This window comes from Schistocerca americana, chromosome 2 (assembly GCF_021461395.2).
Source record: "Schistocerca americana isolate TAMUIC-IGC-003095 chromosome 2, iqSchAmer2.1, whole genome shotgun sequence".
Classification (NCBI taxonomy): domain Eukaryota; kingdom Metazoa; phylum Arthropoda; class Insecta; order Orthoptera; family Acrididae; genus Schistocerca; species Schistocerca americana.
In genome coordinates this window covers 253047633-253618472 of record NC_060120.1, presented here as the reverse complement: position 1 = coordinate 253618472, position 570840 = coordinate 253047633, and the positions used below count along the sequence as shown (strand labels likewise).

The window sequence follows — 570840 nt, the reverse complement described above, 5'->3', positions numbered from 1 at the left end:
TGTCCGGAGCAAGTATGGTGGGTCTGACACACCGGTGTCAATGTGTTCTTTTTTCCATTTCCAGGAGTGTATTAGGGACCTCCACATTTAGGGCTAATAATAAGAAGCGACATGAAATACCAACACATGAAGTCAATGGCAGGGAAGGCGAGTTGTTGGTAAGATGATAGAAAGGTGTGATGCATCTTTTACTGCCAAATATGCGGGGCTCTAGAGAACTGCGCCAGTGTTTCGAATCCTCATCAGGTACGCTTCGAAGCAAACACTGAACGACATCAGTGATGCGTTGCTGGAATCGTAAGAGGTCACTACATTAATTCTTAGTTATTTATATTGATCAGAATATGAATTAGAAGTAACATTTTGCAGATATTTTAAAATATAAGCTCTACAACTTTCGAATTACGGATAATAAAGGACTTCAGAGACAAAGATGACAAGAAGTTGATCTACTCCTTATATTTTCAATCGCTAGTGTCTTAAGTCATCTACATCTACGTTTATACTCCGCAAGCCACCAAGCGGTGTGTGGCGGAGGGCACTTTATGTGCCACTGTCATTACCTCCCTTTCCTGTTCCAGTCGCGTATGGTACGCGGGAAGAACGACTGCCGAAATGCCTGCGTGCGCTCTCGAATCTCTCTAATTTTACATTCGTGACCTCCTCGGGAGGTATAAGTAGGGGGAAGCAATATATTCGATACGTCATCCAGAAACCCACCCTCTCGAAACCTCTTGCAGAGTCTGCCACTTGAGTTTGCTAAACATCTCCGTAACGCTAACACGCTTACCAAATAACCCCGCGACGAAACGCGCCGCTCTTCTTCTGGGGCGACTCTTCATTAAAACTGAAGGTGTTTGTTGAACAGGACAGTGTAATAACAATATCATGCGGTGCTGACTCTAAAATCTCTCGTGGAAAATCTTTAACCAGTTGTCTCCATCATACGCCTACACTACGTCGACAGAAATCTCATGTCTGCATCTTACACCTACACTACATCGACAAAAATGAGACAAGACTGTTCGGAGCTATTTGCCGTAGTTCAGTAGTGATCAGGTGTTCGAACTGTAGCATTAAAGCTGCGATAAGCTACACCAGAATCTATCAACCCTGTGGAAATAGGTGGGTGTTTACTACAGAAGTGTTGCAACTTTCAGCCAGAGCGGAGAAACAACAGATCTGGCACGCGGTGTCATAGAAAAGGAAGAGCGGAAGTGTTTTCAGCAATGAAAAGAACGAGATCTGACGTGTGTGGGCTAAAATGAATCCTTCACTGAATGTCGTCACCACTAACTGAACACGGTTACTGAGTACAGAAGTTTCTGATTATTGTGTACAACATCATGCAAATCAGGCTGCAGCTGTAATGTGTAATGTCAATGAGCATTTATCATCTTTCTACTGGTGAAAGCTTTGCTTGAATAGTTTGTACACGTTACTGATGTGACAAACGTTGAAAGTATTGCATGTTTATCCTCGACATGCGCAGTTCTGCTCAAATATGATCAGATTTCTGCAAGTGTTTACGCATTGAGAAATTAGGATGACAGAATGCGAGGTTGCCTTGTACAAGAAGAAACAAGATAGGGAAAACAGTTATGCAATATGTTTTTGTGTGTGTGTGTGCCTCAAGGCCATCAGGCCAACAGAATCTTACGTACTCGTAACTTGTAGGGCTAATATTTTAGACGCTCCTTTGACCAAATGAGGTAACTTACATAATTGAAGACAGTTTCTTGAAATGGTCGGATGAGTGTAATGGACACAGCGGTGCGTGTATGAATTTCATTGCCCAGTGGCAAACAAGCAACCAGCTCTCAACCTGTTGTGAAAGTTATCACCGAATTACAGTGTCAGATGAAAATAATTCTTATGACAGCTATTGTTTTCAAATTACTGTAGTTACTGAACATTATATTTTATAACGCTATACGTTCTGTACAAGTATCATATAATTTTCAGGTAAACATGTCTGTACCAAATTGGCTGTTACGTCATTTCTCTATCAGAGTACAAAACCAATGATTACATTTGCAACTCCGCAATTATGTACATATACCGATCAGCTGTCCTGTTTGCTTCACAGAGTACAAAATTAATGTTGGATTATTTTTACTGTTACGGAACATCTCTTTTTATTCATCGTTATTGCTATTTTGTGCATATTTGTATTTAATGATGTTTTGGAAATTTGGAAATTTGTAGTAAGGTCTTATGGGACCAAACTGCTGAGATCATCGGTCCCTAAGCTTACACACTACTTAATCTAACTTAAACTAACTTACTTCCGCTCCCGGTAGCTCAGTGGTCAGCGCGACAGAATGTCAATCCTAAGCGCCCGGGTTCGATTCCCGGCTAGGTCAGAGATTTTCTCCGCTCAGGGACTGGGTGTTGAATTGCCCTAATCAACATGATTTGATCCCCATCGACGTGCAAGTCACCGAAGTGGCGTCAAATCGAAAGACTTGCACCCGGCGGACGGTTTACCCGACGGGTGGCCCTAGTCACACGACGTTTATATTTAACTAACTTATGCTAAGGAGGATACACACACCCATGCCCGAAGGAGGACTCGAATCTCCGACGGGGAAGCCACGCGGACCGTGACAAGGCGCCCTAGACCGCGCGGCTAATGGTGTTTTAAGTTCGTTGGTGGCAAGTCCATGTTGCGGAGTTAATCATTTTCCAAACTTCAAACTGTGAACATAATTTGCCTGAGTCAGTTGACATAAACTTTTTCTGAGTGTCGTACCGCGTCAAGACTGTGAACGTCACCAGTTACCATAATTCTAGTTAGAGGTTCGGCGAATCCCCAATCAGGAGAGCCAGGAACTCGTTCTAGGTTCTCAGTGCGTCAGGTTGCAACTGGCTGTCCGTACTGGTTAGGTGTATGCCGGATATGTTGATTTCCGTTAATCCCGTCCTCTTATTGGTTAAACAGCGATGCTCTACAGAGCCTACCTCAGTGTAAGTGCTTTTTGATTACCGCACTATGGGAGGTGGCGTTACGGTACGCATGCCGTCACCCCAGCCCACAGCAGCAGAGTCGAAATGTCGACAAGGAATGTCCACACCAATTGCAGCTCTCCTGTACAAACCTGATGGCGAACATGAAGTGAACGCTTCACGCACCGTTACTACCGGGTAAACAAAACAGTGGGCACCCTGTTCTGTGGTCGCACTGCGTCACGCAGTACTTTCATGTCGCTATGTGGTTCAAATGGCTCTAAGCACTATGGGACTTAACATCTGAGGTCATCAGTCCCCTAGACTTAGAACTACTTAAACCTAACTAACCTAAGGACATCAGTCACATCCATGCCCGAGGCAGGATTCGAACCTGCGACCGTAGCAGCAGCGCGGTTCCGGACTGAAGCGCCTAGAGCTGTTCGGTCACAGCGGCCGGCCCATGTCGCTATGTGACAATTGATAGTAAAAAGTGGAGTTTCCATGTCCACCATGAAGAGGAAAAGCTGAAGACTGATCAAAGCCCAACAGTTGGGACCACAGACTCACCTTTTATCTGCTCCTCTGAAGCGAAGGCGAGCGCCTCTGGCCTCACGGAACAGTGCAACACTTCGAAGCCCTCGCTCTGGAGCAGCTCTTGGAAATCTTTGGCAGCGTCCTCTGAGGGACAGTAAGGAGACACGAAGTTCGGCCAGTCCTGCGGAGAACAGTGCATCTACGTTGTGATATAATTCTGTAGACTTCCAGGCTGCTTTCGTCAGTCTAATTGTTATTTCAAGCACTCGGTCTACATACACCGAGTCGACAGAAGTGATGGGATACTTTCTAATATCGTGTCGGATCTTCTTTTCCGGCGTAGTGCAACAACTGGACGTGGCATGGACTCAAAACGTCACTGGAAGTCCCCTGTAGAAATAATGAGCCATGCTGCCACTATGGCGGTCCATTATTGTGAAAGTGTTCCGGTGCAGGATTCTGTGCATGAACTGGCCTCTCCATTATGCCCCATAAATTTTTGATGGGATTCGTGTTGGGCGATCTGAGTGGCCAAATCATTCGCTCGAATTGTCGCGAATGTTCCTCAAACCAGTCACGAACAGATGTCGCCCACTGACATGACACATTCTCATGAACCCCACGAAAGGCTGCAAATGGTCTCCAAATAGCTGAACATAACCATTTCTAGTCAATGATCGATTCAACTGGACCAGAGGACCCAGTCCATTCCATGTAAACGCAGCCCACACAGTTATGGAGCCACCATCAGCTTGCACAGTGCCTTGTTGACAACTTGGGTGTATGGCTGCGTGGGGTCTGCGCCACACTCGAACCCTACCATCAGCTCGTACCACCTGAAATCGGGACTCATCTGAGCAGGCCACAGTTTTCCAGTCGCCTAGGGTCGAGCCGATATTGTCACGAGCCTAGGACAGGCTCTGCAGGCGATGTGCTCTCAGCAAAGGCACTCGCGTCGGTCGTCTGCTGCCGTACCCCATTAACGACAACTTTCCCGGCGCTGTCCTAACGGATATCTTCGTCGTACGTCCCACATTCATTTCTGCGGTTATTTCAAGCAGTGTCGTTTGTCTGTTGGCACTGACAGCTCTGAGCAAACGCCGCTGCTGTCAGTTGTTAAGTGAAGGCCGTCGGCAACTGCGTTCTCCGGGTGAGAGGTAATGCCTGAAATTTGGTATTCTCGGCGCACTCTTAGCACTGTCCATCTCGGAATATGAATTCCTTAACGATTTCCGAAATGAAATGTCACCTGCGTTGAGCTCCATCTACCATTCCGCGATCAGTCTGTTAATTTCCGTCGTGCGGCCGTAATCTCGTGGGGAAGATTTACACGTTAATCACGTGAGTACAAGTAATAGTTCCGCCAACACACTGCCCTTTTATACCTTGTGTACGCGATACCACCGCCATCTGTATATCTGCAAATCGCTATCCCATGACTTCTGTCACCTCATTGTATAATTTAATGCTTCAGACGGAAAGCCCTTTATTCATTATAATCTAAATTTTGAAGTAATGAAAATTAATTGTGATGTTACATACCAGATGCATTCAGCTCCAACATTAAAATGTTCCAAGTTATCAGACTCTTTCATAGCAGATGTTTTACTTACATTTATTTTATCAGCTGTCATCGTGTCTATGCCGTCCGCGGCTAGCTTGCAGCAAATCGTTTTTATGGTGGTTTTGATGCGTCTTCTATCTCCGTGGTTGTTCGATTGTTCTCTAGAAATTTGGATGCTATTTGGATGCATGCACGTTGCCGCTGTAGCCACGACGTTACTTCTAGTTGGGCTTGAGAGCTAAGCTGTGGTACGGTGTCTCTCTCCTTCCGGGATCTCCACACATACATGATAATTATTGTGCTTATAATACTGTTCTCGCGTCCTGGTTGAAATCCGAGTAATGCGTTTACTCTACTATCAAGTTATGAACAATGTAGTGACCTCAAGTTGACAGCGTCTTGTTAAGTTTTAAATCAGTAGCTACTGTGAGTAAGAAATGCCGCTAATTCGGTCCTTCTTCACCGTATAAGTGCCTTCCCTCATGTTTTATGTATGCGGTTTGCTTGTGGTAACAAATTTATGTTTCAGGTACTGCTTTCCAAATATTCTGCTGTGTTTAATGCACTGTAAAGACCACATTGATGACTGATGTTTTAAAAAACGTACAGAGCAGCCATTTGACGATGGGATTAGTATCTTTGTGTTATTATTTGGAGCCAGGCTCTATGTGAACTTTTTTTTTTTAATTTGTCTTCCTGTTGTAAGTTAGTCAGCTGTAATTATTACTTCGCTATTCACGTTCTGAGTACTGTGCGCACTGTTAGTTACAGAAATTTGTTATTTAGTTCCAAGTTGTCATTACGTCTTTTGAAGTCTCTGAGCTGAGTGTCTTTAAACACTGTAAATCGACTATTATAGGCAAATATCATTTTGAAAAAGCTGTGCGCCTGAGATTAATTTTATTTCGTATTTGTGTACTCAGGCTTTAAATTTTAAGGGTTGTTCATTAATTGAACTTATGTTGTTACTGTTCTGTTCTTTTTTAAATCTATTCACTGTAATGAACTTCATCACAACGTCATTTACAAGGTTTAATCATTTATACTACAGTTGCAGGCTCATAGTAGCTTGATCAGGTGCAGACACTGTAACTGGATTACGTCAAAATTTCGTATGCACAGTTACGTTTGCTCAGCTTAGGGTTTCACTTGTCTGTCAAGTGAATCATTTTTTGTGTAGTTGTTATCTAAAGTCTTTGAAACTTATCTGTTTTGATACCTTCTCTTTTCCTGACCTATAGTCAGTGAGCAAAATTTGTGGTTAGAGCTTGGTTTCATGTAGATCACCATCAGACTCTTACGCTGTTATTTCTTGCAGCATGGTGTCATCAGAAATTGCAATTTGAAGAACAGAGTGTGTGTTTTTAATTCTGTGAAAATGAAATGAAAGTTTTCGTGTTTTAAAATTGAAGTTTGAATTTCTGTGTAACAAATTATTTTAAGCTAAATTCGTAACGTAATTTCGGCCCAGCACCTTACAGCTTCCTTCCCGCTCCTACCACTCCAGTGCCATTAAAGTTTTTACTTCTAGATTTCTTTTCAAAAAATACGTCCAACATTAACAACATTTATTATACGTTTCATATGCAGCAACGTAATAGGTTTTGTTGTGACAGCTTCTTTGGGACAGTTTCAGGGGAGCAGTGGTTAACCTACTTTTTGACACTTTCATAATAAGTATTTTCAAGTAATTGAGGTATCTCAGTTGAAGCCTGCAGTCGAAATATCTTGATTCAAACAACCAGTTTCATCTGAATAAACTTAATAAACCAAAACATCGTTGAAATACTTTGATAACTATCAAAATACTTTGCCCGAGCAAAACTGATTCCAGATTTCTGCGCCTGTAATCAGCTGTAATGAATCAAATTGCGCCCCGCGGGATTAGCCAAGCGGTCTGAGGCGCTGCAGTCATGGACTGTGCGGCTGGTCCCGGCGGAGGTTCGAGTTCTCCCTCGGGCATGTGTCTGTGTGTGTTTCTCCTTAGGATAATTTAGATTAAGTAGTGTGTAAGCTTAGGGACTGATGACCTTAGCAGTTAAGTCCCATAAGATTACACACACATTTGAACATTTTTTTTAAATCAAATGGTGCCTGCAGCCGCAGCATCATATTCCTGGCGCCACCCGCCATGATCAGCGACCGACACCAGCACAGCACCCTAGGCGCTACAGTCTGGAACAGCGCGACCGCTACGGTCGCAGGATCGAATCCTGCCTCGGGCATTGATGTGTGTGATGTCCTTAGGTTGGTTAGGTTTAAGTAGTTCTAAGTTATAGGGGACTGATGATCTCAGAAGTTATGTCCCATAGTGCTCAGAGCCATTTGAACAGCACCCTCAGCAGCGAGCAACTTCCGGACCCTGACCTACTTCTACGAGGCAACAACCTGTTTTTCGGACACTGACCACCGTTCTACAAGCTTCCCTGGGACCGAAGAATGCGGCCGTAATCCCTCTTCCACGTGACCAACCTCCTGACAGCAGTATTTACACTGAAGCGCCAAAGAAGCTGGTATAGGCATGCGCATTCAGATACAAGGGTATGTAAAAAGGCAGAATACGGCGCTGCGGTCAGCAACGCCTGTATAACACTATTACTGTCTGGCGCAGTTGTTAGATCGGTTACTGCTGCAACAATGGCAGGTTATCAAGATTTAAGTGACTCTGAACGTACTGTTACAGTCAGAGCACGAGCGATGGGACACAGCATCTCCGAGGTAGCGATGAAATGGGGATTTTCCCGTACGACCATTTCACGAGTGTATCGTGAATATCAGGAATCCGGTAAGGCACCGAGCCTCCGACATCGCTGCGGCCGGAAAAAGCTACTGCAAGAACGGGACCAACGACGACTGAAGGGAATCGTTCAACGTGACAGGAGTGCAACTCTCTTGCAAATTTCTGCAGATTTCAATGCTGGGCCTTCAGCAAGTGTCAGCGTGCCAACCATTAAACGAAACATCATCGATATGGGCTTTCGGAGCCGAAGGCCCGCTCGTGTACTCTCGATGACACAACACAAAGCTTTACGCCTCGCCTGGGCCCGTCAACAACGAAATTGGACTGATTGGAAACATGTTGCCTAGTCGGACGAATCCTGATTAAAATTGTATCGAGCGAATGGACGTGTACGTGTATGGATGTCACGTCCATCCTCAAGAATCCAAGGGCACTGCATCTAAGCAGGGGACTGTTAGAGATGGTGGAGGCTCAGTAATGGTGTGGGACATGTGCAGTTGGAGTGACATGGGACCCCTGATACGTCTAGCTACGACTCTGACAGGTCACATGTACGTAAGCATCCTATGTGATCACCTGCATCCATCGTGCATTCCGACAGACTCGGACAATACCAGCAGAACAATACGACACCCTACACGTCCAGAATTGCTACAGAGTGGCTCCAGGAACACTCTTCTGAGTTTAAAAACTTGCGCTGACCACCAAACTCCCCAGACATGAGCGTTATTGAGCCTACTTTTGATACCTTGCAACTTGGTTCAGAAGAGATCTCCACCCCCTCGTACTCTTATGGATTTACGGGCAACCCTCCAGGATTCATGGTGCGAATTCCCTCTAGCAGTAATTCAGATTTACTCTAGTCCATGCCAAGTCGTGTTGCGGCACTCCTGCGTGCTCGCGGGTGCCCTACATGATATTGGGCAGGTGTACCAGTTTCTTTGGCTCTTCAGTGTCTATATCCAGGCTATACAGTCAACGTAGGACAGTTGTGCTATGTTGTGATGTTCACCACCCTGTGTCGATGGCCGGAATGATGACATTGACATACCTATGACGCAGCTGCCAAGACCGTCAGCTGAGCCTCGATCCCCGACTGCGCCTGAATGCCCAGGCTCTTGGCACCCCTCCGCCCTGCCCCACAGTAGTGCTACTAGAAGGGATACAGCCGCCTTCCCATACTCCCTCATTTCGTGGCTGTAGCTAAGGGATACTGTGTCGCCGTACCATCACTTGGTTGCCTTACTGGGACAACGGCAGACATTGTGGCCGGCCTGCTACGGACTCGGTTACACGAGATGTCCACAGGGCCCGATGCAGCATCAGTGTACTGCTGCTATCAAGGACGGCACAGCTAGGAGAGCTGTGCTGGGAAACCCAGTGGTGGAGACGTGAAAAATCGGTCGAATAAAACCAATACCGGGAATTTAGTATCGAATAACTGGTATTTTTCGGCTTTTCTCTGGCCTTGGTTATAACTGGATAAAAACCGGTGTATCATTGTTTCATAGCTGCGCTTATAAAATTTTTCGTGTTTAAATAAAACTTTTTTTAAACGATTGTGTTTTAAAAACGGCATTATCCGGTGCTCATACCTCGGGTTCTGTTGGTGATAAAAATGCAAGATTAAGTGTTTTGTATAGCACTTGGGCTAGTGACCGTTTGTGTACCCAATAAAAGGATCGCCTTTGTATCACAGTACAGGGTCAAAGTATGAATGTTACACACTTCCTCCTCCTTAGACAAATGGTGCAAATCACTTGGTTCCTCTTGCATTTGATGCTGTCTACGGTGGGCTTGACGGACTTGTGGAGGCACCGTTAGTTCACGGGCGGTTCCTCGGTTTCGCCATCAGCAGCGGATCAAGCGGCAGCCGAGAATTCAAATGTGGCTACGCACAGAAAATGGCTGACTTTTTAAGATATTTGGATATTTTTATCCCTTTCCCAGATACCGAGGTTCAAAGCTACCCTACTCGTACACGCAAAACATCCACGTAAACATTACATACACTCCTGGAAATTGAAATAAGAACACCGTGAATTCATTGTCCCAGGAAGGGGAAACTTTATTGACACATTCCTGGGGTCAGATACATCACATGATCACACTGACAGAACCACAGGCACATAGACATAGGCAACAGAGCATGCACAATGTCGGCACTAGTACAGTGTATATCCACCTTTCGCAGCAATGCAGGCTGCTATTCTCCCATGGAGACGATCGTAGAGATGCTGGATTTAGTCCTGTGGAACGGCTTGCCATGCCATTTCCACCTGGCGCCTCAGTTGGACCAGCGTTCGTGCTGGACGTGCAGACCGCGTGAGACGACGCTTCATCCAGTCCCAAACATGCTCAATGGGGGACAGATTCGGAGATCTTGCTGGCCAGGGTAGTTGACTTACACCTTCTAGAGCACGTTGGGTGGCACGGGATACATGCGGACGTGCATTGTCCTGTTGGAACAGCAAGTTCCCTTGCCGGTCTAGGAATGGTAGAACGATGGGTTCGATGACGGTTTGGATGTACCGTGCACTATTCAGTGTCCCCTCGACGATCACCAGTGGTGTACGGCCAGTGTAGGAGATCGCTCCCCACACCATGATGCCGGGTGTTGGCCCTGTGTGCCTCGGTCGTATGCAGTCCTGATTGTGGCGCTCACCTGCACGGCGCCAAACACGCATACGACCATCATTGGCACCAAGGCAGAAGCGACTCTCATCGCTGAAGACGACACGTCTCCATTCGTCCCTCCATTCACGCCTGTCGCGACACCACTGGAGGCGGGCTGCACGATGTTGGGGCGTGAGCGGAAGACGGCCTAACGGTGTGCGGGACCGTAGCCCAGCTTCATGGAGACGGTTGCGAATGGTCCTCGCCGATACCCCAGGAGCAACAGTGTCCCTAATTTGCTGGGAAGTGGCGGTGCGGTCCCCTACGGCACTGCGAAGGATCCTACGGTCTTGGCGTGCATCCGTGCGTCGCTGCGGTCTGGTCCCAGGTCGACGGGCACGTGCACCTTCCGCCGACCACTGGCGACAACATCGATGAACTGTGGAGACCTCACGCCCCACGTGTTGAGAAATTCGGCGGTACGTCCACCCGGCCTCCCGCATGCCCACTATACGCCCTCGCTCAAAGTCCGTCAACTTCACATACGGTTCACGTCCACGCTGTCGCGGCATGCTACCAGTGTTAAAGACTGCGATGGAGCTCCGTATGCCACGGCAAACTGGCTGACACTGACGGCGGCGGTGCACAAATGCTGCGCAGCTAGCGCCATTCGACGGCCAACACCGCGGTTCCTGGTGTGTCCGCTGTGCCGTGCGTGTTATCATTGCTTGTACAGCCCTCTCGCAGTGTCCGGAGCAAGTATGGTGGGTCTGACACACCGGTGTCAATGTGTTCTTTTTTCCATTTCCAGGAGTGTAGATTGATTGATAACCTCTATGCCTACGAAAAACCCTTGATTTAACTGAAGTGACTGGTATACCCGTGAATGAATGATTAACGAATCAATGAATCATTTACGTAAATTTCTGAGAAAAAAAAACAAAAATAGCTTTTCACCATTTTTTTCGCCGTCAGCAGTGGACCAAACCCCAGGCCGCGGATTCCAAGTCCGCTACTCACAGCAAATGGCTGAAATTTTTGCACTATATACCTAAGATTCCGGTCTCGAACAACATCGTAATTTTTTTTAGAATGTGTTCATGAGTTTCCTAGGTACACAGGTTCAGTCACTCTGCTTGTGCACGTAAAACAAGCAAGTGAAATGCAGTTTGAGGCGACAGCGTAGTTTATGAAGTAACGTAGCGAGGAGAAATATGACGCACAGTGTCTCCGTCTCCATTACCATCGGAAGGGTTCTGGGAACTGCAATTTGCAGCACTGAAGCACATGTAAAATTTTTGTACATGTAAAATCCGGTCTGAAGTGTAAAATTAGTAAATGATAATTAATTGAAACCCTCAGCTGCCAACAGGTGTTGTTGATATACCTCGATGGGGACAGCTGAAAATGTGTGCCCCGATCGGGACTCGAACCCGGGATCTCCTGCGTATATGGCAGACGCTCTATTCATCTTTTTTCTACGCTACCCCCTTTTTTTGTAGACGCTACCCCTTTTTTGTTTTTTCGTTTTTTTACCATCTTTTTATTTCTTTGTTTAAACTTTTTTCGCTTTTTTCCCTTAAAAAGCCCCTTAGGAAAATGGAACTTAAAAAAACCTAAGTGCCACCGCCACTTTTCATCTTATAACAAAAAATCTGATCCACTGCAGGCGTTGGCTCCTGAGTAAACCCACCCCAGAGAGCTGCCTATATACCAGGGAAAATATGGGAAATCAAGGTTAGGGCTATCCTTTGGCACTTTTTTTTTTTACATGATTACATTTCGGGAACGTGTACAAATGAGAATTCTAGTAACTAAGTGTTACAATAACAGAGGTGGCATAAAAGAGTAATCAAAAAATAAAAATATAAATCACTGATGTAATTCCAACTAAAAGGTTCTTCAATAATGTAACTGGTTCCACTTGGAGCCTCGCCATCGTTATCTGATATCTCCAAGGGCATCTGCAACGGAGGCATTCTGCTTCGCTAGTGCCTCAAGGAAAACAGCATCCTTGCAGCATCTTGTCTCTTCCTTCGCTCATGGCTGACACAGCAGAACGTTCAGCCGTTAGTGTGATGCGGCACAGAACATTAACCGCAGCTTGGCACTCCCCAGCTGAGTGGGGGGTTAATGAAAACGCTGCGTAAATAATATGCGAAGAGCGTGCGGTATTTCGGTGTGCGTTCGAGGGCATTGTGAGCATTTTGTAGGAACCACCAGTAATCAAGCTGCTCTTTCTCTCCGTCGCTAAAGATGTAGGCGACGGTAAGTCCTTTGAACCATGTAAGCGCATGATATTTTGCAGCCGGAAAGTAAGTTTCATCGGGACAGAGTAGGGTCTGAGGGTCAATCATATCAGGTGTGGCCCGGAGGTAACAAGCCAATATCTTCTGTGTTAGTCGCCAAACTCCGGACGATGATGCGCAAGTAAAACGGTGTTCATCGGTATCCAAAAGGTGACAATCTGGGCAATAAGGGGAGTCTGTCAGTTAATAGTGTGAAGTCGCTGTCGTGTGGCATATTTTTTGTTGGCGATCTGATACCACTTCGAACGCACCGTGGATGACAGAAAGTTGTGGTGTACCGTTTTTCACACTCTTGGCCAGTGAACCGTAGGCTACTTGTTTTCCACCACGTTATGGGGAACAGCCCACAGAAGGTTGGTATAAAAATCTTTCGCCTTTGGTGGACGTGTGGCGGAGAGGTTCGAGCTGACACAGCTGTAATCAAGAATGAAGGTCGACACATGGGAGAGCTGTGGTGTGACGTGCGCAACCGACACCGGCGGGACGTTAGAGACTGGCATCAGAACCTGTAGTAAACGACCCGTGAGAGAGGTATATTGACTTTTCCATCGTTTCCTCATGTTGCTCATGTAAAGGGCAGCAGCTCTCGCCCTGACGTTGACCAATCCCAGCCCTCCTTTGTGCACTGGGAGGGTAAGAGTGTCGTATCGTACTTTAAAGATATGACCTGCGGAAACGTAGTAACTGAAGGCCGCCTGAAGCCGGCGATCTATCTGCAGCGGTAGCGGGAGGACCTGTGCCACGTGGTTGAGTTTTGATGCCACGTAGAGGTTCAGGTATTCAACACGTTGTAGCTGATTCAAGTCCCAGAGCAGGTTCTGTCGCACCATTGCGCGTATGATCTGTAATAACCGTCGGTAGTTTGCTGCAGCTGTTTTACGTACATTTTTCTTGAACGTGATTCCCAAATACCGCAGTTCAGAAACTGGTGGGAGGGGAGCGAGGGCGTCCGGTCCGAGACCACGCCCAATATCCAACGCCGCCGACTTGTTGATATTCAGAAGACTGCCTGCGGCCTGTCCGTATCGCTCAGTCCAGGTTAGTACGCTTTGAACTTCGTCATTGGAACGAACCAGCAGTAGCAGGTCGTCAGCGTATGTCCTATAGCGAAAGGTGACGTCCCGCAGCGTGATGCAGATAGGCGGTGGTTAAGGCCCCCTAGGAGTGGCTCGAGCGAGATTGCATAAAGGTAGGTAGAAAGGGGACAACCCAGTCGTAGAGACCTCTTAATGGGTACTGGTCCTACCGTCCTTCCATTGACCTGGACGTGTGAGCTGGCTGCGGTCCAAAGACGCCGTAGGGTGTCGATGAGGCCCGGGGGGAATCCCATACAGTCCATCACTCGTAGGAGGAAGTTGTGGTGCACTCTATCAAAGGCGCGGTTGAAATCGACGGAGACGATCGCCGCTCTCAGACGGCACGCAGAAGCGATCGCTATTAAGTCCCTGCAGTCAGCGGTGGCCATGTGTATGTTGGCTTCTCCCCCCTGCGACGTCTTTTCTGGAGCGAGGATCATCGGCAAAGTCGTCTTAATACGGCTCGCCATAATCCTGGTGAAAATCTTGTAATCGGCGGTCAGCATTGTAAGCGGCCGATAGTCGTTAATCGATAGCCCTCCACCTGGCTTGTGTACCGGTATGAGAAGACCTTCTACAAACGCTGGCGGCACAACACAGTCTGGAGACATAAGTTCGCAGAACATTATAACCCAGCGAGGCATCATGATGTCACGGAAAGTCCGGTAGAATTCGATGGGCAATCCATCAGCTCCAGGAGACTTATTGGCCGCACCTTTGTCCACGGCGTCTTCGACTTCTTCGAGTGAGATTTCCTCTGTTAGTGCAGTCACGGTAGCCTCGTCGATAGTACGTGTTACCTGCTGTAACACTTCAGTAGTGGCCTCGTCATCGACGGTTCTTTCCTTGTAAAGATGACGAAAATGATCCTCCACCGCCTTTACTATGGTTGCTTGAGTCGTACATAAGCGACCGTCGTGTGTCCTGAGTTGTGTGATTAAATGTTGGCGTTGTCGGCGCTTATCCGCCACAACGTGGTGCATAGTGGGTTCCTCTGCAACCGTTCGGTCGTGCCGTCGCGACCGGACTACTGCACCTTCTAGTCAGCGCTTTGTCAATGATAGTATGTGAGCCTTGATTCTGCTTTGGTCATGTTGTCTCTCCGGCGAAGGGGGTAAGGCGTCGAGGTCCCTGAGTGCCGCGTAGTAAAAATCGAGGGTCTGTCGATGCCACGCAGTCACGTCCTTGCCATATTGCATAAGTGTCCTACGGATTGCTGGTTTGGCACAGAGGAGCCACCACTCCAGGGTCGAGGTGTATCGTGGGTGGCGGCGTTCACAGTCAGTCCACGTTGCTGCAACTTGCCGACGGCAATCCAGGTCCTGCAGATGAGTTATGTTGAGCTTCCAAAAGCCATTGCTGCGCCAGACTTGTTGGGGGCGTAAGTGTATAGTGCAGATATAGGCACTGTGATCGGAATAGGCTTGAGGCCATAGTTCGGCGTCCACCACACCTTGTGTGAGATCTTGTGACACATATATGCGGTCAAGTCGGCTGGCCGAGTGACTGGTAAGATGAGTGTGGCCAGAACGGTTGCCTTGGACTTTTTCCCACGTGTCGTACAAGTGAAGTTCTTGGATCATCGCACCCAGTTCCGGACAAGGCATGTAATGTGGGATTTGGTCCTTGGGGTGAAGTACGCAATTAAAATCGCCGGCGAAGACGCTGTGGTCGTATCGTCCAAGGAAAAGGGGAGCGACATTTGTGGAGTAGAATCTGGCGCGGTCGTGACGTCTTGTGGTACCCGACGGCGCGTAAACATTAATGAAGCGGGTGTTGAGTGCCGTAAATGCTATTCCTCGCGCGGAGGGAAGAAACGTGACGTCGGTAACTTCAATACCTTCACGCACTAATATCGCCACTCCGGTGTCTGCAGGGCTACCGGGCGTCACATGTGTGGCGTAACCGTAAAAGTGCGGGAGTGCAGTCGTTTTCACTTCTTGTAGGAAAGCAAAGTCAACTCCCATGGCTCGTATGGTTTCTTTCAAAAGTTGGTTCTTGACAGGAGAACTGATCATGTTGATATTCAAGCATGGCAACGCGTTGTTTGGGCGAGGTTATCCATGTTAAAGTTGGAGAGAAGCGAACATCGGAAGTGATGTCACCCCCCGCCGAACGCGGTCCTCCTTGGCTGCTTATGCTGCATGATTCGGCGGCGCCTCAGCTGGCCGCGGATCGGGATCTTGTGTCTCGACGTCCTCGGCCCACGAAGCGGGCGCGGATGTCTGTTCATGTTCCATAGCCTCGGAATGTTTGCTAGTAAGGGACCGGGCGACTTCGCTGCCTGCACTGGTGCCTTCCCGCTGCTCACTGTTTCTGTCAATGGGCTGATGGTCGAAAGCTGCATGTTTTTCTGTCTGTTCTGCAAGGTTGGAGTCAGTGGAAACAGCCTCAGCTTCGCGGCTGGCTTCTGAGTGGTCAGTTGTTCTTCCCCGGCCGAATACGAACCGCTGTGTTCCGACACTGTCCGACGACGGCGCTTTCGGCGTTTCGGTGATCGCTGTTTCCGTACATGGCCTTCATTGTCAGAAGACGGCACTGACTCACGCTCCGCCGGAACAAACGCTTCGGTCGGTACAATAAGGGAATCAATTGCCATCTTGCTGTCGTCAATGTCTGTCGCGTTCGGTAGCTCCAGAGTCGTAGTACTATTTTCCACCACTGGCCAGGTCGGTGGATCATCTAGGTTTTTGTCCGTGGAAAGTGATTCCTGTACCGCTGAAACGGTCGGCCGTGTCTGTTGTGTGGAGAACGTCGTGAGCGCCGCCGCGTAAGTCACGGGTAGAATAGTCTTTGTCGCTGGTGGTGCAACGTCCATCGGTGGGAGTTGTGTGATCCGACGCTGGAGGCACTCGGAACGAAGGTGACATTCCTTGCCGCATCCGGAACACGTCTTCGGCTGGCCGTCATAAGTAACTATGGCCCGGCATCCTCCTATCTGTAGATAGGATGGCACGTGTCGTCGGAGATATATGCGCACTTGGTGTACTCCATTGAGTACTGGATACGTCGTAAACTGGGTCTATTTGTCAGCCACGTGTTCGTGTACCGTGCCTTAGGGGCGGAGCGCCGCTACAACTTCTGCCGCCGGGAGTTCAAATGGAAGTTCGAATATGCGTATGGTCCGCAGTCCCATTGCGGCATGGCCGACCTCGACGTTGCCAACATTGCCATCTGCGTGGCAGAAGCGGAGTTCTTGTTTCATCTCACGAAGCACCTTGTCGCATGTAGTTTCGTTTATGAGCTTTACATAGACCGTGCTACTGACGATCGAAAAGTGAATGCCGACAATGTCGGCAGCCGGGATCTTGGCTTCCTCTTTTAAAAAGCGTTCGACTTCGAGCGCCTTTGGTCGAGTAAAGTCGTTCCGAAATGTGAATTTCAAGGTTGGTCTTGTGTATTGGTATGCCATGGTCTTGTAGCGCTACGGCGTCACGTTAGTGTCGGCCGAAGAAAGTAAACAAGGCGCGCGGGCCCTCTGACAGCGGACAGCACACACCGCACGTCTGCTTCGCTCGGCTGCGAGAGCCGCACTGACCCATCTGAGCCACCGAGGACAGATGAATAGCGCGACTGTAGGGACTTACCCCCTTGCGCGCTTCGCCTGAGACCCACACTCTCAACTGTCCACAATCTATATACGTAATCACCTACCATGTAAGCAGGAGATCTCGGGTTCGAGTCCCGGTCGGGGCACACATTTTCAGCTGTCCACATCGAGGCATATCAACAATACCTGTCGGCAGCTGAGGGTTTCAATTAATGATTCTAGAGAATCTGCACGGTCATCAATGGTATCTGTACTTTCGAGAACAGTTTCTAGCTTCTTATACAGGGTGAGTCACCTAACGTTACCGCTGGATATATTTCGTAAACCACATCAAATACTGACGAACCGATTCCACAGACCGAACGTGAGGAGAGAGGCTAGTGTAATTGTTTAATACAAACCATACAAAAATGCACGGAAGTCAGTTTTTTAACACAAACTTACGTTTTTTTTAAAATGGAACCATGTTAGTTTTGTTAGCACATCTGAACATATAAACAGATACGTAATCAGTGCCGTTTGTTGCATTGTAAAATGTTAATTACATCCGGAGATATTGTAACCTAAAGTTGACGCTTGAAACCTTCGACGTTCATTTGCGTGTTGTAACAAACACGGGCCACGGTCGGCGAGCAGCATCTGCAGGGACATGTTTACGATGACGACCGTGTTTACGAGTGTGGCTGTAGTGCACTGTTGTGGTTTGGTCTAGCTGTCGCAGTGTCCGCATGTAGCGCTTGCTGTCACAGAAGAAGCTGGTGCAGTTGGTGTGTTAGCTGCTGTTGCCATGAACCCACACATGAGTACACGGGACATTGCGAGAGCCGGTGGACCGAGTCAAAGTAGTGTCATGCGCATACTGCATCGTCACCGCTTTCACCCGTTTCATGTGTCGCTACATCAGCAATTACATGGTGATGACTTTAATCATCGAGTGCAATTCTGTCAATGGGCATTAACAGAGAATGCGTTGCAGTTCTACCTGTTTACCGATGAAGCGGGTTTCACAAACTACGGGGCAGTGAATCTACGGAACATGCATTACTGGTCCGTGGACAATCCTCGCTGGCTCAGACAGGTAGAGCGACAGCGACCGTGGACTGTAAATGTATGGTGCGGAATCATTAGCGACCACCTCATTGGTCCTCACTTCATTGCAGGGGCCCAAACAGCTGCAACATACATCGCGTTTCTACAGAATGATCTGCCAACGTTGCTCGAAAATGTCCCACTGGAATCGCGTCGACGTATGTGGTATCAGCATGATGGTGCACCTGCACATTCCGCAATTAACACTAGGCTGACCCTTGACAGGATGTTCGACGGGCGTTTCATAGGACGTGGAGGACGCATAAATTGGCCAGCCCGTTCTCCTGATCTTACACCTCTGGACTTCTTTCTGTGGGGTACGTTAAAGGAGAATGTGTACCGTGATGTGCCTACAACCCCAGAGGATATGAAACAACGTATTGTGGCAGCCTGCGGCGACATTACACCAGATGTACTGCGGCGTGTACGACATTCATCAGGCCAGAGATTGCAATTGTGTGCAGCAAATGATGGCCACCACATTGAACATCTATTGGCCTGAAATGTCAGGACACACTCTATTCTACTCCGTAATTGAAAACGGAAACCACGTGTGTACGTGTACCTCACCCCTCATGGTAATGTACATGTGCGTCAGTGAAAAAGACCAATAAAAAGATGTTAGCATGTGGACGTAATGTGCTGTTCCACTCTCTTCTATACCTAAGGTCCATCACCGTTCCCTTTGGATCCCTACGTAGTTCGGTGCTCTCCGATACACACTATCGAACAGCGGAGGAGTGGTACTCAAGCGTCAGATTTAGGTTACAATATCTCCGGATGTAATTAACATTTTACAATGCAACAAACGGCACTGATTACGTGTTTGTTTATATGTTCAGATCTGCTAACAAAACTAACGGGGTTCCATTTAAAAAAAACGTAGGTTTGTGTTAAAAAACAAACTTCCGTGCATTTTGTTATGGTTTGTATTAACCAATTACACTAGCCCCTCTCCCCACGTTCGGGCTGTGGAATTGATTCGTCAGTATTTGATGTGGTTTACGAAATATATCCAGCGGTAATGTTAGGTGACTCACCCTGTGTATGTAAAATTAGTGTTGAGTTATTTCAATTTGACGTAAGTAAAGTATCAAAATTTTAATGACTCATCAAATTCTTTTCATATGAGTGGCGTGCTCTGCTGTGGCAGGGCAAGGAAAGGAATCATCAGGAAAATGCTCCTATCGGAGCAGAAAAAAGGCGAATATGCTTTCCTTTATTGAAATGCCCTGACTGTAAAGTGGGATACGAGCTGCTTCATTCTACGTTCCGCAGCACCTTCAAAAGTTTTCGCAAAAATACTGGCATGCAATCATATTTACCTTTTTTATGCTGAGAGAGAAGTAGACGGTGGCAACGGGAAAGAGCCGGAAAAGTAAGTAATAAACAGGTGAAGGTAGCGGACAGTGGTTGTGGTATAGAAAGAGTGAAGGAGACAATAGCAGCGTGAGAAAAGAGAGAGACGCAGTGGCAATCGAACACAGTAGACAGTGAGGGAAGAGTGACACGAAAAGAGTGAAGGACACAGTGCTAGTGGAAGAGGAATAAAGAGGAGGAGGAAGTGGAAGCGGGTGAGAGACAGTGATAATGAGAGACAGTCTCTATGGCAATGACAACGAGGAAGAGGTAGTGACAGTGAGATGAGACAGCAGCGGTGGGAAGGAAGGAATGAGATAGTAGCAGTAAGAGAGAGCAAGAGGGAGACAGTGACAGTCAGGGGAGGCAACAGTAGGAGGACAGTCCGAAGGGGACTGTGGATTTGACACCGGCAACAGTGACGTAGGAGACACGCAAAGAGGTAATGACAACGAGTTGGGCTGAATGAGTGAGTGAGAATGGGCAACTGGGAGTGGATGAGCATGAACGACTTACACCGATGGAATAGCGGGTATGAAAGAGTTACAATCTGGGCAGCTTGTAGAAGTGAGAGGTGACTTGAATGTTAAAAAAAATGCACGAATATTGTCGCATACCAATATTTTTGCGAAAATGTTTAAAGGTGCTGAGGGAGGTAGACTGAGGTAACTGGTACCCCACTTTTTAGTCAGTGTGTTTTAATAAAGAGAGACAGACTCGCCTTTTTACTGCTGTGATAGGACCAGTTTTCCGCTGGTAAGATACCGGATTATTACAGAAAGTGGGAGAATCTATCAGTGATATTTTAATAACATCGCTGACAGTTAGAAATGAGTCACAAACAAATGATGTAAGAATAGGTACAGCATTGCTGAAACAGTAGACAGGGGTGACAAAAAGTCAAGGCATAGTGACATGCAGCAATAAAGATGGCGGTAATACCGCATATAGAAGGTATCAAAGGATAGTGCATGGGCGGAGCTGGCATTTGTACTCAGATGCTTCACGCGAGAGAGTTCCGACGTGATGTGGCCGCACGACGCGAATTTACGGACTTTGAACGCGGAATGGAAGTTGGAGTTAGACGCATCGGACATGTCTTTACGGAAATCGTTAGGAAATTCAATATTCCGAGATCTACAGTGTCAAGAGTGTGCCGAGAATACCAAATTTCAGGCATTATTTCTCAACACGGAAATACAGCGGCCGATGGCCTTCACTTAATGACCGAGAGCAGCAGCGTTTGCGTAGAGTTGTCGGTGCCAAGAGACAAGCAACAATGCCAGAAATAACTGGCGAAATCAATGTGGGACGTGCAAAGAACGTATCCGTTCGGACGTTGCGGCGAAATTTGACGTCAATGGTCTATGGGAGCAGACAACCGAAGAGAATGCCGTTGCTAACAGCATGACATCGTCTCCACCGCCTCCCCTGGGCACGTGACCATATCGGTTGGACCCCAGACGACTCGAAAACAATGGCCTGGTCAGATGAGTCCCGGTTTTAGTTGCTAAAAGCTGATGCTAGGGTTCGAGTATGGCGCAGACCCCACGACGCCATGGACCCAGGTTGTCAACAAGGTATTGTGCAAGCTGGCGGTGGCACCGTAATGGTGTGGACTGTGATTACATGGAATGGACTGGGCCCTCTGAGCCAACTGAACCGTTCATTAACTGGAAATGGCTATGTTCGGCTACTTGGAGACCATTTGCAGCCATTCGTGGACTTAATGTTCGCAAACAATAAAGTCATGTCATCGGGCTACAGTTGTTTGCTATAGGTTGAAGAAAATTCTGGACAATCCGAATGAATGATCTGGCCACCCAGATCGCCCGACATGAATCCCATCGAACATTTAAGGGACACAATCGAGAGGTCAGTCAGCGCACAAAATCCTGCACCGGCAACACTTTGGCAATTATGGACGGCTACAGGGGGAGCATGGCTCAATATTTCTGCAGGGGACTTCCAATGGCTTGTTGAGTCCATGCCATGTCGAGCTACTGCCGGGAAAAAGGAGTTACGACACAATATTAAGAGGTATCCCATTACCTTTGCCGCCTCAGTGTAATGTACGTGTTGTCCTTTACTACCCAGAAGCAGCGATCCTTTCAATTTTCGGGAGCAGTGTAGGTGTATGCCAGGCTTGTCATTTGTGGTCCAAAAATGTATATCGTTAGTAAAAAGCTCTGTGGCTTTGGAGGACTGGTATCGCCTTTGAAGCATACTTCTCATGGTCAAAGAACTGGACATACTAATCAACACAATCTAGAACAAGTATTTACGAACAGATTGGGCAATAAATATTGACTAACGGATTAATAATTTACTGAAATTATAACTGTTGCCAAGTAACTGTTCCTGTTGAATGTTCTATTTTGCCTACAACCTAGATTGTTCATTTGAATTTTTCGAACGGATAGTTTTAGTTTCATCATCAAAAAAATCACTTGTAATCAAATTTCTGTTAAAAAGTAAATAGAAATGTTTGACGACAAAAGGGGTTTTCATTCCAAATAATTCCAGAAAAACAGTGATACAAATTTTATACAAAAAATTATTTGCCTACCATTTATATGAAAAAATAAAAGAGAAATGAAATTATGGCAACAGAAATAAATTAAAATCTTAACAATTCATTCACAGTACACAATTAAATAGAAAGTAGCTACTCTCCCACATGTGTCTACATAGCAACCTCTGTTTGTAGCCTTGGAAATGGACAAATTAACACGAAAAATAGAGTTCCCCAGCCTCAGTTTTCACCCTCAGCATTGACCACTCGTGTTGCTCAGATTGTTGTTTGATCGTGATTCCAATATAACTTTTGAGCAGAGTTTCAATAAATTAGAATCAGTAGGACAAGTCTGGAGATCTTTTCTAGCATTCAAACCCTCATTACTTCACGAAAAAGCGGCCAATAGTATACAGACGTAACTTTCCTTTATTTTGATTTTTCATTTGATATTTTCCTTCTAGGTGTCTTGAAACGTGTGATGCAATAGTCTAAGAGGCTCTTGGAATTTTTCAATCTTCGTTTGACGTCTACGTTTATTACTGGAAATAACAGCAATAAAAAAACCGAAAATCGGTTATTTCAGAAATCAGTTAAACTTGAGACGTAAAAAAGATATAAGTGAATACCAGTTATTTCAGCGATAACCGCCACCTCTCTGCAGTGGCGACCTATTTGTCGCACTCGCTGATGTCCCAGAGACCAAAACCCATCGCCAAAGATACTGAATAAATGTAAATAATAAGCAATAACGGACATTTGTACCCATCGCCCGCCTTTTTCTGCTGAACCCACATTCATCTGCGGTAGAGAATCACTCGCCCACTCTAAGCCATCACGGCACCACCTCACCTTTTGTGTTAAGTGGGATAGTGAGATGGATGGAAAATAAGAGTGAGTGATTAAAAGAAAATCTACCACAAAAGGAGAATGGTGTGGGAAAACGCAAATGAAAACAAAGCGCTCAAGAATCGTTGTGGAAAACTGCAACGTCTGTATGTAACAGCTTGGACTTTAATTTAAAACTACTCATGGCATTCCCTACTTGTTACTAATTAAGTACATGTGTCACGTAGGATTTAAGGTCATGGCTACTGGGTCAGTCAGGAATATTGGGACGTGAAATCTGGAGATAGTGCGAACCCCCATACAGATACACTGCACAACAGAATTAAAGAATCATTTTTTCTAAACTCGGAAATTCTCACCCACTGCGAAGCGTAAGTTTGAAATTTGGCTTAAAGAGGCCTACAAGCCTCCTCTCTCAACTTCACCAAAATTCTGTCAACGCTACTGTGGATGTGTCAGACGACGGTAAGGTCGTCACTGGCTCTCTTACCCAAATTTCACTCCTTCTTTCGACGCCTCTGAGATGGAGGATGGAATCGCGATGCCCAGCGTTGAAATCACGTAATTTTCTTATAAAGGGCCGAGGAAAACATTCCAGACACACCGCTGCTCAGAATCGTCACTAAAAGGCCTCAGGGAGTGGTATAAGACGCTTCAATGAAACCACCCCTTTTCCTGGGATGTCGATTCCCACACATTTCACTCCCCAAAACGACAGTTAGCAGTGCTTTGAGCAACAAGAAGACGCTCTTGATAGCCTATGACAGTGCTGACACCGTCAGACGTTTCAGCCCTTCTCTAACGACACTGTGGGGCTGCAGCACAATTAAACTTGATCTGTCCGCTTTGGAAGGCAGCATGACCGCAACTTCTGCTCTTGTGTATAGGATGGAACCACCAGGGACAGTTCAAAACATTTCGAACAAATCTGAACGTGATCCGCGGCAGGAAATGGTACTTAGGTATTTTCACCCCTCCTTTTTCGCGCCCTCCTATGGCCTGATCATGGGGTGTGCAACATTAAGATGTGCGTGAATAACACGGCAAAAGGTCCCTCTGAGTCCCCCCAGTTAAGAACACCCTCGGTACCGCACAGGCACCTTATCTGAGCGCGTTACAAACGTACCTGTCTGAAACTTCGATACACGTCAACTCTCGTGGCTTCTCTATGGCCTGACAGTTAAGCAACCCCTTCGACACCTCTCAGGCGGTGTCTGCCTGCCTTCAGACGCGAGAACAGCCATAAGGCTGAATGTGTATCGAAGTTTCAGACAGGTACATTTGTAACGCGCTGAGCTAAGATGCCTCTGCAGTACCCAGGGTGTTCCCCAACTGGGGGGATTCAGAGGGACTCTTTGCCGTGTCATCCACGCACATCTTAATGTTGAACACTCCATGATCAGGCCACAGGAGGACGTGAAAACGGAGGGATGAAAATGCTTAAGTACCATTTCCTGCTGCGGATCACGTTCGGATTTGTTCAGAATGCTTCGAACTGTCCCTGGTGGTTCCAATCTATACACAAGAGCAAAAATCGGGGTTGCGGTGCCATTCAAAGTGGACAGAACATGTTTAATGGTGATGCAGCCGCACAACGTCCTTAGAGAGGGTTTGATATGTCTGAGGGTGTCAGCCGTGACAAAGGTAGTAGAGAATGTCTTCCTGCTCCACATTGCACTGCGAACTGTTTTTTTTTCTAATGCGAAATGTGTGGCAACCGACGTGTCAGGGAGAGGGGTGGGTTCATTGACGCCCTCTGTGCCACCCCCTGAGGCCTTTCCCTGCCTATTCTGAGCTACGGTGTGTCTGAAACGTTTCCTTCGGCCATTTATAAGAAAATCGCCTAATTTCAAGGCTAGGCGTCGTAGTTCTAACCTCCATCGCTGAGGCGGTGTGCCTGAAATTATTTCTTCGGCCGTCCTTAGGAAAACCACGTGGACTGGAGGCTGGGCGTCGCGATTCTGGTCTGCGTCACAGTTGCGTCAAGAGAACGGCTGAAATGTGCGTAACAGGGGCTGTGACGACCTCCCCAACGTATGACACGCCGACAGTGGCGTTGGCCAGACTTGTCCTGAAATTTGGTGCCATAAGACATAATTAACCCACTTTACATGTCACATTAACTTCTGAGCTGTGATCTTTTTTTCACATGTCTCGATGCCTTGCTGTGTGAAGCGTTATCGAGCCCGATGGTGCCACCGCAGGGTGCCACGCTTTTGCAACTTTAGAAAGGAAGATAGTACGCATCTTTGACCCAAATTTCAAGTTTATGGCTCGCACTGGGTGACAATTACGGAGTGATCCTTTAATTCTGCTGCGCAGTGTAGTTAACAGGTACTACTTACGAGGGGACTTTCTGGGAAGTGCATCGAGTTATGAGCTCTCACTTCGCCTGCTTATAGCGTGGGTAGGCACCTATCACACCCAAAATTGTAGGTGCCAATGTGGCCATGTTTTTGAAATATTGACTGTTAAATTTTGGGCAGCTCTTTATATACAGAAAGTTTCACTGTTGTGGCAAGTGAGCGAGTAGCCGAGTGGCAGGCAGGCTAGACTCCCGTCCAGGCGACCCTGGTTGGAGACCAGTCTATGCTACGCTTGTTTCCTTTTATTTTGAAATGTCTGTTTTAATTTAGAATTAATCATGAACATTTCGCAACGAATTGATTAAAAAGAATTACAAGCCTCTATAAATCAAAATTACAAATTGAATGTCACATTTTTTTCCATCTTTTGCGTTTTTTATTTTAACAGGAAATTAAGCGTAATGTAAGTTCTTGAGGTATTTTATTATTGTTCAATTTGTTTTCGTTGTATTTGTAATTTTGTTCCGTTGAGGAAGGGAATATTAAAAAAAACAATGAATGAGGGATTAAAAATATGTTTCATTTAATGGAAAGTTAATCGATATTTTCTATATTTTGACGAGAACATTCCGACGGTTGACACTTGTTATAAAAACAAAACATTTGTACTTTCGGCACCACGAACATTGTACGAATACACATTCATTTTCGTCGCAATCGCATCTGTATTTTCTCAAGTCCGCAGGAGACGTCACTGCATTGACGTTATGGAATACTTCTTTTTGCGATGGATCTAGCGTTGCGAAAACAAAAGTAGCATAGACGGGTCTCGAACCAGGGTCGCCTGGACGGGAGTCCAGCTCGGTTGCCACTCGGCTACTCGGTCAGTTGCCACAATAGTGGAACTCTTCTGTATATAAAGAGCTGCCCAAACTTTAACAGGCAATATTTCAAAAATGAGGGCGCATTGGCACTTACAACTTTAGGGTGTGATAGGTGCCTACCCACACTATAAACAGCCGAAGTGGGAGCTCATAACTCGATGCGCCTCCCAGAAGGTTCCCTCGTTAGCTCAGTAAGACAGATCCAAGCCGTGATACATCACCAGTGCAGTAGAGCAATGATAAGGCGTCGCAATGGCATTGTTTGGTTTGGTCTTACTGTCTTCACATCATGCGGCATTGCCTCAAAACAGCAGAGTGCTTTGATATCGCAGGACGCGATGTGAGTCACTGAACGTGACGTCTTCAACCGAGCTGCTCCAGGTCCTTCGGCAAGCAACATTCATGATAGTGGTAGATCCGCCGACATTAGCTGGCCAAGTCAAAGATGTGTCATAGCGGGAAAGTGCAACAGATGCTAGGAAGATGTGTGGAAGTAAGGAGAAGTATTTGTATACAGCACTGGTGGTGCTCGTCTACGCCTGTACGTGAAGAACAGTTAAGGAGAATTATAGGCTGATTAGACAGTACAGGTGAAGCTAGTATAGCAGCTGTAGCTCGGTCAGTGGTATCGGACAGTTCTTGAACCATAGTACACTGGATGAAACTTTCAGAGCGATAGGAAGTAATAAACAGTTGCAGGTTATGGAAGTTCTGATAGATTCCCCAGTCACGATCTCTTGAGAACGAGGCTGAAGTAAGGTTGTCAGTGATTTGTTACTTATGTCACATTCAAAAAACTACCAGCACGTGATGAGAATCAGCTAAAATATTACAGTAAAATATTCAAAAACATGTACAAAAATTATATGAGGGCTTAAAAATTAACTACCCAGTGGCTGAAGATGACCATAGAGCCATGAACCCACACATGAGTACACGGGACATTGCGAGAGCCGGTGGACCGAGTCAAAGTAGTGTCATGCGCATACTGCATCGTCACCGCTTTCACCCGTTTCATGTGTCGCTACATCAGCAATTACATGGTGATGACTTTAATCATCGAGTGCAATTCTGTCAATGGGCATTAACAGAGAATGCGTTGCAGTTCTACCCAGATCGCCCGACATGAATCCCATCGAACATTTAAGGGACACAATCGAGAGGTCAGTCAGCGCACAAAATCCTGCACCGGCAACACTTTGGCAATTATGGACGGCTACAGGGGGAGCATGGCTCAATATTTCTGCAGGGGACTTCCAATGGCTTGTTGAGTCCATGCCATGTCGAGCTACTGCCGGGAAAAAGGAGTTACGACACAATATTAAGAGGTATCCCATTACCTTTGCCGCCTCAGTGTAATGTACGTGTTGTCCTTTACTACCCAGAAGCAGCGATCCTTTCAATTTTCGGGAGCAGTGTAGGTGTATGCCAGGCTTGTCATTTGTGGTCCAAAAATGTATATCGTTAGTAAAAAGCTCTGTGGCTTTGGAGGACTGGTATCGCCTTTGAAGCATACTTCTCATGGTCAAAGAACTGGACATACTAATCAACACAATCTAGAACAAGTATTTACGAACAGATTGGGCAATAAATATTGACTAACGGATTAATAATTTACTGAAATTATAACTGTTGCCAAGTAACTGTTCCTGTTGAATGTTCTATTTTGCCTACAACCTAGATTGTTCATTTGAATTTTTCGAACGGATAGTTTTAGTTTCATCATCAAAAAAATCACTTGTAATCAAATTTCTGTTAAAAAGTAAATAGAAATGTTTGACGACAAAAGGGGTTTTCATTCCAAATAATTCCAGAAAAACAGTGATACAAATTTTATACAAAAAATTATTTGCCTACCATTTATATGAAAAAATAAAAGAGAAATGAAATTATGGCAACAGAAATAAATTAAAATCTTAACAATTCATTCACAGTACACAATTAAATAGAAAGTAGCTACTCTCCCACATGTGTCTACATAGCAACCTCTGTTTGTAGCCTTGGAAATGGACAAATTAACACGAAAAATAGAGTTCCCCAGCCTCAGTTTTCACCCTCAGCATTGACCACTCGTGTTGCTCAGATTGTTGTTTGATCGTGATTCCAATATAACTTTTGAGCAGAGTTTCAATAAATTAGAATCAGTAGGACAAGTCTGGAGATCTTTTCTAGCATTCAAACCCTCATTACTTCACGAAAAAGCGGCCAATAGTATACAGACGTAACTTTCCTTTATTTTGATTTTTCATTTGATATTTTCCTTCTAGGTGTCTTGAAACGTGTGATGCAATAGTCTAAGAGGCTCTTGGAATTTTTCAATCTTCGTTTGACGTCTACGTTTATTACTGGAAATAACAGCAATAAAAAAACCGAAAATCGGTTATTTCAGAAATCAGTTAAACTTGAGACGTAAAAAAGATATAAGTGAATACCAGTTATTTCAGCGATAACCGCCACCTCTCTGCAGTGGCGACCTATTTGTCGCACTCGCTGATGTCCCAGAGACCAAAACCCATCGCCAAAGATACTGAATAAATGTAAATAATAAGCAATAACGGACATTTGTACCCATCGCCCGCCTTTTTCTGCTGAACCCACATTCATCTGCGGTAGAGAATCACTCGCCCACTCTAAGCCATCACGGCACCACCTCACCTTTTGTGTTAAGTGGGATAGTGAGATGGATGGAAAATAAGAGTGAGTGATTAAAAGAAAATCTACCACAAAAGGAGAATGGTGTGGGAAAACGCAAATGAAAACAAAGCGCTCAAGAATCGTTGTGGAAAACTGCAACGTCTGTATGTAACAGCTTGGACTTTAATTTAAAACTACTCATGGCATTCCCTACTTGTTACTAATTAAGTACATGTGTCACGTAGGATTTAAGGTCATGGCTACTGGGTCAGTCAGGAATATTGGGACGTGAAATCTGGAGATAGTGCGAACCCCCATACAGATACACTGCACAACAGAATTAAAGAATCATTTTTTCTAAACTCGGAAATTCTCACCCACTGCGAAGCGTAAGTTTGAAATTTGGCTTAAAGAGGCCTACAAGCCTCCTCTCTCAACTTCACCAAAATTCTGTCAACGCTACTGTGGATGTGTCAGACGACGGTAAGGTCGTCACTGGCTCTCTTACCCAAATTTCACTCCTTCTTTCGACGCCTCTGAGATGGAGGATGGAATCGCGATGCCCAGCGTTGAAATCACGTAATTTTCTTATAAAGGGCCGAGGAAAACATTCCAGACACACCGCTGCTCAGAATCGTCACTAAAAGGCCTCAGGGAGTGGTATAAGACGCTTCAATGAAACCACCCCTTTTCCTGGGATGTCGATTCCCACACATTTCACTCCCCAAAACGACAGTTAGCAGTGCTTTGAGCAACAAGAAGACGCTCTTGATAGCCTATGACAGTGCTGACACCGTCAGACGTTTCAGCCCTTCTCTAACGACACTGTGGGGCTGCAGCACAATTAAACTTGATCTGTCCGCTTTGGAAGGCAGCATGACCGCAACTTCTGCTCTTGTGTATAGGATGGAACCACCAGGGACAGTTCAAAACATTTCGAACAAATCTGAACGTGATCCGCGGCAGGAAATGGTACTTAGGTATTTTCACCCCTCCTTTTTCGCGCCCTCCTATGGCCTGATCATGGGGTGTGCAACATTAAGATGTGCGTGAATAACACGGCAAAAGGTCCCTCTGAGTCCCCCCAGTTAAGAACACCCTCGGTACCGCACAGGCACCTTATCTGAGCGCGTTACAAACGTACCTGTCTGAAACTTCGATACACGTCAACTCTCGTGGCTTCTCTATGGCCTGACAGTTAAGCAACCCCTTCGACACCTCTCAGGCGGTGTCTGCCTGCCTTCAGACGCGAGAACAGCCATAAGGCTGAATGTGTATCGAAGTTTCAGACAGGTACATTTGTAACGCGCTGAGCTAAGATGCCTCTGCGGTACCCAGGGTGTTCCCCAACTGGGGGGATTCAGAGGGACCCTTTGCCGTGTCATCCACGCACATCTTAATGTTGAACACTCCATGATCAGGCCACAGGAGGACGTGAAAACGGAGGGATGAAAATGCTTAAGTACCATTTCCTGCTGCGGATCACGTTCGGATTTGTTCAGAATGCTTCGAACTGTCCCTGGTGGTTCCAATCTATACACAAGAGCAAAAATCGGGGTTGCGGTGCCATTCAAAGTGGACAGAACATGTTTAATGGTGATGCAGCCGCACAACGTCCTTAGAGAGGGTTTGATATGTCTGAGGGTGTCAGCCGTGACAAAGGTAGTAGAGAATGTCTTCCTGCTCCACATTGCACTGCGAACTGTTTTTTTTTCTAATGCGAAATGTGTGGCAACCGACGTGTCAGGGAGAGGGGTGGGTTCATTGACGCCCTCTGTGCCACCCCCTGAGGCCTTTCCCTGCCTATTCTGAGCTACGGTGTGTCTGAAACGTTTCCTTCGGCCATTTATAAGAAAATCGCCTAATTTCAAGGCTAGGCGTCGTAGTTCTAACCTCCATCGCTGAGGCGGTGTGCCTGAAATTATTTCTTCGGCCGTCCTTAGGAAAACCACGTGGACTGGAGGCTGGGCGTCGCGATTCTGGTCTGCGTCACAGTTGCGTCAAGAGAACGGCTGAAATGTGCGTAACAGGGGCTGTGACGACCTCCCCAACGTATGACACGCCGACAGTGGCGTTGGCCAGACTTGTCCTGAAATTTGGTGCCATAAGACATAATTAACCCACTTTACATGTCACATTAACTTCTGAGCTGTGATCTTTTTTTCACATGTCTCGATGCCTTGCTGTGTGAAGCGTTATCGAGCCCGATGGTGCCACCGCAGGGTGCCACGCTTTTGCAACTTTAGAAAGGAAGATAGTACGCATCTTTGACCCAAATTTCAAGTTTATGGCTCGCACTGGGTGACAATTACGGAGTGATCCTTTAATTCTGCTGCGCAGTGTAGTTAACAGGTACTACTTACGAGGGGACTTTCTGGGAAGTGCATCGAGTTATGAGCTCTCACTTCGCCTGCTTATAGCGTGGGTAGGCACCTATCACACCCAAAATTGTAGGTGCCAATGTGGCCATGTTTTTGAAATATTGACTGTTAAATTTTGGGCAGCTCTTTATATACAGAAAGTTTCACTGTTGTGGCAAGTGAGCGAGTAGCCGAGTGGCAGGCAGGCTAGACTCCCGTCCAGGCGACCCTGGTTGGAGACCAGTCTATGCTACGCTTGTTTCCTTTTATTTTGAAATGTCTGTTTTAATTTAGAATTAATCATGAACATTTCGCAACGAATTGATTAAAAAGAATTACAAGCCTCTATAAATCAAAATTACAAATTGAATGTCACATTTTTTTCCATCTTTTGCGTTTTTTATTTTAACAGGAAATTAAGCGTAATGTAAGTTCTTGAGGTATTTTATTATTGTTCAATTTGTTTTCGTTGTATTTGTAATTTTGTTCCGTTGAGGAAGGGAATATTAAAAAAAACAATGAATGAGGGATTAAAAATATGTTTCATTTAATGGAAAGTTAATCGATATTTTCTATATTTTGACGAGAACATTCCGACGGTTGACACTTGTTATAAAAACAAAACATTTGTACTTTCGGCACCACGAACATTGTACGAATACACATTCATTTTCGTCGCAATCGCATCTGTATTTTCTCAAGTCCGCAGGAGACGTCACTGCATTGACGTTATGGAATACTTCTTTTTGCGATGGATCTAGCGTTGCGAAAACAAAAGTAGCATAGACGGGTCTCGAACCAGGGTCGCCTGGACGGGAGTCCAGCTCGGTTGCCACTCGGCTACTCGGTCAGTTGCCACAATAGTGGAACTCTTCTGTATATAAAGAGCTGCCCAAACTTTAACAGGCAATATTTCAAAAATGAGGGCGCATTGGCACTTACAACTTTAGGGTGTGATAGGTGCCTACCCACACTATAAACAGCCGAAGTGGGAGCTCATAACTCGATGCGCCTCCCAGAAGGTTCCCTCGTTAGCTCAGTAAGACAGATCCAAGCCGTGATACATCACCAGTGCAGTAGAGCAATGATAAGGCGTCGCAATGGCATTGTTTGGTTTGGTCTTACTGTCTTCACATCATGCGGCATTGCCTCAAAACAGCAGAGTGCTTTGATATCGCAGGACGCGATGTGAGTCACTGAACGTGACGTCTTCAACCGAGCTGCTCCAGGTCCTTCGGCAAGCAACATTCATGATAGTGGTAGATCCGCCGACATTAGCTGGCCAAGTCAAAGATGTGTCATAGCGGGAAAGTGCAACAGATGCTAGGAAGATGTGTGGAAGTAAGGAGAAGTATTTGTATACAGCACTGGTGGTGCTCGTCTACGCCTGTACGTGAAGAACAGTTAAGGAGAATTATAGGCTGATTAGACAGTACAGGTGAAGCTAGTATAGCAGCTGTAGCTCGGTCAGTGGTATCGGACAGTTCTTGAACCATAGTACACTGGATGAAACTTTCAGAGCGATAGGAAGTAATAAACAGTTGCAGGTTATGGAAGTTCTGATAGATTCCCCAGTCACGATCTCTTGAGAACGAGGCTGAAGTAAGGTTGTCAGTGATTTGTTACTTATGTCACATTCAAAAAACTACCAGCACGTGATGAGAATCAGCTAAAATATTACAGTAAAATATTCAAAAACATGTACAAAAATTATATGAGGGCTTAAAAATTAACTACCCAGTGGCTGAAGATGACCATAGAGCCCGATACCTGCCAGGCAAAAACGAAGATAAAGAAGCTGCATACAGTTGACGGTAAAGTACCAAGCATTTCGTTAGCAGGTAAATAATAAGCAAACAGTATGCGCGTCTAGGGTATTTCATGTGACTATTGTGTATTGGGGTGCACCTTGCTGTCAGATTACCTTCATGTACGGCTCCCAGCGCGGATCTTGCGACATCTTCTCATATGCCTCGTATAAGCAAATTTTTGTGATTATCGTGAAGAGGGCCTCTCCGCCAGGTGCCAGAAGCTTGTAGATGTTTCCAAGGGCGAGCCTGGAAAAAGATGTGCCTAAAAGAAGAGGACAACCTCAAAACACAATTCCCACAAAGAAGTTTACAGTTGCAAGACAAATAAAAGTCCAAATCTTAGCGTATGTTGTCCCAACATCTTTCGGGTTACTATTGTAGCTACTCGCTGGAATTTTTGTTGTGATTCGGCGACGCCTGAAAATTTGTATAGCCTTAACATCTGACGTAAAATCATTACGGAATTGCAATTTCCATGCAGCTTTTTCGTTTTTGTAAATGACGTACACTGTCTGTTAACAATGATTTATCCGTACAGCCACACTGGCGTGTCAATCATCAAATAGTCACAGTACCGTACTCACAAGTAAGTCATCGATACTTTTTGACACTTGTTGTGCAATTTTTAGCCGAAATAGCTGAGAAAGAAATATGAATCTTCCAGGTGCACTTCCGAAACATGATGGAACAATCAGAACCCCTTTAAAAATCATACTGTGAAGTAACAACATTACCTTATTTCTTTCTTGTCCTTGCTGTTCTCTGTATCGTTTATCTGCTTGAAGTGGATGGCTAGTTTATTACAAGACGGTCATACAGATCCCCTTTTGGCCTGTAAGGTGTTTATAAAAGAGTGTGTTGTGTATCAGTACCATTTCCCTGCCCTCTTTCTAATCTATTTACACACGTTGTGCAAAAAAAACAGCTGTACGTACATCTTCATACAAGCCGAAAGCCCGCATCTCGTGGTCGTGCGGTAGCGTTCTCGCTTCCCACGCCCGGGTTCCCGGGTTCGATTCCCGGCGGGGTCAGGGATTTTCTCTGCCTCGTGATGGCTGGGTGTTGTGTGATGTCCTTAGGTTAGTTAGGTTTAAGTAGTTCTAAGTTCTAGGGGACTGATGACCATAGATATTAAGTCCCATAGTGCTCAGAGCCATTTGAACAAGCCGAAATGTTTCCAGTTTTACTTTGTTTTATTTATCGACTAAACTGAATTACTGTCACGAAATGGATTAAGTCGACATGGGCATCGCGGCGTCACTAAAAGCTGCTGCAACATGTATTTATTTATCGACAAGCAATTTGTCGTGTGACCAAAAACTGGTAGCCGAAAAAAATACACATTTAGCAGCTTCTAGAGGTTCCGTGATGCCGTCGTTTAATTACACTAAAACTGAGCAGCACTGTTTATAGAAAATACTATCAGTGAAACGCAATGACACGAAATAATATCAGTGAAGTTTTGTTACGAAATTCCTTGATGCCACAATATGTGTCCTGTCAAGTGATCTTTTTGTCAAGCTGTACCGCAGTAGGGGGACTGTGTGCTTCCCGTGACGATGATTTATGACCCTGATGTAAAAAAGATCTCTCCCCTCCCCCTCCCTCGCTTCCTGTAGGCCACTTGTGCTGTTTTTATTTAGGCTTTATTGCTATAATTTATTGCCTACTTTTTATTATCCTTATCGCTATTATATGTTACTGAAGATGGCTCCTGGATGTTTTTCAAGATAGCCATATATCAGTTACTATAATTAACGACCCGCCATGATGTTACTATCAAACGCAGCTACCCAAACACGACACAACCTCCGCCAGCTGCATGCTCCGTATAAATTGGCACAAAATGCGAGATAGCTTGCTTGTTAAAAAAACTACTGAAGTGTTTTAGTACATTCTAACTTTTTATCGTTGTTAATCATGAATCAGGAACTTGTTATTTACAGTTACGATTAGAGTTCACTTTACACAGGTTGTCTCAAACCTTTTGGGTCCAATTGAAACGCCGGCCGGTGTGGCCGAGCGGTTCTAGGCGCTTCAGACTGGAACCGCGCGACCGATACGGTTGCAGGTTCGATCCCGCCTCTGACATGGATGTGTGTGATGTCCTTAGGTTTGTTTGCGCTCTCTGTAGATTAGTTCAGACGTTCTTTGCAAAATAGTTTTTGGCATGGACAGGGACTGCAACTGCTGTGTTCGGATGCAGGCTGAGTTGGCATCCCTTCGCTCCCAGCTTCAGGCAGTGTTGGCTTCGGTCACACAGCTTGAAGCTGTTGCCAATGGGCATCACTGTGGGGGTCCGGATGGGGGTTTGTCGGGGACGGCCAGCTCGTCCCACGCATCCCCTGATCGGACTACGACTGTGGTTGCCCGGGATACTGCCCGCATTGAGGCTGATCCCTCACCTGTGGTAGAGTGGGAGGTCGTTTCAAGGTGTGGCAGGGGGCGAAAGACATTCCGGAGGGCTGAACGGAAAGCCTCTCCAGTTTGTCTGACGAACCGGTTTCAGGCTCTGTCTCAGGCTGATACTGATCTTCGGCCTGACATGGCTGCTTGTCCTGTTCCAGAGGTTGCCCCTCAGTCTGCAAGATCCGGGCAGTCGCAGAGGGTGGGCTTACTGGTAGTTGGGAGCTCCAACGTCAGGCGCGTAATGGGGCCCCTTAGGGAAATGGCAGCAAGAGAGGGGAAGAAAACCAATGTGCACTCCGTGTGCATACCGGGGGGAGTCATTCCAGATGTGGAAAGGGTCCATCCGGATGCCATGAAGGGTACAGGGTGCACCCATCTGCAGGTGGTCGCTCATGTCGGCACCAATGATGTGTGTCGCTATGGATCGGAGGAAATCCTCTCTGGCTTCCGGCGGCTATCTGATTTGGTGAAGACTGCCAGTCTCGCTAGCGGGATGAAATCAGAGCTCACCATCTGCAGCATCGTCGACAGGACTGACTGCGGACCTTTGGTACAGAGCCGAGTGGAGGGTCTGAATCAGAGGCTGAGACGGTTCTGCGACCGTGTGGGCTGCAGATTCCTCGACTTGCGCCATAGGGTGGTGGGGTTTCGGGTTCCGCTGGATAGGTCAGGAGTCCACTACACGCAACAAGCGGCTACACGGGTAGCAGGGGTTGTGTGGCGTGGGCTGGGTGGTTTTTTAGGTTAGATGGCCTTGGGCAAATACAGGAAGGGCAACAGCCTCAACGAGTGCGGGGCAAAGTCAGGATATGCGGGGACCAAGCAGCAATCGGTATTGTAATTGTCAACTGTCGAAGCTGCGTTGGTAAAGTACCAGAACTTCAAGCGCTGATAGAAAGCACCGAAGCTGAAATCGTTATAGGTACAGAAAGCTGGCTTAAGCCAGAGATAAATTCTGCCAAAATTTTTACAAAGGTACATACGGTGTTTAGAAAGGATAGATTGCATGCAACCGGTGGTGGTGTGTTCGTCGCTGTTAGTAGTAGTTTATCCTGTAGTGAAGTAGAAGTGGATAGTTCCTGTGAATTATTATGGGTGGAGGTTACACTCAACAACCGAACTAGGTTAATAATTGGCTCCTTTTACCGACCTCCCGACTCAGCAGCATTAGTGGCAGAACAACTGAGAGAAAATTTGGAATACATTTCACATAAATTTTCTCAGCATGTTATAGTCTTAGGTGGAGATTTCAATTTACCAGATATAGACTGGGACACTCAGATGTTTAGGACGGGTGGTAGGGACAGAGCATCGAGTGACATTATACTGAGTGCACTATCCGAAAATTACCTCGAGCAATTAAACAGAGAACCGACTCGTGGAGATAACATCTTGGACCTACTGATAACGAACAGACCCGAACTTTTCGACTCTGTATGTACAGAACAGGGAATCAGTGATCATAAGGCCGTTGCAGCATCCCTGAATATGGAAGTTAATAGGAATATAAAAAAAGGGAGGAAGGTTTATCTCTTTAGCAAGAGTAATAGAAGGCAGATTTCAGACTACCTAACAGATCAAAACGAAAATTTCTGTTCCGACACTGACAATGTTGAGTGTTTATGGAAAAAGTTCAAGGCAATCGTAAAATGCGTTTTAGACAGGTACGTGCCGAGTAAAACTGTGAGGGACGGGAAAAACCCACCGTGGTACAACAACAAAGTTAGGAAACTACTGCGAAAGCAAAGAGAGCTCCACTCCAAGTTTAAACGCAGCCAAAACCTCTCAGACAAACAGAAGCTAAACGATGTCAAAGTTAGCGTAAGGAGGGCTATGCGTGAAGCGTTCATTGAATTCGAAAGTAAAATTCTATGTACCGACTTGACAGAAAATCCTAGGAAGTTCTGGTCTTACGTTAAATCAGTAAGTGGCTCGAAACAGCATATCCAGACACTACGGGATGATGATGGCATTGAAACAGAGGATGACACGCGTAAAGCTAAAATACTAAACACCTTTTTCCAAAGCTGTTTCACAGAGGAAGACCGCACTGCAGTTCCTTCTCTAAATCCTCGCACAAACGAAAAAATGGCTGACATCGAAATAAGTGTCCAAGGAATAGGAAAGCAACTGGAATCACTCAATAGAGGAAATTCCACTGGACCTGACGGGATACCAATTCGATTCTACGCAGAATACGCGAAAGAACTTGCCCCCCTTCTAACAGCCGTGTACCGCAAGTCTCTAGAGGAACGGAGGGTTCCAAATGATTGGAAAAGAGCACAGATAGTCCCAGTCTTCAAGAAGGGTCGTCGAGCAGATGCGCAAAACTATAGACCTATGTCTCTGACGTCGATCTGTTGTAGAATTTTAGAACATGTTTTTTGCTCGAGTATCATGTCGTTTTTGGAAACCCAGAATCTACTATGTAGGAATCAACATGGATTCCGGAAACAGCGATCGTGTGAGACCCAACTCGCTTTAGTTGTTCATGAGACCCAGAAAATATTAGATACAGGCTCCCGGGTAGATGCTATTTTTCTTGACTTCCGGAAAGCGTTCGATACAGTTCCGCACCGTCGCCTGATAAACAAAGTAAGAGCCTACGGAATATCAGACCAGCTGTGTGGCTGGATTGAAGAGTTTTTAGCAAACAGAACACAGCATGTTGTTATCAGTGGAGAGACGTCTACAGACGTTAAAGTAACCTCTGGCGTGCCACAGGGGAGTGTTATGGGACCATTGCTTTTCACAATATGTATAAATGACCTAGTAGATAGTGTCGGAAGTTCCATGCGGCTTTTCGCGGATGATGCTGTAGTATACAGAGAAGTTGCAGCATTAGAAAATTGTAGCGAAATGCAGGAAGATCTGCAGCGGATAGGCACTTGGTGCAGGGAGTGGAAACTGACCCTTAACATAGACAAATGTAATGTATTGCGAATACATAGAAAGAAGGATCCTTTATTGTATGATTATATGATAGCGGAACAAACACCGGTAGCAGTTACTTCTGTAAAATATCTGGGAGTATGCGTGCGGAACGATTTGAAGTGGAATGATCATATAAAATTAATTGTTGGTAAGGCGGGTACCAGGTTGAGATTCATTGGGAGAGTGCTTAGAAAATGTAGTCCATCAACAAAGGAGGTGGCTTACAAAACACTCGTTCGACCTATACTTGAGTATTGCTCATCAGTGTGGGATCCGTACCAGATCGGTTTGACGGAGGAGATAGAGAAGATCCAAAGAAGAGCGGCGCGTTTCGTCACAGGGTTATTTGGTAACCGTGATAGCGTTACGGAGATTTTTAATAAACTCAAGTGGCAGGCTCTGCAAGAGAGGCGCTCTGCAACGCGGTGTAGCTTGCTCGCCAGGTTTCGAGAGGGTGCGTTTCTGGATGAGGTATCGAATATATTGCTTCCCCCTACTTATACCTCCCGAGGAGATCACGAATGTAAAATTAGAGAGATTAGAGCGCGCACGGAGGCTTTCAGACAGTCGTTCTTCCCGCGAACCATACGCGACTGGAACAGGAAAGGGAGGTAATGACAGTGGCACGTAAAGTGCCCTCCGCCACACACCGTTGGGTGGCTTGCGGAGTATAAATGTAGATGTAGATGTAGATGTTATGTTTAAGTAGTTCTAAGTTCTAGTGGACTGATGACGTCAGATGTTAAGTCCTATAGTGCTCAGAGCCATTTGAACCATCAAATTGAAACAGGTGATAGTGGGTCCACAACCGATTGTATAGAGATGCGGAACCAGTGGCCGGAAATGCATATTTATTGTGTTACGGACATACACATAGTAACCGTGTAAGACGACGACCACCAGTGTGCATGACAACGACGCATGCGATCTCCGCATTCTCGCAAAGATGCTGGATGTCTAATTTACACAGGAACAGGCAGCGAGTGATGAACAGTGTACACCACTACCCACCAAAGAAACATATTGTACACAAGTCGGGTCATAGTACATGTGTCATGATTGTGGGGACTGCATGCATCGCACCAGCACATTAAATTGTGCTGCACGATCACTATCCCTGGTGTCAATTGTCCATTGTATCAGACAGCTTGTGATGTGTCCATGGTTAGCAGTCCTAGGGACCCCACGGTAATTTTTATTGGGCATTACAAACAGTATGTTGGCTCCAATTTATTGAAACTTAGTGTATATTAGGTTGGTAACTCTGCCTACACGTATGCGACGTAAAATCAAACATTTCATTGTTGTTGCGATAGTGTCAATCTGTAAAGATTGTTGAACGTCCGCGGGGTCTTGATTACCCCTGTGTGCGTTCCGTGTAGCTCATTTATGCAGATTAAAAATAATAACTTGGTAAGTATACAGTATTGAAATATATATTGTGTGTAACTTATAACTGTTTCTTTTCAATGTAGACCCATATTATTTTATTTTTCAGCGACAATGAGTAACTGACTCATAACAATTACGATATATGTATAATGCATCCGCTATGGAAGAGAGTGGAGAAGACGATGATGATAATCAGGGTAGTTCTTTCAACTCAAACATCCTTCCAGGTATGAATGACTGTAAGTGGCCTTCAACTACACCATCTGAGACAGGAAGAGATTTAGTTACTCACCTCCCAGGACCAAAGGGTCAAGCAAGGTCTATTTTTAGTCCAATTGAAGCATGGCGATTATTAGTGTCAGATGAAATGCTAAAAATGATTGTCACTTACACGAACGACGAAATTATTCGCAAACGTTCCTCAGTCGGAATCCCGGAAAGTTACCATAACACTAAAAATATTGTAGAACTAAGAGCTGCCACTGGACTCTTGTATCTCTGTGGTGTAAACAAGGCTGCTCACACAAATTTAGAATAACTTTGGTCTCCTAAATTTGGCAATGCCCTATTCCGCACTGGCCGGCCGGAGTGGCCGTGCGGTTCTAGGCGCTACAGTCTGGAGCCGAGCGACCGCTCCGGTCGCAGATTCGAATCCTGCCTCGGGCATGGATGTGTGTGATGTCCTTAGGTTAGTTAGGTTTAATTAGTTCTAAGTTCTAGGCGACTGATGACCTCAGAAGTTAAGTCGCATAGTGCTCAGAGCCATTTTGTTTCGCACTACAAGGTCATAAAGGTGATTTCAGTTTTTGACTAGTTGTCTAAGATTTGATGACAAAGCAACCAGCATGCAAAGAAAAGAAGACGACAAATTTGCACCCATTCGGGACATCTAGACTAAATTTATTGGTAACTGCAAATCTCTATACACCCCTTTCGAGTACTGTACAATAGACGGGCTTCCGTGGCAGATGCCCATTCAGAATATACATATCTTTAAGGCCGGACAAATATGGAACTAAGATTTTGATATTGAGTGATTCCAAGACTTATTACACGCTAAACGCTGTTTGCAAGGTAGTAACAGAAAAAAAATGAAGCTGTCCCATCTTATTATGTGATCCCATTCATGGCACTAATAGGAACCTGTCTGTTGACGACTGGTTTTCGTCAGTTCCTATTTATCAGACAATGATTGAAAACTTTGGTCTGACAATGTTGGAAACTGTAAGAAAAAATAAACCGGAAATACCGCAATCATTTTTACGTTCTCAAAGTTTTGTAAAAACACAATTTGCCTTTGATGTGAATAAGACGCTACTGTCACATGTCCCGAAGAAAAATAAAGTTATACCCTTCCTGTCCACCATACACTGCTCAAACGACATCGACAAAACAATAGGAAAACCTGAAATGATAATTTCATACAGTGAAACAAAAGGTTGTACTGACATTTTTGATCAGCTGTGCAAAGCTTACACCACAAATAAGATGGCCTATGAGGGTTTTCTGTGGCATTTTGGATCAAAGTGGGATAAACTCCATGGTTCTGTTTACACTTTCCAGCACTGAAGTAAAGAAGCCATGAAGGAAATTTCTGCATGAATTGACATGAAACTCAATTGCGTCTCACCTAAGGGCTTGAATGAATATACCTTCACTACGAAAGAATGTGAAGAGAACTCCAGAATAAATACTGGAAATAGATACTGTGGCACTAGACAGACCAGAAACTCTAACCAGCAAAGTGAGATGTTCGCTATGTTCAAGGAAAAGGGAAGGAAAAACAAAAATGTGTTGCCAGGAATGTAAAAGGGCGAACTGTGATGAACATATAGCCCTAATTTGCACAGAGTGTGCTCACTGACAACACAAATGATGACTGATATATTAGTTAAAGTTTTTAACTTAATTCTAATATACATTAGTTTCATTTTACTCATGCGTTTTTGCAGAACTATGCTATAATAGTAATTTTGTAAACACCCTATGCCAAAATATCCTGTAAAAATCAAATAGTCCATTATATTTATTACATTATATTACTTTACACATTCAGATTCAGACTCATGTCTAATTTATACATTAATAAAAATATATATAAAACTCATTTTCAGTATAGTATTGAAGTGTAACATGTACCAAATTTGTAAATACCTTTTGTTACTCCTTCTAACAACTAAATTAAGTCAAGTAAGACATTCTCTTGCATTATACACGTTCAAATATGGGAAAGCTAAACATAACGAAATACAAAACATTATTTATTAATAATTCAATGCACATTTTATAAATACCATGTGTTACTCACTGTTGAAGTAATAAAAAAATCACTATAGGTAACTACATAGTTATTTTCCACGTCCCATATACATAAGACAGTCCAATGTATATATTAATGTGCCTGCAACACACGATATATGATAACATTTTACTGGGGTCCAATGGATCCCAGTGTGAGGTGCAAGATAATTCAGGTCAAGTGTGCAGTGCGAGGGGTAATGTACAGTGCATCAGGATGTAGTGCCTGCAAAGCAGCAGGAATGTACAGAGAACGCTTTCCCAACAGGTGTCATTCTCATTAGAAGAAGTTTATCTGTGTGGATATCAGCGTATGAGAGACGGGATCGCCCACACAACAGAGAGCCGGTAAGGGTTTCCACCAAAAACATGTCAGAACACTGTACTTTGAGCAGAAGGTGTTGGATCGTGTGGACGAACACTATGCAATAAGCAATCGTCTACTTGCCCATGAGACACACGCACACTTATACAGTGTGGAGAGCACTGGTGGAACACATATTACACCCATATCTTAGAAACGTGTGCAAGCACTGGGAGCAATGGATTTTTAGCCTTGCGTTCACTTCTATCAATGAATAGTCTACCACAGTGCTGTAGCGCCAAACATCATACAGTTTGTATTGTTCACGGATGAGGCCTCATTCACCTGTGATGGTGTTTTCAACAGCCATGTCTGGAGTGAAGACAATCCCCACGCCACCAGCAACGATTCTCTGTCAACATATGAGCAGCCATTGTTCATGATCAGCTAATTGTACCTTATTTCCAGCCTCCTCATTTGACTGGCCCACGATACCTGGTGTTCCTGCGAGATGTGCTGTCATAGTTCTTGGAGACTGTACCATTTATTCTCCGCGAAAGGAAGTGATTTCCAGACGACGCTGCACCAGTCCATTTTGATGTTAAAGGCCGTGAGGACCTGAACAACATGTGCTCTCATCATCGGACTGGAAGGGGAAGCCCTCTTCCATGGCCAGCGCGATCGTCAGATCTCACACCTCTGGACGTTTTCCTCTGTTGTGTGAAACCCCAGTAGAAATGGATGAAGACCTGCTTGCTGGGGTCCAAGCTGCCTGTCTCCAGGCACAACAGACCACAGACATCTTTGAGAGCATGTGGCAAAACTTCATGCACCATTTCCGTGCATGCATTGAGACTGGCAGTCATCACGGTGAACAGTTATTATGAGCTGCATTGTTGTTATGTGGTGTATGCCGTGTATGTCCCTAACACAATTAATGTAAATTTTCGACCATTGGTGCAGAGTTCAAAGTGAAAATCTCATTCTGGAAACACCCCCAGGATGTGGCTAAGCCATGTCTCCGCAATATCCTTTCTTTCATGAGTACTAGTTCTGCAAGGTTCGCAGGAGAGCTTCTGTAAAGTTTGGAAGGTAGGAGACCAGGTACTGGAAGAAGTAAAGCTGTGAGGACGGGGCGTGAGTCGTGCTTGGGTAGCTCAGTTGGTAGAGCACTTGCCCGCGAAAGGCAAAGGTCCCGAGTTCGAGTCTCGGTCCGGCACACAGTTTTAATCTGCCAGGAAGTTTCATTGGTGCCTTATCTCAATACAATCGGTTGTGGATCCAAAAGGTTTGAGACACCCTGTATAAACAAAGTACACTCTTGTTACGAAACAGTCGCGTGTGGAAGTACAAGCTTCATTTAGTACACTGTTGATATGTAACAGTTCCTCTGTGGAGGTACATAAACAGTTTACACTGTTCCATGTTTAACAGTTACCACTGGAAGTTTTTATGTCGTCGTGCTGTACCACTTGGTTTGATAGAAGGAAGGGAACAATTACGCCTTTGTTTGAAGCAAACAAAAGGCAGGAAGACCCATCCCGTGGTCCGTGCGAAGAACGTTACGACGGTGTACTGGTAAGTGCAGCCGCCTTGTGAATCCACCGCCTTAGCGCAGAACAAACACCTACGTCTCCTCGCTCGCCGTCCTTGACTCATTAAAAGCCCCCCTCGCTTTCCCCTCTATGTGACCGCCGTGAGAGTGCGGCCCCAGGTAGGCTCCAGACGGCAGAGCACCTGGATAAACACGCATTAAACGCCACACCTCACATCAGGAGCAGATAATCGTCTCTTCAAGCAATCATGCTCTTAGCCTGAGGCGTTGTCCGACTTAATCATCGTATGTAGGGACCGGCCGCCAGTCTTAAACTTAAATTTTGTACCTGAGTGGTTTATAGCCTTTTAGCTACCTCGAATATTTCCAGGAATAAGATGGTGTTAACATTCCATCACCGTGACCTACCATCCCTAGCAAAATTCTCCCGTATAGAGCTCAATACACTTTGGTCACAAAGTTAAAAAGGATGACACTCCTGTACAGTAACCTCACAGGGGCAGCAACAGCTACACACTTTTTTTGATTGAAGGTCGATCTCTGCAATATATATCAAAACGATCCTAGAATTTTCATCTTTCCTCTATTCTTATATTGTAGCTTAATCATAGTTTACAGTATGTCCTCACAACGCTTATTCGACCCATGATTTGAACAGGGGTTGGTAATTGACACTAAAAGTAAGTAAATGTAACGTAGTGAGCGTACATAAATAGGCCTAGAAATCCAGTATTGTACGATTACACTAATGACGACAAATGACTATAAACAGTAACAACCGTGAGACACCTGGAAGTAACCATCTGCAGCAACATGAAGCGGAGTGATCACACAAAACAAAATACAGGGGAAAGCAGAAGCCAGGCTTAGATTCATTGGAGGAATCTTAGGGAAAGAAGTGGGCTTGGAAACAGGTATTCGACCGATGTTTGAGTACTGCCCGTCAGTCTCGGTCCTTTACCAGCTCACACTAATTGAAGAGGTAGGAAATATACAATGCAGAGCATCAAAATCGCACTCACAATTAATAAAATATTCCGGTCTACTATGCCGTGGTCTAAGCGATTTCACTTCAAAACCCGACGTTTCGTACCCATTTGCGGAGGACATTTTCAAGGGGGACCGTAGCTTTGTTGAATGTCCGATTCATACCCTGGCTCGGTCAGTAGTTTCAAAAAACCTTTCATCCCTTTCTTCGTCATCCTAGGGATGGAATTTCGAATAATCTGTTAATAAAGGATGCCTATAGTAGAAGATCAACACACTCTCCGAATTTCAAGTTTCTATCCTTAATTGTATGGGCTGGGTGAGGCTGAGTCACAGAGTCAGTCACGCCCTATTTCACCACCTTAGGGGTTGAATTTGAAGAAACACTGACCACACGTAGTTTGTTATTTTCAACCGAGGAGTCAAATTCATTTCTATCCTTAGTAGTTCGTGCTGGGCAATTAAGAGTCAGTCAGTCAGGACATTTATAATAATAATAATTATTATTATTATTATTATTATTGTTGTTGTTGTTGTTGTTGTTATTATTATGCACGTATGGGCCCATCAGGACCACACGAGGTACAATCCATCAATGTCACTTTTGATGGTTGGCCTTCCTTTGTGTCCAAATTTGTTACATCCTCTCAGAATGAAGCCTATTTCTTTCATCAGACCACGGTGTTCCAGTCCGTTTTCTAATTTTCCTCTCTCCAACTTTCCAAGCAAATATCTTTTGTCTGAATGTTTTTCTATCTGTAACATCTCCCTGAGTTATACTGGCTACTTTAGGATCCTCCTTAAACGCAGCGATCCATTTAATGAGCTCTGTTTTGGCCTTACTTCTGTTTCCATAGAATTCTACTATTTGTTTTGTCAACCTAGTGGGTGCCATTCTTTTAATACGCCCATAAATTTAAGTCTTCGTTTTCTCATGTCACCATGTATGTCTGTGCATTCTTTTATTTCCTTATCACTTCTCAGAATACAAGTTACTGCATCAGTAATTTTGGGGCCTAATATTTTCCTAATAATCTTTCTTTCTTTTGAATTTCTTCAGTATCCCTCTTTCCATTTAAAATTAAAGTTTCTGCTCCATACATCCAGATTAGATTGCACTGTTGTAATGCCTAAGTTTACTGAATTTAGAAAGTGATTTTTATTATAAATATTTTGAGTTAATCTGAATGCGGTTGCCATTTTTTGACAGCGGTATTCGTTTGCAGCTTTTCCCCAGACAGTTTTTGTGTATGATTTCCCCCAAGTATTTAAACTCAGAAACCCTTTTTATTTTTCCATACTTTGTGTTCAAAAACTTTAGTGCTTGTTTGTTGTATGTCATATATTCCGTTTTTTCTAATGATATTTTTGTAGTTCTACATTTTCGGCAACTTCTTTAAGAATTTAAATTTGTCTTTGACCTGTGATAATATCCCTTGTTATATTGCCAGATCATCTGCAAAGGAGAGGCAATCTACTCTAATATTACTTCTGCCTAACTTGATTGATTGATCTATATTTTGACTCGACTTTTGCTCTCACCATTCTGTAATCACCTATTAGGAAACACAGCAATGGAGAGAGTCAATCTGCGTGTCTAACACCAGTCTTTATATCAGACGGTTCAGACGTTTTATTATCTCGCCCTTGTTCCTTTGAAATTTGGAAAAGAGATTCACGATCAGCTGAGTCGTAGGCCTTTTTAAAACCCACAAATGTTTACATACAATATTGTTATCAGAAATCCTTTGGTGCCTAAGGTTTAGTTTTAAATTAAGAATTTGTTCCGGACAGGATCTGTTTGGTCTAAAGTCTGCTTGGTATTCACCAACTTTAGGTTCTAACTGTTCTTGGGCTTGAACAATTAAACAATGCGAGAGAATTTTGTATGTGCCGGGAGAAGAGAGATTCCTCAATAATTATTAACATCGCTTCTATCCCCTTTTTCCAGTCCTCAGGTATTGTCTCAGTTTGCCAGATATTCCTATTAGTTGAGTGATCTCTTTTATAGTATTAGAGCCAGCTGATTTCAGTAGTTCTGCAACTATGCCGTCTTCTTCGGATGCTATATTGTTTTAAGTCTCTTAATTTGTTTAGTTATTTCGATTTCGTCAGGTTCTTTAGAGTTAGGGTTGATGTTATTAGTTTGCTGTGGTTGGAATTCGCTGGTTGTGGACAGTGGACAGTTTTTCATACATAGAGATTCTTATTGTTCTTCAGTGGCAAGTGCTGATGAAAGTTCTGTACTGAAAAGAACTGTGTTCCAGTTGTATTGATTAACTTGAGCTGGAAAGTACTTCAGAAAGTAAACACTGAGTTCAGTTAAATGATCCATAAACACAGACTTCAGTTCTTGACCCAACTGGAAGTCACTGTCTTCTAAAACCGTGTGAAGATCAGAGAAAACGTAATATATAGCTTTATCATTCAAATTTTTCAACAATCGCAGTTTCATTAATTTTAATTCTAATAATCAACAGCCTGAGTTGTACCGTTTACCCAGAATCGACCTAGGTTTCAGTCGGGATAACCCAAACTTCTTCAGATTAACAGTAACTACCGTTTGTCCATAGTGGACATCGTCAAGCTAAAACTACAAATCCATAAATTATCGTCAGACTATAAAACTTATCTGGAACTACCTCGGCATCACTTCGCGACCGGTAAGCGTGATAGCGTTACGGAGATGTTTAGCAAACTCAAATGGCAGACTCTGCAAGAGAGGCGCTCTGCATCGCGGTGTAGCTTGCTGTCCAGGTTTCGAGAGGGTGCGTTTCTGGATGAGGTATCGAATATATTGCTTCCCCCTACTTATACCTCCCGAGGAAATCACGAATGTAAAATTAGAGGGATTCGAACGCGCACGGAGGCTTTCCGGCAGTCGTTCTTCCCGCGAACCATACGCGACTGGAACAGGAAAGGGAGATAATGACAGTGGCACGTAAATTGCACTCCGCCGCACACCGTTAGGTGGCTTGCGGAGTGTAAATGTAGATGTAGATGTAGACATCAGATCTGGTTGTTGGGCCGCATGGCGGGCGACAGTCAGCTCGGTATCCCACCGCTGTATGGGACGTCTACAGACACGCCTTGCTTGGTCATCGGGACTCAGCTGGAAGCGGGACTCATCACTGAAGGGAATTCTACTCCAGTCAATAAGATATCAAGCCAGACCTGACTGTTGTCCTCCATGCGGCCCGATAAGTAGGTGTGGGTTGCCATTTCTTCTCATAGCATGACCCCATTGGTTGTCATCAACAGCACCCGTATAGCACAGCGCTACCTCGACGATATTCTACGCCCCATTTTGTTGCAGCTCATGGCAAGCCATCCTGGGCTTACTTTTCAGCAAGATAATGCCCGCCTGCACACGGCGAGAGTGTCTACTGTTTTGTCTTCGTCCTTACCAAATTTTACCTTGGCCAACAAGGTCACCGCATCTCTCCTCAGCTGGGAACGTTAGGAGCATTGTGGGCAGGGTTCTCCAACCAGCTCAGCATTTTGACTACGAATCAATGCCAAGCCAAATAACTACTTGCGTAAGGACCAGAGGTGGTGGAAAGCGTTATTGAGTTGCTCACTGTGTGACGCTCTTTCTATTGAATGAATCATCCATTTTTTCTGAAATTGTAGTCATTTGCTTGTCCGTACAGACAGATCACATCTACTAATTTCCGTGCCATTTGAATAATTCTTTCGTGGTGGCACACATTCACTGTGCGACCAACTTCTCTTCTTCTGCAGTACTAACACGCCTCCCGTGATAGAGCTGTAGGAAAACCAGTCGCACTGCATGTATCTAAAGAGTGCAACTAATGTTTTTGTAGTCTCAGGTTTTTAACTAGCTACATTATTAAATGGGAGAAGCTCTTCGAAAGAACTTTACGATATATTGTGACTTCTTTATTACAATCCGACCTCCAAGTCCGTGCTAATCTGAAATTACATTTTCAACACTCACGAACATACAAACAGTCACTCTTATTTAGCCAGCTTCTGGTATCTGTTGTCAGAAAAATTACAAACGGATCTTCCATGTTTTCGAATCCTCGCTCAACACCCCACAAATCGGTCATTTAGAATGCTCGGCTCTCAGTTACGAATTCCATAATAAGCTTCACGGATTTTAGATACTCATTAAGTCACAGAATGCACAGATAACCCATTCCCACACTTTTGCCATTATACTCGCCCGCGATCACTTTACGCCATTCCACAGTCAAGTTTGAGTCCTAATTACGCAAAGTTACAGCCACTTTTCTGACACGCGTCTGAACATTATGATGGCTGATCTGCGAACCACTTCTAGCCTCTACAAATCAATTCTTCTTGCGCGCAAAATTGATAGAGAGAAGTGATATCCAATCAGCTATCTGAAGTAAAGTGTGCTATCCCGCATCTTCTACTATCAAACAGTCACAATATAATATATTTTCCAAGCAATTTATTAAATAAACAATATTAGAAAACCCACAAATAACAAAATAATTCGCTCTTTACCTAATCGAATCATCGTAGTATGTTTCTTGTTTATCCAGTACCATAAACTGCCGAATAAAAGATTACCAATTTCCCCTGAGCATATGCCTCACCCACTGTGTACAGATACGATTCCCAAGCTACCATTTACACTACTGCCCATTAAAATTGCTACACCAAGAAGAAATGCAGATGATAAACGGGAATTCATTGGACAAACATATTATACTAGAACTGACATGTGATTACATTTTCACGCATAGGTCCTGAGAAATCAGTACCCAGAAAAACCACCTCTGGCCGTAATAACGGCCTTGATACGCCTGGACATTGACTCAAACAGAGCTTGGATGGCGTGTACAGGTACAGCTGCCCATGAAGCTTCAACACGGTACCTCAGTTCATCAAAACTAGTGACTGGCGCATTGTAACGAGCCAGTTGCTCGGCCACCATTGACCAGACGTTTCCAATTGGTGAGTGATCTGGAGAATGCGCTGGCAAGGGCAGCAGTCGAACATTTTCTGTATCCAGAAAGGTCCGTACAGGATCTGCAACATGCGGTCGTGCATTATCCTGCTGAAATGTAGGGTATCGCAGGGATCGAATGAAGGGTAGAGCCACGTGTCGTAACACATCTGAAATGCAACGTCCACTGTTCAAAGTGCCGTCAATGCGAACAAGAGGTGACCGAGACGTGTAACCAATGGCACCCCATACCATCACGCCGAGTGATACGCCAGTATGGCGATGACAAATACACGCATCCAATGTGCATTCACTGCGATGTCGCCAAACACGGATGTGACCATCATGATGCTGTAAACAGAACCTGGATTCATCCGAAAAAATGACGTTTTGTCATTCGTGCACCCAGGTTCGTCGTTGAGTACACCATCACAGGCGCTCCTGTCTGTGATGCAGCGTCAAGGGTAACCGCAGCCATGGTCTCCGAGCTGATAGTCCATGCTGTTGTAAACGTCGTCGAACTGTTCGTGCAGATGGTTGTTGTCTTGCAAACGTCCCCATCTGTTGACTCAAGGGTCGAGACGTGGCTGCACGATTCGTTACAGCCATGCGCATAAGATGCCAGTCATCTCGACTGCTAGTGATACGAGGCTGTTGGGATCCAACACAGCATTCCGTATTACCCTCCTGAACCCACCGATTCCATATTCTGCTAACAGTCATTGGATCTCGACCAACACGAGCAGCAATGTCGTTATACGATAAACCGCAATCGCGATAGGCTACAATCCGACCTTTATCAAAGTCGGAAACGTGATGGTACGCATTTTTCCTCCTTACACGAGGCATCACAACAACGTTTCACCAGGCAATGCCGGTCAACTGCTGTTTGTGTATGAGAAATCGGTTGGAAAGTTTCCTCATGTCAGCACGTTGTAGGTGACGCCACCGGCTCCAACCTTGTGTGAATGCTCTGAAAAGCTAATCATTTGCGTATCACAGCATCTTCTTCCTGTCGGTTAAATTTCTAGTCTGTAGCACGTCATCAGCGATTTTAATGGCCAGTAGTGTATTCAGTTAATAGACGAAAGAATATTCATTTATCATCTTACCTCAGATCCTCAAATTCTTTCACAATAATAATAAACCTTATAAATCTCAAACAAGAAATAAAAGACATAATATCTGCAGGAGATTAATTTCAAAAATAAATTGTTTTGACCGATTATGATTTAACTGCGTGTGCGACAGCGACATCTGTCGGCTGTGGCTGTAACAGTTAGAGCGATGGCTCATATCGGCCTGAGGTACTTACTGTCGTTAATTTGCTACAGGCTCCGTGTACAGGTGCTATGCCTCGAGTGAGTGGACAAGAGTTTGGGAAAACCAAAAGCATAACACATTACCATGCCTAATGCGGTGGGCAAAACCTTTGACATTCAGACCAGCTACCAGTTGTCTCGGAATGGATAAATACGGGTCCTGTATGGTCTTCAAGGTAATCTTATACCATTTTTTCAGAGGAATGGTAGCAACGATGATGGAGATGGATAGCGATCACTCACCCTTCTCTCGAAAGCAAACAGTAGCCTGTGGAGATGCGATGATTCATTATAATCTTCACAAAATCAGTACTGGAAAAGACATATTCTGTAGGGGCTCCGCGAGCACGCAGAATTGATGCAACACGATGTGGCATTGACTCGACTAATGTCTGAAGTAGTACTCGAGGGAACTGACACCATGAATCCTGCAGGGCTTTCCATAAATCGGAAGGAGTACGACGGGGTGAAGGTCTCTTCCGAACAGTACGTTGCAAGGCATCCCATGGTCATGTCTAGGGAGTCTGGTAGCCAGCGGAAGTGTTTAAACTCAGAAGAGTGTTTCTGGAGCCACTCTGTAGCAATTCTGGACGTGTGGGGTATCGCATTGACCTGCTGGAATTGCTCAAGTCCGTTGGAATGCACAATGGACATGAATGGATGGAGGTGACCAGACAGGATGCTTAAGTACGTGCCACCTGTCAGAGTCGTATCTATATGTATCAGGGGTCCCATACCACTCCAACCGCACACGCCCCACACCATTACGGGGCCTCCATCATCTATCTTGAACAGTCCCCTGCTGACATGCAGGGTCTATGCTTCAAAAATGGTTTAAATGGCTCTAAGCACTATAGGACTTAACATCTGACGTCATCAGTCCCCTAGACTTAGAACTACTTAAGCCTAACTAACCTAAGGACACCACACACATCCATGCCCCAGGCAGGATTCGAACCTGCGACCGTAGCAGCTGCGCGGTTCCGTACTGAAGCGCCTAGAACAGCTCGGCCACAACGGCCGGCCAGTGTCCATGGATTCATGAGATTGTCTCCATACCCGTACACGTCCATCCACTCGATATAATTTGAAACGAGACTCATCCCACCTGGCAACATGTTTCCATTCGTCAACAGTCTTCTGTCGTGCTGTGCCGTGCCGTACTCTGCCTGTTACATTTCTCCGTATCTGAATACTTGTGCCGATACCAGTTCCTTTGGCGCTTCAGTATATAATTAAGGCGATGACGGCCAATGATCCCTTGAGTGCAGATGCAAACCTAGGTCGAACTCTTACAGGAATCAACGAGATGCTGCGAGTAATGAGGCTGATGAACAGGGGCACTACATTAGTAGTGTGTGGTATAAGTTGAGAATTTTGGTCTGACAGGGGGCGTGCTAGAGTATGCCATGTAGTTGTAGTGGCTGTTGTGTCTGGATGGCGCAGTGGTCAGTGCATCTGCCTAACAAGCAAGAGACTCTGCTTCGGCACAAATTTTCAACTTGTCCCATTGATATAAATCATTGCCCACTGGCAACTAATGTCATTAGTTCCTTTTTGTTTTGGTTCTGGAGGATGTCTTGAACAGCTGATTTAGAGTTGTTGCTCCATTGCGATTTGTAAACAACAACGATGATATATTACAGCCACGCTTCGACTGCCCATAACTGAGTGGTCGAATGTACGTCTGTTGGTTGCAGCTGTTAGTTCAGACTGCCAGTATAGTTAACTGCGGTGACGTCGGTTATATGCCAGGAGTGAAGTCAATCTCGGGACTTTTTGGACGGACACAGTGTATACATACGCCTGCAGATGCACACAGCTCCAACGGCCGCGTTGGTTAACCTGTAGGCTGAGGCAAGTTGGCCCTGGCGGTAGCGATGCCGGCAGCTTAAGAACTGTCCTTTGTGTGGCCGATCCGATGCAGTGGTGCGCACTTCAGCGACACGAACTGTCCGGCTCAGCTTGAGGCCAAGACCCACGCCACAGGGCCACATGCCTGTGTTCAGGTCTTTACTACAGCCCCGTGATCCTTGCTGACCTTCTATCGCTCTGTGAACGTCATGACGACGAGCTGTCCCAAACGCACGAAACGTGCCGCGTGATGGCAGCCTCTGAGACATGTGCACCGAGTCAAAGCAAGCTGGCCAGTTGGCGAAACGACAGTGCGGCATGGTGATGGGCAGTGGGCGTGGCTTCTCATTAACACTTTTCTAGGCTGATTGGCGCTGTCGCACATCACTCCTATGAGATACATAAACGAAGTAAAGCGTTGACGCTGCGTGTTTTTGACGACACGCTACTATCGTGAGTGAATCCATTTACCACAAGAATGTCAGTAACGTTTCCATTGTTTAACCCCTACGTCATTAGAGAAACTTCCACTACCTACATTGTTTGACGGACTATTTTGACTAGCTCATAATGCGGAACTGCGTGGAGGCTTGTGTATGTTCCATGGCGGATGTTTTTGCATGTACCAATGAGTCGCTTCAGCTGGGTACAGCATATATGTAGAAAACCGTTGAGTCTCTTACTTGTCGAATCGAGACTGTGATGTAACAGACAGAAATTTAACACTGAAGTATACCCTATACATATTATTACTAATAATTACGGTACAAAACTATTAATTTATATACTATTGACAGCATGTAATGTTTTATTCGATACATTGTATCTTTTATTACGTTATCTTAAATTTACGTTTAAGTTATTCATATCAAAGTTATTATTCATCTAAAACTATCTAGAACAAATAAATGTACCTTCAAAGTTAGTAATGCTATTTTACTCACAAAAATACTAGAGTTCGAAGTTTTATGTGTAAGTGCTCCCATTTTTTAAATGACATTTTTAATCCAGAATAATAATGGTTTTCTCAGGTAGTGCAGCTCTGAAAAATTAAGGAGTAGAAAATTCTCGAAAAAATACTTAACAAGGTCGAGTCCGATAATTCAGATTGTAAACAGTTCAGTACATAACGATCTTCAAGATGGTTCATAAAATAACTAGCTGCACCAAATAATGTGGCTATAGCATTGAAACGTCTTTAAGTGATACTAATTAAAATAATTAAGCATCTTAGAAGCAATCTGCATATTTGTACTGTAACTGTTAAACACATTTGTTTTACAAAAAATTTAGTATACAAAAACTTTGAAATTGAGAAAACGGTTACTTAAAAAGATATTTATACAACTACTTGACCTTGATGTCGCATGCTAATTTTTTTGTATTCATCCTTTTTCACTGTAATTAAGACATAATGTGTATTCCCTTAATGCTTAAAACTGCCGTAGTATTGTTTAAGGGACTACAGCTGTGTCCACAGACATCAGTAGATCAGTTAGTCACTAGGCCAGTGAGTTCTAGACAGCTTGAGTTTTCAGAGTTTCTAGATTTTGTATTAATGTTTGTTAATGAAAAGTTATGAAGTGTCAAATAAATCGCTAATGCTAAGAGACAATAATGATTGTGGGGAAGTCATTTACACACTGAGACAAAAATACAAAACGATACACCACGAAGGAATTATCCGAATGAGACGGAAAGGATAGGTGCGATGTACATGTACAAATAAACAAGAGAAGAGCTTCACAAAATGAGCAAGTCAATAACGTATTGGTCCACTTCTGGCCATTATGCAAGCAGTTATTTAGTTTGGCATTGTTTGACAGAACTGTTGGATGTCGTCCTGTGTGATATTGTGACAAATTCTGTCCAATTGGCGCATTATATCGTCAAAACCCCTAGCACGTTGGAGGGCCCTGCCCATAATACTCAAACGTTCTCAGCTGGGTGGAGATGCGGCATCCTTGCTGGGCAAGGTAGAGCCATGGGGCTCGTTCCGAAGCGGGTCTCATCTTTGAAGACGATGCTACTCTAGTCAGTGTGATTGCAGGCCGCAGACGTGTCTGGAGAAACCCTGGATAGTGGTGGGATACCAACCTAACTGTCGCCCGCCGTAAGGCCCGAAAACTAGAAGAGATGGTCCGGAGAGGGGGTTGTACCTTTCGTACCAAGACCCCTATTGTTGTCGTGTATGGCACCTCGTAGCACCTGGTAGCTCGTGATCTAGTGGCTAGAGATGCTGCCTCTGGACCACAGGGTCCCAGGTTCGATTCCCGGCCGGGTTGGGGATTTTCTATGCCCATGGACTGGGTGTTTGTGTTGTCCTCATCATTTCATCACCATCATTCGTGACAGTGGTTAGACTGGACTGTGTAAAAATTGGAACTTTGTATGGGTGCTGATGACCGCACAGTTGAGCGCCCCCCAAACCAATCATCATCATCATACAGCACAGCGGTGCGTTGACTGTATTCTGCACCCCGTTTTGTTGTTCTTCATTACAAACCGTCGTGGGCGTACATTTCAACAAGTTAATGCCTGCCCGCCGAGTGCGACAGTTTCTACTGCTTGCCTTTGTGCTTGCCACCAAGGTCGCCACATCTCTCCCCAATTGAGAACGTTTGGGCTGTGTCCTCCAACGAGCTCGGGACTCTGACGATCTAACGCGTCAGTTGGATAGAATTTGGCGCAGTATCCCTCAGGGGGACATCCACCAATTAATTCTCTTAGTCAACGTCAGGCTGAATAAGTGCTTGCATAAGGAGTTATTGGCTTGTTCAGCTTGTGAAGGTCTTTTTCTTGAACGGATCTTCCAGATTTTTCTGAAATTGTGATCATTTTTTTGTCTGTACATGTACATCACACCTACCGATTTTCGTCCCATAAGGATAATTCCTCCGTGGTGCGGCTTTTTTTTCGCTTAGTGTTGTAGTGATACATCCCATTCCTTGAATGAGAGGTATCATGTACTTAAATACATATGTCAGAAAAAAGATGTTCGTGACAGTAGTCGGTGAGCACCCCACTGTTGGGAGATGTTTTAAATCGTAATTGCTGATACCAGAGCTAACGACCCAGTGACTGTACGGAAGTGGGCAGCAATCAGACGGCCCCACCTGCTGAGGTGGAGACAGGAGTTCCATGGAGCGTCCGGTGCAGAAGAAAGAGCTCCATGAAAACTAAGAACGCGAAATGTCGAAGATAATGAATGTCTTGTAATTGTTAATTATCAAGTTGAATATCAGATCTGTTATGGACGCAGTAGCTTTATCAGCAGTCTGTAAGTAGGCGGAGTCTGAGCCGAGTTGGAGGAAGAACTCACACGAATTCAGGGTACAGACTAACCGGACCCTGATTAATAATAGTTAACGGCGACCGAATATTCAATAAGCAACATTCATTGTATATAAAAGAGTGTTCAGATGGCAACTTAGTTAAGTGTTTGGTGCATAAGGTGAAGTATAACAAACCTTCATGTAGCCCAAGCCAACCTGTCATGGTCGCCACGTGTAGTGTTCAGCTTGGCTTGGGCTGCATGAAGGTTTGATATACTTCACCTTATGCACCAAACACTAACTAAGTTGTTATACTTCACCTTATGCACCAAACACTAACTAAGTTGCCATCTGAACACTCTTTTATATATATTGACTGTTGCGTACTGAATACTCGGTCGCCATTATTATTAATCAGGGTCCAGCTAGTCTGTGACCTGAATCCATGTGCCTTCTTCCTCCAACTTGGCTCAGACTTACAGGCCGCAGATAAAGCTGCTGGAAATTAACTTCTCTTTCTCATTCAGTCTACCAGATAAATAAGAAGCGAGACTGAAATCACCTTCTTATGTTATCTTCAAAATTACAACGCAATGCATGAAAAATGAGGACAGTTGTTGTTGTTGTTGTTGTGGTCTTCAGTCCTGAGACTGGTTTGATGCAGCTCTCCATGCTACTCTATCCTGTGCAAGCTTCTTCATCTCCCAGTACCTACTGCAACCTACATCCTTCTGAATCTGCTTAGTGTATTCATCTCTTGGTCTCCCTCTACGATTTTTACCCTCCACGCTGCCCTCCAATACTAAATTGGTGATCCCTTGATGCCTCAGAACATGTCCTACCAACCGATCCCTTCTTCTGGTCAAGTTGTGCCACAAACTTCTCTTCTCCCCAATCCTATTCAATACTTCATTAGTTACGTGATCTACCAATCAAATCTTCAGCATTCTTCTGTAGCACCACATTTCGAAAGCTTCTATTCTCTTCTTGTCCAAACTATTTATCGTCCATGTTTCACTTCTATACATGGCTACACTCCATACGAATACTTTCAGAAATGACTTCCTGACACTTAAATCAATACTGGATGTTAACAAATTTCTCTTCTTCAGAAACGCTTTCCTTGCCATTGTCAGCCTACATTTTATATCCTCTCTACTTCGACCATCATCAGTTATTTTGCTCCCCAAATAGCAAAACTCCTTTACTACTTTAAGTGCCTCATTTCCTAATCTAATTCCCTCAGCATCACCCGACTTAATTAGACTACATTCAATTATCCTTGTTTTGCTTTTGTTGATGTTCATCTTATATTCTCCTTTCAAGACACTGTCCATTCCATTCAACTGCTCTTCCAAGTCCTTTGCTGTCTCTGACAGAATTACAATGTCATCGGCGAACCTCAAAGTTTTTATTTCTTCTCCATGAATTTTAATACCTACTCCGAATTTTTCTTTTGTTTCCTTTACTGCTTGCTCAATATACAGATTGAACAACATCGGGGAGAGGCTACAACCCTGTCTTACTCCCTTCCCAACCACTGCTTCCCTTTCATGTCCCTCGACTCTTATAACTGCCATCTGGTCTCTGTACAAATTGTAAATAGCCTTTCGCTCCCTGTATTTTACCCCTGCCACCTTTAGAATTTGAAAGAGAGTATTCCAGTCAACATTGTCAAAAGCTTTCTCTAAGTCTACAAATGCTAGACACGTAGGTTTGCCTTTCCTTAATCTTTCTCCTAAGATAAGTCGTAAGGTCAGTATTGCCTCACGTGTTCCAGTGTTTCTACGGAATCCAAACTGATCATCCCCGAGGTTGGCTTCTACTGGTTTTTCCATTCGTCTGTAAAGAATTCGTGTTAGTATTTTGCAGCTGTGACTTATTAAACTGATCGATCGATAATTTTCACATCTGTCAACACCTGCTTTCTTTGGTATTGGAATTATTATATTCTTCTTGAAGTCTGAGGGTATTTCGCCTGTTTCATACATCATGCTCACCAGATGATAGAGTTTTGTCAGGACTGGCTCTCCCAAGGCCGTCAGTAGTTCCAATGGAATGTTGTCTACTCCGGGGGCCTTGTTTCGACTCAGGTCTTTCAGTGCTCTGTCAAACTCTTCACGCAGTATCATATCTCTCATTCCATATTCATCTACATCCTCTTCCATTTCCATAATATTGTCCTCAAGTACATCGCCCTAGTATATACCCTCTATACACTCCTTCCACCTTTCTGCTTTCCCTTCTTTGCTTAGAACTGGGTTTCCATCTGAGCTCTTGATATTCATACAAGTCGTTCTCTTATCTCCAAAGGCCTCTTTAATTTTCCTGTAGGCAGTATCTATCTTACCCCTAGTGAGATAGGCCACTACATCCTTACATTTGTCCTCTAGCCATCCCTGCTTAGCCATTTTGCACTTCCTGTCGATCTCATTTTTGAGACGTTTGTATTCCTTTTTGCCTGCTTCATTTACTGCATTTTTATATTTTCTCCTTTCATCAATTAAATTCAATATTTCTTCTGTTACCCAAGGATTTCTACTAGCCCTCGTCTTTTTACCTACTTGATCCTCTGCTGCCTTCGCTACTTTATCCCTCAAAGCTACCCATTCTTCTTCTACTGTATTTATTTCCCCCATTCCTGTCAATTGTTCCCTTATGCTCTCCCTGAAGCTCTGTACAACCTCTGGTTCTTTCAGTTTATCCAGGTCCCATCTCCTTAAATTCCCACCTTTTTGCAGTTTCTTCAGTTTTAATCTACAGGTCATAACCAATAGATTGTGGTCAGAGTCCACATCTGCCCCTGGAAATGGCTTACAATTTAAAACCTGGTTCCTAAATCTCTGTCTTACCATTATATAATCTATCTGATACCTTCTAGTATCTCCAGGGTTCTTCCATGCATATAACCTTCTTTCATGATTCTTAAACCAAGTGTTAGTTATGATTATGTTGTGCTCTGTGCAAAATTCTACCAGGCGGCTTCCTCTTTCATTTCTTAGCCCCAATCCATATTCATCTACTATGTTTCCTTCTCTCCCTTTTCCTACACTCGAATTCCAGTCGTCCATGACTATTAAATTTTCGTCTCCCTTCACAATCTGAATAATTTCTTTTATTTCATCATACATTTCCTCAGTTTCTTCGTCATCTGCAGAGCTAGTTGGCATATAAACTTGTACTACTGTAGTAGGTGTGGGCTTCGTATCTATCTTGGCCACAATAATGCGTTCACTATGCTGTTTGTCGTATCTTACCCGCATTCCTATTTTCCTATTCATTATTAAACCTACTCCTGCATTACCCCTATTTGATTTTGTGTTTATGACCCTGTAGTCACCTGACCAGAAATCTTGTTCCTCCTGCCACCGAACTTCACTAATTCCCACTATATCTAACTTCAACCTATCCATTTCCCTTTTTAAATTTTCTAACCTACCTGCCCGATTAAGGGATCTGACATTCCACGCTCCGATCCGTAGAACGCCAGTTTTCTTTCTCCTGATAACGACAGTTACCAAATTGAATACTGACTCTCTACAGTACCTACATAAAAGTTCTGTGGAAGCTAGTCTGTGACCTGAATCCATGTGCCTTATTCCTCCAACTTGGCTCAGACTTACAGGCCCCAGATAAAGCTGCTGGAAATTAACTTCTCTTTCTCATTCAGTCTACCAGATAAATAAGAAGCGAGACTGAATTCACCTTCTTATGTTATCTTCAAAATTACAACGCAATGCATGAAAAATGAGGACAGTTACTAAGTTGAATACTGACTCTCTACAGTACCTACATAAAAGTTCTGATATTCGACTTGATAGTTAACAATTACAATACATTTATTATCTTTGACATTTCGCGTTCTTAGATTTCATGGAGATCTTTCTTCCTCGCCGCCCTCTCCATGGAACACCTATCTCCTCCTCAGCAGGTGACTTCTAGCCACTTCCGTACAGTCACTGGATCGTTAGTTCTAGTATCAGCAACTACGATTTGAAACACCTCACAGCAGTGGGGTCCCCACGACTTATCGACTACTTTAACACGAACATCTTTTGTCTGACATATGCACTGAAGGACGTGATACCTCTCATTCAAGGAATAGGACGTATCACTACAGTGTCTTATTGTGTATTAAGGCAAAATGCAACGCAACTGCCAGCCTCTGCGACCGAGCGGTTCTAGGCGCTTCAGTCCGGAACCGCGCTACTGCTACAGTCGCAGGTTTCATTCATTCATTCATTCATTTATTGGTCCATTTGATTCATTACATACTTAAACAATACACTGAATATAGGACAAGTCAAAATTGCGAAAGGAGCAGAAACACACACACACACACACACACACACAGACAGAGCGAGAGAAAGAGAGAGAGAGAGAGAGCATGACAAAATTAATTACAGATAACAATCATAAATTACAAGTGACAAATATAGCAATTTGAATTTAACCATTATTACATAATCATTGTTTACAAGGCTATTTTTTGTAATTTAAAAATTCTTTTACAGAGTAAAAGCATTTTTCCACTAGAAATGACTTAAGATTATGTTTAAAAAATTTTTTATGTTGCTGCGATTTTAAATCACTGGGTAGGCTGTTATATAGCTGAACTGTTATCTGTGATACACTTTTTTGGTACAGTGCTGTTCTACACTGTGACATGTGGATATTATTTGTGTTTCTTGTGTTGTGACTGTGTTTATGCTTATTTTGTTGCAGATGTCCAGTTTGGTTTAAAAGATACGCATTTGCGAACAGGATGCACTCATATATGTAAAGGCTCGAGTTCTAAGTCTAGGGGACTGATGACCTCAGATGTTAAGTCCCATAGTGCTTAGAGCCATTTGAACCATTTTAGCAACGCAAATCGAAGAGATTCACCGCTCCATCGGAATAGAATGCGTTAAACTTATAGTTAATAATAAACATCTCCAACTAATTAGTTAAGGATTGATGTTTTCAGCGAAATGTTTCCTGGTCTAAAAGGCTTTATCTGGTAGCTTTCAAGTACTCGTAAAACAATTTTGAGTGTAATGAAAAATAAAAAATCTGAATTGTGTACTGTTTGAAAGTATGACAACGTTGCAAGGCAGTAATTAAGAACAGAGGCGGCGCTACAAGCTATTAGCGTGATGTCTCCTAGGACGTGACAAACTTTTTGTACCTTTATCGATATTGTGAAAATGCTGAGCCGCATATAGGCACAACAAAAAGACTGTCATTAAAAATAGCTTTCGGCCAGTAAGGCCTTCGTCAGAATTAGATGGCAAACACACACATAGACACTCACGCAAACACAACTCACAATCCAGAATGAGATTTTCACTCTGCAGCGGAGTGTGCGCTGATATGAAACTTCCTGGCAGATTAAAACTGTGTGCCGGACCGAGACTCACACTCGGGACCTTTGCCTTTCGCGGGCAAGTGCTCTTCCAACTGAGCTACCCAAGCGCGACTCACGTCCCGTCCTCACAGCTTTGCTTCTGCCAGTACCTTGTCTCCTACCTTCCAAACTTTACAGAAGCTCTTCTGCGAAACTTGCAGAGTGAAAATCTCATTCTGGAAACATCCCCCTGGCTGTGGCTAAGCCATGTCTCCGCAATATCCTTTCTTTCAGGAGTGCTAGTTCTGCAAGGTTCGCAGAAGAGCCTCTGTAAAGTTTGGAAGGTAGGAGACGAGGTACTGGAAGAAGTAAAGCTGTGGGGACGGAGCGTGAGTCGTGCTTGGGTAGCTCAGTCGGTAGAGCACTTGCCCGCGAAAGGCAAAGATCCCGAGTTCGAGTCTCGGTCCGGCACACAGCTTTAATCTGCCAGGAAGTTTCACAACTCACAATATTGTTACATTCCATCCTGGATTTTCCATTGTTTGATTTTTGTCCATTTAAGTTGTTCCTCGGCCTCTGTAAGCCAGGAGAGCTGGGAGAGAGAGAGAGTGCAGGCTGACCTGTTGTCGGGCAGCCACTGGAGCAGCAGGAAGGCGAACGCCTTGGAGTAGGGCCCCCGCCGCCACACGCCGCTCTGCTCCAGCTGCAGCGCGTCCGTCACGTCGAGGCGCTCGTACGCCACGACGCCGGGCAGCGAGTTGTTGGCCTGCGCGTAGCGCAGCATCTCGGCGCTGATGTCGCACGCCACGATCTTGGTACCACGCGGCAGCCACGGCGCCAACACCTGCACACAGGCGGAACGTAACACAGCGCCTGGCGTCGCTACGTGGAAAACGACGTCTCAATCAGCTGACACGTGAAGATCTGTACAGCCTTACACTCAGGGTACAGCGGGACTATTCCACTCATTTCTACTGTAAGCCCTATTTGTATATATGTATGTATTGATCTGGGGACCTAGCAACGACGGAGAGGCTTCGTCCCCGCCATAGCCCTCTGCGGTACACAACCCCACAACAGGCTACAGCAGTCCACTCACCGCACCGCCGCCCCACACCGCACCCAGTGGACTCCCGGGAACGTCTCATTCCAAACGAGTGTAACCCTGTTGTTTGCGTGGTAGAGTAGTTATGGTGTACGCGTACGTGGAGGCAGTGTTGCCGCAGCAATCGCCGACATAGTGTAACTCAGGCGGAATAAGGGGAACCAGCCCGCACTCGCCGAGGCAGATGGAAAACCGCCCTAAGAACCATCCACAGGCTGCCAGCACACCGGACCTCGACACTAATCCGCCGGGCGGATTCGTGCCGGGGAGCGGCAAGGCCTTCCCGCTCGGGAAGCAGCGCGTTAGACCGCACCGCTAGCCGGGCGGGCTAAGCCCCATATAATTCAACACGAAACTTTTTAAAAAAATCTGTCAACGTGATATAATTATGGTATGTTGATTGTGAATACATTCCAGTACATAAGAGGTCGAAATTCCTTTACACGAGGAAAGTATTAAACGTCCAAAGAAGGCAGAAATGACAGTATATAAACAATGGTGGGGCTATCCAACCTATCAAGAGGCTACTCCATATAGTGTATTTAAGTGTCAAATTTGAAGCATTTACCATAAGCAAACATGTCTTGTCCTTTTTGCACCTACGCACACGTGGTAAAACCAAGTAGCACACGGTTGGCAGTTTATCCAGACTAGCTGCCTACAACACTCGTTACTGCTTGTTTCATTTTTCCTCAGACCATGAAGCATTTGGCTTTTCCCTCTTTGTATGTACTGATCATCTTAAAGCAAACCAAGATACTGTGTTCTCTAGAACTTCACAGTGAAATGTCAATTAAACTAATAATTTGACTGATCGGAAATAACCACACGTTTACGGGAGGAAATACCCCGATGTGCAGACATTTCCAAAGACGTGGCAAATTACACTTTTGCCGAAAAATCCAGCAATATACACACACACAGTGTAGCTCGTGTTCTTTAAAACACCGTTACTGCAATCGTATGCGATGACAAAGAGACCCTGGCACACATTGAAGGAAAAACGACGTTGACTCTGAGCGGAACTAGTACACTATTGTAAAATTTATTATTTCAGGAGGACGAGCCCCGCGCGTGTAATAGCCCCACTGTACCCTAATTCTGAAGGCGTTTTATATAGCATTCTTTTTGTTTATATCGCCACGTTCTATTCTTTTTCCACCTTGTGTGGAGACAACGGTTCTCAGAGATCTACCTTGCGTATTTTAATCATAAATATCGAGAATCTGAACTAAAAAAAAACATGTTTTACTTTTCAAACTAAATGAAGGCAACCACATCAGAGTTTGGCAACAAACTCAAAAGAACATATAAGAGGAAAACTCCCGCAAATATATTCGTAAATAATTAAGGAAATGACTACAGTTCTGCTTAGTTACAACTGAAAGAGGTGGCCGGCAGCGGTGACCGTGCGGTTCTAGGAGCTTCAGTCCGGAACCACGCGGCTGCTACGGTCGCAGATTCGAATCCTGCCTCGGGCATTGATGTGTGTGATGTCCCTAGGATAGTTAAGTTTAAGTAGTTCTAAGTTCTAGGGCACTGATAACCTCAGATGTTAAGACCCATAGTGCTTAGAACCATTTGAACTATTTGAAAGAATGCCGTAATAAGTCGTCTTCTTGAATGTAAACAAAGTTTACGTAGATGACAGCTTTCAAAATCAAACTTTCCGCTGGTAGCGTGCCTTGCACCAATAGCAAGCAAGCAGCTTTGCTACTATTGGTCGGCGCCCGGAATTTAATGGCGAACGCCGCAACTTAAGCGGGCTCGCACACACGACAACTGGACTCGCATTCGGGAGGACGACGGTTCAATCCCGCGTCCAGCCATCCTGATTTAGGTTTTCCGTGATTTCCCTAAATCGCTCCAGGCAAATGCAGGGATATTTCCTTTGAAAGGGCACGGCCGACTTCCTTCCCCGTCCTTCCCTAATCCGATGAGACCGATGACCTCGCTGTCTTGTCTCCTTCCCCAAACAACCCAACCCCAACCCACATGACAACTAAACACGAAACTGGAGTTGGCGGTCGTGTACGTGTGAGGTGCGTTTGTTTGTGTGTGTATGAATGGTGATGTCTCTCTTTACTGATAGAGGCTGTGGCCCAAAGCTTTATGTCTTTTAATTGTGCCTGTCTGCAACCTGACGTGTCTTCTTTACGGTAAGTACCAATCTGTCTTTTCCCACATTCTTGATATTCCTATCTGCAATTTCCATTGTTTGAAATGCGTTAATACGTCTGATAAAGCACTGTCCACAAACACGAGAACACAGCCTCCAAAAGAAAACGTAAAACCACCAGCGGTAACAGTTCAATAAATAAAGGAGAATGATAGAGTTAGCAAATGGCAATAAGAACTGTTTATGGTATGTCAACACAGACTGTAATACACTTCACTGAAATTACATTTATTTTTTAAGTGTTTGTCTCAAGAGGGAAAGAAATTATATTCAAAACAACACGAAATTCTCTGAGTATTTACAAGAAGAGAGCATTTGGTGTTGCAGCTTAACTTATTGTAGACAATTCTTTGTGACGTCAGCGGTGGCTCGATGCTGGTGGCGTACTTAAAGCAACTCCATCGGTTGTGAAATGGCACAAAATAGGTCTTCTTTCTTGGAATGTGTTTCCAAACACAATTATTCCATTCTTCGTGGCATTTCTTACGTCATAGGCCGGTAGAACATAGTTGCTTGTGTGTAAATCCACGGTGGTATGGGCATGACTACAGTGTTTCTGTTTATAATGTCAAGTACAACGTATAAACAGTATAAACAGTATAAAATTCGATTTCACCTCTGACTGCGCTATTACATTCCGTACACTTTTGGTAACCATGATCGCGAATTTACAGTTCTGGCGAAAACAGTGCCACACGTCTCAATCAGTATGCAAGTCTCCATGGCGACAGTTTATGTTCAGATGTGTGGCAATTCATTCAGATCCAAACTATATACACACAACAAAAAAAGTTTTGCATCTCCCCGGTTCCCAGAACTCCTGAAGATAGACGTTAACTGTAGGTATTGGATCACAGTCACAGTCCCTTTGACTGTTCACAGATGTCACTAAACCCGCCCAAAGATGTAAACAACCATGCATGACAAGCTCCTATTAGACGGAGGGGGTCCGACAGCCGATCAGTTCCAGTCATTCCACCAGGAAGGAAGGACACGGCTCGTGTTGTCTGTAGTTCAACCACGTTTAGACCTTCAATAACGCGGTTCGATCGCGTCCGCATTGTTACTTTGTGTCGGGCTCTCAACACGGGAAGTGTCCAGGAGTCTCGGAGTGAACCAAAGCGATGTTATTCAGACATGGAAGAGATACATAGAGACAGAAACTGACGATGACATGCCTCATTCAGGCCGCCCAAGGGCTACTACAGCAGTGAATGACCGCTACCTACGGATAAGGGCTCGGAGGAACCCTGGCAGCAACGCCATCATGTTGAATAATGCTTTTCGTGCAGCCACAGGACGTCGAGTTACGACTCAAACTGAGCGCAGTAGGCTGCATGACGCACAACTTCACTCCCGACGACCATGGCGAGGTCCATCTTTGCAACCACAACACCATGCAGCGCGCCACAGATGAGTCCAACAGCATGCCGAATGGACCGCTTAGGATTGGCACCACGTTCTCTTCACCGATGAGTGCCGCATATGCCTTCAACCAGACAATCGTCGGAGACGTGTTTGGAGGCAACCCGATCAGGCTGAACGCCTTAGACACACTGTCCAGCGAGTGCAGTAAAATGGAGGTACCCTGCTGTTTTGGGGTGGCATTATGTGGGGCCGACGTACGCCGCTGGTGGTCGTGGAAGCCGCCGTAATGGCTGTACGATACGTGAATGGTATCATCCGACCGATGGTGCAACCATATCGGCAGCATATTGGTGAGGCATTCGTCTTCATGGACGACAATTCACGACCCCATCCCGCACATCTTGTGAATGGCTTCCTTCAGGATAACTACATCGGTCGACTAGAGTGGCCAGCATGTTCTCCAGACGTGAACCCTATCGAACATGCCTAGAATAGATTGAAAAGGACTGTTTATGGACGATGTGACCCACAAACCACAATGCAAGAGGACGTGCTACTGGGTATCACAGGTACCGGTGTGTACAGCAGTCTGGACCACCACTCCTGAATCCCTCACTGTATGGTGGTACAACATGCAGTGTGTGGTTTTGATGAGCAATAAAAAGGGCGGAAATGATGTTTATGTTTATCTCTTTTCCATTTGTCTGTACAGGTTCCGGAACTCTCTGAACCGAGGCGATGCAAAACTTTTTTTGATGTGTGTAGTAACTCGATAATGTGTTAGTCTGTAATGTTCACTTAGCTGCAAACAGTTCAGCTCTCACAACGACAATCACAATCTATTCGCGCAAACATTCTCACTGTTGTGTATAGTACTCGACGAAAATCACAGTGCTCATACAGTCTTAACATTTTGTTCAACAACGTCCACGTTGAAGTTTAGCTTAGGTTGTCGCCCAAAAATGAGAAAGCGGCCATGAATTTCCGTGTAATTCTGTCTAGTATAGTTACAAAACATAACCTGCGCGTTCGCCACGACACTGCACACTTTCTGAATGACTTCACTGTACGACTGCAATTCGATATTGCCCTCGCATCACAGTTCATACTACAGTGCTGCATTTGGTTTTAACACAGTCTAACGTGTCAGTAGTGGCACTCCATCTCGTTATTATTACCCACTGCTATAGCAGCGCGCCAAACGGCCAGCAAGTGACACTTCTGAAGGCGATACCGGATGAGTGCGAATACTATCATTTATATTGATTTACAACATGATGTTACAAACAGACAGCGTATATAGTGCCACAGAAATTGACAATAACTAAAAAACAGCACTACATTTGCCACTCTTTAATTTCCTAAGGACCCTGGAAGGTAAAAACTGTACATTACGGGATACTTCATTTACGATTTCTTTGTTACGTACAGATATCAAAACTAGAAATTGCTAGTAAACACCAGAGGACCCGACGATTTGCAATAAAAAGTTTTGTTCGCTACACTTCCTGCCAAATCAATGAATGTGTAACGTAGGAAAGTTGTGTGGACTGTAATACCTACATTACTTAACGCATCAAATATGCCAAAACATCTGTAGTTCAAGGTAAAACGACATAGGCGTGCTATAAAAGGACAAAAGCAATAAAACCGTTTCCCATTACAGTTGAAACCAATTCCACAATTGTTGCTAAATCTGAGTCACAAATCTTCAACGCATTTGCTTATGAAGGAGATATAATTACATTTACAAATATATTCGCGTATTAAAAAGTTAAGTGATGTGTAAGAATAGGCAAATCGTCAGAGTCCACAAAAAGTTCTTGATTTTCAAGTGTGACATTTCTTACTTTGGTTTAGCCATAAAGGTGGTGATAGTTAGTGTTTAATGTCCCGTCGACAACGAGGTCATTAGAGACGGAGCGCAAGCTCGGATTGGGGAAGGATTGGGAAGGAAACCGGCCGTGCCCTTTCAAAGGAACCATCCCAGCATTTGCCTGAAACGATTTAGGGAAATCACGGAAAACCTAAATCAGGATGGCCGGAGACGGGATTGAACCGTCATCCTCCCGATTGCGAGTCCAGTGTACTAATTAGCCATAAAGTATATGTCATTTAATAAATATAGGAACACTGTATGGGGCAAACCTGCAATATAAACATGGCCGCGCTAAAAAGAGATATATACGAAAAGAAAGATGAATCTGTATTCTAATGTTTCCTTACGCCAGGTATAGATAATTGTAATAATTAAAATGTATATAAAACTGGTAAAAATTTTCCTCTGTATTAGTTCACTTTTGTTTTGTTTGTTATATGAAACGAATAATATTGCCGAGAGACAGAGAGGAAGAATCACGAAATAAGGATATTCATAGAGGGAGAATAAAATTTGTATGGAAACTACCAGAAAAAATTGTGAAACACATCGACAAGGTAAGAAAATTCTAATATATAGCTTGCATGGCTGGTCTTGGTAGCGCCACACTGGTATCTAACAGTAGTAGTACCTCTCCTCTCCCATCCTAAAAACTGGAGCGCTTTAAATTTCGGTAAAATAGTGTATTCATTAAAAAACATTTTTTGGCTGATAATTTTGAATTAGTGTAAGTGCGACAACAACGAGTTGCGGTATATGTTCGCAACACGTCACAGGATAATTCAGAAAATTTTCTCATAGAAACTAAGAAGGGGATAAAAAATGGTTCAAATGGCCCTGAGCAATATGGGACTTAACATCTGAGGTCATCAGTCCCCTAGAACTTAGAACTACTTAAACCTAACTAACCTAAGGACATCACAAACATCCATTCCCGAGGCAGGATTCGAACTTGCGACCGTTGCGGTCGCGCGGTTCCAGACTGAAGCGCCTAGAACCGCTCGGTCACACCGGCCGGCATGAAAGGGATATTCATTTTAAAATTTTGCAATAAGTAAATAACAAGAACAGAAGTGGATACGGCATATAAAATCATTGTTGACAGTTCAGTAATTAATGTGCAAGCACAAAATGTCGCCGCAACTAACGCGACAACAAATGATAGTGAGCGTGAACATGTTGGTGAATTAGATGACAATCGCGAGTATTATTTAAGCTCAACTACGATTGGAGATACCAACGTTGTGATAAATGACATACTTTACTTACTGTAGACGAGATAAATGCTCGAATATCACTGGGGCGCATTTTTTCACATGACGCTAGTTAATAAGTGAAAGGCACGGTAGCGGAGATTCTGGTAGATCTAAAACTTCCGAATCGGACGAAACGGACCCGAACGTAATCAGATACAACTCAGTAGTTGTTAAAAATGATAAGCCAACATTGATACAACTTATGCAAGGGATGATGAAAAATCTTAATGATTTTAGGAGTGAACAAGCAAAAATTTAATGAATAGACACAAAAGTTTAATGATCTAAGACAAAAATTTAAGAATTTAATACAAAAAGTGGAAGAATCTTCAAAACAACAAACACAAACATTTAATGATTCTAGGAACCAATGTGACAAATTTGAGGCATGAACAAATTCAAAAATCTGATGACATAAGTAAAAAGCTTCACACTGACCTGTAAAATGATTTGACATGTAAGTTCAAACGGATCTATCTCAGGAAATAGATAAGCTAGGTAAAAAGGTATCGGATGTTGAAAACGCACAGGAGGAAATCGCAGGTAAGCTGAAAAAGAGAGCGACACACATAAAATACAGGAAAGTCAATCATTAATTAATGAAAGTGTAAAGGAGATGCACGTATTATTACAATATGTAAAGGTTTGCCTGGTGAAGTACAGGAACTGTCTGTAGAAATGAATAATTTAAAGTTGAGCAGAAAGTTCGTAATGAAAACCCAAGAAAGAATTGATAAGGATGTAACGAACTTAATGGAGAGAGGCTGGTCAGGGTAATGCGATAAGGGTACGACACTAGCATAGAATGTAGCGCAAAAGAGTAAGACCTATGGTAGAAGCGGTCGAAGAGGTAGTCAAGGAGAAGGAAAATGAATTGCCAGAACTGAATCAGGTTCAGAGGCAGCGGAAGAAAAATTGCAGAACAGTTTGAGTAGTGGCATTGATATGACAAAGAAGCCATTAATCATTATCAGTCGGGATCAATAGGTTGTAAGCAGGCAGGATAGAGAGTTGCAATATCTGTCCGCCGTTTACCACTGGGCCATCAGGCGGAGAGAAAGGGGAGTACACTACTGGCCATTAAAAATGGGACACCAAGAAGATGATGTGCTACAGACGCGAAATTTAACCGACAGGAAGAAGACGCTGTGATTTTGCAAATGATCAGCTTTTCAGAGCATTCACACAAGGTTGGCGCTGGTGGCGACACCTACAACGTGCTGACATGAGGAAAGTTTCCAACCGATTTCTCATACGCATACAGCAGTTGACCGGCGTTGCCTGGTGAAACGTTGTTGTGATGCCTCGTGTAAGGAGGACAAAAGCGTACCATCACGTTTCCGACTTTGATAAAGGTCGGATTGTAACCTATCGCGATTGCGGTTTATCGTATTGCGACATTGCTGCTCGCGTTGGTCGAGATCCAATGACTGTTAGAAGAATATGGACTCGGTGGGTTCAGGAGGGTAATACGGAACGCCGTGCTGGATCCCAACGGCCTCGTATCACTAGCAGTCGAGATGACAGGCATCTTATCCGCATGGCTGTAACGGATCGTGCAGCCACGTCTCGATCCCTGAGTCAGCAGATGGGGACGTTTGCAAGACAACAACCATCTGCACGAACAGTTCGACGACGTTTGCAACAGCATGGACTATCAGCTCGGAGACCATGGCTGCGGTTACCCTTGATGCTGCATCACAGACAGAACCGCCTGCGATGGTGTACTCAACGACGAACCTGGGTGCACGAATGACAAAACGTCATTTTTTCGGATGAATCCAGGTTCTGTTTACAGCATCATGATGGTCGCATCCGTGTTTGGCGACATCGCGGTGAATGCACATTGGAAGCGTGTATTCGTCATCGTCATAATGGCGTATCACCCGGCGTGATGGTATGGGGTGCCATTGGTTACACGTCTCGGTCACATCTTGTTCGCACTGACGTCACTTTGAACAGTGGACGTCACATTTCAGATGTGTTACGACCCGTGGCTCTACCCTTCATTCGATCCCTGCGAAACCCTACATTTCAGCAGGATAATGCACGACCTCATGTTGCAGGTCCTGCACGGGCCTTTCTGGATACAGAAAATGTTCGAGTGCTGCCCTGGCCAGCACATTCTCCAGATCTCTCACCAATTGAAAACGTCTGGTCAATGGTGGCCGAGCAACTGGCTCGTCACAATACGCCAGTCACTACTCTTGATGAACTGTGGTATCGTGTTGAAGCTGCATGGGCAGCCGCACACGCCATGCAAGCTCTGTTTGACTCAATGCCCAGGTGTATCAAGGCCGTTATTACGCCCGGAGGTGGTTGTTCTGGGTACTGATTTCTCAGGAACTATGCATCCAAATTGCGTGAAATTGTCATCACATGCCAGTTCTAGTATAATATATTTGTCTAATGAATACACGTTTATCATCTGCATTTCTTCTTGGTGTAGCAATTTTAATGGCCAGTAGTGTATAAAACGCAACACGCACTGCTAATATCAATACCAGTTGCACCGGCGTACAGCCGAACAATGTAATGGCAGCAACAGACGGTACCTCCAGCCTGTCTACTCCTCTAGGGTTACTCCGGCATAGACAGTTTCCGATTTTTACTTTGAGGGTAAATGAACGAATCCCGTGGTATTCATCAGAGCCTTCTGTAATGTGTTACCGTGCGACTGTACCGAAGCATAGAAGATCTGGTTCGTTGTGGAGTACACTCAAGGCGATGGTTCATTATGGGCAACCGACATGGCCGAGCGGAGCCATACTTATGAACAGTTTGAGCGTTTCTTCTTGGACAAATTATGGTCCCTAGCATTCCAAGAAAGGCTACGGCGAAAGGTGAATAACCCAGCACCATTCAATAATACAAATGGGGGACTACGGAAGTATTTTATTTTGAAAAATACGTGAACAGAAGAAGGTATTGGACAAATACGATTTCTCACGGCGATGTACTAAAAATACTCATAGTCGCTTACCAGCACATATCGAGGAAAAATTGATAACAATACCCGAGAACGATATAGAATACTTTTCATTCGTTCTGGACTCGACTGATTTCCCCGAGTGATAGTTATCCGCAAAATAGTAACGGCGGAAGCAACGAACATGGTGGCACCCGCATCACCCGCGTAATAATAATCACGCAAGAGGTAACCGAGGCGACTGGGGAAACCAAAGACGCAAACGAGGTTTTAAAGGATACCACGACCCTAATTACAACGGACCAGCGTGTACCAGGGGTTTCGGACAGCAGATTCAAAATGTAATCCAGGCGGGCGGTAACTACCAATACAATAATTGGTAAGGGCCGACCTGTGGTGGACGGGCAGGCCGTCCTTCTCCTGCTAGCTACAACCAGCGGAATTTAGCAGGCGAAGGTCACGGTCAAAGAAAATTTAATTCACGGGCATCACAAAAAACAAATTTGCGAAGTCAAGATCACACTGTGCATACAGTGTTAGTTACTCAGGATGAACGATTACCCTTCCCCCCCCCCCCCCCCCACCGAGTAATTAGGAAAACCAAAACAGGTCACGACAGAACCGTGTTCGCAGACCGAGGAAGGGGATGGGGGCCTACTATTAATTCCCAACTATTTTCTGAGATATGACAGAGAAGTAGATATCAAGGAGGACTTGTGTCAGGAAAATGGAGACGTTTGGAAGAGAACGTTAGGGAGTCTGTACAGGACTTAATAAATGCCAGGATAGCAGGTTTAAATATGAACTTCATACTGGATACAGGCACATCGACAAATGTAATCCGTCAAGGTTTATTAAACGCGTTACAAAAGCACACATACCAATTTAGCTTGTACAGGGCTGTCGAATTCCGACTGCAGTACTGAGCAAGTCTGAAGATGTGGAAACTTCAAGCATTAATGCCCACTACTAAAGAAAATTTTCTTTCATGTATATTTGTAATGGTGGAAAAACTTGTACTTAATTGTCTCATAGCTATGGATACCTTCCGACAGTAAAAGATACAGACTGAAACGAGACAGGGAAACTTTTCTTTTACAATTAACGAAAAAGATTATCAGCAGATTTAATCGGAACCGGTACAATAAAAAACAAACCTCTGCAAAACACAGACATTAAAGTGCAATTGTCTTATTTAGATGTATTGTTCTGCGATGCACAAAAAGACGAAGAGCTACATAAAAGAATTATGGACCTAGCACTAGTTCAAGCAAAGGTAAGTGAATAAGTTTGCTTGTCGGAAGTTCATAAAGAAGACCTACAAAAATTAATACTTTGGTACGCGCACGTGTTTGAAAGGCGTCCAGGGTAATAAAAGGTTACACATATAAAAACACTCTGTTTTTCATCACACCCTATACCCAGGTCTAAGAAGGAGGCAGCAAGGAAGGAAATTGATGAATGATACGTTGGGTGTCATACAACACTCATATTCGCCGCGCTGTATTCCTATTTTAGCTGTTGCCAAACCTGAGGGTAGCATCAGGCTTATGCTAGGCACCCGGAATATAAACAAGATCATTGTTCATGTTACGACACGTCCCGACAACTTAGAAGAACGGTTACCAAAATTCCATAAAGTCAAATACCTTACCATAATCAACTGAAAGGCATCGTTTGTCAAGCAGCTCTCCGTGTAGCTTATATGTGAGGGTAGGTGTCTTCATTTCCGCTCTGGACAAAGTTTTAGGTCCAGAACGTCTTAATAAAGTCATTGTCTGCGTCGATGACTTGCTAATAACAACGCCTACCTGGGAAGAACATTTACCGATTCTCAGAATACACTGTCATATCACCACAAGATATTTTTCCAGGACCGGAGAAACTAGATGCAATCAGAACAAAAAAGCATCTCAAAGCTAATCTGGGATTATTATTTTTCTTTAGAAAATTTATTCCTGACCAGTTGCTGAACACCGCTGCCCTGTTAAACTTATTATGGAAGGATAATCCTTGGATTTGGACCAATCATTGTCAAACCTAGTTTGAAAACATAGAAGAAACTCTACTCAATGCAGATATATTGTGTCATCCAGACATGTCACAAGAGCTTTGTTTAAGCACTGATGCGTCATCGTAGGGTCTTGAGGCATGCCTATTCCAAATCAGCGAGACAGATGAACAACAAACATTCAAGAAATTGGTTTTGCAAGCAGAACTCTTACTGAATGTCAGCGATCATACTCAGTAACTGATCTAGAAGCTCTTCTATAGTATGAGCTTTTAAGAAATTCGAATATTATTTTTGGGGAAAACACACCAAAGCCTACTGTGACCACCAAGCAATTTCTTTTCTCTTAACATGCGAACTGCTGCAAAGAAGAATAGTCAGACGGTGTCTTTACTTGCAGGAATTCAATTTCGAGGTAATGTACATCAAAGGTAAACAAAACATAATAGTTGACCCCTTGTCGAGGCTAACCCAAGGGTTAAATGAATTTTTAGAACTCTCCGAACAGAACTTTAAAATACGCTACCTACATAAGCAAGACAAAGCTAACTAATCCTGTTATGTAAAAAGGCGTAATAGGCTGAAGCAATTGCAAGAAGAAGACTCACGCTGGAAAAATATGACTTAAACTATGTGGAAGAGATTATGATGATAACTTTAAAAAATTCATACTGTTTATAAAGGAGTGCTGTATCACCGACGTACACCTAACCAAGGACGGTGATGCGCGTGGCCACTTGAAAAGTATGCATATGAATTCATTCTTTACACTCACAACTTATAGGGTCGTTACGGCGTTTCTAAATGTACCGATAAGATAAATACGTACTGCTACTTCCCCAACATGCGGCGCCGAATTCTCTAAATAATTCGAAAATATATTATTTGTCAGAAGACTAAACACACTAACAAATCTAAATCAATTGAGTTGCTTCCAATAGTTCGCAGAAAACCTTTAGAATTAGTGTCAATGGATGCTGCCGGGCCTTATCCAAGAGGAAAAGGGGATGCTAAGTATGTAATTGCCTTATATGAAGTTTTTTTCCAAGTATGTTAACTTGTCTGCAGTGAGGTCAGCGACCTCCAGTTCTATTATTAGCAGAATTACAGTGACTATCTCACTAGAGTAGGGAAACCGCAAATACTGTTAACTGATAAAGCATCGTACTTCACAGGTAACGTGGAAGGAATTCATGGCCATAAATAAAATAAAACACATACTGGTATCACGATTCACCCCGAAGCAAGTTCCACAGAAAGGATGTTTAAGGAATTTAATAGATTGATACGCTGATACACGCCACAGAGACATACAAAATAGATCGAGTTCGTTGCGTCATTTTAGCAAATCATTAATAGCTTATCACATACTTAGACAGGTTTTACACCAACTGAATTAATGTTTAAGAAACGAGAAATAGGTGAGTGGGAAAAACCACTGCCTATAGTAACCAAGGGAGATATGTCATTTGAAGAAAAAATACCCTAAGCCTTGACTAAGTGAAAAGGAAAGGGCTTCTATGCACACAAGGATCTAAAGTAATTCACACGGTGAATGGGTTTGACATAGGGTTAAACTAAATGATGACGTTATCATGTTTAAGTATGGTGAAAATATTTCACTATAAATAATGAAAGATGTTCACTTAGTTTTAGGATAAGTTCCTTTCTTGTTCTTTATATGTGTGTAAAAAGGAATAAGGTAAGTCATCAGTTATTTAAGATTTTGTTCACTGACAAAAAGATGTTGTGGAGTAACTAATAGGCTGAATTTAATCGCCACGATGTGAATTCACTACTAAAATACATACACCTTTCAATTGCAAACTGATGAATGTAATGGGGTGAAATAAATGATGTAGCATCACAAGAGGCAACTCGCAAGCGCAGTAGACCTTTGCATAGCGGGACAGTGACCTCAGCGCATGACAGAAGGCAAAACGAGACCAACACGCTGCTTAACCCGCCAGACGCTCAGCAAACATTAGCATCTGTACACCAAGTAGAATATACCCGAAAGATTATGAATATAAATTGACTACTAAAATAAATACCAAAGTCTGCACTATAAGAATACAACTAATATAAGGAAAGGAGAACTATCGAAGGAATGAAAATGAACTAACCACGGGAAGATATCTACATAGTAGATTACTATTTACAATAAGTACAGTATGGTTGATGCTATGGGTGCTAAATGAAATACACTGAGGAGCCAAAGAAACTAGTGCACATGCCTTAATATCGTGTAGGGCCCCAGCGAGCACGCAGAAGTGCCGCAATACGACGTCGCAAGGACTCAACTAATGTCTGAAGCAGTGCTGGAGGAAATTGACACCATGAATGCTGCATGGCTGTCCATAAATCTGTAAGAGTACGAGGGGGTGAAGATATCTTCTGAACAGCACGTTGTAAGGCATCCCAGATATGCTCAATAATGTTCCTGTCTGGGGAGCTTGGTGGCCAGGGGAAGTGTTTAAACTTAGAAGAGTGTTCCTGGAGCCACTCTGTAGCAGTTCTGGACGTGTGGGGTGTCGCATTGTCCTGCTGGAATTGCCCAAGTCCGTCGGGATGCACAATGGACATGAATCGGTGCAGGTGATCAGTACGTGTCACCTGTCAGAGTCGTATCTAGACGTATCAGGGGTTCAATATCATTCCAACTGCATACGCCCCACACCATTAAAGAGCCTCCACCAGCTTGAGCAAATCCCTGCTGAATGCAGGGTCCAAGGATTCAAGAGATTGTCTCAATAACCGTACACGTCCATCCGCTCGATACGATTTGAAACGAGACTCGTCCGATCAGGCAACATGTTTCCAGTCATCAACAGTCCAATGTCGGTGTTGACGAACCCAGGCGAGGTGTAAAGCTTTGTGTCGTGCAGTCATCAATGGTACACGAGTGGCCTTTGCGCTCCGAAAGCCCATATCGATGATTTTTCGTTGAATGGTTCGCACACTTGTTGATGGCCCAGCATTGAAATCTGCGGCAATCTGCGGAAGGGTTGCACTTCTGTAGCGTTGAACGATTCTCTTCAGTCGTCGTTGGTCCAGGATCTTTTTCCGGCCGCAACGATGTCGGAGATTTGACGTTTTACCGGATTCCTGATATTCATGGCACACTCGTGAAATGGTCGTACGGGAAAATCCCCACTTCATTGCTACCTCGGAGATGCTGTGTCCCACCGCTCGTGCACTGACTATAACACCACGTTCAAACTCACTTAAATCTTGATAACCTGCCATAGTAGCAGCAGTAAGCGATCTAACAACTGCGCTAGACACTCATTGTCTTATATAGGCGTTGCCGACCGCAGCGTCGAATTCTACCTGTTTACATACCTCTGTGTTTGAATACGCATGCCTATACTAGTTTCTTTGGCGCTTCAGTATATGTCAAATGAGGTAAACATAATTCATATGAACGCCCATAAGCCGGTCGTTGTGGCCGAGCGGTTCAAGGCGCTTCGGTCTGGGACCGCGTGACCGCTACGATCGCAGGCTCGAATCCTGCCTCGGGCATGGATGTGTGTGATGTCCTTAGGTTAGTTAGGTTTAAGTAGTTCTAAGTTCTAGGGGACTGATGACCTCATAAGTTAAGTCCCATAGTGCTCAGAGCCATTTGGACCATTTTTTTGAACGCCCATAAACTTCTAATCATAGTTGTCATATTAGTAACAAGTGCTTTAGGTGTTGATTAATATTCAGACACATTGAAATGAAGACATAAAATTGTAGAGCTAATTTGTATTACCATATGATCATATATTTATGAGACAAGTGCTAGGCTGATTCGGTGGTGTGGAAATCTACTGCCACTAAAAATGCTGAATCCCGACACTATTTGACCAATGTTCAAATGGAGATGAAATCTCTAATGTCAGGATAAGTCATTCCCTTCATATCATTCTGTTTGCCATCTACTGCACCCAGCGAGGTGGCGCAGTGGTTAACACCCTGGCCTCGCATTCGTGAGGATGTCGGTTCAAACCCGCATCCGGCCATCCTGATTTAGGTTTCCCGTGATTTCCCTAAATCGCTTGAGGCAAATGCTGGGATGGTTCCTTTGAGAGGGTACGACTGACTTCCTTCCCCATCCTTCCCTTATCCGATTGGATCGATGACCTCGCTGTTTGGTCCCCTCCCCCAAATCAACCAACCATCCATTGTAGTTAATTCTACAGTAATCACAGATGTTCTACGACGAGGTGAATAGTTATGTGTGGTTAAATTTTCAGTTTCCCCAAGGTTGAACAAAGACTTTAAAAAATTTACCATAATGCAAAAACAGAAATATTTCATTGTGTGATAAATAGCTAATCTGCTACGTCTCATAGCTGAATACTCCTTTCACGACGCACTCACTTTGACCTACTGGTAAAGCACTCCGCAGTCCCGCCGCAGCATAAATTATTGAAACAGAGACTTGGCGATACCATCAGGTGCAGAGCCAAACCTAAAAAATATCCCTGACTGCTGTTTCCTTTTCCTTTTCAAAACAATTTAATATATTTGAACTGTGACAGATGTCGCAAACGAGCGAAATACTTTTGCATTTATGTCTCAAAAGCATCAAGCCAAATTCATTACACATATCGAATGTAATTTTTTTTTGGGTCATCAGTCTTCTGACTGATTTGGTGCGGCCCGCTACGAATTCGTCTCCTATGCCAACCACTTCACATCAGAGTAGCACTTGCAACCTACGTCCTCAATCATTTGCTGGATGAATTCCAGTTCCTGTCTTCCTCTAAAGTTTCTGCCCTCTACAGCTCCCTCCAGTACCACGGAAGTCATTCCCTGATGTCTTAACGGATGTCCTATCATCCTGCCCCTTATCCTTGTCAGTGTTTCCCACACATCCCTTTCCTCTCAGATACTGCACAGAACCTCCTCATTCCTTACTATATCAGTCCACCTAACTTTCAACATTCGTCTGTAGCACCACATCTCAAATTCTTCGATTCTCTTCTGTTCCGATTTTCCCACAATCCATGTTTCACAACTATACAGTGCTGTGCTCCAAACGTACATTCTCAGAAATATCCTCCTCAAGTTAAGGCCCATGTTCGATACTAGTAGACTTCTCTTGGCCAGGAATGTTCTTTTTGCCATTGCTAGTCTGCTTTTGATGTCCTCTTTGCTCCGTTCGTCATTGATTATTTTGCTGTCTATGTAGCAGAATTCCTAAACCTGTAGTTCGTGACCATCAATCCTCATGTTAAGTTTCTCGCTGTTGTCATTTCTGTTACTTCTCATTACTTTCGTCTTTCTTCGATTCACTCTCAATCCATATTCTGTACTCATTAGTCTGTTCATTCCATTCATGGAATTCTTCTTCACTTTCACGTAGGATAGGAATGTCATCAGCGAATCGAATCATTGATATCTTTTCACCTTGAATTTAATCCCATTCCTGAATCTTTCTTTTATTTACATCATCGCTTCTCCGATGTAGAGACTGAACAGTTGGGGGGAAGGATTACATCCCTGTTACACCCTTTTTAATCCGAGCACTTCGTTCTTGGTCGTCCACTATTATTATTTCCTCTTGACGCTTGTACATATATAAATTATTAACTGCAAAATGCGTATGAAACGTACGTAGAAAATACATGACTTTTTGGCGGGAATTATATATACTAGGGATGTGATGACATTCAAAATTTGCAGAGCGCTTACCAGTAAGCGTTATGGCGGACTCCATTCACGTGACTTTTAGAATCAATGTAAATTGGCGACAAAAATTCCGTTTTGCGCATCTGCCTCCTCACTCTATAGATGTTCCAATTTTGTGTTATCAGCGTCTTCTTCACTTGTTACCTCTGAGACGAAAACTTGAACTTGACTTGGATAGACGGTCGCAGGTTCGAATCCTGCCTCGGGCATGGATGTTTGTGATGTCCTTAGGTTAGTTAGGTTTAACTAGTTCTAAGTTCTAGGGGACTAATGACCTCAGCAGTTGAGTCCCATAGTGCTCAGAGCCATTTTTTTTAACTTGGATAGAGTCCACTGGTGTGACCAGCAGAGGATCTGTGGGCACGAGACTTAAGCTTCAAATGAGATTTCGTTTCGTATCACAGCTGATGCAGTTGTGCACTTTTGGCATGCGGTTGGGTCATCCAGGGCAGGAGGAAGGGGGACGATGTCCAATGAGAATTCATTTTTCTCCCGCTTCCCCGCTTCCCGGCTCCCCCCCCCCCCCCCCCCTCACCGCCCTCCCTCATCCCCTCCCCCCCCCCCCCCTGCCCACGTTTTGCTCTCATTCAATAGGAATCATTCAGGTTCTGTGCTATGTAGAGAGAAGACCCTTTCATCAATTTTGTTTACTGTTGTAACAAATTATTATTTCAAAAAATTATCCAAACAAGCGTATGGGAATTTGCCGACATCAACATTTCCCCCTGGCGCTGCTACACCAACGATTTTTCTGAAAGCGTAGCATTATGTGATTTTATGTGAACACATCAAGACAATTCCTTGACAATTTAAGTCAGTAATGAAACGATATTGAACAAAACACTACTCGCCATTCTCCAACATGAAATAACGTTTGGGAAGGACTATAAATAACTGGATGTGGATGATATTTAATCTTCAGGGGTCATACAAATGGTCAGACATTCTTCCACAAATAACTGTGCACCATAATCGTACGATTAAGATTAAACATATTGATATACGTGATAATGTCCTTCTAAATACAGAATACAATCCTATGAACCTGGCGGATCTACGCAAGCAGGAATTCAATGTGGGTGATTTGTTGCATGTGTCGAAAGGGGTTAAAAGACAATTTTCAGCTAGATGAGATGTTGCTTAATATGTGCAGCTTTGATTGGTGTGAGAATGATGTTGGTAGGGGCTCCTGGTAGGATTTTAAATCAGCAATTTCATTGTAGAAGAGGTTTGTTAGGGACTGATACGATAGAGGATGTGGTATGAGTATTGGGAAGAGTCAGGAGATGGTTTGTACGTAGCAAAAATGTTTCAAATGACTCTGAGCACTATGTGACTTAACATCGGAGGTCACCAGTCCCCTAGACAGAACTACTTAAACCTAACTAACCTAAGGACAAGACACACATCCATGCCCGAGGCAGGATTCGAACCTGCGACCGTAGCAGCAGCGCAGTTCCAGACTGAAGGGCCTAGAACCGCTCGGCCACAGTGGCCGGCTGTAGGTAGCAGGAGGTGGGTGGGAATACAGCAGCGCAACGAATGCGGAGGTTGGGGCATCCATTGGGAATGGAAGCGGTAGCATAAATGATATATAGTTGGTTGGGCAGGCAGATCTCACCGTTAAATTCTTGATATGGTGGGCGAATGTAGTTGAAATTACCCTGGGGAAGGACTTGGGGTGTGTGGAGGTACAAGGAAGGCGGGATGAGGGGACAGATTATGGCAAGTGGCCGGAATTTCCTAATATAGGGGATACAGTGAGGTACTGGGAATCTATTTTCCGAGAAACAAAACTGCTGAGGGTATTCTAGATATACACTGAAGCGCCAAAGAAACTTGTACAGGCATGCGTATTCAAATACAAAGATATGTAAACAGGCAGAATACGGCACTGCAGTCGGCAGCGCCAGAATAAGGCAACAAGTGAAACTTCCTGGGAGATTAAAACTGTGTGCCCGACCGAGTCTCGAACTCGGGACCTTTGCCTTTCACGGGCAAGTGCTCTACCATCTGAGCTACCGAAGCACGACTCACGCCAGGTACTCACAGCTTTACTTCTGCCAGTATCTCGTCTCCTACCTTCCAAACTTTACAGAAGCTCTCCTGCGTACCTTGCAGAACTAGCACTCCTGAAAGAAAGGATATAGCGGAGACGTGGCTTAGCCACAGCCTGGGGGATGTTTCCAGAATGAGACTTTCACTCTGCAGCGGAGTGTGCGCTGATATGAAACTTCCTGGCAGATTAAAACTGTGTGCCCGACCGAGTCTCGAACTCGGCAGAAGTAAAGCTGTGAGTACCGGGCGTGAGTCGTGCTTCGGTAGCTCAGATGGTAGAGCACTTGCCCGCGAAAGGCAAAGATCCCGAGTTCGAGACTCGGTCGGGCACACAGTTTTAATCTGCCAGGAAGTTTCATATCAGCGCACACTCCGCTGCAGAGTGAAAGTATCATTCTGAAGGCAACAAGTGTCTCGTGCAGTTGTTAGATCGGTTACTGCTGGTACAATGGCAGGTTATCAAGATTTAAGTGACTTTGAACGTGGTGTAGTTGGCGCACGAGCGATGGGACACAGCATTTCTTAGGTATCGATGAACTGGGAATTTTCCCGTACGGCCATTTCACGAATGTACCATAAACATCAGGAATCCGGTAAAACTTCAAATGTCCGACATCGCTGTGGCCGGAAAAGATCCTGCAACAACGGGACCAACGATGATTGAAGAGAATCGTTCAACGTGACAGAAGCGCAACCCTTCCGCAAATTTCTGCAGATTTTTGTGCTGGGTGATCAAAAAGTGTCAGTGTGCGAAACATCGTCGATATGGGCTTTCGGAGCCGAAGGCTCACTCGTTTAGCCTTGATTACTGCACGACACATACCTTTACGCCTCTCCTGGACCCATCAACACCATCACGGGACTGTTGATGACTGGAAACATGTTGCCTGGTCGGACCAGTTTGGTTTAAAATGGTATTGAGCGGATGGAGGTGTACGGGTATGGAGACAACCTCATGAATCCATGGACCCTGCATGTCAGCAAGGGACGGCTCAACCTGGTAGAGGCCCTATAATGGTGTGGGGCGTGCGCAGTTGGAATGATATGGGACTCCTGATACACATGGATACGGCCCTGACAGGTAACACGTACCTAAGCATACTGTCTGATGACCTGCATCCATTCATGTCCATTGTACATTTCGATGGACTTGTGAAAATCCAGCACGACAATGCGACACCCCACACGTCCAGAATTGCTACCGAGTGGCTCCAGGAACACTCTTCTGAGTGTAAACACTTCCATTCGCCACTGAACGCCTCAGAGACGAACGTTATTGAGCATATTTGGGATGCCTTGCAACGTGCTGTTCAGAAGAGATCTCCATCCCCTCGTACTCTTACGGATTTATGGACAGCCGTGCATGATACATGGAGTCAATTAGTCAATTTCCTCCAGCACTACTTCAGACATTAGTCGAGTCCATGCCACGTCGCGCTGCGGCACTTCTGTGTGCTCACGGTGCGGCGCGGCACACTTCTTTTTACCGCCCTGCCAGTGTCCAGCAATGTTCATTCGTCTAGCTAAAAGCTGTAGTAGAAAATACTAGACCACTACTGTCCATTGCAGGACGCAACATACATAGAATTTTCCGGTAAACAGGATGTGGCTAGCTACTGAAATAAAAGATTTAACTTGGCAATGTAAATTTTCAGGTGTATTTTTACGATAAAGATCACAGTTAATACTGCCAAGTCCGTACTAAGTGGCAACACAATGTAAAGTTCACACGCACACCACAATCACACACGTAGCCAGTTTATGGTATTTACTTCCGTTACCGAAGTCAATAGAGTTCACCGGCTCGTTTAGTTATGAAAATGCTCGCTCAAATGTTGTGCACTCTGCTCTACACGTAATACCTGTTCCAGTCTTAGATCGCACAACACGCCACGCGGTTTTAACTAACAGTCAAAAGCAATAATTTTGATATTCCGTCCGAAATTGCACACGACTTCCACTATACCGTTCACTTAAATACACTTTGTACTACTTCGCGAACTCGTAATTAGCATTTTTCCGCGATTTTACAGTACTTTCGTCGGAGCTGCTTTCAATGAGATGTTACTAGTTCGAACCCTCAGCCTCGACCCCCCTAGATCACACCAAAGGCCTTGTTCCCAGCATAGATTGGCGCGAGCCTGCATTTTTCTGATTGGCTCATATCACAAGCAGCAAATCAGGTTGCAGTATTATCCCGCGCTAACCCGCGCTTTACTTCAATGACCAATCGTAGTAAAAATTTCTTTCTATGGCGATTCCTAAATAAATAAATTTAGAAAAGTATCAAATATAAAATTACTCCTTCTGAAATTACCCATTAATTTGTGTTCTACTCACGATTTATTAGTGCCGTAAACTGACTGTACATTTAATAATAGTAAATCCCCTGTATAGTTTAACTGGTACTTCGTGAATAAACAAAACAATTTTCATTTACTCCTGTTCTTCTTCACTCATAAAACACTCACACTGCTAATTACTACACATATAAAACAATTATAATTATGCAAATACATTAAATATTCATCAAACATAACTTTACAACATTGTTTTGACTACGACTGCTAGCAAATGTCCGTCAACTGCTGACCTCTGCCGCCTACTAGTACAAATACGTGCAACTCTGTAACACGGGTCCATGTCAGCTGGTGACATCTGACGATGACTCATGCCTAGAATGATATCGTCCTAACAAGTGACAGGAGCGAAGCGAAGGCTCTACGCCTCAGCGGGGGCTCTACGCGATATTAGGCAGTTGTACCATTTTCTTTGGCTGTTTAGTGGAGGGAGAGATTTGGGCAATTCGCGGTTTGTGAACGGTACCTGCATGAAAGACTGGGGCCAGTTCCTCGCTAGGATGTCTCGACCAACATGGCAGTAGCGTGCAGCCTACCTTGGCAGCCACGTCCCCGGGTCCACAGCCGATGTCGAGGACGGGCAGTGCGGGCCTGCTCCAGCGCAGCAGCGGCCACACCTCGTCCAGCGCCCTGGCCGCCGCCGCCTCGATGGGACCACTGTACCTCCCGTACAGCTCAGGCTTGTCCATCACTCCTGAAACACAACAGGCGCCACAGGAGCATTTTGATCAGCACAGCTAACACGGTGTGTTCAAAACGTCTGCTTTATAAACTCTTTTCCTCGGTGGTGGTACATTAATAAACATTACTGCAGATGCCATCTGTTGACGAATGCAGGCAATTATGAGGTGCTGGTTAGAGATACACGCCAACGACCGGTTCCCGTGAGATCACCAAAGTTAAGCGTTGTCAGGCTTGGCTGGCATTTGTATGGGTCACTGTACGGGTCTGCCGGGTGCTGTTGGCAAGTGGGGTGCACTCAGCCCTTTTGAGGCCAATTGTGGAGCTACTTGACGGAGAAGTAGCGGTACCAAATGAGCCGTGGCGCCATTGAATTAGTAGACTGGTCTGTCTGGTGCCACTGGCTCAAGTGTCCTATCGACTATCCCTCTTCTGGCCCCATTGCCAATATCTGTGAGGAAGTGTTGGTATCTGTGGGTTGTGTCCTTTGAAGGTCTTTGCTTGCCGATATATATACGGGGTTCGCTTGCTGGAGGGGGAGGCACAAAGTTTGGGGACTGGCGGTAGCATTGCGACAAGATGTGTCCACGAGGTCCGTGCGGCCGAAGCTACCAGCTGTGCAAGGAGGGCCTGCGCACAGCGAAGATACCGGAATACTTCACCGGGGTCAGCGTCGACTAGAAGCAGCAGGCCGACATCTCGTCGGTTGGTTGGCTACATTCGTGTCGGACGACCGCGCGTGGCCTCGCTGCCCTCTTTAACCTGGCTTTCATCGGCACCACTCACAAGGGAACCTCCCCATCGCACCCCCCTCAGATTTAGTTATAAGTTGGCACAGTGGATAGGCCTTGAAAAACTGAACACAGATCGATCGAGGAAACAGGAAGAAGTTGTGTGGAACTATGAAAAAAAGTAAGCAAAATATACAAACTGGGTCGTCCATGCGTAAGATAGGCAATATTAAGGGCAGTCTGAGACGAGGAGCGCCGTGGTCCCGTGGTTAGCGTTAACAGCTGCGGAATGAGGGGTTCTTGGTTCAAATCTTCCCTCGATCGAAAATTTTAACTTTTTATTTTCAGTTTATGTGACAAACTCTTATGTTTTCATCACTTTTTTTGGAGTGATTATTACATCCATAAGAAAACCTAAATCGGGCAAGGTAGAAGAATCTTTTTACCCATTCGCCAAGTGTACTAGTTAGGTGGGTCGACAACATATTCCTGTCATGTGACGCACATGCCGTCACCAGTATCGTATAGAATATATCAGACGTGTTTTCCTGTGGAGGAATCGGTTGACCTATGACCTTTCGATCAAATGTTTTCGGTTCCCATTGGAGAGGCACGTCCTTTCGTCAACTAATCGCACGCTTTTGCGGTGGGGTCGCAAAACACAGACACTAAACTTATTACAGTGATCAGAGACGTCAATGAACGAACGGACAGATCATAACTATGCGAAAATAAAGAAAGCAAAATTTTCAGTCAAGTGCAGATTTTAACGAAAGACCTCTCGCTCTGCAGCTGTTCACGCTAACCACGGGACCACGGCGCTCCTCACCTCACATTGCCCTTAATATTGCCTATCTTACGCATGGACGACCCAGTTTGTATATTTTGCTTACTTTTTTTCATAGTTCCACACAACTTCTTCCTGTTTTCTCGATCGATCTGTGTTCAGGTTTTCAAGGCCTATCCACTGTGCCAACTTATAACTAAATCTGAGGGGGGTGCGATGGGGAGGTTCCCTTGTCAGTAACCGCTGCGTCGCACCGTGGATCCATGGAACTGCTTGCTGGTAAAGGGGAGTAACATTCTGTAATCCTCGTGGTCATTTGTTTCATTGTCTACCTGCCCTCCTTGTTATTTTCTGGTTTGTACCCGACCCTCAGAGTTTTACTCAAAGAATGGCTCTGAGCACTATGGGACATAACTTCTGAGGTCATCAGTCCCCTAGAACTTAGAACTACTTAAATCTAACTAACCTAAGGACATCACACACATCCATGCCCGAGGCAGGATTCGAACCTGCGACCATAGTGGTCGTAAATATAGGCAGTAGTATTGTACTGAGACAGTAGTTGTAGTTTGAAAATTTGTCCCGCTATTATATTGCCTTTCCTTTCTAGTTTGTACCCGATCATTAATGTTCTAATTAATCAGCTCTTGGTCGTAAACACAGCCGGAACAATTGTACTAAGGCACAGGTTGCCGTTAAACAAAAGAGGGACTTTGTGATTAGAGATTCTTTGATTGTAATTACATTTCTCAGTCATTAGTTATAATCTGAACAACCTGTGATACTAAGCTGTTCGTTTCTGTGTTTGAAAGACCGAGTCATTATTGGTGTATTTTAGCTGGATCTTGTGGTTCTGCCGAGTGTGTTCTCTTGTAATAAGTGTTCAAAAGTAGCTGACAATCATTTTAACTTTGAAAATATTAATAGCTAACTGTCACCAGGGCTTTAGTCGAAATAAAATTGTCAGACGGGACGGGTTGGGGTCCAGTCGCACCATTGCCAATTGAACTTAAGAGGTTGGTTACTTTGAAGTAAGCCTTATCACTGTCATATTGTTTGCTAATCTGTTTAACCTTTAAGCACAGGTGCGCATCTTAACCCCGAACCTTGCGACATACAGCTTTCAAATTAAAAGTTAAGTCATCCGTTTTTAGTAACTGAATCACTCTTGTCATCAACGGTGCTTATATAGTTTTCCTTTGTTGCAGACGGGCATTTAATAGGACAGACTGTATCCAGCGCGGCGGTAAACACCGCTGTTTCACCCGATAACGGGCGGGCTGCAAGTCCGGCCGTCTTATGATCATTGTCATATTATTTGCTATTCCGCAATACAGCACTTCAGATTTATTTTGCAAAGATTAAAAGCTTATTCATCTTGAGGTTTGAAGTCAAAAGAATTTTGAAAATTTGTTCATTTTGTTAAAGAATATTTTGTGGTTAAATGCTTCGATTATCTGTAAAACAAGTTTATTTATTGTCAAATAAACAGGTTTTGAGAAAAGAAAGTTACATTGGTGGTTCCTCCCTTCCACGTTTTCCTTCATTCCAGTAAGTACCCCGTATCACCAGTCTTGACAAGTGGCAACGGCCAGGAGAGCAGTGTGCTGACCACATGCCCGTCCGTAACCGCGTGTGGTGACGCCTAAGGGCCAAGGATGACACGGCGGCCGGTCGATACTGTTGTCTCTCTAGGGCATGTTTGGACGGCGTTTTTTGTTTGTTTGTCTGATTAGAGATACACAGGTAGGTAGTATTTCGCTTTATCTGGAGAAGTAAATAAAATGGGTCATGGTCAAAAAGAAAACATAAATTTATTGAAGGAGAGAGAAACAGTCAATTAATTTTGTGAGGTTAGTACACAGCGTGAACTACAAAATGTACTACAGCACCTGCGTGAAACGTCTGCCTGAAAGTTCTTTAGTTTGTCTCAAAGAAACAACAAACACAAGGAAAGCAACCCTGAGATAATGATTGGCACAATGTGCATATTACTGTTTTCTTTGTAATTGTAACATATGATGGAAATGTGGTATCGATAGTTCCGATGCCACAGGGTAGGTGCACTCTCGTAGGTTGGAACTAAGGGAGCGGACGAACTATGCCGACCACAGCGCCCTCTAGCCGACGCTGTGGAGCTCCACGAGCGCCGCTCTGCTTTCTGCCCCAGTTGATCAAGAGCAAACGACTTAGCAACTTAGCTTCTACTTGTAGGGGAGCTAGCCGTTATAGACTTTGCCTTTGTAACTTCTGGTAACTGTTAGCTTTGATACGTGAACTGCTTCGCACCTACGTGATCATCTGTACCAAAAGTTAAGTAATGTGTTTGTATATGTTTATACAACAGTAAAGGTGCTTTAACTTTACTTGCAGTACCGAAGTGCTTTGCCTCACCTGCTCCTACTCTCTTCCTTCCAGGCGTGATACAAAAGAAAATACTTTAATTATTTCAGAATGCGTTTCGTTAAGAGCGACAGGAATCATTTTAGGCAGAGTCAAAATGTTGTGTACCAAGCGAGAGAGAAACAGTGAATACCAAGTGAGGCTGCCGTCACAAATGCAGGCCAGTCGTCAGCCGCATCTCACAAGGGAAGCTCCCCATCGCACCTCCCTCAGATTTAGTGGACAGCCCGGCAAAAACTGAACACAGATCAAGCACGAAAAAAGGAAGAAAATGTACTCAACTACAAAAAAAAAGCAAAATAAAAACAGCGAACGGTGCCAGCTTAACAAGTGCTAGGTTAAGCGAAACAGAACAGCCGCGGCGTTGTGGTTAACTGCCGGCACGGTAGCTCAGCGTAGCCGACACGGTAACTCAGCGTGTTCGGTCAGAGGGTTAGCTGTCCTCTGTAATAAAAAAAACTGAGGTAATGGATCAACCACGAACTGAATCAGGTGTTTTCCGACGTCCGCCCCGAGCAGATCCAACGAACAAAATGAGATTAAAAAAAAAAAGCGTATTCGGTCAGGGAGCCGGTTGGCCTCTGTAATAAAAAAACTGAGTGGAAGGATCAACAAAACGAACGGATGTCATTGTGACGTCCGCAACGACCAAACACAATGTTCAACAACGAACAAAATGCAAAAAAATAATAATAATAATAATAAAAGTGGTCAAGGTGTTGTACTACAAAGCGGACGAGCTGGATTCAATACTCCTGTGTCTTTTATTTTTATTTGTTCCTCTTTTTCCCAAAATTATGAACGGTCCGCCTGATCACTGAAATGTTTATTCGCTTTCTGTAATCCTCGCAGTTGTCATATTATATATTGGTTATAGAACATGAGTCACGGGGTACGAATACATTACCGTCGCAAGTAAATGTGACGAATAGTGAGAGAAGGCGAGATACCACTTAGACGTCTCACAGAAACGAAAACAAGAAATAAACGAGTGTGAACTATGTTACAACAAAGGAATTCAAGAGCCAAAATTTCAAAACGGAACTCTGAAAACGTTAAAAACATAAATTTTGATAGAGCGCAAAGAAATTGTGTGATTGGGAAACTGTTGCGTTCATTTATTGCAGCTTATGTGACAAACTGTTACGTTTTCATCATTTCCTCGAGATTGGTCACGTTCAACACCTAAATTGGGCAAGGAGGCATGTTTCTCTCGGTCACAAGGTTAGATGCGTCGATAAGCGATTTCTATTATATGACACACGTACTGTCACCGATGCCGTGTATAACACACCAGAAGTGTGGAGGATTCGGTTGATTTCCCACTTTGTCATCAAACGTTTGCAGTTCCCTTTCGGAAGCCACTTCCTATCGGCTGCTAATAGAGTCCCTGGCAGAATCAACTTTCATTATAGGTCCCTTCCTGTTAGAAACGGACGATAAACCATGACACACACACAAAATTGAATCTGGCGAACAGCGGAAAAAAATGTTGACAGGAGCGAACTTTGAACACTGCTCGCCCACCTCGTAGTCCAACACCGAGACCTTTCTGTTTTCATGCTTGATCTGCGTTCAGTCTTTGACGGGCTGTCCCGTGGTCTCTCTTACCACTCAAACTGGCGGGGATGCGATGGGGAGTTTCCTTGTCGTCTCCGTGCAGCAGGCTCAAGATGTCGCTCACAAACACGGACAGCTTCCTGCTTCTGTGTCACTTCCTCCAGCACGTAGGGAGTGCTGCCAACCAGGGGCTACATTGCTTCCGCTTTGTATCGGCAGAACCGGAATTCCTTCTGCCGACAGTCACCAAACCATGAATACTAAGTCAATGATGACGGAGCCGTTGAACAGCTCAGTTAATACCTGCAGTCAGCTCAGTACACTACTCTGAAGACTATCTTCCGACATAGCATTTTTTATTTATGGAGAAATTGGACCATTATCACAGTATCTACACATTACAACCAGTTATAGCTATAGTTATAGACTGCCAAGAGACAACAAATTTATTTAGACATCTTTGTATTAGGTTTAGGACGTCAGGTGCCACACATCAGAGAGTACCAATGTTAAGTACTATTTGTGACATATTACTACTAAATGTTATTTATTATTTCTTGTTCCAGTGCCACACTTCTATTACAGTATCTCCCTATCAAACAAGTGTTAATCAGCAAGCGCGCAAACGTGCAATCGACTACTAAGCAAACCCTTTTCTGTTAATGTGGATGTTTCAGCTGAGTCAGTGGTAGCGTTCAGTTACTGAGTTCACATTTTGGCGACGTGGAAGACTTCACAAATTGATAATGAAGTTCACCAGTCAACATTTTGTGCAACGAGAAACAACCCGAAAATACTGATCAATGCAAACCCACAGCATTCCTGTCAACTTTTGGATGACAAGTAAAAAGAAACAATGCTGAAAAAGGACGAAGAATACTCAGCAGGACAAATTTTATTTTTACGTGATTTAGAGTGCATAATTCTCCACAACGATCTTTGTGGCAACATTGCGTGGCTTTATCCTATGAGTGTTACATTCTACGATTGCTAATCCATTTCCTTTCCGGGAAGATTTTTTATAAATTTTGTAAAACTGTTCTGAGACACGGTCCACGAAGTTATCCTCCTACAACAACCACTGAATTTACTGCAACAATTGTCAGCAAGCCAGGAGCTCATCGTGGCGCACTGGGCCCGACTTGAAGCTTGAAGAGAGCAAGGTCATGGCCAATGACAACAACCACTGCAGTTAAAGACGCAGTTGCGTTCTGGAACAACTACGCCCAGCGACTGAAACAGCATAACCTGAGGCATCAGATATCAGGTGATGTGTAAAGAAAAACATTTTTACTAGATACGCACGCCTCCACTGTATTTCATCTTTATCAGAAACTGTCACCTACTTGTGAACCAATGACTCTCTCATATCCTGAAACTGAGGGAACGTTGTTGCTGCCAGACACAGATATTTGCGACTTTCAAGAAGTCAATCAAAGCTATAACTAGTGGACTAGCGCCTGACCCGAGAATGAAAATTTCATTGACAAAATGATCAACGTAAGAAATCTTATGCAGATTCACTAAATCGTGACATGCTTGTCATGCACTCCCCTGACAATCAATCAGAAAAGAGCCTGCTTAGTCCAAGAAATGTGTCGTCACAAAATTATTTGCCGCTCATTTGGGTGTACAAACCAACACACGCTGGAGTAATACAGTGCGACGATGCTGACGTCTTCATTGTGTACAAACAGTGGGCATCGCCAAGCAGGCAGCAGGGCCGCACGTGGAAAAAAACACGGAGTGCGCTCGCTACTCGAATGAAACAGTCATAAAAAGTTTAGAAATTATAAAATACAATGTTGTTGTAATTGCTGTAAAAAAATTCAACGGGCTCTGAGCACTATGGGACTTAACATCTGTGGTCATCAATCCGCTAGAACTTAGAACTACCTAAACCTAACTAACCTAAGGACATCACACACATCCATGCCCGAGGCAGGATTCGAACCTGCGACCGTAGCGGTCATGCGGTTCCAGACTGAAGCGCCTAGAATTGCTGTAAAAAGACCAGTTACAGGGCTGAGGTGTGTAAAGCGAAAGTACAACCGAGAAACGCAGAAGACACCCAAGCATACTGCAGTAGTTAAAAGTAGAAAGTCAGGTACTATTCGTAACGAACATTTGCAAATTCAAAAACTTTCACGGATGACACGTCACGTGAATTCTATCTCTGCTGGCATTAACAAGTCGTTAGCTGTAACTCTTCCAGTTAACAAAGTGCCTGTCAAATCTCAAATTGACACAGAGTCGTCAATTTCAATCGTATACCTGCAGACGTGCAGAATGTTAGGAATGCCGAAGTTAACGGACTGAAAGTTCGCTGTTCAGCTGCTAGAATCAGGAGATTGCTGTGAAAAAACAATTTCCAAACAATGCTAGGTATAAACAACTTACCAAACGAGCTACGTCGGTAATTGTAAATTCCGATGAAACAACCAATTTACTGGGTCTTGAACTCGTGAATGCTTTAGTCTTCATCATTCACGAGTGAGCAAATCATATTTCAACAGACATTCCAAATGGAAAATTAAATCAGCTGTTGCAAAAAATATGTTGAGATATTTTCCGGAGCAACAAGCAGTATCAAAGGTTACAAGGACCTCGTTAGACCGAAGAATGCGGCTTCGAAATTTTTCAAAACACGCAACATTCCTTTTATGTTGAAAGAGAAAGTAAAGTAAGAACTCGACTGTTTTGAACAGAATGAGGCTATAGAACCAGTAACTAGGAGCTAAGGAGCAACGGCGATCGTAGTTCTATAGATTCCAAACGGCTTCCTTCGCACCTGCGGAGTTCATGAAGACGCAGTTAATGCTCGCTATATTATCGATTCATAATGTGTTCCCAAGACGATAGAATGGATGCCAAAATTTGCTGGTTGTGTGTAAACCATCAATCTACACACATCAAAAAAAGTCTTGCATCACCTCGGTTCCCAGAACTCCTGAAGATAGACGTTGACTGTAGATATTGTATCACAGACACAGTCCCTTTGACTGTCCAGAGATGTCTCTAAACCCGCCCAAAGATGTAAACAACCATGCATGACCAGTGCCTATTAGACGGAGGGGGTCCGACAGCCGATCAGTTCTAGTCATTCCACCGGGAAGGAGGTACACAGCTCGTTTTGTCTGCAGTTCAACCATGCCTAGACGGTCAGTACTGCGGTTCGATCGCGACTGCATTGTTACTTTGTGCCAGGAAGGATTCTCAACAAGGGAAGTGCCCAGGCGTCTCGAAGTGAACCAAAGCGATGTTATTTGTACATGGAGGAGAGCCAGAGAGACAGGAACTGTCGATGTTATGCCTCGTTCAGGCCGCCCAAGGGCTTATTACCGCAGTGGATGACCGCTACCTACAGATTATGGCTCGGGGGAATCCTGACAGCAACGGCACCATGTTGAATAATGCTTTTCGTGTAGTCACAGGACGTCGTGTTACGACTCAAACTGTACGCAGTAGGCTGCATGATGTGCAACTTCACTCCCGACGTCCATGGCGAGGTCCGTCTTTACAACCACGACACCATGCAGCGCGGTACAGATGGGCCCAACAACATGCCGAATGGACCGCTCAGGACTGGCATTACGTTCTCTTCACCGATGAGTGTCGCATATGCCTTCAAACAGACAATCGTCGGAGACGCGTTTGGAGGCAACCCTGTCAGGCTGAACGCCTTAGTCACACTGTCCAGCGAGTGCAGCAAGGTGGAGGTTCCCTGCTGTTTTGGGGTGGCATTACGTGGGGCCGACGTACACCGCTGGTGGCCATGGAAGGCGCCGTAACGGCTGTACGATACGTGAATGCCATCCTCCGACCGATAGTGCAATCATATCGGCAGGATATTGGCGAGGCATTCGTCTTCACGGACGACAAACCGCACCCCGTCGTGCACATCCTGTGAATTACTTCTTTTAGGACAACGACATCGCTCGACTAGAGAGGCCAGCATGTTCAACAGACATGAACCCTATCGAACATGCATGATATAGATTGAAAAGGGACGACGTGACCCACCACTCTGAAGGATCTACGCCAAATCGCCTTTGAGGAGTGGGACAATCTAGACCAAGAGTGCCTTGATGAACTTTTGGATAGTATGCCACGACAAATACAGACATGCATCAATGCAATAGGACGTGCTACTGGGTATTAGAGGTACCGGTGTGTACAGCTATCTGGACCACCACCTCTGAAGGTCTCGCTGCATGGTGGTACAACATGCAATGTGTGGTTTCGATGAGCAATAAAAAGGGCGGAAATGACGTTTATGTTGATCTCTATTCCAATCTTCTGTACAGGTTCCGTAACTCTCGGAACCGAGGTGATGCAAAACTTTTTTTGATGTGTGTAGATCTTAAACAAGCATATTTGCAAGGCTCTTGGTACGCAGACAGGCAGATTTATGGTAATAAATATTCCATTTGGTCTTTATCAATACAGACGTTTGCCGTTCGGAATAACCAGAGCATTGAGTTTGTTGCGGCAGTATGCAGAACAATTAATTCCGAAAGCTGCGAACTACCCTGTTGACATAATTGTCTCGGTTACAACTCCACAGCAACTCTTGCAGAATTTGGAATTTATTTTCCAAAATTCTGAAAGTGGCAAATTTGAAATGCAACAAGGCCAAGTGCATCTTCCTTCAATGTGAAGCCCAATATCTAGGCCACATACTGTCTGCACGTGGCATCAAGCCCACGCTGCAAAACACTGACACCATTAAAAACCTTGCGGCTCGCAAGGACGTCAAGCAATTACGATCCATACTAGGGCAAATAAATTATTATCGGAAGTTTCTGTCTCATGAAGCTTCCATCTGTGAACTACTGTGTATGTCATATTAACAGAATCTTCCGTCGGTTCTTGGTAGAACAACATTATAATAAATGAAAAGTTACGTAAAGGCACCACATTGAACGGGAACAGTGGATACCAAAGTGCATTTTATAAATTGGGACGATGTTTGTTTGATGTAAAATATCTTACGACATACAACCTGAGCAAAATGCTTAGAATTGCGGCAGATGCTTCAGACTGTAGCATACGAGCAGTTCTGTCACATCGACATCATGATTTTGAATGACAAATTGAGTTCGCACAAACAAATTACAGTCACATCTCTTTTGAAGTCAAGAAATATCATGATTACATTTATGTACGTAAAGTGATCCTCCTCACCGACCACACACCTGTAGTGGCTATGCTACGACCGAACAGTACTGTTCCTACACGGACAGCTCAACGACCGAGCGAGGTGGCGCAGTGGTTAGCACACTGGACTCGCATTCGGGAGGACGACAGTTCAAACCCACGTCCACCCATCCAGTGTTAGGTTTTCCATGATTTCCCCAAGTCGCTCCTGGCAGATGCTGGGATAGTTCCTTTCAAAGGGCACGGCCGATTCCCTTCCCCATCCCGCACGCAATCTGAGATTGTGCTCCGTCTCTAATGACCTCGATCTCTAATGGACGATAAATCCAATCTCCCTTCCTTCCTTCCTCAGCTCAACGTTTGCAGCGTTGAGTGTTACTTCTGTGGAACTATGGGTATGAAACGTTGTTCAGGTCTACAGAACAACACGCGAACACGGATTTACTGTCACATTGCCAACAGTGCAAGGCAAAAAGTCTGATCATTAGGCCAAACTTGTGTCTACAAATCTATGAGGCCTAGGAGCAGGTAAACAAAAATCTGGAGCTGAACCACTAGTATCTGAGTAGCTATCGATAGTTTGATCGCATTGGACAACCCGAGAACAGGGGCGAGGCGCCATGCTGGCGTGTTCTGCGGCACTCGCGTCATCGGTGCCCGAGGAATGAGACACTCCCAAGGCTACCCAGACACTGGACATACCGCGAGTCATCGTGTCAAGGACTTTGGGAGCAGCCATCGCCACCAGAGCCTACTGACCTTGGCAAGGCATGTAGATGACACGGGACGCCGTCAAATGCCGCAGGTTGCAACGAATCAGCCTTCGTTCTAACAACGATCTCCTAATGGCCACCATCAACTGTGTGTGTGACTTAACTGCTAAGGTCATCAGTCCCTAAGCTTACACACTACTTTAACCCCAAATTATCCTAAGGACAAACAGACACACCCATGCCCGAAGGAGGACTCGAACCTTCGCCGGGAACAACCGCACAGTCCATGACTGCAGCGCATCAGACCGCTCGGCTAATCCCGCACGGCTATCCACCATCCAGAACCAACTCTTCGCTATGGCGACCAGGATTATCGCCACTCAGAGGTATATCTAATCAACATATTAGCATAGGCTCACGAACAACGCTATGGAAAAACGCCACCTGAAGCGGTAAGTCGTGGTACAAGTTGGCATGCACCAATGGCAGTATACAAAGCAAGGAGCGATATCGAGAGTGGATCTCAGATTAGTTCCATATCTATAGATGTGCACGAGGCTTTTGACACTGTCCTTCAGAAGCGGCTTCAGAAGCGGCTTCTAATCTCAATTGCGTACCTACGGAATATCGCCGCAGTTGTGTCACTGAATTCGTGATTTCCTGTCTGATAGGTCACAGTTCGTAGCAATTGATGTAAAGTTATCCAGTAAAACTGGAATGATATCTGACGTTTCACAGGGAAGTGTTCTAGGCCTGCAGCTGTTCCTTATCTGTACAAACGATTTATGAGTCAATCTGAGCAGCCCTCTTACATGGTTTGCAATAGATGCTGTCATTTACAGTCTGTTAAAGTCATCAGAAGATCAACACCGATTAGAAAATGACTTAGACATGATATCTGTATGTTACGTAAAATGGCAATTGACTTTAATTAATAAAAAGTGTGAAGTCATCCACATGAGTACTAAAAGAAATCAGTTAAATTTCAGTCACACGATAAATCAGAGAAATTTAAAGGCTGTCAGTATAAATACATACTCAGGGATTACATTACGAACAACTTAAACTGGAATGACCAAACAGAAATCAGTTAAATTTCAGTCACACGATAAATCAGAGAAATTTAAAGGCTGTCAGTATAAATACATACCCAGGGATTACATTACGAACAACTTAAACTGGAATGACCAAACAGAGAATGTTACGGTGAAGGCGAACTAAACTCCGCGTTTTAATAGCGAAACACTTAAAAGATGCAACAGATCTACTCAAGAGCCTGCCTATCCTACGCTTGTCCGTCCTCTTATGGAGTATTGCCGTACAGTATGCCATCCTTACCAGCTATTACTGATAGAGAACATCAAAAAATTTCGACAAAGGGCAGGCCTTCTTGTGTTATAGTAAAAAGGGGAGATGTCACAGATGTGATACGCGAGTTGGAATGGCAGACATTAAAATAAAAGAGTTTCTGGCTGCGGCGAGATCTTTTATCAAACTTTCAATCAGCAACTTTGTCTTCTGAATGCAAAGGTATTTTATTTACTCCCTGCCACATAGAGACAAATAATCATCGTTAATAAAATAAGAGAGATCAAGGCTCACGCGGAAAGATTTAAATGCCCATTTCCCCGTGCGCCGTTCGGGAGTGGAGCCGTAGAAAAATACAATGAAAGTGCTTCAATGAACCCTCTGTTAATGTGAATTGCAGAGCGGTCTGTAGATACGTACAGCGAAAACCACATTAGGGACAAATTGCGTTTCCCAGCTGGGAATCGTTCAGACATGTTGTGGGAGCGGACTATTTACGTGCCATCAAAAAGGTCCCTAATAACTTCTCTCATCAGCAGCTGACACAGGAACCTGTTGTCCGATCACATTTGTTTCTTAGTTCACCTACGTCACTCTTCACCAAAAGGAAGCTATAGTTGAGAAGAGTTGTACCGTGTCCCCAATATTATTCAGTATGTACATTGAGCAAACAGTGAAGGAAACCAAAGAAAAATTTTTAGAAGGAACTTCAGTTCAATGAGAAGAAATAAAAAGTTTGAGGTTTGCGAATTACATTGTAACTATGTCAGAAGCAGCAAAGGACTTGGAAGAACAGTTAACGGAATGGATACAGTTTTGCAAAGAGGTTACAAGATGAACATCAACAAAAGTAAAATAAAGATAATGGACTTTGCTGGAATCAAGTCAGGCGATGGCGAGGGAATTAGATTAGGCAGTGAGAGACTTAAAGTAGTAGATGGGTTTTGCTATCTGGACAGGAAAATAACCGATGATGTATAAAGACGAGGCGATATAAAATGCAAACTGGCAATAGCACGAATAACACTTCTGCAAAACAAAAGTTTGTTAACATTGTTTACAGAGTTAAGTGTTAGGAAAACTTTTCTGAAAGTACTTGTCTGGAGTGTAGCCTTGTACGAAAACTGAAACATGGACCACAAGCAGTCCAGAGGAGAAGAGAAATGTGATGCTACAGAAGGTTACTGAAGCTAGATGGGGAGATCGTGTAAGTAATGTAGAGGTACTCAATCGAAATGAGGAAAATAGAAACTTATGGCAGAAAGTGGGTAAATCAAGAAATAGGTTGATAAGACACATCTTGAGACGTGAAAGACTCGTCAGTCTGATAATGGAGGGAACTATGGGGAATAAAATTGCAAATGGAGACGAAAATATGACTATAATAAGCAGCTAGAAACAGATGTAGATGGCAGTAGTTAAACAGATATGAAGAGGCTTGCACAGGATCGAGTTGCGTGGAAAGTTGCATCAAACAAGTTTTCGGACTGAAGACCATAACAACAACAACATCCTACTGACGCACATTCAACAAAGCAAGGCATCATCGTCCAGTCACTCCACAAGATTACAGTTTTGTTAGGAGGAGTTGAGGAACATTAATTACTTGATCTCAGTCCTGTTCAACATATCTGGGGTGCAAAGTCATAGACTTAGGAAGAAGGTGTGGCAGAAAATCGCCTAAACTAAACTGAGGGAGGGGCCAGGGACTTACAAATTATATATCACACACAGTTGTAACTTATCCATGCTCCTCCAAGGGTCGACGAACACTTCTTAAATTATATGATGTAGGAGTAGGTTTTAATTTCCAGTATCGGCATGGATTTCTCCCTGTTGGAGACCTGAGGAGAGGGCATCTTACGTCGTCTCAGTCGAAACAAACTTCCTGGTCGTAATCACTGAGGCAGAATCCAGTAACTACATTACGTAAGCCAACACTTAGTTGTCGGTACAGAGACAGATGTAGATAAGCTGACTATCACTGTGTTTCAAGTAACGGTCCTGTTGTCAACGAAAGGAAACCCTTTCCTTCTTTCAGCATAACAGAGTTAGAAAAATTTCGCGTGGCAGGGAGTGGATGGTGATGTTTTAACCCTTGTTGCATGTCTTTGTTGAAACTCGAATGACGATTCCTTTTGTACATAACGCTTGTTACTTACGAATGAATCAGTGGTCGTGTGGTAGCGTTCTCGCTTCCCGCGCTCGGGTTCCCGGGTTCGATTCCCGGCGGGGCCAGGGATTTTCTCTGCCTCGTGATTACTGGGTGTTGTGTGATGTCGTTAGGTTAGTTAGGTTTAAGTAGTTCTAAGTTCTAGGGGACTGATGACCATAGATGTTATGTCCCATAGTGCTCAGAGCCATTTGAACCATTTTTTTTAGTTATAAAATGGACTAGTACGATGACCCTTCTTCCTCTGTTGTGGTAACTAAATAAAACATAGAACGGAATAGAGCAAGCTTGAAATTATATTGAAAATAAAATACACACTGAGATGAGGAAATTCTTGGAATACCGATATGCACATACACAAATGGCAATAGTGTCGCGTACTCAAAGTATAAAAGGGCAGCGCATTTGCGGCTTGTACTAAGGTGACTCAGGTAAAAAGATTCAGAACGTGGCGTACTTCTGGAATTAACAGACTTTGAACGCAGAATGGTAGTTCGAGCTAGATATATGGGACATTCCATTTCGGAAATAGGTAATTCAACATTCCTAGACCCACAGTGTCAAGAGTACGCCGGGAATACGAAACTTGAGGCATTATCTCTAACCACGGACAATGCAGTCGCCGACGGCCTTCACTTAACGATCGGGAGCAGCGGCGTTGCGTAGATTTTCAGTGCTAAAAGGCAACTGCGTGAAATACCCGCAGGAATCAATGTGGGACGAATTATGAACGTATCCGTTAGTAGAGTGCGACGAAATTCGGTATTAACGGGCAGGAGTGCCCTTGCTAACAGAACTACATCGCCTGCAGCGCCTCTCCTGGGCTCGTGACCATATCAGTTGGATCCTAGACAAGTGGAAAGCAGCGGCCTGGTCAGATGGATTCCGATTTCGGTTAGTAAGAGCTGATGTTAGGGTTCAGGTGTGGCACAGACCCACGAAGTTGTCAACAAGGCACTGTGCAAGCTGATGGTGGCTCCTTAACGGTCTGGGCTACGTTTACATGGAATGAACTGGGTCCTCTGGTTCAACTGAACCGATACTTGGCTGGAAATGGTTACGTGTCCCATCGAACGTTTGTGGGACATAATCGAGAGGCCAATTCGTGCACAGAATTTTGCACCAGCAACAAGCAATTTTGGACGGCTATAGAGGAAGCGTGGCTCAGTATTTCTGCAGAGGACTTCCGACGACTTATTGAGTCCATGTCACGTCGAGTAGTTGCGCTACGACGGGCAAAAGCACGTCCGACACAATGTTAGGAGGTACCCCCCCCCCCCCCCCCCCCCCCCGGATTTTTTCACGTCATCGTAATGAGACTAAACTAAAGGTTAACCGAAATATCGAAATTAAATTAATACAATAAAATAGTCCAAATTAACAGTTGAACCAGAGAGCCAGTTGATGCGTGTTTTTCTTTGGAGCAAATGAAGACAATGACTGGATGGAGAGCAGAACAAATAAACATAAGATTTCAATATCCTGGCTTACATTTAGTGTCATTAGGAAACTGAGGAAATGGCATGAACGTGTACAGATGAAAAGGTAATCCTTGGAGAAGTCTAGCCGATGCCTGTGTGCAGCAGTGAATGTCGAATGGCTGATGATTGTGGTGATAATGACGACAACGATTATGTTGATGATGATGGAGATTTGATATCACTCTTTTCTTGTCACTTTTTCTCTTTTAGCGCAAATGTTTACGCGTAACTGAGCAAGTGGTTTATGTGGACTGCGGGAGAGAAAGAGAGAGGGTGCGAGAGGAAGAGAGAATTTGGAAATTTGTGGGAAGTTCTGAGGTACCAAACTGCTGAGGTCATCGGTCCCTAAGCTTACACACTACTTAATCTAACTTAAACTAACTTACACTAAGGACAACACACACACCCAAGCTCAAGGGAGGACTCGAACCTCCGACTGGGGGAGTCGTGTGAACCGTAGCAAGACGCCTCATACCGCACGGCTACCTCGCGCGGCAGGAAGAGAGAGAGAGAGAATGTGAATGTAATGTGGAACATTACGTGTACTTAGCACTTACTTACACCTGATTTAGCAATTGCAGAGGGGAATCGGATGGTATGATCGAAGTTGAACTGTAATTAGCGATATTGTTGAAAGCTGCCATTTTGAATACGGAACGTAATTTGATTAATTATGATAACATTTCATATGGAAAAATATAATTTCATCAATGGAAATGGTACGTTTAACTTTTTGGTTATTTTAACTTCTACCTTGTATGTGGCTCGGAACATTATTCGCTAGGGAACTTTGTATCCTGAGAAATCAGTAAAGCCTGCACCACCGTCGTATATGCTCTATTTTGCGAGATTAATTTCTGGACTTTTATCGAAATTAATACACAACTTGGACACTGATTCGCTTGCTGCAGAGTGAGTACATCATAGCACCCAAGACGGTTTGCCCACGGCGTACGATTGTGCCTCTGACTGTTTTAAGAATTTTCAGAGTCGACGATCGCCGGAGTTCTGTAGAGACACAGAAATTTATTCCAGGTGCTGACTTCGACATCGAGAGTCAGGCAGAGTATGATTATGAACTGTATCTGCCCTTTACATACCATTAATCATTTTGTTTCATAGACTTGAGAATTCAAACAGGAATTAAATTAATACCTTGAAGTGTTGAAGATATTTGTGTTAAAAATATAGGGGAAGCAACTTCTCTCGCCGAAAAGTTTCCATTCAAGTAACCAGATATTTTTCAGTCAAAATAATTTAACTTCAGTTTAATGGGAAGAGAAGTTAAAGTGGTAGTTAAAAATCTATGGAAGACAATTAAAAGCACATAGTAATGCCGTATGAACTGGTGTGACAGAGCTCTCCAGCACATCGAGGTGATCGCTTACCGTCACAGCAGGCAGCAGCAGGTGGTGAGCTGGTCGGCAGCAGCTTTGTGGTCAGAGGCCTTGCTGGCGAGCTTTATAGACAGGCCGGCGGCGAAGTACACAAGAGATACCGACAGGGCAGGGCGGCGGCGGCCCCCGATACGGCGGCCACCGAGGGGCAGCGGGCCAAACGCCAACACGGCGGGGCGCCGGCTGTCTGGCGAGGCGTACAGGGGCACAGTGGCTGCCGGCCGTACGCCGGTTCCGCCTGCTTCTCTAGGTGAATGCGAGCTCTCTTCTCAGATGACACCTTCTCTCTTCCTAAATGTACACCGTGTGTTGCAGCTATCACTGTACGTACACTACTGGCCAATAAAATTGCTACTCCAAGAAGAAATGCACATGATAAACGGATATTCATTGGACAAATATATTATACTAGAACTGACATGTGATTACATTTTCACGCAAGTTGGGTGCATAGATCCTGAGAAATCAGTACCCAGAACAACCACCTCTGGCCGTAATAACGGCCTTGATATGCCTGAGCATTGACTCAAACAGATGGCGTGTACAGATACAGCTTCCCCTGCAACACGATACCACAATTCATCAAGAGTAGTGACTGGCGTATTGTGACGAGCCTGTTGCTCGGCCACCACTGACCAGACGTTTTCGATTGGTGAGAGATCTGGAGAATGTGCTGGCCAGGGCAGCAGTCGGACATTTTCTGTATCCAGAAAGGCCCGTACAAGACCTGCAACATGTGGTCGTGCTTATCCTACTGAAATGTAGGCTTTCGCAGGGGTCGAATGAAGGGTAGAGCCATGGGTCGTTTCACATCTGAAATGTAACGTCCACTGTTCAAAGTGCCGTCAGTGCGAACAAGAGGTGACCGAGACGTATAACCAATGGCACCCCATACCATCACGTCGGGTGATACGCCAGTATGGCGATGATGAATACATGCTTCCAATGTGCGTTCACCGCGATGTCGCCAAACACGGATGCGACCATCATGATGCTGTAAACAGAACCTGGATTCATCCGAAAAAGTGACGTTTTGCCATTCGTGCACCCAGATTCGTCGTTGAGTACACCATCGCAGGCGCTCCTGTCTGTGATGCAGCGTCAAGGGTAACAGCAGCCATGGTCCTCGAGCTGATAGTCCATGTTGCTGTAAACGTCGTCGAACTGTTCGCGCAGACGGTTGTTGTCTTGCAAACGTCCCCATCTGTTGACTCAGGGATCGAGACGTGGCTGCACGATCCGTTACAGCCATGCGGATAAGACGCCTGTCATCTCGACTGCTAGGGATACGAGGCCGTTGGGATCCAGCACGGCGTTCCGTATTACCCTCCTGAACCCACCGATTCCATACTCTGCTAACAGTCATTGGATCTCGACCAACGCGAGCAGCAATGTCGTGATACGATAAACCGCAATCGCGATAGGCTACAATCCGACTTTTACCAAAGTTGGAAACGTGATGGTACGCATTTCTCCTCCTTACACGAAGTATCACCAGGCAACGCCGGTCAACTGCTGTTTGTGTATGAGAAATCGGCTGGAAACTTTCCTCATGTCAGCAGGTTGTAGGTGTCGCCACCGGCACCAACCTTGTGTGAATGCTCTGAAAAGCTAACCATCTCCATATCACAGCATCTTCTTCCAGTCGGTTAAATTTCGCGTCTGTAGCACGTCATCTTCGGAGCGTAGTCCGCCCCCGGTAGCCGGCACGGTAACTCAGCGTGTTCGGTCAGAGGGTTAGCTGTCCTCTGTAATAAACAACTGAATTAATGGATCAACGACGAACTGAAACAGGTGTCTTGCGACGTCCGCCCCGAGCACCGAGCAGATAGAAAGAACGAAGACGAACAAAATGAGATTTAACAAAAAAAAAAAAAGGGTAGCTGAGTGGTCAGCGCGACGGACTGTCAATCCTAAGGGCCTGCGTTCGATTCCCGGCTGGGTCGGAGATTTTCTCCGCTCGGGGACTGGGTATTGTGTTGTCCTAATCATCATCATTTCATCTCCTTCGCCGCGCAAGTCGCCGAAGTGGCGTCAAATCGAAAGACTTGCACAAGGCGAGCGGTCTACCCGACGGGAGGTCCTCGTCTCACGCCATTTCATATTTCAGTTCGTGGTGTAGCAATTTTAATGGCCAGTAGTGTAATTCTGCGCTAAACGTAAAAACTATACTGAAACTCCAAAGAAAAGTGTAGGCATGCATATTGAAAAACAGAGATATATAAACAAGCAGAATACGGAGCTGAGATCGGCAACGCCTATACAGAATAACAAGCGCCTGGCGCAGTTGTTAGATAGGTTACTGCTGCTACATTGACAGATTATCAAGATTTAAGTGAGTTTGAACGTGGTGCGATAGTCGGCGCACGAGCGATGGGACACAGCACCTCCGAGGTAGCGATCAAGTAGAGATTTTCCTGCACTGTGCGGCTGGACCCGGCGGAGATTCGAGTCATCCCTCGGGCGTGGGTGTGTGTGTTTGTCCTTAGGATAATTTAGGTTAAGTTGTGTGTAAGCTTAGGGACTGATGACCACAGCAGTTAAGTCCCATCAGGTTTCACACACATTGAACATTTTTTTGGTATTTTCCCGTGCCACCATTTCACGAGTGTAGCGCGAATATCAGGAATCCGGTAAAACATCGAATCTTCCACACCGCTGCGGCAGGAAAAACATGCTGCAAGAACGGGACCGATGACAACTGACGAGAATTGTTCATCGTGACAGAAGTTCAACCCTTCCGCAAATTGCTGCAGATTTCAATGCTGCGCCATCAGCAAGTGTCGCCTTGCCAACCATTCAACGAAACATCATCGATATGGGCTTTCGGAGCCGAAGGCCCACTTGTGTACCCTTGATGACTGCACAACACAAAGCTTTACACCTTGCCTGGGCCCGTCGTCATCGAGATTGGACTGTTGATGACTGGAAACCTGGTCGGACGAGTCTCGTTTCAAGTTGTATCGAGCAGATGAACGTGGAGACTGCCTCACGAATCCATGGATCTTGAATGTAAGTAGGGGTCTGTAAAACTGGTGGAAGCCCTGTAATGGCGTGGGGCGTGTGCAGTTGGAGTGATATGGGACCCTGATACGTCTAGATACTACTCTGACAGGTGATACGTACGTAATCATCCATCCGTGATCACCTGTATCCACTCATGCCCACTGTCCATTCAGACGGACTTGGGCAATACCAGCAGGACAATGTGACACCCACACGTCCAGAATTGCTGCAGAGTGGCTCCAGGAACGCTCTTCTCAGTTTAAACACTTCCACTGGCCACCAGACTTCTCAGACATGAAGATTATTGAGCAAATCTGGGATGCCTTGTAACGTGCTGTTCAGAGGAGATCTCCATCTCTCGTACTCTTGCTGATTTATGGATAGCCCTGAAGGATTCATGGAGTCAGTTCTCTCCAGTACTACTTCACACATTAGTCAAGTCCATGGCACGTCGTTTTGCGGTGCTTCTTGTGCTCGCGAGTGCACTGCAGGGTATTAGGAAGGTGCATCAGTTTCTTTGGTTCTTCAGTGTAAAATCTATATCGCAGGAATTCAGGTTTGCCTATTATGCAGACAACTGCCCTTTTTAATGCCCGAACATATTCCAGCATCTTTATGCCGTCATCGGTGGGTACTTTCACTCAGTCCTTAAAGATTCAGTCATGTTTTACGTAATAATTATTCGAATGCAAATCAAGCCTAGAAGCTTGTATACCTGTTCCGATTATTTGCCTTATGTGCTAAAATGTTACGCTCTGTGGTACCTCCTTTACATTATCATATAGCCTGCCATGCTCTACCAAATTATTGTATTGTGAGTTTGGTTGCCGAGTTAGCAAGTAACTTTATCTGTAAACGTAATTTAATGAGTGCTATCGGCAGGGTTTGTCAAATTGACTCCATATTTTTAGACTTTCACAAGGTTTTCGACAATGTTCCTCATAGGTGTCTTCTAATCAAATCGTGTGCCTGTGAAGTATCGTCTCTGTTGTGCGACTGGACTCATGAGTTCCTGACAGGAAGCCACAGTTCTGAGTAACTGACGGAAAGTCATCGAGTAAAACAGAGGTATTATCTAGCGTTACCCAAAGAGGTGTTATAGACCCTCTGCTGTTCCTGATCTACATAAACTACATAGGAGACAAATTGAGCAGCCCTCTTAAATTGTCTGCAGAAGATGCTGTCATTTACCGTATTGTAAAGTCTTCAGGTGATGAAAACCAACCGCAAAATGATTTATACAAGATATCTGTATGGTGAGAAAAGTGGGAATTTACTCTAAACATTGAGAAGTGCGAAGTTGTCCACATGAGTACTAAAAGAAATTCGCTAAATTTCGGCTAACCGATAAATCACACAAAAAATCTGTAAAGTCTACTAAATACTTAGAGATTAGAGTTACGGATAACTTCAGTTATAGATAATGTTGTGGGTAAAGCAAACCAAAGACTGCGATGTATTGGTCGAACGCATAGAAAATGCAACAGATCGACTAAAGAGACTGCTTACACCACGGTTGTCCGCCCTCTTCTGGAGTACTGCTGCGCGGCGTGGGATTTGCATCAAATGGAATAGAGGGAGGACGTCGTAAAAGTTAAAAGAAGGACAGCTCGTTTTGTATTATCGCGAAATAGGGGAGAGAGAGTGTGTAACGGACATGATGAGTGAATTGGAGTGGCAATCATTAAAACAAAGACGTTTTCGTTGCGGAAGAATCTACTCGTGAAATTTCAGTCAATAACTTTCGCCTTCGAATGCGAAATTGTTCCGTTGGCTCCCACCTATATAGCGAGAAATGATCATCATGACAACATCATAGAAATCAGATCTCGCACAGAAAGATTTAGGTGCTCGTTTTCCCGTGTGCTGTTAGAGAGTGGAACCGTCGAGAAATAGCTTGAAGGTGCTTCGATGAACCATCTGCCATGCACTTAATTGTGAACGGCAGAGTAATCATGCAAATGAAGATATAGATGTAGTTGCGTGAAAATATTTCACGACTATATTTTTCAGTTACTTACTTATTTTCGTGTATCTCTCCTCATCTGTAATCTCACGTGATGCATTATTTTATTATTATTATTATTCGTATGGTTCACTTGGACATTTTACATTGTTATGTAAATGGTAAAATATGTTGGGTTAGTGTACAAGTTCGTAGCGTTTTTTTGATAAGTCTAATAAAAACAACACATCCACACGACAGAGACTTTGCTCTTCGATAATACATTCTCCTACACTATTTACAACAGTGTGGCAAAGCTGAGGTCGCTATTCGGTTCCACAACTGTAGACATCACTTTTTTTGAGGGCAAGAACTCGTCGAGTCATGTTTGGAGCGCATTTTCATCCGGAAAGGAAGTTACTTGAAGGTTGTTCGATAGAGAGAGGAGAGGTGTAAATATGAGGGCGCAAAATGAGTTGAATAAGGTGGATGAGGAACGACTTCGCAATCCACCTCCTGTACAGGTTTTTTGCCAGTCTAGGAGAATGCAGGCGGGCTTTTTCGTGGAGTAGTATCACGTCACGCAGTCTTGCTTGTCGTTGTTCTTGGATTGCGCCTGCAAGATGTCTCAGCTGTCGACAATAAATGTCACCAGTGATGGTTACACCTCGGGAAAGCTAGCTATTCGTAGTACACCACACCGTCGTTGTTCCACCACATGCGTAACATTATCTTTTGTGGGTGCGCGTAGGTATTTGCACAGGGAGTCGCTGATTTGTTTGGGCTCAGCCATTCCCTTCTTTCCCTTGTGTTGGCATAAATACACTGTTTATCGTCACCATTCGTCAGGATAGGAACGGTCGCTGTTGTTTGAGAACTAATTGATGACGAGGAAGCACAGATGCACGTATGGTCACCAGCTAACTTTTGTGATTTTAGCTTAGAGCTTGCGGTACCCATACACCCGATTTTTGACCTTTTCCCGTTCATTGCAAATGTCGCAAGACGGTGGAATGATCACAGTTCATCACATTTGCCAGTTCTCAATTACACTGACGTAGATCATCGTGGATTAATGAGTTTAAACGATATTTGTAGAATCCCGGAGGTCTCCCTGAACGCGGAGAGTCACTAATGTAAAAATTACCCTCCTTAAAACGAGAAAAGCATTTCCCTGCCGTGCTCTGTTCAGCATTATCCCCATACACGGCGCAAATGTTTCTGGCTGCCTCCGCTGCTGTCACCCCTCTACTGAACTCAAACAGAAGAATATGTCTTAGGGGTTCCGACTTCTCCAATTGGCACTCCATTTTATAGCGTCCACAGCTCCACTCACTGTCTCCAAATAACAAAATGACAACATGTAAACTCAAATAGCAACAGTGAACTGTGTTGTTGTTGTTGTTGTTGTGGTCTTCAGTCCAGAGACTGGTGTGATGCATCTCTCCATGCTACTCTATCCTGTGCAAGCTTCTTCATCTCCCAGTACCTACTGCAACCTACATTGTTCTGAATCTGCTTGGTGTATTCATCTCTTGGTCTCCCTCTACGATTTTTACCCTCCGCACTACCCTCCAATACTAAATTAGTAATCCCTTGATGCCTCAGAATATGTCCTACCAATCGATCCCTTCTCATAGTCAAGTTGTGCCACAAATTTCTCTTCTCCCCAATTCTATTCAGTACCTCCTCATTAGTTATGTGATCTACCTATCTGATCTTCAACATTCTTCTGTAGCACCACATTTCAAAAGCTTCTATTCTCTTTTTGTCTAAACTATTTATCGTTCACGTTTCACTTCCATACATGGCTACACTCCATGCAAATACTTTCAGAAACGACTTCCTGACATTTAAATCTATACTCGATGTTAACAAACTTCTCTTCTTCGGAAACGCTTTCCTTACCATTGCCAGTCTACATTCTATATCCTTTCTACTTCGACCATCATTAGTTATTTTGCTCCGCAAATAGCAAAACTCATTTACTACTTTAAGCGTCTCATTTCCTGATTTATACCCCCGGCATCACACGACTTAATTCTACTACATTCCATTATCCTCGTTTTGCTTTTGTTGATGTTCATCTTATTCTCTCCTTTCAAGACACTGTCCATTCCGTTCAGCTGCTCTTCCAGGTCCTTTGCTGTCTCTGACAGAATTACAACGTCGTTGGCAAACCTTCAAGTTTTAATTTCTTCTCCATGGATTTTAATTCCAACTCCGAATTTTTCTTTTGTTTCCTTTACTGCTTGGTCAATATACAGATTGAATAACACCGTAGAGAGGCTTCAACCCTGTCTCACTCCCTTCCCAACCACTGCTTCCCTTTCATACCCCTCGGCTCTTATAACTGCCATCTGGTTTCTGTACAAATTGTAAATTGCCTTTCGCTCCCTGTATTTTACCCCTGCCACCTTCAGAATTTGACAGAGAGTATTCCAGTCTACATTGTCAAAAGCTTTCTCTAGGTCTACATATGCTAGAAACGTAGTGTTGCCTTTCCTTAATCTATTTTTTAAGATAAGTCGTAGGGTCAGTAAGGCCTCACATGTTCCAATATTTCTACGGAATCCAAACTGATCTTCCCCGAGGTCGGCTTCTACCAGTTTTTCCGTTCGTCTGTAAAGAATTCGTGTTAGTGGCTTATTAAACTGATAGTTTGGTAATTTTCACATCTGTCAACCCCTTCTTTCTTTGGGATTGGAATTATTCTATTCTTCTTGAAGCCTGAAGGTATTTCGCCTGTCTCATACATCTTGCTCACTAGATTGTAGAGTTTTGTTAGGCCTGGCTCTCCTAAGGCTGTAAATAGCTCTAATGGAATGTTGTCTACTCCCGCGGCCTTATTTCGACTCAGGTCTTTCAGTGCTCTGTCAAACTCTTCACACAGTATCATATCTCCTATTTCACTTTCATCTACATTCTCTTCCATTTCTATAATATTGTCCTCAAGAACATCGCCCTTGTATAGACCCTCTATATACTCCTTCGACCTTTATGCTTTCCCTTCTTTGCTTAGAACTGGGTTTCCATCTGGGCTCTTGATATTCATGCAAATGGTTCTTTTTTCTCCAAAGGTCTCTTTAATTTTCCTGTAGGCAGTATCTACCTTACTCCTAGTGATACATGCTTCTACATCCTTACATTTGTCCTCTAGCCATCCCTGCTTAGCCATTTTGCACATCCTGTCGATCTCATTTTTGCCTGCTTCATTTACTGCATTTTTGTATTTTCTCCTTTCATAAATTAAATTCAGTATCTCTTCTGTTACCCTAGGATTTCTATTAGCCCTCGTCTTTTTACCTATTTGATCCTCTGCTGCCTTCACTATTTCATCCCTCAAAGCTACCCACTCTTCTTCTACTGTATTTCTTTCCCCCTTTCTTATCGATCGTTCCCTAATGCTCTCCCTGAAACTCTCGACAACATCTGGTTCTAATAAAGAATTAAGATACCCAAAGCAACCGAAGTGGCAACATGCAAAACGAAAGCGCTACAAACTTATGCAACAACCTAACAGATAAAAAAACACGTAGCATAAAAACAAACTTAAGGAGAAACAAGCACAAGAAAACTTTGTATCTGAAGATTTAGGTCTCTTAAGCAGTTCAAAGATTCTAGTGTCACCATCGCTGTTCATTGAGTCCACCAGAAAATTTTTATAATTAGTATTCTTCAAGCAGGCGCTGCGTAGTTTCCGCAGCAACTCCACAGTGGCATGCTGGGGCATCCTTGAACCTACATCCATACAAAAGGCACCACACTCAGGCCCCACAAGGAATCGATTCAGAGCAGTCCACAGTTTCCTGGGAAGACCGGATCCATGTATATGTTCTGTAGGATCAGCATTGACGCGAGAATTTGGTGAAGAAAACTTCTGCCAAACCTCTCTCCATTCTTAACAAACGTCGTATGCAGTGTGATTCATCTGCCTCTATAGCTATCGTTTTATCTAACCCGCAACGTTATATCTTGCCTTCATAACCCACGCGCGACATTTTCACATGCTCTCGCTCGCTAAGCGCAAACTATTAGTGCCGCAGAAAAAATGAACAGGACCTTTTTGTAGGAAATTTATATGTTTTCAATAGCAGCCCTAGTTTTCGGGTTCTTCAAGAAAACGTACAAAAGTGACAGTCAAACGCACCACCACTTCCACATTCAGCCCCAAACATACGCTGTTCGTGGTACTCCATCCTAGCAATCTACAAAAATTTTCGACTGCACGGATTGTTTCCTACATTCGGCCTTTTCGGCTTCATTTTCTGGCCTTATTACACCACCGGCTTAGTCAAGTACTTACAAATTGTAAAACTGACGTTTGTATAAATTTTACACAAATATTTTGTGTATTTGAAGAGCATAAAATAAACAATTACATCGCTGTATTCGTCAACCTTTCTCAGTACGAAACTACTGTGCTTATAAGGTTAAGATTGGATCAGATTGTCAACGTATTTAGTTTTACCATAGCGTTTACAAACGTCGTTTTTCTTTCATTACGCTCAGGGGCACGTTTAAATTGATAATGTTAACGAAAAATCGTTACAGCCCAATCAGTAAGACCCTAAAAAAGGTCGAATATCGGAAAGAATTCGTTTGGTAGGAAATTTTTGTACACTGGTAGGAGGGAGTGCCACGAACAACAAACGTACTAGAAATGCTAATTGGTGAGGGATGAGCGGGTGAAGAGGGGGGGGGGGGTGCCTTTCAAGGTCACTTTTATACGTTTCTTTTGAATAACTAGAAAACGGTGACCTCCAACGAAAACGTAACTCAGTAAAAAATTTACGACGTTAAATTTTCTTCAAAAAGAGCCTCTTCATTATTATCTGTAGAACTAATAGCTCACGTGTAGCGAGTGAGAGAGTGTGACAATCTCGCGAGAGGTTTCTGATGGCTAGTTATAACATTGCGGGTTGCATAAAACACACCTGAATAGCCCTTTAATAAGAGGTTCATCTTGCGTTGGCCAGGATATACTGGCAGGTATATGCTGTAGCTGGTTATACAGAAGTGAGTTCTGATGAGTGTCACACTTTTGGAACACTGTTATGGCTTCTGCTTCTCGTGTAGTTGTTGGTGGAACGATATTACGTAACACAGACATGCATGCAAGTGGTGTTAATGTAGAAGTGCCACTTATTCTCATTGCCTGATTTAGCTTAACATCAACTTTGCATGCATGTGCGCTGTTTTCCCACACTGGAGCACAGTACTTTGCCGTACTGTAAACCAATGTCAATGTAGCAGTATGAAAAGTATTTGCTTTTGCATCCCGCCCTGACCCAGATAATTTTCTGATGATATTAATTCGGGTGTTAACTTTCGTTGCTGTATTTCCTAAGTGGTTCTTAAAAGTAACAGCCCTGTCCGAAATGACCCCCAAGTATTTGGATATGAGTTATGTTCTAGAGGCACATTCTCCATATCACATTTAATTTGCGATTCACCTCATGGTTATTGAGATAGAAAGTATTTATGTGTTGTAGACTGGTTTTACTTCAATCCCCAGTTCTTGAAGTACTCGCCTAACATGTGTAAATCTGTGGCCAAAGATTTTTCGCGCTCTTCCAGGTGTAAAAATTCACACAGAAATACGGTTCGCGTTTTTGATGAACCACAATCGCAAGCCACAGTTTCTAGTTTCATAAAACACGATCTTTATTTTGTTTCTGATTGATTGTTCTTTGTCACTTCAGTGACATAAATATTGTATTCCAGGACGTTAGAAATTGCAACTTGCGACTGTACTTCATCAAAACCTTGTTTTCTCTTTGTAGGTGTATTTCCAAAACAGACAAGTATACAGATAAAGACTGATAATACGAAAATAACTAGAAGCAATCACAAAATATAGTCGCTAAATATTTTCATTCAAAAAAGTCACGTAATCGATACCGTGACTAGTTAACTTGGAGCCAAATTCACAGTATCGTCATTTCTTTCAAATAGCAGACTACCTAATAATGTTAGGAAACTCTTATAGAAACTAACATTCTAGAAATTAGGAGAAAATGACAGTAGCATAAAGTGTTTGTAGGCCGAGATTCTTCTTCGCCTCGTCGTTAATGGAAGCTTAAACACTAATCTTCGTCTCTTTATCGTTCTTTATCCCTTTTGGTAAACACAGGTGTCCATCACCTCTGTTCAGTCACTTGGGACTATTAGCTCCGTGAGTGACTCTCGTTAAGTATGAGCTAGGGGAAGAAGTTAGTCCAGTAGCGTACTAACAAGGGAACCTCCCCATCGCACCCCCTTCAGATTTAGTTATAAGTTGGCACAGTGGATAGGCCTTGAAAAACTGAACACAGATCAATCGTCAAAATAGGAAGAAGTTGTGTGGAACTATGAAAAAAATAAGCAAAATGTACAAACTGGAGTAGTCCATGCGCAACATAGGCAACACAAGGATACTCTTAAGTTCCGGAGCGCCGTGGTCCCGTGGTTAGCGTGGTCAGCTGCGGAACAAAAGGTCTTTGGTTCAAGTCTTCCTTCGAGCGTAAAATTTAATTTTTTATTTTCAGACAATTATTATCTGTCCGTCCGTCCGTCCGATGCGAGGTAACTGCGCCGTAGTAGTTACCATTCGCCAAATGTACAAGTTAGGTGGGTCGACAACATATTCCTGTCATGTGACGCATATGCCGTCACCAGTGTCGTATAGAATATATCAGACGTGTTTTCCTGTGGAGGAATCGGTTGACCCATGACCTTGCGATCAAATGTTTTCGGTTCCCATTGGAGAGGAACGTCCTTTCGTCTACTAATAGCACGGTTTTGCGGTGCGGTCGCAAAACACAGACACTAAATTATTACAGTGAACAGAGACGTCAATGAACGAACGGACAGATCATAAATAAAAGTAAACTTTTCACTCGAGGGAAGACCTGAACCAAGGACCTCTCGCTCCGGAGCTGCTCACGCTAACCGCGGGACCACGGCGCTCCTACACTCACACACTCGTTGACATTGCCTATCTTGCATATGGTCCACTCAGTTTGTATATTTTGCTTCTTTTTTTCATAGTACCACACAACTTCTTCCCGTTTTCTCGATTGATCTGTGTTCAGTTTTTCAAGGCCTATCCACTGTGCCAACTTATAACTAAATCTGAGGGGGGTGCGATGGGGAGGTTCCCTTGTAAGTGCGATATCTGTTAACAGGAACTCCGTCTGGCTCTGGTGCCTAGGTCACTAAGAGTAGTCTTCACTGATTCGGGGTGCTTACTTCAGTATTCCTCATCTGTGATTACATGCGGCGGTTAGACATTGATACGGGAATATATTCATCCGTGAGTCAATTTTTAGATTCGGATTTTAATATTTCAGCGTTTTAACACGTTTCGGATGGGTCGCTTTCTTGTCTGTCTGTTCGGTACACATTTTGCAGTTGATTTTAAACTAACTTACCATGAGCTACAGACTTGAAAATTTCTACATCGCTCAGAAATGGATGACTTTAATATTAACTCCGTTTTCTCGTCTGTAGTGCGGCAGAGGGTACTTCGTGTAACACTGTTATTTTCCTCATTTCCTACTGGAGTCGCGGATGTTTCGCAGTAAGAACGGTTGTTGTTAAACTTCCGTGTCACCTCAAATCTTCCTAATTTTTAATTTTAATCTGTCTTTTCCCGAGATACTCTGTAGGAGTCAGCAATATACTGGTTGACTCAGGCGAAGTGAAACTGAAATAAACCTGACATTCACCACATGTCTCTATAGTAATCTCAACAAAATGTTTGAAAACTACTGAAAAATTTCAAGCACACAAGATTATAAAGTATAAAATAATTATTGAAGAGAAAACTTTTTAATACAATGCGTTTTTTCAAATAGCCTACAAAGTATAAAATAATTTTTTCTAGCCCCACACAGATTCCTGACGCTATGTTGATAGTTCTGAAAACTTGTGCTTGAGAATTTTTAATAGCTGTGACAACAGTTGTAAAATTTAGAATAAAAACGTAGGGTGCATGAATTAGATAACAGTTAGGAGTGTAGAGAATAGTTGTAGTTGAGAAAAGTCGAACAACAGTTCATATCATTTGCAGTGCAATGAAATTGTTAATGACTAAGGTGAACTGCTCACGCATCAGTTATCAATTGCAAGAGCCCCCCGTTTTTCGTTATAAATTTTGCATCTAATGTAAATATTTACAAGCACGAGTTTTCAGGACTATTTGCTTGGGGTTAGGAATATTTTGGGAGTAGGAGAGATTATTTTATGCCTTTTAGTCCCTCTTAAAACGTGTTGTGTTGAAAGGCTTTTTATTGTAAATAATTTTGTCTCTTGTCTTCAGTTTCAAAACCAGATTTATCCACGAGAGAATGGATGGAACATTTGGTGCTCATCATTGTAGTTCATTTCATGGATGCATGAGCTGCCATTCAGTTACCTGAGTCATTTACCCCAATTCTCATTTGCAGAATCAAAACATTGCCGAATAATGGGTCACAAAGGCCTAGACCAAGTCAAACACGCATCATCTCATGCACTTTATTGCACAGATTTCAGTAAGACGGTTCTCAAAATTTCCATCCGTATGCATACTCCGGAGGTCAGTGCACTGTGAGTTTCAGAGGTTACTTTTCACCATTTACAACCGCTTCTTTTCATGTTCTGGCGTGGAAAAGATAGTTTTCCGAGCGGGATAAGTCATGGACACCGTCTTATTGTTATTGAGTCTGAAATTTAACCAAACAGTAATATGAGACAAGAGTGTCGTCTTTCTTGCAGTAATTCCCAATGATTGATCTCAAGATCAGCTTGCCACGACCTCTCAGAGGCTAACATATGCTGTCCTCGGTGAATGCCCGCAGGCGATCAGTCTAGCTGTGCACACATCGCTGTCAGATAAGGGGCTTGTTTAAACATGTAGTTAAAACAGACTGCGTCATAAGGAAAATAAATTCAAGCGAAGATGTAAAACGACCCCACTGTGTCCCAAATCATTAGGCTGACAACTGTACAGCCAATAGTAGACCCCAGTGATCAGGGAAGAGTGATTGGAAATGTTTCTGGAGGTAGGAGAGATCTTGACTGCGTGTGAGTCACATTTATAAACTGCTTGTGATCCACAACAAACAGCTGTCTGTCGCAGTGACGTTGGTGGCGTTTCCTTGGCAAACAATACACTATTGTTTGGGCTGTGTCCACAGTGGATTTTCCCACGGTCTACAGCTCATGAATAGTTGTCGACCTTGGAGGACTGCTCTTGACAGGAACTTCTTTGCATGCATATAAAGCTTATCAGGAAGTCGGACAAGTGTACAGAGAAAAATTTCTCAAAAGAAGACATCATAACTGAAAAAAATTTTTCGCCGTGGTTAGAAACTTAGGAGTCACTATATCGTTCATGCTACAGAGAGCTAGTCAAAATCCTAGACCATTAACTGTTAGCACGACAGAATTGGAGGGGACGACGGTGAGGTCGCGTGTCCGTGGCCTGGATAAATGACGGGTTGGCGGAGGGGGATTCATAGGGGTCGCAACCTCCATCCCCTTCCCCACCCTCCCAAAGAACATTTTATATTTATCAATTTCGAAGTTTCTCAGCTAAATTTAGTAAAATAAACTTTAGTCACAAAAATGGCAAGGAATTCTAGAAATTTGCAAGCTATAATTTACAATGAATACTTTCAGTTAACCGACCTCTGTAGCCGAGCGGTTCTAGGCGCTTCAGTCCGGAACTGCGCTGCTGCTACAGTAGCAGGTTCGCATCCTGCCTCGGCTATGGGTGTATGTGATGTCCTTAGGTTAGTTAGGTTTAAGTAGTTCTAAGTCTAGGGGACTGATGACCTCAGATGTTAAGTCCCATAGTGCTCGTGCCATTTGAACCATTTGAACTTTCAGTTACTCCCCTTGAAAGCCTCTGACTTCTGTTTCAAAATGAACTCAGTACACAAAAGATGTATCTTCGGCAAAATTCCCTGAAAACATTCCTCTTTTCTTTTTTTAGAATGAATCCTTATTATTTATCACTGAAGTTAAGCGCTGTCGGGCGTGGCTGGCACTTGGACAGGTCACCATCCGGGCCGCCATGCGCTGTTGCCATTTTTCTGGGTGCACTCAGCCTCGTGATGCCAACTGAGGAGCTCCGATCAACGAAAACCATCATAACGACCGGGAGAGCGGTGTGCTGACCACACGCCCCTCCTATCCACATCCTCAACTGATGATGACACGGCGGTCAGATGGTCCCAATGGGCCACTTATGGCCTGCAGACGGAGTGCTGTGCTTACATGAGTTGTGAATTGCTTAAGAAATGCAAAGCCATTCTGTACCTACTTCTCAACAGCTAATCATCCTACAGTATTTGACTTGCAAAACGAAGGCATATCCGTACTCGATACCTTTGAAGGTAGGTAGTATTGACAAAGGTGATCCTGGAGTATCCAGTCAAAAAGTCTTAACTGTCGCATCCAAAAAATCAACGACAGGGGCAATGACCTTCGACAAATCACGTGATCAAGCCTCCATTTCCTCCCCCCTCGCCCACCCCGACCTTCACCTTCTTCCTCACCCATCCCACCCCTCCTTACACAAACTGAGCACAGTGTACTATTAAAACGAGAAGGCCAATCACAGCTTAGTGACTCAGTGGGTATTAAAATGAAAAAGCCAGATACAGTGTAGCCATTCTGACCATTCTCGAAAGTATCCAAATGCCCTGAATCTTTTTTGTGCCCTACTCAACCAAAAAATTTGGTATTGCGTGTAACTTGTAGTGTTTAAAAATACTTTACAGTGTCCTCAAAAAATTCAAATGTTCTGAATTTTTTCGCCATATTTATCCAAAAAATGTCGTAAATAGTGTAGCTTGCAGCATTTTCAGCTGCACTCAAAAGTATCTGTACAATTTAAGTTTTTAGCACCACATTCAAAACTCTTTGCTAAAGCTCATATCAAACTCAATGAGACATTACCGTCACCCCTCCCCCAAATTACTTATTTTCCAAATGTATAATGCTTATCACAATCACAACGTTTTCCCCACATCTACGTAAAAGTACGTCAGCAAGGCAAAACAGTGCAATGTTGACTTCAACTGTCACAATGTTATTTCGCACATACACACACACACACACACACACACACACACATATATATATATATATATATATATATATATATATATATATATATATAAGTCAATCTGGTGTCTCTAACATGATTGCAAACTCTAAAATGTGAACCACACTGTGTTTTCATGTCCAAACACACTTTGATAAATATCAAGTTAAGATGCAGGCAAACTTCTCATCGAATATGAGAATGAATATACAACCTACTCTCCATAAACAGTTAACAACTAACATTTCCTTATTAAATGTAATTAATGAATTAGTAATCGGAATGAAAAATACTCTTATCATAGCACAAAAAGGCGAATATATCCAGGGCAGAATTTGGGATGTTATGAAGGGAAGTAGCTTTTTGACTTATCATTTTTAGAAACTTGAAAATTAGGGTTACAAGAATGTAGTACAGGTTATTCAAATTTGATTCCATTTTAGCAAAGACATTTCCAGATTGCAACGGTCTTTGTCATTAATGACATTCAAAACAAATTATTTTTGCAAAGAAGAAAAATGTTCATCAGAAGAAGAGAAATGGTGGTTTCAATTTCTGCATGTCAAGGCTAACACAAATTACTTTCATCTGTGTAGAAATTTTAGGCAGTACACAGTATATATTGTAATTATATCATACTTCTTTAAAGAAAATATGTAATAAAACTAACTACACTATCACAATAAGGACAGTGATATGTAACTAATGAATAGTTAGGTTTAATGTGAAACATCATTATTAAAATTTCGCCAAATTCTGGAACATACTGGTTACACATTACATATAAACAGGTAATTATAAAAGTAATATAAATTTATGAATGAAAACACATATGACACTGGTGTAACATCCTACAATATTTATTATTTATTTTGCAAACCGGTTTTAGGCTGTTACACCATCATCAGGTACAAAGAGAAATACATGTGGCGGAGAAATGTATGTAGGATGAAAGACTTTAAATTACTGCATCTACCAAGTATCTCAGTTTCCAAAGATGGCAATTATTGTTAATGTTTGATTTACAATTAAAACATGAGGAACTATTTCATTCAAAATGCGATATCAGATTATTTAACTTATACAAAATATGTGATGTATTAAGTAATTAACTATATAACAAATTACAAAAATTGCCCTGGAAGAAAATGATTTGAACAATGAACTCTGGTGACGTGTTACAAGGGAGTGGCTGAACAAATTAATCTTGTCTGTAACAGGTCCTAAATCACAAACAGATCAGATATACTAGTGACACTAAGCAGGTAAGTAAAGCATCTCTGATTATGCAAAGCAAAAATTTTTTGAGGGCTAGACAAATTGTAGTAACTGAAATAAAAGAAAAAACTTGGACATGTGAGTAAGAGCAGTAATTTACAACATAGGTGGATGGTATTAATTGTAGTATCTGCAGTTAGAAGTTTCCAGTAATAGCCTGTGTCTGGTCATTCAGTATTAAGCTTCTGCTAATGGACATACATGAATTAATTTCTGTTCAATGTAGTTCATCTTTCTTCCTCTATGGGTGTGATGTAATACTTCATGCTGTACCTTATAACTATGGCTTGTTTAATCACGTGGTCTGCAAAAGTACAGTCTCCTTTTCTCAGTTTTCAACTTCTATGGTGTTCCTTCTAGCGTATGCATAGTGGCTTGCCAGACTGGCCAATATAGAATTTGCCACAATTACAAGTTATTTTGCGCAGTCCACTCTTTTCCAAAATTGAAGTACTGCCTTTTATTCGGTAAAAGGTGTCCAACAGTTGTGTGCATGTAAAATAATGTTTTAAAGTTCTTGGATTCAGGCTTTCTTGCCACATTCAGTGAGACATTTCCTGAACATTTAATTGAGCATCATTTGTTGCGTACTTGAGATGGTGGGTTGAGAACGCGGTAAAGAGAGAGTACACCAGTTGTTTCTGCTTTTTATGCATTATGGAGTCCACCAAGGTAGGAGCGTAGCCATTGTCTCATGCAATTTGTTTGATTGCATTTAATTCACGCTGGAAGTTGTCACTTGTGTGGATGGATATTAGGCATGTATCATTGAATGAAAAGTAGCATGTTTATAGATCACTGGGCGTTACGAATTGACAGGTATTACAATATCTGTAGTGGTAGGTTTCCTATAAATACTGAAAGTACAAATATGATCACTGATGTCTACAGTTAGACCTAAACAATTTATGCAGTTACCCCCAAACTCCATTGTGAATTTTATACTGTTGTGTTTGGAATTTAACTGTTTGAAGAAGCTATGAAGTTGTCTGGTAGTCACAGATGGACAACGTTAATCATAAGATAACTTCGTTAATTGTTAATCGATTACTAAAAAAGTTAACTTTGTAATCGTTAGAGCATTACTTTGCAGGAGATTTATCAAAAATTACAGTTAATCATTAATCGTTACTCGCAATTGTAAACTTTATGTTGTGGGTATAGTTAAATGAAAAGATTAATCAAACATTTTACCGTTGCTTAAGTAAAAATGTTTTGGTTGGGGAAGTTTAGGTAGGCCATCATAGACAAATAAATAACAGTTTAATTATTTAATCATGTCCGCAGCTCGTGGTCTCGCGGTAGCGTTCTCGCTTCCCGAGCACGGGGTCCCGGGTTCGTTTCCCGGCGGAGTCAGGGATTTTCACCTGCCTCGAGTTGACTGGGTGTTATTGTCTTCATCATCATCATTCATTTCCATTACGGTCGGGGGAAGACAATGTCAAACCACCCCCACTAGGAACTTGTCTAGTACGGCGGTGCGGGTCTCCCGCATCGTTCCCGTACGCTCTGTCAAAGAGTATGTGAATTCATCATCATCATCATCAATTTAATCATTACGTGTATAATTTTTTAGTTATCAATGTTAAATCACGACAGAACAAAAATACAGAAGATTCATGTAGTATCTGACATAAGGTGCGTATTTCCCTTCATACATATCACCATATAAAACATTTTCAACCCAGAGCGAGATTGTTTAGGAGACAAAATGTCTTTGTCCACAGAAAATCCGATTCCGTGATTTAGTTTCCACACCTAGTTATTCTCGCTCGCACTCGACTATTTACATCAACTGCGGGCACCCCAGCATAGCCACACACCTACATGACCCGAACTTGTCAGAACATGATATCTGCAGAAGTCGTAGTGTCATTTTTGTCGTAAATAGTAGGTACCTAATTAACGATTAATGAACTCAAACTTAACTGAAGTTAAAGAGTCTGTTAAAGCTTTTTAAAATTAACATAGAAGTTATTCCCTTATGCGAAAAGTCAACTTCGCTAATTAATGACAAGTGGATTAACAGTCTTGTGCCCGGCTATGCTCGTAGTACCTGTTCATAAATATAACATATCAACACACTTAAATCAGTATCCAGCTTCGGAAGAGAGTGGGTTTTTCCCTAAAACTGTATTTCAAAATTGTCCATGAAGATTTCAGCAAGGACAGGACTGAGGAGATATCCCACAGCTAGAACATCCATCTGTATATTCTGCCATTGAAACGGAAATAATTTTGTGTCAGACAAGTGTGTATAGCTAAACTTATGTCATCTCTGACTACTGAGTTAACTCCTGCTTAATAGCGTGTGGGAAAGTTCAGTCACTCTTGTATAGTTATATTAGTAAATAAATTGCTGACATCCAAAGAAACTAGCTTGACGCTAGGAGAGATGTGGATGTCTTTTAGCTTGTTCACTAAGGCAACTGAATTAAGAATACCAAGGTTAGGTTTAAACATGGTTACTGCAAATTCCAGACGATTGCTTTGTAAAGGATCTTGTGATACATGTTCTCGACGCCGAAAAGAAGCCGCCGCCGTCCTTTTCCTTCCCAGCGCCTTCAACACTACACAGTCCCGTTTGGTGTGTGCTAGCTGACTTGCAGGAGAGATGATCATGGCAATTACTGTCGCTGAGAACCAGACGAGGCTACAGCAGAACAGTGACTTGAACTATTTCAGGGCATGCCAAATTGGCTTCCCGCCCAGACTACTGGCGAAACGGCGCCATTAGGAATTGTCGCGTAATCCCCACCACGCTTTTGACTCTATATGCAGTTCATACGGCATATTTTAACTAACTGTATATTGCTTATTATTGCCAGCACAACAGATAAAATGCGATTCTCGCTATTACTTTCCGCAGTTGAAAATATTATAACTTTATGCACCTTGATCTATTACGTGGGGATCCGCCCAACACTAAAAGATTTCCTGCTGTGCACGTGTGATCTTTAATGTGCAAACTATTTTTATATAACCCTGATCTGGCTTGTTAGAAATGGAACACCGTGTCACTACTGTAACTAATTATGAAATTAAACCTGTCCTTCGCTACCTTCATCTCTGAAATGCACTGAAAATTACTCTTATTACACGTACAGAAGTTACAGTATGCTATGATCGCTACACATAAAAGTTGCAGTGTATTTTTTAATATGTGGACACTATTGGTTGCCACAACTAACACGAGGGCATGAAACTAACACTGAAATTTGGTTTTTGCATTATTAGCCAGAACAGATACCATCACAGCAGTCTTTGATATCACACAAGTAAAATTTTATTGCTCTGATTTACTTAAATTATTTACGTCACTGATATTGTAATAGCAGTTCCCCATATCCACCTGAAAATGACATAATAAAATCCACCATTCACCTCTGAGGTTTCCGGGAAGCTCAAAGAAATAATTTTAATGTACCGATACCTGCCCGCTTAATTGCGGGAAAACTGCTTTCATTCAATTTAATCTGAATTTGCCGCGGCAGCGGTTCCCGCGAACTCTGCACAGTTCTGCGACATGAATAATTCTAAATATGCTGAAAACGGCTAAAAACGTGGAATAAAATACTGGGCAAGCTAGCAATAAATTATTACAAGTATTTTTAACAATTTTTATATTCAAAAATCAACATAAATTTAAAGTACACATCTTTTTCATTCCTCAGCCTCCAATTGCGTCTTTCTCTAACAACGAACAAAAGAAAGCTAACCAAGCGTTCAATCGAGTGTTACAGGATCTTACAACTTCAACGGCTACAAGAAGACAGATAGAGTAATGTTTTAACCTACACTATTTATAGGCAATTTAATATGCATCTTTGTTATCTTTTTCAATTATCATTGTCTGCTTTGATTTCTACACTCGCCGACCACAGACGTTATTTGCAAATTATACATACATAACTATTGCACAAACATAAAAATGAAAAAAAGATTATTTCTTTTTTTACAGAGTCCAGATAATCGACAACCGATCATACAGAAATGAAATAATAATAACAATTCTCGAAAGAACAGTTACTGTTGAATACCGTGCAGCTTTTCCCTGGAATAAATGATAACTAACTGACAACCTCAGCTGCCGACAGCTGTTGTTGTTATACCTTGATGTGGATGGCTGAAAATGCGTGCCCCGACCGAGACTCGAACCGGGGATCTCCTGCTTACATGGCAGAAGCTCTATCCATTTGAGCCACCGAGGATTCAGGTGAATAGCGCGACTGCAGGGACTTATCCCTTGCACGCCTCCCGTGAGACTCACATTCCCAACTGTCCACAATTCTACATATGTATTGTACCTTATAGACATTTGCCCACCCACTCATTACTCGCGCACGCTTTGGCGGTTCCCGTAAGAGTTTGGGCAACCTGTGCGCATTCGCACGGTCATCAACAGTAACTGTTCTTTCGAGAACAAGTTACTGTCTTCATATATATAGTTAAAGCCTACCCAGCCATTGACCTTCGTCTGTGCGAATGCGCACAGGTTGCCCAAACTCTTACGGGAATCGCCAAAGCGTGTGCGAGTAATTGATGGGTGGACAAATGTCTATAAGGTACAATACATATGTAGAATTGTGGACAGTTGGGAATGTGTGTCTCACGGGAAGCGTGCAAGGGATAAGTCCCTGCAGTCGCGCTGTTCACCTGTGTTCTCGGTGGCTCAGATGGATGGTGTCTGCCGTATAAGCAGGAGATCCCGGGTTCGAGTCCCGGTCGGAGCACACATTTTCAGCTGTCCACATCGAGGTATAACGGCAACAGCGGTCGGCAGCTGAGGTTGTCAGTTAGTCATCATTTATAATAATAATACAGATGAATGTTTCTTTTTTCACATATATTACAACGATTTTGTGAATGTCTTGCCAGGAGACGTCACAATGCCCCCTGGCAGCATATGACTAACACTGGCAAATGTTTGTCAATACGTTGCCATTGACGTCAACACCACTTTGTGTTTTGAACATGAAGCTCATTTTTTTCACTATTGTTTACACTATTCAATGCTTTTTCGAGGAATGTATGTCGCTCCTCCACTTTGCGAGATCACCGTATACTTAGTCCCAGGATCATTGCAGTTTTTGGCTCCTCCATTCGGGCTATGTTCGTTCAGGAAATCTGGGAAAACTGCGCCGGAGCCATGGTCACCTCGAGTTTCACGAACGAAGTTCGACACTCGTCAAATGTTCACAATTGAAGCACAAAACACGAGAGTTATCTGTCAAAAATGTTAAAATTGAGTCCTTTTCGACACTGTACGTTTCATTAAATAATTCAAAGTAGTGTTATGACTTTACCTCGTAATTGTTCATTATAGAAATTCTACGGGGGCAATTTACTCATGTCACTTTATATTGCTAATATGAGGAAAACATCTAACATATAGTGTCTAATAGGTTCATAGTTTGAGTTCATTACTGGAACGAATTAAAGTGTTCTTCACTCGATGTGAGTTCGTCTTACAAAAATCATTCTGATGTTTAGTTCATCGACATTGAGGTTTATGTTCGACGAAATGTTAACAATGACGTTGGACGGTGTGTGCGGTGGGGTGCGGTGAATGTTGTGTCCCGGAGCGTCGGCTGGAACACGATGTCTCAGCGACCATCGGGGTCGACGCCGCGTACCCGAAGAAGTAGCTACGGTGCGGCGGTTGGTGGCGCCTGCGCAGTTGCGAAATGAGCTGGACCGTTCCGTTGTTGTGTTAACAGTTGTTTCGCCCGCGATCAGTTGACTGGAGGCGCCACTGCATCCCCTTGCTGCTGCTCCACATGCATTTCCGTCAAAAGGCATGTAACAAACATTCCACCACAGTATACTATCTTTAAGGGTACACATTATAAGATGTGGGAATAGAATGCAATTTGATTAATCAGCGTTTATTGTTCAGTAAGCCGTCGTTTCGCTAGTTTGCACAGAATATGTTGGCGTGATAATGGTTTTCAGGGCCTGGCAACTGAATTGCACTGTGACGCTGCTATAAGAGTTTATCACGTGCAGGTTGGACAACACACTTTTGCTTCGTTCTCACGGTCGATCCGCGGTCAGAGCGTCTCCCAGCACGTGAAATCATTTTAGTTCACACACACTAATTGATTTCGTCGAGCGATATCTATTGTAATCGTCTCCGGACGGATTATTTCCTACTTCCTTGCACATGGCAAGTCTGTTATTGTTTGAGCACTGCGTTATGACAGTTTGTAAACCAACATTCGATTTACTTCGACGTATATATTGGTGCAGTTCCAACAGTCATTCTCTGTCCCTTCTACACACAGTATTCCATCTCTCTACAAGATTGCGTATGTACACACAGTCTATCTGGAAGGCATGTTGGCCCTTCTTTACACAATTACCTTCACTTGTGGTGAGTCTATTACATTTACAGTGTCCATTGCACTTTCCATAATATTGTTACAATGCATAAATGACCTTTTTTTACAATTACATGAAGGTGTGTGACATTGTACTTTTTTGTGTAGCTTGACAAGTTATCACTCCTCCAGTGACCAGATCTTATCATGAGAATCTCAGCTGGACTGGGCATATTGTTCAATAAATACTTCATTTGGTGACAGAAATTTGCATGAATAATCTGTCCTACGGGACTGCAGTGTAGGTTCAAATGGCTCTGAGCACTATGGGACTTAACTGCTGAGGTCATCAGTCCCCTAGAACTTAGAACTACTTAAACCTAACTAACCTAAGGACATCACACACATCCATGCCCGAGGCAGGATTCGAACCTGCGACAGTAGCGGTCGCGCGGTTCCAGACTGAAGCGCCTAGAACCGCTCGGCCACGCCGGCCGGCAGACTACAGTCTAGTTTCCGCGTAGAATGAATTAATTCGCATGGCGCGCAGTCAGTGTTCAGAGACGTGTACAAAATACACTGGCTTCAATTGAAGCATTGGTACCTACGAAGTGTACGTCATATAAAATGGGTTCCGTTCAGACTGAATTTGTTCAAGTGTCGCTCTCATATCACTGTTAGTGGCAACACTGGTATACATAATCATCCTACGACTCAAAGCTGCTTTCATTTAAATAAAGACCCTTTCAGAGCTTATTTTAGCAAACACAATGAAATCGATTAGAGTATTATATGCAAATTAATCATCAATTATCTACACACGCAGTAATGAAAAATGACTCAAGAAATTGTTTTATACTTTCTACACAAGAAATTGTTCACTGCTTGATGAGCATGAAATATTTTTTACTGGCCTAATCTGTCTGTAAGCAAGTCTTACTCTAGCATATTATTACACTTTCTATTGAGTCTTTGCTCACACCATAAATATTCCCTAATTATCTTGCCTTCCAAAACTATATATATACAAATTCATACTTGAAACTAAACACACTTACATTCTAAGACACTAACATGAAATTTCCTTACGGCTACTATTTACAAATTATTGTACAAATAGTTTCACGTTCTTTCGCCACTGCCTCCCTTGTCGACCCTGGAATGGGGTAGGACGCTCGACAATAAGTTCTGTGGGTCTTCACCTCTATATGATAGTTGTAACCCCTAATTTTTCCTGGTCGTTGAGAAAATACCATTGTATATTATGACAGCAGATACGTTAGCTGCTGGTTTTGTATACGACTTAAACTTTCAGATTCCTGGACTTTATTCCGGAATCCATCTACATTTACTTCAAAATCATTACTTTCCTTTTTGGGATAGTAAAGATGCGTTGTTGGTGAATTATTATCTAAGCGTAGTAGACACGGGTTCCTACCCCTGATATTTATCCTGTTACAATATTGTACAAGTACCTCTTTCGATCTCATCATTGACAGGTCACCTCTTCTGCCTTTATTAATTATGCTTACCTTTCCTGCGGAGAGGTCGATCACTGCGTCCCTCTCCCCGAGAAAATCTGTTCCCAGAATGCAAGCTACCCTTAACCCCTTAACAATGAGGAACGAGCTCACTACGGCTTCACCCTCTTTACAAATTTCTACCTGCACCTGGCGCTTAACTAACTGGCTCTGTGCGCTTATGGCTCCAGACACCTTGCAGTTGTTCTCTGGGAAGGTCAGTATGTTTCGTCCCTTCAAAAAAAATGGCTCTTTGCACTACGGGACTTAACTTCTAAGGTCATCAGTCCCCTAGAACTTAGAACTACTTAAACCTAACTAACCTAAGGACATCACACACATCCATGCCCGGGCCAGGATGCGAACCTGCGACAGTAGCGGTCGCGCGGTTCCAGACTGTAGCGCCTAGAACCGCTCGGCCACACCGGCCGGCACTTCGTCCCTTCCCAAGTGCTTTAAACAGTTCTGCACTCATCACACTGATCGAGGCCTCTCTGTCAATAATTATATTTACGGTACTATCATAGATTTTTGCTTCTAGGATTGCTTGTATGCCCTCATTATTATTCTTTGCACATTCGTGCGGTTCTGTTAGGAGGTCATGCTTCATACTAATTCCGTCACTGTAACGCAGCATGTTGATTCCACGTGTACTATCATTTGTAATGCTCTCACTCCACCCTACGGCCATCGACGGAGAGCATATCGTGGGCGATTCTAGTTTGTTGAACTATTTTCGTGTGAGGTGCTTGGACGGTTGTTGTCCGTGACCTCTCTATAATATGCACATTTTGATTTGTAGGTCGCCACGGCTGCGCGATTGGCGTGTTTTGCTGCGGTGGTCTGCTGTTATCATACCTCTCATTATTTTGCCGGTCTGGGTTCGGTCGGTGATTATGGTTCCAGTTACGGTTGTTTTCATTGTAATTATCGTGCCATTGACCTCGCACATTTTTCCAGCGGTTGACCCCGGCTGTACCGGAATCATATCGATCGTCAAATCTACGTTTTTTATTATTTGTCGGATGACCATAACCATTTTTATTTCGGTTGTTGCCACTACTCGGCGGATATTCATGCCGTTTACCATCGCCCCCACCATTTCCATGGTTTTGGTTCGGTTCATTACTATTTCTACCGTTTGTGCATCCTGAGCCACTGTTTCTTGCGTTTTCACACGCTCACTTCACGTCTTCCTGGATTAAGTCAATTGTATCTAGTACTGACAGGAAATGTTCCATGTCATTTTCGGGAACGTGTATCAGATTTTTCTTAATGTGGGTAGGCAAATGAGATTTAAGTAGCCTAATAATGTCTCTCGACGATATAGGCTCGTCCCAATAGCGCGTCTTGTTAATGTATTTTTCAAAATATCGTCTTAGGTTACCAAGACGAGCCGAATAAGGTTCAGGATTATAGACCTAAGCCCCTCTTGAATGCAAGGTGGCCAATATTTTGCTAAAAATGCCTTCTCAAATTGCGCATATTTCATGCAGCTATCCGCTACTTCAGTAGCCCATAATGCTGCGTCTCCCTGAATAGGGGACATGACATAGCGTATTTTCTGCGCTTCATTCCATGCACTCGGCAAGATGTTTCTGAAACTTTTAATAAACACTACCGGGTGTACTGACTTTCGTTCGGTAGTGATAGTCTGGAATTGTCTATTCTTAAATAGACTTTCCTCGACTAATATTTTTTAACTGTACGCATTCGCGCCTGGTGCATAGGCTGCCTGCTCTGAGCTGTAGCTGCAGCTTTCCGCATTATCACACGAAGATTCCTCATTATTACGTCGCGCATATGTCTGTGCGTTTCCAAAAACATTGGTTTCTGGCGACACACTTTCATTTTCTACACATTTGCTACTATCGATTGAACCTTTTTCTAAGTCTGATATCCGCTTAGCTACATTCATCTGCCAATGCGGAACATCATCATTTAGTATTTGTTTGATAGTCTGAACATCACTCTGTACCTGGTTGTTTATTACAGTGCTAAAAGATTCAGAGTCCTTACCATCAAAAGCTGCTTTTACCTTTGTATCAATCTTTTTCTCGATTTCACTGTGCGTTACCATAAACATTGGTTACTGGCAACACACTTCCATTTTCTGCACGTTTGCTACTATCGGCTAAACCTTTTTCTAAGCCTGATATCCGTTTAGCTATATTCATCTGCTACTTAGTATTTGTTTGGCAATCTGAACGTCACTCTGTGCCTGGCTGTTTATTACAGTGCTAAAAGATTCAGAGTCCTTATCGTCAAAAGCTGCTTTTACCTTTGTATCAATCTTTTTCTCGATTTCACTGTCTTTCAATTCTAACCAATAATTAAATTCAGTCTCAATTTTAGTAGCTTGTTCGTTCAGTTTGTATTCGACAAGTTGTGTAGAATCTAGTTCTAACTTTTCGATTCGGTTAGCTAAAATGCCCAGTTCATCTACAGTGATGGTATTCGCTATCTGCAGATTATTTACCTGCGCAGTTAACCCCTGTACAGCTTTAGGTATTGACTCATAGCTTTGTTTCATATTGCTATCTCCTTTTGCACGGATTCTAAGGACTGTACTACTTGTTGGTCACGCTCAGCTTTCTGGTGGTCCCGCTCAGCCTGATGTTGCGCTTCGCCTGATAGTTTAGCATGCGTTCTAACATGGCCTGAATCGAATGTCCACCAGGCACATTACCAATATATGGTTCTTGCTCTGCTCGTGGTTGTACTACTTCTTTTTCTACGTCTGCTTGGGCACTGGTGGATTGTGGCACCACTTCCTATGCCCCCGCCCTCACAGTTTCACAAGGAATTTCCTCAAACAGATTGCTTGTGTTGTCTAAAGCACCCGCCTCTACGTTTACTGCACTGGTTGGATGATGTTCCTCAGTATCCATGTTGCCTGTGCGTTGCCTACGCAGTTTGACCATACTTAGGGTTTACGAGCTTAGATACAATATCTATCGACTTACTCGTTGCACATAAAATATATGAACTTATACACAATACACGACACAATGAAAAATTCTATCTGTAGTTAACTCTGTCCTGTCACAAACAACCACCCCTAAACTACACACACACCACTAGTGACATGAGATGACTCCACTGAAGTTATACTCTACTGACAGGACAACTACACTGTAGTCTTACCTTTAATTTGTATAGTTCTGGGTTCCGCTGCCCCAGGAGTATGTTGTTGTTACAGTTTCTCTGTAGAATCGGGTTTCACTCGTTCGATTTGAACGCAGTGGTGTAGATTTCATGAAAGAATTTTACATGCATTAATACTTAGCATTTGTTACAAAATATATATGAACATTTACCAGTAAACATATATACACTAACTATTATGAAAGAAAAAAACACAAAATTGTTAGTACATTTTCGTGGCCACTGCCTATTCGGGTCCCACGTTGGGCGCCAAATTGTCGCGTAATCCCCACCGCGATTTTGACTCCATATGCAGTTTATATGGCATAATTTTCTAATTAACTGTATATTGCTTATTGTTGCGAGCGCAACAGATAAAATGCGATTCTCGCTATTAGTTTCTGCAGTTGAAAATATTTTAACTTTATGCACCTTGATCTATTACGTGAGGATCCGCCCAACACTAAAAAATTTCCTGCTGTGCACGTGTGATCTTTAATGTGCAAACTATTTTTATATAACCCTGATCTGGCTTGTTAGAAATGGAACACCGTGTCACTACTGTAACTAATTATGAAATTAAACCTGTCCTTCGCTACCTTCATCTCTGAAATGCACTGAAAATTACTCTTATTACACGTACAGAAGTTACAGTATGCTATGTTCGCTAAACATAAAAGCTGCAGCGGATTTATTAATATGTGAACACTATTGGTTGCCACAACTAACACGAGAGCATGAAACTAAAACTGAAATTTGGTTTTTGTATTATAAGCCAGACCAGATTTCATCACAGCAGTCTTTGATATCACACAACTAAAATTTTATTGCACTGATTTACTTAAATTATTTACGTCGCTGATATTGTAATAGCAGTTGCCCATGTCCACCTGAAAATGACGTAATAAAATCCACCATACACCTCTGAGGTCTCGGGGAAGCTCAAAGAAATAATTTTAATGTACCGTTACCTGCCCGCTTAATTGCGGGAAAACTGCTTTCATTCAATTTAATTTGAATTTTCCACGGCAGCGGCTCCAGGTCTGCGTCACGAAAAATTCTAAATATCCTGAAAACTGCTAAAAATGTGGAATGAAATACTGGGCAAGCTAGCAATAAATTATTACAAGTATTTTTAACAATCCCTATATTCAAATATCAACATAAATTTAAAGTACACACCTTTTTCATTCATCAACCCCCAATGGCGTCTTTCTCGCACAAAAAACAAAAGAAAGCTAACCAAGCATTCAATCAAGCATTACAGGGTCTTACAACTTTAACGGCTACATGAGGACAGAGAGAGAGAGTAGTCTTTTAACCTCCACTATTTATAGCAATTTAATATGCATCTTTGTTATCTTTTTTAATTATCATCGTCTGCTTTGATTTCTACACTCGCAGACCACAGATGTCATTCGCAAAATACAGATACATAATTATTGCACAAACATAAAAATGGAAAAAGATTATTTCTTTTTTTACAGAGTCTACATAATCGACAACACAGATAAAGGTTTCTTTTTTCACATATATTACAACGATTTTTTGAATGTCTTGCCAGGAGACGTCACAGAATACAAGAAGCGAAAAGCGGGAAGGAAGAGGGTACGTGAATACTGCCAATACAAGTAATTCTCATCACTCTGGTGAAATAAAAAGATTGTACTAGATTGTTAGCTGCCGGCCGGGGTGGCCGAGGCGCTACGGTCGCTGGTTCGAATCCTGCCGGCATGGATGTGTGTGATGTCCTTAGGTTAGTTAGGTTTAAGTAGTTCTAAGTTCTAGGGGACTGATGACCTCAGAAGTTAAGTCCCATTTAGATTGTTAGCTGTTCTGGTTGCTGGTCATGTTGCAGTACTGTGAGCAAAAGTTCAATCATTGTGCCGTTGTTGAACGCAAAAATGCTTCATATAACACTGAATATGTGGGTTATCATCGATTTCCGAAAGATAAGAGAACTACGGCGCAAAGTTGTCACGCTGTAGAAGACCTAATCCTGTTAATGTGAATAATGCAAGATTTTGTTCAGATCATTTCCTTCCCAAAGATAGCGAACAGGACTTAAAAAATGAGCTCCTGAGGTTGCCTTTGAGAAGAAAATTAAGGAGTGACGTTTTACCATCATAAAAAATTCCAAATTGGTATGAATATGCATTTGAAGCTGTCGCAAGCACCAGCAAGCACAGCATACAGGTAATTGCCAGATATTCATTCTCTTTAGAAACACGTTTCTAGGTATTAACGAATTTGGAAATATTCAAGCATTAATTTTTATAATAATTCAAAGGTTTCATTTCTACAGCAATGATAATAATAATAATAATAATAATAACAATGGTTACTAAAATTGATTTGTTATCTTAATAGGTAACATCAGCAAGAGAGCGCCGATCTGAAATGAGAAGAGTGCAAAAGAGAGCTCTTTCTACATTTGATGCTTATCTCCAAAACAATTAAATCTGATCAGTCGACCAGTGCAGAGGTACTGTGTGTCCACAATAACTTGACGATCTCATTAATGCCAGCAGAAGCGGAGAAAATCGGCACTCGTTGAAAGCTGTTCATTTGCCTCTGAATCTTGCCGCTTCATGTGAAGTACTACTGTACACATTGTTAATGGTATGGTGGCAACACTGCAAGTCGACGCTTCCTTCCCCTGACCGGACCTCTCTTCTCGGCACCCTTGATGCAGGAGTATGACACGCTGTTCCCAAAAACTACTGTGTGAATCTTCAACTTATCGTGGACAAGCAATAGTTCTTGTCCTAGAAGTCACTGTTAAAGACAAAACAGATTAAAAACTGAAATACAACTATTGACGAAAAAAACTACGCTTTGAAAAGGAACAACTAGATCCTGAAAGACAAGTGTTCGAAGTATGATTACGTGCTTCTACTGCAATAAAACAACAAATTAGGGATAATACAAGTAGCATTTTGTCTCAGTGTTTCACATCAAGTTAGATTCGATCTTTACTTAGCAATAAAAAGAGAGTGAACTGGGGTTCAAAAGATATTTCTGGTGCTCTCATCTTAAGAGCTTTCACAGTCACAGCTTACACTTACTTGTGGAAAACGAACTGCACTTTTCCTTGCCGGTAAACACTTCAGAAATGGGCCAAAAAATTCAAGTGCAGACTTGGAATCCTGAAAAAATTGCTGGATCATGTGAAATCTAAGACAGAAACATACAAACCTCTAGAGAAAATAGTAATCCAGTGTTTTGACGAGATGACTGTAAATGGTCATGTGTCCTATGACTCATCAGATGATGTAATTTTATGACAGCACAAAAACGTTTGGTGGTCATGGTCCGTGGTTTGTTGTCATCATGAAAACAGCCTGTATATTTTGCCTTCGATAGTAGTCTGACTAGTGAATTATTCTTGAATGTAATAAACCAGTTGGGAGCAGCTGGAACCCAAAATACGGCAGTAATTTGTGGTATGGGAGGTAAGAACTTACAGGTCTCGAGAAAACTTGGCGTTTCCACAACAAAACCTACTTTTTAAAACCTATGGGCCCAGCGAGAAGAGTGTGGTTTTTCTGTGATGTCTCGCATTTGCTTAAATTGCTTAGAAACCAAGTTTTAGATGATGGAGTATCTGTGCCTAGCACTACAGCTTTGAACAATAAGATATTCGAAAATCTGTTGGCAGCACGGAGCAGAGGTTTTAAGCACCATACGTTACATTATGGACAGTCACGTAAAATTCAGAGGACAAGCCTGCCAGAATGTACAAATGGCAGCACAGTCGCTTTCGCACCGTTGATCCCAAGCTGTTAAATATCTGCTAAACAAAGAACATGAAGGAAATGTAATTGAACATACCAATGACATCTTTGATATTTAAATGCAAGGGTTTCTAAGGATGACAACACACCTCTTCGAAGTGGTTATGACCTTAACGCTTACTTCAAGTTTTTTTCTAACATGCGTCGTAGAAGAAATCATGCCTATTTCCATTCCAGAAAGGCTTCATAATTTCAGTAAACTCTCTATATGGATTTTACAGTGACAACTTTTTCTCTAACATTCATGGTCTATGTGCATTTTACAACAACGTAGTACTTTTCGAAGTGAAAAATATAATTTGGCTTCCAATACTGACTAGAAATACAGAAGACATCCAATTGTCGGCAAAGACATCCGTTTGGGGACTACTAGTCAGACGACATCACGTTTTCCACCAATTGAAGAAACTGAACAGGACTTTATAAAGTTCATCCCAAGAGAGTTGTGTATTAACATAAGTGGAAATATGACAGCTGACTTGGACTGCACTAATTTCAGGGAACAAGGACTAGATCTGATACCATGTCCTAGTGACGTACTGGAAACCAGTGATGACTGCAAATCCCAAGACGCACTGAACTACCTTGCGGGTTACATAGCGTTTAAATGCAACCTCAATGACAGTTCCTTGGATTCAGTCTCAGAGAAACTGTTTCCGGTTTCAAATTACGTCACCGGTAATGACCGAATCTCCGTAACCTCCAGAGGTAGATCACTTCCTCAACTGACTGGTTCAATAAAATAAAGGAGTTCGAAGTGACATTACCCAGTTTTAATGGGCGACATGTGGCTAAGTGTGATGGAGCGATGCTAAAGTTATTTACTACAATAACTCTACGTTTCCTGAAATGCATGACAAAGTTGTTTCTCTCTACCTAAGGACAAGCACTTTTAATAGAATAAGCCATCTGCACACGAAAGCTAAAATAGAAAACATAAAAAACATGAAGAAAAATCTTCCGTGGGCAGTGCTATCATCTTCCTGATCTACAGTAAGTAGCAATGAATGCAGTGAGATGTCCTAGCTTTCAATAGTAAATCTTCGAAGGTGGTTATTATTATAACATACAAGTGTTTATTTCTTTTGATGTTACATTTAAGCGATACCTAATAATGTGCGTCAGCGCCTGATAACTCGCAATTCGTGAGGATAGTGTTAAACTCTCGATGTATAACAGTAGTCCACATAACGTCACGGTTCGAGTGGTTCCAGCCGTCGGAGGTTCGAGCCGTCCCTCGGACACGGGTATGTGTGTTGTCCTTAGTGTAAGTTAGTTTAAGTTAGGTTAAGCAGTGTGTAAGCCTGGGGACCGATGACCTCAGCAGTTTGGTCCCATAGGAACTTACCACAAATTTCCAATAACAGCGCGATCCCCTGGAATGGAGCATCTGATTGTTTCTGGTTGCCTTGGGACAACTTCCTCGCTACGAGACGACTGCACTTCATTGATAGAAAGAGGGAGGGAGAGCTCTGTTTGCTAGTTTGTTTAGCTGAGGGCAATAGGTCAAGTCCCCAACGTGTTTGTACCTCCCCCCACCCTCCTTTCCCTACACCCCACCCTCCCACACACACCCTACACACATACTGCTGATACTGCTGCTTCCCGCCTTGGTAGAACACCTAACGTTTCTGTACTCACATTCTCCTTCTTAAGGGGTCGTGGAGTATCATCGAAGAAGTCAAATTCCAATCACTTCATCAGGCTATAGACCTACCTACGTTTCCTTGCTTCACATACATGTCGGAATAATTCCTTCAACAGTAATAGTGCTCAAAGGATTTATTCCTTCACCTTAAAGAATAAGATACTTTTCTGACAAAAAAGACATTTATGTTGAAGGTACATTTAACCAAAATTAAGAAAAAAGGCTTTGCATTAGGCCTGAACTGGAGGTGTTAACCAATTTCTGATTTCTAACAAATGTTAAGGATTGATATCATCAAACACGTTGTTCGTCCACATGAGAGCTCCTATAATTCACAGTACTAGAAGTTTAACAAAGTCACTGTTTGTGAGGAAAGAAATAAAGAGTTCCACTGACGACGTCTATATAAACATTGCTATATTGAATAGTGAATATCTTTGGTTGGAAAACAAATAAACAGTATCGTTACAATTAATTTCCAAAGTTTACTAACAAAGTCGGAAAAAAGCTTGCGCAAGACGCTCACAAGTTGTGAGAGTGAAACTTTATATGAGGATTAAAACATTACGTAATCTGAATTGCTCGTTGTGCACTGGAGATTGACAGTGGAGTCATAGGTGATGGAGGAGGAATCTCCCATGATCTTGTGTTCTAGTTTTTTTCCAGGACGCTGAGATTCTTCTGAGAATGAGTATGGGGCTCAATCACTTGACAAGATTTGCATCAGAAGATATACTGGAGCGGAAAGAAGATCTAAAAGTGAAGAGACTAGCGACCACCACTCAGAAACTTCAGGGCGGCCACTCTGTCAGACATTGGATTGGTTCCTGTCGAGGCTATTGATAGGGGGGATTCCACAAGGCGTGGCCTACATCTCAATAAGAAAGGGAAGGGTAAACTGGCAGGGTTGTTAGCGAAATCCGTAAGGGGGACACTAGTACTCATGGATGTACTTCTTTTTTAGACTAATATCAGTGTCCAATGAGAAGTTCAGGCAGGCAGGTGCTAAAGAGGTCCAAAACTCACAAAATTCTCACAACAGGGAAGTAAACAATAATGTTACCATATTTAACCAAAACATTTATGGATTAAGGAAAAAAGTAGATTCTCACAAAAGTAAAGTAAAAAATAATGTTACCATTATATTCCAGGATTGAAGAATAAAGTAGATGAGCTCCTGGTTTGTTTAGATGACATTGAATCTGATAATGTAATAGATATACTATGCCTGTCTGAGCATCATATTGTGTCTGATATGGAAAAGGTAAATATCAGTGGTTATAAACTAGCTGCACATATGAGTAGAGAGAATAAGGTGGGAGGAAGAGTTGCCATATATGTCAAAAGTTATCACTGTGTAGAAAGCTTAGACACAAAAAACGTTTTGTCTAGAGAAACATATATAAGCATGTGCCTGTCAACTTAAACTGAAGGAGGGCTCTTTTATAATTGTAACAGTATATAGGTCTCCTTCAGGAAACTTTCATTTATTCCTGGAGAACTTGGATGTCTTGTTGTGCTATCTGTCATATAAGGGAAAGCAAATTATTATTTGTGGGGACTTCAGTGTTGATTCAGTGAAAGAGTGTAATAGGAAGAATGACCTGGAAGTCTTGCTCAGTTCATTCAATTTGACATCTGTCATTAATTTTCCTATTCGGGTAGTAAAGGACAGCGGCACATTGATAGATAACACTTCTATAGACCAAGATAGGTTTAAAAACATAAATTATTGTTTTGTTGAGAATGGGCTTTCTGATCATGATGCTCAGCTAGTTACAGTATATGACATAGCTCCATTCAGTAATTCAAAACTACCCACTAAAGTTGTCCATTCAATTAATGACTCAACAATTAGAAATTTCAGAGAAAATCTTCAGCAGTTAGACTGGAATGAGGTATACAGGGAACCTGATGCTAATTTAAAATATAACTTATTTCATGATACACTTGTAAGAGAATTTGAAAACTGTTTCCCCAATAAAGTAGTTAAATCTAATTATAAGAAACCATGCAAAAAATCTTGGCTTACTAAAGGAATAAAAATATCTTGTAACCACAAAAGGGAACTGTATCTAACAACAAGAAAGAGTAATGACCCAGAAACAGCCAAATATTATAAAAACTACTGTGCTACATTAAGAAAGGTTATTAAAAAGTCCTGAAGCATGTGCGTCATGTCTGAGATTAATACTTCTGATAACAAAATCAAAACAATTTGGAATATTATTACGAGGGAGACAGGGCAACCAAGAGTACAGGATGATGGCATCACCATCAAAGCAAATGGAAACTTGATAAACAACAAGCCGGAAGTCAAAAACATTTTGAATAATCATTCTTGAAATGTTGTAGAGAAAATAGGATATAAATGTTCATTAGAAGCAGCAAGGTAGTTAATGGAAGAGGCCCTACCCACACCATTTGATACAATTGCAATTCCACCCACCTCTCCTTCTGAAATTAGGTAGATAATACTCTCTCAAGAATAAAAGCTCACATTGATTTGATGGCATTTCCAGCAGGATAATAAAAGTTTGTTCCCAAGAAATACGTGTGATTCTTAGCCACATATGTAATAGCTCTCTGAAGCAGGTTATTTTCCCAGATAGACTGAAGTATGCCATTGTTAAACCACTGCATAAAAAGGGGATACGTCTGATGTCAACAAGTACCGCCCAATCTCTCTTCTGACTGCCTTATCCAAAATTCTTGAAAAAGTAATGTATTGTAGAGAAGCTTCACACCTTCGTAAAAATAAAGTTTTAACAAAATGTCAGTTTGGTTTCCAGAAGGTTTTTCAATGGAAAATGCTATATATACTTTCACTAATGAAATATTAAATGCTCTGAGTAACCAGAAGTCACCCGTTGGGATTTTTTGTGATCTATCAAAGGCATTTGATTGTGTAAATCATGGAATGCTTCTAGATAAGCTCAAGTAATATGGTATGATTGGGACAGTGCTCAAATGGTTTAAATCATACCTAACTGGAAGAGTGCGGAAAGTTGAAATAAGCAGTTCACATAATATGCAAAAAAATTGGTGATTTCTCAAACTGGGGAACAATCAAGAATGGGGTGCCGCAAGGTTCGGTCTTGGGTCATCTGCTGTTCTTAATATATATTAATGACTTGCCATTCTGTATTCACGAAGATGCAAAGCTGATACTTTTTGCTGATGATACAAATATAGCTATCACACCCATCAGACAAGAATTAAAAGGTGAAATTGTAAATGATGTTTTTCAGAAAATCATTAAGTGGTTCTCTGCAAATGGGCTCGCATTAAACTTTGACAAAACACAGTATATACAGTTCCACACAGTAAATGTAATGACACCATTAATAAATTTAGACTTCGATCAGAAATTGGTAGCTAAGGTAGAATATTCAAAATTTCTAGGTGTATGCATTGATGAGGGGTTGAACTGGAAAGGACACACTGAGGATCTGCTGAAACGTTTGAGTTCAGCTACTTATGCTATTAGGGTCATTGCAAATTTTGGCGATATACATCTGAGTAAATTAGCTTACCACGCCTATTTTCATTCTCTGCTTTCGTATGGCATCATATTCTGGGGTAACTCATCATTGAGTAAAAGAGTGTTCATTGCAAAAAAGCGTGTAATCAGAATAATTGTTGGAGCTCATCCAAGATCATCCTGCAGACATTTATTCAAAGAGCTAGAAATCTTCACTGTAGCCTCACAATGTATATATATTCACTTATGAAATTTGTTATTAACAATCCAAACGAATTCAAAAGTAATAGCAGTGTACATGGCTACAACACTAGGAGACAGGATGATCTTCACTACTCAAGGTTAAATCTAACTTTGGGTCAGAAGGGGGTAAATTATGTTGCCACAAAAGTCTTTGGTCATTTACCTAATAGCATCAAAAGTCTGACAGATAGGCATATAGCATTTAAAAGGAAATAAAAGAATTTATTAATGGCAACTCCTTCTACTCATTAGATGAAATTTTGGATATAGTAAGTGGGTATTTCCCAAACTCCACTAAAAAAAATTTAAAAAATTGAGTGTCATGTAATAGTTGGTGTAATGTGAAACGCCCCCTTTGAACAATTATACATGACTGTCCCTAAACTGACACAATATTTTTAGTGCAATGCAATCTGACTTTCAATAATACCTACAAAAGAATGGCCCTGACTTACATTAACCTATACCTTTCACAAATCACTTACCTCACAAAAATCTTCGTTGCTCGAACTACTGCAATACAGCGAGTGCCACTACTGCCAACTAAATAAAAGATTCAAACTACAGAAGGCACTAACTATGATAGGCATAGTTAGCAAATGAAAGATTTTAATAGAGAACAAACAATGTATTTACCTTAATAGTGTTGAAAAATCATAATATACATAGCAGTTCATGACATCCAGTCTTACAAATTTCCAAACTCCGCCATTTCTCTCCCCACATCCACCACTGCTGGTGGCTCACCTCCAACTGCGCAACGCTACGCGCTGTTAACATCCAGCTACCCAACACTACAATGGCAGACAACAATGCAAACTAGCCACAGACTGCCCACAGCACAGCCAGTGATATTTATACAGAGCGCTACATAACATTGCCAATAAGAAAACATAAACAGCCTACTTACATAGCCCCCATGCTCCCCACAAAAAATTTTACAAATTGTTTTGGGCAGTGGTCAATAATGATTTGATAAAATTTTTCATACTTACAATGACAATGATATCAAATGCACACACTTAGTGAAACAATGTTGGTCATAAGCTAAAATTTTCTCACAGTCTGTAAAGACAGTCCTGATCATTCATCACAGTAAAATTGCAGTGTTTTTCTCAGAGTCTGAGCAGTAAAAGAAAATGCACATGGAAGTAGTGGATTTCCATGCAGTCTTGAACAAGTAGTGTTGTCCTTCCAACGGAGAGACAGTGTTACAGTGTTGACTCTTGACATGCAGACAGGTAATGGGCCACAACAGAGCAAACCCACAGCAGAGTCATTCGACGTTTTGAAGAATATTGGTAAGTAGGTCATCACAGAGTAGACCCACTGTAGTCCTGGTAGAGATTGTGGTATTGGTGGGCCACCAGAGGTGCAGACCCACTATAGTCCTTTTAGAGATGGCCAGCAGCCATCTGCTGCGACTGTGCAGGTGCACAGTCACCATCGAAGAGTCTTGCAGACAATATAGCAAGTCCATAACCACCACTTGTGCACTCACAAAGTTTTTGGAATTGTCCTTAGAACCAGCAATGCTGTTATCCAGTCCCTTGCTGATTTTTTAACACACGTGCAAACACTAACAGTCCCTACTTCTCCCATATTGTCCATATACTATGACCAACAGAAACGTGTGCAGTGAAATGATACTTAATTTGAAGAACTGGTAACAATTACAATTTGATAACATAAAAATACAATACAAAGGTACAAAATATATCATTAAATAACATAACAATACAGATAACATTTGTAGTAACACAGGCTTTACAAAAGAATAGAAATAAACATATACATCAGTGTTACAAAAATAATGACATAAGTACATACATAAAGATCAGAATAACTTCTGAAACATCACCTTCACATATGAGCAACAGAACAGAATAAATAATGTCTAAACATCTTTACAAAGTAAATAACATAGTATTAGAAAAATTCTACAACATAGCTCTCATCAGTTAAACACATAAAGACAGGAAAAACACAAATACACAAGGGTACACAAACACATAGAGGGATGACACAAAAGGAAAGGACAGGGTTTGTTTTACTGCAGTATTTTGCATGGAGATCTCCCTTCGTTCATCATTATTCCCAAAAGTCCTATCTAAGCCTGCTTTCTGTTTCTGTTCACGTCCTCTCTCAAAAATAGTTTTTCTTCACTGTACACTACTTTTTTTTGGCCAAACCATTTTCTTATAGCTTCTCAATGCATTTCTTGCAATTCATCATAACTCGTTCTCTTATATAGCCTACCCCATCTTAAGCTAACTTAAATCTACTGAGCTCAGATGCATAAACTAAGGGACGAGGCAATGCAGCAACACAAAACAATTAACACAAACAGCAATGAAAAAAATGCAAATTGGCAAAGCTAGCAGCATTAAATTTAAATTAGCAGAGCAATTGCAATATTACAACTAATATATAGCAATGTGCAGCGAACAATAAAAATAAATCATTAGTAAAACTGGCTTAACAGAGTAATACAAAGTCAAATGTAGTAGCACTATGCCTGGCAGGCAGCAGTAGCAAGTGCAATAACTTATACCTAAACATGACAAAGCTCAAGCAGAAAAAATATTACAGTAAAAATAACAATGCAGATAAGGGAAATGTATAATCACATCTTAATGTCTATGTAATTAAAGTGGTGCACCACAACTATTTCTACAAAAGAAATTACCAAGTACTTGAAAAGAAAATTATATATGCAGTTACTGTTATTAGTCCCTTCTTATTGTTCTTTCCATTCCAAGAGCTCCTTTTTCGAAGAATGTGGATCATAAAATAATTATTTAATAGATCTGTTGACAGAAAGTGTTCACATTAGCAAATGCATTTAATTTTATTTTATAAAACCAATGGTGCAACACAGCTGGAAACTAGATATTAAACAAAATGAGCAAATATGTACAAAGGAAGGCATGAAACATCATTCAATAGCCATATGGCATTTCATAAGGTAGTAAAAAAATCTCTCAACTAGAAAGACAGTAGTCATAGCCAGGTGTATAGACATAAAATATTTCTCGTCATTTCATTAGACATTTCAGTAAATATCAAATTAAGAGCTCCACAGTGGAATCATATGTTTTCAAGTTTGAGCATGTCGTATTTGCGATGCTTTCTACAAACAAATGTCAATAGCGAGGATAATGGTCTCTTTTTTCTCCACCTGTGCCTCTGAAAGGCACACACTAACGGCTTTTTCCCAGGCGACTATCGCGCAGCTGGGTGCCCATGACACATTATGTGAAGGTGGTCACTTAACTTTCTTACTGAAATATTTACGACACCAGTTTGCATTACAGTGACAGTCTCATACAAAAAATTTCACAGGTCGAGAATTTGCGTTGCAAATAAGTAGAAACAAAATCCTATGAATATAACAGTGTGCAAAAAATTTTCGCCTGCATTGTGATACATTCACGCATTTACACACATTTCATAACTCTAAAGTACGACTCTTGGTTTCCAACATCCTTTTTCACAAGTCAGAGTCCCTAACCACTACTCATTATTCCTTACCTTATTACACATATACATATTCATAGACACTTCTTCAGTATTTCATCTTAATAAATACTTAGCATAATCAAATTCCTCATATAGCATCAGCTTATTGATCATAAACATACCTCAGCAGCATAATACACATCGTCGTCGTAAAAATAACATCTCAAAAACGTCGTAGCTTTATGCAATAATTTCAAAACCTAAAAAAAATTCTCTGCTCATTTAAATAGTGTCATCTACCTCAAATGAACTTCAAAAATCGCGATCCCATACCAAATATATCATTCAAAGCCCTCATAGTATCACAATGGCTCCAAAAAAATATGAACAGTTCACAAAGTACAGACAATTTCATAAGTGTGAAGTTATCCAACTGTGTAATTACGTAAACATCTGTCACTGATATAGTAAAATAAATGTTTGTCTCTCTCAGTTAAATGATCAGATGGCTGTGTAATTTGTGTGTTAGAGAAATATGGTACCGATGAGTAAAGTTGTATAAGCAAATACCATATTAGCTAGGGCTCCTTGTGCTTGCCAAACACATGGTACACAAAGTAAGCGTGTACCCCCCTGAGGATAAATGTAATTATACCCTCAGGTGTTACAGAATACAGCAATGGAATGAAATGTATCAGGGAAAGCTTTCTTTGTAATTCAAAAATCTTGAAAAATAAATGGTTCAAGTACAAAATTAATCACTCAAGTGCATGTCCTGTAGCGCTAAATGTGTGTCTTGCTGTAAGATAATTCTGTGGAACTGTCGTAGTTATCGTCCTCTGTAAGCAAAGTTCTGCTGAAGTCAATGTACTTACCTCATCATAAACGAAAGTGAATTGCTTTGCGTATAGATATCATAGTTATTACGTACCTTACCGTGATCAAGAAAGTACTATAATGTAACGTATTGTTGTGCTATGAAAAAGGCTGTCTCATTGTAGCTACACCACAAAAGTTACTACTAAAACATGTTTTACTTTCCAGAATAATACAGAAAAACTGTGCAGATATAAAACAGATACAGCGCAAAAGCAATAATATAAATTGTGTCACTCATTAATAGCGTCGTGATATGATCGTGTAGCTGTCAAATAAAGTAACCACTGTGTCATATGATATCTCTCAGAAAGTACTTTAAATCCAGAGTGTATTTTCAAATAAACCAAAATGTTGCATTAAAATCTCATTAGCAGTACCGGTACATGTTCTAAGTATGTGAGCCTTATGGTCATTACATAATCATGCCACTAACAAGCAAGAACGTACACACACAATAACACTGTGTCGTCTGTTCACTATAACAATGCATTCGTAATTACTGTCTAAAAATGTTCCCTAGGTTCTAGACTGGATAGTTAACTGCAAAACATAGTTGCATGTTAACAGTTTCTAAGTGTGACAAAGAGTACTAGTAATGTGAAGTGAAAAATTTTATAGTAAAGACTAAAATAAAAAAAAACAAATTATCTCTCAATAAACGGTTTTACATGTGAAACGTGGTGACATCCTTTTCTATTCCTAGTACGCAGAGTTTCAACTTCAATGCAATTATCACGCGGTATACGTCGGTAAGGAATACTGGAATTTTTCTCAAGGTTAGCGACTATGTTATTTTCCTCAAGTCGAGCCGGCGCACGTGGCTGCCTGCGCTGCGAGTCATTGTCTGTTTCTTTGTTGGCGCGCGTCGTTATTGGGATTTGAGGTCTAACTTCTACAAATTCATCTTGTCGAGAGGGCCTTGCCCTGTTTGAAACCCGCCAGTTCTGATGAAACTCAGGTCTGTCGTTATGATTATATCGTCTGTCGTCATGTCGGTAGTTCCTGTAGTTTCTTTCTTGTCCGTTACGTGGTGGAGAATTTCTCCCTGAATTATCACTGCACGGTGAACCGTTGCATCTGAAGTTATTCTGTCTCCCGTGATAATAATAGTTCTGGTTGCCATATTGTCTGTTTCTATGACTGTCTCTGTTATATTCATTACTACGGAAATGCGATCTTTCTCTGTAACTATTACTCTGCCAGTGGTTGTCATATGGGTGGCGTCTGTATTGGTCACGATTTGCGTTGTGAGAATAGCCTTGCGTGTCCAGTTATTATTTCTTTCATCGCGGAATTGCGACGGATGTGACCTGTAATTGTTGTGTTCCTGTTTTCGCATTCCGCGATTGTCAGTGCCAATTTCCAATTCTTGTAAGAGTCCCTGAAAAGCTTCAATGTCGTTTTTGCAACGTCCTGTCAAAATAATATGTCGTAAATGTTCGGGCAATTTGATTAAGCAAATGCGGATGAGTTCTGAGGGGCTGTATGGGTTTGACAGATACTGATTCTTGTGCAACATGTCTTCAAAATATTTCACAAGACTGTCAAATTCAGATTGTTCGAAATGTTTCATCATTATGATGCTATGTTTTACTCGGTCTTGTGTAGCTTGAGACCAATATGCTGAGAGGAAGGCATGGTAAAATTCTCCTTCACTGTGACAATCATGAATGACCGATCGCATTCTCACAGCTGGTTCACTCTCTAAATAGCCACACATAAATTCTAATCTGTGCTCTAATGACCGGTGGGGAGGAAAACAATGAGAGAATTGATGGAGCCACGCTTGTGAATGAATGTCGTTGCCAGAATTCTTAAATGTTTTAAATTTACGTGTAGTAATGAACAGCTTATAGTCAAAAATCATCATGTCGGCGAGTCGCATATCGGTCATTGTTACGTCGTTACGGCGGTTCCATTTCAAAATTCGATGCACCTTGCCAATTTCTTTCATAATTTCCAAAATGCGCTGTGTTATTATTTTGTGGCTGTTCCGTATTTCTATGTCCCTCTTCCCGTATTGGGGCGCGAGTGTCCTCTGAAATACGTAATTCTTGTATTACCGGTGTCAGCTGATCTTGTAATTCCCAGATTTCTCTTTGGTGTTGCGTATTAATTTGATTCTGATTTTGTTTGAATTTCCTAATTTGTTCGCACTCTTCTGTGTCATTAAAGACTACCGGTTTTGTGTCATTCAGATTATCATCCACCTTCGTAGATAAATTACTTAGCTGATCCGAAAGTTCAACTACTTTCTCTGATAATGAACTAATTTCCTCCATGTGTCTTTCTGAACCAATTTTCAGAGTATCTACTGTGTCCTTTAAGTTTTCCTGAGTTTTTGCAAGTTGCGTAACCGAATCGGTAGATGCAACTGAGTCAATTTTAGCTTGCAAGGTCTCATGATTTTCATGAACAATAGTTTGCAGTTCTTTTATGCCTGCTTCGTGATTCTGTAATGCATTTTCATGCCGCGAAAAAATAGGTTGAAAATGCTCACAAATTTGTGTTTTTACGTCATTACAAACTTTTTGACATTTCGATTCAATGTTATGTAACTCAGTAGTTAAATCTTCACACGTTTGTTCAAGCTTGGTGTCTAACTTTTAAAGCTTTTGCTGTGTTTGTCTCTGATTTTGTTCCAAGGTGTCTAACTTTTGAAGATTTTGTTCCATTGTGTCTAACTTTTGAAGCTTTTGCTGTGTTTGTCTCTAATTTTGTTCCACTGTGTCTAACTTTTGAAGCTTTTGCTGTGTTTGTCCCATTTGTTGTATTAATTGTAGTAACAATCCATTGGTGTCTGAAACATGTTCCTCAGTACTTTTCGGCAGTGAATTTGCACCGGCAACATTCACATTTTGACAAGCAGAAAATGTCTTGATTTATTTGAGAAAACGGTGAGGACCCAAAACCTGAATCTACAGTATTTGCGTGATTGTGTCCTGTCATTTCGGATTCCTGAGGCGAGCCTTTGCCGACCGATCGATCGATAATGCTTCCCTGTTCACTAATTGTTTCACTGTCTACGCCATTATTTGCCGCCTGCTCCATTTCCCTATGCACAATTACCAAATCACTAGTTTGAACATTAGTTAATTCATTACACGGTGGCGCTAACCTTTCGTCTTCACTGTCATTTCTCAGTTTACTTCGGAGCCTAGTATTACGTTTTTCACACGCCATTATTGTCACAATATTTCACACAACAACGCAGAAAACCACAATTTGAAGAGCAAAATAAGAAAACACATTAACATAGCACTGAAAATAATATCTAGTTAATTGCAAGTGCAGCTGCGAAATACTTGGTGCAAATCTACATGCATGCCACAACAACAATGAAAGACTGCAACTACAAAGGAGATTCTCTCTACAACTACGCGCTAGCAATAAACAATAGCTACACTAATTACACAAACTACAAGAAAAAAAATCAGAAGATTCCAGTGAGGTATCCTGGCAGGGTCGCCATATGAAACGTCCCCTTTGAACAATTATACATGACTGTCCTTAAACTGACACACAATATTTTTAGTGCAACACAATCTGACTTTCAATAATCCCTACAAAAGAATGGCCCTGACTTACATTAACCTATACCTTTCACAAATCACTTACCTCACAAAAATCTCCGTTACTCGAACTACTGCAATACAGCGAGCGCCACTACTGCCAGCTAAATAAAAGATTCAAACTGCGGAAGGCACTAACTACTGATAGGCATAGTTAGCAAATGAAAGATTTTAATAGAGAACAAACAATGTATTTACCTTAATAGTGTTGAAAAATCATAATATACATAGCAGTTCATGACATCCAGTCTTACAAATTTCCAAACTCCGCCATTTCTCTCCCCACACCCACCACTGCTGGCGGCTCACCTCCAACTGCGCAATGCTACGCGCTGTTAACATCCAGCTGCCCAACACTACAATGGCAGACAACAATGCAAACTAGCCACAGACTGCACACAGCACAGCCAGTGATTTTCATACAGAGAGCTACGTAATGTTGCCAATAAGAAAACATAAATAGCCTACTTACAAATGTAATATCTTGTATAAACACCTTTTATTAACCTGACATGTTCCACATCATTACGAAGTGTTGTATTCATGATCTATGGAACAAGTACTAATCTAATCTATTCTAATCTAATCTAATCAGCAACAATAAATAAAGAAGGTAGTGAATCAGACAGCATTCAGTACAGTTATCTCTGACATTTATTCTTCAAACAAAGGGCAAAGTCACGTTACTCACCCAGAGTCATAGAGTATTAATGCAGTTAGTGAACAACATCTGCGAAAAGCACAAACCATACAAAGGAAATCTATAGCTCAAATAAACTTGAATACAATGTATGAACAGAATAAAATCAGTAGGTCTCATATTGATGCAGTTGGCCCTATTTATGTGCTTGTAGAGGGAATCAGTAGCAACATCAGTAAATGCCATCCTACGCCGTTGGGCAAATTAATGTTCACCCCAGACTCAGGTTATAAAGGTTGCTGGAAAAATGGGAGACAAACTGATCTGTTAACAAGGGAGGCAGCCAATAAATTTGTGGAAGAAACAGATGGTAGCAGAATTATGTACCAATTCGAAGTAGTTATAACAAATTTGGACACTGCCCTGTCAGAACTAGAGCTGTGGGGAACTATTCAGCCTACAATCCTTGTTACACTTGTACACTGGATGATCAAATGAATAAATCACTCGCATACAATGAGTAACGTCACTCGCCAAACATGTGTTATTACCTTTTCATACCAGTTCCTCCCTGATTATGTAACAATATGTGGTACATAGTGCACAGTTAAGCCACAAATACGACCAGTGAGACAGTGTTTCCATTTGCTACAATATGGTAACATAAGTAACCAGTGCCAGTCAGAGGTTCGTTTTAATACATGTGGAGGTGATCATGAGCCACACAGTGTACAAGTGGGGTACAAAGAAGGAGCCTCCTAGAAGATTGTGAGCCTAAAGACCGAATACAGGCACAATCGGGCGTACCCTGGAAATGGTGAAAGATTTCACTGGCTAATCCTTCTAACACCAGATCAAGTTAAAGTCCAAAACCAAATTAACAGCAAGATGCAACGGCCTTTATCAAGACCACCCCTTGTGACGATCGCGATAAATATTGAGGGATTCTCTAGTCATAAGAGTGTTTTATTAGCAGACATGTGCTATAGGCACAAATGAGACGTATTGTTGGTGCAGGAAACACACCGGCGAACCACCAGCCACAGACCTAAAATAGCAGGAATGGATTTGGTCATTGAAAGACCTCACGATAAGTATGGGAGTGCGATTTTCATCAGACCCGGGCTCAACGTAACATCAGCCGCAATGACAGAAGTAAATAACATTGAAGTACTTAGAATTCGCGCCCAGAAGTTCTCTGTGACGTCTGTGTACAAACCACCAGATGTGGACTTTGTTTTCCATGAACCAAACAATTTTACAAATGACCATATTAATTGTGTCATGGGCGATTTCAACTGCCATGGAGGAGCATGGGGATATAATGAGACTGATGAGAATGGTGTATAGCTTGAATCCTGGGCTGACAATAACGACCTACAACTCATTCATGACCCAAAACAGCCAGCATCGTTCAACAGCAGAAGATGGAGAAGGGGACATCTTTGTGAGTAGGAAGTTGGCAGCACAGTGCATGAAGCTTGTTGAAGAACCTATCCCAAGTACACAACACAGACCCGTCATTTGTGTTGTGAATGCCATGGTTAAACCAGAGGAGGTGCCTTTGCGAAGACGGTTTAATTTCAAAAAGGCAGACTGGCAGGAATTTAAAGAGCAATTGGATGAAGAGATTGAGAAAATCCCTCCTCGACCAGATGAGTATGGTAGATTTATCGATCTTGTGAAATGGATCTCAAGGAAAAACATCCCAAGGGGTTGCCGTACCCAGTACATCCAGGGTCTGACCGGCAGCAGCAAGGCCTTACTTGACAGGTACCAAAGCTGTTCACTCAGGACCCCTTCAGCGAAGATACGATGGAGGCTGGGGAGGAACTAATACAGGCTATTGCTGAGGATAAGAGATCACGGTGGTGCAAACTAGTCGAGAATCTTGACATGAAACGAAACAGCAGACGTGCATGGAAATTACTGAAAAACTTAAGTGGGGACCCAACTGACCACCAGCAGAAGAACAACGGGATAACAGCAAATCAGATTGCTAGCCAACTTCTGAAGAATGGGAACACCAAAGGCAAAAGAGAAAGGGAAAGAGTTATACCCCAAGAACAAAAAGATTACGGACTCCTCAATGCTTCATTCACAGCAACCGAACTAGAAGACGCCATTCAGAGTATGAAACTGAATAAGGCCGCTGGAACTGATGACCTTAGAATGGAGCAGATGAAACAGTTTGGTCCCAAAGCTCGAAACTTGATACTACAAATGATGAACACCTGTATTAAAGAGCTGAATATTCCAAAACTATGGGGGCAGGCGAGAGTGGTGGCTTTACTAAAACCTGGCAAGGAGATAAAGGATCCCAAAAGTTACAGACCAGTGTCACTTCTATGCCATCTCTATAAGATACTGGAGCGGATGATTCTCAACTGGGTGGCAGAAACTATAGATGGAAAGCTCATAAAGGAACAAGCCGGTTTCAGACCAGGAACATCTTGTTGTGGGCAAACACTTAATCTGACGCAACATATAGAACACGGGTTTGAAAAAAAATTAATAACTGGAGCAGTTTTCATAGATCTTACTGCTGCATACTACACGGTAAACCACAGAAAGCTATTGCGCAAATTATATCACCTCACAGGGGACTGTAGGTTGACGATGATTATTGGTAGTCTTCTGCAGAATCGAAGATTTTATGTCTCCCTAAATGGTAAGAACAGTAGATGGCGACTGCAGAAGAATGGCTTACCACAAGGAAGTGTACTTTCTCCCATCCTTTATAATGTGTACATTAATGACCAACCTATACCTCAAGATGCAAGACTGTTCGTATATGCTGATGACACAGCTGTGGTGGTCCAGGGGTCCAATTTTGATGCAACATCTGGAAATCTCTCTAGAGTGCTTGAAGAACTGGCTCAATACTATGACGCCAATCACCTCAAGCCAAACCCTGACAAAACCCAAGTATGTGCTTTCCACCTGCGCAATAGAGATGCTGGAGTTGAGCTCGACGTTACATGGCAAGTTAAGAAGCTAAAGCACTGTCCAACACCTAAATACCTTGGGGTTGTACTTGACAGAACTCTTTCCTTCAAGCAGCATTGCCAAAACACCAAGGCTAAAGTCTGCTCCAGGAATAACATCATCCGCAGTGCTGACCAACTATGAATGGCGAGCTCAACCATCAGTACTGAGAACATCAGCACTTGCTCTGTGTGTTTCTGCAGCAGACTATGCAGCGCCAGTATGGGAAGCATCTGCACATGCTAAACAGGTTGATGTAAGTGTAAATGAGACAATGCGAATTGTTACAGGCTGTCTCAGATCCACACCAACGGGTAATTTGTACCTACTTGCTGGAATTGCCCCATCCAAGATCAGAAGGCAGGTGGCAGCAGACGCTGAGAGAACAAAGAAAGAAACAGATTCCCGACACCCACTGAATGGGCACGTCACTCAGGCTCGGAGGCTTAAGTCTTGAAATAGCTTTATTGCAAGAACCAAGATCCTTGACGGTTCACAGGAAGATAATAGAGTCTGTAAATGGGAGAATGAACAAACCGCACTGCAGATAATACCAAAAGAGCAAATGGCACCTGGAGACAAACTTCCTTATACAGTGTGGAGAACACTAAATAGGTTGAGGGCTGGTGTACCCAGATGCAAAACTAATCTGTGCAAGTGGGGACTGCTGACTAACGATGACAACGTTCTTTGCAGATGCGGAGAGTTACAAGACGAGGCACATCTGCTCATGTGCCGACTACTGCCGGAGCCCTGCAGTTTTAGTGACCTGCTACAAGCCAACGACAAAGCCGTAGCGGTGGCTAACTATTGGAAAAATAAAATTTGATCTGGACACGGAAAAATAAAGTACGTAGCAGTGTACAAGTCAAACAACACGCCGAGAGATAAAACTTGTCCATGGTATCTTAAACGGTAGGAGATTAAAAGAACATCAGGTATCCTTAACATCTCATTTGAGGAATCTCAAGAATGTGTAAATCACAGACCATACGGTGCAGTGGTATAAAAGTGTAGCAAGAGTAAATTCAATTGGGAGAAGAAGTTTCCTCTCCCACAAAACAACACACCACAGATTCACCACATTCTTAGGTCCTGATAGACCAAAACCAACAAACCTACACTGACTCCAGCTGCCCTGCTTGCCGGTATAAATTTGCTGGCATCTCCAATTACGGAGAATCCTTAGATACTGCATCTTGAAGATCTTATTCACCAACAGTCAGACAGATTTGATCAGCTTCTTGGAAGAAAGAATAAGAACACACCAGTGATCAGGAAACTAGTATCTGGAATACTATATGTAACGACACAGATAAACTCTTCTAACAAAGACGATGTGGAGTATGCTGATAGCCGGCCTTTGTGGCTGAGCGGTTCTAGGCGCTTCAGTCCGGAACCGCGCTGCTGCGACAGTCACTGGTTCGAATCCTGCCTCGGGCATAGATGTGTGTGTTGTCCTTAGGTTAGTTAGGTTTAAGTAGTTCTATGTTTAGGGGACTGATGACCTCAGATGTTAAGTCCCATAGTGCTCAAAGCCATTTGAACCATTTTTGAGCATGCTGATATCGGTAATGTGGTTGCCATAATTTTATCCAAAAAATAAAAATGGACCAGAACAGACAGAAGCATCTTCTCATCTCAGAATGGCTCTTAACATATTACAATGGAATGTTATGTCGGTACTGCAAACTGGGAAATCCTGGAAAGAAGGACTGAATAATCGTAATATTGCTGTTGTCGCTCTCAACTAAATATGGTTCAAGCCTCTAACACCAGTTCATTTCACAGGATTCAATTTAGTAAGATCAGATAGACCAGATGCTAGTGAAGGAGCGGCACTGTTAAATAAGAACACCACCAGTTACAACGAAATGCACTTAAATTAACGGAGTCTTCAGTTTCACGTATGTACGTAAATCCACTAAGACTTTAACCAGTAACAGTACCTGGCATCAGATGTTTACTCAGCTTCATTCTCTCTTCCTGAACCCTCAACACAGGGCTTGGGGCAATACCGTTAGTGACCATAAGGATATCGCCTATTTAGTGCAACCAAAGCTCTATATTTGGTTACTCCGAATGATGATTCTCCAACAATGGTACCTTGTCCCTTTAAACAATGGTCTTCAGTGAACTTGAGTCTAGTGTCGCCCGATTTCCATAAAATTTCTAAGTGGGAAATCTTTAGGTGTTCTATGGGATTAAACTATTACCGAAATAAAATGGTACTGGGCTTTGAGATAAATCTTAGAAATAGGTATATTGAAACAGCCCCCAGAATATAAAGATGGCCTGGTGAGAAAAATATCAAATTACCATACAGGAAGTACTCAGAAACCAGACTCCAGCATGGAGGACAAGCAAAGCTTACATCATGATTATTTCAGCCATAACTCTAGCAGGACGAGCCTCAATAGCCAAATAGGAAACAGCTTTTTATTCTGCAAAACCATGTGTTCTCTTGTGGGATAGTCATTGCTCCAAACTATGGCTAAACAAAGGTTAACCTCAACGACGCTCCTTGTCATAAAAGGACCTGCACCCAGAAGAATCCAACTGATCCACAGAAAACTGGGTGGATATGTTAAACACCATCATTTGTGCCAATGATTAATTTTGCACGGTCAGCTGCACATTAGGGGAACATGAGTGAGGCCCTGATGTTGCTGGTGGTGGGTTTTCCGTACAAAATCATTATAAGATAGTCTAATTCCTTGAACCATGCCTTGAGCTGTAATTTCTTCAGGTTATCTCTTGGCTATTTAGTTCCCTAAAATTCCTGTATGTCGTTTGATCCACAAGAAGTTTATATCAATACCTACTTTTTTTGCAGTATTACGCAGACTCAATATTTCTTGTGGCTGCATTCCAATATTAAATTTTCATGTTCTGGAGAGTACTTTTTAGTCTGTTGTGATTAAAATTATAGAAAATTCATTCCCTATTCCACAGGTAGCCACTTCATTAGAAACTGTGTATCTCCCCATGGTGTTTGCTAATGGGCAATAGAACCATCCATTTAGATCTAAATGTAATTTGGCCACCTTTTTCTACGACAGATAATTTTGTCCATTTGTTCTTGGCATTATTTTCTGGTGTGGGCGAATAAAATACCTTGTCACACAGGATAGCTCACTCACACAGACAGCTGTATTCTGATGTACCACTCTCTTGGAGGACTAACGGTAATAATGGTCAGAGCTGATGATAGCTTGTTACAAGAAGAGTAGTTATATCAGTACATCTTATATTTTTATGCCATGTGATCTGATATAACTGCAGTATTTTCTTGAATGTCATGTTACTGGGGTCTGTGTTTCGCTTTAGCAACTATTTCTGTGCAAGTAATTGTTGTTTTATATAGAATGGCATTCCTTTTCCTTCTGGAAGGACTGTGTTGTTCAGCGATATTGACATCGTTACAAAGCATATTCTCATTGCTCTACATTGTAGTTAGCCCAGTTTCTTTAATACATAGCATGTACATCCATTACCTTGTGCAGAATATATTAGTGACCCATAGAGAATCAGAAGAGTCTGTTGCTCAGGTCCTCACTATATGCACATGTCCATCCCACTGTTATATATAAAGTATTTATTTGGACAGTGTGGCATAGAAACTGTGGATGTATATTTCTGGTAGGACTATAACTCAGCGTTTTTACATTGGGACTGGTATCTGCGTGTTGTCATATGCTCCACTTATAACAAAGGAATTTCACTGTCGATATCTTTGCACTAGAAATGTGTGTTCAGTGTCGACTATTAGGATACTGAGATTATCCATAGCACCTCTGTTCTGAACCAAATTGTGTCTGTGGTAACAAGGTGTGTTTTTGTAACCGCCACTCCAACTGAACTTTGATAATTTGTTCAAATGTCTTACAGATGCACACTGACAATAAAATGGGTCGATATGAAGGTGCCATTGATGGATCCTTTCCTTGTTTCAGGATAAGGATGACTACATGTATACACCACTCCATCGAAAATGTGATGTTACTGCACAGCACATTCAAAATTTCGACTAGTAGTTTTTCACATATCTCAGTAGTCTCAGGACCATTGAGTAGATTTGTGACTGACTCTACGCTCAGTATTAACCTTCGACTTCAATGCTTGTTCCAACTCTACTGCATAAATGATTTTTCCAATATCTGTGCTGGTTGTCCATGGGTGCTAGATGTTTCAAATGTAAGCATCCTATAGGCAACCACTGTCGGAACGAGTCTACCCACGAATTCCTCTATCCAACATCTTACAGGACAATGTTTACTTGGTTTCTTCTTCAGACGTTTCATAATAAGCCAGATGTCAGACAAAGGAGTGTCTTTATTGATCTTCTGACAATAATCACGCCAGCTATTTCGTTTTAGTTGCTTAACTATGCATTTCACTTTAGCATTTGCTTGTTTATATTGAAAAAAGTTCCCTTTCTTCCTCAAATTAAGGGCTATGTTTCACAGTAGTAGACTACTCATGGCCAGGAATGCCCTTTTTAATACAGCTAGTCTGCTTTTGATGGAGTACATCTGTCATCGGTTATTTTATTACCTAGGTAGCAGAGTTGTTTAGCTTCATCTAATTCCGATGTTGAATTTCTCGCTGTTCTCATTTCTGCTACTTCTCATTACTTTCATCTTTCTTCGATTTACTCTCAATTCATATTCTGTACTCATTAGGTAGTTCATTCCATTCATCTTCACTTTCACTCAGTAAAGGGATGTCATCAGTGAATCGTACCATTGATATACTTTCACCTTGAATTTTAATTCCACTTCTTAACCATTCTTTAATTTCCGTCACTGCTTTTTCGATGTACGGATTGAAGAGTAGGGAGGAAAGACTATATCACTGTCTTACACTCTTTTCAATCCAAGCACTTCATTCTTGGTTGTCCACTCTTATTATTCCCTCTCGGCTCTAATACATATTGCATATTACCCATCTTTGCCTATAGCTTACCCCTATTTTTCTCAGGATTTCGAACATCTTGCACCATTTCACACTATTGAAGGCTTTTTCTGGATCGACAAAGCCCATGCACATGTCTCGATTTTTCTTTAGTCTTGCTTCCATTATCAACCACAAAGTCACACTTGCCTCTCTCATGCCTTTACCTTTTCTAAAGCCAAAATGACCGTCATCTAGCACATCCTCAATTTTCTTTTCCATTCTTCTGTATATTATTCTTGTCAGAAACTTGGATGCATCAGCTGTTAAGCTGATTGTGCGATAATTCTAGCACTTGTCGGCTCTACCAGTAACCCTATCAGGATCATACCTCCCGAAAGTATAGCTCAGTGGATCACTGAGACATGCAAACCTTCCCACCGACGTTAAGGTGGTATTCCTTAGGAAGATATTCGCTTGTAAATATTGTTTAATGTGTTTGTATGTGTATATTTTCGCTATCAAATAAATGTCAATATTTTGAAATGCTGTTTCACTTCGCATCAATTTGGCTTACAGAACTGATCAAAAATATCCATTATGAAGTTTGCTTTGGCAGTTGACTAACTTCGTCGTTGTTAGTGCCTCAGTTCCTATAAATTACGATACTATACTCCGACTTTTGTATCATGGGTGGTCTCCTACTTTCACTGTTCAATACTGGACTATTTACACTGACCATCAAGTCACATCTCTGTCACGTCACCGAGTATTCACACCGTCAATTTGCTTACTCCAGTACAGAATGCTGAAAGTGAGATTATCAGTTATCATCTGTGATATTAAAAGTATGAGTATAGTGCCAGACTTAAGGAGCTCATTATGACAAAGTTTACTAATGGCCTAAGCAAACTTCATAACATAAGTTCATTTTCAATTCTGTGTGGTGAAGTACCGAGAAGTGAAAAATTTTTTTTCAAAACATCGATATTTATTCGCTAGTGAAAACATACACACATAAACACGCCAAAATAATACTTACAATGTAATCAGTAGAGCCTGTTTTCCTTTTCCACCATGTTTTTTTCTTACTTACCGGTATCTAATAACAACACAAACAACTTCTTCCTAATTCACTTAAATCAATGTTGCTTAATGGAATTGCTTCAAAAACTTATGTTCTTATTTATACACAGTATCGTAAAAGCTAAATAACTTTTTGCTTTCAGATATCTGACCCCGCTTGTGGAAGAACTTCGAATGGAAAATACTTCCAAGTGATTATGGCACATTTCCAAGCTGCGACGAAAGAAAATCACGATAATAAACTAAATATAAATAAAAAACAAATGCACAAACTCAACTTCTGTAAGATGTTGTAACTACTAAATTAGGTTATCTTTCGATGTTAGCAGTTGACGCTGCCGTCAAAATTTTCTTCGTGGTAAACCCTGACGTGACGTGAAGTGACGGTCTGTTGACGGCCTGTGTGAATACCATTATTTGAAATGCATTGTGAATGTATGACGTGACACGACGTTACGTAATGTGACGAACAGTGTGAATTGGCCTTTCCATGGAGGAAGAATTTATACCTCCATGGGCCTTTCACAAATTGACGTGACATGACGTCCAGTGTGAATACACCCTGACAGCGTGAGGAGATGTTTACTTTTTTTTATTTATTTATTTATTCATCCGTGGAACAATAAATATTGCATGGATGTTGTCAGATTACAACACATGAGCACACATTTACATTTACAATTAAACAGGTTTCTCATATTTTGTGTAGTTTTTATAACTAGTCATACACATATTTATAATTACATAATATTTCGGTGATAATGTCATATGTTGCAAATAATCTACATCTATGTTAAATATTCTTTTACAGTATAACAACTTTTACTTACTAATAAGGTTTTAAGCTTTTGTGTGAAAGTGAGGGGCTCATTTATTTCTTTAATTTCTTGTGGTAATTTGTTATACAGTTTTATCCCATTATAAAATATACTTTTTTGCGTCTTTGCCTTGTTCTTTCTATCTAGATGGAGGTGGTGACAAGCTCTTGTTTCATGGTCATGTATTAGGCTGTTTGTGTTGTACATGTTGAGATTTTTCTTAATGAACATTATGTTCTGAAAGATATACTCACAAGAAACAGTTAGAATTCCTAGCTTTCTAAATAATTCTAGACAGTGGGCCCTGTTGTTGCTATTTGTTATTATCCTTATGGCTCTTTTTTGTACTTTGAACACAGTTTGTATGTTACTGGCACTTGTTCCCCAAAACATGATCCCATAGCTGAGGACTGAGTGTAGATGTCCGTAATATGTTATTTTAAGACAGGTATTTTTGCATACCGGTGCAAGGATTCTAAGAGCATAGCATGATGTGGATAATTTCTTTGCCAAAATGTTGACATGGTTTGTCCATTTCAGTTGGCTGTCTACATTCATCCCTAAGAATTTGGTACTTGTTACACATTCTAATTCATTATTATTAACTTTTATTCTAGTGGCATTGTGTTTTTTGTTCAATTGGAAGTTAATATAGTTAGTTTTCTTTACATTTAGGGTTACTTTATTTTTTAATGACCAGTTGTGGACATCATTGAGAGCCTCGTTTGCTCTTTCTGACAGTTGTGTTGGATTTTCACCTGTTATTACTATGTTGCTGTCATCAGCAAAAAGTATTTTTTCGCCATGTCTGATACTTTGTGGGAAGTCTTTAATGTATATAAGAAACAATATTGGGCCTAATACACTTCCCTGTGAGACGCCTATATTCACATTTTCTGGGTCACACAGGTGTTTTATAAGGGAATTGTTTGAAACTTGTGATATCTCAACTCGTTGAACTCTGTTTTCCAAGTATGATTTGAACCACTTCTTTGTCACACCTCTTATTCCTATTTGCCCCAATTTATGAAGTAAGATTTTGTGGTCAACTGTATCAAAGGCCTTGGACAAGTCCAAAAAGATACCACTTGCATTTTCACCTTTGTCCAGTGCTTCTAAAATTACTTTAGTGAACTATGCTATAGCATTTTGTGTGCCTTTTCCGGGCCTAAAACCAAATTGGTCATTGGAAAGAAGATTATACTTATTCAGGTAATTTAGCAGTCTCTTTTTGACTAGTATTTCTATTATTTTAGAAATGATAGACAGTATAGATATCGGCCTGTAGTTCTCTACATTTTCCACATCTCCGTTCTTAAGGATAGGTATAACTTTTGCTTGTTTTAGGTACTCCAGAAAGTATCCAGATTCGAAAGATTCATTAATTATGTCTGTTAATGGGCCATTTATGGAGTCTATACAATCTTTAATTACGCAGACTGGGATTTCATCAACTCCTACTGAAGTTTTATTTTTTAGTTGGTGTACTACTAGTGCCACTTCCCTTTCTGTAGTTGGCAAGAGCACCATTGAGTTTGTTGGCTGGTTCTGAGTAGGTAAATCATACGTATCTGGAAATTTCTGCTGTAATTTTTTTGCAATACTACTGAAATATGAGTTTACAAAATCAGCTAATTTTTTAGGGTTACCTACTGGTACATCTTTGTTTTTAATATGTGAATTGAGGTCCTTTTTAGCAGAGTTAGATGTTCCCTGTTTGACGATGTTCCAGGCTGCTTTGCTCTTGTTTTCAGCTTCAAGTAATATTTTGTTGTTTGAAAGTTTTTTTGCGGCTAGCAACACCTTTCTGTACATTTTCCTGTACTTTTTGTAGGATTGCAGAACTTCTGGGTTAGATTGATTATTTTTTATGGAGTTGAGATATCTAAGAGTTTCTGAGGATTTTTTGATACCTGTAGTCACCCACTGATTTCTCTTTGCAGTTTTAATTTGATAAATACTTTTGGGAAACATCTCTTCAAATCTGAGTTTAAAAATTGACATGAACTTGATAAATTTCTGATTTGCGTTGGTTTCTGCATAGACTTCCCTCCAATCTTCATATTCTAGCTGGGATTTAAACTGATGCAGGGCTGATTTGGAAAACATTCTTTTGTATGTACAAAGTTTAGGAGGAGTTTCTACATGAATGTTAGTTTTTAAGATCTGGTAGAGGTGGTCTGCTAGGCCCAGGTTTTGGCCAATTATATGACATTTTTTACTATCAATATCTGTAGCTACATGATCTATAGATGAGGAGGATTCTTTCGTTATTCTAGTTGGACAATTAACAAGGGAGGATATTCCATAACAGCTTAGAATATTCACATATATGTTGCTAGCCTTATCAGGCTTCATCATATTAATGTTTAAGTCACCACAGATAATTACATTTGCTTTTGGTCCAGAAACCTTGTCTAAGCTTTGATTCAGTTTTGAGAAGAATATATCAATGTCTCCACTGGGAGAGCGGTACACACAAAATATGACTAATTTTTTTGCTATGCCAGGTTCTATTATTTCAACAGTGGAAAGTTCGAAATGTTTGTCCTCACCTAGATCTAAAAGATCATATCTTACTTTAAATGACATACCTCTTTTTACATAGATACATGAACCTCCACCATTCATTGAGATTCTGCTATAATAACATGCAAGGTCAAATGAGGCTAATGCAATGTGTTCAATTTGCTTCCCTTTGCACCAGTGTTCAGTGATACACAAAATTTGGCTATCAAATTTTTCCAATTCTACTTCTAGCTGTTGTGCTTTGTTCTTTATGGCTTGAATGTTTTGGTGAAACACTGTTAGGCATTTGTTTTCACTTATCTTGGTGGCGCCTTTCCCTTTAGACCTGATGCTAAAAAATCCTTTAGATGAGCTGGTGGCATGGTTATTCTTCTGTTGATGACAGTGGAGGTGAGTCTGTTGCCAGTTTGACTTGGAAGTTGGTGTATCTGAAGGTATCTGCCTTATGTTAGTCTTGTAACTGAGGCCGGGTACCAAAAATCCTGCAGAGTTGTAAGTTTCCTGGTACTTGTGCTTCTTCTGTTTGCTTCTGTTACTGCTGATGATGGTGAAGCTGGTGAAAAGTCTTTCACTGTTGAAGACTGAGGAGCGGCCAATACTGATGAAAGGTCATTGGCTGTTGGCACATCAGGCGTTTTTTTTCTTGTTAATGATGCAGTTGCGTAGTATGTAGCTGCTTCTGCTGAAGCTGCTTTGGAAACTTCTGTCCTAGTTGAATCATTTATCTCAGCTGTTTTTGAAGAAAGTGGAGATTCTAGTGCTGGACCTGTTGTCAGTGATTCAGTTTCATTTTCTTGTTGGAAATTTTCAGTTGCTGTGTTTAGTGGTGGAAGTGGTATGGTCGTGCTATTCTTGTCCTTAACTGCCTTCACTGCATTAATGATTTGTCGACTAATGAATGATTTTCCGAGTTTATTTCTGTGAAGCCCATGCCTTGTAAAATGACTTCTCTCTGCGGATGGTACGTCCACATATGTGGCATTTGGGAGGCTTCGGCAGATTTTCTCAAATTTCCTATTAGTAACTGTGATTTCTTTGTTGACACAGGATTCTTCTATAAGATCATGTCTTTGTGGGATACTGGCAATGAAGAAGTTAACATCTGTAATTTTCTGTAATGTGCTTCTTAGAGCTCTTGTGGCGAGTTTGCCCTCGTTCCTATAAACATCATTAGCACCTCCTATTATTAGACAGTTGCTTCCCAGCTTCAAAGAATGTTCACAGACTTTTAAAACTTCGCGCAAAGGGGCACTCGGTTTCGTTATTCCACTAACCTTGAATATAGTTTGCATGTTACACAAAATGTCGGCTAAGCCCTTTCCATGACTGTCTGAAAGTATGAAAATATCTTCTTTTCTCTTCTTACCTGTATTGGTAGATATCTTGTTTGCACGATAAGTATGTTCCATGAATTTTCTGGTATTTCCTTTCTTGTTATTACAGGACTTTGTAGGCCTACTGAAATGATTTGTGGTCGCTGCATTTGATGAAAGTACTTCCTTTCTTTGGCTCTTTTCACATATTTCATATTCATCACATGTTAAAAATTCAAACTTATTTGCTTGTGGGAGACGAAAGTTGATTTCGTTACGATTAACACGGCAAAACTTTTTAGGCCTAATAAAGTTACCGTTTTGTTCGTTTACAACCGTTTCACTACCCTTTGAATGGTCTATCACTTCTTCCAGCTTCGGGACTAGTGCAGCAGGGGATACAACCCGTCGGCTTTGAACAATGACGTCACAAGTCGCCAGAGAGCATGTATTACAGAGATGAAAGAGCTGAGGAGAATGTTGAGAAACAAAGGAATGCGAGAGATATAAACATTGATCTTGTCAAAAGCATAAGTGTTTTTTGACTTTTTAAAAAAAAAATCTCACGAGATAGAATAAACTGATCCTACTTTATTAAGCAATATCTTGTCAAAAGCCGAGAAGCGATTGTTCTTAATGTTCTAGCTCCCTTCAGTACGTAATAAGTGTTTTTTGACTTAAAAAAAAAAAAAATCTCACGAGATAGAATAAACTGATCCTACTTTATTAAGCAGCCCCCTTCAGTACCTAATAAGTGTTTTTTGGCTTTTTAAAAAAAATCTCACGAGATAGAATAAACTGATCCTACTTTATTAAGCAATAGTGTTTTTTTGGCTTTTCTAAAAAAAAAAATCTCACGAGATAGAATAAACTGATCCTACTTTATTAAGCAATATCTTGTCAAAAGCCGAGAAGCGATTCTTCGTAGTGTTGTAGCTGCCTTCAGTAGCTGATAAGTGTTTTTTGGCTTTTAAAAAAAAAATCTCACGAGATAGAATAAACTGATCCTACTTTATTAAGCAATATATTGTCAAAAGCCGAGAAGCGATTCTTCGTAGTGTTGTAGCTGCCTTCAGTAGCTGATAAGTGTTTTTTGGCTTTTAAAAAAAAATTTCACGAGATAGAATAAACTGATCCTACTTTATTAAGCAATAGTGTTTTTTTGGCTTTTTTAAAAAAAATCTCACGAGATAGAATAAACTGATCCTACTTTATTAAGCAATCAGTAAAAAAACGAAATTGAAACATAACAGCAAAAGCTTATTAGAACACAGAACTGCTTTATTATCTATGCCTCGAAGTGAAGACATTACGATCTATGACTAAGGAATGACGTCATTGTTCAAAGCCGACGGGTTGTATCCCCTGCTGCACTAGACCCCCAGCTTCTGTACACTATCTATCACTGATTCAAGCTTCTCTACATATAGTTTAGCTAACATAAGATCATATTTTAATGAAGAAGTCGTGCATTGTTCTTCGCATTCCGTTTGTAAACACACGATATAACGATAGTTACAGTGCACGTTTCCACAGTCACAGGTCATGTTTTTTTCCTCTAAGACATTTAAACATTGACGATGGATCCATTTCTGTGACCACGAACATAATGTAACACCATATTTCACCTTCTTACTGCATTTTACACACACAGGAATTAAAAACTCGTAATTTTCCGCGGATCGGTTTATTAGTACGTCTACACGCGCCGCCGCCTGTTGACGTCTACTGTGAATCGGCCTTGACAAGGCAGTTCTTAGAGATCTGATAATATTTATTTTAATTAGTAATTTTAAAATCAGCCCACAGTTCTATAAAGAAGGTGTAATTATATCGATTAATTAACAAAATTTTCTGTGATGATATTGAGTTTCAGTAATTTCTTATTTATTTGCCTTAGAAAACATTGTTTTGTAGTTTTTGATTGCTAAATAGGGTATCCACGCCGATATAAATAAATAAAGATATTTAATAAAGTTTAAACTTCGGTTACGTATCATTTATACGTTGGCTGCACTGTTATTTGACACATCTCAAAAAACTGTAACAACGACCGGCTTTTGTTTACTATCTGTTTAATTTTGTGGTTCGAACGTAGATTAGTAATTTTAGTTTAGAATGGTTGTAGTTTGTGTTTTTGTATATTGTTGAGGAAGTAATTGACGCGGTTACAAATGTCTGACTTTGAGGAGCAATTCCAGGCGTTCCTGCGTGAGGTAAACTAATGCACAAGTGAATAGTTAATTTGACATCGGTTTGTTTACAGGTTTTCACCGATCGGTACCTGACAACAGGATGTTGTAATTGCTGTGTTGATGATATTGTCGTTCTAATTCGACGTTTTTCAGTCTATATTGCAAATGGAGACTAATCTGTTTGTGTAATATATTCTTAATACCGGTATTTGTCACGACGCCAAAAGCCGGAAATCATCATTTGCGTATTTAGTTCACTACAGTTTTCGCATGAGATAATTAGATACTGAGATTTGTAAATATGTTTTATGGAACAATTGTTAAGCACACGAATAAGAGTCTCGCCGTTGTTACGATATCGCTTGTTATAGTTTTCATTCAGCTCCCATCATTTAACATTGTATTGACGCTGTTGAGTGCAAACTTCGGGAACAGAAAAACAGAATAATATAATCATATGAAATACTACTGGAAACTCGAATCTACTGTTTGTATGTATGCTGCATTGTAAAATGGAGTGGAGTGCGATGTACGCATCGTCTATTCATTGTTGACTGAATATTGTTGTTAATAGTTTCCTGAAAACAGAGGCGGTGAAGGCTAAAACTTCCTTGTTTTCTTATTCGTATTATTTTCCAGCATGGTTACTGTGGCCCAGTTAAATGGACAGGGTTGATACAAATTAATTTGGTGAACATTGTAAATTATTTAACGACCTTAAATACTTTTAATGTTTCCCCCCATCCCGGGATTCGCCTGAAATTACTTTGAAAATCTTGTATCGGTGTATTCAGATAGACCGCGAACGTCTGTTCTCCAGAATCCGAGGTTAGTATCTTAAGAACTAAACTAAATCATTCACTTCATGCTTAGTGCCAGTGCTCATTTGTTTTCACATATGAGGAACAAATTAGCTTGGAAACATTAAGTAGTAATGCACTCTTCATTGATTTTCCTGTAAAAATGTATACTCTATTTTTGTCGCGATTTTTTTCTTCTTAGACCTTATTGTGATTTCTCCAAGTAATCTTTGTGCATTGTGATTTATTCAAAAGGTATAGGCAATTTTGACTACCTATTTAAGTAAATATGCTTTAGGCATATCTTTATTCTCTTTGAACAATTTATTGAACAGTTTGGATCTCTTATAGAAAATGCAGTTTTGAACTTTTCGTTTGTTTTTCCTTCATAAACGTAAATCTAAACTGGCACATATTTCATGAACAGGGACATATTAAACTATTTGTGACATACTTAGCCTACAAATGTTTTTCATGATGTGTCCAACGGATGAGTATGTGTACTCTCTTGATGCAGTACAGATATCAAATATTTTTAAATAGTTCGTCACAGTGACCCTGACTTCTACTTTTAGTTATTAGTCTAATGGCTCTTTTCTGCAGTATCGAAATTAGTGTCCATGTTTTGTGCATTTGATCCTCAGGAAAGATTCCCATAACTAAGAACTGAGTGAACATACGACCAGTAGGTCACCACAAGGCACCAGCTGTTCCACACTGAAGGTGAGACCCCAATACCCCAGGGCAGTATTATGAGAAGAATAGTTGCCACTCACCATATAGCAGATAGGCACAACAAAAAGACTGTCACAATATAAGCTTTTGGTCAATAAGGCCTTTGTTGAAAATAGACCACACACACACACACACACACACACACACACACACACACACACACACACACACACACAAAAACAAACAAACAATTGCAGCCTAGCATAACGTTCTCATGGGATTTTCTCTGCCAGTTTCTTCCGGTTGCTTACTTTTACTTGGTACCTGACCAGGGATGCTGGTACGGGAAGCTTGCGATCACATTGTCTTCTGAGACAAGCCCTTTCTCCTCCTCCCAGAGCAGCCAGCTTATAGCTTATAAAAGAAATGAACATCTAATTGATAAATGAATGATACGAGAGTTGATGGCGGGTTGCTAGAAGTGCCAGTTACAGCCTCTTCGCTAATTTCTGTAGATGATATTTGCAATTGGCATGCACATACATCACCAGAACATGAATCAGCTCTGTATTCACAATGGTTAGTTACTGTTAGGTGCACAATACTGTTACGTAGCTAAGGTTGGCAACAAGCATAAACATTCCAGAGCAACACAAAGTCAGACAATTTACACTGATCATAGAAGGGCAAAGCAAATGTGTGCGACCATTATGTGTATTCAGTCATATCAGGTGACAGTTAATATTCGTCACTAAATTTTTTGGGTTTGCTGCATAGTTTATAGATTTATCTTTTATGTTGAATGTGATAGCTGTTATCTATCTTTAACCTGAACTGTATTTGGAGACTTTTTTTGCATTCACTGTCAATATATTAGGCCTATGTTTTGGGCCATTCCACAACAAATAGACAAGGGCTCCCCACTTGATCACTTGTGAACCTAACGACATTTTATGAGAAAGTTCCACAATGTCTGGGATCTGTATGTAAAAAGTTTCAGCTTGATATCTCCTTTGTTCTCTTTCTACAACATCTTATGGGTAGGGGTGCCAGGGTTACAGCACCTACACACATGCCAAAGTGCCAGATAACTTCTGTGAAAAGTACTTTTAACTTAACAAGCTTCTGCTTTTGTGCACTTAAACAAGATTTATGATGAATAACAATGATAACATTTTTAAATGCACGTGGTGACAACTGTGCTACTACTTCAAAAGTGGCAGGAAATTCAATGTGCAACTTGGAGAGCCCATCTTTAACCAGTCATAAATATTGACTCTATGGTTGGATTCAGCTAAGAATTTGTAATATCACACACACAGACACAGACAGGCATTTTCTGCTTTTCATGCAGTAGCCTTTGTGCTTCCGTGTAAAAATATGTGCACCAGAAAATTTGATGAAAGTGTTTTGGCTGCCAAATTTTGGGTGATTGTGGGGATCCGAAGCTCAACTTTTATGTTCCTTAATGAGGATTACAGAAGCGTCTGATTCCAACTGTCTGATTTGACCCATAACGTCATCAGTATGGTGGAAATGGCCATTCTCATTGTCTCCAATATGGTGCCTATGATGTCACTACATACACATGGCAACAAACACGAAAATACGTATAAATAATCTTCCTCCAAAAATACAATCGAACTAACAGGGCAACTGTGGGAAATTAGAGGTTTTAGGGTGGGGACAATCTAATAAAAATAAAAAAAAATAAAAAATCGCACCACAATCCCAAAACACACAAAATAACGAACATAAACTTCCACATTCTGCTCATCATCATCATTTAAGACTGATTGTGCCTTTCAGCGTTCAGTCTAGACCATAGCCCCCCTTATAAAATTCCTCCATGATCCCCTATTCAGTGCTAACATTGGTGCCTCTTCTGATGTTAAACCTATTACTTCGAAATCATTCTTAACCGAATCCAGGTACCTTCTCCGTGGTCTGCCCCGACTCCTGCTACCCTCTACTGCTGAACCCTTGAGTCTCTTGGGTAACCTTGCTTCTCCCATGCGTGTAACATGACACCACCATCTAAGCCTGTTCGCCCTGACTGCTACATCTATAGAGTTCATTCCCAGTTTTTCTTTGATTTCCTCATTGTGGACACCCTCTGCCATTGTTCCCATCTACTAGTACCTGCAATCATCCTAGCTACTTTCATATCAGTAACCTCAACCTTGTTGATAAGGTAACCTGAATCCACCCAGCTTTCGCTCCCATACAACAAAGTTGGTCGAAAGATTGAACGGTGCACAGATAACTTAGTCTTGGTACTGTCTTCCTTCTTGCAGAAGAGAGTAGATCGTAGCTGAGCGCTCACTGCATTAGCTTTGCTACACCTCGCTTCCAGTACTTTCACTAAGTTGCCATCCTGTGAGAATATGCATCCTAAGTACTTGAAACCATCCACCTGTTCTAACTTTGTTCCTCCTATTTGGCACTCAATCCGTTTATATTTCTTTCCCACTGACATTACTTTCGTTTTGGAGATGCTAATCTTCATACCATAGTCCTTACATTTCTGATCTAGCTCTGAAATATTACTCTGCAAACTTTCAATCGAATCTGCCATCACAACTAAGTCATCTGCATATGCAAGACTGCTTATTTTGTGTTCACATATCTTAATCTCACCCAGCCAGTCAATTGTTTTCAACATATGATCCATAAATAATATGAACAACAGTGGAGACAGGTTGCAGCCTTGTCTTAGCCCTGAAACTACTCTGAACCATGAACTCAGTTTACCGTCAACTCTAACTGCTGCCTGACTATCCATGTAAAGACCTTTAATTGCTTGCAAAAGTTTGCCTCCTATTCCATAATCTCGTAGGACAGACAATAACTTCCTCCTAGGAACCCGGTCATATGCCTTTTCTAGATCTATAAAGCATAGATACAATTCCCTGTTCCACTCACAACACTTCTCCATTATTTGTTGTAAGCTAAAGATCTGGTCCTGACAACCTCTAAGAGGCCTAAACCCACACTGATTTTCATCCAATTGCTCCTCATTCTGCTACACCAACAAAATCCACAGAAATTGGACACTTCCCGTGACCTATAAATCTCAACAGCAACTGTCAATACCACATAAACAACACCTACAACTACAAAAATTAGAATCAAACTTTTGCCTTGGCCTATATAGATCAACCACAGCTGATGATACCATAACACCAACACCTACAACTACAAAAATAGGAATTGGATATTTCCCTTGACCTACACAGGCCTACTACAGCTGTCGATACCAAAAAACAAACACGTACAACTATCAAAAATAAAACCAAACCCATAGCACCTCAAAAATCAAGTGTCCCTACAGAAATTCAAACATAGTCAATATGCCACAAATACACAAAACATCACAACTCAAAAATGATAAATCCAAAGAAACAATTACCTACCACCAACAAATTCCGGCACTGCAAACTGTATTGGCCACCCCAACCCCCCCCCCCCCTCTCTCTCTCTCTCTCTCTCTCTCTCTCCCTCTCTCTCTCCCTCTCCCTCTCCCCCCTCCCTCCCTCCCTCCCTCCCTCCTCTCTCTCTCTCTCTCTCTCTCTCTCTCTCTCTCTCTCTCTCACACGCACACGCACACACACACACACACACACACACACACACACACACACACACACACTCTCTAGAAAAACAAAAAAGAAAACGCACAAACCACCCACCTCAAGCCCCCCTTCCCCTCCCGACAAGAAACCGCCAACAAATCAAAACCACAAAATAAATGAAAATCAATCATGCCTTAGAAACCAACAAAAACTGCACCAAAAAAATTCCTCTACAACATAATCATGAAACAGTCCCCCCACCCACCTAAATCCACAACTCGGCCCAGCCATTTCACCTGTACATACCAAACCCCCTCAACTAACCACCCTTGTCCTGTATATCTTACCCACAGTTCTCAGAAAAACACGAAAAATACAATAATTCCCAGGGACGCTCTTCTGCCAGCGTACTCATCTAAATGAGATTGCAGATTAGAAGAGCACCACTTCCCCCTGTCTGTCTGATTTAACTGCCCTCCATCCCTCGTACCCGCCTCAGTTTCATAATTTTTAAACTCTAGACTGTGGTTCACAACTAAATGATCAAGACCCCTTCAAGATGAAAAAGCATCTGAAACTTCAGTACTCCCCTCCTCGATATACTCTTCAATCAACCCCACAAATTCCCAACTAGTACGGCCGTTCAAAAACCCTGAAAACACAGCCCCAACCCCACCCCCAAAATAACAGCCCCTCACACCTACAAACCAGCCAGAGACTTACCCTCCCTTACTTCCTCTTCCCAAACTGCAACTCATTGATCTCAATCGCCATCCCTACACTCACCTGACTTACCCCTATACTTCACACACTTAGAACACACACCCCCAGTACTGCATCTAATGGAGCACCAGACGTTATCACACTGACACCGCCACATGTACCCATCCATGGCCTGAGCTGCCAAAACTCTGGTCAACCTCATGTTCTCGTGGCAAATACTGCACTTCACAATCTTGGCAATCAGTCCAAATACCTGGAGGGATTTAATAATGGACAACATGTCCTCCACATCTCCGACCGCAACATGGCACTGTTTACTTTGTCATATCCATACCTAACAACAGAAGCCCCACAATAAATTAAGCATCTTACCGCACCACAAGCAGCAAACCAATAACATCTAACAAAATGCCAAACACATAAACAAAAGAAAAAAAAAAAAATTGATAACTCACTGAAAAAATTTCAGTCCTTAAATGCCGAACAATGCCAATGACTTCACTCATTCAACACCAAAGCTCAAATGAACCAAATACTGTACATTACACTCAGCACATGCAGCCCCCCCCCCCCCCCCCCACACACACGCCCACCAGAGGGCACCATCAAACACAAGACGACACCTATAAACACAACAAACTCATCAACTAAACTCCATGCCGTAATGACATCAAACACAACAACCTTATGTCACGTATCAAAGCAGATGGGTGGAATCAGATGCTTCCATTGGACCCCTTAATGTTTTTTATCTTGCTGTACCTGGAAAGAGAATTCTTTAAGCCCCAGAAGCTATTAAGTTTAATTTTTGACCACTGCCAGTTTGTGACTGGAAAACATTGTTCCATGTTATTAGTTTTCACATGCAGTGTGCTCGAATGTGACCTTAATGAATAAACAGAAATTGAAATCGGTGAAAACAGCTCTTGTGTCAATTAGAATACTGGTGTAGTTATGTGCAAATCAATTTCAAACAGCAGGGAAACAAATTAATATCCAAGCCTACTTATGGATGAAAATTCTCCCAAAAGCGTATGTAAATTCATCTGTGAAGACGGTTTTAAAAAACATTATTTCAGACATTGTAGAAAATATTGTTGAATATGTTGCCAAGACATTATTAGACTATTGCTTTAATCTCTCATAATGTAGTAGTAGTATCCTTTAAACTTCAGAAGCCATGTACTGTAGTTACATTTATGGATGAAATTAACCCATAAAGATTTTGTAAATTCAGTACTGATTTTAACATTATTTATGGCATTGTTGAAAACAATGTTAAAACATTGCCAAAATGTTTTTACAATCTTGGTGAAGCAATATATATTTTCTTTTAACTGTCAGTTTCTCTCTGCCTTGTGATTAGCTTTTTCCTGGAAAGTTTTGTGGTTGAACTAATTTGTGTTTTATTTGCTTTGTGAAATGAACCAAGAAGTGTCTGATGTTTTTTTACACTTGAGATGGTGTTGTCATAAGCCTTCGTCATTTTACTGTGGTAAAAATCAATTTCAGCCGGTGAAAGAAATATCATTTTGGACAGAAAACATTTAAAACTTAAATCTGAATTTCACTTTACAGGAGATGCCCAAATTGGTTTATACCATAATGCCCTGCTGATGAAAACATTTCAGTTCCTGCAAAATACCTACTGTAATCTATTTGGGAAAACAAGTATAAAGTTAAGAATAGTTGACATTTCTTACATTGAAAACTTGATACCATCAATTAATGTAGTTTTCATACCTGGCCAGTAGCTTTATCCCAGATGAAGACAAGAATTTACTCATAAGCCACTACAGCCTCAGGATGAGTAAGAATCAATGTCTACTGATTCTATGTATGCAGTTGACATTTGCTACGCCGGCCGGTGTGGCCGAGTGGATCTAGGCACTTCAGTCTGGAGCCGCGCGACCACTACGGCCGCAGGTTCGAATCCTGCCTTGGGCATGGATGTGTGTGATGTCCTTAGGTTAGTTAGGTTTAAGTAGTTCTAACTTCTAGGGGACTGATGACCTCAGATGTTAAGTCCCATAGTACTCAGAGCCATTTGAACCATTTTTTTGACACTTGCTACATAGTGAATCCTTCACTGCTTCTCTTGGAGTTTTACCTTTAAAGTTTCAATGAATTAGCAAAAGGCGTTCCATGAGTTGCATAAGACAGAAAGTTCAGAAAGCACAAGGTTCCCTCACCAAGGCTACAGCAGCACATGCGGGTGTGATTCCACTGTTGTGGAAACACAAATGATGAAGCAATGCCAGGAATGTAAGGTTATTGACATTTTAAATGATAAATTAAAAATTGAAGCACATACAATAATGGAAACTGCTGGATGGAGCAGTACATAGTATAAGAGAAAGGCAACCACTCACCTATTGCAGATCGAAGGTTGGAGATGGTAACACATAACAGAACACAGCATTCACATTAGCTTTTGAACACTATCTCTTTTTCGATCAAATAGCACACACAGCCACTTAGATGGTCTAACACACATTCATGTGGTCACAGCAAGACTCGTGCCATGGCCACACAGGTGTGTGTTTGGGCGTCTGTTGTAGTGTTTGTGAATGTGTGTGCTGTTGCTTGAAAAAGAGGTAGTGCTGAAAAGGTAGTGTGAATGCTGCTTTCTGTTGTATGTTACTGTGCTCTACGCATCAATTTACTATACATTTACTATACTCCTTTATTTTACGCAAAAATTAAAGTAAATCATTGCAACAAAGTTCAAATTTTGAACCTGGCTCCTAGCAGTTGGTGTATAGAACAGCAGAAGAGTTTAGTGTTTCTGTGTGAATGGTGAAGCAGGCAAGGAATCTGCAGACAGAGGGTGGCATCTTGGCAGCACCTGCAAGGTGGTGGTGAAAAAGAGTGATGAAATCAAATATGAAATCCTCGGGCTGTTCTAAGATGATGAATTTTCTCGGCTGTCCCCATGCAAAAATTATTACATAGCAGCAAGAGTGGATGGTGAAAATTTTGTAACCAGAAACACCTCTTACTTTGTAACTTGAAAGAAATTATCATTGGCTATTGTAAGCAATATGGCAGTGAATTGGGCTTGTCAAAATCTTGTGAACTCTAGGCAAAGTGGTGTTTTACAGTTGGTGCTGATGATATACAATCAGTTTGCGTACTGTATGGTTGCGCGGAGTGGCCGTGCAGTTATAGGTGCCACGTCATAGATTGCGCAGCCCCTCCCACCGGAGGTTTGAGTCCTCCCTTGGGCATGAGTGTGTGTGTTGTTCTTAGCATAAGTTAGTTTAAGTAGTGTGTAAGTCTAGGGACTGATGAACTCAGCAGTTTGGTCCCTTAGGAATTAACACACATTTCAACATTTTTTTTTTTTTTTTTTTTTCTTTTTTTTTTTCCCCATACTGAATGTGTAATACAACAAAATGCCAAAATGATGTCAGCTGCAACATCTATCAAAGATGATGACTACAAGGAACTAATAAAAAAAACTGTGTGCTGTTTGGAATCAAAAGACTGCGTGCTGCAACACTATGAACCATGTCCAAGAAAACCTGAGCTGAAATGTTATGCGACAGATGCTTTCAAAGAATATGATTTAGAAGAAATGATAGTTCTAATACAAACAGTGGGCCCATGCTGATAGAGATACACAAGAGGTGCGCCGTGCAACTGTAAAAGAGTTTATACAGCAACTGGTTCAAAAAATTCGTGTTCTGGCAAACCACCATTCTGTTTCAAAACACCGAAGTGCATCTCTGAGGGACCTGGAAGAAGTTCATGTGGTTGGTGAAGTGATCATTTCAATTGATTTTGCTGAGAACTATTAATTTGCCATTCAGGGTGCTATTCAAGGGTCTCTTTGGGAGAACAGCCAAGTCACATTATATCCCTTTGTGGTTTACTATGGTGGTGAAAAACTACAGATCATCAGTACCTGTATTTTTACTGACTGTTTTTGTTGTGATACCATTGCACTTCATTTACTACTTTAGTGTTGTATCTGTCCACCAATACAAGGATTTGAAGAATTCATGTCTACATGAAAAAGACATAGGTATTGCTAGTGACTGGGATATCCTTGAGGGTTTCATTCGCCTTCTTTACTAGGAGTTCTGGTGTTTTATCGGTGACTAAAATGTTGGGCGTCACTGGCAGAAATATTAAAAAAAAAAATCTACCTCAGCTTTCAAAACATTCACTCAATTCTAGTTAATAAATTAAAAATATTTGTAAAAATTGTTCCTTAGTAGTCCCTCTGAATGATTTCAGTTGTTATGAACTTTTGAACTGAAACATTTCATTCATGTGTAACTCCCTTGGATGCAAAAATATACTGCTATGTTAACGTGAAAAAGACACAAGACATATGATTTTTAGTCCTGTGGAAAATCCTTACAGTTTAGCCAAATGCCTTGTAATCTCAGCATTATTTTAACTATAATGTAGAATAGTTTGAAACTAACTTTCCAGTTCTATTGCCGTTACCATTATTATTATTATTATTATTATTATTATTATTACTATTATTTATTTACTACTACTACTACTACTACTACTGCTACAGTGGCAGCAGTAGTACAAGTACTACCAGTGTTAACTTCATTCGTTCAGGTCAGTATAACTTACTCCCGTTGTCAGTGTCAATTGTGGATGAATCACAAGCTAACTCTCATGGGAACATTACAAGCTAATAGGATGGATAAAAAAATCTACTCACCAAGTGGCAGATAGAAAACACATATTTAAAATGTGTTACGTTTGCAAGCTTTCAGAGCCAGTGGCTCCGTCTTCTAGCAGAGGGGATGTGGTCTCCATATCCTGTCTGGTAAGTTTCCCCTGACCTGGGGTTCTGGGTGACTTTTCCTATATTTCACTAGTCCTTTTCCTTCATCCCTCTTCCTTCCCCTTCAACCCACTGCCACAGGCTCTGAAAGCTCGCATACATAATACCTTTAGTATATGTGTGTGTTCCTGCCGCCACTTGGTGAGTAGATTTTTTTATCTATCCAATTACACTGTGTTTTCAAAAATTGATTACTATCATTTGCAAGCCAATAGGAAGCATATACCTCAAGAACTGAAAGACATCTGGAGCATCCCAATCACAATTGTTTCTAATGTCCCCCGTGAAGGGCCCCCCCCCCCCCCCCCCCTACACACACACAAAAACCTTCCGTTACTATGTCAACTCAACATTATGATGCTGTAATTGGTTCACCCACTGACACAAATAAGAAAACAGTCATAAATTTATATTATAATGAGACAAAAGGTGGATTTGACACAATCAATCAAATGGTGAGGAAATTTTCAACCGAGAGGGAAGGCTTCAAGAGTGTAATAAGCAATAGCTTTATCTTCAAGAATTGGTACTACAGCGCATGAAATCATACACTGAAGAAAGGGCTATAATTATTAAATGACCCCAGAAGTGTGGGGTTTCAGGCGTATTAGGTGTTCTCATGGGGAATGTGTAGGGGAAGATGTCATTTGTGTTGTCGTGAAAGCCAGTCAAAAGTAGTGAAGTACAATAAAGTGAACAAAACACCAGTCATTTGCAACAGCTGTAGGAGATACACATGCAGTAAACCCAACAAGAAAACACTCATATCTTCCACGTGTGAAGACATTTCCGAAGAAAGTTATGAATAATGATACAAGAACCTATGTAATGTAAACTGCTGTATTTAACCTAAAATATGTGTAATATTTTTGAATTATAATGAAGTGTTCTTCAGTAACTCTGTAATGACTTTTACTACTAATGTAGAGAGATACTGCTCAAAAAATAAGACTAAATAAATTTAAATTGTGAAAAAATGTGAAAAATACTAAATGCATTTTTGTAGTGAGTGCTAAAAGCAATTTACTGTTTCTGGGCTATTACTACACACCAGTAGCTTTTGATTCAATATTTTTTTAAATAAAGGTCGATAAAAATTAAAGAAATCTGAATTATAAAAGTTTTTTGTGGTGGGCACAAAGTACCCTCCCCCGTTGGTACTTAACATTATGCAAAATACATTGGTACTGTAAGAATTGAGTGTGCTCACAGATGATGTGCTTCTCTTTAAGAAAGTATCAATCTGTAGAAAGACCTGCAGAGTATTGATGAATTGTGCGGGCTCTGGCAGTTGACTGTGAATGTAAATAAATATAACATATTGTGCAAACATAGGAAAAGAAATCCACTATTGCATAACTCCACTATTGATGCCAAACTGCTGGAAACAGTATCTGCCATAAAATATCTAGGAGTAACTGTCCAGAATGACCGTAAGTGGAATGGCAACATAAAACAAATGTCAGGAAAAGCAGATGCCAGACTGAGATTCATAGGAAGAGTATTAAGGAAATCTATCTCATCCATGAAAGAAGTGTCTTACAAGGCACTTATTTGACTGGTTCTTGAATATTGTTCATACATGGGATCCTTACCAAGTACGACTGGTAGAAGGGACATAGAAGATGCAACAAAGAGTGGCACATTTCATAATGTCATTGTTTAGTCGGCACAAGAGCATTACAGAGATGCTCAACAAACTCGAGTGGCATATACTATAAGAGAATTGTTGTGCATCATGGAGAGGTTTACTATGGAAATTTCAAGAGAGCACTTTCCATAAGAGTTGAAATGCATATTACTTCCTCTCATGTGTGTCTCGTGAAATGACCATGATTAGGAAAGCTGAAAAAATTAAAGTTAATACAGAGGCTTACCAACCCTGATTCTTCCCATGTGCCATTTGCGAGTGGAACAGGGAAGGGGGGTCAGTCAGTAATACCAGGCAATGAATTACACTGGAAGTACAATGACGATAGTCACAACAGAGCTTGCCCGCTTGAAGTCTGGAAGACATTGTGGAAACTGTTTTTTTTTTTTTTTTTTTTTTTTTTTTTTTTTTCAAGTGTCAGCGGGCACAATAGTCGAGGTTCCAGTCTCTGTTCTAAATGTATGTGTATACAGCATACAAACCCTGTTATTAAATGAGTCCTTTAGTTCAGGTATTTTTCCAGAGTACCTAAAGCAGACACGAGCCGTGCCTTTACTAAAGAAAGGTAATGCGGAAAATATAGAACTACAGGCCAGTTTCGCTACTGTCTCTCATAAATAATTGAATCAGTCTTGAAAGATTAACTATTGAGTTATAGTGTTATGAAAAGAATAGTTGCTCCTCAACGTGCAGCGGAGACACTGAGTTGCAAATAGGCACAATAAAAAGACTATCGGATAATGAGCTTTCGGCCAACAAGACCTTTGTTGAAAACAGGCAACACTGCTGCTGCCAGAGACGGTGTGTGTGTGTGTGTGTGTGTGTGTGTGTGTGTGTGTGTGTGTGTGTGTGACTGACTGACTGCCTCAGAATCCCCACTATGTGGTGAGAAACAATTATCCTTTCCATAGTATTGTTACATTCCATCCTGGATTTTCCATTGTTTAATTTAAACTAATGAGTTACTTCAATAAATACAACCTTTTTAATGAAGCGCAGTTTGGTTTCCAAAGTTGAAGAATACAATATTGGCCATTAAAGAGTTTAAAAATGTTACTTGAAGCTCTTGAAAAGGAAGACTGTGTTGCAGACATATTCTTAGACTTGTCTAAGGCTATTGACACTGTTAAGCTTAAAATACTATTAAACAAACTTGAAGCACTGGATGTAAGATGGGACAGCAAACAAGTGGTTCCAGTCTCATCTAGAAAATACAATGTAAGACACAGTTCACATGTTTGGTGTTGATAAATTTTTGGTTAAACATTTGTCATACAAGACACAAACAAAAATTAGGTGTCCCTCAGGGTAGTGTGTGGGGTCCAGCTGTGCTGTCCCCCCCCCTGCGGGTTCAGGGGTTAGTATAGGCCCGCAGTATTCCTGCCTGTCGTAAGAGGCGACTAAAAGGAGTATCAAATGTTTTGGCCTTATATGATGGTCCCCTCTCGGGTTTGACCTCCATCTTTCTAAATTATTCCGAAGAGCGAGCCAATGGGGGAAGGGCGCCTTACATGGTGCACTGTATCCGTCATGCATTGAGACGTTTAGCCGGCTTTTTCGTCGTTGCAATGGTGACCTGCTCGTTTTCCATCTTTTGGGCGAGGATACGTCCCTGGGTGCGATTACCACGCTGCACTCTGCAGTGTTGCTTTTAACTGCGACAACGACCTTGGACTTTTTTGGACCTAAGATCCAGCACGGTATCCAGTCCGTTGTGGTGGGACCGCCATGTACCCTGTTGGTTGTAGCCCCCTGACAACACAGGGATCGCTCTACTGATGCCTGCGCCCTTAACTCCCCACGTATGCCAAGGAGTAGATGCCCATCTCCCTGGGGCATCAGGACTCCCGGCAATGGCCATCCTGCCAGGTGGCTATTGCTGCGGCTGGGTGGCGCCCGTGGGGAGGGCCCTTGGTTGGAGTAAGTGGCATCAGGGCGGATGACCCGCAATGAAGCGTGGTACATCATCTCTCGCTGGTGGCCAGTCACCAGCAGTCTCTAAGCGTTCGAGGGCTCATTTTAAAGCTAACGTTTATGACCCCAAATCGTTCCCATCCCTGGCCACACCATGGGAGGAACGAAAGGCAATTAATGACAGTGACGTGTATTCGGCCAGGTATCTCGTCTGTACCAGAGCTGATGGTGACTCGTTTCTATCCGTGAAGCCTCAGCTCTTTGTAGAGCATTTAGAGGACAAGTTTGGGGAGGTGGAGGGCTTGTCCAAAATGCGCTCTGGGTCAGTTTTGATAAAAATGGCATCCTCTGCCCAGTCACGCAGGTTACTTGCTTGTGACAAGTTGGGGGATGTTAACGTTACCATCACCCCACATAAGAGTTTAAATATGGTCCAGGGTGTTATTTTCCATCGGGACCTACTTTTGCAGTCTGATGACGAGCTGCACGCCAATTTAGAGCACCGAGGTGTACATTTCGTCCGGCGCGTTCGTCGGGGTCCGAGGGACAATCAGGTAGCTACCGGTGCCTTCATCTTGGCCTTCGAAGGTGATACATTACCAGAGAAGGTCAAGGTGATGGTCTACCGTTGTGACGTCAAACCCTATATCCCTCCCCCGATGCGGTGCTTAAGTGCTGGAAGTTCGGTCACATGTCCTCTCGCTGTACTTCTAGCCTCACATGTCGAGATTGTGGATGCCCATCTCATCCCGATACTCCATGTGCTCCGCCTCCCGTCTGTGTCAACTGTGGAGAGCCTCATTCACCTTGCTCGCCGGACTGCAGTATCTTACAGAAAGAACGCAAAATCATGGAATATAAGACCCTGGACCGACTGACCTACACTGAGGCTAAGCGGAAATTTGAACGGCTACATCCCGTGCGCATGATGTCATCTTATGCCTCCACTGTCACTCCTGCTCCAGCTCCTTCAGCTGCAAGACATACAGTCAGCTCTCAGAGTCAGAGGACCTCACCTGCCCCCTTGACGATGGGGGCCCCTTCTCTTGCTGTTGCTCCCACACCATCTACCTCGGGAGCAGCACCCACTAAACCACTGGGGACACCAGTCCCCACTTCTAAGCCGGAGAAGCATACGTCTTTTTCGGCTTCTCTCGCTCGGAAGGGATCCCTTGGGTCACTCCCTTCCCAGGTTCCTACCAGCGGCACAGCAGACGCCAACCAGTGGCTGAAGAAGCCACAGGTCGCTGGTCGTCGGGCTTCGCGATCCTCTTCGGACCTGGAGACTGACTCCAATAAGCCCTCTCAACAACGACAACCAAAGGAACAGCGAGAGAAAACGACTTTGAAGACCCGTAAGACCAAGACACCTGCAGTGGCACCTACTCCACCGCTACCTACAAGCTCTGCGTCTGAGGATGAGGTGGAGATCCTTGCGTCCACTGAGGACCTCGATCTCACCGGTCCCTCAGACGCAATGGATAGCACTTGCACGGGTGCTCCATCGGAGGCAGCAGGTGACCTGCAGGTGACCTGCCTTCCCAGTCCCATCACGCCTTTCTCCGCCATGGACAATACCATCCTCCAATGGAACTGCAGCGGGATCTTCCACCATCTAGCTGAGCTCCGCCAACTTACCAGCCTTCACCCTTTCTTCTGCATTGCTCTTCAGGAAACTTGGTTTCCAGCAATGCGAACCCCCGCCCTCCGTGGCTATCGGGGTTATTATACGAACCGGGCAGCTTATGAAAGGGTGTCTGGTGGCGTCTGCATATATGTCCTTACCTCTCTTCACAGCGAGTCTATCCCTCTCCAAACAGCTTTAGGGGCTGTCGCTGTTTGGGTGTGGACGCCACAGGCTGTTACCGTCTGCAGTCTTTACCTTCCACCGGATGGTGATGTCACTCAGCATGTCCTGGCTGCGCTGATAGCCCAATTGCCGCCACCTTTCTTATTACTGGGCGACTTCAATGCCCATAACCCTCCGTGGGGTGGGTCAGTGGTGACAGGTCAAGGCGCCACTATTGAGCATTTATTGGCACAGCTCGATCATTTCGCTGGTAAATAGTGGTTCCTTCACACACTTCAGTGTGGCGCATGGCACATACTCCGCCATTGACCTTTCGATCTGCAGCCCTAGCCTCTTCCCATCTGTCCAATGGAGAGTGCATGACGACCTGTGTGACAGGGACCACTTTCCGATCTTTCTGTCACTGCCACAGCGTCAGTCTTCTGGGCGCCCTTGCAGGTGGGCAATGAATATGGCTGACTGGGACTTGTTTTCCTCCATTTCCGCTATTGAGCCTCTCTCTAATGGTGGCATTGATGCGGTGGTTCAATCGGTCACCACGGGCATCGTTACTGCCACCGAATCTGCCATTCCCCGTTCTTCTGGGTCCCCTCGGCGGCGGACTGTCCCTTGGTGGTCGCCCGAGATCGCTGAAGTGATTAAAGATCGCCGACGGGCGCTCCAGCGTCACAAGCGACATCCCTGCATTGAACACCTCATCACCTTCAAACGGCTGCGTGCGTGGGCCCGCCGCCTTATCCGCCAAAGCAAGCAGGAGTGCTGGGAGCAGTATGTGTCCACCATTGGCCTCCATGTCACTCCATCGCAGGTCTGGGCCAAGATTCGACGCGTCTACGGCTTTCCGACCCCTGTCAGCGTCCCTGCACTCTCACTGAATGGAACAGTTTGTACTGACTCCGACGTCATCGCAAACCGCTTGGCAGAGCATTTTGCTATGAGTTCCGCTTCTGCGAATTACCCCCTGGCCTTCCGCTCCATTAAAGAGCGGATGGAACGTCGGAGCCTTTCGTTTCGCACCCACCATCCAGAATCGTACAATGTTCCATTCAGTGAGTGGGAATTCCACAGTGCCCTTGCCGCTTGTCCTGATACCACTCCTGGGCCAGATAGCATCCACTGCCAGATGCTGAAACACCTTTCAGTGCACTGCCAGTGACGGCTCCTCGACCTTTACAACCGTATTTGGGTCGAGGGTGAGTTTCCGTCGCAATGGCGGGATAGTATCGTTATCCCCATTCTGAAACCAGGCAAGAACCTTTTGGAGGTGGACAGCTACCGTCCCATTAGCCTCACCAACGTTCCTTGCAAGTTGCTTGAATGGATGGTGAGCCGGCGCTTGAATTGGGTACTGGAGTCTCGAGGCCTTCCGTCTCCGTCTCAGGGTGGGTTCCGTCAAGGCCGCTCCGCCGCCGACAATCTGGTGAGCCTGGAGAAATCCATCCGTACTGCCTTTGCCCGCCGTCAGCACCTGGTCACTGTCTTTTTCGACGTGCGGAAGGTGTACGATACGACATGGCGTCATCACATCCTTTCTACGCTTCATGGGTGGGGTCTTCGGGGCCCTCTGCCGATCTTTCTGTCATATCGTACCTTCCGCGTGCAAGTCGCGGCCTCCCATAGTTCCTCCCGAGTCCAGGAGAACAGGGTACCTCAGGGATCTGTCCTCAGTGTCTGCCTGTTTTTAATTGCCATAAACGGGCTCGCTGCAGCGGTGGGACATTCTGTCTCCGCTTCCCTGTATGCTGACGACTTCTGCCTTTACTACAGCTCTATTGGCATTGCAGCTGCTGCTGAACGTTAGCTACAGGGCGCTATCCGTAAGGCGCAGTCTTGGGCTGTAGCGCATGGGTTTCAGTTTTCGGCTACCAAGACGAATGTTGTCGTCATCAGCAAAGAAAACTTTTTCTCCATGTCTTATACTGCCTGGAAAGAAATTTATATATACTGACAGCACAGCTGGTTGGTTGGTTTGTGGGATTAAAGGGACCAGACTGCTACGGTCATCGGTCCCTTGTTCCAAAAACACTAAAACCACTCAAAGAGACTAAAAAACGAACAACAGGAAAGACGGCAGACGACACAGGACGAGAAATACTCCGACAAAGAACAGACAAAACAAATTAAAATCACACCGAGTGTGACGGTGGATTTCTGCCGGCGACGCACTGTCCACCCGGAGCTGCGGCTTTATCTTGATGGTGAACTTCTTGCTGTGGTTGAGACGCATAGGTTTTTGGGTGTAGTTTTTGAAGCCTGGTTGACTTGGCTGCCTCATATTCGGCAGCTTAAACAGATGTGTTGGCGGCATCTAAATGCTCTGCGATGCCTTAGCCACACCAGGTGGGGCGCCGACCGATCTACTCTCCTACGGCTCTACCAGGCGTTAATCCAGTCTCGTCTGGATTATGGGAGCCTGGCTTATGGCTCAGCATCCCCATCTGCGTTGCGGGTGCTGGACCCAATACTACACAGCGGGATCCGACTTGCCACTGGTACCTTTCGCACCAGCCCTGTGGACAGCATACTTGTGGAGGCAGGTGTCCCTCCACTGCGATTGAGGCGCCAACATTTACTGGCGGCTTATGCTGCCCATGTTTTTAGCTTGCCCGGGCATCCAAACTATCGTCTCCTGTTCCCGCAATCGGTCGTCCATCTGCCAGAACGTCGGCCCCGGTCAGGTTGTATGATCGCGGTCCGCATCCAAGAGCTTCTCTCCAGGCTTAGGGTTTTCACTGTTCCACCTCCTTTCCGGGCCACTTTACGGACACCCCCATGGTGTGTTCCTCGCCCTAGCCTTCGGCTCGACTTGGCACAGAGCCCGAAGGACTCAGTCCCTCCAGAGGCCTTCTGCCGCCACTTTTATTCCATCCTGGCCACGTATCAGGGCTCTGGCGTTTTATACACTGACGGTTCGATGGTTGCTGGTCGTGTCGGTTATGCGCTAACTCTAGGGGACCATTCCGAACAACGTTCCTTGCTGGATGGCTGCAGCGTTTACACTGCTGAGCTGGTCGCCATCTTTTGTGCCCTTGAGTATATCCGCTCCTGCTCAGGTGAGTCCTTCGTTATCTGTAGCGATTCCCTGAGCAGTTTACGAGCTCTCGACCAGTGTTTCCCTTGTTCTCGTCTGGTGATGGCTATCCATGAGTCCCTGCATACTCTTGCACGTAGCGGCCGCTCTGTGGTCTTTGTGTGGACCCCAGGCCATGTTGGGATCCCCGGCAATGAGAATGTTGACCGCCTGGCGAAAGAGGCCACCAGTAAACCACCTCTGGAGATTGGCCTCCCGGCGACTGATTTGCGGGCACTATTATGCCGCAAAGTTTTCGATTTCTGGGACACTGAATGGCGCAACCTGCCCGTGCCAAACAAACTCCGTCGTATCAAGGAGACGACGACTGTTTGGCGGTCATCCATGCAAGCCACCTGCAGGGACTCAGTCGTCCTTTGTCGGCTCCGCATTGGCCACACCCGACTGACGCACAGTTATTTACTGTGTCGTGAGGATCCACCTCTTTGTCGTTGTGGGGCGTCCTTGATGGTGGTCCATATTCTGTTGGAGTGCGCCCTTTTAACTGTGCTCAGGCAGACTTTAGCGCTGCCTGATACGCTCCCTGCGCTTTTAACTGACGACTCTGCTATAGCGGACTTACTTTTGTGTTTTATTCGGGCAGGGGGATTTTATCGCTTAATGTAAATGTGTGTGTTTTTTGTGTTGATTCTGGCCTCTGGCCTACGATTTTAGTCTGCTTTTTTAATGCGTTTCTCGGTGGTTGGCTTTTCCCTTTTTTCTCTATGGTCGGCCAACCACCGTCACACTCGGTGTGATTTTAATTTGTTTTGTCTGTTCTTTGTCGGAGTATTTCTCGTCCTGTGTCGTCTGCCGTCTTTCCTGTTGTTCGTTTTTTAGTCTCTTTGAGTGGTTTTAGTGTTTTTGGAACAAGGGACCGATGACCGTAGCAGTCTGGTCCCTTTAATCCCACAAACCAACCAACCAGCTGTGCTGTCAGTATATATAAATTTCTTTCCAGGCAGTATAAGACATGGAGAAAAAGTTTTCTTTGCTGATGACGACAACATCTTCGTCAATGATAAAATACGGGAACACATAATAGAGAAGGCAAACGAAACCCTCAAGGATGTATACTCTTGGGCAGTATGTACTAAATTGCACTGAACATAAGGAAAACAAACAGCACTCCCTACAGCAAAAAAGAGAGAAGACAACTGTGTTCCACTGAGTCTGGGTGATAAATCTATAGATTGTGTAACAAACACGATTTTTAGGGATGAACATTAATTTTTAGTTGCCATGGAATGAATGCACAAAGGTACTGCAAAAAGAACGTCGGTTCTGTTTTATCGAGGCATACTATTCCTACATACGCTCAGTTCCTAGCAGTGGGATTCTTTTCTGGGGTTCAAAGGCAGAAAACATTAATACAGTTTTCATACTGCAGAAAAGGGGCATAAGAATAATAACTAGAAGTTGTTGGGCTAATTGTAAAGAACTATTTTTTTTAACTGGGTATCCTTATTGTGCTAAGTGAGTACATCTACCAATTGTTGTTTGTATCAGGGAAAACAATCATAAGCTTTTCACTTACAGCTCTAACATAATCACGCAATAACAGCCAGTTTGGCCTTGCATTATCCAAGAAAAAAGTGAACAAAAAATTCAAAACAGTGTTTCTATCAGGAAATAAAATTGTATAACAAATTCCTCAAGGAGATGAAAGAGATTAATAAATTACTTCTATTTAAAAAGGCAGTTAAAACATACTTAATAAGTAATGCATATCAGCAATTAAAGATTATTTGGAGAAATCAGAGTTTGTGTTTATTATGAAAGGTGACAATTCTAACTCCCAGTTATATTACAATACAAAATCACAAAGCAATTCTTTTACAAGCAAATGTGCTAAGATCTGTAGAGTGTGATGTAAAGTATTGTCATTCTCATGAGCTCAATGTCTCGCTTATCTGACTTGGCCCTTCCAGGGGACTCACAACTCTTTTGTGAGTACGAGCTCGGCTACGAAGGGGCCCCAGCATTTGCAGCATTACTTCCTTTCTGTGCTGCATGCTTATACTTCCACTGTCCTTTTGTCCCTCCACCTCTCCATCGGATGGCTTTCTTGGTGATGGCCCTGCTTGGACCTGGTTTGTGATTGGGCCTCGAGTTTCTACTCCTGGCTTATTCCACAGATTTTCATCAAAAAATACATAGTCCCCATTGTTAGGTTTGACCTGCCACCAATTTTCAAAATTTTCCAGAGGTGCAGATCTTGCAGGGAAGGTCGCCCAATGCAGTGTGTGACCCACATTTGTGCCTCTCCGTCTATGCACCCTAACCTTTTAATACAGTAACACACACAAAACCCAGTACAGTACCCATCAGTGATTAGTGATTGTGAAGGGGGGGGGGGGGGGGGGGAAGGGGAGGGGGGCTATCATCAATTATCTGCACGGTGGTTGCCCACTAACCATGCAGGGACCACACTGTTGATGCCTGAGCTGAAAACTCCTCATGCATACCAAGGAGTATGTGCTTGTCGTGACTGGGGCACAGGGACTTTGAGCAACAGGTTACTGGCCAGGTATCTGTTGCTGAGGCTGGGTGGTGCCCGCTGAGAGTTTCTGTTTGGAGTTCGTGGCACCATGGCGAGTCAGCCACAAATGCAGCCGATGAAGTTATCTACTGCTGGTGGCCATTCGGTTGCAGCAGTCTATATGAAAGGACAGTCCTCTGTCAATGCAGAGAGATACGACCCTAAAATGTTCCCTTCCCTGGTTACACTGTGGGAGGAACATAAGTCTAAGCACCATGCGGAGCGATGCTCCCTGCAATACTTGGTTTGTACAAGGACTGATGTTGATCTCTTGTTGGCCACAAAGCCCTTGTTCTTTCTGGAGAGCTTGGAAGACAAAGTTTAGAGAACTGGCACCCATCTCTAAAATGAAAATGGAGTCAATTCTGATCCAAGCAAAGTTGGCCCCACCTCCTACCTGGAGACAAATCACCTTCTGCCTGGCTTCTCTTGCAAGTAAGAGGTCCCTTGGGACACTTACTTCCATAGTTTTTGGCAGTCTGCAACTGGACACCAGCTGTTGGCTGAAGGAACCACAGGCTGCTAGTTGCAGGGCTTCATGGTCATCCTTCTTTACCTGAAACTGATTCAGAGAACCCCTTACAATCATCCAAATCCTGTAAGGAGAGGAAATACAAGAAAAAATCCCCGAAAAAGGGCGTTCTGGTTGCCCTCACACCACCAGATCCTACCTGTTCCTGGAACCTACATATATTGATGCCACAACCCCTCAACCTGTGGCAGCAGGTGACCCTAAGGCATAACCTGCTCCCTTGGTCCCTTCATGGCCTCACTGTACATCAACAGCATTGTTCTCTCCAGCTGAATTGTTGCAGTTTCTTCCACCACCTGGTTGAGCTACAACAGCTTTTAAGCATATCACCTGCCTTCTGCATTGCCCTTCAGGTGACTTGGTTTCTAACAACACAGACCCCAGCCCTTTGTGGATGCAAAGGATATTATAAGAATTGTGCTGCGTATGACATGGTGTTAGGCGGAGTTTAATGTTGTAAACCATGACATACAAAACTATAAATTCTAATATTGTAAAAATTGGAAATGTTTTTCAGACCTTGTCTTACATTCTGAATAAACAGGCAAAGAACTATCATTTAACTCAGCTCGTGCAATACCCTGCACTTCTATGTTCTATTCCTGTCACTGGTCACTATATTTCTGTTACAAGCAATGCTGAGAAGCGGAGATTTATGGCAAATTTAAAGATTGCACAAAAGAAATACAAATTGTACAAATACTCACAATAAGTATAACTTTTGCACCAAGCAGGCTCACTTTTGCTGCTTACTCAGCTCATTTGCAGTGAGTTACGACAAATATACACTAGGATCTGGTAAGAGCTTCTTTGTACTTTTCTACTTTGGAGTTGTAGAAAAGATGTCTACCTCATTTTACTTGTGACCCTCTAGTTACACCCATCACTCCTTTCCCTGTTGTTGGAGCCATTTTTGCTTATGCTAAATTGCCATTACTATAAGTTGAAAAAGCACCAGCAGGCCACTGCAAGTTAGTTACCATTTCAAAGCTTTGTTATGATAGAAATACTTCTTTAAAGTATTACAGATTGTATAACATACAATTTTTTTTTTGTGTGCGGATCACTCACAGTGTATTGGATAACACCTTTTTCTTTCAATACTGGTGGGGTACATTGGTCTTGAGAGATTACATTATGATAAGAAATTCTTTAAACAAGTATTATAAATGTCAAACAAGCAAACCTTGGTACCTATACATTCTATTTTGTAGCATTGAAAAATCATACCTGATGAAATCTTTTGGAATGAGAGGGGAAAGGATTGGTGAAGATATAGGAATCTTGAATGGAGGTAAGACTGTGCCTTTAGAATTTCTGAATAAAGCTGTCTTAGGAAAAGATCCTTTGCGTATGTATTAAGTTCAGATTGGAATGTGTATCATAAGGATAGGTTAGTCGCCAATGGTGGCAGTGTATTTATTACAGTAAAAAATTCAATAAAATCTAGCGAGGTTGTCACAGATTCCAAATGTTGAATTAATCTGGGTGAAATTGAATATCAAAGAACGGTCAAAAATGCTGATTGGAAGCTTTTATAGACCACCTGGGTCAGGATCTGTAGTTGAGCGTTTCAGACAGAACTTGCAGAATATAATTAGTAATTTTCCTGATAATGCTGTTGTAATAGGGGGTGACTTGCCAGGTATAGATTGGGTGTGTTGTGCCATCAAAACTGATGGCAGGGACAGGGAATTGTGTGGCATTGTTGTGGATGTCTTGTCCGAAAATTACTTTTAGCAAATAGTTAGAGAACCAACTGGTGAGAATAACGTCTCAGACCTCCTGGCAACAAATTGACCTGAACTAATCAAATCAGTTAATGTAGAGGAAGGTAACAGTGATCATAAGGCTGTGACAGCATCTATGATGACAGGTCCTACAAGGAATTTTAAGAAAGGTAGGAAGATATATTTGCTCAGCAAGGGTGACAGGATACAAATTTCAAAATATCTCAGCAGTCAGCTTCAAATATTCAGTGACTAAGGTGAAGATGTGGAGAACAAATGGAAAAAAATTCAAGTGCATCATTCAATATGCCCTAGACAAGTATGTTCCAAGCAAGGTTTTAATGGATGGGAAAGACCCACCATGGTTTAATAGCAGTGTTAGAAAAGTGCTACATAAACAAAGAGCACTTAATCTCAGATTCAAGAGAAGTAAAAAAACTAGCTGACAAACAAAAGCTGAACGAAGCGAAAATGAGCATAAGGAGAGCAATGAGAGATGCGTTCAACAATTTTGAAAGTAAGACGTTGTGAACTGACCTGAGTAAAAACCCTAAGAGATTTTGGTCATATGTAAAATCACTAAGTGGGTCAAAATCATCTATTGCTTCTCTCAGCAACCACACCGGCACCGAAACGAAAGATAACAGAGAGAAGGCTGAAATACTGAATTTGGCCTTCCAAAGTTGTTTCACCGTGGAAGATCGTTACACTGTCCTTCCTTTCAGTCATCGTACGAATGTCGAAATGGCAGATATTGAGATAAGTGATTGCGGAATTGAAAAGCAGCTACAATCGCTTAGTAGTGGAAAAGCATCAGGACCAGATGAGATACCTATAAGTTTCTAGAAACATTATGTAAAAGAACTTGCTCCCCTTCTAGCAGTAATTTATTGTTGATCGCTTGAGGAACAAAAGGTACCTAACAACTGGAAAAAAGTGCAGGTCATTCCCATATTTAAGAAAAGCCATAAGACAGACCTATATCGTTGATGTCAATCTGTTGAAGGATTGTGGAGTATGTTTTATGCTCAAGAATTATGTTGTAGAACTCAATACGTCGCTCTTAAGGAACAAAATCGACAGATGTAAAGGCTATATCCGGAGTACCACAGGGAAGTGTGATAGGACCATTGCTGTTTACAATATATATAAATGATCTAGTAGAAAGCATTGGATGCTCTTTAAGGCTATTTGCTATGATGCAGTTGTCTGTACCAAAGTAGCAATGCACCAGAAGATAGTAAGAATTTGCAGAACTACTTGCAGAGAATTGATTAATGGTGCAGACTCTGGCAGTTGACTCTGAATGTAAATAAATGTAACATATTGTGCATACACAGGAAAAGAAATCCACTAATGTACAGCTACACTATTGATGGCAAACAGCATCTGCCATACAATGTCTAGGTGTAACTATTGAGAGCGACCACATAAAATAGATAGTGGCAAAAGCAGATACCAGACTCAAGAGGATCCAACAAAGAGCGGTGCATTTCGTCACGGGATCATTTAGCTGGCGAGAGAGTGTTACGGAGATGCTAAACAAACTCCACTGGCAGATGTTACAAGAGAGGCATTGTACATCACAGAGGGATTTACTATTGAAATTTCAGGACAGCACTCTTCAGGTGGAGTCGGACAACATATTGCTTCCCCCTCCCCCCTCATACATCTCGGTTATTGACCACGAGGAGAAAATTTGAAAAATTAGAGACAATGCAGAGGCTTACTAACAATCAGTCTTCCCACACACTATTTGCAAGTGGAACAGGGTTGGAGGGATCAGATAGTGCTACCAACAGCACCCTCCACCACACACCATTAGGTTGCTTGCGAAGTACACTCCTGGAAATTGAAATAAGAACACCGTGAATTCATTGTCCCAGGAAGGGGAAACTTTATTGACACATTCCTGGGGTCAGATACATCACATGATCACACTGACAGAACCACAGGCACATAGACACAGGCAACAGAGCATGCACAATGTCGGCACTAGTACAGTGTATACCCACCTTTCGCAGCAATGCAGGCTGCTATTCTCCCATGGAGACGATCGTAGAGATGCTGGATGTAGTCCTGTGGAACGGCTTGCCATGCCATTTCCACCTGGCGCCTCAGTTGGACCAGCGTTCGTGCTGGACGTGCAGACCGCGTGAGACGACGCTTCATCCAGTCCCAAACATGCTCAATGGGATACAGATCCGGAGATCTTGCTGGCCAGGGTAGTTGACTTACACCTTCTAGAGCACGTTGGGTGGCACGGGATACATGCGGCCGTGCATTGTCCTGTTGGAACAGCAAGTTCCCTTGCCGGTCTAGGAATGGTAGAACGATGGGTTCGATGACGGTTTGGATGTACCGTGCACTATTCAGTGTCCCCTCGACGATCACCAGTGGTGTACGGCCAGTGTAGGAGATCGCTCCCCACACTATGATGCCGGGTGTTGGCCCTGTGTGCCTTGGTCGTATGCAGTCCTGATTGTGGCGCTCACCTGCACGGCGCCAAACACGCATACGACCATCATTGGCACCAAGGCAGAAGCGACTCTCATCGCTGAAGACGACACGTCTCCATTCGTCCCTCCATTCACGCCTGTCGCGACACCACTGGAGGCGGGCTGCACGATGTTGGGGCGTGAGCGGAAGACGGCCTAACGGTGTGCGGGACCGTAGCCCAGCTTCATGGAGACGGTTGCGAATGGTCCTCGCCGATACCCCAGGAGCAACAGTGTCCCTAATTTGCTGGGAAGTGGCGGTGCGGTCCCCTACGGCACTGCGTAGGATCCTACGGTCTTGGCGTGCATCCGTGCGTCGCTGCGGTCCGGTCCCAGGTCGACGGGCACGTGCACCTTCCGCCGACCACTGGCGACAACATCGATGTACTGTGGAGACCTCACGCCCCACGTGTTGAGCAATTCGGCGGTACGTCCACCCGGCCTCCCGCATGCCCACTATACGCCCTCGCTCAAAGTCCTTCAACTGCACATACGGTTCACGTCCACGCTGTCGCGGCATGCTACCAGTGTTAAAGACTGCGATGGAGCTCCGTATGCCACGGCAAACTGGCTGACACTGACGGCGGCGGTGCACAAATGCTGCGCAGCTAGCGCCATTCGACGGCCAACACCGCGGTTCCTGGTATGTCCGCTGTGCCATGCGTGTGATCATTGCTTGTACAGCCCTCTCGCAGTGTCCGGAGCAAGTATGGTGGGTCTGACACACCGGTGTCAATGTGTTCTTTTTTCCATTTCCAGGAGTGTATGATGTAAATGTAGATGTACTTAAGTTGCTAACATAGCTAGTTCCTTCTTAACTATTTTACTAATGCTGTAAAAATTCTTTTGTTTATTCCTTTCATCATACTAATAATGAAAGATCATAGTGTAATGATTATGTTGCTACTGTGACAATACTTCTGTAATGTTCCACATCTGGTGCAACCAGTGGTTAATGTTTCTAAAGAACCCTTCAAAAATTGGTATGTTTGTTGTTACAAGTATATTAATCATGTGAGCAAACTCAATCATATCAGTTGAGGCTATGTGATAGTCCAGCAGGACCACAATTCACTCACAGCACAGTTTTGCTTTAATGCCACAAAGACTCATCATCCAAACTTCAAATATGCAGCAAGAACTTGCTGGCTTCACAAATAGACATTTGTGGTCATACACGAAATGAACCACTTCATGTTCTTGTTATGTAGTTAGGTAACAAGTTAAAATGGAGTCAAGAAGCAGCATAAGTATGTTTTGCGTACACGGATTTTTATCACTGTGTTGGCTTTCAAAGTCAAGTGTATTAGCTTATTTTGTGTAGTTTCACTTCCAGGTGTGTAGAACTATCTTTTTGGGCAATGTCTTTCATTTAAATGTAGTATTTACTCAGTGAAAGTAAACACTAAGAATGTTGTGTGAAGTACATGGCCACAAATATCTGAAGAAGCTAGGGATTCTTGCTCTCACTTCCTAGGACATGCACTCCTTAATGGTTGTTAATACTAAAATAAGTTTCAAATTAATTCTGAGTCACAGTACAAGGTAGACAAATAATTTCCATGGGGGTTTTTTCCTCTTTGTCCATGGTTCACAGTGGGATCCTCTAGTTGGTGCAAGTTACATCAACATACGCCCAATAGGTATAAAAGTAAGACATTGGGAATTAAAAAATAAATTGAAGTGTACAATAGTTGTGACTTCTCCTCCAAGTGACTTGATTCAAGAATTGACAGTTCATTTTACCTGCATTGTTGGTTATAGACCGGCGTCTGTTGTTCCACATACAGATAACATTTGTCCTGTGATAAATATGATTTGGGACATGTAGAAGTCAACCTAGCATCAAGAGATTGCTATTTAATATAATTGCAGGAACAGCAGTTTAAAAGAAGAGCAGAAGCTTCAATCTTGCTCATTTTAGTGTATTATAAGAGCATGGTGTGAACACAGATAATTGCCCAGTTTAATGCTTTAACAGTAGCCAATTATTTTTTCAGCCTCCAACAATTTACCCTCATTGTTAATATAGACCTTGACCCATTCTGCAATCCTGTAGTCTTTCCTTAGTGATGTAATTCATAGGTAAATAAATGTGTCTTTTGACTATGACATTGCATTTCATCTTTATGTTACTATAGTAACTAATTTTTGTCATGTTGAAAGAGGAAGTAAAACACTCCTGTTCAATGTATCACAGTGGACAATTATACAGTCTCATAAATGTGTATATTCCAACAACCTAGCGTGTGGCAAAGAGGCACATAAAAGCAACTCGTATCAAATTTTCTTGCTTTATTTGGAAACAGTTTTGAGATTGTTGAAGGTAGAATTAATCTTCCAACCTGCAGTTGGCATTCAGAAGTGGTATACACAGATTGCTCTACACTAGATGGACAAACCGGTTTTGCCGACGCACATGTAAGGTGTGGTGAACTACACTCCCTGCCAAACAGATACAGTTTATTCGATGCAGAATTGGTGGCCTTTGATTGAGCCTTCCATCACATTCATTCTTGCATTGACGAGACATTCTTAATCAGCAATGACTCCCTGAGTAGTCTTCAGGCTATCAACTGGTGCTACCCTCAACACCCATTGGTTGTAACTGTACAGAATCTCCTTTCTGACCTCCATCAAGGTGGACTCACCTTTGTCTGGACTCCAGGTCACATAGGGATCCCAGGGTACGAACATGCTGACTAGTTGCCCAAGTTGGCTCTTAAGATTCTGACTTCCAAGATTGGGGTACTGGAACTGGACCTTCATTCAGCACTCTGCCATCAACTATTGGAGGCTTGGAACACGGAGTGGTGTGTCGTGGTTTCTCTGAGCAAACAATTTACAGTAAAGTGGACCATGACCACGTGCCAGTCTTTGTTTCGTGCTTCTTGCCAGGAACCTACTGTTCTGTCAGCTTCGCATTGACCACACTTAGTTGACCCATGGCCACATCCTACAATGTAAGGATTCACCCCTGTGTCAGTGTGGTGCCCGTATGACGGTAGCCCACATTGTGCTGGACTCCCATAATTTGTCCACATTACAGAAAAACCTGAAACTTGCTGATGCACTGCATGTGGTGCTAGCAGATGACACCAAAGTGGTTGATCTGGTTTTATGTTTTACTCGTGGAGGTCGTTTCTTCTCCTGTCTGTGAGATAGAGCACATTGGCCTCAGAATGAAATTTTCGCCTTGCAGTGGAGTGTGCGCTATACGAAACTTCCTGGCAGATTAAAAGTGTGTGCCGGACCGAGACTCGAACTCTGGAGCTTTGCCTTTCACTCTACCGACTGAGCTACCCATGCACGACTCGTGACTCGTCCTCACAGCTTTAATTCTGGAGAGCACTCACCCACGAAAGGCAAAGGTCCCTAGTTCAAGTCTTGGTCCTGCACACAGTTTTAATCTGCCAGAAAGTTTCACATTGGCCTCATTGGCTGCTTGAGGGATCAGAGGGATGTACTGTCGCCTGCTGCAACCCAAGGGACCAATGGCTGTGGGACCTTGCTCGGTGGTCTGGCCTGTCTCCTGGTCTTCTCACCTCTTTAATTTTTCTTTTTCTTTTCCATCTGTCTTTTGGTAATGGATAGTGAGGAAACAACTGTCAGATGCAGAGGGTGCATCTCCCATTGTGTAACATGTCCCAGGGGCCTCCTGCTTCCTGGGCAGAGCAACTCACCCACCTTCACCCTCTTACCCATCTGTCACTTCTACTGGCATCTATCTCTTGGTTTTATTTATTCTCAGCTACATCCATGTACATCAAGATTTGTCTTCTGTGTCCTTCCTCCCTGAGGACTCTTTCTGTCTTGACACATATAGAATAGGGGGACTGATGACCTCATAGATGTCTCTTTAATCCCATCAATCCAATCATTCTGCGTTAGACTGTGTACCATTATTGAACTTTGTGATTGATTAAAATTTCATACCGAACCGGAACTTGAACCCTAAACCTTGCTTTTCATGGGAAACACGTGTCGACCGATCTTTCCAGGCCCAATTCACTACCCATTCTCATAGCTTCAGTTCTGCCAGAACCTTCTTTTCTCTCCAAACTTCACAGATCTGTAGACAGTTCAGTACTAATGGAATGGAAGGTATCACAGCAAAATGGCTTAGCCACAGCCTAGAGGAAGTTTCAAAACAGCCCACACTCTGTTGCCATGTGAAAGATTTGATCTGGAACCAATCTGTAGGCTGTGGCTAAGCCATTTCTCTGCAGTATTCTTTCTTTTGAGGAGTGCTGGTCCTGTAATGTAAGCAGGAGATGTTTTGCTTAGTCTGGAAAGTGGGACAGGGGTGGTGCAGAATTGAAGCTGTGAGGGTAGTTCATGCATCACACCCAGTTGTATTAGTCAGTTAGAGCATTGCCCATGAAAGGCTGTGAATGAGACCCGACTCGGTGCACAATTTAAATCTGTTACCAAATTTCATGCTGGAAATGCATTTTCTTGCCCTGATACCTTAATTAACAACTAGTTAAATTTATTTTATTATTATTAGTATTACTACTACTACAATTATTATTACTTTTTTGCAGCCACTGTCGTCAGAGGAATCATCAGGAGCAGGAGCGAGCACAAAGGAAGATGTTCAGCCAGCTCAAGCAAATCGAAAATTTTTCTGGATGAAGACCAGAGCACGTGAAGATGTGGAAGGAAAGGACTACAGTGATGGAGAGAGGGAAAAGCAGAAGGCAGAGCAGCAGGAAGGAGATATGTCAGGGGACCTGGTGAGGCCAAACATCCGGCTCAAGGTGCCAGGCTCGGAGGCTGCAGCAGGGGCCGAGGCGGCTGGAGCCCGCACTACGCTGCAGCTGAACCTGGACCTCCTTCCGCGCTCACCAGAGGTGTCCTCCTCCACAGCAGACTTTGTCAGGAAGGAGCAAATGTTCCAGGTGAGCCTGGCTCTTGGAAAAGAAATGACATGCGCAGTACAAATCTCTAAAATACTACATACTGTGGAACGGCCCAAACCATTTAATGGCTCTTAAGTAAGCAGTTTATGAGTATACGGTTTATATTTCATGGTCTCCATTTATTCTGATCTAATATTGAACCCTCTCTTCATTAGAAGAGAATGGACAGGAACAGAGAGAGAGAAGTGTGGTTGTTGGTCAATGCAAGGACTCAGTGCACTTGTACAAGCACTGATGTGCAGTCAATGTCTTAAATGCAGTTGGCTATTCCGTGCCATTGGTGTATTTGTGGGACAGCACATCACCACCACCACAATATGACGCATCCCTCCCCCCCCCCCCCTCCCTCCCCACGCCACGTGGTCCACAACTCTCTTTTGTGGATACGTGCGTGTTAAGCACAGGACCCCAAGCTCGTGCAGCTCTCTTTCCTTTCCGGGCTGCATACCTTTCCTTTCCACATCTCTCCCTCTCCCTGATCCTTCCCCCCACCCCCTTCTTCCTCTCTTTTCCTCTCTTTGGAAGTGCGTTTTGTGCCAACGTCCGGAGATGGATGCTTGTGAACAAATGAAGTGGTTTCTCTTCTTTTATCTCTACAGTGTATGTATCTGTCCCTACTTTGTCCTTCTCTTTCCTTGGTTCTTCTCTTTACCTTCTTCTCCATTGCGGTGTTTGAGAATTCTTCTCTTCTCTCCGTTTCTTTGTTCCCCCCTTTTTCTTTCTTCCTTCCTGTGTGTGTCTGAACACTGACCCACATGTAGCCGGTGATGGATTACGGGTAATTCCCTGCCGTGGGTAGACAAGTAGGACACGTATGTACCCCCTGGTAAAGGCCAGGCCCAGGGAGGGATGGTTACCCAAGCTGGTACTTTCTTAACATGCCAGTTGGTCCCTCCGTCCATTTCTCGGGAGGTGTAATATGAGGTTTGGACAATCACCTAAGGTGGGAGTGCCCTCAAAGAGGGCCCCCACTATGAAGGAGTGCGCCATCAGTGGCGCCAGTAATCATTGGGGATACTTTTGCAGTGGTTTCTTCTACTTCTACAACTTCTGCCCACAAGAGAAAGCTAGATTAGTCCCAGCCACAGAAAATTCATCCATCAGAGCCAAAGTTCCTAGTTGTTTCTCAGTCTGATGAAGGTTAAGACTTCTCAACAGTAAACCCTTTTATTATTCAGAAAGGTGTTGGCACAATTGCAGGTCCTGTAAAGTTTTGTTCTCGGTTACGAAATGGCACCTTGTTGTTAGAAACAGACAGTGCCCTCCAGGCACAAAAATTGCTTCGAACTACACCGCTACACACCATCCCTGTCTGGATTTGTGCACCACACTTTAAACTCATCATGCAGGGTGGTTTATACAAGATCACTTAACGGATTATCAAACGAGGACGTTCAAAGTTACCTGTCTGATCAGGGCTGTACATTAAGTAATGAAAAGGGTTGAAAAGAAATTGGTAACGACCCTTGCTCACTTCTTGACGTTTGACGGAGTTCAGCTTCCATCGAACATTGAAGCTGGATATGAGATAATTTCAGTTCGCCCTTACATTCCCAACCCTACGCCTTGCTGTCAGTGTCAGTGGTTTAATCATAGCAGCCAGTTGTGTTCTAATATGGCCAAATGTGTTTTCTGTGGCAGCAATGCCCATGAGGGTGATTGTCTACCCCAGTCCCCTCATTGCATAAACTGTATGAGCGACTAAGCTGCCTCCTCTAGAGATTGCCCTATGATGAACGAATTATTGAGGAAATCCGAGTGAAGGAAAAGGTGTCTACCTGTTATTCATCAGTAGAAAGCTGACTGTGCTCCCAGCGGGTAAATATAGCTCTGTCCTCGCCTCTCCTCGATCTACTAAGTAGGTAGCCACGCAGACTTGAGATCTCACCTTCAGCGCCACGGTCGTTAGATCAGCCAGCCCAGAGATCGCCCATTCAACCTCTCCATTATTACCCACTCACTCTTAGGCTCAACCATCATCGGGTCCTGCTAAATCACAGCCCCAAAATCGGACGCCTGGCCTTCCAAAAAAGACCCTACTCGTGAAGATTCTTTACGTACACAGACCTCACAATCATCAACTCCTCCTCCATCTCAACGTCCTGCTTCCAAGGGGGATCATAAGAAAAACAGTTCCTCTACTTCTCTGCCACAGCACTGTCTCTTCCACAGCACCACCCAGCAGTAGCCGCCCTCGGCCATCTTCCGTGTCACTGAGACGCACTGCTGGCGGTCGTTCAACCAGCCGGTCACTGGTGGCAGAAGCTGCCCCCGAACAACCTGTGGATCAGGATCTTAATGCCCCTGGCTGAATGCCATTCCACACCATTGGCCACCGGCTCTCAGCGTTCGCTGAGGTGACAACAAATGTGGTGAGATTTTTCCCTTTTTCATCCACCTTATGTCAATCATCCGTTGAAATATCCATAAAATTTGCTCCAGTAAGGATGAACTGTCGATCCTCTTATGATCCTACTCCCCGGTCATATCCTGTCTTCAGGAAACAAAGCTACGTCTCCATGATCACTTTGTCTTCCCTCATTTCCATCAGCTCAGTTTTATCTCCCCTCTATTGCTGGCGTTCCGGCACATGGGTTCTTATGATTGTTCTCCATGATACTGTCCATTATCACCCAATCCACTTACACAGTTTCTTCCAAGCTGTCGCTGTACATCTTTCCCATTCTGGATTCACCTTCTCTCTTTGTACCATATACATTCCATTGTCTGCACCAATGGCAGGAGCCCATCTCCTTCATCTGCTTGGTCAGTTCCCATCCTCCCCCTCCCCCTATATGCTGATTGGGGCTTCAGCGCCTACCACACACTTTGGGGATCTCTGTGTCCTTGTCCGGGAGCCTTCCTATTGATTGATCTCTTCCACCAAGACGCTGGAAGTTTTCCCAAGCCAATTAGACACTTTTCTCCTCTCTAGCAACATTTGATGCGCATCAATTTCCCTGGCATCGACGATCAGGTCACTCATGTTATGGAAGTTATTCTTACAGCTGCAGAATGTTCAATACCTAGTACCTCCCCTTTGGCCCAGCACTCCCCAGTTCCTTTGTGGAACAAGGCATGCATGTTCCGCCATCATCCTATGGTGGCCAACTGTATCCGCTATAAGCAGTTATGTGCACGATGCTGTCGCATAATATATGATAGCAAGAAGGCAAGCTGGGATTTCATTGCCAGCTCCGTTAATACCTTCACTTCCTCAACAGTTGTTTGGAATTGAATCCAATGGATATCTGACACATCCAGTTTTTCCCTGACCTCTGGGCTAACTGTCACACCTTAGTGGACCTGGTCGCAATTTCTAACTCATTGGGTCAACACTTTGCTGAGATATCGAGCCCTTCTAATTACCCACTAGCCTTTCTCCTGAAGAAATGGGTAGCGGAAGAGCTACCTCTCAAAATCATGAAAGCTATAATGTCGTTTTTTCTATGGAGGAACTCGGACAGGCACTCTCCTCCTCTCGCTCTTCTGCTATGGGTCTGGGTGGTATCCACGTCCAAATGTTGCTGCATCTATCATACCCTAGTCTGTGCTACCTCCTTTGATTTTGGGTCAACAGCACCTTTCCCAGAAGGTGGCGGGAAACTATCGTCGTTCCTGTTCCGAAACCTGGAAAGGACAAACATCTCCCCTCCAGCTATTGGCCAATCGCCAATCCCTCTCACGACTAGTGTTTGTAAGGTTTTGGAGCGTATGGTAAATTGCTGTTTAGGCTGGTGGCTGGAGTCCCAAAACCTTTTAACAACTGCCCAATGGTGTTTCCAAAAGTATCATTCCACAGTTGACCATCTTGTTGCTCTCTCCACTTATATCATGAACTACTTTCTCAGGAAACGCCAAACGTAGCTGTATTTTTTGTTCTGGAGAGGGCCTACAATACCTGTTGGAGGACAGGCATACTGTTCTCTTGGGACTTTTGAGGTTGGCTACCCCATTTCATCTGTGAATTTATGAAAGAGTGCACATTTAAGGTGTAGGTGAACACTACTCTATCCCGTACTTTCTCAAGAAAACGAGGTGCGCCAGGGCTCCATGCTAAATGTTATACTGTTTGCCATCGCCATAAATCCAATTATGGATTGTCTTCTTCCCAATGTCTCGTGCTCCCTCTTTGTTGACAATTTTGCAATCTGCTATAGCTCCCAACGGACCACCCTTCTTGAACGACGTCTTCAAGGATGTCTCGATCGCCTCCACTCATGGAAAATTGAAACCAGTTTCTGATTTTCTCCCAGTACGACTGTCTGTGTAAATTTTTGGTGTTGTATGGAGTTTTATCCATCTTCCCTGCATCTAGGCTCTGTTGACCTTCGGTTTGCGGACATCGCCAAATTCTTGGGACTTATGTTTGACAGAAAACTGTGCTGGTCTTCCCATGTTTCCTATCTTTTGGCTCACTTTCTGCAAACCCTCAACACCGTCCGTGTTCTGAGTGATACCTCCTGGGGAGTGAACCGAGTGGTCCTCCTCCACCTATATCGCGCCTTAGTGTGCTTGAAATTGGACTATGGAAGCATAGTTTACTCCTCTGCATGGCCGTCTATTATTCTGCGTCTAGATTCTGTCCACCACCGTGGATTGCGTTTAGGGTCTGGAGCTTTTTACACTATCCCCATGGGCAGCCTTTACTCTGAGACTGCTGAGCCTCTGCTGTCCAATTGCCGAGTGTCCTTTTGAATCGCATCAGTGGCAAGCGTTAAATCTTGGTTTGGAAATCTGTGCTTTGGAAATGGATACTGACAGACATTTGCGTGAGCATTAATGGTGGACTTAAATCTTCCCCAAATTATAAGTGATCCATTTGATTCCTTAACTACAACCATGGATGTAGCACAGCCCAATGGCTAGACAGTACTGAGAATATAATGCCCTCCGCCACACACCGTTGGGTGGCTTGCGGAGTATAAATGTAGATGTAGATGTAGATGTACTTTGCAGCCTATCTAGTCCAGCTTTAACTTGCTTGTGAAAGGCAAAAGGGACTGGATGAGCTGTACAAACCATGGGTGCTGTCGATTGTTTCAAGGGTACATGGTCCTGGGACCCTATTGCAAAACCTTATGTGGGTTGTGTTAACAGTTGTTTATACAGGATGTATCAAAAAGAATCATCCAGTTTGGCACATCTACATTTCTGAAACTAATAAGCATATACAATGAATTTTGTTTTTTGATGAGTAGAAAACTCAAAGGTTTTATTTTCCGTTGGTGTTCAATATGCCCCCCCCCCCCCCCCCCCCAAACATATGCACGGATATGTCAATGCAGTATTCAGATTGTTACCACATTGCTGCGAGCATGTCTTGAGTTACAGCTTCCACAGCTACTGTTATGCGACATCTCAGTTGTTGTTGGTAACAAACATAAACAGTGTCTTGTTCCCCACAAGAAATAATCACCTACAGTGAGGTCCAGTTACCTTGGAGGCCAGTAATGTAAGGCTGAATCATTTGCTCCAGTGTGACTGATCCACCTTTCAGTAATCCTTTGATTTAAAAATTCCTGCACTTTGAGATGTCAGTATGTCTACCTTGTGGGAACTGTGTAAAACTAGAGAGTTAGCTCTTTCCAACAGTATGTTGTTCATGCACATATCTCACATAACATAAAAGCTATGATTTTTTTCAAGTCCGATGATTCATTTTGATACACCCTGTATTACACACATAATGTACGAAGTTCTGTGAATGGTACCACAGTGGTAACTAGATTCAGCTGATTTGAAAGCCAAAAAGCACAAAAGTGGCTAAGCCAAAAATGTTAGGCATCGTCCAAAAAGTGACTACTAGCAGTGGTATTTGCTGAGCTACATTTTTGTTATTTGCTTGAACTTCATTCTGACCCCACAATGGAATCAACTGGTCATTGTATGTCACCACTATGCACTGAGGGGACCTCAGCTGCAGGGAGTCAATGCACCAATAGGCTCCCTCATTAATGAGAGACACAGCCGTGCCTGTTTTCAACTATAAATCCACCATTGCTCCATTAATGTCCAGTTGCAACATGAGCCTGTGCATCTCGTCTGCTGCTGCTGTTGCTGCTATGGTCACCAGCAAGACAGTGAATAGTGCACTGACAGCTTGATGCTGTCGATGGATGCCAGCCAAGACAGACAGTCACTAGGCACACCTGTTTGTGGCATGCATAACAGGTGACCTGACAGAAAGGTCAATGATGCCATTGATGCTGTGGGTCACAATCTGGACATAGTTTCATAGCACAAACATTTTTAGGACACTTTGACAACAACAGGGAGGAAACCGTTGCATGAGCCTCCACTCGCTTTAGGACATGGGTTTAGAGAAAGACTATCGTGTGAAACCCAGCTCACGCTGTTCGTCCATGAGACTCAGAGGGCCATAGACACGGGTTCCCAGGTAGATGCTGTGTTTCTTGACTTCCGCAAGGTGTTCGATACAGTTCCCCACAGTCATTTAATGAACAAAGTAAGAGCATATGGACTGCAGTCACAAATTTGGTCCCTGCTGCGGTGGAATAGTTGGACGGAACAAACTTTGGGTTGCTGATTTCTATGATGGCTAACCGGAAACAAATCCAGAGCACAGCAAAGTTATCTTAAGCATACGGCATTAGTCCAGAAAGCAATCCAAATTAAAAAACATAATACAGGAAGGGTCAAAACTCTACTGATCCAATGGCATGTAATTAATGCTTCAGTGAACTAATAAGGCTGACCTTCAAGTGTTGGGCCGCAGTATTTAAGGGTAGTCTTGAGTCCGTGGGTGGCTCCATGTGACGTGCTGGATGCATTGACACCTCAGCAGGAGCAACCTGCAGCTGGAACATGTAGCATAAGTAACTCTGATGTGTTCTCTGTATTGATACTGAGGCTGGGTGGTGAATCTGAATCACTGCTGGATACTAAAGGTGATTACCATCATTCCCCCCCCCCCCCCCCAAATAAGAAAATTACCACAGTGTTCTATAAGAAAATAATTACTTCAGGATACTACGAGAGTCACTCCAAAAGAAATGCACATTATTTTTTTTTTATTTTTTTTTTAAATCCATCTTTTATTCTACATGTTTGAAAGTTTACAGTGTGGAGATACATCCTTTAGGAGCAATATTTCCATTTCTCCACATAATTTCCATCCCTCTCAACTGCCTTACGCCATCTTGGAACCAGCGCCTGTATACCCACACGGTAAAATTCTGGACCAACCTGTTGGAGCCACTGTTTGGCAGCGTGCACAAGGGAGTCATCATCTTCAAACCTTGTTCCATGAAGAGTGTCTTTCAGTTTCCCAAAGAGATGATGGTCACATGGAGCCAGGTCAGGACTGTAAGGCAGGTGTTTCAGTGTTGTCCATCAGAGTTTTGTGATCGCTTCCATATTTTTTTGACTGACATGTGGCCGTGCATTGTCATGCAACAGCGAAACATCCTGCTTTTGCCGATGTGGTTGAAAACGACTCAGTCGATCTTGAAGTTTCTTCAGTGTCATCACATATGCATCAGAATTTATGGTGGTTTCACTTGGCATCATGTCTACAAGCAAGAGTCCTTCGGAATCGAAAAACACCGTAGCCGTAACTTTTCCAGCAGAAGGTGTGGTTTTGAATTTTTTTTCTTGGATGAATTTGCATGATGCCACTCCATTGATTGCCTCTTCGTCTCTGGTGAAAAATGATGGAACCATGTTTCATTATCTGTCACAGTTCTTCCAAGAAAATCATCTCCACCATTCTCATACTGTTCCAAAAGTTCGCTGCACACCGTTTTTCTTGTTTCTTTGTGAGCGACTGTCAACATCCTGGGAACCCACCTGGCACAAACGTTTTTTAACGCCAACACTTTCAGTATTCTGCAAACACTTCCTTCCCCTATCCCAGCGTAGTGTGACAATTCGCTCACTGTGATGTGTCTGTCAGCAGTCACCAGTTCGTTAACTCTCTGCACGTTGTCTGGAGTGTGTGCAGTACGAGGTCTGCCTCTGCGAGGACAATCCTCAATATTGCCGTGCCCGCTTTCATCACGCAACCTGTTTGCCCACCGACTAACTGTACTGCGATCGACAGCAGCATCTCCATACACCATTTTGAACCTCTTGTGGATGCTTCCCACTGTCTCGTTTCCACAGCACAGGAATTCTATGACAGCACATTGCTTCTGACGAACGTCAAGTGTAGCAGCCGTCTTGAAGACATTCTGTGACGGCATCACTCACGGGGACAGGTTGAACTAAGTTTGAAAACAATTGGGAAGGATGTATCTACACACTGTAAAACTTTCACACATCCAGAATGAAAACTGTATTTTTACAAAAATAGTGTGCATTTCTTTTGGAGTGACCCTCGTATCAAATAATATTTAAAGTTACACTGATGCAGTCTCCTAGAATGAGGATGTAAAGAAGTGCCATAATAATACAGGAAGTTGCATCTTTAATGTATGAATTTTTACACACGACTCCTTATATATTGCTTATTGTGTTTTCCTTTCTTATGGTGTTTCGACTACTGCCATCAGTTGATCAGAACTTATATTGCAAAACCAAGTGCTGTGTCAGCTACAATAAAACCTGTGCCTAACCATAGACAACATACTGCTTTGGCATTGTTTGAACTGTAACTGATACTGAACTTGGTTTTGTATTCTGAGTTCCGATCAAATGATGGCAGGAGTCAAAACATCTTAAGAAATGAAAGTACGTTAAACAATCTAAATGGAATTGTGCATAAAAATTCACATTGATCATAGACCCACTCAAGAGAGTTCACTGCTTTCATAAGTTAGTGTGTATGGTGAAAAGTTGTTGCACATGCTACACAGTCATTAATAATGTAATGTAAATTACATGGTGGAATAAAGTAGGTTATGTTATAGTATTGGCTTTTCATGATGAATTCCAAAGCATCTTGTTTGATGCATATTTATTGATATATTTGAACAGCTATGGAAACTACCTATTGACACAGGAGGTTACTTTCATAGAGTGCAAGAACTGAAAGGAGTCCTCCTAGCACATTTTGCTGCTGAAGTTTTGCCTCAGCATTGTAATATTCCACTTTCCAATGCAGGAGCGAGGAGGGGGAGGAGGAGAGGACGAAGACGGAGAAGACAATGTGGAAGCTGTGGAGGTGGACGGAGATGAGACGGATGAGGAGATCAGCAGCATCCTCGAGGAGATGAGCCGCCTGGCCAGCAGCAGTGGGCTCTCACATGAAGGTCAGCAGCTGCTCTCTGCTTGTGACAGCATTGCGCGTGCAGTTTATGTGGTTATTCAGCTTAATCTGAAATAGTAATGCTGTTTCATTCTTCTGTTAGGTTTCTATTTCTCATTAATAGCCAAGAGTGAATAGCTGTTATTTTTCACTTTTTTACCCCCTTTTATACCTATGTGTCAGTGTATTGCAATCACTAAAAGCCACATCTAATTAATTTTTTATATTTAGGTAGAGGTCCCCATGTACGAGGGCAGTTCAATAAGTAATGCAACACATTTTTTTTCTCGGCCAATTTTGGTTGAAAAAACCAGAAATTTCTTGTGGAATATTTTCAAACATTCCCGCTTCGTCTCGTATAGTTTCATTGACTTCCGACAGGTGGCAGCGCTGTACGGAGCTGTTAAAATGGCGTCTGTAACGGATGTGCGTTGCAAACAACGGGCAGTGATCGAGTTTCTTTTGGCGGAAAACCAGGGCATCTCAGATATTCATAGGCGCTTGCAGAATGTCTACGGTGATCTGGCAGTGGACAAAAGCATGGTGAGTCGTTAGGCAAAGCGTGTGTCATCATCGCCGCAAGGTCAAGCAAGACTGTCTGATCTCCCGCGTGCGGGCCGGCCGTGCACAGCTGTGACTCCTGCAATGGCGGAGCGTGCGAACACACTCGTTCGAGATGATCGACGGATCACCATCAAACAACTCAGTGCTCAACTTGACATCTCTGTTGGTAGTGCTGTCACAATTGTTCACCAGTTGGGATATTCAAAGGTTTGTTCCCGCTGGGTCCCTCGTTGTCTAACCGAACACCATAAAGAGCAAAGGAGAACCATCTGTGCGGAATTGCTTGCTCGTCATGTGGCTGAGGGTGACAATTTCTTGTCAAAGATTGTTACAGGCGATGAAACATGGGCTCATCACTTCGAACCTGAAACAAAACGGCAATCAATGGAGTGGCGCCACACCCACTCCCCTACCAAGAAAAAGTTTAAAGCCATACCCTCAGCCGGTAAAGTCATGGTTACAGTCTTCTGGGACGCTGAAGGGGTTATTCTGTTCGATGTCCTTCCCCATGGTCAAACGATCAACTCTGAAGTGTATTGTGCTACTCTTCAGAAATTGAAGAAACGACTTCAGCGTTTTCGTAGGCACAAAAATCTGAACGAACTTCTCCTTCTTCGTGACAACGCAAGACCTCACACAAGTCTTCGCACCCGAGAGGAGCTCACAAAACTTCAGTGGACTGTTTTTCCTCATGCACCCTACAGCCCCGATCTCGCACCGTCGGATTTCCATATGTTTGGCCCAATGAAGGGCGCAATCCGTGGGAGGCACTACGCGGATGATGAAGAAGTTATTGATGCAGTACGACGTTGGCTCCGACATCGACCAGTGGAATGGTACCTTGCAGGCATACCTCATTTCAAGGTGGCGTAAGTCCGTAGCATTGAATGGAGATTACGTTGGAAAATTGTGTTGTGTAGCTAAAAGATTGGGGAATAACTTGGTGTATTTCAATGCTGAATAAAACAACCCCTGTTTCAGAAAAAAAATGTGTTGCATTACTTATTGAACTGCCCTCGTATATGAACAATGCTTGCTCAGTATACTATAATTTAAACATCTGCCTACTGCGAGAGAAACATGGTAGCGGTATCTGAGTGCTGCTGTGTCATGGTAATTGTCGAACACTGTTATAGTTAGAAATATTTATTTACATTCATGGATGATATGTTTGCACATTTTCATAATACAAGCACATACCAGATCATCTTCTGCTGAATCTTTTTTGTGCAACACTACAAAACAAATAAAAACAAAGAGAATTTTATCTCATTCTTTACAGCACAGATTTTTAAAATAATACATGAAATAAAATCTCGAGATTCTTGCTACGTTGGTTCAGAGTTCAGAAGGCGTATACTCTTTTCCATCTTCTAGTAGAGTTGACTTTGTTTTTATTTTCACTACTGGTTGTATTCATCAAACATCATTACATGACCTCTAGTACAATGTAACTGATATACATTAATGTATGTGGGCTATCACAGTAAGAGCTTGCAGTGGTAGCTACATATCCTTACTCTGTGTGTGTGTGATGACAACCGATGAACACAATTGGCTATGGAAATTCAAGCTTTTCTTAAACAGCAGCAGATGTAGTGATTTACGACACACCTACAAATTATTTTTGACTGCCATTTTCTAGGTTTACGGTTAAACATTAAATATGGTGGAAGCTGCCAGCAAAGTTGTCACTGAAGTGTTGAATAAGCTGTGTTCTGGTAACACTATTGAACGCAACAGATAGGTAAAAAGTTAGCTGTATAGAAAGTGTATAATCACCAAGCAAAAAGGTGGGAATTTAAGGAGATGGGACCTGGATAAACTGAAAGAACCAGAGGTTGTAGAGAGTTTCAGAGAGAGCATTAGGGAACCATTGACTAGAACGGGGGAAAGAAATACAGTAGAAGAAGAATGGGTAGCTTTGAGAGATGAAACAATGAAGGCAGCAGAGGTAGGTAAAAAGACGAGGGCTAATAGAAATCCTTGGGTAACAGAAGAGATATTGAATTTAATTGATGAAAGCAGAAAATACAAAAATGCAGTAAATGCCGCAGGCAAAAAGGAATACAAACCCCTCAAAAATGAGATAGACTGGAAGTGCAAATTGGCTAAGCAAGATTGGCTAGAGGACAAATGTAGGGATGTAGAAGCATGTATCACTAGGACAATATTATGGAAATGGAAGAGGACATAGATGAAGATGAAATAGGAGACACGATACTGCGTGAAGAGTTTGACAGAGCACTGAAAGACCTGAGTCGAAACAAGGCCCCGGGAGTAGACAACATTCCATTAGAATTACTGACAGCCTTGGGAGAGCCAGTCCTGACAAAACTCTACCATCTCGTGAGCAAGATGTTTCAGACAGGTGAAATACCCTCAGATTTCAAGAAGAATATAATAATTCCAATCCCAAAGAAAGAAGGTGCTGACAGGTGTGAAAATTACCAAACTATCAGTTTAATAAGTCACGGCTGCAAAATACTAACATGAAATCTTTACAGAAGAATGGAAAAACTGGTAGAAGCCGACCTCAGGGAAGATCAGTTTGGGTTCCATAGAAATGTTGGAACACTTGAGGCAATACTGACCCTATGACTTATCTTAGAAGATAGTTTAAGGAAAGGCAAACCTATGTTTCTAGCATTTGTAGACATAGAGAAAGCTTTTGACAATGTTGACTGGAATACTCTGTTTCAAATTCTGAAGGTGGCAGGGATCAAATACAGGGAGCAAAAGGCTATTAACAGTTTTTACAGAAACCAGACTGTAGTTATGAGAGCCGAGGGGCATGAAAGGGAAGCAGTGGTTGGCATGGGAGTGAGTTAGGTTTGGGCCGATGTTATTCAATCTGTATATTGAGCAAGCAGTAAAGGAAACAAAAGAAAAATTCGGAGTAGGAAGTAAAATCCATGGACAAGAAATAAAAACTTTGAGGTTTGCTGATGACGTTTTAATTCTGTCAGAGACAGCAAAGGATCTGGAAGAGCAGTTGAGCAGAATGGACAGTGTATTGAAAGGAGAATATAAGATGAACATCAACAAAAGCAAGACGAGGCTAATGAAATGTAGTCGAATTAACTCAGGTGATGCTGAGGGAATTAGATTAGGAAATGAGACACTTGAAGTAGTAAAGGAGTTTTGCTGTTTGGGGAGCAAAATAACTGATGATGGTCGAAGTAGAGAGGATATAAAATGTAGACTGGCAATGGCAAGGAAAGCGTTTCTGAGGAAGAGAAATTTGTTAACATTGATTATAGATTTAAGCGTCAGGAAGTCATTTCTGAAAGTATTTGTATGGAGTGTAGCCTTGTATGGAAGTGAAACATGGATGATAAATAGTTTAGACAAGAAGAGAATAGAAGCTTTTGAAATGTGATGCTACAGAAGAATGCTGAAGATTAGATGGGTAGGTCACATAACTAATGAGGAGGTACTGAATAGAATTGGGGAGAAGAGAAATTTGTGGCACAACTTGACTAGAAGAAGGGATCGGTTGGTAGGACATGTTCTGAGGCATCAAGGGATTACCAATTTAGTATTGAGGGGCAGTGGGGAGGGTAAAAATCGTAGAGGGAGACCAAGAGATGAATACACTAAGCAGATACAGAAGGATGTAGGTTGTAGTAGGTACTGGGAGATGAAGAAGCTTGCACATGATAGAGTAGCAGGGAGAGCTGCTTCAAATAATTCTCTGGACTGAAGACCACAACAACAACAATAATAAGCACCATATAGAGAGCAGCTCTATATGGTGCTCATGAACTCCAGTTAACTAACTTACTACCTACTTGTTGGGTTCAACAGTGTTACCAGAACACAGCATATTCAGCGACAACTTTGCTTGCAGGTTTGCACCGTATTTAATGCTTAGCTGAGTAAGCACCATGTAGATAGTAGTTCTGTATGGTGCTGACAAACTCCAGTCAACTAACTTTGTACCTATCTATAGACATATGCTATTTTTTTATTGTTCGCAGAATTTCATTGTAATTGTCTTGTGAATTTCTCTTCAATTTTCATTTTAATAGAAATGTTGCTAAAGCCTTTGCTGATACATCAGAGGTGACTACAAGCATTTAGTTAGGAACTGGTGATAGTCAAGTGCATTAATTTTTATTGAATGTGCCTTAGTGAATTAAGGACGTGACGCGACAGCCTAAGTGTCACATGCCCATTGAGTTTTCATCTCCTCTTTTAATTTTTGGTTTCTTCTGAGTACCTAGTCATGGCAGCAGGACACATCATTTAAAGAAACATTAAAATTAATTTCCAACAATGATTTTTATTTCAATATTTTCAAAATAAAAAATAAATACTGAGCTGAGGAAAGAGAATTTTTACGTACATGTGAACAGGAAATGAGTAGATGGAAGATAGTGGAAGAGCATATAGGAATCAAGGGAATATATCAGTGATAATGTGGATTGTGACAGTCAAATATATGTTAGAAACCGAGTTACCATCTTCAAGATGTGATAGCACTAGATTTAGGATGTAGGACCTAAATTACCCAGATGGGTAAACTTGGATCAAGATCTGTGATACGTTTACAGTAACAGGTTGTTGTGTGTGACCTGTGTAGTATGTTTGTCTGTTACCATGAATTTTGTTTAACAGCTTGGCAGTGCTGATGCAAATAAAGTTAGGACATACACTTCATACAACAGGCAGTTCCAACACTGTCCCATCTGACACGTACACCAGCGAGCACTCTTCAGATTGCCTGTAGGCAGACACAGGTAGTGTAGGCGACTTGCCAGACACTCCTGTTGCACACATTTTGCACACACATGACCTGCTAGTCCAACCCCAGCTGCCTGAGCTCAATCAGTGGAATAAGACTGTTAACTCTACAGTGTCTGCGAGGCTGTCCACATGTCAGCTGTTTGCCCAACACTACTCACCTTCACCCGTGCCAATCAGCTGCTCACTGATGGGCACGCGAGCTGGAACAGACTCCCATGAGAGTTCATAGGGGATTCTTCAACTGATTCTGTGTGTGTTGCAAGTATTGCAGTTCAACTATGTGGTACTTGCAGGATGCATACATTGGGACCACATGTGTAGTCACAAGGCATTGAGTAAGTTGACATAAACTTACTAATTATGGTAGTCCAACATTGCAGTTCTAAGATATGAACAAACTCTGTCCACTGATGGCTATGCCATGTTAAATTTACATGGTATGCGACTTTCTATGTGAACCTGTTATGAACAGGTGTCCATATCCATCACTATTTTGTACTGTAACCCAAGATCAGAACCAGACACTATGTTCTATGGATGGATGAGCAAATAGCAAGTGGGAAGGGATGGGGTAAACAATTTAGAAAAATTTAAAAACGAGACTTTAATTTATTGATGAAAACCAGCTATTGTCTTACAGGAAGAGGAGCTGATAGAAATACGATGGAGAACTGTTAATGGTTTTAGGTGTCACATCTAAAGTTCAGTAAAGTTAGTGATGCATTGTAGATGTCTGAAAACAAGGTTCACCAAAGAGAGCAGGGACAGAGCAAATACTCGCAGAAAGTGGCTGGGTAGAGATCGGCAAACTGAAAGAGCTGTATGCTAGATTCACTTCTCAGGAGAGCTTGGAGGCCTTTCACTTGTGATGTGCGTCACATACTTCTCGATAGATCTTCACGCAAACTGCACGTTCAGTGCTAGGTGCAACCAAAGTGGCTTCGTTTAATAACCATGTATGATATGTTGAAACTGCACTGTGGCATCTTCCACTCAGAGGAGGAAAAGTTCCTTTTTTCCAAGACGTGAATTACGAAAGGAAAATCAGAAAATGTTATGTTCTCTTGGAAGACTACTTAATAGGTCCACACAGCTAATGCTGAATAAAATATTCGTTTAACCTAAACAGGCTGTTTGAAAATGATTGTATTTTTCTCTGCATAATGTTGATTATATCGAAGGAATGTTACTTCAAGAAAACTAAAATTTTTTGAGCAAAATTTCTTGCCATCACCTCCCTTCAGAAAGCAGAATATTGCTACTTGCAATAGGAATATACATAACACATGATGCTAGCCTAGCTTTCAAAACTAATAGTTCATCTGGAAGCAGAGGAGTAGGTTGGGAAGTTTAAAAAGGAAGGACAGGTTACTCAGACCCCAGGATTGGAGAACGCCAAGTTTTGACCTGGCCCTCAAAACGGATAGGGTCTACATCTACATCTTTGATCCTGGGGTCTGTGTGACTTAACCTTTCTTTTTATCTCTGCTACCTACTCGTCTTTGCTTCTTGATGAAAAATTGTTAGTTCCAAAAGCTAGAATAGTGTTTTGTGTATGTCTGTCAGCTGTGCTAACATTGTTCCTCCGGAAGATATGCATATGTACACTCCTGGAAATTGAAAAAAGAACACATTGACACCGGTGTGTCAGACCCACCATACTTGCTCCGGGCACTGCGAGAGGGCTGTACAAGCAATGATCACACGCACGGCACAGCGGACACACCAGGAACCGCGGTGTTGGCCATCGAATGGCGCTAGCTGCGCAGCATTTGTGCACCGCCGCCGTCAGTGTCAGCCAGTTTGCCGTGGCATACGGAGCTCCATCGCAGTCTTTAACACTGGTAGCATGCCGCGACAGCGTGGACGTGAACCGTATGTTCAGTTGACGGACTTTGAGCGAGGGCGTATAGTGGGCATGCGGGAGGCCGGGTGGACGTACCGCCAAATTGCTCAACACGTGGGGCGTGAGGTCTCCACAGTACATCGATGTTGTCGCCAGTGGTCGGCGGAAGGTGCACGTGCCCGTCGACCTGGGACCGGACCGCAGCGACGCACGGATGCACGCCATGACCGTAGGATCCTATGCAGTGCCGTGGGGGACCGCACCGCCACTTCCCAGCAAATTAGGGACACTGTTGCTCCTGGGGTATCGGCGAGGACCATTCGCAACCGTCTCCATGAAGCTGGGCTACGGTCCCGCACACCGTTAGGCCGTCTTCCGCTCACGCCCCAACATCGTGCAGCCCGCCTCCAGTGGTGTCGCGACAGGCGTGAATGGAGGGACGAATGGAGACGTGTCGTCTTCAGCGATGAGAGTCGCTTCTGCCTTGGTGCCAATGATGGTCGTATGCGTGTTTGGCGCCGTGCAGGTGAGCGCGACAATCAGGACTGCATACGACCGAGGCACACAGGGCCAACACCCGGCATCATGGTGTGGGGAGCGATCTCCTACACTGGCCGTACACCACTGGTGATCGTCGAGGGGACACTAAATAGTGCACGGTACATCCAAACCGTCATCGAACCCATCGTTCTACCATTCCTAGACCGGCAAGGGAACTTGCTGTTCCAACAGGACAATGCACGTCCGCATGTATCCCGTGCCACCCAACGTGCTCTAGAAGGTGTAAGTCAACTACCCTGGCCAGCAAGATCTCCGGATCTGTCCCCCATTGAGCATGTTTGGGACTGGATGAAGCGTCGTCTCACGCGGTCTGCACGTCCAGCACGAACGCTGGTCCAACTGAGGCGCCAGGTGGAAATGGCATGGCAAGCCGTTCCACAGGACTACATCCAGCATCTCTACGATCGTCTCCATGGGAGAATAGCAGCCTGCATTGCTGCGAAAGGTGGATATACACTGTACTAGTGCCGACATTGTGCATGCTCTGTTGCCTGTGTCTATGTGCCTGTGGTTCTGTCAGTGTGATCATGTGATGTATCTGACCCCAGGAATGTGTCAATAAAGTTTCCCCTTCCTGGGACAATGAATTCACGGTGTTCTTATTTCAATTTCCAGGAGTGTATTTCGTTATTGTGTTTGGTTGTAAAATGAAAGAGAGAGAGAGAGAGCGCAAAGCCCAGTGCCGAGATGTAGTTTCTTTGATTTATATGAGAGGACTGTCAGTCTTAGTATCTGTGCCCATTAATTATTGTCAGTATAATGTGCCCTCCCTCCATGAGGCACCACTGATAGATTTGGTGCTCAAGAACTTCTCACCACCAACTCTCACTTCCCAAGTCCATCCAAATAGTGGTAATGGAAAATTACTTCCATCGTAAAGATCTGAATCAGTTTCCTCTTGGTTGAGAGCTAGTGTGCATACAGATGTGTGCTTCAAAGGCAGATTCCCATTTTCATAAACATATGATTAATCTATTGAGCCACATAATACTGCAATTAAGATTGAATTAGGCCTTCTCAAGTTGAATGAAAATATTGGTTTCTATAATTATTGAAACTGAGCCACTTTCATGAGACATTTGTTGTGCAATTACCTGTCATTTCACCATCATGATAACACCTACAGTGCTGGTCTTGTAGCATAGCTCCCATTACATGTGGGCTCTTAGATTTTGTGTTTTTTTGGAAGTTGTTACAGGTGTGATCAAATCTGTAGCTGTAATTTCAAAGCATTTTTGGGTTTATTGTTCTTTCTACTTCAAACACGAATATTTTCTTATTGCTAGTGTTGAAACTGAATACACAGATGAAACTTCAGTTTAAAAGTGTTTACTGCAAAATTCAAATACATGGTGGTTTGATAAGTCTGGTAAAAAAGCAAGAAAAAGCTTGTTTCGTAAACAACTCATCTTACACCTCAACATAGCCTCCTTTGAGGAATGTGCACTTGGTCCACCGATCCTTCCACTTTTTCACCTATCGAAAAAATAGGTTCTGTCAAACTCTGCAAAATATAAGTCAACTGCAACTCTTTCTTCCTCATGATGAAAAGTTGTTCCCAGCAAGGTAAAATTTCAAGGTAGGGAACAAACGATGTTGCTTGGGTCTGAGTCTGGTGAATAGGGTGGATGAGGAATCAGTTCAAAGCCCAGTTCACAAGCTTTCACCATTGTTATCGCTGATATGTAGAATTGTCTATTATCCTGGTGAAAGAGCACTTTTTTACATGCCAAACCTGGTCTTTTTTCAGCCTACGCAAGTTTCAAATGATCCAACAATGATGCATAATAGAGTGCAGTTATGGTTCTGCCTTTTAACAAGTAATCTGTGACAATTATTCCTTGGGGATTCCAAAAAACAGTCGCCAACACCATCACCTTACCAGCTGACAAAATGGTCTTTTCCTTCTTCAGTGCACTTTCACCAGCCTTTGTCCATTATTTTGACTGCTGTTTTGACTCTGGTGTGTACTGATGGAGCCGGGTTTCATCAGAAGTCAGAAATTGGCACCAAAGGTCATGCAGAATGTGATTAAACAGCACCAGACATTTTGCTGAAATGTTGTGCTGGGTGCGCTTTTGGTTGATTGTGAGCAATTGTGACACCCACCTCACACACAGCTTCTTCATAGCCAATTTTTTGTGCTGAATATTCTGCACTCACTCAATTTAGATGCTGACAGTCTCAGCAATCACACACATTTTTATTTGGCAGCCTTGCATTACCATTTTGTCAGTGGTTTCCTTTGTGGTGACCTCAGTTGGATGGCTGGAGTGTGCTTTGTCTTTGGTGCTACAAAATCCAGTTTCAGTTTCATAATTCGCTGATCAAACTGGATCAGTTAATCTTCATTGTCCTTTGTCTTGATCTCGTACCTACTTGGGGTCATGTCGGTTACGGTTGTTATTGAATTTGGTATTGTTGATGTTAGAGGGTGACTGGATGCCCTTCCTGCTGCCACACCTCATTTGTGTACCACAATAGTCTGCGTGCAGTGATGTCTACGTGAAAGTGTGCAAACATTATCTGAATGTTGGCAAATTGTGCAACTGAGCTGTGGGACGTGGGTACCACCCACACATTCATGTAGTCAGATGTGAGAAACTGTCAAAAGACTGCATCCAGACTGGGTGGCACACCAGCCCTCATAGTTAATCCGCCAGGCAGATTTGATCTGCAACCAGCACGCCTGCCCAAATCCCAGAAGCAGGATGTTGACATGCGCAGCTGTCCAGGCAGGTTAAATAAATTGTTTTATATATTTGACAATAACATTTGTTTAATTTTTATTTTTCCATTTTTCTAGTGTTTTTCTGTGTTTTTATCTCCTCTAATGTCAAAAACTACCATCTCCTCGGCAGACTGCAGGGTGATTTGCAACTTCTATGAAGACAAAGACATTGTCTTGCTAGCAGTTGACAAATGCAATGTAACAGTGCTGTTATGATCAGCTGACTTCTTGCAGAAGATTGAGATGCAATTACGAGACCCAGCTTACAAGCCAGAAGGAAAGAATCCTATACCATGTGTGACTAGGAAGACCTTGTCACTCCTAAACAGCTCGGGAATGGACAGGGATGTAGTCAGAAGGCTGCACCCCAGAGCACTGATACCACACAGCTACATGCCCCCCTCCCCCCAAAGATACACAAGAAGAGGGAGTTCCACTATGTCCAATAGTTGACATGATAGTCACCAACATATGGAATAGCTAGATACCTGTCACAGTTACTAAAACCTCTTGTGGCTTACTGCACACACCAAGTCAAAAACTCAAGTGAATTTGTGAAGTTGTTTCAGGGGATTTATCTGGACAAGGGTGATCTGGTCAGTTTCGATATCATGTCAGTACTACTAGAAGACTGCTTGACATTACTGGGGAACCATTTTGTCGAAGATACTATGGAACTTTTCCAACAGACATTTCCTACCACCTACTTCCGGTGTGGTAGAAAGTTCTACCAGCAGTTAGATGGAGTTGCCATGGAATCCCCCCACATCCCTCACATGAGACATGCAAACCTGTATAAGGTACACTTTGAGGAAACTACTCTCAAAACCACATGTCTGAAACCAATTGCTTGAAACCAAAGGCATTCTACTGATATGTGGCCGACACATATGTGATGTGGCCACATGGTGGAGCAAAACCTGCACAAATTTCTTGACCAGCTTAAAAGCAAACACGACAATGTAAAGTTCTCCATGGAGCTGGAAGAAAACAGGTGCCTGACTTTCGTCAATATCCTGATAAGGCACACTCAGCTGTTCTGCCGCTAGAAAAAAACACACACATGGTCCTGTACGTAAATGCCAGTAGCTGCCACCATCCAACACAACGTCAACCTGTGCTCACCAACATGGTGCACAGAGCTTGAGACATGTAACAAGGGCAGTCTACCCACCACGTTGCAGCATATGAGGAAAATCTTTCGCAAGAACAGCAACTTGGAGAAGCAGATAAGACGTGCTCTCCAGCTGTGCAAGAAGAAGAAAGATGACAATCCAAAGGAAGATATAAAGTGTCTAGCAACAACATTAAAATCATTTTCCACTGGTTGGTTAAATAAAAAATGTTTGGCTGTGTGTGAGACAACCTAGGACTACGGACACCTGGTGTTGGCAGCATCATTTGCAAATGTGGCTAGCAGTATATTGGCCAGACACAGTGGTGTATTTCACAGTGCTGCTCAGAACATGTGAGAAGTGTTCACCTCAGACAAACAGGCAAATCTGCAGTGGCAAAGCACAGTGTGAACGAAGGTCATATGCTTGATTTTGAACAGACAGAGGCATTGTGTCACACGAACAGGTTCTGGAATTCGATCCTCAAAGTGGCAGTGGAGATACTGGTCCATGATGATCTTGTCAACTGGGACAACAGTTTCCAACTGAGCTCTGCATGGGGCACAGCACTAGCAAAAATACGTCAAGAGTGCTCTGATGTGAAAGCGATGAAGGCAGCGCATGGAATAGACAGGCAGCACCAGGACACAATACCAGGACCACCCTCCAACATGCTAGGGGTCTCCTCCTCCACTGTCCGCAATGGTGTCAAAGGATAAGCTTTCGACGAAAATAGGTATGAGGAGTTTCCCCATCAGTCACCATAAACAAATAGCTGTATTTAAACAGCAAATTTATTAGGCAGCCAAGATATGGTTTCTGTTCATTATCACTTTTTTCATGGCATTGGAAAAATGTTTTGTATGGAAAATATACTCAAAGAAGTAAATGGAAATGAGCGTTGGGCGTCATTGGCTAGGAGACCGCCTTGGTGCAGGTCTTATTACATTCGACGCCACATTGGGCGACCTGCATGCCGGATGGGGATGAAATGATGATGAAGACAACACAACACCCAGTCCCTGAGCGGAGAAAATCTCCAACCCAGCCGGGAATCAAACCCAGGACCGTACGCCAGCAATCCGTCACGCTGACCACTCAGCTATTGGGGCAGACAAAGAAGTAAAGACTTTTGGTAAGTGATTAGTGTCTTTCCCATTGGCCTGACAACACAAGAGCATAAAGGTTACAGAAAGAGGTTATGTAATATGGTCTGTTCGAATTCACAGTAGTGATTGTGTGTAAAAATAGCAAATTTATGTAATAATTGTGTATAAAGATTGTGTGCAGCAATGTTTTCATCCAAAAGTCTTTGCTGGATATGCTTGCAACTATAAAATTTGTGCTATGTTTCAGAAGTCACTGTTGTAAGGTCTATTGAATAAGAACTATTTTGCAGTTGAGAGCTTAAATGAAACGACATTGGTGTGCAAAACCTAATGACAAAAGTAACTTTTGCATGATGTGGCACTGCCAAGTAACATAGCTTAATACAATGTGGACGATACATAGAAAGAACTGCTACAGTATGGTGCAGAGGGTAACTAAAAGAAATAAGCTGTGAGGCCAACTGAAATAACACTCTTATTCAAAGACAGTAAATACATTGAAGTCACCACAATTTATGGTGGTCTCCTTGACATTACAAAAGGTGGAACATTGTTCTTAATCAGGTCTGTGATCACCATGGACGGCAATGCATGTTCTGCAATGTGCTCTGCTGCTGACCGCAAGGTTGGTAAAGAGTTTTTGGACCCTCCATTTCTCCACCAGCACAGTTAAGAATTGTTGGATGGTTGTTGCTACATCTGTAACTACGTCCATACTCTGTAGACCACCGTGAAGTGCGTGACAGACGGTACATTCCATTGTGTCAGTTATTAGATTTTCTTCCCAGTCTAATCACTTATGGAGTGCGGGAAGAATGATTGTTTGAATTTCTCTGTGCGTGCTGTAATTATTCTGCTCTTGTCCTCATGATCCCTATGTGAACAATATGTAGTAGGTTGTAGGATATTCCTAGAGTCAACATTTAAAGCTGCATCTTGAAAGTTGGATAGTCCATGTGGATGTGCTGGAACACATCTCCCCACCACATCCCACACATGCACAGTGGGATTTAAGACTGGAAAGTGTGTGGGGGAGGGGGGGGGGGGGGTTGCAGACCAGTCCATTCTCCAAATATTCTCCCATTCCAAGAGCTGCTTCACCTGCACCCTTCAATGCATTTGCTCATTTCCATCCATAAAAATGAAATTGTGACCAAATGCACTCCTGAAAAGATGCACATGGGAAAGGAGTATAGTATCACAATCATGTTGACTGGTGAGTGTACCATGTTAAAAGATTTGAAGGTCATTATGCCCATGCAACATTATGCCTCCCCACACCACAACAGCTGGACCACCAAAACAATCAGTTCAACACTATTCCTCTTTGCATTAAATGCTCCCGCCTGTCGTCATATGACAGTACATCCACTCAGACTGAATCTGCTCTCACTGAGGAGAGCACACGACCGTACTCTTGTTGGTCCAGTACCTACGTTCTTGGTATCATCGCAAATAGTGCTTATGATGGATGGAGGTCAACAGAACACAATGTACTTGACATCAGGCAAAGAGACCACCCCAAAGCAGTCGCCGCTTCGCTATGGAGCGTGAGATTTTGTGCTTGCAGTTTTGTTAGATGTGCTTACGATTACACCCACTGTTTCACATGGATCCCTTCTTGCCTGTTGCACAATGTAGCTCTGATCTGCTGCTGTAGTTGACCATGCCTGGCCACCTCTTCTCCTTTGAGCAGCAGTGCCTGTAGTTCAGAACACTCACCATGCGCATGAAACAGTGCTGTGAACAATAACAAATTCATGGGCTCTACTCATCACACGTCATTCTTTTTCCAGTTTTTTGATGATTCTTTCCCATGTGAAGTTATCCAAATGCCTCTGGGTCATGTTGTGATGAAGAACACTACCACAGTGCACTGTAACTGCTTGCTGATTGACACACGCAGCCTTCTTCAGTTCCTTCAGCTGCCTCATGTTGTGGGGCCAGCCCCATTTGGTGCTAATCATGCTAAACTCATGCCATGTGCTGTCCAACCTTCTATGCATGACTGGGAGACCTCTGGTAACATGCTGCCACACTTACATTAATTTCCACTGGATATTTCATATGTTATGTTACTTTATCTATCTCATCCTTCAATTTAAACAATGGAAAATCCAGGATGGAATGCAACAATATTATGAAAAGGAAAGTTACTACTCGCCATATAGCGGAGATGCTGAGCCGCAGATAGGCAAAACAAAAACATTGTCACAATATAAGCTTTCGGCCAATAAGGTGACAGACGTGCGCGCTCGCTCGCACCCACCCACCCACACACACACACACACACACACACACACACACACACACACACACACACACACACACACACACACGCACGCAACTTTACACCCATGATTGCAGCAGCTGATGCCACACTGCCCACTACCCTTCCCACCCCTCCCACAGTGGTATTCTGCCGTCCACCAAATCTACACAATACACTCGCCCATCCCTACACAACCCCTGCTCCCAATCCGTTACTTCATGGCTCATATCCCTGTAACAGACCTAGATGCAAGACCTGTTCCATACATTCTCCCACCACCACCTACTCCAGTCTAGTCACAAACATCACCTATCCCATTAAAGGCAGGGTTACCTGTAAAACCAATCATGCAATCTACAAGCTAAGCTGCAGCCACTGTGCTGCTTTTTATGTGAGCATGACAACCAACAAGCTGTCTGTCTGCATGAATGGCTACTAACAAACAGTGACCAAGAAACAAGTGGACCACCCAGTTGCTGAGCACGCTGCCCAACATGACATCCTTCATTTCAGTGCCTGCTTCGTGGCATGTGCCATATGGATCCTTCCCAATGACACTGCTTTTCTGAATGGCGCCTACGTTCCCACAGCCCTCCTGGCCTCAATCTTCATTAGTCATTTTTCTAACCCATCCAGCCCCTTCCCTGTTCCCCTTCTAGCACACAGACTCATTCCACCAACACACCCTGCCTTTTTACTTCTCTACTTGTCCGCAACCCCCCCACCTCTCCCCTGCCCACCATCTACCCTCCCGACTGCACCTAGCTGCCTCACCGTCTCTCCACCTCATCCTTGCACACTCCCCAGCAGCAGTTCACTCTTCCCCACCTCCTCCCCACCTCAACCGTACTTTCGGCAAAGGCCATATTGGTCAAAAGCTTATATCGTGACAGTCTTTCTGTTGTGGCCATCTGTTACTCAGCATCACTGCTATATGGTGAGTAGTAATCATCCTTAAGTTTTGCATATTAGTGTATTTTTGTGCTTATTTGTCTGTTTTCACAGGAATGATATGTAAAAGTGTGTGTTTTTTATGCCTTCATGTTCCACTACAACTGCTCTCTAAAGAATGAATGCCTAGTAATTAGAAATATCTTATGTGTAAGCTACTGCTACAGCATTCAGTATATCTTTAAGCTGCAGTCTCCACATACAGATTGTGAAGATAAATTTTTAAATGTACAATTTTTTTGTGATGCTTTTCCAGCTGGAATGGAAGACAGAAGTGTGGAAGAAATTTTGAAAGAGGCAGAAGAAGTTGTCCGTGAGAGCTCTCAGACATTTGAGCAGCTTGCTCATGCATCATCAAGAACCAGCTTCAAGTCTCTCACATCAGACTCAGAGAGTTGTGAAGTTGTGCCTTCAGATATTTCTTCACCATCGAGTCACAGTGCTAGTAAGTCAAGAGAACATTCTAAGAAAGTTTCTCAGATTCCCTCCAGTAAGAATACTTTTAATGAATTTAGACAGCCCTCTGTGATATCTTCAAAATCCTTTATGTCAGATATTTCTTCCTTATCTGAAAGTAATGAAAAAGTTGACAGCAGATTAAAGAAAACTGTTAGTATGCCTTCAGATGTACATTCTTCCGTTTCCCTTGGTCCCACCAAGGTAGCTGGATTACCAGACAGATCTGATACTGAAAAGTATGATGCCTTAAAGCGGACCACAGTTTCTTCTAGTTTTGGTACAAGTGAAAAAAACTTACCTGTTACAGCTTTACTACATTATGACAAATTCAATAGCCATGCTGCAGGAGTTAATAAAAGTGAGGATTTTAGGAAAGAAGAGCCTGCAATTACACAAGAAAAATCTCTTATTGACACTGGTCAAAGTGCCACAGGGAAACTGTCACCACAGGGCAAGAAAATCGATAGAAGTGTCAGTTTCCAAAGTATGTCGTCACACCGTGAAAAACCTGGAGCAAAAAAATGGCATAAAAGTAACGAAAAAGACAGTGATAAGCCAAGTACGAAAAAATCATTTGGTTTTCATCAGAATAGAAATGCTGGCCAAAGTAGTTCAAAATCTGTTGTTTCTTTAGGTGCTAAGCGGAACAGTACTGCAAAATCCAATGAAAGCAGAGATTCCACTAAAGAGATGAGAGAGGAAAGTATTCACAAGAGCATCACTGTTAGTAGAGTAATGCCACGTGAAAAGGATGTTGATCCATCCGCAGCAGGTTCTAGAGGCAAGCAACTGAAAAGGGACAGCAGCGCCAGTAGTGTATCAGATAAAATAAGGCAAATAGTGAATGACGTGGTGCGCACCGAGGTGGAGAGTGCAGTGAGCGAGGTGAATACAAAAGTTCCAGGAAAGGGCAGTGAAAGTAATGCCAGCAATGGAGCCACCAGCTGGAGAACAGAGTACATCCGTGGACTGGAGAGGAAGTACTTGTCAGATGTCTCGGAAGAGAGTACAATATCACAGCCGTCGGAACAGGACAAGAGGCCTACACAGGGTGCGAAAGTGACAGATGAATCTCTCAGGAAAGAGACACTGATGCTCCTGACGCTAGAGAAACAGCTTCAAGAGGAGAAGGAAAAGTGTCAAAGGCTACAAGGTTAGTGTATGAGTACTTGTGGCATGAATGTGATATCTAAGGCTGAATATGGAAAATCAACTACATTATTATGTATATTATTTTTTCCTTTTAGCTGAGTTGGCTTCAGGGGAGAAAGAGCACAAGAAACAATTAAGTGCAATGACAAAACAATATGAGAAGGAAGTCCTGGATCTGAAAAAGGAAATATGCGTCCTGCGAGCAAAGGTCAGTTGCAGCTTTTATATATATTTTTAAAATTTTTAAATAACTAATTACATCTTAAAAAACTTCTATTTCAAATTAGCCACAGATTTAGCCTCAGGATTATTATCAAGTCTCATGATATCTATTTGCAATCATTGGAGGATACAGTGATAGTTCATCTCTGTTGGTAACTTGGAGCAACAAATCTGTGATGCCCACTTATTAAAATACGCAAAAATAAATATTATTTATCACAAGATGAAGAAATTTATTTTATTCCAATTAAAAAAAAACCTGGAAGCTGGTACTTAAACTTAGTAGCCCTGACAAACATTGTCTCAGAATCTTGATTGCTGTAGATCTGTAATATGTGATTAACACTGTTGGTTAAGTAGGGACCCACCCACATCATTACACTCTGAGTTTCATCTGGAATATCACGAGATACTTTTTTGAGACGTAGTTTAATGAAGAAATTCGTCTAAAAGTTTCACATCAGCTCACAGTAATAGATTTCATTTGAAAATCGTCTGTATCATCTGATGAACCAGTCTTCAATTTTTTCTTTCTTTCCAAAGAGTTAGTTTGCTTCATTGGATAATCAGTGGACTTGAGATAAGCAGAAGAAAAGGCAGTTATTTATTTGAATGTAAGAGAGATTCTTTCAAAGTTAAACTAGAGCACACTAGCTCAAGTCCCAATGAAGCACACAGTTCATATTTACCACAGACATTTCAAAAAATGACTTGCATATTTATGGATGTCAAAGAAGTAAATTGGAGAAGCTTATACATTTTAAATCATCACAGTAGTATGTCCCATTTCATTTTCCCAGGAAGATTTTAATCACAACGGGAAAGATAATTGTGGATAGGCTACTTATTACACAAAAATTAATGAAAAAGTTTTTAATCTTAAGTCCAAATTTGAAAATAAATAGTGATTAAGAAGGCACACTCTACTTTGGAGATGAAATGCAGAGTGATAGACAGGCACCAGTGTAAAATAAATTATCCCCAAGCAGCCAGCCTGATTTTGGTCTTGTGTAGTTGGCATGAATTCTTCAAATGGTTCAAATGGCTCTGAGCACTATGGGTCTCAACATCTGAGGTCATCAGTCCCCTAGAACTTAGAACTACTTAAACCTAACTACCCTAAGGACATCACAAACATCTATGCCTGAGGCAGGATTCGAACCTGCGACCGTAGCGGTCGCGCGGTTCCAGACTGAAGCGCCTAGAACCACTCGGCCACAGCAGCCGGCGATGAATTCTTCGATAAAGGCCACAAGGCATGGGCATTGTCCATTCTCAACTAGTGCCCTATATCTAAGTATATCAAAGTTGATGGGATGTTATACACTAACCTTTCTTACGTTCTTGAAGTGTGATGTATTTACATGTCAGGTATGACAGAGATGCCTAAAATAGTATTTAAAGCCTCAGTGTACTGCTATATAATATGCATAATGTGGTCCCTCTTTTCTAGGTTTAAGTTATTTTACATGTTTTAATTCATGTTTCCTTTCTTATGAGTAAGAAATTACATGTACAAAGAGGCAAAATGTTTGAGATAGTAAATTAACAGAGCACAGAACAATAATAACCAGAAACATGGTGCAGACTGTATCGTAACAGCTTTTGGAAAAGTATAAGTGTGATGAAACAAAGTAAAATCATCCATTCCTCATATGATTACAATTGAGATTGCTATTCTTATGGTTCATTGCTAATTCATATGAGTGTGTTCAAATTGAAAATGTGATATAAAAGCAAAGTATTGGTGAGAGTCATGTGCATTATTTAGATGTCCTGAGCCATGTTTTATTTTCAAATAATTAGTAAAAATGCCAGTCAGCATTATAATAATTGAAGCTCTCATGAAAGGAATTTTTGACTGTCTTCACAGACAATCAGTGAGCCAATTTTTATCTGCAAAACAATATCAGCATCTTTTCCAGATTAAATTATAGGAGTCTGATAGTTTCTCTACAAGTAACACAAATGATTATTCATTTCATAATTTCAAAGAAAGCCCATAAGCCAAGGTTACTCAAACTTTGGCTTGGAGTTCACTTATTACGAGTAAAAGATAATAACTTCCATAATTCAATGTACAACAATACAGAGTGAAAGCATTTATTCGTATTCAGACTTGAGAAATATTTTTTAATCCATTGAGTTTTAATTTGGCTGGAGAACATAATTTATTGTAAAAAAGTTTTGTGCTTCACACAGGAAACCGATATAATTACATAAAATACCTACAGTCTCGCACCAAGTGGAATATTTAAGAAGTGATAGAGAAGTGTATTTTATTTTAATTTAGCTTTGAGCTGATGAATTTTACAAATATTTGTTTTGTAGTTGATAGGAAAAGCAATGCTCTCTATGTAGCGAATGATTTTTAACAAAAAACAGTCCCAGATTTCCATTCATATAGCTTTTTTTGTGATTAATACTGTTTGTGTGGAATTACACTAATGGTCATTATTATACTGAATTAATCTAGAGATCAAGCCATTATGAAGCACTCTCGGATCACATTTATTTGTACATACATCTAATACAGTGATGCATATTAGACAACTATTGCATTCTATGAGAATTTCTCTTTATTTTACTAGAAAGATTGACATTGTAATAAGGCAACTTGAACTGCTTACAGATATCAGGAATGGAGGCTGCAGCTCCTGCTCCCGACTCTGAGCAGAGTGTGCAGAGAGCAGATGTGAGGATGGCATTGATGGAGGAGGAAATGCAGCGCCAGGAGCAAATAATCGTCAACTACCAGCGCGACAATGAGCGCCTGTGCCAGGAGCTCAAGCAGCTGCAGGTCTGTCTGTGTGACCACATCACATTCTCATTTCTTTCTATCATTATGTTTCTTACACTCTCTTATCTCCAGCTGCAACTTTGGTGAGCAGCTATAGTGTCACATTTATTGCTGTGTCTCAGCATAAGATAAATGGCATGACTGGTAATAGTTGTTGCCACAGAATTTCAAGAGGTGGTGTATATTACACTAAAGCAATAGCTCTCCTTGCACATATAATATTGCAATGTGTAGACACTGTTATTTGAGGTGGTGCACAGGTTATCACTTGTCTGAAACAGGAATCTCACCATGTGTGCAGTCACATAAATCAACTATCTTTATTGTATATGTCTGCATTCCATGTAGGACAGGCTCGTACAGTGTACAACCAGTACTATGACTCTTGGAAGTTTGGTGTCAGGTTTTATGTTGTAACTTGCAGGTAGGGCATTTTCACAAAGACAATTGGTCATGTAAGAAGACAGTAATTGTCAGTTGCACTATAGGTTTAACACTTTGCACCAAGATTTGAAAGTTGTAAAATCCAACAATGCTCAATGGCTAGTTGACCCTTGAAGTTGTTTCACCACGTTTCTACACTGACTGAGCAAGACGACGGGCCATGGTGCGGATTCCGGCCCACGTTTCAATCCCAACAGGCCTGATATTGTCTGCTGGCAGGACAAAACCGTGTGTCCCTGTATCTGGGAGCTCCACTGTGTAGGCATACTTAGCACCTGCTACACCTTTGGCCCAGTCATCGGAACTTCCTGTGAACATTCAAAAAAAGTAATGTATTTATTAAGACTTTACTTGAACACTTTTGACAAGAACAGAGGCTGTGAATAAAAATTGAAGTGACACACTGTACTTTCAACTGTAGGAATTAAATGTGATGTGAATAATTTATTTGTAATTAGCAGGAAATCTGCATCAATGAAACACTGTGGAATATGTCTTCTCATATTTAAAAGAAAAAAAATGGAAATAATAGTACATCGAATTATTGTAAAACGGCAACATAAAAAACATATCGAGTATAATTTTTCGTTTATAGGTGTTAAACAGTAAGAAATTGTTGGGCGACTTCATTTTATCAAAATTATCTTCCTCCCCAGTTTTTTTCTGAAATGTAATAAGGTTTTTTGCATCTAAAAGAACCTCATCTTTGCAAAAGATAAAAAAAAAATTGCTGTGATTTTGATTCTGCATTAAAGTTTAAGTCCATCTACAAAATTTTTGAGGAACCAATTGTTGGACCGCACAATGGTAGATGTGTTGTGTTACCAACAAGACTTGTCACTGATCTCTGTTGGATTCGAATCAGTATTTGTGTGGTCTGCCTCACTGTGCTTTCAGCAAAGCAGCAGAAATGTGGTGATAGTATATCCCAATCAGTAACTCTCAAGAGAATGCAAACAGGTAACTTAACTTACACATTAATGTCTCTTCACCAGCTTAATCCAGAAACTTGGTAGGCAACAGTGAACTTGTCCTGCATGCAACCCTCCTCTAAATATCCAGGTCATATAATACCATCCAGAGAATTCAATTGGAAACAGTTAAAGAAGAACAAGCTTTGAAGTCTAACAATGGAAAATCAGGGATAGAATAATGAAAAATGTTATGAAAAGGACAGATTACTAATCACAATGTAGTGGAGATGTTGAGTCACAGACAGGCACAACAGAAAGACTACTAAACACGTAAGATTTTGACCAGAATGCCTTCTGAAATAGACAACACACACACACACACACACACACACACACACACACACACACACACACACACTAAAAAAACTAGCTCTCTCTCTCTCTCTCTCTCTCTCTCTCTCTCCCTCACACACACACACACACACACACACACACCACTGTCTCTGGCTGCTGAGACCAGACAGACTGGCCTGTGCTTTAGAAGAAAGCCTTCTGGACAAAAGCTCAAGTGTTTAGTAGTCTTTTTGTTGTGCCTGTCTGTAACTCAGCATCTCCGCTACATATTGAGTAGGAAGGTATCCTTTTCACAATATTGTCAAACTTCGAAGTCTGGCAGCTTTCCCTGCCACTACATCCAAACTTTGCTAGCATGTGGCATGCGGCATAGAGCACTTAGTGCATCACTAACATTTCATCTTTCTCCTCTTTCATTCATAAATGGTGTTTGAGAATAATGGCTATCGGTAAGCCTCTGCACTCAGATTTCTATGATTTTACAATTATGGTCTTCTTATGAGATGCATTTGGCAGAAAGTAAAACATTCCACAACCTTTCTTGGATGTATGTTCATGCAACCTTTGCATAAAGTACAATGAATTTCAAGTAGCATAAAGCAATGGAGTTAGATGACTATCTGCATAATGCTCTCACATTTACGTAACAAATATGTCATTAAACCCACTGCTTTTCTTTGGACTACCACATCCTCCACCTCTACTTCATCATCATCATCATCATCATCATCATCATCTTAGTTTTCTTCCAGTGAAAAACAGCCTATTATCCACCCTTCCTACCATTAGTTTTATCTGGTCGGTCATCCACTTCAATTCTCTCCTCAACATTTTATATTTGTGACTTTTCAAATGATTGTGTGTCATCATTTATTTAAACAATAACTGATATTTTCATCTGTTTTGCTATGATTTTCTGGCACTGATGTTCTCTATGTGCAGTTCTAATGTTTTCCATCAAATCATTCAAATATGTTAGTAACAGTAATGGCCCTATAACACTCCTCAGGGGAATGCCTGAAGTTGCTTTCATATCTGATGATTTCTTCTCATTAAAAGAGATGTATTCCTAATTCATATAGAAGGGATATTTTGTCATGAGCTGGACAAATTTTGGCGATTCACATAATAAACAGTTGATAGTGAATTTCTTATAGACCAGGATGTTTGCCATTAAAATGATCTGTAGATCTGTCACTCATGGAAAAATTCCTGTAGTAGTTGGTGTTAAGTGCTGCACCTTTTTTAGATTGAAGTCAGCTGATATACCTGCTTAAAGGAGGAAGTCCCTCTAACTAAGGGCTCACCTTCAGCGGATGTAATGTTTCAAAGTAGAGAAGGAATTAGCATATTTCATCAAAACATAAGAGGTATTAGAGATGAAGTCAGTGAACTGCTAATAGATGTTGACTCTGAAATTATTGGTATATCAGAGCACCACTTAAATAATTTGATAATTCAGAGGCTTCCTTTACCAGGCTACAGATTAGCTGGCTGTTTCTCAAGGAGTTCCTTGCGGGGTGGGGGTGGGGGGGGGGGGGGGCATGGTATTCCATTTGAGTCCATAGACGTATCATGACAATGCACTGAACAGATATTTGAAAGTTTTGCAGTGTTAGTTGAATTTAGTGAAACTAAACTTCTAATTGTTGTTGTTTATAGGTCCCGTAACTCTGACTTCAGAGCATTTCTGCTCAAGCTAGAGAGGGTTCTTGATTGTGGAAGAAAAAGGATGTTGGTAGATATCCTAAATTCATATGGTCTGATGCGAACTGTGTTTTTTCCAACTTGGGTGCAGGGGAACAGTAGCACAGTCGTAGACAATATTTTTATTCGTTCTTCATTACTAGATGGGCATTCTGTTAGTAAAAGTGTGAATGGCCTTTCAGACCATGATGCACAAATTTTAACACTAAAAGGCTTTTATACTCAAACCAATGTCATAGTTAATTAAAAACTATGTAGGAAAGTTAATCCAACAGCAATAGATGGTTTTTTTAAAATTTTCAAGGAACAAGAGTGGCAGGATGTTTATAGTGCCAATAACATAGATGATAAATAAAATGCTTTCCATAACACATTTCTCATGCCCTTTGAGAGTTGCTTTCCATTAGAACATTCTAAACGGGGTACTAGCAGTAATGGGCAACCCAGGTGGCTGACTAGTGGGATAAGGATATCGTGTAGAACAAAGCGGAAATTATATCAAAATGTTAGAAGTAGTCACATCAAGCTACAGTAGCCCATTACAAACAGTATTGTAAGGTGATTAAAATGTTATTAGGAAGGCAAAGAGTATGTGGTGTGCAAATAGAATGGCTAATTCACAGGTTAAAGTTAAAACCGTACGGTCAGTAGTGAAGGGAATACTAGTCAGCAGCACAATTTCGGTGATATAAAGTCAGTTCGTAGTAAAAATATTCAACAATCATTTTCTGAGCATTGCTGGTGAATTAAATAAAAATTTAGTTTCTACAGGAAATCATATAACTTTCTTGGCAAATGCCTTTCTGAGATTGATGTCTGAAATACTCCTCTGTGATACAGACAAGAGGGAGATTAAATCAATAATTAAATCACTGAAGACTAAGGACTCAGATGGTTATGATGGAGTGTCTACCAGAATATTAAAGTACTGTGCTGCACATGTTAGCCTTGTATTTAGCCATATTTGTAATTTTTCATTTAGGAATGGCCAGTTTCCTGAGCGATTAAAGTAGTCAGTAGTAAAGCTGCTTTATAAAAAGGGAGAAAGGGATAATGTAGATAATTTTAGACCAATTTCTATGGCATCAGTGTTTGCAAAAGTTATTGAAAAGGCCGTGTATGTAAGGATAATTGATCATTTTATATTATAGGATTTGCTATCAAATGTACAGTTCGGCTTTAGAAGTCGTTTAACAACTGAAAATGCTATGTTCTCTTTTCTCTGTGAGGTACTGGATGGGCTAAACAAAAAGTTTCGAACACTGGGCGTATTTTTTTATTTAACTAAGGCATTTGATTGTGTTGATCACAAAATATTGCTCCAGGAGTTGGGCCATTATGGAATACGGGGAGTAGCTCACAATTGGTTCACCTCTTACTTAAGCAACAGGCAGCAAAAAGTCATTATTCACAATGTTGATAATGGCTGTGATGTGGGATCTGAGCGGGGTACTGTCAAGTGGGAGGTGCCCCAGGGATCAGTGTTCAGGCCACTCCTATTCCTTATTTATATAAATGATATGCCGTCTAGTATTATGGGTAACTCTAAAATATTTCTGTTTGCTGATGACACTAGCTTGGCAGTAAAGAATGTTGTGTGCAACATTGGCTCGGTTTCAAATAGTGCAGTACATGACCTCAGTTCATGGCTTTTAGAAAATAAACTAACGTTAAATCACAGTAAGACTCAGTTTTTACAGTTTATATCACACAATTCAACAAAACCTGATGTTTTAATTTCACAGAACAGGCATATGATTAGTGAAACTGAACAGTTCAAATTTCTAGGTGTTGAGATAGATAGTTAGCTGTCATGGAAATCCCACGTTTAGGATCTTGTTCAAATACTTAATACTGCCATTTTTACTATTCGAATGGTATCAAAAGTGAGTGATACTTCGACACAAAAATTAGTCTACTTTGCTTATTTTCATTCACTTATGTTGTATGGTATTATATTTTGGGGTAACTCTTCCCATTCTACAAGGATATTTTTGGCTCAGAAACGAGTCTGGGTATTTTGACATTGGCCTCTCAATATATATATTCCTTATTGTCGTTTCTTGTTACCAGTATTAGTTTATTCCCAAGAATAAGCATTTTTCACTCGGTCAATACTCAGCAAAAATCAAACCTGCATTTGGATCGGACTTCCTTAACTCTTGTGCAAAAAGGTGTGCAGTATACTGCTGCATCCATTTTCAATAAGCTGCCACTCGAATTCAAAAATCTTAGCAGTAATCCACGTGCTTTCAAATCGAAACTGAAGAGTTTCCTCATAGCTCACTCCTTCTATTCTGTTGAGTAGTTCCTTGAAAAATTAAGCTGATTTTTATTGTATTGCTGATAGTGTTTACTTAAACTTATGGACTGACTTTTTTTCAGGTTCATGAACATTTATTTTTATCTGTTATTACTTTTATGTTGTAATTTCATGTACTGACACGTTCCATGACCTTGGAGATTTGCTCCTCAATTTGGTCCTACGGAACTTTATGTGTAAATAAAATAAATAATAAAGATGGTGGTCTGCCTGTGGAATCTGACTGACACTCCATTGGGTGGCATGTTGCATGCCTGAAGCCTATCATCCCTGCTTTTCCACCTATTATCCTGCACAGATGCTTGGTTCTACAGTGATATATGCTAACAAAATGATTTCAAGCTTCCAGCTGTGTTAAGTAGTTAAAAACACACAAGCTTTTGGTTGAGTGCTCCTTGGTCATCGTCAAGTGGTGACTTTCATGTGTTTTCCCTCCTTAAATAGCCACACTACTGCCTGTCACATCACTGATGCCCATGCCAGCACCACAGAAAGTAGTTTTTTCATTGTAAGAACACCTCACCTGCTTCAGTCTTCTGATGACTGGGTCCCAAGTTGTGCTTAGTTGCAAACTGCCATCTTTGTAGAGAGTGTTTTCAACCTTTTATCACCATCACTTCATTTGAAAATATCCCTGAACATGTATGTCTTTAATAATAGAAGTCATGTGGAATGCAACTCTGTGTACAGTTTTCAGATCATGTTCTGCTAATGCTGATTTCTCAAGATACCATAGGCAGAAACACTTCTCACATTCTACACGGTGTTGTTAAATAGAGTGCGCAGTCTGTCTGTTATAAAACTGTCACTACCCACACAGTACTTTGTATATCCTTGGCATTCTGAGCCTACATCATCTTTCACAGGCCTCATGAGTAGTTGAATGTTTGTTGGAGGCCTGAAAACTGAATCGATTTTACACCTCTTTAGGAGCCAGCTAATCTTTCCTGCTACCAAGCCACATAATGACAAAAACACAAGTTCTTGTTTCGTCCTGGAGGGCCTTCTGCTTATGAGCCTTCAGTGAAATGGCTTTTGAAATTTGTCGTTTGTTGTAGCCATTTTCTTTCAACACATTCTATGAGTGGGTCAGTTCCTTATGCAGATTTTCAGCATCTGAAACAGATTCTGTGCAATACACCAAGGTACAAAGAGTAGAGCATTTCTCTACTGGGCGATGGTAGCTGATAGGGTGCGGACACTGGTCTGTCTGTGTGGGTGGGTTTTCAGTAAACACTGTGGCTGAGATATTGTTTTGCTTTTGAAGGAACAGCGAGGCACCATCTGTCTCTACCTTAATCATGAACTTGATGTCGTCAACAAACTTTCCCAGTGTTTCTCATCCAAGGGGACAGGCAACAAATGTGTCGTCAGTGTAACGATAAAAGCATCCAAGCTTCACAGGAGCCATGGCTCAGTGGTGTCCTCAGAGTACTCCATAATCACATTGGCTATAATTGGAGCTAATGGGCGTCCTATCACAATGCCATGCATCTGGTTGAAATGTTCTCCAGCATACAAAAAGATATGATAGTGTTGGAGTGTGCTTGAATAAATTCTCAACAGGATCAGCAAAAAAACTTAGAAAGCAGATGAATTGAATCTTTCGCACTTCGAGGATCAGGAGAGTTCTTTGACTGCATTAACATCATTCATAACCACTTAAGTAAATGATGGAGGCAAAGACAAACAGGTCCTTGCTATTCCTTATGTTCTTGTCCGCTGAAAAGCTAATGAGTGTCTCAACAGCAGTGTTTACCAAAAACCTGTTTACATGGACCACACTACAATTCTGTTTATAGTACTTTGGTAGATTGTGCTGAAGGCGTTATAGATGCTGAAAACCTACCAAAAGAACTGAGCCACTTAAAGAAAGTTTTCAAAGATAATTTCTACAACACAGGCAAATTTCATAAGCCATCTCACAGAAGACTTATAAGCAGAGCGCCCTCAAGGAGGTCACAAAGAAGCTTGTGTGTTTTGCTGTTCTGTGGTTTAGTAACAGGAAAGACTAGCTGGCTCGTAAAGAGGTGTAAAATGACCAACGTAGCAGTTAATAGAATGTATCTGTAAGTGTTACACAGTCATATCTAAAAACAAATTAGTTTCCAGGTTGCAGTATGTGTGACACCAGTGTTAGTTCCATATTTTTAATAAATCTTTGTACCTGTTGTTGGGTATATAAGCTCTGGTGCTGTCCCAATAAGGTATTCAGTTCCCCGCTCTGCCTTCAGTGCTGCTGCTGCCTCCTCAGCCAGCACAAACAGGTCATAGTAATCAGCTGGCTTCTCATCCTGTGAACAGATAAAAAAAGTCTCTTGGGTTAAGATATTTTTGGCTTCGAGGAAGAAAGAGATTAATTTCTTCGCGACATTGCCTGCCCTTTTTGTACAGATTTGTTCAATAGAAGTCAGTTAGCAAAATCAAATTTGGAAATATGTTTTACTGAATTAATTTTATTACTCTCTCCTGTCTCTTGTGTACTAAGAAGCAACCTGTCCTTGTCAGCCTCTTAACATGAGACGGTCACCTTCTGTTTATGTTGGAATGCGTTACTGAATTTTCTTATGAGGTGTAAGGTTTCAATCTGTGGCTTTCCAACTTTGTGTGAGGAGTCTGTATTTCAAATTGATTACTTGTGAAACAAACATAAACTGAATGCCCACTGTCGCCCACCACTTTAGATGGCCCCACTGCTCAGTTATGCGAAAGAGGATCACATTCTTCATAGGGCAGATGTGTATAAGATCCTATGTTGATGTTGAGTTCCATATACTGGTCAGATAACATGAACCATTCAAAAGCAGTGTATGGATCATAAGTGCTACAATTGCCTGGTGCAGCACCAGTAGCAGAAGACTGCATTAGATGGACCATGCTACAAATTCTGGCACCCACATCATCATCATCATCAGCAGCAGCAGCAGCAGCAGCAGCATCTTGTGAATTGCTCACAAGAGGAGATATTGAAAGCCACCTGCTGGACCTATCCCATCTCAACAACAGCTTCAATTTGCTGTCTTGTGGAGTCCAGCACTTTGAGTGGTCAACTCTCATGATTAGTACCTCTTGTAAATGTGGTGTAATACGTATAAACAGAGTTCATCACCATTGCTATCCATCATAGGGGGCATACAGAAGCATTTCTTCAGTTACTGTAGTCTGCAGCCACATAGATGTTGTTATGGTCTGCATGTTTATAAGGCAGGGAAATGCTTTATGACTCCCTCAGATGGTGGTTGGATGTTTGGCAGCCGAAATGTCAAAAGAGGAGAAGACCTGATTACAGCTGCATTCTGAAAAAATATGCCACAAAACCACGAAGTTACTTATTTAAAGTATTATTGATGGTTTTAAATAAAGGGTGCCTTAATTAGAAGAGTTTAATTATTATCATATTTTTAACTTTTTTGTAAGGTGGAACATTGGTACAACAAAGAGAGACAGCATTCTGGGGAATGTTAATTTAAATCTCTTTAAGTGGTGATTCATTGCAAATGTATACCATTTTATTATCAGTTTCGGTTTGTGAAGACCATTTCCAGGCCTTTTTTGTGACGGAAAAATATAAATACGAACAAATGTGTAATGTAAACTACATAAGATTGCATTATACCAGCCAGTGCTGCAATCTGTGCATTGGCGTTAAACATTGGCTAGATAAAAATTCCTTGAATTTAACATACAAAAAAGTCTGTGGAATAAAAATTAATTATATCAATACAGCAATGTCAGTTAAAGTCAAAAACAAAATACATCCAACACACCCAGAAATAAAAACCGTAATGACAGCCAGTACTTTGGACTTTATACAGAAACTACTAGCAGAAGTGTTTACATCACGCTGTGGTGCAATTATGATATCAGGCAGTAGTGCACTTGGTGACAGTCACCAGGTGTCATAACCACACACACACACACACACACACACACACAGAACCAAAAAGCATTGTTGTGATAGCTTAACTATAAAAACTGACACAGTCGGATTTAAAGTATTAGAAATACTAACCAATTATTAAAATGTTAAAAAAAGATGGTATATAAGTTGGCTAAAATCTGCTATAATAAACAAAACAAGTTGTTGTAATATAACAAACATTTCAACATATGTGAAGAGATGACGTACAGGCAGTCTTCGCATAAAATGTCACTATAATATATAAAAAATGTTATGCAAGGAGAAGCTGATGTGTGTAAAATAGAGAACAATACTGCCCTCTATGAGAAGAAGATAAATAATAGAAACTTAACCAGCAGGTGCTAGAGGGTCTATCATATCCCTTAAGAGTAGAAAAATGTGGAAGTGAAGATGCTACACTTGTGGGCAGGAATCAGATGGAGAAGTGACTGTTACAGATACAGAGAAAAATGTGGGTTAAGAACATATTAACCTTGTTCATTGACAATTATTTTAGGTTGTTTCTTCCAGTGTTTATGAATATTGAATTCATCTAATAAACTGAGTAACTGAACTTCCAGTGCAATATGAAAAATGTACATATTGCTCTTCATGTCATCTACAGAGTGGCAGCATATGCCACACTGTTACCTTGCTTGTCCAAAGCAGTTTTGGTTACAGACCCTGTAATTATTTTATACATGCTAGAATCAGTGTACTTATGTGTCCATGTCCTAATTTTTAGTTTCAAAATATTATCTGATCTAAAACCACATCTTGTGATGGTCTTCATAAAGCAATTTTCTAAATAATTAAATTGGATAGATAAAAAAATCTACTCGCCAAGTGGGAGCAGAAAACACCATTAAAAATTGTTGTAATTGGCAAGCTTTCGGAGTCAGTGGCGCCAAAAGCTTGCCAATTACAACCATCTTTTATGTGTGTGTTCTGCCGCCGCATGGTGAGTAGATTTTTTATCTATCCAATTTAATTATTGCTTGTAATGGGGATTGGCCTTAGACCAGAAAACCACATTCTTCCTGTGTGAACTGCAGTATATTGCAGATTCATCAGAAAATATCACTCGTTGAGTGAGACACTGTATTTGGAATTTGTGTCAAATCACAGGAGGCTGAAACTCCCTGTTCCATATCATCATCAGATAATTCATTCACAAACATCATTCCAAATCCTTTGATTTTCAAATTTTGTTCCATTTCATCATCAGGTAATTCATACCAACCATCATTCTGAATCCATTGATTTTCAAATCTTTTTTTTAATGTGGTTATGCGTTATTGTTTGCGGTACATGAAGTTCAGCTGCTTTTTTGCAAATAAATTTTGTTGGGGACTGCTCAGCTGAATGAGTGACAATGACACACATTTCCTCTCACATGTTTTCTTTACTTCCCACAATGTTTTATATCTCTGAGATTGCCTGAAACAAAAGCAATAGGGTTGCCTTATGAGGTGGCGTCTTGGCAAAGTGATATCTAAACCTTGCTTGTCATCTTTGTTGTGTTTGTGTTCCCTGTCTGTGGACATTCATGCACCGCATGCTCCTAATCATTCCTCAACACTGTTACTGCGTCCACTCACATCACATGTGTCTTTATATCGGCAACAATGCAGTACTGAAACAAAACAGTGCAATAATCACAGTAATGATTTTCGTCAGCTTCAAAGCAGGCATACTAATAAAACAACTATTTACCCAACTGGACAAATTTAAGAGGAGTACAGGGACTCCTCAGAAATACTGTGTGTGTGGGGGGGGGGGGGGGGGGGGCACAGGGTGTGAAGCAAATGGGCAGAGACGTACCTGGAAGCTCCAGGGTATGAGCCACATCTGCGAGTAGGCATGCAGGCTGAGGTAGAGTGCCAGCGAGCCATTGAGTGCAAGCATGCGGTCAGCAGCAGCACGAGTCTCGGGCTCTGAGAAGGCATGTGGCCCTGCAAAGTCATCACGGCAGGCGGCCGACCACCCTCGCCGCCCCCCAGTGCCGGAGCCACCCCAGTGGAAGTCCCAGTTGCGGTTGGGGTCTACACCCGCGCAGCGTGACCCAGCGGTGGCACCGCTGCGCGTTTTCCGCCACAGGCGGTCACCAGCCCGCGAGAACTCGTAACCGTCTGGGTTGGCTACAGGCAGCACAAACCAGTCGAAGGCGGCCAGCAAGTCGGCATGCTCACCACCAAACTCCACTAGCTGCAGCAGTGCAAATGTCGCGGCTGCTGGTGCGATCCACTCACGACCATGTTGGCCTGCAATGCCATCAACAGACCATAGTCATACTGACTGTAATACACTTCTGTGGGGGGAAATCGTTTAGTTTTAACTGTTGCCTCAAAAAAATAAAATTATGTAATTAATTTTACAGATGTGTTTGGAGGAAACTAATTGCAGGGTAAATATTATTACAGTAATGTCAGAGCAATTTGAAATCAGAACTGGTTATAAACGAGAAGACGCATTATTTCCAATACTTTTTAATTTAATTTTAGAAAAGATACATGGATAAAACAAAAATTTAAGTCAGGTTGGAATAAGACTATATAACAACACAATAAGTCAGCTTGCATATGTGGATGATGTTGTTCTGATAAGTGATAGCAAAAAGGAGTTGCAACTCGTGTCAAGTTCTTACAAAAATATTGCAGGGAAAATAATGTTGACAATTAATGAAGAGAAAACAGTGCATGTTCATGAGCAGGGCATCCAGATTTTGTTTAAGAGAATAGACGTATTTTAATATTTGGGAAGCATCTTTACCAAACGGAATAGAGTGGAAATTGAGATCAAGGAAAAGCAGCAAACAGAGCATATTTTGGATTAAAGGACATGCTATGCAGAAGAGCACTTTCAAAAAGTTTTAAAAAATCGGACTATACCAGAGTGCAAGTCTCCTGGTAGCTCTATATAGGCTGCAACATTTAGATTTAGGAAAGCAAATGAAGAGAGAAATATATCAGGGAAAATATTTGACCAGAAGAGGGACACCCAGTCAGAGAACTAGAGGACACTGAAAACCAGGAACTGTGATAGCTATACTCAGAAACTGATATGTTCTGAAGGATGAAGAAAAAAAGATTGATTTGGGCAGGACGCCTAATTAGGATTGAAGAGGCAAGACTACTGCAAGTAATGTTCTCAGGATCTGTAGAGGGTAAAAGGGGCAGAGTGTGACGTTTGCCTGCTTTATTTCATCGTTGATAGTCCTCGGTGTCGCCGTACTGAATTTTTATACTGGCTGGAAAATGGAGGGTGGAAGTTCAACACTGATTACTGTAAATGATGTAGCAGACAGTTGCACAATTGCATTTCACTGTTCTTTATTTTTACTGTTTCACAACCCTGCAGTATTACACAATTAAATGGCCAGTTCACTATTGGCAAATGTGGATAAGCTTCATTAATAGGTTGCAGGCAGACATTCAGCATACTGCTTCAGTAGTTTGCTGTTGAACATCTAAGAGCAGCGAAAACCTAACCACACAGTTCACAGTTCTCGCAGAATAATACAGTATGTGTGACACTGTTTTTCAAATAAATTGATGTAACACACAGCCTATTTGTGTTACACTTATTCCACTGTTCAGTTGATGCATTGTTGTTGATCTAACAAATACAGGTTTTTCATCTGAAAATCGGCCATGAACTGACTGTCTCAGGACCAAAAATCGGTCCTTTATATATCCTCACAATAGGCACTGAAACTATACATTGTTCGATGTTTAAGTTACAGAAATTACAATTAAAACATAACTCATTCAATTAACTGAATACATATAAAATTTCCTTCTTTTTAATTGTTCCGTCTACCACAAAGGTTGGGCCAAATTATTTGTTTAAATAATGAAATTAACAGATATAGTTATACAAACAATACTTTTGACAAACCTGGTAATTATTTTGGAATTAATTAAGGGCTGGCTTTGCTAATATGTTTTCGAATAGACACCAATAAATACTTTAAGAATCCTAGTAGTTCTTCTTTCAAATATAAAATTAGTACAGAATTTATGTTTGTTTATAAGTCAACGGTAGAACCTGAGTCACAAAACAATTACTGATTGCACCCTATAACAAAAGCTATTGACTACGAATGTTCAAAATAAATTAGAAAATTAATTTCGTACACAAAACTAAGCACAAAATTAGACCTGTTGCTATATTCTTTAAGACTGAGGGCCAACCATTCTCTTTTATGGAAATGCAGATTATACTCATGCTTATTAATGGTAATTAGACAAAATTGAAAATAAAAAGAATTTAAGGAGGCAGATGGCAGAACAAGAGGGGGAAGTCAAGAGATCTCAGCTTGCTTCGCCGTTAGTGGAAGGCCATGGACAGGATAGAAGAGTGATAACAAGAAGGATACAGAGGCAGTGGGCCTGAGAAAAGAAGAGTAGGCCATGAAATTCAGGAACAGAAATGATTGGTTAAGGATGTATAGACTGGATAAGGACTTTGTGACCAATTTGATAATTAAGGAGGAGGGAGACTACAAGAAGAAGAAGAAGAAGAAGAAGAAGAATTAATTTTTTTATTTGTAAGTATATGTCTGAAGCCCTACTACAAATTGAAATCCACACACTGCAAAATCATTACACACCACTAGAGGTGCCAAGACAAAATAACGGAGCCCACTGACACAGTGGAATTTCCAGATGACTTGTATCGCCATCTCAACTGGTCTGACACTGTTTCAACCAACATTTCCGCTGCTGCAGAAAATGAATTGCCACGCGATACTCCACTTTATCAGTGGGCTGTGCCATTTTGTTTTCACACCTGTAGCTGTGTGCTACTGTTCTGCAGTGTGCGGATTTCAATGTGTTGATATAGTGAACAAAACATGATTGTACTGAGTATCAGACTAGATTAAGGAGTTGCCGTCAGGCGTAGGCATCTGCAAGGAACACAAAAACAAGGCTCTTACCCCCTCCTGGCAGCTACGTTACAGGCTTTATATTCATTGCAGAACTCTCACACATTTTTAGAGTGATTGGCAGGTCAAATGGATGCCAGATTGGACCAAAGAAGTTACTTGTTGCATTCGAACAGGCAGGAAAAGGATGAGACTACCACGTAGCGGGATGTGGGCAAGTGGAATTAGAATAATTGCAGGAGTGACGTGATGCATATGTCTGATGACCGTAATCTACATCGTCACTGTGCACACTACTGTCGAGTACAAGACTGAGGGTACTTTCCATTGTACTGCTGCAGGTTAGCGTTTCTGCTTGTTCTATTCACACACAAAGCGTGGGAATATTTACTGCTTAAATCCCCCTGCTTGCCCCGTAATTATTTCAATCTCGTCTCTGCAATCCCTACATGAATGATACATGGGGAACAGCAATATATTCCAAGATCTCTTGCTTACTACTGTTGCTTGAAACTTATTAGTTAGCTCTTGCAGTATCATTGGTATTTACCTTCAAGCATCTGCCAAATAAGATTTTTCAACATTTCAGTGACACTCTCTCTTCATTCAAACATACCTGTGGCCATTATTGTTGTCCTTCATTGTATAAGCTCAGTATCCCCTGTTAATTGTTTTTGTTGCGAGTCCCAAGCACGACTGTTTGTATCGAACTTTGCTATTGCAGCATAGCAGGACCAACTTTGCTAATAACATTGCAGTGTTTGTCTCTAGTGCTGAGAAACACCAACTACTAATGGAAATACTTAATAAAGCAAGTTTGAAAATGCGACTGAAAGTCAGTTACAAGACTACGAATAGCCAGTACAGGGAAAATGAAATAGTACAAATCCACAGTAGAGTGATAAAATCAATGGACGGATTTGTGGTTTTCGGGCATTTGAAGAAAATGATTGGTTGGGCAGCAAAAGATTGATCTGGAAAAACTAAATAAACTTTTCAATTTGTTCAAGACAGAAAGCTTACAGTTGATGTGTATTTACCAGTTTTATACTTTCAGTGCTAAAACCATTCAAAAAAACTGAGGGTAGCTCATTGAGTGATGCAGAATTGTGTGAAGTGACTCATCAGGAGAGAGATGGAAACAAAATTCATAACAATAGTGGATTGCAGAACATAATTATGAAATTTGTGCCAGACCTGGACTTGAAGTTCCTGCTTATAGCAAGCAGATGCCTCAACCATTTAGGATATCTTAGTACATCTTCGGCCTTATCGCCAAATTTCATTGCCACTGATGTTTTACACCTGTGAATTCCAAACACTACCAACAGAACTTGTCCCATGGAGCACATGGAATACCAGCACAGAGGAAAAAGGATCTTGTAAAGGATTGATTTCATCACCATCAATCAATTCATTTCAGTTCTTAATTGATTTAAAATATCCTGTGTGGAAGGTTAAGCCATGGTCCATGCTCCTTGACTTCAGAATGAATTTTTCTGTCTGAATGACTTTCTGCGTCTAAATAACAACACCAGACAAAAATTAGTCACCTCTGTGTGACATGACATTTAATACCTCGTAACACCACCTCCAGCCTCAATAATGAACACAGTTTGGCAAGGAAGAGGGCCCACAAGTTTCATCTGGTAGGCCATATCCTGCTGAAGCCACTCATTGTCGATCAGATCCCACACAGCTACTAAACTGCTAGGGTGTCTGTTGTGTCTAGACAAGACAGCCTAGACACAATGAGAGGAAGCCGACAGGCACGCGCTACCTAAAGAGGGTGCGTGAGGTCTGAAACAGGATACGTAATGATTGCTATAAAGAAAAGTACGTAGCTTCTGTAATACTTAACTTTAATCCATCCTTTTGGTACATCTGGAGATTGTGGCGATACAAGTGAGACTCTTTAGATACATGCAATGTTATTAATGGCGCCTTGCTAGGTCGTAGCCATTGACTTAGCTGAAGGCTATTCTAACTATTGGCTTGGCTAATGAGCAATGCTTCGTCCATGTAGTCGCTAGCAAAGTCGTCCGTACAACTGGGGCGAGTGCTAGTCCGTATCTCGAGACCTGCCTAGTGGTGCCGCTCGGTCTGCGATCCCTGACAGTGGCGACACGCGGGTCCGACATGTACTAATGGACCGCGGCCGATTTAAGCTACCACCTAGCAAGTGTGGTGTCTGGCGGTGACACCACAGTGTTAATTGCTAAGTTTCATTTGCTGTTCCAAATAGCTCAAGACATGTTCATTGGGATTAAGATTGAATCAGTTAGTGAGCTGGTTGAGGTACAATAAGCAATGTCCACTTAGAAACGGGGGGGCATGCGTGCCCGTCCACACACACACACACACACACACACACACAAATGCACCACTTCAGCACCCTGACTTCCATCAATGACGGAGGGTCACACCATTACCTGGTACCAACTGCACTCTACATACAGAGCTCCAAAGCAACCAGTGTGCCTCTGGCTAATATTTTGGCCTGTGAATTTTTATATCCTGCACATCACAACACAGTGCTTGGCATAGGATACTTTTCATTGTACACCACATTAAGGTTCAGTTCCCTTTCACTTAAAGGCAGACTGCAGGAAGTATGCTTATAAGTCTCTTGTGGCACTTGTCATTGGCACTTGCCTCACTTCTTTTGTAGGAATCTTCATGTGATTGGTTGACAAATACTTGCAGATTCCATCCTGAAAATTGATTATTGAATTTATCTAAATGGATTTTCGTATAATATTAAACTTTTCCCTTTTGAGATTTTCCAACAATTTTTGTGAAAAGTTTTCCAGTAACAAAATAAAGGTTAGCACTCCATCACAACATCCTTCTTACTTTGTAAGCATTATATTTTGTAGATGCTGTACTATTCTCCTGTATCATAACAGGAAATCAAAGCTTGTTGTTCGCTTTATCTACAACTGACATGACCTCATGTGATTGTGCTACTTCATGTCCCTGCACATTATTACTCCCATGTATTTCTATGACTTCAATGACATCTGTAATGACTCATTAATCATGTAGTTAAAGCATTTTCATGTTTTGTGATGTCCACAGTTTTACATTTCTTTAGACTAAAAGCCTGTTGTTGCATCAGTACAACATTTTGTTAAGATCTGACTGCATTTTATGGCACTTTCTGTAGGATCACCTCCTCATAGTTAAGCATATGATCTACAAAAGGCGTGTGTTTTCACATGATAATATTAATTTTATAATTGATGTATAACATGAACTGTAATAACCATAAAATATTTCATTGTGATGTACTTGGAAATACCTTTTTAGTGTGGAATCGAGGACAATGTGCTTCATTTTGCCTGAAGAAAGGTTTTGGACCAAAAAGGGATTAGAAGTCTAATGCCTAGTGATGTGGGCTGGGTATATTCCCAGTGGGAGGGAACTTATAAAATGGGAATATTGCCGGGAATATTTCTTTGGCCAAGGAAGATCCCCAAAAATTGGGAATTTATGAAAATTTTTAGATTTTGAATGTTTTAACAGTTAAAGAACCTTAAAACTAGGTTAACTAAGTAAATTCATACATTTTAATCCAAGATTTGTCATTCCACGCATTAATTTTCTTGCAAATTCCATGGAAAACATCATTTACCGTAAGTCTGGTGGAGAAAATAATTTAAAATATTCGCTAGGCCTACTATTTTTAGACAAATTGAAACCCCACATTTCTCTGAATGAAACCTAAACTTACAAAATATTTCCCTGGAGGTGTAATTCTCAATCAGCCATTATCTGTAGTATTTTTTTAATTTTTCCAGACAGATGACTAGAGGTGTTTCACTTTCAGAATTCAAAGGCTCCTTATTTCATGTGATGATTTTTTTTTAATTGTATTTACCAACTAGTATCATGTTAACAACTTCAGTTCCTCTTCTTCCTTTGTTGTTGTTTCCTATTATGCCAGTATTCCTCATTTTCTCCCCATGAAGTCTCTTCTTTTCTTCTGTTCATGTTGTTCCCGAATTTTAATTTCTTCTGCTCTGAAAGCCTTCCAAATTTAGTATTTCATTTTTGAAACGGTTTCTTTCTGCTATTTCTGACTCTTTGATGTTGTTTCTTTCTTGATCTCTCCTTACTTCTGTAATCCATTATTTCTTCTTCCAGAAATATAGTAGTATTTGTTTTGTTAGTCTGTTTCCGTCTATTTGGTATAGGTGTCCAAAAAAGGTTTATCTTCATTTGGCCTTTACTTCAGATGTGATGAACTATGATTTATAAATTTATTTTCCCTAAATATCTCAATCACTTTCACTTTTAGAATTCTTAATTAATATTTTTATCATGTTCTATGCCAATAAAATCACTTGTATTTTCAAGTAAACCATAAATCTCTACCAGTTTATTTGCATAATTTTTCCCCGAAATATCATTTTCAATGACTAATGTTTACAAAATTTTCAAGAGTTTAAAATAAACTTTATAGCCTAAAATACCTCTAATGCCGATGGAAAACTTATCACATTGAATAAACAAACTTCCCTGTGTATTTTAGTAACTTTAGTTACTAGATGGCATATCAATATTATAAACTCAGTTTTTCTAAAGGTTGATTATTTCGACATCGGCAGTTCTAGGAAACGTAAGAGTCATAAAATGTCGACACTTGCCAGGTCTAGGGCTGATTCTTTGATATTTAAAATAATGAAAACCAAAAAAGTGTTTATTTCTAACAAGGAGGTTAAGTCCAGATCCATATAAGATTTACCCATATAATTACTGCTTTTGCCTATTAACAGTTTTTTGAGCTATCTTGCTAATTATTCATAAATTCCCAAGAATTTATGAATTTTGGGAATATTTCCTCAATTTTAAATTCCCGGGAATTTTACAACACTACTAATGCCTCCTTGATGCTGAAGTAATTTGAGGCAGAAGCTTTCAGTCCTGTAGGAAACTGTGTTGTGTATGTTACATGAATGAAGTTGATACTAGTTATCTTATGAACAAGAAAGCTTTCTGCTTTACTTACATGTGTGGTGTTATATTCCATGTGTCACGTTCCAATAATGTGCTTTATATGTATTCGATTGAGTGATCAAAAATTTCCAGTCCAAAATGCTGATTTTTACCCCTGATATATATAGGGATGGTGCGTGAACACTATTGTAAAGGCAGATCAATCCAGATGACAGTTCCCAGTGCTGTCATTTTTGGAAGACCTCACAATTTTCTGAGCGTTTTGCATCACGCGTTAGGTTGGTTGATTTTGGGGAGGGAACCAAACAGTGAGGACATCGGTTTCATCAGGTTAGGGAAGGATGTGGAAGAAAGCCGTACACTTTCAAAGGAACCACCCCTGAATTTTTCTGAAGTGATTTGGGGAAATCACTGATAACCTAAATCAGGATGGCTGGACAAAGGCTTGAATCGTCATCCTCCTGAATGCAAATCCATTGTGCCAGCTATTGTATTGCCTTGCCTGGTGCATTGTGCATTAGCTGTAACTGTTGACCCATTTTCCTTGAAACCAAAAGAATGCCCTCATCCCTGAAAAACTAAGGATCTTGCATGGTGTTTCTTGATTCTGGCAAAATTGAATGATGCAGCTGCATTGACTGATGCTATGATTCCGTGTTGGGATAGGATATTCACTTCTTGTTACCTGTAACAGTGTGGGGAAAAAATCTCCATCTTGTTGGTAGAACTCCAAAAACCCTCATCCACTTGTAATTATTTGCTCTTTGTGGTGGTCTGTAAGCAGTTTTGGCATCCAGTTTGCCCACAATTTGCCATGTCCGAGTATGTCTGTGCCAAATCATTAGGATATTGCTGTGTCTGACATAAGGGAATTCATCAGCCAAGGCACCAATCTTCCATAAGATCACTTTCTGGTCCACTTGCTGTGCAGTTTCATCGTTTTGACACTACTAGGACTGACACTTCGCTCTTCATTGTACACATCAGTAGGGCCACTTACAAAGTCTCCACACTGTTGTCTAGCCTTTCAGTCACTCATTACTATCAGTTCATAAAACTGGCTCGACTACTGATGAATCTGAACAGCTGTAGGTCCTTTTGCATCGTGTTGCAGCTCACACTTTGCCACTGGCGAGGGTGGAAACGATTTTCAAAGCCATTGTTTTGAACCACAGTCAAATGACTATAGAATGAAAATTATTACCGCTGTGGATTCGTAAAAAGACAGTAGATGGTGCTGCATTTGTTCAACTTTGTACTGAAGTGACAATTCTTAAATACAAGGAAATGGCCATTAGTTCACAAATACACTTTGTACATATAGCTGAAGTGCACAGCGACCAAGTATTCGTTAAGAACAGATTCTTGGAACTCACCTGCATCTATCCAGATAGCGGGCTTGACGGACCGCCCACCAGTGGAGACCTTGAGCAACTTGATGGGGCGGCCCTCACTGGAGCGGCCGATCTCCTCGATGCTGCACAAGTGGCTGTACACGCTTGACAAGTAGTCGAGGTAGCTCTCGATATCTGCAAAAAGCACTCACTGTACGCTGCAGTTTTCAAGATGTCATTTTGTCTTGTATCAAGATATCTGAAATGTCCTCCAAGCATCAGCTGCTGTAAATTTGAGATACTAACTAATGGGAAGCGTAAAGGGGATAGGAGATCCGATACTGTGAGAAGAATCTGACAGTACACTGAAAAAGACTAAATCAAAACAAGGCACCTGCATTAGATGACACCCCCTCAGAAGTATTGAGATCCTTGTCAGAGCCAGCTACGGCAAAACTGTTCCACCCGGAGTGCAGAATATGACATGGGTGAGATACCTGCAGAGTTCAAGAAGAATTTAATTATCCCAGTTCCAAAGGAAGGCAGATACCAACAGGTGTCAGTATTATCGATCCATTAGTTTAAAAAGTTATAGTTACGAAATGCTGACATGAGTTGTTTACAAAAGAATGGGAAAACTCATAAAAATCAACCAGTTTGCATTTCAAAGAACTGTAGCAACATGCAAGGCAACACTGAGCCTACAACTTATTGTACAAGATAGATTAAAGAAAGGCCGACTTGCACTTACAGCATTTGTAGCTTTAGAGAAAGCTTTTGACCGTATTGACTGGAATATAAACTTTGTAATTCTACAGGGAGGAGAGAGAAAATACAGGGAGCAAAAGGTTATCTACAACTTGCACAAAAAGCAGACGGCAGTTATAAGAGTATGTAAACAGATCAGTTAATTCTGAAGCTAGCTTACTCCCCTTCAGATATTGTTTCACCATTCCACATTCACTCCACACTAGATCATGACAATGAATAGTCGAGCTCAGATTTTGATTTAAACGCAAGTTGTTTATTGTTCACCATTCTTTAACACAGAATTATGCTCATAAATATACAAATATCACACCTGCTTTGGGAAACTCTATACTTTCTGACTGTCCTTGCCAACTACACATCTCAATCCCCCCCCCCCCCCCCTCCCCTCCCCCTCTCTCTCTCTATCTCTCTCTCTCTCTCTCTCTCTCTCTCTCTGTGTGTGTGTGTGTGTGTGTGTGTGTGTGTGTGTGTGTGTGTGTGTTTGTGTGTGTGTGTGTGGGGGGGGGGGGGGGGGGGGGGGGGGGGGGGTAAAAATTGTAGGGTGAGACCAAGGGATGTATACAGTAGGCAGGATCAGATGGGTGTAGCGTGCAGTAGCTATACAAGGATGAAGAGCCTTACAGAGAACATAGATGCATGCAAGTCTGAATCGAATCAGTTTTCAAACAGAAGACAACAAGAAAATCGAGTGAGAAATAATGCAAGACAAACAGGAATTATCATCCCATATCAAAACTTTGGCTCAGTTCATACTGTTATCTACATCTACATCTACATCCATACTCCGCAAGCCACCTGACGGTGTGTGGCGGAGGGTACCCTCTAATCTCTCTGCTTTTATCCTCATGGTCTCTTCGCGAGATATACATAGGAGGGAGCAATATTCTGCTTGACTCTTCGGTGAAGGTACGCTCTCGAAACTTTAACAAAAGCCCGTACCAAGCTACTGAGCGTCTCTCCTGCAGAGTCTTCCACTGGAGTTTATCTATCATCTCCGTAACGCTTTCGTGATTACTAAATGATCCTGTAACGAAGTGCGCTGCTCTCCGTTGGATCTTCTCTATCTCTTCTATCAACCCTATCTGGTACGGATCCCACACTGCTGAGCAGTATTCAAGCAGTGGGCGAACAAGCGTACTGTAACCTACTTCCTTTGTTTTCAGATTGCATTTCCTTAGGATTCTTCCAATGAATCTCAGTCTGGCATCTGCTTTACCGACGATCAACTTTATATGGTCATTCCATTTTAAATCACTCCTAATGCGTACCCCCAGATAATTTATGGAATTAACTGCTTCCAGTTGCTGACCTGCTATTTTGTAGCTAAATGATAAGGGATCTATCTTTCTATGTATTCGCAGCACATTACACTTGTCTACATTGAGATTCAATTGCCATTCCTTGCACCATGCGTCAATTCGCTGCAGATCCTCCTGCATTTCAGTACAATTTTCCATTGTTACAACCTCTCGATACACCACAGCATCATCTGCAAAAAGCCTCAGTGAACTTCCGATGTCATCCACTAAGTCATTTATGTATATTGTGAATAGCAACGGTCCTATGACACTCCCCTGCGGCACACCTGAAATCACTCTTACATCGGAAGACTTCTCTCCATTGAGAATGACATGCTGCGTTCTGTTATCTAGGAACTCCTCAATCCAATCACACAATTGGTCTGATAGTCCATATGCTCTTACTTTGTTCATTAAACGACTGTGGGGAACTGTATCGAACACCTTGCGGAAGTCAAGAAACACGGCATCTACCTGTGAACCGGTGTCTATGGCCCTCTGAGTCTCGTGGACAAATAGCGCGAGCTGGGTTTCACACGACCGTCTTTTTCGAAACCCATGCTGACTCCTACAGAGTAGATTTCTAGTCTCCAGAAAAGTCATTATACTCGAACATAATACGTGTTCCAAAATTCTACAACTGATCGACGTTAGAGATATAGGTCTATAGTTCTGCACATCTGTTCGACGTCCCTTCTTGAAAACGGGGATGACCTGTGCCCTTTTCCAATCCTTTGGAACACTACGCTCTTCTAGAGACCTACGGTACACCGCTGCAAGAAGGGGGGCAAGTTCCTTCGCGTACTCTGTGTAAAATCGAACTGGTATCCCATCAGGTCCAGCGGCCTTTCCTCTTTTTAGCGATTTTAATTGTTTCTCTATTCCTCTGCCATTTTGTCATCTGTGCGACAATCTAGAGAAGGAACTACAGTGCAGTCTTCCTCTGTGAAACAGCTTTGGAAAAAGACATTTAGTATTTCGGCCTTTAGTCTGTTATCCTATGTTTCAGTACCATTTTGGTCACAGAGTGTCTGGACATTTTGTTTTGATCCACCTACCGCTTTGACATAAGACCAAAATTTCTTAGGATTTTCTGCCAAGTCAGTACATAGAACTTTACTTTCGAATTCATTGAACGCCTCTCGCTTAGCCCTCCTCACACTACATTTCGCTTCGCGTAATTTTTGTTTGTCAGTTTTCTAACTCGGTTGTTGTACCACGGTGGCTCTTTTCCATCTCTTACGATCTTGCTTGGCACATACTCATCTAACGCATATTGTACGATTGTTTTGAACTTTGTCCACTGATCCTCAACACTATCTGTACTTGAGACAAAATTTTTGTGTTGAGCCGTCAGGTACTCTGCAATCTGCTTTTTATCACTTTTGCTAAACAGAAAAATCTTCCTACCTTTTTTAATATTTCTATTTGCGGCTGAAGTCATCGATGCCGTAACCGCTTTATGATCGCTGATTCCCTGTTCTGCGTTAACTGTTTCAAATAGTTCGGGACTGTTTGTCACCAGAAGGTCTAATATGTTATCGCCACGAGTCGGTTCTCTGTTTAACTGCTCAAGGTAGTTTTCAGATAAAGCACTTAAAAATTTCACTGGATTCTTTGTCCCTGCCACCCGTTATGAACATTTGAGTCTGCCAGTCTATATCCGGCAAATTAAAATCTCCACCCAGAACTATAACATGGTGAGGAAATCTACTCGAAATATTTTCCAAATTATCCTTCAGGTGCTCAGCCACAACAGCTGCTGAGCCAGGAGGCCTATAGAGACATCCAATTACCATGTCTGAGCCTGCTTTAACCGTGACCTTCACCCAAATCATTTCACATTTCGGATCTCCGTCAATTTCCTTTGACACTATTGCACTTCTTATCGCTATAAACACGCCTCTCCCTTCACTGTCCAGCCTGTCTATGCGGTATACATTCCAATCTGAGTTTAGGATTTCATTACTGCTTACGTCTTGTTTCAGCCAACTTTCTGTCCTTAGTACAATATGGGCATTGTGACAGTCTATTAATGAGAGCAGTTCTGGGACCTTTCTATAGACGCTCCTGCAGTTTACTATTAGCACATTAATATTGTTATTCCCTGTTGCATTTTGCCTACTCCTACCTTGCCGCGCCTCAGGAGGCGTCTTGTCTGGCCTAGGGAGGGAATTATCTAACCTAAAAAAAAACCATGTGCACTCCACACGTACTTCGCTACCCTTGTAGCCGCTTCTGGTGTGTAGTGCATGCCTGACCTATTCAGGGGGACCCTACATTTCTCCACCCGATAGCGGAGGTTGAGAAATTTGCACCCCAGATCTCCGCAGAATCGTCTGAGCCTCTGGTTTAAGCCTTCCACTTGGCTCCAAACCAGAGGACCGCGATCGGTTCTGGAAACGATACTACAAATAGTTAGCTCTGATTCCACCCCGCGAGCGAGGCTTTCCGCTATCACCAATTCCACCAACCGCCTGTACGAACTGAGGGTGACCTCTGAACCCAGACGGCAGGAGTCATTGGTGCCGACATGAGCAACAATTTGTAGTTGGGTGCAGCCATTGCTCTCTATCGCCGCCAGCAGGGCCTCCTCCAGATCCCCGATGAGACCCCCCGGCTAGCAGACAGAGTGAACACTGGCCTTCTTCCCCGACCTTTCCGCTATTTCCCTAAGGGGCTCCATCACCCGCCTAACGTTGGAGCTCCCAATAACTAATAAACCCCTCCCCCCGTGTGCCTGCTCAGACCTTGCTGAAGGAGCAGCCACATGTCTACTCACAGGCAGAGCAGGCGATGCCACACGGCCAGCCTCCACATTTACCCTCCGCCTCGTGCGCTGCGAACGCCGCTGAACCAGCCACTCCCCTTGGGGAGAGGGTGGCCCAACCGCGCCCGGTACCCGCGAAGATGTCTCGACAGCAGGGACAGTGGGTGATGCATGTAACACCTGGGGTGTACCTTGCGACACACCAGACTCCCCACTGCCGCTACACTCCGAGGCAGCAGCCTGAAGACGGCTGACCGCGGCCATTAACACGCTCAGCTGTTCGCGAACAGTGGCCAGCTCCTCCTGCGTCCGTGCACAGCAGACACACATCCTATCCATCCTAAGGAATCAATTTACTGAAGAGAGTTAATCAACTTTTAACTAGACTGCTAATTCACTAAAGGCGGCTGATTATTGACTAAACTGCGATTGCTAGCGACTTGTAGAAAACAATGAAAATAGCACTACCTGTCTCTGGACTGTATTGAAAACAAACACTAGCACTACTGGCACTATTGGTTGACTAAAGGGACTCTCTCTGACTGTATTCAAAACAAACACTTGCGCACTGCTGACACACTGCTCGGCGGCGGAAGGAGACTACGCGATTTTACACTATTCAGGTACTAAAACGCGATGCTACAACTCTCAAATACTATAATACGCCCGAAATTTATGAATTAAACAATGCAAATACCAAAAACACGCAAAGAAATTAAGAATTAAACTATGTAACAAATAAGTGAGCTAAGAGTATACGACTTGCTGCTGCAGCTGCTTATCCAACGGCGGCAGGGAGCACACTGTTATGTTACTTACAGGCTACTTCATTGAGTAATATAGAATTATAGATGCGGCACCTTTTATTAGGCACTTAATAGTTAACTGATATTTCGGAGCTGGTTAGAACAGTCCAAATCTTACACAGTTTTGTTCTGCCGTAAGTACAGTCATTAAAGTGCTAGATTTGGAAAAAGTTCTGGTTTTGTGACCTTTTGTGACTTTTTAAATTTAGACTTCTTAAAATGTTACTTTAAAGCTTTTCTGAGCATTTGTTTTACATCACTTCATCCACAACAGAATTTCTACGGTACCGTACCTCAGAATCTCTGGTTCTGATGTTTTCTCGTCAGTGCTACTGGTGCGGCATACCAGTGCATACTGTCACAAATAAAGCACTGGCCATTACCATCTGCGTCAATGTGTGGAGTCCGAGCAGCATTTCGCAGTACAGTAAGATGCTGGACTCGTGCTCGGGATGACAATGCTTCAAATCCTCATTTGGCCATGGAGATTTCTCTTTTCCATGATTTCCCTAACATGCCCAATGTGAAAGCCAAGACACTTAACTTGAAAAGGGAACTGCCAGTTACCTTTCTCATGCTTCTCCATTCTGAGCTTACACTCCATCTGTAATGACTTTTTTATCAATGGGACAATAAGTCCTAACCTTCCTTCAGTGTGAACTGGTTTTCCATACTTTAGTGCTAGGGATGGGAGAAACTGCTCGGGGAAAACCAGTACTGGTGTTTTAGTTTTAAATAACCAGTATTTTCTGGTACTTGTAAGGTCTTGCATATAACAGGTTCTTTTTAGTTTTTACTAATAACCTGGTAAGAAAAATGACTTTTCAGTTTGCCGTAGCAGCAGTACAAAACGTTTTGGTTTTTAAATAAAATATTTTTAAAAAACAAGTAACATTTATTATAAAATTTCAGTTGCTTTGAAACATTGGATTGTTATAGAAAATCAGTGCTATTTTAATAACAACAATAATCGGCAAAGGAGGAGCACTCCTCGGCATGGCCTTCGCAGTAAACAAAAACATCCTAGACTCAGTAAAAGAAGTCAATGCGATCAACAACAGGCTCATGACCATGCGAATCAAACACGCCAACAAGAACTACACCCTCATCAACGTACATGCCCCCACGAACACAGACAACAAGGACAAACCAGAAGAAACAGACAAATTCTGGGACAAACTCGAAACCACCCTGGCAAAAATACCCCTAGACAACGCGAAAATTCTACTAGGCGATTTCAACGCACAAATCGGCAGAGAAAAACGCTACAGAAAAACAGTAGGAAATTTTCCTGCACACAAATTCACCAACAAAAACGGCACCAGACTGATCGAACTCTGCCAGCAAAACAACCTCAAAATCATGTCAACCTCCCTGATGAAAAAGCCCAAGAAACAAAAGACGTGGCGATCACCAGTCTACTCACTAGGCGAATTCCAGATAGATCACGTGGCAATCTCCTATGAATACCAGAAAGAAATTCACGACGTCCAAGTGAGAAAAGGCGCCAACATAGATTCGGACCACTACCTAACAAGAATCAAAATCAAACTCACACCAAGAAGACAACACAAAAAGAAATTGACCTCACCGAAATTTGATACAAGAAAGATCAGAGAATCGAACATCACAGAACACTGGGAAAAACAAGAGGCGAAAGATTGGACCAGCTTTAAACAAAAAATTGTGAACACAGCCAAAGAACTGATCCCGCTGACTAGAAAACCCAGGCACCCTTGGTGGAACACTACCTGCGAAATCGCCCTACAAAATCGAAGAACAGCTTTCACAAACTACAACAGCAACAAAACACAAGAAACACGGGACAACTTCTATGAAATTCGAAGACAAACATCGAAAACAATAAGACAAGAGAAACGCAAATACATAAACGATCAGCTAAACTCCATCGAAGAAGACTTCAGAAATTTCAACACACGGGATTTCTACAGGACGTTCGCCAACCAAGTCAAAGGATACTCACCACAGAACCTCTGCTTCAGAAAAGAAGACGGAAAACTGGCACTTACCAACAAAGAAAACTGTGAAGAGCTCGCGAAGTACTTTTCAAAATTACTAAATTGCCCGGAACCTAACTCAACCTTCGAACCCCGAGAACCGGCCAACGCACCGGAAGACTCACCATCACCAACAAAAGAAGAAATCCTCCACTGCATAAAGAAACTGAAAAACAACAAGGCAGCCGGTGAAGACGGAATAACGGCAGAACTGCTGAAGAACCTAGGACCAAACTCGCTAAACGAAATCACACAAATCATTCAGAACACCTGGACAACCGAAATCATACCTGACGACTGGAAGACCGCACTCATTCACCCGCTACACAAGAAAGGTGACAGGACAGACACAAACAATTATAGAGGAATTTCCCTGCTACCGGTCATCTACAAAATTCTATCAACCTGCCTTCTCACCAGAATGCAAGGACAACTGGAACCCGCCATCTCGGAATACCAAGCGGGTTTCAGACCCAACAGAGCCTGCCCCGAACAAATCTTCAACCTGAAATCAATCATAAAATCCCACATGACAAGCCCCAAAAAAATCATCTGCACTTTCGTCGACTTCAAAAAGGCTTACGACTCGATCGACAGAAAGTCCCTCATCCAAATCCTCAGAGAAAAAGGCCTAGACCAAAAGACCCGAAGACTAATCGAACAGACACTAACCAATACAAAATCCAAAGTCAAATTCATGGGCGAAATCTCAGACCCAATTGAAATCCACACTGGCCTAAGACAAGGAGATGGACTATCCCCGCTATTGTTCAACATCGTCCTGGACAAAGTAATGAGCGAATGGGAAGCTGAAGTCAGGAGACAAAACACCTGGAGACCAGTCACATTAGGAAGGAAAAGACTGGAAATCCCTTACCTAGCATTCGCAGACGACCTAGCGATACTGACCTATGACCCAACATCAGCAAAAGCACAGATCGAAATCCTGAAAGAATGCGCCGAGAAAGTCGGCCTACAAATCTCTTTTGAAAAAACGCAAGTCCTAACAAGAGAAGGCGACGACATCACAACCAAGTACGGCAAAATTAAAGGGGTCACACACTTCAGATACCTAGGCGAAATCATCGAACCGACCGGAACAGAGAAACTGGCTTACGAAGACAGACAACAGAAGACACGGAAATCACTAGGCATGGTACGAAACGTCTACAACAAACAATGCATTTCCAGAAACACCAATATCAGACACTATAACACAGTGATCAAACCCGCCGTACTGTATGCCAGCGAAACACTAGCACTCACCAGGAAAATCAAAATTGAAGAAATCAAAAAAGAAGAACGCAAAATCATGAGGAAAATTTTAGGAGGAAGACCCACACCAGATGGCTACAGACTACAGTAGAACTCAACAGTAGAAGCATATTCGAACATCGAGAACGATATGAGAAAAAGGCGCCTTAAATTCTACGGACATTTAGATAGACTCCCTGAAACAAGACTCACCAAGAAAATTCTAGAACACATCAAGACACTTAAAGTCTCGACGCCCTGGATGGAAGGAGTCCGAAAAGACCTACAAGCAATTGGCACCACAAACACCACAGACAGAAGCACCTTCCGAAAACACATAGACAATTGGGAAGTAAAGTCAGAAGCGCTAAAACAGCGGACCAAACAAGAATGGTCTGAGGAGAGAAAAGAGGCCCTCTCCAAGAGAATGAAGGAGTACTGGAAGGACAAGAAGAACAAGCCTTCAAAGTCATAAGCTTAACGATTTCCTTTTAGGGAAAATTCGCCAACAATAATAATAATAATAATAATAATAATAACAACTCTAACATTTAGAAATAAGCAACAAACACATCAAATAAGAATTAGTATAGCATCACAGAGACAATAATGTATGTGTTGCATGGTCTATTAGACGATGTTTGTAGCGCTTGGAAGTGGACAACTTAACACGAAAAATAAAAGTTCTCCAACCTCAGTTTTAAGCCTTTAAGAACCGACTATTTGTAATGCCAAAATAGTGGTGTGATCCTGGGTTTCCACATGTGAGTTTTGAGTAATGTTTCAAAAAATAGGAAACTTCTGGGATTATTTTTAATATTCAACCCCATATTACTTTTTGAGAACAGCAGCCAATGGTGGACAGACTATTTTACTTGATACTTTGATTCTACATATCTTCAGACATGTAATGCAAAAGTGGGAGGGAGTCTTAGAATTTTCCATTCTTTGTTCAGTGACTACATTTATTACTTTAAAGTGTATAATCAAAAACTGGTTGTTTCAGCAATAACCACCAGCCCTGCTTGGTGCTTAGGTCAATGTGTACTTTAACCCAGGAAGCCTGTCAGTTGAGTGAGTTTAGCTCAGGTGCATCGTTCACAATAATGGTTGCAATGATTGATAGATTGGACACGCATTGTGCTAACAATCATCTGTAAGTATAAAGGGTGGCAGAAAGAGTGAGGCAGGGAGATGTAATGAAAAATTATTTGAAGTGTGTATCCTGACCTCCTTTCGAATACATAGCTTTTTCAGAGGCTTTGAAATGTGAATTTATGTCCTTGCAAGGGAGGTATTTACTAGGTGCCTTGCAGTTGTGACTTGACAGAAATTGGTGGAAAATCTTTTACACCATTGTTATGACTTGTGGGGTTTGTATTTTTTAATATCTGTTCTCAATACCTTCTTTGAGTACAGAAATTAGCAACATACAGCCATTTGTGTAATGGAACAGTCTCCGTGTATTTCAGTAGGATATCTTATGTTCAAATTGTGAACAGGACAATGAATTTTTTCACCAATATCCCCCGAAGCGTCATTTCAAGCGTAGACGGTGCACACATTCTCACTTTCTGGCGAGAAGGGTACTTAGTATGGGAAGTTACTTGCTGAATTGGTGTGCACCACAGTAATATCTTTTTAACATTTTAGGGCCGTCATGAGACAAACAGCATGGAATGTACGCCATGTAGCTGTTGTTCACAATCAACAAAACCAGCTGACAAATGCTACCTATAAATTGTGGCTCATGGGTACCCCAAGCAGAATGCAACGGAAGTGCTGAGGAAACTGAGAGAGCTGTGTCACTACATGGGTGAAACCTGGATGAATGGAGTCACGTTCTCTTCACCAACGGGATTTGTGTGACTCCTCACAATCACTGAAGTATAATGTGAAGACCGCCGTGTACCAATGCAGGCCTCAGGCATAAAGTCCCACGAGTTCTGCAGGGAGTCATGTCTGTTTTTGGCTGGTATGAGGTACATATGTTAGAAGCCTCTCATCATATTCAATGTAATGTGAGAGCTGTGGAGTTTTGGGGTGTGATCCTCCAGTCCATTGTCCAGCACTACAGTCTACATTATAGCAGTGCATTTGTCTCCCATGTTGATAATGCACAACCAGACTTGTGAACATCCTTCCTCGAGGAGTCAGGAAACTATCTTAGTATCTGTTCATATGATCCAATTAAGTGTGCTTGGGGCCTATAGTACATTGTTGCAGGAACCTTCCTCATCCACAGATGACCTCAAGAAGGCTGCTGTCGAAGAGAGAAAAAGGCTCGAGCAGTGGCATTTGGAGCACTTTATGTACAGTGTTCTGAGGGTCGTCTGAGCTCGTTACAGTGCACAGGGTAGAGCAGCACAGTTTTGATTGTTGCCCAGTGGCAGATCTTTGTAAGCAACTATCCAACAGGACACTTTCATTTTGATTATTATGTTGTTTCTACTTTATTATGAAGTTACTTTATTTTTAGATTCATAAGACATCCTCTTTTATTCACTGCTCCCCATGAATCTGAACACACACACACACACACACACACACACACACACACACACACTGGCAGATATACAGCTTGTGTAAGACATTTTCTGTGCTGTGCAGTTTATATGGAACAAACATTATAGACTATTGAAGATTATTGTATTGAACATAGGCGCCACATTGGCTTACAACAGGCAAGCAAATCTTTAATTCTAGAATGCTGCTCTGACTTTAGCCAACTATTAGAGTAGAGCAACACAAAGATTTGGCCTCCACGTATAATTCTAAGAGAATTTATCGATATTAAACTAGCACGAAGCCCTGTAAATTGGGGTAGGGCTTGTATTTGAATTTTTTGGAGACCCACTCTGTGCCTGATGAAACAGCACAGTGATACACTAAGTGCGTGTCCTTGCTATGTTACTACTGGATGGGCAAAATAAAACTGGCCCAGAAAACATTTGCAATAAGGCTGAAGCAGGACTGACTCTTGTTGCAGTGTTTATCTGCTACAGAGACTGTTTTTTGCCAATTTGCCACCAAGTTTTGCATTCCAGACTTTGCTGGAGATTTTTCCAAAGGACTTCCAGTCTTAAACTCTTGTGCAAATGGTTTTCTGTGAATTGTGATTTGCATAACACTCGACAGTGAACATGCGTTCTTTTATCGTGAACACCATTTTGTGTTGCATTCAGCTGCTCATTAAACACACAGTCTCTTCACACTCACTCAAACATAGAAAATGTGAAGCTGTGGCATGGGTTGCTGCAAAGCTTCAAATGTCACGGTGTGGGCACACAGCTCACCACTGCTCAATCTCTGACATCTGCATGAAGTGTGCTGGCAGCCATCCAAGCCAGCAGTGTGCCCTAAAGAGAGAAGAGAAACCAATATGCAAATTATTATGCCTGCGAGAAATTAGTTGCATTAGCTCGCCAATGTGGAATACCCTACACGGTGCCACGGAAGTTCACAGCATCACATTCTGATCGCCGTCTGTGCCTCAGCCAGGACGGAGATACCAGCAGCACAAGGAGGTGCACTCCCTGACTTCTGCACCCAGATGACTCCAGCAGGACAGGTGATGTTGTCAGCTCAGAGCTGTCACAGCTACTGATGCAGCAGCAATGGCGGCACCCACCTGAGAAGACAGCCCAATGCCCCAGAAAGTATACATTACGGATGCAAATGGGCGGCCTCTTGAGCAGGACAGCCGAGTGGCCCACATGTAGCAGTGGGGGCGGAGTCTGCCCCCACTGTGCAGAAGAAGACGAGGTGGGGCATCTACCACACGCAAGTTGGCGAGGCACCCACAGTGTAGCAGCACACTGAAATGTCTTGGCACCGTCCAGTAACTGAGCCGCTGATGCGAGAATTGGCAACACCACTGGCCTGTTCTGCACATTCACAAGTGTGTTTCATTGCACAGTGGCCACGGCTCAGCAAATCACAGCAGGTGGCTGCTGGTATGAAGATAGCTGCAGAAGCAACCTAGCTGTCAGCTGGTCAGCAGTAGGCAGCCCATTCCAACTGCTCCATATGCACACACACGTAGCAGCATGCGATTGTTCAGCTCACCACTGTGCCGGCACCAGAAGGTCACCACTTGAAAAGGGCCAGGCCAGAGGACAAGCCAAAAGAGAACACACACAATCAGTCACAAAGCATTGGAGGCACAGGACCTCTTCTAGCTTTCCACAAACCCCGGATGCAGAATGGGACCTCTGAGAAGATACCCGCAGTGTGGTACTCAGCACAGAGCATTCAGGAGATGCGCATTTGTAGACATGTGATTGCAACAGAATTGTGGATGGAAATCACCGTTTCCAACATTTTCTGTGATGAGTAGTTCTCCTGATCATTAATGAGGATTAGTTCTCTGCCAGTCTCATAAATATTTTCTGGGCCAATTATATTTGGCCACCATGTATTTTTTTGTCAATAATATTTCCACGATAGTTCTCTCTCGTTGGCAGGTGGAATTATTGCCTGCTCCACCACGTGTGGTTTGTTTTCCTTACTTCTCTCTTCTGTCATCTGTGCCGGCGCAGCACAGCCCTCCGTGGGGGTGCATGTCATGCTGTAGTATAATGCGTCAGCATTGTGGGGAGGCAACTTGTCAAAATTTTTGATGATTTGGACAATTCTACCCAGCCACATTCCCATAAAATATTCAGTTAGTCCATGTGTTAAGAAAAGCATAAAGTTGACTAAACATTTTACACTGAATTGCGAAAATAATGACTTAACAGTTATACTTCAAAATTTCAACTGGTATGTGAAAAGCAGTCAAGCTGTAAAAAAAAAAAAAAAAAAAAAGTAAGTAAAGTAGCTACTAAAAGGAAGGTAATTTCTCTTTATTTAATATTTTGCAGCTGCAGATCCAAAATTCCATCTTCAATAGGATGGAGATAATGAACATGAATTACAGCAACTTCATTTGATGTCGGACAGTAGTGGATTATGTGACAATCATCAGCGGCACACTACCCAACTAGCCAGTAAAAGTCAAAATGTTAAAATATACATAGTTGTATACCTAATTAACATGGTCAACGTTTTTGTACATCAGCTTGACACAAAATATTTCCACGGGTTAAAAGTTATAGGGGACATTTTTGGCACCACAATCAAAATGTTTGTCTTATGTCTAACACAATATGTGTACAATGGTTAAAAGTATCATATCATAAGCGTTTTAGCAGCAAAACATGTGTAACACAAATGTCTTTAACCAAATAGTATGCAACTTAACCAATTGTGTGGCGTCCCTTATCTATGATTCTTTGGCCAGTGCCGTTCAACATTTTTGCATGAATATGAGCCTGCCAATGCAATCAGAACGTTATCACACAAAAGGGAATGGATCATGTCCACATACTAAGGGTGGATCCTTCATGTAAAGTAAGTAAAGTAGAGGGGAAATTCGTAATAGTTAAACATGCAACATAGATGTTGGATTGCAGGTCATCATCATACTAGTAATCATGCTCCCAAAACGGCAAAAAGTCAACCATAATGCAACAACTAGCACTGATTAACTTAGTGAGCATACACACATACTGTGTTAGTCAGGTGACTATAATTTTGGCTGTGCTGCCAAAAATGTTCCTATAGTTGCTGTATATACAGCAATGTAATCTTAAACTATGCAAGTATTCCCTATCAAGCTCTGGTACAAAACTGTTAACAGAGTTTGTTTGCTATGCACCTGTTTACATTTTAACATTCTGACTCGACTTCTGTAGCGTGCTGCTGAAGATGGGCACGTGGCTCGAAGCCAAACAGCTTTAAGAAAAAGAAAGTCATTCTATGTAAACCGTGACAATTTTTAATCATCATGAAGATGTTGAGATCTTTGTGAGTGAAGAGCTGTCTCTGTGTAAAGCATTATCAAAATCTATATGTACCTACTAGGGCAATTATAGTGTATGATCGAATGATATCTTTTTGTCGGGAGCTTTTACTGAGTGCTAGAATGAATTAGCTGTTGGACTGCCGTGGTTCAATGGATAATATGAAGTCCTGTGCTGATGTCAAATTTGCATTCCATGGCTCTTCTCACTTGATTATTGGACTGCTGGTGACTTACCAGCGAGAGAGTGGTATCGGTGCCAGGTGAGCCTATGGCCAATGCGGTAGTCAGAGTCTTCATCGTAGTCTTCCGGAGGATTCTCATTGGCGATCTCCACCTGTGTCACAGTATACCAAAGTTGGCAGATCAGCAACAAAATAACTTTCCATACCACTTCACATTTAAAAAAAGGATGAATAAGTAAGTTCAGAGCTGTGTGTACCATGGTCGTCATACTACGCCCGTCATATAACTACTAAAGCTACCGTCATCTCCCCCCCCCCCCCCTCCCGCCCCCCTATAAAATTACCTTTTTATGATCTTTTGCACCAGGTGGTAGCAAATTTTACAATTTATTACATAGACGTGACGAAAACGAAGCATAATTGAAAGAAATATTGAGAACTGCATTGGAAAAAAAAATATTGTACACTACAAAGTGTCTGCATCTTTGCAGTAAATAAATTACACTTTACTTCTTAAAACTTATAATTTTTTTAAAAACTTTATAAAAATTGTGACTAAAACAAAATATACATCTTATTGTTTATGGCAGTTACCATACAATGGTTTTAGTATATCTAAGCAGTTTAATTACTAACAATTTTATTTATTACTCATAAATAATTAGTAGTGAATAAATTACTAATTGGAAATCAATGAAAAAGGCTATAATTAAGAGTTGATAAACTATCCCCTTCTGGGAAATGTAGTTTTATTATAATTTTACTTTTCACTTCCTTGCTTTAAATGAAGCAAAGTCATTACTTATTTCATTGAACTCATGTTTAGCAGATATGTCATATTCTGTCGACAACATAGCTATATTTGACAGTCTGCTTGCACCAGTGCATGACCTTATATAGTTTTTTAATCATCTTTAATTTTTTGAAACACCATTCACAAGATGCCAGTCACCATTGTTATAAATATTCTTGAGCTATTTCGATGTTTCAATGAATTCATTAACCAATATTTTGAAAATCTTAAAAATAACCAAATAGAAAACTGTGTGAATGCTCTTCTTGATCTTCCAGTTGGAATTTGAAAGCAGCTATTTGGCTTACTGCATCAAGAACTCTGCTGTATTTGGCATTGAAACAGCTGTGCATTTTTCATGAACAGATAAAAAGCTTTCAGTGAAGGTATTTCATTAGACAAAAGGATGTGATATATGAGAGACCTATTTTCCATTTCAGCTGTTGTTATTTCAATTACTTCGTAGCACTCTAACTCAAACAGCTCCCTCCAGCTCTCAGTTGGCGTAAATCATAAGCCTTCAGTCGAGTAGCGAACGTAATTGTTTCAGCAACTGCTGGCCAATGGTCGATATTCTACAGACTCATAGCGAACTCAATTATTGAACATGATCAGTTCATTCAGACAACAGTTGTGTTCATCAACCCCATTGTTACCACGTGCCAGCCTAGTGATGGATTGTTCCTTTGTAATGCTGCTCGGATGAAAAGAAACTAGAAATGATGCTGTAGTGACTGCATGCACTTACAGTCACAGAGAAAGGCTTCTTCTTGTGGGCAGAAGATAGCAACATAATGGTTAGGAGAAGTCACAGGCCTCACCTGGTTAATTCTCAAACAATTTTCAATTCCCCCCCCCCCCCCCCCAATCCCCCCACTGAGCTTTTGTGCCCCCCCCCCTGTTCGTGCACCCAAAGGGATGCCTATCTCTCCACACCCTCAATATGAACCCACCAGTAATGTTATCAGACTGCTCAAACAAGAATTACTACTCAATGAGACCAAATGAATCCTTGTACTGGTTACTAAACAATGTGGTGTGCACATACCACAGTTTTCTTTTCCACATCAACATGTATGCTCCGCAAGTCACTGACAGCACACCTCAAATTGTTTTGTGAAATGTGCATACACAGTTTAAAATAACAGACATTTCTAACTCTGAAGCTCCTGTCTCAGAAGTACTGGAAGGGCAGTGGAGAAAACAATATTTATAGCAAAGAAAGCCACTTAGCAATAAGAACTCTAAAGGCAATGCCAGAAATAATTCCTTGTGTGAATACTTTTGCAGTTAACATTCCTCATGTGTATGACCTGACAGACAGCTCATCTGCAGATCAGAAAATAAATGTAGCAAATTGAAAAATAAGAAAAGTATGTAACTGTTTTAACCGTGGTAAATTTGTTGAAGCAGAGAGTTCGCTTACAGAGCACTTCACAATATATGGGCTGCATAGGAGACTACATAGGCAGATCATAAAGGGCTATTGCCTCTACCAAAACAGAGAAGCATGTGACAATTCCATCGCTGGAAAAAGCAGCACCTGTACCATGTAAATTAGCATTTTGTGCTGTGTGTTCAGCTAAAGATTCCATTACAGAGATACAAAATCTGGCTGTACCTGACACACAGGGCTCGAAACTTGCTAGACAGTCAGAATTACTGGAATCTCCAGCAGCCACCACAAGAGTAAAAAAACTAAGAAGACAAAAGACTTCCCTGCTTCAGGAGGTCTTTTGGTACCCTTCACTGTAGAGAGAGAGTGTAGAGCAGAATATCAGTAGCCCAAGCCACCAGTGCATGTCCTTCGAAAAGTTATCTTGGTACCTAACTGTTCGAAAAATGTTGCACATCTAAACAAGCCTAAATCTCGAGCAATTGGACTTAAAGTAAAAGACCAGTTAGTGATGAATTGAAGTGATGTTGAATGTGAGCTACTACCTGACGTATTATTTCACAGAACAGATGTCACTAGTGGAGTGTTGTATATTGACAGATTCATTTTAGCATCTCATTATTGTCGATCTACCATGGAGAAAAGTGGACTGTGATTTATGCTAGAAATAATGTGGCAGGTAGAGCCCCATACTTAAGCAGTTTTTGTGTTGAGCAACACTTGGAAATATGTGGTATAGAACTGACAGCAAATAGTGCATCAGTTGTCATGTTATCAATTTACTGGGCACCTGTAGGGAATCTGAGAATCTTTCTCAGAGTGAGGCAGTCATGTCAAAATTTTACAAAAACATTTCACTTGTATTACTAAGAGATTTTAATGTAAATCTCTTGGCTGAAAGTAGTAACGGAGAAGAACTGAAGCAGTTAATGGGTTCTTATAATTTACTGCAAGGGGTAAAATTCCCCACTAGAGTAACTGACCATTCTAGTGCTTATACTTTTGATGTTTTTATTGATAAGTCCAGGTACAGAAGTTCGACAGTCAAGTCTTAAATGGGCTGACAGACCATGGTGCTGTAATTCTTACTATCCCTTAGTTCAGTCCTAAGATAAAACCACACCCTGTCTGGAAAACTGTGGGATCAATAAATAGAGAAACAATGAATACATACAGGCAGAAGCTACAGTTAGCAGACAGCTCTAAGATATATAATACAGCAAATATTTACTCAAAATTGAATTTGTTTAGTAATCAAGCTACAAGTTTTTTTTGAGAAAGTGTTTCCAATGAAAAGAGTTAGAGAAAACCAGTTTAACACTACATTTAAGGCATGGACCATTCAGAGATAAAAAATTCCAAGTAAATCAAACAGGAAATTGTATGTATCAGCCAGACTGTCTAATAGTTCAGAAATGTTGATGCAGTATAAAGTGTAGTTTAAGATATTAATGAATGGAGATAGGTGAAAAATGAGGCAGGGAATAGTTCAGCTTGCCAAAGAAATGATTGGTTTAAGAAATACATGCAGTAAAGTGGGCATTGCTGAAATCATTTCTTAATAGTTACAAATCCAGCAGGATGCTTGGGTTCTGTAAATAGAGCTACAGAATTCTTACACAACACACTAACAAACAAAATAGATGAGCTGCATGTTTGGAAAACAACAGTGAAGGAAAGATAAAAGATAATTCTATCTTTAAAAAGCAGAAATTTCGCTGGAGTTCATTCCATTCCCAGAATGCTATAAACTATGGACCAGTATCATTACACTCCATTTTTTCCAAGGTGTTGGAGAAGTGTATGCACAGCAAATGTTGAGCATCTTGGTAAATGCAACTTCCTGAGCAATAACCAGTTTGGTTTTCAGAAAGTGGTATCAATAGACGGAGCAGTACATGCATTTGTTGAGAATGTTTTGGAATCCATAAATGACAATATTATGACATTTGGAATATATTGTGATCTGGTGAGAGTGTTAGTCACCTTATTCTCTTGAATAAAGTAAAGAACCTTGGAATTAGTAGAATAGTAGGTAAGTGGCTTGACTATTATCTTTCCCGTGGAAAGCAGAAGCATTATCATGAGAGGAATGTGTGGTGACTATATCTTCAGGCTGAGGCTCCATTGCCATTGGAGTGCCACAAGGCTTAGTATTGGGCTCACCACTTTTTCTAATACTTACTAACAATTTGCCACAATGTACAGAAATGGAAAAATCACCATGCTTGCTGATGACACCATTGTATCAGTTAATAATCATTCAGGGAATATATTAAGTGTGGTAGTAAATAAAGCATTTGCAGATGTGGGTAATTGGTTTAAAAATTAATAGGATTTTAGTCAACTAAAAATGACAGATTATATTCGTTTCTTGTCTAATACTAATGTCACAGATGAAACAAATAAAAAAAAGAAAAAGGGTAAGCATGAGATTTTAAAGGTTGAGTCCTCCAAGTTTTTGGGTCTGCATATAGAGAGAAAAATGCAGTGGCATTACCATATTCAAGATCCGTGTAAAAGATTAAACACAGCAACATTTGCCTTAATAATCATATCTCGCAGTAGAGAGATGAGTACAATAAAAACAACACACTTTTGTTATTTTCATTCACTTACGGCCTATTATATAATATTAATGCAAAATCTGCTGCTAGTGAAAAACGTATTTTATGTGCAGAAGCAAGCTGTAAAAATTGTGTCCAGCCGAGACACTCAGGCAGATGTGTTTTTAGAAATCTTCGAATTTTACAACAGCTGCTCAGTATATTTTCCCCTGGTATGCTTTGTTACTAAAAATGGCAACATATTCGAAAGCAATATAGTTCATACCGTAATTACAATATTCTGAGGAAGTTGTGTATACACTATGCTCTAAAAAATGATAGTACAGTGCCCAAGTGTAAAGAAAAACTAAGGTAGTTACTTCTTGACAGGTCGTCTTATAGTGTAGGTGAATTTTATTTTCACAGTGCACAATATCTCCTTCATATGCATAAATCAGGTTTTGTGGTCTCTATGACAGTTTCATCATTCTTTGTTCATGTACAGCATAGCTTAATCTCAGATGTGTATATTTCTGCATATTCCTAGTGAAGTAACGTATGATAGCTTATATATTGAACTGTCATAAGTTCAGTGTACTTCAGTACTAAACAGTAGCTCATAAAAATTGACTCATTCTACACCGAGCGATATTTTCGCAAATGGACCTATGGAACACAAAGTAAATAAATAATATTAAAAGTTCTTGGTCAGGGCATCTCGTCTATATCCTAATGGAAGTACTTCAAGATGGCCTTGCAGCAAATGTAATGATAGTGTTACCACCATAGAGCATAAGTCAGTAAAACAGTACAAGATTTTAAAAAATCCAGCAGGCATTGATAGCGTGCCAGTATATTCACTGAAGAAATTCATTGACTATATACAAGCTCCCTTAACCAACATAATACATTTCGTTGTGGCCTTCAGTCGGAAGATTGATGAGATACAGCTTTCCATACTAGTCTAACTTGTGCAAGCCTCTTCATCTCTAGTATATCCGCTCCTGCTCAGGTGAGTCCTTCGTGATCTGTAGCGATTCCCTGAGCGGTTTACGAGCTCTCGACCAGTGTTTCCCTCGTTCTCATCTGGTGATGGCTATCCAGAAGTCCCTGCATACTCTTGCCCGTTGCGGCCGCTCTGTGGTCTTTGTGTGGACCCCCGGTCATGTCGGTATCCCAGGCAATGAATATGTTGACCGCCAGGCGAAAGAGGCCATCAGTAAACTATCTATGGACATTGGCCTCCCAGAGACTGATTTGCGAGCAGTCCTCCGCCGAAAAGTTTTTGCGCTTTGGGACGCTGAATGGCGCGATCGGATCATGCCCAATAAACTCCGTGCCATTAAGGAGATGACGACTGTGTGGCGGTCATCCATGCGAGCCAACCGCAGGGACTCAGTCGTCCTTTGTCGGCTCCGCATTGGCCACTCTTGGCTGACACACAGTTACTTACCGTGTCGGGAGGACCCTCCTCTGTGTCGCTGCGGGGCGGCTTTGACAGTGGCCCACATTTTGTTGGCCTGCTCCCTTTTAGCTGTGGTCAGGCAGACATTTGCGCTGCCTGATACACTCCCTGCCCTTTTAACTGATGACCCTGCTATGGCTGGCTTAGTTTTACGTTTTATTCGGGCAGGGGGTTTTTATCATTTAATTTGAGTGTTTATGTTTTATTTTATTGTTTTGTGTTGATTCTGGCCTTTGGCCTACGGTTTTAAACAGAGTTTTTAATGTGTTCTCGGTGGTTGGCTTTTCCTTTTTTATTCTATGGTCGGCCAACCACCGCCACACTCCGTGTGATTTTAATTTGTTATGTCTGTTCTTTGTCTGAGTTTTTCTTGTCGTGTGTTGTCTGTTGTCTCTATTATCCGTTTTTTTTTTTTTGCTCTGTGTGGTAGTTTAAGTTTTGGAACAAGGGACCGATGACCGTTGCAGTCTGGTCCCTTTAATCCCACAAACCAAACCATCTTCATCTCTGCATAATTACTGCAAACTAGAACCAACTGAACCTGCTTATTGTAGGGCCTCTATAATTTTTCTCTCGCACATCCCACTGTACCAAATTCAGTTTTCTTTGATACTTGATCAAACATTTTATCAACCGGTCTTTTATTCTAGTCAAGTTTTGCCATAAAACTGTTGTACCTCCTCATTAGTTATCCAGTCCATGAAATTAATGTTCAGTGTTCTTCTGTAGCACTATATTTAAGAAGCCTCAATTCTCTTCTTCCCAGTAGTGTTTAATGTCACTTCTGTACATCCTAGATGAATACTTGTAAGAAATGACTTCCTAACACTTCAGTTTACACTAGACTTTAAATTTATCATTCACAGCAAATCGTTTCTTGCTATTGCCGCTCTGCATTTTGTAAACCCCCAGTACTTCAGCCATCAACAGTTATTTTGCTGCCAGAATAGCCAAATTCATCTACAATAGGGGGGTTACACATATTGTATCTACAAATTTCATATTATATCAGAAACGTGGCGAATACGAGTAGTAGTTTAATACAGTTATGAAATACAAGTACATAATTCGACAACTGCCTCAGTGTGTAACACTTATCTGGAGAGCTCACTACACCTTGAAAGTAATATCCTCAGAATTTACCCACTTTGCAAGTACGCACTGCAGAAAGTGTCACACGAAATATAGCGTAACATTTCTTAAGCCAACAGCCTTGCCTCATAGAGGACACCACTTCCCATCAGATCTTGGAAGCTAAGCAAAGCTGGTTGTGCCTGCTTGGGTTGGTAACTGCCTGGGCACACCAGGCGTTGTTGACTAAGGGAAGGAGAACTGGTGGTGTAAAGTTGTCGATCATCAGGCTCTTTGCCTATGTCCAGGATTAACTTCGAAAGCTCTCTGCATTGTCTCATAGAGTGAGACAGTGTGGCACTATTCATGGTGATCCGTGTTTCAGGTGGGGACATTGAGCTCTGGGACCCAGTGCTGTTCGAGAGGAGGAGGATGTGTGCTAGCACCGGGTTTCAACTTCTTCCATCTCATCATTATCCCCCCTCCCCTCCCCCCCCCCCCCCACACACATGTATATATATAGTCATCTACATGCATCAGATAACCTGCAAATCTCACACTTTATGAAGGAAAGGTGGCAATGTGCACGAAGGATAGGCTGAACCTGCCCCTCGGGATCTCCAAGCCAGTTATGCCGTAAGACTTTACTTTTTTTTTACACAACTTAAATAGCGTGTGGAATGGTGCTTATTTGACTGAATGGCAGTTTTAAGTCTGCAGATGATTAGCAAAGACCCTTTCCTTCACGTAATGCCAGAGGTGTGGAATGGCCACATCACATCATAACAGCAGAATGTCACATGCTTCGGAAATGTTTGTCAGAGTAGAGTTGTTATCAGCCTGAAGTTGCTTTGAACACCACAATGCTTCACTGTGCACGGTCCTCCTCACTAGTTGTAGTATGCTGAGCACATCCATCTCTGGTGACAATGTCTATGATGTCAAACGTTTGATTCAAGCCAATCGTCACACTCATGTGAGGCAGATAGCACACAAAGTTAGCATCTCCATTGGCAATGTAGTTGATATTGTGCAGAATGTATTGTACAAGGATGTATTCTCGCTGCGTACTGCAGCAGCTCTCTGATGATGATATACCCACGCGAGTGGGTTTGCCTCTTCAGCAGTTACTACTGTACTGAGTAGAGGGTGTTCCATTCCTGCACTGAATCATCGCAGGGGACGAAATATGGGTACTTCATCTGAAACCTGAGATGAAGAAAGTATAATTGTCCTGGAGACACAAATTTTCCCCTTTTGCAATAAAAAATTCAAAACAACAGTATCCATGAAGAAAGTTGTGGCCAGTCTTCTGGGACATGCAAGTTGTGCTGCTGGTTGATTTCTTCACCCATGGTGATCGTGCGATTGCTGTCAGTTACTGTGCCATGTTGGAACAGGTACAGAAGAAGATTCAGAGTAAGTGACGGATTGCTTTCCAAAGGTGTGCTGTGTTATGTCGGCATGCATACGGCCCCGGTTACGCATGATTTAACCAGCATTCCCAATGGACTGCATTAGAATATCTTCCATGCAAACTGGATCTTACACCAAGTGATGGACTACTGAAGCAGCAGCTGGCTGGCTGCCTGCCACTCCAGAACCGATGCTTATGTTCAGGAAGTTGTTGCTAAGTGGCTCCTAGAGCTGGACCATAATTTCGTTGATGCTGCCTTTGTTGTTTTGCCGACTGAACACATGCTTAGAAATCCGTGGTAACTATGGGAAGAAGTGCTTTAGTAACTTTGTATATTATTTTGTGGACAAATCATTTTTTGCGAGGGATTTGCTACCTTTCTTTTGGATACACCGTGGTGCATAATCGAGACGAAGGCATTAACTTGCAGGAGGCTGGAATTTAGCGCTTTTAGTAGACGATTTACAAAAAAGACATCCAGTCTTTATTGCATAAGGCTGTCACTAGAGTTAATGAGCTAACAAGCCCATCTGTTATAGACAGTAAGCAGGCAGCATATACTCTACACAGACTGTAAAGGTTAAAATTATCTGGATGGTGGAGAATCCTAAATTGAGTACTTTTAGATAAGAAATAAATGGTTGGAAATGAAGAATTACATTTTTTACTGACAGGTACAACATACATCTTGTAGCAGCAACTTAAGCTCATAGGAACACACCAGTGCCCGCATTACAGTACACTCCCCTGACAGAAGAAAGCTTGCACATGTTGTTAACGATATAGGGGTGTCACACTATGACATCAGAACTCTCTGCACTTCATTCTTCCAATTGCACATTTTGCGGGCAAGTTTATGGCTGCAAATTTTGTGGATTTTCTCCACACACTATCAAACACCATGTCCCCAAATTCTACCTGTGTGAACAGGTCTGTGTCGAGGACCTGCACCAATTCCCTGTGGAGTGACTGGCCCAGTTTCTTCATAAGATGGTATCCACCACTATAAATTTATTCTAATTAGCACGGCACCTCTTTCAAAGCTTTTCTCTTTCCTTTATTCATCTTTTCTGCATTACGCCATACTTTAAATTGTTGTCTGGAGTTCCAGTTATAAGTGATCCGTGTCAACAACACTAGTGATGAACTGAAAACGGTGCTAAACACCATGGTAGATATGTCTCAGATCATTGAGTTTCATTAGTACTGTCTGTGACTTTGCCAGGCAGTCAGTGTTTCGTCTCGGAACGTTACTAGACTTTTCGCACCCGAAACTTTGTGGATCACCCACTATGCCAGGAATACTTCAAGATTCACAGTTATTTCCTTCATTCACCTTGAGCCGGCAACCTTAATTCTGATTTTAAAATGCGAGCTGTATTAATTAGGCTCAAAAGCAATGGTTACAAAAGCATGAATGAATAAATGAAAATGTAAGTATAATGAGACTGCTTCTAGACATATTTTTGTGGGCAAAGGGTCATTTTTCGTTGTTTTCCGTGTTTTTGTAGGGGGAGAGGATGAAGATCCCTGATGTATTATTATTTGCGGTTAAAGGAATGACCTGTTTTCCTTCTGTCGTATTTTACACTCCCCATTACGCAACAACAAGGTTTTTCTTTTTTTTTTCTATCAAGGTGAGCGAACGACAGAAGAGGCAGGGAGAATTAAGCAAACACATTGTTTTTTATCACAACGCAACACACCACATGGCGCGCACAACACAATCTTTGGTTCAGCATTTTCGGTGAGAGGTTTCAAAGCTTCCGCCATACAGTCCAGAACTTGCACACTTTATCTCTATCTTGTCGGCAAGTTGAAAGATCTTGGGGCGGTGTACGGGGGTGGAGGGAATTTTCCAACGATGGAGACATGGTGGGGCTCCGCGACGAAGGAGCGCATTTGCATAGTCGAGGAATTGAACGATTGTTAGGACGTTCTGACCGTTGTTTACAGATTTTCAGTGACTGTGTTGGAAGATAGTATCATGTATCGATCTCACTAGTGCCTAGAGCTGTGATTATCTTGAAAGCAATAGTAATGTGGAACCCAGGGCTGGCCTACAGTTTACCGCTCTCGAAAACCAAGTGAGCTTTAGAGCTTAAACTTGACGTCCACCCAGGGCCGTTGCTAGGTCTTTTGCCGCCTTAGCCGAGAATTGAAGAAGGACGCCCCTCTTTTTAACTACCATCCGTCTAACCCATATCCCCCCCACCTAGGCGGCCGCCTCGTCTGCCATCCTCTGATGGACGGATCGCTATCGAGAGTATCATATGTCCTCGCTTCGTGAGAAGTTGCGGAGAGTTTACGAATTTAACCCAAGACCTTCGGCTGCATAGGCGGATATGTGTGAATAGGTCCATTCGAGAGTGAAGTTGGCCGTCCTATCTCAGCACTTATGTAACACCTTAGAAAGAATGCGAAATATTGCAAGCGTTTGTCCGAAAGCTATCAACGTCGTCACGTGTACGTAAACACTAGGAATTGTCGGTACTTACGCCCAGATCTTGGGAGAGCAGCGTGTAGTTCAAGCTGGCGGCCTCTAGGGCGGCGCGCACGTCGGGCCAGTCTTTTGGCGCGCTGGCGAGGTCGGCGTGCTGCCGCCTGGTGAGCAACTCGCGAACCGCGCCCCTGTCCAGCAGTTCGGCGACGGTGCGACGCTGATGCTCTGCCGCGAAGACGCGCACCACGCGGTAGCCGCTGTACGACACGGGCGCCGGCGTCGTCGGCGCGGATTGCGACTGCGCGTGCGCAGAGGCTGCTGCGGCAGCCAGCAGCAGCAGTTCCAGGAGCCACAGCAGCGACGCCGGGGTGCGCATTTCTCCAGCGGCGGCGGCCCGTCAGCCGCTATATAGCGCGCGCGGCGCCCACCCGCATGCCGCGAGAAAGTGCGCCAGGCAGCCGGCCGGCCGCCGTCCCGTTTGCGAAACGGTAGCACGCGACGCGACGCCAGTTTTGCGAGCGCTTCCGCGGCCTCGCCGTATCGGCGGCTCGCATTGACACGTCCTACATTCCCAGGCAGGTGCACGTGGTGCGGCCCCCAACATCCACTCAGTAGCACATGCGCTTGAGGACTTATGTAGTATGTACATCAGTACGTAGTCTAGAGGAGGTTTCTGAATCCAACGTTTCGGCACCTAATACTCCAGACATTCTATGAGGCTATGAAATCGTTGTTAGTGTTTGATCTAAATTTGTTGGTATTTGACGTTTAAAGTACGAAGTTGCTACATTGTCACTACAAATACTGCCTACAAGGTGCCGCCACCGCACTCGTCTCCCCCACCGATAGAAATTCACTTTAGGGCGTCTGCCTCTTACAAAAAATCGCCTTTTTAACATATGATCTTCATTTTTGTATTATTTTGTCACTATCTGTGTGAGAAACATTTCTTCTTCTTCATATCCAAAATATCTCCGTGCGTTATTACTCACTACTTAAAGTTCAAAAATGTAATTGTTATTATTTGCTATCATGTCACACTTAGATAAAAAGAGAGAAACTATTGTTCAAAGTAGATGAGTATATGGCGCGATAAAAAGGTTTCTGTTTGAGGGCTTTGCTGCAGCGATAAGCAACGTAGCGCGACTCCGTTGCGGATATGCGAGGGTAGGAACTTTAATAGTGGCAACTATTTCTTTACAGCTCGTGTAAAATAGATACGTGTTTCAAAGTTTTACTGACCTTCAAAGTAGTCACCAGCATTGTGTATAACCCGTTGCCAGCGATGTGCTAGTCGTAGGATACTCTTAGCAGTGCCAGTAGAATTGACAGTTCGAGCAGCATGGTCTATTGCCCGACGAATTTGTAGCTATTCTGAAGCGAATGCCGTGAAGTGTTACCTTCAGTTTTGAAATCGAGTTGAACTCACGAGGGCTTAAGTCAGGGGAGTGCAGTAGGTGGTATAGCACTTAGCAGCCCCATCAGTCAAACAAATCAGTAACAGCTTGCACTGTACGTGCTTGACCACTGTCCTGCAAAATGATCTTTGTGCTGTTCAGTTTTGGAATACAACCCACGACCATATATATATATATATATATATATATATATATATATATATATATATATGATGTTGATACTGTAACCTCTTTTCAAAATACTAACCATTCATTTTGACTGATCTTCGAAGAATCTTTATGCCAATCACGGAAAATCGCCGTGAGTGCTGAGGCAGATTGAGCATACCAGTCTGGTACAACAGTGAGTCTCACAGCATGAAAAAAGTCCATAACTGTCTTCTGTAGACCCTCGTCCGATAGGAACCGTCAGTACTGGAGCAAGCCAGCGTCATCCCACTCTCCATTGTTGCCAAATGTATTCAATATGGCGGGGGTAGATATGGCAATGACTTCATGGTGGGAAGTTCAAATTTTGGCGTAAGATAGGTCAATTGAGCTACCTCGACTAAGCTAACCCCCTCCCCTTCCCCCCAGAAAATGGTGGGAAGTTCAAATTCCAGCAGGACAATGCAACACACCGCAGCTACCTCAACTAACCTATGAAAATCGCGGGGAAAAAAGGTCGCTTGGCCTACTTCCACTAACCTAAGTCATCCGACCGCCACCTCTTCCATGGAATTGGCTGGGGAAGGACTCAGCCTGTGCTGGATAGGATGGACGTAAGTCTTTATTTTGCAGGCAGTATTTATTTAAACAATTTGAGGCAGTAGCTCCATCCACTGTTTTCACAATGAGGTCTGGAGTCCAGTTGACCTAGTACACAATACTGCCACCATAGGGCGCTGTCACCCCTTCTGTGACGTAATCCAGTATGGCGGTCTCGGGGAAAATGGAGGGAAAAAGACTCAGCCAGTGCTGGGCTGGTAGATAGGCTGGAAGTAAGTCTTTATTTTCAGTCTTTATTTGAACAATCTGAGGCAGTAGCTCCATCCAGTGTGTCCACCGTGAGGTCGGGAGTCCAAAAAATGGTTCAAATGGCTCTGAGCACTATGGGACTTAACATCTGTGGTCATCAGTTTCCTAGAATTTAGAACTACTTAAACCTAACATCGCACACATTCATGCCTGAGGCAGGATTTGAACTTGCGACCGTAGTGGTCATGCGGTTCCAAACTGAAGCGCTTAGAACCGCACGGCCACACCGGCCGGCTCCGGAGTCCAACTGACCTAATACACAGTACTGCCACCAGAATGCACTTTCATCCCGTAGTGGTCTGGGAGAAAAATGGCGGGAAAATTACTCAGCCTGTGCTGGGCTGTGGGAGAGACGGAGTGTCCTTTATTTGTTTTGGAACAATTTATTTAGGGACGGATTTCACGTAGTTTATTTATTACAGTGATACAAAACACACGCTCTGACATGCTTGGTTTCACAATTCACAGCCTACAGACTTGCAAACTACTCGATGATCACCGAAATAATGCATGTAAAACGCTTTGCAGACACACTTTCTAATTGTAAACTGTCAAAATAACGCAGTACACTGATGTACAGACACGAAAACAACTCATAAACTGTCGAAATAATTCATTGCACATCTGCTCACAAAATAATGCAACAGACACGAAAACAACTCGTAAATTGTGAAAAAATAACGCATGTGTAACGCTATGTAAACACTCACAACGCTTAAACGCCGAAAATAATGCAATGCACAAACACTCATTGCAAGTAAAATTGCTTTAGAACTGTAGTCAACCGCTACATATCAGCTAACTGCCACCCATACTGAACTCCAAGGTGCACACGCCAGGTGGCGCGCTCACGCCGACCCCTTACACAAAACGCCTCTGGCCTGCACACGCGTGTTTACCATTGCTGGCGCGATACTTCCCTACCTCTGGGTAGTGACGTCACAGGTCACGCTATAGAAATCTGTTCCAGTGCTTTCTAGAATACCACAGGGTGCATTGTTCCTAGCTATCCTAACAGGCACACGCGAGCTGCATGCGCGCTTACCTACCCAGCATGGCTGACGCATCACCATGAAATGTTCGCGCAGCGTCCAGGACCTGTTTACGAAAATAGCCCAGAATAACACTGATTGCATTCTTCCCGATGGTCCTAACGAGGCATCACATGTTCCCTTCCTGGAAATCGTGACGTCCTGCTGACAACATGCATCTCGGAAATGTTAAATGTTCTCACCGCTAACAGCCTTCATCATGTCTGTGCACGCTCACGGAAACACCGTTAATCATAAAAGCATTCTACTTGTTTAGAAAGAGAGCACTACTGTCTAAGCACAGATGGGGGAGGAATCAGAACAATTACGCAGAGTTCGAAGCACTGTCCTACAGAAGAGAAAACGGCGGGAATTTTCGGTATCCTACAGCTACTGGACTGGAGATGTCCTAATGCCACAGTGGCGGATGAGTAACGGCATCCCCGCCAGAGGTGGATAGTCTTCTTCAACTTGACTTTGAACACTTGCTTTCTCAGAACTTTCCGTAGATACCTTGCCTGAATCTTGTTCGAATCAGTTTGTATCCACGCCTATGCCCCAGCACGAAGGACGTCTTGTGAATGAATGGAGCATTCTGACTGGGTCTTACTGAATTTACCCTCCGAATTACTGATGCTGCCAGTGTGGAAGCACTGTCCACCTTTTTTTTCTGCAGACGAGACTTCCAGCAGCAAAAAACTATTTTGTACAGATCACCATATTGCACTGACAATTTAACCCAGCAAAGTGGCCTACAGATTGTCAAATACGGAAAGTCTCTTAATGACACTACTCTGCCACTGAGGACGGAAGATTGAATATTAGAGCATGAAACCTATCTCCAACCCGACAATATATCACCGCATACCGTATCGATGTAGTACTTGTTCGCATAGGTCGTGTCCTCGACGATAGGTTTCCTGAGCGCGAGGATGAATTTTCGCATCTCCCCCGGCCGCCACAGTCGCCAGACGTCAGTACTATTCAGCATTTGTGGTCTGCTTTGGAGAGAAGGGTGTGTGATCGCTATCCGCCTCCATCATTGTAATCCAAACTGGTCACTACTTTGCAGGAATAACGGTATAAGATTCCCACAAAAACAGTTCGGGGCGTGTGTTTATCCACTCTGAGACAACTGGAAGCTGTTTTGTATACCTCAGGTTTTCTTACACCATATTAGGCAAGGTAATGCTTTGTTTTTTGTAGTTTCCATATTTTTGTCCAACCCCTGTATGTCCAAAAAAGCTTGCTTCTTGAGAACTGTCACACTGTGGTTTGACCAGCGGCAGTGGCGGCAGAGTGGGATCCATCCGACAGTGGCATTAGGGCGTTGGTGCACTGCTGCCATTGGTGGGAGCAGACCAGCCTGCTAGCTGTCAAGTTCTGACTACTTCAATTCTAAATTGCACTGTAGAGGTCCCCAGTGGTGGGATCAACTATTCGGTGATGTAAGTTGAGCTCCCCCAATGAACCGTGGACCTTGCCATTAGTGTGGAGGTTTTCGTGCCTCAGCGATACAGATAGCCGTACCGTAGGTGCAACCACAATGGAGGGGTATCTGTTGAGAGGCCAGACAAACATGTGGTTCTCTTAGAGAGGCAGCAGCATTTTCAGTAGTTGTAGTGACTACAGTCTGGATAATTGATTGATCTGTCCTTGTAACATAAACCAAAACGGCTGTGCTGTGCTGGTACTGTGAATGGCTGAAAGCAAGGGGAAACTACAGCCGTAATTTTTTCCAAGGGCATGCAGTTTTACTCTATGGTTAAATGATGATGGCGTCCTCTTGGATAAAATATTCTGGAAGTAAAGTAGTCCCCCCATTTAGATCTCCGGGCGGGGACTACACAGGAGGATGTCGTTATCAGGAGAAAGAAAACAGGTGTTCTGCAGATCAGAGCGTGGAATGTCAGATCCCTTAATCGGGCAGGTAGGTTAGAAAATTTAAAAAGGGAAATGGATATATTAAAGTTAGACATAGTGGGAATTAGTGAACTTCGGTGGCAGGAGGAACAAAACTTCTGGTCAGACGAATACAGGGTTATAAATAAAAAGGCAGATAGGGGTAATGCAGGAGTAGATTTAATAATGAATAAAAGAATAGGAGTGCGGGTAAGCTACTACAAACAGCATAGTGAATGCATTATTGTAGCCAAGGTGGACACGAAGCCCACGCCTACCACAGTAGTACAAGTTTATTTGCCAGCTAACTCTCCAGATGATGAAGAGATTGAAGAAATGTATGGTGAGATAAAAAAAAGAATTATTCAGATAGTTAAAGGAGATGGAAATTTAATAGTCATGGAGGACTGGAATTCAATAGTGGGAAAAGGAAGAGAAGGAAAAGTAATAGGCGAATATGGACTGGGGGTAAGGAATGAAAGAGGAAGCCGCCTGGTAGAATTTTGCGTAGAGCATAACCTAATCATAGCTAACTCTTGGTTTAAGAATGATGAAAGAAGGGTTGTGTACGCGCAAGAGACCTGGAGACACTGGAAGGTTTCAGACAGATTATATAATGGTAAGACAGAGATTTAGGAACGAGGTTTTTAAATTCTAAAACATTTCCAGGGACAGATGTGGACTCTGACCACAATTTTATCAGTTACGAACTGTAGATTAAAACTGAAGAAACTGCATAAGGTTGGAATTTAAGGAGGTGGTACCTGGATAAGCTAAAAGAACTAGAGGTTGTAGAGAGTTTGAGAGAGAGCATTAGGAAACGATTGATAACAACAGGTGAAAGAAATACAGTAGAAGAAGAACGGATAGCTTTGAGAGATGAAATAGTGAAGGCAGCAGAGGATCAAGTAGGTAAAAAGGCGAGGGCTGGTAGAAATCCGTGGGTAACAGGAGAGATATTGGACAGGAAAGCGTTTCTTTAGAAGAAAAGTTTGTTAACATTGAGTATAGATTTAAATGTCAGGAAGTCGTTTCTGAAAGTATTTTTATGGAGTGTAGCCATGTATGGAAGTGGACGATAAATAGTTCAGACAAGAAGAGAATAGAAGCTTTCGAAATGTAGTGCTACAGAAGAATGCTGAAGATTAGATGGGTAGATCACATAACTAATGAGGAGGTATTGAATAGAATTGGGGAGAAGAGGAGCTTGTGGCACAACTTGACTAGAAGAAGGGATCGGTTGGTAGGACATGTTCTGAGACATCAAGGGATCACCATTTTAGTATTGGAGGGCAGCGTGGAGGGTAAAAATCGTAGAGGGAGACCAAGAGATGAATACACTAAGCAGATTCAGAAGGATGTAGGCTGCAGTAGGTACTGGGAGATGAAGCAGCTTGCACAGAATGGAGTAGCATGGAGTGCTGCATCAAACCAGTCTCAGGACTGAAGACCGCAACAACAACAACAACAGATGAAAGGAGAAAATATAAGAATCCAGTAAATGAAATTGGCAAAAAGGAATACAAACGTCTCAAAAATGAAATCGACAGAAAGTGCAAAATGGCTAAGCAGGGATGGCCACAGGGCAAATGTAAGGATGTAGAGGCATATATCACTAGGGGTAAGACAGATAGTGCCTACAGAAAAATTAGAGATACCTTTGGAGCAAAGAGAACCACATGTATGAATATCAAGAGCTCAGATGGAAAACCAGTTCTAAGCAAAGAAGGGAAAGCAGAAAGGGGGAAGGAGTATATAGAGGGCCTATACAAGGGCTGTGTACTTGAGGGCAATATTATGGAAACTGAAGAGGACGTAGATGAAAATGAAATGGGAGACATAATACTGCGTGAAGAATTTTTCAGGGCACTGAAAGACCTAAGTCGAAATAAGGCCCTGGGAGTAGACAACATTCCACTACAACTACTGATAGCCTCGGGAGCCCCAGCCATGACAAAACTCTACCATCTGGTGAGCAAGACGTATGAGACAGCTGAAATATCCTCAGACTTCAAGAAGAATATAATAATTCCAATCCCAAAGAAATCAGGTGCTAACAGGTGTGAAAATTACCGAACTATCAGTTAAATAAGTCACGACTGCAAAATACGAACACGAATTCTTTACAGACAGAGGGAAAATCTGGTAGAAGCTGACCTGGGGGAAGATCAGTTATAATTCCGTAGAAACGTTGGAACATACGGGGCAATACAAACCCTATGACTTACCTTAGAAGATAGATTAAGGAGAGGCAAACCTACGTTTCTAGCATTTGTAGACTTAAAGAAAGCTCTTGACAATGTTGACTGAAATACTCTCTTTCAAGTTATAAAGGTGGCAGGGGTAAAATACACGGAGCGAAAGGCTTTTTACAATTTGTACAGAAACCAGATGGCAGTTATAAGAGTCGAGGGGCATGAAAGGGAAGCAGTGGTTGGGAAAGGAGTGAGACAGGGTTGTAGCCTCTCCGCGATGTTATTCAATCTGTATATTGAGCAAGCAGTAAAGGAAACAAAAGAAAAATTTGGAGTAGGTATTAAAATCCAGGGAGAAGAAATAAAAACTTCGAGGTTCGCCGATGACATTGTAATTCTGTCAGAGACAGCAAAGGACCTGGAAGAGCAGTTGAACGGAATGGACAGTGTCGTGAAAGGAGGATGTAAGATAAACATCAACAAGAGTAAAATGAGAATAGTGGAATGTAGTCGAATTAAACCAGGTGACGCTGAGGGAATTAGATTAGGAAATGAAACACTTAAAGTAGTACATGAGATTTGGTATTTGGGGAGCAAAATAAATGATGGTCGAAGTGGAGAGGATATAAAATGTAGACTGGCTATGGCAAGGAAAGTGTTTCTCAAGAAGAGAAATTTGTTAACATAGAGTTTAGATTTAAGTGTGAGGAAGTCGTTTCTGAAAGTATTTGTATGGAGCGTAGCCATGTATGGAAGTGAAATATGGACGATAAATAGTTTGGACAAGAAGAGAATAGAAGCTTTAGAAATGTAATGCTACAGAAGAACGCTGAAGATTAGATGGGTAGATCACATAGTTAATGAGGAGGTACAGAATAGAATTGGGGAGAAGAGGAACTTTTGGCACAACTTGACTAAAAGAAAGGATCGACTGGTAGGACACATTCTGAGGCATCAGGGGATCATCAAGTTAATACTGGAGGGAAATGCGGAGGATCAAAATCGTAGAGGGAGACAAAGAGATGAATACACTAAGCAGGTTGAGAAGGATGTAGGTTGCAGTAGTTACTGGGAGATGAAGCCTGCACAGGATAGAGTAGCATGGAGAGTTGCACCAAACCAGTCCATGAACTGAAGACCACAGTAATAACAGCAAGTGAAGCTACTAGGTACCTCACCCTGCAACCATTCACCGCGGTGGGTCGTTGTTTGCAAATAATAGAAAAAAGAAATTTACGAATATTTTGTCATGCTCTATGGGTTTAAACAAGGATCATTGTACAGACTGGTGGCGTGGCATAATGGTTAAGGTATGGTCCTAACATTCATTAGGTTGTGTGTTCGAACCTCCTCAGTTTCTTTGAAATTTATTTGTGAATCCGTATAAAAATTACGTGAATCATTATTTTTATTTAGTTATTTGGTTTAAACGTATTTTTTGTTTCTCATCCTTCGTCACATTTTAATCACTATATTGACTTTTTCAATTGCTGTGCTTTTTTCCTCCCATCATTCTTTTTACACTTTTAATCTTTGTGCGTGTCACTTTAATTATTTTTATTTATACAAGGGTGTGTGTGTGTGTGTGTGTGTGTGTGTGTGTGTGTGTGTGTGTGTACCTAGAAACGATAGAAAGGCTTCGTCCCGCCGTAGTAGGCCGCCCACCTCACCGCCACCCCCCACACCGAACCAGGGTTATTGTGCGGTTCGGTCCCCAGTGGATCCCCCCACCCCGGGGAACGTTTCATACCAGACGAGTGTAACCCCAAATGTTTGCGTGGCAGAGTAATTACGGTGTACGCATACGTGGAGACCGTGTTTGCACAGCAATCGCCGACATAGTGTAACTGAGGCGGAATAAGGGGAACCAACCTGCATTTACCGAGGCAGGTGGAAAACTGCCTTAAAAACCATCCACAGGCTTGCCGGCATATCGGACCCCGACACTAATCCGCCGGGCGGATTCGTGCCGGGGACCAGCACGCCTTTCCGCTCGGGAAGCAGCCTGGCTAGCCGAGTGGGCTATATGAAAGGGTATAAAAAAGAATAATATTGCCATGGGCGGAGCTTGTGCGATAAGCATTTCTGCCACTAGTCGTGTATTGTCACTTCAGTGCCGCCTGTGTTGTCGACCTGGCTTGTTGTGTTCATGGTCAGACTGGTTTTGCTAGCACCGTTTTATTCTTGTTTCGTTTTTTATGATGGCAAGTTTAAGTGAACAACGTGGAGCTGTGAAATTTTGTTTCCTACGCGGCAAAAAAGCTGCGGAAACTGTTTTAATGTTTGAAAACAGCTTACCAAGATGATGCTATGGGGAAAACTCAAGTGTACGAGTGGTTTGCTCGCTTTAAATACGGCAACATGTCGATTGATGACAAACCTCGTTATAGACATCCATCAACTGCCGAAATCGCCGAAAATACTGAAAAAATTACAGACCTTGTACTCACATACCGCCGACTGACAACTGATCAACTCTCAGAGACTAGTGGATCAATTCTCAGAGACTAGTGGGTTATCTTAGAGCTCGGTTCAGCTCGATTTGTGGCAGACAGGTTCTTCCACGACGACAACGCACCTGCAAACAAAGCCATCTCTGGTACATAGTTTTTGTCTAAAAATACCTTGCTTCCGCTGCCCCACACACCATACTCGCCTGACCTGGCTCCGAGCAACTTTTTCTTATTTCCATGCGTGAAAAGAGGCATGTAAGGGCACCGATTTAACGAGATTGAAGAGGTCAAGAAAAAAAACTAGGGAGGAGCTCTCAGCCATTTCTAAATATGACTACAAAAAATGTTTCGAACAGCGGACGCACCGCTGGGACAAATATATTAATTGTAACGGAGAGTATTTTGAAGAGGATAAGGTTGTTTTGTACACAATTTGAAAACATATAGCTTTTAAAAAATAATTTCCAATTTCCGTCTTTTTGGGTACCCCCTCGTATATCATAATATCCAAACACTTGAAAAATGCCGATCTGTTAGTTAAAAAACAAAAAAGAAAAATCTACTTACACTGTCTGTGTAATGGTGTCAAAAATGTATTTTTCGTTACAAGATGTACATTTTTTGGTTGCTAATCGTCATTCAAACATTTAAGACATAAATTCTTAATGCAAATGGACAAAATAACGGGAATGAAAGTGTAAAGGAAAGAAGGGATTATAATTAAAACGAAATTGAAGCAGAACGAGGAATAGAAATAAAGAGTGCAACAACATGGACAAAAGTATAGAATGATACAACCGAACAAATTAAATGGAAGTTAATACATAAAAACAATTAAAATCACACAACAGAAATTCCTAGTGAAAAAAGAATGATAGGAGCAAAAAAGAGAGCAACTGAAAAACTTAACATGGTGATTAAAATGTGGCAAAGGAATAGTGACAAAAATATATTTAAATCAAGTAATTGAAACAAACGAGGAACCACCAGGGTGAATGGCTGCAGGTGTGATACCTGGTAGATTAACCTACATGAGCGTATACATGGTTTCAAGAAGCCTATCTCATCGCTTGGGACATGTCCTTGTTAGACAACTACGCGTTTGTAGCGTGTGAGGAAGTCGTGAGCAGTAGGAAGTGAAACGTCAGACAGAAACGTGCCTCAGATTAAGCCTTAATGTCCATACAAAAGAAATCACCAACATTCCAGATAACCACTGTGTAAGCGTGCATCTTGTAAATACCTTATACTATGACTCTCTCATACTTTGTTAAGGGTAATGACATACTTCCATAGATCAGGTCGTATCTACAACTATAGTCCAGAAGTAGCTTTGCGATTTGAGACCTTGGATGCTAGATACACTGAAGAGCCGAAGAAACTGGTACAGCTGTCTAATATCGTGTAGGGCCCCCGCGAGCACGCAGAAGTGCCGCCACACGACGTGGCATGGACTACACTAATGTCTGAAGTAGTGCTGGAGGGAATGGATACCATGAATCCTGCATGGCTGTCCATAAATCCGTAAGAGTACGAGAGGGGGGGGGGGGATCTCTTCTGAACAGCACGTTGCAAGGCATCTCAGATATGCTCAGTAATGCTCATGTCTGGGATGTTTGGCGGCCAGTGGAAGTGTTAAACTCAAGAGAGTGTTCCTGTAGCCACTCTGTAGCAATTCTGTACGTGTGGGGTGTCGCGTTGCCCTGCTGGAATTGCCCAAGTCCGTCCGAATGCATAATGGACATGAATGGATGTAGGTGATTAGACAGGATGCTTACGTACGTGTCACCTGTCAGAGTCGTATGTAGACGTATCAGGGGTCCCATATCATTCCAACTGCAAACGCCCGACACCATTACAGTGCCTTCACTAGCTGGAACAGTCCCTTGCTGACATGCAGGGTCCATGGATTCATGAGGTAGTCTCCATACCCGTACACGTCCATCCGCTCGATACAATCCGAAACGAGACTGTCCGACCAGGCAACATGTTTCCAGTCATCAAGAGTCCAGTGTAGATGATGACGAGCCCAGGGGAGGCGTAAAGCTTTGTGTCGTGCAGTCATCAAGGGTACACGAGTAGGCCCTTGGCTCCGAAAGCCCATATCGATGATGTTTCGTTTAATGGTTCGCACTCTGACACTTGTTGGTGGCACAGCATTGGAATCTGCAGCAATTTGTGGAAGGGTTGCACTTCTGTCACGTTGAACGATTCTCTTCTGTCGTCGTTGGTCCCGTTCTTGCAGGATCTTTTTCCGGCCGCAGAGGTGTCAGAGATTTGATGTTTTACTACCGGATTCCTGATATTCACAGTTCGCTCGTGAAATGGTCGTCCCAATTTCATCGCTACCTCGGAGATGCTGTGTCCCACCGCTCGTGCGCCGACTTTAACACAACGTTAAAACTCACTTAAATGTTTATAACCTGCCATTGTAGCAGCAGTAACCGATCTAACTACTGAGCCAAACACGTGTTGTCTTACATAGACGTTGCCGACCCCAGCGCCGTGTTCTGCCTGCGTACAAATTTCTGTATTTGAATACTCATGCCTATACCATTACTTTGGGACTTGATTATGTATCATATAGCTTTCCTCTTTCGCTCTCCCATTCGCTAGTGGTGCTTGGTGTGTGAACGAGTCTTGCTAGGGTTTCATATGAACTACACTCCTGGAAATTGAAATAAGAACACCGTGAATTCATTGTCCCAGGAAGGGGAAACTTTATTGACACATTCCTGGGGTCAGATACATCACATGATCACACTGACAGAACCACAGGCACATAGACACAGGCAACAGAGCATGCACAATGTCGGCACTAGTACAGTGTATATCCACCTTTCGCAGCAATGCAGGCTGCTATTCTCCCATGGAGACGATCGTAGAGATGCTGGATGTAGTCCTGTGGAACGGCTTGCCATGCCATTTCCACCTGGCGCCTCAGTTGGACCAGCGTTCGTGCTGGACGTGCAGACCGCGTGAGACGACGCTTCATCCAGTCCCAAACATGCTCAATGGGGGACAGATCCGGAGATCTTGCTGGCCAGGGTAGTTGACTTACACCTTCTAGAGCACGTTGGGTGGCACGGGATACATGCGGACGTGCATTGTCCTGTTGGAACAGCAAGTTCCCTTGCCGGTCTAGGAATGGTAGAACGATGGGTTCGATGACGGTTTGGATGTACCGTGCACTATTCAGTGTCCCCTCGACGATCACCAGAGGTGTACGGCCAGTGTAGGAGATCGCTCCCCACACCATGATGCCGGGTGTTGGCCCTGTGTGCCTCGGTCGTATGCAGTCCTGATTGTGGCGCTCACCTGCACGGCGCCAAACACGCATACGACCATCATTGGCACCAAGGCAGAAGCGACTCTCATCGCTGAAGACGACACGTCTCCATTCGTCCCTCCATTCACGCCTGTCGCGACACCACTGGAGGCGGGCTGCACGATGTTGGGGCGTGAGCGGAAGACGGCCTAACGGTGTGTGGGACCGTAGCCCAGCTTCATGGAGACGGTTGCGAATGGTCCTCGCCGATACCCCAGGAGCAACAGTGTCCCTAATTTGCTGGGAAGTGGCGGTGCGGTCCCCTACGGCACTGCGTAGGATCCTACGGTCTTGGCGTGCATCCGTGCGTCGCTGCGGTCCGGTCCAAGGTCGACGGGCACGTGCACCTTCCGCCGACCACTGGCGACAACATCGATGTACTGTGGAGACCTCACGCCCCACGTGTTGAGCAATTCGGCGGTACGTCCACCCGGCCTCCCGCATGCCCACTATACGCCCTCGCTCAAAGTCCGTCAACTGCACATACGGTTCACGTCCACGCTGTCGCGGCATGCTACCAGTGTTAAAGACTGCGATGGAGCTCCGTATGCCACGGCAAACTGGCTGACACTGACGGCGGCGGTGCACAAATGCTGCGCAGCTAGCGCCATTCGACGGCCAACACCGTGGTTCCTGGTGTGTCCGCTGTGCCGTGCGTGTGATCATTGCTTGTACAGCCCTCTCGCAGTGTCCGGAGCAAGTATGGTGGGTCTGACACACCGGTGTCAATGTGGTCTTTTTTCCATTTCCAGGAGTGTAGAATTTGCCTCACTTTACCGTCACGGTCATTTCGCTAGATATGCACCAGACAAAGTAATATGTTCCTTGCTTTATGTTCGAACGTGCGCTCTTCGAAGTTTTGAGGATTTGTGATGGGTTGGCAGTGTGAACCTCGGTTAATTGCCAGTATGGCCGCCTCTTAACTAGGATGCGGTCGTGGAATCAGTAGAGCTGAAGTGGAAAATACATTCTTTATTCAGCAAGATGTTCGTACAGTGGCTGAAGGGGCGATTCGGAGGTGTGCATTGGTCCCCTGGTAGCTTAGCACAAGGCGGCGTGTTGGGCTGCGTCGGCGCGTCGCCACGTGGGTACCGGCAAGAGGCCCCGGCGACGTAGGGACAGCTCAGCCCGAAACAAGGACAACCGACAGCATTACTGGGTAGCGAGAGGCAATGGGATTGCTTCGTTTCGGATGCGGTCTGTGGGTGCTGAGGCAGGCATTACAGAGCAGAATGTTTACATGTGAAATATTGCGGGAACAATTTCTCAGCAGATGATTCATGGGGTAGCGTATTTTGTCAGCGCAGTTACCTTTGCGGTAAAGGGGAGGGGGAGGGATAAAATTTGGCCCATATTTCCAATACGTGAGTGCTCCTGTTGCTGGCTTCTGCTTCTGGAACATTCACGTATAGTAAAGATTCACTTCTTTCTGTAATTTGTAGCACTCTTTTGAATTGTCCTCTAGGCGAATAGTGTTGCTTGCTACAAGTAAGTGTATATTTTGTTCTTAAATTATCATTTAGCGAGGTGTAAAACGTGTAATACTGAAATTGTGGTACAAATCACAGTCGGACACAGTAACCTCAATATTTATTATTCTTTGCCTTGCAAAAAGTTCATTGTATCACTCGCCATGTGGTGCGATCTTTGTATTGACCGTTGAATTTACGGAAGTGCTGTTAACGATTTGATCGCAACTAAATATTCATGACAAGCAATGACATTTACAGACATTGCTGCTCATTTCAGTCGCAGTCTTAGGTTCCTATCTAACCGCATCATCGGAAATTGCAAGGTATTGGGAGTAAACAGCATAGAATTGGTTACAAGCTAGAGTACAAATATTACTACTGGTCGTTTCAGTTGCAAGAGTTTTATATTTCGGTTATTATTAATAGTAAGAAAGAACCAAAATCGTTTATAAAAACGAAAACGCAAAATAAAATGTAAGCAGGACGTGGACCTATTTCCTCCGACATCATAACCACGTATCTCTAAACACAAGAGCACATCGTCCGCATACGACTCTCTATTAGTACCGTATATCTTACAATCTCCTAAAGGCTGAGATTTAATCGTAGCAAACCGTACCAAGAGTACATTTGTGATAAATCTTCAGTAGGCTATTGCATTGAAACATGTTATCGTAACACGCAACTTATGATTCGGAAACAACAAAACACGATGAAATCCAATATGGGGTCTCCAAAGTACAAACGAGTGACGTCACGTGACCCGATCCGAATGCCTTGAAATACTATCGGATTCTTGTTTCGGGCCGAGCTGTCCCTACAGCCGTTGGCACACGGACCGTGCGTTTGGCCGTGAACGTTGAGCGTGCCGAGTTTCTGACGCCATAACGTGGAAAAAGCACGTTCGGGAGTCTTTCCGAACGCACGGAGCAATATGTAGCGTGTCAGATATGAAGGCGCATTTCAACGTAGACGTAGTACAGAGTCCAGAGACGTTGTATTGGCTTTCAGTTGCAGCTCATATTTGGTGGCTTGTATATGATAAAATGTCATTTCAAAACACCAGCAAATTGAGGATCTCTCGAAAAGTCGTCGTTAACGCTGTGCTTTGTTACAATAAAATGACAGGAAATGTCATATTGGTGGTTAAAGAATTTTTGAATTGCCATTTCAGGGCAACGGCACATCAAAAACGCCTTGTTCTTGGCACAATTTGTAGTAATTGAATGGGAGTTAATAACGTAATATATCTAAAGTTCTCAGGACATGATAAGATGCAAAATTAGGTCATATATCATTCACCGTCGATGTAGCGTAATGAGTAGAGACGCAGGGATGTAAGGTAACTCACGATATGATGTTGGTTATTTGTACACTTTTGTTTCCGAATTTTGGATTGTAAATTATTTTAGCCCTATTATAATTGATTTTGTGGATTTCTTTCAAACTTGGTCTAGTAAACTCACTACGTCGTTACCGTTTGGACGTGGACGTAACGGCGCAACGGCGCCCATTCACAGCCCGGCTGGTGCGCTAATCCGTCCCACTGATTGTCGGCACTGGCGAGTGCTTGGCGAATACTGCCTGCCTGCACACATGGAATGTGGGTTGGCAGGCAGCGGTCATGACTAGCAGGTAGACGTCCGCTGGTCGAATCGACGGCCCCGGACCACGGACACACAGCTGGGCCGTCGGTCACAAGCATTGGCGACCGGGTCGGAGCAGATCCGCTTGGCAGAAGGATCGGCGAACTCGTCCGCTTGTGTATGGGAGGCCTTTAGACTTATTAGCATATTGGGCGACAAGTTGCCTCCAGCGAACTCTTTCAGAGCGCCGAGCGGGGTAGTGCAGTAGTTAGCACACTAGACTCACATTCTGGAGGACGACAATTCTTCATTTAGGTTTTCCACGATTTCCCTGAGTTGTTTAAAGCAAATTCTGGGATGGTTCCGTAGAAACGGCTCGGCCGACTTCCTCCTCCATCCTTCACTAATCTAAACTTGTGCTCAGTCTCTAATGACCTCATTGTCGACGAGACGTTAAACACTAATTACCTCCTCAACCTCCTTAAGCGAATTCGATCAGCGCGTAGGATTTCAGCTGCCTCGCAGTTCATGTCCATTCTTCGACGATCCTCTGCAGGAGTTGTTACCCAGCTGTGTTACGAGGTCTTCCTCTACTTCTGCATCTATTCATTGGTTTCCACGACACTGCTGTTTTGGCGATTCATTTAAGTTTCATGCTTAGAACAAGACCCAGAAGCCGTAGTCTTCTTTCAGCAACTATTTTGTGCAAGCTTCGTAGATCACTACATCTCATTTCATCATTTGATACGTGGTCTCAATAACTGATCTTCAGTATTCGCCTCAAACATCATGCGTGAAAAATATTGAATTTGTGTACTGGTTTTACTGGCATTTTCCAGGTATCACATGAATGTACGTCTATCGTTAGGACAATATAGTACAACACCCGAAGCTTTGTGGACCTACCTATAGGGTCCACTTGCAATATGGATCGCGTTCGTTGCAAGACTGCAGAAGGTTTCCCATTTCTCCTGCTGCTGCCTGCTTCTACAACACTACCATTAGACGCAGCTGCCAAGGTATGCAAATCAGTCATCATCTTGCGGTACCTCCTGCTGCACTATAATCCCTGTCGATAGATTTCCACTTTTAGATAGATTTCCACTGTTTATGCTCATTGATTTTGTCTTATTGTTAATTTTTAGCCCTACGGAACGAGCCATTTCTTGCCAGTCATTAGTTGTAAACTATGTAGTGTCATCAGCAAAATACAGATCCGGAACCCTAGCTTAATCATTCCAGCGTATTGTGCCAGTGTTGGAGTTGTCCATAGTTTTTCGCCTTATGAAATCTACTACTAATATGAAAAGGAAGGGTGACAAAACGCATCCTCGTGTGACGCCTCTCAGAATATTAAAAGAAAGGGAGCGTTCCCATCTTCTGTCCTTGTACAGGTTTCTGAAAACGTCAGTGAGATGACCATGAATTCCTCACACGCTTGCGGTATTCCACGACGATTCTCAGTGTATACTGTCGTGTCTGCACCGTGAGTACGTCCTGGTTTCCAACACATCACGCCCCTTACTGGTATATCGGCTTCTGGTATGATGTTGGGACGAGCTTTGACTGCTGACGAAAGATCTTTTTTTATATAGGGTGTCCAAGTAGGAATGATCAATATTCAGGGATATGACAAGAACGACCATCTAGTAAATATGCGTACGTTAAGGGCTGCAAGCACTTCCTCATCGTTCCTGCATATGCCGCAGTATAACATTCCTTCTGGGACACCCTGCATGATTGTTATTCGAATAGTTTGTATAGATGTTGAAATGGAATTTAGTGGTAACGTGTCAGTGTCTCAGTAGGAGAGCTTCGCTTTGCTCTTTTCTCTACGCAAAAGTTACTCTATCACGGTAATATCTGTTGATGTTCCTGCAACGAAACGTACTGACTTTCTTAACACCTAGAAGGTTTGGCGAGAAGAAAGCACGGCACTCGAAATAGCACCTCTGCGGAGCGGTTCGATAGTGAGGTCACGCTAGGCATAACGCTATGGGGCCCTTTGATGCACTGCATCACGTGGCAGCTAAACTGAAATGTTTGCTAGTGAACTTTCGCTTGTAGCATCGGTGACCAGCATTCGCAGTTAGCGAAGGGAGACGGCGCAGATCAGAGCTTTGTTGAGAGGTATGTCCAGACGTAGTATTAGGCGATCAGAATTTCGTCTCGTTTGGTCAATTCCTGGTCTTCCGACGGAGAAGCCAGCCTGGTTTTTGCACATCCCAAGTTTTTCAGTCGTTTCAGAATACTGTTTATATTGTAAGCGAGAATGCTGTAGTTATTTCAGCGTGAAAATCAGACGTGGTTCATGAAGTGTATGAAATGATGTTTCAGCATGTTGTCCAGCCTCATATTCCCATGTTGAGCTAAACCTTAAGGCAGCAATAACATTTAAATGCAGGATACGTCAAACGTCGTGTTATATGCAGAGCGATTATAATTTATTTTATACCTAGATACATACGCTGCGAGCCACTCTACAGTAAATGGAAGACTGACGTTTGTACAAATATGCCCTATTTCGTCCGCGTATGAAACGAGAGAAAAAATGAGCGAGTGTATGCGCCCTAATCTCTCATTTTATTCTCATGGTCACAACGGTCTTGTATGATGGAGGATGCAGAATTGCTGCACACTCTTCCTCACATACTGGTTTTTACTCGATTATGTTTGGCAAAAACAACGTCGTCTTGCTTCCAGAGATTCCCACTGACACTACCTTAGCGTCTATGTTACCATTTCGTATCGTCATTGCTGTCTTAGCAGCGCGTCTCTGAATTGTTTCTATGTGTGCTGTCACCCTGATTTCATCAGATCACGTAACACCGGAGAAGCACTCTACAACTGGCCACGCTAGCATCTTGGATGTGGTGTCCTGCCTTTACATATCCAACACACCTTATCCCTTCCAGTAGGTATAATTCTTCAGTTCGTCTTCCGTAGTATTGGTACCAAATTTTCGTCCCCTTTCGTATCGGCGATAGTAGCCCTAGAGATATAAACTGTGTGACACTTTGTACCACTAATCGTGTCTGTAAACGAATATTATCGAGTTGATTATCGTACTGAAATGAACTGAATGGGCCGCTGGAAATGAAAGCATTTTGCACCGACTCAATGTCCTATTGTCGCATAACCGTTTGAGGACCTCCGATAGTTTTGTTTGGACATTAAAGGTGGAAACGTTAGGCGTGGGCTTATACTCCATCATAGTTAAGCAGGAAAACTTGGATCAAGTCCCGGTCTGGCAGAAATTTTCAGTTGCCACTACATATTCATTTTTTCCTTCGTTCGGAAAACTATCTTGCCGTGGAAATACTAAGTTGTTCTGTATTGTCTTACGATAGTTCAGCGACGATGCTTCCTTGTAGACAACAGCACAGCGAACAACTGCATAGTACTGTATCACATAACGTTTATGAAAACTGTGAACATTGTCAATTCTATAATGCTTCCTCCTTTATGGGGGACACTGTCTCATTGTAGGCACTTTTAGTTCCTATGACTGTTCTATAAGAGAGATGAATTACCTGAAAGCAAGATGGTATTTACGAATCCGGAGACAGAAAAAGTCTGCACTGGCATTAATAAGAACGCAAATAGATAAACGTGTTAAAATGAAAATTATTTCAACATTGAAAAGAATTATTTGACGAGAGAATAATTTTCCATCTTATTTAGTTGTTTGTCAGAAAACAAGAAACAAAAGGTAAACTAGAAGCAGGCTGTTTACTGCGTTATAAATATTGTTTGATGTGTCTGCAAGTACATCCTTTCGCGAGCAAATCAAAGCATATGTTTTGAAGTCCGTGGAGGTCACTTTTCGGATCCTTTCATGTCTCAGGAATGTAACTAATTTGCCAAACGACCATTGTCAAGAACATCCACTACGAGTTTTTCTTTCGTCATTAATAAACTCTTATTGCCATTACTTGCTGCTACATTTTGTGACTAAAGGTTTATTTTTTCTAAAGAAGTATACTCCCTCGTAACATTACTTTCAGCATTCAGGCACCAAACTGCCTGGCAGACAGCCTTCACACCGCAACCAATTTGGCGCTGACGTGTAAAGGGAAACTACCTCTCGTCACTGGTGACACTCAGTACTGGAATAAAATGCCAGGGGCTCTCCAGAAGACCCACTTGCCTCGAGTAGTCGAAAAATTGAGACAAGAAAGTTGATCGTGCAAAAGGAGCTAAGACAGAGAAACATTCGGTAGACCGGAAAGTAATGTCGTTTCTGCGCATATCGGAATTCGTTTGCCATTGATGAGCTCATTGTGCAGTTCAAAGTCGTGCCAAAGACATTTTAAGGTTAGCATGACTTATTTAGCCTACATTATTTATTTATTTATTCATTTATATTTGCAAGTTATGTTCAAGTCGCCATCCAATTACCGGAAGACGTACATGTACGGTACGTATACTATTTGAGTTTAGCAACCGTAGCTACGCAACAATTCCTACCAATAATACTTTCCACGTTTATCAAAGTGCGTTAGACGTTCGTAAACGACAAATGTGGTTTTCTAAGTGCAAAGCCAGCGACTTTGATCATTCCGACTCGTATTGCTCACCTAAAAATTTTGCGGTTTTCACGCCGTTTAATATTTCCTCACCTCTGGCTGTGCAGAACTAATTTTTTTTTTTTTTGTTATTCGGAATGACACCTTTCGCAGAAAGCCGGTCAATAATACTTCTAAGAACACTGTTTACTGTTTCTTCCCTTTCTGTGTGTATACTTGGAATGATTACAGTACTAGTGACACCTGCAAAAAAAGACTTAATTCTGCTTGATCGTTCACAAATGTGAGGAACAGTAGTGGACCTAAGATTGAGCCTTGGGGAACCCCATATGTGATTTCTCCCCAGTCAGAATTATGTCCTCGGACTACATTCGTTGAGTTGCCAAGTAAAACTTCCTGCATTCTTTCGGTTAGCTACGACATTATCCACAAGTTGGCTATACCATGAAAGGTGACGTGCTACATGTGGACGCGGCTTTTGCGTAGAGTGCTGGGCCTCGCCATGGCGGTTGCAGCCGTCAGTGCTGGAGGGAGGGAGGGGGGGGGGGCGGGATGAGAGGATGTAATGAGGAACAAATGGAGTATCGAATGAGAAAATGAGAGCGATCCGTCCGGCGTGGTCGAGTTTTGTGGGGAACGGGTATCAGATCTCGTGATTGATTCAGAAACACCAATTGGTTCACACGTAGGTCGTACGACAGAGAATCCAGTCCCATATGCGTTGCACAGCCTCAACCGCCCGGTATCTACATACAACATGCGTCGCCCGGCCACTACACCCCATCAACAGCTCCCTGCGTGAGCGTTTCTTTCTAGTGAGCAGGTTTCCAGTCAGTCTGCGATTAGGGCGTCCTCGTGCTTTCCAGAACGAGAATTTTACGGGGAATAAATGTATAAGATGAATGAAAACCAAGGTACTGTGACAAGAGGGTTCCGTACGTTCCTTTCCTGCTGTTGTGTTCAACAGACGAAAGTCTCCTATAAACTCTGTGAACTGTCATGACACGAGACGCGAATACGGCTTCCAGTTTTTCAGCGAAAGCGGTTAGCTGACGAGGAAATTGGATATTTGTAGTAAGTTCCTATGGCGCCAAACTGCTGGGGTCATCGGTCCCTAGGCTTACACACCACTTAATCTAACTTATGCTAAGAACAACAAACACGCCCATGCCCTAGGGAGGACTCGAACCTCCGACGGGGGGCAGCGGCGCGAAGCGTGACAAGGTGCCATAGACCTCACGGCTACACCGCGCGGCAGCTGACGAAGAAGTCGATATTACTGACCTGTTTTCTTTTTCCTTTCTTTTTTTTTGGATAATAGGGCTGCTTCCGAGGCATTATGGGAACGGAGAGGTGCTTCCTCGTATTTCACTACAGAATGAGTACGGGCTTTCACAGAGTGTATTCAGGTGTACTTTACGCGGCAAATGAGAAGAGACTTTTCTTCGGGGATAATATTGCGCTCGTGACCGAAAAGTAAACAGTGTTTAAATATGTGAAAATGATGGCATGTGACGCAGTTAGCCGGCCGCTGTGGTCGAGCGGTTCTAGGCGCTTCAGTCCGGAACCACGCGGCTGCTACGGTCACAGGTTCGAATCCTGCCTCGGGCATGGATGGGTGTGATGTCCTTAGGTTGGTTAGTTTTAAGTAGTTCTAAGTCTTGGTGACTGAAGACCTCAGATGTTAAGTCCTATAGTGCTTAGAGCCATTGAACCCTCCCCCCCCCCCCTTTTTTTACGCAGTTAAACAAATGAGGCAGAGGAACGAAAACTTTTATGAAAGGAAATGGCATTTTTACTTCGATATTAATTTCAGTGAAGTTGGTAAGGGCCAATAACTTTGTTCTTGTTACGGACAAAAATATGTATTTTGATAATCTTATTTATTTACTGTGCTGTCTGACCTGATTTCCGCATCAAAACTAACAATGTTAGTTGGAATTCAGCCGCAATCAACAGACATGCCCAAACTCTCCTAGTAGATCGCTGTTCTTGGATAACGAAAACCGCTTAGTTCTACTTAGCAGCTCGCCAGTTTTATACATAATTCATTATTACGCATTAGGACGTTCTTATATCCTCTTATTTTTAAACGTAGATTTCTTTTGTGCATTTACATCATCTGAAGGTAATTATTTGGAAATCTGTAAAAAATACTTTCTGAAACGAAAGTTAGACAGCTCGATCCGTTCATTTAAACTTCCCGCCCATGCCGTTCAACCGGGCGAATTCGGAGATTCCGATTAAAATGGGGCGACATCTCCGCGTCCGGAAGAAAAACGGTCCGTATCCCTAACACAGTTGTTCAGTAAGTCCCTTAATTTGAAATACTGGTGCGGCAGTCACTTAAAGAAATTACCTATCCCGAAGTAGCTTGCAGGGCCATCCCGATTAGTGATTAAACCAGTAAACCTCCCCGCCGATTCTTTGAAGTATCGAACTTCCAGCTACAAAAAGTCGAATCTCGTGAACTGTGTATCGTACAGATATTACCAGGGCGTGCTGAAAAGTAATTCCTCCCAATTTTTGATATGAAAACTCTTACAGATTTTTAAATAAAACGATCATTATTAACATCCTACATCCTTTTACCCCATGTTTACATATTTGGAGCCCTCTGCCGCTAGAGGGCTCCGAATTGTAGAGTGTAGGATGGCGGCGTGTAACGTAACTATGTCCGTGCATGAGAAACAGCGTGCTGTAATAGAGTTTTTAATTCGGAGAGTTCGTTCATACGTATAGCACCTCTCCTTCTGTGTGATAATGACAAAGCAGTCACGAGCATTGTAACATCTGCAACACGCCGACGCCATGGGTTCACTATCGTCCATCATTCCGTACGGTCCCGACTTGGCCGCATCCGATGTTCATCCACTTCCGGAACTTAAAAAACACCTTCGAGGACTTCACATGATAGTAATGAAGTGGTGGGAGCAGAGGTGAGGTCAACGAAGTCAAACATTGTATAGTGACTGTGTCGACAAACCGGTCTCTCGCCGGGAGAAATATGGTCGTCGCAAGGGTGACTATATTGATAAATAAATATGTAGACGCGAAGAATAAAGAAGTTGGATGTTAACAAGGTTTGTTTCATTTAAAAACCTTTAAGAGTTTCCACGTAAAAAGTTCGGTGGCATAACTGTTCAGCCCGCCCTCGTACAGTTTTGCAAGTCTATGAGTGGTCTTTGTGGATACATTTGGAAAATGCGGTGCGAATAGAGTTAGTAGTAGAGAAATAACAAGTTAAAACATCGTACCAGATGGTGGAGTATTATGGCATGAATAGCGAAAATGTAGTAAGTGAATCTTCTTTCATTACTTTCTGGGCGGGGTCAGCGAGAAAACCGTTCGAAAAGGTATAAAATTATGTGTAAAATTTGTTGGAAGTCGCTAACACCCGAACCTGCAGATGTCAGACACTCAGATCTTGAGTGTCTGACGTATCGAAGTTTGGGTGTTAATTCTCTCATTCTCAAATACTCGTTGAATAAAGTCTGAGTACTTTGCGTGTCATGAGTTGCGCTGCCTCATGAGATACACAGAGGTCGTAACTGTAATACTTGACGTATTTTGTTAAAATTTTAACATAAGATTATAGCTCTTAATGAATATTACGTCAGCGTTTTAAATTTGTAATTCGATCAATAATTACGCGAAGTATTAAAAATCAAATTTTGGGTCCTCTCCACCCCCGGGACCTGCGAGTCACATCAGGTGACAGGTTGGCCGTTTAGCATTATAGACGGGCACGCAGCGAATGTGAGCGCGGCATCGTTTGAGTGGAACGCGGGTTGTAGGCGCGCCGCCTGTGTGTGTGTGATGGGGTTGACGGCGCGTGCGCGTCCTGATGGACGAGCTGCGCGCCCCAGTTGGGCAACGCGAACAGACGAGGCGCGAGGCAGACGACCGGCATGCGGGCGATAAGGCGAGGCCCGCCCGCCCGCTGGTTTCGCAGCCTGCCGAGGCCGCCCACGTGCCCACACTGGCCTGCGTGCCTGCCTGCCGAAAACCAAGCTTCCGCCGCCAACATAACACTGCCACTGCCTGGACACGGCGTGTACCTCGTAGATAACGTCATATTCAGGCTCAGTTAGCATAAAGATTTTCCAAGAACCAGTGGACGGTAGAAGGAAATCTGTTGTAATATAGCAACCTACTTTCTGCCCTTCCGTCAACAAAAGGTGTACTATAGACCAGCGTCGTCAATTCGTGGGTAATTCCCCAAAACAATGGGGAATTTCAGTTCGATTGGGAATTTTGTAGCGTTGGCAGTATGCGGGGACTGTTCGGGGACTTTAAGGTTTTACTATTTATAAAGACCGATGACATCACTGTCTGCCCCTCCCCCCCCCTCTCCACCAACCAACCTGTTTGTTAATATACCGTAGCTCTAATTTCATGGCTGGTGAGTTTGTTTCTGATGTTGATTCTATGATGTTGATTCTGTGATGTTGTTGTTGTGGTCTTCAGTCCTGAGACTGGTTTGATGCAGCTCTCCATGCCACTCTATCCTGTGCAAGCTGCTTCATCTCCCAGTACGTACTGCAGCCTACATCCTTCTGAATCTGCTTAGTGTATTCATCTCTTGGTCTCCTCCTACCATTTTTACCCTCCACGCTGCCCTGCAATGCTAAATTTGTGATCCCTTGATGCCTCAGAATATGTCCTACCAACCGATCCCTTCTTCTACTCAAGTTGTGCCACAAACTCCTCTTCTCCCCAATTCTGTTCAATACCTCCTCATTAGTTATGTGATCTACCCATCTAATCTTCAGCAATCTTCTGTAGCACCACATTCCCTCGGCATCACCCGACTTAATTCGACTACATTCCATTATCCTCGATTTGCTTTTGTTGACGTTCATCTTATACCCTACTTTCAAGATACTGTCCATTCCGTTCAACTGCTCTTCCAAGTCCTTTGCTGTCTCTGACAGAATTGCAATGTCATCGGCTAACCTCAAAGTTTTTATTTCTTCTCCATGGATGTTAATACCTACTCTGAACTTTTCTTTTGTTTCCTTTACTGCTTGCTCAATATACGGATTGAATAGCATCGGAGAGAGGCTACAACCCTGTCTCACTCCCTTCCCAACCACTGGTTCCCTTTCATGTCCCTCGACTCTTACAACTGCCATCTGATTTCTGTACAAACTGTAAATAGCCTTTCGCTCTCTGTATTTTACCCCTGCCCCCTTCAGAATTTGAAAGAGAGTATTCCAGTCAACATTGTCAAAAGCTGTCTCTAAGTCTACAAATGCTAGAAACGTAAGTTTGCCTTTCCTTAATCTTTCTTTGGGATTATAATGATCTTCAAAACCTTAGGCTCAGAATGAGTTTCATAGAGAAGATTTCAAGCAATATCATATAAACAGGGTAGATACATACTCTTTACTTAAGCGAGACTGAATATAAGAATGGCTGAGCACATGCGAAAAAAGCTGCTGAACACATGCGTAGAGCAAAAAATCACGCCACATAAACGTTTTTTAGAATTACTTGATTTCTGTTTTTTCTTCTAAATACATATATTTATGAGGAATGAAAGCATATTATGAGCATGATATAATGTAATCAGTAATTTATTCAAGACGAGTACCAGAGAAAAACTCAAATATCCTATAATGCGGGGAATTTACGAGGAATCGGCAAATTTTTCTCCCCAAATTTGGGGAATTTTTTTTAGATTATCGGGGATTTTGGAATATTGGCATTAGCAACGCTGGTGCAGACTCCTTACCTCATTGTTACCGTAGCGCATTCACACTACAATGATTGTGACAGTCACAGAACTCGTCAACTGCACACGTGATGGCAGTTTATAAAATAAATAAAATAAATGAATAAATAAATAAAAATATATTGTTATTTTGATATTGATTATTCTATCTGTATGATGGTGATTGTGATTGCAATTGTATTTGCTTATCTGGAACGTGGACGTTTAATTATTCGGTATCAGACGCTTGACAATGGCTTTTTCGTAAAGGCAATGTTACTCGTAGTTGACCGTGAAATAAAACTGAATAATCGGACTTCGTAATTAAATCGTTTCCAAAGACTGCTGCGGTAGGTGCGGACTCATAATCTAAATCTCAATATTACAATAATTTGCCAGCCATGCCAATACGTCGTACAGAGGTGATTGTCTACTAAACATAAAAAAGTTACACAGTTAGTTAAATCAGATATATTCAATGAATAAGCCTACAGTTCATAATCCTACTTACTTTTATAAATATAATTCTTTACAGAATCGAGTGCCTAGTGTGGTTGCAACTCGCAGTATTCTTCTATAACATGAAATATGGCGGTGTGCCAGACAATAAAAAAAAATACGTGCTTCTCGCACCACTTCTACCAGAGCTCTCTTTTTTTAATCTAACATAAGAGTAACGTAACTGTGCTTTTGTTTTATCAGCGACACAGCGCTGCAGTTGTGTGCCATAGGCTTTATTTATTTGTCACTGATTATTTATTTAATTAATATTTCGCGTTTCCGCGGAAACTCATGCTCGGCATGCAAATGTGCCTTTATATTGCCCCCTGAATTGCGAGGCGAAAGGACACACCTGCAGGCGAGCAATTCACCTAAAGGCACAAGAAAATCTAAGTTATCTACAACTATTTACATGACTTACATTACACATTATACACATTATATACAAAATTTGATTGACGCGGGTGCGCCGTAAAAGTTCTAATGTTGGCAGATAGAGTGCGCGCATGTGCAGAAGCGTCTGTGTAGCTGTGGCACTGCCGTTATATCGTACAGTTAGATCACGCGGCACAGTATTGCAGATCATATTGTCCGTGTGCGCGCGTTTTTCAGTCGTTGCACAAAGAAAATATTCAACCAAGATTACATATGAAGACTACATTCTATGACAGGTAACTTAGTTTTAAATTTACAATATTTGTTATAACACAATACAACTTAGATTGTTGAATGTTCTTAGTTACATAGTATTGTTTTGAAATACTTCAAAGAAAAATGTCCGTATTTTTCAGGTGCGTTGACCTATACACATCGTGTCGTTATTACAGTTCATATTCATCCGCTGCACAATAATTTTTTACAGGTTAGTATCGTCGTGGTAAAGTTTTTTGATCACAGTAACATCGTTGTATAACAACGTGATTAATACATAAGCGTGTCCATTTCTCATTTCCATTATAGTCGTAGTGATGCAGTTCGTTGTGACTAAAAGCATTGCTTATTACAGATCAGACGTGACCCGTCGAGTAATTGGTCCACGTGCAGTTCGTTTTTTACATTCCGTGGAAGCTTGGTTGCAGAACCTCGGACGGCACATAGCTGGCGTCGATCTTTGGACAGTCCAGGTAAGAGTGTCCGTCACATTTCGAGAACATTTCATTCCCTGAAGTTCCAACCAAAATTCTTCCACCCGTCGTGTTGTTTTCTGGACAGGCACTTTGTGTCCATTTAATCCAGTTAACATCTTGAAGTCGGGTACTGTAGTAATGTCACTAGACGATGCACGAATTATGCACTTCACATTTTCAGTTTTTTGCTGAATATAGCTCACTTAAATGTTCGTAGTTATTAATCAAGGAAATCGTTCATCGCGTTTACATAGATACGCTGCATAATGAATGGCATTAACAGTTTCTTTCACATGGGTTTCCGCGTAGTTGCAGAGTTAGTAATGTTCGTTAATGTCCGTGAACAGTGGTTCACTATGCAATGTCTTTTTGGCACTCGTTTTGTTCAAATTTTTACATAGTAACAGTTGCACTATACATCAGTTAAAAAAAAAAGTAATTATACATACACACGTCACATATTTTCTTAGCATAAACATAATATAGTTGCACATAAACATGTTTACATCATCATTACATCGCTATAGGTTATTACATTGTGTCACATTTGATTACATGAATTGCAGATATTTACATCCTCTTTAGCGGTTTTGCTGGGATATTATCGATGTTTTTTGTGATGTCATCTGAAATTAAGATAGGTTAGACACAACATTCATTACATCAGTAGGCAAGACCAGGCGTTTTCACTACTCAATAAATATTCAAAATAGTAAGAGAGAGAAAATGTTCGATTCCTCGCGTTTTGTGCGTGTGTGTAGAGTGTCTGTGTGGCCTTGACTACTGATAGATGCTTTTCGTGTTGAGAGATGTGCGTCTAATCTATTTCTCAAAGTAAAAGATCGCTTCACAGATGACGTCTGTCAGTTCGTCAGGTGTCACACCAAGTCAGTGGTACCTTCAGTAACAAATTTTCCGTGAAAATTAATATGTCATCCACTGCTACGTAATCATAAATTTTACTTTAATATTCCGTCTTTCAGGTGGAGGCGCGTGCTGAAAGAAGAGTTCTTCTGTCTTCAACTGCGTCACTGGAACCGCTGAAATGAAAATTTCTATACTACTTATTATCTGTGTTGTAACAACAGAGTTTTTCGAGTTGCTTAGCAATATTTTGATGGGTATGACTTTGACATTATTCAGCATGAAATGCTCTAAGATCTCGGTGTGCGTATAGCCCAATAATTTTGTTAGTTCTAGGATGTTGTAACAGATACGCACCAGGATGCGGTATGTTAACAATCATATAAGGTCCTTCATATAGCAGACGCCACTTAGCGTTGCGTCGTTTGAGTGCTACAGATTTATGATGAGTACGAAGTAGTACAAGCATTCCTACCTCGAATTTTTGTTTTCTTTTTATTATGTTTCTGTGATGTTTGTTTCGTATTTGTGCGTGATGTGTCAATGTAGTCAATACTTCTTTTATTTTCTGTTCAGGTGTGATTTCCTTGTCTGACAACTTAGGTAATGGTTCTATCCACTGATCGTTCTGTTTGCAATTGAACATGATCTCGTTAGGTGTGTAATTCGTATCGTAAATATTTAAGTTATTGTGTACGTCTTCGAAAAGACTTAGGTAGGACACCCAATTAGTATGTTTTGATGAAATATAGGTCCTCATGAATCGATTTAATTCTCGGAAAAGTCTCTCAGTCGCGTTACATTATGGACTAAACCTCGAAATAAATATACTTTTAATGTTATTGTCCTTCAAGAAATTTCTCCATTTGTACCCAGAGTAGTATGCTGCATTATCTGATAGAATTGCTTTAGGTTTTCCCACGTGCGTCAGGTAATCACTTGAGAATCTTCGTATTATAGCATTTGCAGTGGCGGATTTTAAAGCATAAAGTTTTACATGTTTAGAAAATATATCGTAAAAAGCTAAGATATATTTGACGCCTCCAGAGCTTGCTGGATGCGGTCCACTGATGTCAGTACACAGAATTTCCAGGGGTTTACTAGGTAAAATAGAATGTAAATCTGTTTTTGTGGATAAATTCTGAGGTTTTGATTTTTGACATATGACACATGTTTTTAGTTCCCTGTAAATTTTTCTTCTCATATTGCTAAAATAACAGTATGTACTGAGCTTTGCCAAACACTTTTTCGTCCCATAATGACCCCAAACTAAGTGTGTGTGCCAAATTAGATTACGTTCAGACTCTTTGGGAATGCATACACACCAGTTAGTAGCATTTGGATGTCGGGGGTAAAATAACACATCATTGTGTAACTTGTAATACTTAGTCAAAGGATGATTGTGTTTTTCTACCAGTAATGTTATTATCTTATACCAGTGAGGATCAGATTTTTGTAATTCAGCCATGTTTCTGCACATATCAATATAATATTGGTGATACTGCTTGTCTTGCATTAAGAGAATCCTGTAGTCATTTATATTTTCTAAGTCACTGTTGGTATCATTCATACCTTGTGGAAGTCTAGACAAAGTGTCTGCAATGGTGTTGTCCTTACCTCTTATGTACTTAATTTCAAAAGAGTAGTTCTGAAGTGTAACTGCCCATCGTGATAGTCTAGGATGTACAAGTTTACAAGTTAACAAAAATGTCAGGGCCTGGTGATCGGTGTAAATTACTGTATGTTTTCCAAATAAATAATAATTGAATTTGTTGAATGCCCATACTATGGAAAGTGTTTCTAACTCAGTAGTGGAGTATGTACGCTCACATTCAGTTAGAGTGCGACTCGCAAACCCAATAATTCTTATCTGTTCCTCCTCTTTATTCTTTACAACTTGAAATAAGCAACAGCCCAAGCCAGTACGTGAAGCGTCACAAGTCATACAAAAATCTAAATTGAAATCTGGATGGCTCAATATTTTAGCATTCACTAAAGCATGTTTAATTGTATTAAAGTCATTCTGGCACTGTTCCGACCAGATCCAAACTTGATTCTTTCTGAGTAGATTTAGCAGATGTTTACTGTTCAAAAGTGGTTGTGGCAAAAAACGTCTGAAAAATGAACATAGCCCAAGGAATGATTTTAACTGCTTTTTAGTTCGAGGGCTAGGAAAGTTTCTGATAGCATCTAATTTACTGGGATCCGGACGTATGCCCTGTGAAGTAATGATATGTCCTAAATACTTTATCTCACTGCAACCAAATTTTGATTTTCTTAGGTTGGCTGTGACTCCAGCTTGTGCAAATTTTTCTAAAATTCTTTGAAGAGTGTCAACGTGTTCATTCCAAGATTGTGTAGCTATCGGTATATCATCTACATAGTGTGTGACTGTCTCAACTAAATCGTCGCCAAGCACGGTATCCAGGGCTGTAATGAATACCCCCGAGCTGACATTCAGTCCGAAGGGTAGAACACAAAACTGATAGGTTCGCCCCCCCGAACATAAATGCAGTATATTTCCGAGAATCAGGAGTGATACCCACCTGCCAAAACGAATTAGCGAGATCTATTGTGGAAAAATATTTTGCATCTAGAAATTTCTGTAATTGCTCTTCTAAATTTTCAGGTTTTGTGTGAACCAGTAAAATTATTTCATTAATAGCTCGTGCGTCTAACACTAACCTAATGCTTCCATTTGATTTTTTGACAACAAGTAGAGGACTACAATAAGGTGAGGTGGATGGTTCAATGACCTTCCAGTCTAACATTTGTTTTAATTCTTGCCACACAGCAGGTCGTTGAGATAACGGTACGTTATATGTCTTATGGTAGAAGATCTTGTGAGGCTTAACTTCAATCTTGTACACATACGTGTTGATAACACCTAATCGTTTGGTAAAAACTTGTAAATATTTGAATAACACTTCCTGTAGTTTTATACGTTCATGTACACTGAGAGCTGTAGCTTCACTTATCTTATGATCAAGCAATGTTTTCAAGTCCATTATCTCTGTGTCAGATGAGTGTGTTTGCATGTCTAGAATGTCATTGTCAAGTACTAACTGAACCTTGTACCCTGTACAGTGTTTGTCATGCTTTAGAGTTCTCCTGTCCAAATCAATAATAATTACACTGCCTTTATCATTTAAAATACATTTACCTTTGGAGAAGTCTATAATGCAGTCCTTCTCGCTCATAATATCTATTCCTAATATGCAATTTGTCACAAGGTTTTGTACAACCAGGAATGGCCATTGTACGGTTCCATTACCTATTTTAACGTTTACAAAAACTTGCTTCGTAACCCTACATGACTTATTACCTAGTGCAGTAGTTATTTTACAGTTTTGGGCAGGAAACTCAGGCACAGGTTCCAATTCACACATCTTTCTATAGAAATTAAAAGACAAAACGCTCACAGCTGCACCTGTATCTAGGATAATAGTAGTTGGAATCCCACCTACTACACCAGTAGTAGATGCTAAAACAATTTCATTTGTGTTTAAACGACATTGTGTACTGTCTTGTAAAAGTTCATCTGATATATTGTTATTGTGGTTGTATCTTATAAATAAAACAGGTAGTTTTTGTTTAGAATTACTCGGCATATCATTATTCTGTTGTTCAAGTGTGGTGTCAAATAACTGATTAACATTGAAGTCGCCCCCCAAGAATTCTTCAGCCACGACCTGGGGCAAAGTAGTGACTGTTTCTAGTTTGTTGGATTATCATTTGTACTAGGTACTGACACAGATTGAGGTTGTGCATCAGGTGTCATTTCTATTATATTCACATTCGGATATTGCCTATTATGATCTCCAAACTTTTGCGGTTGTTGTTGCTGTTGCGCATTATAACTTACCTGTCGGTCGTAAGGTATGCTCCAATTTTGACCTGGTGGCTGCTGTGGTAAAGCAGAGTTTGAATGAAAGTACTGATCGTTACGAGTCCAACCTTGATGCTGTCTTGGCTCGTAGTTATTATTATTTCTATTTCTGTTTGTGTTTTTGTTATTACCTTTGTATCCGTTGTTACCGTTGTAGTTATTACCGCGGTGCCTTTTGTATGGATTGCCGCATGAAATGTTATTACTGTTGTAACTATTGTTTGTATTGGAATACGCGTGTTGATTTTGATTTCCGTACTGAGACGGCATGTGAGTTTGCTGTTTTTGTTGTATCGCGTATCCAACTGTGGGCGCGCCAGAATTGTGTTGGTAAGCCTGCATGTTTTGCATACCACTAGTGTAAACATTGTGGCTGCTGTTTTGCCGCGCGAAGCGCTGATCTTCAAGTAACATGTCAACCGAATCTAAAGCTGTTAAAAAATAATCTGAATCGTCATCCGGGATATGTAGGAGTTTTTCTTTAATGTTGAAAGGCAATTTGGCCTTCAACGCACGGAGTATATCACGCGTTGCGACTGGTTCGTCTAAAAAATGTCCCATGTTCAACTATTTTTCAAAATATCTGCGTAAGTTACCATTTTTACTGTTAAAAGTTTCGGGTTCTAAAATTTGTCTTTACCTGGACGGATTGCGACCAGAATTTGTTCAGAAAAGCACGCTCAAACTCACTGTACGTGGTACATACGTCAGCTTGACTGTATGCCCAGACAGCTGCATCGCCTTGGATGTAACCGACAATATATGAAATCTTTTTCCGGTCACTCCAAGTGCGTGGAAATGCGTTACTAAAAGATTTAAGAAAAATCACCGGATGAATGGTTCGTTTTTCTGGGATAAAAATCTGAAATTGTCTGTGTTTCATTAAGCTTTCATCTTCCTTCGCATTGTGATATGGATTTATTCCACTGTAATTACTGGTATGTTCAGCTGGCGAGTAATTACGATAGTGTTGCTGTGGTTTACTATGATAATAGCTTGTGTTTGTGTTTCCACATCGTGGTATGTGTTGTAGTCGTGGTGTGTTTTGTTCTTGTGTATTTGTCGTGTGCGGAATGTGTGTATCATACTCGAATGTATATTGGTTTCTGAACTGTACATTTTGACTGATATTTTCGTTACATTCAGACTGTAGTTGATCGGTGAATTGTCTCATGGGTGCAGTGACGGATTGTACTGCGTCACTGATCAGCTGTTTGTTATTAGTAATGTATTGCGCTACGGAGTCGTGCACAATTGTTGGTAAATTTTCACGTAAGCATCTATCAAAATGTTTGTCTTTGTTCTCAACCCAATCATTAAGCATCTATCAAAATGTTTGTCTTTGTTCTCAACCCAATCATGAAATTCTTTATTAATATTTTGAAAATGAGCTGTGGCATCAGATTGTAAGATGTCAGTCAGGTGTTGTTCAACATTGTCAAATTTATTCTGTACGTCAGTAATTCGTTTTTCAAGATTGTCATGTACTAAAGGATATGTTTGAATTTGTTCAGTAAGAACTTCACACGTGACATTAAGGTTTTTTACTTGTGTCTGTAAAAGTACTACGTCAGTTGTAGTCTTTTCTTGTCTCGTATTGAGCTGGGAAAATGTAGTACTGAGTTCGGTCATCTGTTTGGTCAGTGTGGCGTCTATAAGTTCCACACGTTTACACAAAGTGACCTATCTTGATTGCTATGAGATCAGATTTGATTTCGTCATTTTGTGTTTTTAACTGTTCATTTTGTGTCTCTAATTGTGCCTTTAAGGTTGCCATGTTTTCGGCGTTCTGTTTCCTTATGGTTGCCATATTTTCTGCGTTTTGTTTCATTAGCATTTGTAATATGTCGGCAATGTTTACCGTTTGCAATGTCTCTGCCCCCGCCGCGTCATTAGACGTGACGTCATGCATTAACATGGGCTCTGATTGAGATTTTGAAATTTTTGTAGTGGACGGCCTATCGTCAAAATTTTCGTCAACACTTGCGTCAATGTTTGATGAATCGTCACTACCGGTTGCTGTCGTAAAGTCATTTTCTAACACTTGTCTCACGTCCGAGTCGGATTGCGTCTGAATAGTACGTCCTTGCTGTTCCATTTTTGCGTATTGTTTTCTAGTTATTACCATGCCACACGTGATATATGTTTCAAGAAAATTTTTAACACTGATTTTAAAATAAAATGTAGTTGAGCATGAATCGCTCGTAGCAACAATGGCTGTCTGTTAATTTAAAAATATAAACTGAATTTGAGATTATTGGTAATGGCTGCTAGCCATGTTACATGATATCGTACAGAAGTCGGCCATATTGTACACTCGTGTATTGGTATTGTTGCATACGTTATTGTTTAGGGAAAAGTACTGAGAATGAAATTTATCACTGAAACTGTTATGCAGAAAAGAAACACTACAGAATTTACTGAAAAGCTAATACACTGAATTATACGTCTGGTCAAGCCTACCAATGCAAAGATGCTGCGTCTTACCTTATTTTGCTGGAAGTTTCATTGCGTCTTCCCGCAAAATTTCAGAATTGGAAAATATCTTCAGATTTGGATATCTCTCATACATTGACGTCCAGGTCCAGAAAGTTGATTTTTTTACATGAAACAAAGAGAACAATGTAACAAATGACAAAATAACAAGTCCGACACGCAGTCGCCAATATAAAATAAATAAAATAAATAAATAAAAATATATTGTTTTAAATATTGTTAATTATTCTATCTGTATGATGGTGATTGTGATTGCAATTGTATTTGCTTATCTGGAACGTGGACGTTTAATTATTCGGTATCAGACGCTTGACAATGGCTTTTTCGTAAAGGCAATGTTACTCGTAGTTGACCGTGAAATAAAACTGAATAATCGGACTTCGTAATTAAATCGTTTCCAAAGACTGCTGCGGTAGGTGCGGACTCATAATCTAAATCTCAATATTACAATAATTTGCCAGCCATGCCAATACGTCGTACAGAGGTGATTGTCTACTAAACATAAAAAAGTTACACAGTTAGTTAAATCAGATATATTCAATGAATAAGCCTACAGTTCATAATCCTACTTACTTTTATAAATATAATTCTTTACAGAATCGAGTGCCTAGTGTGGTTGCAACTCGCAGTATTCTTCTATAACATGAAATATGGTGGTGTGCCAGACAATAAAAAAAAATACGTGCTTCTCGCACCACTTCTACCAGAGCTCTCTTTTTTTAATCAAACATAAGAGTAACGTAATTGTGCTTTTGTTTTATCAGCGACACAGCGCTGCAGTTGTGTGCCATAGGCTTTATTTATTTGTCACTGATTATTTATTTAATTAATATTTCGTGTTTCCGCGGAAACTCATGCTCGGCATGCAAATGTGCCTTTATAAGTTTCTATACCAGTTTGTTGGCCAGTAAAAGAAAAGTTTTAAAGGTGGAAGAAAAGTGATTCGTGAAATCGAGAATGAAGCTACAAACGTTGATGTATGTCGTCAATTTGGCCTCGTAAATTCCACAGTCCAAACTATACTACTGGCCATTAAAATTGCTACACCACGAAGATTACGTGCTACAGACGCGAAATTTAGCCGGCAGGAAGAAGAAACTGTGGTATGCAAATCATTAGCTTTTCAGAGCATTCACACTAGGTAGGCGTCGGTGGCGACACCTACAACGTGCTGACATGAGGAAAGTTTCCAACCGATTTCTCATACACAAACAGCAGTTAACCGGCGTTGCATGGTGAAACGTTGTTGTGATGCCTCGTGTAAGGAGGAGAAATGCGTACCATCACGTTTCCGACTTTGATAAAGGTCGGATTGTAGCCTATCGCGATTGCGGTTTATCGTATCGCGACATTGCTGCTCGCGTTGGTCGAGATCCAATGACTGTTAGCAAACTATGGAATCGGTGGGTTCAAGAGGGTAATACGGTACGCCGTGCTGGATCCCAACGGCCTCGTATCACTATCAGTCGAGATGACAGGCACCTTATCGGCATGACCGAAACGGATCGTTCAGCCACGTCTCGATCCCTGAGTCAACAGATGGGGTCGTTGCCAAGACAACAACCATCTGCATGAACAGTTCGACGACGTTTCCAGCAGCATGGACAATCAGCTCGGAGACCATGGCTGCGGTTACCCTTGGCGCTGCGTCACAGACAGGAGCGCCTGCGATAGTGTGCTCAACGACGAACCTGGGTGCACGAATGGCAAAACGTCATTTTTTCGGATGAATCCAGGTTCTGTTTACAGCATCATGATGGTCGCATCCGTGTTTGGCGACATCGCGGTGAACGCACATTGGAAGCGTGTATTCGTCATCGCCATACTGGCGTATCACCCGGCGTGATGGTATGGGGTGCCATTGGTTACACGTCTCGGTCACCTCTTGTTCACATTGACGGCACTTTGAATAGTGTACGTTACATTTCAGATGTGTTACGACCCGTGGCTGTACCCTTCATTCGATCCCTGCGAAACCCTACATTTCAGCAGGATAATGCACGACCGCATGTTCAGGTCCTGTACGGGCCTTTCTGGCTACAGAAAATGTTCGACTGCTGGCCTGGCCAGCACATTCTCCAGATCTCTCACCAATTGCAAACTTCTCGTCAATGGTGACCGAACAACTGGCTCGTCACAATACGCCAGTCACTACTCTTGATGAACTGTGGTATCGTGTTGAAGCTGCATGGGCGGCTGTACCTTACACGGGATCCAAGCTCTGTTTGACTCAATGCCCAGGCGTATCAAGGCCGTTATTGCTGCCAGAGGTGGTTGTTCTGGATACTGATTTCTCAGGATCTATGCACCCAAATTGCATGAAAATGTAATCACATGTCAGTTCTAGTATAATATGTTTGTCCAGTGAATACCCGTTTACCATCTGCATTTCTTCTTGGTGTAGCAATTTTATTGGCCAGTAGTGTATTTGGAGGAAGAATAATAAAGTTGTTACTGCGTTTGATCAAAATGGATCTAAAATCAAGCAGTTGGCGAAAAACTGAACGGAGAGACGTGGATGAAGCGGTGCTTAAGTGGTTTAAGCAACAGAGATGCATCAGTCGACCCATTAGTGGACCTCTCCTTGTGGTGAAAGCAGAATAATTTGCCAAGAAATGAAAAGATGATGAATTTGTGTGCAGCAGTGGCTGGGCTGACAGATCCAAGCAACGTCCCGGCATTGCTTTTGGCAGAGTGCGTGGTGAAGCCAACAGTGCGAATACTGAAATAATCCAACAGTGGCTCATTACCGTGTGGCCTACAGTTCGTGAAGGATGTGCAGTCTGTGACATCTACAGAGTGAGTCACTAACTATTACCACCTATAATAACTCCGAAAGTATGATAGTAGCCGAAAAGTTTGTGGGACAAATGTTGCATGGGACAACAGGGGCAATAACACTAGTCAACAGCCATTTTGCATCTGGGATGTGATACATAAACTAGTATGTATTTTGCTTTGTAGAATCCGAATCTACCTTTTAACATATTATAGCACGTACCCTTTTTAAGTTTTTAAAGGATTTTTATTTTACAAATTCAGTATTTCACTTTTTCCTGTTCTTCTATTTTGATGTTTAATTGTTTGTTTTTGATTGGCAGAGGAGAGATAGGAGATCTACAAATCGTCAGTAAATGGTTGGTGTGGTAATCCAGTGGTGTGAAAGAGATCCCCAGTGAGTGTTTTCTATGAAAGATAGTGCAAACTTATTGTGTTTAAAAGTATCACTAAGAAAAATGGCAACTAGTAAATCTCGTTGCTGTCTAAACCACCCCAACAACTTTTGTTATGTGTGTGGGAAATTCACTCCAGAAGCCCAAAGAAAACCAATCACTGATTTTGTTAAGAAGGTATATAAATTGTATTTCGATTGTCCTGTTGGTGATCAAGATAAAAAATTTGCACCTCATATTGCCTGCATTGCCTGTACTTCAACCTTAACCGAGTGGTTGAAAGTAAAACGCCGAGCCGTGTCATACGCTGTTCCGATTGTGTGGTGTGAGCCTAATGACCACTATTCAGACTGTTACTTCTGTCTTACAAATATTTTGGGACATTCAAGCAAATCTAGACATTAAATAAAGTATCCAAATGTATCTTCAGTGCATTTTCCAGTGCCCCATGATGAGGGGTTGCCTGTTCCTGTCTGTAACTTGAAAGCCACGGAACCAGACACCATGTCAAGTGAAGCAGAAAGTATTTAACATGTAGAAGAGTACTGTCCTGAAATATCATGACACTTCGCGTCAGCTCTGTAATCAAAAGAAGTTGAACTATCTGGTTCGCGATCTAAAACTTCTGAAACAGCAAGCTGAACTCTTGGGGCCGAAACTGCAATAACGGAACCTTCTAGCTCCAGGTATAAAAATTTCCTGTTTCAGATCAAGAGGGTCTGATGTAGCTTGGTGTACAACGCAATCCACGGGAGTGGCTACTAAATAAGTAAAACCAGCTTGAAAGCAGTACTACTGCATAATGGCAATGCTTTTCCGTCGGTACCTGTGGCTTACGCAGTAGACATGAAAGAAACTTATGAAACCAGGGCTTTGCTGCTGGAGGCAATCAAATATAAGGATCGTGAGTGGGAGCTATGGTGTGATTTAAAAGTTGTTGCACTCCTTACAGGTTTACAGGCTGGATTCACCAAATACTGCTGCTTTTTGTGCCTTTGGAACAGCCGTGACACCAAGAACCTCTACACAGTCAAGGAATGGCCTATAACGAAGTCATATGTTCCTATGTGAAAAATACCCCATTGGTTGAGCCCAATAAAATCATTTCGCCTACCCTTCATATCAAGTTGGGATTTTTCAAGAGCTTTGTAAAAGCTCTGGATAAAGAAGGTGAGGCCTTCAATCACTTAAAAGAAAAGCTTCCCAAATTAAGTGAGGCGAAGCTGAAGGAGGGTATATTTGTTGGACCCTAAATAAGAAAATTGCTGAACGGTCCAACCTTTGATACCATTCTCACAGATATTCAGTTAACTGCTTGGTCTTCTTTTAAAGCAATCGTGAAGGGCTTTTTGGGTAACAGAAAAGACTAAAACTGTTACAGTTGTGAGTGATCTGTTGGACAACTATAAGAACATGGGGTGTAGAATGTCTCATAAAATTCACTTTTTACATTCTCACCTTGATTTATTTCCGGAAATTTGGGAGCCGTAAGCGATGAGCACGGTGAACGCTTTCACCAAGACATTCTTGCCATTGAACACCGTTATCAGGGCCATTTTAACCCTTCGATGATGGGTGACTACTGCTGGGGTCTTGTTAGGGAGAGTGATGAAACAAAGGAAGAGCTCCATCGTCGCATTTTTCAAAAACCAAAGACGATTAAAGGTGAAAATATCCTTTGAAGCCGGCCGCGGTGGTGTAGCGGTTCTAGGCGCGCAGTCCGGAACCGCGCGACTGCTACGGTCGCAGGTTCGAATCCTGCCTCGGGCATGGGTGAGTGTGATGTCCTTAGGTTAGTTAGGTTTACTTAGTTCTGAGTTCTATGGGACTGATGACCACAGTAGTTAAGTCCCATAGTGCTCAGAACCATTTATCCTTTGAACTAATTTGGACCTTTTATTGGCATCATTCCCATATATAGGTACAAAATAGTATTGATTTCAAACTTTCTGAATGTGTATTTTTTAATTAGTTGTGTCAGTTTTCGCTATTGCCATTTTTTATTCTGCTGTGTATCTAGGAAATGTGACGTCATAGAGAAAAACTGATTTTACCAGTGTATTCAGCACCCCAAAATTAGGTAAATCCACCCATTTACAAACCAGACGCAGAAAAAAGTTTAAATTTGTTAACTAGTGTAAAACGACGTTGGTTTTTTGTTGCTAGGTGGGGTCGCGTTAGAGATATGAAGGTCAGCTGTGTTTTTTTAAATGGGATGCTATAGTTTGGTACTTATTTTCTGGTAGCGGCTATCGACACGAATCCAATCATGTGTAACAGTAAGGTCTTCTAAGGTCAACGATGGTCAAAAATGTAGTATGAACGTCCATTTACAGAAGGTGTTCGAAGTGATGACCAATGGTTTCAGTGCAGTGCTGCAATCTTCTTATCATGGATTGACTGGTATTCCTTATCATATCGGCACTTATCAAAGCACATGCTCGGACAATTCTCTCTCGCATATCGTGCGAATAGTAAATATCCGCCGAATACGGCGTATCCATCTAACATGCCATTGACATGTAAACACGATTCGACGGTTTCGCAATACGACACTAATAGGAACGGTAAGACTAGTATCGTCGAATCAAGCGAATGTGAATGATGTATCCCTTCGAAGAACAAGTCGATATGCTTCTCATGTATGGAGAATGCCAACGAAATTCAGTGAGAGCTAGATACTTATACGCTGAAAGATATCCTCAACGTACTCACACTACGCGTCGTACATTTAAATATGCGTATGATAGAGTGAGAACACCTGGATCTTAAACGCATCGGAAGCATATCCAGCAAAGGAAAGTTACTAACGAGGAAACGGAAATTGGTACTCTCACCACTGTGGTTCGAGACCCTTGTGTTTGCTTCAAATCGCAGGGGAGTATGGCACGAAGCAGAATAGTGTTGTTCGTGTTCTGCATCGCCATAACTATCATCCTTTCCATATCAGCCTGCACCAAGAATTAACTGGCACGGATTGCATGCGTCGCATTGAATTCTGCTGATAGGTTCAACTTCAGATTCAGAGGATGACGCATTTATTAATTTGATTTTATTTACTGCCGAGGCTACATTCACAAACCATGGAAATGTTAATTTGCATAACATGCATTACTGAGCAACTGAAAATCCATGTTGGCTGCGGCAAGTTGCACACCAAAAACTGAGGACGGTGATTGCCTGGCGTGGGATTCTGAAGGACAGAATTATAGGCCCCTATTTCATCGAAGTACACCACATTCCTGCAAGAAACTTTAGGTCTGTTATTGGAAGAAATACCTTTAGGAACAAGGAACAGAATGTGATATCAACACGATGGGTGTCGGGCACATTTTTCGCTGATGGCTAGAAATGAGTTGCAGAGACAATTCCCAAATCGTTGCATTGGACGCGGGGGAGACGTGTCGTGACCGGATCGTTCGCCAGACTTGACGTCTCTGGATTTTTTCTTGTGGGGATTCGCAAAAAACATTGTTTATAAAGACGCTCCAACTGCACCTGGAGATATGCGAGAGATAATTGTCAGAGCATGTACTTCGATAAGTGCCGATGTGATAAGTAATACCATTCAATCCATAATAAGATTGCAGCACTGCATTGGTACCAATGGTCATCACTTCGAACACCTTCTGTAAATGGACGTTCACGCCACCTTTGTGACCGTCGTTGACCTTCAAAGACCTTGTTGTTACACATCACTGGATTCGTCTCGATAGCCGCTATCAGAAAATAAGTACCAAACGATAGCATGCAATTTTAGAAAAACAAAGTTGACCTTCAAATCTCTGAAGCGACCCCACCTAGCAACAAAACACCAGCGCCATAGTATGTTTCATGCAACTTTTGTCCCACAAACTTTTCAGCTCCTGTCATACTTTTGGAGTTATTCTTGGTGGCAATAGGTACTGACTCAACCTGTATAATGCATGCAAGACTGGCAAAACTCTAAAATTCAAGAGCGAAAAATTTGTTGGTGGCAAGTTACCTAAAGAACGATTAACAGTTCCGATTTGTACTATCGCAGGTGGAACGAAGAGAAAAAAATTGCTCGTGATAGGTGAATAAAAAATCCTAGGTGTAAGTATGTTAAAAATCTGTCAGTCCACTAAAATGCTAACTAAAAGTCCAGCATGATCTTTGAACTCTTTGAAGCTGAAGTAAGGTTTTTGGGATCGGGAGCCTAAAAGTCAGAAAAAGAAGACTGGTTCTTGTTCACAGCTGTCCAGCACACCCTGCTTGTTTTTCTTCCTGCAAATACAAGTTTATTGCAGCCCATGGACCAAATAGTAATTAGGAATCTGAAATTTCACCATCGTAAGCTATTACTGAAACAATGCACTGAGAAAAAGCAGGAATATTCCTTACACTGATGGATGCGATCAGATTAATTGCCAAAACTTGGAGCAGGTAACAGCCCGAACCATCAAGAACTGTTACCGACATGCGGAAATCACAACTGAAGGAATAAATACCGCCGAAACTGAAGACAAATCTTCGATTATATTGATGATCTGCCCCTATATGCATTGCTGCCAGAAATGAACCGTGATATTCTCAATCAGTGCGACTATGAAATGTGTGCAGCAATAGATGACCTTGTTACAACCGAAGCGCAAACTGTAAATGAAATCGGCAAATGGAGTGAAGGAGCAGGGCCACAGTGACCAAGATGTGGAGCGAGGGAGAAAAGAAGAGGAAGAAGAAACGCTTTAAAAAAAATAAAAAAAAAATAAAAAAAATAAAAAAATAAAAATAAAAAAACACAAAAAAAGTAGTTATATTAACTTAAGTATGTTGTTAAATTAACCTAATTATGTCATGTATTGGAAAATTCGACTCGTTCCACATCATTACGAAATATCGTATTCATGATCCATGGAACTAGTATTAATCTAATCTAATCTAAGCCTTTAGAATCTCGAACACGCTCTATGAACACAGGAAGGGAGCAGTGAAATTACAAATGAAACAGTGAAGATAGAGTGTAATGTAAAAAGTGTATATTGAGCGAATAGATAGCAGAGAAAAATGACTCATTACTTCACTCGTAAGAGTAGTTTGGTTAGTGCTCGACATACTGCTGAATATAGTATATTCGTGTAAACTTAAGAATGAATACTGTTTTTAAAATAAAACAAGGCCAAATTAATTTTTTCTTTTCCATTTGCCATCACAACAGACTGAAAATACGAATCTCGGTTACAAAGGCACCCGTTTATAACAACATAATTTTCAAGGTTCTTAGATGTCGCTATTGCCAGGTTCTACAGTATTTATTGCGCAATAAAATTGTGTCCATCTATTGCGTGAAGATGTGATCCCCAGAACGCCACAGCATTATTGCGCAGTATTTATGCCCAGGGACTCGTAAGTTAGGAAGCGGCCTTCGTAGCTATCATGCCGGCACTCAGCGATGTGCACCTGCGTGTACTGCGATTCAAGTCGCTAAGTGCTACTGAAATAAAAACAGCAGGAAGCGACGATGATCGAAAAACTGGCTTGGAAGGCGTTCAACACACAGACATTCTAACGTTCTATAGAGAACTTGCAGCAGAACCGAATGATGATCAGTATTTTTGATGCATGAACAAGGGACCTTCCAACAAATTTGTAAACCTCGTTACACCTTTTACACACAGAAAAGTATTGTGCGGAGGGCAGTGAGCAGTACGTCGTGGTACTTGCATATATATCGTCCAGTACCTGATTTTCTGTCGCTGGTTTTTTGTAATATCTCTGAAAATTTGTTCATAGCGGATGGAACTTCTTTTTTACATCCTCCTCGTAGCTGATGGGTGCCTTTTGTTGATAGACTTTCAGGACAGAGTAGGCCAAATTTTTCACGTTTCTGTTCGTATGGTCGTCGTATTTGACTTTCCGCGATGCTGGAAGCTATCTATGAACCTCAAAAGAGTAAACACGTTATTGTCGACGAGAGATGTTTAAGTAGTTAGTGCTGTTATCTATTTCTGCAATAAATAATTCAGGCTTCTGACTTGAACAAAATAGCAAGAACTGCACCTAAATATGTTTGTTGAACGTTGCTACAGTTAATTACTGAATAAGTTATAAAATGTAATCAAATTTTTCACCTGAATGCACTTCGACAGAAGACGCCTTTCATCGTTCTGTCGTGATGTATTCAAATTCATAACCAACGTTGAGGTGCTATTCCAATACAGTTGGAGAGCCTCTACAACACTGTTAGAGTTTAGGGGGGAATATCAAGGAGGCTAAGGCGTGAATCCGAATTTGGATTAAGGAAGGGAGGCTACTAGGGTAGTCCGCGCAGTCGTACAAAACCATTTTGCCAGGTTGGTGTAATGGTTGGCGCATTTGCCCAGTGAGCAGCAGATCAGAGTTCGAATCCCGGTCATGGTACAAACTTTCATTCGTCGCTTCAGGCTGATATATAATCAGTTGTTCACGTTCCAAAACCACAAAGACTGGGTGGGAACTGCCGTGTATTCCACAATACCATCCTTAGACGGTACTGTATATTGCGCGAATGTCAATATTGTTAAAGCTCTGCAGTCTCCTGCAGACCGTCAGCAGTCGGTCAATATTATTGCGCAGTACTCATTATTACACAAAGTGACCGTGTGACGGCGCCTTTACAAGGCGGGTCGCGAGGAACGTTGTGAGTAGAACCCTAATTTTTATGTAATAAATTTTTTTCCGTTCGCTCCTACGCACGTGAAAAGTGTATAAGTTTACGAATTATGTTTCCGGTGTTGAAGTATTTGATTGTATCAGACCTAGCATAAAGATTGAAGACTAGAACTACATTAACTTCAAATGTCATTTTCTAGTGCAATAAAACTTTTGTTAATTTCCACTTTCAGTGGGATTATTGAGTAAGTGTGCCTCATCACTGGACGTAGAGGTCGTAGGCTTGCCTGCTCTGTGAAGCAGGATAGGCGGCGATTGGTGGCAGAGACGATGACAGAAATCAATCCTGGTGGCAAGCACCACTGTTTCTTCCACTCTGAAGTATACGACCCGTACGTGTTCTCATGTTGACTAGATGACATACCGGCGCGGTGCAGTGGGCACGGCATCCTCGAAGTTGGACCGTTGATCATCGTAAACGTGTCTCATGGTCGGATGAATCACATTTCTTGTCACACCAATTCGATGGTGTCGTGTGCGGATACACCGTCGTCCAGGCAAAGAGCTGCTCTTAAACATGCACCGCGCTCCCTATGATCGTCGATGGTGCAGTATGATACTGGGATATTCACCTTTGTTTCCGTGGGGTCTGTGGTAGTAATCCATGGTACCATGACTTGGTAAACATTACTGCAGACACCTGCAGCCCGTCATGTATGTTTCCCGACGGCGATCACTTCTTCCATCTGGCAATAGCTGTCCGTGTCCACGAGGCCAGAATCGCACTACAATGGTTTAAAAAATATGATAGTGAACCAACGTTGGAGTCTTGGCCACCAAATTCGTCTGATCTGATCCCGGCGGAACACATCTATCGCGCGCTAGCTCCGCACCCGGAAACCACCTGCCAGTAATTTAAGGGAAATTGCGTGACGTGTGCGTAGAGGACTGGTTCAACGTAGCTCCGGAAACCTACCAAGTACTCCTTGAATCCATGCCATGCAGAATCGCTGCTGTATTGTGTTCTAAAGATGGATTAACACGCTTCTAAGCAGTTGGCCATGATCCTTTGACTTGTCAGCGTATAGTTTAACGTAGACTCGTGACTATGCTGCAGCGAGCCGCGTTTCACATACTCAAGACTGCCATATCTAGATGAAGGAGTAAGTGATAGAATAAATCACAGGAATGACCGAACCGTTGGAATTATAGGCTGATATGCACCCATTTCACCACACCAAAACCCGATAAGATTTGATGATCGACATTCAGTGTAGTCATTTGATATTTACAGATTTAGCTCATTGTGTGGACTCCTGGTTGGGCTTTTTCTAAGAAATTATCGATACTGCTCATGTTATCCTTATAGAAAACTAATTAATTAAGGTTTATGATCTAGAGGCGACAAGCATCTCTAATGGGTGGCAACGTAATCTCCTGAACGATGCTTTATATGATCCAATCTGGAGATATCTAAATGTTAGAAACGAAGAAATTCGTTTGAAATGCATATCATTTTCATAAATGAGAAAATAGCGAACTACATAGATTAGGAGGAAAAAACCCTTGTTAGAGTGGAGGATCAGAGATACACGACACAGAATCTGCTAAACAAGCCTGCTGGGAAGACAAATCAGAGCTGTGTAGAAACGATGAAGTGGTGCATGACGGAAATACCGCATGAGGGCCTAAGTCAGGGTAAGCACATTGCCAAGGAACATGGTGATGTAGTTATCCAGGTGAAGACTTTTAAGTGCTGTGTGGATGTCATGACTGTTGAATCTATGGGAAAAAATCCTATCTTCTCTCAAAATCGTCTCTGGTAAGTGGAAGCATAATTCGAAAGACTTTCGGTGTCATTATGCGACTGTACACGAAATGTAGATCAATGATTGCACTACGCAGACCAGATTAGGATAAAAAATTCAGCGATTTGGCGGAGGTAATAGAGCACAGAAAAAAAATTACAGAAGGTTTGCCGCACGGAAAAGTAACGACGACTGTATTTCAGGACTCACATCGTATTGTTCATCTATCTGGGATCCCTATCACGTAGGACTGACAGAGGAGATAGAGAAGATCCAACGAAGAGCGCCGCGTTTCGTCACGGGATCGTTTAACTGGCGAGAGTGCGTTACGGAGATACTAATCAAACTCCACTGGCAGACGTTACAGGAGAGGCGTTGTGCATCACGGAGATATTTACTATTGAAATTTCGGGAGAGCAGTTTTCAAGAGTAGTCTGACAGAATATTACTTGCGCCCATATAAATCTCACGTGTTGACCACGAGGAGAAAATTCGAGAAATTAGAGCCAATACAGAGGCTTACCGACAAGCACTATTCGCGAGTGAAAAAGGTGTGGAGGGATCAGATAGTGGTACCGAAAGTACCCTCCGCCACACACCCTTAGGTGGCTTGCTAAGTATGATGTAGACGAGAATTGACGTGGGGAAAAAATGTGGCAATGAGTTGGCTGAAGGGAGGTACCAGTTGACAGGACACGTCCTGAGGATCAAGAAATATGCAGTTTGACAGTGGGGGGAGGTGTGTGCGGTAAATGTTGTAGAGGGAGGCCAAGGCTTGATGTAAGCAGGTTCAAAGGGATTGGGTTGCAGTAGCATCCATTTAAGGAATGAAGGGGTTTGTCAGAACAGGGTAGCATCGAGAGCTGAATCAAACCAGCCTTCTGACTGAAGACCACCACAACAACGACGACGACAAAAAGAAGTTCGGCTTTTAAGATGAAGCGTGTTTCTCTTTTCGTGTGACCCTTGTGGTCGTCCAGTTGTGGCCCGCTTCCGCAGAGCAGAGCAGGGCGAGGTCAGCGGGTCGCGGTGACGCCCACCAGTGGCGCCGCTAGCACACTTACCGCCCGCCCGCTGTCTGCTGAGCGGGAAAGTGAAGGCGGTGTGCCGCGCCGTGCCGCGTCATAATGGCGCTTCGGTCCACTTGCAAGCATTGGCGCTCCTAGCGGCACCCTACTTAGTTCTACGATTCCACCTGTCGAGTCCTCTCTCGGCCCTTTGACGTTGCTAGACCGAGTATAACGTGTCACTAGTGTCCCAGCGCCCAGTCACGTTCACCGAGCGAGGTGACATTAGACTGAAATACGATTCTCCGTCCAGGAAGCAAGATTTAGATATTCTTTGGTTTCTCTGGGCGACTCCACTACATCTCCATCTACAGGGTGGTCCATTTTGATCGTGACCGGGCCAAATATCTCGCGAAATAAGCGTCAAACGAAAAAAACTACAAAGAACGAAACTTGTCTAGCTTGAAGGGGGAAACGTGATGGCGCTATGGTTGGCCCCCTAAATGGCGCTGCCATAGGTCAAACGGATATCAACTGCGTTTCTTTAAATAGGAACCCCCATTTTTATTACATATTCGTGTAGTACGTAAAGAAATATGAATATTTTAGTTGGACCACTTTTTTCGCTTTGTCATAGATGGCGCTGTAATAGTCACAAACATATGGCTCACAATTTTAGACGAACAGTTGGTAACAGGTGGGTTTTTTTAAATTAAAATACAGAACGTAGGTACGTTTAAACATTTTATTTCGGTTGTTCCAATGTGATACATGTACCTTTGTGAACTTATCATTTCTGAGAACGCATGTTGTTACAGCTTGATTACTTGTAAATACCACATTAATGCAATAAATGCTCAAAATGATGTCCGTCAACCTCAATGCATTTGCCAATACGTGTAACGACATTCCTCTCAACAGCGAGTAGTTCGCTTTCCGTAATGTTCGTACATCCATTGACAATGCACAGACGCATGTTGTCAGGCGTTGTCGGTGGATCACCATAGCAAATATCCTTCAGCTTTCCCCTCAGAAAGAAATCCGGGGACGTCAGATCCGGTGAACGTGCGGACCATGGTATGGTGCTTCGACGACCAATCCACCTGTCATGAAATATGCTATTCAATACCGCTTCAACCACACGCGAGCTATGTGCCGGACATCCATCATGTTGGAAGTACATCGCCATTCTGTCATGCAGTGAAACATCTTGTAGTAACATCGATAGAACATTACGTAGGAAATCAGCATACATTGCACCATTTAGATTGCCATCGATAAAATGGGGGCCAATTATCCTTCCTCGCATAATGCCGCACCATACATTAACCCGCCAAGGTCGCTGATGTTCCACTTGTCGCAGCCATCGTGGATTTTCCGTTGCCCAATAGTGCATATTATGCCGGTTTACGTTACCGCTGTTGGTGAATGACACTTCGTCCTACCTGTTACCAACTGTTCTAAAATTGTGAGCCATACGTTTGTGACTATTACAGCGCCATCTATCACAAAGCGAAACAAGTGGCCCAACTAAAATATTCATATTTCTTTACGTACTACACGAATATGTAATAAAAATGGGGGTTCCTATTTAAAGAAACGCAGTTGATATCCGTTTGACCTATGGCAGCGCCATTTAGGGGGCCAACCATAGCGCCATCACGTTTCCCCCTTCAAGCTAGACAAGTTTCGTTTGATGCTTATTTCGTGAGGTATTTGGCCCGGTCACTATCAATGGACCACCCTGTATATACTCCATAAGCTAGACTGTGCTGCGCGGCGGAGCGTACCTCTTTCCTTTCCCAATCAGGATTTGTGCGCTGTAAGAAAGTTTGTTGGTAAGTCCCGTGTGAGCTCGAATCTTCTCACCTTCATGGTCTTTCCTCGCGATATACTCGTACGTAGCAGGAAGGACTTACCCTGTCTGGAATCTGAATGTAGCCTTACTACTCATTACAGAATTATCACGAATTTGTAACAGCGATGGCATTCGACTGTGCTAATCTGCTGATTTAACAATGCCGAGCGCAACGTTAAGCACGAGGGGACTTCAGAGAGTAAGTTACACGTTATTACGCCGGCCGCGGTGACCGAACGGTTCTAGGCGCTTCAGTCCGGGACCGCGCGACTGCTACGGTCGCAGGTTCGAATCCTGCCTCGGTCATGGACGTGTGTGATGTCCTCAGGTTAGTTAGGATTAAGTAGTTCTAAGTTCTAGGGGACTGATGACCTCAGATGTTAAGTCCCATAGTGCTCAGAGACATTTGAACACGTTATTATGGCAGCACTAGGAACTTGCATTGAATGCCGCACTACACGTCAGAGTGGCGCAGATACGCTACTCCATTTCTTAACATGGTCACCAAGTATCTGTAAACACCGATCTGAACGTTTTGGCTACCGTTCAGTTCCTCGACGATAGAAATCTACTCCATGCTCATCGAGCTATCAGTGAATCAATGTGTGAACGTCCTCGTCGGTGTATGATATCTTTCGCTCCGATGTTCTTCCAACTCGCCGAAAAGTTTGCCTCGTCATGCTGTCTGTCGTCGATGTCGATGGTCTTCCTCCCCGATCATTATCACCCGCGTCTCTGCTCTAAGTGTTGGCACCATTTCACTACGGCTGCACGCATCATTGCATTTGGTCCATAAGCCACCAAAATTTCACTGAGATCTTGCGTGAAATTTAGACGTTTTGGCCACGAGAATCGTCTTTTTTTCTGTATGTCCATCCTTTTGATTGGATTTATGGGTGACTTCGGCCGCTCACTTACGCAATAAAATGAAGCACCTTATGATAACATTTATTGTATGCCTTCCAGCTTCGGTGCTTCAGTAGACCATCTTCAGGCCTGTGCGGGCTAACATCTATAACTGGTTTTCGCAGACTACCTGTAAGCGCGGTTACAGGAAGTCCGCATGTCTAACTTACTTTCCAGAGTCGTACGTACACCGTCACTTCAGGGATCACGGTACACTGAGGTGACAAAAGCCATGGGATGTCTTCTAATACTATGCCGGCCCCCCTTTCGCCCGACGTAGCGCAGCAATTCGGCATCGACTCAACAAGTCGTTGGAAGTCCCCTGCAGAAATATTCAGTCATGCTGCCTCTATAACCGTCCGTAATTTCGAAAGTGTTGTTGGTGCAGGATTTTGTGCGCGATCTAACCTTTTGATTGTCCCATAAATGTTCGACGACATTCATGCCAGGCGATCTCGGTGGCCAAATCATTTGCTCCAATTGCCCAGAATCTTCTTCAAAGTAATGGCGACAATTATGCCCCCAATTGACTAGAGTGTTCTTCAAAGCAATGACGAACAATTATGTCCCCCAATTGTCCAGAATGTTGTTCAAAACAACGACGAACAATTACGGCCCAGTGACATAGCGCTTTGTCATTCATAGAAATGCTATCGTTTTCTGGTAACATGAAGTCCATGAATGGCTGCAAATGGTCTCGCAAATAGCCGAACATAACCGTTCCCAGTCAGTTACCGGTTGAATCGGACCAGAGGACCCAGTCCATTCCATGTACACTCAGCATACACCATTATGGAGCCACCACAAGCTTGCAAAGTGCCTTGTCAATAACTTGGGTCCATGGCTTCCTGGAGTCTGGGACGCAATCCATCAGCTTTTAGCAACTAAAACTGGGACTCATCTGATCAGGCCACGGTTTTCCAGTCGTCTAGGGTCCAACCGAAATGGTCACGAGCACAGGAGAGGCGCTGCAAGCGATGACGTGCTGTTAGCAAAGGCATTCGCATCGGTCATCTGCTACCGTAGCCCATTAACGCCAAATTTCGCCGCAATATCCTAAGGGATACGTTCGTCGTACGTGCCACATTGATTTCTGTTGTTATTCCAAGCGGTCTTGCTTGCCTGTGCGTAGTAAGAGCTAATGCCTGATAATTGGTGTTCTCGGCACACTTTTGACACTGTGGTTCTCGGAAAATTGAATTCCCTAACTATTTCCGAAATAAATGCCCCATGCGTTTAGCTCCGACTATCATTCCGCGTTCGAAGTCTGTTAATTTCTGTCATGCGGCTATAATCACGTCGGATAACGTTTCATCCGAATTACCTGAGTACAAATGATAACTCTCCCAATGCATTGCCCTTTTACACCTTTTGTAAGGGATACTTCCGCCATCTGTATATGTGCATATCGTTATTCCATGGTTTTTGCCACTTAAGTGTATATCCAATGTTTTGTCACCCAGTTCACGGGAAATTACACAGACTTCGTTGTGAGGCAGCGATTTCTGAACTGTTCCGCAGTCGAAATGGAGGCAGACCTTTACAGAACATTGTCGAGGGAGTGTTATCAATATTTTCCCTGTCGCTTACTCTCACAGCCCATATCGAGCTACAACACGGTATTTACAGCAAAACACAAACACGGCAGCCGTTTTTATGTGCCCGTCATCCGTCCGCAATTCCCTCAAGGACGCTTTATCCTCCTGCTGCGCATGTGTGTGTGTGTGTGTGTGTGTGTGTGTGTGTGTGTGTGTGTACACAAATTGTACGTATTCTGTAGATCGAATGGATTAGTCGGAAAACGAAAATAAATTTTTTCTGCCCTAGAAGAGAAAAGTGTTAAATTTTGAGGTCGAAAAGTTGTCCGTGCTAGGAATCGGGAGTATCTCAATTCATTGGTTTGTAAGACAGCTCTACATGCGGTCATATAGCTAGAAATTCTGCAGTTCATTTAGTAGGGCCGCACAAAAATGCGACCAACTGAAGAGAAAAGGACTGTTTTAGTTCAAGTCCTAGGCTGTTAAAACTGGCTTCATCGGTCAATTTGAGCCTGGTTTTCGGAGATTACTCAAGTTCATGTAGTCATATGTCGGCCTTGGGCTGCACTTTACCTAACAAATCCGGCAGATTTGTCAAAATACATTTTGATCAGCTAGGGCTATGCCGGTAAATATAGCTAACGGAAACTACGAAAGTGATGAAATAAAACTGTTGACATTATTCGATGTGAAATTTTGTAAGCTAACGAAGTGTAGTGGATGACGTCAAAGTTGAATAATACTTTTTTAAAAAAAGTTTATTCCTTGTTTTTCCACTTTGAGGGGTGTGATATGGCATTTTTTGTTGGTTATTTTTGTTGATATCCAGCAGAATTTTCTGAGTTGTCCAGACCTTTTTTTTCTCTTTCAGATTGTTAAAGTTCAGTTTCAAGCAAGCATTACGGGAAAATAAATAAATTTTTGTGGGTATTTCTAGATTTATTTCGTAATCACTTGATGCACTGGGTTTAGCGTACGAGAATGTAATTTCAGATCGTTGCATCAAAGAGGTTGCATCGGTATTCATATCATTAACATAAAAATGTGCTTTTTCATATAGTATTGTAATATGCTTGCTGTTTAGGTATCAAAGTCATCTTTTGAATGAAGCGATCCGCACTGGGTGTAAAATACTTTTATCAAAAGTGAAACGACCGTCACTGACTGTAAAATACTTTTTTATCGAAAGTCACAACCTGTTTCGCGTTGACTGAAGATGCATCCTCAGGTGATAGAGATTCTCTTTAACAACTCATATCGGAAAGGTAACTGCCACTCCTCACCATTCACATCCAGTTATAAAAGCAAGCGCGCTGAAAGCGGCTGTCCATAGCTAGCTAGAATGGCTTGCCTGCTGCCGATCAACCACCTTCCTGTTCGTCGCACGGCTCTCTGCTGTCCCCTTCATTTTAACTGTGGACTGCTGCTTTTAGTGCGCTCGTTTCTCTAACTGGACATAAGTGATAGGGAGTGGCAGTTACCGCTCCCACATGAGTTGTTAATTAGAATTTCTGTAACCTGAGGACGTATCTTAAGTCAACGCGAAACAGGTCGCGACGTTGAATAAAAGTATGATACAGCCAGTACGGATCGTCTCGTTCAAAATGTGGAAATTTAGCTGCGGTTGCCCGCAATTGAAAATAACGTGCTCAAAATCATGTAGATAACTGTCAGTCGTTTGAGGTACAAAAAGTTTTGTGTATTTCTTGTCAACTTTAGTTCTCGAAACATGACAAGCTTTAAAAAAAATCGCATAATAACTTACATCAAAATTGGCAAGTGTGGAATCTTGACCGCCCTCTTGGAAAAATCTCTAAGTGCAACCATGATTAGAAGTTTTAACTCAACGCGATGAGACAGCCTTCTTACAGAAAAGTAATTCAAAAACTGACGCTCTCTCAGCAAGCAATTAAAAGCTGCAGGTTCTGAATTACTACGAAATACAGGAAAACAAAACAAATGGATCAGGGAACAAACTATAGTAGAAGACATAAGTAGTGAAAATGAAAGAGAGATGGTAGGGGTATGTATCCAGGTGAATGCAAGGGATACGTACGAAGTGAATGCTTTACTGAATACTAAGAAATAATAAATAGTTGAGAAGATAACCTAATGAGAAATGGGTAAAAACATATAAAAAACAAAATGGCGTAGATGCTGATAATGATAACACAGTCTACTAAATTTTATTATCTCCTAGTCATGCCAAAGTCTCGCACAGTAAGCACAGACATCCAAACTCGTTGATGAATGGGTATTTGATAGGCGCATTCGTGCGAGCTCATTCGTTTGTCGCATTTTTGGCTCATGTTGCCGGTTGATCTATCTCCATTTTCGTTCAAAAGCGCACGTACATGTATTTCATTTCATTTGAAGTATGCGTCACTTCGAAGTTGACGGTACCAGCATAGACTGCTTAACGTTCTTCTTTCTTTTACTATATGGTTTCCATCTCTTCATAGCAAAATTTTGATCTTATGTCCTGTAATTGTAATTATTTGCGGCGTTAGAGGTAACTTTACGTTATATGTGTTTGTCTTGCTCAGTACTGTTCATATTATGTAATCTATGGATTTCTTAAATAATAAAACAAAATCTCGCACGAGATAGCGAGTTTGTATTAGATAATTAGAGTGCAATAAGCTTACGTTCTTGTGTCCGTTCGAACGCATAAAGTAGACGCTTCATGGCGAGCAGGGATACAGACGTTTCGTAACACTCATAGCTAGGACACTTAGCTAACATCTTAAACTACACTCCTGGAAATTGAAATAAGAACACCGTGAATTCATTGTCCCAGGAAGGGGAAACTTTATTGACACATTCCTGGGGTCAGATACATCACATGATCACACTGACAGAATCACAGGCACATAGACACAGGCAACAGAGCATGCACAATGTCGGCACTAGTACAGTGTATATCCACCTTTCGCAGCAATGCAGGCTGCTATTCTCCCATGGAGACGATCGTAGAGATGCTGGATGTAGTCCTGTGGAACGGCTTGCCATGCCATTTCCACCTGGCGCCTCAGTTGGACCAGCGTTCGTGCTGGACGTGCAGACCGCGTGAGACGACGCTTCATCCAGTCCCAAACATGCTCAATGGGGGACAGATCCGGAGATCTTGCTGGCCAGGGTAGTTGACTTACACCTTCTAGAGCACGTTGGGTGGCACGGGATACATGCGGACGTGCATTGTCCTGTTGGAACAGCAAGTTCCCTTGCCGGTCTAGGAATGGTAGAACGATGGGTTCGATGACGGTTTGGATGTACCGTGCACTATTCAGTGTCCCCTCGACGATCACCAGTGGTGTACGGCCAGTGTAGGAGATCGCTCCCCACACCATGATGCCGGGTGTTGGCCCTGTGTGCCTCGGTCGTATGCAGTCCTGATTGTGGCGCTCACCTGCACGGCGCCAAACACGCATACGACCATCATTGGCACCAAGGCAGAAGCGACTCTCATCGCTGAAGACGACACGTCTCCATTCGTCCCTCCATTCACGCCTGTCGCGACACCACTGGAGGCGGGCTGCACGATGTTGGGGCGTGAGCGGAAGACGGCCTAACGGTGTGCGGGACCGTAGCCCAGCTTCATGGAGACGGTTGCGAATGGTCCTCGCCGGTACCCCAACAGCAACAGTGTCCCTAATTTGCTGGGAAGTGGCGGTGCGGTCCCCTACGGCACTGCGTAGGATCCTACGGTCTTGGCGTGCATCCGTGCGTCGCTGCGGTCCGGTCCCTGGTCGACGGGCACGTGCGCCTTCCGCCGACCACTGGCGACAACATCGATGTACTGTGGAGACCTCACGCCCCACGTGTTGAGCAATTCGGCGGTACGTCCACCCGGGCTCCCGCATGCCCACTATACGCCCTCGCTCAAAGTCCGTCAACTGCACATACGGTTCACGTCCACGCTGTCGCGGCATGCTACCAGTGTTAAAGACTGCGATGGAGCTCCGTATGCCACGGCAAACTGGCTGACACTGACGGCGGCGGTGCACAAATGCTGCGCAGCTAGCGCCATTCGACGGCCAACACCGCGGTTCCTGGTGTGTCCGCTGTGCCGTGCGTGTGATCATTGCTTGTACAGCCCTCTCGCAGTGTCCGGAGCAAGTATGGTGGCTCTGACACACCGGTGTCAATGTGTTCTTTTTTCCATTTCCAGGAGTGTATAAAATAACGTAAGAATATGGCGTATAGGAATGATAGTTTTCGAGGAAAAGACGAGGATAGACAGTGTAATTTTCGTTTGGCTAACTTTCCAGGCATCTTTGCCTTGGGGGAGATATTTTTCCGTCAAGGAGTAGGAGAGACAGAAACCGCAAAATCTCCACCACAACAACAATACAGTTAAAGGAGGATATTGCGACAGCTAGTTGTCGCATTTAATTGCTAGGGACTTCCAACGCGTCTGGGTAAACACGTCTTCTTTATTGTCGGTGAACTGGTTTTACGAGTAAACATCTGCTGGAAGTCGCTCCCAATTCCTGAGACAAAGCTACGCAGAATCATGGAAGAGCTGCTGTTGTCGGCTGAAGGGCTACAGTTTGGACCCGCAGTGGTTCCCAGGCCTGCCGCATAGGCTTCAGATGTATCTATCTCTCAGGCCATTCCATACGGTAGATACCATAATCTGCAAGAAATTCCTCCAACAGAACAATTCAGTGTGGGCACACACTCCTGTGCTATTTACTCGTATGCTCTCATGATTTTTTGCGCGCTTTCTTAATTCTTATGTTCATACATTCTGTAAATTATGTACCGACTGTTCCGTGAGCAATAGTTGTGGCTCACACGGAACCTGACAGATGAATAAAATAAATATCCCCACGAAGAGATGACCCGAACCTACTGCTTCTCTGAAAAGTCTCACGTTTGGTTTTAATAGGCTGTCTCATCTTTGTACCTCTGGACATTAATGGTATTACCCTGACCACCGACGAATACGTGAAGCTGTTAAAATTTTGTATTTGTAGGGATCCACAGCCTCCAGATGTTTAACAAATGTAAAAAGGGGCCGTTATAGACTGTAATGTGATTTTTATTTAATCGTGCGATTAGCTCATTTCGACTACTTGTCATTGTCAAGCACCTATAAAAACCAGTATGGAACAGCACTACATTCTCTGCATACAACCCCATGTATAAATAACACTTTACATGCCTCACATTAAGATAAAACATTATTGCACAAATTTTACACATTACAACCTACCACGGACCATGTTTATATTTATTAATGTGAAGCTGTGTGTACGCTTTAGAATGTTATGCCTTCTCCACAAGCAGCCAGCCATCATCAAACTGCAGAGTGACCCTTTCACTCTGCGACGAGTGTGCATTGCTTTTGAACATGCTGACAGATAAAAAATGTGTGCCGGATTGGGACTCGAACCCGGAACCTTGCCTTTCGCGGGCAAGAGCTCATACTGACTGAGCTATCCACGAACGATTCACAAACCTTCCTCAAAGGTTTTCGAGGTGCCATCAGAATTGAAGCTGTGATGGCGGGTGACGATTTGTGCCTAGATAGTAAGAGCACTTGCCCTCGAAAGGCAAGGTTTTGGGTTCTAATCCCAGTTCCAGATTTTACTTTCCCTCGAGACCGATGTACAGGAGTATTACACCACCTGTCGATAAACTTTCAAGACTGGTTGTATTCCTGGCGTAGAAGCGACGTCAGCGCAGTAACTGCGGTGGCGACTTGAACTAACAACGTAAACGAAAGACGTGCATTCAACCAGTTAGTTGTGACCTTGCAGTGTTAATCACAGGGACGTGAGACTGTAGTGTCAACGTTATCACAAATCGCAGTGGAGGAGCATCTCATAATCGACTGTTTTTAAGGCATTCTCCAGAATGTTATCAAGAAGAAAAAATGTCTGCAAGTCTGTCCCGCCCACCAAGACTGCCGTGCAAACTCCATGCGTGAACACATTATTTATTTATTATCATCTCAATGATCACATTTGTGATATAGGATTTGTCAGGATACATTTCAACAACTATATAATATCTTTACAAAACTTTTTTCTATGCTGAATTCATATGAATCTATCTCGTGTTAATACAATATACAACTAATAAGTGTTTTTATGACATAATTTCTTATATGCTTGACAGACCTATTCCTTGATGTTGTGATTTCATTTGTCACATTTATGATGTCATATAGTCTTACACAGCTGAGCAGAAATATTGACTTATACTGTAGTGACATTTGTTAAGCATGTGGTTCTTAATCTTCATATGTGCTTGACAGACATATTCATTGATGTAATTTCATTTGTCACATTAATTTAAACATATATTCTTTATACAGTTGCGCAGAGATATTCACTTATGCTGTAATAACATTTTTCAAGCATGTGGTTCTTTATATTCTAATGCAGTTGAGCATAGAAATTCACTTACACTGTAATAACATTTGTCAAGCATGTGATTATTTATAACAGTTTTAAATTTATCCTCATTTTCCAGCTCTTTGATATGTTTTGGAAGTTCATTAAAAAGTTTGATGCCTTCATTACATACATGTTTCTGACTTCGCATCCTTGTTAACAGCTTGTAAGTGGAGATCTTTACATTGCTGTGTATTGTAATTATGGTAGTCTGTATTGGTTTTCATTGTGTCCTGATTTCTTTTGATCACCAGCAGACATTTCAGAATGTATAATGATGGAATTGTTAAAATTTTCAATGCTTTAAAAAGGGGCCTACAATGTGTTTGAGGTGGGCTCTGGGTCATTATTCGAATAGCACGTTCTTGTAATTTGAAAATCTCATTTAGACAACAATTTGTTTTTCTCCAGAATACTATCCCATAGGATGCAATGGACTGAAAATAGCCAAAATATACTAATTTGGTACAGTCATTACTACAAACTCTTGAAATTATTCTAAGTAAAAAACATGCTGAATTTAGTTTTAGTGCTAAACTCACCACATGGTCCTTCCAGTTAATCTTCTCATCAATGTGCATACCCAGGAATTTTGCACACTGTACTCTTTCAAGTAGTTTGTCCTCCATGGTGGGATTTAGGTTGTCATGTTCACTTATTTTTCCATATTGCACATAATTAGTTTTTTTTGCATTCAGTGTTAGCTTGTTTGCACTAAACTATTTTTGTATATCTTGTAGGACATGGTCCACAGTACTGTTCAATGACTGCTTCATATCACTAACTATTAAACTAATATCATCAGCAAATAACATGATTCTAGCTTTTCTCTCTGACACCTGAATATCATTAATGTAAATGAGGAACAGCAAGGGGGCAAATACGCTTTCTTATTTTTTAAATCTGTATCAAAATTACCTTTATCATTATTTTTAATCAGTTAATTGATTTAAATGTAATGTTTTCATTCCATTCCTTTGTCATGTAATTTTAATCATAATATCAATGTCTTCATTTGCTCTCATTTTTCTTTCTGTCATTCTGTCTCCAATTGAAATCTTTGTTCATCTGCTTTTAATGAATTTTACTTATTACTTTGGATTTAATTTCTTTTGTTTTAAAGCCCTCTCTTCTCGTCCACATTATTGCGTTCATTGTATCTATTTCTCATTTTGCTTGAATTTCTTTTTACTTATAAACCCATCTTTCATTTCAATTTTCATCTGCAGTATTTTGTCCATAGTGCAATAGGTATTTAGGGTATGTTTTAAATGTTTGTTTGACGTCACTGTGCAAAAAAATGCACATATGGAACAAAAATACATTTTTCACACCGTTGCACAAATATAAATAGATTATTTCGTCTTTTGTTTTTATCTGATAGATCGGAATTTTGGAATAATGGAATATTATAATAGATAAGTATAATTAAATTCATGTTCACAAAAATTCCGATTGGAAAAAGAATGATATAAAAAATTAAACAAATTAAAAAGTTTATGCGGTGATCAAAATGATATGACAAAGGAACAGAAGTAAATAAATTACTTTTAAACCAATTAATTGAATAAAAATAATAATGGAGGTAATTTCGATATAGATATAAAAAAAAAACCCTTGCTGCACTTCATGAGATTTGAGCCCACAACGTCCTGCATGCGAAGCTATTTAGCTATCCATTACACCACGCAACCAGCATTAATAATGTGCCTTTTTTAGCGCTGTTGAATATAACATAAAACTCGGTTTTTCTTCTTCCGTCGATTACTCGCAAATCAGGGCCGACCAGGGTGAATGGCTCCAGTGTCTGTTTCCTGGGACCGTGACGTACGTCACTGCATAGATACACTGTGTGATCAAAAGTATCCGGACACCTGGCTGAAAATGACTTACACGTTCATGGCACCCTCCATCGGTAATGCTGGAATTCAACATGGTGTTGGCTTACCCTTAGCCTTGATGAGAGCTTCCACTGTCGCAAGCATACGTTCAGTCATGTGCTGGAAGGTTTCTTGTGGAATAGTAGCCCATTCTTCACGGAGTGCTGCACTGAGGAGAGGTATCGCTGTCGGTCGGTGAGGCCTGACACGAAGTCAGCATTCCAAAACATCCCAAAGGTGTTCTATAGGATTCAGATAAGGACTCTGTGCAGGCCAATTCTTTACAGGCATGTTACGGTCGTGTAACCACTCCGCCACAGGCCGTGCATTATGAACAGGTACTCGATCGTGTTGAAAGATGCAGTCGCCATCCCCAAATTGCTCTTCAACAGTGGGAAGCAAGAAGGTGCTTAAAACGTCAGTGTATGCCTGTGCCACGCAAAACAAGAAGGGGTGCAAACCCCCTCCAAGAAAAACACGTCCACACCATAACAACACCGCCTGCGAATTTTGCTGTTGGCACTACACACGCTGGAAGATGACGTTCACCGGGCATTCACCATACCCACACACTGCCAACATATCGCCAAATTGTGTACCGTGATTGTCACTTCACAATGTTTTTCCACTGTTTAATCGTCCAATGTTTACGCTCCTTACACCAAGCGAGGCGTCGTGTGGTATTTACCAGCATGATGTGTGACTCATAAGCAGCCGCTCGACCATGAAATCCGAGTTTTCTCACCTCCTGCCTAACTGTCATAGTACTTTCAGTGGATCTTGATGCAGTTTGTAATTCCTGTATAATGGTCTAAATAGATGTCTGCTTATTACACATTACGACCCTCTTCAACTGTCTGCGGTCTCTGTCAGTCAACACACGAGGTCGGCCTGTAAGCTTTTGTGCTGTACGTGTCCCTTCACGTTAACACTTCAGTATCACATGTGAAACAGTGGACCTAGGGATGTTTAGGAGTGTGGAAATGCGCACAGAATATGGCACAAGTGACACCCAATCACCTGACCTCGTTCGAAGTCCGTGAGTTCCGCGGAGCACCTCGTTCTGCTTTCTCACGATGTCTGATGTCTGTTGATTGCTGAGAGCGCTGATATGAAGTACCTGGCAGTAGGTGGCAGCACAATGCACCTAATACGAGAAACATATGTTTTTGGGGATGACCGGATACTTTTGATCACATAGCGTAGTTTCAAAAAGTCGGCGGCTCCTCTCCTTGTGAGACTTGAATCCTTGTTCGACCGGCTACAAGGCGTCTGTGGACTCACAGGAGAGGAGCGGGTTTCGAATCCGTGTCCATATTAAAGTATTTCGTGATTTCCATAAATTTATTAATTTGAATACCTCTTGAAAAGAACGAGGTCGATTTTCTTTCCTAATTTAGTTTCTTTCTGAACTTGTGGACCATCTCTCACCACCGCGTAGTCAACAGCACAGTAAACCCTGGTATTCCTTCCATCTCATTTCGTGTATAGGCAGCACAATTGTGGTTTGAGGGGGAATTCTTGGTGATCGTTTAGGGTGAGTGCTCTCGGTTTATCTTTCCTTTCACCTGTTTTTCCAGTTACGCATAATGACAGGATTGGTTCAAATGGCTCTGAGCACTATGCGACTTAACTTCTGAGGTCGGCAGTGGCGTAGAACTTAGAACTAATTAAACCTAACTAACCTAAGGACATCACACACATCCATTCCCGAGGCAGGATTCGAACCTGCGACCGTAGCGGTCGCTCGGCTCCAGACTGTAGCGCCCAGAACCGCACGGCCACTCCGGCCGGCATAATGACAGGACTGTACATGAGTGTTTAACGATAATGTTGGTATTGCAGTGGTGTGTGAAAATAATGTGTGACACTTTACACACAGAGAATAATTTTAAAAATTCGATAACACAATTTTCATGTGAGATATGGATCATATTATCGAATCATCATGAAACCACTGTGATGCTGCAATGGTAATAGCGTGTCTTAGATATTTTCACTGCCCGCTTAGGCAAATATTAGGGTTCTTACATGTTTTCTGCTCAAGCATCTAGTCCAGTTGTTAACGAGAAGTGCATTGTGATTCTTGGAGTCTCAGTGCTGTAGTAGAGAGAGTAGCAAATTTACTTGGATAGACCTGTACACTTCTGGTTCATAATATGTTCCCGTCGTTAGTGTTTTCTCGTATGTTATGTTACATGATGCCACCATGCGTATACACATCAGAGTCACCTGTGTGCGCCGGCACTTTCCGTTTGTGTGGTGGGTGCACTGGTGGCCCTATTGTACCTGATCTGCTGCGTTTAAAGACCTCTCATTTAAACGGAGTTGTGTTTGAATAATTAACGCACTTGTGTAGGGCATCATTAACAGGGGACAAGAGGTTGCACTTACCTCTCCTGAAATCTGAGCACAGGATCTTTATTCATTACACAATTCTCACGAATTTGTAGCGATGATTGTCTGCGACTCCAGTACAGTCAGGGCCGGTTCAAGAACATTTCTCCACACAAACTACTTTTAATTTGGCGCCGCCTCCTCTTTCCCTCGTACATTTTTGAGTCTTTTCAGTTTTCACTATTATTGGTGATATACACCGTATACATTTCTTGCACCTGTGTGTTCCTGGCGCCCCTCTCTGCTTGGTGCCCGAAGCGACCACTACTAATTGTGACCCTTCCCTCGTAGAAATCTGTCATCTCACATAGTCCACAGGCAATTTTCCCGATTCCTTGGTGCGACGGCGGTTTCGTCCCTCTTCTGCAGTCAAAATGGTTGTGAATCATTATACAACCGTGCCAAAGTAATGTGATCAATCTTTTCTCAGTCACTCCCTCGACCAGGAATTCCACAGCTGCAGCAAGGAACCGGTCGAACATCCTGGCCCGAAGATTCCTAGCACAAAGTACTGAGGGGAAATTATAAGTTATTTGACATACAGTAAGTTTTAAGCATCCGATTACCATATTTTATCTCCTTTAGATATTCAACTTCACCCCATAATTTGAAATTCGGAATATGTAGTAACCTCACTAGATACATACTATACAGTTCTTCATGCAATAAAAACGCCACCACTGGCGCCAGTCTATGCTTACAATATAAATTCCAATCCTAACTAAGGATTTCGCTGCTGTTCACTTCCGGTTTTACCCAACTTTCTGTTCCTAAAACTATTTGAGCATTATTACCTTTAATAAGCGATTCTAATGAAATCCGACCTACAAGGTCAAAACTTCTCTTTTGAGAGGAAAATGTGCGATCTGTTTTCGATTAGGGCAGGCTTTTCATCTTTGGGCATAGGTGGGGCTCCTCTAATGCAAAAGCGACGTTTACACGTCATATGTAATCTCCTACCCGAGTAGCCGCTTCCTTTTTGTAGAACATGGCCGGCCATGGCATGCCAAACTTCACATGTGCAGTGTGTGCGGGCCGCGAGCGAGCTTTGCTCGGTCCTTCTCTGAAGCGCCCGGAACAGCGCGACATTTCATTTAGGCTTTCGGTGCGGCATTTTTCGGTCTGTAAAACTCTCTTCAAGTTCAGCAGAATCGTGGTGTCAGCGCTGTTTACCCTTCGTTACTTCTACGTGGTATGGAGGACGTTCACAGGTCCAGTGCGTGTTTGCACAGAAAAGGCAGCTAGTGATATATCGTCAAAAGCCCTTAAAAATGAATGTGAATGACAGAGACGGATGAGAATTGTCAACATACATTATGTAGTCTAATAAGCGAAGGGTACTGCAAATTTGCTTGGAAACGACATTACAATATCATGCAGAAAGAATGTAAAGATTTAGTTGGCAATGAAAGAACCAAAATTTACATGATCGACAGACGAGATTCGTTGTTCTCTACATCAAGAAGCAGTTTGTGCTAAATTTGCAGGCATGGAGTACATGAAGAAAATGGTGGTACAAATACAAAATTTTTCAGGTAGTATGCATCATTCCGCTGTCATTTTCTACAGTTTATTACTGCTAAGTATGCCTGGTGAGGTCAATGGGCATGCCTGGAACCATTTTTCGATTTAAAACACTGTATTGTTGAATCTATGATGGGAAAAAGGAGTGCAAGAACTAAAATTAGAAAATCTGGAATGGATTGTCAAAGGCACCGAGGTTGATGCCGTGGTTCTTGGCTTCAGTAAGACATTCGTCACAGTTCTACAGTGTCATCTAGTGAACAAAATAAGAGCTTGCCGGGTGTCGGTCCACATTTGTGACTGGCTTCGAGACTTCCTTGCAGACAGAACTCAAGAGGACTTTCTTAACGAACACGTCATTCCTAACGGAACACCCCCTGCGTGCCTGGGGTTTAGAATAGGACTGAGGTATTCCTGCCTGTCGTAAGAGGCGACTAAAAGGAGTCTCACACCTTTTGGCCTTTATATGGTGGTCCCCTGTAGGGTTTTACCTCTATTTTTCAAAATTTTGAAGAAGAGTGAGCCAATTGGGGAAGGTCGCCTTTACATGGTGCATTGTGTCCATCGTGCATTGAGATCTTTAGCCCACTTTCTCGTCGTGGAATTGCAGTTCTGCTCATCCTCCATCTCTTGAGCGAGGCCACCTTCCTGGGTGCGATTTCCTCCACCCACTATGCAGTGTCGTTTTCTGCACCGACGATGACCATAGAATTCTTTGCACCTCATACCCAGCACAGCAGCCAGTCCGTTGTAGTGGGGCCGCCATGTACCCTGTTGGTTGTAGACCCCTGACTACATAGGGATCGCTTTGCTGATGCCCGCGCCATTAACTTCCCACGTATGCCAAGCGGTAGATGCCCGTCACCATGGGGCATTGGGACTCGCGGCAATGGCCATCCTGCCAGGTGGCCTTTGCTGCGGCTGGGTGGTGCCCGTGGGGAGTGCCTCTGGTTGGAGTGGGTGTCATCAGGGCGGATGACGCGCGATGAAGCGTACCACGTCATCACTTGCTGGTGATAAACACCAGCAGTCTCTCAGTATTCCAAGTCTCAGTACAATGCAAGGAAGTACGATCCTATGGGACAGTTGTAGCCCCATCAGTTCCACGAGTTCCAGTCGGTTCTCAGAGCCAGAAGACTACACCTGCTCCCTTGATGGTTGGGGGCACTTCCCTCCATGTTGGCTGTTGTGTTGCTCCCGCACCACTTACATCGGGAGCACTGTAATTCCCCCCCCCCCCCCCCCCCCCCCCCCTCCCAACTATCAGGGACACGAGTCCCCACTTCTCAGCCAGAGAAGCGTAAGGTTTATTCGTCTCCTCTCGCTAGGAAGGGGTCCCTGGGGTCACGCCCTTCCTAGGTTTCTGATAGTGGGAAAGATAACACTGCCAGTGGCTGAAGTGCCCAAAAGCAGCTGGTCGTAGGGCTTCACGATCATTCTGAGTGCCGGAGACTGAATCAGTGAAGCCCTCCCAGCCAGAGAAACCCAAGAATAAGCGAGAGAAATCCAGAAAGAAGACCCCCAAGACCAAGGGAATCGCAGTGGCACCCACACCACTGCTACCTACAAGCTCTGCGACTGAGGATGATGTGAAGATGTTGGCGTCCACTGAGGGTCTAGATCTCGCCATAACCTCAGACGCAATGGATACAATAGCCTGTTCAGGAAATAACTCTGTCACAGCAGGTGACCCTGAGGCGTTGACTGCCTCATTGAGTGTTTCATGCCTTCCCAGTCTCACAATCACGTCATCCTCCAGTGCAATTGCGGCAGTTTTTTCCATCACCTGGCTGAGCTACAGCAACCGTTAAGCTTTGCACCCACTTTCTGCATTGCCCTCCAGGAAACCTGGTTCCCGGCAATGCGGACTCCTGCCTTTCACGGCTACATGGGATGTTACAAGAATTGTAGCGAATATACACTACTGGCCATTAAAATTGCTACACCACGAAGATGACGTGCTACAGACACGAAATTTAACCGACAGGAAGAAGATGCTGTGATATGCAAATGATTAGCTTTTCACAGCATTCACACAAGGTTGGCACTGGTGGCGACACCTACGACGTGCTGACATGAGGAAAGTTTTCAACCGATTTCTCATACACAAACAGCAGTTGACCGGCGTTGCTTGGTGAAATGTTGTGATGCCTCGTGTAAGGAGGAGAAATGCATACCATCACGTTTCCGACTTTGATAAAGGTCGGATTGTAACCTATCGCAATTACGGTTTATCGTATAGCGACATTGCTGCTCGCGTTGGTCAAGATCCAATGACTGTTAGCAGAATATTGAATCAGTGGGTTCCGGAGGGTAATACGGAACGCCCTGCTGGATCCCAACAGCCTCGTATCACTATCAGTCGAGATGACAGGCATCTTATCCACTTGGCTGTAACGAATCGTGCAGCCACGTCTCAATCCCTGAGTCAACAGATGGGATGTTTGCAAGACAACAACCATCTGCACGAACAGTTCGACAATGTTTGCAGCAAGATGGACTATCAGCTCGTAGACCATGGCTGCAGTTACCCTTGACACTGCATCACAGACAGGAGCGCCTGCGATGGTGTACTCAACGACGAACCTGGGTGCACGAATGGCAAAACGTCATTTATTTTTTTTTCGGATGGATCCAGGTTCTGTGACAGCATCATGATGGTCGCATCCGTATTTGGCGACTTCGCGGTGAACGCACATTCGAAGCGTGTATTCGTCATTGTCATACTGGCATACCACCCGGCGCGATGGTATGGGGTGCCATGGGGGTCTCGGTCACCTCTTGTTCGCATTGACGGCACTTTGAACAGTGGACGTTATATTTCAGATGTGTTACGACCCGTGGCTCTACCCTTCATTCGATCCCTGCGAAACCTTACATTTCAGCCGGATAATGCACGACCGCATGTTGCAGGTCCTGTACGGGCCTTTCTGGATACAGAAAATGTTTGACTGCTGCCCTAGCCAGCACATTCTCCAGATCTCTCACCAATTGAAAACGTCTGGTCAGTGGTGGCCGAGCAACTGGCTCGTCACAATACGGCAGTCACTACTCTTGATGAACTGTGGTATCATGTTGAAGCTGCATGGGCAGCTGTACCTTACACGCCATCCAAGCTCTGTTTGACTCAACGCGCAGGTATATCAAGGCCGTTATTATGGCCAGTGGTGGTTGTTCTGAGTACTGATTTCTCAGGATGTATGCACCCAAATTGCCTGAAAATGTAATCACATGTCAGTTCTAGAATAATATATTTGTCCAATGAATACTCGTTTATCATCTGCATTTCTTCGTGGTGTAGCAATTTTAATGGCCAGTAGTGTAACAGTGCGTCAGGTGGAGTTTGCGTTTATGTCCCAAACTCGTTATGTAGTGAACCTGTGCCTCTTCAAACTCCTCTTGAAGCAGTGGCTGTCAGGATATGGACGATGCAGGTAATAACTGCCCACAATGTATATCCCACTCCAGATGGTGCGGTACCCCTGAACCTGTTGGCTGCACTGATTGATCAATTCCCTAGACCTTTCCTACTTTTGGGAGATTTTAACGCCCATCACCCCTTGTCGGGTAGCACCATGCTTACCGGCCATGGCAGAGATGTTGAAAATTTATTGTTCCAACTCGACCTCTGCCTTTCAAATACTGGGGCTGCCACACATTTCAGTGTAGCTCACAGTAGTTACTCGGCCATTGATTTGTCAATTTGCAGCCCGGAACTACTCCCATCTATCCACTGGAGAGCACATGACGACCTGTGTGGTAGTGACAACTTCCCTGTCTTCCTGTCACTCCCCTGGCGTCATGCCCATGGGCTTTAAACAAGGCAGACTGGGTAGCCTTCACCTCTGCTTTCACTGTTGAATCTCCCCCATATGGTGTCATTGAGCAGGTTACTACAATGATAATTTCTGCAGCGGAAAGCGCGATCGCTCGTCCTCTAGGGTGCCCCCAGTGAAAGACAGTCCCTTGGTGGTCGCCGAAAGTCGAAGGTAATTAAATAGCTTTGGCGAGCTCTACAGCGATATAAGCGGCACCCTTCTTTAGAGCACCTAACAGCCTTTAAGCGGCTCTGTGCCCGCGTTTGCCTGTTTATAAAACGATGGAAACAGGAGTGTCGGGAGAGGTACATCTCGACCATTGGGTGCCATACATCACCTTCCCAAGTCTGGACGAAGATCAGATGTCTTTTTGGGTACCAGACCCCAACAGGCGTCCCTGGGTTGATGCAAACATGATTGCCAAGCACTTTGCTGAGCACTATGCTCGAGCCTCTCCATCAGAGAACTACCCCCCCCCCCCCCCCCCAAGCCTTTCGCACCCTCAAACAGCGGATGAAAAGGAAAGTCCTCTCGTTCACTACACACCACAGTGAACCCTATAACGCCCATTTAAAGAGTGGGAGGGGCTCTTCAGCGCCTTTGCACATTGCTCCAACACAGCTCCTGTGCCGGATCGGATCTACAATCAGATGATCAAACATCTCTCGCCTGACTACAGGTGATATCTCCTTGTCATCTTCAACCAACTCTGGTGCGATGGCATGTTTCCATCGCAATGGCAGGAGAGCACCATCATTCTGGTGCTGAAACCCGCTAAAAATCCACTTGATGTGGATAGCTACCGACTCCATCAGCCTCACCAACATTCTCTGTAAGCTGCTGGAACGTAGGTTGTGTCAGTGGTTGGGTTTTGTCCTGGAGTCACGTGGCCTACTGGCTCCATGTCATGGTGGCTTCCGCCAGAGTCACTCTACCACTGAATGTATCCCTTGAGTCTGCCATCCAAACAGCCTTTTCCAGATGCCAACACCTGGTTGCTGTCTTTTTTGACTTACGTAAAGCATACAACACTACCTGGCTACATCATATCCTTGCCACATTGTATGAGTGGGGTCTCGGGGGCCTGCTCCTGATTTTTATCGAAAACTTCCTGTCGCTCCATACTTTCCATGTCCATGTTGGTGCCTCCCATAGTCCCCCCCCCCCCCCCTCATATTCGGAAGAATGGCATTCTGCAGACCTCTGTATTTCTGTTGGCATCGTAACGTTCATCCGGACCCTGAACTTTATCTTAATGACGATCCACTCACTGTAATGGAGACATATCAATTGTTAGGACTGGTTTTCAATGCCCGATTAACTTGGCTACCTCACCTTTGCCAGCTTAAGTGGGAGTGCTGGCAGCACCTCAATGCTCTCCGCTGCCTGACCCACACCAACTGGGGTGCAGATCGCTCTAGGCTGCTGCAGCTCTACAGAGTCCTTGTTCAATCCCGCCTTGACTGTGGAAGACTGGTTTACGGTTTGGCGGCACCCTCGGCATTGCGTTTACTTGATCCAGTGCCCCACTGTGGCGTTCGCCTAGCGGCGGGAGCTTTTAGAACAAGTCTGGTGACCAGGGTCCTTGTGGAGGCTGGAGTCCCTCCATTGAAGGTTAGGTGTGCATAACTTCTCGCCAGTTATGTTACACACGTTCGTAGTTCTCCTGAGCATCCGAATTACCGTCTCCTTTTAGCACCCACGGCAGTTCATCTCCCGCATCGGCAGCCCAGGTCAGGGCTCACGATTCTCTCCAAGTACCTCCCCTTTACCACCTCTATTTGAGGTCCATTCACGTACACCTCCATGGTGTACACCTTGGCCGAAGCTTCATCTGGACCTTTTGCATGGGTCTAAGGACTCTGTTAACCCTGCCGCTCACTGGTGTCACTTCCTCTCGATTCTTGATGTGTTCCGGGGTTCTGAAGTTGTTTACACTGATGGCTCAATGGCTGATGGTAATGTTCGCTTCCCCTCTGTCCACAGAGGCCATGTTGAATAGCATTCCTTGCCTGCTGGCTGCAGTGTATTCACTGCAGAGCTTGTGGCCATATTTCGTGCACTTCAGTACATCCGTTCCTGTTCTGGTGAGTCATTTCTTCTCTGTTCTGACTCCCTGAGCAGCGTACAAGCTATTGACCAGTGCTACCCTCGCCATTCTTTGGAAGCGAACATCCAGAAGTCCATCTCTGTGCTGGAATTGTCCAGTCGTTCAGTGGTGTTTGTGTGGACCCCAGGACACATTGGAACCCCAGGCAACGAACTTACTGACAGGCTGGCCAAACAGGCTATGCAGAAACCACTGCTGGAGTTGGACATCTCTGAAACTGACCTGCATTCTGTCTTACACCACAAGGTTTTTCGGCTTTGGGAGACAGAGTGGCATAACAGTATGCGCATCAAATTGCATGTCATTAAGGAGACTACGAATGTGCAGAAGTCTTCCCTGGGGGCTTCTCGCAGGGAATCAGTTGTCCTTTGTCGGCTTCGCATTGGCCATACATGGTTACCTCCTCCGTTGCAAGGATCTGCCTCAGTGTCTCTGTGGCTCCCAAATGACAGTCGTCCACCTCTTGCTGTACTGCCCACTTTTAGCCACTCTGCGGTGGACTTTTAACTTTCCCAGCACACTACCTTTGGTGTTGAGTGACAATGCCTCAACAGCAGCTTTAGTCTTATGTTTTCTTTGTGAGGGTGGGTTTTATCATTTGATCTAAGTTTTAGCTCATGTCCCTTCTCTCTCTGTGTCCTCGAACCTAGGGCTTTTAGGGTATAGGTTTTAATGTGTTGCAGAGTGGCTGGCTTCTCCTTTTTTATTCTCATGGTCAGCCAGCCATGGTAATCTGCTTTCTTGTTTTTAGTCTCTTCTCCCTGTTTCTTGTGTCTCTCTGTAGTTTTTTTGTCCTGTTTTGTCCATTGTAGTGTTCGTTGTCCTTCTGTCACTCTTCTGGTTCTTCCTTTCTCCTGTTATTGTGCTGTATGTCTTCTTTGTTTTCTTCTTTCCCTTGGGTAATTGTTCTACTGGGAACAAGGGACCGATGACCTTGCAGTTTGGTCCCCTTCTTCTCTTTTAAACCAACCAACCTAATGGAACATGTAAATACTCCAAAATTCATAGGAGTAACCATCCAGAGCATCGTAAAGTGAATGACCACATAAAACAAATTGCAGGAAAAGTGAATGACCTACTGAGATTCTTAGGAAGAATCTTGAGGAAATGTAATATATTCACAAAAGGGGTGACATACAAAACACTTCCTTGTGCAATTATTGAGTATTGTTCAACAGTCTTGGGCCCTTACCAAGAAAAAACAACAGAAGGGGGACAGGATCCAGTGAAAAGTGTCGTGTTTCATCATGGGATCATTTAGTCAGTGCGAGAGCACTGCAGAGATGCTCAACAAACTCCATTGGCAGACACTAAAAGAGAGGCATTGCGCATCATAGAAAGGTTTACTTCTGAAATCCTGGGAGTGCATGTCCGAAGAGTTGGGAGCATATTACTTCCTCCTACATTCATCTCACAAAATGACCATGACAAGAAAATCTGAGAAATTAATGCAAAGGCTTACCGACAGTCAGTCTTCTCGCACACCTTCATGAGTGGAACAGGGAAGGGGGCATCAGTTAGTCATACCAAAAGTACCCTCTGCCACACACCATCAGGTGGTTTGCGGAGTATTGATGTAGATATGTTAGTGACTGAGCATGCTCTCTCTTTATTTTTGATGGATAAAAGCACATACATGTCATCCGTTTTATGCCATGTTAATGCTACACATACTTCCAGATATTCAACCGAGTTGTTGTCACCACTTTACACTTAATATTTCATTGGTTTTCACCTTTTTCTGCAGTGGTTGATCTACCTTTTTCCGCTGCTTGTTTTACTCCTTTCTCTTGTAATCATAGTGATAAACCCAGCACTCACCAATGGTGATTTGGTGACCAAAGAAGTCATCTGAATTCACCTAACAGAGATGTAACATTTCCGCTGCTACAACAGTTTAGTGGACTTTTTTGAATGAGGGTAGCATTGTAGTACGTAGGAGGCAACAACCTTTTGTCATATTCAAAATTACCCTTACCAATTTCCACTTTTTGATTGTGTTAACACCATTCTTCGAGGATCAGGGTCTCAGCTTCCCATGTCATTCCCTATTCTTCACAGAGATATGATCTTCCACTTCGTGTTTCGTCATTCACACTTGTTTGACCACAACGGACACTGTCGTGTTACATAACTACTGTGTCGTTTGATGGTGCACGTCTCTGTGCTGCTTTACCTACTCATCATAGATTGTTTCTGCATTATTCCCCTTCAGATGCAGAAAATGAATTATCGCACTCTACTACACTTTATTAGTTGGCTGTGCAATTATGCTTTGGCACTCCATAGTGCTGTGTTACTGTAATGTGGTGTGGGTATTCTGGTGTGTAACTCCAAACAAGCGAAAACCTAGTTACATAACTTTATCTTTAGAGCTGATGATTACAACTTTTATGACTAACGCTCATGTTATGCAGCTTCAGATGATATTGTTCTATAAAAAATTACCTTCGTTCCATATATTCAGGCTACTAAGTGCCAGTTCTCTGAAGTAGTTTGGGTCACATTTTCAGTGCTCACTTTCTTCTGGATGCAGCCAGTGTTAGGTAGTGGAAACACTAGATGTAGTAGTAATTGCATTAGCTTCAATGGGCTGCATTGTGTTCCATGGTGTAATTTTTGTCATATTATAAAATACAAGGGTTGGAACTTTGATAGTGGCAACTATTTACTTACAACTTGTACAAAATAGAGATATGTTTCAAAGTTATGCTATCCTTCAGAGTAGTCACCAGCATTGTCTATAACTTATTGTCAGAGATGTGGAAATCGTAGGATACCCTTTGCTGCACCAATTGTGTTGATAGTGCGTGTGAGGCTGTGTATTGTTCAACGAATCACTGTAACACTGAAGCGAATGCCATGAAGTGAAGTGGTCCTGCCTATTAGGAATCAAGTTGAATCGACAATGACTCAAGTCTGGTGAGAACAGCACTCCATAGCCCCGATGATCAAACAAACTGTAACAACTTATTGCATATGCGCCTGAGCTTTGTCCTGCAAAATGATGGGCGGGGACATGCAGGAAGTGTTGCCTCTTCTTTCTTTAAGCTGGACACAGGGGTTCAAAAATGAACAGCTTAGAGAAAGTGGTGATGACAATTCCTGCAGCACCTGCACATCATTTTTCAGGACAGTGCTCAGATGCATATGGAGTGAGATGTGACAGGTTTGTTTGATCGACAGGGCTGCGAAGTGCTGTACTCCCCAGACTTAAGCCATTGTGGCTTCAACTTGATTTCTAATGTGTAGGAAACACATCATGCCATTCGCTATAGAACTGTTGCAGATATTTGCTGGGCAATAGACTGCTCCACTTTTAAGTATCGACACAGCTGACATTATTAGCGGTACCCAACAACATCCACACAACTGGCAATAGGTTGTTCACAATGCAGGTGACATCAGTAAAACTTTGAAACAAGTTTATTTTGTGTAAGTGTAAATAAATAGTTGCCACTATTAATGTAATAACAGTGGTGAGTGAGGCCGTCACCAATGATCCACTATGGTGTTTGTGAACTGTGCCATTGGCTCCAAATAGGAAAAAAAGACTTCTGTTATTTCCACTTTCATACGGCAATCTATTTATGGGCCAAGGAACACTTCAGACCCTGGCAGCCAGCATAATTAAACATCTGTTCATTGAATGAAATTTTCACTCTGCAGCGGAGTATGCACCGATATGAAACTTCCTGGTAGATTAAAACTGTGTGCCAGACCAAGAGTCGAACTCGGGACCTTTGCCTTTCGCGGGCAAGTGCTCTACCAACTGAGCTACCCAAGCACGACTCACGCCCCGTCCTCACAGCTTTACTTCTGCCAGTACCTCGTCCCCTACCTTCCAAACTGGAAACATCATCTTTGCTTTGTCTTACTTTGTAATGCTAATTATTGCTATTCTGATCAGATGAAGCGCCATCTGTCGGACATTTTTTGAAATTTTGTATTTTTTTGGTTCTAATAAAACCCCATGTCACTCCAAGCATGTGTGTCAATTTGTACCTCTCTATCTACATTATTCCGTGATTTATTCAGTTTTCAAATTTATACTGACTTTTTGATCACCCGGTACTTAGAGAGAACCCATGTTGTCAACCAACAAGTACATCCCTGACACACACACACACACACACACACACACACACACACACACACACACACACAATTGGTATAAAACTGATAATTCCAATTGTATTCCAGGAGAAGTCAAAGACAAAAGAGGCAGGTTCAGCGGCAAGTAAGGGTCCAGCAACAGGTGATGTGGAAAGACGAAAGCTCGAAGATGAGCTGCGCGAGGCTCGAGAAGCTGCTATTGCTGCAAGAGTGCAAATGGATGCATTGAGGGTAAGAAACATCTCACAGAGACTGTAGAAGTCATATTCTTCTTGTTTTTCAACCTGTCCTCACTTATATTTTCTGTGTTGATGGTACTCAAAGTAAGGGAAAAATCTGAGATAAGTAACGAAAGTTCAAGGTACGTTACTTTGGGTAATGTTGGTCTGACAATCTCACTATAGAGAAGTGCAAAATAGTATACATAACTGTAGAATTCGTCATTACACCAACATGATAACTGCTACTTCTAATACAACCACACCTCTACAACCATTCACTCCTGCAAGACTACTGTCCTACCTTCCTCACTGACATTCCAGCTCTTTTAGAATTTGCGGTCATCTATTTCTTACTTGTTGTGACAGATATAAAGTGACTGTTTTTTGGTCACATGTGATAATCAAGTTTAAACTGATTGTAATCATATTATTTTGCATGTTATAGGCTAATTTTCTAATCCAGAAAAGCAAGTAAATCGCTATGAGAGGAGCGGGAAGGAGTTTGAGGGAGAGGGGGGGGGGGGGGGGGGGGGGGGACATAGGCATAGGCATACACATCAATGAATAAAAGTGGATAAACACAGATTCACAGTTCCAGAAGTTTCTTTGTCAAATGGAAGAGGTAAGAGAGTTACATGAAACAAGTCTATCAGGGATTTAGTAGACTGTGTTATCACGAGAACTCTAGATCAAGGCATGATGAGAAAGAAATGATGTCCGAATGTGCAGCTATGTCTCCTGTAGATGAGTAGGCCCATTTCCTTCTATGTTTTGTTTCATTTGCTAGACAGAGAAATTGGTCAATTCAAAAGGCAATGATGTGGCATGTTTCGTTTGCAGTTATTTGTATCAGCTGCCACTTCTTAACCAAAAGTATTCCCATCAAAGTAACATATTCTAGACAGCTACTCAGAAACAATATATTAGAAGCTTCACAAGAGTGTGCCTCCCCCCCCCCCCCCCCCCACACACACACACACAGATGATTTATAATTGCATGCTAATTGTGACAACATGTTTCAGATTTTTCTCTGTAAGATACGTTACATACTTTAGTAAAACCTTTATTTAATTTACATCAAATTAACATTTGCTGTTCATGAACTAGTGATCATTTTATTCTCACATTTCACATATGATAATAAAACTAGAAAACTAGTGTAAGTTGTGTATTACTTGGTGAAGCAAAATGAAGAGGTGACTAGTCTGATAGCCCTGTCGTGTTTATCCCCAAGAAGCAGAGAGGGAAGGCATAATAGTAACAGACTACATCGCAGTGTTCTTACAAATGATACAATGTCACACACTACACAGCTATGTTCCAGTGCAATGCGTACATCAACAAACATTGATTGTGGCTTTTGTGTGGTGATATTCCTCACACACTATCATTATGACAGCATTTATTTGCAGTGTAATGTGTGTGAACTAACGTTTCATCTGAATAAACCACTAGTTGCTTTAATTCTGGTACTTCTTTAACTAATTTAGTGTGCCTTTTTTTTTAACTGAGTCATTTGATTCGGACAGGATGACTAATTTTGTCCGGTACCTTTTAAAAGCAAATCTCAGACAGAGCCTTTTTCTCAGAGTTCCCTCACCTTCTCTGAAATCCAGTTCTGATGTGACAAAAGCTTGTGCTTCTTGCAAAGTTTGTATATCTCTGTAGTGCTCATAATACTGCAGAAATTGCTACATAGTGACACATTTAACCATTGTTAGTGGTATATATATTATATTTACTTTTCTCCTCCTCCTCCTCCTCCTCTGAGACAACTATTATGAATTTCACTCATAGCACCAAGCACCATATCCCTACTTTTGTAATTTGTACATCACCAACTTACTCAACTTTAACATTTTACTTCTGCATCCCATCACCTCTTCTGCCAGCACTGTCACACCTTTCTCCTCCTCACTGCTACAAGTTTAAAAACATTGATAACAAGCCATTGTGGTTGCCCATGAAGTCATTTTCAGTGGTCTGCACTTGCACTGAGAGATAACAGTGCACAGTAATTTGAACTGGAACATAGCTGTTCATAGTGATTGGACCAAAATAGTTCCCTCTGTGACTGGGTTTACAATTTGCTGTGTCGAGTAATATGTCATTACATTAATTTGCACTTAATTTTTTGGGACATTTTCTGTTGAATGTACTCAAATATAAAACACAGGTTGTAAGCCCAGAGTAACAGTATTTGTTACTGACATGGTATAAAAGAATGACATTTTCACTCTGCAGCAGTGTGTGCACTGATATGAAACTTCCTGACAGATTAAAACTGTGTACCGGACCAAGACTTGAACTTGGGACCTTTGCCTCTTGTGAGCAAGGCCTCTGGTGGCTGAGCTACCCAGGCACGACTTGCAAAATGCCCTGACTGTTTTACTTCCTCCAGTAAAGTAGGTCACGAGTCGTGCTTTGGTAGCTCGGCCAGTAGAACACTTGCCCACAAAAGGCAAAGGTCCAGTACACAGTTTTAATTGGCCAGGAAGTTTCAAGTTACTAGGGTTTTTTTATTTTGTCATTAAGTTGAATCAGTATAATCACCAATTTTTGTTCTGGATGGCACAGGCGGGGAAGAGGGACCTAGAGGGCACAGTGCGTGACCTCAGGGCATCACTGGCCGAGACAAAGTCTGAATTGGAGAGGCAGCGGCGACGCGCAACCTACGGCACGGGAGGCGGAGCTGCTGCTGGTGGCAAGCCACTGCGGTCCCCCAAGTCCCCCACCACTGCCACCAGGACTGTCAGGCAAAATGCACAGGTGCGATTGCCAAGCTGCATCCACAGTTTTGTAGAAAACTGCTGATAGTGAAATAAAGTGTATCGTTTGAATCATGTACTAGCTACCGTTTTTCTCTGTGATAAATAGGTGAGGTGGTGCTGCCTCGGCACATCAGGTAGGCAAAGGGTTTTTCTGTTGCTCATCATCAGTAGCTGTATAGGGCAGCAATGTTTACTGTCATGTCATACAGTCGACCACATAAAACTAAATGAAAAATGTACCTGCCAGTATAAAAGTAGACTTCAGCTCAAAAGGCAGAGATAGGATGAAAGATTTCCAAGCTTATGAAATTTTCGAATTACCTTAGACTAGGGGGAAAGACACAGAAATTCTTTCTAAAAATATACCTACTTGATGGGATCTGTCAGCACTTTTGAGGGAGAGGGAGAGGGAGGCGTTGGATGGATCACAGTTTATGGATTTTTATCAAAGGAAAATTCTATTGAGAAAACTAATAAATGTGAGACAGGTATGAGTGGCCTGCTTTTTCTTTTTGAGCTTCACCACACTATCCCTCTCTCCTCCCCAAGGGAACTACTGACTATTGTGAAAGTCAGGATAACCTCATCGTTTTTATTTTCACATGTCTATTAGCACTTACCCTCCTGAAGGTAAGTAGTGACCAGTTTGTTCATTTATTTATTCATTCAAATGGTGGCAGAACAACAGCTATTTACAAAGTAAAACACAAAAACACAGTGTGTAGGCTGTCATTAGTGATCTAGGTCCAGCAACTGCAGCCTGTTAATTGCCAACAGTGTGGCATATGGGCTCAATGTTTCTGCTGAGAGCGTTTCCTGAGGTGGTGTTTTGTCTTGTGTTTGTGAGCTCTGAAGTTCTAGGCGGTGAAGTTGTCGAGCCCCAGTTTATACGTTAAGCCATTGCATCAAGATGAAGACCGCCCTGAGTCAGTTGAATTACATCCCCTTCAGAAATTGTAAAAGGGATGCTCTGTGGTGTAGCACGGCCGATCCATCGATGCAGCAGCTCCGTGGTCACGTACTCACAAACTTCGTGATCAAAATGGGGTGGAGCCCCATCCTGCTGAAAGATGAACTGAGAGTCCAATTGCATTTGAGTCATCAGCCATTGCTGCAACGTGTCCAAGTAGGAATGTCTAGTGACTGTGCTCTCGGCAAAGAAGAATGGCCCGTACAGTTTTCAACGTGACAAGGCGCAAAAACATTTACCTTTGGGGAATTGCGCTCAAATTCAATGCATTCATGTGGATGCTTTGTACCCCAGATTTGACAATTATGCTTGTTCACTTTCCCATTAGTGTGAAAAGTGGTTTCGTCACTAAAAATTAAGCGATCACCAATGCCATCCCCATCCTCATTCAATTGTTGCAACTGCGAACAAAACTAAAAACGCTTGTCTTTGCCGTCGTCATTGAGCTTGTGCACTAGCTCCAGTTTGAATTGTTTCAAAGACAACTTCTGCCGCAGGACTTTCCACACTGTCATTGGAGCCATTTCAAGTTCATGGGATGCACAATGCACCGATTTCTTTAGACTCCTTATGAATGGCTCTCGTACATGCTCCACATTCACTTCTCTTTGCTGGGCACAAGCAACCCGCCGTAACCAATTTGTTGTGCCAGTGGTAAATGGCCTTCCTTGTTGGTGGCTTCTTACCATACTTGGTTCTAAACACCCGTTGAGCAGCTGTAGTATACTTGTTTTTATCGAACTCCCAACACACAGAAAGCTCGCTCCACACGTGAACTCGCCATGTTTGTGACTAGCGCCGACTATCGGCAAATTACCAAACTACACTGTATGCGTGAAGCTTTCAGTGAATTCGAAAGTAAAATTCTATGTACCGACTTGACAGAAAATCCTAGGAAGGTCTGGTCTTTCGTTAAATCAGTAAGTGGCTCGAAACAGCATATCCAGACACTCCGGGATGATGATGGCATTGAAACAGAGAATGACACGCGTAAAGCTGAAATACTAAACACCTTTTTCCAAAGCTGTTTCACAGAGGAAGACCGCACTGCAGTTCCTTCTCTAAATCCTCGCACAAACGAAAGAATGGCTGACATCGAGATAAGTGTCCAAGGAATAGAAAAGCAACTGGAATCACTCAACAGAGGAAAGTCCACTGGACCTGGACCTGACGGGATACCAGTTCGATTCTACACAGGCCTCTCTTCAAAATGACATATGTATGATATCTGTACAATGTTTGGTTCTTGTGCAATAAAAAACTGAAAGTGTTACCGGACTTTATTTACACCCTGCATATTGGGGCACACTACAACCCTGTCTCACTCCAGTCTCAATCACTGCTTTGTTTTCATGCTCTTTGACTCTTGTAACTGCCATCTGATTTCTTATACATTGTAGATAACCTTTTTCAGAATTGTTTGTGCCGGTCATCTGCAGTAACTTATATTTTTCTACTTATAGAGTAAGCAACCATTCATCACATAAGATAGAAATTTTATCTAAGTCATCCTAAAGTCACACGATGACCACTACACTTCCTCATACACTGAAGCTCATTAACAAAAAGTTCCAGATTGTTGCTCACTTTATCCATTTGATCATTTATGTATAAACAGAACATGAGCAGTCCTGTCACACTTTCCTGGGCACCCCTGATGATATCTCTGCCTGTGATGAACACTCGCCTTCCAGGACAACGTAGTGGGTTCTGTTACTTCAGAATTCTTCGAACCACTCATGTATCTGGAAACCTAAACTATATACTCAGACCGTTAGCGGTCTGCAGTTGGGCACTGGGTAACATGCTTTCTGGAAACCTAGGAATAAGGAATCTGCCTGTTGCCCTTCATATGTAGTTCACAAGATACTGTGTGAGAAGAGCAAGCAGAGTTTTGTAAGAGCGATTCTTTGTAAATACATACTGTGATTTGTGGTCAGAAACTTTTCTGTCTCAATGAAATTTTTATATTTGAACTTAGATGTTGTTGTTGTTGTCTTCAGTCCTGAGACTGGTTTGATGCACCTCTCCATGCTACTCTATCCTGTGCAAGCTTCTTCATCTCCCAGTACCTACTGCAGCCTACATCCTTCTGAATCTGCTTGGTGTATTCATCTCTTGGTCTCCCTCTACAATTTTTACCCTCCACGCTGCCCTCCAATACTAAATTGGTGATCCCTTGATGCCTCAGAACATGTTCTACCAACCGATCCCTTCTTCTAGTCAAGTTGTGCCACAAACTTCTCTTCTCCCCAATTCTATTCAACACCTCCTTGTTAGTTATGTGATCTACCCATCTAATCTTCAACATTCTTCTGTAGCACCACATTTCGAAAGCTTCTATTCTCTTCTTATCTAAACTATTTATCGTCCATGTTTCACTTCCATACAGGGCTACACTCCATACAAATACTTTCAGAAACGACTTCCTGACGCTTAAATCTATACTCGATGTTAACAAATTTCTCTTCTTCAGAAACACTTTCCTTCCCATTGCCAGTCTACATTTTATATCCCCTCTACTTCGACCATCATCAGTTATTTTGCTCCCCAAATAGCAAAACTCCTTTACTACTTTAAGTGTCTCATTTCCTAATCTAATACCCTCAACATAATCCGACTTAATTCGACTACATTACATTATCCTCGTTTTGCTTTTGTTGATTTTCATCTTATACCCTCCTTCCAAGACACTGTCCATTCCGTTCAACTGCTCTTCCAAGTCCTTTGCTGTCTCTGACAGAATTACAGTGTCATTGACGAAACTCAAAGTTTTTATTTCTTCTCCATGGATTTTAATACCTGCTCTGAACTTTTATTTTGTTTCCTTCACTGCATGCTCAATATACAGATTGAATAACATCGGGGAGAGGCTACAACCCTGTCTCACTCCCTTCCCAACCACTGCTTCCCTTTCATGCCCCTCAACTCTTATAACTGCCATTTGGTTTCTATACAAATTGTAAATAGCCTTTCGCTCCCTATATTTTACCCCTGCCACCTTCAAAATTGGAAAGAGAGTATTCCAGTCAACATTGTCAAAAGCTTTCTCTAAGTCTACAAATGCTAGAAACGTAGGTTTGCCTTTCCTTAATCTAGCTTCTAAGATAATCCGTAGGGTCAGTATTGCCTCACATGTTCCAATATTTCTACGGAATCCAAACTGATCTTCCCCAAGGTCGGCTTCTACTAGTTTTTCCATTTGTCTGTAAAGAATTCGCATTAGTATTTTGCAGCCATGACTTATTAAACTGATAGTTCGGTAATTTTCACATCTGTCAACACCTGCTTTCTTTGGGATTGGAATTATTATATTCTTCTTGAAGTCTGAGGGTATTTCGCCTGTCTCGTACATCTTGCTCGCCAGATGGTAGAGTTTTGTCAGAACTGGCTCTTCCAAGGCCGTCAGTAGTTCTAATGGAATGTTGTCTACTCCCGGGGCCTTGTTTTGACTCAGGGCTTTCAGTGCTCTGTCAAACTCTTCACGCAGTATCATATCTCCCATTTCATCTTCATCTACATCCTCTTCCATTTCCATAATATTGTCCTCAAGTACATCGCCCTTGTATAGACCCTCTATATACTCCTTCCACCTTTCTGCTTTCCCTTCTTTGCTTAGAACTGGGTTTCCATCTGAGCTCTTGATATTCATACAAGTGGCTCTCTTTTCTCCAAAGGTCTCTTTAATTTTCCTGTAGGCAGTATCTATCTTACCCCTAGTGAGATAAGCCTCTACATCCTTACATTTGTCCTCTAGCCATCCCTGCTTAGCCATTTTGCACTTCCTGTCGATCTCATTTTTGAGACGTTTGTATTCCCTTTTGCCTGCTTCATTTACTGCGTTTTTATATTTCCTCCTTTCATCAATTAAATTCAATATTTCTTCTGTTACCCAAGGATTTCTACTAGCCTTCATCTTTTTACCTACTTGATCCTCTGCTGCCTTCACTACTTCATCCCACAGAGCTACCCATTCTTCTTCTACTGTATTTCTTTCCCCCATTCCTGTGAATTGTTCCCTTATGCTCTCCCTGAAACTCTGTACAGCCTCTGGTTTAGTCAGTTTATCCAGGTCCCATCTCCTTAAATTCCCACCTTTTTGCAGTTTCTTCAGCTTTAATCTACAGTTCATAACCAATAGATTGTGGTCAGAGTCCACATCTGCCCCTGGAAATGTCTTACAATTAAAAACCTGGTTCCTAAATCTCTGTCTTGCCATTATATAATCTATCTGATACCTTCTAGTGTCTCCAGGATTCTTCCATGTATACAACCTTCTTTTATTATTCTTGAACCAAGTGTTAGCTATGATTAAGTTATGCTCTGTGCAAAATTCCACCAGACAGCTTCCTCTTTCATTTCTCTCCCCCAATCCATATTCACCCACTACGTTTCCTTCTCTCCCTTTTCCTACTCTCGAATTCCAGTCACCCATGACTATTAAATTTTCGTCTCCCTTCACTACCTGAATAATTTCTTTTATCTCATCATACATTTCATCAATTTCTTCTTCATCTGCAGAGCTAGTTGGCATATAAACTTGTACTGCTGTAGTAGGCATGGGCTTCGTGTCTATCATGGCCACAATAATGCGTTCACTATGCTGTTGGTAGTAGCTTACCCGCACTCGTATTTTTTTATTCATTATTAAACCTACTCCAGCATTACCCCTATTTGATTTCGTATTTATAACCCTGTATTCGCCTGACCAAAAGTCTTGTTTCTCCTGCCACCGAACTTCACTAATTCCCACTATATCTAACTTCAACCTATCCATTTCTCTTTTTAAATTTTCTAACCTACCTGCCCGATGAAGGGATCTGACGTTCCACGCTCTGATCCGTAGAATGCCAGTTTTCTTTCTCCTGATAACGACGTCCTCTTGAGTAGTCCCCGCCCGGAGATCCGAATGGGGGACTATTTTACCTCCGGAATATTTTACCCAAGAGGACGCCATCATCCTTTAACCATACAGTAAAGCTGCATTCCCTCAGGAAAAATTAGGAAGTGTTATAGGCCCTCTATTGTTCCTGATCTATATTAACGACATAGTAATGTCTGGCTCTCCCCAAGGAAGTATTATAGGCCATGTACTGTTTCTAATATGTATAAATTATTTAGGAGGCAATCTGAGCAGCTGTCTTAGATTGTTTGCAGATGATGCTGCCATTTATCCAGCAAAGTCATCAAATGATCAAAACTAATTTAAAAATGTTTTAGACATGAAGTCTATGTGGGCCAAAAAGTGGCAACCGACCCTAAATTATGAAAAATGTGAGTTTATCCCACATGAGTAGTAAAATCAATCTCTTAACTTTCAGTTGCATGATAAATCACACAAATCTGAAGGCTGTCAGTTCAACTAAATGCCTAGGAAATAAAATTATGAACAACTTAAATTGGAACAGTCACTTAGATAATGTTGTGAGAAAGGCAAACCAAAGACTGTGATTCAGTAGAATACTTAGATGATGCAACAGGTCTACTAATGAGATTGCCTACACCATGCTTTTCCACCCTCTTCTGGAGTATTGTTGTGCAGAGTGGGGTGCGCATCAAATAGGATTGACAGAGGATATCAAAAAAGTCCAAAGAAGGGCAGCTTGTTTTGTACTCTCGCGAAACAGGGGACAGAGTGCCACAGATATAATATGCAGATTGGGGTAGCAGTCATGAAAACAAAGGTGTTTTTCACCATGGCAAGATCTTTTCACGAAGTTTCAATCTCTAACGTTCCCCTCTGAATGCGAAAATATTTTGTTGGTGCCCACCTGCATAGGCAGAAATGCCCATTATAATAAAATAAGAGAAATCAGAGCTCACACAGAAGGATATAAGTGTTTGTTTTTTAGAGTGGGATGGTAGAGAAAAAGTGGTTTGATGTACCCTCTAGGCACTTGAGTGTGAATTTCAGAGTAATGGTGTAGCTGTAAAACTACCAGAGAAACAGTATGTAGCATTGAGGGATTATGGGTAGTGCCTTGTTCCTGAGGACAGAAATAACACGTTCTGTCCAGGAATAATGATATAAGTGCAGGACAAAAAGTGGAACGAAAGGCAAAATGTATCTGAATAAATCATGAATAAGTTTCATTGCTTAGATCATTACAGCTAAAGCATAGTTTTACTGCATCAAAGTGGGATCGTGTCTATTACATATAGATTTATAAAGGGCTAATTTGTTATTTTACTGATAGAAGTGCGATAAGTTATATATAAAAAGACTGTGAGACTTTTGAAATTTATATTCAGTGTGACTCAGTAAACTAATAACAATAATAATAATAATGTAACGCTGATATTTCTTACACAGGATTCATCTCGTATAGAAGAGCTGGAACGCGAGTCACGTTCTTTACGGCGAGAACTGGCACTGGCCCAGGAAGAGGCGAAGAAAGTGCAGGCGGCCGCAGAGCGGGAGAGGACGGAGGCGGCTCTGCAGAGAAATGCCCTGGAGGCGAGTGTGGGAGAGCTGAGCGAGGCCCTCAGCAAGGAGCGAGCACGTGCCAATGCCGTCGAGAGGGACTCCCGCAACCAAGCAGCCCAGCTGCAGGACATGACACGCCAGGTGAGCTGAGCTGCTTTGCTAATGCGTTTAGCTGTACTGATGCAGTACTTCCAGTTGCTGCTTCTACTTGGCTGAAGAAACACACACACACACACACACACACACACACACACACACACACACACACCATTTCACAGACAACTGCTATTTGCTTTGTGTCAGTGTACTTCCCAGTGGAAGGAAAATACTTACATTTTTCAACAAATATTGGTTGTAAGGTTCAAAAATGGTATCTTCGGACAGTTTGTATTACATTCAAGTTTGTATTACATTCAAGTTTGTATTACATTCAAGTTTGTATTACATTCAAGTTTTCATACAGGGTGGAGAAAAATTATGTCTCAAAATTTTAACCCTGGATAGCTGATGCCAGTAGGAACCAAAATTACTTATGTTCTGTAGGTTGATAATGCGCCATTTTTAAACTATGGAAACTTTGCGCCATGCACTCCGATTGGCCACGGGATTTCTCTGTTGGCGGATGCTCTGGACAGCACATGACCATGATTGCTTTGCGTGCCAAAGATCGCAGTGTATCCAAGGTGGACCGCATGCTCGGTGGTAGTGCGCCAGCCTTCCACTCTGGGGGCATGGGGGCGAATCCACCAGGGTTCTGACACATCCACTGTAGGGTCATGGTAAGACGTACCGGGAACAAACCCATCAACAGCAGTTAGTTCATGTACAGAAAGTCTTTTTCGAATTGTGTCGGTCCTGAAAAGGGCCTTTTTTGTAGCTAGGACATAGTTTACTTAAAGCAGATGCTCAAACTGCCGACCCTCTGACGTGACACAAGCTTGGTAACGTCAAACGGTGTTTTGCCGAACTCTTTCAAAGATTCCTGGCGTTGCCCTGATGTGATTGGCGGCATGTTGAATGCACTCCATTAATTCGTCTTCGTTTCTAGCTGGTTCGTGTCCAGGTTGGGTGAACTAGAACCTTGGAGAATCCCCACAGGAAAAAGTCCGGTGGTGTGAGGTCTGGTAATCGCAGGGGCCATGTCCATCGAGTACCTCTGCCAATTACCCGGTCATCGAAGAGTTCATTTAAATATCCGCACCCAGCATGACTGTTATGTGCGGACGCCCTATCATGCGGCAACCATGTGTGTAGCCGCATGTCCAGGGGAACATCTTCCAGCAGGCCGGGTAGAGTTTCTTACAAAAAGTGAAGGTAATTTGCCTCAGTAAGTCGAGGAGGTAGACAGACTGGCCCAATCAGATGGTCACTCACAATGCCTGCCCAAATGTTGAGCAAAAATCGTTCCTGGTGTCTGGACGTACGTAACGTGAAGATTTCCTCTTGCCCAGTAATGAATGTTTCTAGTGTTGTAAAGGCCATCCCGATGGAAGGTGCGCTCGTTGGTTAACAACACAGTGGCGGGGAAGTCAGGATCTCGTGCAACATGTAGCAGAAACTACCAGCAAAATCCTAGCCTGTGTTCATAGTCTGCCACAGGATTTAGGTCTTGGACAGGGTGGAAAGAAAATGGATGCTGGCCGTCATCCCTCAAAACCTCCCAGACTAACCGATGAGTGCCCCTCTTGTTGTGTCCAACTGCTCAAATACTTGTCGTAGGTGCTTCCTCAAAGTGCTCGAAAACATTCTCTTCAAATACAGCATCCCTTAGTTTTCGAGGTCTTCCAGCATCACCATTGTATCCCTCTAATGAGCCTGTTTCACCAAGTCGGTGGTGAATTGCTGTAAATGTTTGCGAGTGTGGATGGCATCTTGCTAGGTACCGTTCCTCATACAACCGTTGAGCTTCATGCGCATTACTGTCGGCTAGTCCACAAACAAAAACCATATCTCTTTGTTCTTCAAACGAAAACTGTGCCACCATGCATACTGTATGCCTAAATCGCAGGTCGACGTGTGTGTGCTCTGAAGTGAAGCTTACATGTGAATGCCTGTGATGTGAGGTGGAGACAAACAGCAAGACCTATTCGACATGTGTGCGTATCACATCTGGGCAGTGATGGGGGGAGGGATGTTTGTATGTGTGAGCCAACAACCATAGTGCTGCCCGTCAACCAACAAACGGCAACAGGGCAATCCCACGGCCAATCGGAGCACGTAGTGCCAAGTTTCCATAATTTAAAAATGGTGTGTTGTCGACCTAGACAACATTAATAATTTTGGTTCCTACTGGCATCAGCTATTCGGGGTTAAAATATCGTGACACAATTTTTTCCCATCCTGTAGAGTACTGCACATATTTTATCAGGTATACAAATACAGGCAACGGCCTTGCCGCAGTGGATACACCGGTTCCCATGAGATCACCGAAGTTAAGCGCTGTCGGGCGTGGCCGGCACTCAGATGGGTGACCATCCAGCCGCCATGAGCTGTTGCCATTTTTCGGGGTGCACTCAGCCTCGTGATGCCAATTGAGGAGCTACTCGACCGAATAGTAGCGGCTCCGGTCATAGAAAGCCATCATAATGACCAGGAGAGCGGTGTGCTGACCACACGCCCCTCTTATCTGCATCCTCAACTGAGGATGAAACGGCGGTCGGGTGGTCCCGATGGGACTGAGTGCTTTATACGAATACACCTTTCCTCTTCACAGGATACACAAACTGCCTCAGAATCTTCTTATAAGGTTATTGATCTTTTTTATCAATTTATATGGAAAACAGATTTTCGCTATTGTCTCGGAACCATCAACAGGCATGTCAGATTTATATAGGTGTTTAGGTTAAAAGTGTCAACTACTAAAACAAGTCATTGAAGGTACATCACCTCAAAAAAACTTTCCATAACCATTAAACTTTGGTTCATATGGAGAAGGCAGTACATCACTGATTGCATAACCACAATTGTGCCTATTTGCAGGTCTCTGTCTCCTTTGGAAAATCCTGTTGACAGATGTATTTCTTCAAAACAATAAAAATAAGATGCGTGAACTGAAAGATCTTTTTATCCCCAAAATTCTTAATTTACTCTTTGAGGAGTCAAATGAGACATGTTTTAATATGTGAGTTACAGCAAACATATTTTGGAGCAGATGAGGACACACATTGTGAGACAATAAAAAAGATAATTTCAAACATGAATTTGAAACTGGAAAAAACCCTTCTTACCAGTTGCCAACAAACTCGAGCACAAAGAAAAACAAGAAGTGACACACAATTTAGCTTTTGATGGAAGGGCTCCTTCATCCAGCATAAGAGAAGAAAATCCGATAGGAAATGATACACTCGACCTATGTACCCATAGCATGTGTTTCTGTTTTTGCTTGTCACCTGTAAGTTGAAATAAGACATTTTGTTGTGGAGAAAGTGATTGACTTTTTTAATTTCACAGTTGATATTCTTTTCTGGCAGAGGATTACTTGGTGACTAACCAACACTGCTTTTAATTCGTATGAAATGTAATTCTATTCCTTTTTTATGTTCTGTTGTAGATGTAGGCTTGACAAAGTAAAATAGATGATATTCATTTCTTTTCTAGTTCTGTTTAAGACCGCTGGTGACTGGTAATGTGTAATGATATAAACATTTTCTGTAAATATGTGATGGAAAATATAAAATGTACAATTAAGTTGAATTTTTTTCATTTATAGTTGATTATAATACCAATAATTTTGGTTCAGTTATTCATCATTTGGATTTGCAGCTCCTTGTGTTGACTGTGTTTGCAGTTAAAATTGTAGGATGTGAGGTCCACCAGTTATGCGAAACACCGTTTTTTTCTCAGTACCCAAACATGTTTCAGCACCACTATGCCATCATCAGTGGGTTTCCATTTTATTTATTCTGTAATGTGAACATTTTTGTTAAATGGTTACAAAATTATGTTGATGTTTAGTTCAAACAATTGTTCATTTCTTTTTGTTAATACCTTTACACTTGGTGTGCATGAATTTTCCGGATCACTTGTGTATTATTTACTACAGGTAGCTTGTCATCTGCAACCAAACGATGCTGATGAGAAAATTTTACTGGGAGTTAACCTATCATATAGAATGTAATTTGGTAAGTCACGATGTTTTTGCGCCTATATTCGTTTTTATTACGTTTTTGTGTGGCTAGGCCTTTTATTCTGCACATCATGGTGAGGTTAAAGAATAAATAAAATGGAAACCACTGATGATGGCACAGTGGTACTGAAACATGTTTGCAGCACAGTGGTGCTGAAACATGTTTGGGTACTGAGAAAAAATGGTGTTTTGCGTAATTGGCAGACCTGACATCCTAAAATTTTGGTTTAGTTACTAATTAAAACGTTTGTATGCTATCTTGCCTATCCTTAGGCCATTGCGGTGATTTAGAGATTGGTTTTGAACTGACTTCTATTAATAACATTAGCTTCTCACGTGTAGTAGAATGCCCAGTTTCACAGGCCGGTTTCTTGCAAGTGTTTTGTTGAACGCTGAGCCCATCTTATGTGTCGTTCTCTATTAACAACTTTGCAGGCAGTGCCCTTTGGTTCATGAAGTCGGTGCCATCATTTTTTCTACAGGTGCACGAGCTGGAGCATATCCTAAAAAGGAACCCTGTGGCAGCACAGGAGGCAGGCATTCTGCCAAAAGGTTCTCCAGAATTCTCGCCACGCGTTAAACACCTGGAAAACAGGCTCCAGCAGCTTGAACAACAGCTTAACGAGAGGGAGCAGCAGCACAGAGCTGCAATAGCAGATGCCGAGAAGCAGCGTCAGGAACTGAAGGTACTCTTGACTTCCACTGCCTTTCATGGAAAAATGATTTTTCTACTGGGCTTACTCTGCACGATTCTCATATCACTATATCATTCAAGTGAAAAATAGCCTCCCTGATGAGGCAAGGTTTGTTAAATTACAGCAGTCTTCATTTAGTTCTGACTGTATTCACTTCATTTGCAAATAAGTTTTCAGCTTGTGAGTAAAAAATTGAAGTAGGTTGGAAGTTGTACACTAAAAGTAGATTTGTATTTTGTGCTCCAATGTAATAGGTTCTCTATTAGGGCAGCATTATCCCCTTGATTGAACTCGCAGACCAGTCTTCCTGCAGACAAGTAAACCAAGTACTGAAAGTACCGACACACTCAAAATTTATCAGTAGCAGTTTTGAGAGGTTTTCTCTGTGGTGCTTTAGGATCCTGTCACATATGGCATAGATTCAGTTTTTATATTGAAATTGTTTCTGTCCAGTATTAAATTCTGTTAATCAGTTACATTTTAGCCTTTTCACCCCTCTTGAGAGCATTCGCAGAAAACCAAATCCTACTTCTCTCTCTCTCTCTCTCTCTCTCTCTCTCTCTCTCTCTCTCTCTCTCTCTCACACACACACACACACACACACACACACACACACACACACACTCCAAATTATTGGTGTTAAAAAAATCTCATTTAATGAAGTCATCTTATGTCTATTCTGTATTATCCATCTTACCAAATGCTGTTGCAACAAAGAATGCAACTTTCTGGCTGCTGAAAGAATGTTAGAGTTCAGTTCTTACTGACTCCCTGTGCATATTAATGCTTCAGTGGTAGCACAATATTCATAATGGTTTCATTCCAATCCCCGCTAAAGTCTGGCATCCTGTTTGTTTGTTTGTTTTTCCAAAATAATAATAATAATAATAATAGAGAGAGAGAGAGAGAGAGAGAGAGAGAGAGAGAGAGAGAGAGAGAGAGAGAGAGAGGAAGGATTAATCTGCTGCAGATAAATAACTATTTACCAAATAAAAAAGGTGCTGAGCAGTGAAGTACACAGCCGAAACACAAAATATTGAATAGTCTGAAGTTTCCATTTGTTTTGTGCTAGGCCACCATATGGTATGTGGAGAAATTTGCTTCAGATACAAGTGCCATGTCCTTTCCTTTCATTTCCTTTCTTGTTCCACCTGTGATTGGTGTGGGAGAAGAAAGATTGCCTATCAGCCTCTGTATAAGCTGTAATTTGTCTCATTTTTCCCATTGTGGTCATTTTATGAGGTGTGTGAGAATCATAATTATGTTACTTGACTCTTCTTGCTATGCACAGTTTAAGAATTTTATCTGTAAACTTTGCTGTGATACACTGCCACTGGAATTTGTTCAATGTATCCTCGATATTCTTACTGTAAGTAAATGAACTCGTGATGAAACCTGTTGATCTGATTTGGAGTTTCTCTGTATCTTCTATTGATTCTGCCTAGTAAACAACTCTGACTCATTGTAGTTTGTACTGAGAAAACAAGAGCCCATCACACTCTTGTAGTATCTTCAAAGGAGATAGAATCAATCATTTACATGGAATGGTTTAAAATCTCACTGACTCCCAGTCTGGATATGTAAGTTTTCATCCCCAAAAGCATTTATACTGTTTTGTGTGGTGGCAGTGGCTCCACATTTCATAACATTACTTTGTTCAACTCCTGTATAGTCTACTGATATCATTGTCTTTTAGTGTGGCAGTGCTTGAATTGATATAGATTGCTGTGTCCTATTGTTGTTCATCGTACATGTTGAGGTTCGGCGATTTCCCGACACTAAGTGCAGTGCAATGTGATGAATCATATAAAATTCCTGTGAAGACAGTTCACAAAGAATATCAATCATTTGCTTAATAAATTACAAATGGGTGACAAGATAAATGTGCAGAATGAGTTTTCACTCTTCAGTGGAGTGTGTGCTGATATTAAACTTCCTGGCAGATTAAAACTGTGTGCCGGACTGAGGTTCGAGCTCAGGGCCTACCCCTTTGCGGGCAATGTTCTGCCAAATGAGCTACTTAAGTACAACTCAAGACCTGTCCTCACAGCTTTACTTCCACCAGTACTTCATCTCCTATCTTCCAAACTACACAGAAGTTCTCCTACAAAACTTGATGAACTAGCACTCTTGGAAGAAAAGATATTGCAGAGGTAGAGAACTTTCCCTGGGAAGGCAAAGGTCCTGAGTTTGAGTCACAATGCGGCACACAGTTTTAATCTGCAAGGAAGTTTCAAGATAAATATGCTGCTTCATCGTTATACCATGTCGGTTTTTGTGTTTTCATCATTTTGGTAACATCCATACATTGTTAAATTTAAGAAGTTAGTTGACTGACAGTCATTCCTTCCATCACTTGCTGACTGAAAGACATAACTTTTGTTGTTACCCAAATTTAATCCATCACAATTGATTTATGTTATCATATGAAGCATAAAATGTGGTATTTTTGTTTGTTAGCCAGTTACTGAAATATGCTGTATTTTTTATTACAAAAGAGACAAATGATTAAAATTGTCTTACAGTCGCAGTACGAGGAGCAGGTGTCAGACTTGGAGCTACAGCTGCACACAATAAAACTGCGGCAGCAGCATGGGGTTTCCCCAGCGTCTACGGCCCCTGCTGCTCCTTCTGCAGCTGCCCCTGCCTCAGCCACCTCACAGGGTCCCACGCCAACACCCACACCCACTCCCACCCCTGCCCCAGCTCCCACAAACCCTTCCAAAGTGCTGCGGCCGCGATCTGCCCCCACCACAGTAGACGCGCACCTGCTGGCGACGGTGCGTGGCCTGCAGCAGGAGCTGACAGCACGCGAAGCGGAGGCGCGCAAGCTGGCGCGTGAGCTCGAGGAGATGCGGCGGGTCAACCGCCGGCTGCAGAAGGAGAGGGAGCGACACCTGCAGCAACAGCAGCAGCACCAGCACCAGCAGCACATCCACACTGCCTCGAAAGGTAACGCAAGGTACTCGCTCACACACACATTTCTGGCATGCTTTCTATAGTGGTAGCCAGAAGTGTAGCAATGTGTGTAGATGTAGGTATAGCGAAGACTGGATGGCAAATTCCTCATTAGGATTCAGGCTTAGTTATAGGAGGGTAATAAATCTTTCTATGTTTTTAATAGTTCCTTGCTTTCAGTTTTGCTGCATGTAAATTAGTGTAGATAAACTAGTTGTAATCTTGTATACAGCTTTGTAACAGCTCCTGAAGACTTCGTAAAATTATTGATCAAGTAAAATCCCCCTATCAAGGATTATTGTGAGTTTAATTTTGAAGCCAATAATGTCCTTGCTGATTGTGGTTTACAAATTTCTGAGCATCTCATATTGCATGTGTTTAATTATTCTTAATGATACAGTGAAAACTACAACTTAAATGAAAACTTTCTGGTATGCTTAATCATTGTCATTATGTCAACCTCTGTTCTCTGTATTCGGAACTGCTGGTACTGGTGAGCAGAGCTACTTCGTGTTATCATTCGAACCTGTAGTTCCCTGTGAACCAGTCCTTGCTTGTGATGACGTGGTCTAGGAAGAGTAGAGTAGAGGAACTTAATTTTTTTTAACTGTTTGCACCAAGCATTCATATTTATATCAAAGGGAAACCCAGGATGGGATGTAATGATATTATGAAAAGGATAGTTACTACTCACCATATAGCAGATATGCTGAGTAGCAGGTAGCCACAGTGAAAAGACTGTCAGAAAGTGAGTGATCGGCCAACAAAGCCTTCATCAGAAATAGACAACATATACGCACATACTCATACAAAAGCAACTCACTCACACATAACGACAGTCTCTGGCTGCCGAGACCAGACCAGCAGCCAGAGACTGTGGTCTCGTGTGTGTGTGTGTGTGTGTGTGTGTGTGTGTGTGTGTGTGTGTGTGTGTGTGTGTGTGTGTGTGTGTACTTCTAACGAAGGCCATGTTACCTGAAATCTCACTTTCTGATGGTCTTTTTGTTGTGACTGTGATTCAGCATCTCCATTATATGGTAAGTAGCAATTACCCTTTTCATAATATTGTCATGTGGCTATTAGTTTCTTGAGTACAAAAACAATGTGTGTAAAAACCTGAAGTCTTTAAGTAAGGATATTTTGGTCAGGAGAAATAAACCTTAATAGTGTTCAGTACTTTCATGCCAAATATTGATGACTAATAATTTTCATTTACAAATAAGAAACCTGAAATGGGAGTGATAGCTGCTTGGCTCAAATCAAATAAAAGTACAATACATTTATACGTAGAGAAGTTGATAGATGTGCAGGCTTTTGGAAACAAGGTTTCCCTTTGTCAGTGAAATTGCCAGAAGTACTTGAGAAGTATGTACCATTCAGGGAATAAGAAAGAAAATCAGCAAGGACTTACTATTTCTTGTATTTCTTTAGATTCCATGATTATCTACAGAAACTTTTTTCACACTTCAGCAAAACTGCTAGTTTTTCATTGAAAGGTGGGAAAGTTTCCTGTAATTGTCATAATTTATTAGCATTTGAATTTACGAAGAGAGCTTTTGCTGAGGGATTGTAATTTTTCCTCCTATCTATGTAATTATGTAGTTCTCAATTCCTTTGAGCAATCAGTCATTCATGATATGAAACACAGTCATAGCTCAGTCACTCAAAATGATTCAGAAATTTTACTTGTTAGAATGAAATCAGGCGATGATTCTTCTTCTCTGGAGGCTCGTGCTTTGCGGCAGTCTGCTAATCTGTACAAATAAAATGCCTCGTAATTTTGGGAGTGTTGTATAATCAGTCGGGAAACCTCAGATCAAGCGGATATTTGGCTTTGATGACGTTTAACCTTCCGAAGAAGTAATGGAGCTCTTGGATTATTAAATGCAGGTTCGTATCCAGTCTTTCGGAAGTTCCCTTCTGATTAACAACTACGCAATATATCGATGAATATCGTTAATTCTCAAATGTCAAATACACACCTTTTGTATGAAGGAGCAATATATATATATATATTTCCCTTTTAATTGTACAATTTCGTATCAGTTATCTTCTGTCATAAATCTCAATAATCAGATTACAGTTCTTCAAACAAAGCTCAGGCTAATCAGCACGAAGACAATCTCAGAAGCTTTTTTTCTAACAACCACCAGAGAGAGTACTACAAAGAATAATTATGCACTCATGGCATAGCTATTGTATAAAACTACTTTGCGCATGGATTCTGCGAGTATGAAGATAGAAAATTAGTAAACGTCATTCAAAGGTAGAATTGTATCAGAATAATTCATCAAATATAAAGAGATATTACAATTGCCCCTCGCAGCGAGCAAAGTTACTGATAAAACACTTTGCGAGCTAACAGAAAAAATTTGTTGGGTTGTTTATTCAAAAGAGGAATATTTTGAATTAATAGAATTTTACTATAGAGAGTATGTGTAACATGTTAAGACAGTAAGTTACGAGAATACCTAAGCTTTAGCTTTTACATGTACCTGGGTATACCCGCATCCCGAGTACATAACCAGGGAAGATGTAGATTGGTCTAATTACGAAAAAGGTCTACTCATTTGGGAACTGGCCTTCACAGGGAAACCCTGGAAAGCCCGGAAGAATAGACCCCAGCTCAGGCATTAAAGAAGATAGGAAAGCCCAAATCCAATTGAAATATATAGAAGCTCCATAGATTAGATCGAAGGAAAAGTGCCTCATAGCCAAAAAAAATTTTACAGTATTGAAAAAATTTTCAAAATTCTTCTTTCGACGATGTAGCCGGCGATCTCGTTGTGAGGTCGATGGAACAGGAACACTGGGTATGGACAGCGGGTAGGCGACGCACAGCATTTGGTGGAAGCGGTACGGAGGACAGGCGATCGCTTATGGTACAGGACAGAAGCTGGTAGTGTGCCGTAGAAACAGCAAGATGATCTCAGGAACAGATGGTCAGGGACGTGAACATGGAACAGATTTAAAGTGGAATTAGAAAAGGTTCTGACTGAATAAATCCCTGGAAGAGACTGGATTAAGGCAACGAAGTCCATATTTCATCGTTGAACTCAAAATCGGAGTGGATTCTTATATTCTTCCATCTGTACTAGACTGGAACATCCATCAGTCCTGACAATCATGATTTTTAGTCCTCAATACCCCGGTTGTTTTGCATTACAACTGCTGATTTTCCAAAACATTGCCAAATAGACTGTGGGCATTTAAATTTTGTTGTAGCTCATATCGAATGTATTCCTCTCAATTTTATTTATTTTTTTTTTTTTTTAAGTCTTCATTTTGTTATAGTGCAGGCGGAAGTAGAGCATTGAATCTGTCCGAGGTTTGCTTTCAGTTACGAAATTATGGATAAAATTTAAGTTTACAGCTGATGAAAAATTTTAAACATAGGCATATGACACTGACTCCATAAAAGGAATAATTTCTAGAAAAAATTTCTCTGAAAAATTTTCATTAATCTTATAATTAATTGATTTATAGACCCACCTGCAAGTAAATATCATTAATGATGACGTATGTTCATTTAACAAATCATCCACTCGCAGAATCTTCTTCATTCTCTCATGAACATTTATGGAAATATATTTCAACAATTATGTCCATAATATGAAACACACAAACTGCTATTCTTAAAATGTTAATTAAAATTCTTAAATTAATTCTCCTGGTAGAGAAGGCATAATGAAAAATCTAAAAATTATAATAATTGTCTCTCGCGCAACCAGAGAGTTTCTTCAATTGTTTGCAGTAGTGACATTATCGACTGTTGCTCCGTTTCACAGTTAATTTGTTTTCTCATGCGAACAGCGCACATCATACACGCAGTGTATTTACCTACGTATCCCGCACTGTTCAAGTTTCACACGCAAGCCTCACATAAGTGCCGTGTCTTGAGGAAATGTAGATGCACTTTCATTGTATATCACTATGGCTTATGCTCATAGTCCACACTTACAAGCACTAGTAATTAACAATTTCTTCTACCTATCTTAAAATTTTGTGCTAATCTCACTGTCTCTTAACCTATCACAGAAGTAATCTCACTGTCTCTTAACCTATCACAGGAGTAATCTCACTGTCTCTTAACCTATCACAGGAGTAATCTCACTGTCCCTTAACCTATCACAGGAGTATTCTCACTGTCTTCTACCCTCTAAACAACATAAACATCTTGATATTTATATACGCATTTGACTCATAGTCAAATTCCACTCTAAATTCTTCTCCATATTTGGTATCACAGATCTACGATCCTTCAAAAAATTTCTTAATATCATTACGTGGGAACAATCCCTTTATTCTTTTCGATTTGGGGTATGCCAACAAGTATGATCCAAGATTTGGTATATTTACAATAACATATGGTCCGGTATAAGTAAGATTCCATTTCTTTATGTTCTTCATCAGTTTCGAGGAATAGATGTGTCGCCTCAATAAAACCTTTTCTCCAAGATGAAACATCTGAATCCGGTGAATCCTTTTATCATATGTCAATTTCCGTTGTATTGCCTTTTTAGTTAAATTGACAAGGGCGAGTCGAATCTTTTCCTCCCATTTTAAATTTTAGTCTTCATACTTTTCTTCCATTGCCTCCAGGTTTTGTAATGACTAAGAACGGAGAACAATATGGACTAGTTGATGGCTCAATCAAGTTCCATTCTAACATTCTATTTATCTCCCTTTGAACAGATTGTTTTAAACGCCAGGGGATTGGATAGTGTGTGTAACAGTAAGTCTGATGTGGCTTCACTTGTAGGTGACAAATATACCCTTTAATAATTCCTGGTTTCTCATGAAAAATCTCTTCATATGCCTCTAACAAATAATGAAGCTGCTGCCTTTGTTCTCCGGTAAGCTGATTTGATTCACTAGCTTTTATCATTGTTGTTTGGTTAAAGTCCTCCTGTTGTATCAGATCCTTTGAAAGCTCCTTCCAACGACCATTTGTAGTGTCAATTAATTGAATTATGGCACCACGACAATATTTCTCATGCACTGTTTCCTTTCTATTTAAATCCAGTGCTTTCTCTTCTCCATTTAATCTAAATTTAACTATTCCTTCCAAAAAATCAATCGGACAATCGTACTCCTGCATACTCCCAATACCAAGAATACAGTCCACTAATAACTTCTCCACTACAAGGAACGTGCATTTTATTGCTACATTTCCCATTTTCAAATCTAATTGTTTTTGTATTTTGACATTGAGAGAGCGTGCTCCAACAGCTCCGATGATTTTGCAGTTCTGTACCAGCAAAATTGGTACCTTCTTCTTCCTAATAATTCTTCTAAAAAGAGCGCCTGATATGACATTGGCGGAAGCGGCGGTGTCTAATATCACATTCGTTGGAACTTCCTCTATTTCAACAAATACTTCCGATACGGGAACACTCGATCTGTCATTATGACACGTTATTAAATTCTTTAACTCTTCAGTCAACAGCTCACCATCATTATACCTTAACAATTGTAATTTTACTGTTTCGCTCCTAACAGGTCCCCTGACTGCTCCTCCGGGGCACGATGCGGTCATGTTTAGTTTGACTGGTTGTTGGTCCGATTGGTATTTGTCTCTTCAGCTACTTCAGTGATTATCGGTTGTTGTGGTGAATTCGGTCTATATTGTCTTGCTTGATTCGTGTAATTATTGTTGTTGTTCTGCTGGTGTTGGTAGAACTGTCTTGTGTTGCCATACATTGGATTATATTGATTAAAATTCCTATTGTTCCTAAAATAGCCCCTCGCTGCACCATTACTAAAGTTTCCATTATGTTAATAGTTATTGTTTGCATTTAGTCCATTTCTAAGTCTCCTCGGAGAGTGTAGTAGGTTATGATTATTGTTACTGCTACCATAACTGCCATTCCCATTCGAGTTGCAGCTCGGATTCGCTTCTATTGCTCTTCTTTGATATGACATTTCTCTTCCCCTTTTATTGTCCTCCTCAATTATATCAATATTAATTTCTTTGCGTGTTTTTGGTATTTGCGTTGTTTAATTCATAAATTTTGGGCGTATTGTAGTATTTGAGAGTTGTAGCATCACGTTTTAGTACCTGAATAGTGTAAATTCGCGCAGTCGTCTGTCTTCTGTGTTTGTTTTGAACGGCCAGTGTTGGTTGGTCACAGCCAGTGTGCTCCCTGCCGCCGTTGGATAAGCAGCTGCAGCAGCAAGTCGTATACTCTTAGCTCACTTATTTGTTACATAGTTTAATTCTTAAATTCTTTGTGTGTTTTTGGTATTTGCGTTGTTTAATTCATAAATTTCGGGCGTATTGTAGTATTTGAGAGTTGTAGCATCGCGTTTTAGTACCTGAATAGTGTAAATTTGCGTAGTCGTCTGTCTTCTGCTTTTGTTTTGAACGGCCAGTGTTGGTTGGTCACAGCCAGTGTGCTCCCTGCCGCCGTTGGATAAGCAGCTGCAGCAGCAAGTCGTATACTCTTAGCTCACCTATTTGTTACGTAGTTTAATTCTTAATTTCTTTGCGTGTTTTTGGTATTTGCGTTGTTTAATTCATAAATTTTGGGCGTATTGTAGTATTTGAGAGTTGTAGCATCGCGTTTTAGTACCTGAATAGTGTAAAATCGCATAGTCTCCTTCTGCCGCCGAGCAGTGTGTCAGCAGTGCGCAAGTAGCAGCATTACTGCATTTACTAGGCAATCTTGTATTTTAATAACCGTTTAAATTTTGTGTCGAATTGTTTGTGCTCTCTGTAGATTAGTTCAGACGTTCTTTGCACAACAGCTTTTAGCATGGATAGGGACTGCAACTGCTGTGTTCGGATGCAGGCTGAGTTGGCATCCCTTCGCTCCCAGCTTCAGACAGTGTTGGCTTCGGTCACACAGCTTGAGGCTGTTGCCAATGGGCATCACTGTGGGGGTCCAGATGGGGGTTTGTCGGGGACGGCCAGCTCGTGCCACACATCCCCCGATCGGACTACGACTGTGGCTGCCCGGGATACTGCCCACATTGAGGCTGATCCCTCACCTGTGGTAGAGTGGAAGGTCGTCTCAAGGTGTGGCAGGGGGCAAAAGACATTCCGGAGGGCTGAACGGAAGGCCTCTCCAGTTTGTCTGACGAACCGGTTTCAGGCTCTGTCTCAGGCTGATACTGATCTTCGGCCGGACATGGTTGCTTGTCCTGTTCCAGAGGTTGCCCCTCAGTCTGCAAGATCTGGGCGGTCGCAGAGGGTGGGCTTACTGGTAGTTGGTAGCTCCAACGTCAGGTGCGTAATGGGACCCCTTAGGGATATGACAGCAAGAGAGGGGAAGAAGACCAATGTGCACTCCGTGTGCATACTGGGGGGAGTCATTCCAGATGTGGAAAGGGTCCTTCCGGATGCCATGAAGGGTACAGGGTGCACCCATCTGCAGGTGGTCGCTCATGTGAGCACCAATGATGTGTGTCGCTATGGATCGGAGGAAATCCTCTCTGGCTTCCGGTGGCTATCTGATTTGGTGAAGACTGCCAGTCTCGCTAGCGAGATGATGGCAGAGCTCACCATCTGCAGCATCGTCGACAGGACTGACTGCGGACCTTTGGTACAGAGCAGAGTGGTGGGTCTGAATCAGAGGCTGAGACGGTTATGCGACCGTGTGGGCTGCAGATTCCTCGACTTGCGCCATAGGGTGGTGGGGTTTCGGGTTCCTCTGGATAGGTCAGGAGTCCACTACACACAGCAAGCGGCTACACAGGTAGCAGGGGTTGTGTGGCGTGGACTGGGCGGTTTTTTAGGTTAGATGGCCTCTGGCAAGTACAGAAAGGGCACCAGCCTCAAAGGGTGCGGAACAAAGTCAGGACATGCGGGGGACAAGCAGCAATCGGTATTGTAATTGTAAACTGTCGAAGCTGCATTGGTAAAGTACCGTAAGGAGGGCTATGCCTGAAGCGTTCAGTGAATTCGAAAGTAAAAGTCTATGTACCGACTTGACAGAAAATCCTAGGAAGTTCTGGTCTTACGTTAAATCAGTAAGTGGCTCGAAACAGCATATCCAGACACTCCAAGATGATGATGGCATTGAAACAGAGGATGACACGCATAAAGCTGAAATACTAAACACCTTTTTCCAAAGCTGTTTCACAGAGGAAGATTGCACTGCAGTTCCTTCTCTAAATCCTCGCACAAACGAAAAAATGGCTGACATCAAAATAAGTGTCCAAGGAATAGAAAAGCAACTGGAATCACTCTACAGAGGAAAGTCCACTGGACCTGACGGCATACCAATTCGATTCTACACATAGTACGCGAAAGAACTTGCCCCCTTCTAACAGCCGTGTACCGCAAGTCTCTAGAGGAACGGAAGGTTCCAAATGATTGGAAAAGAGCACAGGTAGTCCCAGTCTTCAAGAAGGGTCGTCGAGCAGACGCACAAAACTATAGACCTGTATCTCTGACGTCGATCTGTTGTAGAATTTTAGAACATGTTTTTTGCTCGCGTATCATGTCGTTTTTGGAAACCCAGAATCTACTCTGTAGGAATCAACATGGATTCCGGAAACAGCGATCGTGTGAGACCCAACTCGCTTTATTTGTTCATGAGACCCAGAAAATATTAGATACAGGCTCCCAGGTAGATGCTATTTTCCTTGACTTCCAGAAGGCGTTGGATACAGTTCCGCACTGTCGCCTGATAAACAAAGTAAGAGCCTACGGAATATCAGACCAGCTGTGTGGCTGGATTGAAGAGTTTTTAGCAAACAGAACACAGCATGTTGTTATCAATGGGGAGACGTCTACAGACGTTAATGTAACCTCTGGCATGCCACAGGGGAGTGTTATGGGACCATTGCTATTCACAATATATATAAATGACCTAGTAGATAGTGTCGGAAGTTCCATGCGGCTTTTCGCGGATGATGCTGTAGTATACAGAGAAGTTGCAGCATTAGAAAATTGTAGCGAAATGCAGGAAGATCTGCAGCGGATAGGCACTTGGTGCAGGGAGTGGCAACTGACCCTTAACATAGACAAATGTAATGTACTGCGAATACATAGAAAGGAGGATCCTTTATTGTATGATTATATGATTATATGATAGCGGAACAAATACTGGTAGCAGTTACTTCTGTAAAATATCTGGGAGTATGCGTGCGGAACGATTTGAAGTGGAATGATCATATAAAATTAATTGTTGGTAAGGCGGGTGCCAGGTTGAGATTCATTGGGAGAGTCCTTAGAAATGTAGTCCATCAACAAAGGAGGTGGCTTACAAAACACTCGTTCGACCTATACTTGAGTATTGCTCATCAGTGTGGGACCCATACCAGATCGGGTTGACGGAGGAGATGGAGAAGATCCAAAGAAGAGCGGTGCGTTTCGTCACAGTGTTATTTGGTAACCGTGATAGCGTTACGGAGATGTTCAGCAAACTCAAGTGGCAGACTCTGCAAGAGAGGCGCTCTGCATCACGGTGTAGCTTGCTCGCCAGGTTTTGAGAGGGTGCGTTTCTGGATGAAGTATCGAATATCTTGCTTCCCCCTACTTATACCTCCCGAGGAGATCACGAATGTAAAATTAGAGAGAGTCGAGCATGTACGGAGGCTTTCAGACAGTCGTTCTTCCCGCGAACCATACGCGACTGGAACAGAAAAGGGGGGTAATGACCATGGCACGTAAAGTGCCCTCTGCCACACACCGTTGGGTGGCTTGCGGAGTATAAATGTAGATGTAGATGAAGCGTAGTCATAAATGAGTCTATATCCTTATCATTTATATATAACAGCTGATTCCTTATACTGGTGGGTAGTCTGGACTTGAGTATCCTAAGTATATCCGGCAAAGGAATCGGTACATCCCAATACAAAGACTTATTAATGTATTTCTCAAAATATCTCTGTAGAGATCCTCTAGAAAATGAGAAAGGCTCAGGATATAATACTTCCTGCCTAAGTCTTTCTTGTATTCCAGCAGACCAATATTTTGCTAGAAAAGCCTGCTCAAATTCTTTATAACATTTACAAGAAGATGTTTGTTCGGATGCCCACAATGCTCCTGATCCTTGTATATATCCAGATACAAAACTAATCTTTTGCCATTCTGTCCAAGATCGTGGAAATAGACCTCTGAAACTTCGAATAAAGACTACAGGATGAACATTTTGTCAGGGTTAAAGATTTGAAATTGTCTGTGTTTAATTATCTTTTCCTCAATGGTACTAAGATTCCAAAAATCATCCTGTTCGTAATCTTTCCTGTGGCTATCCGTTATATCGAATCTAACTTGTGACGTTCCAGTTCTGTCTACATCGGATCTTGACGTGGACAGAATGTCACGCACAGATTGAGAATTTTGTTTCCTACTTCTCACTGTTTCTAAATCCTCCTGCGAGAGATTTAGTGATCTTTCGATATTTTCTTTCCAATGCGAGAATTCTTCGCCAAGTTGTTCACGAACTTCCTTTAACCCTTTGTTGAAAAAATTCTTTTCGGAACTCTCCGAAATTGACTGTAAAGCTACTTTCACAGTTTCTTCTAACTTTTCCGAAGGAAAATTTTGCCGCCCTAATGTCATTTCTGAAAACTTTCCCGCAAGTACATTCATTCTATGTTCCACTGTCGTCTGTTTTTCCTTCACTTCATCAAATTGCTTCTTTAGATTATCTTGGGATCCTATAATTTCTGGTATCATAGCTACGGAACACTGTATGTCTTCTTGAGCTTGTATTACTTGAGGAAACAGTTCTACTTGTTTTTGTATCGTGTCAATTTTGACAGATACATATTCGGTTAGTTCCGCTTTTAATTTACTATTGTTTTCTTGGCATTGTTGGTGGACCTGCTCAATTTGAGTAATAAGATACCATTCGGTCCTTTCTGCCTCTTCTTTTATTTCCTGTGTCTGGGTATTTAATCTCTGATCTAATTCGGTAAAGGTTGCTCTTAATTGATTTTGTAATTCTGTTTGATTTTCGGCTAATTGATTTTGGAGTTAATTTTGTATAACAGATAAGTCTCGTTTTACCTCCGCTTGGCCTTTGGCTAATAGAGACAACTGTTGCATAATAACAACTAATGTGTCAACAACACTCTGATCAGCTGTTGCATGAATGTTTTCTGAACCAGCAGGATTATTTATATTGCTACTGCTAGCCACAACAGTCTCAGAATTGCTATCCGTGGCCTCTGCTTCTGCGCAAACGGCTGAAGGCTGTTGCACGTCTCGTTGCTGATTCAATGACATTTTACATGCCGCTCTAGTCAATACCATTAAATAAATGTCAATATCAGGTTCTAATCACTAAATAGTTTCAAATTTACTGTCGTAGACACACTTAACTTTCAAAGCAATCTTTTACTATGGGCACTGAATCTCTCTTCAGATTAGTTACCTCTCATTCTCGTTGGTTTTCATGAAACAAAAAATACATATATTATATATTAATCCAAGAGAGTCCTGTCACACTGGCGCCACTGTAATTTTTCCTCCTATCTATGTAATTATGTAGTTCTCAATTCGTTTGAGCAATCAGTCATTCATGATATGAAACACAGTCATAGCTCAGTCACTCAAAATGATTCAGAAATTTTAATTGTTAGAATGAAATCAGGCGATGATTCTTCTTCTCTGGAGGCTCGTGCTTTGCGGCGATTCTGCTAATCTGTACAAAAATAAAAAAAATCTGTACAAATAAAATGCCTCGTAATTTTGGGAGCGTTGTATAATCAGTCAGGAAACCTCAGATCAAGCGGATATTTCGCTTTGATGAAGTTTTTAACCTTCCGAAGAAGTAATGGAGCTCTTGGATTATTAAATGCAGGTTTGTATCCAGTCTTTCGGAAGTTCCCTTCTGATTAACAACCACGCAATATATAGATGAATATCATTAATTCTCAAATGTCAAAGGTGTGTGTTTGACATTTGAGAATTAATGATATTCATCTATATATTGCGTGGTTGTAAATATATATATATACACACAAAGATGATGTGACTTACCAAACGAAAGCGCTGGCACGTCGATAGACACACAAACAAACACAAACATACACACAAAATTCTAGCTTTCGCAACCAACGGTTGCCTCGTCAGGAAAGAGGGAAGGAGAGGGAAAGACGAAAGGATTTGGGTTTTAAGGGAGAGGGTAAGGAGTCATTCCAATCCCGGGAGCGGAAAGACTTACCTTAGGGGGAAAAAGGACGGGTATACACTCGCGCGCACACACACACACATATCCATCCACACATATACAGACACAAGCAGACATATACAGAGGCAAGAGAAGAGTAAAAAGAGTAAGAAGAGTAAAAATGGGTTTTTACTGTAGGTAGGTGGAAGTTGTCAGTGCACACACCATCCGATCTCATAACCTTCCTGGCCTGTCTCCACTAGATGGTGCCTAACACCCAACTTCACGCGTGTCCCATGACTAACTCCAATCATCCTGCCAGGAAGGTTATGAGATCGGATGGTGTGTGCACTGACAACTTCCACCTACCTACAGTAAAAACCCCTTTTTACTCTTCTCAGTGGACACTCGCGCGCGCACACACACACATATCCATCCACACATATACAGAGGCAAACTCTTTGCCTCTGTATATGTCTGCTTGTGTCTGTATATGTGTGGATGGATATGTGTGTGTGCGAGTGTATACGCGTCCTTTTTCCCCCTAAGGTAAGTCTTTCCGCTCCCGGGATTGGAATGACTCCTTACCCTCTCCCTTAAAACCCAAATCCTTTCGTCTTTCCCTCTCCTTCCCTCTTTCCTGACGAGGCAACCGTTGGTTGCGAAAGCTAGAATTTTGTGTGTATGTTTGTGTTTGTTTGTGTGTCTATCGACGTGCCAGCGCTTTCGTTTGGTAAGTCACATCATCTTTGTTTTTAGATATATTGTTTCCCACGTGGAATGTTTCCTTCTATAGCTCAGGCTAATCGGCACGAAGACAATCTCAGAAGCTTTTTTTCTAACAACCACCAGAGAGAGTACTACAAAGAATAATTATGCGCTCATGGCATAGCTATTGTATGAAACTACTTGTTATTAATAGACATAAAAACAAGACTAACCCGTTGCTAGCTTTTGAACAAATCGTCCTACTCCTCCTCCTCCTCCTCCTCCTCCTCCTCCTCCTGAGTTCTCTCTCTCTCTCTCTCTCTCTCTCTCTCTCTCTCTCTCTCTCTCACACACACACACACACACACACACACACACACACACAGTGGCATTGTGCAGCCAGTGGTGTCTTCTCTGACTATAGCTTGTTGATCTCTCAGCATGTCATACTACGTGTGTTTAATTATGTGGAATAGAGGAGGAGGGAGACTGGCAAAAAGGGTGTGAGAGCAGGATGATTGGAGTTAGTCATGGGACACGCGTAAAGTTGGGTGTTAGGCACCATCTAGTGGAGACAGGCCAGGAAGGTTATGAGATCGGGTGGTGTGTGCACTGACAACTTCCACCTACCTACAGTAAAAACCCCTTTTTACTCTTCTCAGTGGACTGGCCCTAAAAGGTTTAAAATTCAGGAAAGTGTGACATACAGGAAAGCATAGGAAACAACAATCTGTAGATTTCATGCCTATTGTTCTCTGTTTACAGAGACTGTGAACTTTAGTGTTTCAACCAATATTGCAGTACAAATTTTGCTTACCACAATTTTATAATGATCGTCAATGATAAGTCTCACAGTAGAACACGAATATCTTTTTGATGTGGTTTAACAAAAGTCTTTTCCTTCTGTGTTTTATTTGCACTATTGGACGTGATTGGAATGAAGAAGGAAATGCATGTTTGTGTGTATTAGCACTCAGCCACTGCCTTCATGATAATCGCAAAGGCAGCAGCCGAGTGCTGACACACTCAAACACATGTGCAGGTTTCCTTCTTCATTCTGATCATGTCTAATGTAAACACAAATCTTTTGTGAAACCATATTAAAAAGACATTCACATTTTAATATGAGACTTATTATTGATAATCTTTATAAAATTACAGCAAATAGAACTTGTAATAAAGTATTGGTTGAAACACTAAAGTAGGCAGTCTTTGAAAACAGAGAACAATAAACACTAAATCTACAGCCTCTTGCTAACAAGGAGGTCATTCAGTTCAGGAAAGTTCTGGATGAGAAACAGGGCAGAAATTGTCATCTTGTTACAGAGCATCTTGAGGAGGAACGTTTACATCTGCCATCATATCGTACAAACTGGGGGCTGTTCGCCTAGTACAGTTTAGCATTTTTCAAGCAGAAGTAATAATTCATGAAAGCACATTATGAGACGGCCATCTTCAAAAGTGGTGTTTGTTTATGTAAACAACTGTGAAATTAAATTAAAGCGTTGTAAAGCGACACAACGAGCAGAAGGAAGGTTGCTACTAGAGTCACTATTGTCAGATCATGATAATCCATAAGGCAGTAATTCAGCAGAGTTTTCCACCATTCCAAACACTGCAAACTTATAATCAGGTAGCCATGACCCAACAAGCTGACAGCTTGCTTACTGTGCTAACACTGTATTACAATATTTATTGTTCCACAGATGAATAAATAAATAAATAAACAATCAGTAACTTTTCATATAGTCTGTGTTTTCTGCTTTGTTCTAAGGCTCGCTTTGAGCAGGAATATGAAGCACTTTCTGCCGAAATCTGTATGAAAATCAGTGTTAAAGATCACGAGAACATCAGAGAAAACTTAAAATACAGAAAATGTAACATGGAATCGATAATGATGGGAAAGCATTGTATTGAGAGACTAGGACTTTTGTTGGGACCAACAAAAATGGATGTAAAAGGTGGGAAAATGTAAAATGTGAGAATGCAAAAATGGTGTTTCACTGTAATTCAGAGCTGGTGGTGTTGGGGGAGGGGAAGGATCCAGATGGTAAGGGTTGTGAAGCAGCCATTGAAAGCCAACGTCTTGTGCTAAGCCTTGTGTTCTGCCACTGTATTGCAAGAAATTCAAAATTATTTAAGCAATGTATTTGCATGGTGCAAAAAGGGGAAACTGAACCTAAACCATAAAAAGTGTGTAGTCCTCAACACTGGTATTGAAACAATTGTATTAAATTTTAGTTACATAAGAAAATAACACAAATTGGAAGGTTGTCGACTCAGCTAAATACCTAGGGATTGCAATTACAAACTATTGAAATTGGAACCACCACATGGAAAATGTTGTGGGGGCAAACCAGAGACTGTGTTTCATTGGCTGAATACACATAATGTTAAAGAGTGGTATGATGGAAGTAGTCTGAAGGTGGTCCTGTGAACCCTCTGCCATACACTGAGGTGTAAATTTCAGAGTATGGTTCAAATGGCTCTGAGCACTATGGGACTCAACTGCTGTGGTCATAAGTCCCCTAGAACTTAGAACTACTTAAATCTAACTAACCTAAGGACAGCACACAACACCCAGCCATCACGAGGCAGAGAAAATCCCTGACCCCGCCGGGAATCGAACCCGGACACCCGGGCGTGGGAAGCGAGAACGCTACCGCACGACCATGAGATGCGGGCAAATTTCAGAGTAATCACTCAGATATGGATACAGGCAGGTGGTTAACTCTGTTCTGGGCCACATTTTGGTGATAGCCATTGATTCAGGTGCACAGCTGGTTGGTGGTTGTGTCCAAGTACAAGTCTGTGCAGAAACTACAGTAGAGTTAGTATGTGATACGACTGCTTTCACACATCTGATACCAACAAGGAGTTTCCATTACCACAATCCCTTCTTGTTATTTGTTAAAAAAAAAGTAAACAGAATTTGAAATAAAAGTCAGTCACTACCTCTGCATTTCTCAGGTGTACCAGACTTCAAATTCCTGCCTGTTGATCCAGATTTAGGTTATAGAAGGGACTGCCCCAGCTCTGCACTGCTAGCACTAAGCATCCACAGCCAACTTTTTTGGTATAGTGGCAATTTTGTTTACGGCCACAGTGTAGAGTTTGGTAATTGCATATTAACTCCAAATTCTAGTATAACTTAAACAGTTTAATCAGCACACACCAAGAAAGTTCTCGGGAGGCACAACTTCATCATAGTTCAGCCCACATGCTTTACATCTATATAAATTGTATACGGAAACCTTCCTTAAGCCGTTGGCACATGGACCGTGCATCCGAACGTTGAATGTTGAGCATGCCAAGTTTCTGATGTCATAGCACGGAATAGCACATTCGGGAGTCTTTCCAAACGTGCAGAGCGATATCTGGCACGTCAGATATTCTGACAAGGGAACCTCCCCATCGCCCCCCCCCCCCCCCCCCCCCAGATTTAGTTATAAGTTGGCACAGTGGATAGGCCTTGAAAAACTGAAAACAGATCAGCTGAGAAAACAAGAAGAAGTTGTGTGGAACTGTGAAAAAATAAGCAAAATATACAAACTGAGTAGTTCATGGGAAGATAGGCAACGTCAAGGACACTGGGATCGCAGGAGCGCCGTGGTAACGTGAGCAGCTGCGGAACGAAAGGTCCTTGGTTTAAATCTTCCATTGAATGAAAAGTTTAATTTTTTATTTCCAGTTTATGTGACAAACTCTTATGTTTTCATCACTTTTTTGGGAGTGATTATCACATCCACAAGAAAACCTAAATCGGGCAAGGTAGAAGAATCTCTTTACCCCTTCGCCAAGTGTACAAGTTAGGTGGGTCGACAACATATTCCTGTCACGTGACACACATGCCGTCACCAGTGTCGTATAGAATATATCAGATGTGTTTTCCTGTGGAGGAATCGGTTGACCTATGACCTTGCGATCAAATGTTTTCGGTTCCCATTGGAGAGGCACGTCCTTTCGTCTACTAATCGCACGGTTTTGCGATGCGGTCACAAAACACAGACACGAAACTTATTACAGTGAACAAAGACGTCAATGAACGAACGGACAGATAATAACTATGCAAAAATAAAGAAAATAAAATTTTCACTCGAGGGAAGACTTTAACCAAGGACCTCTCGTTCAGCAGCTGCTCACGCTACCACGGGACCACGACACTCCTGAGCTCACTTTGTCCATTATGTTGCCTATGTGACCTGTGGACTACTCAGTTTGTATATTTTGCTTATTTTTTCACAGTTCCACACAACTTCTTCCTGTTTTCTCAATTGATCTGTGTTCAGTTTATCAAGGCCTATCCACTGTGCCAACTTATAACTAAATCTGAGGTGGGTGCGATGGGGAGGTTCTCTTGTGAGCGTGCGTCTGAGCGTTGACCAATGAGATGGCACAACGCCACCTACGTCACACGCACGCCATCTCCCTTCAGTACAGAGTTGTGAGGCGCCATATTGCCATTCATTTCAAGCCTATATGTATATTTGCCATTTCTGAGCACCAGCAAATTGAGAATCACTGGAAAAACTGCTGTTAACTGTGTGATTTGTTCCAATAAAATAATGAGAAACATCATATTTGTGGCAAAAGAATTATTGTAACTTGCCTATTATGAGAGTAGGGTATTTGAAGGCAGCAACACACTAAAGATCCACCCAATTTCTTATAATTAAATTTCATTTAGTAACATATCTACAATTAAGGTTTTCAGCAAGGGTCTTGCGATTAGAAGCAAGGTGTGTGTTGTTGGTTTAGCGTAATGAGTAGCGTCACTGTCCTGTACAGAATTGTTTGTTGGGGCGGTGGTTCGCGTCTTGACACTTCCAAATTTTTTTTTCCTAACATTCGCGTTTTTATTAGGTTCTGATACTTTATTATTAGTTTAATATATACTATAATATTTGATGTTATATAAACATAGGTTCACCTTTTTTGAGGGGTGACTTTGTTCAATTGACTTCATCTACAGGACAGCTTGCATTACCTGTATAAAGGTTGTTTGCTCCTTTTTCTTTTACACTTTGTAATTCACATGATGCAAAGATTCTGCTACAGGGTAGGAACAGTGATCAAGTAAGACCTTGAGGTTTTACAAAAATGTGGGAATGATGAAATAATGTTTATCTTTTGCGGAGAAGTATTCTAAATTTGTACCGCACTGTTTGTAATGGAACTTTTATAAGCCTGTTTCCTTATTGATTGGACATGGTACTTTCCTTTTCATGGACGATGGAGGAAATGTGTGTTTTAATAGAGCTACTGTGGGAATTTTACGCGCGCGCGCGCGCGTTGAGTACACAGTGTGATTTATGAACTAGAAACATCCCTCAACTACCGCTGGAGGGCATTGCACTCGCGCATACCACGTTGGGGCCCACGTACCATATGCACAAGTCGCATCGTTCCTGAGCGTTCAGCAACACATTGAACTTGGCACCCTCAATGTTAATATTCGATAGCACAGTCCGTGTGCCAATGGCTTTACGCTAGGATGGTTCCTTTGAAAGCTACTGGGCCAATTCCTTTGACATCCTTGTATTATTTGAGATTATATGGCATCATCATTGATGAGTTGTTACTTTCTATATTGCTGAAGAGGATAATAAAACTTAACAAAATCTTTGTTGGTATATTGTGTCACGATTATGAATATCACTTCAAAAATATTTCCTTACATTGACATAAATCTCCATCAACATATACATATTTCTACTGATCAAAGAAGGCCCTGCAGAATGTGAAGTATATTTTGCAAGCTTGTAAAAATATGATAGCAAGTTTCTATAAAGTCATTAATGTTTGATGTACTGTAAGGTGTTTATCAATATTTCTGAAAATTAATTCCAGTTTTTGGGACTTGTTGACCGATGTTCTAGAGAATTAAGTTTTATTGATAACTCACAGTTAAATATTATTATTTATTGTGACATTATTTTGTGTTGTTGGAATTACTGTATACCTTGCATAAATACCAGTAAGTAATGACTATCAAATATTTATTGTGACTCTTTAAGTCCCAGCAACCTTTTGACATATTTAGAGGCTCCACTGTTGCTGTTCCTGCACCAGTGCTTGCCTCTTGTTCTGTGAAGTGTGGTGACCCAGGATACCATGTGGAGCTGTGGCTTTTATACTCCGGGGCAAGGAAATGGTTCTGGATAGTATGGGTGCTCATCAGCTGTGGTTATCTGGCATTCGACTGGTGACTGATTTGCTAAGTTACGGCCTACAAATCCACTGTTACAACTCACAATAATCAAGAGCGACCACTGTGATTAACACATTGTTGCCCCCCTGCACATGGCCAGACTGGCAACAAGTTCTCCAAAATTGAGGTATTCACTCTCACAAAACAATTGTGAACAGATATGCTAATATTGCTCATCATTCCTGGCCTCTGCTTATCTGCCACGAGATGAGATGAGATCCCAACTGTGACACTATGAATCATTCCACTTTATGTGACTTCGAGAGTGCTGCCTCTTCCACACATTGGCTGTATCTGATTCCCTGACTCATGAATGTAGTTAGCTTTTGTCATTTTATATGAGCATACATTACTGCATCGTATTCCTTTACTTCTTGTGCTAAATATCAGTAAATTTTTGAGGGAGAAAGAAAGAAACAGTCAGAACAAACTTGGTGAAAATTGTTTCTTTGAACACTGAATGTGGATTAACTGTGGTTACTGGATGGTTATTTCCCTCCTCCAAAGTAGATTTGTTGGATGTACAAGTCGAGCATGAAGAAGTGTATGAGTTCATGTGGTGTAATCTATCAGATGCATTGTGTCACCATTGGCTGTACATCACCACGGTCCACAGAACACATCAGCTGTATACTGTATACAATTAAAGTTAGTACACTGGGGCACAGTTTGGTGACGACCTATCATCACCTCTGGGTATAAGTTTTTGTTGTCTCCAGGCATCAGATTAGCTACTTCCAGTTCACATGCAACCATGCCACAAGGATTTAGCATCCTCAGTTGGAAAAACTTAAATTGAGAAACTCAGAATTGACTATCAGATTTGTATGTTCCTTTAACTCATACTAATGTTTCTGGTTTCTGTAAATATAACATTTATACACATCTGAATGTTCTTATTAACCATAACAACAACCTAACCGTGTTGCCTCATTAGGGGAACAAAGAGGGGACAGTCAAAACTGCGCAGCTAGCAGTTCGTCCAGCAGCAGCTTGAGGCAGCGCGGCGGCTCAGGCGACCAGCTGGATGCAATGCGCAGGCTGGAGGAGGAGAACAGGGCGCTGCACCAGGAGTTCGCTGCTCTCAAGGCAGACTTCGAGCAGCTGAAAGTGAAGCGCTTGCAGGATGTTAGTATTTTAGCGTAAACCATGTGTTATCATTCTTGTGACTAGATGAGTCAAAATTTCTGTTTTTCTTTTCACAATAAGAAACTGAAATGTGTAAAAATTATCAAATAAGGATGAGGAGCTTACTCTTTCGGGTGTGACATGGCAAACTGAGAGTAAGGAGTGGAAGCTATGTTTAATTGGCAGTCACTGGACAATAAATGAGGGTTGTTCAACAAATGTTTCTTCTGCATGTTTGCAAAATTGTGATCGATTCAGAAAGCTGGCAGAGCCTTAGTTCACTAACAAAATTTTGTCTACATGAGAGACAGTTACAAGAAACATGCTGTAATTGAGTTCTTGGTTGTACAAAAAGAAAGTGTGGTGAACATACAGAAATGTTTTGTGTGCAGTGTATGATAATGATGCAGTTTGTACGAGTACTGTTCGGCAGTGGGTAAAAGGAGTTAAAGTGTCAAGAAGTGCAGAAACTGAGAGCCTTGACATGACGCTTTTGGGATGTCTTGTCGTAGTTCCTTCGTCACATTGAATCATGTGGATGCCATTATTCTTGCAGACTGGTGTGTTGTAACTCAACAATTGGCTCTACAACTATCAGTAATATTTGGAAATACGTTTGCTATTGGATATTAAAAGCTGTGCTTATAATAGGTTACACAAGATAAAAGAAAAGCAGTTTCATCTGAACTGTAGGATCATTTGATGCCACAAAACATTACAGGTGAGAAAATCCAGATGCATCACCTAGAGCCAGAGACAAATGGCATTCAGTGGAGTGACATCACCCACAGTCACCAATAAAGAAGAAATTAAAGACAACTCCATCTGCTGGAAAGTCACAATGACATTATTTTGGGCTATTAGTGGTGTCATTCTAAGGGATGTGCTGCCAAAAGGGTCAGCCTTTAATTCTGAGGCCAGAAACTATAAAGAATCTTGCTCCAACGTGACAGTGCATATTCACACAGTGTTCTGGGAACACATGACCAAATTGGATGAGTCTTCACTGTCTCATCCACCCTGTAGGCCAGACCTGACACCCTCAGACTACCATGTGCTTGGGCCTCTTACAGGTTCTGTGTGTGGAACACACTTTGAAACTGATGAGAGTATAATTCGTGCAATGGAAACATGGCTGTGAGCACAGGACAAGAGCTTATGCCAACAGGGAATATGTGCTCTTCAGTGCTGGCTAAGGTCATAAAATGTGATGTAGAGTATGCAGAAAAATAGTATAAGCCTGCTATAAATGATTCATTCATTTTCAGAGCTCTATATTTTCCATTGTATTACATGTACAAGTGTGATCAATGCAGGAATAGAACTGTAAACTCAAAAAGTTTTCATTTTGCACTTTACAAATTTTGCACAAGTACCCCTCTGGTCACATGTCCAAGGGGTAATCAAGTTCGTTTTATATCTTGTGTATCAAAATCCTGCTAGTGGCCATCACAACAGTATTCTGTGAGCTGTTTTGATATTCTTGGCAGTAGGGGTACGTAAATACTGTCCTTAATGTACCCCCAAAAGGAAAAAAGTCACAAGATATTAGGTCAGGCGACATGGGCAGCCAGAGGAACAGAGCTATATCATCTTCACCACTAGACCCAATCAAGCAAAGTGTAAGATATTTGTGCCCAATCCAGCAAAGTGGAAGATATTCGTTTAGGTAGCGATGAACATCAGTGCTCCAGTGAGTGCGTGTACCATTTTGTTGGAAGACGAAATTCTCAGAATTAGCAGTCAGTTGTGGAAACTACCATAACTGCAACATATCAAGGTAAGAGGCACCCATCACAGTCTTCTCACAGAAGAAAAATGGCCCATACAGCTTTGGACATGACCTTGTACAGAAAACATTAACCTTCAGCAAATCTCATATATGTTCTACAGTTTCATGAGGATTTTGAGTGCTTCACATTTGCATTGCTGCAATTCAACCGTACTAGATGAGTGGAAGGTTATTTGTCATTGAATGTCAGGTAGGAGGCGATATCTATGTTTCTCTTGTCAAGACACTGCACTCATAACGCCAACTTCTGGGCAAAATGCAAAATTGGTGAGTTTACTGTTCTATTCCTGCATCATTTTTGTACATGCAATACTTAGGAAAATAGAGAACTTTCTAAACGAAAATGAATGCATCATTATAGTAGCCGTGTACATGTAAAAGTAATGACTGACATTGTTGCCACATTCTAGCTATTAAGAATAAATGTGTTCTGAGAAAGAAAATAGTGGACATTATTTATTGAGCAATTCTCGTAATATCATGAAACGGAAAAACCAAAACTGTGAAGATGTTTTAAATTGTGTCAATTAAACATTTCACAGAAATTATTACATCATGCCAATGGCTTAAAAATTAAATGGCACATGTCTTCTTCAATTGAATGAAACAGAATAACTGTGTAGGTTAGAATGAGAGCCTCTACTTACTATTGACTCAAATTAGAATAGGACTTGCAATTCTGGAACTGGTGTTCACTTCCTTACAAAGATGATTTTCAATCCAGGGTTAAATGAAAAACATTGTTATGTTCCCCATTGCTGTCATTTTCATTCTGGGTTTTTGTATAAATGTCTCTTCCAAGACTCACCGAGCACATTATCCCTGCTGTTTCAACATATATGTAGTCAGCCCAAACAAATATTCCTGATAAGTTGTTTTATGTGATGTGCATTGTCGATGGAAAATGCCATGTGTTTATCTTTAAAAGCAAAATGTTTTTTAATCTGGAATTTTCTGTCCCTGTTTGATAGTGCGGTTCCGAATTAGTCTAGTGCTGTATTCAGTTTATTGATATGAGGTAAAAGGGACACAAACCATGGAGATTAACCAGTATTCCAGCATCGGCTGAGTAATGCTGGTGCATGGTGTTAGGAGGCAGAGAGTGTGACAGTGGCTGGCACATGAGATAAGGCAGTTTGCCTGATGAAGTTGTTTTTGACTGCATTAGGTGCTGTCAGACAGCAAACTGTGCAGAGCTGGTATTAATACTGCTGGTTCTGTGTTGCTTTCAAAACATTTTCATTGGATAGTATGGTTTTTCAGCTTCCATATGCACACTTGGCCGATTTGGTTTACGAAGTCGTACCACACCATCTGCTAGTTGCATACTACAGCAGAAGTCAGTCGTTGTGAAGTACTGGTAATTCTTCATGTTTTGCAGTCCTTATTAACATGAGTACGTATTGTTATGCAGAATATCACACTAAATTAATTACTGGCTGGTCAGTCAAATGGGCATACAAAATATCACTTTAAAAACTTTTCTTGTAATTTGAAATGCAGCTACATTTTAATTACATTTTTTACTTTTTCCCTGTAGTTTTACTCCTGTCTTCTTTTAGTTGTTGGGTTCAAAATCATTAGTTATTTTATTTAATTTTGTCTTCCATTAGTGTTGCAGTTGTTTTATTTTCAGTAACTTGTAAGTAGGCTCTTGAACTCTGCCCTGTACAATATTATTCTTCATTTTGTGTTCTCATTATTGTGTAAATGATTGTGAAAAGTTTTATTTGTGGTTCAGAGATCACGAAATTCTTGTACCTAAAAGGAAATTTCGAGGCCCTACTCTCGCTCTTGTGTGTGTGTGTGTGTGTGTGTGTGTGTGTGTGTGTGTGTGTGTGTGTGTGTGTGTGTGCTCTAATTTTATTTTAATTTTAAACAAGGAACAGAAACTAGCCAACCTATTTCTTTTTCTTGTTTAATACACTGCCATTGACATCATTAAAAACATTCCAAAATGACTGACTGACTGTGCAGGAGTGTGTTTTGAAACTCTTCCTGTCAGATTAAAAGTGTGTGCTAAACAGGGCCTCAAAACTGTTAACTTGGTTTTTGCAGGTAACGATTTTACTTACTTAGCTGTCCACAGGCAAAACTCAAAAGCCTGTCCTCACAGCCTAAGTTCTGCCAGTGCATCTCTCCTACCTCCCAAACTTCATAGAAAACATCCTGCATGCCTTAATGGACTGTCACTCTTGTAAGAAATCAAAGAATGGAAAATCCAGGATGGAATGTAACAATACCAGAGAAGGAAAGTAGCTACTACACACACACACACACACACACACACACACACACACACACACGCACGCACGCGCAACTTGCACACACGCCTGCAGTCTCAGAGAACTGAAACCACACTGTTAAAAAAGGGGGATAAGATTTTTTAAAACAGCATATGTGGGTCCTAAGTTTCCATTGCGAGACGGATGTGCTGTTAAATCTTATACTGTGAGAACTTTCACACAAATAATGAACACAAAATATTAATCTACATTATTAGGCAAAATAGAACATTACAGATATTTGAGGAAAAACACTGATGAGAACTAGTCTGAAAAATCAAATCATTCATTTTTGTGCCATTAAATGTCATTCTGTTGTAAAACACCAGCTTTAAAAACAGCGCTGTGTTAACAATGGTGCAAATAGTTGATATTGTAAAAAATCTGTCTTCAGCCATCACTGTTAATTACAGTAGGAACACAAAATACTGGGAAAATCATTGAGGAAATTTCAATATATGGCTCTCGTGTCTGTCACTGGACCATGCTTTGTAAATCCCTCAGAATTCCTCGAAGCAACTGCTCAGCCCTTCAGGTGGTAGCTGTTTGCTATCACTGGCAAGTAGCAAGCTACCATTTGATGATGTTGAGCATTTGCCTAGAGGAAATATTGAGGGATTTACAAAGTGCAATCCAGTGGCAGACCTGAGAGCTGTATATTGAACATATCCGGTGGGAAAGTCTAAAGAGTAAGTTTGAGGAAACTGACAGCTCGCACTGTGGGTAACAAATGATGAACTTCAATGAGCTGGCTTGACAGGATGACATCTGGCATTTTGTTGTTGACAGTGTTGGAAAACTGGTTTACTTTTAAGACAAATATCTCGGTTGCCTTGGTGATTATACTGAAAAATATTCAGTTCCAGTACCTCACAATAGAAAATCCAGGATGGAATAATGACAATATTATGTAAAGTATAGAATGCTACTCACCATTCGAGGTGTGCCCAAAAAGTAAAGTGACTTTAATTTTTATGAAAAAATATTTATTTATTTATCAATATTCATGTTGTTCCCTTCAAAGTAATTCCCCTCAGATACAATACACTTGTGACAACGCTTCTTCCAATCCTCGAAGCACTTGTCATAAGCACTTTTTGGTACAGCCTTGATTATTTCCAGCGATGCAGTTTTTTCTCCTCAATCCTTAAAATTCTTCGTCCTTTCATAGGTCTCTTCAGTTTTGGGCACAGGAAAAAGTCACAGGGGGCCAAATCTGGTGAATATGGTGGCTGATGCATGATTGTCGTGTTGTCTTTGGTCCAAAAATCTATCACAAGCAACAATGAATCAGCAGATGCATTGTCATGATGCAAAAGCCATGAATTGTTTTTTCACAATTCCAAATCTCTTTTGCATATTGCTTCTCGCAAATAGCGCATAACGTCAAGGTAATACTCCGTATTGACCATACGAGCTTGAGGCAAAAATTCGTGTGCACTATGCCATGACAAGTGAAAAACACAGTGAGCAAAACTTTGACATTTGATCGAACTTGGCATGCTTTTTTTGGTCTTGGTACTCCGGGATGCTTCCATTGGGACAATTGGGCTTTGGTTTCGACATCATAACAGCAAATCCATGTTTCATCACCAGTTATGACCCTTTTAAGCAAACCAGGATCATCATTGACATCATTCAAGAGCTGCTGAGTGACGCTCATGCGATGATTCTTCTGACCAAAATTGAGAAGTTTTGGAACAAACTTCGCTGACACACGTCTCATGTCCAAAACGTCAAAAAATAATTGCATGACGCAAGCTGTCAGGTATGCCAACATCCTCAGCAACTTCTCTTATGCCAATTCGATAATTTTCAAAAACTATTTTCTTCACAGGTTCGACGTTATCATCTGTTATTGATGTGCTGGGGCGTGCAGAACAAGGTTCGTCATTGGCATCTTCTCGGCCGTCTTGGAAGAGCTTGTACCACTTTTTTTTTACTTACAGCAAACTCACTGTATGCCACTGTCAACATTTCAAGTATTTTAGAGCACTTGATTCCGTTTTTCACACAAAATTTGATGCAAATTCTTTGCTGCATTTTTTATAATTATCGAAAATCGCCGAGTGCACTAAAACAGGTCTAACCTTTCCATCAGTCAAAAACAAAGTATGCTCTACACTTGAAACATACGTTCAGGACATCTTTACAAACGTAACCAAAAAAAAAAAAAATCAATAATTGAATGTATGATGACTGTGCAGTTTGGAAAGTCACTTTACTTTTTGAATAGACTTCGTATAGTGGAGATGTTGAGTCACAGATAGACGCAACAAAAAGCCTATCAAAACAAGTTAGCTTTTGACTAAAAGGTCTTCTTCAAAATTGGATAAAACACACACACACACACACACACACACACACACACACAAATGCACACGCACATGCAAATGTAACTCACACAAGCATGACCACGGGGGGGGGGGGGGGGGGGGCTGAGAGAGAGAGAGAGAGAGAGAGAGAGAGAGAGAGAGAGACCCAAGCACTTAGTAGTACAATTGTGTCACACAAGTCCACATTTCAGTTGCATTGAAATTGAAGTCTTCTTAGCTCTGATGCTTTTATAAAATTGAAAATTATTGCTTTCACAGTTGTGTTATGAACAATGGTTCTTGTCCACTTCTTCATTCTATCTTACTCTGATGTTCCAGCTGAGTGTGCTTCAAGAGCACCACACGGAGGAGCTGCGCAAAGCACGGGACGAGGGTGCCCGCTATGGCACGGATGCCCAGGTGGCGGAACTCCAGGGCCAGCTGGCCACGCAGCAGCTAGTCATAGAGCACCTGCAGGAGAAGCTCAAGGAGTGAGTGTGTGGCAAATGCTGGCTAGAAACAGAGGGTGCACGGTTGAGTGAAAATTAGGAGTCCATATTATTATGTAACATATGAAAATTCCTTCATTGCCCTCATCTCCTTGTTGACATATTAAATTTTGAAGTACATCCAGTAGTGAATTCTTCATGACGAGTTAAATTGAATAAGTGGCTGGGAGTTGAACTTGTATTGGAGTCATGCAGTTTCATAAATATATTAGACCATTTGAAGTATAAGTACAACTGTGACAAAAGTTTTCCACCAATGCAGAAGACAAACATTTTATTGCTGAATGAATGTCACTACTAATTATAGTTTGTCCACTTTTTAATATCTTCTGAGAAGCTTTTTCTTGTAAAAGTAACATCTGTGTAGTTCAACTACTACTAAGTGGTGAACTTCACTGAATGTGACAACTACTGTATCAGTAAATTCCTTGAAAATGCAGTTATAACTTCAAATATGTTGGACTTAAATGGAAAATGAAAATATTTTGAGAGAAGGTGACATATTACTGGTAAAAAGAAAACCGTACCTTTAAAAAACTACAGCCGTAGACACTAGTGATAAAATGTCTGATAATAAATTTTCTGCTGTATCCAAGTAGAGAAGCAGCACCCAGTACTACCAGTGCAAAAAAAAAAAAAAAAAACAGCAGTCCTAGCTTTCAGAACAACAAGCTATTTCTTCAGAGAGGAAAGAGGAATTGGTTGATAGAGTTTGAACTTAAGGTGGTAAATTCCTCTTAGCCTGAGCTTTGTATTGTAAGATGGCTCTCCTGTCCACTTTCCAACCAAATCCTCATTCTAACCTGAAGGCTGTCAATTCAACTAAGTACCTGGGTGTAAAAATTACGAGTAGACAATATTGTGGGGATGGCGAGCCAAAGGTTGCGTTTCATTGTCAGGACACTTAGAAGATGCAACAAGTCCACTAAAGAGACAGCTTACACTACACTCGTTCGTCCTCTGTTAGAATATTGCTGCGCGGTGTGGGATCCTTACCAGGTGGGGTTGATGGAGGACATCGAAAGGGTGCAAAAAAGGGCAGCTCGTTTTGTATTATCACGTAATAGGGGAGAGAGTGTGGCAGATATGATACGCAAGTTGGGATGGAAGTCATTAAAGCAAAGATGTTTTTCGTCGTGGTGAGATCTATTTACGAAATTTCAGTCACCAACTTTCTCTTCCGAATGCGAAAGTATTTTGTTGAGCCCAACCTACATAGGTGGGAATGATCATCAAAATAAAATAAGAGAAATCAGAGCTCAAACAGAAAGGTTTAGGTGTTCGTTTTTCCCGTGCGCTGTTCGGGAGTGGAATGGTAGGGAGATAGTATGATTGTGGTTCAATGAACCCTCTGCCAAGCACTTAAATGTGAATTGCAGAGTTATCATGTAGATGTAGATGTAGAAGACATATCTGTTGTTCCAAAAATTATGGGGTTGGTATTAGCTTTTCTGTCGGTTTCTTTTGGCGGTTCTGGCAGTTGTGCCTCCTGGAGTTAGCCCACCTGTCTTCCTGTACACTTCTGGGAGAAAAATTACCAAATTGGAACTCAGTGTGCAGTTATAGACATTATTCAGTATGTAGAGCATGTGATGGCATGTTTTACATGTTTCCAGTTCAGTTGACAGTTCCATTTTTGCACATAATTTTTCAGTGACTCCAGCCAGTCTGGTTAGAGGCCAGGCAGTGACTTCAATTAAGACCACAGCTTGCGGCACCTGAAAGAGGCTACTATGTTAGCCCTCATAATACCGCATTAAAAAACTTTACCTGGAACCCTGAAACACACCACCAATCAGTTGTATTGGGAAACATTAGAAATAAGAAGCCTGTGAGAGCCGGGTACATGCTTTTGAGTACCACTCTGACACACAGCTTTGAATTGTTAGAAATATTCAGTGTGGTGTACTACAATCATAAAACTGTATCATCTGCGTTATACTGCAGCCAGCTTCATTTATTTGCTTCTGAAGTGAATGTCAATGTCTTTTTATTTTGTCTCGTGTATTTTTTAGTGTGTATCTACCTTCAGAAATGTAGTGCTAAATACGAGACAGGTTCATAAAGTAGAATTACTCTATTTTCGTAACTTCACCTGCCCAGCCTCAGACAGACAGTGTTGTGCATATATAACAGTGTCAGGTGTGGAGACTTTATTGATAATATTCACACTCTTTCTACATTTCCAGGCTTGATCTGTGTCAGGAGCAGATAGTAGTTCTGAAGACTGAACGGGACCATTTGGAGAACAGTGTTGTGGAACTACGTAAGAAAATATCTGTTCTCCAGACTGACAATGACCCGGTAAGTCTTATGATTTGACACTTATTACTTTTGTTGTGAGTGTGGACTATAAAATAATTGTTTGTTTGCTGAGCGTATTCCCTCAGATTTTTTTAATGATACAGTGTATAATTCCAGTTCACATATTGTAATATTGCTATAATAGTTGGAAATAATAATCTTGTCACATGTGAAAAACTGCTGGTAACAAAAATTGTTAATCTGATGTTACTCAGTGTCCATAAAATGGTAAAGACTATCGCAATTAGTGTGATCATCAACCTACATCTGTGCTGTGCTGATCAAATTTCCTTTTGTAAGTGATAAAATACCATTGGCTGAATTTAAACAATAAATTGAATGGCATAGATACTTAAGTGCTACAAAGAACAAAGTATTGTCTAAAATGAAGAGGAGGTGGATGTTTCCCCTCTGAGCTTGCTCATTTGTTGTATTGTATATCACCTGGGTCTTATTTGTGTTACAACTGTCTCATTGAGGAACTGATATCTCATGAAGAAAGTTTGATTGGTCACTAACATATTATTTTGGAATGGCACCCCCTTTCCTGAAACAACATGCCAACAAATTATGCCTCAAAGCATGTGTCTTTGAGAGTACATTCGCATTGTGTTCACCCATCTCCAGATATTTATACTTATTTGCACATTGTGAGCATTGTTTCTTTACTTATGAAGCTTTACAATAGCTGTCTTAAAAACTTCCATTGCAAAATTCTGCATTTGTAAATAAACAGTGTTCATGACACATAAATAAATGTAAATATGTGGACATGGGATGACAGACATTTTGAAATGTTATCATGGAAAATACGCCCCCATAAAGTCAACTGGTTGCTGCCAATTCATTATAAATTACCTTCAACTTCAAAACATTTCGTGTATTCACAGTACAACAATCCTCGCTCTCTGTCAGTCATTAGATTGGTGATCATACAAACGTGTTTTAATGCAATCAGCCATCATATTAATTTGGTGGATAACTGTTCATCTTGATAAACTCTTAAAAAAGAAATCAGGACTTAGTACAGCTGCGATGTCCAAGAGGCACTCCTTTAGAAATTCACCTTCAGTAAAAGGCTTTATCAATTTGGCAATTATATTTAGCGCTGGCTTTAATAAAAGCCTTTTTGTGGTGTCTTGAAATGAAAATTAATAAAGCTGCTGGCCTAGATGATCTACGCCCAGAACAAATAAAAATGTTCGGACCTGTTACCAGATGGTGGTTACTAGACATGATGAACAAATGTGTTCTTGAAATGAAAATCCCCAAGACATGGCGGAAGGCAAATATAGTAGCTATACCAAAACCTGGAAAAAAAACCCACAGACCCTAAAAATTTTCGGCCTATCTCCCTGCTTTGTCAGCCCTATAAAGTCTTAGAAAGAATGATCCTTAACTGCATCTCAGAACATGTAGACAAGAATATAATTAAAGAGCAAGCAGGATTCCGCCCAGGAAGGTCATGCTGTGGACAAATCCTCAACCTTACACAGTACATAGAAGATGGATATGAGCGGAAACAAATTACAGGTGCAGCCTGTATCGACCTTACAGCAGCTTATGACACCATAAACCACAGTAAGTTAATATAAAAAATACATAACACCACAAAAGACTACCGACTGGTGCAATTCATCCAGTGCCTGTTGCAGAATAGACGGTATTTTGTCACGCTGCAGTCGAAAAAGAGCCGATGGCGGACCCAGAAAAACTGCCTACCTCAAGGTAGCGTCCTCGCCCCATTGCTGTATAATACTTATACCAATGACCAACCGATCAGCATGGACGCTCGCTCCTTCATCTATGCAGACGATACAGTCGTTGCCACCCAGGGAAAAACCTTTGAAGAGGTAGAAAGTAAATTAACTTTAGCGATTGAAAAGCTGGGTGACTATTATGATAATAACCACCTCAAGCCAAACCCAGCAAAAACCCGGGTCTGTGCTTTTCACCTACGTAATAAGGAAGCAAGGAGGAAACTCAACATAAGCTGGAAGTGACAACATCTATCTCACTGCGACACACCAAAATATCTTGGGATTAAACTTGACCGTGCTCTCACCTAGAAGGAACACTGTTTGGCCACAAAGATGAAAGTGAGTGCCAGGAACAACATCATCCGCAAGCTAACAAATAGCAGATGGGGAGCGCAACCTACAGTTCTCCGCACGTCAGCTTTAGCTTTATGTTTCTCCACTGCGGAGTACTCGGCACCCGTTTGGCAAAATTCCACCCACGCTGAACAAGTAAATATAGCATTGAATGAGACTGGACGCATCATGACAGGATGCCTCCACCCAACTCCCACAAAGCAGCTGTACCACCTCATGGGCATAGCCCCGCCAGACATCAGGAGGAGGACTGCCGCAGAAATCGAGAAACATAAACAGGAGACAGATCCCAGGCATCCAATGTTCGGATACATTCTTCAACCTCGCCGACTTAAATCAAGGAAGAGTTTCCTACGAACAACTGAAGCAACTCTTTTATCGCCTAGAGCACGACGAGAAGAACTGTGGTAAAATGTGGACCCAGGAAGACCAGGGAATAGCCCCAGGGAAGAACCCACAGCTGGCTCTGAACTCCCATATACGACCTGGAAAGCCCTGAATAGACTACAAACAGGCTTATCAAGATGCAGAGCAAACTTGGTAAAATGGGGCTACATCAGTGCAGACGAGCCCTACGAGTGTGAAGAACAGCAAGACCCACAACACCTACTGGTCTGCAGGAAACTAAACAATTCGTGTTCGACTCAAGACCTATTTGAAGCAAATGACAAGGCTATTCAAGCTGCAGTGTGTTGGGCTTCACGTCGGATATGAGTATCGCTCTGTTTCGCATCCTTAGCGCTTATCATTATATGTTACATACTTTTCTATATTATTGTAGTTAATTTACCTTATAACCATGTATTGTTGTATTATAACTGCTTCTCTTGCATTGTAATATAATTTATTTTTGTAAAATGGTGATGTCTTGGATACGATAAATAAATAAATAAATCTGGCAATTTTTCTGCTCACTATAAAACTAGCTTTAACCAAATTGTTGCACTGTGTCCTCAGTTTGGCAAACATTTGCTGTTGCTTGTCCAAATTGGAAATTAATATTTTAATTTTGTCTTTCCACAGTTGTCCTGTAAGCAGTGTGTTTCGTAGAAAAGTGCCATTTTATATTAAATTACTTCACAAAAGATAGTGATTCACTGCATAGCAAGCATATAAATTGATGTTTGTACATGGTAAAGAAATAATTGTCTCTCCATTTCTCCTGGATTTGGCAACATTGAGAATATACTTTCCTCCTTTTAATATAAGACATTTCGCAAATAAACTTAGCAAAGGTGCACAGAAACACTTGCACGAAATTAAAAAAGACAACTAGTGTAGAATGTTAGGTGTGACAACACAACCAGTTTGTTCATCAAGTTATGCTCCCAGCTGACACTGTTCAAATTTGTTATTATTGTGCCATCGTTGCCTACTGTCAACATTTGTGATGTATCAGTGTGTAGCACAGATGCAGGCAGTAAGCAGTAAAAGTACGTGTGTGTTACCAGCACTGATTCAGAGGTCAAAATTTGTCTCTCTGCATCCCTTGAAGGCAGTAAACTGTTTTCCCCACCCTCAGTATACACATGAGCGTAACAGCCATGATTTCATGTTAAGACTGGACATATGTTTCTGATTGTTGTTCAAATACAGTGGTGGCAGAATGACATAGCACATGAGCGAAGTAAGCAAAACTTTCACTTGTCTATGTCATGAGCTGCTAACCTGAGACAAGCCGAATGTCAACAGAAATATGAAAAAATGCATCTTTTGTGGCATGTAATATGAGCATCCTCCCTCCCTCCCTCTCTCTCTCTCTCTCTCTCTCTCTCTCTCTCTCTCTCTCTCTCTCCCTCCCTCCCTCCCTCCCTCCCTCCCTCCCTCCCTCTCTCTCTCTCTCTCTCCCCCCTCCCTGTCCCTCCCCCCTCCCCACCCCCTAAATTCTTCCTCAGACTGGGCTTGAAACCAGTTGCAGGCAGGATCCGACCCAAATGCTGCTAGTTCTCCATCCATTCTCCGGAGCCTTTTAAAATGGTACCAATCACAGAGAGGTGTAGTGGTTGAGGTATTTTCCTGACGTTCAGAAGGTTGTTGGCTCAAATATTGTCAGGTGCTGCGATTGTTTTTGTTTTAAAAAAAATTACTTTCATAAGTATTTTTATTCACTTAAGTGTAATTTTGTTTTTTTTTAGCTTCTAATTCTTTGTTATATCATTTTAACCAACACATTAACTACTTCATTTATTCTTATTTTGTCTTCCAATATTTCTTTTTTCATGTGGAATCTTTGTGCATGTCATTTTAATTGATTTCATTTATGTACCATTATAGTTAAATGTTTAAATTTGCTAACCTGTCAGTTAAAAAACATATTATGTTTTAACCTATTTATATTGGCTGTGAAATTTTGTCAAAAATGTGTTTTTCATTACAAGATCTACTTTTTTGGACGGCAATTTCCCTACAAACATGTAAAACATAAATTCTTGTTGCACTATGGTCAGAACAATGCAGGTGAAGATTTACACGAAAGAAGGGCATGCATACAAATAAAACAAAATTCAAGAAAATGTGGAATGTAAATAATGAATGCTGTAACATGGACAAAATTATAAGATGATAAAACACAACAAATTAAATCTAAGTTAATACATAAAAAAATTTAAATTAAATGCACAACAATTCCAAATGAAAAAAGAATAATTGTAAGACAAAATAAAATAAAATTAAATATTTTATGTGACAAAGGATTAGAAATTAAAAAAGGTTACATTTAAATCAATTAATTGAATAAAAATACAGATTAAAGTGATTTTTGTGAAGATTTAAAAAAAAAAAAAGAATTGTAGCTATTGATGAGATTTGAACCCCTAATCTTCTGGACATTATGGACCTACCTTAACCACTACAACGCAGTACACCTCTGTGAACAGATATCATTTATAGTACTTTGTGATTGGATTTCATTTATGGGGCTCTAGAGCAGGGGTTCTCAAATTTTTCCTCGGGCAGAACACTTTGAGAACCCTGTTTCTTTGGTGGAACACAGTACTTATTTCAGAGGTTAATAAAATTTTAAAAAATGGGAAAAACTTTTTTTATTGAGTTATTACTTCAGTTTTAAATCATAAATATTAACACAGAAGTAGTAACAAAGTTAAAAAAAATAGTTACCTTCAAAATGTTAGAAAAAACCTGCCACGTTATTAATAGATTTTGTGGAGCGCTTGCTACAGATACCATTGTTCTGGATTGGATGAAACGGTTTGGAAATTCTGCTCTAGAGCATCACATGAAATTCCAAGAAAGGTTTTTCGTCAGTTGCTCACAACTGATGGCTTACTAGGGTCAGTGACTGCAGAACTTGATGCTTGCAATTGTAATCTGCTCCAGAGTTATAGATGGTCTCACAGCGTTGATCACACCTGTGGGGGGGGGGGGGGGGGCCCTTCTTATTAGAACATATTCCAGAGGCATAATCTCACACATAAAAGTCATACTTCGTGTTGTTAACTGATTTCTTGGACCAGGCTAGGGTTACTCAGTATCAAATCACATCAGCCTCACCATCTCAAATTTTCTTGAAATTTGGTGGAGTGCTGTTGATATGGACATAGAAAAATATGAAGTTTTACTGAGATATATCAACTCGTTTCTGAATTATAGAGCTGTAAAGTTATCATAAATGGACCCAAAAACAGGGACTGACAGTTTTTTAGAATTTCTGTAGAAGCTTTTCTGATTGAGGTGCAGACCTGGGGTGCATACCATTTTACAGCATTTTTCATGCCCTTTCGTGTAGTATACAGTAATATGTAGGTTAATATAAAAAAATCTTTCCAAAATGAAATTTAAAAATTATTAATTTTTTTCAAAAAGTACATATTTAAAAAAAAATTCCATGAGTAGCTAGTATTGTAAATCGTAGACCAAAATATAATTTGAGATGATAATTTCTTTATTAGTAAAAGAAATGAAAACTGAAGCTCTCTTTTTAGTAATTCAACTGTGTAATTGTTACAGAAGTACTCACTGTCATAGAGTGAGTACAGCCCTCCCTGAGTGGATATGTTCTGGTTACTTTCTTGTGCACTGGTACTAAAGATTATATATTGTTTGCACCAGATATTTAGCACTTCAGTAAAACAAGGTGTTATTGGAAGCTACAAAGTGATTTAAAAGTCAATCATGAAAATGTAAAATGTACTGGATAATTCTTTACAGGTGATTTTCTACTTAAAAATTAACTATGTTTGAGTGTTTTTCCCCCTCAATATGGAAATTGACACATTGCCCCTCAAGAGGGAAACACACAGTTAGAATACAGTGTTAAATCCGTTACAGAAAAGAAATCACTTAGTTAGAGGCAGCAGAAAGATCAGAATTGTTACATCATGGATGCCTGAATTGTACCCACAAATAGTCGGCGGTTCAAAAATTTATGACAAATGTGGGAAGGAAATTACTATGTTAATAATGCACAGTCCCTAAGTGACAAAAATATTGAACATGAACAGAGAGAGAGAGAGAGAGAGAGAATCAGAAAATCAGTACTGTAGTCAGAAAATAGAAAAAGAAAGTGTTTGTAAAAATTAGATATTTTTTTCTTGTTTGTGTGCCTCCCTGTCCATTAGCAGTATCTCACCATGAAAATGTTTGATGGGCTGTGCTCGTAAAAGTTACTTATTTCTCAAACTGAATTTTCTATTGTCAAACTTCCATGACTTGTTATGAGTGTTTTATTCATATTTGCTCATTCATTTGTATGGGATAGTATTATTAATTAATTTCACATTAGAATATTTTCAAAATGATTCTGTTATGCAAACACTGTGTTACAAACATTTACGGATATGTTTTGCTGCACTAGCACAAAAGCAAAAACACAGTTACAGTGTGCAGGTGGAATGTGTTCCAAGAATCTTGTACAATGACTTTCTCTTGTGCAGGACCATATGAAGCTTGCATCCCTCCAGTCACAACTGCTGACACTGGAGCAGCGGCACGAGGCACGTGAGCAGCGCTTGCAGACAGTGGTGGCCAGTTTGCTGGAGAGGAACGCAGACCAGAGGCGCAGGTTGGCGGGGCTGCACGGTGATGAGGATGCGGATGCCTTGCGGCGCCGTCTGCTGGAGAAGAACCGCCAGCTCGCCGAATACCGTGCTGAGATGGACCACATCCTAGCTGCTCTGCGCCAGTTCTACCAGCAGCATGGTGATGCACCCAATTTTGTTAGCAAATCGTAGTCTCTTCCTACGTTGCTACTTTTTGTGGGTGTGCAGGTGACATGCTGACTGAAGCTTTTGTTGTGCTTTAAGATGACCGCATCCAGTTGCACACTACTCACAGTCCAGATACAGCTACTTTGTGTGCTGCTTTACACACTATTTGTACCGTGGTATTGATTGTAGAGCAGTGAGGGCCTCGTCTTTAGTTGTAGTGTTTGTAAAATCTTGTGTCACAACTCAGGGCCAGAAATTTGCTTTGGGAAAGACAAGAATATGCAAGTGTAAAACTTGTTGCTACTCTGGGGTTATTGCTGCTGTGAGTGAAAATGGAACTAAGAGATAGAGATGTATTTATTATTTTTTGTAGTGTTGTAACATGTAGGAAACCCAACATTGTTAAATAACGCTACGTATCCGTGCTATTATTGTTTTAGAATGCTAGAATATTTTCAAAACAGAGTGCTAGAGATGAAGAGGACACATGTCTATTGTGTAAAGCAGTGTGTAAAAATGTGGGTGGCTTGACAGAGTTACAGTAAACTGCAGAACTCAAAGAAGTTGAAAAAGGTGCCTTTTCTTTTTTGTAACTTGATATTCAAAGTAGTTCTTTTCTAAGAAGTGTGCACAATGACTGATGTGGTGGAAGCTGGTCACATATTTATCTGCGTTACACTCTCCTTCCCTACTTCTTTAAGTGAATTAAAGAATTTAGAATTTCATTAGGAAACAAAGGTAAATGGGGAGTGCTTTCGAAATATAGGCCACCTCTTGCATTGTAGTGACGTAAAGACAAGAAAATTGCATGGGATACCCCAGAGCTCTTCTCAGAAGAGACTGGTTGTGTCCTAAATGGCATTTTCTGAAAGAGTTATTTTGTTAGTGGCTGAAATATTTATGCAATGACCAAAGTTCCGCAGATAGTTTGCAGTGGTGCCTTGTTCTGTGAAAAACCCTGCAAATCATTGAAAATTTTTGGACAAAATAGCCAGTCTTAATTGTGATGAAGAAAATGTAAAGGCATTCAGCATTTTGATATGTTCAAGTCTTGTTAAGTTTCATTGCCAGATTCTGCAGTTCATGTGTTAATTTGTGGACTGGACTAAGAAGTGATGACGTTTTTCCAGTATATCTTAAGAGCAATTTGTGTTTGATGTGCGCCTTTGAAACACTCACTGCATTATTTGTGCTTCATCTCTAGCTTTTGACTTTAGATCCATGTCTGACAGCCTAATGATGTTAGGCCATTAGATTGCGTCCATGATGTGCAGACGGTAATGTTTAATTGGAATTCTATGTCCATTACCATATATTTGTGGTATATAAATGTGCACTGCTGCAACTAGTTTCATGTATTTGGAAAACATAAAGTGAAGGTTTCTATAAAGAGCATCATCTTCCTGCCTGTATACGAGAATATGTAATTAATGTTTGCAAATTGTCAGCTGTGTTGAACTGTATGGGCTTCATTGTACATTAATGAGTATTGAAATTGTTTCTGAGAAAAGAAAAAATTATTCCAGCAGGTAAAAGCAGTCACTTGTGTAACTAAGGTTATACAATTACTGAAGGTGACATTAGTATGCACCTTGGGACTCATGTGTCTGCCTTCACAGTTTTCTGATGATTGTTCATCATTCCCGTCCTTCAGTCTCCGTCAGTTCGACTAGTTGTAGAGTAATATATGTAACCTACTGCTGTGCTGCAGCCCTGCGGGTTCAGTGTTAAGGATCTGCAGTACTTGCATTATTAGAAGATTAGGGTGTCCATATACAGCTGTTACTGCCATAAAATAAATAGATCAGAAAGTAGATATTTGATGTGTCATATGTTTGAGTTCTATTGTATTGTGTTAAAACATGCAGTTTATGTCTTTGACTAAATTACAAGAAGTTCTTTAGTCCTTGTTCATGTGCATATAAATGAATAGTATTGAAGGTTTGTATTACATTTATTTTGTCATATTGACAACAACTAAAATTTTGCTCTTAAACTTATTCAACTTCCACCTTATGTGACTTAGTTACTTTGGCAAATAACTTATTGATTCAATAGTCTTCTGTGTATGTGGGCCCATAGGCATTGTAAATTGCTTCAGGGAAGTCATTGTCCAGCATACGCTGTTTTTATTTTTGGGGAAAAATATATTATTTCATGTTTTTTCGCTGTTAACCTGTGTTGCCCCCTTGGGCATTTTCAAGCTACTTGCACATATGTGAAGCCCATCTGTAACATTATCAAATGCAACCCTTGTGCAGATCTTTGTCACAAGCATCAGCCACACCAAATCCACTGGTTTACATTTGAAATAAAACTGCACGTGAAATGGTCAACATATGAAAATTAAATGGCATGTGTGTGAGCGAATTTAATTGTATGCTTTTGTACAGTCAAATTTGGTGATATGAATGACATTTGATTTTTAGATGTTGATTATGTCGTGCATTTTTTTAATAGGAACCAACAGATTTATTGTGTTGATGCTGGTATGACAACAAAGACCTGCATAAGGGTTCAATTTCATCATGTAACAGACGGAATTCACATCTGTGTAAGCAGCTTGAAAATGCCTAAGGGAGCAAAATGATCCAATAGCGAAAAATCATGAAATATAATGTTAATTTCAAAAATAAAAACAGCCTACGCAGGACATTCGTTTCTGTTAAGTAACTTATTGGTTGTTTTGCATTGTTCCTACAAACCTACACCTTATGTCTTTCTTGTTAGATACTGTATACAAGATTTCAGAGCTAATGTTCCTTGTAATTCATGTGCTTGTTTATTTTTATTGTCATTATGATGCATTAACAATCAAATCTGAATGCAGCCTCTGTTTGTGTAATTCTATAAATTCATAGAAAGTGGTAACTTGTGCAACTACAAAGAATCTCATGTAAAAAGTCTTATTCAAGTGAATTCAACTAATTCTTTTCTTAAAAAACAAATTAATGTAACTTATGTATTATGGAAAATGTACTTTTAGTATTTTCATGTAAATCCATAATGTGTAACTCTCACCATTTTTCTCTAATGTCCTATTGCTTATTCTGCTTGTTTGGTGAATCCACTTCTTTCTTATAACCATCTACTAATAATAGGTATGAAATTATAGATGAGGTGGCTAAGATGTGTTTGACAAGTGCAAGATTGTGAAAAGTGTAATCACTGTTTGAGATTGTTGGCTTGGCTAATTTTTTGTTGGGTACCACTCCCCTGATATATGGATATTGTTGTTCACATTAAATCCCCTTAGAACCTTCACCCCTTGTGCTAAAATCTAATAGGGTAGTACAAGGTGCCATTCTTTTCCCACCTTTGTTGACAATACTGAAAGAAAGAAAAAAACTTACTTTCCAATCTTTCCCAGGTAATCCTTCATCAGAAGGGTATCTTTGAGTTTGTGCAATGTACAAGAAGGGGAAGTACAGGGTAAATATGAATTGTGGTGGCACTTGGGGAAGTACCTTCCAAAGAGAATAACGTCCATTTGTTATAATATGCACACACTTAAATATTGGAGTTGATAAATCTTGGGAAGAAAGAATATTTTCATATATTGTGATTTTGTTACAAAAAATTTTACAGTCATTTATGAGAGTATAAATTTCGGTAAGTGTTGGGTCACTGAGTAATGTAACTCCATCTCAAAAAGTCATCTGCATCATATAGCAAAATACCATTATATAGGAATGCTGTTTCAAAAGACACTTAAAATTTCTTAATATTTTTTGATAAATTTAGGTACGTGAGAAAGCAGTAGTGTTGAAATGGAAAAAAAGCAAGCCTTCCAAATTTCCTGTCTCTAGCACACACATTTATTAGATTTGGTGGAATCTGATCCACAGCTTTTTTTGTAATTAATATTGATTTTGCTTTCAGAAATTGGTAATAATCAAGAGCTTTTCAGTGAAGAATCAGCAGACAGAAGGCCTGCAACTGTGGAAATACTTATGTGTTACATGATTATGTGTATTTGTTGTGCCAGTACTGCCATGTTATATGGGAAGTACTGAATGAGCAGTAAAGTAGTGATTTATACAAATTCTCTGGTTTACAACGTCACATTTTATGACATGTTCATGTGTGTTTGTCACTTGTATGCTTAAAAGTATATAATTATTTCATAAATATAGTCAGTGATAGCATCAGTTCATTGTTGTACATGCTTACTGGTACCATTGTATAATACAACGATGTGGAAAACTTTAGGGAAAAACCTCAACACGAACACTATCTTCTCCTTCATTTAAGCCAATATTTATATCGTAAGGTAAATGATTTGATACATGTCCTTAGTTCTTTTTGTTTTATTCAGACAGAAATGTGACTCATGAAAAAGAGTGTAAAGGTCATGCTGAAGCTATAATGGGGAGCTTATAATTTTTTTTCTTTTTTGTTCATTTGTCTTTGTGTTCTCACATTACCTTAATGACTATTTTGTAATATTTTGCTTAATTACTTGTCTTAAATAAAAATATTGAAATGTAACTTTTGGGAATTACATTGAACCTTCTGTCGTACAAAAAACTCTATATATAGGTTTGTTTTTTCACCACACATACAACTATAAAAAAGATAAGTGTTGTCCAAATAATAGAAACATTCTGTAAGAAGTACAGTGGAATGGGATTTATTTAAGTTTGTCTTTGTCTCGGATACCAACTCCCTTTGTGAACAGCTTATTGCTGATGCTGCTGTCTAAAATATAAGCCCCATAAGAATCAGTGGCAGTAGTAGAAAGAAAAAACTATTCAATTCTATAATAATTTTGAGAAGTGTGCAGAAATGATCATGCAAACAGTATGATCTCTATTCACAGTAAAAAGTCAATATCTGATTTTATAGATACTAAAGCTGCACCATCCTGAAGAACTTGTATGCAAATGTAACTATCACTCAGAAGATTTCTTTGTAAGTTTCAGAAGGTCTCGACCCATCTTGCCAGTCAAAGTTTGATTCCTGATTTTTTGAAGCACTGTCTCTGAGTTACTGGAATATTTGTGTGTTAGCTATTCACATATGACAAAGCAAAAGACTGCAGCCAACACACAGTGCCAAACAATGTATAAGGCAAAGGGGAACAAAACAAACATAACGCATAAGAGGAACACACAATTAAATGAGACAGAAGTTCTCAACTATCAAAATTTAAAAATAATATTGCAATTACTTTTTTAACAGTTAAATTATTTCTGTCATTTTAAGGAATAGCCAAATGGTCTGATCCTCAGTTGCCACCCAGTGATTAAATTGTTGTTTGACAGTCAACATTCTAAGAAACACACAACTGCAACTGATTTTTTGTTTGTGAATGGTACATGTGGTATGATTAATGATGCCATTTCAGCATCAGGAGTTTGGAGGTAGAAATTTATCTAAGCTTTATTCCCTCCTGCCCTCAGAGCCTTAAACTATGGCAAGTATGTACTGAAGAAGCATGGACAGATGTCTGATCAGGTACAATATGGTTTAGATTCTGTGTTCTGATAGCCATATATCATGTTGACACAACGACTGAGGAAGCTGGATGATATGTCGTCGTAGTTCATAGGAGGCTTCAGGCTATAACAGAAGAAATGCTGTTGATAACCTGCATAGGTAAAATCTTTCATTGGTCCGGATGGTTTGTTTACAGTCTTATAATATTTTTCTTACTTGCAATGTATCAGTGATTTTTTTCCTTCTCAGAAATTCATTTGCATATTATGACGCACGAGTAAAACCAATTAAAGCAGAGAAAAGAATCTTTATTGTTTTCCTTCTTAATCAGAAACAAAAATGTAGTTGTAAACATTGTTTCACTGAGCACTGATTCAATATAAATATAATACAAGAAAGCAATATTTTAATTTGCATAATTTTTCACATTATTTCAAAGTGAAATGAAACTATCATATGGTATTATTGGCCAGGAGACCCCATCTGGGGTTTGTTTTCTGCTGTTTGGTGCAAGCATTTCTATTTGACACCACTCTTGTGACATGCACATTGGTGAGATGGAATGTTTAGGATGCAAACACCCAATCCCCGAACAAAGAAAATCTCTGACCTGTGTGGGAATTGATCCCAGGGCTCTGCAATCTAGAGGCAGCTATGCTAACCGCACGCTGCCGACTGTTTCATGGTAAATGCTGCTTAATCCTTTTTGTGTCACTAGCAGATTACTCCAATACTTAGGTTTGAAGTTGGTGGGCTGGGTTGTGTATTATTCGTGGTACTGTGGTTAATATCTCTCATACAGTGCTCGTGCATTAACTGAAAACCTTATTAAACTGATGAATGTTATACAGTGTTGCAATGCTTTCACCTTCATAAGAAAGTAAACTGATGGACAAATGAAAGCTGTAAGTGTAATTGGTGAAGTGCCTCCTAATACCAGTGACAACAGATATGTTGCCTGTTAAACAGACAGGAGAATTTGTGCATATTGAGTGGAGGGGCATTACAGTTACAGAGCAAGCTCATACTTGGAATATTTTTAATTTATTGTCTTTCTTTCACAATTTAGATTTTCAGTGATTTTATTATAAATGAAAGTAATAATCTTAAATAGACATTGTATGATGAGAAGTCAAATGAAGCACATTTCACAAATAATTATGTCTTGAGCTATGTTCTAGTTATCTGATCCCTAATCTTATCATATTGCAGGACTTCTAGATAAAATCTGTATTTTCTACATGATTATGTCTACACAAGTAAAAATTATCATAGTATACTTTTGTAAGAGCTTCCTGTGGCAACCGGTAGCTTCTCTCTCTCTCTCTCTCTCTCTCTCTCTCTCTCTCTCTCTCTCTCTCTCTCTCTCTCTCTCCACCCCCCCTCTCCCCCTCTCCCTCTCCCTCTCCTTCTCCCTCCCCCCCCCCCCTCTCGCTCTCTCTCTCTCTCTCTCTCTCTCTCTCTCTCTCTCTCTCTCGCCCCCCCCCCCCCTCCGCTCATATATACAACCAATTTTATTTGTTTCAAAGAAAAAGTAAGTTAGAGGAACAGTCAATTGCAGTCTCTTGTAGTGCTTGAATGTTCCATTTTGTTTTCTATTTTCCATTTTATTGTTCTACGAAAATTAAGAAACCTGCCATTCCTCTTAAGAATTCTGCTCCTCACAGTGATGATGGATTGTAATATGTTTAAAATACCCTGAGCTACAGCAGTGGACAAGTCAAATTCTGTATTGTGTGACCTTTGTACAGTAAAAGTCGATCCAAAGGTGTTTTAATAAGCCTGGAAAATTATATTTATTCAGTTTATATTACTAGTAGCTATTTTCTTGATTGTGAGTGAACAGTAAAAGACAATAACTTCAGTGGAGTAGTCTGGATTGTTTTTTGAATCCTCAATAAAGTTGTTGAAGTTTGTGTCGTCTCTCTCTTTTGTTTCCCTAGATTTTTTTATGTATATATGTAATAAAGAAAGTAGACATCATATAATTTCATAGGGCAACAAAAATGCAATATCTACATCTCAGTAGCAGTACTGTGGATGAGTCAACATGTATGCAATCATTGTCACTTTCAGTCTTTTTATAGAGGCTAATTTTGTATAAGGTATTTCATATGCTGTTATAGGAATCTCACAGGTGTTTGGCAGGGTCAAGATTGGTGTTTAGAACACAATTGAACTATGCCACGAAAGATTCCTTTTCAGTTTTTTTAGCTAGAGAACGAAATGGCATTCGGTCAGCATTGCTTGGCCCTCTGGGCCGTGATGGCAGTTACTTTTTTTGTTGCTTGTCAGTAGCAGCTTCTTTCTGTAGCTCTTGCTGACAATATAGAACTGCCATCACATTCATGACTTGCTTCATTAAGTTTGTAGCTTTCTTGTCTGTCTACACTGGCAATGACCAAATGAGGCAGGTACTTGGAAACTGGACATGTAATCATGTCAAACGGAATCAAACTACCATCCAGTGATCTTTCTTCATGGGTGGTATTGTTAACACTCTCAGGGTGTATACGACCCGGGAGATCCAGGAAAAACCCGTGAATTTTTTCATCCGAGAGAAAAGCGGGAAAACCCGGGAATTTTTTAGAATTCCGGGAATTTTTTGTTGTTTTGGTTTTCAGTTAAATTTTTGTAATTTTGACTGGTAAGAACCAATACTCTAACAAAGAATATTACTGTATCCCACTACTGCAGAATAACACTGCAGCATTAAAAAATGAACGAGAGAAAAAAACGAAAATAAAACTTAAATTGCGAAGGAAATGCGCCATATAAAATAACACATAAAATAACATATAAAACCATATCCATTCAAAGGATAAGTTTTACAGTTCGGAGGGAAAGTATATTGTCACTTAACACGGAAAAAGTGTATTTTCACACGGGAGAAAATGCATTTTCCTCGGGAAAAATCAGGGAAATTTTCTTCCTTGTCCACATATACACCCTGAATCTTTTTCTCAGTATGTAGCAATACTTTAAAATATGTGGTTATAGCTTCTATTGACATTTCTGCCTTTCTTGGCTGTAAAGTGCCTACATAACACAACAAACAGTTTGCAAATAATATCTTCTTTCAGCAGTTGTGCAAATATCCTGAGTGAATTACCTCCATATTGAAGTACCTCTTTGTATTGTCAATGGAAACAGTATTCTTTCTTCAGTGGAAACAGAATAATTGCTCACTACTAGTTCTTAAGTTTCACAACATTAAATAAGTAAAAATCATGCGCAGACTTTTGTCAGCTATCTCATTCTTCTATTTGTTAGTTATTTTTGTAAAACATGCGTAATAAATGTGATTTCTCACTATGATGTTGAAGATAGTTCCAGGGCCAGTAGCCTGGTTGACTAACTGCTCCTGCATTGTTAACATTCACAAATTTAGGCTTGCTACAATGATACTGTAAACGGCTGAAAGTAAGGACAAACTAAAGTTTCTTTATTTCCCTAGAGGGTCAATCCATACCAAGTGGTCAAAGAAAAAAATAATTGGTTGCTTGACCATCTCAGGAAAATTTTATATTTGCTGGATGAATTCCCCAATCATTAGTTAGGTTAGGTTAGTGTTTTTTAACGTCCCGTTGACAACGAGGTCTTTAGAGACGGAGCACAAGCTCGTGTTAGGGAAGGATGGGGAAGGAAATTGGCCGTGCCCTTTCAAAGGAACCATCCCGGCATTTGCCTGAAACGATTTAGGGAAATCACGGAAAACCTAAATCAGGATGGCTGAAGACGGGATTGAACCGTCGTCCTCCCGAATGCGAGTCCAGTGTGCTAACCACTGCGCCACCTCGCTCGGTCCAATGCTTAATAGCCACAAAAATGTTTTTTAAAAAATTTATTGTTTATCATTTTGAAATGGTGGCCCTATTTGTTCCAGGCCGCATGCATCGTTTTTTTGTATTTGCAAGCATCTACATTTTTTACAATTTTTCAGTAGTGGATTGTCCTAAGCCTTTCAGATAAAATACGTTAACTTCAACACACTCTGGGCCACAAATTAACATCATTATCTCTTAGCGGAATGTATTCTTCAATATATATTTTTAATAGTTCAACGCTGTCAGCAACAAATTAAAAAAAAATACTCAATTTTTGAACAGTAGTTTTCCAAAGAAAGATTAATTTCACAGCTTTAATGTTTTTCTGCTATTACACTGTATAGTATAGTTACTTTTTATAGAGTGTCAGTGGTGAGCAGCTTACACTTAAAAAATACACTATTTTTAAAAAATGGATTTTTAAAATTTTTCCGTTTTGTGGTCTGCAATATCTATGTTGGGGGACCAGATAAAAATCTGAAAATTTCACAGTTAATAGACCTTTATGATATCAAACTTCAGTATAAATTTCAACTTAGAGATTAAATTGCAAGTTACGGAAAAAAATTATAAACATGAGTCAAAAATACATGTTTAACATCTGTGATATCTAGGCTTATGGAATAAAATATATCAGTTACAGCATATAATTTAATCATATATATGATTACTTACTTTTTTAATTGAAAATAAGTCTACTAATTACATTATATTCTTCTCTTATTTGTTTTAGTACATCGCTCAGTGAACATCTGAGTAATTTGTTCACGCAGTTTGGGTGTTAGATTATAAGTTCACCCATTCACAGTTGTAAATTCCATGGGAGACAGCTTCCTTAGTACATTTTTAAGTGGCATCCAAACTTGATCCTTCTCAATTTTTTTTAAAAGATGTCCTTGGTTCTGGAGGGTGATAAAATACAACATGTTCATCTTGGTTTTGACAGTCAATATTATCAACTTCGCCAATCCACCACTGTTTATCGTAAACACAAGCCGCTATGTCTTTATTTTGAAGAACCAGTTGTACAAGTTTTCTGCATTGATTAAGTTCACTATCAGGCAGAGTTGATGTGATCCTATACTTCAGTAAGTTGTGTGAATGGTGTACAAAACAATGAAAAGATGAAGTGCCTTTGATCATCTGACCAGCGTTGTACCTTTCCTTCAAGACACTGTCATAGACTTCTTGTATTTCCTCATATTGCACAAAAACATAGGTAATTCCTTTGATATGTTTTTTACAGAATTCAAACATTTCTTGAGGTGTTATCATATGATTGCCAGCAGTCCGCTGCAGACTTGCTTTTGTGACAGCTCTCTTTGTTGTACCCCTGACACCATCACAAGCATTCTTCCCATGGCATGAAGTGAAAAAGTGCCATTCTACATCAAACCCAAAATCTTCTTTGTGAAAGGAGATGTTAATAATTTTTTTGTTTTGTTTTTATATTGACTTGCTGCCCAATCCGAAAAGTAAATCAATTTTTTTTATGGAAGGGTGGTGCTGTTGAATATAGTTTGTTAATTTTAGTTGAAAAATGTGCATTGCTGTAGTGTTGTGTTCAAGCTAGTCACTTATGACACACAAGCTGTGGCTCATTAGTTTATCTTCCTCTTTATAATAGAATACAAATGTATGAACTGTGGCCTGTTTGTTAACCCAGTGGTGCCCTTGTACTTCATCTTGAACAACAAAGGAATAATTTTCCAAAAAGTCAGCAAGAACTAAGCATTCATGAGCTGCCAAGGTTTGCTTTTTGTCTTTCAAGAATTTACTTTGAGCTTTTGCAATAAAATGATGCATTTTCAGATTTTCAAGGTTAGCCACCAACACTTCAAAAAACTCTTCTCTTGATTTTATGACTGTCACCATTTCAGTTCTGTCTTGTGTCATCCATTGTTTGTATTTTATATTATCAGCCATCAAATTGTCTTCTTCAGATTCTTCAGACATATCTAGTAAGGCTTGATTGCCTGGACAATCTTCACATTTTCCCTTGATCATACAATTGTAACTGTCAATATTGCATACCATAACTTCCAAAAGGTCTTTATAGTCAGCTCTTTTGACTGTCTAAGGTTGGCCCCATCTATCATAAACTTTACATTCTGATGATACAAACAAACACAAACATAATGGGTGCCAGATGCCCCTGCAACAATACACCGTCTTAGTCTCAACATGCAAAACTTTGATCTTCCAATTTTAATGTCAGGATTTTCTTTTTTAAATTCAGTGAATAGTTCATTTAGATTACACAATATTAACCTTTTTTGTCTTTGAATCTTAGAACCATTTTCTTTCACAGAAACAGTCTTTTTTGCCAGACATCAAATGGCTGTTATTGTCATCATCATAATAACTTTATGGATTGTGTTTTCATCTACCAAATTAGATGCACTTTTCTTTTTTAATGCAGGTAAAATTTCCTGTTCTTTTACTAATTGCCTTGTTAACTTAACAAGACATTCTGACACATTAAATTCATCACTAACTTTTACTTGACTCCAGGAATTCGGCAGTAAACTAATAATCTTAATTTTATCCTCCTTGTTTGAAGTACTGCATTTAGTTTTTAGTTCTTTTTATCAAATCATCATATTTGGTTGGTGAAGTTTTAGAACTTCATCTGTTTTAGTACAAATTGTATTTTGAAATGAAACTTCCAAATTATTTTTGACTGTAGCTGCCAGTTTCTCAATTTTTGTATTCAAGGCACTTGGTTTTTATCTTGACTTAGTTTTCTAATTTTACTAGCAGGCGATATACCCAGGATTTCACAAGCTGTATCTACTTTTTTAATGGTTGCTGATAAGCCATAAAATTCTGTATCTGAGGTTTCACTATCCTTTCTCTTGTGAATTACAAATATCTTAGAATGACATGTTGGACACAATGATTTTCTTGGTATGAGATTGACAAAAGGCCTTTTATTTGTAGAATAATGATCAAATGTTATTTCTCGCAGACCTTTTGTTATAGGTTTCTTATGTTTCTCAAAAGGGTCCATGTAAGACTGACCTAAAAGGTGATGAATTTTTTTTAAGTATTTCATTTCATGGTACTTGCATGTTGATTTGACCTCTGGGCTGACTCATAAGTAAACAACACTTTTTCTTCTTCACTGTAATCTTCGATTTAAGTAGTGTCTTTAGGATACACTCCATACACACTTTTATGACATGCTTCATTAATAATAATGCCAACATAACACTGAGACACCATTTCTCAACTGCACGCTTCAAGAACGTCTAGCTAAATAAGTGTGAGTAGGCGATTGTTGTTGGTGTAAGGGGGAAGACAACACTCAGACTTGTATAGGCTTGCAGATGCAATTGTTAGCCTGGTGAAACAATTACCACAGCATTGTTTCGACAAATAATCATTAGCTAGTGTAATGTGGTGTGTTACATTATGCAATTGGTATACTTTATTTGATTAGCCTACCAGATATCGCAGATGTTAAAAAACATATTTTTGTCTCGGGTTTGTAATTTTTTTCTATAACTTCCAATTGAATCTCAAAGCAGATAAAATATTAAAGCTGAGAAATTAATCTTTCTTTGGAAAACTACTGTTCAAAAATTGAGGTTTTTTTTTTAATTTGTTGCTGATAACTTTGAACTATTAAAAGTATATTAAAGACTACATTCAGCTAAGTGATAATAATGTTAATTTGTAGTGCAGAGTGTGTTGAACTAAATGCATTTTATCTGAAAGAGTTAGGACAATCCACTACTGAATAATTGTAAAAAATGTAGATGCTTGCAAATACGAAAAAATGCATGCAACCTGGAACAAATAGGGCCACAATAATGTACAATAAATTTTTTAAAAAAATATTTTTGTGACTACTAAGCATTGAGGAATCCATCCAGCAAATATAAAATTTTCCTGAGATGGTCAAGCAACCAGTGCTGGACCACTTGGTATGGATTGACCCTACTGTATGGTTTAATGATGATGGCATCCTCTTGGATAAAGTAGTTGGTGCTATCTGGGAGGATTTCATTAATTCTGTGTGTCAGATCATGGAATGTGGGATCCTTAATCGGGTAGGCAGATTAGACAACTTGAAAAAAGAAATGGGTGGATGTAAGTTAAACACAGTTGTAGTTAGTGAAGTACAGAGGCAGGAAAAATAGGATTTTTGCTCAGGTGAATACAGGGTTATGAACACACAACAAAGTGGGGGTAATACAGGAGTAGGGCTAATGGCTTAACCAGTACAAACAGATAGAGACTGCATTTTTATAGTCAGCTGAGAGAGAGAGATGAAGCACATACCCACTACTGTAGTACGAGTGTATACACATAACTCCACAGATTATGAAGAGATTGGAAGAATATATCATGACATACACTAATATCATGAAGGGAAGGGAAGTATAAATTTAATTGCTGTGAGGGGCACTGGAATTCAATATTAGGTGGGAGAAAAATAATAGAACATAGATTTCAGGGGGGGGGGATACGAGAAAAAGGCATCTGTTAGAATTTAACCAGAACACCTTTGAATCCTTGCAAAGACTTGGTTTGAAAATTATAAAAGAGCTCAGGAATAACAAAGATATTGTGGTCCTAGATGTGGATAAAGCAAATGCTACGGTTTTGATGGAAACCTTTGAATATTAAAAGAAAATGGGTGAACTGCTGAGTGACCCCATTTACAGAGAACTAAGGAGTGATTCTGACACAGCCAAGACACTCACCATCAAAAATTCCCGTGTTTCGTAGAACATATGGAGTACCTAAGCTCCATAAGGAGGGTTGCCCACTGAGAGCTACAGTGAACGGAATCGGTTCACCTACTTATTACATATAAAACATCTGGCATCTGAAATGCACTGTTTTTGGGACAGACTGACTCATATGTGAAGGATTCTTCCCACTTAGTACAACTAACTATGGGGCAACAGATAAAGTCAACTGACATTATGGTTAGCTTTGATATCAAGTCTCTCTTTGCCAAAATACCTCTAGAGGAGACTATCTGAACCCTACAGGAGCAGATACCATCTGATAAGTGTGATCTGGTGTGCTTATGCCTATCATCAATGTACTTCACATGGCGGGGAAAATATTAAAAGCAGTAAATGGAATGGCAGTGGGCTCCCCAGTCAATATGGACATCTTCATGCAAGTTTTTGACCAAATGGCCGTAGCTTCTGCACTGTTATGGTCCCATTGCTGGCAGTGGTACATAGAAGACATATTGGTTATCTGGCCACAAGGGAGGTGGAGTTGGGAAGTTTCCTTCAGCATTTAAACAGCCTGCATAAGAATATACAGTTCACCCACAAAACTTAAAACAACAGGGTGTTACTATTTTTAGACATGGAGGTATACAGAATTGGGAATGGTACATTGGGACACAAAGCGTACCGGAAGCCATTCCACACAAATCTGTACCTGCACATGGAGAGCCACTATCAACCAGCTCAGAAGTATTGAGTTCTGCATATGCTGACTTCCCGTGACTACCATATAACTGATGCTAACAAAATCAAGGAAGAACTGAGTGAGCAACACCACACATTTCACACCAGTGGCTATGACAATGTTATAAGAAAGGCAACCAAGGCCAACTGATACAAGAGAAGAGGGCAATGATGAGAAGCTTCTGCTAGTGCACTTACCATATGTGAAGGGCATCAGTGACTAGCTAGGCAACATCCTCTGCCAACAAAGTCTCAAACCGATTTTCTGCAGCAGCCACAAGATCGACAATGTGATAGGTTCCTCCAGGGATGCAGTTAACAAATGAACTAGTGAGTGTGGAGCTGCCTACATGGAGGAAACAGAGTGACCAGTTAACACACAACTAACAGAAGGTGAATGCTATGTGTGATTAGCATATTATAATTAAATTGACAACAGCAGAACACCATCATAACTGCAGACAGCCTGTCTTGTTCCAGAAAGCCAGTGTGCTGGTGAAAGAGTTGTTGTCTCACCAACAAAAAATTCAAGAGACAGTTTAGATTATTAAGCTGGCTCAAACTTTGTGTCCTGGCTGCCAGCTATCCCATTCCAACTGCCTGTGAGCAGTTGGGGGGTAAAAGCCTCACTGGGCATGGGCACGACAGCCTAAACAAACAGGTACAGGGGAACTGTCAGTGCATTTCCATGCGCACCAGGAAGGAAGTGTGCCCACCAGAACCCATATGCAGATCTGCAGACTGTTGTCAATCACTGACAAGTCGGCTGGCACACCAATAGTTTTCTTCCTACCCTCCCCCTTGTGTCACGACTGGCCTATTATATTCTAGGGCTAATAAAGTTTCAAAAAATAATGTATTGATACCAATTGCCTGAAATAAATATTCACATTTCATCCACCAAAACCAGTCTTGCCCTGTGTAATGCCATTGTAATATGGTTTAAACATTGGTTCCAGTTTAAAAAGTATTTTATACAGTGATGTGGTACAACACCCAGAAGAATTTTGATTGTCTTGACACCGCCCATGGAAGCCTAGATAATTAAATCATGAAAGATTAAATGTGAGGAACTGATTTGTAGAAACGATAAGGTTTTATGTACGATAATGATTTGAGCTGAAGCAATGAATTAAAATTTACACCAGTACCAGGATTCGAACCCCGGTCTCCTGCTTACTAGGCAGATGCGGTAAATGCTGCACCACACTGTACGTGATTCATATATGATTTATAAATCACCTACACCTGAGGTGGAGCCATGATTAACTTCAATTCCCTTACTTATAAGGTGCTATGACAGTATTGAAGAGCCTCTTCAATACTGATGCAAGTTTAGAGGGGGAATAGCAATGGGCTGAGGCATGAACTGAATCTGTAATGGGGAGGGACATATACTAGGGTAATTCGTATAGCTGGTAGTTGTAGTGCCAGTGTCCGCAGCTCGTGGTCGTGCGGTAGCGTTCTCGCTTCCCACGCCCGGGTTTCCGGGTTTGATTCCCGGCGGGGTTAGGGATTTTCTCTGCCTCGTGATGACTGGGTGTTGTGTGATGTCCTTAGGTTAGTTAGGTTTAAGTAGTTCTAAGTTCTAGGGGACTGATGACCATAGACGTTAAGCCCCATAGTGCTCAGAGCCATTTGAACCATTTTTTTGTAGTGCCAATGTGACAAAGTGGTTAGCGCATCAGCTTAGTTAGGAGGAAACCCTGGTTCAAATCCCACACAGGTACAAATTAATTAATTGTTTTAGCCTACATCATTATCGTAGATAAAGGTAAGACTCAACATATCTCAGGAATATCAGCTGTATATGTAGGGGGTGTATGATCCAGAAAATTGGGGAGTTTTAGAATTCTGGTAATTTTTCACTGTTTTGGTTTTCAGTTAAATTTTTCTAATTTTGATTGATAATAACTGATACTCTAACACCAATAAAAATGAATGAGAAAATAACATCAAAATAAAACTTAAGTACCAAAGAAAATGTACAAAAACAAATGTAGTGTACACACAGGCATCTGCTGATAGCAAAATGTTTCAAAAGCTTTAGGATGAAGTCAACAAACTGCTTTACATTTCTAGCAGGTTATGGGAAAACATTGTGAATAATGGATTGAGAAGCATTACTTTCAAGGTAAATTTCCTTTTACATGAGATGAATTATGTTAAATGAGAGAATATGTAATGACAAAATTTCTTAAATTGCGGAATGTTTGACTCTCATCGAAACTTAACACTCTGAGAACCAACCACTTGGGGAAGTTTCTGGCCTAGAAGATCAGCCATTTATGCCATTATTTAAAATTTTGCTGGCACATTTACGTTAGGTATATCTGAAAGGGTAACACATGCTATAAAAGACCAAGCTTCTAGGTTAGTTTTTTGTATTCATTTTAGTTCTTTTGTAGATTACAAACTATGCAATAATGATAGCAAAAAGTACACTTATCCTTGAAAAAAAGTACTTGATGAGTTCTTGAGCAATTTCACATGTAATTTGCTTCTCTATGGAAAATTTGAAGTACTTGTTGGAACATGTATTCAGCCTACATCATTTTTCAGAAATATGTAGCTGCTGCAGTGTCAGCTGTGCTCTTACAATCCTGTCTAACAACACAATTGGAAAAAAAAGCAAAAAGTTGTGATGCCAGTATTGAAGGTGACAGCTTAGTTTTTTTTAGCTATACTGTATGTACATTAATTTAAAACATTAATGTTTCCTGTTGGTGTGTTCATGGTACTTGACAGTGATGTTGCTGTTGGCTGATGACATCACGTGTCCTATACTCTGAATATCTGCTGTCATGATCACATGACATGAGTTATGGTTGACTGACAGAAGCACATCGCAGTCTTGATTTATTCTCTTAGGAAATTAGTGGGCTGTGTTTGCTAGAATTCATATTTATATTTTTCTAATACCGAAATGTGCAGTGTACGTGTTGCTGCATATTAAAGATCTTTCTAAAATATGTGTTATTTTGCTGGGTTTTAGTTCCTAAAATGCAGGGAAGTTTTACACCAATGTACCATTCAAAGGATTGATAAGTTTTACAGCTCTGAGGGAAAGTATATTGTCGCTTAACACTGAAGACGTGATCTTTCGCCTGGAAAAATGTGTTTTTTCACCCGCTAAAAAGTGTATTTTTAACTAGGAAAAAACGGGACCTTTTTTTTCTTGTCTGTTTATACACCCTGATATGATTCATAAGGTTTCAGACACCTTATGTAATTGTAAAACAATGATTTAGAACAAGATTTTCAACTGCAGGACATTTCCAGGGGAAGACTGGAGAAACTGCATGAAAGTAGGAATGAAGGAGATGGGATCTGGGTAAATTGAAGAACCAGAGATTGTTGAGAGTTTCAAAGTGATCATGAGGCAATGATTGACTGAAATGGGGGAAAGGAATATGACGGAAGATCAATGAGTAGATGTATGAAAAGTAACAGGGGACTGTACAATGGAAAGTAACTTGACGATATTACGGAAAGAGAAGAATAAGTCAATGAAAGGAAGATGGAAGGTACGATACTGCTAGAAGGACTTCACAGAGGAATTGGAAGACTTAAGTTAAAACAGTACAATGGAGTAAGCAATGTTACCAAAGAATTATTCAGATCCTTGAAAGAACCCACAATAACAAAACTATACCGCTTGGAATGCTAGCCGTACGACAGGTGAAATACCCTCAGACTTAAAAAATAATGCAATAATCCCAATTCCAAAGAAGGTGTTTGCTAACATATGTGATTACTATGAAGTTATCAGATTAATATGTCATCAACAGTGTGAGACAAGTATTTGATATTAATCGTAGTGATGATGGTTACCAAAGTTAATAAATTCATTGAGAAGGCTAGGAGCGTTTTTACGCAGGAAAGAGCAAAGAAGCGGTTGTTAGCCTCCTATGTAAGCAATGAGTGGATATCATTTAGTTCCGATATAAGTAGGGGAATTATGGGCAAAGTTTGAACCGATCGTAAGTTACACTCTGGAGAAGTGTGTGCCAAATAAGTGGATTGAGGATTGAAAAGGACCTCTGTGGCTTCATAACAAAATTTGGAAAATTGCAAGGAAGCAGAGATTGTTGCACTTTTGGTCCAAAAAAAAAAAGAAAAACACGAAAATATCAACAGGCAAAATTTTGTATAAATTCATGCTTCTCTGAAAAGACTGATGCAGAAAGCATATAACAATTTACACCATCACATCTTGGGTAAAGATTATGATGTTTTCTCCTGTTCCCCACGGTGTGGGCAATGTAGAGCCATTAATTTTGCATGTGGCTCACTAATATCAATAGCAGGTGGCCATACACTGTTGCTCTTTAACCCAACAACACAACATAATAATGTTAATTCCAAAGTCTTATATTAGCAGTGAGACATTGACGAATAATTTAATAAAAGAGGTACTGAAGAATCTGTTGGTCGAAATCTTGAAGGATAAGAACACTGCTCGAAACTGATCAATTTCATGTTTTATATTAACCCCATTCTTCTTCTTCTTCTTCCTCCCCCCCCCCCCCCTTCCACAACATATGTGAATGGTAGCAGCAAACGAATAACCCACTGAATAACTGAACAGAGTCTTTCAGCAGCAGTGCCCTTTTTGGTATTACTTTGTGCAAATGCAGCATTATACCCAGCAGCACGCACTAAATCAGAATGTACAAGTCGCAGTACATGCAAATAACATTTGCAACATACACACCACCCATATCATTACCTGCTTGAGACAGAATACCTCATTGACACTCTAGACACAAAACAACAAGCGAAAGACCATGAGCTATGCCCCACATGTTTATTTAAAGGTTTGGACACATGATCAGTCTTGATTCAGTGCAGATATTTTCATATTACAGAATAATTCTGAAGATTAGGTGGGTGGATCATGTAACTGATGAAGAGGACTGAATGGAATGGAGGAGAAAATAAATTTATGGCACAACTGTACTAGAAGAAGTGATTGTGGGAAGCCAGGGGAAGGGTGATATTGTAGAAGGAGACCAATGGAATGGATATTAGTTACCGTAATTACACAAAGATAAAGAGGCCTGTTTAGCACAGACTATCACCAAGGGCTGCATCAAATCAGTGTTTGGGCTGAAGACCACAACATCAGTAATGTCACTGGTTAAGCTGTCCATTGGTTTTATAGCTTAGTACCTGACTTCTTTCTGCACCCTACTTATCCTGAATGATGCATAGTGTAGTCCATTTCTCCTTCTAGTATTATGTTTATGAATTTTTAATGTTGGTTTCTAACTGTGGTAATTGTCGACTACAAATATCATGACGCAGTAAATGTACTGCAAGGTCATAATCATCTTCAAGAGATTCTATTATAATCACCACATATTACACACTTGTGTGCAGTAAACGTGTTCTTCCTCTTCTCACAAGATATTGTGCAACTGTGGATGAAAGTCAACTGCAAACTGCCCCAGAATGTGATGTCGAAAGACATTCATTAGTGGATAAGTAAGTCAAACTTGTGACATTTTGATCTCCAGATCCTGCTATTACCTGTAAATGTAATAGTTCAGAGAGTAGATGCTTGAGAAGATCTAAAACATGTGACTTCCAGTTCAGGTTCCTTTCAACATAAACACCCAAGAATTTAGAATATTCTGTTTTACTGATTTTCTTTCATACACAATGTCTAATGATATGGTCAGGCCTTTGCAATATGTACTGAATTGCATTTTATCTGAATTCAACAACAATCAATTTAGAGAGAGAATTAGTTAGTAAATTACTAGGAAATATTAATTACATCTTCTCATTTCTCCATTAGGTTTGATTATGATGTACACGACATGAGCAAAGAAACTATTTCAACTTCTTGGATGCACACCGGCAGCTGATTTATGTATACCAAGAACAAGACTTGGTACACAAATTATTCCCCTCTGAAGATTCTGTTTTCTTACATACACTCTCAGGTTCTCTTGTTTTGACACTGCAGTCTGTCAGTTATGCGTTGTTGTATTCAGAGTGAACTTTAATTTTCTATATCTATTAGTATATCTATTAGCAATATTTCATTACAATTTGACTCAACTGTCTAGGTCGGTGGTTTTAGGTTTGGGGTTGGTGTGGTTAAATGATTGTATCCTTCAAGATCAATGTTTCCATGAATTATAACAGTGATAGGACAGAACAGTCCATGGGCATATTGCAGGTTCTCAATGTAAAATGGGTACAATATTTTGGCAATCAACCATGTCACCATCATCAAGGAATGCTGACAAACTCAACATAACTCGTGATGGTGACTGGGTTACCTGCCGAAATATTGTGTCTGTTTGCACCAAGAACTGCTGGTATACCTTTGGACTTTTATTTCAAAAAAGCACTGGGAGAAGCTATGAACCACTATAACAGTGTACTGCTGCTGTAAATGCAATATTTGATCTCAGCCTATGGTTCTGTACATCTGAGAGAAAAAAAAAATACAGTAAAATCTTTAATTTCCTTATGACTCTCAATTTCAGAAAGTTCCGGAATTTGAAGCAGTCCCAAAAAGCAGCATAGCTTCTATAATACAGGGTATCCATAAAGTCTCTTTACAAGTTAAAAAAGAAAAATATTCCACAGGAAATTCAGATACATGCAGTTTATTACAAACTGATTCATGTAAAGTCTTTTTTCCCTTAGTTCTTCTTCTCCTCCTCCTCCTCGTCCTTCTTCAGCCTTTAGATATCTACTCATGAACATAGGCCTCTTCCAGATATTTCCATGCTGATATCTGCTGGGCACTCTCGATCCAATTTTTTCCCCGCATGCCGTTGGATGTTCTCTTCCCGCCAGAGGGTGTCCAATACTTTTCTTTCACTTCCTTGGACACCTGTACATGGGTGTTTTGGTCCATTTGAAGTTACTCCTGACCAGTTGTCCTGCCCAACACCAGTTCAGTCTTGCTATTCACTCAGCAACGTTGTTGTTGTTGTTGTTGTCTTCAGTCTGAAGACTGGTTTGATGCAGCTCTCCATGCTACTCTATTCTGTGCTACCCTCTTCATCTCCAAGTAACTATTGCAACCTGTGTCCTTCTGAATCTGCTTACTGTATTCAAATTCTACAGTTTTTATCTCCCACACTTCGTTCCAGTATTAAATTGGTGATCCCTTGATGTCTCAGAATGTGTGGCTAAACTGTTTATTGTTCATGTTTTACTTCCGTGCATGGCTACATTCATAAATTCTTTCAGAAAAGGCTTGCTGACACTTAAATCTATACTCGACAGTAACAAATTTCTCTTCTTCAGAAACAATTTTCTTGTCATTGCCCGTCTACATTTTGTATCCTCTCTACTTCAGTTGTAATCAGTTATTTTGCTGGCCAAATAGCAAAACTCATCTACTACTTTATGTGTCTTATTTCCTAATCTAATTCCCTCAACATCAGCTGATTTAACTTGACTGCATCCCATTATTGTCATTTAGTTTTTGTTGGTGTTCATCTTATATCCTCGTTTCAAGACAGTGTCCATTCCGTTCAACTGCTCTTTCAAGTCTTTTGCTGACTCTGATAGAATTACAATGCCATGAGCAAAATTCAAAGTTTTTATTTCTTATCCCTAAACTTAAGTTCCTGCTCCAATTTTTTTCCTCATTATGCAAACTGATAAGATTGGGGATAGGCTACAACGCTGTCTCACTCCCTTCTGAACCACAGCATCCCTTTCATGCCGATTGACTCTTATATCTGCCATATGGTTTCTGTGCAAGTTGTAAATAGACTTTCACTCTCTGTATTTTATCCTTGCCACCCTCAGAATTTCTAAGACAGTATTCCAATTAACACTGTCAAAAGCTCTCTATAAGTCTGCAAATGCCATAAATGTAGGGTTGCCTTTCATCATAGACCCACATTCATCTCTTACTCTCTTTGTCCTAGATGCTGTCTCTGAGACTCATTGCAGGCACTGCACTCTCCATGCACGCTATATTGCCTTCTGACAGACCCAGAGTTGGTTTGTGCTGCTTGTTGTAAGCGTCAGTGTTTTGAGCCTCCATGTGTCATAAAAGTTCCTCTTTAAATATATATGGGTACTCAATTTGTGGAGAATGTAACCAAGTTTCCCAAATGCCATCCAGGTGGGGCTGATGTGCCAGCTGATCTCCGCTACCTGAATATCATTTCCTAGTTGGATTTTGTGTCCCAGATAAAAGTCTTCATGTACTATTTCCAGAGGAGACCATAACACGACATGGCTCATGACTTTGGTCTTTTCAAGGTTGATTTTAGTGTCACTGCTTGGGAAGCTTCTTTAAGTTCTTAGATCATTGTTGACCATTTATGTTGCTGCTAAAGAGGATGATACATCTGCCAACTGAAGATGGTTGAAATATTTTCCATTTGTGTTGATATCTTTCTGTCTCCAGGATACGCACTTGAATACATCCCTCAGAGCCCAGGGAACAAGTTAGGAGAGATTGTGTCTACTTGTCTTTCACCTCTTCTCACTGGAACCTTCCCGGTGATCCAGTCTTCCATTATTTTCACATGTAGAGTGGCATTCTCATAAATGTAGCAGATTATATTGTTATATCTGTAGTAAATGCAGGCACTTCCTATAACCCTCATTACTGCTCAGGTTTTGATTGCATCAAATGCCGGTAGTCTTTGAAGGCTATGTGATATGGGATATCATAATCTGTAAATTTCTCTATCAGTGTGCACACTGCTTGGATATGGTCAGTAGTATAACGGTTTTGTCAGTTCAAGCACAGTGATTTATGACATGTCATCTGAGTCTCCCCCACCTGTCATTCTTATCAACAATTATTACTCCACTCCCCATCCCCTGTCAGACAACTCAGTTAATTAGAATAATTTATTACCGTGCTGTAACCGGCTCCTTCCCTCCCACCTCTCGCCCCCCCCCCCCCCCCCCCCCTCTTTCCTGCATGCAGGGGAATTAATTATGGTTTCACAAGTTCTTGTTTATGTTAAAATCCAACGCTGGGAGACCCCCTTTCCCTCCCCCCTCCCCTAACTCTCTACCGTATTCAAGGGTACTTATCCCGTTGGTTCCCTCAAGAGCAAGATAGCTGCCTCAGTGATGTCACACTCTAAGACGGCTACATAGATGAATTGTCATATAAGTAACCGTAGTCCATTATAAAGAAAGGTGGGTAATCCAAGTTTAAAATGAACAGTTAAGTACTGTGTGATCTACCTCTTGAAACAGTAGGTAACATTTTGGTTCGGTGCAACACATTACAGCTTTTAAGGGCTTGTGTCTAGCAGTATTTATTTATTGGGAGACCACAAATGCACTGCTGGACCCACGGTCTAATGATTAAACATTTAGGAACGTTCATTCACTGTTGCAGCATTTTTATCTTTTTATGCTGTACCGCAACAATTATATACGGGGTGTTCAAAAAGTCCCTCCGCAGTACCGCATGATTGTTAGCCGCGCGTGCCGATGATTGTTCGCCTGCCTGGGGTTACTTCCCTTCAAGTGGACTCTCCCAACATTCCACTGTTTCGTTTATCACAGCCAGCGTCAGTAGTATCGTTCGTGTGTGTTACGTGTTGAGGTGAACGTTTAAGTTTAGTTCCTTTGTTTCGTTTTTGTCACTGTTAAAATGCTAACCAGTGAAGAAAATGTGTTTTTAGTCGAACAAGTGTTCAAAGCTGGCGGTAAATCGCCTACACAGTTTCAGTTCGTCAAACATTTAATTCTGTTTACCCGGAGACAACACTCCCACATCACGATACTGTGCGAGATATGATTCACAAATTTCGAAGTACGGGTTCAGTGACAGATGCACTGAGAAGTGGTCGTCCAAGCGTTTTGTCTGAGGATAAACTATTCGATATTTCCGATAAAATGTCCGTGGTCCAAACAAGTCAGTAAGAAACTCGCCCGGGAAATCGATGTTAGTGTCGGAACGGCCCACGCAGCTGTAAGGAAAAAATTAGACGTTTTCCCATACAAAGTGATAGTCGTGCAAGAACTGAAAAATAATGATCATGGCACGAGACTGCATTATTGTCAATGGTTCAAAAATTTCGTTCAACAAAATGGAAGGTATATTCTTAATGAAGCGTTTTTCACTGATGAGGCGTGGTTTCACTTACCCAGGTAGGTTCATGAATTCATAAAATTCTCGTATGTGGAGTACTCAAAGCCATTATGTATTCATGAGGAACCACTTCATTCTGTGAAAACAGGAGTTTGGATTGCAATTTCTAGACGTCGGATTGTGGGTCCCATATTTTTCAACGAAACAGTGATATTCTGTACCCATTCATAGGAGAACTTGAGTTAAGTGAAATACTGAATGGTTATTTTCAACAAGATGGTGCAACCGCGCATACAGCTCGTGCTTCAATGTCACTGCTTGCTGATGTTTTTGGCAATCGCATAATTTCACAGGGACTTTGGCCTCCACGATCGCCTGACCTAACACAACTGACTTTTTCTTCTGTGTGCAGCGAAAGCAACTGTCTATAAAAACCGTCCAAAATCCATCGATTAATTGAAAACTGCAATATCTACTTTCACTGCTTCTGTTACAGAAGAAATGTTACAGCTTGTGTTTGGAAACATGATAAGACGAACTGAATTGTGTATTCAGCAACAGGGGGGGGGGGGGGGGGGGACACTTTCAACATTTAATGTGGAAATTTATAAATAAAAATAAATATTCAATAAATTAATAACTTGTATTTCACTGAGTTTCATTTCGGTATATTCACTGCGGCATACGGCACGCGTGGCTAACAGTCATACGGCACTGCGGAGAGACTTTTTGAACAGCCCCTATATGTTGCCTGGAAATGTTTGATGCAACAGCAGCGCACTTGCCTCGCATCTGGTGGCGCTGATGACCTTGATGTCGCCTCCCCCTCTCCCGTTTTTTGCTTTCGTATGCGAAGGGAACATCTCACAAGCCCTGGACCAGCATACCCCACAGAAACCGAATATTACGCACATTTTCACCCCCAAAAGATGCTTCTAAAACTTCAGTTTTTTGATTCATCATTAAGGCTGGACCCAGTTAATGTTTGATGTCATTTTAGGTCATACATTGCTGAGTGTGGAATGGGGCAAACATGCAGGAACAGACAGCATCTGCAAGCCTATCACCACTTGCTGGGACAGTGTCTGGCTCAGCCCCTCTACAGACGGACTGACTGCCAACAGTCGCACCGTGCTTTTCTGCGAGTCACCTTGTCTTGTTGTAGTGTGCGTACACATACAAAGGATGGTGATTATGTTTGCAATTGCACTGTCATATTTTATTCTCAACAACACACCTAATGAGTGGAACATTGAACAATTACACAGATTTCATCTGTTCCATTAAGAGTGCATCCCATCATCAACTGTGTATTGTATAGTAACTTTACAGTTACTCATTGAAATTAGTAATAAATTATACATTGCTTAATGTGTTTTATGTACTTAATAACGTCTTTTCATCAAACAGGGTACAGAGTCTGCATTAAGGAATTTTCTACACACACTAACTGGTGAAATGTCATTACTAACATTTACTTTGGGAGCAACAGTGTGTAGCTCATGTGTAGAAGGCTGTTGGAAAGGTAAACCAAAGACTGCGTTGTGTTGATAGAACACATGGGAGATGCAATAAATCTATGAAAGAGACTGCCTACACTACACTTATCAGGTCCCTTCTACATTATTGCTGTGTGGTGTGGGATCCTTATCAGACAGAGTTGATGGAGTACATTGACAAAAAGTTCAAAGTAGGTCAACTGGTTTTGTATTATTATAAAACAGGGGAGAGAGTACCATAGATATGATGCGAGACATGGAATGGCCATTTTGGTTCACTATAATGTATGGTAGACTTTGATATCTGTTTTATCTGAACTAAAAGTAGATTTTGACAAATACTACAGACAGTTTTGACGTGGGAATAACATTGTTTACTTTGGTACAAAGATCAAACCATTCTCGTTGCCAAGTGCACTTTAAGCTTTAAGTTTGATCAGCCAACACACAGACAGAAAGCATGCCACTCAATTTCTGTGGAGATGACATAGTACCATTCCATTAGACAGAAGGCTGTCCCAGCCTAAATCTGTCACTGAGTGGGTAGACAGATATAACAATGAGATTAGATTAGATTAGATTAGATTAATACTAGTTCCATGGATCATGAATACGATATTTCGTAATGATGTGGAACGAGTCGAATTTTCTAATACATGACATAATTAGGTTAATTTAACAACATACTTAAGTTAATATAACAACTTTATTTTTTTTGTGTTTTTTGTTTTTCTTTATTTTTTATTTTTATTTTTTTTTTTCATTTTTTAAATATTTTTTTTTTCTTAATTTATATCTAAAAATTCCTCTATGGAGTAGAAGGAGTTGTCATTCAGAAATTCCTTTAATTTCTTCTTAAATACTTGTTGGTTATCTGTCAGACTTTTGATACTATTTGGTAAGTGACCAAAGACTTTAGTGCCAGTATAATTCACCCCTTTCTGTGCCAAAGTTAGATTTAATCTTGAATAGTGAAGATCATCCTTTCTCCTAGTATTGTAGTTATGCACACTGCTATTACTTTTGAATTGGGTTTGGTTGTTAATAACAAATTTCATAAGAGAGTATATATACTGAGAAGCTACTGTGAATATCCCTAGATCCTTAAATAAATGTCTGCAGGATGATCTTGGGTGGACTCCAGCTATTATTCTGATTACACGCTTTTGTGCAATAAAAGAAAAATAACACATTACAGTCAATGCGAAATTCAACACCCCACAAGATTTCCTATCACAGATCCATTTTACATAATATTAACATGCAAGGAAAGGAGAAAGCTGTATATTTTAGGCATAGGAGAGACAAGATGCAAAGGAGAAGGCAATAAGGAACTGAGGAAAGGTTACATATTGTAGTGGAATTGAACAAGGAAGGAAAATGGGAGTGAGAGTAGTTGTGAGGGATGGTCTAAAAGAAGAGGTACAAAGGATAATTGGCTGTATAATGATGATCAGAATAATGACAAAAAGAAGAAGTATGGAGGTGGTTCAGATACATGCCCCTCAATTGGGCTGTACATCTCAAAAGGAGGAGAACTCTGAGGAAGAACTACAAAAGCAGTTGAATAGACAATGAATAATAGCCATAAAATACTTGAATGCACGTGTAGGGAGTGAAAGGCATGGATATGGAAATGTACTGGGAGCAAAAGGATGTAGATGGGGATTTAGAAACGAAGAAGGAAAGAGATTGCTAGAATTGTGCAAGAGAAATGGTTTAGTGATAGGTAACTCCTGGTTTTGGAAGAAAGAGAGACACAAAGTAACATGCTACAACAGGAATATAGCATAGAAGCCTTTGGTGGACTACATGTTTTATGATTGAGGAATGAAGAGGAGTATTATGGGTATAAAGGTACTTCCATTTGAGGCATTGGCTAGTGATCACTAGCTATTGGTGGTAAGTGTGAGAATCATGAACAAATGGAAGAAGACATAGAACCAGGAAATGAGAATCAGAATACAGAAACTGAAGGAAAAGAGCATCAAGGAAGAATATCAGGAGTTTATAAAGGAAATGTTACCACAGGATAAACCAAAAACAGGAGAAGAGGAATGGGAAAAATTTAAAAATGCTGAGATAGAAGCAGCAGTAGCTGTGGGTGGAGAGGGCAGTTGGCGGAAAATGGTGAAAAGAGAGACAATGGTGGGATGAAAGAGTAAAGGAGGTAGTGAGAAGAAAGAACAAGGCCTTCAGACTGTGGTTCTGAGAAAGGACCGAATTAGGAAGAGAGGAATTAAAAAAAAAGGAAGAAAGAAGCAAATAAGACAGTAGCTGAGAAGAGATGAAAGAGTATGGAAGAACGAACAAAGATGGTGGCAGAAGATAGCAGAGGAGGTAAGATAGTACTATATGGAACGGCCAAAAGTAAGAGGAGAGGTTTGAGAGAGCAAGCAACAGTGATGGGTAGAAATGGGGAAGAGGTTAATAACAAAGAGACACTGAAAGTAGTGTGGAGTAGTGCTTTGAGCGCTTACTAGATCCAAACAGACTTGAAGATGAGGATAACAGACTAAAGGAGGTAGAAGTAAACGGGGGAGGGGGGAGGGGCGAGTGGAAAGGATCTGACATGAAAAGAAATGGAAATACACTGGATAAGATGAAAGGAGGAAAGACACTAGGTATGGATGCATGTTGAAATGGTGAAGACAACAGCGGAGGTTGGGAAATACTCACTGTATTGTTTGGTGGGGGGATTGTGGAATGAGAAGAAGGCTCCAGAAATTGGAAGAAAGGGAATAGGGAGAACTGCAGAAACTACAGGGGAGTTAAGTTGATACCAGACTGTGTCAAGGTGTACAAGAAGATCCTGGAGAGCAGAAACTGAATGAGTGTTGAGAACAAATTGCGAGAGGAACAGCATGGCTCAGACCTGGTAGGTCAACTGTATATCTCATATTTACAATGGACAGCTCCAGGAGTATCACTATGAATTGGGGGGGGGGGGGGGGGGGGACACTTGTGATGGCCTTTCTTGATACAGAGAAAAGGTAATTGAGAGCATCTGCTGAAGAAAGGTCTGGGAAGCACTAGAAAAAATGGAGTGGAAAAAGAGACAAGAATCAGAGTGAAGGGGATATACTGTGCAAGTCTGTGTTGTGTGAAAATGCGAAATGAAAGGACAGATTAGTTCCAACAAACAAGTAGTGTGAAACAGGACAGTGCATTATCACCTCTCCTCTTCATTGTAGTCTTGGACGAGATAATGACTAAAGTGGCAGACAAAAACTAGAGAAGACATAATGAAAACAACAATGTTTACAGATGACTTGATAATCAGCGTAAACAGGGACAAGGTGGTTCAAGAACAACTACAAGCTTGGGAAGAAACTGTATGGAATATAATTTAATGTAAAAAAATGTGAGATCGTGGTTATAACTAGAAAGAAAGGTAGACCAGCTAGTAGAATAAGGAAAGGAGGTGAACAACTGAAGAAGGTGGAAAGTGTCAAGTACTTGGGAAGTGTTTTAGAGGAAAATGGAAGAAATGAGGATCAGTTTAACGTGGCAGACAAACATCAAGGCTAAGACGCTATGGAGATTTAGGAAAAATGGAAAACAAGAAGATTTCCAAGAAGATACATAAAATGGAAATGTGAAGGAAGTGATCAAAAGAAAGACCAAGGGATAGATAGATGACTGAAGTAATTTGGAGGAGTGTGCTGAAAAAGGAGGTGAGGACTGGGCAGAGTGAACGCAGAAAGATGGTGGGAAAACAGGACTAGATGGCGAGGCTTAATTTTCATATGGACCAGCCTGAGCCTGGAAACTGGTTAAGATGACGATGAATGGCAGATGGGGAGGGGAGGGGGGGTGGGGTCACCCCAGACTTCTGGTCCTCATGGGGCCTCTGAATCTTGAGGCCCTTGAGATTTCGAAGGCACCCCAGAACCAAACTATTTTTAATCAAATCCCAAACAGAACCAAAGTACATGCACTAAATAAGAGGGCCCCTATGTCTATGCATAATACACACAAAGGAACTGATCCACCACCAAGGAATTATCTGAATGGGATCGAAATCAGTTGATGTGTCATACATGTACAGACAAACAAATGATTACCATTTCAAAAAACAAAGAATGATTTATTCAAGAGAATGAGCTTCACTATTTGAGCAAGTCAATAATGTTTCAGTCCACCTCTGGTCACGTGAGATGTGAACACATGTCACTTTGACTTAGCATGCAGACGAAATGTAGAGGCACGATTGGCTATGACCACTGTTGGCAGGTGATGCTGGTTCTTCTCGAAGAGGGCGCTGTTGTCTGGCATGTGCACAGAGCGACTTTTATGATGTTGTTGTTGTTGTTGTTGTTGTTGTTGTTGTCATCTAGCATGAACACAGTGGCACGCATTGCTGTTGTGCACACAGAGACTTGTGTACAACCAAAAGGGGAGTAATGCATGTGTCTGGCTCTGGCAGAGAATGCTTAGGGGTATGGCAACCCATCTGTTCCATGATGGCATGTGGTCAGGGGAGTGGCCAGTTACTACACTCTCGCCCCCTCCCCTTAAAGATATGATGGAACCAGTGGATGCAGATGTTTGAAAGGAAGGAGGAGATGCACAGGGGGGCAGAGAAAGGGCCTCGGGTAGTGGCGTGATGCAGGTGCCAAAAGTGAAGGATGGGCATGAGCATATGAGGAGTACAAAGGGCAGAGAAGAGATCTGTGGCACAGGGGTGCAGAGAGAGGAAGCCGTTGGAGGCAGTGGTGTCTATGGTGCACATGGAAGGAATGAACTGGAATGTGCAAAGAAAAGGAGGAAGAAAACCAGTGCCTGAAGAAGGCACAGAAGAAAACTCATGCAATGATGAAATGCAAAAGGAAAACAGTAGATCTGTCCAGAACATTGGCATTGGACTGAGGAATAAAAGGTGTAGCAATTTCACACAGAGAATTGTGGACCCAAGGCCCAAATTCACAAGCAGCCCCTGGTGCAGAAGACTACAACATGTGAGTGGATATGCACTGTGGTGCATGTAGGAGTGTGGTGGTGCATGTAGGAGCATGATGGTGTTCATAAGAAGGGAACACAGTTGATACTGAGCACTACCCTTGGAATGAAGGAAAATCATGGCTGCATCCATACAGTGAAGTGACAGGATGAAGAAGGCAGCACTGGGTTCATGACCATAGGGAATGGTGACTGGGCAGTAGATGAGGTTGGGTGTGATGCTGAGTGCCCTAGGAAGGTCGACGGGTGCCTCATTACCAATGTGCAGCGAAGATCCAGACGTGGAGTCACCCTTGAGTAGAGAGTCAACCATAGCTGCATCACCGCACTGGATTAGCCGAGCGGTCTGAGGCGCTGCAGTCATGGACTGTACGGCTGGTCCCGCGGAGGTTCGAGTCCTCCCTTGGGCATGGGTGTGTGTGTTTGTCCTTAGGATAATTTAGGTTAAGTAGTGTGTAAGCTTAGGGACTGATGACCTTAGCAGTTAAGTCCTATAAGATTTCACACACATTTGAACATAGCTGCATCATCCAGGGATATGACTTAGCAGCATCAGGCACAGCTGGTGGAGGGCAGTTGCTAGGCAGAACAGCACGGCAGAAAAGATGAGAAGTGGACCTGGAAAGCAAGAGACGAGCAAAGCCATTGTCAGAAAAAGGCAACTTACCCGCCAAAGGCAGCAAGAGAAGATGTGGTGCAGCTTTGTTGAGAAGCTTCCCAGACTGGAGAACAGGAAGTGCAGGGAGGTTCAGGAAGTCTCAGGGATGATGGCCAATATTCAGTGCACAGCATGAGGTCTGTGAGCCTGCAGGAGACGACTGCAATGGGAGATTACTAGGCTGACTACCAGGCTGATGTGGCACCATTCAAGGTCAGATAGTAGGTGCAAGGCATGACATGGATCCATCTGTCCGAGAGGAAATGAATGCTACCAGGACGAGGAGGCTCCAGGCAAGCCACATAGTAGGTGCAATGCATATCATGGAGCCATTTGTCAGAGAAGAAATGAATGCTTGAGATGGGTGTGGCACATACAGAAGGAAAGAGGCGTGGGAGGCAATGGAGGGCAAGGACAAGGGTAAATCATCAGCAGCAGGTGGAAGGGAAGGTGAAGTTAAGGGCTACATGTCAGCAGGTGACAAACCTGGGGCAGCTAAGTTATCAAAGAGCAGAGTGACATCACCATCAGATGAAAATGGGGAGTCATTGGAGAGGGCAGGAGCTTCTAGCACAGGAAGCAAAGGAAAGGATCCAAAAGAGAGGAGATTGTTGAATGGGCAGGCACTGTGTGAGCTGGTGGCATTCAGCATACAGGCCTGCAGTACGGGAGTGGGGATAGGTGCCTGTATCAGTGGTGAAGGTGTCAGAAGCACAGTAATAGGCAGCATAGGAGCTGGTGGTGTTCCAGATAGAACTCCGGAGCAGGAGGCACCAGAGCAGGAGGAGCTGGAGAAGGAGTCACCAGAGCTGGTGGCGCTGGAGTTGGTGGGTTTGGGGCTGATACCACCATAGCTGGTTCAGAGGAGCTGGAAGAAATGGCAGAGCCTGAAGAGACAAGAAGGTCGTAGAGGGCGGCGGAGTCAGAGGATGTGTCAGAACTGGAGATGGCAGCATAGTCCAAGGAAACAGTGCTGAAGGTGGGGCTGCCAGTGGTAGAGGATCCAGAGATAGCCAAGAGAGAAACATCAGGAAGCACAGTGGCTCGAATAAGATGGATCAACCCTGCAAAGAAAGTGGGATACAAATCCAAAATATTGTTGAACTCCGGAGGAAGTGGTGGCAGGCTGTAGCCTGTGTGGCCATTGTCACTAAACGGGGTTGAGTCACATGAGTGATGCCCTGGGTGAGACATTGCAACTGGTGACCACATAATGGGAAAATTTGCAGGAGTGGAAGTTCCAGTGCAGGAGGGACCATGGTGATCACAACAATGGGAGAAGCAGGAATGAAAGAGAAGTTACACACATAAAATCGTTCATCACCACCATTTTTATGTCTTGGTATTTTTGAGGTGTCAAGGACAACATGTACTAACGTCAGTGCACAGACTACAATGAAAGAACATTTTCACTCATAACACACAAATTAACAATTCTTATGTGGAATAGAAGATAAGAGCCACTTCAGATAGAACAACAGGGTTCTCTAGATAGTCTAAATCAGTGCCCCAGGCTGATATCTGGTCAATGTCCAGTTGTTGTTGTAGATGTGATCCAGTGGGTGTCTGAGTTGGTGTCTGACTATGTTGAGTGCAGACAGACTGGTGTATTGGCCAGAGCAATGGCCCCATGCTGGGTCAACATCCTGTCGGAGATCGGGACAGTGCTACCAACTGCACCAGAAGATCATTCCCGATGGGTGAGCTGCAAGGAGCAACCAGTGCTGAGCCGAGAGTGAGAGCAAGTGCTCACCCTTGCGGCTGTGCAGCGTCTTAAGTACACCAGCGGAAGGATTCCCATGAAAGTCACATGAGATGCAAATGCATGTCACATGGCATGCAGACGAAATGTAGTGTGGCATTTGCAGTACTGTGATTGGCTGCACGTGACGCTGGTGCTTCTCTTGGAGCCTGTTGAAGGCTGGCGTGTACACAGAGAGGTGTTTATGTTGCTGTTGCCATCTGACATGTACTTAGTAGGACGTATTGCTGTTGTCACCTGTTGTGTGTACAAAGTGGTGTGTACAACCAGAATAGTGATTGCTGTGTTTGTCTGGCCTCCACAGAGGACGGCTAGCTATGGATGTGTCCCTCCGGACATATGTGGCCAGGTGAGTGGCCACATGCTACATTTCTAATTAGGTTATTATTACCTCAAAATTTTCTAGTACATACTACCAGGATCGGAAGTGAATGGGCACTTGAAGTTCCATGATTGCAAAATTAGATTCTTTCTTTGCTCTGTTTTACAGCAAATAACACTTTGTTATAATACAGAAATGTGGTAAAAATTGTAGAATCATGATGTTTAACATACAAATAATGGTCTATGAGATAATGAAATAAAAACAATATTTTATCCACTGAAAATAATGGCTTTATTGTAAGCTGCAATATAAACGCTATACATAACATTCTTATGAAAATGATCACGCATTTATTATCTCTACTACGAGCGTACAGTCTACACAGAGAGAAAAAATTACTGTAATGAATGTGTATACCATGAGCTGTCATCAAAATAATTGTAAAATCATTTCTTTTTTTTGTGAAAAGAAATCATTCATCTGGCTCTCAGAAAACAAAGCCAAGACAAGCAGAGACTGAAGAGGATAAATTATTCGCTGGATCTTTATCCGAATATCTTTATGCTAGTGGCGAAAATAAATATGGCAAAGGGAAGAGTAATCGAACTGTTGAATCTGGCTCTGGTTACAGATAACTGTTAATGTTATGTAATTTTAATGAAGACTTTGATGTAAGTGACACTGAAAAAAAGATTATAAAGATAGCAATGATGAGAAAAGCACCGAGGATGAACATATTTCTGATGCATCTAACTTCCACGCATCTTTATCCAATGCAGAGGAAATGAGCGTTTGGCGTCATTGGCTGGGAGGCCCCTTGCGGGGCAGGTCCGCCAAAGCGGCCGTACCGACACCCCCGGGATAACAAGGCCGCCCAGCAGTGTTAGTGACGTCACACTAAGCGGCCCATAGCCGACGCAGCAGTCGACGGACACCTCCGTACATACGCGCCTGATGCTAACGATCTTCTGTCCGTCATACAGAAAGGAGCGAACTATAATTCGAACCAAAGGCCAAATTATATATATTCTTGTAAACAGCATAAAGGTTCGTAACGAAATACCGATTACATATACGGGCAGGAATAGGTTCTAGAACTCCTCTGAAAAGTGTTTATCTTCAGTACCAGAATGAACATCAAATTGTCAGGTTTTCTAAATAGAAAAGCACTTTGTTAGTAACAGACAGCAATAATAAGACTTGTAGTTGGTGATTTCTACGTGGAAAAGGAAATAAGCTGTAGAGAGATTGAAAATGGTAAGTAAAGAGAGCCTCAGCCTTTTGCTCACATTCTTACATGTAATGCACTTGGTTGTTTTTCATTTCCTTACCTTTCATAACATTTTTAATATTGTTTCAAGAAGTGTATCTTCAATAGCAGAGTGAACTTCAAATTGTCAGGCTTTTCTTAAAGGAAAGAGCAGTCCCTTAGTATCACAGTGCAAGACAGAATCTTGTGTTCAGTGATGTCTATGTTAAAAGGAGAATATTTGATATCTGTCTTTTGTTTCCATTCTTTATTACTGGGGATACACTTGTAAAAATTCTTGAAAAGAGCTGTCACCATGAACATATGAGTAAATTCACAATAGTCATGTGTTTTATGAGATAAAGTGAACTCTTGTTACCTTATTGTAAACGAAAGTTGTGAGGGTTTTGCTATGTATGACAGTGTTTGAGATAATTTACATTCAGTGTAATAGCTTGAAAATGTTAAGTCCTGCTGTCAGTTGGCATTTGTCACCACCTGTATGCGAGTTTTAAAGCTAAATAGTGTACTGACAATTATAAAATAGTGGCAAAGTTCCTCAATCGATTAAACTTATTCCTGCCCGTATATGTAATCGGTATTTCGTTATGAACCTTTATGCTGTTTACAGGAATATATATAATTTGGTCTTTGGTTCGAATTACAGTTCGCTCCTTTCTGTGTGATGGACAGAAGATCGTTAGCATCAGGCGCGTCTGTACGGAGGTGTCCGTGGACTGCTGCGTCGGCTGTGGGCCGCTTAGTGTGACGTCACTAACACTGCTGGGCGGCCGTCACCAGGGCTCGTAGAACGGCAATCCGTCACGCTGACCACTCGGCTACCGGGGCGGACATCCAATGTACTGTACATTGGCTAGTACCTGTTACAGAGCTCATCAAATTTGTGATTATTAAAAAGGAAGTGAAGTATATCAAAACAATGAGGGGTCTTCTGAGTCTTTAGAAAGGCAATGCGAACACACAAAAGGAACACATAGTTTTCTAACTTTGCCGAGGTTTTTACTCAAATTTGAAGGAGACTAAATATTTAAATAAACCGATGCCATACTCACCATCGACAAAGAAACTGTACTGTCTTTGCTGCCAGTTGTTTGCCTCTGAGGATGATACCAACAAAAATAAATTTTGTTTCTGGCTTCTGCCAGTGGTGGAAATTGAATCCAAGGATATCAAAGTATGAATCATCGCCTGAACACCTGTCAGGTACTACGTTTACTTGCGGTGCATCTTCCGAAAGACGAAATCTCAATTCCGGAAACCGTTTTTCGCTGTTGTGTTTGCACGTCAAGATTTGAAGTGGATTTGCTAGCCAAGTTAAATATGACATCTGCAAAACAGCTGTTCCAGTTTCTGATTTAGTCAAAACAGTCAATGGCGGGGACAGGGTTAGTATAAAAAGGAAATATCGCTTGTCAGAACATTGTATTCATGACTTACGCATTTTGCAAGTATGTACATGCAACCATGACCAGGAGATGGTGGTAGAAAAGGCACTGCTATTCCTATTCGGTATAATTTAAACAAGTAAAACTGACAATCTGTTACTCGTGGAATGAACGTGACAACCGTGTTCACTTTAGCAATTCATTGGAATCATACATTATTGTATTCACTACAGGAGACAATATGAGTGGATCTAAACAACAAAAGACACTTCGGTTTTTTTGTAAAAACTTTAAAGGTGAAAGTGAAATTAATCTTGGAGAAGAGGCAACAATTCCAGCGATTGTGGATTCAGCTTCTGCTAGTAATTCCTCTGTTAAGCAGTGTGGGTGGTTTATATGATGACGAGACTATTATGGATGAACATGATATTGGTGATTTAGTGACCAGAACTCGAAATCTGACGGACAAGTAAATATTTTAATGGTTTAAGTGCCACCAAATTTTGCTTTCCAGGATAAATGGCTAGAAAAAAAGTTTGACTGGCCAACAGTAACAAACTAAGTGGCGGATTTTGTAATGCGTGTGTTCTCTTCGGTAGGGCGGAAGGAGGTAACAATGATGTAAAATTAGGAAGACTTGTGAATGAACAAATGCTAACATACAAGAAAGCAACTGAAATTATATAGAGCCACCGAGAGAAAAAGTATCAGATCAGAAGTATGGTTACCTGGCAAGGTTTTCTGCGTGTGATTGTAGGGAAGCGCTGACGTACCTGGGGGTGCCCTTCACGGCACTTTAGGGAGGTAAACTAGATTTTGCCCATAACCCCTTCGTTCACGCAATAAAAAGACACTGTTGTTTACCTCCAATAAAACCAATCAGTTGGAAATTAAAAATGGATAACCACATTAGAATATACACCACATGCAAGCAAAACTGCAAGTAAACACTAATTAATCTAGGCATCTTCAAATAAACAACATGTAATGCATGTAATAAGGTACTTATGGATGACAAAAGAAACAAATCTAAAATTGTAGGTATTTATATATTATTAAATTATGTAATTAATTTATTACATAATAAAATATTACAATACTATTACAGCATTCTTTGCTTATATTTAAGTTTGTGACAACTTAGCATTTGGCTGTAACTTTAGGTCATAAGTTACTGTAGTTTAATAAATAACGAAAATGACTTTAGTTTAAAGCATTATATTTAGCCTTTTACGTTTTATTGCCAACTTATAATTTCTTTGGAACCTAGTTACACTGCCAGATCACGATGAACACTCATTCGAGCAAGACCAGTAAGTCTGTCTTCCCCATTTTACTTTACAGTGGAGAAACATCTTTCTGGGGTCACAATAGACACTGGGAGTGTGGCTAAAACGATGAGAAGCTCTTTTATCAAAGGGAAAAACTGTTCATTGCACTGACCAATAGCCTCTATTGCAGCTGCAAATTTTTGCTCTACAGTTTTCCAATGATTGTGCCATACCTCATATTCACTAAGGAACATTGTGTCTGCATTTTCACACAGAAATATTTGTGCTATCATTTTAAGACGTTCTTTCGTCCTGGGGCCATTAGTGATTTTCTCAGGCAATAGCACCTGAATCATTTCGATTGTTTCTTCATGTGGTTTGAAACGAGCATCGAGTTCCGTAATCATGTGTTCAACTAAAGGGTAACATACGTCTCGGCGGTAATATACACACATAAAAAAAGTTTTGCATCACCCCGGTTCCGAGAGTTCCGGAACCTGTACAGAAAATTGGAACAGAGATCAATATAAACATCATTTCCGCCCTTTTTATTGCTCACGAAAACCACACACTGCATGTTATACCACCATATAGCGAAACCTTCAGAGGTGGTGGTCCAGACTGCTGTACACACCGGTACCCGTAACACACAGTAGCACGTGCTCTTGCATTGATGCATGCCTGTATCCATCGTGGCATACTACTCACAAGTTCATCAAGGCACTGTTGGTCCAGATTGCCCCACTCCTCAACGGCGATTCAGCGTAGATTCCTCAGAGTGGTTGGTGGGTCACGTCGTCCATAAACAGCCCTTTTCAGTCTATCCCAGGCATGTTCGATAGGGTTCAGGTCTGGAGAATATGCTGGCCACTCTAATCGAAAGATGTCATTATCCTGAAGGAAGTCATTCACAAGATGTGTACGACGGTGACGCGAATTGTCGCCCATGAAGACGAATGCCTCGCCAATATGCTACCGATATGGTTGCACTATCGGTCGGAGGATGGCATTCTACATCTACATCCATACTCCGCAAGCCACCTGACGGTGTGTGGCGGAGGGTATCTTGAGTACCTCCTTCGGTTCTCCCTTCTATTCCAGTCTCGTATTGTTCGTGGAAAGAAAGATTGTCTATATGCCTCTGTGTGGGCTCTAATCTCTCTGATTTTATCCTCATGGCGTCTTCGAGAGATATACGTAGGAGGGAGCAATATACTACTTGACTCCTCGGTGAAGGTATGTTCTCGAAACTTCAACAAAAGCCCGTACCGAGCTACTGAGCGTCTCTCTTGCAGAGTCTTCCACTGGAGTTTATCTGTCATCTCCGTAACGCACTCGCGATTACTAAATGATCCTGTAACGAAGCACGCTGCTCTCTGTTGGATCTTCTCTATCTCTTCTATCAACCCTATCTGGTACGGATCCCACACCAGTGAGCTGTATTCAAGCAGTGGGCTATATGATAAAGGACCTTTCTTTCTATGTATTCACAGCATATTACACTTGTCTACATTGAGATTCAGTTGCCATTCCCTGCATCATGAGTCAATTCGTTGCAGATCCTTCTGCATTTCAGTACAATTTTCCATTGTTCCAACCTCTCGATATACTACAGCATCATCCGCAAAAAGCCTCAGTGACCTTCCGATGTTATCCACAAGGTCATTGATATATATTGTGAATAGCAAGGATCCTACGACACTCCCCTGCGGCGCACCTGAAATCGCTCTTACTTCGGAAGACTTCTATCCATTGAGAATTACATGCTGCGTTCAGTTATCTAGGAACTCTTCAATTCAATCACACAATTGGTCTGATAGTCCATATGCTCTTACTTTGTTCATTAAACGACTGTGGGGAACTGTATCAAACGCCTTGCGGAAGTCAAGAAACACAGCATCTACTTGGGAACCCGTGTCTATGGCCCTCTGAGTCTCGTGGACGAATAGCGCAATCTGGGTTTCACACGATCGTCTTTTTCTAAACCCATGCTGATTCCTACAGAGTAGATTTCTAGTCTCCAGAAAAGTCATTATACATACATAATACGTGTTCCAAAATTCTACAACTGATCAACGTTAGAGATATAGGCCAATAGTTCTGCACATTTGTTCGACGTCCCTTCTTGAAAACGGGGATGACCTGTGCCCTTTTCCAATATTTTGGAACACTACACTCTTCTAGAGACCTATGGTACTCCACTGCAGGAAGGGAGGCAAGTTCCTTCGTGTTCTCTGTGTAAAATCGAACTGGTATCCCATCAGGTCCGGCGGCCTTTCCTCTTTTGAGCGATTTTAATTGTTTTTCTATCCCTCTGTCATCTATTTCTATATCCACCATTTTTTCATCTGTGCGACAATCTAGAGAAGGAACTACAGTGCAGTCTTCCTCTGTGAAACAGCTTTGGAAAAAGACATTTAGTATTTCGGCCTTTAGTCTGTCATCCTCTGTTTCAGTACCAGTTTGGTCACAGAGTGTCTGCACATTTTTTTTTTTTTTTTTATCCATCAACCGCTTTGACATAAGACCACAATTTCTTTAGATTTTCTGCCAAGTCAGTCCATAGAACTTTACTTTCGAATTCGTTGAACGCCTCTCGCATGTCCCTACTCACACATTTCGCTTCGTGTAATTTCTGTTTGTCTGCAAGGATTTGGCTATGTTTATGTTTGCTGTGAATTTCCCTTTGCTTCCGTAGCGGTTTTCTAACTCGGTTGTTGTACCACGGTGGCTCTTTTCACTTATCATACGGCCGTTACGGCGCCTTCCATGACCACCAGGAGCTTACATCGGCCACACATAATGCCACCCCAAAACAGCAGGGAACCTCCACCTTGCTGCACTCGCTGGGCAGTGTGTCTCAGGCGTTCAGCCTGACCGGGTTGCCTCCAAACACGTCTCCGATGATTGTCTGGTTGAAAGCATATGCGACACTCATCACTGAAGAAAACGTGATGCCAATCCTCTGCAGTCCATTCGGCATGTTGTTGGGCCCATCTGTACCGCGCTGCATGATGTCGTGGTTGCAAAGATGGACCACGTCATGGACTTCGGGAGTGAAGTTGGGCATCATGCAGCCTATTGCACACAGTTTGAGTCATAACACGACGTCCTGTGGCTGCACGAAAAGCATTATTCAACATGTTGGAGTTGCTGTCAGGGTTGCTCCGAGCCTTAATCCGTAGGCAGCGCTCATCCACTGCAGTGGTAGCCCTTGGGCGGCCTGAGCGAGGCAGGTCATCAACAGTTCCTGTCTCTCTGTATCTCCTCCGTGTCTAAACAACATTGCTTTGGTTCACTCCGAGACGCCAGGACACTTCTCTTCTTGAGAGCGCTTCCTGGCACGAAGTAACAATGCGGACGCGATCGAACCGCGTTATTGACCGTCTAGGCATGGTTGAACTACAGACAACACGAGCCCTGTACCTCCGTCCTGGTGGAATGACTGGAACTGATCGGCTGTCAGACCCCCTCCGTCTAATAGGCGCTGTTCATGCATGGGTGTTTACATCTTTGGGCAGGTTTAGTGACATCTCTCAACAGTCAAAGGGACTGTGTCTGTGATATAATATCCGCAGTCAACGTCTATCTCCAGGAGTTCTAGGAACCGGGGTGATGCAAAACTTTTTTTGATGGGTGTAATTCTGCAGTTTCTCCTGGTACATTGCTGCGCTGGGTTTGCGTTCCATTCGTTCTTGGGACAGCTATGTCACTTGGGCTCACTTGTTTTGGCTGCTCGAAAGGGATTGAGAACTGACTTTCATTCCTAATATTTTGCAAAGTAGCTTTTATTGTTTTCGCATAGCTGCAAGTGTTGGTCAAGTCCACATTGACCTTCTGCACTGCTTTGCTTAGGTTCGTTGTATATGAAAAATTTTTTTTGGTATAACTAGCCACACAATAAACTGGCTATTTTCTAAGGTGGTGTGCAGTTGGTATACTTAAGTGGCGACATCCGTACCAGCAGCTTCTTGAAGTGTCTCAAGTGTTGCGCGTAGTACAGGAACCTTTTATGGAAATCTTTCGATAGCCGCATGCTTTTCGGTCCACCTCGGCTCACAAAGGGAGATAAGCGTAGGATGACAAGACTTATTCGTTCCTCAATTTTCTTCAAAATGTTGTCCCGAAGTGGAGATTGTCGAATAAAGTTTACTACACTTCTTATAGCTCCGATACAGTTCTGTATCATAGGTATCTCTCACCAATGCGCTAGAACTAAATTAAGAACGTGCGCCACACAGTGTACGAGGTGCGCCCTTGAGTGTCATTCTGCAATTGTTGTTCTCACGCCTCGTAACCGGCCGCTCATCACTGCAGTGCTGTCAAAGCCTTGCCCAATAAATTTATCCATATCCAAGTTATAAGATATGAGATGCGTTATCATCATTACTGCCAGTGCTTGAGCTGAAACGTCTTCTACGTAGATAAATTCAAGTAAATCCTCCCCGATGATCGGTTTTCCAGTTGAGGAATCTACGTATCATAAACGTAACGCTAGTTGCTCTCGTCATGATATGTCTTCTGTTTCGTCAGCCAGTACAGTAAAGAAAGCTGCTTCTTTGACCCTTTTAAGGACTTGCGATTGAATGGTATTACCACATAGTTCAATAATTTCATTATGAATTGCTGAAGAGGTATACATGGTCCTACTGTGGATGTTTTGTGTAAGCAAATGATTCTTAAGTGCTTCATCCCCGATTGAGTAAGAACACGAAGGAGTACTCTAAAACTACCATTGTTATGTGCGGATTCGTTTATTCCAACTGCTCCAGACTCATGGGATCCTCTTAGGCAATTTCCTATCGTCCACAAAGAAGAACTGTTTCCACAATAGGTTTCAATCTTTTTCTGTTCTCTTCAGCAGTATTACTATTTTCCACATTGATGGACTCGGTAACATCAAGTGCTTTGCCTTCTGCAACCTTTACGAGACCTGCTGTCTGCTCGACAGCAAACTTATGATATTTTGTATCTGCATGGCGACCAAAGTTCTCTAAAGCTTTCTTCCAGTTAATAAATGGCTTGCTAACAGAGGCTCCGAGTTCTTGATGGCCACGACCAGCTTGCGGTTTTCCGACCAAAACACATATTTTTCAAAATGCTCCCTGCTTGACATTTGAATACACAAGCCATGAGTGCCTGGTCGTCCAATGACGTTGAGAAGAAAGATTCTTCTTGCCAGTAATTGGAAACTTGAAGGTAACCAATGGGGTCCGAGGTTTTTTAGCTTTTCATCATCATTGGTTGGAGGATGAGTAACATACCTCCCAACATCATAATCCGTGAAAGTAGACGCAGATAAATCCACCCTGGCTGTAAAATAGAGGTAAGAATTAAAATTAAACAGTAGAATAACACACAGTCATTCTCGCCGGTGTGCCGCTTGCTACAGGAAAGTTTGCCACTCAATCAGGGGTGATCACTGTCCATGTTCTGACTTTTCCCGGCCTCCCTCGCACGTCATCCATGCTGACCTCTCACTGTGAACGCCGTTGCAACGCACTGTCAAGAAACCCTGTTATTTCCGCTTATCCGTTCATATCGTAGCAAGTGGTCAGAAGCTACCACCAGCTTCAGGACTGATGAAGATCTTGCCCGACCACAACCACAACATTGACGGCTCTAAAGGTTCTTAGCCCTTCCGTCTCCGTATAGCGCACAGCTCATGTGTCATCTCTCAAGACAAGTTGGATTGACTATCACTAACTTGCCTGTCACTTTGTCACAGATACTTTTCACCCACAAGACTTTCAGCATGCTCGTGAGGAGACCCTGACGCAGAGAGCATGGAGCTGCTTCAACATGGCCCAGTGTTCACACAACGGCTCTTCAGTACTACTCTTTATAAAATCCTTATCACACTGTACAATATCAGTGGTTGTAGTTTTCATATTACCACGAGAAATAGCTTCAAAGCAAACCCAAGATTTCTGTTATACTTTTGTGCTGGACTGGGAAAAGATTATTTTAGAAAAATTATAATACCTCTTCCTGACCATTGAGAAATTCTGTGAGTTGAGATTTACTCTACCAATACATTTTCCTATAACCTATTAAAATTTCATTAACATCAGACTAATACTTTTGAACAATTTCAAAGTGAACAGCTACATTGGTAGACGCCCGAAACCCGCACTGTTCCTGCTAGAGCCACACATAAAAATAGTTATTGAGCATGATAACCAAACTGTCTCATACAGCCTAACGCAGAAATAAACAAGGAAAATATTGCTAAAACCCACTCTCTCGTAATTAAAGCCTAAAGTCCAATGTCCATATACATAATACAACAAACAGACAGTAGGCGGCAAACCGCCTTCTTTCCACAATCAAATCAGAAACTCGAAACAAACTACTCTGCACAATACTCAAAAAAATAGTCATTACAACTGGCAATACCTATAAACAACAGATCACATGAAAAGATAATGGAGAAATTAGTGTTTTTCTTTCAAAGTTACGGTTCAAAATCAAATAAACCTTTTCACAGTTATAAATACACTGAAGAGCCAAAGAAATTGGTATACCTGCCTAATAGGGTGTAGGGCCCCCACAACCACGCAGAAGTGCCGCAACACGACGTGGCATGGACTCGACTAATGTCTCAAGTAGTGCTGGAGGGAAATGACACCACGAATCCTGCAGGGCTGTCCGTAAGAGTACGTGGGGGACGAAGATCTCTTCTGAACAGTACGTTGCAAGGCACCCCAGACATGCTCAATAATGATCGTGTCTGAGGAGTTTGGTGGTCAGCGGAAGTGTTTAAATTCAGAATAGTGTCCCTGGAGCCACTCTGTAGTAATTCTGGACATGTGGGATGTCGTAGTGTCCTGTTGGAAATGCACAAGTCCGTCGGAATGTACAATGAACATGAATGGATGCAGGTGATCAGACAGGATGCTTACGTACGTGTCACCTGTCAGGGTCGTATCTAGACGTATGAGGGGTCACATATCACTCCAACTGCACATGCCCTATACCATTACAGAGCCTCCACCAGCCTGAACAGTCCCCCGCTGACGTGCAGGGTCCATGGATTCATGAAGTTGTCTCCGTACCCGTACACGTCCATCCGCTCGATACAATTTGAAACGTGACTCCTCCAACATGTTTCCAATCATCAACAGGCCAACGTTGGTGTTGACCGGCCCAGGCGAGGCGTAAAGCTTTGTCTCGTGCTGTCCTCAGGGGTACAAGAGTAGGCCTTCGGGTCCGAAAGCCAATATCGATTACATTTCGTTGAGTGGATGGTTCGCATGCTGACACTTGTTGATGGCCCAGCATTAAAATCTGCAGCAATTTGCGAAAGTGTTCCACTTCCGTCACGTTGAACGATTCTCTTTAGTCGTCGTTGCAGAATCTTTTTCCGGCCACAGCGATGTCGTAGGTTTGATGTTTTGCCGGATTCGTGATATTCACGGTACACTCGTGAAATGGTCGTACGGGAAAATCCCCGCTCCATCGCTACCTCGGAGATGTTGTGTCCCATCGCTAGTGCGCCGACTATAACAGCACGTTCAGACTCACTTAAATCTTGATAACCTGCCATTGTAGCAGCAGTAACCGATCTAACAACTGCGCCAGACACTTGATATCTTATATAGGCGTTGCCGACCGCACTGCTGTATTCTGCCTGTTTACATATCTCTGTATTTGAATTCGCATGCCTGTACCAATTACTTTGGCACTTGAGTTAGTAATAATCAAAATATCCACGGGTATGCTGCCGGTCTATAGTGTCCAACGAGCACAATATTTCGGCGATCATACATGTCGCCATCATCAGGTGAACTGACGGACTGAGCTCCTGTGAACGTGCCGGCACGGAGATCCGTACGCTATGGCTGCTCAGAGGGAACTGGGTTCGGTCGCGGCGGCGGCTGATTTAAATACCCTCCGCCCGCGGCGCGCTCCCTCCGCCGTCCGCGCCCCGCGCCACGGTCGCGCGGTGGAACAGATTGCGACGGCGTCTGAGATGACGTCGGTGTGATGGCTCTGTCCGCCGTGGTCGTCACAACTATACGTTTGCTCGATTTACTCTTGATTAACCCGATCGCCGGTTCCCAAGCCTTGCTAAGATTATAGCCACAGTCACGGTTTATGAGGTCGTCATTGGTGCGAATTTCGATGGCCTCTCTAACAACGCTGTCCCAGTATCTCGACGTCTGTACCAGAATCCTCGTGCGGTCATACTCCATGGCGTGATTTTCCGACAAACAATGTTCAGCGACCGCCGACTTGCTCGGATACATCAGTCGAGTGTGCCTCTGGTGTTCACGGCATCGATCCTCGAACCCAGGTTTGAGGAAGGCCGGCGTGTACCAGATTCCGTGTCAATGTGGCAAGTCGTATATTGGTCAGACGATGCGTACCGTCGAGGATCGATGCCGTGAACACCAGAGGCACACTCGACTGATGTATCCGAGCAACTCAGAGAGTTCTACCGGCCGAAAAATGCCGCAAGGCAGTGCTAAATGGGAGCTGCACTGTTCTGTATACTTCCGAGGCCGGCAAGAGTGGCCGAGAGGTTCTAGGCGCTAGAGTCTGCAACCGCGCGACCGCTACGGTCGCAGGTTCGAATCCTGCCTTGGGCATGGGTGTGTGTGTTGTCCATAAGTTAGTTAGGCTTAAGTAGTTCTAAGTTCTAGGGGACTGATGACCTCAGAAGTTAAGTCCCATTGTGCTCAGAGCCACCTGAACCATTTTGAACTTCCGAGAAGGACCAAACAGAGTCGAGTGACAGGTCGGGCCCTGGCACGCCTGCGGCCCGCATACGCTGCACGAGTGAAGTTCGGCACGCCGAGCCGTGACCAGCCGTTGAGTTACGAGGTCCGATCTGTCTCCTGATCGGTCAGCCAGAACAGATTACGGAAACGACCGAGTGGTTGGTCAGCTAGAGTCGGCATCTTGTAAAAGCGTGCGAGTTCCGAAAGATTAATGTTGTGAAAAATAAAACTAAGTATGTAGAAGAACTATTCAAAGAGAATCTTGCAAAATTAGTACAAACTAATTACTTGCTTTGTGTTTATTGTTTTGAGCTTTACATGAATTGCCTTTAAGAGGAAATATGAATTTAGTTACTGTTATAATGCAGGTTGAAGTGCAGTCTGGTGACGAAACATTGTGGAAACATTTTGAAAGTTCCCCTGAAATGCCACTTACATTTTTCACGGAACCCGAAATGATTTAGATTGTGAAACTAACTGTACAGTTTTATGTTTCCATATGGAGTATAAAGTAGCTTGTGTAGTTTCACATAAACCGATTTTAAAGATCGATGTTGAAGCTTGTGGTAGTGGTTCCAAAGCGCAAAATGTGGGAAATGTTAACCATACCAAATTTACAATTGAAGGAAACTAATTAACTGAGATAACAGAGCTTATGATGTTCCAACAATAAATAACGTATCTGACGAGAAAAACTAAAATCTGGGAATGTAAAAACTGATTTGACTATAATTATACTGTTAGCTTTTTATATTTATATCACTGACATGGTAGTAAAAGTGGACTCTAGAAACGAACAACAGAAAATAATGAGCAGATAACAATGTTCTCAAAATTTCTGACTCACGAGTGTGAGATAAATGTTTGCCTGCATTTACATGAAAACCTGTGGGCGTTCCTGTAACCGATGCCAAATAAATTAATAAAAAAAGAGTTACCGCTAGCTTTGCTTACAAAATAACATGTCTCACTCAGTGACATTTAAATCATCTGATAAAGTGAAGTGCGGTTTTTCTCTCTCGTTGACGACCTCCAAGAAACCATTAAACATTAAGCCGGCCGCAGTGGCCGAGCGGTTCTAGGCGCTTCAGTCTGGAACCGCGCGACCGCTACGGTCACAGGTTCGAATCCTGCCTCGGGCATGGATGTGTGTGATGTCCTTAGGTTAGTTAGGTTTAAGTAGTTCTAACTTATAGGGGACTGATGACCTCAGATGTTAAGTCCCATAGTGCTCAGAGCCATTTGAACCATTTGAACCATTAAACATTAAAGTTGAGTTGGAACGCCCTATCCCGACAATGTTAAATTTAGTGACTTGACTTCCCTGTATTTCAGGAACCACTGCAGCCATTAACACGAAACTTTTACAGGACATTAAACTGTAGGTTCTGAGTCTACTGAACCACAATAATTGCATTTCAGCCACTGCTTTTTAATTACACAGTTACAATGTTGTGTAGTTTTTTTGTAGTTATCCTAAATAATTGTAATTGTACATAACATTTTTTTAACTATGGGACTTAACATCTGAGATCATCAGTCCCGTAGAACTTAGAACTACTTAAACCTAACCAACCTAAGGAAATCACACACATCCATACCCGAGAAAGGATTCGAACCTGCGACCGTAGCGTTCGCGCGGTTCCAGACCGTAGCGCCTAGAACCGCTATGCCACAACGGCCGGGTGTAACTTTACATAACATTATGTTCTTCTTTTAGTTCAGTAGACTCAGGACATGTATGTTATTACTCCCTGAAAATTTGAATATTCTACTCGAAGTTGTTTCTGAGCTTTAGGGAAAAATACAACAGAAAATGTAAATTTTCAGGAACAGCTTCTGAAGTTTCAACAGACTCACTTAATATATGCTCAATTTTTTTTAATTTTCAGTCACTCAGAAGCACCCTCTTGATCTTTTTCCAAGTTTTTTCTTCTTTTCTTCTTTCTGGATTTCTTAGTGGCCAACTGTGTTGCATACTCTGCTTCATCAATGCGAACCTTGTCCATCCGCTCAAGTTCTCTGATGCAGTTTGCTCCAGGATTTATTCCCATATGCTGTAGCACTTTCACCCTACCAATATTGCCATAATTAAAAGCAATAACGGCATCACTGACCCCCCACTTTAGTGTCTTCATTCCAACAAAAACAACTTTTGGTAAGCGAGTCCATATAAGATTTTTGAACGACTCATTGGGATTTTTAGTCTGACCATGCAGACACTTCTTCAGTAATTCTGGATTTGCCAGGTCTCTTTAAATAGGTTTTATGATATCCATGACTGCCGCTGGGATGGAATGTTTATGGCTGTATGAACCGTTTGAGTACTGGGCATTGCGGTAATTGCATCATGAATCAGGTCCAGGAGGGCAAAGGTGGTATACTGGTTTTTAATCAGTTGACAGTCTGTGGAAGAAGGTAGCCCTTACTGCCTGCTTCATTTTCAACAAATCCTCAATATTATTTCTAATGGCCATCCCATAATACTGCTGTAGTTCATCAATGATTTTGTCTATAAGCCTGCCTCTTATGGTTTTATCATCAGAAAGTTTCTTGTCTCTCAAACTTTGTTTCAACTTCCTCAACCTGGTGCCCATCCTCTTCTGGACATGACCAACACATTCCAGTTTTGTGATAATCTCCTCACCATAAGGCTGAGCGGCTACTACACTCTTACAAGCTTTTGAGTCTCCATCACCTAAGAACTTAGTGTAACACATTCCCTTTTCATTCACAGATCGACTAAACATTTCAATAGCTGCAGAGGCCTCCATGCCACAACTTGTTCCTTCATAATTTCTGTCACAGATATGCCCTTCTTCATTCCCTGATTTACACTTATAACAATGTTTGGTTAAAATCTGGAAATCTATTACCTTTCCAGTATCCACACTGGTCACTGTAGCAACAGAATTCTTAGAACTGTAGCCGCAGTTCTGCCAGGTGCCATCAAAAGCTACTGGTATGTCAGTCATACCATCATTTATTTCAACAGCATCGTTTGCAGCACCCTTAATTGACTCACATGCAACATAATCCACAGCAGTTCGAATAAATCCTGCATACCTGTCGATTTTACAAGGTGGGCGTGGCATATTCATCACGACACACACCGTTTCTGCTGCAGTGTGTCCTTTGCCAATAGCTCTCAATCAATAAAACCACCTAACATTTACTTCAAAATAATAATCTTTACACTTATCAGTATTCCAAAATGATTGAGTATATTTACATCTGGCATGAATAGCATTAATGATAAGTTTCCTGGCTAGTCCATTTGATACCTCACTGTCTTCATGTAAACTAACTGGCCCTCCACATATTTCACAACACACACTTTCACCTAACACCCTTGTTAGGATGTGTAAATCTGTCAGAATATAACATAACCTACCGTTTACATCACTTCCGTTCTGAGAAAACTGTGTATCGCAACGTTTCATTTTAATCTTCGAAGCACTAATGGGTGTTTCTCTAGGGACTGATGAGTTTGCCAGTATTTCATTTTCTCTAACTTCACACACCACTAGTTGAACACAATGTTTCCCTTTATTCAAAAATGTATTACCATGAAACACACGTTTCTTAAAAACACTTCGTTTTGGCGTTGTACATTACTTTTTGAGAGATTTACCAATCTGTTCGTCACTTTTACTGGGAAAAACGTTAGCACTTCGACGTACAACGCGTGTTTATACTATGAAATGATACGATACTGTTTTTGACAGTGCAGCCAATACAAACCCGTAATTTAATCTTTACAACACAGCAATCCACAGCCTTCTATACAAAAAATTAGTGAATTTATTAGATCTTGAAGTAATGCATGTAAACCTTTCTGGTGGACACAACCTTGACAAAGCACTGTCCGTGCAGGTGGAGAGGCTTGCGCATCTGCGTGAAGCTGAGGGCTATGCTGGAGATAAAAGATCTACTGCCGCAAAGGCCTCAGCTGATGGATCAGACGTCCCGTCTTCCCTATCCACTCCTAGTCCTTACCCAATTGCCCTTCCCAACCGAAGGTGTGATGCGATCTGTGCCGAGGGGTGCATGGCACATGGGAAGATGTGTCGCAAACGGATCCTCAGGGATACCGGGTGACTTCCCTGAGTAGTAGCCTTACACCATGCATGGTATTCGTGGTGTGGACTGCATAGATGCCCAAATCTCGTGAGACCAATATGGACACGACTAAAGAAAGTGAATTAAAACAAAATGAGAGGCAAACTGAGACCTCAGACACCCAAACATCGGGGTCAGGACCGATGGAACACAGTCCCACTACTGAATCAGGGACTAGACCTAAGTCAGAAGTAGGAACTGTAACCAAGAAGTTGGACCACGTCAAGATTAAAACCTTGTCAAGGGCCCATAGGTGGAAACTACTCAGGGAACAGAGAAAAAAAGACGAGAGAGAATGGCTTTCTAAAGACAGATGGAGGGATTTAAAGGGACTTGAGCCTAAGACCCCCAAGAAAAAATTGTCTCAGTTGAAGGGGATATGCAGACCCCCCACAACGTCTAAGACAGGCAGCAAGAGGATAAGGGAGGACTCTAAGACTTCTTCCTCCCTGGATAACCAAGCCCAGAAAAATCTGAGGCAAGAAATAGGGAAACAAACCTGTAGTACTGAAGTCTCGGTTATTAAGATGGCAGTTATCTAGGAAGGATATCCACTGGTGGCCATCACCTCGCAATGGGAGGAACTTGTAGAGATGGCCCTCTTTGAAAAAAAAAATGGGGGGGGGGGGGAGGACGCTGGTCCACGACCCAACTTCAGGAGGGTCTATCTAGATCGTGGTGCCCTTCATTTTTGTCTGTGTGAGGGTGCACACGGTGGAATGGCTTAAGGACAAGGTGCCCATGATAACCCCATGGGAAGATGCGAAGCTGCTGGTCAAGACGGCAGCTTAGCTTCTTAAGACCGCAAAGACATCAATATGGGTACCAAAGATCCTTAGGGATGTCTCCCTTAAGACTCTGTTCTTCTGTCAAAGAAGACTGGGGAGTGATCAACCAGAAGGTTGGCGGTAGAGGTCGGAGAGAAGTCCCTGAAGACGATGCGAGAGCAAGACTGTTTTTAGGGTTCTCGCAGGTCACAGTCAGGGTTATCAAACACCTCAAAGGCAATGATGGCAGCAAGATGGAGACTGGAGGTGCTGCAGATTAATCTTATATAAAGCGAGCATATCGGGCTTCGGTGGCACTTAAGTGGATTTATGCTAGAAATCTAAGAAACTCCAGAACATGCATCTATGCAAGAAATGGAATTTATTTCATGCCAATGGTGGATTTCTGCTCCCGGGACGTAGTGACCACTAGAATGCAGCAATGTGAGGAAGGTAGAACGAGGGAAATTATTTTGGCCTCAGAATACCTTCTTTATGAAGACAGTTTTCCTCCTCCTTTGGAGGTGGGGAGACTGGTAGAAGCTTACCATCGGCAAGGCGACCAACTCTTGGTGGGATGTGACGCCAATGACCACAACCTAGTGTGGGGCAGCAAGGACACCAACAGTATAGGTGAGTTCCTTCTTGAATTTCTTTTAGCTAAGCACTTGGAGGTCCTGAATAGGGGCAATGAACCTACATTCAGGAATAGCAAAAGGGAAGAAGTAATTGACATAACCTGTGGTTCCATGATGATGGGCAGCTATGTCAAACAATGGCATGCGGACTGCATGTACATTAAATTCAATGCTGAAATGGGAAACAGACTGGGAGACATAAAGGAGGGACCTTGACTTAGACTTATCGGAAATTAAAACCTCGATAAGGAATCCAGTAGAGCTTGAGGAAGTAGCAGAGGCTGTTATCTCTGCCGTGGTGACCTCATATCAGGACAACTGCACGATCACCAAGAATGCACAAATGGGAGTGTGCCATGGCGGAGTAATAGCTTGGAAACGCAAATAAAACTCGCACAAAGACTGTTTAACCTTGCGGGACATAAAGGAAAATGGGCAAAATATTGTGAGGCCCTTGTCAACTACAGCCTTGCAATCAAACAAGCTTAGGAGGCATTCTGGAAGGCATTCTGTGAGGAAGTGGAGAGCACAGCTGCTCAAGCCAGACTTCACAGAATACCGACCAATCCAGAAGGTACATTAAGGAAGGAGGATGGGGAATATACAAAGACAGTGTATGAGATACTGCAACCGCTCCTCAAAACTCTCTTTCTTCAATATGCTCTGCTGGACAACACAGACCAGAATGTGATCCCAGAGGGACAATGGTTCTCAGGCATTCGAAGAGAGGACTGGGAATCAGCCAAGGATTGTGTGGACTTCAGTAAAATCCAGTGGGTGGTGGGAACATTCGAACCGTTCCAGTCACCTGGCCCAGATGGAATCTTTCCAGCTCTCTTGCAACAGGCAAGAGAGAATCTCATAAAAGTCCTATGCAGGTTATTCAGGACTAGCCTAGCAGTAGGAATCATTCCCAATGCTTGCAGGGCAGTGAAGGTTGTCTTCATTCCAAAGCCAGGGAGAATTGATCATACCAAGGCCAAGGGAATGAGCCCAATCAGTCTGTCCTCCTTCATTTTCAAAACATTGGAAAAACTGGTCAATACGCATATCAACTAGGTAAACCATGTGAGACAGCTCTCCATCAACTCGTTGGGAGGATGGAGAAAGCAGTTCACTTCCAAGAAATAGCCCTTTGCATCTTCCTGGATATCTAGGGGGCCTTCAGTACACGACCTTCGATTCCATGGTAAGGGCAGCAGAGGTGCATGACCTAGGGACCACTATATGTAGGTGGACTAGGGACATGCTTAGTGGAAGGAAGGTAGAGGCCAGGAGCACCGACTTATAAAACTTATTAGGGGGGGGGGGGCATACGGGGGTCTTGCCCCGGGAAATTTTCTCAATTTTAGATGAAAAATAGTGAGTTTTAAAGTTTTTTTTATGCATTTTAGAGTCATATGATTAACTTTGGAACCCCGAAAACTGGACTCTCGATAACTCGACACTCTGAAAAACTCGACAAGCCTGACACATTTTTTGGCTTTGAAAAAAGAAACAAAACATAAACACGCATGGTATTTTCGTAAAAGGCTAATTTAATTTACAGTAATAATCACGCTTATAGACTATTACAGATCAGTGAATATATAGCTCTGAAAACCCTGAAATTATATTTAAATAAATCCTAAGCTATCATTAAAAGAATAAAACATAAAATATTGCTGTCGCACAGTACTAGCACTTTGATTAATAACTGAAATAGCTAATTTAAGCTTACTTTGAATAAGGCTCAGGGTTCATTAAATAAAAACAATATCTCAAAGTTAATGCTTTAACACAGTTAATAAAGTTAATACAATATGTCTAATACTTCAGTCAAAAAGTATATAAATAGTGGGTTTTGATTGGGTCTTACACTCTACAAATATTTAATCATTTGAAAATAAATAATACAGTACTATAGTAATACAGTACTAAACTAGTACTAATATTTCGAAACTAAAAATTTAACATTGTGTATGTATTTAATTCTCTATTTTATAAAGATTTTTTAATGTTACTCTAAATGCCATTTTTAGTCGACCGCCTGACTGGATTACAGATTATGAAGTCGTTGATGGAAATGAGCGTTTGGCGTCATTGGCCGGGAGGCCCCTCGCGGGGCAGGTCCGGCCGCCATATCGCAGGTCTTATTTCATTCGGCGCCACATTGGGCGACCTGCACGCCGGATGGGGATGAAATGATGATGAACACAACACAACACCCAGTCCCTGAGCGGAGAAAATCTCCGACCCAGCCGGGAATCGAACCCGGGCCCAGAGGACGGCAATCCGTCACGCTGACCACTCAGCTACTGGGGCGGACAAGTCGTTGATGATTGGTCGGATATCCAATTCCTCCCGAACATCTCGATGGGCATGAAGAACAGCCAAGTTGTTCAATCGCTTCTGTCCCATTGTTGATAGGAGATATGACTTCAGACGTCTAAGGGCTCTAAACGACCGTTCTGCTGTTGCTGTCGTGATTGGAACTATTTGGAGAAACTTAATGCACTTCACTACTTCGCATAACTTTTCTCCAACTGCAGGATCTTGTGTAATGTACTTTCTTACATCATACATGTTTTTTAAGACCAGTTGTTTTTTATTAGCGATATTGGCTAACATATTCAACTGTAAGCGCAGTCTCTCAATGTTTAGGTCAGTTTTGAAAAACTGAGTTGATTTTTCCAACTTTCTTTCACCTCTGTTTACTAAAAGCATGCACTCTTGTTCAACTGCAATGACCTGTGTGAGTCCAGTTGAAACAAACCGTTCAGCAATGTAAGATTGCACCGTTTCACAAACTTCTATGTAAATAGCTTTGTTGTATTCCTTCGGGGTTTTGAAAGTGTGCTGTGAGCTAGCTTCGTTGTTTCGTACTTCTATGGTATACTTCGATTCCGAGGAAGTGAAGAATCATCAAATTGTCAAGGTTTTTATTTTAAACACAATTCCCAAAAGTGTTCAAAACTATCACGCCTTCCATTCAATATACAAATCAAGCCCTTATATATTTTTTTCCAGATCAGCAACACTTAGATTAGGGCACTGAATTTTTTCATTGACATCCTCTACTGTGTTCACTCCATGGCAATAAAGATATAAAAAGAAATAAGTCTTGACTCATAACATGGAAGTTCTTCAAAGTTTTTCATATTCTCAAGATACTAGAAGATCGCATAGTCCATCGAGTCGGGCAAAGAGGTCGTAGACCAGCTTGGTCGTTGGCGCTCTCACAGCGTATGCTTCTGAAAAGTCCCATCCTTTTGTTGGATTCCCTTACGGTGTTTATTAAGTCCTTGGCTGAAGCCATAATATCCCTCATAGAGGTAAGATGGCAGAGACTGTCTGCAACTGCCAAGTCTAAACTGTAAGCGGTGCAGTGCACGTAACGTACTTTTCTTTCTATATCCAAAACTAACTTTTTTAGTCCTTTGAAGTTACCTCTCATATTTGAGGCACCATCGTAGCACTGTCCTCTTAAGTTATCCATTGACAAATTAAGACAATCAAAAACGTCTTTTAAAATACTAAACAGAGTTTGTGATTCAGTGTTGGGGGGTCTCGTACAAGCCAATAAAGTCTTTGTTGATGATTAGGGAATCGTCGACAGTACGAATACAGGATGACACTTGTTCGTGAATCGAAGATCACTTGTTTCATCAACGATAATAGAAATACAGATTTTTAGCATCTGCCTCCTTGCAGGTTTTGCAAAAAACTTTTTCGGTAGATGCTCCATATTCTAGCCATGTATATTTAATCAACCAAGATTTCTGAAATGATCTTCCCTTACTGGGTTGTCCACGTTTCGGCTGTGAACAGTTATCGCCTGACGATGATGAAGCAATTGCCGACACAATAATTGTTGGAGGTTGACTTGCAGTATCATCAACTTCTAAGCGTCCCTTTTTGGTAACAAATTTATCCATTGCAAACTTCATTCACAATACACTAAGAGTCTAAAGTAAACGAATAAAATATAGTCATGTAAAATAGTCCACTAGACACTAAAGTCAGAACACTAAACACGTCTGCAGCATACACTGAACGAAACTATCCAGACTGAATGAATGCAACTGCGTCGTAATGTCTCGAAGCATCAAGGCGACATGAAGAGGAGGGTTCCAGGTGCTTCTGCGCTTCTGTTCCAGTCCTTTTGATGCCTCCGTAGCTGCAGCGCTGGCCCGCCGGCGCCAGACTTTATCCGATGGTTCGCGCACCGGGACAAATTCCAAGTGTGCTCGCAGCAACGTAACACTATCATGATTCACACCACTCATTTTCAGTTAACCTGCTTACTACTATAATAATTATTTGTTTTAACTCGCTACTGAATGTATTGTAAAAGGTAACTATCGTCAAACAAGGAAAATAAAAATTACAACATAATCATGTGATTTTACAATGCCTAATATAACAAATAATTTTCGTAAATTATTGGGGGGGGGGGGGCTCTGGCCCCCAAACGAATTTTTGAGGGAGTTGGGGCCCCCTCAGGCCCCATGGAGTCAGCGCCTGTGGTAGAGGCTACCATGATGAATGAAAAGATGGTAATTAACACCACTAGAGGTTGCCCACAAGGAGGAGTTATGTCCCCTTTATTATTGACTCTAGTGGTGAACGAACTCAGAGAGGAACTAAATTTCAGACAATGCATCTGCCAAGGATACGCAGATCTACATCTACATCTACATCTATACTCCGCGAGCCACCTTACGGTGTGTGGCGGAGGGTACTTATTGTACCACTATCTGATCCCCCCTTCCCTGTTCCATTCACGAATTGTGCGTGGGAAGAACGACTGCTTGTAAGTCTCCGTATTTGCTCTAATTTCTCGGATCTTTTCGTTGTGATCATTACGCGAGATATATGTGGGCGGTAGTAATATGTTGCCCATCTCTTCCCGGAATGTGCTCTCTCGTAATTTCGATAATAAACCTCTCCGTATTGCGTAACGCCTTTCTTGAAGTGTCCGCCACTGGAGCTTGTTCAGCATCTCCGTAACGCTCTCGCGCTGACTAAATGTCCCCATGACGAATCGCGCTGCTTTTCGCTGGATCATGTCTATCTCTTCTATTAATCCAACCTGGTAAGGGTCCCATACTGATGAGCAATACTCAAGAATCGGACGAACAAGCGTTTTGTAAGCTACTTCTTTCGTCGATGAGTCACATTTTCTTAGAATTCTTCCTATGAATCTCAACCTGGCGCCTGCTTTTCCCACTATTTGTTTTATGTGATCATTCCACTTCAGATCGCTCCGGATAGTAACTCCTAAGTATTTTACGGTCCAATGATTTACCACCTATGGCATAATCGTACTGGAATGGATTTCTGCCCCTATGTATGCGCATTATATTACATTTATCTACGTTTAGGGAAAGCTGCCAGCTGTCGCACCATGCATTAATCCTCTGCAGGTCCTCCTGGAGTACGTACGAGTCTTCTGATGTTGCTACTTTCTTGTAGACAACCATGTCATCTGCAAATAGCCTCACGGAGCTACCGATGTTGTCAACTAAGTCATTTATGTATATTGTAAACAATAAAGGTCCTATCACGCTTCCCTGCGGTACTCCCGAAATTACCTCTACATCTGCAGATTTTGAACCGTTAAGAATGACATGTTGTGTTCTTTCTTCTAGGAAATCCTGAATCCAATCACAAACCTGGTCCAATATTCCGTAAGCTCGTATTTTTTTCACTAAACGTAAGTGCGGAACCGTATCAAATGCCTTCCTGAAGTCCAGGAATACGGCATCAATCTGCTCGCCAGTGTCTACGGCACTGTGAATTTCTTGGGCAAATAGGGCGAGCTGAGTTTCACATGATCTCTGTTTGCGGAATCCATGTTGGTTATGATGAAGGAGATTTGTATTATCTAAGAACGTCATAATACGAGAACACAAAACATGTTCCATTATTCTACAACAGATTGACGTAAGCGAAATAGGCCTATAATTATTCGCATCTGATTTATGACCCTTCTTGAAAATGGGAACGACCTGCGCTTTCTTCCAGTCGCTAGGTACTTTACGTTCTTCCAGCGATCTACGATAAATTGCTGATAGAAAGGGGGCAAGTTCTTTAGCATAATCACTGTAGAATCTTAAGGGTATCTCGTCTGGTCCGGATGCTTTTCCGCTACTAAGTGATAGCAGTTGTTTTTCAATTCCGATATCGTTTATTTCAATATTTTCCATTTTGGCGTCCGTGCGACGGCTGAAGTCAGGGACCGTGTTACGATTTTCCGCAGTGAAACAGTTTCGGAACACTGAATTCAGTATTTCTGCCTTTCTTCGGTCGTCCTCTGTTTCGGTGCCATCGTGGTCAACGAGTGACTGAATAGGGGATTTAGATCCGCTTACCGATTTTACATATGACCAAAACTTTTTAGGGTTCTTGTTTAGATTGTTTGCCAATGTTTTATGTTCGAATTCGTTGAATGCTTCTCTCATTGCTCTCTTTACGCTCTTTTTCGCTTCGTTCAGCTTTTCCTTATCAGCTATGATTCGACTACTCTTAAACCTATGATGAAGCTTTCTTTGTTTCCGTAGTACCTTTCGTACATGATTGTTATACCACGGTGGATCTTTCCCCTCGCTTTGGACCTTAGTCGGTACGAACTTATCTAAGGCGTACTGGACGATGTTTCTGAATTTTTTCCATTTTTGTTCCACATCCTCTTCCTCAGAAATGAACGTTTGATGGTGGTCACTCAGATATTCTGCGATTTGTGCCCTATCACTCTTGTTAAGCAAATATATTTTCCTTACTTTCTTGGCATTTCTTATTACACTTGTAGTCATTGATGCAACCACTGACTTATGATCACTGATACCCTCTTCTACATTCACGGAGTCGAAAAGTTCCGGTCTATTTGTTGCTATGAGGTCTAAAACGTTAGCTTCACGAGTTGGTTCTCTAACTATCTGCTCGAAGCAATTCTCGGACAAGGCAGTCAGGATAATGTCACAAGAGTCTCTGTCCCTGGCTCCAGTTCTGATTGTGTGACTATCCCATTCTATACCTGGTAGATTGAAGTCTCCCCCTATTACAATAGTATGATCACGAAACTTCTTCACAACGTTCTGCAGGTTCTCTCTGAGGCGCTCAACTATTACGGTTGCTGATGCAGGTGGTCTATAGAAGCATCCGACTATCATATCTGACCCACCTTTGATACTTAACTTAACCCAGATTATTTCACATTCGCATTCGCTAATAACTTCACTGGATATTATTGAATTCTTTACTGCTATAAATACTCCTCCACCATTGGCGTTTATCCTATCCTTGCGGTATATATTCCATTCTGTGTCTAGGATTTCGTTACTGTTCACTTCCGGTTTTAACCAACTTTCCGTTCCTAATACTATATGCGCACTATTTCCTTCAATAAGAGATACTAATTCAGGAACCTTGCCCTGGATACTCCTGCAGTTTACCAATATTACGTTGACTTTTCCTGTTTTTGGTCTCTGAGGACGGACGTTCTTTATCAACGATGATAATGTCCTCTCTGGTAAGCCGTCAGGTATTTTATCGTTTCGCCCAAGGGGGGGGTCCCTCTAACCTAAAAAACCCCCGTGTGCACGCCACACGTACTCTGCTACCCTAGTAGCTGCTTCCGGTGTGTAGTGCACGCCTGACCTGTCTAGGGGGGCCCTACAGTTCTCCACCCAATAACGGAGGTCGATGAATTTGCAACCATTATAGTCGCAGAGTCGTCTGAGCCTCTGGTTTAGACCCTCCACACGGCTCCAAACCAGAGGACCGCGATCGACTCTGGGCACTATGCTGCAGATATTAAGCTCAGCTTGCACTCCGCGTGCGATGCTGGTTGTCTTCACCAAATCAGCCAGCCGCCGGAAGGAACCAAGGATGGCCTCAGAACCCAAGCGGCAGGCGTCATTTGTTCCGACATGTGCTACTATCTGCAGCCGGTCACACCCAGTGCGTTCAATAGCTGCCGGAAGGGCCTCCTCCACATTACGGACGAGACCCCCCGGCAAGCACACCGAGTGCACACTGGCATTCTTCCCCGACCTACCCGCTATTTTCCTAAGGGGCTCCATAACCCGCCTAACGTTGGAGCTCCCTATAACTAATAGGCCCGCCCTCTGTGACTGTCGGGACCTTGCCGGAGAATCGGCCACTGGCCCAACAGGCGAGGCATCCTGTGATGGCTCGGAAACGATGTCATCACCACTAGGAAGCACCCCGTACCTGTTGGAAAGGGGTAAGGCAGCTGCCACGCGGCCAGATCGCACCTTCGCCTTTCGGCCAGGCACGCGCGAGCCCACCACTGTCCGCCATTCACCCTGGAGTGATGGCTGACCGGTAAGATGCTCACTGCCGGAAGACGCAGCGACATCAGGGGTTCCATGCGATTCCAAGGCCACCGAAGTAGGCATAGGTCTCACCACAGTTGCCCCAACGCCACTACGAGCCGACGCCTGCGCCTCGAGCTCGATGAGCCTAACAGACAAAGCCTCCACCTGCCCCCGAAGAGTGGCCAATTCTCCTTGCGTCCGCTCACAACAACCACAGTCCCTACACATGACTATGTTTACCCTACAAGCGAACGGTGTACTCGCCTTATTAGCAGCAGGAAATCGAAGTGCTCTCTCACTGACGATCTAACCGACACTGAGCTGTTCTAACCAAACAAACAAAAGCCTGTACGATACGAGGGTCGATAGCAACGGCGATACTGTACACTACACTGTTATTAAAATAAACGGTTGTGTCTAGTAGGCACTCAAACACGCAAGAAATTACAAAAATAAAATAGTAACTACCCAGATAACTGAAAATAAGTTGTACCTGTTTGAAGCTCGCAAAAATGTGTAACAAGCGAACGGTTTACTCGCCTTATTAGCAGCAGGAAATCGAAGTGCTCTCTCACTGACGGTCTAACCGACACTGAGCTGTTCTAACCAAACAAACAAAAGCCTGTACGATACGAGGGTCGATAGCAACGGCGATACTGTACACTACACTGTTAGTAAAATAAAAGGTTGTGTCTAGTAGGCACTCAAACACGCAAGAAATTACAAAAATAAAATAGTAACTACCCAGATAACTGAAAATAAGTTGTACCTGTTTGAAGCTCGTAAAAATGTGTAACAAGCGAACGGTGTACTCGCCTTATTAGCAGCAGGAAATCGAAGTGCTCTCTCACTGACGGTCTAACCGACCTTATCATAGTTATACTTGGCAAATTTACTGACACAGTTAGAAATATAGCACAAGGAGGATTGGACGTTGTGCAAGACTGGTGCATTAAACAGGATCTAAGGGTTAATCCTAAGAAGACTGTTGTGGTGCTATTCACGTAAACGCATATCCAACACTGAAGTTGGAATCTAAAGCTCTTCGATGAAACTCTACCTGTGAAGGGGATAGTGAAATATCTAGGGATAACCTTAGATGAGAAACTAACATGGACCCCTCATATTAAGAGCATCTGCTCCAAAGCGAAAAGTACTCTAGTGAATACCAGAAGGGCTTGTGTTAAAAACTGGGGCCTAAGCCCCAGGGGTATGCACTGGATATACACCATGGTGGTTAGACCTAGGATTTCCTACCGGACCGTAGTGTGGTGGAAGAAGGTAGAACAGCGGAATTAGCAGCACACCAACCGCTGGAATGGAAGCCATGCTTGACATGCCTCCACTACACCTTTGGGTCAAAATGGAGGAAGCAGCTGGGGCATGCAAATTTAAAACTGGTAAAAACTGGATCTTTTTTGGATATCCAGAATCACATACTAAGATAGTGAGTGAGGTAAATGTAGGAATAGCTGGGGCAATGCCAGATGACTATATAATAACTCCCAACTGCTTTAACAAGCCTTACAGTATAATACACTCCTGGAAATGGAAAAAAGAACACATTGACAGCGGTGTGTCAGACCCACCATACTTGCTCCGGACACTGCGAGAGGGCTGTACAAGCAATGATCACACGCACGGCACAGCGGACACAACAGGAACCGCGGTGTTGGCCGTCGAATGGCGCTAGCTGCGCAGCATTTGTGCACCGCCGCCGTCAGTGTCAGCCAGTTTGCCGTGGCATACGGAGCTCCATCGCAGTCTTTAACACTGGTAGCATGCCGCGACAGCGTGGACGTGAACCGTATGTGCAGTTGACGGACTTTGAGCGAGGGCGTATAGTGGGCATGCGGGAGGCCGGGTGGACGTACCGCCGAATCGCTCAACACGTGGGGCGTGAGGTCTCCACAGTACATCGATGTTGTCGCCAGTGGTCGGCGGAAGGTGCACGTGCCCGTCGACCTGGGACCGGACCGCAGCGACGCACGGATGCACGCCAAGACCGTAGGATCCTACGCAGTGCCGTAGGGGACCGCACCGCCACTTTCCAGCAAATTAGGGACACTGTTGCTCCTGGGGTATCGGCGAGGACCATTCGCAACCGTCTCCATGAAGCTGGGCTACGGTCCCGCACACCGTTAGGCCGTCTTCCGCTCACGCCCCAACATCGTGCAGCCCGCCTCCAGTGGTGTCGCGACAGGCGTGAATGGAGGGACGAATGGAGACGTGTCGTCTTCAGCGATGAGAGTCGCTTCTGCCTTGGTGCCAATGATGGTCGTATGCGTGTTTGGCGCCGTGCAGGTGAGCGCCACAATCAGGACCGCATACGACCGAGGCACACAGGGCCAACACCCGGCATCATGGTGTGGGGAGCGATCTCCTACACTGGCCGTACACCACTGGTGATCGTCGAGGGGACACTGAATAGTGCACGGTACATCCAAACCGTCATCGAACCCATCGTTCTACCATTCCTAGACCGGCAAGGGAACTTGCTGTTCCAACAGGACAATGCACGTCCGCATGTATCCCGTGCCACCCAACGTGCTCTAGAAGGTGTAAGTCAACTACCCTGGCCAGCAAGATCTCCGGATCTGTCCCCCACTGAGCATGTTTGGGACTGGATGAAGCGTCGTCTCACGCGGTCTGCACGTCCAGCACGAACGCTGGTCCAACTGAGGCGCCAGGTGGAAATGGCATGGCAAGCCGTTCCACAGGACTACATCCAGCATCTCTACGATCGTCTCCATGGGAGAATAGCAGCCTGCATTGCTGCGAAAGGTGGATATACACTGTACTAGTGCCGACATTGTGCATGCTCTGTTGCCTGTGTCTATGTGCCTGTGGTTCTGTCAGTGTGATCATGTGATGTATCTGACCCCAGGAATGTGTCAATAAAGTTTCCCCTTCCTGGGACAATGAATTCACGGTGTTCTTATTTCAATTTCCAGGAGTGTAATCGGAAGCAGGAAGCAAAGGGAAAATACAGTTCGACACTGTACAGTGGACATTGTCTGGTTCACCGATGGGTTAAAATCAGACCAAGGCGTTGGGGCAGGGATGTACAGTGCATGGGGGCTTATTTAAATATATGATTGAAAATATTTTTAGTAGCTGTTATGTCCGTTTACGCTCAGTCTCGTAAACGGTAGGCCCTGACCAGTATTATTACGCTATCTGACTGCTTAGAACAACAACAAGAATGAAATGAAATTTTTTTGTTAACACAATTAATTAATTAAGTCCCCAGCAACTATAAAATCTACGAAGCCAACAAAGCACAAGTGTAGCTGTTCTGTATGTGGTAGTATGACTCAACGCACATCTGGCACGGTTCTTCTTCAACAAGACAAGAATTTTTAAATACCAATTATACTGACGTGATAAAAGAAACTTAGAAAAACTATAATTATGCAAGAAAACCAGAATTACATTCTAATAGAAGAACACAAGCCAGATGCTTTGTTGACTGAATCTGTAATGATGCATTATTTGAGACACACAAATAATAAAAGAACATAGTGGTTTTTATCTTCATATATATTGACGAAATGCACTCTGATCATTACAGTATTTCCATTAGAATAACATCTGCTATCTCTCCCATCAAATAACTGCATAAAACATGGAACAACACTCTCCACTATCACATCTCACTCCGACTTCACGACAAGCAGTGCCCACTAGCACATCTCGGCACGAACTGACTACTACGAGCTCTGGACAAGCACTGACTTCTACGAGCTCTGCCCACGCACTGACTTCTACGAGTTCTCAACAAGCACTGTGGAGGCGGCTTAATAATACTCTTTGGCGCAATCTCTGGCGCAGTGGTTCAGTGTAGCCACCTTTCATATGCCCCTCCTCCACAGGCCAGAATTTGATGGTATTTTTGCCAGCATTGGTGGTGAAAATACCACCAAATTCGTCCAGAAAAATACAGACAAAATAAAAGTTAATATTAATACCTAAATATCACATAATTAGTTAAAATTTTGGCTTTGCACTGACCTTTCAATAACCTAATATATGAAATACAGTAAGCAATACAACTTCTTTTCATACATGTGACTTTACATAAGAGTTCACACAATACACCAAAAAATCAGTTTATACAAATGTTCACATAAAGTACCTTTAATTATTAAAAAAAAACAAATAGTTGATAATTCCAGCCCAGCAATGGTCAACAGGTGCAAACACCAACAAGTGACATCGTTTCAGCAGAAGTAGTCCATCAGTTGCACCCAGCAATGTTGAGCAGGTGCAGACACCAACAAGTGACATCATTTCAGTAGAAGCAGTCCATCAGTTGCACCCAGCAATGTTGAGCAGGTGCAGACACCAACAAGTGACATCATTTCAGTAGAAGCAGTCCATCAGTTGCACCCAGCAATGTTGAGCAGGTGCAGACACCAACAAGTGACATCATTTCAGTAGAAGCAGTCCATCAGTTGCACCCAGCAATGTTGAGCAGGTGCAGACACCAACAAGTGACATCATTTCAGTAGAAGCAGTCCATCAGTTGCACCCAGCAATGTTGAGCAGGTGCAGACACCAACAAGTGACATCATTTCAGTAGAAGCAGTCCATCAGTTGCACCCAGCAATGTTGAGCAGGTGCAGACACCAACAAGTGACATCATTTCAGTAGAAGCAGTCCATCAGTTGCACCCAGCAATGTTGAGCAGGTGCAGACACCAACAAGTGACATCATTTCAGTAGAAGCAGTCCATCAGTTGCACCCAGCAATGTTGAGCAGGTGCAGACACCAACAAGTGACATCATTTCAGTAGAAGCAGTCCATCAGTTGCACCCAGCAATGTTGAGCAGGTGCAGACACCAACAAGTGACATCATTTCAGTAGAAGCAGTCCATCAGTTGCACCCAGCAATGTTGAGCAGGTGCAGACACCAACAAGTGACATCATTTCAGTAGAAGCAGTCCATCAGTGGCACCCAGCAATGTTGAGCAGGTGCAGACACCAACAAGTGACATCATTTCAGTAGAAGCAGTCCATCAGTTGCACCCAGCAAAGTTGAGCAGGTGCACACAGCAAGAAGTCACATTAGTTCAGCAGAATCAGTTCATCAGAGGCACCCAGCAATGTTGAGTAGGTGCAGACAGCAAGAAGTGACTTCATTTCCATACAAGTAGTCCATCAGTTGCACCTAGCAATGATGAGCAGCTCCAGAGAGCAGTCCATAATATTCACTATCATTGATCACACAGTTCATCAGCAGAAATTAATCATGTGGCACCAATCATGTAGAGAAAGTACAAGTAACAGTCCATAATATTCACTATCACTGATCACACAGTTCATCAGCAGAAATTAATCATCCTAAGTGTCACACATTACGTTGAAAAAGTGCAGGTAACAGTTCATAATATTTACCATCACTAATCAGACAGTTCAGGCATGAACAATAGTTTGAATGCACATACAAATGCTTTTACAATGCTCTTACACTGAACATACAAATTCTAATAAACACACAAATGATATCAGATAATTGTCATATTAACTATTAGAAATACACAAATATCAGTAAACCTATAATATTTATGGGTGTCAGTGCAAGCCACTACAAACAAATAAAATAATATTTACGAGATAGGTGGGTAGGATTAGAAAGGAAAAAACACAAAACACACTCACTCACCTTTCGTCCACATTAAGTACTACTGTGTAATTGAATAGTGTTAACTGTGTAAATGTAATTCTGTCAAAATTTGATGTTCATCATGTGTATCAAGTAGTAGTGGCAGCAATGTATAACAGTCAATAATAGTTAGTCAACCTCATAGTCATCATGTCAAGACCAATGTTTGCCAAGCCAGATCAAAATGTACGGTTGCTGAACAACGGCCAGTGAGCCAAGATATGCAAATACTTCCTCTCTTCAAAAAAAAGTATATACTGCTTAGTGATTTAACAAAGTGTGTGTATAGACTATCTTCCTTCTACTTTAGTGTTCTAGTCTGCTATCTTCATCCTCCTTGTTCCATAAGACCAACAAAAAAAATATGCACCTCACTTACTTTACCTCTTATATACGAAAACTCCAATAATCATCAACTTCACACAATCTCAATAATACCTCAATAATACCTCTTCAATGCGTCGATACATATAAACCTTATTACCAATATCATTTCACTTCCATAACAACTCTTTCCTCTAGTCAGTCTCCTCGAACAAGTACAGATAAAATCCTAATGCAAACCTCATCATCCCATACAATCCGAAGACACATTGTCAACACACAACCTCTGTGTAATCCATCTGACCCAAATCTTCTACTCATTATGAATTATAAACAAAAGAAATGCATACATGACCTCTAACAGACTTAGTTCAAATAACTCCCAGTAATTAAGTACGATTACGGAGTGTGAATAATCATAATATTTCACAGTGTGCACACCACTTCAAGAATTATGGCAAACAGAAGCAAACATGTGGAGTATTTCTTGTGTCAAGTGTCACTTCCTATTTCAATTGCTCACGAAAAATGCAGTATAATAATTGTCAATGGTCTAAACCTATTTTTGGTATGTCATGTCGTTAGCCTCCTTCCTATTAGCATAAATTTATACAGCTTCCATAAAACCTCAGCTCATGTGACTTCAACGAAGTTCTTTGTACCAATGTCGTTCGTCGAATTATAGCAGTTCATTTTCTTATCTTAAAAATATAAGGCACTGAGCGTAAGCAAAACAAGCAATAGCGAGTAAATATACCAGTAGAGAACAGAATGTCAACAAGTGGATGCAGCACAATCCTTACAACGAGGCTCTGCCAAGCGAACAATCTATAATTAATCCAATAGTGTGACCTAAACTCTCTGTTTGTACACAGTATATCAGCATTTCTATACACGAAATTAAAGAGTAGTTATGACAACAACAGATATGTATAAATATGCAATCCATACGTAAAGCAGTAAACATGTCATTAGCATCATATCAGCATAAGCAATTAAATGTTCATATGTAACCTTAATAAGTAAACATGAAGGCGCAAGCAGATAAATCACAAAGTATAACTTACATACATATCAGCACAACTAATCAGGTGACAATTATAATTTAAATAAATAAGCACAGCAGGCACATAATTAAAAAATATGACATCAGTGAAAAAGCAGTGCAGCCAAGCGATGCATAATATACACAAGTTACAACCCAGTTCATTAATAATCATTGTCAAAATCAGTTAACGTACGCAAGCACGTCGCTTCACACGTAAATTCATAGAACATGAAATTAGCACAAAGTATGAATCACGTAATCGCGAGCAGCAAATTACGTCTAAAGTTGGTACCTAAGTGGAAATATGTTACCTGAAAAATGAACTCAATTAATAGTTACCTTTTTAGTTTATTAGTTTCTTCTTCGAAATTACATTCTCCCTGAAAATTTCTCGATAGCAAGTCGTCGTAACGTCGGAGACACACAGAATTTACCTGAAGTTCTTAAATATTTTACACAACCGTATCCTGAAAAATACTGAATGTTAATAACATAATTAATCAAATCACTATAGCTTTATACTGAATTTAATCGGAGAAATTAAACTGTGTATTTGTTTACGGCTGTCAGTGCATTCGCACTGAGCGCTCGATCAGCTGTAGGCGCGTGACGTAGGAAGCAATTGTTTGCGGTCAACGACTGCCTTGTGCGGCGCGCAGACTTGACTGTTGCTTTGAGTATGTGCCGCCGCCAAAACACAGCGCGGTATCCTTGTACTCTCTGCATGTTTACATGTAGCTGTGAGTTTCTCTAAAGTATGTCATTCCACAAAAATTTTTACGTTAGATATATGATGTATTCCTTTAGAGCGTCGAGATTTAAGAGTTTCTACTTCGACAGTGTTTTCATGAATAATTTTACGAATTCTATATGGACCGTTATAAAGCAGAAAAAATTTGCGACACAAGCCTTTTCCTTTGTGAGACAAACGATGAGACTTAATTAACACTTTCTGACCAACTGACAAGATTTTTAAACGACCAGGACGTTTAGCTGATCTCTCTCTTCTAGCAGCCGCAGATGCAATATTTCGTAGAGCCAGGTTGACAACTTCAGAATGCCGCAGTTTCAGAGTAGGTGGAAAAGGAACGATTTCAGATATGCGATTTGTCGGTGCTTTGTTTTTTAATATCATTATAGGCGGTAAAGAAGTTGAGTCATTAGGGAGTTCATTCAGAATGTTTTGAAAAATATGAAGATACTGATCCCAAGTTCTGTGATTCTGATGACAATAAAGACGACACAATTTATTGATTTCCTTCATCCATCTCTCTGAAGCGTTATATTGAGGGTGAAAAAGTGAAATGAAAATTGGTTTAATTTTACGACGCTGTAGAGTACGAAGCCAAATTTTAGAACGAAACTGTGATCCATTATCTGATATAACCTTATCAACATGACCAACTTCTTTAAGAAAATGTTTGATGAAAGCATTAGATACTGAACGAGCTGTTGCTTTGCGTAACGGTGTAAAACACACATATTTTGACGTCAACTCCACTGCTACGAAAATGTACGCAAAACCATTAGTAGAACGAACCACTGGACCGAACAAATCAACTGCAGCCATCTCCTTTAATTTCGCTGGAATGATAGGAAACAACGGTGCTCTGTGAGAAACTGTTGGCGGCTTAGCCTTTTGACATAATTTGCCTTTGGCAAGAACAGATCGAATACGTTTTTCCATATTACTGAAGTAGCAATTTTCTCGTAATTTGTGAAAGCATTTTCTGGGACCAAAGTGTGCATAACTGAAATGCGTATACCAAATCAGCTTATTAACCCACTCATCAGGAATACAAACTAACCAAACAGAGTTGTCGACCGATTTTCGTTTAAAAAGAATGTCATTGCGAACTAAATAATGCTGTCTAATCGCTACGCTTTCCTTTCTCCTCCACTTCTCCTTAATGTCCTTCCAGATTGGATCCTTATTTTGCTCCTTAGCGATGTCCTGGAGCGAAGACGAAATAAAATTCTCAAACGCAACACCTTGAATATACATCAAACAATAATTGTTTTCTTTGCAGTCCTCTTCAGCACTTTGTTTCAAACCAATAGGTGCACGCGATAAAGCATCAGCAACAATATTTGAAGAACCCTGTATGTAGACAATACTAAAGTCAAATTCCTGTAGGTGCAACGCCCATCGTGACAGTCTGCCATGAGTTAATTTTGTTGACATAAGAAATTCCAGAGCTCGATGATCGGTGTACACCTTAGTATGTCTGCCAAACAAAAATGTGCGAAATTTTGTAAAAGCCCAAACAACAGCCAAAGCTTCAAGTTCCGTAATCGAATAATTCTTTTCTGATTTAGAAAGAACACGACTTCCAAATGCAATAGTTTTCTGTACTACAACGCCGTCTTCTTCTATCTCTTGAAATAAATGTGCACCTAGGCCCTTGTATGATGAGTCCGTCGCCAAACAAAAATCTTTAGATAAATCCGGATGTGAAAGAAGTGGAGCAGCAACTAAAGCATCACGAAGCTGTTCAAATTCTGACTGAGCTTCCTCATCCCAACACCAATTAGATTCCTTTCGAGATAGTTCACATAAACGAGGTGTGGCCAAATTGTCCAATCTAACATAACGTCTAAGAAAATTACAGACACCAAGGAAACCACGAACATCACGTTTTGTGGTAGGAACAGCATAGTTACGAATAGCGTCTAATTTCTCTGGATCAGGAAGAATACCTTCTGTAGAAATAATGTGACCGAGAAATTTCACCTGAGAACGACGAAATTCAGATTTTTCCAAGTTTACTGTAATGCCAACTCGTGCAAAAATACGTAACAAAGAATCCAAAATTTTGTTGTGCTCACTCCAAGAACGTTTAGCAATAAGAATATCGTCAACATATGAAGTAATGTTGTCACGAAGATAAACAGGTAAAATTTCATTTAAACTACGAATGAATGCTGCTGAAGATACAGTAAGTCCAAACGGTAATTTCCGAAACTGGTAACAGTTACCAAAGGCTAAAAAGGCCGTGTATTTTCTACAATCAGGGTGGAGTTCTATTTGCCAAAAACTTGCGCGCATATCAATCGTGGATAAAACTTTAATTCCATGAAAATGTTGAAGAAGTTCATCTAAATTTTGTGGGCGGTCAGTTTCAGGAATGATGATGTTATTTATCTGTCTGGAATCCAGAACCAAACGAATTGACCCATCCTTTTTAAGAACAACGTGTAATGGGCTGGTATAAGGACTGACTGCAGGCTCAATAATGCCCTGATCTAACATGTACTGAAGTTCATTCTTAACCTTGTCTCTGTAAGCCAAAGGAATAGCGTACGTTTTCCCGCGAAATGGTGTGTTTTCTTTTACTTTAAATAAATATTGTAAGCCTTGTATAGTTCCTGTGTGATGACTAAATACTGTAGCATGTGAAGTCAAAATGTGGTGCAGCTCTTCTCTTGCAACGTCATCTGGCACTTCAGCTTTCTTAACCTTTTCATTAATTAATTCTTCGCTATTAATTATACCATCCATCGCGTCTCTGTATCTATTGTCATTGTCATGAATGAACACATCGTCGTCATAATGCTCAACGAAAACATCAGAAGTAAGAAGAAACCTTAAACATTTTGCATCTGACTCAGATCTTGTTAAACACTCGAAAAATTTCAAACATTTCGGCATTCCGGCAACAGTCAAATTCACACTTCCTTCTTTAAAGTTCAAAATTGCCTTATGTGCGTTAAGAAACTCCATACCTAATATAATTTGTGTACTGAGTAATGGAACAATAATAAAATTAGCAGAAAATTCGTATCCTTGACAAATGAAATTTAAATTGGTCTGTTGTTTGACTTCCACACTTTTTCCAGAAATCGCACCTCGAATTGTAGTTTTAGAAATAGGTAACACAGGACAGGCAATAGTTCTTTCACATATACGAAAAACTGACTCACTAATGACATTCAATGGGCTCCCAGAATCTAAAACTGCAGTGAACTTATTCTTACCTACACATACTTCAATAACAGGGTGTAAAAATGCGTCTACATTATTTTCCTTTTCGTCTAGCAAAATGTCTCTCATGTCTTCCAGGCGTACGTAGTGTAAAGTCATAGTGTCATTACTTTCTGAACCGTCTATATTGCTGCCAGAAGCCGAAGCTGCAAGTCATTGTCGATTGTTTGCGTCACGTCTTTGATTATTCCCGTCATTTCGCGGATCAATTTCTACGATTTGCACTTGTCTCTCTGAAGTTCTGTCACTTGGAGGATGCCAATTAGGTCCTTCCTGTCTGTTAGATGCAAATTCTTGGCTGTGTCTGTTATTAAAATTTCTGTTTTCCTGTCTGTCTGCATAACTACTTCTTGTGTAATTTCGACTGTCATTTCTGAAATTATTGTTGTATCCACTACCCTGATTATTTCTGTAGTAAGAATTTCTATTACTGTATGAATAATTTCTGTCCTGATGACACCGATTACTGTTTCCGTATGATTGATCATTCCGGTACGAATTACCGCTATTGTCTGTGTAATTTCTGTTAGAACGTCTGTTATTGTCATAAGGCTGGTATCTGTTGTCCTGTCTGTTACGTCTGTCATTCTCAAAATTACCGCTATAACGTCCGTTCCGACCATTATCCCTTTTCTCTGAAAATCTATTGTAATTACTGTTACTGAAAAAGTTACAAGAGGTCCCGTCATCGTTGTCATACTCAAGTTCTTGCAACAAAGTCTTAAAAGTCTCAATGTCGTCTTTACATCTTCCGGCTAAAGCAATTTGTCTTATGGATTGTGGCAGCTTCGTTAAACAAATGCGAATTAATTCAGTCGGGCTATAAGGGTTGGACAGGAACTGATTCTTTCGAATCATGTCTTCAAAGTACTCTGCCGGCGTGCGGAACTCAGACTGTTTAAAATTACGCTGCATAATCAGACTATGTTTGACTCTGTCTTGTGTGTTTTCGGACCAATATGCCGATAGAAATGCATGATAAAAATCATTTAGATTATTACAATCTCTAATGAGTGCGCGCATCCGCGTCGCCGGTTCGTTTTCTAAATATCCACACATAAATTCCAGTTTGTGACTTAGTGGCCAATTTGGTGGAAGTGCGTACATAAATTGATCTAACCATGAACATGGATGTATGTCATTCTTAGAATTGCGGAAGATCTTAAATTTCCGAACAGTCAAAAAGTGTTTATAGTCAAAGTTCTCGCCTCGTGGCGACAAAGACCTACCCCGTCCGTCCCAGTCACAATGACGACTATTGTTAAGTTCGCGCGCCTGGCGCTCTCTTGTCGCACCTCGAAAATGAAATAAATTACTTTCTTCATACCCCACTGCTATCTGTGATTTCAAATTTCTTTTACTGTCTTTTCCTACAATTTCGCCTTCTATTTGTTTGACTTGCTTTTTTAAAGCCTCAAATTCCCTTTTCACGCGTTCATTAAATTTTCCCTGATTTTCAACATGTTTATTTATGTTCTGGTACTCTTCGGTTTCTGCGAATGGTAATGGAGCTGTATCATCCGATTCTCTGTCCCCATGTAAACTAAGATTTGTCAATTTATCTGATATCTCCTCAACTCTTTCCGCTAAATCACCTATTTTTTCTTTCTGTTTATTTACGTCTTCCGTAAGTGTCGCGACTCGGGTTTCAGTATTGACACATTTGGTAGTTAACTGTTCATATTGTTGTGTTAGGTTATTTAATCTGTCATTTGGTACGGATTCCTCGATTCTCTCAAATATTTCTTCCTTATCTTTTGCACGTTGTAAATTTAACTCTGAAAATTTCTGTACGATCACGCGATCTCTTTCTTCCTGTTCTCTATCCTGTTCCCTTTGTCTAATCTCTACTGCAACTAATCTATCATTGTGAGCATTCAAAATCGGTTTTACTTCTTCTCTGATTTCTTTCTTTAATTCATCTTTCATATTTTTGAAACACGTCCCTATTCGTGAATCTAACCGTGTTTCCATTGTCCCCATCTGCGTTTTTAATTCAGATCTAAACTGTGTTTCCACTATTCCCATGTCATTTTTCATTTCAGATCCCAAAGTTTCCATTCGTGTTTCCATTGTTCCTATATCAGTTTTTAATTCAGATCGTAAAGTTCCCATCTCTGTTTTAATTGTTCCTATCTCTGTTTTTAATTCAGATCTAAACCGTGTTTCCATTGTTCCCATCTGTGTTTTTAATTCGGATCCCAAATTTAATATTACACCCATCAACTGCTCCATATCAGCCGGTTCGAAATTCTTTTCGCCCCTAACATTTCCCACAAAACTAACTTCCTTCTGCATAGCCATAAAGCTATCTGTGTTCGATACTATATCAGAATCTTCTATCGTTGATCTCGTATTCTGTGAATTTTCTGATTGAGAAAAATTTTGAAATGGTTCCGGACTATTTTCCCGACTTATTACACTGTTTTCCACTTCATTATCCATCATACTGTTTTCTTCTGTTGGCGAGTTCGCCATAACAATTTCGTCATTCTCAATATCCATCATTTTTGCCTTTTTCATTGATCGCGTAATCATTTACAAAACATAAAAAATTCGTCACTGTTCGAAAATCACACACAATGACTCCTCATCGTCAACAATACCATCCACACGAAATATTTCCCTCAAACACGATTAATCGAACAATTGAAATAATTGCACTAAATTGTCAAACGCGTATACAAGACAACAAATCAAATTCTGAGAAAAAATACCATTAGAAGAATGACAATTACCAAATCTACACATGCAAAATAGACTACAATTACTAAACTCCAGATTACTACAACAATACTACTGTCTACTATTTTTACAGTCAGAAGATTCCAAGGGACGATCCGAAGCAGCGGTCGCCACGTGCATGGGGGCTTATTTAAATATATGATTGAAAATATTTTTAGTAGCTGTTATGTCCGTTTACGCTCTGTCTCGTAAACGGTAGGCCCTGACCAGTATTATTACGCTATCTGACTGCTTAGAACAACAACAAGAATGAAATGAAATTTTTTTGTTAACACAATTAATTAATTAAGTCCCCAGCAACTATAAAATCTACGAAGCCAACAAAGCACAAGTGTAGCTGTTCTGTATGTGGTAGTATGACTCAACGCACATCTGGCACGGTTCTTCTTCAACAAGACAAGAATTTTTAAATACCAATTATACTGACGTGATAAAAGAAACTTAGAAAAACTATAATTACGCAAGAAAACCAGAATTACACTCTAATACAAGAACACAAGCCAGATGCTTTGTTGACTGAACCTGTAATGATGCATTATTTGAGACACACAAATAATAAAAGAACATAGTGGTTTTTACCTTCATATATATTGACGAAATGCACTCTGATCATTACAGTATTTCCATTAGAATAACATCTGCTATCTCTCCCATCAAATAACTGCATAAAACATGGAACAACACTCTCCACTATCACATCTCACTCCGACTTCACGACAAGCAGTGCCCACTAGCACATCTCGGCACGAACTGACTACTACGAGCTCTGGACAAGCACTGACTTCTACGAGCTCTGCCCGCGCACTGACTTCTACGAGTTCTCTCCAAGCACTGACTTCTACGAGTTCTCAACAAGCACTGTGGAGGCGGCTTAATAATACTCTTTGGCGCAATCTCTGGCGCAGTGGTTCAGTGTAGCCACCTTTCAACAGTGTTCAGCCAAGACAGGAAAACTGGCCTCGGTATTCCAAGCTGAAATTACTGCAGTCAGGGCATGTGTGGAGGAGAATTTGCATAGGTGCAACAAGGACCGTAACATCTACATCTATTCAGGCATCCCTGAAATCACTGGCAGATCCTGCAATGAGATCTAAGATTGTTGCAGAATGCCACATGGCTCTGGTGGAGCTAGGGGGAAGCAATAGGGTAAACCTAGTGTGGGTCCCTGGCCATTCCGTGATCTGTTGCAATGAACAAACCGACAGATTGGCCATGTTGGGGGCAATGATTCCATTTATTGGTCCGCAACCTGTCCTCTCAATCACCAAGGCTATGATCAAACTAGAATTATGGGACTTACTTAGGAAACAGCACGTAGAAAATTATACCAAGATCCATAAACAAAAACATTGTGCGGTAATGATGCCCAAGCCATGCTATAAAAGAAGCTCTGTAATCCTGGGATTGAACAGTAAAGAGATCAAACTCATGACTGGACTGATGACTGGCCATGGGAATTTCAAAAAACACCTACAGAGAATGGGTATAACGGAAGAAGACCCTAAATGTAGGATCTCTGATGAGGGTGAACAAACTGCATCACACCTAATCTTCGAATGCATGGCATTGGAGAGCAAAAGATACAGAATCTTCGGGACAACTAGACCAGAAGAAATTGTGTCTAACAAAAAACTGGTAAAGGGACTCATTGCACTATTTAAGGGCATTGGATGGCTTTACTAAATATATAGGGAAAGATACCACACAGTAAATTCTGTTTCGGTGTGGGCAGAGGCGCGTTATACCTAAGCTGTGTTAACTTCCCTGTCAAAATCAAATCAACGCACTTAAAAATTTTAATATTTTCAACCGGTGTAGATTATATTTAAAAAAATGAAATAAAATACATTCCATATGAGTTTATATATATATATATATATATATATATATATATATATATATATATATCATTTTATTCGAAAATTGCAAATTTTATAATGAGATAAAAATCCGAAAATGTGAAAAAAATTACGTTCTAAATCCCCTTAAAAGAAAACACTTAAATTACTATAGATTTGAATCACTTCACAAAACAATATTCTTTGTTGAGATAGTGGTTACGCTACAACAAAACCACAGACAGAACTGCAGAATTATAATCCACCAAGCACAACACCATGTAATCACACTAATCAAGCTCTACAGTACAAATAGCAATTTGTAATACAGAGGAAACGCTTTTATCCGGCCATCGTTAATCTGGATCTCTGGTTTATATGGATCGTTTGTAGGGTTCACTACCTCAACGGGCAAAAACGGAACCATTGTAGGATCACTTTGTTCTCCATCTCTCTGACTGTCTGACTGCTCAAAACCCTTTTCCTCAGGAACGCGTAGAAGCATAAAGTTGAAATCTGTGTCACATACTAAGGTCTATGGTCTCTTGGTGGTATAATAGACGTTAGCTTCGAAGTGCATGCAATCAAAAGATACGGCCGTATTTTGATACTCAAAAACTCCATCATCGAAATCTTTAGGCTACTTACGGTTGATCTAGAATCACGAAAATTCGCAGGAAGAAAGGTTTCACAGTACAAGTAAAGGGAAAAACCCGAAATTTTTATTTTGTAATTATATTCCACGAAAAAAAATTACATCTGTCTGTCCATATGCTGTTAACCCCCCTTTTCTCAGAAACAGGTAAACGTATCAAGATGAAATTTATTTCACGTGCTACGAGCTATGGTCCCTCGCTGTTGAAAAACGTTAAGCTTCTAAGTCAATAAAATAAAAAAAAAAGACATGACTATTTATGTCACATACTTTGACACTAGCAAACTCACTCATTAAAACTATTGGTACTTCCTCTTTACACAGAATCATGAAATTCGGCAAGAAGAATGCTTTTACAGTATAAGTAAAGGAAAAAATAAGAATTTTGTTAATTTGTAATTATATCACACGAAAAAATATTTGTTTTGTCATTTGTCATCTGACTTCAAACTTCAAATTAAAATGTTCTCGAAAATATTGGAATCCCTGGTATCGATTTCTTGACAGTATCGATGTCGATAACAGGCAAAAATCGTCGAGATTCTCGATTCCCAAACCGGATGAATTTGAATTATTTATATATACAGGGTGTACATTAAGTCCGGTAACAATTTCAGTTATTTATTGCACAAGATCCAAACAAGCTTCGACTGTGCCAAAAAAATTATTTCCAGCTCCTAGAGCCGAATCTGGTGCCAAATAAAAATTTGTAACTTTTTTTTAAATTTCAGATATTTTCCTTATTTTTATGCAGTTGAACGTATTTTGATGTTAGGAAGGGGGCTCTGCCTACGTAATGACTGTACGTGGACACCCGTATTAGGCGGCCGTTCTCTGTGTTGATACTACGCCGAAGACGGAATACCTTGACATTGAGTTTTCGGTGTCGTTCATTCGGCTCATTGTATAGGTTATGATAACAGGGTTTGCTTTACTTCTAAGTAAAGTATTGTTGACTGTGACAAGTGAAAAATGAATTTGCCGTTCCAAAGAAAAGTTACATTCGGCGATATAAACGGGAATCAATCTTAATATTTTAAATATTGGTTGAAACCTGTTGCAACCAGTGATATCAAAGTTCAGTGCCTTTACTGCTATGTTGAAATTCATGCCAGCTTAAGTGATATCAGAAGTCATACTGTTACTAAAAAGCATACTCAGACAGTTCAGACTTCAATTATTCCTAAGTCGCATACGCTATTAGATTTTAAGTCGTGTAGTGCTGGTGAAAAATTAGAAGCTGTGCACAAGGCAAAAGGAACACTACCGTTGTTTATTGCAGAACATCGTTCCATTGTTATATGCGATCATCTTGTTGAAATGTGTAAAGGGACATTTTGTGATTCCAAATCTGCCGTCGATTTGTAGTTGCGTCGTACCAAGTGCACAGAAGTAATAAAAAATGCTCTGGAACCACACTTTACAGATGAGCTGCGTACAATTATTGGAGAAAAAAAGTATAGTGAACCTACAGATGTCAGTTGCCACAAACATTTATGGGTTATAGTACGCTACTTCAGCGAAAAACAAAATTACAATGTATCAACATTCCTTGGATTATTTAATGTTAAACTCGTTTCGTACCTGTATCGAGACAATACAATGAATTATAGTAATTTATATTAAATATCGCACAAACTCTCGGCACTTGAGCATGGCTGTTTTAGTTAAAGGTCCGTTCTTGTATTTTTAACCGTGTTCCTTCTTTATCAGTAAACTCTTCCGGGCTAAGTTGCCGTGGTCGATCTGTAGAACTTCTTCTCCCTGACGTTTCGTTCTCAACTACGGAGAACATCTTCCGAGGTGAGTCGTCGACTCACCTCGGAAGATGTTCTCCGTAGTTGAGAACGAAACGTCAGGGAGAAGAAGTTCTACAGATCGACCACGGCAACTTAGCCCGGAAGAGTTTACTGATAAAGACGCCGGCCGTGAAAGCCTACATGGAATGATTCGTGTTCCTTCTCTCTGTAGTTTTACCTAAATCGGACTTCGTAATACGATGGCACCCGAAGACGCCGGTGGATCGAGCTGGACGTCTTTCTGCTTAGAAGTACGGAACGTTTTGCCATGCCAAGTCAACAATTACTGAAGACACAAAATAAAACATACATAGGTTAGTAATAACAGTATATTCTGAAATAAAACACATTGAAACTTGTATTATGCAATTACGAGTGCTGTTTGGTTGGAACTTGTGAATGTATTAATAAAATAATGTAGAATTAATGGCGGTGTGCCAAAATATGTCCGATCTGGACAAGACCTAGAAAACAAAAGGTGCCTCTTATTCTTCCAAACATTTGACGAGCAAACATTTTCAAATGTTTCCAGCGGCTGCGTACAATATTTATACAGCCGTGGACTATATCTATGGCTCAAATTGTTTCTTTATTTCATTAACTCTTAATTACGTTTTCTGCTAATAAAAGCTCGGCGTGCAAATGTGCCTTTAAAATTAATTAGTTTGGAAAACGCAGATGCAAGGAGCACTGCTGATGCAACAAAAGAAAAAACTTAAATTATCTAATATTATCGGTGTTGGTACAGTAATGCATCAGCGCTGTGTGGTATCAGTAACGGTCTCTTTAAAATTAAGACGAGTATAAGCTACCACATTTAATACTCATTCGTTGTGTATGACATTCCCTCAAGTTAAGTATATCACATGCATCTCAGGAAACTCTCCCGCGACATACAGAATTCCTGATAAGAGAGACATATAACTGGTTCTGTCAGTCCTCGAATAGACAAGAGGAGTACCGCAGAATCCATGAAACACTTAATTTGGAGACTCTCCTTTAAAATTCTACAACTTGTGTTACAAGATAGCTTTCAATCGAGCCTGCTGTAACTAGGATATCACAGCAATGAGTGGAACATAAGCTGCATTTGTCGGTCTCAGAATCAAAACACAACTGCTACACTACTGATCTACACTCAGTGTATGCTCACACTCAGTGTATGCTCATGAGAAAACAGAGTATTTAACATATCTTAAATATTTCTTAGGAGAGGTGTAACAAGCTGTTAACCAGTTCGAGGACGACAAAGTAGATCCAGCCAAACTCCTTGCAACTCGGTTAAACTTCCTGATGTCTAATGCAACAAAGCGCTGATGCCTGCATCAAGAATAGACATTGCTGTGATATTGAAGCACACCTCGTTCCTTCACCACATCTTGCATACAACATTGAAAAGGAAATAAAGGAACAAACCCGACACAGAAGAAGAACGACAACTTAGGAATAGGTGTACAGGTTTTACTGTTAAACTTGCCAAATAGTTACAGTAGCGTCTTCCTGATAATGTGATAACTCTGGGGGTAATCTCTTAGCTGAGTGTACAAGAAATAGCGAAAGTACACAAAAGCATGAAAATTACAGAACTGGCAGAAGTGTTTGGTTTTCAGTCATATGAAACTGACAGAATCGTTGCCCAGTGGAGAAATATCTCTCACCAGGCCTGGAACAACTAAGAATATACGTACAGTGGCATTTTGGGCTGAAGTATTACGGTTCCGAGATGCATCATTTGTAAATCCATTTAAGGACTTTGTACTGGTCCTCTGGGAAGTAGAAACACTTATTTATGGTTGACTTGAAACGTTCACATAATAAAACGAACTGTATACAAAAGAATACGTAGAAATATTAAGTATTTCACTGTGATAAGCTGTATCGATATTTCACGATAATTTATGTGTTTTAGTAAAAATACTGAGAACAATGGAAACAATAGAAATAAGATTTTCATAATCTTTTTACTCTGGTTCGACTCTTCTTACGAGAAAGACATGAATGGAGACATCAGTATCTTTTAACGTGTTTCTGGTAAATATATGCTGTTATTGATAACCAAACCATTTACCTGAATAGCGCCAGTTGTAATTAGTATTGTTGGCCGCAATTTGCAAGATACCAGAGTCTATTTCAAATTACTCCAATATTACGTGGCGTAAAGTCATAAAGAGATGGGTTACAACTAATTTCTTGAATAAACAGACGAAAGTAGTTGTAATTTCATTTATTTTGCAAAGAATAGTATCAGTATCAAAACAGATTCTTATGGTTGTCGCTTCACGGCTATCTTTTGTTCAAGTGATGCGATTTTTCACAGTTAAAATGCTCAGCTTGGAATTAATACTAAGGGTACCACGCAAAATGTGTTTCTCCACACGAACCTACGAATGCATAAATTATAATTCATGCTAAAATATGTTCCAACCCTGAGGTATTTCTAAAAGTAAACGATTAAGGTGCTTCACACCGATCTGTTCCTAATTTATTTTACGCCTGTACATACACTCCAAATAATTTTTTTATCGGACACATGAACATAGGAAGCCTTAACAATATCAAAGAGAGAATTTCTTGTCAGAGGAATGAAATTGTAGTGAAAATTGTAGTAAAAATGTTGTTCATACCCTCATGTGATGTTACGATATGTTATTAACAGCACAAGTGTATTCACACATGTTGTTAGCGACTCGTACTCACACACGTAAAAGACACCACATTGACACTTCAACGAAACTACACGCACATATATACACAAAAATCGCTAGAACTTGTGTAAGCTGGCCATGGCAGTATTATCTGTACCTCATTTGTAACGCCGAAGTGGAAAGGGTGTTCAGTGCAATGATCACAGTGAAAATCAAATTGAGGAATCGTTTGTGGACTGACACTTTAAATGCCTTGTTGACAGTAAGATATGGGTTAAAAATAAGGAACAAAAATTACAAAGACTGTGAACTTCCGAAGATCTGGTAAAAAAAGGTTCTAATGTTGCATATAACTTCAAAACAAACTAGCCTTCAACTAGTGCGACAGTAGACGAAGATGAAATAGAAACATTTTCTGACTACGAGTAGGTGAGTGTTAATAAACATTTTCTGACTACGAGTAGATGAATGTTAATTGAATGGTTGTATAAACAATAGCGACGAGCAATAGAGCAAAGATCACCAACTGACAAGCTGCTTTAGACTTCCAGAGATGAAGCGCGAGGCAAGACAGGGCCAGACTTTCTAGGGTTGATTAACAAGCTTATTGTTCAAGAATTGTTACTGATAGACTAAAAGCTGAACGACGCAAAAATTTAACGGCATTTCTGAAACAAATAACCTGTTGTTGTTGTTGTGGTCTTCAGTCCTGAGACTGGTTTGATGCAGCTCTCCATGTTACTCTATCCTGTGCAAGCTGCTTCATCTCCCAGTACGTACTGCAGCCTACATCCTTCTGAATCTGCTTAATGTATTCATCTCTTGGTCTCCCTCTACGATTTTTACCCTCCACGCTGCCCTCCAATACTAAATTGGTGATCCGTTGATGTCTCAGAACATGACCTATCAACCGATCCCTTCTTCTAGTCAAGTTGTGCCACAAACTCCTCTTCTCCCCAATTCTACTCAATACCTCCTCATTAGTTATGTGATTTACCCATCTAATCTTCAGCATTCTTCTGTAGCACCACATTTCGAAAGCTTCTATTCTCTTCTTGTCCAAACTATTTATCGTCCATGTTTCACTTCCATACATGGCTACACTCCATACAAATACTTTCAGAAACGACTTCCTGACATTTAAATCTATACTCGATGTTAACAAATTTCTCTTCTTCAGAAACGCTTTCCTTGCCATTGCCAGTCTACATTTTATATCCTCTCTACTTCGACCATCATCAGTTATTTTGCTCCCCAAATAGCAAAACTCCTTTACTACTTTAAGTGTCTCATTTCCTAATCTAATTCCCTCAGCATCACCCGAGGTAACTCGACTATATTCCCTTATCCTTGTTTTGCTATTGTTGATGTTCATCTTATATCCTCCTATCAAGACACTGTCCATTGCGTTCAACTGCTCTTCCAAGTCCTTTGCTCTCTCTGACAGAATTACAATGTCATCGGCGAACCTTGAGGTTTTTATTTCTTCTCCATGGATTTTAATACCTACTCTGAATTTTTCTTTTGTTTCTTTTACTTCTTGCTCAATATACAGATTGAATTACATCGGGGATAGGCTACAGCCCTGTCTCACTCCGTCTCAACCACTGCTTTCCTTTCATGTCCCTCGACACTTACACTTGCCATCTGGTTTCTGTACAAATTGTAAATAGCCTTTCGCTCCCTGTATTTTACCCCTGCCACCTTCAGAATTTGAAAGAAAGTATTCCAGTCAACATTGTCAAATGCTTTCTCTAAGTCTACAAATGCTAGAAACGTAGGTTTGCCTTTTCTTAATCTAGCTTCTAAGATAAGTCGTAGGGTCATGGTTGCCTCACGTGTTCCAATATTTCTACGGAATCCAAAGCGATCTTCCCTGAGGTCGGCTTCTACCAGTTTTTCAATTCGTCTGTAAAAAATACGCGTTAATATTTTGCAGCCGTGACTTATTAAACTGATAGTTCAGTAATTTTCACGTCTGTCAACACCTGCTTTCATTGGGATTGGAATTATTATATTCTTCTTGAAGTCTGAGGGTATTTCGCCTGTCTCATACATTTTGCTCACCAGATGGTATAGTTTTGTCAGGACTGGCCCTCCCAAGGCGGTCAGTAGTTCTAATGGAATGTTGTCTACTCCCGGGGCCTTGTTTCGACTCAGGTCTTTCAGTGCTCTGTCAAAATCTTCACGCAGTATAATGTCTCCTATTTCATCTTCATCTACATTCTCTACCATTTCTATAATATTGTCCTCAAGAACATCGCCCTTGAGCAGACCCTCTATATACTCCTTCAAACTTTCTGCTTTCCCTTCTTTGCTTAGAACTGGGTTTTCGTCTGAGCTCTTGATATTCATACAAGTGGTTCTCTTTTCTCCAAAGGTCTCTTTAATTTTCCTGTAGGCGGTATATATCTTACCCCTAGTGAGATAAGCCTCTACATCCTTACATTTGTTCTCTATCCATGCCTGCTTAGCCATTTTGCACTCCCTGTCGATCTCATTTTTGAGACGTTTGTATTCCTTTTTGCCTGCTTCATTTACTGCATTTTTATATTTTCTCCTTTCATCAATTAAATTTAATATTTCTTCTGTTACCCAAGGATTTCTACTAGCCCTCGTCTTTTTACATACTTGATCCTCTGCCGCCTTCACTCAAAGCTACCCATTCTTCTTCTACTGTATTTCTTTCCCCCATTCTTGTCAATTGTTCCCTTATGCTCTCCCTGAAACTCTGTACAATCTCTGGTTCAGTCAGTTTACCCAGGTCCCATCTCCTTAAATTCCCACCTTTTTGCAGTTTCTTCAGTTTTAATCTACAGTTCATAACCAACAGATTGTGGTCAGAGTCCACATCTGCCCCTGGAAATGCCTTACAATTTAAAACCTGGTTCCTAAATCTCTGTCTTACCATTATATAATCTATCTGAAACTTGTCAGTTTCTCCAGGCTACTTCCATGTATAGAACCTTCTTTCATGGTTCTTGGACCAAGTGTTAGCTATGATTAAGTTATGCTCTGTGCAAAATTCTATCAGGCGACTTCCTCTTTCATTTCTTACCCCCAGTCCATATTCACCTACTACGTTTCCTTCTCTTCCTTTTTCTACTATCAAATTCCAGTCACCCATGGCTATTAAACTTTCGTTTCCATTCACTATCTGAATAATTTCTTTTATCTCTTCATACAATTCTTCAATTTCTTTCTCATCTGCAGAGGGAGTTGGCATATAAACTTGTACTACTGTAGTAGGCGTGGGCTTCGTATCTATCTTGGCCACAATAATGCGTTCACTATGCTGTTTGTAGTAGCTTACCCGCACTCCTATTTTTTATTCATTATTAAACCTACTCCTGCATTACCCCTATTTGATTTTGTATTTATAACCCTGCATTCGCCTGACCAAAAGTACTGTTCCTCCTGCCACCGAACTTCACTTAATCCCACTATACCTAACTTTAACCTATCCATTTCCCTTTTTAAATTTTCTACCCTACCTGCCCGATTAAGAAGTATGACATTCCACGCTCCGATCCGTAGAACGCCAGTATTCTTTCTCCTGATAATGACGTCCTCTTGAGTAGTCCACGTCCGGAGATCCGAATGGGGTCTATTTTACCACCGGAATATTTTAACCAAGAGGACGCCATCATCATTTAACCATACAATATAGCTGCATGCCCTCGGGAAAAATTACAGCTGTAGTTTCCCCATGCTTTCAGCCGTTTGCAGTACTAGCACAGCAAGGCCGTTTTGGTTAGTGTTACAAGACCAGATCAGTCAATCATCCAGACTGTTGCCCCTGCAACTACTGAAAAGGTTGCTGCCCCTCTTCAGGAACCACACGTTTGTCTGGCCTCTCAACATATACCCCTCCGTTGTGGTTGCACCTACGGTACGGCTATCTGTATCGCTGAGATACGCAAGACTCCCCACCAACGGCAAGGTCTATGGGCAAATAACCTAAGCGCTTGTTATACGAAGTTGTGTGTGTGCGCGCATTCGATATGAGGTGGAACGAGCATGTGACGACTGTGGTAGGGAAGGCGAGTGGGCGACTTCGGCTTATTGGGAGAATTTTAGGAAAGAGTAGTTCACTTGTAAAGAAGACTACATATAGGTCGCTGGTGCGACCTTTCCTTGAGTACTGCTCGTGTGTTTGGAATCCGTACCAGGTCAGATTGAAGGAAGACGAAACAATTCAGAGGCGGGCAGCCAGATTTGTTACCGGTAGGTTCGAACAACACGTGAGATGCTTCGAGAACTCAAATGGAAGTCCCTGGAGGGAAGGCGACCTTTTTTTCTAGGAACACTGTTGAGAAAATTTAGAGAACCGGCATTTGAAGCTGACTGCCGGACGACCTTGCTGCCACCAACATACATTGCGCCTAAGGACCACGAGAATAAGATACGAGAAATTAGGGCTCTTATGGAGGCATACAGATAACCGTTTTTCCCTCGCTCTGTTTGCGAACAGGAAAGAAAATGACAGGTAGTGGTACAGGGTACACTCCGCCACGTATCGTACTGTGGCTTGCGGAGTGTAGATGTAAAAATGGAAGCAAGGTCTTCGTGTCACTGCAAAAGAGTGAGAGAATTTATTCGGATGGGATGTAAACTTTGTCTTGTTGCATATCTCGTTGAACTCTATTTATAGTACTGTATCGTACAGATGTCAGTGTAACAAATTAATTAACTCAGATAGTCAGGAGGCACTTGGTGTTAATTATTTTGTGTACTGTTTGTGGCTGTACTACACACCTGCTACAATGAATACTCCACGTGATATTCTCTATAAAAGTAAATATTGGCCTAGTTAGTCCCATGTTACGCAGATGATTGTGCACACTAATAAATGTCTAATAATACGAACGAGATACATTGTCGTTAAAACCGGCGCTCAAGCACTTTCTTTCTTGATACATTCTGCTAGCGGAACATAGTTCCCTGATTGGCTTCTAAACTCGCGTGTTGTGCAGCCTCTGTACGTATTTACAACTACACGATTCAGAAAACTATTTTGCTCTTACTGTAGTAAGATAACTATTCGGAAAATTGTGTTGAGCTTGCTTTAGTAAGATAAGTGTACAAGGTGAAAATTGTAGCAAATAGTTCGTGACATACGAATCTAGTCGCAATTCTTGTGTCTACTTGCGGAAAAGTAAAAAATTTGGCACATGGTTTGCTATAAAATAGTTTGTTCAGTAATTTGTGCAGCTTAACATTTTTTCTTTCAGTATACTACTAGGTACGTCTGCTGAGAGACTCTATGAGGGAAAGAAACTAATTCACGAAGAAAATTATTGACAATTAAGGAACTTATCCCTCAATCATTAGACAAAGGACTAAATAAAATATTAGGACAGAAGCTAGACGGAAGAACAGAAGCTAGACGGAAGATTTACCGTATCGACGTCCTGTCATTGTTTTCACTTACTTTAAGGATTATATTTGCAGATGTTGCCGATGTATTGTAAACTGCTGTTTTATACACTACAGTTAATTCTGTTTAATTTTTGTGCCGAGCGAGGTGACGCAGTGGTTAGCACCCTGCGCTCGCATTCGGGAGGACGACGGTTCAAACCCACGTCCGGCCAACCTGATTTAGGTTTTCCGTGATTTCCCAAAATCACATAAGGCAAATGCCGGGATGGCTCCTTTGAAAGGCCACGGCCGACTTCCGTCCCTATCCTCCCCTAATCCGATGGGACCGATGACATCGTTGTTTGGTCCCCTCTTCCATACCAGCCAACCTTAATTTCTATGTGACTTCCAATTTTTAAAAACACAGTTACCATTATTGCACGAGAATTTTGGTTTGTTGACGTAACGTGATAGAAGGTAGTGATGTTAATCACTTTGCTCTGAAATAGTAAGGATGCTCTGAACTTCGATCGTGAATGGAACGAGCGCTTTTGACAAAAATTCTTTGCCTCTTAGTTACGTGTTACGCAGAATCTGAATTAATTGTGCATCCTCCGCAGAACAATTCCTATACTGCTCAACAATAGCGTATTATGCTACCATTTTCCACAGCAGCACCCATTTATATGAAATTCATATACGATTCAACTGTGCCCGAAATGTTTACAATGGACAAATTTTGTCATCACTTGTTAATACAACACTCATCCTCGAAACTTTCACCGTTGTCTGATCTAACGAAATTTCTGGAGTTATATTTGTTTTACTTCAGCGTGAGTATTATTGTAAAATATTCTGGCTCCTTTTATAGCGCCTGCGTGTTCAAAGTTGGCGCTTTTCTAGAGACTTTTAGGTTCACTTTTAGCGCTAAGTTGTGTCATCAAGTTGGCAACACTGATCATAGTCTTGCTCCTAAGCAGTAATGAAACTGCTACGCAACGCATTTGCGTGACTGTCAACATTACATCAGTTTTACAAACATGTACTCAAATGTACATGTATGTAAGTTTGTGTTGGTATTAGGTTCTAGAACTGCCTCATGGAACAAAATTATTAGGTTGGTTAAGCTATAAACCGGAAGTTGAAGATACGGAATCGCCAATATTTTCTAATGACCATGAACGAAAATAGGTAAAGAACTGTTAAAAAAAGTGTTGCTGAATTTGGTGTGAGAACAACAACGGTATCAGATTTGAAGAGTAACAGGGAGAGCTTTTGTTTCAAAATGTTTCCTGATAAGGAAAAAAATGGTTCAAATGGCTCTGAGCACTGTGGGACTTAACATCTGAGGTCATCAGTCCCCTAGAACTCAGAACTACTTAAACCTAACTAACCTAAGGACATCACACACATCAATGCCCGAGGCAGGATTCGAACCTGCGACCGTAGCGGTCGCGCGGTTCCAGACTGAAGCGCCTAGAACAGCTCGGCCACACCGGCCGGCGATAAGGAAATTATCGCCGTTTGTTTATCTGTAAAAAGTGACGATAGTGCTGATGGATTAGCTGGCGATATTGCTGGTCCTTTTGAAGACAGTATGATACAAGAAGAGACAACAACTCAGCTGGACAAAATATTGGTTTACTTGGAATGAGAGATGGAAATATTTAAGCCTGTGTGATCGTGTTCCACATAAACGACATACGAATCAGGTTCAGAAGAAACTTACTATGTATAAAACTCACTCAGTTTTTTGTATTTTTTCACTATCTCATCAAGATGGATGTAAAAATAATTAATAGCACAAATTTATACTCATTGAAATGTAGTGAGTGCGGCGCTATTATCAATTGGAGTAAAGCAGCGGGCCCTTTGGGAGGAAAACTAACCGATTCGATGAAAATAAGCATTACCGTATTAGGCCAGGCTGTATTGCCACGTACTTCGATGAAGTACGAGAAACTTCAGGATCCAGAATAAATAACAAATCAGAGCTTCGAAACCGGACGCTTGATAAATGGCAGAGGGACTGGAATGGTGGAAATACGGAACACTGTGTGCACAATATGCTTCTGAACATCAAAGTAAGACTACAAATGGATCACATCATCCCTAGCATGTATTTGTTTCATTTTATGATAGCACACGACCCGCACTCTCGAGATTTACACAGATAGGCGAGACCATCGGCCTTAAGTGACTATGGTGGTTTAGTGTTCCCTGAACTTGTGGTTTTCATATGCCCTCACGAAGTGGAAACTAGGAGGTATGAACACCCTAAGGACGAAAACGGGTTGTTAATTAGAAATACGGAGACCTTTATGTTGCTAACACTAGTAACAAATAATGTGTCTGAGATGGAACTAACCACATTTTGAATGGTTATCTACAAGGAAGGCAGAGAGAGACGCGAGTCTGCGAGATATTTATAGTAGAGAGTCAGTGAGTGTTACAGTAGATCACAATGGTGTGAAAGGAGGGGCAACAAAATGAGAGTAGCAAGAAGAATACGATTGTCAACTAGCGATGATGTCAGTGATGAGGGAATAATTGTGATGTAGTATGCAAGTTACAGCGACCAGAATACGTGCATGAAAATAAGTCTAACGAATAACGCAGAAAGACAATGATTAGCGAAGTGTTGAGCGTATGTACGACCTACGTTCACAACAGTAGCATATGCAATTGGAATTTAGTACAATATAAATGTACTGCTAACTATTAATTGGATAGTATGTTCAATCTTTACAGAACTGTGACTAGTCTACACTTCTCCGAGTCGGACAATAATCGTTGGGTTAATTACAAAATTACATTTTGTAGAATGCAAATCCATAATGAACTGTACTGACTCGCAGCCTGTCGATCTACACACAGACCAGGAGGCTATTCATATTCTAATCACACGTATTTGACCCCGTCCATTTTTAGTAATTTATGAACAGTACACACAAGTACACTACTGACCATTAAAATTGCTACACCACGAAGATGACGTGCTACAGACGCGAAATTTAACCCACAGGAAGAAGATGCTGTGATATGCAAATGATTAGCTTTTCAGAGCATTCACGCAAGGTTGGCGCCGGTGGCGAAACCTACAACGTGCTGACATTAGGAACGTTTCCAACCGATTTCTCATACACAAACAGCAGTTGACAGGCGTTGCCTGGTGAAACGTTGTTGTGATGCTTCGTGTAATGAGGAGAAGTGCTTACCATCACGTTTCCGACTTTGATAAAGGTCGGATTGTAGCCTAGCGCGATTGCCGTTTATCGTATCGCGACATTGCTGCTCGCGTTGGTCGAGATCCAATGACTGTTAGCAGAATATGGAATCGGTGGGTTCAGGAGGGTAACACGGAATGCCGTGCTGGATCCCAACGGCCTCATATCACTAGCAGTCTAGATGACAGGCATCTTATCCGCATGGCTGTAACGGATCGAGCAGCCACGTCTCGATCCCTGAGCCAACAGATGGGGACGTTTGCAAGACAACAACCATCTGCGCGAACAGTTCGACGACGTTTGCAGCAGCATGGATTTTCAGCTCGGAGACGATGGCTGCGGTTACCCTTGACGCTGCATCACAGACAGGAGCGCCTGCGATGGTGTACTCAACGACGAACCTGGGCGCACGAATGGCAAAAGGTCATTTTTTCGGAAGAATCCAGGTTCTGTTTACAGCATCATGATGGTCGCATCCGTGTTTGGCGACATCGCGGTGAACGCACATTAGAAGCGTGTATTCGTCATCGCCATACATCGCCATACATGTGTTACGACCCGTGGCTCTACGGTTCATTCGATCCCTGCGAAATGCACGATCGCATGTTGCAGGTCCTGTACGGGCCTTTCTGGATACAGAAAATGTTCGACTGCTGCCCTGGCCAGCACATTTTCCAGATCTCTCACCAATTGAAAACGTCTGGTAAGCAACTGGCTCGTCACAATACGCCAATCACTACTTGATGAGTTGTGATATTGTGTTGAAGCTGCATGGGCAGCTGTACCTGTACACGCCATCCAAGCTCTGTTTGACTCAATGCCCAGGCGTATCAAGGCCGTTATTACGGCCAGAGGTGGTTGTTCTGGGTACCGATTTCTCAGGATCTATGCACCCAAATCGCGTGAAAATGTAATCACATGTCAGTTCTAGTATAATATATTTGTCCAATGAATACCCGTTTATCATCTGCATTTCTTCTTGGTGTAGCAATTTCAATGGCCAGTAGTGCATATGCACTGAATATAAACAGAAAAGTTTTATCTATGTTCTTAAACAAAATTTCTCAATTTATCTTGCACTTTTATTAATTTATAAGGAAAATTATCATAAAACATGAAGCGAACGTTGGCTATGGCATATAGTTTCGGAGTTTACCGCCCAACCAGTCAGGAAGCTCTGTTCACATGTCCTCATAAAGACGTCAGAAGCAGCGGCAAGTATATATATTCATTTCAGCATTTCACGACTCACCTTATAGGTTATCAGTCGTCTCGTCACATTGACAGTAGTCCACTGCGTTGACCACGAACGAGAAAAGTAGTGAGAAATGCCATATAAAAGAACTCTGCTACCTACAAAGAATGTCAATTACAGGAGAGATGGAGGTGGTGGAAAAATAGGCATACGCAATGAAATTCAAGTCGAAAATGTACTCCGATTGCACACAACAAACTATGAATAAACCTTTATTTTCGAAAGCTAGATAAGTATTGCAATCTTCTTGTTTCACGTGACTATTTTGGAAATAAATGTCCTGGAATTGCGATTAACCCAGAAGAGAGCGCATTAAAATGTGTTTTAGAGATAATGAAATGGTTGGCGGAAACTACGTAACAACACAGACACAAATCTATATTTGGGAAAGTGAGAATGGTGAAGGGGGATGGGTATCTACTAAATTAAAAAAGGTATGTTCCGTAATTTCCGTGTTGCATCTCGGATCAATAAAAATAGAATCAGTGAAAGAACGATTCGAAGTGATAGTTTCACAGCATGATTGTTTCAGTTCGTACAGGTACGAAAGTTCCAAGAACCTCACCATAAAACACAAATTACTTTCAAGAAAACGACTATTGGAAGAAATGGAAATGCAGTACAGAAAACGAGAATTGCTATTGAAACGTATGTCTCTGACTCAAATGCAGGTGGAAAATTGTCAAAGACAATTGTTTTCAATATGTAAGGAGCAAACGGTGACTACCAAAGACTTATTTATGCATTTCTACATCTACATCCCCCTGTATACTCTTCAAATCAGTGTGAAGTGCGTGGCAGAGGGTATGTCTCACATGGCACTTATTATGCTTTCTTCCCGTTCCACTCACTTATTGAGCGCGGGAAGAATGGTTGTTTGAACGCCTCAGCGAGTGCTGTAGTTAATGTAATCTTTCCTCTCGTTGCCATGTGAAGGATACGTAGGGGGTTGTAGTATATTCCTAGAATCATCATTTAATGGCGGTTCTTGAAACTTCGTAAGTAGGTTTTCTCGGGATACGTCACAATTCAGGAGTTCAGTTCGGTTTCTTCTTTATCTCTCCCGCGAGCCAGGTCAGGAAAACTTGTGATCGTTTGTACTGTCCTTCCCGTATACGTTCTATATCCCCTGTCAGTCCTACTTCGTATGGGTCACACACACTTGAGCAGTATTCCAACATGGGTCGTACGAGTGATTTGTAAGCATCCTCCTTTGCAGACTGATTGTATTTTCCCAGAATTCTACCAACAGACAGAAGCCTAACACTTGCCTTACCCACGACTGAGCCTATGTGGTCATTCCGTTTCATATCCCTACGAAGTGCTACAAACAGGAAATTGCAGGAGTTGGCCGATGACAACTGTGGCCCGTTGGTATTATAGTCATAGGATACAACATTTTTTCGTTTTGTGCAGTACACAGTTTTAAATTTCTAAACGTTTAAAGCAAGGTGCTAATCTTCGTACCATCTTATCAAGATCTGACTGAATACTTATGGAGCTTTTTCCAGACAGTACTTCGCTATAGACAACTGCATCGGCTGCAAAAAGTCTGCCATTACTATTAACATTGTCCGCAAGGTCATTAATATGTAACGTGAACAGCAAGGGTCCCACATTTCCTTGGGGCACACCTGAAGTTACTTGAACATCTGACGATGATCCTCCATACAAGGTACCATGCTGTGTCCTCCCTACCAAAAAGGCGTCAATCCAGTCAAAAATTTCACTTGATACACCATATGATCGTACTTTTGACATAAGCGTAGGTGCGGTACTGAGTTAAACGGTTTTCGAAAATCAAGAAATACTGCATCTACCTGACTGATTTCAGTATGTCATGTGAGAAAAGTACGAGTCGGGTTTCGTACTATCGATGTTTTCGGAATCCATGCTGGTTCGCACGGAGAACTTCATTTTATCAGAGATACCTCATTGTCTTCGAGTTCAGAATATGTTCCAAGATTCTTCAACAAATCGATGTCAGGGATACCGGATGGTTGTTTTATGGATCACTTCTACTACCCTTCTTGTAAACGGGTATGACCTGTGCTTTCTTCCAACTACTGAGCACGGTTTTTTGTCCGACGGATCTACGATAGATTATAGACAGAAGAGGGGCTAACTCAACGGTAAATTCATTATAGAATCTGATAGGGATTCGACAAGGCCGTGGAGCTTTGTTCAGTCTGAACGATTTCAGATGTTCCTCAACACCACTGACAGTAACACTTTTTTCACTCATTTTCAGTGGTACGATGATTAAACTGGAGCAAATATCCTGGGTTTTCCTTTTGTAAAGGATCGTTTGAAAACGGAGTTAAGCTTTTCAGCTTTTGCTTTTCTACGCTCAGTCCCACTTCCTGTCTCATTCGCGACTGACCGGACACTAAGTTTGGTTTCACTAAAAGCCTTTACATACGACCGGAATTTCTTTGGGTTTTGTGAAAAACCGTTTGAGAATATTCTACTACGTTAGTCATTGAAGGCTTCATGCATTGCTCTCTCGACAGCCAAACACGTTTCACTCAGCGTCTCTCTCTCTATGTTTTTTTTTACACCTATTAACTAGTTGTTTCTGTTTCTTTGGAAGTTTCTTTACAGTGACTGTATGCCATGGAGAGTCCTTTCCATTATGAACTGTTCAATTGGGTATCCAGTGCATGGTCAACTATTCTTTTAAACTTGAGCAATAGCTCGTCTACATACTCCTGCCCTGTTCTGAAAGTTTCAGGTTCCTTACTGAGTACTGCTTTCTTATCTTGTTGACTTAAAAAATATATATCTTACTACTTGTTTTGGTTGTCCTTTGTACTTTGGTAATCATTATTGGCACAAACGTGTCATGGTTACTGATACTACACTCATGCTCATAAATTAAGGATAATTGCAGAATGTGGTAACACACAACGTGCCACTACACAAAACTGGCGCTAATAGCATAGGCACATAGGAAACACACATGACACAGATCTTTAAGTCTACGGTATTGGTGATGAGTTGAGAAAACCGTCTCAAAACGCGTGTGCTTCAAAATGCCACTGTTTCCTACGCATGTACCCCGCCATCAATATGAGATACGATCACCATGCACACGTACACAGGCCACACAACGGGGTTGGCATACTCTGGATCAGGTGGTCGAGCAGCTGCTGGAATATAGCCTCCCATTATTGCACCAGTGCCTGTCGGATCTCCTGAAATGTCCTAGGGGTTTGAAGTCGTGCAGCGATGCGTCGACCTAGAGCATCCCAGGCGTGCTCGATGGGGTCTAGATCTGGAGAACAGGCAGGCCACTCCATTCGCCTGATATCTTATGTTTCAAGATACTCCTCCACGATGGCAGCTTGGTGGGACCGTGCGTTATCATCCATCAGGAGGAAGGTGGGACCCACTGACCCCCGAAAAGGCGGTGCAAAATGACGTCCCAATACACCTGACCTGTTACAGTTCCTCTGTCAAAGACATGTAGGGGTGTACGTGCACCAGTCATAACCCACCCCACACCATAAACCACGACCTCCATACAGATCCCTTTCAAGGACATTAAGGGGTTGGTATCTGGTTCCTGGTTCACGCCAGATGAAAACCCGACGAGAATCACTGTTCAGACTATACCTGGACTCGTCTGTGAACATAACCTGGGACCACTGTTCCAATGACTACGTACTGTGTTCTTGACACCAGGCTTTACGGGCTGTCCTGTGACCAGGGATCAGTGGAATGCACCTTGCAGGTCTCCGGGCGAATAAACCATGTCTGTTCAGTCGTCTGTAGACAGTGTGTCTGGAGACAACTGTTCCAGTGGCTTTGGTAAGGTCCGAGCAAGGCTACTCGGTGGCCGCCTGCGGGCACTGATGGTGATATATCGGCCTCCTTGTGGTGTTGTACACTGTGGACGTCCCGTACTGTAGCGCCTGAACACGTTTCCTTTCTGCTGGAATAGTTGCCATAATCTTGAGATCACACTTTGTGGCACACGGAGGGCCTGTGCTACGACATGGTGTGTTTGACCAGCCTCCAGTCGCCCTAGTATTCTACCCCTCATTACGTAATCAATATGTGTTCTTTGAGCCATTTTCAACACACAGTCACCATTAGCACGTCTGAAAACGTCTACACTCTACTTACTCGCTGCACCGTACTCTGACATGCACCAACACACCTCTGCGTATATGGACTGCTGCCAGCGCCACCGTGCGACGACCGCAGGTCAAATGTACCGCATGGTCATACCCCGAGGTGATTTAAACCCGCAAACCGCCCGCCGGAGCATTGTTTCACCATGTATCAGCATTATCCTTAATTTATGAGCATGAGTGTAGTTTCTATGTGGACATCCTGAAAGATGATTGGTATTACGTCCACTGTTTTTCCCGTTCTAGGTAGTTTTCAGAGATGACATTTACTAATGTTTCACAGGATGTCTCATCACGCCCCCTGTAAGAAAACTGAAATTTTCCCAATTCATTGTTGGATGATTAACGTCTCCACCGATGATAACAGTATGATAGGGGAACTTATGTACAAGCGTATTGAGGTCTTCTGTAAAGTTTTCGGTTGCTACAGGAGGTGAGTTTTGGGGGGGGGGGGCGATAGAAGGTCGAATTACTATTTTATGCCCATGCCTGATACTGAGTCAACAGTCTCGCATGGAGCTTCAATTTCTATTTCATTTTCTTGTCTACTGCGGCAAATACACCACCTCCTTCGCTAAACACTTAAATTTTCCCCAAAAATTTCATCGCTTTCAATTTCAGGTTTCAGGCAGCTTTCTGTAACTAGAATTATGTGACTGATTTTCATTTTAATACTCTCGCCTGTGGGGGCATTCTTTTGAACGTTGCACTCATACTTCTGGGAGTCCTTCGGCGGTCGTTATCTGGACTGTATGGAGAGTCGCCTAATCTAAAAAACTCTTGGGTGCACCCACACACAGTTAGTTGGATAGCAGCCTCTAATATGTGGTGGACACTTGATCCGTTTACAGGAACCCTGCATTTCTGAACCCTATAGCGCAAGTCCAGGAAGTCGCGACCTAACTTGTCACAGGATCCTCGAAGTCTCTGGTTCAGTCCTTCTACTCGACTCGGAACCAGGTGGTCACGATCTGTCCTGCGAACTGTGCTAAAAATTCTCCTTGAGCAAGGCTGGTCTTCTCAACCTTCTCTGCCAGTCGCTGGAATGATCAAAGTATGACCTTGTCATCCGGACGACAAGCATCGTTTGTTCCCACATGCACAGCAATCTGCTGTTGGTTGCACACTGTTCTCTCAATGGCTGTCGGAATAGCTTCTTCAAGATGTTCTATGAGCCACACTGAGTGCACCTGGTGTTCCTTTCTGTCCCTCACTGTCATTTCACTAAGGATACCATTATTCGTCGTACACATTTCAGTAGCGGTGTACCCGTAAATTAATCATTTACGAATCGCCATCGCACAGATGAGCTGTAAGGTCATAAAACATATGAAAGTATTTTTCGCCTTTACTTTGCATTCCCCATGTATATTCAAGTAAATAAATGCCAAACAACTATTTGCACAACCTTGATCCATGTAAGTATTTTTTAATAGCAGACCACGTTCCTTCAGTGCTGTTTGTACATGCTTCTGTTCTTGGATCCTTGAAATGAAGGCTATTGATTGCGGAGAAGGGCCTAAATTTTTTCATCTTTCAGGCACTTACACGAACTTAAACAGATACTGTTGTCGTCCCAGGGAATATGTATCCTTTTAATATGTCCAAAACTATCTCCTTTTCAAGAACGCGAAAAAAAAATTATCAGTGGCTCTTTCAGTAGCGCAGAATATCGATCGCCCTATTGCGTAGCTGCGACTCGCAAAATTTTTTTCCTCCAAATAGGAATTTTTCAGTTTCGTCAGTTACATCTTACCCACCAAAATTTTCATTTTTTTTCTAAACACATAGAGCTAAAAACTTCTCTGCAGTACTCCTTTCAATCAACTATGCATTGATTACCAAGTTGTAACTCGTAACAAAATACAAGGGTTGAATGAAAGGTAATGCCTCCACCTTCGTTAATTGGGTTTGGATGGGAATATCTTAATAAATCAAACGCAGAAATAATCCTTAGAATGTGATCTTTAATCACCAATATTCACTTTTCCACATAATCACCAGCCAACTCGATACATTTCTGCCAAAGATGCACAAGTTTTCTGAATCTGTCACGGAAGAAGTCGAAACTCTGTTTCCGCAACCACAGTCTCACAGTTCTCTCAACGTCTTCATCAGAATCATAATGATGTCCCGGTAGATCTTCTTTCATTATCAGGAACAGATGGAAATCAGACGGTGCTGAATCTGGACTGTATGGAGGATGCTGTACGGTGGTGAGATTCAAGTCTGTGCGCTTTCATTTCAGGAGTCAGCACCCAGCGTACCCACTCTCTGAGTGATACGACGATCGCCGGCCGCAGTGGCCGTGCGGTTCTAGGCGCTGCAGTCTGGAACCGCGAGACCGCTACGGTCGCAGGTTCGAATCCTGCCTCGGGCATGGATGTGTGTGATGTCCTTAGTGATGTGTTGGTAAATGTGCCAACACCTTGTAGATAGAGGAGGCCTAAATGCACGCTATCTAACGCAGACCGGCGTGAATTCTGGAACAGGATAAGTAGTGAATTCTAATAAGAAAAGTATGCAGCTCCTCGAATACTTAACTTTTATTTATCCTTGTTGTGAATACAGCATTCTGGATGAGACATTTCATACGATAACTATCAAACTATGTAAGGCTAATGGCGCCTTGCTAGGTCGTAGCCATGGACTTAGCTGAAGGCTATTCTAACTGTCTCTCGGCAAATGAGAGAAAGGCTTCGTTAGTGTAGTCGCTAGCAAAGTCGTCGTACAACTGGGCGAGTGCTATTCGTATCTCGAGACCTGCCTTGTGGTGGCGCTCGGTCTGCGATCACACAGTGGCGACACGCGTGTCCGACATGTACTAAATGGACTGCGGCCGATTTAAGCTACCACATAGCAAGTGTGGTGTCTGGCGGTGACACCACATTCCTCCCCCGCAAATCGGCGAACGGTCGTGTTATAAGGCTTCCGCCCGCCGTGGGGAGGACCCCATGCTGACGTATGCGATGAGGTGGGGAGCCTAACAACAGGCGAGGCTGTGCCACCCGCACCCGGCCATTCGGTCCGAGGGGAGCTAGGAAACGCCTGAAAACCTAGTCCAGGGTGCACGTCAACATGCGGCGTATGCGCCCGTAAAGAGACAGGAGGAGCCGAAGGGTCGACCTCCATTGCGTCGGGGTAGCCGACGCGCGAAGACGCCATCTGGTCCGGAGCGGGCAAGAGTTCCATGGCGGAGGACAGCTGGTCACGGGAAGCGATCGGCGGCGCGTGACCCAGGGAGGCGCTAGGCGGCTGCAGCGAGGCGTCCACTGCGGGCGGCGCCGGCGGGAGAACAGGCGGCGGCGGCGGCGGCTGCGGCGGCGCGTCGCCATGGGGCAAAATGGAAGGCATCGTCGGTAACACCTGGGGATGAGGCGAGCCAGTAGATGGGTCCCCAGGGCGCTGACCGGACGGCACCGTCGCTGAAAGCAGACGGGGAGCGGCAGAACCCGTGCGACGATAGAGCCGCAGCTGATCGAGATGCCGACGCACCTCACCAGAGGCCCCCAAAACCAAATACATCGCGCGGCCGAGGCAGCGAAGAATGCGCCCTGCGAGCCAACGCCGTGAACCTCGATAGTTGCGATAAAATACAACGTCGCCTGGAGCAAAAGCAGGAGTCTGCCGCTGCACAGGAACCTGATGCGGCGGGTGCAGCAAAGACAGCAAGGTTCGATGAGGACGACCGTGGAGCAACTCAGCCGGCGAGCGACCATCTCGGGGCTGAGAGCGATACGATGGCAAAAAGAGCAACAACGCGTCCTCCCGAGAATGCGACTCTTTCAACTTCAACATCTGTGACTTGAAAGTCCGGACCAATCGTTCAGCGGCACCGTTTGACTGAGGCGAAAACGGCGCGGATGTCAGATGTTGAATACCATTGGCCTTGCAGAAAGACTGAAATTCGGCGGACATGAATTGTGGGCCATTGTCGGAAACAATAGTCTGCGGAAGACCTTCAATGCAAAAGATAGCAGATAACGCTTGGATGGTGGCAGAGGACGTCGTGGCAGACATCCGGACAACAAAAGGAAAATTATTGAAGGCAGCTACCAGAACCAACCATCGAGCATTCCAGAATGGACCAGCAAAATCGATGTGCAAGCGTTGCCAAGGGGAAGTGGCTTTTGGACATGCAAAGACTTTCCGCGGCGGTGTGGATTGTTGTTCGGCACACGTCATGCAAGAAGAGCACATATTCGTAATCGCAGCATCGATTCCGAACCAAGTACAGTGCTGACGAGCAAGTTGTTTCGTTCGCACTATACCCCAATGTCCTTGGTGAAGAAGCCGTAAGACAGAGCACTGTAACGAACGTGGGACCACGACTCTGGACTGATCATTATCAGAACGCAACAACAAAACACCACGTCGAACAAAGAGTCTCTCCTTGTGAGCAAAAAATCGGCGAACCAACGGATCCTCGATCCGTGACTTTGACAAGGGCCATTGCGTAGCAACAAAACGCAAAACGGTAGCAAGGACAGGGTCAGCAGCTGTGGCTGTAGCTACACGACGAAAATCAATCGGAAACGATTCGACCACTTCATCTGTTTCTGAATCAATGAACATGCAAGCAAGTTCGGAGGAATCGAATGCTTTATCCTCAGCAACCGGCAAACGGGACAACGCATCGGCGTTTCCGTGCTTAGCAGTGGACCGATACAAGATATCTTAGCGGTACTGCGAGAGGAAAATAGACCAGCGAATGAATTTCTGCGCTGTACGCGGAGGTACAGGCTTGTTCGGATGAAAAAGCGACGTCAAAGGTTTGTGGTCTGTGATGATGGTGAAGTGACGACCATACAAGAAATCATGGAACTTAGTAACACCAAACACGAGAGCCAAAGCTTCTTTCTCTATCTGTGAATAATTTCTTTGCGCAGATGAGAGCAATTTGGACGCAAAGGTAATAGGGCGATCATGCGAGCCAACTTTGTGCGCAAGCACAGCACCGATCCCGAAATCCGTTGCATCTACCATCAACAAAAGGGGTTTCTGGGGATCGAATGGCGTAAGGCAAGTATTAGAAAGCAACGCCGATTTCAACTGGCGAAAGGCGCGTTCGCATTCCGTCGTCCAGACGAACGGAACACTTGTACGGCGTAAGCGATGAAGCGGAGCTGAAATGGAAGAGGCATTGCGCACATTCACTCACACCTTGTGACGCTAAATCGTGTAATGTTCTTGCGACCTCAACACGCAATGCGTGAGAAACATTGCGCGCTCTGAAAAATTTCGGTTGCGCGTTTACTTTCAGTTCCAAATGTGCGTCATAGTTCTTAGCGCAACCAATGCCCGGTGCAAAAATGTCTGCAAATTCTTCACACAGACGAGAAACACTGTCTGAAGGCACAGTCTGATTCACTGATAGGACCTGATTTACAATAGACATGTGAAACAATTGAAATAAATCGAAACCAAACAAGTTCACTGCAGTAGAAGAACGAAGAACGTAAAATGACACAAGTTTTGTTTGTCCCTTGTATGTTGCAAGAAGAGCGCACTGTCCTAACACAGGGATCTGCTGTCCTGAAAAACTTTTTAACTGAACGTTTGTGGCACGCAACGGAGGTTTGCCCAGTTGTTTGTACGTGTCGTGATTGAGCAATGAAACTGCAGCTCCGGTATCGAGCTGGAATGGTATGACCTTGCCATTAAAGTCCAAATCTACAAAAAGTTTATTGTCCTGCTGACGACAAGAGCGATTGTCTTGTGCAATTTGAACTGATACAGGTACAGCATCACTTGCTAATTGACGTGATTTCCGGCGACGTCGGCGCACACGTTTTGTGGGACGAACACAGTCACTGTTAGAAAGAGTAGCACTGGACGAAGTGGAATTAACTACATGAATGTCCATGGGGGAAGGTCCACGAGCCTGAGTGTCCTTGGTTCGATTCCGGCGCGAAGCAAAGGACCTGGAATGATTAAGTGTGTCTGATCTGAGCTTTTTCTGGCAAACACTTTGAACATGTCCCTTCTTATTACAGAAAAAGCAAAAAGCTTGACGTGACGGGCAAGTTTCATGCGAATGTCTAGTAGCACACCGCGGGCATGATTTCACTGCAGTTGTATTCTGTCACGGCACACCTGGTTTAGAGCGTGGCGGCAGCTGCGCAGACGTGTGCGAGGGCAGTTTACCGGGCCGCGTAGCGCGCCCGGCGGGCCGGTTAATGTTACACACGGCTGGCGAAGTTTCAAAAGATTCCTGAGCACAGTCAAGCGTGTCTTGTTTATCTAATATGTCTATCACTTGCTGAAGGGAGGGATTAACTAGTTTCAAAATTTGCTCCCGGATACGAACATCAGAAACGTTCTGTGCAATTGCATCACGCACCATAGTATCTGAAAAAGGAAGGCCACAGTCACATTCAAACGCACAATCCCTAGTAAGGCCTTGCAAAGTTGCAACCCACTCCCTATTAGTTTGACCGGCCGTACGATTTGTACGAAAGAAAGTATACCTTTTTGCAACTACATTAACTGTTTCTTTGAAATAGGCGTCCAATGCCGACAAAATTTCTTCGTAGGACAGAGTTGCTACGTCGCGTCGGCGAAACAATTTCACTATCACACGGTACGTTTGCACCCCTACACACGACAATAAATGAGGCTGCCGCTCGTTACCTTGAATTCTGTAGGCGGCGAGATGAAATCCAAACTGGCGTGACCACTCAGTCCAGGTCTCTTGCTGTGCATCAAAATTGCTAAACGGCGGTGCAACTGCATGTTGTGGCTGCGGTAGCGGTGAAGCGGCGGCGGCTGCATCGGTTTGCAGCGCACGTTGACCCTGGACGAGCTGTCCAAGGGCATCCAATAACGCCTGCGTCTGCTGATTCTGCAAGCGATAAAATTCGGACAGTACATCAGGAGATTGTGGCGAAGCCATGACACAAGTAAATGTAAGCAATTAGAAAGAACAAATCCCATCCTCGTCACCAATGATGTGTTGGTAAATGTGCCAACACCTTGTAGATAGAGGAGGCCTAAATGCACGCTATCTAACGCAGACCGGCGTGAATTCTGGAACAGGATAAGTAGTGAATTCTAACAAGAAAAGTATGCAGCTCCTCGAATACTTAACTTTTATTTATCCTTGTTGTGAATACAGCATTCTGGATGAGACATTTCATACGATAACTATCAAACTATGTAAGGCTAATGGCGCCTTGCTAGGTCGTAGCCATGGACTTAGCTGAAGGCTATTCTAACTGTCTCTCGGCAAATGAGAGAAAGGCTTCGTTAGTGTAGTCGCTAGCAAAGTCGTCGTACAACTGGGCGAGTGCTATTCGTATCTCGAGACCTGCCTTGTGGTGGCGCCCGGTCTGCGATCACACAGTGGCGACACGCGTGTCCGACATGTACTAAATGGACCGCGGCCGATTTAAGTTACCACCTAGCAAGTGTGGTGTCTGGCGGTGACACCACACTTAGGTTAGTTAGGTTTAACTAGTTCTAAGTTCTAGGGGACTAATGACCTCAGAAGTTGAGTCCCATAGTGCTCAGAGCCATTTGAACCATTTGATACGACGATCGCCCTGAATCAATCTGTCAACTTTTTGCTTGTGAAACTCGGTGGTTGCTGTCACATGCCGTCCAACTCTTTGTCACACAGGTCAGATGTTCCCACCTCAACATCTTTAAACATCCTCGCCTAACGACGCACAGTACTCACATCGACACAATCACCATAAACTGCTTTCATTCTCAGATGAAACTCCTTTGGGGTGACACCTTCTGCTGTCAAGAATACAATGACTGCATGTTGCTTAAATCGCATTGACCGACCGTCTGCGCTGGGTTCCATACTTTACACTGTAAAAACACAACCATTCAATGCTGAGGCTTCCCGCCAACTGGAGCTGTAGAGAAGAGGCTACGGAACAAGCCAGTACTTGCCGCATAGCAATGCTGCCAACTGTTGAAGAGTTCAAAGGTGGAGGCATTACTTTTCAGTCAACCCTCGTATTTGGTATTAAATTCAACCATCCAAAACTAAGCCTATGTCAAGTGTATAGTGGTATTTATCGGTAGTTTTCTGCCGGCAATCGAGGAACCTTTCCTTACTGGCCATTGTTTCTCGTGCCCATTATCCACTTTTACGCGACACTTCCACATAAAACCTTTATTCAGACTCCTCTTCCGTACCCACATCATTTGTCATTGGCACACCAAACACCTTCTCTCTTTCGCGAAGAAACCGCTAGCCATGAATCAGTTTTGGACTTGCTTTTCGACTTTCAAAACTATACTAAAATTCCAAATCAATTCCTTGGCTCATTATTTCACCTCAGCAGAAGAATTCACTACACTTTTGAAACCAATCACTGAAAAGCCACCAAACTATTCTCTTAGTGACAATAGCTAAAGAGTGCGCAAATGATCTCTTAGATAGAAGTCAAAGATCGCTACTTGGGGCCAAAATCTACAACTGATTACAAACTGTACAATATAAAGTGTACATTGTACACTGGCGGGCCAAAACATTATCACCACCCACTTAAAAGTGTGTTTATTCACTACTGGAACGCAATTCAGCATTGATTATACGTGACATGCATTCGACAAGTGCTTGATACGTTTCCAGAGGTTCGTGGCACAAGATGCCCACGGACGGGTCGCACACTTCCCGTAATTTAAGACCGGTTGGTTTGTTGGCACGAAGCTGGTGCCCGATACCGCCCCAGTTGGGCTTCATCGGATTCAGGTAAGTCGAATTTTATGGACAAGACATCAACGTGAGTTCGCTGTCGTGCTCCTCAGACCACTGCAGCACGATTCTGGCCTTGTGACACGCACAGGTATCCTGCTGGAAGATGCCACCGCTGTTGGGGAAGACATTAAGCATCGAGTTACAGGTGGTCACTAAGAACGCTCACCTAGTCCACGGCTGCCATGGTGCCTTCGATTACGACCACAGGTCCCATGAAAGTACAGGTGAATGTCCCCCATAGCATAATACTGCTCCCACCGGCCTGTGTCAGTGGCGCGCTGCAGGTTTCGAGCAGCCCATCGCCGAGATGACGGCGTATCTGATTTGGACACGGCCATAGGACTGCGTTATCAATAAACGGTTTTCATCAGACCTGATTACACGATTCCTCTGGTCCGCGGTCCAATCTCGATAATCCCGTGTCCTCTGTGATCATAATTCACAATGTTGTTGGGTCAACATGGGAAAACGTAGGGGGATCTCTGCTGCGGAACACCGAATTGTGTGCGCTGAACTGTGTGCTCCTACACACTTATGCAGGTGGCAGCACTGTACTCTGCCGTCAGATCTGCCACAGATCGCCGCCTATCCTGCTTTAGAGAGCGGGCCAGCCTCCGATCCCTGAATTCTGTGATGAGGTATGGAAGTCCAACTACTTGTAGCCTCCTCTTGGTCTCAGCATTCTTCAACCACTTTCCATAGACGCTCACGAGAGTAGCACGCGAGCAACCGAACAGCTTCACCGTTTCCGAGATGCTCGCTGCCAGGCACAGGGCCACAACACTCTGGCTTTTGTCGCAGTCGCTTAAGTTGTCGGGATTCCCGCATTTGCGCCACATATCGTCGCTAGAATGATTCCCTGTTCGTCTGTGCTCTGCTCATACACTTCTCTTACAGTATTACGTGCCCTCAGCGCCACCAAACAGCGTACAACCTCGCGGTGGACAGTAGTCATAATAAACTACTTGCCATTAAAATTGCTGTACCAAGAAGAAATGCAGATGATAAACGGGTATTTACTGGACAAATATATTATACTAGAACTGACATGTGATTACATCCTGAGAAATCAGTACTTAGAACAACCACCTCTGGCCGTAATAACGGCCTTGATACGCCTGGGCATTGAGTCAAACAGAGCTTGGATGGCGTGTAGAGGTACAGCTGCCCATGCAGCTTCAACTCGATACCACAGCTCATCAAGAGTAGTGACTGGCGTATTGTGACGAGCCAGTTGCTCGGCCACCATTGACCACATGTTTTCAGTTGGTGAGAGATCTGGAGAATGTGCTGGCCAGGGCAGCAGTCGAAGATTTTCTGTATCCAGAAAGGTCCGTACAGGACCTGCAACATGCGGTCGTGCATTATCCTGCTGAAATGTAGGGTTTCGCAGGGATCGAATGAAGGGTAGAGCCACGGGTCGCAACACATCTGAAATGTAACGTCCACTGTTCAAAGTGCCGTCAATGAGAACAAGAGGTGACGGAGACGTGTAACCAATGGCACCCCATACAATCACGCCGGGTGATTCGCCAGTATGGCGATGACGAATAAACGCATCCAATGTCCGTTCACTGCGATGTCGCCAAACACGGATGCGACCATCATGATGCTGTAAACAGAACCTGGATTCATCCGAAAAAATGACGTTTTGCCATTCGTACACCCAGGTTCGTCGTTGAGTACACTATCGCAGGCGCTCCTGTCTGTGATGCAGCGTCAAGGGTAACCGCAGCCATGATCTGTGAGTTGATAGTCCATGCTGCTGCAAACGTCGTCGAACTGTTCATGCAGATGGTTGTTGTCTTGCAAACGTCCCCATCTGTTGACTCAGGGACCGAGACGTCGCTGCCGGATCCTTTACAGCCGCCGGCCGAAGTGGCCGTGCGGTTAAAGGCGCTGCAGTCTGGAACCGCAAGACCGCTACGGTCGCAGGTTCGAATCCTGCCTCGGGCATGGATGTTTGTGATGTCCTTAGGTTAGTTAGGTTTAACTAGTTCTAAGTTCTAGGGGACTAATGACCTCAGCAGTTGAGTCCCATAGTGCTCAGAGCCATTTGAACCATTTGAACTTTACAGCCATGCGGATAAGATGCCTGTCATCTCGACTGGTAGTGATGCGAGGACGTTGGGATCCAGCACGGCGTTCCGTATTACCCTCGTGAACCCACCGATTCCATATTCTGCTAACAGTCATTGGATCTCGAGCGACAAGAGCAGCAATGTCGCGCAATCGCGCAATCGCGCAATCGCGATAGGCTACAATCCCACCTTTATCAAAGTCGGAAACGTGATGGTACGCATTTCTCCTCCATACACGAGGCATCACAACAACGTTTCACCAGGCAACGCCGCTCAACTGCTGTTTGTGTATGAGAAACCGGTTCGAAACTTTCCTCATGTCAGCACGTTGTAGGTGTCGCCACCGGCGCCAACCTTGTGTGTATGCTATGAAAAGCTAATCATTTGCATATCACAGTATCTTCTTCCTGTCGGTTAAATTTCGCGTCTGTAGCACATCATCTTCGTGGTGTAGCAATTTTAATGGCCAGTAGTGTATTTTGTCTTATTAGGGTATATCGGTAACACACCACTGTCAAGATATAGGGTTCCTTTACAGAATGAAAGCAACAAAATGAGCAATACAGCGTGATATAAATGTAATAAAATATATATCATTGCTGTGTGTGATACTTCAATTACCATTCAGGAAAAAAGGAAATTTTTCACTGTCATACAGTCGTAGACATGAGTGATGGGGTATAAAACTCAATATCTTAGGAAAAGACCTTGAAACATGATTCGAATGGAGTAATTAATGTTTATAACCTAACAGCTGAAAGTCACCTTCCAATCGAGCTTACACAAACTAAGGTACGTATATACCACACAGTAACGGCAACTACTTTTTTTGCTTTCAAATTCGTTGGCATCTGCAACTCACAACTAAACTGATGCATTACGACCTAATCTTGACTTCGGGCTATGATACAGATCAGTCTGCCAGACGAGCCAGGTTTTTTGCCACCACATTCGTTAGTTTCGCAATCGCAGAAACAGATTGTTGCATTCCTATCTGAACTAGATACCGCGCTACACTACACTCCAGTCTGTCGACACAGCCAAGAGCATTCCTTTCACATTCGTACGCTTTACCAACTCACAACCAAACTACTGCATATCAACCTAATCGAAGCATCAGACAAAACTACATGTCAGTCTGTCACCAAGGCCAGGTATTCTGCTATTACAATTGTTGGCTTAGCCAACTCTCGACCACCAAACTGTTGCTTTCCACACCACCTTAGCCCTCAGGCTACAACACTGATCTGTCTGTCATCACAGAAAGGTTTTTTTTGCCGTCACATTCGTTTGCTTCGCTACCTAACAATCAAACTGGTGCAGTCTAACGTCTTACCTAAACTAGACCTCGGGCTCTGCTAACGATCAGTCCATCTCCTCAGCCAAGTTGTTTGTTCATTGGATTCGACAGATCACAACCAAACCATAACACTTCAACGTAACCTAGACCTAGGGTAAGGTAACTGATCTGTGTACATCATAGTCAGTTTTCTGGCAATCAAGTTCTATAGCTTCGACAACTCACAACCAAACTGATGCATCCCAACCTAACCTAGAAGTCATGCTACACTGTCACCACAATCTAGTTTTTCCTGTGAATTCTGCTGCTTTCCATCTTCTTTTTTCTCTGACTTCTGTTGCTTTCCATTAGAACATGCTAAACAGGGTACTAGCAGTAGAAGGGGCCTGGGTGGCTGACTAGTGGTAATTATATCACAATGTTAGAAGAAGTCACAATCAGCTACAGTAGCCCATTACAAACAGTATTGTAAGGTGCTTAAAATGTTATTAGGAAGGCAAAGAGTATGTAGTATACAAAGAGAATGGCTTATTCACAGTATAAAATTAAAACCATGTGCTCAGTTGTGAACGAAGTGTCTGGTCAAGAGCACAAGGTCGACGATATAAAGTCAGTTCATAGCAAAAACATTTCTGTTACTGATAAGTCAGATATATGTACAGAATCTAACAATCATTTTCAGAGCATTGCTGGTGAATTAAATAAAAACTTAGTTTCCCTAGGGAAACGTATAACTCTCTTGGAAAATATATTTCCGAGACTGATGTGTGAAATACTCCTCTGTGATACTGACAATGGAGAGATTGAGTCAATAATTAAATCACTGGAGACTAAGGCCTCTCATGGATATGATGGAGTGCCTAGCAGAATATTAAAGTACTGTGCTGTACATGTTAGCCCTGTACTTATCCATATTTGTAATTTTTTCTTTAGGAATGGTCAGTTTCCTGAACGATTAAAGTACTCAGTAGTAAAGCCACTTCATAAAAAAGGAGGAAGTGATAATGAAGACAATTTTAGACCTATTTCTATGCCGTCAGTGTCTGCTAAAGTTATTGAAAAGGGTGTGTATGTAAGGATAATTGATCATTTTATATCACATAATTTGCTATCAAATGTACAGTTCGGCATTAGAAGTCGTTTAACAACTGAAAATTCTATATTATCTCTTCTCTGTGAGGTACTAGATGGGTTAAAAAAAACGCTTCGAACGCTAGGCATATTTTTTGATTTAACTACGGCGTTTGATTGTGTTGATCACAAAACATTCCTCCAGAAGTTGGGCAATTGCAGAATACGGGGACTAGCTCACAATTGGCTCACCTCTTTCTTTAGCAAAAGGTCAGTATTCACAGTGTCGAGAATGGCTGTGATGTGGGGTGTGAGTGGGTACGGTCGAATGGGGGGTGTCCCAGGGATCAGTGTTGGGGCTACTCCTGTTCCTTTTTTATATAAATTATACGCCCTCTAGTATCACAGGTAACTCTAAAATATTTCTGTTTGCTGATGGCACTAGCTGGTAGTACAGGATGTTGTGTGCAACACTGGCTCGGTATCAAATAGTGCCGTTCGTGACATAAGTTCATGGCTTGTAGAAAATAAACCAACGCTAAATCACAATTTTCATTTCACAGAATGGGCATATGATTAGTGAACCAAACAGTTCCATTCAAACCCAACCTTGACCCCTGGCAATGTTACATTTTAGTCTGCCACTACGCTCAAGTTTTTCATTATGATACTCATTGCCTTCCCCAACTCACAACGAAACGTTTATGTTCAAACCTAACCTAGACCTCAGGCTACGCTATAGATCAGTTTGTCAGTGCATCCTAGTTTATTTCCATCACATTCGTTAGCTTAGCCAACTGACAACCACACGTTACATTCCGACCTTGGATATGATACATATTAGTCCGTTATTACACCCATAATTTTTGCTAACACATTCACTGGCTTCACCAACTCACAACCAAATTGTTACATTTCAACGTAACCTAGACCTCTGGCTACGCTACGAATTAGTCTCCCACTACCACTGCCCCCCCCCCACCCGCCCCCACATATTACGTTTACATTCCTTGACCCTGTCAACTCACTAGCTGGCTGTTGCATTCCAACCTTATCTATACTTTGGGCTACCCTATGGGTCGGCCTGTCGCCACAACAAGATGTTTTGATTCACGTTCGTTTGCTTGACCAACTCACAACCAAAACGTTGCATTCAAATCTAACCTAGACCTCGATAAGTGTGTCACTACAACTACATTTTCTCCTATCGCATTAGTTGGGTTCTCGAGCTGACATCCAAACTGTCGTGTTTTAATGTAACCTAGCCCTCAGGCTATGCTACTGATCAATCTTTCAACACGTCTAGGTTTTTTGTTATCACATTCGTTGGTTTCGCCAAGGCAGAGTCACACTGTTGCTTTCCAACCAATGCTTGACCTCGGGATGCGCTACAGATCAGTCTGTCGCCATAGCTAGTTCTTTTGTAATGACATTCTTTGCCTCGTCAGTTCACAACCAATCTGTTGCATTCTAACCAAACCTAGACTCGGTATATGCAACATACCACCCTGTCAGCACGATCAATTTTTTTGCTTTCACATTTTTTGGTTTCTCTAAATCACTACCGTATTGCTGAATCGTAAACTAACACAGATGTTGTGCCACCCTACAGATTACTTTCTTTGCTGCTATAATCGTTGGCCAACTCACAACAAAACTGTTGCAGCCTAACCTAACCTAGAAATCAGACTATGCTTCAGATAAAACTGTCACCACTGCCAGGATATTTAGCATACCATTCGTTTGATTCGCCTACTCACTTCCATATTCTTGCATTCCAACCTAAGATAGAACTCAGGCTATGTGACCTAGCAGTCTGCCACCACCATCGGATTTATTGCCGTCACATTCTTTGGTTTCGCTACCTCAGTCAAAACCATTGCATTTAAACTTAACCTAAACCTTGGGCTACACGAAGCCCAGTCTGTTACGACAGGAAGTTTTCTGCTATCATATACATTGAGTTCGACAACCAGACTATTACATTCCATCCTAAGTAGACCCCTGGCCTCTGGCTGTGTTACCGATTAGCCTGTCACCACAACCAAGGGTTTCTGCTGTCATTTTAGTTGGCTTCTTTAGAGGACAGCCAGACTGTTGCAGTCTAAGGAAACCTAGACTTCGAGCTATGATACAGAAGGGTTTTTTGCTGTCACATTCGTTGGCTTTGCCGTCTCACAACTAAGCTTTGACTTTCCAAACTAACCTAGACTTGGCGCTATGTATTCCAGCATAACCTAGATCTCGGGCTGTGCTAAAGATCAGTCTGTCACTATACTAGATTATTTGCTATTTCATTTGATGCCTTGGCCAGCTCAGGAGCAAATTATTGCATTACAACATAAACTAGACCTGGGGCTACGTTAGAGATCAGTCTGTCACGTGAGGCAGGTGTTTTACTTTCACATTCGATGGATTTGCCAACCCACAACCAAAGTATTGCACTTTAGCCTAACCTAGACCCCTGGGTATGCTAGAGATCAGTCTTTCACCACATCCAGTTCTTTTTACTGTTGGCTATGACAACCCGCAAACAAACTTTTGCATACCTGTGTAATCTACAACTCAGGTTACGTTAGAGACCAGTCTGTCACCACAGAATGCTTGTGTCCTATGACGTTTGTTGGCTTCGGAAACACGAAAGCATTCCAACCTAAGCTAGACCTCGGGCTACGCGGCAGTTCAGTCTGCCACCACAGCCAGCTGTTTTGCTTTCGCTGTCGTTGGATTCGCCATCTCACAACCGAACTGCTGCTTGCCAACCAAACCTTGACTTTGAGCAATTATACAGACACGTTTTTTCCTATCACATTCGTTGGCGTTGCTGACTCACAACTAATCTGTTAAGTTCCAAGCTAAACTAATCTTCAGCCTACGCTACAGATTAGTCAGGCATCACATCTCTGGTTTTTCCTATCACATTGGTTAGCTTCTCGAACACGCAATAAAACTGTTGCATTTCAATCTAATCTAGACGTCTGGCTATGCTGCAGATCAGATCGTCACCACAGCCATGTATTTTACTACCATATGCACTGGCTTCACCAGCTTTCAGCCAAGCTGTTGCATTCCAACCAAACTTACAACTGGAGCTACGATACAGATTAATCTGTCACCACAGCGAGACTTTTTGTTATCACATTTGTAGATTTCACCAACTCACAGTCATACTATTGCTTTCCAACGTAAAGTAGACTGCGAGCTACACTACAATTCATTCTCTCACAGTCAGGTATTTTCAAAAAATGGTTCAAATGGCTCTGAGCACTATGGGACTCAACTGCTGAGATCATTAGTCCCCTAGAACTTAGAACTAGTTAAACCTAACTAACCTAAGGACATCACAAACATCCATGCCCGAGGCAGGATTCGAACCTGCGACCGTAACGGTCTTGCGGTTCCAGACTGCAGCGCCTTTAACCGCACGCAGGTATTTTCCTATCATATTTGTTGGCTTCGACATCCTGTAGCCAGATCTCAGGTGGACATCGGCTGCCGTCTATTCAGTAGGAAATCAGAGCACAGTGTTTCCCTTGTGAGTTGTAACGAGCTTCTAATAATTAGAAGCGACTGAGTGAACTGTAGTCTAAATTATTTAATTTCTGCGTGTTTGTGTATCTAGAAGCCACTGTTCCGCATTTAGTGCATATTTCCATCGTTTGCATCGCGACAGGCCTTGTTTTCGTTTCGCTCACAGCATCAGGCAGTGCTGGCTTCGGGCACTCAGCTTGAGGCTGTTGCCAACGGGGATCGCTGTGAGACCCCGGATGTACCTCCAGCACGTCCCTTGTGTCCCCCGACTGGAAGGTCATTTCAAGGTATAGCAGGCAGTAAAAAACTTTATGGAGGACCGATCTAGTGGCCTCCCTAGTTCCTCTGACAAACGGTTCTCGGGAGCTATCTGTGACTGACAAAGATCGAGAGCCAGATGCAGTCGCTCGCCCTGTTTCAGAGAAAGCCTCTCGGATCGTACGATCTGGGAATTCACAAAGGGTGAGATTACTGGTAGTTGGGAGCTCCAGTGTCAAGCGTGTGATGAAGCCCCATAGGGATACGGCTGCCAAAGAGGGGAAGAAATCCAGTGTGCGCTCTGTGTTCATATTGGTAGAAGTCATTCCAAATGTGGAACGAGTGCCTCGAAGAGCACAGGGTGCGTCCACATGCGGGTGATGGCTCATGTCGATACTAACGCCGTGAGTCGCTTTGAATCAGAAGAGATTCTCTCTGGTTTCAGGTGTCTATCTGAAGTGGTAAAGATTGCCATTCTTGCATGCGAGAAGAAGACGGAGATAACTCTCTGTAGTATCGTCAACAGGAGCGATTGCGGACCTCTGGTGCAGGGCTGAATGGAGGCACTGTATCAGGGACTCAGCCGATTCTGCGACAATGTAGGTTGCAGATTCCTCGACGTGCACCATAGGGTGGGGGAATTTCGGGTTCCGCTTAATAAGACAGGGATCCACTACACCCAGGATGTGGCTACACGGGTAGCGGGATCTGTGTGGAGGGGACTGGGTGGTTTATATGGTAGAGGGTCTCGGGAAAGCGCTGAAAGGGTGCAGAACGAACGCAGGAAGAGGGTAGATATGGCAACAATCAGTATTGTAGTTGTAAATAGTCGTAGCTGCATTTGGAAACAACCAGAGGTTCCAGCGCTAATAGGAACCACTGAAGCTCAAATCGTTAAAGGTACAAAAAGCTGCCTAACGCCGGAAATAAGGACCCAATGGTGTTCTGAAAAGAATACATACAGTTGGCGACGGCGTTTTTCTTATGTTCTAGCAAAACTGATATACTTATTCCTGAGAATTAGTATAGTTAGAGGTTACACTTGATAATCGGAAAAAAAAATTATTAGTTTCTCTTACCGACCCCCCCCTCCCCCCGGCTCAAATGTTTCAGTTCCTGAACATTACAAAGAAAACCCGAGTATCATCTCATACAATTGTAGTTGGTGGTGACTTCAATCTATTCTCAATATGTTGGCCAAAATACATGTTTAAAGTCCGTGATAGACATAAAACACCGAAATCGAATCGTGCTAAAGGCTTTCTCTGAAAATTATTTTGAACAATAATATAACAATAATGGCGTGTGACGAGGGCCTCCCGTCGGGTTGACCACTCGCCTGGTGCAAGTCTTTCGATTTGACGCCACTTCGGCGACTCGCGCGTCGATGGGGATGAAATGATGATGATTAGGACAACACAACACCCAGTCCCAGAACGGAGAAAATCTCCGAGCCAGCCGGGAATCGAACCTGGGCCCTGAGGATTGACAATCTGTCGCGCTGACCACTCAGCTATTGGGGGCGGACATTTTGAACAATTAATTCCGTACTCCACTCGAAGTGTAAATGGTTGCAAAACATACTTGATCTCATAGCAACAAATAATCCTGAGTAAATAGGAAGCCTCATGACAAATACAGGAACTGCTGACCACAAGGTCGTTCTAACGAGACTGACCACCACAACATCCAATACACCAACAATAAACGCAAAATATATCTATTTATAAATAGCAGATAAAAATTTGCTTGATGTCTCTCTAAGAGACAGTCTACACTCCTTCACAGCTAACACTGTGTGTGTCGACCAGATGTCGCTTGAATTATGCGAAATAGTATCGGCGTCAACTGAGAGATTTATACCGATGAAAGATGATACTAAACTCCTATATTACCTATAGCACACAAAACAGGTCAGGACACTGTTACTGAAGCAACGAAAAAAGCATATAAAACATAAAATAACGCAAAATATCCAAGATTGGCAATGTTTATGCTGAATCTCGAAACTTAGCGTGAACTTCAGTGGGAGATGCATTTAACAGCTTCCACAACAACACTCTGATGCGAAAATCCATAGAGACTCTGGTTGTTGTAAAGTATACCAGCAACAAGACAAAATCAATACCGTCACTGTGCGATGGCAATGATAGTATTGCCAATGACGGATCCACTAAAGCGGAGGTGTTAAACACAATTTTCCGAAATTACTTCACCAACGAAGACAAAGTAAATATTCCAGAATTCGAGTCAAGAAGAGATTTCAACATGAGTAACAAGTAGACATCCGTGGTATAGAGAAGCAGCTTAAATCATTTAACAAAGGTAAGTTTTACAGTCCAGATAGTGTACCAATTAGGTTTCTTTCAGAGTATGCAGGTACAATAGCCCAATAGTTAACAATCGTATACAACCGATCGCTCTACGAACTATCTGTACCAAAAGACTGGGAAGTTTCACCAAGTCACACCGACACTCAGGAAAGGAAATAGGAATAGTCCGATGAATTACAGACCCATGTCACTGTCGTCGAATTGCAGTAGGATCTTGGAACAAATACTATGTTCGAACGTTACGAATTCACTCGAAGGTAACGGTCTATTGACAAATAGTCAGCACGGATTCCGAAAATATTACTCTTGTGAAACACACTAGCTCTTTATTTGCACGAAACAATGAGCACTATTGACAAGGAATCTCAAACTGATAAGTATTGCTCGATTTCCATCATTCTTCAGAAGAGTCTTCTAATCAAACTACTTGTCCATGGAGTATCATCTCAGTTGTTTGACTGGATTCGTGAATTCATGACAGAAAGGTCACAGTTCGTAATAACTGACGGAAAGTCATCGAGTAAAACAGAAGTAATATCTGGCGTTCCCCAAGGAAGTTTTATAGACCATCTACTATCCCTGATGTAATAAGTGAGTTAGGAAACAATCGGAACAGCTCTCTCAGATTGTTTGCCGATGATGCTATCATTTACGTTCTTATAAAGTCGTCAGAAGATCAAAACCAATTTAAAAGTACTTAGACATGATATCTGAGCGGTGGGAGAAATGGCATTTATCTCTGAATAAGTAAAAACGTGAGGTCATCCACATGAGTACGAAAGAATTACATTAAATTTCAGTTACACGATAAATCACACAAATTTAAAGGCTGTCAATTAAACAAGATACCTAGGGATTACAGTTACAAACGACTTAAATGCGAACGATCACATAGATAATGTCGTGTGAAAAGCGAATCAAGACTACTATTTATTGACAAAACACATAGAAAATGCAACAGATGCCTATGCTACCCCTTTTCCGTCCTGTTCTAGAGTACTGCTATGCAGTATGGGATCCTTACCTGACAATATTAGTATTGGGGCAACCTATGTTCTGAGCCACTCTGCACTGTTGCCAGATGTATCCAAGACGGCGGCGATGACGTCATCAAGATGGCGGCGTGTAGACTTCGCAACAGCACATGACATCATCCAAGATGGCGGCAATGATGTTATTCAACATGGCGGGTTTTGGCGGGAAGTTTGAATTTTGGCTGGAAGGTGGGGCAATTGGGCTTCCTCCATTAACCTCACACCCCTCCTCTCCCCTACCCCATAAAAATGGCGGGAAGTTCAAATTCCAACAGGATAATGCATTACACCATGGTTATCTCTACTAGAATAAGAAAAATCGCGGGAAGATAGGTCATTTGGGCTACCTTGACTAACCTAAGTCATTCAACCACCACCTCTTCTTAGGAACTGGAGCAGAGTTTGAATTTTGGTGGTAAAGAAAGGTCAATTCCCTTATCTCTACTAAGGTAAGAAAATGGCACAGAAGAAAGGACACTTGGACTACCTCCACTAACCTAAGTCGCCCAACGACCACCTCCTCCCAAGGATTCGTGGGAAAAGGGCTCAACCAGTGCTGGACATAAGTCTTTATTTTGCATGCACCAGTCGTTATTTAAGCAATTCCATGCAGTACAGCCATCCAGTGTGTTCACCTCGAGGTCCGACTCCAACTGGCCTAGTACACACTACCACCACTACAGGACGCTGTCGTCCATTCCGTGACATATGCCAAAATGGCAGCCATGATGTCAGGTGATGATGCAAGCACCGTGATCCAAGATGGTGGCAGACAGTGTGTTCACCACGAGGTCTGGACCAAGTACACAGTACCGCCACCAGAAAGCGCTATTGTCCATTTTGTGATGTAATCCAAGATGGTGTGGGGAAATGGTGGGAAAACAGCTCTGCCTGTGCTGGACATAAGTTTTTATTTTGCATGCAGTGTCTCCACCATGAGATCTAGACTCCAACTGACCTAGTACACAATACTGCCACCAGAGGGTGCTGTCATCCCTCCTGTGACGTAATCCAAGATGGTGGTCTGGAGGGGGAAAATGGCGCGAAAATGACTCATCCTGTGCTGCACTGCTGGAGAGAGTAAGGAAGGAGTGTACTTTATTTATTTTGGAACAATTTATTTGGGGATGGAGTATATTTATCACACTGATACAAAACACATGCTTGGGGTCACGCCATGCAGCCCACAGACCTGTAAACTACTCCTAAATAATGCTCTGCGAACACACAAACAACTGCTACTTTATCAAAATAATTTCAGTACAGACATGGAGATTCCTCCTAAATAAAGCAGTACACTGATGTGTAGACACGCTCAGTACTGATAAACTGTCCCAATAATGCATAGCGCATCCTACAGACCTGCTCGCAAAATAATGTAAGTGACACGAAAACAGCACATGCAGATTCTGCCTGCCACTCCCTTCCAGTAGACTGCACTGGAGGCTGCCTGCAACCCGTCAAAGTGACACGGCCGTCAGCTGTCAAACCATGTACAGATGCCCTCAAGCATGAGGTGGCGACATCCCTTTAATACTTGGTACCTGAGAAATTCCTCTCGAAATATGTATTCACCTAGGCACCGTTGCTGATGCGACCGGACGGGAGCGCTGACGCTCTAGGGGCATGTGCGCCGACATCGCCGCGAGTCACCGTCGGACGCAACCCATCACTCTCATGCTGCTGTAGGTGTAAGTTGTTTCTATTTTGGAGTATACAGTTAGTGTTATACTGACATCACAGAACTCGCCAAGGCATGCTCACGCCAGTCTCATATGTAAGTCGCCTCTGGGCACCACATGTCTTTACCATTGATGACAGAGTAGCAAAGGATGCATTGTTCCTAGCACGACGTGAAGATGCGTCTAACCATGCTTAACTGCCCAGCGTGATTGATGCAACACCGCAATGCCACGAAGTGCGTGCACATAGCTACAAACAATCACAAGTGCATCTAACAAGGTTCTCAATCTTATACTGTTATCACATGACTATGTAAAAAATAAGAACCGAGTCGTCCTCACAGAAATTGTACAGTGTCCCAGAAATAGTTAACGCTCGTTTTCTTAATGTCTCAGTTGTATTCCGGAAATTATTGCCCTAACTGAACCTGTTTACGAAAATAGCGCAGAATAACGTCGAATGCAGTCATACTCGCGGACCTAATATGGTATCCTGTCCATCACATGTTACTCTTCTGCTTTCAACACACACAAACATTCCCTCCGCTATGTAGAGGCTCTTATATCCTCGCACAAAGGATGTGAATGAATGTAGCGTATCCTGGGAGTCTTCTGCAAGGCTTGCATATACACAGACATACAGAAAACAAAGCAAACGCTCTCCATATGTGGAGGTGACTGGATACAGTCGAGTACAGTGCTATATTATGCCTCCCGATCAGTGCATCTGGGCTAGGTGTTGGCAGCTCTGATACAGTTACAAGTAATTTTAGAACACAGAACGAGAGGTTATGTCATGATCACATGGATAAATCTGACATAAAATCGAAAAAAATTCGAAAAATAAAGAGGTAATAGGTAGAAATTGACCAAATATACACCGAAATGGGGGTTAATTGAGGAAGTCCTTGCGTATCTTCTGGTTCGCGCCAGTCAATTTGTACATGGGAACAAGTATGCGGCAACAAGAGGAGTCCGGGAAAACGTTGACATCGAAACAAAGGGAATATGGGAGGTAGTCAATTTTTTTTCCGTCGAGGCGGTATTAAAGTGTATGTCTGTTGAGGTACCAGTGATACACGCGAGTTGACTGCTGTGTTTGATGCTTTTCAGGACAGAGATCCATTCAGCTCTAAACTTACTTGCATCTGCGTTAAAGGATAACAGAAAGTGGACGTGGTGATTGATTGAGATAGATCTGTTACGAGGTACGATTTAATGCTTGACTGATGCATTCTAGAGAAGGAGAAGTTGCTGAAGGTCAATTTTTCCAGTGTTCTATCTGGATGCATCAGTCGCGTGACATAGCCTACGTTCTACTCATATACAGCCACGTGTTTTGAATGTGTTTTAAAGCACTGTCTACTTGTGATCATTAACGGTAAACCTGTCGGTCATCAGAGGACTTCCATCTCATGTGTGATGAAACTTGACACATTCCTCTAATCGAACTTTGATTTATGCGATGTACTCCATCCCAATGTCGCATCTTGGGTGTAAAATCGAGACTTCAGCGTCATAACTAAGTTAGCTATATGTGCATATGAGCCGCTGTAATCCCCGTGTACACATCTGCCTGACAGATGCGCTGTTTCCAGAGTTAGTGAGAATGACTTGTAATTTTCGCATGTTGAACGCTGCGGCAATAGGTTTATCTGTTTCCTTGTAGGAGGTATTCCCAGCTACTAACGATCATTTTATATAGGCCTGATGCAGGCATCGTGTAATTTCTGAACCGTGATCGGATGTGAACAGTGGACACTATACATCTCCAAAAGCTTTATTGTGCTCGTAGCACGCAGAGCAAATGCTTTACGGAAGTAGTGTTTTCGTTTTATGGTTCGATAACATAGTTTATCGTAGAGAAACCGGAGAGAAGGATGTATAGCATGCGCTTGAAATATATTTCTTACATTGGAATATTAACAGTGCTACATTCCATTCAACTGATAGGCCAGAAATGCAGGCGATCTAACATTATAGCCCGTTTTAAGTGCAGAACTATGTAGCCTTAGGAGTGCATGTGTTTATGTTCTCTCTTTCAGGTACCGATCCTAGACTCTAGAACAGTACTTTAGAGTTGATAGTGTTGGTTTATTTACGTAAAAATGCGTGCAACTCCATCCGTCTGGAGCTTCATCACGCATAAAAATCATTCTTTTCTTGTTCTTGTTAACCATATGCTATTACATCACGGCACTTTGAAATCTGTTGCTATACATCGATAAGGAGTGCAAACCTCCTCAACATAGGCGCATCTAGAGAAATCTCATGCACTTGGATGGGTTAGGACTCTGAAAGCTCCACTCATTCACGAGACATGGAGTATAGCGTCTTCTTCTGGTCGGTTGCAGATTAATTCGGTAACGGTGCTGCAGGGCAGGTTGGTCAATGATAATGTGAGGAGGGTCTTTTTCTCTCTAATTTTACCCCAAGACAGCGAGAATGCTCTGTGACTACCATCCGCAGAGAGATAGATCATAAATTAAGCACTATACTCGAGGTGTTAGAAATATGTGGAGCGCTGTCTGGTATAATTTGATGATTTGTGTGTTCGAGAATTAACACTGAATGGACGTACTGCACAGTCATCTATCCACGTTCGCAATGATACTCGCAAAGTGGAGAAAGGCTTAAAATTGGGGGCGCGCTAGCAAATGTGATGCTTCTTATTAGAGTACATCGATAGCGTCTTTTCCATCCCATCTGTGCACTGGTACGCTGTTGGTTACCACATAATGATTAACTGATATCGCTTGTTTGCGTTGGGGAAAGAGTTTTGGTGGATGGACAGCACCTTCTGGGGTGGATAGCACCGAAAAACTGATCACATACATGAGTGCAATATGAGGAATCAGTCGAAAGGGAACACAGAGCCATCAGCTATTCCACGACTATGACAGATGAGTTTAAATGTAGTTTGGAAACCTACGCCAACGCCGTAAAACTCTTCCAGTTTGCTGATGTTGTAACTATCTTTTATTTAAAATCATCCAGTGTTTGTGGCGTGTTATGGTAGCCACAGAAACAATATGATTTACATTGTGTTATGTCTAGTTTTCTGCGAGAGGCCATGGATCAGAGCGTCTTAATGTCAGTTTAGGACCTGAAATAGACATCGAAATCGTGGTAGAAAAACTAAATGTATGACAGTGTACGAATCATGTTAGAAAACAATGTTTCAAACAACGACACAGGGCCACGGGGAGCGTTTCTTGCGACTTACAGTATACTCTGTGGGATACGGCCATCCAACAACTCTCTCTCTCTCGACCCATATCACAGCAGTGCGTCATCGATCTAGCAACGGCGATAGGTGAGCTATATACCAGGTGAAGTTAGTGGAGCTTTTATACTTCGGCAACGGCGATAGGTCAGCTCTATCTCAGGTGAAGTTAGTGGAGCTTTTATAGTTCGTAATTTTTCTTTGTTGGATGGTACAGAATAATGATGATACCATGTTGGGGAGATAGATGTGAATGGATGCGGATATTTTTCGGACTGTAGTATCTGTATCTAGTTTGGAGGCGCACCACAATGCCTGCATTTCCACCAATTGGTCAAAACACGATCCTGTTGCTCTAACTCAGGTCATTCTGTTTCTACACAGGTTGCAGAAAGTGGTGGATATGTCTTTCTCCGACTTCTGCTCAGTTCCGACTTAAATTGGAACGATCACATGCGCAAAGCTGTGGAAATGGGAGCAGTTGCAAGATGTGTAGGGGGCTGACTAAAATCAGTTTGGAATTTTACTGTAGCAGACAGGTTCGAGAAGGGTGACTCGTTTCGAGATACGAGAGTACCAGAAATATGATTCGCTTGTGGGTGTGATCCAACACAGGTATGTGGTTGAATGGAAAGACTTGATTCCAAATAATGGACATCGTTTCTAGCAGATAGTTTAACACTAGAGATCTGAAAAACTAGTGTACATTTTCTTACGATCTCAATCAGCACATCATCTACTACTATTTTTTGTGTTATTCCTCAGTCACCGCCTATAACTCAGTGGATATATCGCAGAACCTCTGATATGGTATCGAGTCAGAATACGTTACAAGTACTATAGAAATATCTAGCTGGGGTGGTGTGAGGGAGTCGCACATACCGCTTACGTACCATGTCCCTTTGCCGAATCACTTTCAAAATTCAGCGCTTCTATAATGAGGTTGCATCGTGGGATACGTGTAACTGGAGTGCTGGTCTGATAATACACACTCCAGCGATCACCGTCATGGTATTTGTCTGGATAGAAAAATTCTCATTCAGAGGTTATGTCATACCTTGATTTATAAAGCCAGTATAGCTTTTAACATGGATACTTGTGTGCACCAGTAGAACCATGACCGCTTGTGACAATAACTTACAGTAGCTGCTGGGATCGAGTTTTTTTAACATCTGGCCAATTACGTCTCTCTTTCTAGGACACGGTGATAGCACTCGCAAGAAAAACTTAAGAGATATGTCCACCCATGGTTGATTTTCTCTCATTATTGTTTCGAATCCCCAGCGATCAGTTATTGATGAAGTATTATACTTAGTAGTAGGGGGTGTGTGATACGTTCGCATTTGAGCATCAGGCGTACAAAGTATGTGTTTGTGTTCCAATATGTGCAAACGAAATGACTATGTCCAGCCATAAGAAAGATATGGACTTGGTGTGGAGTACTGTGATAGCATGGGAAGAGTATGTCAAGTCATAAGAATGGTACTGATATTTCTATTTCGAGAGCTACAGCCGCCAAGAGAGTGTATTTCCGACACTTTGCTCATTGTCGAATATCGTTCAACTGAGTCCACGATCGTAACGTTTAGTTTTAAGTACAGTGATAAAATATGTATGTGACCGATTTCTTAGGATAAACATTCTACCTGTCCATGCTCGGCCTGCAGGGCCGGTGACCTGTGTGGGGGTGATTCACATTTCCCATTAATGGTAAGAGCTGTCAAACTGGAGATGCCTGTTGGAGTGTAGGAAAGAAGATCAATTTACCGTGTTGTCCTCTAGACGACCGATTAGCGAACTAATACTTAGTATGTGTTGGATGTTGTTGTGTTGTTGTGGTCTTCAGTCCTGAGTCTGGTTTGATGCAGCTCTCCATGCTACTCTATCCTGTGCAAGCTTCTTCATCTCCCAGTACCTACTGCAACCTACATCCTTTTGAATCTGCTTAGTGTGCTGATCTCTTGGTCTCCCTCTACGATTTTTACCCTCCACGCTGCCCTCCAATACTAATTTGGTGATCCCTTGATGCCTCAGGACATGTCCTACCAACCGATCCCTTCTTCTAGTCAAGTTGTGCCACAAACTTCTCCCCAATCCTATTCAATACCTCTTCATTAGTTATGTGATCTACCCATCTAATCTTCAGCATTCTTCTGTAGCACCACATTTTGAGCCGGCCGAAGTGGCCGTGCGGTTAAAGGCGCTGCAGTCTGGAACCGCAAGACCGCTACGGTCGCAGGTTCGAATCCTGCCTCGGGCATGGATGTTTGTGATGTCCTTAGGTTAGTTAGGTTTAACTAGTTCTAAGTTCTAGGGGACTAATGACCTCAGCAGTTGAGTCCCATAGTGCTCAGAGCCATTTGAACCATTTGAACCACATTTTGAAAGCTTCTACTCTCTTCTTGTCCAAACTAGCTATCGTCCATATTTCACTTCCATACATGGCCACACTCCATACAAATACTTTCAGAAATGACTTCCTGACACTTGAATCTATATTTGATGTTAACAAATTCCTCTTCTTCAGAAACGCTTTCCTTGCCATTGCCAGTCTACATTTTACGAGTATATCCTCCCTACTTCGACCATCATCAGTTATTTTGCTCCCCAAATAGCAAAACTCCTTCACTACTTTAAGTGTCTCATTTCCTAATCTAATTCCCTCAGCATCACCCGACTTAATTCGACTACATTCCATTATCCTCGTTTTGCTTCTGTTGATGTTCATTTTATATCCTCCTTTCAAGGATTTGATATTAACAAATTTCTCTTCTTCAGAAACGCTTTCCTTGCCATTGCCAGTCTACATTTTATATCCTCTCTACTTCGACCATCATCAGTTATTTTGCTCCCCAAATAGCAAAACTCCTTCACTACTTTAAGTGTCCCATTTCCAAATCTAATTCCCTCAGCATCACCCGACTTAATTCGACTACATTCCATTATCCTCGTTTTGCTTCTGTTGATGCTCATTTTATATCCTCCTTTCAAGACACTGTCCATTCCGTTCAACTGCTCTTCCAAGTCCTTTGCTGTCTCTGACAGAATTACAATGTCATCGGCAAACCTCAAAGTTTTTATTACTTCTCCCTGATTTTAATACCTACACCGAATTTTTCTTTTGTTTCTTTCACTGCTTGCTCAATATAAAGATTGAATAACTTCAGGGATAGGCTACAACCCTGTCTCACTCCCTTCCCAACCATTGCTTCCCTCTCATGTCCCTCAACTCTTATAACTGCCATCTGGTTTCTGTACAAATTGTAAATAGCCTTTCGTTTCCTGTATTTTACCCCTGCCGCCTTCAGAATTTGAAAGAGAGTATTCCACTCAACATTGTCAAACGCTTTCTCTAAGTCTGCAAATGCTAGAAACGTACGTTTGCTTTTCCTTAATCTAGCTTCTAAGATAAGTCGTAGTGTCAGTATTGCCTCACGTGTTCCAACATTTCTACGGAATCCAAACTGATCTTCCCCTAGGTCGGCTTCTACCAGTTTTTCCATTCGTCTGTAAAGAATTCGCGTTAGTATTTTGCAGCTGTGACTTATTAAACTGATAGTTCGGTAATTTTCACATCTGTCAACACCTGCTTTCTTTGGGATTGGAATTATTATATTCTTCTTGAAGTCTGAAGGAATTTCGCCTGTCTCATACATCTTGCTCACCAGATGGTAGAGTTTTGTCAGGACTGGCTCTCCCAAGGCTGTCAGTAGTTCAAATGGAATGTTGTCTACTCCCGGGGCCTTGTTTCGACTTGGGTCTTTCAGTGCTCTCTCAAACTCTTCACGCAGTATCATATCTCCCATTTCATGTTCATCTACCTCCTTTTCCATTTCCATAATATTGTCCTCAAGAACATCGCCCCTGTATAGACCCTCTATATATTCCTTCCACCTTTCTGCTTTCCCTTCTTTGCTTAGAACTGGGTTTCCATCTGAGCTCTTGATATTCATGCAAGTGATTCTCTTTTCTCCAAAGGTTCTACTAGCCCTCGTCTTTTTACCTACTTGATCCTCTGTTGCCTTCACTACTTCATCCCTCAAAGCTACCCATTCTTCTTCTACTGTATTTCTTTCCCCCATTCCTGTCAATTGTTCCGTTATGCTCTCCCTGAAACTCTGTACAACCTCTGGTTCTTTCAGTTTATCCAGGTCCCATCTCCTTAAATTCCCACCTTTTTGCAGTTTCTTCAGTTTTAATCTACAGTTCATAACCAATAGATTGTGGTCAGAGTCCACATCTGCCCCTGGAAATGTCTTACAATTTAAAACCTGGTTCCTAAATCTCTGTCTTACCATTATATAATCTATCTGAAACCTGTCAGTATCTCCAGGGTTCTTCCATGTATACAACCTTCTTTCATGATTCTTGAACCAAGTGTTAGCTATGATTAAGTTGTGCTCTGTGCAAAATTCTATCAGGCGGCTTCCTCTTTCATTTCTTAGCCCCAATCCATATTCACCTACTACGTTTCCCTCTCTCCCTTTTCTTACTACCGAATTCCAGCCACCCATTACTGTTAAATTTTCGTCTCCCTTCACTATCCGAATAATTTTTTTGATTTCATCAATCATTTCTTCAATTTCTTCGTCATCTGCAGAGCTAGTTGGCATATAAACATGTACTACTGTAGTAGGCATGGGCTTCATGTCTATCTTGGCCACAATAATGCGTTCACTACGCTGTTTGTAGTAGCTTACCCGCACTCCTATTTTCCTATTCATTATTAAACCTACTCCTGCATTACCCCTATTTGATTTTGTATTTATGATCCTATATTCGCCTGACCAAAAGTCTTGTTCCTCCTGCCACCGAACTTCACTAATTCCCACTATATCTAACTTTAACCTATCCATTTCCCTTTTTAAATTTTCTAACGTACCTGCCCTATTAAGGGATCTGACATTCCACGCTCCGATCCGTAGAACGCCAGTTTTCTTTCTCCTGATAACGACGTCCTCTTGAGTAGTCCCCGCCCGGAGATCCGAATGGGGGACTATTTTACATCCGGAATATTTTACCCAAGAGGACGCCATCATCATTTAACCATACGGTAAAGCTGCATGCCATCGGGAAAAATTACTGCTGTAGTTTCCCCTTGCTTTCAGCCGTTCGCAGTACCAGCACAGCAAGGCCGTTTTGGTTAGTGTTACAAGGCCAGATCAGTCAATCATTCAGACCGTTGCCGCTGCAACTACTGAAAAGGCTGCTGCCCCTCTTCAGGAACCACGCATTTGTCTGGCCTCTCAATAGATACCCCTCCGTTGTGGTTGCACCTACGGTACAGCTATCTGTATCGTTGAGGCACTGAAGCCTCCCCACCAACGGCAAGGTCCATGGTTGACGGGGGGGGAAGATGTGTTGGATAGCTTTCGTAATTGTGTGCAAATTTGAGAAGATTGAATATGGAGGTGCATTTGCGCTGGATCGTTATTCCCTCCCATGTAAATTGTTCAGTTGACTGCTTCTGCATATCTCGCGCCTTTATTTAGTTGAGAGAAGATCGATTGTGGTGTGTGCATCTAGCGTGTGGAAGACAGGTTTGCCGGTTCTCTAGACATGAGAAACACTTTAGTTGACCTCGTAAATTATAGGGATGATTTGGAATCTACTGCATCACCGACATCGGTATTCGAGAGTGGGAATATCAGTTTCCTCAATTTGTTTCGAGTTGCCGAGTAAATGTCTTCACAGATGTGACAAGTTTCTAGTTAGTGGTTTACAGCACGCCCCACCTAGCTAAAGTTTTGGGCTTGTAGAGAAATAATTTCCAGTCAATATCTTGGGAATTATGTTGCGCTAGCGATCGGTAGGATGCTGCCTCATGCTTGATATCGAGAAGTACCGCGAAAATGGTGTAATATTATGGTGAACAATGCGAAAATAAATGTGTTCTTGTAATCCCCAAGTCTGGAGATGTCCATAGAAAAGTGAGCAAGCAAGGAAGCAGGTTCTGACTAGAAATAGTAACGTGTTTGTGCCAAGGGGAAACGAGCCCGAATTTGTAGAACATTTCTAAGAGCCACTTCGGTTTGCTGAGGGTGCTCTGGTGCGCGTTGGTGGTGAATGACTTGTGATCATCGGCTGCGGGAAAATATCTAGTGCTGTGAGGAGTATATACGGTACTGTCCGTTTTCGTGGTATGTGTACAAATGATATAAAAGCGATCATTTTGTTTGGCGCAGGATACGAATTGTATGTTTACTACATCGACACTTACTACATCAACATTTACAACATCACAGTGGTGATATATTGCTGGTTTGGGTATCGGTTTTTAGCATTAATATTCAAGCTCCTGTCCTCAGTGGGAGAGCAGTGTAATTCAGTAGGAGTTTTTCCGTATTTGACATTATGTAGGGTACGCAGTGATATATTTGTGGGTAGTAGGTTGGTGCCACATCCTAATATTCAAGCTCCTGTCCTCAGTGGGAGAGCAGTGTAAATGAGTAAGAGTCTTTCCGTATTTGACGATATGTGTGGTAGTTTTTAAGATTTAACTGCCAGTCCAAATGGCGATCTATGTAAAATAACTGCTGAAAGTCTTGTTTGCAGAAGGAAAAAAGGCGGATGGTGCTTTGATACTGGTGGCATCAATTCAGCGGGTAAATTTGATAAGGGCCAATCATAATGCTAGATTCATTCACATCCTTTGTGTTGGGATATAGGAGGCTCTACATAGCGGAGGGAACATTTGTGTGTGTCGAAAGCAGAAAGGGTAACATGTGATGGATGGGGTACCATGTTAGGTCCACGAGGAAGACTGCATTCTGCGCTATTTTCGTAAACAGGTTCTGTTAGGGTAAGAATTTCCATGCATACAAGCTGAGACATCAAGAAAGCGAGCATTAACTATTTCTGGGACACTATACAATTTCTGCGAGGTCGACTCAGTTCTTATTTTTTACATAGTCATGTGACATCAGTATAAGATTGAGAACTTTGTTAGATGCACTTGTGATGGTTTGTCGCTACGCACGCACTTTGCGGTGTTGCATAAATCACGCTGTGCAGTTAAGCATGGTTAGACGCGTCTACCATGTCATGCTAGAAACAATGCGCCCTGTGCTACTCTTTTATCAATGGTAAAGACACGTGCTGCCGAGAGGTGTCTCGCGTATGAGACCAGCATGAGTGTGCCTTGGAGTTCTGTGACGTCAGTATAACACCGACTGTATACTCGAAAATCGAAACAACTTTCACCTACACCAGCGTGTGAGTGATGGGTTGCATTCAGCGGCAGCTTGCGGTGATGTCGGTGCACATGCCTATGGAGCGTCTGTGCTCCTGTCTGGTCGTGTCAGCAACGGTGCATAGGTGAACACATATTTTGAGAGGAATTTCTCAGGTACTAAGTATGAAAGGGATGTCGACACCTCATACATGAGGGCATCTGTACATGGTTTGACAGCTGATGGCCGTGTCACTTTGCCGGGCTGCAGGCAGCCTCCTGTGTGGTCTACTGGAAGGGGGTGGCGGGGAGAATCTGCATGTGCTGTTTTTGTGTCTGTTGCATTGTTTTGCGAGCAGGTCTGTAGGATATGCTATGCATTATTTGGACAGTTTATGAGTACTGAGCGTGTCTACACATCGGTGTATTGCATTATTTAGGTGTAATCTGTATGTCTGTACTGAAATTATTTTGGTAAATCAGGAGTTGTTTGTGTGTCTGCAGAGCATTATTTAGGAGTAGTTTACAGGTCTGTGTGCTGTGTAGCGTGACCCCAAGCATGTGTTTTGTATCAGTGTGATAAATATAGTCCATTCCTAAATAAACTGTTCTGAAATAAATAAAGTACACTCCTTCCTTACTCTCTCCAGCAGCATTTTTGCGCCATTTTCCCCCTCTAGACCACCATCTTAGATTACGTAACAGGAGGGATGACAGCACCCTCTGGTGGCAGTATTGTGTACTAGGTCAGATGGAGCCTAGATTTTGTTGTGGAGACACTGCATGCAAAATAAAAACTTATGGAATCTGAACTTTCTGGGGGAGGGGAGGGGAGGGGTTTAGGTTAGTGGAGGTAGCCCAATTGCCCCATCTTCCTGCCAAAATTCAAACTTCCCGGATAAATCCGCCATCTTGAATGACGTTATCTCCGCCATCTTGGATGACATCATGTGCTCTTGCTAAGTCTACATGCCGCCATCATGGATGACGTCATCACCACCATATTGGATACATCTGGCAACAATGCAGAGTGGTTCAGAACATAGGTTGCCCCAATAGTAATATTGACTGGTACCATCGAAAAAGTCCAAAGAAAAGCTGCCCATTTTGTATTATCGCGAAATAGGGATCTGAGTGCCAGGGATATTAAAAGAGAGTTGGTGTAAAGAAAAATTCATTAAAGCAAGGCGCTTTTTGTTGTAGTGAGATATTTTCACCAAACTTCTATCATCAACTTTCTGATGTGAGGGAGAAAATATTTTATGGCCACCAACCTACAAAGGGAGAAATGATCATCATAATAAAATAAGTCAGTGTTTGAACGGAAAGATTTGAGTGTTCATTTTCCCGTTGTGCTGTTAGAGAGTGGAATGGTAACAAAAGAGTGTGAAGATGTTTCGAAGAATCCTCTGCCAAGCAGTTAAATGTGAATTGCATAGCAGTCATGTAGATGTAGAGAATCCAGATATCAGGCTACGCTAGTGATCACTCTGTCACCATACCAGGTTTCTTTCTTTCAAATGCGCTGGCTTCGCCAGCTCACAACCACACTGTTCCATTCCAAGCTAACCTACACCTCGGGCTACGCTACAGGTCAGTCTGTCACCACAACCAACGTTTCTTTCCTATGACATTACTTGGCTCTGACAATTCAAAACCAAACTGTTGCATTCCATCCTATCCTATACTTCGAGCTATGGTACAGATCAGTCTGTCACAACAGCCTTACAAATTTTTTAGCTTCACCGCCTCACAACCACATCGTTTCGTCCTATGCTAACATAGACCTCGGGATATGTTTCAGGATAACCAATCACCTCAACCAAGGTTTTCTGCTTCTACATTAGTTCTCATCGCCAACTCGAAACTGTTGCATTCCAACCTAACCCACGCGTCGGGCTGCGCTGCAGATCAGGTAAAGGCAGGTTTTTGCTTTCACATTCTTTGGCTTCGATAATTCATGACTAAATTGTTGTTTAAACAGTCATAGACCTGTGTCTACTTTACAGATCTATATGGTCACGAGCCCAGGAGAGGCGCTGCAGGCGATTTTTTGCTGTTACAAAAGGCACTCGCGTCCGTCGTCTGCTGCCATAGCCCGTTAACGCCAAATTTCGTTGCAGTGTCCTAGAGGATACGTTCGTCGTACGTGCCACATTGATTTCTGCCTCTATTTCACATAGTGTTGCTCATGTCTTAGCGCTGACAACCCTACGCAAACGCCGCTGTTCATGGCCGTTAAGTGAAGGCCGTCGGTCACTGCGTTGTCCATGGTGAGATGTAATGACCGAAATGTGGTATTCTCGGCATCCTCTAGACACTGTGGCTCTCGGAATAGTGAATTCTCTAACGATTTCCGAAATGGACTGCCCCATACGTCTAGCTCCAATAACATTCCGCGTTCAAAGTTTGTTAATTCCAGTCGTGCGGCCATAATCACATTCTAAACCTTTTCAAATGAATCACCTGAGAACAAATGATAGCTTCACGAGTGCGCTGCCTTTTTGTACCTTGTGCACGCAATACTACGGCCACATGTATATGTGCATGTGTATATGTGCATAAGTATATGTGACTTTAGTCACTTCAGTGTACACTGATAAGTCAAAACTTTATGTCATCTGCCCACCGCGACGTTGGATGGTAGAGTTGCGGACACATGACGCGGTAACGAAAGTATGTAAGCGGAACAGACACGGACGGGGGATCATACTAGCGAAGATATAGGCTGCAAATGGGGAAATATATTGTGATAAACGACTTTGATAAGGGCAGATTATTGTTACGCAGAGCCTGTGAACGAGTATCTAGAAAACGGAGAAACTGGTCTAATGTTCACGTGCTACTGTTCTGGGCTTCTACGGAAAGAGGTAAAAGTACAGTGAAATTACCACTAGACGCTAAATGCTTGGACGTTGTAACCTCCCCCCTCACTTATCGACCTTAATGACAGTGAAAAATTAAACCGCGTGTACCTAATGGAAATTTGGGAAAAGCAATCGTCACCGAAGTTAATCTATCGGTAAAGAGGGAGGAAAGGGTTACATCTTAATGAAAGGAAAAATGCAAATGAAACTGGTGGAAATTAATTTTGAAAAGGGGTAAAGATAATAAAGAAAGTAAATGTGCGGCCGTTACGTTAACAATTAACTAGCGGTAATTAGATATTTGAGATTTGGGGGAAATCACGGTCGCCAGTCCTAAGGACAATTACTATAGTAACTGAAAAAGAAAGGTTATTACACATATAATTAACACTAGAAGCGTGGCAACTGAAGGTTGACACGTGTAGTGTGAAAACTGAAAGTTTGTCAGAAGTAATAAATTTCGCTACACTCTGACTTAATTTAGCAAAAGAATTAATAAAACCGGAAAATCGAAAGTTAATTTAGTGACTGAAGTTAATAGTGAGCTTTCTTTCTGAAGCACATCGAAATCCAGTAAAATACGGTTAGTCTTGGACTACCTCAACAATCATTTCAAAAGCAACTTGACTCTACGCAATTTAGAAACAAGAGATTTAACTTTGAACTTGAATTAAATGATTCTGAACTATTAACAATAGTAAAATTTAGTACGTACCAAGCTGAGCTGCAGTCACAGGTAAGCTAAAATATGCTAACAAAACTCGCACTCTAAATTTGTGCTCGTGTAACCTAAATATTGTAGCCAGCTACAGAACTTTGAAATTAAAGCAGTGCAATCTAATTATATTATTTTAATGCTGGCGTTTGAATTTCAACGACACTCGGGTTCATTTCGGAAAAGGAAGGGACCCTGCTTGGCAATGCAATTGGGACAATGAGCAACAAAGGTTCATGCTAAGTTGCTGTAATTTTGCGAGGCAAATGGAACAATTTGAAAAGCTGAGGTCTGCCATACAGTTCTGAAACTTTACGTGCTTTTAGTCTTCCTTGTTGGTTGATTGAAGGTTTGAAGCCGTCGATCGAGGAGGTGGCGACAGTCACTCATTGTCGGCCGTCGCTGTTGCAGAAGCTGGATGTTGGCGCGCCTTCTTCTCGACACGGTCACCAGGCGAAACGGGCTCTTGATGTGCGCCAGCTAGTGCTTCCCGTCCGCGACACCATGTCAGAAACTATCATCGCGAGTCGAGCGCAATTACATGCTGCCAAACCCCGAAAGCGCGGCAACTCGCGGGAGCGTCACACAACACACCTGCTCCACTCGCTACTCCCGCCAGACCCTCTCTACTCTGCCCGCGCTCCACGCGGCAGAGTTAACCCTACCAAAGATCCTACACACTTTGATTCTTCACACGACCTATCGATGTAATCGTTCGATAGCAGTTTTCCCTAGGCAAGACCCAGCGTAAAAATACAAATACTCTTTACACAACAAACCAATTATACATCGACATAAGTGCATAAATATATATATACAAACAGTAAAACAATTACAATATATAAAGAGACAGAAATGTCATATCTTGAGGTAACAAAACAAGGAAAAAAAGAATAGTACAATAGATGGAAATAGGAGGATATGCATTTCCGGCGTTACACGTGCCCCACATTGTCTGAGGATGTTCGTGTAACGTAAACAGACTCAGAAAATGTCCCAAAAAAGAAACAGCGGAAATGCATATGCTCAAAACATCAACAAAATTTAGCATTCGTCTAATTAACCATAAATCAATTTTTTAGACCATAATAATTGAGTGGAGACACTCCTAATCTTATTCCACTCTGTCATCTTGATCAAAATAAAACAGGTTGACAACATATTAAAATTCATAGAAAATATAGAAAATGGTTTAGCTATTCCAAAATCATTAAAATTCGTAACACTATGAGAAATGGAATACTATTTGCAAAATTAATTACATTGCATGGTCATAAAACCAGGTAGATCAAAATAAGCAAATAAATAATTAAATAGACTACACATTTTATATAACCTTTTCATAATTAATATTCTCGTCACGAGAATCTACTTAACGCTAAACAAGAAAATAATATTCAGTAGATCGAAAAAAACAAAAGTATTGACAACAGAATTCTTTCACATCAGCTGTCCGGGAAGAAAAACTATTCCGCCTTTCGTACTCGCAAGTACAAAGAATGCTGACAGCGGCACAAGACCCGACAGCGGCACCGCCTCGCCAGTATTGTTGCGCCCGCCTGTGCGGCACGCTTGATCTCTCTCGCCCTTGTAACGGCATTTCCAGAACGTCCGTTTCACTGAATTCTTTCGGTAAAAACTCACTCCCGAGTAATCTCAAGGAGTCCATAAACACTATCACAGCGGATAACTCAACACTGTCCATCATCACAGGCATGTACTAGCCTGAAACTTAAAACAGCGTCTAAGTACATCGGCAATGACTAATAAACACACATTCATGAAATCTGACAGCTATTTAAAAAATCATATTTACTTTCCTTAATCTACTGTGACTCAGCTGAAACTTACACCCGCAGCTTGGATTTTTCAGTTGATTAGATCATGATTAAATTGATTAAAATTAAATTGATTAATCAAAATTAATTACTTATTAATTACAACTTCTTTAATGACCTTGGTCAGTCAAAAGCATCGCAACATGGCACATCCTTAAATCTTCTAACTCGCTCGATTTCTCATGAGCTTTTACAAGTACTAAGTCTCCGATTGCAAACTTAGCAAAACGCGCTTTAGCGTCATGACGACGTATGCGAGCATCGGCTTTAAGCTTCATTACTTCTCGCAAACGATCTTTTTTCACACCAATACTAATGTCAATCCGTGGAGGGAATTTGATTATCTCTTCCAATTCACTTTCTACACTTTTGTCAATGCCGAAATTCCTCATGTTACGGCAGTTCAAACTCATTCCTACGTCAATGTCATCCGGCCAGTTAACAATGTGTATAGGCTGGTATTGCCTATGCACACCGTCTCCTGCCTCGTTAAAACTAACTACTATTGTTTTATCTTGGGACGTACATGTCAAAGTTTTGATTTCGCAGTTAATCACTGCACGGTACTTTAATAGCCAATCTAACCCGATAATTACTTCCGTAGTTAAGTCTGGCACGACGACAAACTCTTGTTCAAATCGTGCCCCACATATCTCGAAGTTGACAAAAATCTGTTTTGTGACCGGTTTACTGGCCTTCCCGGTAGCACCGATAATTTTCACTCCTGTTACTGGCATAACTACGATGCCAGGTCTGTCTTTCAGTAACTCAAATATTTTCCCAGATACAGCACTCAATTCTGCACCGGTGTCAATCAACACGTTTAGTTGTAGGTCGTGCATATTAACAGACACTACTATCTGTCTACACTTGTCCTCGACTGTTTCTTTATTTTCCCACAGTAAATCCTCGTCTATATCCAGGTCATTCCAGAAAAAACCACCCGGCTTTGATCCTAAATCCGGTTTATCTGGCGGCTTTTTCAGCCTCTGTTCACTTACAGTTTTAATTTCAACACGTTTGTCCTGAGGCTTAGTCTCTAGCTTCGCCTCCAATACCGAAACCTTTTCCTGTAACTCGTCAACTAGTGAGTGTTGCTTTGCTATCGATTCACTAATTGTCACCTTCGTTGATTCCACTTTGGTCAGATTGATCTCATCTGCCAATCTACCTGGAGGAATGTGCCCAGTAGCATCTGAAATTACTTCCTCTGGATCTGCGCAACCCACACTGCTATCGTATGACTGTATAATGTCAGCTCTAACCTCATACACGCTGCAATCTATGTGCTTTTCTACCAATCGTGTCCGGCTATCACTAAAATTTTCGTAATCTTTCTCCTTAATACTCTCGCATTGTTTAAACTGGATGTTCGCGTCGGATGGGTCGGCTACTTCTCCCACTACAACTTTCGGTAAAGTCTGCCGGTTAGGGCCAGAACTTTCCGTTACTACTTCAACATTCAACTCCTGCGGGACGAAACACGACGCATCTTGCTCGTGCTCCCCCTTAACATCAACTATTTCTAGTAAAGTCTGCCGGTTAGGGCCAGAACTTTCCATCACTTCACAATCACTATCTTCCTGCGGGACGAGACGCGGCAAATCCTGCCCGCGCTCCCCATAAACACTTCTCCCGTACAGGCCCCTATAATCTCTTAGTTCATCGTATAAGCGACCGAACTGTCTTAACCAGACCTCATCCCTCTCTGCATCCCCTCGCTCGATGACGGACGTTTTATCCGACATCTGATCTTCTTTCAACACTTGCGAATCATTCTTAAACTCAATCTCCAGTTCCGCTGTGGGTATTACAGCTGCCACTTTATAGTCGATTTCCGGAACACTACTTAAATTGTTCTCACTGACAGTGAATGTATTTTCTACTGCCGTGTCTACAGCTGATCTACTACTTGTGGGCGCACTCCTTTCTCCTAATACTGGCACACTCTCCCGCCGTTGATTATTCCATACGGAATTTTCATAACGACGACACCTGGGTTTTCTCCTGTTATTGGGCCGCCAAAATTTCTCCACCCCTGGTCGGCCCCTCACCGGCGCGGCTAATGGTTTCTCTGTCTCGTCCCAGCATATACGCTCCCCGGATGCTGCTGAGGCGGCTGATCACACCCTCTGGCGTTATTACTATTCTGCGCAGCCCGTATCACGCTAGTATGATACTGGTTTCCGTCATTCCGGTTATTATTTGCATTGTACCGATTGTTATTACGGTCCGAACCATTATTGTTATTGCTGCCATGGTTGCGGTATGCATTATTCCCGTGGTTATCGTTGTTGTGGTTGCTGTGGTACCCGTTGTTGTTACCACGGCCTCTACCACTGTCGCGATTATTGCGCCAATAGTCCTCGTCCTCAACTCTTCCCAGGAAATTATTGATTGTCCTGTAATTGCTTCCTACGTATCGTTTTGTATCATCTGGAAGCTTCTTGTAGAGTTCCCAGACTATTTCGGATTCCGAGCGGCGGTCACGCAAATATTCCAACTTGCGGATCCAGCCCTCACAAAACTCCTTCATCGAACCGCGCGAATTCGCATCGAAAGGCCTCGATACGATAAATTCGCGCCAGACACTTTGCTGTTTTTGCTCTGACCAGTATTCAGCCAGAAACAAATTTTTAAATTCGTCAAAAGTCAGGTTCGTAATGTTGAGGTTTAGGCCCCAACGCTTGGCATCACCAGCCAACACATCAATAACCGCATTAATTTTTCTCTCATTAGTCCATGATCTGGGTAAAACTCTTTCACAATTTTTAATGAAATCCGTCGGGTGTATACCGCCTTTTTTCAAGGGGTCGAACCGCTCCTCTTTCGTCAACAACTCCGAACTATGTGCACAGATTGGCACATAGCTCTGTTTTTCGTCAAGTTTCCTTTCTAATTCCGACACCCTCGTAATCACTTGGCAAGTGGTTGTCGCAAGCGTTTCCACTTCCCTCTTTTTCTCTTCGCAGGTATTAGCCTGCTTCCTCACTTTGGTATCTACTTCGGATACTAAAGCCTTTAAAGTTTCCACCTTCTGTTGATCCTCTTTTCTCACTAATTGAATTTGTTCCGTCACCTTATTCTCGATGATCGGAGCAACTGCGTCTCCTACACTTTTCTCGATTCTGCTAATTTCGGAATCAAAACGAGTATTTATGCTCGCAATTTCCGCCTGAACGCCCATCATTTCCTGTTTAAGATTACCGATTTCGGTATTAATCACGACAATATCGTCTTTGATTTTATCAACTTTTGTGTTAACAACTTCAACATTGTTGTTAACAACATTAATAGCTTTGTTGTGACTGTCTAGCTTTCGTTCAATTTTTTCAGACTGAGCTTCTTGCTTGGCCGATTGACTCTTGATTTCGTTAATCAAAACATTCAATAACTCAGTTAAATTCCCGGAAACTACCGGTTTTACTTCCTTAGCGGCTTCCTCTTTAATTGTCCCCCCGTATTCGTCATCAAGGGATTCAGATTCGATTTTCACTTCCGATTCCGAAACAATTTCTAAAGTTTGGAATTCCATTTCTGCTCTTTGTTGCGTTTCGGCGGTCGCGTCTTTCATGCTAGCCGCCTGCCCCTGAACAATGGGTACCGTGGTGCGCGTTTCCCACTGTTCGACCGATTGTTCCGTATCCAAGTCTACCAAATTTTGGCAATTGTTGCCTTCACTCATTTTAATATTTTTCAATATAAATGCCAAATCTCAAATCTAATTAGGATTACTCCCACTACTTATTCTCGCTGACGTAACGGCCTGTACGTAACCAGTACTTCGTTACGAGATTTGCAACATACAAAATTCGTGTCCAGAACAACCTCAAATTTGAAGATTGTCCTGTCACGAGGTCGCCACGTGTAACCTCCCCCCTCACCTATCGACCTTAATGACAGTGAAAAATTAAACCGCGTGTACCTAATGGAAATTTGGGAAAAGCAATCGTCACCGAAGTTAATCTATCGGTAAAGAGGGAGGAAAGGGTTACATCTTAATGAAAGGAAAAATGCAAATGAAACTGGTGGAAATTAATTTTGAAAAGGGGTAAAGATAATAAAGAAAGTAAATGTGCGGCCGTTACGTTAACAATTAACTAGCGGTAATTAGATATTTGAGATTTGGGGGAAATCACGGTCGCCAGTCCTAAGGACAATTACTATAGTAACTGAAAAAGAAAGGTTATTACACATATAATTAACACTAGAAGCGTGGCAACTGAAGGTTGACACGTGTAGTGTGAAAACTGAAAGTTTGTCAGAAGTAATAAATTTCGCTACACTCTGACTTAATTTAGCAAAAGAATTAATAAAACCGGAAAATCGAAAGTTAATTTAGTGACTGAAGTTAATAGTGAGCTTTCTTTCTGAAGCACATCGAAATCCAGTAAAATACGGTTAGTCTTGGACTACCTCAACAATCATTTCAAAAGCAACTTGACTCTACGCAATTTAGAAACAAGAGATTTAACTTTGAACTTGAATTAAATGATTCTGAACTATTAACAATAGTAAAATTTAGTACGTACCAAGCTGAGCTGCAGTCACAGGTAAGCTAAAATATGCTAACAAAACTCGCACTCTAAATTTGTGCTCGTGTAACCTAAATATTGTAGCCAGCTACAGAACTTTGAAATTAAAGCAGTGAAATCTAATTATATTATTTTAATGCTGGCGTTTGAATTTCAACGACACTCGGGTTCATTTCGGAAAAGGAAGGGACCCTGCTTGGCAATGCAATTGGGACAATGAGCAACAAAGGTTCATGCTAAGTTGCTGTAATTTTGCGAGGCAAATGGAACAATTTGAAAAGCTGAGGTCTGCCATACAGTTCTGAAACTTTACGTGCTTTTAGTCTTCCTTGTTGGTTGATTGAAGGTTTGAAGCCGTCGATCGAGGAGGTGGCGACAGTCACTCATTGTCGGCCGTCGCTGTTGCAGAAGCTGGATGTTGGCGCGCCTTCTTCTCGACACGGTCACCAGGCGAAACGGGCTCTTGATGTGCGCCAGCTAGTGCTTCCCGTCCGCGACACCATGTCAGAAACTATCATCGCGAGTCGAGCGCAATTACATGCTGCCAAACCCCGAAAGCGCGGCAACTCGCGGGAGCGTCACACAACACACCTGCTCCACTCGCTACTCCCGCCAGACCCTCTCTACTCTGCCCGCGCTCCACGCGGCAGAGTTAACCCTACCAAAGATCCTACACACTTTGATTCTTCACACGACCTATCGATGTAATCGTTCGATAGCAGTTTTCCCTAGGCAAGACCCAGCGTAAAAATACAAATACTCTTTACACAACAAACCAATTATACATCGACATAAGTGCATAAATATATATATACAAACAGTAAAACAATTACAATATATAAAGAGACAGAAATGTCATATCTTGAGGTAACAAAACAAGGAAAAAAAGAATAGTACAATAGATGGAAATAGGAGGATATGCATTTCCGGCGTTACAACGTCCACGAGTCTTTACAGAACGTGTGGTTCGGAGGCTTGTCTGCTCTGTGAAGTAGAATGGATGTTGATCTGTGGCATCTCTGCCGAAAGAGCGCAAAGCTGGTGCACGCACAAGTGTTTCAGAGCACACCGTTCATCGTATATTGTTGGATATGGAACTCGGCAGGCCGGCCGCGGTGGCCGAGCGGTTCTAGGCGCTACAGTCTGGTACCGCGTGATCGCTACGGTCGCAGGTTCGAATCCTGCCTCGGGCATGGATGTGTTTGATGTCCTTAGGTTAGTTATGTTTAAGTAGTTCTAAGTTCTCAGCTGTTAAGTCCCATAGTGCTCAGAGCCATTTGAACCATTTGAACTCGGCAGCAGACCTCCCCTACGCGTTCACAAGTTGACTCAACGACATCGTCAATTACTACTCCAATGGGCACGGGACCATCGGGATTCGACCGTCGATCAATGGAAACGTGTCTACTCTTCTGGCGAATCACATTTTTGCTACACTAGGTCGATGGTCTCTCTATAAACGCCGTCATCTAGGTAAACGGCGGTTTGAAGCGTGCAGTTCGCCACGGACGCAGGGTGGTGGGAGCACCATTATGCTATGGCAGACATTCTTCTGTGCTTGCGTGAGAGCTGTGGTAGTAATCGTAGACCCGGTGACAGCTCCGAACCACCTGCATCGCTTCATGCTCGATATCTTCCCCGACGGAGATGTTATCTTCCAGTAGTATAACTACCCATGCCTCAGAGCCAGAACCGTGCTACTGTGGTTTGAGGAGCATTATAGTGAACTCACGTTGATGTGCGGACGATCATATTCACCTGATGTAAATCCTATAGAACCCAGCTTGGTCGCTATCAGGCGGCATCACCGCTTACGCAAATCAGCGTCCCATTATTTACGCGAATTACGTGACCTGTGCTTAGGTATCTAATGCCACGTACCTTCACAAGCCTACCAACTGACTGTCGGACCCCTGACACGTAGAATCAGTCATGTATTTCGTTCCAAAGACTGGCAAACAACCTATTAAGCAGGCGGCCATAATGTTTTGGGTCGTCAGTGTAGATGTAGGATGTGAAAGCCTTTGACATATTCAGGTTAGTATTAGGACCCATGACCCAAGATGGTGTTTGGATATCATGACCGAACTATTTCATCCGATTTCACGGAAAAAATCAGCAATTTTACATGCACAAATAACGCCTACCTAAGTAAGTTTTGAGCACCATAACAGAACCCGAAAAACCCGAAGCGCATTGACTGGCCTACACCGAAAAGGGGTATCACTAGCAGATACATGGACTACATGCAGACAGAGGGTCAACTCTCGTAAGTGCGAGTCCAAGCAACCGACAGAAAGATATCTGAAACTCAAAAATACATGAACACCAAAAATACGATAAACCCATAGCGAGAGAATGAAGTGGTTCTAGGGAGGAAAAGTAAGAATCTTGAAACTAAATAACTGCATTATCTTTATAGAGTCAAACGGAATAAAAATAATAATGAATACGGTAGAAAGAAATACATGGAAAAAATATGGGGAGAAAGAGCAAAAGAATCAATATCAAATTTCTTACCTTTGCTGATGTCCTGGCGATCTTCATGAGATCACTGACTGACCTCACCCAGGACGGAATATGGCAACATCACTCAGGTTCAACACTTTTGCTACTTGGGTGAAACTATCGGTAACACTGGCAACGACGAAGGGAGCAACAAATCTCGTGCAGAAAAACTTCGTAAAGCCTACACAATAGCCTGGAATATTTATAACAACTCTCTTTCTACCAAAGGCAAACTACGCCACAAACAAACCGTCCTTCTCCAAAAAGCATTCTACGCAGCTAGCGGATCGTCGTTAACCATAAATCTTAATATCACCGAGAAAGTCGAACGGCAGATATTGCGGAAAATATTCGGACCCAATATCGAAGATGGTATCTGGATGCGAGGAAGTTCGGATGAATTTGGTTCCCTAATGGAATGATTTAGTCTCATTGCAAGGAAAAGACATCTGATAGTTTATGGACATATAGCGCGAATGAACGACTTAGGGTTAACCGAGAAAGTCTTCGAGATAATAAACGAGGCCAGAGAAACTGAAGTACGATGGCTAGCCAACAACCGGAAGGACGTCAAGAAAGTCGCTGTTGACCCACTGGGACACACAGACAGAAGGCAGGCTCTCGTGAGTTCACGTTCAGAAAACTAACAGAAGGAAATTTGTAACTCTGAAACACATGGACCTTTAACGAGAGGATGAAGAAGTTTTGAGAGAATAAGAAAAACAAGAAGCGTAAAACTAACCAGTGGTTCTAAGTGCTCTTTAAAAGACCAAAGGAAGTAATCACAATAATGCCTAGAAGAGATAGCATGTTTGGGAACTTATTACGAAATGAATCATTTCTGAAATTGAAGTGGAAGCGATGGAAAGAGGAAATATTCGCAGGAGGATGCCTGATTATGATTACACAAGGAGGTGTCCATGGTGTGGAATGCAACAGGTGTGCTGCAATGTGGAAGACTGCTAACAAGCTTTGACCAAAGCAACAGCTTTCCATCGGAGTCCTCAAGCGGTTTTGGATGTCAATGGCAGATACGCGTCACATTAGATGTATGAGGGTTGCCCAGAAAGTAATACACCGCATTTTTTTCTTCAAGAATTCTTTATTGAACACAGTGAGAATCACACACAAGAAAGAAAGGTGTTTTATCCACACAACCTGTCTTTCTACGTAATCTCCATCCCAATCTATGGCCTTCCTCCAGGTCGGTACCAATCCTTGTCCTGGTGGCGGAGCCAGTGCTTCATTGTGTGAATCACCTCCTCATCGTCCTCAAAATGTCCTCCACGAATGGCATCCTTTAATGGCCCAAACAAGTGGAAGTCCGAGGGGGCTAGGTCAGGGCTGTAGTGTGGATGAGGTAACAATGTCCAGCCCTGTTTTGCAGTGTGTTCAGCAGTCCTCAGACTTGTGTGGGGCTGAGCGTTATCGTGTTGCAGCAAAACATCTCCTGAGTTGCTGTGGCGCCGAAGTCGCCGGAAGTGCGTCTTGAGTTTTGTTACTGTGTTGACATACGCTTCTGAATTAATGGCACTGCCTCTTGGCATCACATCAATGAGACTCACACCTTAGCAGTCCCGGAACACGGAGATCACGACCTTATTGGCGGAAGCAATTGCTTTGAATTTTTTCGGCTGTGGGGAGTCGGAATGTCGCCATTCCATAGACTGTCATCTTGTTTCGGGCTCAAAATGGTGAACCTTCAAGGTTTCATCACCTGTCACAGTTCAGGACAAGAAGGCTTCCACCCCCCCCCCCCCCTCAGCTTCAAAACGTTGCAACAAAATCAAGACAAATGAAATGTTTTTTCTGTGCGATTTGTGATCCATCCTTAGACACCGTGGGACCCATCTTGCACACAGTTCTGAATATCCAACAGTGCGGATAATTGCATCCACATTTCCTTTGCGATTGACAGATGCAGCACCAATTACCGAGTCGTAATGCATCTGTCCTCGCGAATGACAACATCGGTTCGCTGCAACATGTCAGGTGAGACAGCCGTGGATGGTCTCTCCGACCGCTGCAAATCGTGGAGCTCCGCCGAACCGCCGTCTGATGACCTCACCCTCCGTGCCCAGCGACTAATTGTACTTCTGTCGACTGCAGATGCTCCATAGACTTTGCACAAGCGTTTGTAAATATTCCCCACAGTTTCTTTCTCTGCAGTGAAAAATTCAATGACGGTACATTGCTTGTACCGAACATCACCTACAACGCCATTTTGAAACCGTCCTGCAGCTACACTATCAGTCGGAAGTGACGGAAACTTGGCGCACTCCCTCAGGAGACTTCAAATAATACATACGTAACGTTTCGCATTCGTAGCATTGTTTTCGGCTGAGAAAAAAAATGCGGTGCATTACTTTCTGGGCAACCGTCGTATGTTCATATGTATGAGAAAAGAATCCACGGGAACATTGCCGACTGTTGGTGTTATTTTGTCATCGAATACGGCGGATGCGGCTGAAGAAGCACGTAGCATATCTCTGCGGCCAGGAAATGTATCGCAGCATAAAGAAATTAGTCGTCACCAAATACATCCGAAAAAACCGAAGATCCACAACTCCTAAATGAATGAAATTTTGTTCGATACATAGCGGTCTGCAGCCGTATGGTATTTTACGAAAGTCATGGTGGAAAACACACCAACAACTAAAAAGTCTATCTCTTTATTGTGTTACCGAACTCAGTCAGCATCATCAGTAAATAAGACAACAGCTTAGTATATGTACATACAATTCATCATTATTTCGATAATGACCACCCTGCAACAAGTTTAAAACATTTAATTCCAAATACACTTTTATATTTTAAATTGGAAATTATAGGTTGAACGTATGTAATGGATATCTGTAGACAACTCAATTTCAGAAACCAACACCTACTCACCCACTTCCCTCCTGCAGTCGGAAGCCATGTACTGTCGACGAGCAAGACATAATCGTAGTCTTTGTCTTTTCTTGAAATGTCTTACGTTCCAATTTATCAGTTCCACAGTGCTCAACATTACATGTTCTCACACCAACTGTTGATTTAATTACAAGCAATGTGGCACCGAGAATTAGATTTGTACGTAACACGTTGTAAGAAACGACACATGAGACAATTGCGTCTTGCTCGTCGACAGTTTCTGCATCTGATATAAATAGACAAGTGTTTGGGTACGCGCTGGCTTATTAAATTGAGCTGCTTAATGACGTAGATCACGTGCGCTCAACCAGTAATTCCGTTCACGTCTGGCATTCCAAATGCCGACATTTAGAAGCAGATTTGATCTTTCATGTTTTAAACTTGAGGCAGGATGGTCATTATCCAAATAATAATGGAGCATACACACAATGTTGCAAGAGATTTTTGTGACCTGATTATGGTATTCTAGTTCGAAAGTAGGAAATGCTGTGAACAGAGGAGAATTAACCACATCTGGTGTTTAGCCGATTTTTTAAATAAGGATTATGAATAAAACGCTGAGAAACATAATGCAGAAGAAATTAGCTGAGGAGGAGTTTGGTTTTTAGAAGTAATGCAGGCACAGTAAATGCAATATGTTCTTGCGTAATAGATCTGAAAAAGTCATGTGAATACATGACTTGGAATAAGCTTACAATTACAAAGAGGGAAAAGAGAGTGTAGTGGAAAAACAGGTGACTTATTAACTCACTGTAACTAAATCAAAAAGAGGAAGTGACAGTGCGAGGAGGAACTACCATTTGGACTGAAACAGGAAAAGGAGCGAGAGAAGACGGCTTCTCATCTCCCACCCTACTCAATCTCTACTTAGAGAATATGACTGATCACTATTCACTGCACGAAAGGGGGAAGTAGAATGTAGTGGTTGAGGTCTGTAGATACCATGAGTCCGATTTAGCAACAGATGAAAAGAGTTCCTGGAAGCTAAGTTGCATTGAATGTGAGGGAAAGAGCTACTAAATGAAAATAAGTACAAAGAAACTAAAAGAATGCCACTGAGAAAAAAATTAAAAAGTGAATATGAATGGAGAAATATTGGAGCATGTGCGGGGTTTAAGTAATTAGCAAGCTGAATAGAAAGTGGCTGGAAGAGGAGCACAGTAGAGCAATGGCGAAAGAGGCATTTTATCAGAAAATGAGAATCTTCTGCAGCAATGTGGACAAAGATTTGAGGAAAGGACTGATAAACGGTTTTGTATGAAGTGTCCTCCTGTACGATGCTGAAACGTAGCTAATAAGAAATAAACACAGAGGAGAGCGCGAGGCTTTTGAGATGTGGTCGCGACGAAGAATAAAAAAATAAATTTGATGGATAGTGTAGAAAATAAAGAGAAATGTGGTGGATGGGATTAAAAACAGGAAAAACAATTGGATAAGAGTTCCGTTTATGGAAAGAAGCGTTGGTACTAGAATTTAGCCCCCTAGAGTGGCAATGGCTCAGACAATCTTCAATAGATGCGAACTTTCTCATTCCCGTACAACTAACATAAAGCCTTAACAGTTCACATTCGTCCAGTTTATCAGATCCTCTGCCATCCCCTTCAATTCACATCACCGTATCACAGTGCCACTTGGTCCCGGCATCGACGCTTCCAAACCCACAGATGAAAAGAATTATTGCGAAGGTAGGGCAGGTTTATTAAAACGAAATAATATGTAGAAGGGAAGAGAAGGCGAGAGAGGAAGAAATTTCAGATCGTGGACGATTTTCTGGACGGCAGCACATACAGCAGGACTAAGTTGGAAATGGTGGACCACCAAAAGTGAAGACGTAAATAAAAAACTGCAGGAAACTGATGGTGATGATAGCGAGTTCGAAACTATTAAGACAATAAAGAGTTTCTCTAGGGCGATATCCGAGTGTTTTGCGTCACGTATGAGCACCTACATGAATGCGAGCGGCCTGACTTGAGAATGCGCGGAGACCCTCAGCGCCTCCGGCAGACTGCGCCGCGCCGCAGCCAGTGCTGGGCTCCTGGGAGGGCGGCGGGATGCGGTGACGTCACGGGGCCGGGGCGCATGTGTCCCGCAGATAAGGCGGTAACGCGGTTACGCCTGGGCGCCGCCGCCGGCAATCATCGAGTTAGGCGGCGCAGATGCGCCCTTTGTGGCCGCTATCGGCCGCAGACACCCCGCGACGCCCATATTTTATTCCGGCGGACCCGGAGCCGCCCACGCGCCCCTGAATTCGCCAGGCCCTACTGCCGCTGACGTCACGCGGCGGGTATAAATGGTGGCCGCTGTGCCCAGGTCGGCACCAGTCCAGCGGAGGCTGAGGAAGACTCGCTCCTGAGGACGCTCACTCCAGAGGCCACCGCCAGCCGCACCGTCTCTCTGAGAACGCTCCGGCCGGCCGAACCTCTCTGCAACAGGTGAGAACCTCCTCAGACAACTCGTACCCTTCCCGTCCAACTTCACCAGCCACTCATCACTGGTCCCTCTACTCTCACCTTGTGTGGTGTTCACCACTTCGCAATTACGCCTGATCCTGAGATTGCCTATTGTAATTCCGTCGATGGAAATAAATCTTGCCACCAGAGTTTAGCCCCAGAAGGTGGCTAGCAGAGACAGTCTGCAACTTCCTCATTGTCTTACAACTAACACAAACCCTTAACAGTTCATATTGTTCCAAGTACATCAACCTCTCACCAGCACTTCCTCTACCATCCCCTTCGACTGAGATCACTGCATCACAGTGCCACTTAGTCGCAGCATTGACAATTCCAATCCCCCAGAAAGAAAGAATTTTTAGACCCGAAGATTGTACACCGCCTACAAATACTTCACTCTAGACGAAGTATCTATTTCCTGGGTTCAGTCAGAAGCTGTAGGAGGTAGTAGGACGCCATAGTTTAAATGAAGACTGTAATAGCCAGGTGGTTCCAGCCAATACATGTCCTTCACTATTCACACTCTTCCAGTTCATCAACGTCTCACCATAAATTCCTCAGGATCCCCTTTCAGTTGCTGCCATCCGATAGCTTCAGCCCTCAACCAAATGTCTCTCCAGCCCTCAACCCAGCGTCTGTGACCGTTTTGTCGTTGGGACTTAGGGCGCTTTCAACAGTCATTCATGGCACCTCCCGTGCGGCACGAGATCACTGCAGCTGTAGGTCATCCACCAGTGATACGCATGTCTCAGTGAAAACGCTAAGCTCGCGAAATTTTATCTCATGGTCTCCACATTCAGAAGCAGATTCTGTGTCCCGCTAAGCAAGTACTAACACTCCTTTGCCCGCCCGGTTGGCCGTGCGGTCTAATGCACGGCTTTCCGGGCGCGAAGGAGCGCCTGATCCCCGGCACGAATCCGCCCGGCGGATTTGCGTCGAGGTCCGGTGAACCGGCCAGTCTGTGGATGGTTTTTAGGAGGTTTTCCATCTGCCTCGGCGAATGCAGACTGATTCCCCTTATTCTGCCTCAGTTACACTATGTCGGCGATTGCTGCGCAAACAAGTTCTCCACGTACGCGTACACCACCATTACTGCACTACGCAAAGATAGGGGTTACACTCGTCTGGTGTGAGACGTTCCTTGGGGGGGTCCACCGGGGGCCGAACCGCACAATTACCCTGGGTTCGGTGTGGGGCGGCGGAGGGGTGAAGTGGACTGCGGTAGTCGTCGTCGGGTTGTGGACCACTGCGGCTGCGGCGGGGACGGAGCCTCTCCGTCGTTTCTAGGCCCTCGGTTGACATACAATACAACACTCCTTTTGTCCTTCCTAAATATAATGACCCACAACTGCACGGGATTTTGTAATCACCAACTGTCGCTAGTGGATGACGTAGAGCTTCCAGAGTTCTAATGTATTCTTTTATTTTTCTGGTAGGCTTAAAAACTGTTTGAATCCCATGCTAGACCAAAATTTTTCCAATGCAGTCAGTAATATAGTTGATAAAAGAGAGGAAAGCATTCCCTGTTGGCAGCCATTGCTCCTCATTTGTAGCATGTTTGTATCAACGAATACAGAGTTTTGAAGTCAAGTCACTCTTTTTTAAACACCCTGTATATCAAACGTATTTGTCAGTGAGCCACACGTACACATACACACTGAGAAACTTGGTAAGTAATATTTTGTAACAGTGTTTGATATGTATTGTTCCCGGTCAGATGTAATCCTGATGTCCGTCACCTGATTGGGCTAAATAAATCACAGCAGAACTAAATATATTCGTATGAATTTGTTAGTTTCATTTCCCGCGAGAGAACTGGCCCCAGAAGTTTGTACAGATACCTGGAGAGTACGATTCGTCCATCTTCAGGATGCGCTGCCGACGCGTGGGGGCGGCCGCGTTGCTGCTGCTGCTGGGCTGCGCCGTGCCGTCGCTCGCCTGGGCCGACGCCGCCGCCGCCTCCTGCCCCCGGCCCGGGGGTGGGACGCAGCCCGGGGGCCGCAGGAATGACCTCTACCGTCGCAGAGACACGTGAGTACCGCCGCGTCCCACTCCCAGACACTTGTACCCTCGCCCGCAGGCGTTCCTTAGGGCTCAGTTTAGGTGCGGATGCACAGTGAGGGAAGCCTCTGGTCTAGCGAGCCTCGGGTAGCGGCTGCGAACGGCTGTTATCCGTGCGGCGCCGAGCCGTCATCGTAGCTCCTTGCCGGTGGATAGCGCTGATCTGCGTCACACGCGAATACGAGTAATACACCGGTCTGCAAGTAACTTTTGCACGATGTGTCACTGTCAAGTAATATACCTCTATGAAGCTTGGACCCTATATACGAGGGCTATCCAGAAAGTGAAGTCCGATCGGTTGCGAAGTGGAAACCACTGTGAAATTAAAAAATGTTGTCTTTGCAACAGTTACCTACACCTTCGAGCTATTTCTCTACAAATCCACGGCTCCGACTTAGACATTTTCATAGCATTGTACCAGCTTTCCAATACCCCCGTAATAGAAGGCAGCCATCTATGCTTGCCGTCACTTCTCTAGGGCGCTCTGCAGTTCTTTGTCTGTGCCAGAATAGACAGCGGTTCATATCAGCAGAGATGAACATCCGAGAGATCCAAGTCCGGACTGTATTGCTGATGATCGAACGCTTCCCATCGAAAATTCTGCAGGGGTGTACTCTTTGCCCCTGCAGTGTGTGGCCGAGATCTGTCATTAAGAGCGAAAAGCATGACACTATGTTACGTGGGGTTGCATGAAATCGCCGTTCTAGGCGCGCAGTCTGGAACCGTGCGACTGCTACGGTCGCAGGTTCGAATCCTGCCTCGGGCATGGATGTGTGTGATGTCCTTAGGTTAGTTAGGTTTAAGTAGTTCTAAGTTCTAGGGGATTGATAACCACAGCAGTTGAGTCCCATAGTGCTCAGAGCCATTTGAACCATTTTTGTTGCATGAAATCAGGGGAAATCTCGCAGCGGGCACCCTTATTAGGCGGGAGACACTACTGTTCTTGGCATCTTTACATGCCGACCGTGTGCTCAGAACTGAAAAGAGCGACAGGCAAACTAGAGACACTGCCCAACATATCTGTGCAAAGCTTCGTTGAAATTTCACAGTCGTTTCCATTTCGCGACCTATCGGACCTTACTCTCTGAATAGCCCTCCTACAACGAACTTCTACAGTGTATCACAGAATGTAACTGAAAGAAATACGCAGAGTGACGAACATAAACTAAACTTTTATTGAATGTCCCCTGGACATTACAAAAGGCAAGACGCGGCTCTTAGTAGATGGTATGAGGGCTAGGGATGGCAATGCATGGTCTGCAACCTGTTCTCATGGTGGCCACATGGTTGGTAAGGAGTTCTTACAGTAGGGCATCCCACTCCTTCACCAGCACCTTGACAACTGCTGGTGGAAATGGACGTGCTGCAATATGTCTCCCCAACACGTACCACATGGTTCAAATGGCTGTAAGCATTATGGAACTTAACATCTGAGGTCATCAGTCCACTAGACTCAGAACTACTTAAACCTAACTAACCTAAGGACATCACACACGTCCATGCCCGAGGCAGGATTCGAACCTGCGACCGTAGCAGCAGCGCGGTTCCGGACTGAAGCGCCTAGAACGGCTCGGCCACAGTGGCCGGCTCGTACCACATGGGTACCGGGGTAACAATTCATCGAACACCCTCTCGTTCCATTAGCTCCTCCACCTGTGCTGTTTGATGCAGTCCCGCATTGTCACCCATAAATATGACACCTGAAACACACGTGGGACGAGTACAGTGTCAGAATAATAGTGACCGATGACTTCAAAGATTTTGGATGGTGCCAAGACCATAGCGACTGGATCAACAAGGAGTAGTGTCGCATGCTCTTCTCTGATGATAGTAGATTCACTCCATGTTGTGATTCTGGACGTGGCATTGCCGACCGTGGTCGTCACACTACCTATTAAGAACCATGTCCTGCCTTTTGTAATGTCTAGGGGATCATGAATCGCGGTGACTCCAGTGTCATTATTGCCTTTGAATAAAACGTCATTTCTATTCGTCTCACTGCTTATTTCTTTCAGTTACCTTCTGTACAACACTCCAGCTGTTCATTCTAAGTATGCCCCAAGTTTCATCGTGCTTTGTTAGTTGGCAGCGACACATCGTGCGGAAGTTACTTCCATCAGTAAGTGTTGAACATCAGTGTAGTATTCTGTTTCTTTTTCCTTTGTTGTTCTTTCATCCCACAATCTCTTACGTCCCAGCGTGTGCTGGCAGCAGTACGGTGTACCACTCCTCAGTCGTAAGTATTTACACAAAAACAACAGGTTTAAGACATAAAAAAATAAAATATTTTCACAGTTTTTTAAATGTATTAAAATGATTTCACTTTGATGTTTTTTGGGAGAGATATTGAAAAAAAAACTGACGGAACCCTACACTGCACTGAAATGGCATGGGCATTTACTGATAGGGGAGAGATTGAATGATTCTGGTAGTGTGACGTGTGAATTGTCACTGGAGCAGTAGCGCTAATATTTGAGAACGCTTGTAATGCGGGAGGGTCAGTGGTAGGGAGGCATAGGGTTTGGGACAGTTGTAACTAAGATGGAGGCCAGGTTGTGAAGAAGAAAGACGATAGGGAGTGGGATGGATCTGGAAAGGAGGCTAAATGTCGTCGCGAAATTCAATGATTGGGGGAGGACGTCTGTTCGAAATGCACAGGGAGACGATTTGGAGAGTGTGCAGATGTATATTTGGTGGGATCTGATACTTTAGGCGCATCAGCTTGCTGCAATTAGATATGAGAGAGAGGAAACAAAGGTATTGTTCCAGTCACGCTTGCAGGATGTATAGCATGTACGAAGGTGTTCAGTGCGTGTGAGTAGGGAGGAGAAAGAGATGATGTGTGTTTGTAGACTGAAGCGACGAATGAAAATTTGTACCAAGGCCGTGTTTCGAACGCAAGTCTCCTGCTGTCTGGCCGGATGCGCTAATCACTACGCCGCCCTGGCGCAGTGGCTTTGCACGACTGCACGCACTGCCCTAGCACGCCTCCCTATTCAATCCAAATTCCCATTCACGCCTCAGCCCACTTGGTGTTGCCCCTAAACTCTGACAGCAATGTACAGGCTCCGCAGCTTATTGGAATATCATCTCAGCAGCGAACGAAAGGTGGGATCCTGCCTGAAACCCAGGCATAGGTGCTTTAATCAAATGAAACTATATGGTTCGAGAGACGTTTCCAATTTTCAAACACCTGTGATGTATATATGCAGACTGAAGTGATGAATAAAAATTTGTACCAAGGCCGGAATTCGAACCCGGCTCATCTGCGCACTAGTCAGATGCGCCAATCTCCACGTCAGCCTGGAAAGAGGTGAACCGGTAAAGGATTCGTGCAGGGGAGGGCAGACGGATGCGGAAGGCACTGCAGAGTGTGTAATAACGAGGGTTTGGAGTGAGTGATGGAATTTCACTGGAGCAGATATATACGTCATGTTGGCACAAAAGAGGATGCGACGGATTAAGTCTTTGTAGAAGTATGTGACTGCACGGTAAGTGGGTCACGTCTATTGTAGATATTAGTTCAGGAAGGGCATCGGCCACATGACTCCCCAAAATCAGCGCCATTGGTAACGTGCTAGGTAGGCAGTAACCTGAACAGGAACCCACGTCCGCAGGCGAACGCAGCGTCTTGCAAGCAGTAGGTACAGGTGAACAGGTATGTCCTTTCTTCCTAGCTGTCCGAAAGGATTTTGGAAAACTAACATATCCTCGACTGATAGCCTACAACGAGCGCACGGAACGTTACGAGCGTGATGGGGCAGTGGTTAAGACGCTGAACTCGTTTTCGGGAGAGCGCTAGGTCGAATACTGGCCAGCCATCAAGATGTAGCGTTTCCGTGGTTTTTCTAAATCGCCAGGGCAAACACTGGATTGTTTCTTTGAAAAGGACACGGCCGATTTCTTTCCCCAGTCCGAGCTCGTGCTTCGTCTCTAATGATTTTTTGGTCGACGGGACGTTAAACGGCGATGTTCCGTCGTTATATCAAGTGCGCCCACAGGTCTGGGCATAGGCTCCTGTTTAAGGCATCTGGTGTGCCCCACACGGCCTAGACGTTTATGTGGCGAATTTAGTAACACACTGTGCAGTCTACTAGCCACTGCAGAGTCGTCCCATAGAGTATACTCATCATTGTTTGTCCCGTTGTCCGACCTTTACTCATTTCACCTCACAAGCAAATCGGGAGAAAATGATCCTCTTTTTCCGTATAATATGCGAGATATACAAGTAAAGAGAGTGAAATCGCTGCTCACTATATCGCACCCATTGATGCTTCAAACTTCCCCTGACAAAATGATGCAAGAATAAAGTCGTCTTTCTTCAGTTTCAACATTTTGTTAATGCAGGATCAGCAACCTCTTTTTACTACTTCATGAAGCGTTTATTAGCAAACTTGCCACAGTTGCAGTGCAAACGTTTGGCGATCAGGGTCCCAGTTTGATTCTGACTTGCTAGGTAAACACATGTCGACTGTGATAGTCATCTACGATCACTTTATAAAGCATGCACTGTCACTGTGTGTCCATTATTAAGATCGGGGCCCTTTCAGTGCAGCCCAGTAGATCGGGCTCGAGAATGAACCAGTTGGGTCGAAACTAGTCCCCAGACATATGTACTACAACTGTGATAGATGTGTTATAATACACGCTTCATGAAAGTCGTCTTTCTTCCAAAGATTTTGATCTTAGATGTATGAGCATCTCAATGACTCTCTCGTTCTGACTGGATAAGTAGGTTACGAAACTGGCAGTACGCCTTTCAATTCCTTCAGTCCAAAAAGCGTGTGGCACCGAGAGAGAAATGATGACCTGACCAAGCCATCCACCTCTTGTTCTATCCTTTGCCCTAAGGCGCCATCAGACGGCAGTAACAGAGGGATCAGATAAGCAGGGTCCTCTCCCTGTCACTGATTTTAGTTTGATTAACAGGAGCCGCTACTTCTCCCTCAAGCATGTTCTCAGTCCTTCTCACCTGCTGGAGTAGACGTCATTCCCGTCTCTCCCGCCAAAGTAAAAACGTCTCAATTATCGGAGATCCAACACAGCCTGCCTGTTTCACATTCAGGCATGATGAGGTGGTCAGCTAAAAAGGCGTGCGAAGCCCTTCGCCTTTACCCTTTATTGTGACCTATTAACAATCCCCAACATCAGAACAGTAGTCAAGAACAAGTGGCACTGTAAGTCAGTCAGCACCGCACAATGGTATCAGAGAATCTTCAGATATGTAGCGACACAGTTTCGGCAGAGTCGCCTGCATTCACTGTTCTCTATGTGTCTTGTGGTGCAATAACGTGTTACTACCTAAATCTGTCCTGATGTTTGGATAAGATCTCCCCTCCCTCTAGGGACGTCAGAGCTTAGACTGCTACATAGGTTTGTGGCCCATCTCTTACAGGCCATGAGACAGACAGACGATAAACGTCAGTTAGCGGAAACATATGGACTCATAAGCTCTATTCAGCTTCCATTCGGACGCGTTTCGGTCACTGACCTTTACCCTGATCGCCTCAATATTGATTTGTCTGAAGAGGACAATCACGACTAAGCAGAACAGCAGCTGCAGATAGGACCCGGATCGCGGCCCTTCCAAGGGCATGTTACGCCAATTAAGGGTCTCACTTGTCAGATCTTTGTCGTTGGATCGTCGCCTGGAGCGAAATATGGAAGTGTCTTCCAAGGATTCTTCCAGTAAGCATCGTAATCAACGGACCACAATTAATTTGTCGAAACAAATCTCATGTAGGTGACCAGTGATTATATCTGACTCTATCACTCTTCGCGAACAGCCACACTTGGATCGGCTTCCTAAGGAATCTCTTGTTGGGCTCTCACCCCCTTTCCCAGTTTCCGGAGATTGACTACAGTGTCGCTTGGCGAACGATCCAGCGTCAGCCTCTGGACGGCGACTCAAGCGTTCCTACTTATTTATGGTCCGAAGAAAAGTTACTGCTTCAGCTAGGAGTCATGTACCTACTGGTCGACAAAACCAGAGGGGGCGACAGTGATGGATCAGCAGTTTCAGACACCAGGAGTGCTACTGATGATACAGTGCCAGCCGCCGTATTTCTACCATAGGCTGAGTCCTTCAGCTGAGGGCGCTTACCGCTCGACATTAACCCCTGGGTCACCTCTATGTGCTCCTTCTTTATCAGTGGATGGACCGTTAGCAGATTACGATGAAGAAACTTTGGAGTGTGGTACGATAGGTGGGTTTACAGTTATTTGTCTTCCACTGCTTTGCATATGGACTGCCTTAGGCAGACACTTCAGATTCAAATGGCTCTGAGCACTATGGGACTTAACAGCTGAGGCCATCAGTCCCCCAGAATTTAGAAGTACTTAAAACTAACTAACCTAAGGACATCACACACATTCATGCCCGAGGCAGGATTCGAACCTGCGACAGTAGCAGTCGCACGGTTCCGGACTGAAGCGCCTTGAACCGCTCGGCCACCGCGGCCGGCGCAGACACTTTCTTTGGTGTTTTCAGGATGAATCTGACAGCGACTTTCACAAATTGCGAAACTCTCATCAGGAATGCCAGTCAGTCTCAAAATGAACTTGATTCGAGCAATGAATTTTGTTGTTCTTTACGCAGAAAATGAATCACCATGTCATGATGTTCATTGTATAGAGAAGTATTCTCATTGTTTAAGCAAGATATGTTGTCAGATTTATTGTGTGACGATTGTTGTGTACGAGAAGAAAGGAAGATTGGGATTTATTGGTCCATCGTCGAAAACATCTCTGAAGATGCTCAGAAAACATGAGGAGGAAGTCGGCCACGTGGTTTTCAAAGGAATCGTGATGGCATTAGCTTTGAGTAGTTTAGGGAAAGCACGCAAAACCCAAATACTGAAGACCAGACAGCAACTTTAGCCGGAATCCAGTGTCTTAACGACTCTGCCACGCAGCTTACTATCCCTCTCAGAATCGTGTGAAGGCTGGTCATGTGTTCTTCTATGGGATTCTAACCATCAGCTCTCTAAACAATATGATAAACCAACTAAAAGCCTCACTCATGTTGGTCACAGTACCAGACCAATCAGTAGATGCAGGCCTAGTCTACTTCCCTGCCTCACTAACACATTTTCTACACTTTGAATTCATATAGAACATAACTGATTCTTATGAGCTTGTAATTGGTTCAGCTCTTTCCAGTACGTGTGAGGCGTTGCAAGGTTGACGCTGTACGTTCTCAAACTTACCGTCAACTCGTCAAATATTAGCAAATATTAGTACATGCAATTCCTTACCACATTCATAGATGACTGATGTTGTGTTTCAGGTCACCTGACGACCCTTGGACAGGAAAATACTGCAACTCATGCCAGCTACAACGCAGCCTCACTAGCGCAGATAAGGACTATGACAGCGGTATGTACATCGGCAACAACAGCATGTGCCTCAAACTCCTTGAAGCAAACCAGTCTTCGTGTGCCACGTGGCCGGTTCCCACACTCACTGTGATCACCCCAAGACTCTTTCATGAGGCCACAGTGAGCGGACTGAAAGACAACTGGCACATGGTCTCTGAGCCGCTTCATGAAGTCGAGATGAAGACAAATGTCAAGAAGTTACCAACGGCAACCTTGAGTTCCCTTGAAAGACATCCTCCTGGGCACATCTCCTCGGATCGACAAGCGAACACACCACTCCTGAAAACATTGCCGGCCTCAAGACAGTCATCCAGAAAATCTCTTGCAAGGCAGTCTACAGTGAAGACGACAGTCTCGGAACGACAAGCCCAACGTGCGAGTGACAGAAAGGCTGATGTGTTAGAGCAGCTTTCAGGGCCATCTGCTGGGATACGAGTAGTAAGACAAATGAACTCAGTGAGTAATCGTCGAGATGTGAGGACTGGGAGACATTCATGGCTGAAACATTCATCAACACATCGACGGCTCGAACGAGATACAGATCAGCTGTATAGGAATTCTATTGAGAGACTTGTACCTGTAACTTCTGTTTCTCTCAAGAGGAAACCACCAGTAAGGTCTACAACCTCAAATACGCACAAAAACTCCATGTCTGTCTCTGTGGACCATGGTCGAGAAAGGCAAACAACTTCTAGATCTGTCTCCCTAGATCGTCGGGAAGAACGAAGTGCTGAGCGACTGTATCGGGAATCATCCGGAAGGAGGTTATCTGCGACGTCTTTGGCACAAGATCGTCGCCAGGAACGGAATGTGGAAATACTTTCTAGGGATGACTCTGGAAGACGATCCACTTCTAGGTCTATCTCCCTGGATCGTCGACAACAACGAAGTGCTGAGCGCCTGTCTCGAGATTCCTCTGAAAGGAGATTACTTGCTAGGTCTTTGGAACAAGATCGTCGCCAGGAAAGGAATGTAGAGCGACATTCTAGGGATGACTCTGAACGACGATCCACTTCTAGGTCTGTCTCCCTTGACCGTCGACAAGAACGAATTACTCAGCGCCTGTCTCGAGAATCCTCTGAAAGCAGGTTACTTGCTAGGTCTTTGGCACAAGATGGTCGCCAGGAGCGGAATGTGGTGCGTCATTCTAGGGATGACTCTGAAAGACAATCCACGTCTAGACCTGTCTCCCTGAATCGTCGACAAGAACGAATTTCTGAACGTCTGTCACGAGAATCCTCTGAAAGGAGGTTACTTGCTACGTCTTACGAACAAGATCGTCGCCAGGAAAGGAATGTGGCGCGACATTCTAGGGATGACTCAGAACGACGATCCACTTCTAGGTCTGTCTCCCTTGACCGTCGACAAGATCGAAGTGCTGAGCGCCTGTCTCGAGAATCCTCTGAAAGGAGGTTACTTGCTAGGTCTTTGGAACAAGATCGTCGCCAGGAAAGGAATGTGGAGCGACTTTCTAGGGATGACTCTGAACGACGATCCACTTCTAGGTCTGTCTCCCAGACGCGTCCACAAGTACAAAGTCCTGAACGTCTGTCTCGAGGATCCTATGAAAGGAGATTACTTGCTAGGTCATTGGAACAAGATCGTCGCCTGGAACGGAATGTGGAAATACTTTCTAGCGATGACTCTGGAAGACGATCCACTTCTAGGTCTGTCTCCCTGGATCGTCGACAACAACGAAGTGCTCAGCGCCTGTCTCGAGATTCCTCTGAAAGGAGATTACTTGCTAGGTCTTTGGAACAAGATCGTCGCCAGGAAAGGAATGTGGAGCGACATTCTAGGGATGACTCTGAACGACGATCCACGTCTAGGTCTGTCTCCCTTGACAGTCGACAAGAACGAAGTGCTGAGCGCCTGTCTCGAGAATCCTCTGAAAGGAGGTTACTTGCTAGGTCTTTGGCACAAAATGGTCGCCAGGAACGGAATGTGGTGCGGCTTTCTAGGGATGACTCTGAAAGACAATCCACCTCTAGACCTGTCTCCCTGAATCTTCGACATGAACGAATTTCTGAACGTCTGTCACGAGAATTCTCTGAAAGGAGGCTACTTGCTAGGTCTTACGAACAAGATCGTCGCCAGGAAAGGAAAGTGGAGCGACATTCTAAGGATGACTCTGAACGACGATCCACTTCTAGGTCTGTCTCCCTTGACCATCGACAAGATCGAAGTGCTGAGCGCCTGTCTCGAGAATCCTCTGAAAGGAGGTTACTTGCTAGGTCTTTGGAACACGATCGTCGCCAGGAACGGACTATGGAACGACTTCCAACGAAATCCTCTGAAAGACGTTCCAGTGTTAGATCTGTCTCCCTGGATCGTCGGCAAGAACGAAGTGCTGAGCGCTTGTCTCTAGAATCCTCTGATAGGAGATTACTTGCTAGATCTTTGGAACAAGATCGTCGCCTGGAACAAAATGTGGAAATACTTTCTAGGGATGACTCTGGAAGACGATCCACTTCTAGGTCTGTCTCCCTGGATCGTCGACAAGAACGAAGTGCTGAGCGCCTGTCTCGAGAATCCTCTGAAAGGAGGTTACTTGCTAGGTCTTTGGAACAAGATCGTCGCCAGGAACGGACTATGGAACGACTTCCAATGAAATCCTCTGAAAGACGTTCCACTGTTAGATCTATCTCCCTTGATCGTCGGCTAGAACGAAGTGCTGAGCGCCTGTCTCTAGAATCCTCTGAACGGAAGCTACTTGCTAGGTCTTTGGAAGAAGATCGTCACCAGGAACGGACTATGGAACGACTTCCAACGAAATCCTCTGAAAGACGTTCCAGTGTTAGATCCGCCTCCCTGGATCGTCAGCAAGAACGAAGTGCTGAGCGCCTGTCTCGAGAATCCTCTGAAAGGAGGTCACTTGCTAGGTCTTTGGAAGAAGATCATCGCCTGGAACGGAATGTGGAAATATTTTCGAGGGAGGACTCTGGAAGACGATCCACTTCTAGGTCTGTCTCCCTGGATCGTCGACAACAACGAAGTGCTGAGCGCCTGTCTCGAGATTCCTCTGAAAGGAGATTACTTGCTTGGTCTTTGGAACAAGATCGTCGCCAGGAAAGGAATGTGGAGCGACTTTCTAGGGATGACTCTGAACGACGATCCACTTCTAGGTCTGTCTCCCTTGACCATCGACAAGATCGAAGTGCTGAGCGCCTGTCTCAAGAATCCTCTGAAAGGAGGTTACTTGCTAGGTCTTTGAAACAAGATCGTCGCCAGGAAAGGAATGTGGAGCGACTTTCTAGGGATGACTCTGAACGACGATCCACTTCTAGGTCTGTCTCCCAGAATCGTCGACAAGAACAAAGTCCTGAACGTCTGTCACGAGGATCCTGTGAAAGAAGATTACTTGCTAGGTCATTGGAACAAGATCGTCGCCTGGAACGGAATGTGGAAATACTTTCTAGCGATGACTCTGGAAGACGATCCACTTCTAGGTCTGTCTCCCTGGATCGTCGACAACAACGAAGCGCTGAGCGCCTGTCTCGAGATTCCTCTGAAAGGAGATTACTTGCTAGGTCTTTGGAACAAGATCGTCGCCAGGAACGGACTATGGAACGACTTCCAACAAAATCCTCTGAAAGACGTTCCACTGTTAGATCTATCTCCCTTGATCGTCGGCAAGAACGAAGTGCTGAGCGTCTGTCACGAGAATCCTCTGAACGGAGGTTACTTGTTAGCTCTTTGGAACAATATCGTCGCCAGGAACAGACTATGGAACGAATTCCAATGAAATCCTCTGAAAGACGTTCCAGTATTAGATCTGTCTCCCTGGATCGTCGGCAAGTACGAAGTGCTGAGCGCCTGCCTCGAGAATCCTCTGAACGGAGGTTACTTGCTAGCTCTTTGGAACAAGATCGTCGCCTGGAACGGAATGTGGAAATACGTTCTAGGGATGACTCTGGAAGACGATCCACTTCTAGGTCTGTCTCCCTGGATCGTCGACAAGAACGAAGTGCTGAGCGCCTGTCTCGAGAATCCTCTGAAAGGAAGTTACTTGCTAGGTCTTTGGAACAAGATCGTCGCCAGGAACGGACTATGGAACGACTTCCAACAAAATCCTCCGGAAGACGTTCCACTATTAGATCTATCTCCCTTGATCGTCGGCAAGAACGAAGTGCTGAGCGCCTGTCTCGAGAATCCTCTGAAAGGAGATTACTTGCTAGGTCTTTGGAACAAGATCGTCGACAGGAGCGGACTATGGAGCGACTTCCAACAAAATCTTCTGAAAGACGTTCCACTGTTACATCTGTCTCCCTTGATCGTCAGCAAGAACGAAGTGCTGAGCGCCTGTCTCGAGAATCCTCTGAACGGAGGTTACTTTCTAGGTCTTTGGAACAAGATCGTCGCCAGGAATGGCCTATGGAACGACTTCAAACAAAATCCTCTGAAAGACGTTCCACTGTTAGATCTATCTCCCTTGATCGTCGACAAGAACGAAGTTCTGAGCGCCTGTCTCGAGAATTCTCTGAAAGGAGAATACTTGCTAGGTCTTTGGAACAAGATCGTCGCCAGGAACGGACTATGGAACGACTTCCAACAAAATCCTCTGAAAGACGTTCCACTGTTAGATCTATCTCCCTTGATCGTCGGCAAGAACGAAGTGCTGAGCGCCTGTCTAGAGAATCCTCTGAACGGAGGTTACTTGCTAGGTCTTTGGATCAAGATCGTCGCCAGGAACGGACTATGGAACGGCTTCCAACAAAAACCTCTGAAAGACGTTCCACTGTTAGATCTGTCTCCGTTGATAGTCGGCAAGAACGAAGTGATGAACGCCTGTCTCGAGAATCCTCTGAACGGAGGTTACTTACTACGTCTTTGGAACAAGATCGTTTCCTGGAACGGAATGTGGAGCGACTTTCTAGGGATGACTCTGAAAGACGATCCACTTCTAGATCTGTCTCCATGAATCGTCGACAAGAACGAAGTGCTAAACGTCTGTCTCGAGAATCCTCTGAAAGGAGGTTACTTGCTAGGTCTTTGGAACAAGATCGTCGACAGGAACGGACTATGGAGCGACTTCCAACAAAATCCTCTGAAAGACGTTCCACTGTTAGATCTGTCTCCCTTTATCGTCGGCATGAACGAAGTGCTGAGCGCCTGTCTCGAGAATCTTCTGAACGGAGGTTACTTGCTAGGTCTTTGGAACAAGATCGTCGCCAGGAACGGCCTATGGAACGACTTCCAACAAAATCCTCTGAAAGACGTTCCACTGTTAGATCTATCTCCCTTGATCGTCGGCAAGAACGAAGTGCTGAGCGCCTGTCTCGAGAATCTTCTGAACGGAGGTTACTTGCTAGGTCTTTGGAACAAGATCGTCGCCAGGAACGGACTATGGAACGACTTCCAATGAAATCCTCTGAAAGACGTTCCAGTGTTAGATCTGTCTCCCTGGATCGTCGGCAAGAACGAAGTGCTGAGCGCCTGTCTCGAGAATTCTCTGAACGGAGGTTACTTGCTAGGTCTTTGGAACAAGATCGTCGCCTGGAACGGAATGTGGAAATACTTTCTAGGGATGACTCTGGAAGACGATCCACTTCTAGGTCTGTCTCCCTGGATCGTCGACAAGAACGAAGTTCTGAGCGCCTGCCTCGAGAATCCTCTAAAAGGAGAATACTTGCTAGGTCTTTGGAACAAGATCGTCGCCAGGAACAGACTATGGAACGACTTCCAACAAAATCCTCTGAAACACGTTCCACTGTTAGATCTATCTCCCTTGATCGTCGTCAAGAACGAAGTGCTGAGCGCCTGTCTCGAGAATCCTCTGAACGGAGGTTACTTGCTAGGTCTTTGGAACAAGATCGTCGCCAGGAACGGACTATGGAACGACTTCCAATGAAATCCTCTGAAAGACGTTCCACTGTTAGATCTGTCTCCGTTGATCGTCGGCAAGAACGAAGTGATGAGCGCCTGTCTCGAGAATCCTCTGAACGGAGGTTACTTGCTACGTCTTTGGAACGAGATCGTCCCCTGGAACGGAACGTGGAGCGACTTTCTAGGGATGACTCTGAAAGACGATCCACTTCTAGATCTGTCTCCCTGAATCGTCGACAAGAACGACGTGCTAAACGTCTGTATCGAGAATCCTCTGAAAGGAGGTTACTTGCTAGGTCTTTGGAACAAGATCGTCGACAGGAACGGACTATGGAACGAGTTCCAACAAAATCCTCTGAAAGACGTTCCACTGCTAGATCTGTCTCCTTGGATCGTCGGCAAGAACGAAATGCTGAACGCCTGTCTCTAGAATCCTCTGGAAGGAGGTTACTTGCTAGGTCTTTGGAACAAGATCGGCGCCAGGTACAGACTATGGAACGACTTCTGACGAAATCCTCTGAAAGACGTGCCACTGTTATATCTGTCTCCATGGATCGTCGGCAAGAACGAAGTTCTGAGCGCCTGTCTCGAGAATCCTCTGAAAGAAGTGTAATTGCGGCCTCTTTGGCACAAGATCGTCGCCAGGTACGAAATATGGAACGAGTTTCTAGGGGTGCCTCTGAAAGACGGTCTACTGTTATATCTGCCTCCCTGGGTCGTCGACAAGAAGGTAGTGCTGATCGTCTGTCTCGAGAATCCTCTGAAAGAAGGTTACTTGCTAGGTCTTTGGCACAAGATCGTCACCAGGTACGGAATATGGGACGACTTTCTATGGGTGCCTCTGAAAAACAATCGACTTTTAGGTCTGTCTACTTGGACCGTTGGCATGAACGAAGTGCTGAGTATCTTTCTCGAGAGTCGTCTGAAAGGAGTCTACTTGTGAGATCTTTAGAGCTAGATCTTCGCCAGGTACGAAAAATGCAACAGCTCTCAAAGGATACTTCAGAGAGGCTATCAACTACCAGATCTGTCTCCCTGGATATTCGGCAAGAAAGAAGAGCTGAACATTTGTCTCGTGAATCCTCTAGTAGGCATTCACTTGCCTGGTCTTCATCGCTGGATCGTCGCCAAGAGCGTAATATTGTGGTACATGCTGAAGATTCTTCTAGGAAGCATCGTTATCAATGGACTGCAGTTCGTTTGTCGAGAGACATCTCACACAAGCGATCAGTGATTAAATCTTACCTAATCAGTCTTAGTCAGCGGCGGAACGTGGATCTGCTTCGGAAGCAATCTCTTGTTAGACTAGCAACGTCTCTGCCTCTTTCAGGAGATCGACTAAATCGTCGTCTGCAGAAGGAGCTAACGCTGAGCACTGGACGACGACTCACGAGTTCCTCCTTATTTATGGATCGAAGAACAGATGCTGCTTCTGTTATGAGTTATTTACCAGCTGGTCGACAGAACCAGGCAGGCGACATTGACGGATCAGCAGTTTCAGACACCAGGAGTACCGCTGATAATACACGGGCAGCCGCCATATTCCTACCAAAGACTGAGTCCTTCAGCTGGGGACGCTTACCGCTCGATATTAACCTCTGGATCGCCTCTATCGTGTTAATCCTGATTCAATGGATGGACCACTCGCAGAAAGGGGTGCAGAGACACTGGAGTGTGGTAAGATAGGCAATATTGACGCTTTTATCTCTTCTGGTGCTTTTCATATGCACTGCCTTAGTCTGACACTTTCTCTGGTGTTTCAGGACGAATCCGCGAGCGAGGCTTCGTCTGGGAAGATGAACTGGGACGGAGTTGGCAGGTACTTCCACCGAAATTTGTAGTATAGACTGCTGTAGACAGCAAAAGTTCGCTGTGCTCCATTTATAACCTCTTGTCCCATTACTTCACATTCTTAACTGCAGCAGCACCCAGATATACTTTGTGACGATTGAAAGTGGCACACATAATATGAAGGGCTTATTTCAATTGTGGTACAAGTACATTTTTGTTCATATTGAGAGACGGAGTCCTAAAGTTAAATGAGCGTTGAAAAATCTGCAGTTGAGATACCAGAAATATTCAAGCATATGGCTTCTTGCTAGAGATGAACCTTTCTTTGTTTATTTGGCTCATTAATTTCAGAAGCATTATAGACAGAAAAGTGGAGGGAATGGACTTTTACCACTATTGAAATAAGCCCTTCATATGTTTGATAGTTGTATTGTGAGGGAAGTATGCACGATACTTGCAAGGGAAAATAATCATGTCTAAGAGAAGCACGGCTCGTAAAACTATTAAACGAAAAGGAACAATAGGGTCTAATATCTTGCAATCTCCAATATTGTACTTCACTAAACGCTCCACATTAGTTTTATTTTCAGGAGACTCTCTCCCTCTGCACTATACTTTTTTCTTAGATATGGAAGATGGTGTTACGATTCGCAGCCAGTGTTCCCAGTTGTCCACCATTTTTCAGTCCTCTTGTGTCTTATGGATTGCAGTTCCTGATCAATTTACAGTCTAGATGGTAAAAAAAAAAGAGAATAAGTAGGTATTTAGTAAGTGGCAACAATAAAGACAAACAAGGTCTTACTGAGCGTCTGACGAGGCAGATTTTACGTGGATCGACTACATTTATAGCTAGACGCGGCAAATACGGGTCCCACGAGAGAAGCGATCAGTATCGCAAAAAATGTTACATTCAAAATTCACACAGGCTTAGGTTAGGCACATATTGTTTCCTCCGTCCTACAGGACGCGAATTGCTACGACGTTAAAAGTAGGGGAATCCGGCTTCATACATAGAGCTATCGAGAATATTACAGCCACTAGTAGTACAACAAGGAATAGGGAAATTATGCCGACACCCCGTGGATCCTTCAGCACTGGCCATACTGTGGCTAGCGAAGTGTGGATGTATACTAACTGACCAGAAGAATCCCGACACCTATTAGTGGCGATTCGCCCTTATGATAGCTTGAACTCTGTTAGGAACACCTTCAGCGAGGTGTCTAAATGTATGTAGAGGAATGGCAGCCCATTCTCCCTCAAGAGCCGAAACCAGGGAAGGTAGTAATATCGGACCCTGGGATTTGGAACGAACTCGGCGTTATAACTGATCCGAAGGTGTTCGATTGGATTCTGATCGGGACTCTGGACAGGCTATTTCATTTCAGTAATATTATTGTCCACAGAGCACTGCCTCATAGATGTAACTTGTGACAAGGACCACTGTCATGCTCACACAAAGAGTCCTCCTCGGCGCAGTACCCATTGCTGTGAAATCTGTTCATATGTTTCCTCATACAGCTATTTCTTAAGCGGACCGAGAGGAACACATCGTAAGCACGAAAAACACCTCCCGTATCGTAGTTCCATCTGATAGATATTTCACTGCTGACACTACACATGACGGGATGTAACGCTCTCCAAGCATTCGCCAAACCAAAAGCCTTCCATGGAATTTGTACGGCAGATAGCGTGACTCATCACTCCAAGTCAGTGATTTCTCGTCAGCCACTGCCAAATGGCGTAGCTCTTTACGTCACCTCAAGCGCCGGTTAGCACAGACTACAGAAATGAGGGACTGCTCCACCACTGTACTCCCCCCCCCCCCCCTCCCCTTCTTTTAAATTCGCTACGGTCAGCCATCGTGCGAGCTGGACTGCTAGTAGAAATTTGGAACCTACGAATGATTCTTTTCGCTGATTTCGTGCATTTTTTTACAACCACGTTCCACAATGCTCGGCAGACTCTCTCGGCCCGTACAAGAAGTATGCCTGGCCTTGGTTTACCTGAGGTTATTTATTCCTCCGCGTTCCGACTTCACAGTCGCGTCACCGGTAGTTGAAATGTTCCTGATGGATTTGTCACTAACGTGACATCCGATACTAGTCCATGCTTGAAGTAGCTAAGCTCTTCTGACCGATTCATTTCGCTCTTACTGCTTCTCTACTGACAACAGCGTAGTCTCCGCCACCTTTTGTATTGGCGGTCCACCTGCCTTGAGACTGAGAGAGCAATTACATAATACGTGAGGGTGTTCCCATACTTTTGACCAAGTAGTGTAGAGGTTAGCCAGAGAAGGCAGCACTCATTTTAAAATAGTCCTAGTTACAAAGGCACTTCGTTCGCTATTCACAGTGCGAATAAATTTGAGGAGAGCACGTGGAGGAGACGTAACAAGAATAATGAAATAATAATAACAATAATACGACGAAAGTCTTGGTGTGCAAGTGGTCTTTTTTTAGGCAAAAACTCTCATAGTACTGGCTTCTACCTACACCGATGACGAGAATCTTTGCTGGGACTTAGCGTCATTTTCGCTCCTGGCGTTCCTTCGTATGTGTAAGGAGCGGTTTATTGCAACATTGCTCGCCTTCCAGTCAAACTGGTCAAAACTATGCTGTATACAGGATGAAAAGTATTTAAACCGACAAACTCTGGGAGGTTGTAGGGGACATCAAAACAAATATTTTTTCATAATGTCATTTTTTCCTATGAGGAGTATTTAAACCGGTAGAGGAAGATTTCTCTGGCGACAAATTAATTAAACCAACAAAAAAGTCCAGAGGGGACATATCTGGGGATCGAGGAGGCCATGGTACAGGATCTCCTATGCCAATCACGTTTCTGGGAACCGTCGGTCCAGAAATCGACGCACACGACGACTGAAATGTTCCGGCGCCCCGTCATGTTGGAACCACATGCGTTGTCTTGTAGGAAGCGGGACGTTTTCCAGCAATTCTGGTAATGCTCTGGCGAGAAAATTGTAATAGTGCCTGCCATTTAATGGCCTAGGTAGCAGATACGGCCCAGTTAAACAGTCCCCAACAGCACCAAGCCACACATTAACGAAGAACCGCACTTGATGAGCGCTAGTAACTGTGGCATGTGGGTTATCCTCACTCGAAACATGCGAATTGTGCATGTTGAAGACTCCATCACGCCCGAACGTTGCTTCATCGGTAAACAACACAAAGGATGGAAATGTAGGATGTGTCCCAGGTACCACTGCGAAAACTGTGCTCTGGGTGGATAATCAACTGGTTACAGGTTGTGGACAGGCTGTAAGTGAAATGGACGTAACAACTGCTCTCGAAGGACTGTTCTTACATTCGTGTGATTCGTCCCCATGTTACGTGCAATTGCACAAGTGCTGATTGAAGGATCCCGCTCCACATGCTGCAAGACAGCTTCCTCAATTTGCAACGTTCTTACCGTGCGACGGCGTCCCTTTCCAGGTAATCTGCTAAATGGCCCGGTCTCACGCAGAAGTTGGTACACAACAGCAAAGTTCGCATGATGCGAGATACGGCGATTAGGATATTGTTGTTGATAAACCCGCTGTGCAGCTCGTCCGTTGTGGTGCGCTACGTAGTACGCACCAACCATATCAGTGTACTCACTCCAGGCGCAACGCTCCATTAGCAAACAGAGACAATGCACTACTACACTGGAGGACAGCAGTTGCCTACAACTGAAGAGCGTAATACGCCCTCTAACAACTGAAGATCGTAATACGGCCTCTAACAACAGAAGAGCGTAATAAGGCCTCCACCGGTTTAAATACTCCTCATAGGAAAAAATGACATTAGGGAAAAATATTTATTTTGATATCCCATACAATCTCCCAGAGTTTGTCGGTTTAAACACTTTCCACCCTGTATGTGGATCACTTCGCCGGCTGCTGGAAAGGAAAGGCCCTCCGCCATACGAACTTCGGATGTTTGTGTGACGCATGGAAGTACCCCAGTTACTTACTCCCCTTTAGAATACTCGTACTTACACCGATTTTCATTCTGGGATTGTATCCCATTCATGATGCCTTCATATTCATGTCACAGAGGGAACGTATGTCTCTCTCAAATCGTCTTACGCTTTTAATTCAACAGCTCAGCTGTCTCTGTCTCGATCTTCTTTCACCGAAGCACCATTTTTTGTGAGCTTGTTCTCATTCGACATGAAACGTTACAGCTGCCGTTATGTGGTTGGCCTTGAAAATTATGGGGGACGAACTTGACCTTATGTCGAATGTTTCCAGTATGAATTGTTGTAGAGAAAGTAGCTAACTCAAGTTCGTTCTCACCGCTCTGTTTCTGAGTTGCAGTTCAACTGTTTCATTGTCAGCTGATGAAATGGGCGTGGCATGCGCAAACCTGCGGCGCTGACCACGCCCACGTGACAAAGCCACGCCCACCTGGCGCCGTCAGTGGCTGACGCTGAATCGATTTCAGTCCCCGATTACAGAGGGAGGCGCTTTCAGAATTGCGCTGCCGCACGACCATTAGTACTCCGTTTAGCATACAGACTAGGAATGCTAAGTTGTCGGAAAAGAGCGGTGTTCAATGACGTTCATGACGAATTAGTCAATATCGGTGTCACATTTCCACGAATGTTCTCTCTTTCTCTGTACCAGTTTTCTTGCTGTTAGACGTAGAAGGTGGTATTATGTTTCGAAATCAGAGATACTTGTTCTAAAACATTTTCAAGTTGGTTACAAGACATTAGCTGTGGTGAAAACTGGTGCCATTTAATACTAATCTTAGTCTTTTGTACCTATTCTATCATACAGTTAACATCTGCTTGTATTTTCCCAAACTGAGGCTAATGTTTTCCTAGATGCGCTGCTGACACGTATTTGTGACAGAGAGTAACTGTAGGCAATATACGAGTCTTTGCTGTACGATTGTAACTTCGTGATTTGTAATATATCACTGACTCATTTTGAAATACAGTTAATCCGCTGGTTTCTTTGCGAACTACGTATCGTGTGAATACTATACACTAATTACCCTGGTTTAAAGTGTATGAAGATTATAATCTACTTTCCCGTCAACGTCTGGTTCATTAAGGGCTAGATTGCAGATGTGATCAATTAGTCTTAAAGACTAAGGAACAGTCATTACGCGTTAACACCCACCGACTATCAGACGATTAGAGGTGGAGCACAGGCTTGGAAATGTCAAAAGAAAATCAGAAGCTGAATGACCAGACAGGATATTCGAACCATGGACTTTTCGAATGCGGGTCCAGTGGCTTATTACCGCGCCACTTCGCTCGATAAACACGCTTATATAGTGCTCTTCCCTCCAAGAGGATCGCCCGCGCAAGGCAAGGCTCGGGGTTCGGAGCTCGATAAGCAGTTTCAGTCTTTCAGGGAATTTCTTAGAAGCATACACTGCACTACATAACTATTCCTTCTAGCATTCTTAAGTGTATTAAAAAAAGAGCGAGCGCCAGTTCATGCCCAGCCGTCCAGGTTCACGTTTTTTTTCTAAATCAGTTCAAATGAATACTGGCATGATTCCTACGTTCTAGCCTGTCTGAGCTAAGTGCTCTGTCTTTAATTATCTCGAGATCGACGAAACGCTAAGTTTTTTTGATAACTGACTCGGCCTCTGCTTTGGACAGGAGCCTGTGGCAGCTGGCCGGGGGCGGCACCGCCTCCGCGCTGTCCGCCGCATGAGCCGCCCCCGACGCCACCTCTCCACCCCCCGACGCCGCCTCCAGCCTCGCCGCTAGTCGCCGCCAGCCGAGCCGTAGTGCAGACCCCAGCCGACGCTTCTAGGGACCACACTCGTATACAAAGACGAGAATAAATTATTTTTCTCTCAGGAAAAAAAAACAAAATATTTTTATTTCGAAGATAAAGTGTCTGTTCACTGATTTGTAACGTCAGACTTTTATCGATCTGTTACTGTGTTAATCGACAATGTATTTTACAGTTCGTTGTAGTGTAGAACCAAGAAACGTAGTTAATATTCAGATTACGAGTAGTTCGTGTAGCGCTAGCTAGAACATTCCTGTATATTCCACCTGTATACTGCTGTGACAAATTCTCCTGTACCTGTCATGTGGTAAATACAACATTAAACGGTATCATGGAAGCATAAATAGTGTATTCAATACCTGCTCACATTTCCATAATCTCCTAATTCCTCTTCTACATTGCAACCAGTCTGCAACATAAGCTACGAAAGGAAATTT

The 570840-nt window shown here is 42.4% G+C and overlaps 3 protein-coding genes and 1 pseudogene across 3 annotated transcripts; 3 read left to right on the top strand and 1 right to left on the bottom strand.

Moving 5' to 3' along the window:
• Nucleotides 1–164720: 164720 nt before the first annotated feature.
• On the top strand, nucleotides 164721–406682 carry LOC124595126 (centrosomal protein of 162 kDa). Its single transcript, XM_047133724.1, has 15 exons — nucleotides 164721–164843; nucleotides 195709–196065; nucleotides 205154–205301; nucleotides 221455–222810; nucleotides 222905–223017; nucleotides 225664–225831; nucleotides 347508–347651; nucleotides 350220–350411; nucleotides 357697–357951; nucleotides 362419–362622; nucleotides 365157–365583; nucleotides 385517–385707; nucleotides 392439–392590; nucleotides 394798–394912; nucleotides 401919–406682. Exons 1-15 carry the CDS (start codon nucleotides 164802–164804, stop codon nucleotides 402213–402215), a joined length of 4161 nt encoding a protein of 1386 aa, XP_046989680.1. The 5' UTR covers nucleotides 164721–164801; the 3' UTR covers nucleotides 402216–406682.
• LOC124595127 (carboxypeptidase B-like) lies at nucleotides 225635–246747 on the bottom strand. Its single transcript, XM_047133725.1, has 3 exons — nucleotides 246704–246747; nucleotides 233741–233867; nucleotides 225635–226583 (listed from the first exon to the last, which is right to left on the bottom strand). The coding sequence occupies exons 1-3, from the start codon at nucleotides 246707–246709 to the stop codon at nucleotides 226408–226410; spliced, it is 309 nt and encodes a 102-aa protein (XP_046989681.1). The 5' UTR covers nucleotides 246710–246747; the 3' UTR covers nucleotides 225635–226407.
• On the top strand, nucleotides 360192–360308 carry LOC124597189 (annotated as a pseudogene).
• A 154555-nt stretch (nucleotides 406683–561237) lies between the features above and the next one.
• Nucleotides 561238–570747, top strand: LOC124593931 (trichohyalin-like). Its single transcript, XM_047132281.1, has 3 exons — nucleotides 561238–564528; nucleotides 564615–564670; nucleotides 570265–570747. Exons 1-3 carry the CDS (start codon nucleotides 561238–561240, stop codon nucleotides 570317–570319), a joined length of 3402 nt encoding a protein of 1133 aa, XP_046988237.1. The 3' UTR covers nucleotides 570320–570747.
• The last annotated feature ends 93 nt before the right edge of the window (nucleotides 570748–570840 follow it).

Bases quoted from the DNA above. Each gene is read 5' to 3' on its own strand.
- LOC124595127 (XM_047133725.1), bottom strand. The intron at 226,584-233,740 runs GTACAAAGATTT...GAATGTTCACAG, and splicing joins GCTTATATACCCAACAACAG to GAAGTTCCGATGACTGGGCC.
- LOC124593931 (XM_047132281.1), top strand. From the start codon at position 561,238: ATGGAGCGACTTCCAACAAAATCTTCTGAAAGACGTTCCACTGTTACA. The intron at 564,529-564,614 runs GTAAGATAGGCA...CTGGTGTTTCAG, and splicing joins TGCAGAGACACTGGAGTGTG to GACGAATCCGCGAGCGAGGC. The intron at 564,671-570,264 runs GTACTTCCACCG...TGCTTTGGACAG, and splicing joins AACTGGGACGGAGTTGGCAG to GAGCCTGTGGCAGCTGGCCG.
- LOC124595126 (XM_047133724.1), top strand. From the start codon at position 164,802: ATGTCTGACTTTGAGGAGCAATTCCAGGCGTTCCTGCGTGAG. The intron at 222,811-222,904 runs GTTAGTGTATGA...TTTTCCTTTTAG, and splicing joins AAAGTGTCAAAGGCTACAAG to CTGAGTTGGCTTCAGGGGAG. The intron at 385,708-392,438 runs GTTAGTATTTTA...CTGATGTTCCAG, and splicing joins AAGTGAAGCGCTTGCAGGAT to CTGAGTGTGCTTCAAGAGCA.